The sequence below is a fragment of the Manis javanica genome, chromosome 4 (genome assembly GCF_040802235.1).
Source record: "Manis javanica isolate MJ-LG chromosome 4, MJ_LKY, whole genome shotgun sequence".
NCBI lineage: Eukaryota > Metazoa > Chordata > Mammalia > Pholidota > Manidae > Manis > Manis javanica.
The window spans coordinates 101,808,343-102,385,058 of NC_133159.1; the positions used below are offsets into that span (position 1 = coordinate 101,808,343).

Here is a 576,716-nt window from a genome sequence, read left to right on the forward strand (position 1 = left end):
CGTAGAACAAACCCCAAAACCTTTATCATGGCCTTCAAGGCCTTCTTGAATGACCCGGCCCTGCTTGCTCCTCTGCTCTCCTCCTGCCTCGCTCTGCTCCAGCACCACTTCACCCGGCCGGACAGCCGTTCCCCAAAGACACCGAGTTGCTTCTCAACTCATCTTTCCACATCTTGTTTCTATGCCTGCAGCGCTCTTCATCCAGATCTTCTTATGGCCACCTCTTCTCATGTTTCCACTGAAGTGGTATTTTGTAAGGTGCTCTTCCTTATTCAATCAAAAAGTGCTTCCTATGCTCCCCTCCGACCTCTCTTTACTCCACCAAACCCCATCACGCTCTAGCCCTCACTGTGCTTCATTTTCTCCATGGCACTATTTAAAATGATTTTATTTATGTGCTTATCTATTGCATGTATTCTCTTACATTAAATATAAACTCCAAGGAGACAAGGCCTTTGCCTAGACATGAAGAAATGTGTGGTGCATGGTAGGAGCTGCAGTGTGCAGGTTCTCTTCCTAAATACCATCCTCAACCACCTTCCATTCTTTCTATAGTCTCTCGGTAATCTTTATTTCCATGGCTGTTTCTCAAAGTGTGATCAGTGCACACCTGCATCCAAATACTCTGGGAAACACAGATTCCTGGCCCCAAAACTACATCTTACTGAATCTTTATGTCTACAGGATGGAGCCTGAAACCCACAGGTAAATAAGCTCTCCAGGTAATTCTTGGGCTTGATAAGCTTGAGAACCACTATTCTGTAATTTCAGTACTTACCTTTACTGATTTTCAAATCTGTGTTTCTACTTCTTGTTTCTAAATGATCCCTAAAGCTTGTTGATTCTGTTTCCCCTGCATCTCTCAGATCTGTTGCTCTCTCCACACTATCTCATATGGTTGAAATATCTCAACTTCAGCTGAATCACTACAGTAATTGTTGAGCAAGTATCTGTCTGCTTTCTAAACCACTCACCTAACCCATGTCACTTCATCTTTCTCAAATCAGTGGTTCTCCATTCCCTCTCTGTTGAGGCCCACTCCCATCATGTTTTAGATCGTGCCTCTCCAACACAGATCAGTTTATACGCCAATTTCTCCAGGAAGCTTTTCTGTTTCACCAGAATGTTCTCTTCCCATCTTTGTTGTCCAACGAACTCTGCCATCTCTTATGGTACTTATTCATTTTACCTTCAGTAGACTTATGTATTTGTTTTATTCCCTGTAATTCATAAATTCCGCTAGTGCAGGAAATGTGATTTATTCATCTGTGTATACTCCAGAGGACCCAGTTTCATAGTTGGTACTCAATAAATGTTTATTGAATGGATGATTGAGCTCATATTTGGTTCAAAAGACACTTTATCATGCTGTTTTTCCCTCTTCCAGTAGTTAAAAAAGAAACCACAAGATATTAATTAAAAAAATTTGGATCATTCATTTCTGCTAGAATAAAAACACTGATATTCAAGTGCTGACACCCATTTGTGATAATGATCAATTTAGGTTGTTGGATTCTCCCAGAGGAGGACGCCGCCCCAAATCACTCACGGAAGGCGTCTCTTGATGCAATAAGCAAGAGGAATTTATTCAGGAACCAGCTAGCTGGGGTCCAAGTTAGCCCGAAGGAGCGGGTCTCAACAAGGACCCCGAGCACACAAAGCCAGAAGGTTTTATAGCAATTTCAAAGGGGGCAACATTTTCCACAATCACAATACAGTGTTTTTTCATAGACACAGAAATCTTTGGCTGGGGCCACATCCTGGGGTCTGGTTAGATAAGATTACCTTGGAATGTTTAGGGTGGTTCTAGCAAGATAAGCTTGGTGTGTATAATTAACTGATTCGAGGTCAGCTAACTAAAGGTCACTACATTTAACACTGGCTGACTAACTTGTTTTTCAAGATTCTAATAATTTTCCTCCTTCTAGGTTAGGGGGTGGTATTTAAGCCTTTAAGATGGCTGTACTTATGCTAACTTTTGATTCTTCAGATCCTACATTTCCCCACTTCTCTTTAGGGACATTCCAATCATGGAATGTTTGTGTCTCCTTGTTGGGTGAGTGAATGATATTGTTGCTTCAACATTAGTACATGAACGGCACTCACTCTTTCTCTAACAAAAGTTATCAGCCGATTTAATATGCAGGGTCCTCAAGTGAGGAGCAACACAAGGATGAGTAAGGGCCCAGCCAGAGTGGATATCAGGGTTGTAAACCACGGGGATCTAGTGAACCAAGATTCAAATAGCCCTTGGCCGGCTTCCCGTTCTTTCTTTCTCTGGTCTAGCCTTTCCCTAAGCTTTGACATTGAATCTCTTACTATTCCGGAATGGTCTGCATAAAAGCAGCATTCTTCTTTTAAAGCTGCACACAGTCCTCCTTCTTTTAGGAACAGCAGATCCAGCCCTCGTCTATTCTGCAAGACTACCTCAGAGAGGGAAGTCAGAGATTCTTCAAGTTTTGTAATGGATTGCTCTATGGTCTTTAAGTCTTCATCAATAGCTGTCCTTAGTCCTTCATAATGTTGGTTCCCTTGGACAATAGCAGCTGTCTCCGTTCCCACTCCGGCTGCGACCCCTATCCCTAACAACACAGCTAAGGTCAGCGAGACCGGCTCTCTCTTATATCTATGCCTAGGTTCAAATTCAGCTACGAATGAGAGATCATCATGATACATCAACTTGGGCACCAGCTGAACCATGATACAGAAATCACGGGAGGAGTTGAAGGCAGAAGTAGAGCCACATGGGGTCACTCCAGTGTTACAAGCCCACCATCCTTCGGGAGGAGGGATTAAATACCTGTTTTTACCGGGGAAGGCTATGGGTATGGTCTCATTCTTTCTTCTACAGATAGAGACTCTAGCTGCTGCTAGGGAAAAGGGGCGATGACCGCTCTGGCTGCTTCGTGCTGAGAAGGGGGTGCAGTAAAGGGTGCAGCTAGGTCTCCATCACTGGTCAGTTGAGAGGGCCTCAGAAGGCTGGCGCTTCTATTCTGGGTTTCATTTCTATTACTATTTGCAGTTTTGTGGCTTCTAGGCAAGATAAAACAAATTGTGTTATTAGGTTATGTAGCAACATCTGGAGTTGGATTTTTTATTCTGGAAGGAGGCTGCATTATTGAAACAATACTTCTCTCTAAAATCACTCTCATTTTTACTAGAAGTAACTAGGTTAAGAAAATAATTACCAGCTGGCTTGATTATTTGCACAGGTGCAGCAAGAAGAGCAATTGATTACACAGGCTCTTTTAAATATGCTTTGCTGGAACTGTTTGTAAGGAATTTCAGATTGAACTTTTAAAGGCCTCTTGAGGTCAGACAGCCAAGCCAGACGTGCCATCAGTCTTTGCCTGCAGTACCTGTAGATTTGGATGAATTCTTCTCTTCTCGAGGTCTCTGCACCCGCCAGGAAGTGACCTTCTTTACTCACCTGGTAAGGCTGCTGGGAACTCTGTAAGCAAGGTACCAGGCCAGTTCTTCCAAGGGGCTTTGTTGGCTTTATAAAGTCAATCTTAGTTCCTTAAAGTTGTTCACATCTGAGTCCATACACATGTCTCTCAGGTATGACATTCCAGTCAAAGCCCTGGTAGTATAACCAGTGTTCTTAAGTAGTCTTCTCACAAGGAAAGCAGATTCTTATTGAACTCGTGCAAATAAACATACTGCCATGGAATACAAAAAAAGTCACTGAAAATTTTTAAACTCTGGAGGGATCAAGTAGAGAGAAGGATGTTTCAATTCTGCTCATAAAGATAGTCATTTACTAAACTGTTGTCAGTTTAAGAGAACAAGGTTAAAACACTTTATCAGCAACATTTGAAACAAAAAGACACAAAATCATTTTCTTTAGTTTATGTAAACTTATGTAACTAATACCTGTTCTGCTCAAATCTAGTTCTTTACTAGTTTAGGAATAATAAAACTGACTATAAATGACAAAAGACTTACAAATGACAATGGTTAAAGATCTGATGAGAGCTTACTGTAAGACAGTTGACATAAGGAAATTCTGATATTTCTGTAATACAAAACATTCACTAACAAAATTTAGCATCATTCTCTTTGACAGTGCTTTTCTGGTAAATATATATATCAGATAAACAAGCCAAACCAGTCAAATACTTTCTCCAATGAGAAAAAAATCCTCTGACATGTTCCAGGGGCCCTCTGGAAAATATCAGAGTTAACTAGAGGTAAAAGCACCTTTTTGCATTTAATTTTTTTAGAACTATCATTACACATTTATTGTCTATATACTCAGCACAGTAAATGAGACATCTTAAAAAGGTGGGGCAGCAGGGGAGACTGCTGCTGTCAATTTTTAAAGACAATATACAGAAAGTCAAAATAATTCTAGGTCACCAAGCATTCTTGAGAGAATGGAGAGAATGGTAGCAGATGGTAGATTCTTCTGCTTTCATCTTCAGGAGGGGAAAAAAGCTATAATAAGAATTCATATTTAGCTGAAAGAACTGTCTAAACTCAAGGCAGAGTATAATATCACCAGGCATACAAAAGACCTGTTAGAGATACATACAAAGAATGAATATGGCTATAGTCAAATTCAACTTAAAAGTTTAAGCAGAATCTCAAATTTAAATGTCTCTTTCTTTCACACAGATATTCAGATATGACCAGAAGTATGCTTTGAGATGAAAGAGATCAGGCATTTTACTTCTTCATTTAGGGACTGAGAAATGATGACTTTTGGCTTACAATCAATAGCTTACAAACAGTGAAAATAATAAGAACATAATTCAGCATAAGTGTCTAAGACCAGATACAAAAAAACAGAGAAAGTGCTTAAGTCTACAGGTCTTCCCTGAAAGCTTCAAGAATGTTTTACTCTTTAATAGTAGATAGAGCTTTTAATAGAATTTGCATAGCAGCTTATAAGATCATTTGCATTAAAAAAAATATGGAGTCCTCCATGTTTTTTAAAACATACAAACATCCACAGCATATAAATTAAACAAGAAGATCTGGTGGTTCTCAAAAAAATCTATTACAACTTTTCTCAAAAGTAGTCACACGTTCGTCCATCTAAACCTTTACAGTGAAACCTGTTTTTCTGGGAGAAACATAATCTTGTCCAGATTCTACAGTTTAATTTTTAAGAATAAATTTTGGTTTGTTAACTAAGTGCATTTAATCAGCTGAAAAAAGCTTTGTTACCATTCTGCTTAGGATAAATTAAGAAAACAAATAATCAGTAACAACTTTAATCATTTGTTGGTTAGAGATTTTTCCACTTATAAAAATATATGGAATAAATAATTCAATTTCTCAGGCCATGCAATCATTTTCAATAACAAAATATTTCAAAGGCAAATAAAGGTTATACAGTTAACAAACTTTAGCTTTTAGTCTTTTTAATATTACGATTTCATTTTTTTTTTTTTTAATATTCTGGCAACTCACTGAGACTTTAAGCATGAGAAACTGCTTTGATCTTTCAACATTAAGAGCAGACTAACAGTTAAAGAAAACTGTTTAACTGGAAACGAGATTCTAATTTTGCTGTGCACTCGATACCAAGACTTACTCGCTTCAATTTCACATAGCATGACTATACTAACTCTTCCACAAGCCTTCTACAACTTTCTTTTTACATTCAGTGTTCTCTCTCTTTAAACAAATAGCTGCACTTCAGAACAATCACTCTCTTTTACTTTCAACAAAACGAATTTCCATTCTTTACACTTTCTCTCATTAAAACATACATCCTCCAGCATAGAGAAATGCCCTCTCCATCAGTTCTAACCAGAACTCAAAACTATTAGAAACTTCAACCTCCAGTGAACACTGAGAAGCAGGACACTGCAAACTGTCAAACCAACATTCCCTAGACTGACAAACTTATGAACACATTCTACAATTTCTGCAACCATGAGCTCCACAGCACAATCTCCCAGCAAACACAGAGCACATCTTCTCAACTTAACAAAACTCTAAGGCTTTAAGTTACTACAAAGATTCTCAGGCTGCAGGTAGGCATACACACTGCAACACACAATTAAAAAGGTGTTCACTTGCCACACTTATCCAGCTCACCTACCTGCAACAACTACGCTAGCCTACTCACAAGACCCCCACTGAACACTAGACAAAGCCAAGCTTCTAAGCATTCTATTCTTAAAAGATTTAGCAGATAACATGACTCAAATGACTCTAGGTAAACTCAGGCAGCCACAACTACCAAGACATGCCTGCCTTAGGCAAACTCAAATTAGCATTAATGCTTAACACTTTTTATCAGGTTTTCTGGAAGTTTTAGAATACTCAATTTTCACAAGCGCTTGTCTTTAAATCAATTTCATTAATACCATCTGGAGGTAGAAAGATATATTCATTTACACACTTAGGGGGTTGTCTGAATCTGTCCCATTGTCAGTATAACAATTATTAGGCACGTGAAAGACACAAAAAACAGAGACACACACAGATTAGACACAAAGCGGCCGCTTTTTGTTTTCTTCAGATTTTTTACTAAAAACCGAAAAGAATCAGTGGGTTGATACTCTTGGCGCCCTAAAATCAACCCTATCTCATCGGATTCACCTTGCCAGAAAAACAGGTGAGAGGCCACCAGGCGTCCCTGGCCCTCCAATCTCCCCGAGGCGTCCCCCAGGGTTGCAGCCTGCGGTGCTTCAAGTACGTCTACCAACCGCGGTCTCGACCCCTTTACGGGATCGGGACGACTGCCAGACAGTGGGTACCCCCTTTCAGAATTCCGACCGGTCTCACTGAAAAACAGAAAACAGAACACAGACAAACCAAGGCGCCACTAATCTTACCTCTTCCTCCAAGAGCAACTTCGGGAGTGAAGCAGGGTGAGCCCATGATCCCGGACGAGCCCCCAAATGTTGGATTCTCCCAGAGGAGGACGCCGCCCCAGATCACTCACGGAAGGTGTCTCTTGATGCAATAAGCAAGAGGAATTTATTCAGGAACCAGCTAGCTGGGGTCCAAGTTAGCCCGAAGCAGTGGGTCTCAACAAGGACCCCGAGCACACAAAGCCAGAAGGTTTTATAGCAATTTCAAAGGGGGCAACATTTTCCACAATCACAATACAGTGTTTTTTCATAGACACAGAAATCTTTGGCTGGGGCCACATCCTGGGGTCTGGTTAGATAAGATTACCTTCGGAATGTTTAGGGTGGTTCTAGCAAGATAAGCTTGGTGTGTATAATTAACTGATTTGAGGTCAGCTAACTAAAGGTCACTACATTTAACACTGGCTGACTAACTTGTTTTTCAAGATTCTAATAATTTTCCTCCTTCTAGGTTAGGAGGTGGTATTTAAGCCTTTAAGATGGCTGTACTTATGCTAACTTTTGATTCTTCAGATCCTACAAGGTATGCGAAAAAAATTCAAAAACAAATTTATTATAATCAAGGAACATAAAACCAGTTACTAACTATAACAAAGAGCAAAAGAACCTTTGAGTCCTCAATTATGGACACAAAACAGGATTCTAAATTAATGTAAAGACAAGCAGACCTTTGTGAATATTAGATTTATAGAAGAATTTAAAAAATAAGAATAGGGACAGTTGGCCTTCATAACTCCATCCCCTTCAAAGTAACTTTTCCTTGTTCTCAAGTTTGGAACAAGTTTGCCTTCTCTAAGGCAGATGTAAAGCTTGGATGAACTGTGGGTGGCGGGGACCACCTACACACAACTGTCCCTGCCTCTGCAGGTCCGTTCCTGCTGCCGGGCTGAGGCAGACCTGTCCATCAGAGCAAGGAACTCAAGATGGATTATTTTTCCTAAAAAAATGATGCTATAAATAAGACTAAATACATAAAAATAAGTTTCTAATGGTCCTCTTATATCGTATTTTGTGTTAAATGACTCTTGGGATCTATCCTGATAACCATATGACCTTAATGGTTTGGGCAAATGCATTTTGAACTTCTACCAACAGACCAACTTCCAAAACATCCTCCTTTTGCAAACATTAGCAGTTGAAAAAAGTCTTCCCCTTTCCTCACTTAATCCTATTAACCCTGCAAAATGGCTGTAGACCTGCAGACTCTGTCCTGGGCTTATGGAGGATATCACAAGGAGACAAACCACCTGCTGAATCACCCTTGAAACCCCTGAAAAAAATAATACAAAAGAAAGAAAAATAATACAAAAACGAAACTACATATAATGAGGCACTGAAGATAATTTTTGAAATGTTTTCCTTCTGAGATTTATTGCCAATATATTCTATTTATTTGTGCAAAGAGCAATTTCTTTCTCATACAATTCACCTGAAACTTATGCTGTTGTTCTCATCTGTCCAGAAATCATTTACCCACAAGGTTGGAGGAGCCCTTGGAGATCATCTGGTCCAGTGCCCTCATTTTGCCTACAAACATGATGAAACTGCTTCAGTTCTATCTCTATCATAAATTCTACATGCCACAAATGTTCTGAATGCTTCCTATGGGCTCCAAACATGGCCTATTGGGTTTTATATGGAACCAGCTGTGTTTATAAAATTGTGGTGACTCTTTGGATAATACAAGACAGAAAATAACATCAGAATGAATTCCATAATATGGAATTCTGGAAATAAAAGACCACAGACTTAAAATTCTACATTAAGACTCTGCATGAAGGAAAAAAGAGATGGGAGAAGCAACCGAGAGCAATGGCTGAACTCCCAGACTCCTCAGCACTTTGGAAACATTTATTCTTTCATCTAACTTTTTAGAAACCAGCTTAGAAATTGGAGCAAATAGTCAGAGGCTTCTTTATCAGGACTGTCTTTGTGGTCAGCATGAATGCATTTCATCCAAAAAAATTTTTTTTCCCATGATCAGGAATTTCTAATGACATGGGAAAACTGTGAGCCAGGGCACCTGGTAGCACAGGGGAGTTGTCTTTTTTTTGGATCTTTTGTGATAGAGGAGGGTTATGAATACTTTTAGAGAGGGAAAGTGGGGTCTTCATTGGGTGGCAGAGAAGATAGGAAATAGGGGAAGGGGGCAGAAATGCAAATTTCTTGTACATGATGCAGATAGAAAGAAAAGCGTTGAAAACCAGAATGATAAAGTGACCTCTGGATCAAACTCATTAATATACTCTTCAACCAAATCATATACTGAAATTCCTTGTAATATTTTGATTTTAAAAGGTTTGTATTAAGAGGTGTTTAAAAAAGACTTGAAAACTGTTGATCTGTTTTGATTCCCTCAACTGATCATTCAAAAGACATTAATTAAGCTCATGCTACATTTTGTGAATTATGCTGGTTTCTGGGTTTTTAAAGATGGATAAGAATACATCCTGCTCTTCAGAAGTTCATCATCTTGTGAGAAAGACAGACTTATCAATCACTACAACAGAGAAGATAAGAGCTATGGGAAGACAGACAGAGGAGCTATTAATTCAGTCTGAGAGCCAAATAAAGCCATAGAAAGGTAACAATTGAGTAGGATTTTAAATGTGTTAGAAGTTTGTCAGATAGGCAAGAAGATAGGAACACTCAAAGGTAAATTTGTCTGGTGTGACTGGAGTCATCTGCCTGCCAGGAGAGGGTACTGGGAGATGCTGGAGATGATCTGGGGGGTGGGGGTGGGGTGCTCTGGGACCAGGCTGGGAGGCACAGTGACGACATGTTAAAGAGTCACCTGTTGTTGATATTATGAAACTTAGTTTTTTTTTTTTATAAATGTTCAATGTTTTATTTTTTACTTATTCATTTCCATGCGTGATTAACAGCATTTTCATATTCCATTAGTATGATTTTCAAGCCATTGCTATGCCCTATTTGTTTTTTCTATGTATTTATTTTTATTTATGTTTACTAGGCTCTCTCCTACCCCAAGTCCCCCCCACAAACCCCATTACAGTCACTGTCCATCAGCATAGTAAGAAGTTGTAAAATCACTACTTGTCTTCTCTGTGTTGCAAAGCCCTCCCCTTTCCCCCACCCCCGACATTATACATGCTAATCATAATACCCCCTTTCTTCTAACCCCCCCTTATCTCTCCCTACCCTCCCGTTCTCCCCAGTCTCTTTCCCTTTGGTGACTGTTAGTCCATTCTTGGGTTCTGTGATTCTGCTGCTGTTTTGTTCCTTCAGTTTTTCTTTTGTTCTTATACTCCACAGATGAGTGAAATCATTTGTTATTTGTTTTACTCCACTTGGCTTATTTCACTGAGCATAATACCCTGTAGCTCCATCCATGTTGTTGCAAATGGTAGGATTTGTTTTCTTCTTATGGCTGAATAATATTCCATTGTGTGTATGTACCACATCTTCTTTATCCATTCATCTACTGATGGACACGTAGGTTGCTTCCATTTCTTGGCTATTGTAAATAGTGCTGCGATAAACATAGGGGTGCATTTGTCTTTTTCAAACTGGAGTGCTGCATCCTCAGGGTAAGTTTCTAGAAGTGGAATTCCTGGGTCAAATGGTAAGTCTATTTTGAGCATTTTGAGGAACCTCCATATTGCTTTCCACAATGGTTGAACTAATTTACATTCCCACCAGCAGTGTAGGAGGGTTCCCCTTTCTCTGCAACCTCGCCAACATTTGTTGTTGTTTGTCTTTTGGATGGTGGCCATCCTTACTGGTGTGAGGTGATATCTCATTGTGGTTTTAATTTGCATTTCTCTAATAACTAGCAATGTGGAGCATCTTTTCATGCATCTGTTGGGCATCTGAATTTCTTCTTTGGAGAACTGTCTGTTCAGCTCCTCTGCCCATTTTTTAATTGGATTATTTGCTTTTTGTTTGTTGAGGAGCGTAAGCTCTTTATATATTTTGGATGTCAAGCCTTTATCGGATCTGTCATTTATGAAAATATTCTCCCACACTGTAGGGTACCTGTTTGTTCTATTGTTGGTGTCCTTTGCTGTACAGAAGCTTTTCAGCTTGATATAGTCCCACTTGTTCATTTTTGGTTTTGTTTGCCTTGCCTGGTGAGATATATTCCTGAAGAAGTCGCTAATGTTCACATCCAAGAGATTTTTGCCTATCTTTTTTTCTAAGAGTTTTATGGTTTCATGACTTACATTCAGTTCTTTGATCCATTTTGAACTTACTTTTGTGTATGGGGTTAGACAGTGATCCAGTTTAATTCTCTTACATGTAGCTGTCCAGTTTTGCCAGCACTGTAGGATCTGAAGAATCAAAAGTTAGCATAAGTACAGCCATCTTAAAGGCTTAAATACCACCCCCTAACCTAGGAGGAAAATTATTAGAATCTTGAAAAACAAGTTAGTCAGCCAGTGTTAAATGTAGTGACCTTTAATTAGCTGACCTCAAATCAGTTAATCATACACACCAAGCTTATCTTGCTAGAACCACCCTAAACATTCCGAAGGTAATCTTATCTAACCAGACCCCAGGATGTGGCCCCAGGCAAAGATTTATGTGTCTATGAAAAAACACTGTATTGTGATTGTGGAAAATGTTGCCCCCTTTGAAAATGCTATAAAACCTTCTGGCTTTGTGTGCTCAGGGTCCTTGTTGAGACCCGCTGCTTCGGGCTAACTTGGACCCCAGCTAGCTGGTTCCTGAATAAATTCCTCTTGCTTATTGCACCAAGAGATGCCTTTCGTGAGTGATTTGGGGCGGCGTCCTCCTCTGGGAAAATCCAACAGCACCATCTGTTGAAGAGACTGTCATTTCCCCATTGTATGTCCATGGTTCCTTTATCGAATATTCATTGACCATATATGTTTGGGTTAATGTCTGGAGTCTCTGTTCTGTTCCACTGGTCTGTGGCTCTGTTCTTGTGCCAATACCAAATTGTCTTGATTACTATGGCTTTGTAGTAGAACTTGAAGTTAGGGAGTGAGATCCCCGCCACTTTATTCTTCTTTCTCAGGATTGCTTTGGCTATTCGGGGTCTTTGGTGTTTCCATATGAATTTTTGAACTATTTGTTCTAGTTCGTTGAAGAATGTTGTTGGTAATTTGATAGGGATTGCATCAAATCTGTATATTGCTTTGGTGAAACTTAGTTTTTATATCTTTTACTTAATGCCTTCTAGGTTTTGTATCATAGTTTGAAAGTCTTCTTGATACTGGGGGGTTCTTGTTTGTGGAGTTGAAGAATGAACTTAGCAAACAGTCAAGGTAGGAGAGCCAGGGGTGGTGTGTTGTCTAGGGGATTTATAGGCAGTAGAGGATTTTGGGAATTGAGGGCTTAGGGTGTGGACTTGTACCACCTGCCCCACCCTCAAGGTGGGGCTGGGTTGTTGTCTGTTTGCTAGGGCTGTTTACAGTGAAGTCACTGGTTATGCTGATACCCTTGCAGAACACTCAAACATTCCAGGCCAAGTTACTCCTGGCCTTTTGACCTTTAACTGATCTCACTGAAGATGTCTATATTCCTAGTCTAGTATCTTTATCCTAGAGAATTAGTGTGACCTTGATTTTGCATAATGCTGAACACAGAGTTTGGATAGGGACTTTACATTGTTACATTGCTTTGACTGTAAATATCCTGCCTTGCTTTTTCCAGAGGCCCTCAACCCTACTCTGTCTAAGCTTATGGTCCCTGTCTCCTTCTCTGCTCTGAATTTCAAAGGAGCTTTCCTTTTAGGACAATTAGTTTAGTTTAATCCTTTAAGACCATTAAGGATCAAGTAGCCAGTACAATTGTTAATTTACACAAGCCTCTCCTTTCTGTCTCACCTAAATAGGTCATTTGGCCCATCAAACGTGTTGCTATGTCTCTTTTCCATGGAATTCTCTTCTGACTTTTCATGGAAGAGTACTTCTCTGCATACTTAACCATAACTCAGCTGTGCATGGGTAAATCAACCCTCAGAATAACAGGAAATCACATTCTGCTATCTTAGGGAAGTGATTCCCTTTGTCCCCCATGTACAACAAAAATTCAGTTTAGGAATGTATACAGATTTCATACCCCACAAAATTACTCTTGCATAATATTTAAGGTGAAAGAGAGAGATGCAGTTTTTTCTTGATTTCAAATTCACAAAATTCCCTTATTTTAAAGTCACAGTGCTGACGTGGTATATATTTAGACTGTGCTCTAAGCTTCTTGAAGACCAAGACTACTGTGTATTCATCTTTATCTCCCACAGTGCTTTGCACAGATACACACTTATTATCTATTTGCTGATTGAATGTTATTTGTACATTCATAAAACACCATTTCAGTAAATTTTTCATTATTTTTCTTAGAACTTCCTCTATACTATTAACATTTCTACCGATCTGAGAGAACTGATAGCTGGCCTTATGTAAAGCTCATCCTGTACAAACAGGATGAAATCTATTTCCTCTGCTCCAGAAACTCATGGTCTATGCTTCAGCCTTTTTCTCTGAGTGGGAGTCCCATAGATCCCTTGAGAAATAGACATGCTTCTAGAGCACAGAATTCTTTCCTATGTTTCCATGTTCCCAGAAGGAAGCATTAGGTGCAAACCAGATAGCTTGGAGAGGAAAAGCCAGCCCACATTGCTTGTGCTCACAACACCCTTGTCATTGTTTCAGGTGGAAGGCAGAAGACCAAGCAGCAAATTAATGGCAGATAAAGCCTATTAATTTGCTGGCAATTAATTCTTTCACCTACTTTAAATTAAAATGTTCAGCCTTTCTCAGTTACTCATCAATAACTGTTAACATCAGTGTCTTTTCAGCATTTGGAAGGCCCTGAGTATAAACAGCCCATTACCTTGCAATGAAAGATAAACTGTAGAACCTTGATTAAGCAGAATGCTCTGGGAATGAGCTTTACCAGTTCACTGATGCTTCTTATTGGAAACTCAGCCAGAACACTTTACTTTAGCATTCATTCATTCATTCACTCCATCAGTTAATCAACGTAACATAGTATAGTGGTGAAGAGCAGTAAATGCTGCCAGGCTTGCTGGATTCAATCCCAGCTCCATCATTTGGTTACCTTGGACAGCTTGCTTACCCTCTCTGTGTTTCTGTCTCATCATCTGTAAAATAGTGATGATAATAGTACTTATCTCATAACATATTTTTGAAAATCAGAGGGACTAACATATGTAAAGTCCAGAGGACAGTGCCTGGCTGCTGGCAGTTGCTGCATAACTGCTGCATTTATTATTGTTGATCATTCTGTTAGGCAGAAACACAAAAATGAGTGGGATGAAAAATATAAAGGGCTCCCCAAAGATGACTCAGAAATTTGATCAAATAGAACCAGAAAGGCAGAAATGACTCAAAGAGTTAATCAGATGAAGCCACAGGGTCCAAGAGTGACTCAGGAAATGTCTAGGGTCCCCCCAGATACGAAACATCAGAGGCACAGGAACAGCACAGCCCCTGTCCTCATTTCACCAATCAGAACAAGCTGACAGAGCTGACAGCTGTCAATCAAGGACCTCTCTGCCCCACCAAAAATCACATAAAAGAAGCCTCAGAATGAGCTTCCACTCCTGCCTGTCTTATCTTAGGCAGGCCTGCTCTGTGACTCTATGCAGACTGTATTAAAACTTACTTTGCTTTTTTGACTTTGGTCCCTCATCTCACTATATCTGACTTACCTGTGACACTGAGCCAAGTCCTTTCATGCCTAATGTATTTTGGTGCCATGACTCAGATAAAGCAATGGTAAGTCACTTCACTTTCAATTTTTGTTGGGTAGCTATTCTGGCCAAAAGCAGGCATGGGTCGGCCACACTAAAATGCCACTAGGGCAGGCTGCCACTGGAAGACTCCTGTGACAGGATAAGGTGGTCGCAGATCAGGGACAAAAGCATTAGGTTCCCTGCCACCTACAAGACAACATCTGCACAACCAGGCACACAGTAAATCACACCCAAGTCCAACCTCTGACCATCTCCCAAATAGGTTTTTTTGCTGCCTGACACTGTCTCCTTTCCAGTTTTTGTTTGGTTGAGCCACCCTCTGGCTCCCACAAAGACCTTCTGCCAGCCTTGATTTCCACTGTCTCCAGCTCTTGGGATCATCTCTGAATCACAGTAAGCCCCCCCTTTAATCCTTCACTAGGAAGCCACAAGACTAGTTCTCCATAACCCACTTGGAGATGTCTGAGGCAGGATGCGTTAAAGTCCTGGGCAGCTGGCTATGCCAGGACCTCTGGGATAGACCCTGGGACACTGGACTCCCTAACCCATTCTGCAGGATTCATCTTTCAGTCCTCTGTCCTGTTGCCAGAGACGTCCTAAACACGAATAGATTTCCAGGTCTTGGGATGCTGAGACCTCCGGGATAGACCCTGGGACTGTAGGCTCTCACCCATTCTTTTCTTCCTAGATGGACAACCAGGAATCCATTCTGGCTACTATACCACTGGGCTGTATCCTCTCTCACTGGTCCCAGATAGATGCAGAGACACTTAAAAAGGAAAGACTAATATTCTTTTGCAACATAGCTTGGGCCCAGTATCAACTAAGGGACCAGGAGCAGTGGCCACTTAATGGAACTCTTAACCCTAACACCCTCATGCAGCTTGACCTTTTCTGAAAAAAGCTGGGTAAATGGGCAGAGATCCCATATGTTTAGGCTCTCTTCTATCTCAAAAGCTGAGATGATCTATGCTAGACTTGTAAGTTAAAAAGTCCCCTCAGCTTTCCCTCTGCTCCACTGCCCACTTTACCTCCACCCCAGCACCCAGGACCACCCAAGGGCAAAGTGTCACAGCCAGCCCCGCAGGGCCATCAAGAGCAGTGTCCTGGGTACTCAAATCTGCTCCCAAAGGCACCTGGTAAAGTTCTCCCATTAGTAGAAATGGCAGGTGGAAAATTTGGCACAATGCTAGTCCACAAACCTTTTTCACTAACTGAATTAAAACAGCTTAAAGCTGATCTTGGCAGCTATACTACCAATCCAGATAAGTATATTGATCAATTCCAGTCTAGCTTATGACTTCAGTCTAGCTTATGACTTCACTTGGAAAGACATGATAATCCTGGGACAGACACTCTCTGACCCTGAACGAGAGAGAGTTATTAAAGAAGCCTGTACGCTAGCAGACGTGCAGGCTGGCTTCTCGTACAAGCCCTTTCTGTATGCTCTGCTGTCGCTGGAGAGCAGGCGCTCGTGGGCCTGTGGTGAGGCACCGTGGCTTCACTAGTTTAACTGTTGGCAAAAATTTCCTGGGAGCCCTCTCTGAAGGACTGCTTGGGTATTTAAGAGTACTCCAGACCTTTCTTTCTCATTTGCCGGTCTCGCCTGCCAATACAAGCTGCCAGGATTCAGCCAGTGACTGAAGAGGAGAGTGAAGAGGCTGACGAGGAGATGAGCACCCCAGAGGATGGTAGACTGTCAGTGCTGAATATAACAGAGGAGTGCCTGAAGAAGCTGGATGCGAAGCAGCAGACCAATACCCTGTTAAACCTGGTCTAGAGGGACTCTGTGGGCGAGGAGGCCTTTACACTGATGGCCGCTGTCTGCCACACGCTGATGGTGCAGCATCGCATGATAGTCCCGAAAGTCAGACTTCTCTACAGTTTAGCCTTTAAAGCCAGGTTTCCGAGACATCTTTGGTTTGTCATATCTTCTATGACGACATGGATGATCACAGGGTCTATGGTGCCATTCAGATGATATCACAGGGTTCTCCTATGTCTTTTGAAGATTCTAGTCATATCATCCCACTCTTCTATCTTTTTCGCTCCTTGTTTAGTCTTTCACTGATTTCCATCCATGACAATGAATTCTCTGGGGACCCCATAGAAGTTGTAGGCCAAAGACAATCATCAATGATGCCTTTTACTTTAAAGAGCTGATAATGTTGTCTCGGTGCCTTCGAGATGCATGCTTAGGGATCATCAAGCTGGCTTATCTGGAAACAAAACCAGAAGTCCAAGAAGAATACATCATAGCATTTCAAAGTATTGGCATTACTACTAATTATGAAATGCAGCAGTGTATACAAATGGAACAGAAACGATGGATTCAGTTATTCAAGATATAGAGTATATGTTTTTTGTTTGTTTACTGAGGTTAAGTAAAGTACAAATGTGTTTTGACTCGACTCTTTCCAGAAGAACAGAATACAAGTTTGTTTCAGGCATAATTTAAATTGCCAAACTCTTAAGTTAAGGAAAGTCATTTTCATCTTCCTCTAAAGCCCTGTGTTTGCATTGTTACGAGCATCTTTTATACATTGTCCCAAGAACTTGGAGTGATTAGATGAAGTATAAATAAAGTTTTTAATGTTTAAAAACAAACAAACAAACAAACAAACAAACAAATAAATAAATAAATAAATAAAGAAGCCTGTAAATTTGCCAGTAACCTCCACTTATCAGGCACTAAATTTCCCATTGGGGAAACAGCTGTCCCCTCTACAGACCCTAACTGGGACGATAATGATAAAGATGATATGTGGGGAAGAAACCACTTCTCTTTTGCATAAAGACAGGGCTAAAGAACACCAGGCAAAAAGCTATTAACTATTCAAAAGTTGCTGCCATTAGTCAGGGGCCAGAGAAAAATTCTGTTACTTTCTTAAAAAGACTGAGAGACACCTGCACTAAATATACTAATGTAGATTTAGACACATATGAGGAATAAGTAATTCTGAGAGACAAATTCCTCTCACAGTCATCATCTGACATCAGGAGAAAATTAAAAAAACAAATCCAGACAAACCCTAAAAGCAGTGTAGATGAGCTCCTGACCACAGCCAATACTGTGTTCTATGGCTGTGATCAGGAAGAAGAGGTGGGGGCTCGAGAAAAGGAAAGGAAGGAGACCTGACATTCTCAGCTATTAGTCACCTTGCAGCTCAGTCCATGTCCAGAGGCCCACCAGGTCCTGACCGGAATTCCAAGAAAGAAAATAACTGTAACATCTGTCGTAAGACTGGGCATTGGGCTAAGAGCTGTCCTAATAGGGATAAGCCTCCACAATCTCCCTGCTACGAATGTAAGGAAATGGGTCACTGGGCTGCCCTTTGCCCCATCGGAGCCACCCATGGTCCTTGAGCTCCTTTTACAGGAATGAAGAGGCCCTGGCTGGCTGGCCCCAATCCGTAACATTGACGTCATTGTGCTAGAGCCTAGGGTAAGCATGGATGTGGCAGGTAGGACAGTTTTCTTTAATTGACACAAGGTCCTCCTATTCTGTCCTCAATTCCTATTCCAGACCCCTATCCTCTTGAACTTGCATAGTACTCAGAGTGACAGGGACCCCTACTATGTGGCCCTTCACTCCACCCTTAGGATGGAGTGTCCATAGCCATTGATTTTCACATCCATTTTTAGTTGTAAAAGAGTGCCCTATTTCCCTCTTGGGATGAGACATACTAGAAAAATTTCACACCAGGATGATTTTTAGTTTTCTCCCAGCTAATCAGACTCCTCTTCAACTTCTGATTGTTCCCCAAATCCCCTTGTCAGCTTTTCAGGACTGGGAATAGTCTAAAAATCCTGACTTTTAGGGTAAGGGAATCCCAGGAAGGGCTAAGTATGCCACTCCAGTAGTCATCCAGCTCAAAGATTCAACTAAGTTTTCTAGCCAAAAACAATATCCTATTAAGAATGAGACTTGTAAAGGCCTCCAGCCTCTAATTTCCAAATACCTTAAACATGGGCTGCTAGTTCCAACGAATTCACCTTACAGTAGTCCAGTCCTGGCCGTCAAAAAGAAAGACTAGACTTATCGTCTAGTCCAGGATCTAAGAATTACCAGTGAGGCAGTTGTGCCTCTCCACCCAGTGTCCCTAACCCATACACTCTATTAGGGACTATTCCACCTGACACCTTGTGGTTTACAACTCTAGATCTCAAAGATGCTTTCTTCTGCATTTCTTTAGAAAAACAGAGTGACTATTTGCTTTTGAATGGACGGACCACTCCAGAAAAGACCTTTGGCCAACTAACCCGACTGTCCTCTCCCAGGGGTTTAGAGAAAGTCCTCATCTATTTGGACAAACCTTGTCCCAAGACTTAGCCCACCTGCACCTGAACAATGGGGAACACACTCATACAATATGTAGATGATCTTTTAATCTGTTCCCCCACAAAACAAGACTCCATCAATCATACCATTCAAACTCTTAATTTCTTAGTTGAGCGGGGATATAGAGTTTCAAGGGCCAAAGCTCAGTTAGTACAAAAGAAGGTCACTTACCTGGGAATAATCCTTACTCCAGGAAAGAGAGGCCTTTCTCCAGACTGAGTTCAGGCCACTATTTCCCTTCCCCAACCTACTACCAGCAAACAATTCAGGGCTTTCCTAGGGATAATGGGATATTGCAAGTTATGGATCCCAAATTATGGACTGATTGCACAGCCTCTCTATGAAGTCCTAAAAGGAAAGGAAGACTCTAAACCTTTGGACTTGGGAGCATCACAGCAAAGAGCTGTAGATCTGCTTAAGGACCTATTGACACAGGCCCCTGCCTTAGGACTCCCAAACCCAGCTGGGCCATTCCAGCTGTGCTCCCATGAAAGACAAGGAGTGGCCCTTGGAGTTCCAACTCAAAAATTAAGCCAAATTCACTCACTTATTTTCCATCGAAACCAATTTCGGCCTCAAAAACCAAACAGTCTTTTCTTATGTAGATTAAATACCTATTTGTGCCTCCCAGCTAACTGGACCAGGACCTGTATACCCCAGTCCACCTGGTCCCAGACACTGACATAGTCCCCAGTAACCAATCACTGACCATTCCTCTGTCCTCTCACATAAGAGCTAAATGACCTATACAGTTCATTCCTCTCTTAATAGGCTTAGGAATCACCACAGGACTAAGCTCTGGCATAGCTGGACTATCTCGCTGTCCTATTACCAAAGCCTAGCCAAAGATTTTTCTGACAGCCTAGAAGAAATTGCCCAAAGTATCATAACTGTTCAAATTCAGGTAGACTCCTTAGCAGCAGTCACTCTTCAAAAAAGAAGAGGATTGGAGCTCTTGACTGCTGAAAAGGGAGGCCTATGCTTCTTTCTAAATGAAGAATGTTGTTTTTATGCTAACCAGTCTTGCCTAGTTTGAGAGACACTGTCCGAAAGCTTTCTGAACATGCCTCCAGAATCCAACAACTATCAGAATCCTGAGGCAACTGGTCCCAGATTTGGAGCTGGACATCCTGGTTGCTTCCCTTAACAGGACCCCTACTGATGCTTCACCCAGCCCTACTATTTGGACCATACTTACTAAACCTCTTAACTAAATTTGTTTCTTCCAGACTAAAGTCCATTAAGGCCAAAGTCCTGTTGTCACGAGGATTCAAGCCCTTGCCAACTGATGAATCAGCTGTCTTCCTGAGACCCCTAGATGGACACCCTTACTGTCCCACTCTCCACCATCCTGACAGTCAGCAAGCAGATGGACCCAGATAACCACACTGTCCCTCACTAACAGGAATCAGCCAGAGCTATCGTTGCCCCTCATCCCAATGATTTAGGTTCCAACTGCTTGAGGGGGGAATGTTAGGCAGAAAGACAGAAATGAGTGGGATGAAAAAGAGACAGGGCTCCCCAAAGATGACTCAGGGAGTTGATCAAATAGAACCAAAAAGATAGAAATGACTCAAAGAGTTAATCAGATGAAGCCGCAGGGTCCAGGAGTGACTCAGGAAATGTCCAGGGACCCAGAGAAGAAACAGAGGCACAGGCACAGCACAGCCCCTATCCTCATTTCACCAATCAGAACAATCCGAGAGAGCTGACAGCTGTCAATCAAGGACCTCTCTGCCCTGCCAAAAACCACATAAAAGAAGCCTCAGAATGAGCATCCACTCCAGCCACTCTGTGACTCTATGCAGAGTGTATTAAAACTTACTTTGCTGTCTTGACTTTGGTCTCTCATCTCACTGTATCTGACTTCCCTGTGACATGAAGCCGAGTCCTTTCCTTCCTAATGATTCCCTGCAAAGGCAATCTGCAGGGTAAGATCCCTACCTCATGGTGAATTCCTACCATGATAAAAACATTTGAATAATATAGAATCACACAGTGTAAAATACAAAAACATATCCCCATCTCCCCTAGTTCTACTCCCCAGAGATAACCATTATTAATAATTTCACATGTATCCTTTCAGACTAATTTTCTAGACAAGGGAAAGCATATATATATAGATAGATTTATAAATACCACTTATTAATTTCTATTAAAAACAATCATTTTGCTGACAATATATCATGTACATTTTTACAGTTTAGTCCATACAGACCCTCCCCTTTGAAGGGCTGCCTTTGCCTTCTATAATATGGTAAACTAAACTTTTAAATTTAATCTTCTGTTTGATGCCTTTTAGGTTTCTAACTTAATTACTGATGCAAACAACACCAAAACAAACATCTCTACACATGCAGCTTTATACATTTGTAAATTATTTTTTGGCATAAGAGAGGGAAATTATAATCTATTTCCCCATAATATGGAAGTGTCCACTTTGATAAAACAGGAATACAGTAGGGTTGAAAGAAGAGCCCTGAGCCATTATGACCATATACCCATCCTATTACACCAAGTGGTGGATGCCACCATGGGAGAGTAACATGTTGGGTTGAAACTCTACTATGGGCTTGGGAAATTGGTTTTTTGAATGAATCTCTAATAACAGCTTACTTGGTTCCAGTTTTTTTATTCCTAAAGATGTGGTAGAAACAGTCTCATTAATAGATAGTTGTGATTCACTAAGCTCCAGGTAATTAAGACTTCCATTTTCATTTCAGATTTTTCTCTCCTCATTCATATTCTCTCCAAGGCACTGTGACGTGGAAAGAAACCCCATGACTCCATGACTTCCATTCTTCTTCCAAGTATTTAGAGCACCTTAGCAATGAAAGAAAGGGCCAAATGAGCAGAGAAAGAGGAGTTAAAAAAGTGACAGCCACATGGGGATCATGATATATTTAAACTGGAAAATCACTCAGAGAACTTCATGCTTATATACAGACTATGAGAAACTGAAAAAATGTCTTTGTGGTCCTGAGCTAAGCTAAAGACATGCCAATTGGTACCCCTGGATATGTGAGTTAGGTTGCATGCTTAACTGCCCTGCAGAGAGAGCCAAAAATTCACTGGTTCAAAGACAGAAGTTTAATTCTCTCCATCAGAAGTCTATACAGAGGCTGGAGATCCAGAGTAGACATACAGCACTGTTCCATAAGGTCATCCAGAGAGGCACTGGGGAAGCTCTTTCACCCTCCAGGGTAGCTCCCACCTTTGGTCTAAGGTGGTTCTTACAGTTGCTGCCATTTCCTACACTGTAAGAAGTGGAGAATGGAGCACAAACCCCTTTCTCTATAAATAATGTGGCGCTGGTGTTGTTCACATCACCTGCACTCGTATTCCTGCAGTAGGAATTTAGATACATGTCCCTCCTAGCTGCAAGGGAGGCTGGGAGATGTGGTTGCTATGTGGGTGACTATTTGCCTAGATAAATCTTGGTATCTTATTATGAAGAAGAAGACAAAGATGGAGATGAAAATGAAGAAGAAAGGGAAGGGAAAGGGGAAGGAAGAGGAGAAAGAGAAGAAGAGGAAGAACAAGGAGGAGGAGAAGGAAAGAAAGAGTAGGAGGAGCAGGAAGGGGAGAAGGAAGGACAGGAGGAAGAGGAGGACAGATGGGGTTTTGTAGGATCTGGAGCTGGATGGTAGACATGACAACATGACACCAAGGGGCAGAACCAGGCAAGAGCTGAGGACAAGTGTCTCCCATCTTAAACATCTTTTTGAGGCACCTCGCCAGTATTCCCAGACTAGATCAGGTCCCATACTTCATCTGTGACACCACACTGGGCTTTTCCTTTCAAAGCCCTGATCACACTTACGGATTATCTGTGTGGTGTCCATCTCCCCTGACAGAATGTATACTCCATGAGGGCAGGAACCACATCTGTCTTGTTTGCTGTTATATCTTCAGTGCTTTCATGTGGCTTGATATTCATAATGCCCAATAAAAGTTTGTTGAATGAAGGGGAGACAAAGTCAAGAAAGACTAGATTCTGCTCTCAAGACATTCACAGCCTAGTTGGAGAAGTGGGAGCACAGACAGATATCCATTTATAACACTAGGCAAGCCCTATAAGAGTGGAATTCAGAAAGTGACATGACAGTACCAAGAAAATAAGCTTCAACTGAGAAGATGGCAGCTGCCTTTGAAGGCTGAAAGGAGTGCAGGAATCAGATTACACCCAATGAGATTGTCAGTCTTGACACGTGACTAGCTATTATGCCTCAGATAAATGGCACAAAACAGGGGAGCTTTTGCAATCCTTTACTGCCTCAGGGTCCTAACCACAAACTGAGAGTACCTATTCTTTCAAGACTGAGCTTTGAACACTTTTCTATGACAATTTCTCTGGTTCACCCTATTGCACCCTATCTGATAGAGCAGATCCCTTCCTCTCTATTTCCCCATTGTATCCTACACTTGTCTGTCACAGCACCTACAGCCCTTAAGAGATTTACAAGACTCATACCAGTGAAATCTCCAGGAGGGCAGGGACTATTCTTGTTTCCTAGCACATCACACAGGGTCTGGAGTTTAGAGGGCAATTCAACAAATATGGATTGATAGAAGTCAATCCATGGTTAGGTATCACACACTTCCAGACCAAGGAATCTGTACTGATGAGAATATTCACTGCCTTTACAGTTGTTTCTTTACAGATGGGTAGCATCTTAGAAGGTGGCTGTGGGTCACACTCCTTTGGTTTGAGGGAAGGGAGTTCTTAACTGAAGCCAATGGGACTTTGTTCCCTTTCCACTGTCTCAGCATCATTGGTCCAGGGACAGTGAGAGGTAAATGACACAAGTACAAATGGTTCAGGAGATGCTGTTGCTGAAGTGACAGAGGCATCAGCTGAAGTTCAAGTGGCTCTAGTGGCTGATTTTCAATGTGTAAACTCCACTGATATAGAGCTCTTGGACTGGGGGGGTTGGCAGGAGGGGCTGTGAGAGGGTAGTTCTTAATGGGGTTCCTCGAAAAGATCTCATCCATTCAGAAAACTTGAATGAATATTATTTTAGTGCTTTTTTGGGATATGGTCCAAAATATTTCAAATTCCTCAATTTGTTTTCACTCCCTCCTTCCAGGGGAGGTCAGATCAATGAGTGGCTCACTCAGGGACTGCTGGGCACTGAATGCTGGCTTTTCTCAGAGTCCAAAGTGCAGAATTCTGGAACTGGTTGATTATAGGGAGGTCATAATTAAAGAGAGTCAAAAATGATAGTGGCTAACACACCAATAACCACCATGAGCCGTAATGTTTTTGAGCCAATCTACTTGTTCAAAGTGTTTTCACATAATAAATTTATTTGTCAGAAATCCTATCAGTGGGCAAGAAGGTACAGGCAGAGAAAGAGGTGAGTTGCTGGTTGTGGTGGAGCAAAGGGGGAAAAAAAGCCAACATTCTCCAAGGAAGGGATAGAAGATGGAAGGAAAGATGGAATACTACAGAAAATCAATTTTCACTCCATTCAAAGGGAAAGTTCTAGCAGGCAGGGAGCAGCTGCCTCTGAGGTGCTCAGGTTTTGGTTGGTTGCAGGTCATCAGAGCTCTGGAGCAAACTGGAGGGCAGGAGAAGGGGATTCTTGTACATGATGACCTTTAGCTTTCTTCTATCCTTGGCATTTCTGATTTTAGGAGGAAATTTCATCAGTTGGTCCTAAAAGAATCTGAGGCTTATAAATAAACAGCCAGCCCTTAGCTTACCCCTCAAGCCCCAAGGTGAGGAATGGGACTGTGTGCTGCCCTTCTGGGCTCCCCCTATGACCCACTCTCACCATTGCCTCCAGCCCCAGTCTGAAGCCCCAGTGCTCAGGAGAGTCTACCTCACCTGATGCTGCTGGAAAAGCACTGGGCATGCTCTCTAGAGACCCTGTGAGACTGAAAAAATGACTGTGGACCATTCTTGGGGTGAAAGGGTTATACCCAACTTTATTCCCACTGTGGCAGGTCAATCACTAGAATCCCATCCACTCAGAGCAAGTCTGCAGGCAGCAAGCCCATCTCTGCCTCTGGGCCTCTCTACCTACACAGCCATCTCAGTCTCTGTCCCCAGCGCTGCCACCACTCCAGTCTCTGCTCTCCTGCAGCCGTGCAGCCCAGAGCACTGGGAGGAGTTCTTTATATATCATCAATAACAACATATTGCCCATACATGTGTAGTGAGCAAGCTGACCAGGACCAGGTGAGAATCCTGGCAATAGAAACCTTCACTTTTTCCATAACCATTCACAGCACAGACTATGTGTGAGGCAGCACACAACCTGCCCTGCTTCTGTAGTCCTCCATTCTTTCCTCCAGACTAGCAACATCCTTGAATGGTAAGTGCCTGTGTACTTATAACAGACGTTTGTTGAGGAAAATGCTCTTGTCTTGATCACTGTTATAGCCCCAGGGCCCAAAACTGATCTTGGCACTGAGTAAGCACTCAACAAATGTTTCTTAAATTAATTTAAAAATAATTTTTTAAAATCATGAAACCTACAAATACCTCAGACCATATGTCAGCACTGCTTTCTGCTTCCTATTTTACCTTCTTCCATTTCTCATCTCCTGCTACCCATCAGTCAAACCCTTGCACCTGGACCCTGGCAACACCTGCTACTCTGGCTCAGAGCAGGGAAAGCCTTTCATGATTGTATGAGTTTCCTCGGGCTCCTGCCATAACAAACTATCACAAACTGAGTGACTTAAAATACCAGAAAGGTACTGTCTCACAGTTCTGGAGGCTAGAAGTTCAAAATCAAAGGGCTGGCAGTGCCATGCTCCCTCTAAAACATGTAGAGAAGACTCCTTTGACTCATACAGCTTCTGTTTGTTTGTTTTTCTAACCACCTTGTATTCCTTGGTTTATAGATGCTTCAGTCCCATCTCTGCCACTGTCCTCACATGCCATCTTCTTCCTGTGCATCTCTGTCTTCACATGGCCATTGTCCTGTAAGGACACATGCCTATTGGATCATGACCCACCTTAATGACTTCATTTTCCCTTGATTAAATCCTCAAACACTCTCCTTCCCATAAGGTCACATTCACAGGTACTAGGGATTAGCACATCAATACATCTTTTGGGGTGGGACACTATTCAACCCATAGTAATGGTATAGATAGTGCTTTTCAAACTCCAGCATGCATCAGAGTTAACCTGGAGGATTTGTTAGAATGCAGATGGCTGGGCTACATATACAGTTTCTGATTCAGGAGATCTGGGGTGGGGCCTAAGGATTTGCATTTCTGCTAAGTTCCCAGGTGATGCTGTTGTGGTCGGTCCTGTTGGTGGGCTCTAAGGGTCCCCAGCGTAGGACCTTGTACTCCAAATGCAGTCCAAGGACCGGCAGTATCTGCACCACCAGGGAGCCGGTTAGACTCTCTTTTGGCCCACACTCCGGACTTACTGAAGCAAAAGCCTGCACTAGCAGGTGACTGTACTCACGGTGAAGTCGGAGGTGCCTGCTCCGGTAGGCTCACTGCCTCAGTACAAGCCGGAAAGCCAGCTGGCCCTGGGTGTAGAGGCAAGTTCTATGCCAAGCCAGTGGGCTCAGTCCGGGCAGAGCTGGCCTCCTCACCAAGGCCTCAGTTGGCATTAGGCAGGCTTTCAGAAGAAGCCACCTCTCTCCTGCAAGTCCCACCCTCACATCCGCCCAAGCTCAGAGGATACTGGAAAGTCATACCTGAGATCAAGTTTTCAGACAGGCAACTGGACTTGAGGTTGCATACACTACCTGTGCCAAAGAAAAAGTGGGAAACTTATACTCACAGATGGAGAGAGGCCAGAAGGAATTACGAGACCCACAGATGTACAAAAGAGCATATACAAAATATATTATGAGGATTTTCTCTTTGACCTGGGCTGGATCTCTTATCTTGATTGCTTTTAGTGCAGTCTTTTGCATAACTATTTTTATGGCTATCCTGATTTGTGAAGTGGGTTCACTTGGTTGTCATAAGGTCTGTGCTCCAAAGAGAGAGTAGAAAACTATAGTTTCCGTGAGCTTCTCTTAATGCCCTGCAAGTTTGTGAAATTCTCTCTAATATAGTTCCCAATGATATTGTTAGGGGTGAGATGTTTACTCCAGCAAGGAATATTTTCACTGGTCACTATTATGGTTTTCTGAATAAAGAACAAAGCCCCAACCTTTGGCACCCAAAACAGATGCAGTGACTCAGGCCACACCTCTCTGCACTGGGCTGGGGCTACTGCCTTTCAGCTGCTCTGAAATGGAGCCAGCAGGAACTGTTTGCTATTCTCCTGTTCATTTGCTCCCAATTTATGAAGACTTGTCCCCCTCCAGAAGATATGCTCCCAAAGTCAGTCCCTCTCATATGAAAAGTTGACTTGCAAGCAATAGCATAGAAGAGACTTGGAGCAGACATCTGCCTTAGAATTTATCAACTTTAATTTCTCCCTTTTATAGGTGCAGAGAAGACAAGCAACTCAACCTGGCTTACACAGCTAGCCTGTGGCAGAACCTGAAGTAAATTCCAGGTCTGCAGTCACTCCCCATCACTTTATGTGCTACTCATTTACTCTGCCACCCCCTCAAAGATGGACACAATTTGGAATCAACCATTGACTAATTACCTGCCACACTGACCCAGACTATCACCAGCTTACACCTGTGTTCTCCTCCTAACCAACGAGCCACACAAGTGTTAGACAGAATTCTGTGTAAATGGCCATACAGGGTCGGGGATATACCTACCACCCCTAAATCATGGAATGGGGGACTGTATTGTGGAACTGGGAAATTCACGCACACACAGAAGTCATTCAGGTATGTAAGCAGAACCACCCTGCTCTACTGGCTTCTGTGGACCTTGAGGAGCTCAGGCCCCATTTAATGAGGCAGCTAATATTCACCTCTGTAGACAGGAGGCTTTGGGATTGAGGGGCATGTCCTTTTTTAAAGAGATACCAGACAACAGAACAAAAAGTCATCCTACAGTATGGGAGAATATATTTGTAAATGACATATCTGACCAGAGGTTAACATCCAAAATATATAAAGAACTCACTTGCCTCAACACCCAAAAAGTAAATAACCTGATTAAAAAATGGGCAGAGGATATGAAGAGACAGCTCTCCAAAGAAGAAATTCAGATGACCAGCAGACACATGAAAAGATGCTCCACATCACTAATCATCAGGGAAATGCAAATTAAAACCACAGTGAGATATCACCTCACACCAGTAAGGATGGCCAGCATCAAAAAGACTAAGAACAACAAATGCTGGCACGGATGCGGAGAAAGCGGAACCCTCCTACACTGCTGGTGGGAATGTAAGCTAGTTCAACCATTGTGGAAAGCAATTTGGAGGTTCCTCAAAAAACTAAAAATAGAAATACCATTTGACCCAGGAATCCCACTCCTTGGAATTTACCCTAAGAATACAACTTCTCAGACTCAAAAAGACATATGCACCCCTATGTTTATTGCAGCACTATTTACAATAGCCAAGATATGGAAGCAACCTAAGTGTCCATCAGTAGATGAATGGATAAAGAAGAGGTGGTATGCATAATGGAATGCTATTCAGCCATAGGAAAGAAACAAATCCTACCATTTGCAACAACATGGTTGGAGCTGGAGGGCATTATGCTCAGTGAAATGAGCCAGGTGGAGAAAGACAAATGCCAAATGATTTCCCTCATTTGTGGAGTATAACAATGAAGCAAAACTGAAGGAACAAAACAGCAGCAGACTCACAGACTCCAAGAAGGGACTAGTGGTTACCAAAGGGGAGGGGTGTGGGGGGAGGGATGTGGGAGGGCGGGTGGGGAGTGAGGGAGAAGGGGATTGAGGGGTATTACGTTTAGTACACATGGTGTAGGGGGTCACAGGGAAGACAGTGTAGCACAGAGAAGGCACATAGTGAACCTGTGGCATCTTACTACACTGATGGACAGTGACTGCATTGGGGTATGGGTGGGGACTTGATAATATGGGTAAATGTAGTAACCACATTGTTTTTCACATGAAACTTTCATAAGAGTGTATATCAATAATACCTTAATAAAAATTTTTTAAAAATAAAAGAGCTACCAGAGTTTTGTATGTGTTTATAAGTGAAATTCCTTGCATTTTAGGTATTGGCTTACATTTCAAAATGTCTTTTAAAACAGTGCCAGGTTAGTCACACTCCAGCCCATGGCTGTCGATACAGCACCTGAAGCATAGCAGTGAGTCAAGGAGAGACACTGACGCCAGACAGATCACCGTGAATCTTGGCCCAGCCCCTCTCTATGACCTTGAGCAAGACACATTTCCAACCTTCAGTTTCCTCATCCATAAAATGAGGATAATATTGGACCTATCTCACATTCTTAGGAAAATTAAGTGACATAATGTAGGTGAAGTACTTAGGATGCTGCCAGGCACATAATCAATACTCAATAAAAGTTAGCACTTAAATTATTATAACACTGAATCACAAAGACCCGAAGGTCCTTAGAGCTCCACCCAGAAAGCTTCCCAAAGCAGGGCCAGCACGCACCATCCCTCACAGCCAGTTTCTGGAACGTGCCCTCTGCGGCTCATCAGTCCCTGCTTAGCATTCTGTGTTAGCATAGCACAGCACCTTGACCCATCTCTGTGAGGCAGGACAAATGGAAAGCATGGACAGAGCAGGCTGCTCAAACCACTCTCGGGGTCTTTGGAGGGCATGGCCAGAGGCTATGAGCTTGGCTTCAGATACAAGGCCTGGAGTGTTCAGTCTAGGATGTGAACATTGTTCCAGGAACAGCTGGGACTATCTGCTATAGGAATGTGGCCTGTGACCCAGGAGAGTTTTGTTCTGTTCTTTCTCAGCCAGTCAGGCGTACGTGAGTTATGTGGCTGAGACTGGGATATGGCCTGCAGAGCCTGATGGGGGTGATGAGGGTTTACATGCAGCTGAAAGCTCTTTGGAATGCAGCCCAGCTAGTAGTGCCTTGGCTGTTACTTTGGGTGTTGCCATCCTGGCAAGGATTGAAAGAAACTGAGAACAAGAGATGCTCACCTGTCTGTGGGGCTTGGCATATGGTGGTCTTAGTGCTCTTGTGGAAATTTGCTTCCACTTCTTGAAGGGTCAGCAATGGATTTCTTCAGTGGATGCACAGTTGCTGAAGCAAGCAGAGCTTCAAAGGGCAGAGCCCACAGTGGGCACGGTTAGGATGGCGGGACATGTGCAGGGCTCAGGCGAGAGGGACTAAAACATTGAAAATAGCCTGGATAGAATTACCTCTCTTTTGAAGAGGTTAAGAGAAAGATGCTCTACTGGTCATTTTGCTTAACACTATCTGCATAAACCAAAGAGGTCATTGAAATGACCTCAAATAAGCCCCCACTTTGTGGGTAACAAGTAAGGCCTATTTTCAAGATGCATTGTTCTGCAACCCCTACTCTCCTGAATATTTTATAAATTCCTGGTGTATCTGAATATTATGGAATGCTTCTTACTATTTCCAGTTCTTTTCATGGACATGGAATAGGTCAAGAAGGAGGGTTTACTATCTTATGCAGAGCCTAGTGTCCCTTTTTAAAAATAAAACTACAGTATGTCTCTTCTCTTTTTTTGGCAAATCTAATTCTCTTCTCAGTATTACAAAAAAATTCATTCTTAAGAGGAATTACAGGGAAGCATGCTATAACATAGTTACAGGAGGTGGCATTGTGTGGTTGTTAATTAGCCAGTTTTTTGGAGTCAGACAGAATTGAGTTTCAAATCTCATCCTACCACTTTCTAGATGTGAACTTGGGCAAAATACCTTTCTAAGCTTAGTTTCCCACAACTATAAAATGAAACCAGTATTACTATCTACTTCAGAAGATAATTCTGAAAATCAAATGACCTAATGGATATAAAACACTTAGCAGGATTTGACACATATTAAGTGCTTGATTAATGGTAGCTATTGTTAGATTCTCCCTTCAATTTAACTCTTTTATTTTAAATCCACATTTTTTAAAAAATGTTTTTTCCTTAAAGTGAGCTATACCTATATTCAGGATATGCTTAAACTTTTAGATAAAGAACACTGAAGAAGTAAATAATTCCCTTCCCCTCTACTGGCTCGTGCTGTCATTGGACTCACCCTGACAGTGGCCTGGCTATGCCATCCAAGAAGGCCTTGGAAGACTCTTCTAGGAATTCTGAACCTAGACTGACCTTCAGGGTCTCCTGAGTTAGAGAAAAATTGCAAGACTTTTATACCTACTACTGATGAGCCAATGGATGTAGGGCACCCTGAGATGGGGCTCACCTTGGTGGGGAGGCTGTCTAGAGCAGAGGAAGCTGAGAGTCACCTGTCAACAGCATCCTGCCACAGGGACGGGCAGCCCTTCGCTGACAGGGAAGGGGTATCTGGTGGCAGATCACAGTTTTCACTACAGCTCACTACTACTGTTTTGTCTTTTTTTTTTTTTTTTTAATGCAGCTCCTAGCACTTCACAAATGAGCACGTTTTTCTCATCCACTTGCCAAGGGCTCTTGAGGAGTGAGCTGTTTGCTCCCCACCATGCCCACGCTCATTTTTCACATACTGAAAAGGGACATACAGCAAGGCGGAGCCTGTGAGAAGGTGTCACACACAGGTCTCTTGCCACGGTTTCTGCGACTGTATTACTGCTTATTTTGCCACCATATCCAGATGCCATGAAGCCAAACCCAAACACTGTTTTTGGTTTTGTCTCATGGGGATGATGACTTCTCAGGTCTCTGTCCCATTACACAAGCATCACGAACTTTCTTAAGTGTCTTCCACTCCCACACTCAGCACCAGACTAGGCTTGGGCGGGAGTGGACGAGGTGTCTCCAATCACTGCCAACCAAACTAAGCAAAGGCATCTGCAGGAAGCAGCCCCCCGCCCCTTGCCCCTTCTCCTGCTCCCTCAGCTGTGTCTGGGAACCTCGCTGGCTATCTCAGATCACAGACAGAGCCAGGGACATCTTCACAAGAGTCAGTGACATAGCCCAGGGGGATTCCAACTGCATTGCTCTGTACAGTCTTCATACCTGGACATTGTAAGATATTTCTAAGCTGGCTGATAGGTATGCAATATCTGGCTGTAGTAAAGTTGTAATTTCAGCATTCTTGGAGGATTCACCAATATAGCCTCCTTTTTTATCCCCCCCCCCCTACAAGAGAAGCATTTGAAACACACAGTGCATTAAATTCCCTTTAAATTCAGTTGGCCCTCAGGGTATCATTTAACCTTTTCTTGCACCTCCAGAAAGGGACTCCTGGAGCCATCAGAGCTGTAGGCCAGAGGTTTCCCAATTCTCTCTTCAGACAAACACCAACAAAAAGAGAGCACAGGGTGGCTTATTTCAGGCAAACAGAATTCTGTCAGAAAGCATTAAATGTGTCAAAGAAAAGCATTTTATACTGAACAAAGGTACAACCCACAATAATAGCTGGAACCTTTTTGTGACAATAACAAAGCATATTACGAACATGAGAAAAAAATGCTTAAAATACAATATTTTCTAAGAGGCTTTAAAACACACATATCTCAAACTTTGACATCTGAAATAAAAATTGTCAGGCACAGAAAATCTGAATCACAGACAAAATTTTTCTTTTACCGTCTTTCTAAGCTTCTGTGGAACATTTGCAAAAATCAAAAATAAAACACAAAGGCAAACTCAATAAATTTCAAAAAATAAAATTTATATGTGACACTTTATATCAGAAATTAATAAAATTAAAAATTAAACAAATAAACCATTCACCTGAAAAAGAAGGCAGACTCCCTAATGGTTACTATCACAAAATGAAATAAACGTTATAGAGATAGGCTATATTTATTTGTTTATTTCAAATAGAGAATTTTTAACTGAGGTATAAACTGACATGTCACACTATATTCAGCTATTTTAAAATAATGAAATAACACTTTTCATGCATTCAGGTACTGAACACTTATTGACCACCTACTAGATGCTAGACTTTATTCTAATAACAGGATATACAGCAGTAAAAAGACAAACTCAGTTCTCATGGGCCTATTTTCCACCACTAGAGTGGAAGAAGACAGCTAATAAACAAGTAAGTAGATAAAACAAGAAAATATCAAGAGGTGATACTTGCTTTAATAAAGGTAACACAGACGATATGACTGGTAGCAACAGGCATTGGCAGTGGAATCACTTTTGGTTGGAAAGGTTTCTCTAAGATGACATGTAAACTGAGATCTGAACATCAGGAAGAATTCAGCATGTGAAGATCTGGGAAAAGGACATTCCCTCAGAATGACCTATGTTGTGTATCGGATGTAGGGAACTGATGTAGTAGGAAGTGCAACAACTGACTCATTCAGCCTTTAACTGTCACCCTAAAGGTCCTATCTCCAAATACAGTTGCACTGGAGTTACGGCTTCAACACATAAGTTGGGAGAGGGGTGTGCAATTTAGTCCATAACAGGTAACATTGAGAATTGAAATTTCTGATATGGGAGAAAGGAAATATAGATGTAAGATGAATAAGTTTATATAAAAACTCTGTAGTTCTGAATTTCAATGAATTTATCAGTATGAACTCACGATGTGTCTTATATTAATAACAACATATAATCAATGTTAACCTTAATATACATAAAAATTTACTATATAATACATTATACATTATATACTATATAATATATATTACATAAATATATATACTATCTATTCCCTGAAAAGGCCTAAAAACAAAGAGCAATCCACCAGCAATGAGAACACTAACCAAGGCCCAGATTATAGTCTCTAAATACTATTTTCCTATTAAAATGAACAGAGCTCCTTAGTGAATGTCTGATTCTAGGCCTGCGAAAGGAAATGAACAAGCTAAGCATAAAATATCTTATCATCCCAGGTAGCAAGGAAGTTACTGAAGTTATCATTTCAAAGAACTCAAGTATGAACTTGAATAGTCTTCCCTTAGCCAAAGATGGGATAATTTGATTTTTTTTGGAACTGATTTTGTTTACAGAGTATCTGAGTCTGATTGCCCATTCTGAGTAGCAATTCTATGAATTATCATTTAAGTAAATTCCTCTTCTGTTTTAAATAGGTTGGACTCGTTTCTGTTACTTGCAACTAAAGAAATCTAAAGAGGAAACTTACCCAGCATGATGGAAGGTGTAAGAGACATTCAGGAAGTGCTGGCTGCCTTTCTAGGAGTCAAAAATCTATAGTGAGTTTTTTTAGATATTAATGAGTTTTTTAGATATTAAAAACTGTACAAGAAATTTCCTCTACATGAGGGAGATCTACCTCTGCTCACACCTCCTGTAGCTCTCCCCAGTTCCCCCAACTCAAGGGAAGAATATCTGTAAACTGGTTGTAGTTCAAGGTTTTGACTAGGCCTTGGTTTTTAGTGGGCAGGATCACTATGTTGAAATATCAGCACCCATGCCTTGTTCTCTTGCATTTTCTGCTTCTTATCTCATTGTGATAAGACATGAGATCTCTTATCCCTTCTTCAACAAAGGTGTTAGGAGAGTAAATGAATTTAGTATTCCTCTTAGGGCCTGGAACTATTTACCGATATGACTAAGATTTCAATTTGTAGAGAAGTAGATGATCCCGTATAGACATCAAGGCTGAAGCCATTTGTTGAAGCCCATTTTTACCAGAAAACCGTGCATTTAGAATTATCAGGTCAGCTATTGATTCTCATTTGCTACTGTTCCTTGCCTTGCACAGAACTTTGAAAATTAATGGCAAGAAGGGCACTGAAAGGGCAGGGTCCAGGTATTCCTGGGAGAAGGGCTGTAACACCGTCAAATAACACCGACTCCTCTCTCTCGCACTCTTACAGAACCATGGAGAGATAGGAAGCAGAAAGGAGAAGAGAGCACAGCATGGGTGCTGACATTTCAACGCTGGGAACCAACTGCATGCTTATAATTAGGGGCTCTGACGAGTGGGAATAGAGGAAGCAAGTGAGGAGAGAGGAGGAGGAGCAGGGAAATGACCTCCTCTGTGTCTCCCACTCCTTTCTCCTTACGTCACTCTCCATGAATCCTCACCCACACATCCCACAGAGAGTTGAAAAGGATCACAAAGATGAGTCAAGTTCACAGACATTTTACTGGCCACATCATTCTTCTGAGTGTACATGTCTTGGGAATTTCTCTTTCATACCGCTGGTGTGCTAGGAAGGGTGGTAGGCAGTGCTTGTACTACTTCTGCTCTAGACCTATAGGAGAAATTAGTTTTTCTGTCCTTCCTTTGACTTGCTTTTCCTGGGATTCATCTTTTCTGTCAGAAAGTTAAAATATAGAAGTTTGAGAGAGAGGTATAAATGAAAGAAGTATAAACTTAGGGGAAAAGGTGCCAAAGAGGTCAGTGAGTCTATTTTTAATGTTGGGTTTGTCCTTAGATTAAGTAAAAAGAATCTTTCAGTGGTGCTCTCAGCTTCACAATGACCTAGAGTAGTGTTTGAGGCTAAAAATGCTATAATAAAATGCATGTATTTGCTTGGCCTAGTCCTCTAAGCATGATATCTTTCTTGTGGACCCCGTGGGCAAGAGCATAGCTCTGGCAAGAATGGATTTGATGTTCAGGAACTTGGGCCCAAGCCCAATACTACTCCTAGAACACCGTGACGCCCCAAACAACCAAAAAGTGGTAACAGATCTGCCATTCTGAGACCACTCATGGCTAATGCCTGGGCAGGTGACTGCTCTGCTCTGCAACTAAAGAAACCTAAAAAGGAAACTCACCTAGCACAATGTAAGGCATGATAGATATTGTTGAGGGACCAGACAACTGTGAGGAGGCCCTAGCTCTTGAGAACTGTTGCTGTGACTTTCAGGTCTGCTCCCTTGCTGGCCATGCCTCACTGGTTGCTCCTGTCACCATCCGTCTCCTCCTGATGCGTCTCCTGGTACTCCCCAACTTTAAGGAAACCTGTTGCCCATGGAGCTCTAGGAAACACACAATGGTGCAAGTGACAGCCTCCAACAAGACCTCATGTTCTGCAGATGATGTGGCTGGGATGTAAATGGGTCTCTGGCTTGAGAGATGACCCTTTCAAGACAAGCTCCTAGATGGCTGCTGCCTTACCTTAGGCTCATTCCAAAGTCACAGGGGCCTCAGATGCCATCCCAGGTCCTCTGCTACCCTCTTCTGGTCAATTGGAGGGAATCTTTACAGCCATTTAGAGTTGAGGGAAAAGACTAATATGACAGTGTCTAGTAATAAAACCAAATCATAATCTCCAATCACTTTTCGATTCACAAAAAGCTACATCTAGGAAGTGGGACAATGAAAGATTATTATATTTTAAGGCAGTCATGACATCTACTCTACTGTATAGACCTATGGCGAAGGTGTTAAATCAGCAGCTCCAAAACATTAGGGCAGTGTGCATCTTAACTCGTAGGGTAAAGTAAGTTACACAGGATTCTTCACTTCATAATTTTTCAGGGCCTTTAGATTGCTAATATGCCTTCTATCCCCAAGTGGGATAAAACATAGTTTTGATCAATGCCTCCTTCTCTGAGGCACACCCCAAGGGTGCGTGTTTCATCCTGCAGAATGCCTGGGGAAAGTGTCACAGTAGAACGGAAGGGGTGAACTGAGAGAGACATCGCCACATTGTGAAATGATAGATAGGTGTTATCTCACCCCAGCCAGCACCAGGACCAATGGAGCAGATGGCCACCAGTGCCTCTAGAGTTAATATTAGACTCAATTTCAGTGACCAAGCTGAGAGCTCGAAAGGACCCTAGAAGTCCTAAGGATCTTTGCAGCCCAATCCCTTCCTTTTGTAGTTAAGGCAACGGAGAGCTACAAAGAAAGTAAAGTATGGTCTCAAACCCTTGAAGAAATGTAACCATAATATCAGTTTGTGGGAATCCAGGACTCATAACCGTTTTGCCAGGAGGAGCTATCATTGCAAAGAGTCTGCATTTTGACATATTACATCAGCAGATAGAAAAAAATATATTTAGTTTAGAAGAGAATATATCAAAGTCATCCCCTTCACTGGTAAGAAATACACAAAATATTGCAGCATTTCACAAAACAAGATCAGACTTATTATTCATTTATAAACCCACAGAGGGCACTTTTATAACAGTCATCATCCTCCTTTATGCATTAAATGGAAAGTCAGGAATACAGTTGTGTTAAACTCTAAAGCTTTGATGCTTTTTTCATAAATGTTAACCCATTTGGGAAAGTACCCACCCAAATGTATTAGCTAAGACTATTGTGGTTACTACTGACAAGAACACAGATGGAACTAGCTTAGGCAGAATAAAAAGGAGGGAAGGGAGTAATTTACTGGAACGCTCTCATAGCAGAAGGAAGAGCTGCAGAGTGAGTGAAAGAGCCACCAAGAGTCTTACTCTTTCTCTTTGGTCGCTTTTCTCTGTCACCAGCTTCACTTTCTTCTACTGCAGCTAGGATCCGCCACCCCATGGGGGTTATGGCTGTCATTGGCTCAGAGCCTCACGGCTCCCCCCACCACGAAGGAAAAGTCTACAGTTCAAGAGTCCCAGAGACGGACTCTGATTGTCCTCACTTGTTGAGGTGTTCCTTTCTGAGATAAAGGGCACAGGGTCTGGGGACAGACAGATGGCACAGTGGGTAAGAAGTCTGAACACCTACTCCTTTGCCTACTAGCTCTATGATCTTAGGAAAGTTACTTAAGCTCTTTTACCTCAGTTTCCTTATCTGTAAAATGGGGATTATAATGGTATCTACTTTACAGGTTTTATGTAATAGTTAAATGAGATAAAACATGTAAAGAATTTTATGTTGACCTGGTACAAGGTAAGCAATCAATAATCATTAACTATTATTATTACTGGTTCAGGTGGGAAGGTTAGGAGGCCATGCTTAGATCAGTCACTATGGCAATTTAATGGAGAGATTAAAAGCATAAACTCTATTGTCTGATGATGTGGTTTCAAATTCTGACATTGGCACCTTAAAAGCTATGCCTTATGCAAGTTATTTAGCTATTCTGTGCCTTTGGTTTCTTCATGTGAAATGGAGGTAATAATGGTTACTGTCTTGTAAGGTGGTTTCAAGAAGGAATAAATAAAACGATAAAAGTCAGTTGTTTAACATGTTGTCTAGCACATAGTAAGCATGGAATAGATGTTATCAATATCAACATTAAGGCTATGTAGGTGGCCTATGGGAAGATGACAGCGCTCATGATATTAGATCAAACCATGTTACTGAACCATGATATTAGAAGGAGTGTTTCATTCTTCATTCAACGGATATTATTTAGTGCTTCTCTTACACTAGGCGCTATGCCACGTGTTGAGAATACAAAGTAATAAACAGGACTGACAAGGCCCTGATCTTATGAAGCACACATTCCAATAAGGCTTTTAGAAGAAGGCTGTTGCTCCGGACAGGAAACACAGTACTTGTCCAACTATTAGAACCCTGACTTCTCTGTTGATAACCAGTCCTTCAGATTTCCTATCTTCTGGTTTCTGTGCTTTTTATTCTTGATAATTATCACAGTTACTTTTTGCATATATGTGTGTGTTACATATATAAATTGTGTTATTTGTGTATGTTCTTTTTGGTGTTTTGAAGACCTGGTAGATCACACTTCTGTCTAGGTGCTTGGTAGACTTGCCATTTGATTAACCTCAAATTTACAGTATGTAGAACCAAGGGTGCAGACGCTCCTTTTCACCCAAAGAGAGAAGAATCCATTAAAAATTGTCTAAAAACTATACACAGAAATCATTGCCAGGGGGATAATAGATCAAATGGAGAAAGCAAAAACAAAAAGGCTTCTAGCAGATAATATGGGAAAATAGTTTTATGAAATCTGGATCAGGAAGGTTTTCTTAAACAAGATACCAAAGCACTTGCCGTTAAAAAAGGAAGCTTGAACATGGTGACTGTACTAAAATTAAGAACTTCTGTTCATTGAAGTGTACCATTAAAAGAGAGAAAATGCAAGTCTCAAACTGGGAACATTTTGCAATGCATGTAACTAAGAAGGGGCTCATATCCAGAATATATAAAGAATTCCTGCAAACCTGTGGCTCCAAAAGGAAACAAAACCATACAACACAATAAAAAAAAATGGCCAGGAGATTTGAACAGACACTCCACAAAAGAGAAACCCAAATGGAAAAACATGAAAAAGTATTCAACGTCATTTAGCACAGAAATGTACACTAAAACTGAACTGATTTACCTCTGTGTACTCCCCAAAGAGCCTACAGCAAGTGCTATAAGGATATTAAACATCAAGAACTATTACACTGGTGGTAGAAGTTTAAATTGACACAATTTCTATGGAAAGCAGATTGACATCATCTAGTAAAATAGAAGATATGCATAATTTATGCCCCAGCAATTCCCCTCCAAGGTGTATGTCCCCATAAAACATGTGCTTATGTGCACCAGTACACATATTTGAGAATGTTCCTAGAAGTGTTGAGTAATAGCTCCAAACTGGAAACAACCTGAATGTCTATCAGGAGTGGAGTAAATAACAAATTATATTACACTGATACTATTAAATTCTGTACTGTGAAAAATAGGGAAAATAAGTACAGCTACATGACACACAGGAGATGAATCTTAAAGATAATATTGAGTGAGAAAAGCCAAATAATACAGGTCATATGCTGTATGATGTAATTCATATTTTAAAAATTACAGGCAAAATTAAACAACTTTTATGAGTAAAACTGTAAAGAAAAGCAAGAAAGTAAATGCTATAAAAATCAAGAGGGTATTTACCCCTGGAGGGAGGAGAGGATAATCAGGAAAGGTTTTTAGAGTGTTAGTAATGTTCTCTCTTGACAAAGGTAGGTTACACAGGGATTTGCTTTACAAATTGTTAAATTATATTTTTATTCTTAAAACCTTACTGTATGTTATATGAAGCACACACAAGGAAGTGAATATATCCTGACATACCGGACAGAGATAGAAATTAATATAACAGGATAAAGAGCAGCACCATTCATGCCGACAGCCAAGGTCACGGAGCGTCTGAGAGAGTGCACCACCTTCAGGGTGATCACCACCCTAGGCAGGTGGGCGCTGAAGAGACGTGCTGCTGAATGGAGCAAGTGGTGTCTTGCCCAACCACATTACACAGTCTGTAACTTGTAGAAAAGGGGGTTAGTCATAGATAAAATATGTCGCACACACTAAATCCATAGGGCACAGATCATCAAGGCTAACAGTTGCCCACAACCCCCATCTGGGAGCGGATGTGCAGCTCCACAAATTTACAGTTGGTGGACAGGAAACTCAGCTGATGGGTGGAAAGGGCCAGCTATCAGAGCCTCTGCTGGCAGGACACCCCCTGTTCCTGGCATGCCCCTTCTTTACTGATCCCTGAGCAACTGACTTGCTCCCCAGCTGAGGTAGCTGCTCCAGCAGAAAACATAGTCGTTTCTGCCCTGCGTGCTCACCTTCCATTATCTCGTGATGCGGCTGTTTTGCATCCTCCTGATCTTCATCACAACCTTCATGCTAAGGTGGCAGAGAGAGGTTTGTTGGTTCATTTGTTTGGCTTTTACCAGGAATAGAAAAGTCCCTGTCATGAACATGCGCCCTTCACCCCCAGCTTCCCTGTGATGTTTAGTCCATGGACTCGTCCTGATGGCCCTCAGTGGCATCATAGGGAGTCTGAGATGGGCTGCCCACAGGATATAATCTGGGAAGATGGCAGAGTTTTGAGAAGAGAGAAAGAACTCAAATTAAGCTAGGTGCCAGCATATTCAGTGAATTTGAGATAGTCATCAAGATTTTGGTGGGGGTAGTGAAAAGAAATTGCAGAAAACAAAAAAGCCAGACGGTATGTGTGTAGAATACTACTGGTCTGAAAGCAGCATGGGGCACTGAGAGGGAACTAAACCACCCATCCTCCAGCTCTTTGGCACATGGAACTCAGAAAAATTCTCAGCCTTGATTCAGGAGGTTGTAGGAGTCCAAGTGTGTCAGGGGAGAGTTGCGTTTTACATCAAATCAGGAGATAGAGGAAACATTCTAGGCAATAATTGAGTCTTTTTAGCATGGTAATTCTGCTTGAAACTGAAGAAGAGACAGCAGTTCTCTCCACTTGGCTGCCTAAGCTTTACCTCTTGCAGTCTGGATGGCTGTCCTTCTGTACCCAACTATCCTTGCATCCTCAGGCACATTACTCTCCTTTTCCCCTCTGTCTGGTACTTTTCCGTGCCCCTAGTTGTCCTATAACTCTACATTTTTGTTATTCCCAATATTCTTCTAAATCTAAACGTTTTCTTCCTCCAGCACCAAACTTCAGATTCCTCTTGGATTTTTGTTACCTTCTAAAGCCAAAGGCAGTTTCTCTCTTCTGGGGGAGATTAAGAAGTGTTCTGTGGATTTACATGTCAACTTTACAGAAGAAGTCTAAAGATACGGAAGACATCCCAGACTCAGGAAAACTGGTTCTTGATTTGTCATTGAGAGGAAACCTGACTGTCCAGGGCCCATTCCAGGTGTCCACCATACACCTGTGACCATCGTGCTCAGAGGCTCCTGTACCCATGGGACTTATCCTTTCATGAGAATAGGATTTGATAGCTAGGTGTGAAGGAATGTGAGTCAATGTTCTGGTCGTTTTCCCTAAGGATTTGGTTTCATTCTCCACCTTAGCAAAAGAAAAACAACCCCAAACTCCCTTTCCACTTCCTCATTCTCTTTCCACTCTTCCCTTTGAGGTTTTCTCCAGTAGGGGCAGAAGCCAGAGAATGAACTGGTGAACCAGGGTGTGGGAACAGCCAGGGACAGTGTCCAACAGGCAGCTCATGTTGGTTTGCTTCCTCTAGAGGTGGAAAATCTGATGTGACCTTGTGTCCAATGAGGTCACATAGGCTTATCTTTCAGACTTCTGGGGCTCGTTCCAATTCAGGTTTGATTTAATTAAAGAAGCATTTATATAGCATCCATTGTGTGTACACAGCAACATAGGAAATGTACAGAAGAAATGTGTAGTGGGCTGAACAATGTCCCCCCAAAATATCAGATCCTAATCCTTCAAACTTGTAAATTACCTTATTTGGGAAAAGGGTCTTTACAGATGTGATTAAATTAAGGATCTTGAGAGGAGGAGATTACCTTGGATTATTTGGATGAATCCTAAAGGCAAATTATGTATCCTTACAGATATACATACTTATACAGGAAGGATAAAGAAGATTAGACACAGACAGAGAAGGTGACATGAAGACAGCAGAGAGATAGCTGAAAATTGGAGTGATGTGGCCACAGGCTAAGGGATGCTGGCAGCCACCAGTATCTAGAAGAGGCAAGGAGCAAATTCTTCCACTGGGCCTCTGGAGAGAGGGTGGTCTTGATCTTGGCTAACTGGTGGTGATTTCAGACTTCTGGCTCCAAAACTGTAAGAGAATTAAGAGAAAACTGTATGTAAATCGCTGTTGCATTAAGTCACCAAATTCATAGTAATTTGTTACAGTAACTACAGGAAACTAATAGAGCATATAATAGTTTGCAAACATCCCAACTCTCTGGAAAGGAAGTGAGAGTGGGGTTGTACTAATTTACACACACCTCAAAATAAACCAAATGATACAGGGTGGCAGGGTGAATGAGATTCAGTGTTTCAGTGCATGCTGTCCAGCAGCAGTATCTGATGGTATAGACGGCTTAGCTTGTGTGGAGTCACTGGGGATCATTTGATGCCTGTCACTCAGCAGTTGCTCACCTCTTATGTTTTTGTAACTTCATACTTTGTAAGTGGTTTACTACCTTTACTGTGTTTTTACTTTCACTGATGAAAAATATTTAGATTTGAGAACATTTCCATCTGAAGTCCCTTGAACATCTCCCATAAGGCCAACCTTGTGGTGAATGCTTTCAACCTGGTGGTGACCAGGCCCGTCACAAGGACCAAGCAGAACCCAAAGCTCAACAAAAGTAAGAGTCATGGTGGGGCTTTGAGAAGGAAACCGTTCTTGGGAATTCTTGCTGGTGCTGGCGCGCTTGACGAGAGTGAACAGAAAAGGGAAATAAGTAACTTCTTATTTGAAAAGAGCAGCCAGACGACGTGCAGCTGCCCTGGGCACCCCACTGACTGGCCGTGGGCAGTGCTGGAGGGGGCCCAGCAGCACAGAGGGAAGTGGGCTCCAGGGGCTGCTGGGGACAGAGGAATTGCACTGAAGGCTGCCGGGCCATAGACTTAGGCCACAGTTTTTTAGCTACCAGCAGAATCCTGAGGGGAGTGAGGATTTATTTCATCTTTAAAAGTTAAATATTATCTAAACCCAGAAAGATAAGACTTCATTTAATTTCATTGGCATTATCAACAAGAACAGAAATGTTATTTTGGTCGTGAGCTTGAATAAATCCTCTCAATATCAGACTGGGATGGCTGACAGAAGTACCAGCGGAAGGTCGCGGTGGGCACTCCCAAAAGGTTGAGGATATGTACTTCTCCCTCCAAGCCCCTCTAACTCCCCTAAAGTAGGATCCATTAACACCATTCTCACCCATTAGTTTTGTGCTCCTTTGATTTAAGGATTCAGGGCAAGGATTCTAGCCTTATATTCTCTGCTTAGACATTGGAAAAGGAACACTTCCATTCATAAGTCAAAATGGCCAGTGGAAACTTCAAGAAGTACTTACTAAGAAATCCCAGTTTCAGGTCCCTGCAGCACAAGCATTGTCCCTGTGACAGCTTATTCCTGTTGTTCTGTGCTTTTGAGAATGACATAAATGTCCCAGTGACCAGTATATTGTGGCCCATCTGATTGTGATCATGCACACAGCACGAACCTTTCTGTGATTTAGGAGCTGATGGGTCGGAATTTCACTATAGATATGCCTTCCATGTTCTTTTCTACTGGGGCACAGGGATTCACTTGGAGGAGAAATGTAATTACTATGCAGATTGCTTTCCTATCATTTCACTGGGCCTTCAGAAGAAGGAAGGTCATTAATGTAATTTCTCCCTTAATTTCTTATTTTAGGAAAACTGGAAGCAGAGCCAGGCATAATTCAGGCCATTGAGCCACTCCCCTCAAAGTACAAATAGATCACAGAAGTTCTGAAATGGATTGTAACAGAGAGAGATTCTCAAAGGACTCAGTTCTGGGAAATAAGTTCACCAAATGGTGCTGGGTCCGCAGCTCCTCCTAAGGTCTGTATTCCTCAGAGGGCTGTTCTGGCAACCTTACTTGTTTTGTGATCTATCCAGTGGTACAAAAGAGAGGGAGGCCTTGCTCTATCCCATGGCTGGTGTGAGGGCAGGCACTGCAGGGGCGAAGTCATGTGTCACCCTGTGGATCTCTTTAGAAAGGGAGCTGCAATTTGCATGAGACCCACGAGAAACAAAATATTTGTTTCTAGCACACTGCCCGTGTTATTCTATCTCCAAAGGCTGGTTAGCATCAGCCACCCTCAGTCAAGTTTGTAGAAGGCAAGAGATTTGTCTAGACCAAGTTCCCAAAAGTGATTTTTGGTCACTGTACCCTGAAATAAGCATAGCATTGGACATAGATTCCATTTCACAATCCTTATCCAATCAATATACCAAGACATATAAAAAGGACATTTACTGAAGTATTAAAATAGTAAGACATCAGAAAGAATCTAAATAGCCAATAACAAAACACTGATTAAATGAACTAGATTATATCTATATAATGAGATACCATGTAGGCAGTAAAAAGAAAGAAGTTGGTTAACATACACTGATAAGAAATGACTTCAAAATATATTAAGTGAAAAATGTAAGGTGCAGAAAACATGTATGGCAGGAACACTATGTAAACACAAAATTATATGTGAAATTTCCTATTTAGGCATTTCAGGATGCCTAGATGGGAAATTTGTGTTTACCATCATAGATAACATTCACTCTCAATGAACACTACATTTGATTTGGGAATACACTTCAAGATACTGAATTAGAGCAGGAATTTTTAATGCTAATTATGTTTTGCTCTTAATTTTATTTTTATAGCGTTATTCCAAAGTTTCCCTGCCCATCCCTCGGAGGGTCTCTCTAGGCTCTGCCTCTTGACTCCAGAGCAACCTTCTGGGGTTGTCCAGACTGTATCCTGAACACAAGTACCCACCCCAGTGGACAAGTCAGGGCTGAAATTAATCTGAGGTGTGCTTGCCTAGCTGTGAATCTTGACGGTATATAGATTGCATACACCCAGAGGCATATCTTTTTCTAATTCCCAAAATGCCACCATATGGGCTGGGGACAGCTCTGCACAACTCTTCATTTAACCTTTAACTGTTGGCAACCCTTTATTTCCAGCACAGTTTGATGTGGTTCTTGCTCCTAACCTGTCCTCCTCAACTTCCCTCTTCAGACAATCCTTCACCCCCTGGGCTCTCACCCCAGACCCATCGACTGCCAAGCCCAGCCCAGGGCTGACCTCAAGCAACTCACTTAACTTATCTGAAGTGAAGTCAAGCAAGCATATTCACATCGCCCCAGCTTCTGCATATGTGTGTGCCAATATTTATCACCCATAATTTACGGGCAGTCAGCTCTTGATTTCCACACAAATGGCAGTTAGCGCTTATCATTCAAAACAGCAGATGATCACAAAATTACGGCATTGGATAGTTGTCCTTGGAATGTAATAGGTGATTTTTTTAATATAGATTTTTTCTACCACAGTGTTCCTGAATTAAGCTGAACTTGTATTATCTGTTTCATATCTACTGAATATAGTAAGACTGAAGGAAGGTAGAGAAAATCAACCAGAGATTAAAGAACCTGCAGGGAAGGGCTGAGTTCACTATATCTAAAATCACACTCAGGTTTCTTTTTCTGTTGTAGCAGCCTTTCTGCAAAACTAAATATTCATCCTAAGGCCAAAGTAGCCATTCTTCAAAATATTTTCTTTAATTAAGTTGTGTGTGTGTGTGTGTGTGTGTGTGTGTGTGTAGTATTAGTGAATTTGATTCTACAAAGCATCCAAACCTTTTCTTGTATTAGCAGTAACCACTTGAATCTCTAAGTCAGCTTCAACCTACTTTCTCTGGTCTAATCTTCAGAGATTAGACCATTAAGTAAGGCTTAAATTAGATTAAATTAAATGCCATTAAGTAAGGTTTGCTGCATTGTCATAACTACAAACATAAATGAAACCTCCCATTGTGACTATTGACCTTCAAGCTTATGGTACTGGAAGAATGGGATTTTTTAATACATTAATTATATGCACCAGGAATATGTGGTATGTGCGTGTGTATTTACTCATCTTTTGTGATGATTATGCCTATTGGCATGCCCACAAAGCAGTACTGCTCCTTACGTGACAGTATCAAGTCATCACGTTCATGAAAGGGCTTATCTATAAGAATACCTCTTCTATAAAGTGGAAAGTAGAACACTGTGTTCTATAACTATCGGAGCGTTGAAAAGTAGTAAACTTTCCTTCTTCCTCAGTTTCTTATTTTCATGGAGCTTCCACTGCCCACACCTGGTGGTCTGTACACCCCAGAGTCTGGACCTGAGGACAGGTGTATTCGCCTGAACTGTAAACAGGCATGAGACTGTAACAGCAAACTGCAGCGTGGGGCTCACCACGTAAGTTCATCAGGATAGAAATGTCAATTTGAACAGATGTGTTTTCTGTTTTTATAATACAGTTTAGAGAGAATGGTTGTCATAGTGCAGGAGTTTTAGTGAGAGTTTTAAACTCATTAGAGAAGGAACCAGGAGGTACATACACAAGCAAGGAATGAGAAGAGCATTTGATAATTTGGCAAAAAAACTGACGCTTCCCTTTCATCCTTTACTGCAACAAAAATTTTGAAGAAGCAGTGATGATAGTTCCCACTGCTAACAGCAACACCATGCAGAAGTGACCAGATTTGTTTTGTGATTAGAGGGGCCTGGCTTGAAAACCAGCTTACTGTGTCACACGTGAGAGCAAGAGCCGCAGTCAGTCAGTTGGATTTGGAAACACTGGGTATGTGACCCTGGGCAAGAGGCCTACTCCCTTACCACCCACATGGGGTTGGTAATAGTGCCCATCTGATAAGGTGACTAAGAGGAATATGGAACATAAGCATGTAAAGGGTTTGGCACAGTACCTAGCACATAATAAGTGTGCAATAAAAATTTGCTTATAGTTTTACTACACTGATGGACAGTGACTGCAATGGGGTGGGGGGGACTCGATAATATGGGCGAATGTCATAACCACATTGTTTTTCATGTGCAACCTTCATAAGAGTGTATATTAATGGTACCTTAATAAAAAATAAAAATTTACTTATTATACTTCAGTATTTGAAAACAGCATGTCTTCTTAAATAGGCCAATTCACCTTGAATATTTTTCAACAAAAGCTCTCTTCATAGAATATACACAAGTAAACTCCAATCAAGCCCAGGTGAAATTAGCATAAATTCCAAATTAGTGGTGGCTTAAATAAATGCAGTGTTGTTGTTTTCTATCATCTGTGTTAATACTCCCCTCACCCCATTTGTACAGATAATTGAGAGCTGAATGTAGCCAAAATAAAATGTTAAAGCTGTAATGCCCAAGTGGAACTTATTTAAGGAGTGATTATGGCTAGAAAATGGTCTGTAAAAATAGCTCTCATCCTTACATTGCATCACTTGTCCCCAGTGGCTCCTTGCAGCCTTCCTGACAAACAGTCCTGCCCTCCTGCAGACCCGGGATTCTATTCTGCCTCACACATCCCAGCACAACTGCCAGCTGAGTTCTAATTGCAGAATCTTCATTACCAGGGATGATTGAAACTATAAAAAGAACCCAGCTGAATTTTTCACATCCTGCTGGGTGAGCACAAGGCCGAGCTCTCCTGTTCCTGCCCCTTCCTCCCCCCAGCAATTATCCTTGGTACATGTGTGGTCTGGCTTCTGCAGGAAGCTTTGGGCAGCTGATAGATGTTACCTCCCTTCTCCCCTGAACCCCTCTCTCTGAAGGTGGGCTTATGACCAAGATCAGCATGCCTGGTCTTCCTGCTGCTGTGGACACATGAGCTTCATTTCTTTACCTCCCCACCTAAGTATCTAGCCTAGAGTCACCTAGCAGTGTGTGACCAGAGGAAGACAGCAGACATTTCTCTTGGACTCATAGGCCTTTGTGATAATGTATTGGTAATTCTATCATCTGCAAATTAGCCTTTTTCAGTTACATCCTTTCTTATCCATTAACAAACATTTACAAGGACCTACTCAGTGTCCAGTACTAAGTTAATTGCAATGAAGGGAGATATCCAGAAGCAAGGGGCCACCAAGGAATTTAAAATCTTGTTGGAAGGCAAAATCAAATAGGCCTGCTCCTGGTTCTATAGCTAATAACTTTAAGAATCAAGGGAATGGTTTGTGCAAATTTTATAAAAAATTTATACAAACCTTTTTTCTATCTACAAGTCTGTGTGTGTGTGTGAGAGAGAGAGAGAATTTGAGAGCATGCCCGTGATCACATGTATCTGTTCATCTACAAAGAAAGGCAGAAAAGGAAAGATCTGGAAGGATGTTCACCAAAATAGTTAACAGTAGTGGTCTCTGAAAACTGTAGTAAGATGATTGAGAGTGTAGTCTTTGAAGACACACAGTAGATTTAAATCCCAATTCTGCTACTGACTGTTACCATGTACATGTTAAATTTAGCGTCTGTAAATTTCAGTTTTCTTAAAATGGGATAGTAATTGTACTATCTCTTAGGGTTGTCATAGGATAAACTGGCATGATATATGTAGAGCATTGCACAGTGCCTGGTGCCTGCTGTTTAAATATAAGAACTCAACAAATGTAACTGTTTACAGAGATGAAATGTTGAAGGAAGACAGGCATGGGAGGGGAAGTCTGGAAGAAACAAGACTTGAACTGATTCCTGGAGAATGGTGAAGATTTGCATAGCTAGAGGGGAAGGCAGGGGTGTTCCGGGTCAGGGAACTGTCGTGCAGAGAGGAAGAGCAGGATGAAGCCTCTTCTGTTCCCAGAGAGAAGGCTGCCTTTGAGGCAAGGGACAAGGTTGCAAAAGGAGGAACCAGAGGCAGCAGGGCCTTCAAGATTTCAGTTGTCTAATCAGGAAAAGAAAGCTCTTGAATGTATTTGAACTGAGAAAGAATCTAATCAGCTTAGTGTGTCAGAAAATTGCCTTGTCTTTGAGATAAAAAAGTGGAACTATAAGGGTAATAAAGGCAACATACAGTTGTGATGGTGTGATTTTTAATCTCCCTGACTCTCTCCAACAAAAATAGAAACACCGACAAAGACAGCAAAACAAACAAGAAAGAAATGACCAGACTGACTGTAAGGCAGCAAGGGAAGACAGCTTTAAGAGCTGGATAACCTGGAGATTACTAATAAGTACTTGCCCTCAAAAGGAGAGTATTTCACAAAGGTGTTGAAGCTTAACAGACCCAGCTGAGATAGTGAGGTTTCTGCTCAGGCTCCAAAGGGTGTTTTAGAGTTGGCATGTGGCCAGCTTTCCTTCAGAGAGAGAATCAAAAATGAAGAAAACTTCTGGATAGATTTAAAAGGACAGCTTCTCTGGATGGATCATGCCTTCTCCACCCAACACTATTGAAAGACAGGAAAATCAAATCCTAGACCAGCAGAGGGTTGTTGGTGTATTAACATTATGAGTCTAGAAGCCCATGTGAGGAGGAGTAAATGGATAGCCACAGAAGCAAAGGTTATATAGCATGTCCTTTCTTCCTGCCTTCCTGTCAAATAAGTAAAACTGCTTTTTAAAAAAATGCCAAGGACAGAAGTATGGGGACTTAGACATGGGAACAAGGTTGCCTTATGAAGAGGCAGCAACCACTGATGGTCCAACCCAGTCTGTGATCCATTGATTTTCTTCCCTGGGGTGCCTTCCCCATCTGCCTTTAAATCCACAAGAATGACATAAATGACAGGCTGAGTTTAGACTTCTCTCTGCTAAGGGCACATAAACAGCCAAGTAGTTGACACTTGTAAAGCAAAAACAAAAAAAAATTACAAAGGAAAACACTCAACTGAGGACTGCAACCAAAAATAAAAGAATGGTAGTAAACTGAATTACTCATACCAGATAGGATAGACAGATAAAAGAAACTGAACTAAGTATAATATATACTATGAAAGAGGTTCAAAGAGGATATTACTAATGTGTATCCAATATTTTTTTAAAAGCTCAAGTAAAAATACCAGATAGGAAAAATGTAACAGTTTAATTAAGGAACTCACCTGAATTCACAGAATAGAGACAAATTTGAATTGATGAAGAAAAGATTAGGTTGAGCAACTATCTCACAAGGCATTAGGAAGAAATAAATATATTTTGAATATGTTTAAAATATATGAGGAAAAACATATTAGAAAGCCTCAGAGTAATGAAAGCTGGAAGTACCAATTGTAGCAACTGTAACAATGTAACAGGAGTCCCAGAAGGAAATTAAAAAACTATACAGAGGGAGATGTGGTAGACTGAAACACTATGCATGCCCCACCTCTGCAGGAGACCCCCACCTGGGTCATATCTCTCACAATTGATGCTGAACTTGATCATGTGCCTTACTCTGACTGATCAGATATCAATACATCGAAGATGTTTACTACATGTTAAGTACATGTGTCCTAGACAGTGGGGCACTTGTGATCATGAGACTTACTTTGATTAATGTAGCATTAGTACATGTGAAGCAAGCAGAGACGCAGTAAACTCGTATGCACTGTGCCCTGAACACACAAGGAAGTCTATTCTAATCCCCTTGAGGATGAAAGACCTCATGGAAACAGAGGCCCATAGTCCTCCTAGCTGTCCATAGGAGCCCGGCATGGATTCTCTTCAGCCATGTTAAAATAAAAAACAAATGAAGACCAGCCTTGAAAATCCTCTAAGCAGACACAGCCAGTTTAGTAATATAGCAAGGCTTAATTTATCTTAGTTTGCAAGACTAACTTGACCTGGGTCACTTCTTGCTTATGCCTCTAACAATCAGAAGTAAAACTGTTTCCCAAGGTTGATAAGAGATAACCATTAGCCAATTCCTATCATTTAAGAAAATTCTCATGTAAGAAAATAAACATGTGTGTGTGAAAAAAATAAAAAGCTGCTGCTTTCTTGCTGTGTAAGCTGCTTTATAACAACATGTCCCTGAGCCTCATTCAGTGTTCTGGTTTGAGTGCTCCCAGTTTGTGGCTTCTTGTTTTGGTGTGTGCACAATAAACTTACAGTAGTTACTACTTCAGTGATTCATTGGTTTTACATCTGTTATTTTTGAACTTCTGACATCCTATGGCATCAGAAGTGGGATCCAAGGAAGACACCCTGCCCCCTGCAGTGGCTCTGAGGCTGGTAAGCAAACAGGTGCTGGGATTCTGGGACCCACAGTGTCCACTAAGTAAGTACTTTCTTCCTGACCCTGAGATTTGAGGGTAAGTTGCAGATATGGCCTCCACTGTTTTTTGTCCTCAGCTCTCTGACTTGGTGTGAATACCAGTGTTCTGTTCATTGAAGCTTCTTGGTAAGTCACCTATTCTGTTCAAAAGGGAGAGAGAATGTACATGATTCCATGAGTTTTGAAACAGCTGTTGGAAAACAGGTCCCCTCATAGTTAAGATGTCTTAGGGAATCTAATGGCAAAGACCAGGATCTTGTGTCTTTTTGGACAGTGGGTGAATTTTAGAATTGTAGTGGTCACTTTGGGGAATCTTTAACTCAGAAAACTTCATCTTAGGGGCATCCTTAAGAGAGAGGATCCCAAACCTCTTGGAGACAATGGAATGCATTGTCAGTATGGTATACAGAAGCTTCTAAATGACAACATGACTGCAAAAGAGCTCTAAGAGGGTCTTTACAGCATGCAAATAAAAAATCTTTAGTAAAAAACTGTGGTCATCTAAGCAGGTAATCTTAACTGTGTCTATCTGCTAGAAACACAATGTGTATTCAATTGTTCTTTTGAGTTTTGTACCTAAGAGATAGCTAAAAATTTTTAAATGAAAGCTATAAGACCTGTTTGTGTCTATATGCTTATTAATGTCTACACATATATTATAGATATGTGATTTTTTCTGCCTCTGGATAGTATTGTCAAAATTAATTTGTAAAGTGATCTACTTAATAGGATTAAATAAAATTAAGCATTTATATAATCAAGTATACTCTCAGAAATATAGAAACTAACCCAAATGTTCTTCAAGTTCACATGATTTGGGAAAATCTTTGATAAATGAAAAGCAATTTAAGTTTGTTGGGTTAATAAAAGAGGCAAGAGAGGCGCTCAAGATGGTAGTGTGAGTAGGACGGCGGAAATCTCCTTCCAAAACCATATATATTTTTGAAGATACAGCAAAGACACCTATTCCTAAAAGAGAGACCAGAAGATACAGTACAACAGCCAGGCTACATTTACATCTGCAAGAACTCAGCATCTCACAAAAAGGGTAAGATACAAGCCGCGGCCAGGCAGGACCCGAGCACTCCCCCAACCCCAGCTCACTTACTGGAGGAAAAGACTCAAGAGTGGGGAGGGAGTGGAAGCACAGGACTGCTAAATAACCAGCCTTAGAAATCTGCACCAGGAACACAGAAATGCATTGCATGGTATACTGGATATTAGAGAAACGGAAAAGAAAATCTGAGACGGGAGACTGTGAGTGGGTCCCCACAGCCGGCTCCCCTGGAATAAAAGAAAAGCAGGCGCTTTAAAAGTCTTAAAGGGACAAGGGTCTAAAAGGTGGACAAAATCGTCCTGGCACACTCAGCCCAGCAGGCTGGGAATATTAAGGAACTTCAGGTGCCCTAACCCCCTGGGTGGCAACACAGCTCCAAAGCCCCTCATGGTGATAAGCAGCCTGCCATTCATTCCCCCACAACGCCGGCGCTGTAAGCAAACCAGCTGACCCGCCACTGCTGTAGACCAGCTGGGAAGCAGCCCCACCCACAGCAACCATACAGAATCTTCTCCCAGTGCACAGCTAACTGGGACAGACACAGAGGCTGCCTGGCACAGGCAGAGGAAGCCTGTGCAAGGTCCAGAATGCACGAAGAGGCGCTGTTCTTGCAGGAGAACATAGTTGGGGCATCTGTGACCCCCCGTAATGCCCTAGGTTATCCCGAGGGCCGCCCCACCCATGGCAGCTCAGAAGATTAACACAGAGACTGCTCCTGGGGTACAGGTAACCAGCACAGGCAGCGGAGAAGGGCAAGGTAACCAGCAAGCAGGGACTTGGTTCTTCCAGCTGACACATGCGCCACCTGCTGGCAATCACTTCTATCACCATGAAAAGGCAGAAGAATCTAGTCCAGTCCAAAATCACTCAAACAATGCCAGAGAGAGGGCCTGGTGAGATAGATATAACCAATCTTCCTGAAAAAGAATTCAAAATAAAAGTCATAACCATGCTGATGGACCTGCAGAGAAATATGCAAGAGCTAAGAGATGAAGTCTGGAGGGAGATAACAGAACTGAAACAATCAATAGAGGGACTTAAGAGCAGACTGGATGAGGTGCAAGAGACTGTTAATGGAAAGAAATCAGAGAACAGGAATACAGAGAAGCTGAGGCAGAGAGATATAAAAGGATCTCTAGGAATGAAAGAATATTAAGAGAACTTTGTGACCAATCCAAATGGAACAATATTTGCATTATAGGGGTACCAGAAGAAGAAGAGGGAGAAAAAGGGATAGAAAGTATCTTTGAAGAAATAATTGCTGAAAAATTCCCCAAGCTAGGGAAGGAAATAGTCTCTCAGACCATGGAAGCCCACAGATCTCCCAACACAAGGGACCCAAGGAGGACAACACCAAGATATATAATAATTAAAATGACAAAGATCAAAAACAAGGACAGGGTATTAAAGGTAACCAGAGAGAGAAAAAAAGATCACCTACAAATGAAAACCCATCAGACTATCATCAGACTTCTCAACAGAAACCTTACAGGCCAGAAGAGAATGGCATGATATATTTAATGCAATGAAACAGAAGGGCCTTGAACCAAGAATAGTATATCCATCAAGATTATCATTTAAATTTGAAGGAGGGATTAAACAATTTCCAGATGAGCATAAGTTGAGGGAATTTGCCTCCCACAAACCACCTCTACAGGGTATTTTAAAGGGACTGCTCTAGATGGAAGTACTCCTAAGGCTAACTAGATGTCACCAGAGAAAATAAAATTACAGCAAAGAAAGCACACAACCAAATACTAACTAAAGGCAAAAATTAAAATCAACTATACACAAAAGCAGTCCAAGTAAACACAAAACAGTACAGAATAAAACACCTAACATATAAAGAGTACAGAAGGAATGATAAGAAGGGAGAGGAATAAAGAATCATCAGACTGTGTTTATAATAGCATAATAAGTGAGTTAAAATTAGATGCTTAGATAGTAAAAAAGCTATGCTTGAACCTTTGGCAACCATGAATCCAAAGCCTGTAATGGCAATAAGTACATACCTATTGATAATCACCCTAAATGTATATGGACTGAATGCATAAATAAAAAGACACAGAGTAATAGAATGGATAAGAAAGCAAGACCCATCTATATCCTGCTTACAAGAGACTCACCTCAAACCCAAAGACATACACAGACTAAAAGTGAAGGGATGGAAAAAGATATTTCATGCAAACAATAGGGAGAAAAAATCCAGTGATGCAGTACTTGTATCAGACAAAATAGACTTCAAAACAAAGAAACAAGATATAAAAAAGGACATTATGTAATGATAAAGGGGTCAGTTCAACAAGACGACATAACCATTATAAATATCTATGCACCCAACACAGGGGTACTGACATATGTGAAACAAATACTAACAGAAATAAAGGAGGAAATAGAATGCAATGCATTCATTTTAGGAGACTTCAACATACCACTCACTCGAAAGGACCGATCAACCAGACAGAAAATAAGTAAGGACACAGAGGCACTGAACAACACACTAGAACAGATGGACCTAACAGACATCTACAAAACTCTACACCCAAAAGCAGCAGGATACACATTCTTCTCAAGTGCACATGGAACATTTTCCAGAATAGAACACATGCTAGGCCCCAAAAAGAGCCTCAATAAATTAAAAAAGACTGAAATTCTACCAACCAACTTCTCAGACCACCAAGGTATGAAACTAGAAATAAATTGTACAAAGAAAACAAAAAGGCTCACAAACACATGGAGACTTAACAACATGCTCCTAAATAAGCAGTGGATCAATGACCAAATTAAAACAGAGATCAAGCAATATATGGAAAGAAATGAAAACAATAGCACAATGCCCCAACTTCTGTGGGATGCAGTGAAGGCAGTTCTAAGAGCAAAATATATAGCAATCCAGGCCTATTTAAAGAAGGAAGAACAATCCCAAATGAATAGTCTAAAGTCACAATAATTAAAACTGGAAAAAGAAGAACAAATGAGGCCCAAAGTCAGAGGGAGGGACATAATAAAGATCAGAGAGGAAATAAATAAAATTGAGAAGAATAAAACAATAGAAAAAATCAATGAAACCAAGAGCTGGTTCTTCAAGAAAATAAACAAAACAGATAACCCCCTAGCCAGACTTATTAAGAGTAAAAGAGAATATATGCACATAAACAGAAACAGAAATGAGAAAGGAAAAATCACGATGGATGCCACAGAAATACAAAGAATTATTAGAGAATACTATGAAAATCTATATGCTAACAAGCTAGATAACCTAGAAGAAATGGACAACTGACCAAGACTGACCAAGGAAGACATGGAAAATCTAAACTGACTAATTCCCAGAAACAAAATTGAAGCAGTAATCAAAAAACTACACAAGAACAAAACCCCTGGGCCAGATGAATTCACCCGTGAATTTTACCAGACATATAGAGAAGACATAATACCCATTCTCCTTAAAGTTTTCCAAAAAATAGAACAGGAGGGAATACTCCCAGACCTACCCTATGAAGCCAGCATCACTCTAATATCAAAACCAGGCAAAGCCCCAACATAAAAAAGAATATTACGGACCAACATTCCTGATGAACAAAGATGCAAAAATACTCAACAAAATACTAGCAACCTGAATTCAAAAATACATCAAGAGGAACATGCACCATGATCAAGTGGGATTCATCCCAGGGATGCAAGGATGGTAAAACATTCAAGAACCCACCAACATCATCCACCATATCAACAAAATGAATGACAAAACCACATGATCATCTCCATAGATGCTGAAAAAGCATTTGACAAAATTCAACATCCATTCATGATAAAAGCTCTCAACAAAATGGGTATAGAGGGCAAATATATCCACACAATAAAGGCCATATATGACAAACCTACAGCCAATGTCATACTTAACAGTGAGAAGCTGAAAGCTTTGCACCTAACATCAGGAACATGACAGGGATGCGCACTCTCCCCACTGTTATTCAATATAGTACTGGAGGTCCTAGCCACGGCAATCATACAAAACAAAGAAATACAAGGAATCCAAATTGGTAAAGAAGAAGTCAAACTATCACTATTTGCAGATGACATGATACTATACATAAAAAACCCTAAAGGCTCCACTTCAAAACTACTAGAACTAATATCCGAATTCAGCAAAGTTGCAGGATACAAAACTGGTACACAGAAATCTGTTGCTTTCCTATACACTAATGATGAACTAGCAGAAAGAGAAATCAGGAAAACAATTCCATTCACAATTGTATCAAAAACAATAAAATATCTAGGAATAAACCTAACCAAGGAAGTGAAAGACCTATACCCTGAAACTACAAGACACTCCTAAGAGAAATTAAGGAGGATACTAATCAATGGAAACTCATCCCATGCTCTTGGGTAGGAAGAATTAATATTGTCAAAATGGGCATCCTGCCTAAAGCAATCTGCAGATTCAATGCAATCCCTTTCAAAATACCAACAGCATTCTTCAACGATCTGGAACAAAGAGTTCTAAAATTCATATGGAACCACAAAAGACCATGAATAGACAAGCAATCCTGAAAAGGAAGAATAAAGCAGGGGGGAATCTCACTTCCCAATTTCAAGCTCTACTACAAAGCCACAGTAATCAAGACAATTTGGTACTGGCACAAGAACAGACCCACATGCAATGGAATAGAATAGAGAGCCCAGATATTAACCCAAACATATATTATCAATTAATATATGATAAAGGAGCCATGGACATACAATGGGGAAATGACAGCTGCTTCAACAGCTGGTGTTGGCAAAACTGGACAGCTCCATGTAAGAGAATGAAACTGGATAATTGTCTAACCCCATACACAAAAGTAAATTTGAAATGGATCAAAGACCTGAATGTAAGTTATGAAACCATAAAACTCTTAGAAGAAAACATAGGCAAAAATCTCTTGGACATAAACATGAGCAAACTTCTTCATGAACTTATCTCCCTGGGCAAGGGAAACAAAAGCAAACATGAACAAGTGGGACTATATCAAGCTGAAAAGCTTCTGTACAGCAATGGCCACCATCAATAGAACCAAAAGGCATCCTACAGTATGGGAGAATATATTGATAAATGACATATCTGATAAAGGGTTGACATCCAAAATATATAAAAAGCTCATGCACCTCAGCAAACAAAAAGCAAATATTCCAATAAAAATAATGGGCATAGGATCTGAACAGACATTTCTCCAAAGAATAAATTCAGATGGCCAACAGGCACATGAAAAGTTGCTCCACATCGCTAATCATCAGAGAAATGCAAATTAAAACCACAATGAGATATGACCTCACACCAGTTAGGATGGCCACCATCTGTAAGACAAACAATGACAAATGTTGGTGAGGATGTGGAGAAATGGGAACCTCCTACAATGCTGTTGGGAATGTAAATTAGTATGGAGGTTCCTCAGGAACTCAAAATAGAAATATCATTTGACCCAGGAATTCCACTCCTAGGAATTTACCCTAAGAATGCAGGAGCCCAGTTTCAAAAAGACATATACACCCCTATGTTTATTGCAGCACTATTTAAAATAGCTAAGAAGTGGAAGCAACCTAAGTGTCCATCAGTAGATGAATGGATAAAGAAGAGGTGGTATATATACACAATGGAATATTATTCAACCATAAGAAGAAAACATATCCTACCATTTGCAACAACATGGATGGAGCTACAGGATATTATACTCAGTGAAATAAGCCAGGCAGAAAAAGACAAGTATCAAATGATTTCACTCATCTGGAGTATAAGAACAAAGGAAAACTGAAGGAACAAAACAGCAGCAGACTCACAGAACCCAAGAATGGACTAACAGTTACCAAAGGGAAAGGGACTGTGGAGGATAGGTGGGAAGGGAGGGATAAGGGGGAAAAAGGGGCATAACGATTAACACACATAATATAGGGGTGGGGCACAGGGAGGGCAGTACAACACAGAGAAGACAAGTAGTGATTCTATAGCATCTTACTACGCTGATGGATAGTGACTGTAATGGGGTATGTGGTGGGGTCTTGATAATGGGGGTAGTCTAGTAACCATAATGTTGCTCACATAATTGTAGATTAATGATACCAAAATATAAAAAAATAAAATTAAAAAAAGGAGGCATGTCTTCAAAATTTCTCAACAAGGAAAATAAGATGATTAGCTATTTGATGTCTAATCCAAGCATAACTATTAAAAATAAATCATTTAAATATGTGTATAAAATGAAACTTTATACAAAGTTAAAGTAAATAATGGATATTCATCAAACATCTAAATAACTCCAAATATGATAAATATTAAATGCTTAACATAAGTTTATAAGTTTATCTACTTATGGCTTTTTAATTTTGTACAGATAAAAGATCTTTGGATCTATTGATAAATGTATTTTGTGCAACACTGAAAAATTTACTGTGTGGAAGGATGTATTCTAGAAATTATGAAATGTATTTATAAATTTGCCAGGCCACAATTGCTTACTTCTTAGTTTTCACTAGGAATTAAGGATTAAAACATTAGGAATTCTAGTTAATATCTGTAATTAAAAACTACTAGAAATTGTAAGGGTGAAAGAAAATGACTGTACAGGAAAAGTACATAAGGAAAATAGAAATTTTGTGAGATGTATCAAGAAAGGTATGAAGGACATGGTTTTTTTAATTTGGTTTTGCTGTGTGTGTGTTGGTGTATTTGTAAGTGTGTTTGTAATGGGAAAAATAATTAATTTTGTCCTAAAGTGATTGTTCCAGGATAAAGAAAAAATTAAAGATAGGACCAAACCTAAGTGGATATAAAAAGTTGTAGGTTTGTGGAAAATAAATCTCGAGAAAGGAATTTTATGAGTGGTCAAGCTAAGATTCAGAATGGATTTATTTAAGTTAAAAAATACAATATTTTCATATCAAAATTCTTTCTTAGTTTGGTTGAATGCATAACTAAGTAAAGTTTCATAGTGACTGATGATCTTATTTGGCCATATACTTTTATAACATTTGACATTTTAAAAAAATGTCAAATTCTGAAGGAATTCGGATGGACAAAGAGGAATGTGAATTTATTTAGGCTTGTTTGATATGTTAAATAACATGGGAAACATTGTCAAATAAAAAGTAATGCTTAACCTTCTTAGATCATATTTATATGGGATATTGTGGGGAAGTCAGGGTTCCTACAGCCAGGATCCTCACTGAACTTAAACCACCTGATGATGTAACTGGCCTGTTGCTAGGCTACAACTTCCACACCTTTAGGCAATAAGCTATTATTGCCCTATATAGAGAGCTTGGCCCAGTGCTCTGGGTAGAGGTAGTGATGCTAGTGCTCGGCCTGCTGCTGGGAGAACAAGCCGGGTAATAAACCCTTTCACCTCAAAGAACATTTTGCTATCAATTTCTTTGGTCACATTGAATCCATAGCGATCTTACCTATGGCTGAAACCTATTGGCAAGACAGGTATATATCATTAAAATAAGTAATTCTGAAATTACATGAAATTCCAAAAAAATCTGATATATTCTTGTATAATGTTATCAGTCATAAGTACAGGTATTCTCTGAAAATATTATATATCATATACACAAAAAACAGTTGCACTGTTTTTGTATGTGTGTGCTGCCTGGCCAATGGATTTTAGCCCTGGGCAAGATTCTGATACAAAAATTATAATAATCCTCAAGCCAGAGGAGGTTCCTAATAACAAAAATTATAATAATCCTCAAGCCAGAGGAAGTTCCCAATCCACAAAGACTTTAGGGGCGATAAGACACATGTTTTAATGTCACCAATATAGGCAAACCTTGTCCATCAGGTAGGATGCAGGCAAGAGAGTGGTCCTGTGATAGGACTGTAGCAGGAAGGGGGTCCCTTCAAGGTCTAGTATACCGTACTTTTACTCCTTTTCCCATGGGGGTCACTGAAGGGTCTATATATAGTGCTACTGGAGGTGCACGTACTGGCCATAATGATAAAACAAAACTCCCCGGTAAGATGCTCTTACCTTCTGGCCGTTCAGGATATACTACTGTGACCTTTGGAAGCCACTCTGCTGTTATTCCAGTAATACACAAGAGGCAAGCTTCTAGGCCTTGTCCCCAAGGTGCTAGGAGAGCCAGCCATTGTTGGTCCATGTGTCAAAAGGTCCAAGGCCACATCCACTCAATGGAGTCTCCGGGGTTCAGTGCAGTTAATGCTGGCAGCAAGATGTTATTCTGGTGGCCGAACCTCACTTTCAGTGATTCTTCCTTGGTTTGTACTTGCAGTTGTATGGGAGAGGCAGCCATATGTGTTAGCATGTCTACAGGGCTCAAAGCTCCTTTTTGGGGCCTCTCATTCAAATGCCATAGCACAGTCCATAAGTGGACTTAACATCCCCGCAGACTATTGGTACCTGACTTTAGTCCAGATTTTAACAAGCCATTGTGCCTCCCCATCATGCCTGCTGCAGTAGGATTGTATGGCACATGAAACTTCCACTTGATTCCCAGCTGTTGTACCCATTCTTGCAGTGTATGTCCAGTAAAATGGGTGCCCTGATCACTCTCAATCACCTGTGGTCGGCCATAGGCAGCAAAGAAACACTCCAGGACTCTTTTGGTCATCTGCTGGTCTGCACAACAGGTAGGAAAAGCAACCAAAAGTCCAGTAGCTGTGTCCACACAAGTCATCGCATACCAATATCTTTCTGACACAGGTAGAGGCCCAATATAGTCTATCTGCCACCTGACGAGGGGTGTAGGCCCCTTAGCTATTACCCCATGTTGCTGTGGAACTTGGTGTAAGTCCCTTTTGGAGTACACGACACACTCCTGCCAGGCTCTACTAACTTCTTCAAAGGTCAAAGGCAAGCCCCACCGATGGGCTACAGCCCACATTGTTTTTTGCCCTGCATGCAACAAACACTGATGAAGCCATTGGGCTACATCAGAGGCAGACTTTCCTTCTAACCAATGTATCTGGGCCAATTTATCTGCCTCATCATTTCCTGGGGATGCCAGTGGCAAATGACCTGTCACATGGTATACTGTGATTATTTTAGTCTGACCACAGGCCCATAAGTCTTGCCATAATTCTTGCCCCCAAAGGGATTGGTGACCAACCAGACAGTTGGCATGGTACCAGGTTGGTAGTCACAGGGTCAAGCCCCAATAGACAGCCCAGCTGTCAGTGCAGACAACTATAGGGGAGGGCTCCTGGCTGATCACAAGCCACACAGCCCGCAACTCTGCCCATTGACTGCTCTTCCCCTCACCATCTTCCATCCATATTGTCTCAGTCTTAGGATGGAAAGCTATGGCCCTCCATTTTGGGGGCTGCCCATGGCTGGAGCCATCTGTGTACGATGCATCTTCAGGTATAGGGGCTCTTCCCTCCTGAAAGGGACTCTCTGCTACTAATGGTTCAAAAGCAAGTTCTTCCTGCTCTTCACTAGTATATGTCACCTCGCTTACGGGCTGCCCTAAGTGAGGGGAAAGAATGGCCACTAGAGACCCAAAGAGGGATCTAGGAGCCATTTGAAGTACAGTATTTCTCATCCCAATAGTGAAAACCTCTTCATCTGGGCCATAATTCTCTGAACTATAGATGGCATTTCTTATGCCTAGCTCTCATAGCACCTGTTGGAGTTCAGCATATGTCTGCCACCTAACAGGAGTGGACGGCAGATCACATCACCCAGATTGGGCCACACAACTGGAAGTGCAGCCAGAAGCCAATCGAGGAGGGAGTGACTCCCTGGGGTCTGATGTGCATTTTGTAATCGCTGCCTCTTGGCAGGCTGCACTGTGAGGGAAGACAGCTTTCCCATCTCTGATCTCGACAGAACAATTTCATCCACCCCTAAGTCCCACAGAAGCAGGAGCCAAGCTGATATTGACTCTGAGGGCTTCTGTCTAAACCGGGAGCCCAAATCCACCAGCTCAGCCTGAGTATAGGGGTGCACCATAGAGTGCTCCACAACCTGGGGAGCAGGCTGCTCCTCTCCTTGGGAGCAGGCTGCTCCTCTCCTTGGGGAACTTTCAGCTGCGGGGTCTTTATTTTCTTTATAACCACTGGGCGTGCTTTCAATGCAGGAGGGGCCAGTACCTCCGGCACCACCCCTTTATCCTTCCCCAGCTCCTCCATTTCTGCTACAATGTTTACATTTCTACTGTGCCTCGCAGCAATGCTACCTCAGTCTTCAAAGGTCTCTTACCTTCACCTCAATGCTTCACAGCTGACATTCTCATGCCACCTCCACCTGTGCTTCCCTCGGGAGTTTGTCCTTTTCCTTGATGGCCTCTTCCTCCTTCAGAGCACCTGGCAGCACTGCCATCTCATCTCCAATGGCACCTTGCTGCCGGCGCTCTCGTGCCGCCTCCTCCTGCATCAATACCATTTCCCTCCTCAGGGCATCCACAGAAGTCTGCAGCTCGTGTTCTCGTGCCACCTCTTGCAACAATGCCTCTTCCCTCCTCAGGGAATCTATTGAAGTTTTCAGTTCGCATTCTCATGCCACCGTTTCTTGGGTCTCCTCTGTACACATTTTTAAGACTGTGAGAAGCAGCCAACCCACATTCCCCACTGTCTCACAGGCATGCTGCTTACTATATCAAGAGCCACCCCTACTGCCTCAGGTGTCCCTCCACTTGCCTCCAGTCCTGGGGTGGGGCCCAGTCCAGGAGGCAAGCCACCTCAGACCACATACCCACTGGGGGACAATCCACTGTCTCCCCATTCACAGGGGCAGCCCGCTGAATCACCCCTCCCATGAGGGCAGCCTGTCTTTTTCCTTGGTCAACAGTGAAACCTGCCAACTTTCGCCAATTGTCTTGCCAATGGGTTCCAACCCCGGGCAAGTTCGCTATGGATTCAGTGTGACCAAAGAAATCGACAGCAAAACGTTCTTTGAGGTGAAAGGGTTTATTACCTGGCTTGTTCTCTGGTGGTAGGTCGAGCACTAGCCTCTCTGCCTCCGCCCAGAGCACTGGGCCGAGCTCTCTGTATAGCACAGTAATAGCTTATTGCCTACAGGTGTGGAAGCAGCAGCCCAGCAACAGGCCAGTTACATCATCAGGTGGTTTAAGTTCAGTAAGGATCTTGGCCATAGGAACCCCAACTTCCCCACAGTGCGAATTCTCATCAGATCTTTAACCATGGCCATTTTAAAGCCTTTTGTCATTTACAGACAGTTACCGTTTTACTCAGATGTTTTTGCAAAAGTGTTCCTGCAAAAATGCTTCATCTTCAAAAAGATCCACAGAAAAGACCCAGACAAGTACTCTAAAAGGCAGATTTCTGATAACTTTAAGACCATAACACTGAACTAGATGCGAATTTCTAGAAATTTAATGGAAAACTGACTGATTCATGAAGCTGCTAACCCAAAATCAAACATCACAAGAACTAATTACATTAAGACTGACTGTGCTGATGAAGATGATTATAATTTTTATGACTTCATTTAAAACACTGCAGTTCTTTAATGTTTTGTTTTCCAGATTTAAAGGACCCCCTTTTCTGCTTTCTTTTAAGCTATCTATAACTTACAGCAATTTAGTAAAATGTACCTTTGCAACAAAGTTTGAAATATTTTTTTCTCCCTCCCGATCTCCCTTCTGATCCTTGCAGAATCCAGAATTTCTTATTACATATTCTTACTTTCATAATAAAATATGTATTTGCATAAAGTCAATAAGAATCCATTCTTCTTGTAACAGGCACAGTGGACAAGTTCATGGTTTGGCTTCCTACCCTTGAGAAGCTTTTGAAAGTCCAATCTGAGACTCCTTATGAAAAGTACCAGCAAAGCAGGTTTAAAAGAGCCTATATGGTCAATTACTATTCTTGCTGCATTCAAGTAAATAATCAGGCCAAGTTTATTGAAACTAGACTCAATTTGTAAACAAACCAGTCTTACTGTGATTATCTTTCATAGAAATAGGGATAATTATAGCAAAAAAATTATATTTCAATAATACACCTTTGTGGATATCGATTCCAGCACTAATTGTATTTTCTACCTGTAAACTGGACTGGAAGCTGAATTCTTCTAGTTTCCTCCAATACTTAACTAGAACTTTCCAAACTAACATTTCCGATTTTCTCCCACTCTTTTGACTTAGAACCACTATGAAATTCAGATTGCCTTTTCCTGAAGTCATGCAGGTAAAGTTGGACAATTTGATATAAACTTTAGATAAATCACCACATCAGTATATGTGTGGACAATCTTCACACCTGTTGCTCTGTGGCCACTCAGATCACCAGAGAGATTCACATTGCAAACCAAGAAAATCTGTCAAATTGCCACTGCATGCCTTCACTCCATTGAAGATGCTGAAAGCCAACATCTAGAAATCTTCTTAACAGGTGCTCTTTGTCTCACTTGAGGGTTTCAGCCCTGGGCAGGTTCACTATGGATTCAGTAAGACTGAAAATGACAATGGAAGGTTCTTGGGGCAAAAGTGTTTATACCTGGCTTTATTTTTGTGGTGGCAGGTCAAGGGCTAGAATCTCATTGGCCTCAGGACAAATCTGCCAGCAGCAAGCTGGTCTCTGCCTCCAGGCCTCTCTGTGGCCTTGCAGCTCCAGAGGACCAGGCAGAGCTCTTTATATATAGTCAGTGATAACTTATGGCCCACACGTGTGAAAGCCTGCACCTGCGGGCATTGCCTGTGTGCGGTGGGCAAGCAGACCAGGGTCAGGTGAGAATCCTCGCCAAAGAACTTCCAGTTACTTTACTCTCCAAACTCAGAAACTGAATTTATAATTTGCTTGAACTATTAACCTTTGTTTTTCTGTTTTCATAGAAATGTCTGGCATTAAGTTTTCTGATTGCTGGCATCATCTAGAGGTCTGATTTAGGTGGAAGCTCACTTGCAATACTGCCTCCTGAAGTAGAGCATCCTCACACTCATCTCTCCTAAGCAATCATGATGATATGTGTTTGCTAATACATCATGTTGTGCCTTCGTAAAAGCTCAGAAAAAATTGAAACATATTATCCAAAAAAATTGTAGATTGACTTAGAAAGTTAAAATAACCTGAATCTTATCATAACCCCTTTGAGTAATTTAATTGGTTAAATCTTGGCCCCTGGGAAACTCTGCTCCAGGGAATTGTCAGTCCTTAGCTATTGTTCTCAGAGTCATTACATTAAGCTCTCTACTGTGTTGTATACTGTCTTGTCTGAGGGTTTCAGCCCTAGGCAAGTTCACTATTGATTTAATGAGACCGAGAAATGACAACTGAATCTTCTTGGGGTGAAAGAGTTTATACCCAGCTTTATTCTCATGGCAGTAGGTTGAGAACTACAATCACATGTGCATCCAACAGTCTAAAGGTCCATAATCCACCTCTGTCTCTGCCTCTACCCAGAGCAGAGCTCTGTATATAGTGACTCAGTCAATAACAGCTCATTACCTACAGGTATGGAAGCAGTAGCCTAGCAGTAGGTCAGTTACATCATTAAACAATTTAGGTTCAAGTGAGGATCCTGGCCATAGAAACTTGATTTTCCTCACACATACTCTTGAAGGTTTTAAATGTCAGCAGCCACTCACACACCAAATGGTATCCATCAGGATCAGACAACTGGATGAAATCAACAATAACCACATAAATGAGGACAGTGACTACATGGCTTTCAAGCCTGACAACTCAACTAGCAGAAACAATGAATACGTGATTCTTTGGCCTGACTACATCAGTGATTGTAAGTGACAGTAACACTATACTGGTTGAGAGCATGACCAAAAGGGGGAATTGTTAAAATCAAAACAAATGGAGACCAGCCTTGAAAATTTCTTGAGTAAACAGAACCAGTTTAATCATGCAAGCTTATTAATTCAGCTTATTTTGCAAGGCTAACTTCATCTGGGTCATTTCTTCCTTATGCCTCTGTCAGAAGCAAAACTTAAGTTGTTTTCCAAGACCAATATGGGGTATCCACTGGCCAATTCCGTATATTTAAGAGAATTCTCATATTTAGCCAATGTCTTGCCAGTGGGTTTCAGCCCTCGGCAAGTTCACTATGGATTCAGGGAGACCAAGGAATGACAATGGAATGTTCTTGGAGTAAAAGGCTTTATTACCCAGCTTATTCTCTCAGCAATAGGTCGAGTACTAGAATTACATCTGCATCCAACAGTCTTCAGTTCTATAATCCTCCTTCCTCTCTACCTCCATGCAGAGCCCTGGGCAGAGCTCTTTATATAGTGACTCAGTCAATAATAGCTTATTGTCTATGGGTGTGGAAGCAGTAGCCTAGTGGCAGGCCAGTTACATCATCAAGTAGTTTAGGTTCAGATGAAGGTCCTAGTCACAGGAACTTCAGTTTTCCCCACAGTCCACCCCTCCAGGATTCTCACCTCACAATCTGTACTCTCTCAATCTTCTGTAATGGTCCCTGTGTGATTAAGCTGGAGCACTGTAACCAGATTCCACAACAGCAACAGAGAATAACAACATAGAGACAATAACAAAAACTAAGATACAGCAAGGTTTTGATATGGGGAACGAACGTTATAATAATAATCCTCATGCCTGAGGAGGTTATTTCAGCTTTATTCAAAACCCGTTTTATTCAGATGAGCTCATGACTCACACTTAGTAGTGGTACTGATAGGGAGCTCCATGCACCCCAGTGAGTAGCAGGTTTTTTTTGCTAGAGTGTGTGCCCAATCCCAAAGACATTAAGGGGATATGACACGTTTTAATGACACCAACAGGCAAATCCTGTCCATCAGGTAGGATGCATGCAAGAGACTGGTTCTGTGATAGGACTGCAAGAGGAAGGGGGTCCCGTCCAGGTCTAGTATACCATACCTTTACCCCTCTCCCTATGGGGGTTACTGAGGGATCTATATATAGTGCTACTGGAGGTGCATGCACTGGACATAATGATAAAACAAAACTCCCTGGTAAGATGCTCCTACCTTCTGGCCATGCAGGATATACTACTGTGATCTTTGGGGGCTGCTCTGCTGTTACTCGAGGAATGCATGGGAGGCCAACTTCCAGACTTTGTCCCCAAGGTTTCAGGAGGGTGAACCATCATTGATCCGTGTGTCAAAATGTCCAAGGCCAGGTCCACTCAATACAGTCTCCAGGGTTGAGTGCAGTTGGTGCTGGCAGTGAGATATTATTCTGGTGGCCAAACCTTGGCTTCAATGCTTCTTCCTTGGTTTGTACTTGCAGTTGTATAGGAGAGGAGGCAATATGCATTAGCATTTCTATGGGGTTCAGGGCTCCCTTTCAGGGTTTCTCATTCAAACAACATAGCACTGTACGGAAGTGGACTGACCATCCCTGCAGACTATTGGTGTCTGACTTCAGTCCAGATTTTAACAGACCATTGTACTTCTCTATCATGCTTGCCACGGTAGGATTGTATGGTATACGAAACTTCCATTTGATTCCCAACTGTTGTACTGATTCTTGTAACATGTCCAGTAAAGTGGGTGCCTTGATCACTCTCAATTACCTGTGGTTGGCCATAGGCTGCACAGAGATGCTCCAGGCCTCTTTTGATTATCCATTGGTTAGCACAATGCATAGGGAAAAGCAACCAGAAGTCCAGTAGCTGTTTCCACACAAGTCATGGCAAGCTATTATTGACTGAGTCACTATATAAAGAGTTCTGCCCAGTGCTCTGCATGGAGGTAGAGATGAAGGAGGATTTCATATCTGCAGACTGTTGGATACAGATATAATTCTGGTGCTCGACCTATCACCAGGAGAACAAACTGGGTAATAAACCCTTTCACCCCAAGAACATTCCATTGTGATTCCTCGGTCTCATTGAATTCATAGTGAACTTGCTCAGGGCTGAAACTCTTTGGCTAGACAAATATCATGATGAACTATATTCTAATAAATTTGATAACATATGAAATGGAGGAGAAACTCTTCCAGCAAAAAATTATTGTAGCAAAAAGAAATAAAAAATCTGAACCAATCATTATAAATTAAAACAGCCACTAAGAAATTTCTATCAACTGCACACACATACATGCCATGCACACACACTCACACACATACACACAGAAGCCTCAAGTAAATTTTGCCAAATTTGTATGGAATGTATAATATCTATCACCAAAGATGTTCCAGAAAAATTTGAAGGACTGAAAGCTACCCAACTCATTTTATGAAGCTGTATAAACCAGGTGTCAAAATTGGATAAGAGTACAAGCTAGCATTTTTTACCAGCAAAAGCCAGCTGAAAAATAGAATATAAAATAAAATGCTATTTACGATAACAACAAAATAATAAGGGATCTAAGAATTAACCCAAGAAAAAAGAACTTTATAGAGATCATTTTTAAACTTTATTAAAGAACAAAAATGATTATGAATAAATGAAAAGATATGTCATGCTCATGGATCAGAAAACTCAAAATTATAAGAAGTGTTTCTCTCCCAAATTATTCCACCTAATGTAATTTCAATAGTATTTTCAAAATAATATTTTAAGATCCTAAATATTATATAAACAAGGGTCCATATATAGTAAAGCAATTTTGCAAAATAATGAGTGAATAACAAGAGGAAAGGATGAGAGGAGAGAAGTAGTACAGGGTTCACTGTATCAGATACTAAGTATTGTACTGCAAAGCTATAATAATAAACATGTTTATATAGTAAAAAAGCATGTGAGAGTAGACTGGAGACAGCGAGATCAGCTGCAGTCTCAGGTGATGCAATATTGCCGGTAAAGAATGATGAAGCTTGGCATTATCTTGATAGAATACCAGGAACAGCAGGGGTGGCTATGAGACATATTCTATAAAAATGTTAGGAGGACTCTCCAACTGGTTGGATATGGGGGTTAGGAAAAAGAGAAGACTGAGCTGTGCAAGGAGAGATGAGGCTAGAAAGATGCATTAGGGATAGACGGTGCAGGACATTTATATGAAGTTAATCTGAGAAAGGTTAACTCTTGGGGTAGCATAGAGGACAAATCAGAAGAGAAAGAGACCAATGAGGATACTTGGAGAAACACCCATTTAACTATTACAATAGTCAGGCTGAAGAACTGAAGACTGTAGGAATTAGGATAGGAAGGGTAGTCAGAGACAGGAGATATTTAAAATGTTGAATTTGAATGACTTGCTAGATTAGTTGAAAGTGGTTGGTGAAGGAGGCTAAGGATTCAAGAAAACTCTAGTTTTGTGAGGAGGTAAGTGGTAGGAAATTCTGTTTTAGCCAGAAATTAGTTTCACTTTTAATATGCAAGTATGTAGCTTCCAATTATACATATCCAGTGGGCAATTAAAAATGTACATCTTGAGCTACAGAGAGACTTAGAACTGGGGATACACAGATCACCAGAGTTTAGGAAAGTAACTGACGCCATGGGGATGTCTAAGATTTCACAGCAAATTAATATGGACGGTAAATGGTAGGTGTGCCAGTTCTCCAGGAATCTGTGATCCAAAGGTACAATCCAGTCCTGACTTTAAGAGGCACCAGGAAAAGCAAGAGCCACATTTGGCAACTGTCAGATCACATCTGTTTTCTATGGCGTGATTTCCTCACAGACTGACAATCAGAATACATAAATATATGAAACACATCAAACAGACAAATCCACCCTGCATAGATCTGCCTAAATATTTAGACACAGCCAAGCAGTGACAGAAATTATTAAGAAGTTGAAATTCTAATCACTAAAGGTGATCAGTGAAACAGAACAGCTCTCATCATCAGACTATGATTGTGTTGCCACTTCTGGAATGTGGGAAGGACAGGTTCACAAATGTGGATGCTTCTCTCTACTTTACTGAGTGTGTGTACCTTTTCCCCTACTCTGCTTTGGTAAATTTTCTTCCCATGAGAGGGTAGACTGGCAAAGGGTGGAGCTTAGGTATAGTTAAAAGAATATTCCGTTTGGCATCAGAAGATTGGATTCAAGTCGCAGCTCCACTGGTTACTATCTGTATGACATAGCTTTCTTGAACCTGTTCTTACCTACAAAATAAAAATATTAATTCCTGACTTATCTACCTCACAGGGCAAGTGGGAGTCAGAGCTAATGTATGTCAGTGGATTCTGAATTGTACTCTTCTAGGCTCCAGGCTTCCACAGCAGTCCTTAAGGAGCTACAGCCAGAAGGGTGAAGGAGGGTAGGAGTTATCCCCGGGGCAGGGCTCTGCCCCCCCAGCCCAACCCCCCAACATCTGGCTATACCAGGGCAGCTCCTCTTCTATTTGTTTTATATACTAAGGTGCCAAAGAAAATTTTGTCAGAAACTATGAATCTGTATCTGCTGCTAAAAACATCCTTGAATACCACTGACATATATGAAAGGGCCACATATAAACATGATTTTTTAATTGAAGTATAACTGACATATAGCATTATATTAGTTTCTTGTATACAGCATAATGCTCTGATATTTGTATGCACTGACTTATGGTCACTGTAATAAGTCTGGTTGCCATCCATCACTATACACAGGTACAATTTTTTCTTGTGATGATGAATTATTATCATTAGAGGTAAATTCACTGCCCTGGATAAATATTGGATGACATAGAATACGTATCTGAAATGAGCTTTTTGGATTATCTGTTTTCTGCAATTTCTGGTGTCCTCCCTTTAATTTCATTATCAGATAATTAAGAATTATTGCATGCAGAGTTTTGTTATAATAATTATAACTTGATTTTTAGTATTACCCTGAATTACATTTCCTGTAAGACCACAGACCTACTTATCTTGACCACATCTATGGACTGGGTGCTGAGTAGCCAGGTAAGGACTGCTAACGTCTTCCACTGTTCCTGGTTTAATATTCCCCATCTTGCAGCCCAATGAAATTGTCGGGAAGAGGCAGTGTCCCAGCTGCTCCCCATGGCAGACACATCATTCAGGAGAGTGAACTGCCCCCTTAGTCCAGAGTTCCTGTGAGATAACTCAATTTCCCTCTGAGTTTTGGCATATTATTTCACACCATTAAACAAGGCTCTACCACAAAGAAGGGTGAGCCTCTCCTCCCCTGGTATGAAGGATGAGAGGCAGAGCTAAGGTTTTCTGCAGATGATCTTTAGTAACTTAACTCTGGTGTGTCTTAATAGGATTCCCAGAAGCTCAAGATCTGAACGGTCTATAGTGTTAATTTACCAAGTAAAGGGAAATGTGTTAACCAAGGAAAAATTTCAGACCTGCTCTAGTTTTTAAAAAAGCAGCCAAAACCCTGATCAAGTGTAGAGACCAAGGAAACTGTAGGTAGTTAATTATTGTTCATGTATAAGAATGTCATGAGTTGCCCATTAAATCCTTTATTTTCATCACCAACACCCAAGAAATGCCATTCGGAAGTGAAGGGAACATTTAATTTAAGAAAGCTCTTAAGTTCTTAATTATCCTAGCCTCTGAAGACTGCAGGCTTTCAGTCAACATCTCCCTAGACAGTAGCTTTTGCAGTCAACTTGCTTTTTCCAAAGTCTGCTTCCACCTCCTCAGGGGTGTGTCACACAACGGCTCGTTTTTCTTCAAGTGTTGCTCTCTAATGGCACCTGGTCATGCAGCTAGGATGCGGGAAGGAAGCATGACGGACTTTTTCCATTTCTGCTCAACCAGGGAAAAGGGAGGATTGGATAGTGTTTCCCAAATTAGGTTCAAGGCCTAGGTGGCTCCCTTCATGGTAGAAAAATGAAAAAAGTTTGGGATCTCTAAATAGTAAGTCACAAGGTCTTATGCAGAGGCTAAAGGGAAATCCCAAAATCCTTTATTTGCCTCAAGCTGGAGTAGGAAAGAGACCCATGGCCCTGTGGCTCCTGGGACCACCACAGGATCCCGCCTGTCGGCTTGTTACAGTGGTTTGGAGTGAGGATAGTGTTCCCTGAAGGGTAAGGCCCCCAAATCCTGGCCCATGCTGTCAGACCTCATCTGGGAGCTTTGGGAGCCTTACCAGGAGCTCCTGGTTGCTTCCTCTGATAGCTTAGAAACACAAGAATTGCCACAATGTGATCCACCCAGCCTAGATGTCGCTTTATCATGGAAACCCCACAGAAGTGTTATGGGAGGGCATGCCGGCCCCAAAGCCTCAAACCCTGGGTGTTCTTTGTGTCCACGATTATCTCCAAGAGAAAAGCCTCCATAATTCAGAAGAGCCCTTCTGCACTATGGCCCAAGGAGAAGAAAAGAAAGTGGGGTAGAAAATCAGTTTTTTTTAGAAAATCTATTTTGTACAAGGCTCTGTGATAGGTGTTTTTATATTGAGCACTTTTAAGGCTCTTGACAACCATATGAATTAGGTATTATCACTCCCCATTTTCAAAATGTGGAAACTGAGAATTTGGAAGGTCAGGTACTGTGCCCCAGGTCACATCACTAATATGAGGTGGAATATGGTTTCTATCTCTCATTTATTGCATTCAATTAATTCATTGCTAAATCCTATTGATTCTGCCTCTTAAATGAGTCTCAAATCAGTCCCCTCCTATCAGTCTCATTACCATCAGTCTGGACCGTTGCAATGACCGCTTAACTGCTCTCCTGACTTGTCTCAGAACCCCTGCCTTTCCCTTGCCTCTGGTCGGCTACACCATCTACTCTGGCTTCACTTTCTAAACCACAGAGCTGATCTTACTACTCTACTGCTTAGAATCCTTCTGTGACTCTGACACCTGCAGGATGAAGACCAAACTCCTCTGTGTGGCTTAGGAGGCCCTCCATGGCCTGGTTCCTGCTCACTCCTCTGGTCTCTTCGCTGGCCTCCATTCTGACTTTTAACTCCATGCCTTTATATTCTCTTACAATTCTGCTGCATGACATGCTGTTCATGTCTGGGGATATGATGTTTCCCTGGACTATGTTGCACTCACCACCTACTCTAGACTGTCTTGGTTAAGTTTTTTCCTCCTTAAAAGTCCCCACTTAGAACATCACTTCTCTGTGAGGCCTGCCCTAATCACAAGCTTAGAAGCTCTTCCCCCACTGCAGTACCTTGTAAATAGGCCCTTCGTAGAAGTGACCGAATTTATCATAATTGGCTCTTTTAGGATGTATCTGTCTCCTCTCCAGACTGAGCTTTCTGTGGACAGGAGTCATGTCTCTTTTCATCTTAACACACCTTGACCTTAGCACAGTGTGTTAACTGTAGTAGGCATGTAATAAGAACATGTTGAATAAAATGAGTGGATTAATGACTGAAAAATTTAAAAACTCATTGAATGAAACAAATAAATGAAATTTTAAAAATAGGTATCTCTGACTCAAAAGCTTATCTCAGTACCCCTGCCTTTCCCCTGCCCCTGCCTCCTCCCCTGTGCTAATGAGGAATCTTAAATCATCACTAGAATGTTGGAGTTCTCTTGCAAACACAAAAGGAACAAGAAAAATAATTATAGAATAAGCTTGATACATAAAATTTGAATTAAAAACAGATAAGGTTATGTTATTACTCACTAATGTTAGATTTCTTTTGTAAACAAGAAAGGAACAGGAAAAATAATTATAGAATAAATTTAATATGTAAAATTTGAATTTAAAATTTAAAACAGAAGGTAATATTACTCATTTCAGTTCACAAAAAGTATACACAGAACTGTGATGTTTGTTACATAATATTTCATAATTTTCAAAGGATTCTTATATATTCTATTTCATTTTAACTTCATGGCAATCCAGTGGGGTAAAGCAGAGGAAGTATTTATTATCCCCATTTTTCAGATGAGGAAACTAAGGATCAAAGAAGTTAAAGTGATATGCCCCAAGTTATACAGAGGCAGAGACATGACAGAACTCAAGGATTCTGAGTCAATTTCAGGATTCTTTCCTCTCTACTAGGGGACCTCTGATAGCAGGCTTTGATCATTCAACTGACAGCAAAAATGTGCTGATCTGACAGACTTCTCAAGTCTCTTTCTGAAAATAGGCAATAGGATCCCAGGCACCTCAGAGCCCAAGGCGGGTGAACTTCAAGTCAAGACTCCACCCCCTCAATCTTCTAGCAAAACCTTGACACTATGGTCGGTTCATCTGCTAGTGTCTCAAGTGCTGGAGTCACCTTTCTGAAGACCGTGGTAGGTGATTCAAGGGCAAAACAAGGATGAGAACAGAAGAGAAGTAGAAAAAGGCAGACAGACTAGGGTCAAATTCTAGCTCTACCTATTTACTTTTCCATATAGATATCTGGGTTGGTCCAGGACCATTTGTTGCAAACACTTTTCTTTCCCCATTGGTTTAGTACCTTTGTTGAAAATCATTTGACTATGTATATAAAGGGTCTATTCTTGGGCATTCTATTCAGTTCAATTGATTTATTTGTTTGTCTCTGCCAGCAGCACTCTGTCTTGGTAGTGTAGCTTTATAATAAGTCTTAAAGCTAGTTTAAGTCCTCCAACTTTGTTCTTTTTCAGCATTTCTTTCAGCTGAAAAGTCTAGGTTCTTTTGCATACAAATGTGAGAGTCAGTTTGAGAATTCTACAAAAAAAACACAAACCTGGTGGATTTATAACTGGGATCACTTTGAATCTGCAGATCAATTTGGAAAGAATTGACATCTTAATAATATCAAGTCTTCTAATTCATAAACATAATATATCTATGCATTTAATTAGATCTTAGAAAATTTGTCTTAGGCATGTTTTGTAGTTTCTAGCATAGAGGTCTTGCACATCTTTTTAAAATTTACTCCTGATTATTGTATGTTTTTGCTGTTATTGAAAATGGACTTACAGGTTTTAATTTTTTTTTTCTGTTTTCCAATTTCACCTACTAACAGCAAATGTGAATTTACCTTGTAATTAATAAAGCCTAGGCTTCAGAGTCCTTCCTTTCAAAGACCCTTTGCAAGACCTTTGGAGGTACCCTAGCAATTTCATAATCACAATTTTGCATTTTTTTAAAAAATAGGGCCTCCCAAATCATAAAAAAATCAGACCACACAAAACTTCAATCCATTCCCTGTGTAATAGTAATGTTTCTAATCTCTCTTAGACCCTCAGTCTTCTTATCTGTAAGGTTAGGATAATGATACCTTCCTCCTAGAATTATGTATTTTTTATTGTAGTAAAATACACATAACAAAATTTACCATTTGAAAGTGTACAATTCATTAAGTACACAGTGTTGTGCAACCATTCCCTCTATCTAATTCCAGGACTTTTTCACCGTCTCTAAAGGAAACCCTGTACCCATTAAGCAATCACTCCCCATTCTCCCCTCCTTCCAGCCTCTGGCAACCACGGATCAACTCTTTGCCTCTATAGGTTTGCTATTCTGGCTGTTTCATATAAATGGAATCATGCAATCTGTGCTTTTTTGTGTGTGTCTGGCTTCTTTCACTTAGCGTAATGTTTTCAAGGTTTATCCATGTTGTAGCATGTATCAGTACTTCTTTCCTTCTGATGGAATAAGCAATCCATTGTAACATACCACATTTTGTTTAACTGTTCACCTGTCAATGTACATTTGGGTTGTTTTGGCTATCATGAATGGTGTTGCTATGAACATTGGTGTACAACTTTTTGTTTAAACACCTGTTTCCAATTCTTTTGGGTATGTACCCAGGAGTGGACTTGCTGGGTCATAAGGTAACTCAAAGTTTAACTTATTCAGGAAACACCAAACTGTTTTCCCTCATAGGGTTATTTTCAGGATCAAATGAGCCAACACATTGGTAAAGCTTTTAATATGGTGTCCAGCACAGAAGACTCAATAAATCATTGCTAAAAGATATAATTCAAATTGCTGAGAAGGCAAGAGAGTACATCTGTTCTAAGATATGCCATATGCTGGAGGAAACAATTAGTCCTTTTTGTGGAGGGACCACCGTTACAGTAACATTTCAAGCCTCCTATTCCATCCCTTTCCTTACCCCTTCCAGGAAAAGAGGAGTGACTTTCTATCCAGAAGACCAAAGAGGGTGTGTAATGTCAGCTCATTTCACAATTCCCTTCAGATCTATATGTTAGTAGGGAGCATGTACTCAGTCTCCTCTATTCTTCCATGCCATCAATTTTTAAGGGGCAGGTCCCTATAATGAGCTCTGAGGCTGTTCAGCTCTGACTACAGCTGCCCAAGCAAGACGGTGGTAAACTTAACCTGGGGCGTAGGACCAGCAAGCATACTTGCTAACAGATCTAGCCCATCTTCTCCAAACATCTTCATGAGTAATAAAGATTATAATTTCAATTTACATCTGCCTGATCCCTGTGTATCTTACACAATAGGTATTGTCAGTAGGAAGGAGAAGGGTATTATATATTGCCCCCAATCACAAAAAACCACCCTACATATACAGAAAAGTTAACAAGCCTGCTTCGAATTCCCAAGTTCTTCTCCCTCAAATTTAAGTAGGTTAGAAGACAAGCTCTAAATTGACATAAAATATAATGTATGGCTGTCTGTTTTTCAGAGAGGTTTTTATTCTTTGATTTTGGAAATTTGGAATTAAAACTGAAAGACTTTGGGTTATTCTGTGGTATTGTTATAGTAAACTTTGATATAGAAAATGCTTTGCAAGCAATACTCCATTGTGGAGAAGCTTCATTTAAGAGTCCCCATGTTCTAAAATTACCAACCTTGAGATGGCATTTGTTTTCATTTCAGCACTTAATAGAGCATAACATCACATTCATTTTTTACTCTCCTGGGGTGAGTTTAGAATTGATAAGTAGTGAATGTTTTCTTTTTAATTCAATTCAATAAACATTTATTGAGCACCTGTTATGTGCCAGGCATTGTGCCAGGCATTTTGGGGGAGACCAAGATGAGTAACCTTCAGTTTCATAGACAACGAGCTCTTAAGTCTAGTGCAAAATGAGGGAAGGTTCTTACAACATAAGCAAATACACAGCAAGAATTTACTGAACTGGCTTTAAATTGGTTTCGGCCATTTGGTTTCAGATGATTAAAATCTAATACATCTCACTAAAGGAAACTGGATTCAGAATTTTTGTTTCATTACAATTCCCATGTTAGTTATCCTCCCTTCTGTCAGTCTATATTCCTCTCTCCCTTTGGAAAATTACATGTCTCCTTTAGTTGCAAAAATATCATGGCCTATTCCACAAATAGTTTATTTCATAATTTGAACCAATCCTTTAAGTGGCTTAACTGTTTAGTTTATTGCTGCAATTTCTCAAGTAGTTAGTAACATCAGGCTGATGAATGAACAAATTTAAGATTAAATAGAATCCTGGACTGAGACTCAGGAGACCTGACTTTCAATTTCATCTCAGCTATATCCCTTAGAAATCCCTTTCTCCAGAACTACTTCCCAGGGTTTTAGCTCAAACTGTCCAACTTTCTGTGGCAGGTAAACTAAAAAGAGTAGAAAACAATGACATCCAGAGTGTCAATGTCCAGGAAAACTTAGGTATGAACTTACCCTGAAGGGCAGATGGAGATACATTCAAGGCCCACAGGAGGCAGCTGTAGCTGACTGACTGAGGATGGGGTTTGAAGCCACACTGCTTGGCCTTGAACCTTGGCTCTTCCCATTGACAGCTGCATGTGTGACCTTGGAGAAGCAAAGTGACTTGCTTTCCTCACCTGCAAAATGAGGATAATCAGAGTGTCTGCTTCATAGGTTTGTTGTGGGGGATAAAAATGAGTTAATATCTGCATGTGTGTGGACTGCAGTCAGGCACATGGGTGGAAACCCAGTTGTGTGTGAGACACAGAAGGAGGTATGGAAACAGAAACCCCACAAGACATGGGGTGGGAGGAGGAAGTGGATTGTAGAGAAAAAAAAGAATAGGCAGAAAGAAGGGAAAGTTGTAAGACGGAAAAGAATATAAGACAAATGCCTGGCTCAGAGTGAGGAGATGACCCCACTGCAGTGGGGAAAGAACAGACTGAAGCCCTTCTACCTCCTATTCCATGTGGCCCTGTGCAACTCACTTCACTTCCCTGCAAAACAGAGAGGCAGGAGAGCATAGTGGTTAAATACCAGCTTCACCACTCACCTGCTATGGGAATTGGGCAGGTCACTTTACCTCTCTGGGACTTAATTTCAACTGTCCCATGAGGATCTAATAGTTCCTATCTTCTAGGTACTGTGGGGTTGGGAAGCCTCTGTTTAACTTGAGAGGTCTCAGAATATCAGTTTGTATGTCAGATCATTTTATAAACTTCAAAGGAACCAACCCCTGTAAGTATTAGGGATTACCATGGCCTTCAAATGTGTCTGCCATTGTTCATTTAGACAGTGATACAGCCTACACATTTTCTTTCTCTTCTCATCTAACCGATTGATTAAACTAATTGAGAATCTTGGTCAGTAGAGAGATCTCATAGCTTCTATTTCTTCTCTCTGTGGGCTGACTTCCTAGCTAATTCTCTCCCTCTGGGTAGCTATAAAAGCAAGAACTACTGCCAGGACAGCTCTTATCAAAATATTTTAGCACTTCTGCATCTGGTCTTGGCCATAAAATAGAAGTGAAGAAACACTTATGTAAAGCTTTCAGAGCTGTGAAGGAGAAAGAGAGCTCTTATTTTATTGGCTATGGTTCATATATCTCCAGGACAGGAAGGAAAAAATAACTTAGAGATTAAAACAAAAAGGCAGTCAGTGAACCACTGGAAGATATGACACAAGCACCAGCTACTATGGTAAACAAGAGAGGAAAAACGAGTGAATGTTGCTGAGTGATTATCTTTCCCCCGCGGCTCTGTTAGCTCTGTGCACCAAGTAAACTAATGAGCTGGACCAGTGGGAGAACTCAGTGATCCATATGCTAACAAATCAGCTTTCCACGCAATCCTTCCCACGGTGGCCCAGCTGCTGCTCTGGTGGTCCACATCCACACCAGTGAGTCTCCTGTGTCCCAAAACTCTTCCTCCCATTTTCTTTTGCAGTCCAATTCTTCATGTCCCAGCCCTTCTCAGGATCAAACAGGTAATAGGTAAGAAAACAGCATCCATTTAATATGTACTGGGCACGAACCATGTTCCAGACACTGAGCTGGGATCTGCAGTAGGAAGACAGATGAAGCAAGTGGGATATGGGATGGGAGAGGCAACTGCAATGTGACGCAGCAAGAACCAGCATGGGGATGGGCGCAGGGGAGGGCTCGTCCCTCCCTCCGAAGGCACTGAGAATGACAAAAGCTTTCACTTGGCATTTCATATACCAATTGTCTCATATAGTCCTCCTGATATCCCAGTGAGGGAGGTATTATTTTTTATCACTTACAGATTGGGAAATGGAGGTTCACTCTAATCAAGTAACTTAAAAAGGTCACAAGTGACTGATTCTCCATCTGACTCTAAAACCTCTGTTCTTTCTAGTAGCCCTGTGTTGTTGGAACCAGACATGCTGATAATGCTGGTGTACTCAGAGGAAAGGAGAAAGGGTAGGTAGGAAATCCTAGGTGAAACTGTGGGTAAGGTGTGGAATGGGGGAAAACAGGGAGTAAAGAGAGAGATTATATGAAGAAAGAGGAAGCAGAGGTGTGCGGAAGCTTGCCCTTCCAGACTCATATTCAGGAATATTTGCTAGCTGGTTGTTACACCATTGGTGGCTTAATCTGCCATGGTGGGAGAATTTATAGAACAGAAATTGTCACATGTTACAAATCAAAGTCTCTTCCCCCCCAAAAAAGCCAGTTTACCAGCATACCACAGGGGAAAGACATGGGAGATAGTGTGGATGGTCACTGAAGTATTTACAAATAGTAAATTTCTTTGCTGGGTGAGAAGGGGAGACCTATGCCCCAGGCGATACCATCCCATCCATTCACATATCTCTATTTCTAAAGATGAGAGAAGAGTCCCATGTGGAGCCCCTGGTGTGTTAACGTTAACTGACTTTCCTTTTACCTCTTTAACACACTGTAATAGTCAGAATTCTTTGGATTGTGAGTGGCAGAAACCAAACTCAAACTACCTTGAGCAAAAAGAGGCATTTATTTGATCAGGCAGCCTAACCATGAAGTCCAGGAAGGAGCCGACCTCAGGGATCCCTGAGAGTCAGTAAGTGCTGCCCATTGCCAATTCTAAATATTTTTCTCCTTCTCCATTCTTAAACTTTATTCTTGGGGTTTATCTTACTTTTTTCAATTGCATGGTGGGGGTAGGGAGTTAGTTCCTATGCTGAGGAGGTAGGAGAAAGAGAACCTGAAGTAGGAAAGGGAGAAAATGGCCAAGATATTGTCAAGTTTGCATCACCCCGTTTGGTGACCCCAGAGAAAACAGACAGCTTCTCCCACCCAGTGTCCAACTCTCCACTACTGTTCACTCTACCAGAAATGCTCACCCCGAGTTATTCCCATGGCTGATTCATACGTCAAAATGCATAATTTAATTATTAGGGATAATCAGTAAATCTCTGCATCCACTAATGGAATAAAGTATAAATTACATAGCACAATTCAGAGCTTACCAGCCTTGAGGATAATGCAAAACAATGAAGAACAGCAGCTAAGTTAATTGACTGCTTCCATTTTTATTAATTGGAGAACTATATGGCAATCACTTAAATTAGAAAGAACTGTATTTTACCATACGATTTCATTTATAAGTGGAATCTAAAAACAAAACAAAGCAAAATGAACCAAACAGCAGTAGACTCCTAGACACTGAGAAGTGGCTGGTGGTTACAATGGAGGGAGGGATTGGGATGGATAGGTGAAATAGGTAAAAGGGATAAAGAGGCAGAAATCTCCATCATAATATAAATTAGCCACAGGAATAAAAATATAGCATAGAATATAGCCAACTGTAACATCTTTCTATGTTGACAGAAGATAGCTACACCTGTTGGGGTGAGGATTTAATAACGCAGATAACTATTGAACCACTATGTTTTATACTTGAAACCAATATAATATTGTGTATCAACTAGACTTGTATATAAAAAAAAAAGAGAACTGTACTTTGTGGATAATACATTTAACCACTCCAGATACTTTCTTCAGTAAAGTATTTATTTTCACCCTGTTATCAGATTATTTTTATCATTGAGATTTTCAACATTAAAATCCCAGGCTGTGTACAATACCTCTGGGCCTTTATTTTCTCATCTGTAAAATAGGGGTGTTAGAGCACTGATTCGAATACTTCACTCTATGGCACCGGGGCTACAGGATTTCACAAACGCTTTATCCCATTTTATGGAAGCTGATGTTGGCCCAAGACTGTGATTGTCATCCATATCCTTCGATTACAGTTTTTCTTAAACAGCTTGAATGATCTTATTGATAAGCTTTCCAACAAGCAAATATACATTTGAACTTAAAAACTTACTCTGATGTTTTAAAATTGCTTTACTAAAAATTGAGTAAAGTTCCATGTAAGATGTTTGTTGGGGGAAACAACTTCACTGCTTAAACACCAAGACATGTGACAATCAGTGAGCTAGAAGAGCTCAGAGGTTGTGGTCAGTACTCAGACTACAGCCACAGAGAAGCAGCGTTCTTCCCAAGCTTCTAGTTCCAAGAGGGTTACATGAGGCCTGGCCCTAACCCACCTCATCACCTTGAACTAATACCCTTGCAGAGCCAGGGCCCATTCCTACATTACTTTTCACTTTGAAAAATCATCTGAAGAATTTAATGATCTTTTTGCCTTAACACTGTCACTTGAAGAAGTTCATGCTATATCATTAAATGAAAAACCAAGCTACAAAGAAATATGAATACTTCCTCCCTATCCTGTAAAAGTATACAGCTGAATCTAGGTAGACAAATGCTGGAGAGATGTAGATAATACTACCTTACAGATCTTACTATGCACCATCACTATTCTAAGTGGTTTGTGTATATCAACTCATGTTTTGCCCTCAATCACTCTATGAGATAGGTAATATTATTATTTTCATTTTACAGATGAGGAAACTGACCCACAGCAATTATTTAAATAATTTGTCGAGGTTATACAAATGCATAGAAAGAAAATTCTGGAAGTATATGTTCCAAAAGTTATAAAACCATGGGTGATGTTTGCTCTTTTGCCTGTGTATAATTTCTAAAAAAGAATTTGCATTACTTATGTAACAAAATGAATGGGAAGACTGTCATAGTCCCCATGCTTTTGCCCAGAGATGGTCTCATTTGGAGTCTGAGTGGTAGAGTTCTCAGAATCATAGGCCCTGCTCTCTCAGGAATGGTCGATGATCCTTTAGGATTTGTAGATGGTTCTTTGTGTAATATGGGATGGTAGTGTTTTTACTCAGTTGATGGAAAGAAGTGGTTACGATAAAATGGGAAGAACTTTTGCCTTTACAGGCTGTCTCCTTTTTTCTAAGGATGAGTCTGCAAATGCCCAACTGGGCTAGACTAACTCTCAATGCCTTGCCCCAGATAAACCAGGCTTGCAGAAATTATGTCTTCATCATCCATTTGGCTCCACAAGAACCAGGAATCTGGTGCCAGCTCATACCAGTATTGCACTGAATCACCTTTATATATATATAATTTTTTAAAATTAAGTGAACTGCTTATTTTTTATTTGTGTGATTTATTTGTGTGCTTTATATCTCTGTGTTTCATTTCCCCAGTGAGATCGTAAACTCCCGGATGTCAGTGATGCTCTGGGAAATATTTCCTTATTTTTCCCAGAATGCATTAAGAACAGATAATCTTCAATGAATAGCTGTTGAGTGGAATGGAATCAAATATTTGTGTAATGGTAGATTTTGGCAATTTGGAGTATTTTCTGTTTTAAACCAATGGGCAGCACATTGATAATAAAATCCATCACACCAAGGTAGTGTCCCATCCAAAAAAGATCATTTGACATATGTTCTAAAAAACAACCAGCTCTGTTTGGACTGCCTAGTTGTGCCAGGTCACACTGCAGTGCTGTAAGCAACCTTATAGGACCTAAACTGCAATGGTGGACCCCACTGATGCATACTCTATAAACAAAGAACAGAATGGTCTTCTTCTCTTCTTCTTCCCTTTCCTTTCTGTGCAATTCAGTCCTAAAGCCATTATATGGGATACAAAGCATACATCTATTGTGATGGGTAGCCTGATGTGGGGTGTCAGAGCCCAAGTAGAAGAACTCTCTTCAGGTAATGGGGCAGCCAACATACAAGAGAGTTGATCAAATAAGTGAATATATATATTTTTAAATGTGAGCCAAAGTTTCTCTCTGTTGTATAAGAGAATTAGAAAAAAGGAAAGGGAGAAAATGAGAATGAACACTGTGGTGCTGAATTGATATTGGAGTTATCAGTGTAAGCCCACAGATTTCAACAAATAAATATATAGAGGTAGGGAAATAAATTTAGATGTAAATGTGTTGGTGCACATATGCCCACATCCATAGACCTGTATTTGTATACCACACACATACATAGTTCTTACCTAACTATTGTTCTTTTTTATATTTTCACTACCACATTTACTTAACCTAACATATATTTCTGTGCACAGTGGGAGATGGGGTGCCACTTTTTTTTGACTGATTAGCCAGCTAGTTTCACCAACACTATTTATTGAATAATTCCTCTTTCCCCATTGATCTGCGATACTCCTATTTCCATATCATGTTGACTATAAACATCTTAGAAAAGCAACCTTAATCATCTCATTAATAATGGAGCAATGCTGATGCATCTCTGTTTCTTCTGCTCATCCTGGGCAGCAGTGCCGTATTTCCAACAGTGTCCAAAAGACATCCCTAAGCTCAAACATTTCCTGGACTAAACTGATACCGCTCATTTTACATGCTCCTGTGCCCAGGAAACAGCCTCACCATCAGCCTATTTGCCCAACAGGCTCTCACTTATCTCTGGCCCTGCACTACCCTCTCACTGTTAATTCTCTTTCTCCTTTCCTTTTTTCTCTGCAGTTCTTCAGTTTAGACTGTCATGACTTTTCCCCTGAGCTATTACAACGGCTTTTAAATGCTTACCACTTCTAATTCATCCTTCATACTGATTTCTGAATAATGAATACAAATAATAAATAAGTAACACATAATATTAATAATCTGAGCCTGTCCCTATGACTCTGCAACTCAAAAATCTTCAAGTGTCTACATTGTCTTAAACACCATAGTCAAACATTAAAGGCCACTGTGACTGACCTTCAGCCACTCTTTCTTCTACCTGAGTTGTACTCTCATCACTCATATTAACTCTGGTCCTGGAATATGACAAATACTTCCTGAATTTTGTACTTTTTTGCACAGCCTGGAAAATCAATGATCTTTTAAGAAAACTGACTCTACCTTAAGGTGCAGCTTAAACACAGCCCTCTCCCTCTCCTAGTGTTGCCCTCATTCTTCAGTTGGAATTCACTCCTTCCCACTTGTCTCCAAAGTACTCTGTGTCTGCATTATACTACATGTCTCATAATGCATCAGATGTAAGTGCTGGTTTTCAGATCTAGATTTCTTACCCCCAAAGCAGGGTCACATCTTTGTTATTTCTGACCTCTGCCTTAAGCTAAAAGTTTAGGACATTTATTTGGACACCTTGTTAAACTCCTTCTTTCCTTCCTTCCATACTGATTTAATAAGAACCAACTGCACACAGGCACTATTCCAGCATTGGGGATATTGTGACTAGCAAGACAAAGTTCTTGGCCTCATGGAGCTTGCATTCCATATGGATTCTTATTTATATTATCAAGGCCATGCGATGAGGGGCTATTATTCTCCTCCTTTAAATTATTCCTGAAAGAGGCCACATATTATGCAAGCGGAAGAACTAGAATTCAAACTCACATTCATATGATGCCACTTGTTCCTAGCATCATGTCTTGCTGAAATTTTTGTGGAACTTAAAAGGAGAAGTTTGGTATCTCAGGAGGATTAAACGGGGGACCTTTTTAGGTGCTGATCAGAGAGAAAAACAAATATGTGTCACTGTTGAAAAGGCCATGACCCCCTTTGCCATCTCTATATGCTCAGGAAGTAAATATAGAAACTGAGCCTTACACCTAAGTTGGATCTTTATTCTGAGGCTGCATATTGCTTTATTACAGAGAATGGAACAGAAAGAAACTCACATTTATCAAGATAGACACATCAACACACTTTACTTTTTTAAATCTTCATAAGAATACTGCAAGGTAGATGCTATTGTTTCCATTTTTTAGGTAGAGAAACAGACCCTGAGAGGGGGATTTAAACAACTGCCCGCAATCCCATAGCTATTTTTGGCATTATGTTTTAAGTAGAACTTTTATAAATGCATAGACAGAACTTGTATAAATCAAATCATATTTAAAATGTATATGGAGAAGTTGCTATTTAAAGGACTCTTTTAAAGGTAGATTACTCAATTAATGGTGACTGTATTACTGATTTGCCATTCTGGGGAAAAAAGACAAGTAAACCTGGATTTTTATCTCACTTCTGATACCAAAATAAGTTCCAGATGGATCAAAGATTTACATGTAAAACATGAACTCACAGACATCCTAGAAGAACACATGGATGCATATATTTTTATAAGCCTAGAATGGGCAAGACTTTAAAAAATATAGCACAAAATCCAGAATTTATAAAGAAAAAGACTGATTAATTTGGTTACATAAAAATTAGAGTTGTGTAGAGCAAACTTCAGTCCCCTCAAAAGAAGGCAAGAAGAGGTACACCTCCCCAAAGGACTGCATTGGAGTTTGTAGGCAAATCCCTGCGAGTAAAACAGAACTATGTGGCCTTGTGTGTCTTCTGCATGTTGATCTTGCTCGACAAGCTCAGGAGATAGTAGACAGCCAATCAAAACCAGGTTTAGATTCAGTATTCTACATTCCAGACTGTTTGTTGCTTCCCAGTCTTATATTACAACTAATTGACAAATTGCTACTTGTAGACCTTAATGCATGGAAATGTGTGATGTGTCATCTGAGGCTTCAAAAGCAAAAAAAAATTGGTGAGAGAGTGATACAAGTGTCCTGTTTGACAATGAGGGCTGAATTTTTTGGTTCTGAGTGATCAGATCCTAAGGGCTTGTGTCATGACTTATGGAAGCTAGGTCCCAGGCATACAAGAAGGAAGAAAAGCAAGAATGAAACAGGTAGATGAAATCTATTTGAGTCCTGGGGAGATTAGATTTTCTGCGTAAGGTACTACATTGCTATTTTTAGGAAATATTTAGTTGAAGGGAAGCTGTGAATTTATGTGACATCCTTTAGCAAAATTATGGAATGTATCAATTTAGAAAACATTAGGAACTGGGTTAGAGGTCTCTAGGGGATTTTCTGTGTGCTTATGTCACATTTATATTTGCAAAGTGCATATCCTCTATTAAGCTATTTCTTCAGCATGAAACACCTGAGCTTATGGGGATGAGCAACAGACATTTTTTTTTGTATTGCTGTGGTTTTATGGTTTTATTCTCCATAGTCATTTAATTATTTTCCAATGAGACCTTTTGAATAATGCGGGAGCTTTACAATAGAAAATAAGTGTTTAAGAAGGCCATGACCCATCCTCATCAAGTCACTTTCACTCTCTGATTGAACCTCAGTATTTGTGCTCTGTGTGTGTGTGTGTGTGTGTGTGTGTGTGTGTGTGTGTGTGTGTGTGTGTGTTAGAGAGCTGAAAGAGCAGCTCAGAGCTGTAACACTCTCAGGCCCAGCACCTTTGTTTCAGGATAACCTTAACTGAGCATGACCCTGGGGAATGGCTGAGGGAAAATTCTCCTTCCCACTTCAAAAAAGATTGCTGATTTGTCATAGAAGCCTGAGAATGACTCATGAGATGAGGAAGGGACAATGAGAGCAAGGTGGGTCATCACACCTGGAACCTTAACAAAGAGGGCAAGAGAGAGAGAATCCCAAACATTATCAAGGTGGGCAGTTTCTGAGCACCTTGTTCATTAGCAGGTTGGAGAGGGTGTGTACAAATACTCCCAGGAATTTGTGGAAAGAGTTAAAGAGTGGAAGCTGGAAAAGATGTAACTTATGGCAAATCCCCTGGGAGAGGAAGTGAAGGCAGGAAGACTGTGCTAAGAACCATTTCAATTTGGGTATAAATGCCCACGAGGCCTCAGAGGTTGGTGAAGTCTGAATATTGTTACACTTTAGGGTTCCTTCCAGGATTTGAGGGACTCCTAATGCTGTACTCATATGTAGCCAGGACTAATTATTCCCTCTAAGAACTATAGCCAATTGTTTTGGAAATGGCAGTGATACTGTAGGAGACCTAATGCATAAAAATAGGTGTGGAGTCTCAGTTTGCAAGTGTCAGAAAATAGTGAAGAACCTGAAATTAAAAGCATCTGACAGGCTTCTTTTATGACCCTGGAAAGGGATAGAGTGTTTGGCAGGTTTTTCAGAAAGAACAAGAAAGAAAATTCAGTCTTTCTAGCTTAATGATTCTGCATCCCCTGGAGAGGTAAGTGTCTGAAAAGTAGTCTTTGAGTCCCACCCTCTGTACCTTGAATACTGAATTTCTGTAGACTTCTGAGAACCTCTTCTAGATCAAGACATGTAATGAATGTCAGATAGGGCCAGAGTCCTTGGGTAGAAGATCACCCAATGGATTTAAACCTAAGCAGGCCACATGCACATAAGGTCATGATGAAAACCAATCGGGACCCAGGGCAAAAGCTGGTAGGTGCCTCAAGAGTATTTCCCAGCACTGGGTGGAAACATTTCTACCTGGCTGGGGAAAATCACTTAGACACTACAAAAATGCAGGTACCAGAAGTGAAATAACAGCACCAAACACAGCCACGACAATAACTCACATTTGCTGATTGCTTACTAGGTGTCAGGTATTGTGCAAAGCACTTCACACACATTATCTCATTTAGGAAATTGAAGCAGGTTAATGGAGAGTCTAGAGGCATGCGTGTGAGATCACATATATCCTAAGTCACATGGTACTTCAGAAAGAAAGGCTAAATATTTGAGAACTTTTGAGCAGGGATTTGGGAGTGTTACTAACTATACAGCTACATAGGCAAAATTGCAAAATTGCAAAATTATCAGCCAAAAAAAGAAAGCTTATTTATTAAAACTGATGACCCTCCGATGGCAAATGGTAGAGAAGGAAGCATAGATCTGGCTATCTGTGAACAAGCAATTATTGGGGCAGCTGGAGTCAAATATTTCACTCAAAACTGTCAGTCCAGGGGCAGGCTCCTAGTTTCCTCCAGCTGCTTGATGAGGGACAGGAAGCAGGGAGTCACCCAAATCAACTGGAACAGCCTCTGGACTGCCAGAAAGGGAGAGGCCTGACCTCAAATCTAAGGCTTCTGAGAATCACTGTCAGTGACCTCTTGACAGTCACAAGGCTCAGTCTTCCAAGAAAAAAGTCAGGGAGCAGTGCCCAGAACACTGTGAAACAAAACTGCCCTCTAACGTGTTAATAGTGTAGGGAGCAAGTCCTCATGCAAAACAGCAGTGATCAGGAAGAAACCCTCATTCAGTCCCAAGGTAAAGAGCATCACAGAGAGAGTCAGACATGGCGAAGTGGCCCAAGGCGTGGGCTTCATTCTCACATGGCAGTGCAGACCCTGGAGGATTCATCAGACTGGAGGCAAAAGGAACTAGGAGGGACGTGGCGTCAAGTGGTGTGGGACAGTGGGTCACAAGCAAATTATTTCTCAATCACTCCATGTCCTACATGTGACCCCATCCTTTTACAAGAATTGGGTGGATTAGGATTAGGTGGTTTCTGCATGAAGCCCCTATCACTCTGGACCTGTGAGTTCAAGGCTTGAGTGTTTCTCAAGGCAAGGAAGAGATGGATGTGCATGGCAGTGGCTATGTGTCTGAAATGGGATGGCAGGACCAAGGAGAAGCTGTGCAGATAAGAACCTGCTCCAGTTGATTCAAAGTGCTTGCTTCACGCATGGGCAGTAGGCTGGAACAGAGATCTGGAAGTTCTCCCTGCACCCCTGCAGACTGAAGTCTGTAGAAGATAGGCTTAGGGAGGTGCCAAAAGCTTTTACTTTTGAGGATGTTCCAACTGGAGCAAGAATAAACTAAGAAATCCTCCAGTGCCACTGCTGGGTGAAAAGAGAGGAAGAGGAGAATGTAGTTCCCTAAGACCAAATCGTTCCTTCCTATGAATGGGCTTAAGTGGTCTTTAGGGAAAACAGCATAGAAGTTTGCTGGATAACTCTTTTCCCTTTAAGGAGAAGTTTGCAAAGATTGAATTGTTTGTGACTAATGAGAGAACACCTTGAATATTTCCTAATTAATAAATGTCAAAGTCTCAAAGTCCCATGGCCTGTATGTTTCCTCATGGCAGAGGGAGAAAGATGGGTTAAAAAAATTGATGTAGATTTAAGTACTCTGAGTAGATTAATTAAATTAGACTACTGTACACAACACTTGCCCCAAACTGCCTGCTGGAACATCGATGATTTTCAGTGTCTATTTGAGGAGAGGTTGTCAAAACCCTCTGGCTGAAGAAAATTAAGAGACCATGAAATAATCTGTGTATAACTTTGACCAGAGAAATTTGGAAATAGAATGACTGGTGTCTAGACCTAAATGTTATTAACAATCATGTTTTAGAAACTAACATTTAATGCTGAAAAGCAATAAAAAAATAACAAAAGTAGATGAAGTGATTCTGGGCTAGTATTCCCTAAACTTCAGCCAATCCTGTACCACTACCATCAATATTTTTGCCATTTCTTGTGTATTTACTTCATTTAATGTTTTCTTTAAAGTGATGTGCACTTTAAATTTACACAGAACTTTTTAAAGAAGACACTTTATATCATGGCTGTAAAAAGAAAACCATACACTTGCCATAAATAGGAGCTAACAATAGAAACAAGTGTTTATGTAATAAGAACCAAAACAATGTTATGAAACTCTAGCTAGATACTGTTACACACCAAAGGCTCTCAGCCCAAAGCCTGCTCTCTCTTCGGAAAAAGGGAGATGAGCAAGTGATGTAGATTTAAGAGAACCAAATGGAAACTTTTTCCTTGAAGTAATCAGCAGGACTGAGAGAGAGCTGGAACGGGAATAGCTCTCTTGCTATGTGATTGAAGGTCATTTAATGTTGGTGTCTGAGCACCATTGATAATCGTCTCCAGTGCCACTTAAGCCCAGATCACAGTTTGTGTGCTATATACTTTGGGAAACATAGCTCTTGACCCTCTCAAGATGATATAAACCTCATCCACCCTGCATGAAGTAGAAATAAGATGGGAATTCAGAGAAAGGAGGTATACAAAAAGTCTAGAAAACAGAATAGGAAAACTATGAACCAGAAAATGTGCAGGAGCAAAAGACGAACAAACACAAGACAAAGCATAAAGGAAGCTGATGGGTTGGACTTTGGTTTGAATGTAAACAAAGCCACCGAGCCCAAGGAAGAGGCAAAAGCTCTTTCAAGATGAAAGTGGCCATGAAGTAACATTTCATCCCACCAAGATAAGCATAAGCTGAAATGACAAGAGCTCTCCAAATAAGCATGTGGGCTAACTGTAGGCCGTATCAACTGCTACTCGCTGACGGCTGTTCTTGAGGGAAGCAGAGGAGGTGTAGGAGACACGGTGATTGCTCACTCTCAGATCGTCACGTGATTGAAGGAGCAGGACTGACTGGCGAGGCAGGTATTTCAGCTTCTTTAAAACAAACACGTTCTTCATCCCCAAACCTGGAAAAATAAGAATCTGTCCAGCTGAGTTTTACTTCTCAGATAGGCAATTCACATTCTACATGCAAAACAGCTATCACTTAATTTGTTTTTCTAGAAGGTAATAAAATGTAATTTATACCTGCTAGATTCCGTGGCCAGAGAGAGTGATAAAATTCCAAACCCAAGGCATTGGTATTCAGTACCTTTAGCCCTTCCACTATATAATCTAGTTTACAGCAAAGCAAAGATAGGTCACTTGGGACTCCTATAGTTGACATTTATATCTCAGAAAATAATTTCTAATGATTGGACAGGGTAAATAAATAGAAGACCAATAAAGCACAAGGTAAAAGTATGTTTAGATTACATAGAAGCTACACATATGCTAAGATAAAACTGTGTTTTGTTGCTTTAAAAATTCCACCTTCTGAGTTGTAACAGTGACTCAACATAATAAACATAAACATGTAATAATATGCTTAATATATGCATAATACAAAATGTTTATATTTATTTAAAGTTTCAAAATGGTGCTTCTCAAGTCCTATTCCAATTGTGGTTTTTCTTTTCAAAGTCCTCCCCAATTTTGGTTTGTTCAAACATTAACAGAATGAAGCAGAATAGTAAGACTTAATAGATTTTAATGTAAAATCTTTTAAAATAATAGTTTGCATTTATATAGTGCATTGATTGCCATCTATAGTATTTTTCCATATGTGACTTGTCTCCACTGATCTTCACCATGACCCTGAAAGGCAGGCAGACTTTACAGAGGAGTTAACTGAATCAACAAGATTGAATGACTTTCTCAAGCCCACAGAGCCAGTAAATGAACTTGACATTCAAAATGAACATGGTTGGAACCTGCTGTGTTGCCAGAGGAGAGGCTGCCTGTCTCTTCAGAGACCTCACAGAGTTGCCACGTTGAAAGATCTGTGTCTAGCTTGTCAATGTCCCAGAACTGTGCTCTCAAAGTCAGCTAAAACACCCTGACCACCTCATGAGGGACTGAAGTCTACACCAGAAGGCCGGTTTATCTTTGTGAGAAATGCTGCTACCATGTAAACCAGACTGAATGTGGTTCTGGTGCTCCACATGTTGTCTCCTGGTGGGCTGAGTACATGGGCTAATAAAGGATAGTTGTAAGACTGAATGACTGGCATGAGGGAGGGGGGGGGGAGCAGGCAAGGAGAAAAATGACAGGTGCTCCCACTTACAAGTGTGCCTATCATTACTAGCATCGGTTCCATTACCATTTGCTGCCCTACTTTTCAAAGGAAGCAGTGTAGACCCAAGGAGAAGGATTAACTTGCCCAGAGTCACACGGCTGGTCTGAGAGGCAGGCCCCAAGCCCAGGTGCGCCTGCCTTCCGGGCCCCAAGCCCAGGTGTGCCTGCCTTCCGGGGCCCCAAGCCCCGGTCTGCTTGCGTTCTGGGCTCTGGCCCTTCTGGCGGGGAATGTGGCAGTGATTATACAAGATGGGAATGGAAGAGGAGGGGTTGAGGAAAGAGCTGAGGAGAGGAAGTAGGGGGGAAGCAGAAGGGGAGGGGAGGAACAGAGAGAGGGTGAGCAGGAGGAGAGTTAGGATGGAGAGGAGGAAGGGACAGAGAAGGAGGGGATGGTCAGAGAAAGGAGAGGGGAAGGAGAGGGAGGGCCAGGACAGAGCCTCCAACTGCAGTGGATCTCAGCCCTTTCTGCGGCCCCTCAGAGTGACTCCCATGAGCACCAGCAGGCCAAGGGCAAGAGCGAACTCCACTGGGTCTGCACTAACCCTGGGGAGCAAGGCTGTTTTACTGGAAGAGGTGGGGTGAGGGGGTAAGGGAAGTACCAGGCAGGCACTGCCCCAGCTGGTACCTGTGTGCAGACTTCCTTCCCACTTGTGATTGGTCTGATCTGCCATCTGGGCATTTGCAGGACAACCAGTTACAAGAAGCAAATTCTAGCCCATATCACTTAGAAGCGACTGTACTCTATCAGTAGACCACTAATCTGGGCTCCTGTCTCTCTGTTTATTTTCTAACTTAAATACATCATCACTTAAGCTCTCGAAGCCTCCATTTCCCCATCTGTAAAATGGAACTAAAATACTTGCCTACTTTCCTTATAATATATTTCTTAAGCACTTACTAGTTATCAGAACTATGTTTAGGGCTCTTTTTATAGGTGCCATTATTTTTAGTGCTTATGACAATCTTATAATTCATAAAATACATTATGATTATACTTATTTTATAAATGATTAAAATGAAGCTAGTGAGGCTAAGTATCTTGCCTGAAGTAGTTTTGGGGTACTTTCATAATAAAAATCTTAAAGATTTAGCCTAAAAGTTTTTGACTCAAAGAGTAAGTTTTTGTTTTTAATCCTTGGTTGTGAAACCACTGGAAACTCATGTGAGTAAAGCATTTGTTTGATTTCATTTCTAGGTACGGCCTCTTAAGACAGTGTTCCCACACTTAAACCAGAAGATACTGCTTTGAATTACAGGATAAAAAAAGAGGGGGAAGAAAATGACGTTAAAGATGGTGGTGTGAGAGGTGAGACAGAAACCAACTCCTAAAACCACATATAATATGAAAATATAATTAATACAACTAATCCTGAGAGAGCAACAGGAAAGAAAGCTGTAACAGACTGCATACACCTGGAGAAAAAAGCAGACCTCATAGAACAGGGTAACATACCAAAGCTGTGACCCAGTGGGACCCAAGCCCTTCCGCCACCCCAGCTCAACAGCAGGAGGAATAGAAACAGAGCGGGGAGGGAGTGGAGGCCTGGGACTGCTGAACACTTAGCCCTGGATATCTGCTCTGAGAGCACGAACCTACATTACATGGTGCTCTGGTGATTAGTGGGGTTGGAAAGCTAAGACAGGCAGAATACCTGGAGAGACGGAGATTCCAGCTGCTTGTGGAAAACAGGAATTCATATCTGGCTGATTCGGGTGGGTAGACTGAGAGAATTCCTAAAAGTGAGAGGGCTGCTCAAGGGGCAAGGATTGCACAGAGCTTACTGCTCAGGACAAAGGACAAGTAGACAAAATTGTCCAGGTGTACTCTGCCCAGCAGGTTGAGAGCTTAAACAATCTTCAGGTGCTCCATTCCCCTGGCTGGCTATGTCAGCCCCAAGGCCCCCCAATGTGATACACAGCCTACTGTGTCTTCCTCCCGGCTAGCCTACACCTGGCTCAGGCTCACAAACCGGCAACCCCTGCCCTGGCATCCGGCCAGCCACAGAGAAGCCCTGCCTATGGCAGCTACAAACACAAAGCACAGAGGTTTACACCTGTGTGTTTGGCCCACTAGTTCTGGCAGTGGAGACAGGCATAGCAGCCGGGAAGTAGTAAACAGCTCTTTCCTCCCCCCACGCACCAACACCCCTACCCTGCAACCCCCAACATTGCTCCAGAAGCTGAGGAGTTCCAGAGAATAGAGCTTCTGGGCACTAGAGGTGCCACAGACAAAGTGTGAAACATCAAGGGAACCTGGTTCAAAGCAAAATTATGAATACACCTGAGAAAGATTCAAATGAAATAGACCTCATGAGTCTTCCTGAAAGATTTCAAAATAAAAATCATTAACAGGCTCATGGAGGTACAGAAAAATATTCAAGATCTCAGGAATTTAGGATGGAGATCCAATCATTGAAGAACACAATGGAGGGTATTAAAAACAGATTAGATATGGTGGAGGGGACAATAAATGAAATAGAAATTAGGGAAGAGGAATACAAAGAAGCTGAGGCACAGAGAGAAAAAAAGGATCTCTAAGGAATGAAAGAATACTGAGAGAACTGTGTGACCAATCCAAACAGAACAATATTCATATTATAGGGGTACCAGAAGAAGAAGAGAGACAAAAAGAGATAGAAAGTGTTTTTGAGGAAGTAATTGCTGAAACATTCCCCAATCTGGGGAAGGAGATAGTCTCTCAGGCCATGGAGGTGCACAGATCTCCCAACCCAAGGGACCCAAAGAAGACAACACCAAGGCATATAACAATTAAAATGGCAAAGATCAAGGATAAGGACAGACTATTAAAAGCAGCCAGAGAGAGAAATAAGATCACATACAAAGGAAAACCCATCAGGCTATCATCAGACTTCTCAGCAGAAACCTTACAGGCCAGAAAGGAGTGACATGATATATTTAATGCAATGAAGCAGAAGGGCCTTGAACAAAGAATACTTTATTGGGCAAGATTATCATTTAAATTTGAAGGAACGATTAAACAATTTCCAGATAACCAAAAGCTGAGAGAATCTACCTCCCACAAACCATCTCTACAGTGTATTCCAGAGGGACTGCTACAGTTGGAAGTGTTCCTAAGATTAAATAGCTGTCACCAGAGGAAATAAAAAGGGATAGACAAGAATACAGCTATGATACTAATATATAAATATTATATATATAAAGAATGGAGGAGGAAGAAAGGAGGGGGTGGGTGGGGAAAGAACCTTTAGATTGTGTTTGTAATACCATACTAAGTGAGTTAACTTACTGTTAGATAGTAACAAAGTTACCCCTGAACCTCTGGTAACCACAAATCTAAAGCCTACAATGGCAATAAGTAGATACCTATCGATAATCACCCTAAATGTAAATGATCTGAATGCACCAATCAAAAGACATAGAGTCACTGAATGGATAAAAAACCAAGACCCATCTGTACAAGAGACTCACTTCAAACCCAGAGACATACACAGACTACAAGTGAAGGGATGGAAAATATATTTCATGCAACTAATAGGGAGAAAAAAGCAGGTGTTACAGTACTTGTATCACACAAAATAGACTTCAAAACAAAGAAAGTCACAAGAGACAAAGAAGGACATTACATAATGATAAAGGGGTCAATGCAACAAGAGGATATAACCATTATAAATATCTATGCACCCAACACAGGAGCACTGACATATGTGAAACAAATACTAACAGAATTAAAAGGGGAAATAGAATGCAATGCATTCATTCTAGGAGACTTCAACACTCCACTCACTCCAAAGGACAGATCTAACAGACAGAAAATATGTAAGGAGATAGAGGCATTGAACAACACATTAGAACAGATGGACCTAACAGACATCTACAGAACTCTACACCCAAAAGCAGTAGGATACACATTCTTTTCAAGTGTGCATGGAACATTTTCCAGAATAGACCACACACTAGGTGACAAAAAGAGTCTTGGTAAATTAAAAAAGACTGAATTCTACCAACCAACTTGTCAGATCACAAGGGTATAAAATCAGAAATAAATTGTACCAAGAAAACAAAAAGGCTCATAAACACATGGAAATGCTCCTAAATAATCAATAGACCAATGACCAAATTAAAATAGAGATCAAGCAATATATTAAGACATATTACAACAACAGGACAACACCCTAACTTCTGTGGAATGCAGCAAAAGCCGTTCTAAGAGGAAAGTATATAGCAATCCAGGCCTATATAAAGAAGGAAGAACAATCCCAAATGAATAGTCTAAAGTCACAACTATTGAAACTGGAAAAAGAGGAACAAATGAGGCTCTAAGTCAGCAGAAGGAGGGACATAATAAAGATCAGAGAAGAAATAAATAAAATTGAGAAGAATAAAACAATAGAAAAAAATCAAGGAAACTAAGAGCTGGTTCTTTGAGAAAATAAACAAAATAGATAAACCCCTAGCCAGATTTGTTAAGAGAAAAAGAGAATCTACACACATAAACAGAATCAGAAATGAGAAAGAAAATATCATGACGGACAGCACAGAAATACAAAGAATTATTCGAGAATACAGTGAAAATCTATATGCTAACAAGCTGAATAACCTAGAAGAAATGGACAACTTTCTAGAAAAATACAACCTTTGAAGACTGACCAAGGAAGAAACAGAAAATCTAAATAGACCAATTACCAGCAATGAAATTGAATAAGTAATAAAAAAACTACTCAAGAACAAAACCCCCAGAGAACATGGGTTCACCGCTTAATTTTATCAGACATTTAGGGAAGACTTAATACCCATTCTCCTAAAGTTTTCCAAAAAATAGAAGAGGAGGGAATACTTCCAAACTCATTCTATGAAGCCAGCATCACTCTAATACTAAAACCAGGTGAAGAACCCCTCCACACACAAAAATGAACCACAGACCAATATCCCTGATGAAGATAGACGCAAAAATAGTCAATAAAATATTATCAAACTGAATTCAAAAATACATCAAGAGGATCATACACCATGATCAAATGGGATTCATCCCAGGGATGCAAGGATGGCACAACATTCGAAAATCCATCAACATCATCCACCACATCAACAAAAGAAAGACAAAAACCACATGATCATCTCCATAGATGCTGAGAAAGCATTTGACAAAGTTCAACATCCATTCATGATAAAAACTCACAGCAAAATGGGTGTAGAAGGCAAGTACCTCAACATAATAAAGGCCATATCTGACAAACCCATAGCCAACATCATACTTAACAGCGAGAAGCTGAAAGCTTTTCCTTTAAGATCAGGAACAAGACAAGGATGCCCACTCTTCCCACTTCTATTCAACATAGTGCTGGAGGTCCTAGCCAGGGGTATCAGACAACACAAAGAAATAAAAGGCATCCAGATCGGCAAGGAAGAAACTAAAATGTCCCTGTTTGCAGATGACATGATATTGGACATAAAAGACCCTAAAGAATCCACTCCAAAACTACTAGATCTAATATCTGAATTCAGCAAAGTTGCCAGATATAAAATTAATACACAGAAATATGTGGCATTCCTATACACTAACAATGAACTAGCAGAGAGAGAAATCAGGAAAATAATTCCATTCACAATTGCATCAAAAAGAATAAAATACCTAGGAATAAACCTAACCAAGGAAGTGAAAGACCTATACCCTGAAAACTACAAGACACTCATGAGAGAAATTAAAGAAGATACCAGTAAATGGAAATACATCCTGTGCTCATGGATAGGAAGAATTAATATTATCAAAATGGCCATCCTGCCTAAAGCAATCTATAGATTCAATGCGATTCCTATCAAAATACCAAAAGCATTCTTCAATGAACTAGAGAAAATCATTCTAAAATTCATATGGAACCACAAAAGACCCCAAATAGCCAAAGCAATTCTGAGAAGGAAGAATAAAGCTGAGGGCATTACACTCCCCAACTTCAAGTGCTACTGCAAAGCTATAGTAATCAAGACAATTTAGTACTGCCACAAGAACAGACCCATAGACCAATGAAACAGAGCAGAGTGCCCAGATATAAACCCAAGCATATATGGTCAATTAATATACGATAAAGGAGCCATGGATATACAATGGGGAAATGACAGCCTCTTCAACAGCTGGTGTTGGCAAAACTGGACAGCTACATGTAAGAGAATGAAACTGGACTATTGTTTAACCCCATACACAAAAGTAAGCTCAAAATGGATCAAAGACTTGAATGTAAGTCATGAAACCATAAAACTCTTAGAAGACAACATAGACAAACATTTCCTAAGTATAAGCATGAGCAGCTTCTTTCTGAACGCATCTCCTCGAGCACGGAAAACAAAAGCAAAAATGAATTCATGGGACTACATCAAACTGAAAAGTTTCTATACATCAAAGGACACCATCAACAGAACAAAAAGGCATCCTACAGTATGGGAGAATATGTTTGTAAATGACATATCCGACAAGGGGTTAACATTCAAAATAAATAAAGAACTTACACACCTCAACAAAAGCACATGATCATCTCCATAGATGCTGAAAAAGCATTTGACAAAATCCAACATCCATTCATGATAAAAACTCTCAACAAAATGGGTATATAGGGCAAGAGCCTCAACATAATGAAGGCCATATATGATAAATCCACAGCCAACATCATACGTGACAGTGAGAAGCTGAAAGCTTTTCCTCTAAGATCAGGAACAAGACAAGGATGTCTAGTCTCCCCACTTTTATTCAACATAGTACTGGAGGTTCTAGCCATGGCAATCAGACAACACAAACAAATAAAAGGCATCCAAATAGGTAAGGAAGAAGTCAAACTGTCCCTGTTTTCAGATGACATGATATTGTACATAAAAAACCCAAAAGAATCCACTATAAAACTAGTAGAACTAATATCTGAATTCAGCAAAGTTGCCAGATACAAAATTAATACATAGAAATCTGTTGCATTGCTATATGCTAATGATGAACTAGCAGAAAGAGAAATTAGGAAAACAATTCCATTCACAATTGCATCAAAAAGAATAAAATACCTAGGAATAAACCTAACCAGGAAAGTGAAAGACCTATACTCTGAAAATTATAAGATACTCTTAAGAGAAATTAAAGAGTATACTAATAAATGGAAATTCATTCCATGCTCTTGGGTAGGAAGAATTAATATTGTTAAAATGGCCATCCTGCCTAAAGCAATCTGCAGATTCAATGAAATCCCTATCAAAATACCAATGGCATTCTTCAATGAACTAGAGAAAATCATTCTAAAATTCATATGGAACTGCAAAGAATTTAGGAACCCGAATAGCCAAAGCAATCCTGAGAAGGAAGAATAAAGCAGGGGGATCTCACTTCCCAAGTTCAAGCTCTACTACAAAGCCACAGAAATCAAGACAATTTGGTACTGGCATAAGAACAGACCCACAGACCAGTGGACCAGAACAGAGGTACAGATATTAACCCAGGCATATGTGGTCAATTAATATACGATAAAGGAGCCATGGATATACAATGGGGAAATGATAGCCTCTTCAACAGCTGGTGTTGGTAAAACTGGACAGCTTCATGTAAGAGAATGAAACTGGATTACTGCCTAACTCCACACACAAAAGTAAACTCAAAGTGTATCAAAGACCTGAATGTAAGTCATGAAGCCATAAAACTCTTAGAAAAAATTATAGGCAAAAATCTATGGGACATAAACATGAGCAACTTCTTCATGAACGTATCTCCCTGGGCAAGGGAAACAAAAGCAAAAATGAACAAGTGGGTCTATATCAAGCTCAGAAGCTTCTGTACAGCAAAGGACACCATCAGTAGAACAAAAAGGCATCCTACAGTATGGGAGAATATATTCATAAAAGAAATATCCAATAAGGGGTTGATGTTCAAAATATACAAAGAGCTCATGCACCTTAGCAAACAAAGAGCAAAAAACCCAATTAAAAAATGGGCAGAGGATCTGAATTGGCACTTCTCCAAAGAAGAAATACAGATGGCCAACAGGCACGTGAAAAGATGGTCCACATTGCTAATCATCAGAGAAATCCAAATTAAAACCACAATGAGATATCTCATACCAGTTAGGATGGCCAACATCCAAAAGACAAACAACAACAAATGTTGGCAAGTATGTGGAGAGAGAGGAATCCTACTCCACTGCTGTGGGAATGTAAATTGGTTCAACCTTTGTAGAAAGCAGTATGGAGGTTCCTCAAAAAACTCCTAATAGAAATACCATTTGACCTAGGAATTCCACTCCCAGGGATTTACCCTAAGAATGCAGCAGCCCTGTTTGAAAAAGACATATGCACCCCTATGTTTATTGTAGCACTATTTACAATAGCCAAGAAATGGAGGAAACCTAAGTGTCCATCAGTAGAAGAATGTATAAAGAAGAGGTGGTACATATACACAATGGAATATTATTCAGCCATAAGAAGAAAAATTCTACCATTTGCAACAACATGGATGGAGCTAGAGGGTATTAGCTCAGTGAAATAAGCCAGGCGGAGAAAGACAAGTATCAAATATTTTCACTCATCTGTGGAGCATAAGAACAAACAAAAAACTGAAGGAGCAAAACAGGAGCAGACTTACAGAACCCAAGAATGGACTAACAGTTAACAAAGGGAAAGGGACCTGGGAGGATGGGTGAGAAGGGAGGGATAAGGGGAAAAAGGGGCATTATGATTAGCACTCACTATGTAGCAGGGGTCACAGGGAAGGCAGTATAGCACAGAGAAGACCAGGAGTGATTCTATAGCATCTTACTATGCTGATGGACAGTGACTGTAATGGGGTATGTGGTGGGGACTTGATAATGGGAATCTAGTAAACACAATGTTGTTCATGTAAGTGTATATTAATGATACCAAATAAATAAGTAAATAAATAAATAAATAAACAATAAATAAATAAATAAATAAATAAATAAATGAGGGGGAAAAGAATTCCTATAGTTGGTTGTGGCATACAAGCTTACAAGGAGTGGGTCTGTGCATGGGTAAAAACCCTACCTTAAGAACCCCTTTTGAGTCTCAGCTACCTGACCAGCAGCATCAGTGAATTTATCCAGGAGGATGCTTAGTACAAAGCTGAAGGCATTGAAATGGCACCTTCTGAAATGTAGCCCTCTCTAGAGGTGCCCTTCCAATAGTGAAGCTGGTTCTGCCAGTTGGGAAGTGGTCCAAAAAACTGTTTGAAATTCTTTGTTTAAAGACTGACATAAATACCTTAGTATAATTTGATGAGTAGTAATAAGGGACCCTTACCCCTTTTCCTTTTGTAACTTTATAGCTTCTGCATTATTTTTTAGAGGTTTAAATATATCATCTCTTCAGGAGCCCACATATTTTAATTACCAAAGCAGCTACCTCACTTTTTACCAAAAGCAGAGTGACCTTATTTTATCACTGAAACAAAGCCCAGAGCTTGGTCCCAGCAGCAGGTGGTTAATAGGTCATTCCATAAAGATCTGTAGATGCTTTGTGGACAGAGAAGAAATTCAAATAGGTTAAGTCAACTACGGACTTTATTTTTAATCACTTTAGGCAAGTCAAGATTTACTTCAATTAGAAGCTGTATCCTGGCTAAATGAGGTTTGTTTTTATGAAGACTCCAAAAAAAAATACTGCAATTAAACAATGTAGAGAATAATAAATTTGGCAACTAATTTTAATATACCTGCAGGGGAAACAAAAACAACAGTGGAGGTTTTTGTTTTTGTTTTAGCAGGAAGGTAGCCTCCCTGTGACACTGGAGAAAAGGCAGCAATTCATAATTGTATTTATAGGCCTGGCATAATAAAATATTCCTCTGAAATGCATGCAAAAAACTTGGGCAGAAATAGCTGGGTGTTGGAGGGAGGTGGGTATGTGTGTGGGAGAGGGTGAGGGGCATTCTTCTATTATCTCCTGGATTTAGTAATAGCAATATCAACCTATCGTTAAGCTCACTTTACCACTGTGAAATTCTTAAGAAAAAAAAGTCTGTGCTGAAAATCCTCAATCTCTGTATCCCTATTCCCACACCCACTATCCTCTTCTATAAAAAAGAAAAATTTGCTGCCAGGGCCTTTGTTATGATCCTTCCTGTGTGCTTTTTCTCTCTGGGATAAATTGGGAAAAGGTCTTGGCCACAGCTCACTGCTTCAGTGACTGCCTCAAGGCCAGCTGGGGACTGACAGCCACAAACCCAGGCCAGTCACCACAGGTGCGATTGCTTTGAAAAGCAGGTTCTTGTTACGGCTAACCTCATGCAAAAAAATGAAAATGGGAAATGCAGTGATATTTTATTCAGTTTCCTCCTGCTCATTCTAGGAAATAGAACCAAGGCAATGAATGATTGGAATGAAATGAGGTTTTCCTCAGCAAATAAACACTCTACATGCAGAATCAGTACAAAAATGTGGTTTAGAGAATATTCTCAAAAACATTGAGCGGTCATCTTCATCTCCCTATCAGTGAAGACCTGGGTGGGGATGGAGGTTGTAAGTGGTTGACACTTACAGAATTGGTCTCATTTTTCCTGTTTTTGAAAATAGCATTCAGATGTGTATATGCTCTACAAATTATAATTTGGCCATGACAGCTAGAAACATCACTTAAGTATATTTTGGATGAGATATGAGGAAATGTGGTTGTGATGTTCTGAGATCTCTTTAGAAGTTTCTGCAAAATAAGGTATCCTTCATCTATGAATATGAAAGCCCAGTGCACCTTTCCTTTTAGGAAGGGAGATCAGGAGAAGCTGGGCCTCAAAGTGAGGAAGACACCGAGTTCAAGTGGAATGGATGCAGCAGCCACACAGAATACGCATCTGTCCGCCCTGATGCAGTGGATACCTGTTACCACAACCTGCCTTATTCCCAGTTCTACTTCTCTTACAAAGCTCATGCTGCCGGTTAAGACACTCTTGCATTGGCCTGAGTGGCTGTGTCCCCTCAGTGAGGGAGCTCACTGGGGTCTCCATGCCTAAATGAGCACAAAGAGAAATCACCCCTTTGTAATCCTGCCATGAGATCGCTGTGGGAAGGGCCAGGGCCAGGTTCCCTACAGTTCAGATGTCCTGTGAACCAGCAGTAAATATCACTCAGATTCATTAGCCTGAGAGAGATGCTGCTTGGCTCAGGGACTAGAGGAAATAACCTTCAGGAAACCAGACTCTGCAATGAAATGGTAAGTCAGGATGGGGGCCAGACCTGCCTGGCCAGTGGGGGAGAAGGATGCAGTGAAGTGCAGCGGTTATGAGTCTAGGCTGTGGGGTCACACAGTCTAGTTCCTACTAACCAACTGATCTTGGCCACATTTCTAAACCTTTACAGTTTCAGTGGCAGCCTTGCATTTCCTTATCTCTAAAATGGAAATAACTATGTTCTGACAATTACAAGAAATAGAGTGTACAAATTTTCTGGCATGTAGTTAGTGCTCTATGAATGTTAGATACTATTATCATCAAAAGCAAAACAGATTCGCAACATATGTTGCCAAACCATTATGCTATACATCATGAAACATATACACTTAGGTATGTCAATCATATCTCAATAAAACTGGAAAAAAATGAGTAAAAAGTATATTTTGGATGAGATATGAGGAAATGTGGTTGTGATGTTCTGAGATCTCTTTAGAAGTTTCTGCAAAATAAGGTATCCTTAAAAAGAAAAAGAAGCAAAACAGATTTTTCAGGTATCTGAAGTGTGATTAATGGCTCTTTTGTCCCTAAGCCCAGTTTCTCAGATGGGCAAGTCGAAGGGCACATTTAGTTGGGCTTTAAATTACGTCTTTTACTTTGTTCTGCAAATGTTGATTTTGTGTTGGATTAATTTCTTTGTGAAGGAGCTTGCATGCAAGTAGGCTGAGCTCTCAGTTGGCCATTTTCCCTTTATGCTTTACATGGTCTCTACAAGTTGTCATATGACCATTAATGAATCAGCATTAATAAATGTCTACCTGAGAGAATTGCAGAACCTCTGGCCTTTCATCCTGACTCCCCTGTTTTCGGTTTTGATAGTGACAATTGTGATTGTAACATTCATTTTTATTAAATAAGGAAAGAGATAAAATTAGGAAAATGAAAGGCTTGGGTACACTTGGCTGTGCTCCTTTTTTGAACATGGTTTAACCATTAACATTAACTTTTTTCTGGGCAAGGTGCCACCTGATTTCCTCATGCTCTATCCCTTAGTCACTGCAAGCACCTATGAGGAAGTAATTCTAGCTCTACTTTACTGAGGATCAGAGAAGGCAGGTAACCTGCTCTGACTTACACAGCTGCAAGTGGCAAGTGCCCTGATCCATTGATAGCTAGGTCTAACTATCTATCCACTCCTCAAGTATTTTTGGAGTGCCTGCTGTGTGTTGTTCACTGTGCTAGGTGCTGAGGATGTAATGGTGAACCAGACCCAATGTCCTCGCAGAGCTTCCAGTGTTGTAAGGAAGGCTAACAAATAAATTGCAAATGGCAATTGTAATTCCATGTCACAATATACAGGGGCGGGTGGGAGTGGCAAAGGTATTCTGGGCAGGAAGAACAGTCTCTGCTAAGGCCCAGGGCCAGAAAAGAAGGCACTTCAGGGAAATTGTGAGGAATTCACTGCAGTGATGAGGATTATATAATGAATAATGGCACAGGTAGACCACTGTGGGCTCTCAAGCAAGGGTCCCACCACCTCTGCTTGGGGAGAGTCAGGTTGCAATTGAGTTTATTTGATAAGTTTTGCTGTCAGACTCTGATTTTTTCCAAAGCAATAATAAGAGGCTCTAAGGATGATTATGTTTCATTTCTCTGATTAGGACTCCAGGTTTTCCCAGGGTTGTTCCATGTTCCTATGCCTCAACGTGAGGTGAGGGGTAGCCCTGACCAGGTCACTGTCTGTCAAATTTGCCAAAGAAGTTATCAAAACAAAACACAGCATGTGTCTATAGGCCCATGGCAAGGTCCTGATGTCCTGGGTGGGGGGTACAAACAGCCCTTCTGTTGACATCAGTTGATTCTGTACACCTAACACTCTGTTGTAGGTTGTCCTACACTTTGTTCTTGAGCTGCACAGGTACCACCAACTCATTGAATCTTTGTAATGACCCTGTAAGGTAGGAGAAATTACTCCTAATGCTTCAACAAGGAAACTGAGGCACAGAGAGCTTAAATAAGCAGGATACTCATGCTCATGTAACAAGCAGGTACCACAGCTGGCATTTAAACCCAGGACAGCGTGGCCCCAGAGTCTGTGATCCTATTCACAGTCCTGTACCACCCCCTTCCTCCAACTGTTGGAAGTGTATAAGAATTACCAAAACTTCATGAGAGCATCTGTGTAAATCATGGAAGATAAGCCACAGCTGCATTCGTTGGTAGTATATGAACTAAAACCATTTATGGACAATCTCAGGGATAAATATACCAGCACCTACACCCATCTCCAGTGCTTTTGACTTATCACTTCTACACCTTCACCAAACAATCAAGATGTTGTAAAGCCTGGTACCTTCAGTGGAGCAGTAAGCAAAGACTACTGCTCAGACCTTCAGTCCCCAGAAGGGGAGTTGCTGCCTGTATGGGGGTGCCTTCTTCACCCAAGCCTGTGCTGTGGCTCCTCTTCAGAGAGCTCCAGAAAGACGCAGCCTAAGGCAGATGGCGTGACACCATGGCAGCCTTTTGTTCCCAGTGAAGCACCTTATGGTTCATTCCATGACCATGTCCTCACCTAGGAGATTCTAATTTATGGCTCAGGGAAAGGAACAGGGCATGCAGATTTTTTTTAAAAAGCTCCATGTTTGATTATGATAGACAGCTAGATGGAGAATCCATGGAACTGGTCAATCAGATGGGGGGTCACTAATCTGTCTGGTTAACAGAGAATGTGAAGAATGCCTGGTACCAATAATGATGATGATAGTAATAAATTGAATTAGTTAAATGAATGAATGAACTAATGATTCCATGAAGCCTTGGGATTTAAATGCTTTCAGATTATTAGAAATAGAGTTCCCTGCCTTTGCTCTGCCATAGTCTTGTCAAGAGACCCATCTATTTATGGAAAGTTATGACCTGGAACCTCTGTGACCCTTATCAAAAATCAACTTGCAGCTCCATGCCCTTTGGCCCACCTTCCCTCCAGGGTTTATTCAGATTTCTTCTTGGTGCTCTTTTTTCCATATTTATGCAGTGCTCAGTTTGATTGCTTACCTTGGGGTCAGTGGTCACTCTCAGCTCTGCTTTTACCTATGTAGGGAATTTCTGCTTCTCCAGTTATATTAGCCTAACTGACCCTGATGCCCAGGAGATGCTGTGATTATCGTTTTCCCCACTGCCTACAGGAATCATTGGTAGAGAAGTTAGGACAGGAGAGAAGTTCAGCTTACATACAGAAATATGTATGAAATAATAAGACAGACATTTGATGAGTCTTCATTTTCTCCAAATTCATAAAAATTGCTTTGTGGGGACACTGGACATTTTGCTGAAAATTAGAGAAAGCACTAAAGACCTCCCACCTTACTGTAATGATTAAAATTGCTACTGTGTAAATGATGCAATTAATTTTTTCCTATTGGATGCTGATTCTATCTGCAAGAATTGATGAATCTTTCTTTGCAGCATGTATAAATCTTGGGCATTATTCGCATCAACTGGTGCATCAGGCCCTTCCTCCTTCTTTTATTCCCTTCCTTCTTTCTTTCTTTTCATGTACATATATTTCTGATAGTACAAAGATTTGATTTAAAAAATTACTGTCAGCACAAAAATAAAAACAAAATTCCTCAACATATCTAGCTCAACTGGGAAGACAAAGAACTATAATTTTATTGCTGTGGCCTAATTTTTTCCTTGCTATTTAAAACTAGCAAGTTGTTATGATTTTGAAAAATATCAGAAAAGCATAGTGCATCAGTATAGGGAAGAACCCTACAACATCTCGATAGGACCTCTGTGATTTTAGCATTTCTCCATTAAGGGAGTGATGCCAAATCCTACTTTAGGTTGAGTGATACTGTAACTGGCCCTGAAGGATAAGAGTCCACTTCATTATTTGCTTGCACTGTTCCTGAATGCAGAGGGCTGCTACTGAAGAAGTGATATGGTCCGAATTGTACGATAACAGCTCATAATAAACAGCAGACTCCACATGTCAAACTTAATACAACATCAGCCCTGGAATACGTGTGAGCTGTAAAAATCAGACACTAAAAAGGTTTTGTCTTTTCAAAACACATCCTTGCCATCATTTAAGAGGCAGGACTAGTGCTTTTGTGACCCAGCTCAATCATACAGTTCGTTCAGAACATGTGAACATATCTAAGCCTTGGTGAGTTCCAGTATGTGGTATATTATGCAGAACATTCATAACAAAACTTTCTTTAGAGAATTGATGCCATTCGTTCCTTCCCAAGTAGAGGACCTCATCAGAGGGGGAGCAGAGGTGAACTGTACCCACTGGCTCACTGAAGCCCCTGCAGTGTCAGATGCTGGCTGTGTGGAGTTACTCTTGGAAAAAGTTGCTGAGGTGGATGCCCTGGACTGTTATAACCAAACAGCTCACCACCTTGCCGCTGAGAAAGGTGCAGCCTGTGTAGGGGTCCTGTTGGAGTATGGTGCAAACCCCAGTGCACTGGATGGCAACTAAGATACCCCACTGCACTGGGAAGCCTTTAAGAGCAAGGCTGAGTGTGTGTGGACCCTCCTAGAGAGGGGGACCTCTGCCAGTGCCCTGGATTACTATAATGATAACCCACTCAGCTGGGCTGCCTTGAAAAGCAATCTTGAGAGGACCAGCATCCTTCTTAGTTATGGGGCAGAGGTCAGAGTCATCAACCTAAAAGGCCAGACACCCTTCTCCTGCCTGGTGGCTCTCCTAGTTAGGGGACTTGGAACAGAGAAAGAGGACCTTGTGCTTTGAGCTCCTCCACAGAGCTGTTGGACACTTTGAATTAAGGAAAAATGGTACCATGCCACAAAAAGTGGCCAAAGACCAGCAACTGAGTGAAAAACTGTTCTGGTTCAGCCCCAGGAACTTTAAAAACACTCTCTTATCTGTTGTGTGCTGTAGCCTGACACTCCAGTACTTGCCAGATGAAGGGCCTTCCACTGCCAGCTTCTCTGACAGAATGCCTGCTACCTGTACAGGAGCCTGGACATGTTCGCACCATCAGGCAGGCACCCCTGGGTGAGGTTTCTCCCTGCAGTACTGTCTCTTTTTTTGGAAAACAGGAAAAACCGTCATTCCTGTTATATGGTTTATATTTAGAGGTAACATGTCACAACAGTAACCTCCACACCACATTCCCTTCCCAAACCAAACCACCAAACAAAAAAAAAATCCCTCACCTTTGTTTTCTGTTTATGGCTTATTTGACTTTATATTGCACTCTGCAAAAGAAGAGGTCTCCCCCCACCCTCCCCTTTAGAGAAAAGGTCAATAGTGCAACTAAATTTCTCTAGGAAGATGAAGAGTACTTAAAGGATGTATGTTTGGTTTTCCTTTGGGGATATGATTAACATTTTGGAAGAAACCCTCTAGAAGCATTTATTTATTTTTATTTTTATTTTTGAGAGGGCACCTCACATATTTATTGAACAAATGGTTGTTTACAACAATAAAATTCTGTATAGGGGACACAATGCACAATCATTAATCAACCCCAAGCCTAACTCTCAACAGTCTCCAATCTTCTGAAGCATAACGAACAAGTTCTTACATGGTGAACAGTGCAAGGACAGTCATATCACAGAAACTTTCGGTTTTGATCACGCATCATGAACTATAAACAATCAAGTCAGATATGATTATTAATTTGATTTTTATACTTGATTTGTATGTGAATCCCACATTTCTCCCTTATTTATTTATTTTTTTAAAATAAAATGCTGAAGTGGTAGGTAGATGCAAGATAAAGATAGAAAGCATAAGTTAGTGCTGTAAGAGGGCAAATGTAGATGATCAGGTCTGTGCCTATAGACTAAGTATTAATCCAAGCTAGACAAGGGCAACAAAACATCCACGGATGCAGAAGATTTCTAGAAGCGTTTTAAGTAGACTGTGAAGAAGTTTGAGAAAATCCCAACTAATCACTGCCGCCCAGAGACAAAGATACTACAACCTCAACTGGTATGCTTACTCAGCTTTGGGCTGGACGAGATCCCTGGAGTGCCACAGCATGGGACCCTCAGACCAGCCCCTGTTTTCACCATCAAGGGAAACGGCAGTCTGCCCCTCTTCCATGGGCTTGACGAAGGGTTACATTAGTTCCGCAATGTTATTTCAGAAAGATGGCCTCACTTCTTTCCACATAGTAGAAGAGATAGCAGGCTCTGAGCAGTCCTAAGAAATAAATGCCATAAGAACTTTTTCTTCTGGTGTAGTTTTTTCTCTTCCTTAAAGCCAGTTTGCTCCAATGCGCTCAGCAGGAATTCCCTGCCTTAGACAAACATGTTTGCTCTAACAGAGGAGGAGATGGGCTGCCTGCCTTTACCCATGGGCCTTCTTCATTCCAGTAGGAAGTTCACTCTGCTAACTTTGCAGTTACTTTTCTTCCAGTTTTTTTGGAAACTGCTTTTTCCTGATCTATAGTAGACACTGATGGAGTAGAAGGAGTAGTGGGGGGGTGAGGGGAGAGTCTTTTGAAATACTCCACCTACTTAAAAAGATCTGTCTTAGTGAACAATACTTGGCCAACTCTTCCTTTTCATGTTCCTAAACTAGATCAGGTTGTTATTGCTCTTGATGGTATGCAAATTGAAAAGCTTTTTAAAAAAATCTGATTGGGAACTACAAATAAAAATGAATGGAACCTGCTGACACAGCTAATTTGATAAAGTATGTCTGCTTTTGCTCTTTTGCTGTTGGTTTTTTGCTCACTTAAAAAAAAAAAAGAAACACTTCTAAGAGAAAAAAAAAAGAAAAAAGAGGCAATGCTAGAGTCACACATCTTATTATGGGTCTTTCACGACCAGGAAACTTCCTTCCAGTCTTCAGACTTCCAAGCAGATTCCCTTGAAATTTCCAAAGTTCTGTTCTGGAATAAGGCTCAGACTTTACTCAATGACTCAGAATATTAGGCTGAAATTGCACAGCACATTGGGAACTTTATAACTAAATCTCATTTGCATTTTGGAATGGCGGTAAAATATATACAAAACCTTAAAATTTGTAATTGGGAATCTGTTAAGTCCTTTAAACATTTTTCATGTCCGAAGCTACTAAATAAAGTTCTGTGGGGATTATAGCTCCTTATTTACAGCATTTACAAGTAACCTTAGTTTGTTTGATTTTATGATATGCACACCCTTCCCAAGTTCAGTCAATGCAAAATCATTGTTCCTGGAAAAATCAACATATATTGTAAACTCAATATATATTGTAAATAAAGGTAATTAATAACAACCAGGAAGAGGAAAGAAGTTATGTGTCATGAAATCTATGACTGTAAGAATTCACAGGTCAACAGGTTGGATTTACTTGTTCTTAATACCAGCTGTGCACTAAGGAAAATTATGACTGTTGTATTATTTCAGGAGTTAAGCATACAGGCATGGTTTAAAATCCATCATATACAGAACAGTATGAAAATCTGCAGTAGAAATACAAGTGATCTTAAAGGACTATTATTATTATATGGAAAATGATTATTTAGAGCACACATACACACATTTTTCTGGTATTGTTAAAGTGCAATTTTTTCCCAGATTATTGAAACATCCCATAAGCACAAACTATTCAAAATTGAACATTTTTTGATAGACATTTTTAAAATTTATTTACATACTCCTTGTTTATTGAATATAATTAAATTTTAATGAACCAGTTTGAATGTCAAAAATGAGGGGCTGAGAATTAAGTGGAATCAGAAATGGAAACAGTATCTTCTCTTCCCCTTCCCTCCCCAAACCCCCTGTTCTTCTTCCACATTGCCATTCATCACATTTTCTAGGGTAGATAAAAGAATCCTAACTTTGATTTCTCACCTGCCATCCAATCAACTATGCTATCTGAATACCTTTTGAAATACCTGCTCTTCACCAGTAACACTATTATAGTTCAGGCCATTAATATCTCTTGGCTAGAGGGTAGGAAGAGTTTTCTAATTGGTCTCTAGGCCTTTATGTAGTCTGGCCACCCTGAAGTCCATTCTCCATTTTAAAGCCAGAGTGATCCTTCTCAAAAAAAAAAAATGCACATCTGATCTAATCATTTCTCTGCTTAAAACCCTTTAATGGCTTCCTGTTGCTCTCAAAATAAAACTGAAGTCCTTAATGTGGCCTCCTCAAGAGGCCCTTCACAATTCAATCTCTATTACCTGTTTTGTTGTTGGCTTGAACAGCTGTGTTTGATAGATTGTTAAAATCTCCCACTCAGATAGTGGGCTTGTCCATTTTTCTTTGTAATTCTGGTGGCTTGGCCTTCTGTAACTGCAAGCTATGTTATCAGGTACATTCAACTTGATAGTGTCCCTCTCTTTATTTTCATTAATACATTTGCTTTGAAAAGATTTTTTTTGTCTCATACTAATAATGCCTAACCAGCTTTCTTTTTGATATTTTGATAGTCTTTTTTTTTTTCTCTTTATGTCCAGTATTTATGAGGTTTAGTTTTATGTCTTTTGGTAGCATTGTATACCTGAATATTATTTTAAACCAATCTGATAATCTGTCTTTTAATAAGTAATTTAAATCTGTTTCATTATTGTGCTTGCTGATACATTTGGACTTAATTCTATTTTGTGTGTGCTGCTTTTTTTTACACTTTTTTTTTGCCTTCTATCCTTTTATTGAACAATCGGTTTTCTATTCAAATCTTCCCAACCCTTGGCTATACTTTTTTTCTCTGAAGGTTTAGAAGCACTTGATCAGTTTTTTTTTAAACACAAAATATCTTATAGACAAAATATGCAGTCATTATTTCTACACCTCTCCTAAACATGATGGCCTTAGCATGCTTTAAATACCCATTGTACATTTCCTTCCATCTTTTTTTTAACCCTAAAATAGTTATTTTTAATTCTATCATCACATTTTATCAATGTGTTCCCTCATCAGTATCTCTGTATTCTATACTTACCCTCTAGGCTTATTTTTCTAATTGGGGGAAGTATAATCCTCAGTTCCTGTGGTGTAGGTTGGTGGGTTGTAAACTCTCTTATTCTTTTCTGATTGAAAATGTCTTTGTTTTGCCTTCTCCCTTAAATGATAGCTTATCTGGAAATCACACTCATGAGTTAATTTGGTTGATAGTCTTCCATTTATTACTTCTTAGATATTCAATTGTTTCTATTTGTTCCTTGTTTCTTTTGTTGCTTATGAGAACTCTAGTTAAAGTCCTTTCGTAGATAATCAAAGTTTTCCTTTTGGTAACTTGAGATTTTATCATTTTTATTTTTTTCCTTATTGCTCTGTAGTTTCACTATAATGTGACAGAAGTGTTCTGTACTTTTATTTATCTTGTTCAGTGCTCATGTGTTCCAATGTTGATTGCAAAACCATCAGTCATTTCTTTTTTTCTTTCTCTCTTTTTTTAAGTATAGCTTCTGCACTCTTCCCTTCAGTTTTCAGTTTTTCTTTCTGGAATTCCTATTAGACATATGTTAGAGTCACTCAATAGAACCCCATGAACGTTAACTTTTCCCCCCCATAGTTTTAAATCTCTTTATTTTCCTACAGTGTGTTCTGGATGAATTCTTTAGTACATCCCTTTAATTAATTACTTCTTCCTCCAATTTTGGTTGACTCCAGAGCTAATCTCATCTATTGACTTTCACTTCAATGACCATATTTTATTTTCAAGATTTCTATTAGTTCTTTTTCATATTTATCCATTCTTTGTTCAGCTTGTATCTGTTCCCTAATTTCTTGTTCACCATGCCTTCATTTATCACTGTGAGAATGCAAAAATATTAATTTAAAAAATCTTTGTCAGTTCCATAGAGTTAATTTTATTTGGAGTAAATTCATGTTCTGAGTGTTTATTTTGTTATCCATCTTTCTTAGTATTAGATATCTGTAGTGTTTGGAACTTGGTGGTCAGGCTCCTTTTGAGTGGGAAGTTTTTAATTACTTTCTTCTATTTTGCTTTAGTTTAGTGATTTTTTTCCCCTCTTGCCCACTCTATGCTCACCCCTCCATGTTCAGTGATTGCTGCCTCTACCTGCCTTCCTGGATGCACGTCCATTGTAGAATCAGGCTTAATGTTGGCATTTTGATGCTTCTGCCCAACAGTGATGTTGGGGATATCAAAGACCCAGTCACTTGGTCATTGCTTGGCTTGGTTCCTAATTCCAAGGTTGTCTCTTTGATCTTATACTTCCCTAGGCAGTGGGTTCATAGCAGTTTAGTTTCAGCCTGCTTTCACAAGCTTCTGAGTTCAAGAACTAACCTGGACCCTGTCTTCTACTTTGTGTGGAGCATCTTTGATTCTTGTAACCTTATAGTAAACAAAACCTTGGCTTTTGGATCTGTGACCCCAGTGGCTTTGCGGCTTTTGTTAAGTGCTTTCTGTTTTGGTACCCTTTCTGATCTAGGAAAAGGGTTATTTTGTTTTGAGTTTGGTTATGTCTTTCTGGTTTTCTCTTTTTATATTTTAACTATCATTACTATTTGTGTGGAGTAACAGGAGTGAATCAAGGCATGACCTTACTGTTTCAGCTTGTGCAAATATCTTTCTGTGTTTACCTCTCTGGATTTATCTCTACCATCCCTCCCTCTACAATTTATGTTCTAGCCATAATTAATTACAGAGTATCAATAAGTTGCATGCCCCACCTCCCACCCCTCCACTGAGTTTGGATGAAATAAGACATAGAGGGTAAGCAAGTGGAGATTTTTTAAATGTCAGCTTTATTACAGATAAGCTAATAAAGAACAAGTTTCTAGATTTGTAACCCAAAAGGGCTTGCTAACACTCTCTGCCAACTCCCAACCCCAACAGAATTTCACCTCAGACCAGTCCATCAAAGGAGGTTGATTCTGCTCAGTAGAAACATTTAAGTGAGATCATTGTCTGCATTGGTCTGGGGTAGGAAGGGCAGAGGAGAATCATCTTCTGTAATTGAGGCCTTTTAAAAGATTAGCTCCATCCAGTCAAGAGCAATGAGCCAATGAATTTAATGTACTACCCAATCAAGTAACTCACACCTGAGTGTGAAGGATAGTGGTGTAAGAAGCCAAAAGTTACGTTCTAATGAAACACCCTCTACCCCCGACCAAGTAAAAATGGGGCCAAGGAAAAAGAGGGTCTCCTAACACATGCCATGTCTCCCCAAGCCTTTTCACAGGTTCGCCCCACCTTGTTCATCTGCCAATTCCTACTCATCCTGTTGCCTATAGTAAGAGCAAAAGTTAGTATTTATGCACTGCAACTATAAGGGAAACCCTATGACTTCATTATCTCATCTAATCCTCATAACAACCCTGTGAGGTATGTATTTTGATTTAAATTTTGTAGATGAAGAAACCAAGTATAAAGGTTTTCAATGTTTCCAATATCACACAGGTAAATGGCAGAGGCAGGATTAGGCCCAGGATTCTCCAGTTAAAGAGGCTATATTCTTTTCATCATTTGTAATTGCCCTTCATATTTTACTCATCTTTGCTTATCTAGAACACAGCACAGTACCAGTAGCGAGTGGGTACTCAATAATATTTAATGAATGAATATATACATCAATGAAACATATCCCAAGCTAACCACCTTGAATGTATTAAATACACCTTGAATGTATTAAAAACAACTTTTAATACGAAGATTTATAAAGAATACTTAACCTCCCTTGGCATCAGATTGCTCTTTACGGAGGTGGATGTGAGCATCCAATTTGAAGGTTTCTGCAGGGGCTGCTAGGTGTGATATACTTCTGCTGTCACTTCCGTCAAGTCCTTTCCATTTTAGGTTCTTTCCCCATGGCTGCCTAAGAAAACAGTGCTCTCTCTTGGTTCTCCTTCACTTTTGCTCCTGGCCCAAGCCAGTTGGCTACTTAAAAGAGGAGGTTCCTTCTGGTCCCTGATCCTTTACACGTGTAAGACTACTGATGCTTCACATATTACTGGCAGCCACAACACCTCCATGCCAGGACACACTGTATATTAGTCAAGACTCTTTACACTGTCAGCCATAGAAACTCATTTTAACTGAAAAAGGAATTTATAGATCTGTGCAACTGAAGTTCAAAGGATGAACTAGCCTTAGATATGGGTGGATTCAGAGCAGTAGATTTAGGATGAGGTAAATGAAGCTTCAATTTCTGGGTTACTCCTTGCTTGACCCTGTCTTTGCCACCGGGGAGAGTTTACATAGTCATACATTTTCCTAAAATTTGAAAATTTAACTTTTCTGGTTTGAGTGCTGAGGAGTCAGGGTCAGGCAGGCTATTTATTGGAAGAGTAAAGAGGGGAAGGGTTCCGAATAAGTGAAGGAAAAAGCTGCAATGAGTTCTGTACATATTTTGCTCCCTAGGTTAGAACACCACCCTTCTCTTCACCTGGTTAATTAAAGGTTCAGCTCAGGTGGCACTAGATCCAGGAACCTTCCCCCACACACTCCCTATCTCCCTTCCCTCCCTCTGGTGCCCCTGCAGTGTTCTCATGAGCACCTGGGGCTTTATTCTAACAACATTCTCCCTCTTCTTCTAATTGTTAGTGCTTATCTATCTCTCCACACCAGACTGCAAGATCATTGAGATGGGAATTCTGACTTCTCCAGATCTCTAGCACCTAGGAGAGGGTATGTCACACAGTAGTCCTTCAACAGATGTATTTTTTATAAGCAAATGAGCCTCAAATACTTTGACCCAGAGAGACAGCTGTAGCTTTTTTGGCTTTGCTAACTGTCATAGAGATCACTAGAGAGCTTCATAACATTGAACTTCAGCTTATGCCTGACCTCTGAGGAAAGGCACTTTGTAGAAGAATACCAGAGCAGAAAGAGCAGAACCAAAGCCTGGTTATTTCTCTACACACTTTGTGGTCATGTCTGGTAATTCTCCTCTAATATCTCCCTTGGACACTTTGGGAAACAGTTGAAACTAAGAAGGAACAGGTTATATAAGTAGAACAAACTCCTCTTTTTGCATACCAGCTGCAGAATTTTTTGCCTAGCATATGATATCAGTTTCACTTAAAACAGAGCTAGATAGTATGTGTGTGCGTAGGTGTTAAAATTGTTCCAGGAATGGGAAAGTTAACATATGATTGTAAAAATACAAATAACTTTTAGATGGGAATACATAAGTGGACCTCAGTAATGGTCCTATAAACCAAATATGTAGGTGCAGGGGTAAATTTTGTTTCATTAGATATTTAATAATTCTAATTTCCTAAAATATTAATTTATATGGATTTGTAAAAGGAAAACCACCTCTTTATATACTTCTTTGGAATCTTGTCTATCTTTAATCAAAGCATAACTACTCTTTTAAAAAAATTTTTTTTATTAAGGTATGATTGATATATATTCTTATGAAGGTTTCACAGGAGAAAACAATGTGGTTACTACATTTACCCTTACTATCAAGTCCCCACCCATACCCCAATAGAGTCACTGTCCATCAGTGCAGCAAGATGCCACAGATCCACTATGTGCCTTCTCTGTGCAACACTGTTCTCCCTGTGATCCCCCACACCATGTGTACCAAACACAATACCCCTCAGTCCCCTTCTCCCTTCCTCCCCACCCATCCTCCCACACCCCTCTCCTCTGGTAACCACTAGTTCATTCTTGGAGTCTCTGAGTCTGCTGCTATTTTGTTCCTTCAGTTTTGCTTCATTGTTATACTCCACAAATGAGGGAAATCATTTGACATTTGTCTTTCTCCGCCTGGCTTATTTCACTAAGTATAATGTCCTCCAGCTCAATCCATGTTGTTGCAAATGATAGGATTTGTTTCTCTCACATAGCCGAATAGTACTCCACTGTGTATATGTACCACATCTTCTTTAACCATTCATCTATAATGGACGTTTAGGTTGCTTCCATTTCTTGGCTATTGTAAAAAGTGCTGCAATAAACATAGGGGTGCATATGTCTTTTTGAATCTGAGAAGTTGTATTCTTTGGGTAAATTCCAAAGAGTGGGATTCCTGGGTCAAATGGTATTTCTATTTTTAGTTTTTTGAGGAATCATATTGCTTTCCACTATGGTTGAACTAGCTTACATTCCCACCAGCAGTGTAGGAGGGTTCCCCTTTCTCCACATCCTCGCCAGCATTTGTTGTTCTTAGTCTTTTCGATGCTGACCATCCTTACTGGTGTGAGGTGATATCTCATTGTGGTTTTAATTTGCATTTCCCTGATGATTAGTGATGTGGAAGATCTTTTCATGTGTCTGTTGGCCATATGAATTTCTTCTTTGAAGAACTGTCTCTTTATATCTTCTGCCCATTTTTTAATCAGGTTATTTGCTTTTTGGGTGTTGAAGTGTGTAAGTTCTTCATTTATTTTGAATGTTAACCCCTTGTCAGATATGTCATTTACAAACATATTCTCCCATACTGTAGGATGCCTTTTTGTTCTGTTGATGGTGTCCTTTGATGTATAGAAACTTTTCAGTTTGATGTAGTCCCATGAATTCATTTTTGCTTTTGTTTTCCGTGCTCGAGGAGATGCGTTCAGGAAGAAGCTGCTCATGCTTATACTTAGGAAATGTTTGCCTATGTTGTCTTCTAAGAGTTTTATGGTTTCATGACTTACATTCAAGTCTTTGATCCATTTTGAGCTTACTTTTGTGTATGGGGTTAAACAATAATCCAGTTTCATTCTCTTACATGTAGCTGTCCAGTTTTGCCAACACCAGCTGTTGAAGAGGCTGTCATTTCCCCATTGTATATCCATGGCTCCTTTATCGTATATTAATTGACCATATATGCTTGGGTTTATATCTGGGCACTCTGCTCTGTTTCATTGGTCTATGGGTCTGTTCTTGTGGCAGTACTAAATTGTCTTGATTACTGTGGTTTTGCAGTAGCACTTGAAGTTGGGGAGTATAATGCCCTCAGCTTTATTCTTCCTTCTCAGAATTGCTTTGGCTATTTGGGGTCTTTTGTGGTTCCATATGAATTTTAGAATGATTTTCTCTAGTTCATTGAAGAATGCTTTTGGTATTTTGATAGGAATCGCATTGAATCTATAGATTGCTTTAGGCAGGATGGCCATTTTGATAATATTAATTCTTCCTATCCATGAGCACAGGATGTATTTCCATTTACTGGTATCTTCTTTAATTTCTCTCATGAGTGTCTTGTAGTTTTCAGGGTATAGGTCTTTCACTTCCTTGGTTAGGTTTATTCCTAGGTATTTTATTCTTTTTGATGCAATTGTGAATGGAATTATTTTCCTGATTTCTCTCTCTGCTAGTTCATTGTTAGTGTATAGGAATGCCACATATTTCTGTGTATTAATTTTATATCTGGCAACTTTGCTGAATTCAGATATTAGATCTAGTAGTTTTGGAGTGGATTCCTTAGGGTCTTTTATGTCCAATATCATGTCATCTGCAAACAGGGACATTTTAGTTTCTTCCTTGCCGATCTGGATGCCTTTTATTTCTTTGTGTTGTCTGATACCCCTGGCTAGGACCTCCAGCACTATGTTGAATAGAAGTGGGGAGAGTGGGCATCCTTGTCTTGTTCCTGATCTTAAAGGAAAAGCTTTCAGCTTCTCGCTGTTAAGTATGATGTTGGCTATGGGTTTGTCAGATATGGCCTTTATTATGTTGAGGTACTTGCCTTCTATACCCATTTTGTTGAGAGTTTTTATCATGAATGGATGTTGAATTTTGTCAAATGCTTTTTCAGCATCTACGGAGATGATCATGTGGTTTTTGTCTTTCTTTTGTTGATGTGGTGGATGATGTTGATGGATTTTCGAATGTTGTGCCATCCTTGCATCCCTGGGATGAATCCCATTTGATCATGGTGTATGATCCTCTTGATGTATTTTTGAATTCAGTTTGATAATATTTTGTTGAGTATTTTTGCGTCTATCTTCATCAGGGATATTGGTCTGTGGTTCATTTTTGTGTGTGGAGGGGTTCTTCACCTGGTTTTAGTATTAGAGTGATGCTGGCTTCATAGAATGAGTTTGGGAGTATTCCCTCCTCTTCTATTTTTTGGAAAATTTTAAGGAGAATGGGTATTACGTCTTCCCTAAATGTCTGATAAAATTCAGCATTGAAACCATCTGACCAGGGGTTTTGTACTTAGGTAGTTTTTTGATTTCCAGTTCAATTTCATTGCTGGTAATTGGTCTGTTCAGATTTTCTGTTTCTTCCTTGGTCAGCCGTGGAAGGTTGTGTTTTTCTAGAAAGTTGTCCTTTTCTTCTAGGTTATCCAGTTTGTTGGCATATAATTTTTCATTGTATTCTCTAATAATTCTTTGTATTCTGTGGTGTCCATAGTGATTTTTCCTTTCTCATTTCTGATTCTGTTTATGTGTGTGGACTCTTTTTTTCTTGATAAGTCTGGCTAGGGGTTTATCTATTTTGTTTATTTTCTTGAAGAACCAGCTCCTGCTTTCATTGATTCTTTCTATTGTTTTATTCTTCTCAATTTTATTTATTTCTGCTCTAATCTTTATTATGTCCCTCCTTCTACTAACTTTGGGCCTCATTTGTTCTTCTTTTTCTAGTTTCATTAATTGTGAGTTTAGACTGCTTATATGGGATTTTTCTTCTTGCCTGAGGTAGGCCTGTATTGCAAAATACTTTCCTCTTAGCACGGCCTTGGCTGTGTCCCACAGATTTTGTGGTGTTGAATTAGTGTTGTCATTTGTCTCCATATATTTCTTGATCTCTGTATTTATTTGGTCATTGATTCTTTGGAGCATGTTGCAAAGCCTCTATGTCTTTGTGGGCTTTTTCATTTTCTTTGCGTAATTTATTTCTAGTTTCATACCTTTGTGGTCTGATAAACTGGTTGGTACAATTTCAATCTTTTTGAATTTTCTGAGGCCCTTTTTTGGCCTAGTATATGATCTATTCTTGAAAATGTTCCACGTGCACTTGAAAAGAATGTGTATTCTGCTGCTTTTGTGTGTAGAGTTCTGTAGATGTCTGTTAGGTCCATCTGTTCTAATGTGTTGTTCAGTGCCTCTGTGTCCTTAATTATTTTCTGTCTGGTTGATCTGTCCTTCAGAGTGAGTGGAGTGTTGAAGTCTCCTAGAATTAATGCATTGCATTCTATTTCCCCTTTTAATTCAATTACTATTTGTTTCACATATGTAGGTGCTCCTGTGCTAGGAGCATAGATATTTATAATTGTTGTATCTTCTTGTTGGATTCGCCCCTTTATCATTATGTTATGTCTTTCTTTGTCTCTTGTGGCTTTCTTTGTTTTGAAGTCTATTTTGTCTGATACAAGTACTGCAACTCCTGCTTTTTTCTCTCTATTAGTTGCATGAAATATCTTTTTCCATCCCTTCACTTACAGTCTGTGTATGTCTTTGGGTTTAAAGTGAGTCTCTTGTGGGCACCATATTGATGGGTCTTGTTTTTTATCCATTCAGTGACTCTATGTCTTTTTATTGGTGCATTCAGTCCATTTACATTTGGGTTATTATTGATAGGTATGTACTTATTGCCATCGCAGACTTTAGATTCGTGGTTCAAGGTTAATTTCCTTACTATTTAAGAGTCTAACTTAACTCACGCAATATACTATTACAAACACAATCTAAAGGTTGTTTCTTTTTCTCCTCCTTTTTCTTCCTCCTCCGTTCTTTACATATTAGGTATCATATTCTGTACTGCTTGTCTATCCCTTGATTGACTTTGGGGATAGTTAATTTTTCATTTGCTTAGTAATTAGCTGTTCTACTTTCTTTACTGTGTGATTTTATTACTTCTGGTGACAGCTATTAAACCTTAGGAACACTTCCATCAATAGCAGTCCCTCCAGAATACACTGTAAAGAAGGTTTGTGGTAGGTAAATTCTCTCAGCTTTTGCTTATCTGGAAATTGTTTAATCCCTCCCTCAAGTTTAAATGATAATCTTGCCGCATAAAGTAGTCTTTATTTGAGGCCCTTCTGCTTCATTGCCTTAAATACATCATGCCACTCCCTTCTGGCCTGTAAGGTTTCTTCTGAGAAGTCTGATGTTAGCCTGATGGGCTTCCCTTTGTATGTGATCTTATTTCTCTCTCTGGCTGCTTTTAATAGTCTGTCCTTATCCTTGATCTTTGCTATTTTTATTACTATATGTCTTGGTGTTGTCTTCCTTGGGTCTCTTGTGTTGGGATCTGTGGATCTCCATGGCCTGAGAGACTATATCCTTCCCCAGATTGGGGAAATTTTCAGCAATTACCTCCTCAAAGACATTTTCTATCTCTTTCTCTCTCTCTTCTTCTTCTAGTATCCCTATAATGTGAATATTGTTCCATTTGGTTGGTCACACAGTTTCTCTCTATTCTTTCATTCTTGGAGATCCTTTTTTCTCTCTGTGCCTCAGCTTCTTTGTGTTCCTCTTCTCTAGTTTCTGTTTCATTTATTGTCTCTTCCACTGTATCCAATCTGCTTTTAATACCCTCCATTGTGCTCTTCAATGACTAGACCTCTGGCCAGAATTCATTCCTGAGTTCTTGATATCTTTCTGTACCTCCATGAGCATGTTAATGATTTTTATTTTGAACTCCCTTTCAGGAAGAGTCATGAGGTCCATGTCATTTAAATCTTTCTTAGCAGTTGTGTTAATAGTTTTACTCTGCACCAGGTTCCTTTGGAGTTTCATATTTGTATATGGTGCCCTCTAGTGTCCAGAAGCTCTGCTCTCTGAAGCTGCTCAGCCCCTGAAGCAATGTTGGGGGTTGTTCAGGAGTGGGATTGGTGCCTGGGGGAAGGAAAGAGCTGTTTCCTGCTTCCCGGCCGCCTGTTTCCAGTGCCTGAACCAGTGGGCTGAGCACACAGGTATAGGCTTTTGTCCCAGAGAAGCCGGATATGGATTCCTGCTTTCCACAAGCGGCTGGAATCTCAGTCTCTCCAGGAATTCTGCCTGTCTTAGCTTTCCAACCCAGTAATCACGAGAGTATCATGAAAGCACCATGAAATGTAGGTTTGTGCTCCCAGAGCACATCTCCAGAGTTAGGTGTTCAGCAGTCCCAGGCCTCCACTCCCTCCCCGCTCAGTTTCTCTTCCTCCCGTTGGTGAGCTGGGGTGGGGGAATGGCTTGGGTCCTGCTGGGCCATGGCTTTGGTACGTTACCCTATTCCGTGAGGTCTGTTCTATTCTCCAGGTGTATGCAGTCTGGCACAGTCCTCTTTCCTGTTGCTCGCTCAGGGTTAGTTTTATTAATTATATTTTTGTATTACATGCGGTTTTAGGAAGAAGCCTCTGTCTCACCTCTCATGTCGCCATCTTTAATCCATCCTGAATATTTTTTACTCTTTGAAAATGAAATACTCTTTACACTCCCTAGAATGAGGTCCTTGTCTGTTGCATATACATGTATTTATTTCATGTACTGTCTGCTTTCTGTTGGTTGCCCTCTGGTGTGTGTTTACCTTGATACAACTGAGTCCTTCTATTTGAAATCTGACCTGAACTTTCTCAAGTACCAATTTATCATTATTTAATTATAAAATTAATGCAAAGAGATCACATGGGTACAAATCATATTTAATACTAACAACTTAATACAACAGCTTTTTCAAATATTCCTTTTTAATCTTTTACATGCATATTTTATATACTTATAATCTATGAGTAAATTTGCAACTTGCTTTAAAAAAACCAACAAAACAGTACTGATTCAGTTAAAACTCATTTGAGAGGAACTGTAGAAGAGAACACACACACACACACACACACACACACACACACAGAATACTTTTGATGCTGGTATAGGATAAAAATGAAATAAATCATAGCATCATCAAGGGCCTCAGAATTGCAGACTACATTTGGATATCTGCCATAACCCCTCATTTAAATAATGATGTTTTTACTCTCCTGAATGAGGAATGAATTTTGCAAAACACGCAAGGGCAAGAAAGAGGGAGAGGCATATATAACCCATGTCCACCAGCTATGAGGTTGAGCCTGCTTAAGTCGCACTTGTCAACTAGGTTATGGCAGGTTTCATGTGATTGATATCTTCATGGTTAGCAATTTTAGTGTCAACCTAGATAATGTTTACTTTTCAAGATTTACATAACTTGCTATTTCATTCAGTATTTATTTCCCCCTATCTTTTCATGGAAAATAATGACCTCAACAAAGTGTTTCTTTTCCTTTGGCTTACAGAGAGGCTCAGCATTGTAACCTTATTCATAAAATCGGCACATTTTATGAAGACACACTGGGAAGGCAGGGATCTTCTTACATTCACTCTTAACAAGCGTCCAACACAAATCTCACTTTGGGTCGGGCACTGTTCATTGTCAGCCTGACTGGGTGAAATTGTGTGAGGTGGTCCTCAACATTTTTACCTGTTTTATTTGGTGAAGACAATGACTTCTTTTGTTCATATGGTAGGTAGATATGCAGAGTTTCTGGAAATAGGACAGACTGGAATGTACTTTGAATTGTGACAATAAACACGCGGATTTTTTTGCTTGATTTTTAGGTTTTCTTCCTCTGCCATTTAAGGGCCTCCTCTACAATTCCCAGTTATAAGGATGTGTAGGTGGAATGAGAACTTATTAGAATTAAAAACCATCTAAAGTAAATTGGAAGCGAGAACATATATATATATATATATATATATATACCAATAATTTTTTTCACACAATCACAAGACGGTTCTTTTCAATATTAGGGATAACAGAATAGACTCATTACTTTTAAGCCTTAATTTAAACTGTTGTTGTCTTTTTGTGTTTTAGCATTTCCACATTCACACTTACTCTTCTATTGGAGGGTGGCTGGTGAGGACTGTGCGGATGATGGGCGAACGTCTTCCACAAACTGAACCATGAGGAGACTGTGGTCACACAAGCTGATGTCACAGATTCCTCGGCTAGGGAACCTATTGAAAGGGCAGAGTCGCCATTTTAACACAGAGTCTGCCACATGGTTGGGGCCCAACAACGTGCACAAGGGCAGCATGGAAGAAGTCTGAGATTCTGTCTTTGAGTCTTAAGTACCAGTGCTCTATAACTGAAGACAGGACTTCCACAGAGCAAGATTACGTTAGCTTTGACTGTCAAAACCCGTTGAATTCCAACAACCCTTAACTGCAGTGAAACATTCGCGGACCGAGCCCTCCTCTCTCCCAAACACCGGGTCAATCCCACCAACTGGCGATGGCAAGCGCCTGGCACGGGTGAAGTTATCAGCGAAGCGCAGAACGGCCACCTTCCTCCACCGCGCGCCCAGGCAGCGGCTGGGAGGACGCTTCCGGGGGGCGCGCGGTTGGCGAGCGGGCGCCGGAGCCCGCAGCGGCGCGAGGGAGGAGCGCGGGCCGGGCCGGGCCGGGCGGGGCGGGGCGGGGCGGGGCCGAGAGCGTGCGCGCGCACCTCACACCCGGCGCCCGGGGACGCCCACTCGTGAGTCGGGGCCCGGAGGCCAGCCCGCGCCCCCGCCCCTCGGGTCCCTCTCAGACGTGTTGCTACCGGGGGTCTGCCTCCTGCCTTCCTGAGCTCTCCCGGCCAAGGGGGGCGAGGACGAGGACCGGGCCGCAGCACTGCTCCGCGTGGACGCGCTGCCTCTCGTGCAGCGGCCGCCGCCGCCAGAGCGAGCAATTGCGAGCGACCGGAGGCTGCGCGGAGGAGGCCCCCACGGCGGCCGGCGGCGGGGCAGGAAGGACAGAGCCGACCTCTGCCCGCCCGAGGCTCGGCTGCTCCCGCGCGCCCGGGGCCGCCGCCTCCCCAGGGCTGAGCGAGGAATGAGCAGGCGCCCGCCTGGGGCTGTTGGGCCGAGAGGCCGCGGCTCGGCTTCATCCCACGCCGCGGGGCCGCGGGGGCTCGGTCACCGCGGCCGGGAGCGGCGGGGTCAGCGGCGGCCTCGCTCGGGGAGCAGGCGCCGGGGTTAACTTAACCGGCCGCGGAGAGGAGGAGGAGCAGCCGGGCGGGGGCGGCCGCCGCGCCTCCCCTCCCCCCGCACACGCCGGGGCTTCTCAGTGGCCGCCGAGTAGGAAGTTCCGCTCGTTGACAGACCCGTGCGGTAGCCACGGCGGCGGTGGCTGGAGGGCTCAAGTCTTCTGGTCGCAAAAGCTCTCCGTCCCGGCCGTCCAGTGGCAGCGTCGGAGCTCCCCCCGGCGTCCGGATTTGAGCGGCAGCGTCGGGAGGCGCGAGCGTCCGAGACCTTCCTCTTGCTACTTCGCCCGGCGCCGCTGCTTTGGCTTCCTGGAGAGGTGGGACACCTCCGACTTAGGAGGACACCCCTATTTTTCCACTACTGAGGTTTAAAGATTCTGGAGTCGAAGCATCAGAGGTTGTTAAGTGAATCTTCTGCAACTCGAATTGGCCTGGCTCCATTTTGGGGTAGGAGGCCACGTTGGAGCATCTCTGGGGTGTAGGAATGAAAGAACCCACCTTGCATGCCTTCCGCAGTGTTGCTTGATTGATCTATCCTTAGGGATGAAAAGGAGACTTGTAAGTATCCGATGAGGTACTGAAAGCCATATGGAAAAGGAAATACATAACAGGACATAAACTAGTGATCGCTTCGGGGCCACATACGTTTCTGAATGTAATTGGACGAGCGTGAAAGAGGTGCCCTATTAAAAAGCACAACAGTCCTTCAAGAGGAGAAATTTTGAGTTTCCCCGTTTTTACCAAGATTTTGAAGACGGTTCCATGCATTGTACATACGATATAAGATGAGAACTTCATAAAATATTTTGTCCAAGAGTGAAAACGATGACTACCCCAGCCTTGCTGCCCCTGTCTGGACGAAGGATACCACCTCTGAATTTGGGGCCGCCTTCATTCCCACATCACAGGGCTACCTTGAGACTTTCTGAGAAGTTTATCCTACTCCTTATTCTAAGTGCCTTCATCACCCTGTGTTTTGGGGCATTCTTCTTCCTTCCAGACTCTTCAAAACACAAACGCTTTGATCTGGGTTTGGAAGATGTGTTAATTCCTCATGTAGATGCCAGCAGAGCGGCTAAAAACCCTGGAGGCTTCCTGATCCATGGACCTGATGAACATAGACACAGGTTTGTTATCTCAGAATTTCTGATATTAACATTGGTTAGACCAACGTATGGTTCATTGCACCAAATCTCTCTTACTTCCTTTTTTTCTTCGCTGGACGAAGTAGCATCTTGGAGTGAGAGATGTATTCCCTGATATATAAGAGTTGTGTTGTTATATCAAAACTGGTTGAATAGGACCATAGACTGCAAGGGCTCCTAGAACTCCATCTAAAGTCCAGCTCCTTCTATGTAGGAGAAACATCTGTGCTTAGAGATGTGTCTGATGTGAACAGTTGGGAATAATGGAGATATGAAAACTTAATCTGAAGAAATAGTGACATGCTGCGCCTTCATTTATTAAGAATGTGTTACATTCAGTGAGTGTACCGCCCTGTGAAATAATCCATTGACTCCTGACAGCTCCTATGGGTTCCTTCTTTCCCAAAGGACTGTCATTCTCTGGTTTGTAGTTAAAACTTAGTAGTGAATCCTAGCTTTTTAGAAAGACAGACATGAACAGAATAGAACCTGTAATTTCTTAACATGTAAAAAATCCTGTTTTTATTTTCAGGAAATGTGTTTTTGGCATTCTATATGGAATCAGTATAAGTTAAAGACACTGAATCTTAAGTCATTTCACTTTGTGAGTCTTGTAGATAAGATTTGGTTATTTTTAATTTTTAAGTGAGAAATGGAGTGTGTTAACTATTAGAATCTGGTTGATTAAAGAGTTCACATTCTTTCAAATCATTAAATCTGAAGTGAGCTCTTCATAGAGTATAGCCAAATTAGGATGAAATGAGAGCTCTAGTTACAATGCCTGTAAATCATGTAATTTATATCAAAAGAAGAGTTTGGTAAAGTACTGTAGTTTTCTCAAACCTACAATTTTTTTTTACTTGTTTAATCTTTCCCATCATTTCTCTATTTCCTAAAATCATTTTTGTGTATGTGAAAAAACCCATAAGCTTGAATTCTGTTTTCAACTGACATTCAAGCATGAGGTTTTGAAAAATCTTAGGTTCAAAGAGACTAAGTTAAATACTTGGGAAAATGCACTGTTGTAATGAGAGCAGGTTTTTCCTTTTTTCAATCTAGTTAATTTACCATTTGCTTACCGATTCTTTGACTTTTGTTCAAACCTTATAGATTAGCTACTTTTGAAATTGTTTAATGTCATTCTTCTGTAACTAAATTAACTTCGAAATTTTGCCATCATTTTCAGCTTCTGTACCCTTTTGAAACTGTTTTTGTCCTTTGTTCTTTGTGACTTCAAGCAAAATCTGATGTGATCTGTGAACTATGTTACTGAAAAATTAACACTGAAAATATTGCTGTTCTTGAAAACCTTATTTCCCATGCTATTTATATAAGCTATCATAAATATTTGATAAAAAGTTTTGACTGACGTTAGAGCTGTTTGACAGCCACTTACTCATTAACTTTATTTAACTTGGTTGTTACAGTGATTTATCATGTACTGGACAGTTTCCTTTACATTTAAATGTGGCCTAAATGTTAAAAATATGTATGACAACATTCTAGCTTAAAAACATTCACATAGAAAAAGTCTCAGGTAAGTGGAGGTAAAATTTAAAATTTGGATGAAAATACAGATTGTGCATTTGATTTACATTTTAAAAAGCCTACTTAAATTTCTTAAACAATAGTTCCTAAATTTATAGAGCCCATGAATATGTAGCCTTGTGTCTTGTTCTCCGAAACTATTGGGTAGCTGAGTTTGGAGTGAGAGATTTGTTACTGAGTTCTGATAGCAAGGGAAGGTGAGTGAGCCAAATCCTGACTTTTGGAAATTAAGAGTCAGGATATCAAGTGATATATGTGAGAATTTATTAAAATCTATTTAGTTCCTCAGTTTTGGATAGCAGTAATTCAAATAGAGTTCAGGTAGTAAGGGATCCCTGTATTACTTTGGTGGTTTTATCAGTTTATTTTGTATTTGCTTAAAGCATACCTTTAGTATTGGTTGGCTCTTACCATATCTGAAAACACAGTCTGTAGTGATAAGAATCCTAATTTGAGCAATGAGGTATGTTTCAAATTAGAGATAATGCAAATAATGAGTGTAAAATGTGAGACATAAAACATACAACTAATGTATAAACAACTTATTTAAAAATAATGCAGAAAGATAGCATTTTAAAAGTTGGTACAGAGATCATACCTATTTTGGGTACGGTACAAAAAAATCTTTATTTGGAAAATAGAAATTGATAATTTATCTTAATTTTGTGTGTGTGGTGAAGGCAGGACAGAAGGATGAAGAACTTTAATGGATAAGTAATGGAAAATAAATCATAGCCATTATTTCTTTTTTTTTAAAATTAAGGTATCATTAATATATACTTATGAAAGGTTTCACATGAAAACCTGTGGTTACTATTTTCACCCATATTATCAAGTCCCCCCACCCCCCATTGCAGTCACTGTCCATCAGTATAGTAAGATGCCACAGAGTCACTACTTCTCTTCTCTGTGCTACACTGTCTTCCTCGTGACCCCCCATACACCATGTGTGCCAGTCATAATGCCCCTCAATCCTCTTCTCCATCCCTCCCCACCCACCTTCTCCCACCCCTCCCCTTTTGTAACTACTAGTCCCTTCTTGGAGTCTGTGAGTCTGCTGCTGTTTTGTTCCTTCAGTTTTGCTTTATTGTTATACTCCACAAATGAGGGAAATCATTTGGTACTTGTCTTTCTCCTCCTGGCTTTTTTCACTGAGCATAATACCGTCTAGCTCCATCCATGTTGTAGCATATGGTAGGATTTGTTTTCTTCTTATGGCTGAATAATATTCCATTGTGTATATGTAGCACATCTTCTTTATCCATTCATCTACTGATGGACACTTAGGTTGCTTCCATATCTTGGCTATTGTAAATAGTGCTGCAATAAACATAGGGGTGCAATATGTCTTTTTGAATCTGTGTTCTTGTTTTCTTTGGGTAAATTCCTAGGAGTGAAATTCCTGGGTCAAATGGTATTTCTATTTTGAGTTTTTTGAGGAACCTCCATATTGCTTTCCACAATAGTTGAACTAATTTACATTCCCACCAACAGTGTAGGAGGGATCCCCTTTCTCCTTGCCAGCATTTGTTGTTCCTTGTCTTTTGGATCTTGGCCATCCTAACTGGCATGAGGTGGGGTCTCATTGTGATTTTAATTTGCATTTCCCTGATGATTAGCGATGTGGAGCATCTTTTCATGTGCCTGTTGGCCATCTGAATTTCTTCTTTGGGGAAGTATCTGTTCATATCCTCTGTCCATTTTTTAATCGGGTTATTTGCTTTTTGGATGTTGAGGCATGTGAGTTCTTTATATATTTGGATGTTAACCCTTTGCCGGATATGTCATTTACAAACATATTCTCCCATACTGTAGGATGCCTTTTTGTTCTGTTGATGGTGTCCTTTGCTGTACAGAAGCTTTTTAGTTTGATGTAGTTCCATGTGTTCATTTTTGCTTTTGTTTTCCTTGCCTGAGAGATGTGTTCAGGAAGAAGTTGCTCGTGTTTATATTCAAGAGAGTTTTGCCTATGTTTTCTTCTAAGTGTTTATAGTTTCATGGCTTACATTCCGGTCTTTGATCCATTTTGAGTTTACTTTTGTGTGTGGATTTAGACAGTAGTCCAGTTTCATTCTCTTACATGTAGCTGTCCAGTTTTGCCAGCACCAGTTTTTGAAGAAGCTGTCATTTTTCCATTGACTATCTATGGCTCCTTTATTGTATATTAATTGGCTATATATGCTTGGGTTTATATCTGGGCTCTCTAGTCTGTTCCATTGATCTATGAGTCTGTTCTTGTGCCAGTACCAAATTGTCTTGATTACTGTGGCTTTGTAGTGGAGCTTGAAGTCAAGGAGCATAATCCCCCAAGCTTTATTCTTCCTTCTCAGGTTGCTTTGCATAGCCATTATTTCTTATTCACAGTAATCAAGGGTACTTGTTGAATCAGCTTTTCTTTATTAATGAATTAGTTTAGTATAGCTTTTACTTGCTTGAGTAAATATTGAATTCTATGCCTAAGTTGGTTCCTCTACATGATAGTGACATCTACATTACAGATTGTCGTATTGAACGATAGCACATGCAAAGTGTTCAACTTAGTTCCTAGTATTTAGTAAGTGCTTGATAAATGTTAACTTCTATTATTATCAGTAATTAGTTTCAGTTGAATTTTTGAATTCTGAGTCTACTTACCTTTAAATGCTATACATGTTTCTGAAAAGTTGAGTATAGATTAATTACTATTTTTAAAAAAGTCTAAAGGAATATTAATAACCAAATTAGTTAGCAACAAATGTATATTATGTTTCTACTGTGTGTCAGGCCCTGCTTTTTCCCATGTAGGCAAGGATTATGGGCATTACAGAGGTGTGGTGAGTGTTATGAGGTTGTGTTTAGTGCTATGAGACCATATAATGGTCTTGTGGAGTGTGTGGTGGGGGTATAGTGGGAACAGGGAAGGCTTTCTTGAAGAAGCAATGGCTAAGATACTTAGAATTAAGTTGGAGATAGCTAAGTAAGCCAGAGATGTGGGAAAAAGGTCAAAGCAGAAGACACAAATGTGTGAGAGCCTAAGGTAAAAAAGCTTGGCATCATTGAGGACATGAGAAATGATCAGTTTAGCTGGCGTAATGATTTATTGGTGTGGGGTTAGGGGAAGAGACTAGATTAGAAGTCAGATTGGGCCTCCTTAATTGTTGTTTGAAAAGTTTGAATTGGTTGCCAGCATTTCACATGAAAGTCTGGCTTTCTCATTTCTCTTGAAAAATTAGAGGCCATGGCAACACCCAAAGTCTATTTTCAGATGACGACACTCAGCTGGATCTGGTCAACAGCTATGCTCTCTAAGGAGCATGGGCTCTTCAATTTATGCTGCTCAGTTAAGTTGCCAGATAAGTACATCTACACAATCAGTATTTAACCTGGTCGTTGAGTTCCGAATCCTTAAGAAGGTCCTGGAGAGTTTGTAGTTAAGTATTTTGGTCTTTATCCTAAGTGCTATGGGAAGTCATTAAAAGGGTTTTCATTAAAGCAGGGGAATGACATCATTTAAAAAAAATCGCTTTGCAGTATAAAGGCTGGATTGGAGAGGAGCAGTAGGAAATGTAGTGAAATAGGAGGGTCTAGGTCACAGAGGATATTGGCTTGGACCATAGTGGTGATGGTGGGGGAGAGAAATTAGTGTAGAAAACTGTTTGATTCAAGAGATGTTAAACTGTTAAGTTTTACAGAAGTTGCTAACTGATTGAATATGGCAACTAAGATAGAAGGAGGAGGGTGTCCAGTATAACTCCCATTTGCTGGCTGACATGGCTAAGGATTACTAAGAAATATACATTTTGTTTAATACTTTAATTTGTATAACTGATATTACATGAATTTAAGGTGTTTTCATGCAAAAAGTATATGTTCCCTTCTATTAAGTGGTTTATAAATAAATTCAGGGTTTTCAGACAAAATATACCTTCCAGATGATAATGTAAAATGTGTAGTTTGATGCTGATGATAGTCATTTTTTGCATCTGTGATTTTAAAGTAACCAAAACAGGTATTACAATACACATGAGTGTTGTTATAAATATTCATTGATAGACATGAAGTAGCATGTTCATAGTTTGTGTACATTATAGATCTAGCTAATTAAAGTTTTAGTAATTTCATTTTTAAACTGACACTTGTTTTATATGATGGCATTACATAAATGGGCTTTGTGGCTTCTTTTGTTTGTTTTTTACGTATTTGTTTGAATTGCTAATACATTTCATCCCTCAGTTAGGATGTGTTAGCCTGAATTAAAAACTTGAGGGTCAGGTGTACGTTAACTTCTGATAGTTTCCTCAAACAGAAAGAATATAGGCTTTGAGTTAGAAGGGCCTAAAGTTTCATCTTGGTTTTATTAACTGGCTGTGTGACATTGAACTAGCATAACCACTGTAAACCTGTGCTGGCCAGTGTGGTAGTCACTAGTAACACGTGGCTATTGAAATTGAAATGGGGCTAGTTGAGATTGCAGTGTGCTTTAGAGTTTCTCAAGTTTTTCATGTCACAATTTATATTTTTTGCTTGATTTGATTTTGTTTCTTATTTTAAGAGTAGAGATTTGAAATCTCACTATCATGATTTTAATTTTCTTAGTATCTTTCCTTTTCTCATCCCTGTTGCATGCCTTCTCCCCCCATCCTGTTCTTTACTTAGGTCTTTCTGTTCCTGTTGTGGAGAAGTCACATCATTTTGTCCTCTAAGTTTGCTGGATTTTTACTGGCTCATGGTTGTTTTTCCTGCTTGCCTTTATTATGATATGAATAAGATAAAGTCTTTTTGTACTTGGTATTTATCAAAGTCTGTGATGTAGTTGCCTTTCTTGGGTATTAGTGAATACCCTTTTCTGCTCTGTAGTTGGAGAACTAGCTGACCTGTACAGATCTGTTTTCCTCTGTTTTATGAGAGTAGCTAGTCCTCTCAATTGTTTTGGTGCTGGAGTAGATTTTTATGTAATCCCCAAATGCAGAGTATAATTGGCAGCCTGGACAGTGGTTGAGATTCTTTTTGTCTTATTCCTTGTCACCTGGAATTCAGGTTTTCATCCTACTTGCCATGTACTTACTCCCCCAGCCTCAGAAGTTGCTTTCTGACAGAAGCTAGCTAGTTAGATAAAAAGGTAAGAATTGGGAAAAGCTGTGGGGGAAAGGCAAGTTGAATGGTGCTCTGACTGCATGGAGCTCTCTGTCGCATTTTCTTATCATGACAGACCCTTGATCTCTGAGATAAATTAAAATTGGGGTAGGGCAGTAATTTTGGCAGTTTTTTGTTTTATGACTTAAGGCTTAGTTCTGTGCAGTCTAAGTTTGGTTATTAGAGAGTTCTTCCAGATTCTGACATGATGGCTCTCATTTCTTTGATAGTCTCAGATTTTAGCATTTTCTACAGCTTTTATAAGTATTAATTGTGATTGGAAAAGGCTGTATTTTGGGGCTTCTCACCAGATGATGTTTTGTATACTCTTCTTCAAGTCTAGTTTTGATTCTAAGCAAAGTGACAGTGATTTTGCTTTTATTAATTACACATTAAAGAAATCACTGGGTATGTCAGTATGTTTTTCATTTTTCTCAGAAATGAAAAAGTTTTAGTATGGTATAGTTAAAATGCAGGATACCAAGGTATACATCTGATTTTCATTTTGGTCAGTGAGCACTGGAAATTCCATGGAATGACATATAGTATAATGTCCTAGAAGTTGAATGTTAATAGGTGAACAGTATTTATTGGATGAATTTAAATGTTTCATATTAAAGAATCAAATGTATGATCTCAGAATAGTCCTTTCAAACTATTAACATAGACTTACGTAGATTATGTGGCCTCTATAACATGTAGTTTAAGATTACATTTTATTTTTTAAGCATTGTTATAAATCTGTGCTTGAAATTACTTTGAGTGATTTATATTTAATCTTATTTCTTAATAGGTTTCTTGTTAACATTAATTTACCCATTAATATCTAGGATGGCCCAAATCCACATAAAGATTTATTCCCTTACCTCCCATGCCCTTAGGTAGTCTTTTCCCCATGTACTTTTATCTTTCTGATTTATCGTCTGTAATTGCATATTTACAGTCATTTACTTACTTATCTCTCTCCCACTAGAACATGGGCTCCTTGAGGACAGATTGTTTTATCTATCTTTGTATCTTCAATGTTTGAAGTATATTCGGTCTTTAATAAAAGTATATACCTGTTGAATAAATGATGTTCACGACAAGGTTACAGATTTCACAAGAGAAGGCATAAACAAAACACAAGGAAGAATTGAGCTGTAAGATGCAAAACAGTAGGAGGAATGATTTCTTAAAGTAAGAAAGATAGTCTTGAATAAAACCCCTTTTAAAAAATAATTTTAAAAAATGAAGGAATGATTTGTATGGTCCCTATCTAGAACATACTTACTCCTATAAATGTATCTAAAGTATTTTGCATGTCCTCACATTGAATTTGTCCTTCTTTAGGAAAAAATGAAGAAACTATTGTTTCTATAGAGAGTATGGGATGAGTGTTTTCACATATTTAACTTTTGGTCTTTGCATCATGTGTGTAAGTTAGGTGTTACTAATTTTGTTTTTACAAGTATAGAGACTATAAAATTTAAATCATGCTGAAAGTTGGCACCATAGAAGCTAAACATCTACAGTAGTCCCTCCTTATCTGCAGTTTCACTTTTCGTGGTTTCAGTTACACACAGTCAACTGAGGTCCAGAAGCAGATGATGCTAACTGGTAGTAACTAGCACTATAACAGTGCTTACATCATTCATCTCACTTAATCTCATCATGTAGGCATTTTATATTCTCACATCATCACAAGAAGGGTGAGTACCATCCATTAAGGTATTGTGAAAGAAAGAGACCACATTCATATAACTTTTATTGCAGAATATTATGTATCATTCAATTTTATTATCAGTTGTTACTAATCTCTTGCTATGCTTAATGTATAAATTAAACTTCATCATAGGTATGTACTTATAGGAAAAAATAGTACATATAGGGCTTGGTATTATCTGTGGTTTCAGGTATATACTAGGGGGTCTTGGAATGTAACCCTTGCAGATGAGGGGTGACTACTGTATTTGAAATCAGTAGTACATAGTAAACATTAATTAAATTGTGATTAAGTGGAGAAATGTTATATTTACTATTGTTTGAAAAGTATAAAAATATTTAAGTTATGATTTGTGCTGAGTTTACATTTTCATTGGCTAGGAAAATAATTTTGCTACTTTCCTTTTCCATAACTGCAGATTCCATCAGGAAAGTTTTATTTCGATGTGCCATTCAATTTTTGCTGATAACTTTTTCCTTTTAGAACATGGCTGTAATGAAGAATGCACTGGAGATTAACTACAGATTGTGTTTTAGGATTTATTATGAAGAAAAATCTTAAAAGCACATTCATTCCAATGATCTTGGGATTTTCTGTAGTCCAGAAGGAAGGCATCATTGTACATTTAAAAGAACATTGGGTTCAGTAATCGGAGATAGGGGTTCTAGATTCAGCCTTGTCCTGTACTTGTTGGGCAAGTGTATTTAGATAAGCTATTTAACTTCTTTGTGCCATTTTAATGAAATGATAGAAGTAACTGAATCTTTAAAGATTCATTCCAGCTCATATATAAAATACTAGTAATTTTATATGATAGGGAACTGAAATGAAGTATGTGCAGCCATTTAGTTCAAGATATCACAAATATTGTGAAAGTAAAATGTATTCTAAATAGTGATTAGCAGTGTCATTTTTATATATAAAAAGTTTAAAAATATCATTTTATAAATGATTGTAATCATTTATATAATTTTATATGGTTTTTATATAATGAAATCTATACTAACTTAAAAAATGTAAATGAAATGCTGTTTTATACATTTTTGTTTCTCCTAAGTTTACAAGTATAATTTATTGAACATTCTCTGTGTCCAAGTTGAGCACAGTTAACAATTACGTCTCTTAATGTGTTACCTAAGACTTTAGGATAGAGTCTATGAAAACTAATAGTTATTGAGTAATTCAGGCCTCAGGTCCTGTGAAGGTTCTCATTACAAATGGTGCTAAATTTTCCTTGGTTAAAGACTGATTTCCTATTGGTCACATTCATATATTCAGCAGTGTTTTTGAGTATTATGTGTCAAGCATTATACTAAGCATTGGGAATTATTGGAGCATATTTTAGAAAATTAATTTTCACTCAGACCCTAGTGAAAAATTTAAATCTAGATTCAAGTCTCAAGCATCATTCTTAAAGCATGTATTTTTATCTTTGGAGTCAGATTCTAGGGTTCTTAGAGACAGCCTTTCATCTAGGTGAGGCTCTGGTACACGCATTTAAATCATTGGCATCTTTTTTTTTAGAATAGCTGTTTATAATTTTTTTTTTTGAGAGGGCATCTCTCATATTTATTGATCAAATGGTTGTTAACAACAATAAAATTCTGTATAGGGGACTCAATGCACAAACATTAATCAACCCCAAGCCTAATTCTCAACAGTCTCCAATCTTCTGAAGCATAACGAACAAGTTCTTACATGGTGAACAGTGCAAGGGCAGTCATCACAGAAACTTTTGGTTTTGATCACGCATTATGAACTATAAACAATCAGGTCAAATGTGAATATTTGTTTGATTTTTATACTTGATTTATATGTGAATCCCACATTTCTCCCTTATTATTACTATTATTATTATTATTATTATTACTATTTTAATAAAATGCTGAAGTGGTAGGTAGATGCAAGATAAAGGTAGAAAACATAGTTTAGTGCTGTAAGAGGGGAAATGTAGATGATCAGGTGTGTGCCTCTAGACTAAGTATTAATCCAAGCTAGACAAGGGCAACAAAACATCCACGGATGCAGAAGATTTCTCTCAAAACAGGGGAGGGGGTGAGGTTCTAAGCCTCACCTCTGTTGATCCCCAGTTTCTCATCTGATGGCCCCCTGAGACTGTGCCTGTCTTAGGTTGTTCCTCCCTTGAGGAATCTTACCCGTCTCTGGCTAACCAGTCATCTTCCGGGGCTATACAGGGAAATGTAAAGTTGGTAAGTAAGAGAGAAGCAATATTGTTTGAAAAAGTTAGCTTTTTACTTCTTTGCAGATTTATGCCCTGTGGCTTCTATGCCCTGCATTTGTCTTGAGGTATCTTTACCACTTGGAAGAATTATGATACTCGGTAATTTCGATATGAGGCACGAATTCTACTTAAGGGTTGTAATTAGGAAGGAAGAAGAAAAGCTATAGAAGTAGCAGACGGAAGAAAACATGGGAAGATTGATTATTTCTTTGACATATCTTCTTGTAGTGTAACATAAGCATGTATAGGTTTTAAACTACTAATTAAATTGCATGCACACATTAACATAATAGGAATACAGCTACATAACCAAAGCAGACCTACAAATACCAGCCATATCCAGTGAAACCAAAAAAACCAGTTAGGCACCCTAGGCATTTGTGAAAACTTATCAATGATATGATGGATATTGTCTAACTGAATTTGAATAGTTTGAGAACAATCAGACAAATTAAAACAACACATTCCTGGGAACTGTTCACATCCCATATGTTCTTTTAACAGTAGATAGTCTATAGTAGCAAGATTTTGGAGCACTGAAACTTGCACTTCTCCTAATTCTTGGTTGAGTTCTGACAATATAGATCCAGTCAAATTTGTTGTTTTACTGTCTGCACAGGCCAGCTTAGAGATATCTCCTTCTTCATTCTAATGGCAAGTCCAGGAACCAGTGGGATGAATGCAGCTGCAACTGCAACAGCGCCAGGATCTTTGTTGAAGTTTTTTGATGATCATCTTCTGGAATGACTCTTCCAGAGAATGTTGATGTTGGAAGTTCTTCTCCATATCGTATCTTAATTCTTTTTCTGGGTAGCCAAATTAGGCTTTGATCCTCTGTATAAACACAAACAAACCCTTTGCCCACACTTTGATATGCCCTTTATACCATTGTGAAGAACTTATTGGAGGTCACCACACAGGAACTGCTTTTTTTTTTAGGAGAAAGGAATATTATCAGAAAAATGTACTTCCATAGCTGATCATCTGACACCCTTTAAATGATCAAAATTAAGGATATTTAAAGCATGTATTAATCGTTGATTTACAGTTAGTTTCATCCTATCAGGGAGTAATCCCCCTTTTCTTTCTTTTTTTTTGTTATTATTAATCTATAATTACATGAAGAATATTATGTTTACTAGGCTTTCCCCTATACCAGGTCCCCCCCACAAACCCCTTTACAGTCACCGTCCATCAGCATAGCAAAATGTTGTAGAATCACTACTTGTCTTCTCTGTGTTGTACAGCCCTCCCCTTTCTCCCAACCCCCATTATGCATGCTAATCATGTATCCCCTTTCTTCTTCCCCCTGCTTATCCCTCTCTACCCACCCATCCTCCCCAGTCCCTTTCCCTTTGGTACCTGTTAGGCCATTGTTGCGTTATGTGATTCTGCTGCTGTTTTGTTCCTTCAGTTTTTCCTTTGTCCTTATACTCCACATATGAGTGAAATCATTTGGTATTTCTCTTTCTCCACTTGGCTTATTTCACTGCGCATAATACCCTCTAGCTCCATCCATGTTGTTGCAAATGTTAGGATTTGTTTTCATCTTATGGCTGAATAATATTCCATTGTGTATATGTACCACATCTTCTTTATCCAATCATCTACTGATGGACACTTAGGTTGCTTCCAATTCTTGGCTATTGTAAATAGTGCTGCGATAAACATAGGGGTGCATCTGTCTTTTTCAAACTTGAGTGCTGCGTTCTTAGGGTAAATTCCTAGAAGTGGAATTCCTGGGTCAAATGTTAAGTTTATTTTGAGCATTTTGAGGAACCTCCATACTGCTTTCCACAATGGTTGAACTAATTTACATTCCCACCAGCAGTGTAGGAGAGTTCCCCTTTCTCCACAGCCTTGCCAACATTTGTTGTTGTTTGTCTTTTGGATGGTAGCCATCCTTACTGGTGTGAGGTGATACCTCATTGTAGTTTTAATTTGCATTTCTCTGATCATTAGCAATGTGGAGCATCTTTTCATCTGTCTGTTGGCCATCTGTATTTCTTTTTTGGAGAACTAACTGTTCAGTTCCTCTGCCCATTTTTTAATTGGATTATTTGTTTTTTGTTTGTTGAGGTGGGTGAGCTCTTTATATATTTTGGATGTCAAGTCTTTATCGGATCTGTCATTTTCAAATACATTCTCCCATATTGTAGGGTACCTTTTTGTTTTATTGATGGTGTCTTTTGCTGTACAGAAGCTTTTCAGCTTAATATAGTCCCACTTGTTCATTTAGCTGTTGTTTTCCTTGCCCAGGGAGATATGTTCAAGAAGAGGTCACTCATGTTTATGTCTAAGAGGTTTTTGCCTATGTTTTTTTCCAAGAGTTTTATGGTTTCATGACTTACATTCAGGTCTTTGATCCATTTTGAATTTACTTTTGTGTATGGGTTTAGACAATGGTCCAGTTTCATTCTCCTACATGTAGCTGTCCAGTTTTGCCAGCACCATCTGTTGAAGAGACTGTCATCTCACTATTGTATGTCCATGGCTCCTTTATCAAATATTAATTGACCATATATGTTTGGGTTAATGTCTGGAGTCTCTAATCTGTTCCACTGGTCTGTGGCTCTGTTCTTGTGCCAGTATCAAATTGTCTTGATTACTATGGCTTTGTAGTAGAGCTTGAAGTTGGGGAGTGAGATCCCCCCTACTTTATTCTTCTTTCTCAGGATTGCTTTGGCTATTCGGGGTCTTTGGTGTTTCCATATGAATTTTTGAACTATTTGTTCCAGTGTGTTGAAGAATGTTGCTGGTAATTTGATAGGGATTGCATCAAATCTGTATATTGCTTTGGGCAGGATGGCCATTTTGATGATATTAATTCTTCCTAGCCATGAGCATGGGATGAGTTTCCATTTGTTAGTGTCCCCTTTAATTTCTCTTAAGAGTGACTTGTAGTTTTCAGGGTATAGGTCTTTCACTTCTTTGGTTAGGTTTATTCCTAGGTATTTTATTCTTTTTGATGCAATTGTGAATGGAATTGTTTTCCTGATTTCTCTTTCTATTTGTTCATTGTTAGTGTATAGGAAAGCTACAGATTTCTGTGTGTTAATTTTGTATCCTACAGCTTTGCTGTATTCCGATATCAGTTGTAATAGTTTTGGAGTGGAGTCTTTAGGGTTTTTTATGTACAATATCATGTCATCTGCAAATAGTGACAGTTTAACTTCTTCTTTACCAATCTGGATTCCTTGTATTTCTTTGTTTTGTCTGATTGCCATGGCTAGGACCTCTAGTACTATGTTAAATAACAGTGGGGAGGGTGGGCATCCCTGTCGTGTTCCCGATCTCAGAGGAAAAGCTTTCAGCTTCTCGCTGTTCAGTATAATGTTTGCTGTGGGTTTATCATATATGGCCTTTATTATGTTGAGGTACTTGCCTTCTCTACCCATTTTGCTGAGAGTTTTTATCATGAATGGATGCTGAATTTTGTCAAATGCTTTTTCAGCATCTATGGAGATGATCATGTGGTTTTTGTCTGTCTTTTTGTTGATGTGGTGGATGATGTTGATGGATTTTCGAATGTTGTACCATCCTTGCATCCCTGGGATGAATCCCACTTGTTCATGGTGTATTATCCTTTTGATATACTTTTGAATTTGGTTTGCTAATATTTTATTGAGTATTTTTGCATCTACACTCATCAGGGATATTGGTCTGTAATCTTCTTTTTTGGTGGGGTCTTTGCCTGGTTTTGGTATTAGGGTGATGTTGGCTTCATAGAATGAGTTTGGGAGTATTCCCCCCTCTTCTATTTTTTGGAACACTTTGAGGAGAATGGGTATTATGTCTTCTCTGTGTGTCTGATAAAATTCCGAGGTAAATCCGTCCGGCCCCAGGGTTTTGTTCTTGGGTAGTTTTTTGATTACCGTTTCAATTTGTTTGCTCGTAATTGGTTTGTTTAACTTTTGTGTTTCTTCCTTGGTCAGTCTTGGGAGGTTGTATTTTTCTAGGATGTTGTCCATTTCTTCTAGGTTTTCCAACTTGTTGGCATATAGGTTTTCATAGTAGTCTTTAATAATTCTTTGTATTTCTGTGGAGTCTGTCGTGATTTTTCCATTCTCATTTGTGATTCTGTTGATTTGTATTGATTCTCTTTTTCTCTTAATAAGTTTGGCTAGAGGCTTATCTATTTTGTTTATTTTCTCAAAGAATCAGCTTTTGGTTTCGTTGATTTTTGCTATTGTTTTATTCTTCTCAATTTTGTTTATTTCTTCTCTGATCTTTATTATGTCCTTCCTTCTGCTGACTTGAGGCCTCATTTGTTCTTCTTTTTCCAGTTTTGATAATTGTGATGTTAGACTATTCATTTGGGATTGTTCTTCCTTCTTCAAGTGTGCCTGGATCGCTGTGTACTTTCCTCTTAAGACTGCTTTCGCTGCATCCCACAGAAGTTGGGGCTTTGTGTTGTTCTTGTCATTTGTTTTTATATATTCCTTGATCTCTATTTTGATTTGTTCATTGATCCATTGATTATTTAGAAGCATGTTAAGCCTCCATGTGTTTGTGAGCCTTTTTGTTTACTTTGTAGAATTTATTTGTAGTTTTATACCTTTTGGTCTGAAAAATTGGTTGGTAGAATTTCAATATTTTGGAATTTACTGAGGCTCTTTTTGTGGGCTAGTATGTGGTCTATTCTGGAGAATGTTCCATGTGCACTCGAGAAGAATGTATATCCTGTTGCTTTTGGATGTAGAGTTCTATAGATGTCTATTAGTCCATCTGTTCTACTGTGTTGTTCAGTGCCTGTGTGTCCTTACTTATTTTCTGCCTGGTGGATCTATCCTTTGGGGTGTGGTGTGTTGAAGTCTCCTAAAATGAATGCATTCTGGTCTGTTTCCCTCTTTAGTTCTGTTAGTGTTTCTTTTACATATGCTGGTGCTCCTGTGCTGGGTGCATATGTATTTAGAATGGTTATGTCCTCTTGTTGGACTGAGCCCTTTATCATTATGTAGTGTCCTTCTTTATCTCTTGTTACTTTCTTTGTTTTGAAGTCTATTTTGTCTGATAATTAGTACTGCAACCCCTGCTTTCTTCTCACTGTTGTTTGCCTGAAATATGTTTTTCCGTCCCTTGACTTTTTGTCTGTGCATGTCTTTGGATTTGATATGAGTTTCTTGTAAGCAGCATAAAGATAGATGGGTCTTGCTTTTTTATCCATTCTATTACTCTGTGTCTTTTGATTGGTGCATTAAGTCCATTCACATTTAGGGTGACTATTGAGAGATATGTACTTATTGCCTTTGCAGGCTTTAGATTTGTGGTTACCCAAGGTTCAAGGTTAGCCTCTTTAGTATCTTACTGCCTAACTTAGCTCACTTATCGAGCTGTTATATACACTGTCTGGAGATTCTTTTCTTCTCTCCCTTCTTATTCCTCCTCCTCCATTCTTCATATGTTGGGTGTTTTGTTCTGTGCTCTTTTTAGGAGTGCTCCCATCTAAAGCAGTCCCTGTAAGATGCCCTGTAGAGGTGGTTTGTGGGAAGCAAATTCTCTCAACTTTTGCTTGTCTGGGAATTGTTTAATCCTGCCATCATATTTAAATGATAGTCGTGCTGGATACAGTATTCTTGGTTCAAGGCCCTTCTGTTTCATTGCATTAAATATATAATGCCATTCTCTTCTGGCCTGTAGGGTTTCTTTTGAGAAGTCTGATGTTAGCTTTATGGGTTTTCCTTTATAGGTGACCTTTTTCTCTCTAGCTGCCTTTAAAACTCTTTCCTTGTCTTTGATCCTTGCCATTTTAATTATTATGTGTCTTGGTGTTGTCCTCCTTGGATCCTTTCTGTTGGGGGTTCTGTGTATTTCCGTGGTCTGTTTGATTATTTCCTCCCCCAGTTTGGCGAATTTTTTCAGTAATTTTTTCTTCGAAGAGACTTTCTATCCCTTTTCCTCTCTCTTCTTCTTCTGGTACCCCTGTAATACGGAGATTGTTCCTTTTGGATTGGTCACATAGTTCTCTTAGTATTGTTTCATTCCTGGAGATCCTTTTATCTCTCTCTATGTCAGCTTCTATATGTTCCTGTTCTCTGGTTTCTATTCCTTTGATGGCCTCTTGCATCTTATCCATTCTGCTTATAAATCCTTTCTGGGTTTGTTTCACTTCTGTGATCTCCTTCCTGACATCTGTGATCTCCGTCTGGACTTCATCCCATTGCTCTTTCATTTTTCTCTGCATCTCATCCCATTGCTCTTGCATTTTTCTCTGCATCTCCATCAGCATGTTCATGATTTTTATTTTGAATTCTTTTTCAGGAAGACTGGTAAGGTCTGTCTCCTTCTCAGGTGTTGTGTCTGTGATCTTTGGCTGCCTGTAGTTTTGCCTTTTCATGGTGATAGAGATAGTTTGCAGAGCTGGTATGAGTGACAGCTGGAAGAGCTTTCCTTCTTGTTGGTTTGTGGCCTTCCTCTCCTGTTAGAATAGCGACCTCTAGTGGCTTATGCTTGGCAGCTGTGCGCAGACACGGCTTCTGCTTCCTGTCTGGGTGCTATGGAGTTTATCTCCGCTGTAGCTGTGGGCATGGCCTGGCTCGGGCTGCTGCTCCAAAATGGTGGAGCCCCGTTGGAGGGGGAGCGGCTGGGAGGCTATTTATCTCCGTAAGGGGCCTCTGTGATCCCTGTTGCCCAGGGGGTTAGAGTGCCCAGAGCTCCCCAGATTCCCTGCCTCTGGACTAAGTGTCCTGCCCTGCCCCTCTAAGACTTCCAAAAAGCACTCTCCAAACCAAAACAACAACAGCAACAACAAAAGAAAAAAAAAAGAAAAGAAAAATGCAGTATTTTCTTTGTCCTCAGGCGCTGGTCTCAGGCACCTGCTCACCGGTCTTGCTTCCCTGTTTCCCTAGTATTAGGGTCCCTGTCCCTTTAAGACTCCCAAAAAGCACTTACCAAAAAATAAAGAAAAAAAAAAAAGGCTGCTCCTGTTTCTTTGTTCTCCAGCGTCGGCCTCAGGTACCCACTCACCGGTCCTGCCGCCCTGTTTCCCTACTATCCAGGACCCCACGCATGCACTGTGTCTGCGCTGTAGTCTGGATGGCTGGGGCTGGGTGTTCAGCAGTCCTGGGCTCCTTCTCCCTCACTGCTGACTCCTCTCCACCCGCCGGGAGCTGGGGGGAGGGGCGCTCAGGTCCCGCCGGCCAGAGCTTGTATCTTACCTCCTTTGCAAGGCGCTGGGTTCACACAGGTGTGGATGTGGTCTGGTTGTTGTCCTGTGTCCTCTGGTCTCTATTTTAGGAAGAGTTGTCTTTGTTATATTTTCATAGATAAATGTGGTTTTGGGAGGAGATTGCTGCTGCTCTACTCACGCCGCCAACTTGGCTCCACCCTCTATGGTTGCCTTATTTTTATACTTATGATCTCTTTAGTTTTATAGAAGTTTAAATTTTAATGTAAGTGAAATTGTCCGTATTTTCCTTTATGGTTTTGCTTTTTTAGGGAAGTCTTTCAACCCTGAATTTCTAGTCTTTTGTATTAGTGAAATTGTCCGTATTTTCCTTTATGGTTTTGCTTTTTTAGGGAAGTCTTTCAACCCTGAATTTCTAGTCTTTTGTATTTTCAATTTTGGTAGTTTGACAGTCTCCTCCCCAACCCCCATATTTAGGTATTTAGTTTACTTGTTTTTGATATTTGTGTTTGATGAGGCAGGGATTGAATTTGTATTTGTCTATATAGGTGTCCAAATGTCCCTGTGCTGTTTATTGAAGAGTCTGTTATTTTCTATAATTTTGTAATGCCATTTCTTCTGTATTACAATTTTCCATATTTTCATAGGTTTGTTTCTGGGCTCTTTATTTCTTTTTGTGTATTTCTGTTAAATTAGCATAGCAGGTTGTTTTAATAATAATACATGTAATAACAAGCATAGCTTTACATAAGTCTTGATATTTGCTGATGCTATGGATTGAATGTTTGTGTCCAACCAAGATTCATATGTTGAAATCATACCAATTCATACCAAGATTTATACCAATGTGATGATAGGTGGTGGGATCTTTGAGATGTAGGTGGGGGGATCTTTGGGAGGTAATATGGGTAAAACCCTCATGAAGTCAGCAGTCTGCAACATGGAAGGGGTTTTTCAGAAGAACCTAACCATACTGGCACTCTGATCACAAACTTCCTGCCTCTAAAACTGTGACAAATAAATGTTGTTTGTAAGCCACTCATTCTGTTATACTTTGTTACAGCTGCACAAACTGACTAAATAGGCAGGGTGGGTTCTTCTACCTTGTTCTTTAAAATTTTGGTTGCCCTTATTGATTCTAAAAACTTCTGTAAGTATATCTTTAATTGAGGTAAACTTTGTATAACATGAAATTAACCATATTAAAGTGAATAATTTAGTGGCATTTAATACATTTATAATGTTCACCTCTGTTTAGTACAAAACATTTTTGTGTCCCCAAAAGAAATTCCATACCTAAATGCAGTTACTCCTGACTCTTTCCTCCTCACCAGCCCTTAGGAAGTCACCAGACTGCCTTCTGTCTTTAAGGATTTACCTATTCTGGTAAATATTATTACATATGTGGTAGATATTTCACATAAATGAAATCATGCTTTGTAAGATCTTTTGTGTCTGGCTGCTTTTATGTTTATCTCATGTTTTGAGACTCATACACATTATAGCAGGTATCAGTATTTCATTCTTTTTTATGACTGAGTAATATTCCATTATATACAGGCATACTTCATCTTACTGTGCTTTGCTTTATCTTGCTTCACAGGTAGCACATTTTTTAAAAATTGAAGGTTTATGGCAACTTTGCATCCAGTAAATCTGTTGCTACCATTTTTCCAAAAGCATTTGTTCACTTTTTGTGTCTCTGTCACATTTTAGTAATTCTTATATTTCAAACTTTCATTATTGTATTTGTGATGGTGATCCATGATCAGTCATTACACCTCACAGAAAGTTCAGATAATGGTTAGCATTTCTTAGCAATGAAATTTTAAATTAAAGCATGTACCTGTTTTTTCAGATATGGTGTTATTGTACTCTTAATAGACTGCAGTATAGTGTAAATATAACTTCTATATTGGAAAACCAAAAAATTCATTTGATTTGCTTTATTGCAGTATTTGCTTTATTGCAATGGTCTGGAACCAAGCCTGCAATATCTTTGAGGTATGTGTACACAATTTGTTTATGCATTTCTCTGGTAATGAACATTTGGATTGTCTCCACCTTTTGGCTCTAGTGAGTAGTGCAAACTATGAGCATGTTTGTGCATGTATTTGAGTATTTGTTTTCAGTTCTCTTGGATATATACCATGGAGTGGAATATCTGGGTCATAGGTACTTAATTCTATGTTTAATTTTTTGAAGAAATGCTGAAGTGTTTTCCATAGCAGCTAAATCACCTTACATTTCTTTCAGCTGTAATTATATCAGATAAAATAGACTTTAAGCCAAAAACAGTAAGAAGACAAAGTAGACAGTATTACTATATAATGATAAAGGGGTCAGTTCATTAAGAAGATAAAACAAGTATAAATATATATGCACCTAAATATGTTAATCATATACTAAAAGATCTGAAAGGGGAAATAGGCAACTGTTCAGTAGTAGAAGGGAACTTTAATGCCCCATGTTTTAACTGTGGATAGATCATCCAGACAAAATGAACAAGAAAACACTGGACTTGAACCATACTTCTGACCAAATGCGTCTAACAGACATGTATAATGTTACATCCAACAATAGAATGTACATTTACTAAAGCCTACACTGAACATTCTTCAGTATAGATAATATAGGTTACAAAAAGGTCTTAATAAATTTTAAGAATATTGAGATCACACCAAGTACCTTTTTCCATGACAGTAGTATGAAAGTAGAAATCAGTAACAGGAGGAAAAGTGGAAAATTCACAAATATATTGAAATTAATATCTTCTTGAACAATCAGTGGGTCAAAGAAGAAATTCAAAGAGAAATTAAAAAAATTTTTTGAAACAAATGAAAATGGAAACAACATACCAAAACCTATGACATGCTGCTAACACTGTTTTAAGAGGGAAGTTTATAAAAACCTGCATTAAAAAAAAAGAAAGCTTTTAAGTAAACAACCTAACTTTATACCTTAAGAAACTAAGGAAAAGAACAACAAACTAAGCCTAAAGTTAGTAGAAGGCAGGAAATAACAAAGATCACAGTAGGAAGAAATGAAATAGAGACTAGGAAAATAGTAGAAAAGATCAACAAAATAAAAAGCTAGCTCTTTGCAAGATAACAGAGGTAAACTTTTAGCTAGACTAAGAAAATAAGGGAAGACTCAAAAAAAAGAGAAGTTAAAGAGGAAACATTACAACTGATATTGGAGAAATAGGATCATAAGAGAGTACTATAAGCAGTTATATGTCAACAAGTTGGAAAACCTAGAAGAAATGGATACATTCCAGTATATAACCTTCCAAGTCTGGATCATGAAGAAAGAAAATCTGAACAGTTCAATGAGTTAAGCGATTGAATCAATAATATGAAATCTCCCAACAAGGAAAAGTCCAGGACCAGAGGGTTTCATGTAGAAATGTACCAAACATTTAAGGAAGAATTAATGTCAATTTTTCTCAGACTTTTCAAAAAAATTGAAGAGTTTAAGAATGCTCCCAGCTTTGTTTAATGAGGCCAGCACTAACTACCCTGACACCAAAGCCAGGTAAAGACTCTTAAGAAGTACAAGCCAATATCCCAGATGAATGCAGAAGCAGAAATTCTGAAGAAAATATTAGCAAACCAAATTCATTGTCACAGTAAAAGTATCATACACCATGGTCAAGTGGGATTTGTCCCTGGGATGCAAGGGTGGCTCAAAATATACAAATCAATATATGTGATAACACCATATTAATAGAATAAAAGATAAAAATCATTCTCTCAGCCAATGCAGAAAAAGCATTTAAGAAAATACAGAATCCTTTCATGATAAAAACTCAATAAATTGGGTAAAGAGGAGCTTGCCTAACATAATAAAATGCGTAAAATCCACAAGCTCACAACTAGCATCATACTCAAAAGTGAAAAGTTGAAAGCTTCTCCTCTAAGATTAGAAAGAATAAGATACTTTGACCACTCCTATTTAATATAATACTAGAAGTCTAGAGCAATTAGGCAAAATAAAGAAAAGGCATCCAAATTAAAAGGAAGAAGTAAAATTGTCTTTGCAGGTTATATGATCTTCTGTATAGAAAATCATAAAGGTCCCACCAAAAAATTGTTAGAACTAATTAATGAATTCAGTAAAGTTGCAAGATACAAAATACATAGAACATTTGTAATCTTCACACCAGCCAACAAGGTATCTGAAAAAGAAAAAGAGGAATCCCATTCTGAGTAGCATCAAAAAACAGTAAGATACTTAGGAATAAATTTAATTAAGGAGATGAAAGATCTGTACACTGAAAACCAGAAGAAATTGGAAAAGATGCAAATAAGTGGAAAGATATCCTATGTTCATTAATTAGGAGAATTAATGTTGGCACAATGTTCATACTACCCAAAGCTATCTATAGATTTAATGCAATCCCTATCAAAATTATAGTGGCAGTTTCCACAGAAATAGATAAAACAATCCTGAAATTCATATGGAACCACAAAAACCTTGAATAGCCAAAGAAATTCTGAGGGAGAAGAAGGTGGGACCGTACTTCTTGACTTCAAACTATACTATAAAACTGTTGTAATCCAAGCAGAATGGTCCTGGCATAAAAATAGATAACTTACACCAATGGAACAGAATTGAGAGCCCAGAAATAAACCTTCATGTGTAGGTTCAACTAAATTTCACAGGTGAACCAAGAATATTTGATGGGGAAAGGATACTCTTTTTAATAAATGTTACTGGGAGAACTGGATTATCACATGTAGAAGCATGATGTTGGACCCCTGACTTATACCACTCACAAAAATTAAATGGATTACAGACATAAGATAGAGGTTGTTACCATTCAAGACATTGTAAAATAAGGCAGAGAAAGAGAAATACTGTAAAATATAAGATTATATAAATACATAAGACTTGAAACTGTAACACTCATAGGAAGAAAACTGAAAAAGGTCCTTGAGATTTCTTGGCAACTAGTGATTTTTGGGAAATGAGATTAAAAACAAGCAAAAATTAAAAACAGGACTACATCTAACTAAAAAGCGTCTCTAGAGCAAAAGAAACATTGAACAAAATGAAAAGGCAAGCTATCGAATGGGGAAAATATTTGCAAATCATATATCTGATAAAAGGTTACTATTCGAACTATATAAAGACCATACAATTTAATAGCAAAATACAAGCAATGCAATTAAAAAATGGGCAGGGGATTATGATTAGCACACATAACATGGGAGGTGGGGCACGGGGAAGGCAGTACAGCACAGAGAAGACAAGTAGTGACTCTAGAGCATCTTACTACGCTGATGGACAGTGACTGTAATGGGTTATGTGGTGGGGACTTGATAATGGGGGGAATCTAGTAACCACAATGTTGCTCATGTGATTGTATATTAATGATCCAAAAAATTAAATGGACAGGGGAACTGAATATATACTTTTACAATGAATAAATATGAAGGGCCAAAAGGCAAATGAAAAGATGCTTAGTGTCACTAATTATCAGGGAAATGCAAATCAAAAGCACAATGAAGTCTCACCCCGTATCTGCTAGATGTTTATCTGTTATCAAAAAGAAAAGAGGTAATGTGTTGAGGATGTGGAGAAAAGAAAACCCTTGTTCACTGTTGGTGGGAATGTAAATTGGTGCAACCACTACACAACAATATAGAGGTTCATCAAAAAATTAAAACAAATATCCCGAAATATACGAAATTATGCTTCTGGGTATACATTGAAAAGAAATGGAAATAGGATCTCAAAGAGGTAATCTGCACTCTCATGTTCACTGTGGTATTATTCTCAATAGCTAAGACATGGCTATTGTGTCCAACCTAAGTGTTACCTTCAATGGATACATAAAGAAGATGTGATATATGTATATAGTAATAACATTTGTGACAGCATGGATGTACCATAAGGACATTGTGCTTAGTGAAATGATAGAGGAGAATACTGTATGCTGGCACTTGTAAGCAGAATAAAAAAAAGCCTAACTCATAATAACAGAGTTAGAATGGTGGTTGTCAGGGCCATTGTCAGGGGCTAGGGGTGAGGGAAATGAGGAGGTGTTGGTCAAAGAGTACAGACTTTCAGTTACTAGATGATCAAGTTATAGGGATTTAATGTACAACATGGTGGTTATAGTTAGCAGTATTGTATTATATTCCTGAAAGCTGCTAAGCAATATCTCAAATGTTCTTACTACAAATAAGAAATGGTAATTATGTGACATGATGTAGGTGTTAGCTACTGTGGTGATAATGATTTTGAATATATAAGTCTATCAAATCAACATTTGTACACCTGAAATTTACACATTGTTCTATGTCAATTATATCTAAATAAAGCTGGGGTGGGGGCAGGGGAAGGTTGTAGGGGATTATAGAAAATGCTGGGTAATGGCAACATGTGAGTGGGATTTTGATGAATGAGCATGAACTCAGAAGGGCCAGTGGGGAGGAGGAGTTAACATGTGCATAGTCCAAAAGGTACAAAAAAAATTGTAAAATATAGTTAAAAAATGGTCTGAAGGTTGAGTATAGAGTATTTCTTGGGTAGCAGAAAATGAAGGTTAGTAGGAGAGGCTGGATATAAATAAAGATTGTCTGCCATACTAAAGTCTGGTCTCCATCTTTTAGAGAATAAGGAATAGTAGCTTTTCAGTTTTAACAGATAAAAGGTACACAGCTATCAATCATAAATGCATTGTTATGTAATGCAGTGTTAGCAATTTTAATACATTTCTAGCCTTGAGAGGTAGAAAAGAGAACTGATATTAATCAGTTCAGTAACAGCTGATAATTGGTAGAGGCTTCAAGATAAATAGGAATGTGCTGCTGTCCCAGAGTATAACTAGCTTATTAAGTGCAAGATAGATTCTTTTCAGAAGTTGAGGCATTTGACATTTAATGACTCTATCTAGTAAGTATTTAAATTTTCCTTTTGAGGAGATTAGCACATAGAATTTAACTTGTTCCAAATCACATAGATTTCAAGTTTCTCTAACCATATAAGCACAGACAACTGGTATTTTCCAGTTAGTCTGTAGAGTATACCATAAGTAAATAAAATATTTTCATTAGACTTAAGAAATGTTGAAAATATCTCAAGGATCTACATTGTTACCATCAGGAATCCTAACACTATGTGGATCCCAGATTGGAAACATTCTTTTTCAATGTAACTTATGGCATTTGTTGTTGTTTTTTGATTTAAGAATACAATCTTTGAGAAGACAATTTCCTTTGTGAACACAGTGTTGTATTATGTGGTTATTTAGTTGTTTCAACACCATTTGTGTAAAAGATTTTACTTTTTCCGTTGAATTGCCTGTGTACTTTTGCTGATAATCAGGTAACCATCTATGTGTTAGTCAGTTTTTTTTTTTTTGAGAGGGCATCTCTCATATTTATTGATCAAATGGTTGTTAACAACAAAAAAATTCAGTATAGGGGAGTCAGTGCTCAATGTACAATCATTAATCCATCTCAAGTCTAATTCTCGTCAGTCTACAATCTTCTAAAGTATAACAAACAAGTTCTTTCATGGTGAACGAATTCTTACATAGTGAATAAATTCTTACATGGTGAACAGTACAAGGGCATTCATCACAGAAACTTTCGGTTTTGATCATGCATTATGACCTATAAACAATCAGGTCAAATACGAGTATTCGTTTGATTTTTGTACTTGATTTATATGTTGATCCCACATTTCTCCCTTTATTATTATTATTATTTTTATTTTTAATAAAATGCTGAAGTGGTAGGTAGATGTAAGATAAAGGTAGAAAACATAGTTTAGTGCTGTAAGAGGGCAAATGTAGATGATCAGATGATCAGGTGTGTGCCTATGGACTAAGTATTAATACAGGCTAGACAAGGGCAGCAAAACATCCATGGATGCAGAAGATTTCTCTCAAAGCAGGGGGGGTGAGGTTCTGAGCCTCACCTCTGTTGATCCCCAAATTCTCACCTGATGGCCCCCTGCGACTGTGCCTGTCTTAGGTTGTTCCTCCCTTGAGGAATCTTACCCGTCTCTGGCTAACCATTCATCTTCCGGGGCCATACAGGGAAATGTAAAGTTGGTAAGTGAAAGAGAAGCCATATTGTTTGAAAAGGTTAGCTTTTTACTTCTTTGCAGATTTATGCCCTGTGGCTTCTATGCCCAGCACTTGTCTCGAGGTATCTTTACCACCTGGAGGAATTATGATACTCGGTAAATTCGATATGAGGCACGAATTCTATTTAAGGGTTGTAATTAGGAAGAAAGAAGAAAAGCTACAGATGTAGCATATGGAAGGAAACATGGGAGGATTGATCATTTCTTTGACATATCTTCTTGTAGAGTACCTTAAGTATGTATAGGTTTTAAACTACTAACTAATTTGCACACATATATTAACATAATAGGAATACAGTGACATAAACAAAGCAAATCTATAATTACCATCCATCTCCAGTGAAGCCAAGAAAACCATTTAGGCACCCTAGGCATTTGTGAAAATTTGTCTATGATATGATGGATATTGTCCAACTGTACTTGAACAGTCTGAGAGAAATCAGACAAATTAAAGCAGCCCATTTCTGGGATCTGTTCACATCCCATATGTTCTTTTAACCGTAGATAGTCTATAGTCATAAGATTTTGGAGTGCTACACCTTGCACCCCTCCCAACTCCTGGTTGAGTTCCAACAGTAGAGATCCGGTCAAATTCGTTGTCTCACTGTATGCACATGCCAGCCTAGACATCTCCCTCCTCATTCCTATGGCAAGTCCAGGAGACGGTGGGCTGGATGCAGCCACAACCGCAGCATCGTCTGGATCCCTGTGGAGGCTTTTTGACGATCATCCCCCGGGACAAGTCCTCCAGAGAGTGCTGATGCTGGAAGCTCCTCCTCATATCGTATCTTAGTTCATTTTCTGGGTATCCAAGCTAGGCCTTGATCTTCTGCATAGAAACAAACAGACCCTTTGCCCACACTTTGACATGCCCTCTATACCACTGTGCAGAACTCATTGGAGGTCAGCACACAGTAACTGCTTTTTTTTTTTTTTTTTTTTTTAATTAAGAGAAAGGAATATTATCAGAAAAGAGTACCTCCATAGCTGATCATCTGACACCCTTTAAGTGATCAACATTAAGGATATTTAAAGCATGTGTTGATCTTTGATTTACCAATAGTTTTATCCTATCAAGGAGTAATCCCCCTTTTCTTTCTTTCTTTCTTTTTTTTTTTTAATTTTTAATCTATACTTACATGAAGAATACTATGTTTACTATGCTCTCCCCCATATCAGGTCCCCCCTAACAACCACATTATGGTTACTGTCCATCAGCTTAGCAAAATGTTGTAGAGTCACTACTTGTCCTCTCTGTGTTGTGCAGCCCACCCTCCCCTTTCTCCCTCCCCCCATGCATGCTAATCTTAATACCCCCCTTCTTCTCCCCCCCCATCCCTCCCTACCCACCCATCCTCCCCAGTTCCTTTCCCTTTGGTACCTGTTAGTCCATTTTTGGGTTCTGTAATTCCACTGCTGTTTTGTTCCTTCAGTTTTTCCTTTGTTCCTATACTCCTCAGATGAGTGAAATCATTTGGTATTTCTCTTTCTCCGCTTGGCTTATTTCACTGAGCATAGTACTCTCCAGCTCCATCCATGTTGCTGCAAATGGTTGGATTTTTCCACTTCTTATGGCTGAGTAGTATTCCATTGTGTATATGTACCACATCTTCTTTATCCATTCATCTACCGATGGACATTTAGGTTGCTTCCCATTCTTGGCTATTGTAAATAGTGCTGCGATAAACATAGGGGTGCCTCTGTCTTTCTCAAACTTGATTGCTGCGTTCTTAGGGTAAATTCCTAGGAGTGGAATTCCTGGGTCAAATGGTAGGTCTGTTTTGAGCATTTTGATGAACCCCCATACTGCTTTCCACAATGGTTGAACTAATTTACATTCCCACCAGCAGTGTAGGAGGGTTCCCCTTTCTCCACAGCCTCGCCAACATTTGTTGTTGTTTGTCTTTTGGATGGCAGCTATCCTTACTGGTGTGAGGTGATACCTCATTGTAGTTTTAATTTGCATTTCTCTGATAATTAGCGATGTGGAGCATCTTTTCATGTGTCTCCTGGCCATCTGTATTTCTTTTTAGAGAACTGTTCAGTTCCTCTGCCCATTTTTTAATTGGGTTATTTGTTTTTTGTTTGTTGAGGCGTGTGAGCTCTTTATATATTCTGGACGTCAAGCCTTTATCGGATGTGTCATTTTCAAATATATTCTCCCATACTGTAGGGTTCCTTTTTGTTCTATTGATGGTGTCTCTTGCTGTACAGAAGCTTTTCAGCTTAATGTAGTCCCACTTGCTCATTTTTGCTGTTGTTTTCCTTGCCCGGGGAGATATGTTCAAGAAGAGGTCACTCATGTTTATGTCTAAGAGGTTTTTGCCTATGTTTTTTTCCAAGAGTTTAATGGTTTCATGACTTACATTTAGGTCTTTGATCCATTTTGAGTTTACCTTTGTATATGGGGTTAGACAATGGTCCAGTTTCATTCTCCTACATGTAGCTGTCCAGTTTTGCCAGCACCATCTGTTGAAGAGACTGTCGTTTTGCCATTGTATGTCCATGGCTCCTTTATCAAATATTAATTGACCATATATGTTTGGGTTAATGTCTGGAGTCTCTAATCTGTTCCACTGGTCTGTGGCTCTGTTCTTGTGCCAGTACCAAATTGTCTTGATTACTATGGCTTTGTAGTAGAGATTGAAGTTGGGGAGTGAGATCCCCCCTACTTTATTCTTTTTCAGGATTGCTTTGGCTACTCGGGGTCTTTGGTGTTTCCATATGAATTTTTGAATTATTTGTTGCAATTCATTGAAGAATGTTGCTGGTAATTTGAGAGGGATTGCATCAAATCTGTATATTGCTTTGGGCAGGATGGCCATTTTGACGATACTAATTCTTCCTAGCCATGAGCATGGGATGAGTTTCCATTTATTAGTGTCCCCTTTAATTTCTCTTAAGAGTGACTTGTAGTTTTCAGAGTATAAGTTTTTCACTTCTTTGGTTAGGTTTATTCCTAGGTATTTTATTCTTTTTGATGCAATGCTGAATGGAATTGTTCTCCTGATTTCTCTTTCTATTGATTCATTGTTAGTGTATAGGAAAGCTACAGATTTCTGTGTTAATTTTGTATCCTGCAGCTTTGCTGTATTCTGATATCAGTTCTAGTAGTTTTGGAGTGGAGTCTTTAGGGTTTTTTATGTACAGTATCATATCATCTGCAAATAGTGACAGTTTAACTTCTTCTTTACCAATCTGGATTCCTTGTATTTCTTTGTTTTGTCTGATTGCCGTGGCTAGGACCTCCAGTAGTATGTTAAATAACAGTGGGGAGAGTGGGCATCCCTGTCTGGTTCCCGATCTCAGAGGAAATGCTTTCAGCTTCTTGCTGTTCAGTATAATGCTGGCTGTGGGTTTATCATATATGGCCTTTATTATGTTGAGGTACGTGCCCTCTGTTCCCATTTTGACGAGAGTTTTTATCATGAATGGATGTTGAATTTTGTCAAATGCTTTTTCAGCATCTATGGAGATGATCATGTGGTTTTTGTCTTTCTTTTTGTTGATGTGGTGGATGATGTTTATGGATTTTCGAATGTTGTACCATCCTTGCATCCCTGGGATGAATCCCACTTGGTCATGGTGTATGATCCTTTTGATATACTGTTGAATTTTGTTTGCTAATATTTTATTGAATATTTTTGCATCTACATTCATCAGGGATATTGGTCTGTAATTTTCTTTTTTGGTGGGGTCTTTGCCTGGTTTTGGTATTAGGGTGATGTTGGCTTCATAGAATGAGTTTTGGAGTATTCCCTCTTCTTCTATTTTTTGGAACACTTTAAGGAGAATGGGTATTATGTCTTCTCTGTGTGTCTGATAAAATTCCGAGGTAAATCCGTCCGGCCCCGGGGTTTTGTTCTTGGGTAGTTTTTTGATTACCGTTTCAATTTCTTTGCTCGTAATTGGTTTGTTTAACTTTTGTGTTTCTTCCTTGGTCAGTCTTGGGAGGTTGTATTTTTCTAGGAAGTTGTCCATTTCTTCTAGGTTTTCCAGCTTGTTGGCATATAGGTTTTCATAGTAGTCTTTAATAATTCTTTGTATTTCTGTGGAGTCTGTCGTGATTTTTCCATTCTCATTTCTGATTATGTTGATCTGTGTTGATTCTCTTTTTCTCTTAATAAGTTGGGCTAGAGGCTTATCTATTTTGTTTATTTTCTCAAAGGACCAGCTCTTGGTTTTGTTGTTTTTTGCTATTGTTTTATTCTTATCAATTTTGTTTATTTCTTCTCTGATCTTTATTATGTCCCTCCTTCTGCTGACTTTAGGCCTCATTTGTTCTTCTTTTTCCAGTTTTGATAATTGTGATGTTAGACTATTCATTTGGGATTGTTCTTCCTTCTTCAAGTGTGCCTGGATTGCTATATACTTTCCTCTTAAGACTGCTTTCGCTGCGTCCCACAGAAGTTGGGGCTTAGTGTTGTTGTTGTCATTTGTTTCTATATATTCCTTGATCTCTATTTTGATTTGTTCATTGATCCATTGATTATTTAGTAGCATGTTGTTAAGCCTCCATGTGTTTGTGAGCCTTTTTGTTTTCTTTGTAGAATTTATTTCTACTTTTATACCTTTGTGGTCTGAAAAATTGGTTGGTAGAATTTCAATATTTTGGAGTTTACTGAGGCTCTTTTTGTGAGTTGGTATGTGGTCTATTCTGGAGAATGTTCCATGTGCACTTGAGAGGAATGTATATCCTGTTGCTTTTGGATGTAGAGTTCTATAGATATCTATTAGGTCCATCTGTTCTAGGGTGTTGTTCAGTGCCTCTGTGTCCTTACTTATTTTCTGCCTGGTGGATCTATCCTTTGGGGTGAGTGGTGTGTTGAAGTCTCCTAAAATGAATGCATTACAGTCTATTTCCCTCTTTAGTTCTGTTAGTATTTGCTTCACATATGCTGGTGCTCCTGTATTGGGTGCATATGTATTTAGAATGGTTATATCCTCTTGTTGGACTGAGCCCTTTATCATTATGTAGTGTCCTTCTTTATCTCTTGTTACTTTCTTTGTTTTGAAGTCTATTTTGTCTGATATTAGTACTGCAACCCCTGCTTTCTTCTCACTGTTGTTTGCCTGAAATATGTTTTTCCATCCCTTGACTTTTAGTCTATGCTTATCTTTGGGTTTAAGGTGAGTTTCTTGTAAGCAGCATATAGATGGTCTTGCTTTTTTATCTATTCTATTACTCTGTGTCTTTTGATTGGTGCATTAAGTCCATTCACATTTAGGGTGACTATTGAGAGATATGTACTTATTGCCATTGCAGGCTTTAGATTTGTGGTTACCAAAGGTTCAAGGTTAGCTTCTTTAGTATCTTACTGCCTAACTTAGCTCGCTTATCGAGCTGTTATATACACTGTCTGGAGATTCTTTTCTTCTCTCCCTTCTTATTCCTCCTCCTCCATTCTTCATATGTTGTGTGTTTTGTTCTGTGCTCTTTTTAGGGCTGCTGCCATTTAGAGCAGTCCCTGTAGGATGCCCTGTAGAGGTGGTTTGTGGGAAGCAAATTCCCTCAGCTTTTGCTTGTCTGGGAATTGTTTAATCCTGCCATCATATTTAAATTATAGTCGTGCTGGATACAGTATCCTTGATTCAAGGCCCTTCTGTTTCATTGCATTAAGTATATCATGCCATTCTCTTCTGGCCTGTAGGGTTTCTTTTGAGAAGTCTGATGTTAGCCTTATGGGTTTTCCTTTATAGGTGACCTTTTTCTCTCTAGCTGCCTTTAAAACTCTTTCCTTGTCCTTGATCCATGCCATTTTAATTACTATGTATCTTGGTGTTGTTCTCCTTGGATCCTTTCTGTTGGAGGTTCTGTGTAATTCCATGGTCTGTTCGATTATTTCCTCCCCCAGTTGGGGGAAGTTTTCAGCAATTATTTCTTCAAAGACACTTTTCATCCCTTTTCCTCTTTCTTCTTCTTCTGGTATCCCTATAATACGAATATTATTCCTTTTGGTTTGGTCACATAGTTCTCTTAGTGTTGTTTCATTCCTGGAGATCCTTTTATCTCTCTCTATGTCAGCTTCTATACGTTCCTGTTCTCTGGCTTCTATTCCTTCAATGGCCTCTTGCATCTTTCCATTCTGCTTATAAATTCTTCCAGGGATTGTTTCACTTCTGTGATCTCCTTCCTGACATCTGTGATCTCCCTCTGGACTTCATCCCACTGCTCTTGCATTTTTCTCTGCATCTCATCTCATTGCTCTTGCATTTTTCTCTGCATCTCTGTCAGCATGTTCATCATTTTTATTTTGAATTCTTTTTCAGGAGGACTGGTTAGGTCTGTCTCCTTCTCAGGTGTTGTCTCTGTGATCTTTGTCTGCCTGTAGTTTTGACAGCTGGAAGAGCTTCCCTTCTTGTTGGTTTGTGGCCTTCCTCACCTGGGAGAATAGCGACCTCTAGTGGCTTGTGCTGCGCAGCTGTGTGCAGACAGGGCTTCTGCTTCCTGCCCGGTTGCTATGGGGTTTATCTCCGCTGTAGCTGTGGGCGTGGCCTGGCTGGGGCTGCTCCTCCAAAATGGTGGAGCCCCGTTGGAGGGGGAGCGGCTGGGAGGCTATTTATCTCCGTAAGGGGCCTCTGTGCTCCCTGCTGAGCAGGGGGTTAGAGTGCTCAGAGATCCCCAGATTCCCTGCCTCTGGTCTAAGTGACCTGTCCTGCCCCTTTAAGACTTCCAAAAAGCATTCTCCAAACCAAAACAACAACAGAACAATGAGAGAGGGAACAGAAAAAAAAAAAAAGGAAAAAAGGTGCGATTTTTTTTTTTGTCCTCAGGCACCGGTCGCAGGCACCCGCTCACTGGTACTGCTGCCCTGCCTCCCTAGCACCAGGGCCCCTGTCCCTTCAAGGCTTCCAAAAAGCACCTGCCCACTGGTCCCGCAGGAAAACACGCGCAATATTCTTTGTCCTCAGGCACCGGTCCCAGGCACCCGCTCACTATTCCCGCCACCCTGCCTACCTAGCACCAGGGTCCCTGTCCCTTTAAGGCTTCCAAAAAGCACTCGCCAAAAAGAGAAAAAAAAAAGGGGGAAAATGCACAATTTCCTCCGTCCTCAGGTGCCAGTCTCAGGCACCTGCTAACCGGTCCCGCAGGGAAAAATGCGGGATATTCTTTGTCCTCAGGCACCGGTCCCAGGCACCCTCTCACCAGTCCCACCACCCTCCCTCCCTAGCACCGGGGTCCCAGTCCCTTTAAGGCTTCCAAAAAGCACTCGCCAAAAAGAGAAAAAAAAAAGGGGAAAAACGTGCGATTTCCTCCATCCTCAAGTGCCAGTCCCAGGCACCCGCCCACCGGTCCTGCCACCCTGCCTCCCTAGCAACGGGGTCCCTGTCCCTTTAAGGCTTCCAAAAAGGACTCGCCAAAAAAAAAAAAAAAACCGCTCTGGTTTCTTTCCACCCTCCGGGAGCCGGGGGGAGGGGCGCTCGGGTCCCGCCGGGCCGGGGCTTGTATCTTACCCCCTTTGCAAGGCGCTCGGTTCTTGCAGGTGTGGATGTGGTCTGGATGTTGTCCTGTGTCCTGTGGTCTCTATTTTAGGAAGATTTTTCTTTGTTATATTTTCATAGCTCTATGTGTTTTTGGGAGGAGATTTCCACTGCTCTACTCACTCCGCCATCTTGGCTCCACCATTAGTCAGTTTTTGTACTCTGTATTCTGTTCTGCCATTTATTTGTGTGATTTTATGCTAATGTGACACTGTCTTGATTACTCTAACTTTGTATGTCTTGAAATCAGTTAGTGTAAGTCCTCCAGTTTTGTATCTCTTTTTCAGAGTTGTTTGGCTATTCTAGATCCTTTGCATTTCCATATTAATTTAAAATAAGCTTTGCAATTTTTCTTAAAAAGTTTGTTGAAAGTTTTGTTGGGTTTGCATTGAGTGTATAGATGAATTTGGGGATAATTTATATCTTACCAATATTGACTCTTCTGATTCATGAGCATAGCGTATCTTTTTACTTGTTTAGGTTTTTTATAATTTCTTTCAGTGTTTTGTAGTTTTATGCATACAGGTCTTGCACGTCTTTCTCAAATTTATCTCTAAAGTAATTAACATTTTTTGATGCTACTTGTAAATGATATTTAAATAATTTCACCTTTGTTCTTTGCTAGTATATAGAAATATAAACAATTTATGAATATTGTGAATATAATAGCAGTCATGCTAATTTATTAGTTTTCATGGTTTTTTAGTTATTTAGATTCCACAGGATTTTCTACAGCCATCTTTGTGAATAAATGCAGTTTTACTTCCTTCTTTCTGAACTGGATGCCTGTTTTCTTTTCTTGCCCTACTGCATTGGCTAGAATATATAATACATTTTGAATAGAAGTAGTCAGAGTGGGCATCCTTCCTTTGTTCCTCATCTTGAGGAAGGCGGAGGGAAGCATTCAGTTCTTCCAACATTAATGATCATGTCCACTGTAGATTTTTCATGGATGCCTTGTATTGGATTAGGAAGTTCCCACATACTTTCTAGTTTGCTGAGAATTTTTATCAGGTTGGTAGTGGATTTTGTCAAAGACTTTTTCTGTATCCACTGGATGATCATATAGGCATTTCTTAAAAGTTTGCTAGTATGTTGAGTTGCAATGTTTGATTTTTGAATGTTAAACCACATTATGTCATTGCATATTATTTTTTAAATCATAGAAGTGGTTTTCTATGTTTATGAGAAATAGTAGTCTCTAATATATGAATGTATATATGTCTGGTCTGGTATCACAGTAACATGCTCATGAAATGAGTTGAGAAATATTCCTGTTTAAATTTCCTGAATTTTTGTAGAACTGATACTCTTGTCTAAATACTTGGTAGAATTCGCCAGTGAAGTCATCTGAACTGGAGTTTTCTTTGTGGAAAGGTTTTAACTATGCATTCAGTTACTTCAGTATATGCAGGCTATAAGGTAATCTAGGTCTTCTTGAATTCACCTGAGTTTTTTTTTTTAATAGAGAATGTAAATTGTTGAATTTTGGTGTAACTGTTTTAATAATAGTCCTTTGCTATCATTTTAATATTTGTAGGGGTGCAGTTGTGTTGCTTCTTTCATTCCTGTGCTGATGAAAATACTAAATCGCCTTCAAATAAAGACAGTTTTATTTGAGCCAAAACTGAGGACTAGCCTGGGAGACATATCTTCTGCTATGATAAGAGAAGGGTGTTCTGAAGGGCTATAGTCATGTGAAAGTGTTATATATCCTTGAGGAGATAAGAAGAAAGACAGAACTTCAAAGGGATACATTTCATTAACATAAGATACACAATGGGGAGAAGAGAGTCATGGAGTTCCATTATACATACTGGTGCCAAAGGGAAATAAGGGGAAGGGCATACATTCTTACGTATGTTTTAGCAGGAATCTTATTCTATTTGTTAAGCTTTTGGTTTAATTAACAGATGGTATTATTGAGTTAAAAGTTTTCATTGGTCTTCATTTTGAGACTCCCAGAGTAAATGATACCTTCAATAATACATAGACCTTAGATATGTGGTCCCTGATATTGTGGTTGGCTTTTCTTTAGTTTACACCTGTTGTTAATTTGTGGCTCCTCTTTCTTCCCCTCTCTTACCAGTACTGTCAAATTTATTAACAAGCTTTTGGTTTCATTGGTTTTTCTCAATCTTCTGTTTTCTATTTTATTTCTTTTCACTTTTATCTTTATTATTTCCTTTCTTTTGATAACTTTAGGTTTAAGTTTCTTTTTTTAAATTTTCTTAAGTTAGAACCTAATGTCCTTCATATATAAGATCTTTTTTTTTTTAATATAGATTTGTTAGTGCTGTGACTTTACTACTAACCTGTTTTCTTCATATAGGCATTTAGTGCTATGAATTTTCCTTTAAGGAGTCCTTTAGCTTTATCTGCAAATTCTGATGATTCCATTTTCTTTTAGTTCAAGGCATTTTCTGTTTTCATTAAAAGAAGAGCTTTGATTACCCTACTTATTTTTTTACCCACTCAAAGTGTACAGTTCACTTGTTTTAAGTATATGCACAATATCTACACTACACCATCACTACAGTCATCTCATTTCACTTCTGATTTCTTTTTGACCCATAATTATTAGGAAATATATTATTACTTAGTTTCCAAATATTTGGAGATTATCCAGATACCTTCATGTTACTGATTTCTACTTTTATTCTGTTGTAGCAAAGAACGTGCTTTGTGTGATTTGAATCCTTTTAAGTTTATTGAGACTTGTTTTATGATCCATAAAATGGGTTATGCATTTGAATAACTGTTTGCATTTGAACAGAATGTGTATTTTGCTGTTTTTGTGTAGTGCAGTTTATGTGTTAGTTAGGTCAAGTTGGTTGATAGTATTTTTTGTCTTCTATGTCCTTAGTGATTTTCCTTCTACTTCTTTAATGAGGTATTGAGTGAAGAGGGTTGAATTTACCTACTATATTGTGGGTTTGTCCACTTTTATTTTTTTCAGTTTTGCTTTATATATTTGGAAACCCTCTTATTGGATGTGTAATGTTTAGCTTAGCTATATTCTCTTGATGTATGGACCCTATTATTAGCCAACAGAAGGCAGCTGAAGCACCCACCTAACTGGTCACTTATAAACCTCAATAAAGATGCTTACTAAAACAGGAAGAGCTATATTGATATCAGACACTGGTTTTCAGAGCAGAGATAAAGAGGGTTTTATAATAATAATGTTGACCCTTTTATTGAGGCTTACTTTACATACCATAAAATTCACCTATATAAGTGAACAGTTACTTGGGAGCCTCAGCTGCCTGCTATAGGCTGATGATTTTCAAATCCATGTTGTCAGCTCTGGACATCTTAATCTGTTTACTTTGTTGATTTTTTTAACTTAGCATGTCTAAAACCATACTTACTCATTTCTTTCTCTTACCCTTTGTTTGAACTCAGCTTTCCTCTATTCTCTGTCTAGTGTGGGGAAAATGGAAATTCCTATGGCCAGGATCCTCACCTGAACCTAAACTATAATTTTAGTGCTCGACCTATTGCTGGGAGAACAAAGTCGGGTAATAAACCCTTTTACCCCAGTGACGTTCCATTGTCATTCTTCAGTCTTACTGAATCCATAGTGAACTTGCTTGGGGCTGAAACCTGTTGGCAAGACACTAGTTAATGCTACTCCTTTCTGTCTAATCACTATAGTGAAAAAATTTTCATCTTTAACTCCTTTTCCCTTTCATGTTTAATCACTTACCTAAACTTACTGATCTTGACTTTATAAGCTCTCTGATATGTGGTCCTTCTTCTCCATGTCTACTTTAGGTGAATTTTATTAGGACCTTGTCATTTTTTACCTGGGAGGCTGCTGTGACTTCATAACTTCATGTCCTACCTCCAGCCTTATAACATCTTCCTTTCTATCTCTTCCCGTCACATCAGTCCTGAGGAGGGTTTTTTCCCCCCAAGATTTAAGTATGGATGTGCTCTTTTCAAGTAGAAGTCCTTTAGTCTTTTTTGTCAGGATGCAATACAAACTCGATTGATTTAGCTTTGGTTTTCTCTGGCTTCCTTGTTACATTCAGTTTGTTCTTTACTACACCCTCTCCCACTCTGCAAACTATATTTTAGTGGCCTGCAAACTATATGTTGTGTGACTTCCATATCTTTGTACACTCTCCCTTCTACACTTACATTCCCTTACTTTCTTGATCTGCCTTTCAAACTTATATTTTTCCTTTTAATTTCTATTTGAGGATAATGCATTTCTAATATTCCTATGTAAATCTGCTTACAGGTCATATCTGGGTGCTTAATTAGCAAATACCTTTTTTTTGTATGGATATCTTATCTCTTTAATTTATGGCCCCTGGTATACCACCTGTAGTCATTTACTAACTCTGTTGTGATCTACCCATTTTGCACTTTGTTTACAAAGTCTTCAGTCCTGGACATCTTAACCTATGTACTTCATTGACTTGTGAACTTCTGTGGGCAAATAATGTGTCTTATTTTTCCTCATATTCCCTGCACTTACCTCAGTGCCCATCACATTTGGTAGATGTTGGTTGATCATCGAGTTAAGTTGAAATTAATTCAGTGACTGGTAACTATTCATTTAACCTGAAATTACCATTAAACTCCCTAAAACTCAAGTTAGATTAATCTATAACAGCTCCAGATTGTAAATAAAATCTCACAGTGGCCACATAAATGACCTGCATCTGACTAAATTTAAGATAGAAACAGTGAGATTGTGTTGATGGTCCATGAGCTACATTATTAAAGGGAGAATGGAAGACCTTGGTATTTCATGGGAGCCACATGACAAGAGTTATTGGATTTGGTATAAAAGCTTAAGGGTTGATGGATTTCTTAGTGCTTTGCTTTGAATCTCTCTCAACTTCTTTCAGGTGGCTGACTAGTTATTTGTATTGAGAAGCAGTTGGGTATTTCTATTAAAATGTTGCCTTAAGAAATGATTCACTTCTAGGATAGGGAGCCCAAATGTAGTAAAAATGCTTTTTGGTTCTACACTACAAATCAGTGCACCAGAAAGTACATGGTTTAGCCTAAAAAGATAACATTCATGAAGTTGTCATTTATATGACAATGTTATTCTGTGTACATAGAGTACATTCATTTGGTATTAAGAATCATGTTAGATTATGTTTGTTAACAACTCCCTTATAATAGCTGGCACTGTTTTACCTCTTGCTTACCTTGAGTTTAGGAGTTCTTCCTCCATGACCTTGAAGGAGTGGCATTTCTCTTTGTAGGGTCTGACATTCCTTCAGCTACTTGTCACTGGGCTCTGTAGAATACTGTTATTTCAGTATTTTCTGTACCTGTTGTCTATCCTATAGTCTTTTCCTAGAACTATTCCTTCCTTGTAATTGTGCATATGTAGCTGTTTACATAACTGCTTCAACTATTTTGTTGTACTTTCCTGGATCCTATGAAATTGCTTTAGAGTGTTATTAAAATATAGGATGTTTGAAAAGTTTACTTAATAACTAACTTTGTGGTTAAAAAAAGACCATTGAATGGGCATTGTCATTTTTCTTTTAAAAGATAGCATTACATCGTTGATTCATTCAGCGTGATTTTTAGTCAGTATGAAAGGGCTTTGGTGAGTTTATTCTTAGAATTTGGAGATTAGTAAGAGTCACTTTATAAAATTCACTTGTAGGTTGAGAATAGTTATCTGTCAAAGTCTTTAAGTGCTCTCCTGTTTATTAAGTCTAAATCAGAAGAAGGTCTGGAAATAATAGCAATGAAATAGTGGATGTGAGTGAAAGCTGATGTAAACAGTGGTATTACCATAAGAGGAAAGAATGTATCAACAGAAGTTTTAATGCTTGTAGTCTAGAAAGATGACACACAAGGGATAGGAAGGGAAGGAAATTATATTTACTAAGTGTCAGCTGTCTATTTCTTTCCCTTCCTTGCTGTACTCTTATTTACAATAATTTGTAGATTCTTTGGGTTTTCTGTGTATAAATCATATTAGACAGAAGAATTTTTTCAAACCACCTCTTTTCTGTATTTTAATTATATTTAATCATGTTTTACTTTGCTAAGACATCCAGTATAGTCAAACAGAAGCTATGATAGCATCCTAATTTATTTCTTATCTTGAAAGAATGCTTCTGAAGTTTCACTATTGACAGTTACATTTGCTACAGTTTTAGGAAGATATTTGTTATTAGGTTGATTTTTTTCTCCTTTACTGTAAGGTTTTAAGATCAGGAACAGGTGTTGAATTTTGTTACGTCCTTTTTCTGTTTCTACTAAATGATTTGTATAGTTTTTTCTTCTCTAATAATAGGTAAGTTATGTGGGTGGAATTTTCTTATGTTAAACTCTTCTCATTTCTGGGATAAGTCCAATTAATTATGATGAACTATTTTTTTTCTCTAATTTTTAATATTGCTGCTGATTAGCTTTGCTAATTTAGTTTTAAAAAAAATCTGTGTTCATGAATGAGCTTAGCCTGTGATTGTCCTTTTTCTACAGTAATCATTCTATTTTGGACATTGTTGAATTGGAGGTGTTTGGCAAATAGTCGATGGCAGTATCTTACATGGTGTTAGAAATTTGGATCTGAAGTACTTAGCAACTTGATAAAGAATGGCTGTATGTACTTTGATTTAACAGTTGAGAAATTACAGTTAGATGATGATGAATAGGAAGAGTATATAGTGTAAGAACATAAATCAGGATGGAATACAACATTTTTGGGGTGCATTGGGCATGGTAAAGTCAATTAGCAGCAACTTGTTGGGAAGAGATGTGAGGAGGAGGGTGTTTCAAAAGAAGGGTGAACTTTGTTACTAATTTTTAATTGGTGGATAGAAGAGTGATGTAAGGTTAGAGAAAGTGAGAGCAGCAAGTGTAGTACTCTGAAAAAGTAGAGTGGTGAAAGGAAGGAAAGGGGATACCAGTGAGGGTAGAAAGAGAGGCAGTTTTGAGGGAAGTTTTTTTACTTATTTATTTTTTAAGGATGGATAAGACTTCATGTTGGTAGTGGTGAGTAAAACTAGGAAGAGAGTGAGTATAAAGGGAAAATATTTGTCTATCTAAATACTTGCCAAATAAGATTTCAATGTAATTTTATATATCTTTATGTAATCTAGGATTATATTTGTACTTCAGAATGTTTTCAAACATCATTTATTTAAACATTCTAATTGGAGAAGAAAATTCATCACTTGGTTGGTTTGTTTCTGGCAAATCAACCCTCAGATACTAATGAGAACCTTAGGGAAAGAATATTTAGGATGGAGAGTGGTTCATTAATGTTATCAAAAATAAAAATCACAAAATAAGAGTGGCTTAAGCAAACAAGTTTATTTTTGGTCGCATTCAATAGGGGCAGTTTCAATAATAGGGGCTGAGAAACAGGCTTTTGATTTAGCAGAAGCATATGCTCAGCTAAAAATTGAGAGCTCTAAGACTAAGGAAGAAGGGGAAAAAATACTGAGAGGCAGAAGTATGTACACGGTAAGAGACACACTCTTAAAGCTCCTCTCTTGTATGAAAGGCAGTATTTTTGACCGTTGAAGGCTGGTGTTAGGGGCGCCAGTCCCCTGCATAGTCAAATCCATGTATAACTTTTGACTTCCTCAAAATTTAACTGCTAATAGCCTGCTGTTGACTGTTGACTGGAAGCCTTATTGATAACACAGTCAGTGAACACATATTTTACATATGATATTCTGTATTCTTACTATGAAGTAAGCTAGAGAAAAGAAACTGTTTTATTCCCCAAATTGTTGCAAATCTCCAAAAAAGTCACATGTAAGTGAACCCACTCAGTTCAAACCTGTGTTGTTCAAGGGTCAACTGCATTTGCATAGTGTTAAGAAGTCAAAAATGCATGTTTATATCTAGGTCTCTACTTCATAGTTCTGTGACACTGAATAAATTACTTAATTTTTCTTTTTGTGCCTTAGTGTTTTCATAATAAGTTGGGGATCAGTGTTTAATAAAGGGTGAATAAATTGATGCAGGGATTACATAAGATGGGGAGGTGCTCAAGATGGTGGTGTGAGTAGGGCGGTGAAAATCTCCTCCTAAAACCATGTATATTTTGAAAATACAGCAAATACAACTATTCCTAAAAGAGAGACCAGAAGATACAGTACAACAGCCAGGCTACATCTACATCTGCGAGAACTCAGCATCTCATGAAAAGGGTAAGATACAAAGCTGTGATCCGGTGGGACCCGAGCACTCCCCCCACCCCAGCTCACCAGCAGGAGGAAAAGAATCAGAATGGGGAGGGAGTGGAAGCACAGGACTGCTAAATAACCAGCCCTAGTAATCTGCACCAGGACCACAGACACACATTGCATGGTGTACTGGATATTAGAGAAATGGAAAAGTAAAATCCAAGATGGAGACTGTGAGTGGGTTCCTACAGCCGGCTGCCCTGTGGCAAAAGAAAAGCAGGTGCTTTAAAAGTCTTAAAGGGACAAGGGTTTAACAGGTGGACAAAATCGTCCTGGCACACTCAGCCCAGCAGGGTGGGAATCTTAAGGAACTTCAGATGCCCTCAACTCTGGGTGTCAACACAGCTCCGAAGCCCCCCCTGCCCGGCGCCGGCACTGCAAGCAAACCGGCCGACCTGCCATTGCTGCGGATCAGCCAGGAAGCAGCCTGGCCCACAGCAACCACACAGAGTCTTCTCCCAGCGCTGAGCTAACCAGACCAGACCCAGAGGCTGTCCCTGGTGCGCAGCTGCCTGGCACAGGCAAAGGAAGCCGGTGCAAAGTCCAGAGGCATGAAGGGGTGCTGTTTTCGCAGGAGAAAACATGCCATGTACCTGCAACCCCTGGCAGGGCTCTAGGCCATCTCCAGGGCTGCCCCTCGCATGGCCGCCCTTCACACAGCAGCTCAGGGGATTAACCCAGAGACTGCTCCCTCTGTGCGGCTGCCAGCACAGGCAGTGGAGAAGGGCAAAGAGACCAGCAAGGAGGAAGGGACTTTGCTTTCCCAGCTTACACACATGCCACTTGCCGGCGATCACTTCTATCACCATGAAAAGGCAGAAGAACCTGATCCAGTCCAAAATCACTCAGACAATGCCAGAGAGAGGGCCTGGTGAGATAGATATAACCAATATTTCTGAAAAAGAATTCCAAGTAAAAGTCATAACCATGTTGATGGAGCTGCAGAGAAATATGTAAGAGTTAAGGGATAAATCTGTTATCTCCAGAGGGAGATAACAGAAATGAAACAATCAATAGAGGGACTTAAGAGCAGACTGGATGAGGTGCAAGAGACTGTTAATGGAACAGAAATCAGAGAACAGGAATACAAAGAAGCTGAGGCAGAGAGAGGTAAAAGGATCTCTAGGAATGAAAGAATATTAAGAGATCTGTGTGACCAATCCAAACGGAACAATATTCACATAATAGGAGTATCAGAAGAAGAAGAGAGAGAAAAAGGGATAGAAACTGTCTTTGAAGAAATAATTGCTGAAAAATTCCCCAAGCTAGGGAAGGAAATAGTCTCTTAGACCATGGAAGCCCACAGATCTCCCAACACAAGGGACCCAAGGAGAAGAATATCAAGGCCTATAATAATTAAAATGGCAAAGATCAAAGACAAGGACAGGGTATTAAAGGCAGCTAGAGAGAGAAAAAAGATCACCTACAAAGGGAAATCCATCAGGCTATCATCAGACTTCTCAGCAGAAACCTTACAGGCCAGAAGAGAATGGCATGATGTATTTAATGCAATGAAACAGAAGGGCATTGAACCAAGAATACCGTATCCATCAAGATTATAATTTAAATTTGAAGGAGGGATTAAATAATTCCCGGATAATCAAAAGTTGAGGGAATTTGCCTCCCACAACCACCTCTACAGGGTATGTTAAAGGTACTGCTGTAGATCTAAGGCTAAGTAGATGTCACCAGAGAAAATGAAATCACAGCAAAGAAAGCAGATGAACAAAATACTAACTAAAGGCAAAAAATAAAATCAGCTGTCCACAAAAGCAGTCAAAGGAAATACAAAAGAGTACAGAATAAAACACCTAACATATAGAGTGGAGGAGGAAGAATAAAAAGGGAGAGAAATAATCATCAGACTGTGTTTATAATAGCGTAATAAGTGAGTTAAAGTTGGACAGTTAGATAGTAAAGAAGCTACCCTTGAACTATAGGTAACCATGAATCCAAAGCCTACAATGGCAATAAGTACATACCTATCGATAATCACCCTAAATGTAAATGGACTGAATGCACCAATCAAAAGACACAGAGTAATAGAATGGATAAAAAGTAAGACCCATCTATATGCTGCTTACAAGAGACTCAACTCAAACCTAAAGACATACACAGACTAAAAGTGAAGGGATGGAAAAAGATATTTCATGCAAACAATAGGGAGAAAAATGCAGGTGTTGCAGTACTTGCATCAGACAAAATAGACTTCAAAATGAAAGTAATGAGATAAAGAAGGACATTACTAATGATAAAGGGGTCCGTCCAACAAAAGGATATAACCATTATAAATATCTATGCCCCGAACACAGGAGCACCAACATATGTAAAACAAATACTAACAGAATTAAAGGAGGAAATAGAATGCAATGCATTCATTTTAGGAGACTTCAACACACCACTCACTCTAAAGGACAGATCAACCAGACAGAAAATAAGTAAGGACAAAGACGCACTGAACAACACACTAGAACAGATGGACCTAACAGACATCTACAGAACTCTACACCCAAAAGCAGCAGGATACACATGCTTCTCAAGTGCACATGGAACATTTTCCAGAATAGAACACATACTAGGCCACAAAAAGAACCTCAGTAAATTAAAAAAGATTGAAATTCTACCAACCAACTTCTCAGACCACCAAGGTACAAAACTAGAAATAAATCGTACAAAGAAAGCAAAAAGGCTCACAAACACATGGAGGCTTAGCAACATGCTCCTAAATAATCAATGGATCAGTGACCAAATTAAAACAGAGATCAAGCAATATATAGAGACAAATGACAACAACCCATTCTCCTTAAAGTTTTCCAAAACTTGGAAGAAGACAGAATACTTCTCTCATTCTGTGGAGCCAGCATCACTCTAATACCAAAAGCAGGCAAAGACCCAACAAAGAAACAAAAATTACAGGACAACACCTGAACTTCTGTGGGATGCCGTGAAGGCAGTTCTAAGAGGAAAGTATATAGCTATCCAGGCCTTTATAAAGAAAGAAGAACAATCCTAAATGAATAGTCTAAAGTCACAACTATTGAAAATGGTAAAAGAAGAACAAATGAGGCCTCAAGTCTGCAGAAGGAGGGACATAATAAAGATCAGAGAAGAAATAAATAAAATTGAGAAGAATAAAACAATAGAAAAAAATCAATGAAACCAAGAGCTGGTTCTTTGAGAAAATAAACAAAAGAGATAAATCCCTAGCCAAATTTATTAAGAGAAAAAGAGAATCTACACACATAAACAGAATCAGAAATGAGAAAGAAAATATCACGATGGACAGCACAGAAATACAGAGAATTATTAGAGAATACTATGAAAATCTATATGCTAACAAGCTGGATAACCTATAAGAAATGGACAACTTTCTAGAAAAATACAACCTTCCAAGACTGACCAAGGAAGAAACAGAAAATCTAAACAGACCAATTACCAATAATGAAATTGAATTGGTAATTAAAAAACTACCCAAGAACAAAACCCCCAGTCAAGATGGATTCACTGCTGAATTTTATCAGACATTTACAGAACACGTAATACCCATTCTCCTTAAAATTTTCCAAAAATTGGAAGAAGACGAAATACTTCCCTCATTCTATGGAGCCAGCATCACTCTAATACCAAAAGCAGGCAAAGACCCCACAAAAAAAGAAAAATTACAGACCAATATCCCTGATGAACATAAATGCAAAAATACTCAACAAAATCTAGCAAACCGAATTTAAAAAGTACATCAAGAATGTGTGATCATACACTTTGATCAAGTGAGATTCATCTCAGGCATGCAAGGATGGTCCAACATTCAAAAATCCATCACCATCATCCACCACATCAACAAAAAGAAGGACAAAGACTACATGATCATCGCCATAGATGCTGAAAAAGCATTTGGAAAATTCCAACATCCATTCATGATAAAAACTCTCAACAACATGGGTATAGAGGGCAAATACCTCAACATAATAAAGATTATATATGACAAACCCAGAGCCAACATCATACTTAACAGCGAGAAGCTGAAAGCTTTTCACTTAAGATTGGGAACAGGACAGGGATGCCCACTCTCCCCACTTTTATTCAGCATAGTATTGGAGGTCCTTGCCATGGCAATCAGACAAAACAAAGAAATAAAATGCATCTAGATTGTTAAGGAAGAAGTCAAACTGTCACTATTTGCAGATGACATGCTATTGTACATAAAAAACCGTAAAGACTCCACTCCCCAAGTACTAGGACTAATATCTGAATTCAGCAAAGTTGCAGGATTAATAATTAATACACAGAAATCTGTTGCATTGTGATACACTAATGATGAACTAGCAGAAAGAGATATCAGGAAGACAAATCCATTCACAATTGCATCAAAAAGAATAAAACACCTAGCAATAAACCTAACCAAAGAACTGTAAGTCCTATACTCCAGAATCTACAAGTGTGTGTGGAGGGAGAAAACAAAAACTAAAACAAAACAGAAACCAAAATCCAAAACCTTGTGTTACTTATAGTGTATCAAAAAGTGAGTTCAATGTTACACATTAAGATATAATTGAAAATAGTAATTTCAGATCTCATGAGAACTTGTAGACCTGATACGAGATTTTATTGGAAGCCTTAGAAGATGCCCAAAGTGAGCCAAACTGCAAAGGTTGGGGTCATAGTCCTGAACAATACCACCCTCACCTCTGATACCACCTGCAAGTTCAGAGAGCTCCCATAATACTCTCAGGTTTGATAATTTTCTGAGACTCACAGAACTCACTGAAAGATGCTATATTTATGGAAGGAGTACAGATTATAGGGGAAGGATAGAGTTTAAAGTCAGCCAAGGAAAGAAGCACATAGGGTGAAGTCCAGGAAAATTCCAAATAGAAACCTCCCAGTGTCCTTCAATTGTGATGTCAGGGCATTACTCTCCCAACATCAATGTGTATCAGTACTTTTGCCAACCAGGCAAGCCCACCTGGGCTTTGGTATCCAGAGTTTTTATTGGGACTTCTTAATTTTGGCATTATTGACTAATTGTATACCTTGTTGACTCTAGTCTCCAGGCTGACTGATAGTGTGTGACAAAGAATCTACACTCCAAGTCATATTGTTGGTCTTTCTAGAGTGACTAGCCCTGACCCTAGGGCTGTCAGATGTGGCCAAAAATCTGGTGTGGCCAGCACCAAACATAAACAAGGACACTTTTGTGAAGTAAGACATATTACCTCCCATAAGTTGAGGACAGAGGTCAAATTCTTTATTACATGGAATGATATAAGGTACTAATGAAAGGAAGAGACATTTACAAATGGAAGTTCAACATGGTAATCTGTTGGAAGATAGCAAAGTGAAAAAAAATCTTTAAAATATATGTCAAAGATCATCCAGGTGAAATAAACATTGAAAAGAGTTGACCAAGCTGGCATAACTTAAAATCTAGACATTTGGCCACCAAAAATTTGGGGAGCCCCCATACACAAAAGTAAACTCAAAATGGATTAAAGACTTGAATGTAAGTCATGAAACCATAAAACTCTTAGAAGACAACATAGGCAAACATCTCCTGAATATAAGCATGAGCAACTTCTTCCTGAACACATCTCCTCGAGAAAGGGAAACAAAAGCAAAAATGAACTCATGGGACTACATCAAACTAAAAAGTTTTTGTACGGCAAAGGACATCATCAACAAAACAAAAAGGCATCCTACAGTATGGGAGAATATATTTGTGAATGACATATCCGACAAGGGGTTAACATCCAAAATATATAAAGAATTTACCTCAACATCCAAAAAGCAAATAACCCAATTAACAAATGGGCAGAGGATATGAAGAGACAATTCTCCAAAGAAGAAATTCAGATGGCCAACAGACACATGAAAAGATGTTCCACATCACTAATCATCAGGGAAATGCAAATTAAAACCACAATGAGATATCACCCCACACCAGTAAGGATGGCCAGCATCGAAAAGACTAAGAACAACAAATGCTGGCGAGGATGCAGAGAAAGGGGAACCCTCCTACACTGCTGGTGGGAATGTAAGCTAGTTCAACCATTGTGGAAAGCAATATGGAGGTTCCTCAAAAAACTCAAAATAGAAATACCATTTGACCCCGAATCCCACTCCTTGCAATATACCCAAAGAATACAAATTTTCATATTCAAAAAGACATATGCACCCCTATGTTTATTGCAGCACTTTTTACAATAGCCAAGATACGGAAGCAACCAAGTGTCCATCAGTAGATGAATGGATAAAGAAGATGTGCTACATATACACAATGGAATATTATTCAGCTGTAAGAAGAAAACAAATCCTACCATTTGCTTCAGCATGGATGGAGCTAGAAGGTATTATGCTCAGTGAAATAATCCAGGAGGAGAAAGACAAGTACCAAATGATTTCCCTCATTTGTGGAGTATAACAATGAAGCAAAACTGAAGGAAGAAAATAGCAGCAGACTCAGAGACTCCAAGAATGAACTAGTGGTTACCAAAGGGGAGGGGTGTGGAAGGGCAGGTGGGGAGGGAGGGAGAAGTGGTCTGAGGGGTATTATGTTTAGTACACATGGTGTGGGAAATCACAGGGAGAACAGTGTATCACAGAGAAGGGACATAGTGGATCTCTGGCAACTTGCTGCACTGATGGACAGTGACTGCATTGGGGTATGGGTGGGGACTTGATAATATGGATAAATGTAGTAACCACATTGTTTTTTCATGTGAAACCTTCATAAGAGTGTATATCACCCATACCTTAATAAAAAAATTTTAAAAATTTGGGGAGCCCCTTGAAAGGAGACCAAAATAAAAATAAAAATTTGAGGTTTATAAGGAGGAAAACTAGAAAATTAATGTTTTAATTAATTAGTATTACTAAATGATTATTGTGAAAAGATGCTCTTAGCAAGAAAGTGTGGCTTATGTGTATATAGAACATTACAATTTACTAAGTATTTTTACTTAATGTTGGATACCACTAGCCAAATATCATAGTTAGGTAGTATTGTTATCTGTTTTCCAATCTGTATTATAGAAATAAGTACTGATTTTGAAGGTTTTTTTAGTGATTTGTGCCAGGTTGCAGAGTGAGTCAGGGGCAGAATTACAACTGAATCTTTGTCTCCTGATTTTTGGATTAAGTACTTTTTCTTTGATTTCCCCCCATCCTCCATCTATAAAATGATCCTTTTTGGCACCCAGGTAACTGGACATCTCACTTAATTCCTTGAACTCTGGAGCTCCTGTTAAGGAGTAGACTGGTTTGTCTTTGCACTTTATGTTGGTTATTGTATGGTGAGTATACTCACTGAATACTTAAACAATTCTTTTTGGGGGACAAATGCAAATAAATTTGTAGATATTTTAGATTTTTCAAATGTCCTCAAGTAAAGCTCTATACAATATTTCAACAGTATAGGTGCTTATGAACAGCGTTTGCATGCCAGAATATTAACTAAAGTAGAATAAAGTGACTGGAACTTTCCTCTGGAGCACTAAAATTTAGAGGGCTCAGTTTTTTATTTTCAAAAATAATTTTAAAAAGTGTAATTTGAAAATTGTTTACACATACATGCTGCTATCAAATATAATTTTTCACTTGTAGAGAAATAATAGATTTTGCCTTTACTTAATAAGAATAGCAAATAAAAAGAAGCTTTCCTGCATTCATGCCTGCTGTGCCTTTAATTCCTAAGGCAGTCCTGAAAGCCCTAGCTGTTGTTCTGGACACATGGACAAAGGCCAGTGCTGGCTGTGGAGTTAGGCTAGTCGAGAGAGGGCACAGCTCTCTGCCAATTTTATGATAGCCTTGCCCCATTTTAGGAGCATTTGGTGCTCTAAATCCTTGTAGGTTTGCCCAGAAGCTGTTCCTGTCACCTAGTGCAGTTAAGCTGAGATGCTGCTCGGTGTTGGTCCTGCTTACTGAGTACACTTATGTTAGCCCAAATCATTAAATGACTCTGTGCGTGGCAGGGTGTGGGAAGAGGGGAGCAGTGGTAATGGAGGTGGTGGGGGTGAGGAGGGAGGGTAAGGTGGTAAGGGAAGGAAGGGAATAGCTGGTAAGGACTTTACTCTTAGACTCCTGTGTCATCTCATCTAATCCTCACAACAGTCTTGTGAGGTTGGTGGAAATTTTGTTTTCACAGATGAGGAAAAGAAGCTCAGAGAGTTGACACACACCTAAAAAGTAGCAGGTTTCTATCGAGGTTTGGCTGATTGCACAATTTGAGGCATTTCCTCTGGCATGGTAAAAAGGATTGTTTGTAGAAAAGGGACTGGCTAAGTAAGTCTGTGAAATGTGGTAGACATTTCTATTGCCAAACTTCTCAGAGCTTTCAAAATACTTGCATGTATTGTGAATCTCTGGAGACAGTATATGGAATGCACTGTAGCCCGTATATTTTCTCCTCCTTTCTGTCAGGGGAGTCTCTAGAAAGTGGCATATAATAATACCTGGCTGTTTGTGGAGCTTCACTGGTGGGTAAAGTTGCTTTCCACTACAAGCCCTTGCAAACATGGTAGGGCCTTCCACATGCCATTCAGCTAATACATTCATAACATGGTGCCTGGAGTTAGAAATGGAAATCTTGGCTCTCTATGGAGACTCTCCCACAGGTCATTAGGACAGAAACTGCCCTTGAATGAACCAGTCATCCCTGTTTAATGTTACTCTTCTTTGGGGCTATGCCCAGGCCCTCTGCTTTATGACTCTGTGTGTATCTTGCTTAGTAAGTGGGTGAGTTGGGAAAATTCTCCACTGGAAGTGACAGAATACCAACTGACAGTTAATCCACAGCATTGAAATTTGGGGCCCAGGAGCTGAGGACCCTGAAAGCAATTCAATTATATCAGCAAGTACTTTACATCTTTGTTTTCTTTCCTGAACCATGTTGGCCATTTGTCCCAGGCTTGTTGCCTATTAATGCAAGGTGGCTTTCACAGCTTTTCAGGCATCACAGCCCCATTTGAAGACTGGAATAAGTGCTTGCTAGGTTTGGTTTTAGTAGCTAAAAGTCCTTTTTCATCTCTTAGGTTGGAATGGGGTTATGTGGTCACCTCTAGCAGCAAGGGCATCTTGGAAAGACTTGATTGGCATAGATGGACATGTTCTCTTCTCAGGGGCCAGGAACAGTGTTTTTCTGTTGGTAAGGAAGTGGGAAGGAGATCGGAAGGCTGTTGGAAGGTAGTAACTACTGTATTCATAGGTGCTTGCCTATGTTTACCTTGGTTATCTTACCTAATACTTCGTTCAGTGCCTGTGTTGATGATGATGCCCTCATCTGTCTGAGTCTGTGGAACAGATTCGGCCCTGATTCCATTTGGATGTACCCAGTGGCCAACCTTGGCTCCTCCTCATGTGTTCTTCCCACATCCCGTCTGTCTGCAGGCCCCATGAATCCTTTCTTCCTACCCAGATGACTTTGTCACTGACTCTCTGGCTTGGTTGTGCTCTCCCCCTCTTTTTACTCTCTTTTCCTCAAAGCCTCTTCTTGCTGATAGCAATCCAGTTTTTTCTCTAAACGTTAAACTTTAAAAATATTAGATGGTAAATTGATATTTTCCTCTTTTGATGTTTAGTTCTGATTTTTAAACACATGTACACATTCTTGTAACCACCACTATGATTAGGATAACAGTGCTAGCATCCCAATAAACTCTTGTGTTACTCTTTTAGAGTTAACCCCTCCTTCATCCATAACTGCCTGCGACCACTGATCTATTCACCATCCCTGTATTTTTGTCTTTTTGAGAATGTCATGTAAGAATTGTATAGATTGTAATCTTTTGGGACAAGCTTCTTTAACTCACATAATAATACTTTTCATAATTTATTCAAGTTTGTCTGTGTGAATAGTTTGTTTTTATTGCTGGGCAGTATTGTATAGTATGGCTGTACCACAGTATAAACAATGGTTTGTTTAAGCATCTACTTGTTTAGGGACACCTGAGTTGTTTCCAGTTTTTGCCTGTTATGAGTAAAGCTGCTATAAATATTTGTGTACAGGTTTTTTTTCCTATAATATTTAAAAAATTGAAAATATACATAAGATTTACCATCTTAACTATTTTTAAGTGTACAGCGCAGTGGTACTAAGTACATTTATATTGTTCATCAGCACTACCATCTATCTCCAGAACTCTTTCATCTTGCAAAACTGAAATTCTGTACTTTTAAACAATAACTTTCCATTTTCCTCTTTCCTCCAGTTTCTGGCAACCACCATTTTACTTTCTGTCTCTGTGATTTTGATTAAGTATCTCATCTAAGTGAAATCATACAGAATTTGTCTTTTTGTGACTGGCTTGTGTATAGTTTTTGTGTGAACATAAGCCTTCACTTCTCTGGGATAAATGCCCAGTGGAGTTGCTAGATTCTGTGGTAGTTGCATATTTAGTTTTTTAAGAAACTGCTTAACATTTCCAGAGTGGTTATACTGTTTTACATTGCCACCAGCAGTGTTATATGTCCAACTATCTTCAGAGTTTGAATTAAATTTTTGGAGAAGCAGCTCTGGTGACTATTGGGTCAAATGCTGACCCTGAGAATAGTCATCATTGGCTAATTTGGAAGATAGTAACTACTGTATTCATTCATGTGGATTCAAGTGGAAGTGGGGGGAAGATGAAGCTCTCACACAAGAGTAGGGTTGGACAACCCAGTCAGTGTCCACTGCAGTAGCAGTTTCCAAACATGTGTGCACACCAGAATCATCTGGGGAACCCTTAATAATATAAATTCATTGCTTTAATACCTTCTACATTGGAACCCATTTTTAATAAGGACGCAAGAGAGTTTTAGGCATTCATGCCCACATCAGTTGGGAATTGTGCTCTAAGATCTGTGGTATTTGCACAATGTAAAAGTTTTAAAAGAACATCATATACTATATGATAAATGAAAATTTCCCATGGTCTTATCTTTCCTGCTTACCTTTATCCTTGACCCTATGTTTATATTTTTGTTCCTTCTTGATCTTGATATTTACTCTATTTTTAAATTTCTCTCCCTCATATAGTTTTTCGCTAGTCTGCATGTCACTCTCTCTTTTTTTTTCCCCCATATGTCTACTGATAAGTAACTGGTTGCTGTTTTCCCAGTTCTCAGTTGCTCTGAAATTGTATCTTTCTTTTTAGGTTCTCTCTTCCTCCCCTGTGTAAACTGTAAGGTTGAAGGCACTTGGGGGAGGGGTGAGCACGTCAGACACTGATGACGTGCCAAAGTCCCCAGCTGCTGCCCCCTCCCAACCTGAAAAATGTGCCTTAGGCTAGCCAATCCTTGCGCCGCTGTAAATCTAAGCTCTGCCTCCCCCTACGTTCTTTAAAAACTCACTGCCTGTCTACTTTCGCATGACTTCCCAAGCCTCCATTTCCATAGACTGGGGAACCTCGCCCAGGGACATTCAAATAAACTACCCGGCCCTTTGTTGCCTCTCTTTGCCTGCTTATTTCGGCTGGAATTTATCTTACATAAACTGTTTGCTCTTCACCATCCAGAAGGCATACCACCTTATGCTTATCCTATTTTTGGGGCAAATAGATTCTGAGTCTCTCTCACAGATCTTTCTTACCTTTAATGGCAGGAACAAAAAGCAACTATTAGGGTTTAGTGGAGGAAACTTTAAGTTTTATGCTTAAAGATTGAAGTTCTCAAGAGTCATTCTTACCAGTGTTCTTTTCTCCTCTTCTTACAGGGAAGAAGAGGAACGTTTGAGAAATAAAATTCGAGCTGATCATGAGAAGGCCCTTGAAGAAGCGAAAGAAAAATTAAAAAAGTCAAGAGAGGAAATCCGAGCAGAAATTCAGACAGAAAAAAGTAAGGTAGTCCAAGAAATGAAGACGAAAGAGAAAAAGTCACTGCCACAAGTCCCTATACCGAACCTTATAGGAATAAATGGTGGAGACCCAGAAGATAATGACATAAGAAAGAAAAGGGAAAAAATTAAGGAGGTAATAAGCTGAGATTTATGATATGGAGTGGTTATGGATATGTATTTGGATTTAAATGTGTATATTTACCACCTATGGTGTCATAATTTGATCTTGTTTGTGTTTAGGGTCATAGTTGTAGTTCAGTTTCCAAGTTGGCAATAAGGGCTAGAACTCTGTCTCTTTCTTAATGTGGATTATAATATAATTATTGGGCACTTAAAATTTGATATATTTGCTATATAATCAAATATATAAATTTGCCCTATGTTTGGAGATCTTTTGATATCCAGCATTTTATAAATGTAGAATAGATCAATAAATAATTTATCATTGAATAAGAAATGTCTTAAGTGTCTAGTTACAAGGGACTCTGCTAGATACTGTGCAAATCTCCTCATAAAATGCTTTGAAAGAGTTAACGTTATATCTGTTAGATCTAAGGACAGTGTCATGAAACCCTTCACCCATACTGCAGATTAAGAACACATTTCTTCCAAAGAGTCTGAATGGATTGAAGAGTGGGTAAGGATTGATCTCAGAATTCTTTAAATTGTTTAGTTTCAGAAGTCTTTCAGTTTGTTATTCTAGGAATTATTTGGAGTTAAAAAGAATACCAAAGGGAAATAAAATTTAGTCAATATTTCAGTTAAACTTTGTTATTTAGAACATCTGTTAATTCTGGGTGGAGTTTACAGTTGTATTACTTTTGAAGAAAAAGATTTTGTTAGGTTGTAATAACATCAACAATTTTTCAAAGGGATTGTTTATCATAAAATATAACAATAAGTTTAGTTTAAGTAGTCAGATAACTATTTGGATATATTCTAGTATTGAATATGAAGGACTTAGCAGATACCTTAAATTTGGCCTTATGAATTATTATAAGATTTTGATTGTGATGAAATAAAACTCGAGCTGTGCTCTTATTTTACCTCACTTCTGGAGTTTGTGTTTTATGCACAGGCTGTGCAAGGCACTTTCTTTGGATAATGTTGAGGAGACATCAATAGATTTTTTTTGAGATGCCTGACCTGCTTTCTTTAGCTGTCACTAGAATTTGTTGAAATATTTTTCATGTATATAATAATTCAAATAATTGAGAGTGTGTGTTTAGTGGATCCAAGATAATCTACAGGCTCAGTGATTTGCTAGAAGTACTCTCAGAACTCCAGAAAACTGCTCTATTCATATTTGGAGTTTATTACAACAAAAGCATACAGACTAAAATTTGTAATAGACAAGGCACATAGGACAGAGTCCAGGAGAGACTCGGTGCAATCTTCTAGTTATCCTTTCCCAGTGGAATGACACAGACAGTGCTTAATTCTCCCAGTAATGATGTGTGGCAATGTGCATGAAGTATTTTGCCAGCAATGGAAGTTTTCCCAAGCCTTGGTTGTCAGGGTTTTTATGGAGGAGGTTTGTTATGTAGGCTTGGCTGACCTTAGTTCTCCCAACTCCTCCACAGTCAGTCTGATACCATGTGGCCCAAGGCCTCCACCATAAATCACATTGTTAGCATAAACTATCTTAACAAGCCCAAGGCATCAAGTAAACAAAGATACTCTTAAACAGGCAGGATAATAAAGGTTTAGAAGTTATTTTCCAGGTGCCTGGCACAGGCCAAACCTTTCTTCTGGCATGTGCAGGGTTTGGGCTATCTAGACAGAGTGACTCTAATAGAGAGCACCATATTATACATTGTTCTCGTAAGTAAAAATAAAACATTAAGAACCCCTGTGTAAGTTCCTGTTAAACATGATTACTGACTTAGTGATCAGAGAAAGTTAAAACCTAAGTATGGAGGGGAAGAAGCTAATAAGAAGAGAGGTGATAGTAACTGCAAAATACCTGAAACTTTCAAGAATTGGAGATAGTATTTACCTCTGAAGTCAGGGGTGTGAAACAGTTGGGAAGGGATTATCTGTAAGTTTTTAAAGGCACTTTTAATCTCCAGATCCCCAGTTCTCTAGTCAATGCATCTAAGATTTCCTTTCCCAGTGTAAAACCAAAATTTACCTTTTGGAGGAGTGAATTAGAGAAGATATAGATTTTGGGAATACCAGGTATGGCTGAGGAAAAAGTGCAGAGGTCATTCTAAAACACTAAGAGAGTGGTGGGGGTGGAGGGATTTTCGTGAAAAGTGCATTTTGAGTTTTAAGACCACTTTCTCTAGCTCAGCTCTCAAAATTCTGGCAGGCAGGTTTATATTTAATAAGCAGGAGTTTGGGGGACCTCTTTAGAGACACTGGCCCAAGAGGAAAGACTGAACACTGTTCCTCAGAGAAGCACTCCTGTTGCTCCTGATCTCCATATGATGAGGCTCAGTCAGCAAGTCTTGTTTATTCAGCGAGAGCCTTTGATTATCTTGTAATTGCTTCACTCTTAGGTGAAGAACATACCAAAGTTCACTAGACATTTAAGGAAAATTTCTTATACCAGAAAACAAAGCATATGGAAGAAAGAAACTCAGAGAACACAGAAATAATATAGGTATATCAAAAAAGAATTAACATCATTGGAGTGAGCAAAAAAAAAAACTGATGAAATCAGAACTGTAAGTAATAAAAAGGAACATTTGCAGAATAAGAAAGAACTCTTGGAATTAAAAATATGATAGGATTTAAAAATTTAATAGGAGAGTTGGAAGATAAAATTGACCAAATCTCTCAGTAGAAAAAAAAATTGAGAACACAAGAAAAGTGAAAATATCAACCCAGAACATCTGATTAGATAGGTGTTTTAGATAGAGAACAGGAGAAACAGAGGAGAAGAAGTCAAAGACAAAATTCAAGAAAATTGGCTGAAACTAAGAGATGTGAGTTTCCAGATTGAAAGGACCTGGCAGACATCTAACACAATGAGCAAAAAGAGACTACTGAAATTTTAGAATGATAGGCATATAAAAACAGATCTTAAAAGTTTAGAGAAGAAAACAATGGTTCCACCCTGAAGATTGGAATTGTACATAATGACACATAAGATTATAACAATATTGGAAACTGGAAGAGAGTAGAGCACAAGGCTTAGAAAGAATTATATATTCAGCCCAATTATAAATTAAGTCTGAGGGTTAAGATAATTTTTAGGCATTTTCTCAGATTGCTGTTGAGAAATATGTTTCACAAAAATAGGAGGAGAAGGGATTTTGGAAAAAGGGAATCTGTCACTAGAGAGAGAAAGGGAGGGTGTTCTTAGGATTGTAAATAAGGGAGTCAGTAGGATAACAGCTGTGCTTCAGGGACCCAAGTAGGAATATAGAGAGTTTCAGGAAGGGTATGCGTATCAGAGAACAAAATGGAACTTGATCATTTATCTAATGTGTTAAAACAGAAGAAAAACCAAATCCTCAGACTAGTAGTTAAGAACAGGGAAGGCAAAAGTTGAACAAAGGAATATAATAATTGTCAGAAAAACATGTTAACTGTATTGAGAGGATGTGGGTCAGGGAACTTTATGTGGAGATGAGTTGATAGTGGCATGCAAGAGCTACATTATAGGCCCATATAATGAACATCTAAAATGAAAAAAACCCTGAGAAATAGCACTATAAATTATATTTAGAAATGTGGTAAATAGAAAAAAAAGCAAACTAGTTTAAATAATTGCCTGAGGAGGAGAGGGAATTATAACTGGGGAACGTGTGGCAGGCCAATAGACGTTTTGAAAATTTAACTTTATTGAGACATAACTTATATACCATAAAATGTACTTATTTTAAGAGTACAGCTTGATGAGTTTTGACAGGTATATACAGTGGTATAACAACAACTACTATGAGGCGAGATGTGAATATGTTTATAACCTCAAAATGCTTTTCTCATGCCTCTCTGTGGTCAAGTCCATTTGATGCCTTGGTCCCAGGCAACCATTGATCTGCTTTTCATTATTGTAGGTTAGATTTGTCTTTATTCTAGCATTTCAATTAAATAGAATGATAAAGTATGTGGCATTTTGTTTTGGACTTTTGATCAGCAGAATTTTGAAATTCATCTATGTAGATTGCACATAAAGGTGATTTTTCCCCCTAGTAGTATTCCATTATATGGGTAGAGCATGATTTGTTTTACTCACTCACTTGTGGACCATTTGTTCAACATTTGTTTCAGATTTTGGCTCTTATGAGTAAAGTTGCTGTGAACATTTGTGTACAAGTCTTTGTGTGGGCCCATGTATTAGTTTTAGTTTTGACATTTCAGTCTGTGATATGTTGTGAGTAAATTTTTGAATATTGTGTGAAGTAAGGGTCATGGTTCATTTTTCCCCCCATAGGGCTTTCTAGTTCCAGCACCATTTGTTGAAAAGATTATCGTTCCCAATTCAGTTACTTTAGCACTTTGTTCAAAATCAATTGACAAAATCAATAGGTGTTGAGTCTCTATTCCATTAAACTAAATACCTATTCTTAATACCGATATAACACTGTGTGGATTACTTACTTTAATTTATAGCAAGTTTTGAAATCACGTTAGGCCTCCAACTTGGTTCTTTCTAAAAATTGGCCATTCTAGGTCCTTTGTCTTTCTAAAATTAGCTTCTCTGTGAAAATAAAAGGTTGATGTGTTTTGATTGGGATTTTATTGAATCTGTAGATGAATTGGGAAGATTTGTCATTTGAACAATTTCAGTCTTCCACTCCATGAGCATTTTACATCTTTCCACTTATTTAGGTTTTCTTTAATTTCTCTGAGCAATGTTTTTTTGTTCTCAGTATGTAGTTCTTGCATATATATTATGTTATATTTATTCTTAAAATATGTCAGGCTTTTTGATGCTATTATAAATGGAATTGTTTTTAAGTTTCCACTTGTGTTATTCATTAATAGCATATAGAAATAACTTGATTTTAGTTTGGTGAACTTTTATCCTTTTAGTTTACTGAAGTCATTTATTAGTTCTTATGGTTTTTTATTTAGATTGCTTAGGATTTTCACTGTACATAGGCATGCCGTCTGTGAATAGAAGTTATTTTCCTTTTTCTTTTTTACCTTTTGTTTCTTATTCTTGTCATTCGGCACTGGCTAGGACTTCCAAGTACACGGTTGAAAAGAAGTGGTAAGAATGGACATACATGATCTGTTCTCAACTTTAGGGGTTAAGAATTTAGTTTTTTACAGTTAAATATGTTAGCTGTAGATTTTTTAAAGATACTTAGGTTGAAGACATTTCCTTATAGTTTACTGAGAGTTTTATCTTGAGCAGGTATTGAATTTTGTTAAATGCTTTGTCTACACCTATAAAGATTGTATGATGTTTTTCCTTTTATTCTATTGACATGGTAAATTATATTGATTAGTTTTTTAATGTTAAATTAGTCTTATATTCCTGGGTTAATTGCAGTTGGTCATTCTGTAGTGTCCTCTTATATATTGCTAATTTTTGTTAAGGTAGTTTGCATCCCTATTTTTGGTATTTAGTTTTCTTTTACTATCTTTGCCTGGTTTCAGTGTCAGAATAATACTGTCTGCAAAAAAGTTGAGAAATGTTTTAATGAATCATGTACTGTTAAATGAATAGATTTTTGATAATACCACAGTCTGCTATTAAATAATTTAGCTGACATATAATTAAATACTCCATTATTTTGTATCTTAGAACTCTTTGGATTGTAAGAAACTCAGTTTAAACAGATTGATGTAAAAAATATTTATAGCTTAGTGGCCCTAAAATAAGGCTCTAATTGTGGTTGAGTCCAAGTCTGTAGGTGTTAGTGTCAATAATATGCATCTGTCTCTTTCCTTTTGTTATTTAGTTTCTCCATGTTGGGAGAGAATTAGCGCCCCCATCAGCTCCAGGATTATATACTGCATAGATGAGATTGCAAAATGAGAGAGTTCCTCTGTCTCTTAGTGTCTATAGCAATATGTGTAAAAGGACTTGATTGCCCCTACTTGAATGATAGGTACTCAATTACAGTGCCTAGGTAAGGGGTTGGTAAACTAACCTGTGGGCTAAAGTCTGCCTCTTGCCGTTTTTTTTTTTTTTCACTAGTCAAGTACAGTAGTGAAAAGGGGGGAAAGAGTAGGACAAGTAGTTCGATCTGTAACTGACTGTGAACAATTGAATTAACTCACTAACTTTGGACCAGCCCTCTTGCCTGTTTTTGAAAAATAAAGTTTAACTGGAATAGGCATGCCCATTTGTTCACATAGTGTCTAGGGATGTTGTGCTACAAAAGCAAGAGTTAGCTGCTATAGAGGCTGCATGCACTACAAAGCCTAAAATATTTGTTTTAAATAAAGAGTTTGCTGATCTTTGGTCTAGGGTTAGAGGTTCTCTTGTCAGGCTGTGTTAACTCGTTGTGAAATCAGAGCCCCTTGATTGACAGCTGGGTCATAATTACAGTGAGGGAAGAGAAGCTGTTTCCAAAAGGATGGGCAGTTCCTAAAAGGAAAGAATGCCAGACACCTTCCTCCACAATAAAAAGAACTTGTTTATTACATCCAGTTTTTGCTTCTGTTGGGTAGTGGAGGTTAAACATGGTTAGGTGTATTTTATACACTGATATAAATGTTAATAGACTAATACACCAATTTAAGAGATGTAGAAGAATGTATTAGGATATGGTAATAGAATCTCTTAAGTTACATGAATACAAAGATTAATAGTCTGTGAATAGTATAAATTTATGGATTTTAATTTTTTCTTAGATGATGAAACATGCCTGGGATAATTATAGGATGTATGGATGGGGACATAATGAGCTGAGACCTATTGCAAGGAAAGGGCATTCCACTAATATATTCGGTAAGTTTACTTTTTCTAATTATTATTTTCATTTTCTACCTTCATTTTAAAAATAGGATCTAAGTTTTTAAGTACTTTCTATAATCTGAGTATTTCTATGGAACTACAATTTGAAGCAATGTGGAGAAAATGAAGGTTCCTAAGTGTGGATAAAATGAGTTCCTGTAGCCAGGATTCTCACCTGGCCCTGGTTGACTAGCCCACTGCACACCTGTGGGCAATACATGGCTGTTGACTCTATAAAAAGAGCTCCACCCAGTGCTCTGGGCATGACATGGTGGCAGGGCTGCAAGGCTGCAGGAGAACAGAGCAGAGGTGGGAGTGGTGGCAGCGCCGAGGACAGAGGACGACTGTGTGGGATGGCTGTGCAGACAGAGAGGCCCAGAGGCAGAGACCGGCTTTCTGCATGCAGACTCGCTCTGAGTGAACGGGATTTTAGTGACTGACCTGCTACCTGGAAATAAAGTTGGGTATAACCCTTTCACCCCAAGAACATTTTGCTGTCATTTCTTTGGTCACATTGAATCCATAGCGAACTTGCCTGGGGCTGAAGCCCATTGGCAAGACACTAAGGCTAGGATTCTCACTGGGCCCAATTGGCTAGCTGACTGCACACGTGTGGGCAATGCATTTTTATTGACTCTATATAATAAAGAGCTTCACCCAATTCCATGGGAAACAAGGTGGCACCGTTGCAAGGCACAGAAGAGCAGAGATGAGACTGGAGTGGTGGCAGCACCGAGAACAAAGACTGAGACAGCTGCATGGGTAGAGAGGCCCAGAGGCAGAGACCGGCTTACTGCATGCAGACAGTCTCTGAGTGAACAGGGTTCTAGTGATTGACTGTCTTGCCAGTGGGTTTCAGCCCTGGGCAAGTTAGGATTCAATGTGACCAAAGAAAATAACAGCAAACGTTCTTTGGGGTGAAAGGGTTTATTACCTGGCTTGTTCTCCCAGCGGTAGGTTGAGCACTAGCGTCTCTGCCTCTACCCAGAGCACTGGGCCAAGCTCTTTATATAGTGCAATAATAGCTTATTGCCTAAAGGTGTGGAAGTGGTAGCCTAGCAACAGGCCAGTTGCATCATCAGTTGGTTTAAGTTCAGTGAGTTTCCTGGCCATTGGAACCCCAACTTCCCCACATTGACCTGCTACTGTGGAAATAAAGTTGGGTATAAACCCTTTCACTCCAAGAACATTACATTGTCATTCCTTGGTCTCACTGAATCCATAGTGAACTTGCCCAGGGCTGAAACCCATTGGCAAGACAATGCCCAAGGTGATTTGATTGGTAAAGTGTGTGTTGTGTTGTATATTCACTGTTCCAAGAGAAAAATTGACATTGTGTGTGTGTGAATGGAGGTCTGAGAAAGAGTTGTTTTCAACCTCAATTTGCTCTTTCTACTTCTCTTGAGTTAAGTCCACTTGCTAACTTCTCAGTTTAAAAGAGTAGGTTAACGTATTTAACTAAGTTTTACTTAATCTAAGGATAAGTCTGGAGAATTACCATGCTGTTCTTGATAGTCTTCACTTCTTTCCCTCATTTTAAGTCCTTCTTGATGGGATGGGTATCATATAAATAATGATAGCTGAAGACAAGAGAATATTAACAGGGTTAGAAGGCACATATACTAGTCATAAGCTGTGCAGTTGTCCTTACTAATTGTAGCACACCACCACAATAATCCAAGTAACAGCGTTTTTCTTTGATTGTGATACCATGGAAGAATTTTTCTAATGCTGTGGTCTCTCTCATAATTTGTTTGTTGCTTAGTGGTTTTCTATAAAAATGAAAGTGACTGAAAAGGTAATTTCTGCTGGGTTTGAGAAATGTTGGGTTGGAGGAATAATGGAAAAATTTTTCCTTTAGGTAATCAAAGACACCAGAGATCTCCTAATACTACACTTAATTTAGCAGCTCAATTAGCTGCAATAGAGCATGTTTCTTCAGTAGAGGCTGTAGATAGAAAGATTCCTATTGCTTTGTGGGTGCCACAATATGGGCCATTAGTGCAATATTGGCATTATATTTAATAGTTAATTAAAATGAGATCTTCATTTTCAAGTAAATATCTCTTATATTAAACTAAGTGGTAAGCTGTGAGCCCTTTTAAAGTATTGGAGTATAAATGTGTACTGAAAATAAATGTTGGATGTTAATTTTCTACTTGTTTTTTAAACCTGATTTCTCAGAACATCTAATGTATTAATGTTTAGCAAATAGATAGATACTGGCCGAGTAGGTAAATAACATACATTATTGCATTTAATTTAATCATTGTAATGACTGTGTAAGGAAAGATGATTTACTGAATTTAAATTCAGAAGGTAAATGAGCTTTCAGGTAACTGTAAAAATTTTATTTCTTATAAGTCAATATAAAACTTTTAGTGAATGAAAGGTACCTTTTTTCTTATTTTGGTGAAAAATGGTTTTAATTTGTGGTAACTCTGTCAGACTTCTTCAGTGTAAACTTTGTAGATCACTATTTGGTTATGCTGGTAAATGATGACTGCAGCATGTAGGTTCAGATTATTTTCAGATGAGATCTTGCCAGCTGGCCATTAGAAGCTCTTTATTTACTGGGTAAACTGATAGTTATTTGGGTTATCAAAGAAGTTAAGGGAGGTTAGAGTTGGAAAGGGAGGCTTTACAAAATGAGCCCTTGAATTCTGAGTTAAATGAGTACAGAAGCAAGGCTTTGCTGGTGGTCCTCCATTTCAGAGGGGTCATCAGGTAAATAATAGCAATTTAGTATATTCCTGTGGATAAAGTAAAGGTTCCTATGGCCAGGATCCTCACCTAAACCTAAACTACTTGATGTAACTGGCCTGCTGCTAGGCTACTGCTTCCACACCCTTAGGCAATAAGCTGTTGACTTATATTAAGAGCTCTGCCCTGTGCTCTGAGTGCAGGCAGAGACAAAGGAGGGTTGGTTACAGACCTGCACACTGTTGGATACAGACATAATTCCAGTGCTTGACCTATCGCCAGGAGAACAAGCTGGGTATAAACGCTTTAACCCTAAGAACATTCCATTGTCATTTCTCAGTCTTACGAATCCATAGTGAATTTGCCCTGGGGCTGAAAGCCATTGGCAAGACAATTCCAATAGGAGGTTTTACTTTCTTTGCTACCAATTGGGCACAAGGCCGGTTATTTGCTTTAGAGATCCTATAAGAGTGGGGAAAATAGAAGTTCCTATGGCCAGGATCCTCACCTGACCCTAAACTATTTGATGATGTAATTAGCCTACTTACAGGCTAATGTTTCCATACCTGTAGGCAATGAGCTATTATTGACTGAGTCACTATATAAAGAGCTCCACTCAGTGCTTGTGCAGAGGCAGAGATGGAGAGACTGTTGAATGCAGATGTGATTCTAGTGCTCAACCTACTGCCAGGAGAATAAAGCCAGGCATAAACTCTTTTACCCCAAGAATGTTCTGTTATTTCTTGGTTTCACTGAATCCATAATAAACTTACCTGGAACTGACATAATAAACTTATCTTAGGCAAGACAAAAGTATATTTTCTTTTTCAGAAAAATAGTCTAGTGATTGACCTAATATTTATAGTAACAACATCAACAGTGTTTATATAATTAATACTGCTGTAGACCGAATTGTGCCCCCCAATAAATTCATATGTTGAAGATCTAACTTGCAATGTGACTGTATTTGGATTTAGCACCTTTAGTATAGGTAATTAAGGTTAAATGAGATCATAAATGGGACATTTTCTAATAGGGCTGAAACCCTTAAAAGAAGAGAAGGGCCCTTTCTTTCCATGCTCGTGCACCAAGGAAAGACATGTGAGGACATAGTGAAACAGTGGATGTCTACAAGCCAAAAAGAAACCTTTGCCAAAACCCGGAACCTTGATCTGGGTCTTGTAGCCTCCAGAACTATGAGAAAATAAATTTCTGTTGTTTAAGCCTCCTAGTCTGTGGTATTTTGTCATGGCAGTCCAAGCCGACTGATAAATGTACTATATGCCAAGGACTGATACAAGTAATCTGTGTGAATGCAGTTATTTAGTACTTACCACAACTCTCTGAGGTAGGTGCTGTTATTATTGTTCCCATTTTGCAGATGATGAAACCATAGCACAGTTGCCCAAGGTCATACAGTTAGTAAATAATGAAGCCAGGATCTGAATCCAAACAGTCTGGTTCCAGGACCCATGGTTCTAACTACTATTCTATACTGCTTCAGTAAATTTTAAAGATAGAAAGAAATTAATATCAGCATACAGGAAAAGCCATTATGAGAAAAAATTATAGTGAACCAGTAGAAAAAATGAATTTGCAATTATCAAAATTAGGTCTCATATCTTTATTAAAAATTGAGTGATTATTATTTTTTCCAGCCAAATAAGCTAAGAAGGAATGGATTCTTTATTGTTTGTCTTATGCTTTTAGGGATGCTTTTAACTTATTCAAGGATTAATAAACTAAGTTTAAGACTTGGTTTCCTACTTTGGTCCTTTCCTGCATCTCATATTGCTAGTATGATTTGGGAGTTTAAAAAAATATGTATTTTTACTTTTTCCTAGTTTAAATAGAAGAAATTTAAAAGAGGGCAGTTCTTTGTGTGTCATTTGACATCTCAAATTGAGTATGCCTTTACAGAATTGGAATCTTACAGTTGAAAGGAACTTTAAAAGTGTAGTCTCTCAGTTACTATAGGAACATGTAGGTGATTTTACTTGTAATATTCTAGATTATACAGAAAACAACTTAAAACATGAACTTTTCCTTTTCCATAGCTTTGATTATTAAAAAATTCTTTTATATGGTGTCTTGCCAATGGGTGTCAGCCCCAGGCAAGTTCACTATGGATTCAGTGAGACTGAGGAATGACAATGGAATGTTCTTGGGTGAAAGGGTTTATTACCTGGCTTGTTCTCCTGGTGATAGGTTGACCACTAGAATTATACCTGCATCCAGTAGTCTGCAGGTCCATAATCCTGTTTCATCACTGCCTCCACCCAGAACACTGAGCAGAGCTCTTTATATCCTGACTCAGTCAATAATAGCTTATTGCCTAACGGTGTGGAAGTAGTAGCCTAGCAGCAGGCCAGTTATATCATCAAGTAGTTTAGGTTTAGGTGAGGATCCTGGCCAGAGGAACATTCACTTTATCTGCATATGGCAACAGAAATCAGTGTTCCTCTGACTTCTGTCTAGTTAGTCCTTGACATCAGAGGATTCTTCATTTTAAAATGGCTTAAACTAAGAAGGAAATTTAATCAGCTCAGTGAAGTGCTGGAGTAAATCAGAGTCCAGTTAAGCCATTTTCTTTAACTTTTTCTTCTGTTTTCCTCTTTGTTATGATATTTTTGCTGGCTTTTTAGCAGAATGGCTACAGCAGCTTGAAGTTTCATATCTTCATATTACATCTGTAGAAAAGAGAACACTGCAAAGAAGAGAGTATTTGGGTTTTGTAGAAACCTCCTTGAAAGACTCATTGTTATTTGTTGTCTTTAATTGGGTTTTGTGCCCATCCTTGAACCAAATGCTATACCCAGAAGGATGGGATATATTCTTTTAGTTTTGACTGATTAGGGCTCACCCCTGAGCTTGGGGGTGGGGAGAGGGAAGTGTTGCTGGAAATAAGTTAGCACTAATGCTAATTTTTTCCAACAGTGATAAATAGAATGAATTCTTTTTACTTAGATATTCTGGAGAATTGAAAGAATTTTCATAGTGATATAGGTATTTTTGTATTTAAAAGAAAGAATTTTGATTTGGAAAAGTACCATTTGACATTGCAGTGCTTTTGGAAGTCTGCCTTTTATTTTCTGTGTGTGTGTTTATGTATATGTGTGTGTAAATTCTCTTTGTTATTTCTAACTTAACTGGTTTATGATTTTCTAATATTTTGTTGAGGATATTTAGGAGGGATATTGCTCCGAATTTTTCTTGTACTAACTTTGTCTTGCTTTGGTATCAGGGTAATACTGGCCTCATAAAATGAGTTTGTAAGTGTTCTCTGTTCTTCATTTTTCTGGAAGAGATTGTTTAACGTTGGTTTTATTTTCTCCTTAAGTATTGGGTATAATTTGGCAGTGAAACCATCTGCATCTGTAGATGTTTTTTTCTGGGAGGTTTTTAAGCTACAAATTCATAATAGTAAGGACCAATCAGTTTGTCTATTTCATTTTGGTAGTTTTTTAGTGTTTGCAGAATTGGCCCATTTCCCCTAAGTTGTTGATTTTATGTGCATAGAGTTGTTTGGAGTATTACCTTGTTATCTTCTGAGTGTCTGTGGCATCTTATAGTGTTAATCCCCTTTTATTCCCAATATTAGTAATTTATGTTTTCTATTTTATTTTGTCAGTCCTTATAGAAATTTATCAATTTTACTGATCTTTTCAAATAAGCTTTTGGTTTCACTGGTCTTTTTCTTATTTTCTTTATTTTCAATTTCTTTGATTTCTGTTCTTCATATTTCCTTTCTTCTGCATGATTTAGATTAATTTTGGTCTTGCTTTTCTAGTTTCTTGAAGTGGCAGCCAATAGACTGGATTTGACATCCTCTTTTACAATGTAAGCATTTTACATACAGTGCTATACATTTTCTCCTAAATGCTGCTTTAGTTATACCCCAAAGATTTTGATATGTTGTGTTTTCATTTTCATTCAATTCAGTATGTTTTAAAATTCTCCTGAGTTGTTTAATTTCCAAATGTTTTGAGAGTTTTCCTTTTATATTTCTGTTGCTGAATTTTAGTTTAATTCCATTAGGGTCAGATAACATACTGGCCATGATTTCAGTTCTTTTAAATTGTTTAAGATTTACTTTAGCCCTCAGAGTATGGTCTGTCTTGGTGAATGTTCCATTTGCACATGAAAAGAGTGTGTGTATGTGTAGTCTGCTGTTATTGGGTAGAATGTTCTGTTGGTGTCAGTTAGATCCCCTTGGTTAATTGGGTTGTCTGGGCTTCCTCTGTCCTGTCTATTAGTTCTGTCAGGTACTGAGAGAGGGGTGTTGAAGTCCACAACTTTAACTTTAGGCTTATCTCTCACTCTTTTCAGTTCTGTCAGTTTTTGCTTCATATATTTTGAGGTAGTCTTGTTAGGTGTTCACGCATTTAGAATTGCTGTGTCTTTTTGGTAGCACTGCTAAAGCCAGACAATGATATTACAAGAAAAGGAAACTGGACAAATGCCTCTTATGAACTTAGGCACAGTAAGCTTTAATCAAATCTTAGTAAATCTAATTTGGCAGTATGTAAAAAGAATAGTATCTCATGACTGAGGTTTATCTTAGGAATGTATGTTTGGTTTAACATTCAGAAATTAGTCAATGTAATTGAAAATATTAGGAGAATAAAAGAGAAAAAACACATGATCATGTCAGTAGATGCAAAAAAAGCATTTAACCACATTCAGCATCCATCCATGATAAAAACTCAGAAAACTGGACTAGAAGGGAACTTCATCAACATAATTAAGGGCTTAAACATACAAAAACCAAAACAAAACAAATCAAAAGGATTCATCATATGTTGAAAGACTTTTAGGTGAGGGTGTCTGCTCTCTCACTTCTGTGTAACATTGTACTTGAGGTCCTAGCCAGTACACTAAAGCAAGAAAATATAAAAACAAACAAACAAAAAACCCCAAAGATTGGAAATGAGAAAGTACAGCTGTCTTTACTGGTAGTCAAAGTGATTGTTCATGAAGAAAATCCTTAGGACTCTACCAAACTACAACAAAAAGTACTAGAATGAATAAATAAATTTAGTAAGGTCATAGGACACAAGTTCAACATACAAAATATCTTTCTGTAGACTAGTAATAAGTTACAAATGCAATTTAAAATTAATATTTGCAGTAGGATAAAAATATGAACTACATATGGATGATTTTAAGAAAATATGTATAAAACCTATATACTAGTGTGATTATTGAGAGTAATTTCAGAGGACTTAAATAAATGGAGAGAGATGCCATGTTCACGAATTGGGATACTCAGTATTGTTGAGATGTAAATTCTCTCAAAATTATATTTAGCTTGAAAGTAATCCCAATAAATATGATTGTCATGTAAATTGATAGGCTGACTAAAATCTATATGAAAATGGAAAGCATGCAATAGAATAATTTTTCAGGAGAACAAAATTGAAGTATTTACATTACTTGATTTTAAGATGTACTGTAAAGGTGCAATAATGAAGACAGTATTGTTTTAGCATAAGGGCAGACATAAAGATCAGTGGAAAAGAATAGAAATAGAACTGCATATATGTGGTTAATTGATTCTCGACAAAGGTGCTGAGATAACTCAGTGCATAAAAGGATAGTCTTTCCAATAAATCATGCTGGATCAACAGCATATTCATATAGTAAAATAGTGAAACTTGACTCTTCAACATTGTACACAGAAATTAACTTGAAATGGATTATACATATAAACAAAAGTGTAAAGTATATCATTTCCAATAGAAAGTATTTGAGAAAATCTCTGTGACTTTGAGGAAGCAAAGAATTTTTAGGATACAAAAAGTGTTTATGGTTTATAAACCATAAAAGAAAAAAATGGATAAATTAAACTTAATGAAAAAATTTTCTGCTATCCAAAAGACATTAAGAAAATGAAAAGACAAGCCACAAGACTTGGAGAAAATGTTTGTAATATATATGTAAGTAATTTATATACCAAAGAAAGTATATGAATAGCCAATAAGCATGTCAGTTGTCAGGCTAATTAAAATTCAGACCACAACACAGTATCCTACATACCCACTAAAATGTCTAAAATTAAAAAGACCAACAATGCCAAATATTGACAAGGATGATAGAACATACTACAAATCTCATACATTGTTGTTAGGTGTATAAAATGGTATACTCTGGAGAGCAGTTTGTTAGTCTTCACAAAGTTAAATTTACCATTATAGCAGTTCTCCTAAATATTTTTGTGATGCTCACAAATGAGATCAGATAGTTCTATTTTTCTTAGTATTTGCATCAATGATATGTAGAATTCATAAATTGAATTTTAAGCTCTCATATGTTCTGTAAGTTTATGTAGGACATCATTCTTAAAATTAATGTAGAATTTATTCTATGAAAATTCCAGCATATGGTACCTTTATAGTGGGTAGCTATTTGAGAATTTCTCAGTTTCCTGTTTCCTGGTCTGTTTAGATTTTCTGCTGCTGCTTTCATAAGTCAAAGTAATATATATATTTTCTTAGAAAGTAATCAAAAAATTCTACTCATTTCTTTAAATTGATTAGGAGGAAATGACTAAAATGGGCTTTTTACAAGTTTTCTTAATTTCCTCTTAATTTGTTGATGCATTTTCATTTCTGATGTTTTTGTATATCCTTGACAACTTAAAAAAAATTGGTTAGTGGTGGATTCATTGTGTAGTTCTTTTACTAGAACCTTCTCTTGAATTTGTAATTTTAGCAGTTTTCTTTATTTCTAATTCATTTTTCTGCCTTTAGCTTTTCTGATTCTTCTCTTATGTTGGTCAGCTTTCTGTTTTTCTTACTTTGTTAGTAGAATCTTATAAATTCAGTTATTTTCATTTATTCTTACTAAAAAGTATACAATTTGTGAGTTAAGAATTTTTCTCTGACAACTACTTTAGTTGATACCTCTGTTCTCATAATACTTTTTATCAAATGTATATATATTTTCTGCAATTTCATGTTTTACTTCTCTTTGATCCAAAGTTAGTTTTAGACCTTTTAACTTTTTCCAGTTGAAATCTTGAGTTAATCTAGGTAAATAATCATAGTGATAGCTAGTAACTTCAATTTTGCCTTTCTCTAGTTTGGGGTGTTTGTTTAGCCCATGGCACAAACCTCTTCTTGTGGAACTAGCCAAAACTGGTACAAAATAGGTAGGTCAGCTCTTTTTCCATTCTAGGGTAGTCAACACCTTAGAGGAATATGCACTTAACCAAACTAACTAAGTAACCAGAGAACCATGGATCATAATTATCTATAAAAATTGAAATAAGAACAGAAGCAGGTACTCTTAAGGATTTAAAGTAAGCATGACAAATATTTCAAATTTTTTTAAAGCAAAAAGATACATATCTAAGTGATTATGCAAAATATAGAGATATGGTTTATTAAGTGGCTTGGGAAAAGTTTTTATCTTAATGCAAGGCTGAGGAACAAGAAAAGTAAAAGGAAAGTATGACTGTAAGAACCTAAAACCAAACATTCTTATTGATATCAACCTGAAGAGAACTGGGTGGGAAGACCAAAGAACCTATCTGAGTGTGGTGGAGTATATGTCTTATTAGTAGGAAGATACACTTAGTGATAAGTTGAAGAAATTGTTAGGAGTATATGAACAAGAAAATATAATGTAAGTTAAGGACAGCCATTCTAAGAAAATACTTGTATAGCTTTAAACCATCAGAAGAAGACATTATTTATTGAGTAGAAAAGAAAAAATAGTAACTGTGTCCTGTGCTGACGCCTGAAATACTACTACCAAGATAACTTGGTACGACAAAGTGGAGTTTTAATACTTACCTTGGTAAGGTAGATCACTACTTCATCAGAGCCTTAGTAGCCTGTGTCAGGTGGGGAAGGACAGTGTTGAAATATTTACTGAGAATTTAAGCCTAGTTTAAGATGGGCCTTTCAGTTCAGTAGTGTTTGGTTATGATGAGATATAAGGACCATGATATAGTTTAGGACTGGTAAGCAGAGAATTTGGAGGCAGGAGTGCAGAGAGGCAGAGTTTTGGGGTGTAAGCCATCATTTGATACTTTCTGTTGAAGAGTTCTTGGGTCTTTTGGGAAGTTCCTGGAATGAACAATAAAATTATTGCAACTTCTGCCTCTGAGCAAGAGACTCCTGGCACAGTAAACTCACGTTGAGGAAAACAATATGAGGATGATTTTCATTCTCTGAAGATAGAAATAATTGCATTCCTGGGTTTGGGGAGGACCCATCTGCTTCCTGTTAATGTATTTTTTTTACTATGCTACCAGATTTGTTTTGCTATTGTCTTATTTAGGATTTTTGCAGTTATATTCATTAGTAAGATTAGTAAGAAGGCCTGTCTTCTTGTCGTATGTTTACAGTATCTAGTTTTGGTATCAGCCAGCTTTGTTGAATTAGTTCCTCCCTCCAAGAAACATCGCCTTTAAGATTAGGATTATCTCTGTTAAAAATGGGTAGATTTATTATTTTGGTTTTTCTCTACTCACATTTTGTTTCATGGCTTTGTTTTTCAGTGTTATCAACCTGCTTTTAGATTGTTAATGATTACTCTAGTTTCTGTTCCACTCTGGTTATCTAGCCTTGTTATACTTTTATTACCATTTTAAAATACATTTTTTGCCCTTCCTGTGGATTTGTACCAGAAGAGAATGGTTGTCTTATGATTTAGCTTATCATCTTGAGCCACCTTCCCCATTTCTTGTATTAGAGCCACCCTCCCCATTGCTTTTATTAATACTTTTTCTTAACCTATCTCAGTTAAGTAGATAGATGTCTCATATTGTGACCAGGAAGAAAATGAAGGAGAATTGTAATTTTTGTTTTCTTTTATCTTCCTATTCTTTAGGCAAATATATGAAACAAGTATATTATCTATTTTTATGAAAAAGTAAACCATGTTGGGTATTCTTTTTGGTCCTTATATTCCTACTTTTATATAAAACATTAAAACAGACCTTATTTGAAGGGCATCTTTTTAATGACAGTTTTCCCTTCCCTCCTCCCCCTCAAATATAGGAAGCTCACAAATGGGTGCTACCATAGTAGATGCTTTGGATACCCTATATATCATGGGACTTCATGATGAATTCCGAGATGGGCAAAAATGGATTGAAGATAACCTTGATTTCAGTGTGGTGAGTATAGAATAGATAATTTCTTCAACTATGAAAAGACACAGTGTTTAACTATGGTAGTTGGAGTTTAAGGAAATCCTAAATCCCCTTTCTTCTTTTGGGATTATCAGTTGTTATTTAACTTTTGTATAAAAGTTTTTCACACCATCTTCCTTTTACTTTTTTGTCCTAATTGTTTGAGGCGGTCGGTTAAGCATGTTAAAGTAATAGGGAAAAAACACATGGAGTTAGAAATATCAGCAAAGCATGCAGTACTTTATAAATAATGAGTGTTTTGTTTTTTTAAGATTGAATGATTGGGCACAGCTTTGATGAGCTTCATAATTAGGCCTGCATCTATCCTTCCAGCATTTTGACAGAGTTGTTAGATGGTACTGCTTAGGTTTGAAGCCTACATAGCTACATTCTAGCAGTGCAGCTTGGGGAAGTTCCTTATTTTTCCTAAACCTGCCATAAAATTGCTATTGCATTGCAATACTGTGAGGATGATTTATGGTAATCTGGTCCATATTAAGTGCTCAGTAAATGGTAGCAATTATTTTCATTATTACCAGTCTTCACATAAAAAATGTGTGCACTATCCTACTCATTATCATCTTTCATGATATTTGTGCTTGCTATTCCTTCTGTAGTCAGAAAGTTGTTCTGCATTTTTCTCTTTGGCAGACTGTGCATCATTCAAATTGTGGTTTAAATCCATAATTATTTTTTTCTTATGCCTTTGCTGATACAAAGTAGACAAAAAACAATTACTTTTTTAATACTATTCTAACATTTTGGAATTTCTCAAATTAGACCAGCTTTTATTGTCAGGTTTTGATTTGGCTGTGAGTGGCAGAAAATTTGATATAAAAGTTTAAGCAAGATTGATATTTATTTCTCTTTCATGTAAGTTAAGTACAGAGATGAGCAGTTTAGGTCTGGTTTAGATAGCACCTTGATCATAAAGGACGGAGGATCCTGTGTTAGGACTGAGGATCCATTTATCTTGTTGCTCTGTCAACTTCAGTGTTTAGTTTCAGCCTCCTGGTATGAGATGGTTCCTCAAGATAAGAAGGATTAACTTTCCTGCTGCAGAAGAGGGGAGGGTATAGAGGAAAGATATGTGACTGTTCTTTCAGAACACTTGTTGAGAATTGGCTACTTCATTTTTGCTTGATACTGTTGAGTAGATCTTACTTACGTGGCCCAACCCAGCTGTAAAGAGAGGTTGAGAAATATCTTTTAATTTTTTTATTAAAAATTAAAGCCCTCATATATTATACTTTCTGTATATTGTTTAAAATATCCCTACTCCAAGGTAATGAACATATATTCCTATATTTAATTCTAAACATTTTCAAGTTTTGCTTTTGCATTTAGGTCTTTAATCCATATGGAATTGATTTTGTATGTAGGATGAGATAGGTAACTTTCAATTGATTGTAGCACCATTATAGGAAGCTTGATATCTATGTTTGAATCTTGATGTAAGATCTTGGTCTACTAGGACATTATCTTATCTCAACTCTTTATTCTTGTAAACTCTGCAATACTGTTGAAATTTTGATGAGGATTACATTCAATTTACAGCTTATTTTTCAGAGAATTGGCATTTGTGCAATTTCAGATACTCCTGTTCATTAACTTGGCAGCTTTATTATGCCTAGTAATTCGCTGGTATATTATTGTATCAGTTGGCTCAATCAGGAACCAGAACTATATCCTTAATGAGAAGATATAATACTGAGCATTGTTAGCCAGATAATGGGGAATTGCAAAGGCAGAAAGAGAACATTGCGGTATCACAAGAGGTAGTGACCACAGCAAACAACTACCATCCCTGGGGCTGTGAGAAAAATGCAGAGAGGTTGGGATAAAATTTAGTAGTTTGGGACTCTGTGTCTGCTACCTTAGGAGCTCTTAGAAGGGCTTAATCAGAGCTGGGACTCAACCCTCTGAGGAGGGGTTACCCAGCTGGTGCTTAGTATCTCTAAGAGTCAGAATGAAACTGATTTGGGGAGTTTGTTTGTGTAGCAGAGGAACTGTAAACTGGAACTAACTGCCACTGCCAGGGTGAAGAACTGTGCTGGTTTGACACTGTCAGACACTAGAAGTAGATTGTAAGGGATAAGTTCTTCCTCCAGCCTCATATTATCTTTGTTGAACCTCCTATTGGCATAGCCTATAGGGAGCCAGCTGGCAAATGAGAAATGCATGTGCAGAGTTCCAAATCTAATGTACCAAATAGGGTATAGAAGGATGGATTTGAACCTGAGAAAAAATAGCTTAATAATCAACAGTCACTTACCATCCCTTTACTTTAACCTTTCTTTCTTATATGTTTTAGTTGTATATTTGCACATAGATTATACAGTTGACCCTTGAACAGCATATATTTGAACTGTGTACGTCCACTCATACTTGGACTTTGTTCAGTAAATATATTGGAAAATGAGGATTTGTGACAATTTGAAAAAACATTTTTTCTTAGCTTACTCTATTTAAGAATACTGTATTAATACATATACAAAATCTGTTAATTGTTTATGTTAGCAGTAATGCTTATGGTCAACAGTCGGCTTTTAATAGTGGTTAGGTTTTTGGGGAGTCAGAAGTTACACCTGGATTTTTTTTTAACTCAAGTATAGTTCATGCACAATATTATATTGGTTTCAAGTAAACAACATAGTGATTCAGCAGTTTTATTAAATTAAGTTAAATTAATATTAAATTAAATTAAAATTAAATTCACATTATTAAATGCACACCCCATCTAGTGTAGTTACTGTTGGCAGAATTATAGACTATATTCTCTACACTGTACTTTCATCCCTGTGACTAATTTGTATTATGATTGAGATCTTGTGCCTCTTTATCCCCTTCACCTATTTCATCCATCCACCCCAACCCCCTCCCCCATGATAACTACCAGTTGCTTGTCTGTGTCTATGAATCTATGTCTATTTTGTTGATTCGTGTTTTTAGATTCTACATATAAGTGAAATCACATGGTATTTGTTTTTCTCTTCTTGGCTTACTTCACTGGCATTATACCCTCTAGGTCCATCCATGAGTTGAGTGAAAAGATTTCATTCTTTCTTATGGCTGAGCATTTATTCCATTGTGTACATGTACCACAACTTCTTTATCCATTCATTGATGGACACTTCTGTTGCTTCGTATTTCATATCTTGTCTATTGTAAATAATGCAGCAATAAACATAGGGGTGCATATACATATCTCTTTGAATCAGATATTTTGTTTTTCTTCAGGTAAATTCCTAGAAGTAGAATTACTGGGTTGTATGGTATTTCTATTCTTAGTTTTTTGAGGAATCTTCATACTGTTTTCCATAGTGACTGCACCAATTTACATTCCCACTAACAGTTAGGAAGGTAATACTACTGATTTTATGCTTACAAAGTACCTGCTTTCTCAGTTTATATATTGTTGCTTTTTCTTCTACTTTTTTAATTGTGATTTTTTTCTACATTTATTTCTAAATGGGATTTTGTTTATATATATATATATATATATAGTATCCAGATTAATTTCCCACCTAGAAACCAGTTTTCTCAACATTGTTAATTTAATAATCCTTTATCTTACCATTATTTTTTGGTACCTCTTTTAATGCTTATAATTTATTATGTATACTAGGAAAAATACTTAAAATTCACGAGGAGAGATCGAGGAAAGCATTGGCATTATGCTGTAATGATTAGAACAGAAGGAAAGGGTCCAGTAGAGAGTGCTATTCCAGAATTTAAAAAGTGGAGGTTTTCTGAGGAAAGAATAGTCAATAGCATCAAATATCGTGATAACGTCACAATAATATATAAGGTACATGAAAATGGCACATTGGTTTTAGCAATTAGGAAGCTATGGTGACAGTAATACAGGAGTTCCATCAGTTACATTGACAAATGGGAAGTGAGATTGCAGATGCACAAGAAATAAAGATGTGGAAAAAACTTTCTGTATAGGGCATTTCCAAGAAGCATATGAAGTATTAAAAGTATTTTGAAAACAATAAAACATTTTGTATATGTGAATATTTTCAATGTTTTCGCAGAATTCAGAAGTGTCTGTGTTTGAAGTCAACATTCGATTTATTGGAGGCCTACTTGCAGCATATTACCTTTCAGGAGAGGAGGTGAGCAAAATCAAATAATACATTGTTTGGGGAAAAGGGGCTTTGACTCAAATTTAATAAAATGAAAGATTTCCTTAGTGGAATATCATTTTTTAATTGCATAATATCGAACTAATGTAAAGGTTTGCTGAAAGAACTAGATGTTTTTGATAGACTGTTCTTTGGGAATAATGATTTTCTCTTTTGAGAATCTCAGTAAAACCTAAACTCATCAGAGATCTAACTTTATATCCTGCACATCTCCTCTGCAGGAATAATCCTTCTCCAGGATTTTGCTGCTGCAATTAATTGCATGTTGAAACAAACTGCCTGTTTGGAAATTGAATGTAGTTTTTTGCTATAAATTAAAAAAATAAAGCACAAGAACAATTTGAATTCTCCTTTCTGAAATTCTTGGTGTAATACACACAGACACACTTGAGACCTACCGTGATGGGGAGGTGGGTGTGGAAATTCCTTTTTTACAACTCACATGGTTACAGGATGGGATTGGAGAGTGGCAGAAAGAAACTAGGGGAGGAGCTTACAAGTCCTTTCTATTTTGTTTTCTGACAACCCACTTTGCCCATATATTTAATTGACTTGTCAGTCAAAATGATTTTAAGAGTCTTTGTAATTTAAGAAAATTTATCTTCTATTATATGTGCAGGAAAGATGTTTCTGTGTTGTGTTTAGTTTTTATTTTTGTGATTGACATTGAAGTTGTCGTTTGTAGGGTCTTTTTTTCCCCTTTATGGCTGTTAGATTTTCTTCCTTAGCCTTCCTCATTTCTGTTATTACAAAGCAAAATTGCCATTTTTCTTTGATTTTTATGATTTTATATGCTTATATTTAAATATTTTATCTCTTTGTGTGCTTGTGTGTGTGAAAAGTGAAATATCCGTGTACTACTATTTTTTAAGAATATGTTTGAAGATGCTGGTTTAACATAGTATGTTAGATAATGTTTATCTTACTGAATGTGTGATTTTACTGCCAGACTTTAGTGTGTAACTTAGTTATACCTCCAACTTATCTCTCTATAGCCAGAACACTTCAGTTCACATTTAATAAAATTAAAAAAGTGATTTATTCTCTTGCCAAGAGTTTTTCAAATTTGAGTTTGTATCAGAATCACATAGGGTGTTTTTTAGAAATGAAGATCCCAAGTCCTACCCACATGATTATGACTCAGTTTCTTTAGTGTAAAGACCATTATTTATGTTTTTTTTCAAGACTTCTTGTTAAAGGTGATTTTGTAAATGGTTCTGTACTTTAAGAAACTCTGACTTATCTTGTATGAATAAAATCATTGTAAATTAATTGACAAGATTTTATTGAGGTATCACTACATAGAGTAAAATTCACCCATTTTAGTGTATGCTTAGGAGTTTCGACAATATATACAGTCTAGTAACCCTTTAACTAGTCACAATGTAGTCTAACACAGTCAAGATATATAAGAATTCTGTCATCCCTGAAAATTCCCTTTTACCATTTTATAGTCATTCCACCCCCTATTGCCAGGCTCCCAGTAGCTACTGGTTTGTTTTCTGCCCCTACAGTTAAGAATATTGGTTTATTTCATGTGTCATAATGCATTTGAGATTTATCCATGCATTTCATTTAGTAGCTCATTCCTTTTTATTGCTGTTGAGTATTCCACAGCATGGCTTTGTGTGGTTTATTGATTTACTGATGGATTTATTAGTAGTTTTGGAGATTATGAATTAAGTTTCTGTAAGCATTTGTCTGTAAATTTCTGTGGGACCATAATTTTTCATTTCTCTTGGGTAAATATTTGGAAGTGGGGTTGCTGGATCAAATGTAAGTGATATTTAATGGACGTGGGATTGCTGGATCAAATGTAAGTATATATTTAACTTTGGAAGGAACTGTCAGATTCTTTGCCGATAATTGCTTCTCATAATGACTAGTACTTGGTATTTATTGCAAGTTTATTATTTTTAGCTATTCTGATAGGTGCACAGTAGTATCTCTTTGTGGCTTTATTTTGCTTTTCTCTAATGACAAATAATGTTGAACACCTTTCATGTGCTTCTTTGTCATTCATATAACTTATTTTGTGTATTGTCTGTTCAGATCTTTTGCCCATTGGAAAATTTTGTTTTTATTTTCCTGTTACTGAATTTTTGTGTATTCTAGACATAGTTCTTTTATAACTTATGTGTTTGTAAATATGTTTTTCCCGGTTTGTGGTATTTCTTTTCAGTGACTTAGTATCTTTTGAAGAACTGAAGTTGTTAAATATTGAAGAAATTCAGGTTATCAGTTTTATCTTTTATGGTTCATGCTTTTGGTATTATTCTTAGTACCAAGTGTTTTTAATGTTTGCCTAATCCAATTTCACAAAAATTTTCTCATGTTTTTCTCTAAAAGGATTATAGTTTACTTTTAAATCTTTAATCCATTTAAAGTTAAATTCTATATATGCTGTGAGGTATAGGTTGAGTGTGTTTCTTTACATATGGATATCCAAAAATTCCAGCACCACTTGCTGAAAAGACTATCCTTTCTCTATTTAATTGACTTTGTGCCTTTATTGAAGTCAGTTGACCACATACGTGTTTGTCTGCTTCTAGACTCTGTTCTGTTGATCTGTGTCTGTCCATTTGCCATTGCTACACTGTATTATTCATTGTTATGGCTTCACAGAAAATCTTGAAATAAGGTGTGTGAGTCTTCCATCTCTTCCTTTTCAAAATTGTTTTGGCTAATCTAGTCATTTTTATTTTTTATATAATTTTAGAATCAGTTTGCTGATTTCTATAGAATATCTTACTGGGATTTTGATTGGGATTACATTGAATCCATAGATCAGTTTAGGGAAAATTGATATCTTGACAATATTGAATCTTCCATACCATTACTGACATATCTCTCCATTATTCAGACCTCTTTAATTTTCTTCATTGGTGTTTCTAGTTTTTATAATACAGATCTTGGACATATTTCATGTTTTTTGGTGTAATTATAAAGTGGTCCTATATCTTTTAATTCCTATTTCCAATTGTTCATTGCCAGTATATATAAATACAATTGATTTTTTAAAAACCTTCTAATAAAGACTTATTTTCAGCTAGCCTAGGATATTTTATCTGTAAATAACTTCCTGATGCTATTATTTTTTTAAAAATTGTGGTAAAATGTACATAACATTTTTCCTTTATCCATTCTTTTAAGTGTACAGTTCAGTGGCAATAAGAACCCATTCGTACTGTTGTGGAATATACAATTGATTTTTATGTTTATCTTGTACCATGAAATTGTAAATTCACTAATTCTAGTCACTTTTAAGTAGATTTTAATAGACCCTTTGGGAATTTCTTTGTAAACAATCATGAATAGAAATGAGTTTTAATTTTTTGTATAGAGAACAATTTGATTTGTGTAGTTCTTTTATCTCTTTTTCTTGCCTTATGCCCTACTGAATTGCCTAGAACCTTCACTGCAAAGTTGAACAGGAGTAGTGGGAGTGGATGTCCTTGCTTGGGGCCTAATCTTAGGAGAAGAGCATTTAATCTTTCATCATTGATGTTAACCAGAACTTTTGGTTTTTTTGTAGATGTCCTTAATCATGGTGAAGAAGTTCCCTTCTATTCTATTCCTAGTTCATTGAGATTTTTAAAAATCGTGAATTGTTGTCAGATGTTTTTGTGGCATTTAATAGCTTGATTATATGGTATTTTTTCTTTATCTGTTAATATTGTGAATTATATTGGTTTATTTTTGAATGTCAAAAAGCAGTCTTGCAATTTTGGGAAGAAACCTCACTTGGTCATGGTGTATTATCTTATTTATAATCTTCTGGAATTAATTTAAATTAAGTATTGAGAACTTTTTGCATCTGTGTTTATATTGATATATATGTAGTCTTTTACTATCTCTGTGTGGGGGGGATATTGATCTATATCTAGTCTTTTAATATCTCTTTATGTGTGTGTGTTTTGTATAAGAGTCATGCTGACCTCATGAAATGAGTTGGTAAGTGTTTCCTTCTCTTTTTTAACTGGGGAAGTTTGTGTAGAATTGGTGTTATTTTTTTCTTCTTTAATGTTTGGTAGAATTCTCCAGTGAAACTATGTGGGACTGGAGATTTTTTGTTTTTGTTTTTCCTCTTACTTTCTAAAACTATTGTTTCTTTTGTGGATATAGTACTGATCATATCTGTAGCATCTTTAATAACGTCCCCAATTTCATGTCTTTTTTTGTCAGTCTGGCTATAGGTGATTTAATATTGTTAGTCTTTTCAAAGAGTTCATTTTTCTTTGTTTTGTTGATTTTTTTTCTATTTTTGAGCATTTAGTTTTACTGCTTTTTTTCGTTTTACTTCCTTCATGGTTAATTTGCTTTTTTTCTTATGTCTTATGTTCGGGGCTTAGATTGCTAACATGCTAACTTTTCTTTTTTCCCAAAATGTAAACACTAGTGACATAAATTTGCTTCTCAGACCTTCTTGAGCTGCATCCTGTGAATTTTGATGTTATGTTTTCATCTTCCTTTAAATCAAAATATTTTAAATGTCTCTTCTTCCTTTTTGATTTGTGAGTTATTTAGGAATGTGTTGTTTAATTTCCAACTATTAGAGGATTTTCCAGATGTCTTTCTGTTATTTATAGTTTAATTTTTTAATGAGCACTGAATAAATCAAGTCTGTTGTATTTGTTGAAGTTTGTTTCATGGGTCAGAATATGGTCTTTTTTAGAAAGAATATGCACATAAAAACAATATATATTCTGCTGTGGTAGAGTTAAAGTATCAATTAGGTCAAGCTAAATAATAGTGTTGCTCATATCTTCTGTAGTTTTACTAGTTTTATGTCTGCTAACTGGGTGAGGAATCTTGAAGGCTCCAATTACAATTATTGATTTGTTTGTTTCTCCTTTAAGTCCTATCCATTTTTACTTAATGTATTTTGGAGGTCTGTTCTTAGGTATGTACATTTATGATTGTTATGTCTTCTTGGTAAATTGATCCTTTTATTGTTTAAAGTTATTTCTCTTTATTCCTGGTCATATTCTCTGCTAAGTTTAGTTTGATATTGATACAGTTATTCTGGCTTTCTTTTAGGTAGTATATGCATAGTATATCTTTTTTTTTTATTAAGGTGTCATTGTTATATAATCTTATGAAGGTTTCACATGAGCAACATGTGGTTACTACATTCACCCCTATTTTCAAGTCCCCCCCACATACCCCATTACAGTTACTGTCCATCAGTGTAGTAAGATGCTATAGAGTCACTATTTGTCTTCTCTGTGCTATACTGCCTTTCCCCATGCCCCTGCTACATTTTGTGTGCTAAGCATAATACCCCTTAATCCCCTTCTCCTTCCCTTCCTGTCGCCTTCCCAACTGCATTCCCTTTTGTAACCACTAGTCCCTTCTTGGAGTCTGTTAGTCTGCTGCTGTTTTGTCCCTTCAGTTTTTGCTTTGTTGTTATACTCCACAAATGAGTGAAATAATTTGGTACTTGTCTTTCTCCGCCTGGCTTATTTCACTGAGCATAATACCCTCTAGCTCCATCCATGTTGTTGCAAATGGTTGGATTTGTTTTCTTTTTATGGCTGAATAATATTCCATTGTGTATATGTACCACATCTTCTTTATCCATTTATCTATTGATGGACACTTAGGTTGCTTCCATGTCTTGGCTATTGTAAATAGAGCTGCAATAAACTTAGGGGTGCATATGTCTTTTTGAATCTGGGATCTTATTTTCTTCGGGTAAATTCCTGGGAGTGGAATTCCTGGGTCAAATGATATTTCTATTTTTAGTTTTTGAGGAACCTCCATATTGCTTTCCACAATAGTTGAACTAATTTACATTCCCATCAGCAGTGTAGGAGGGTTCCCCTTTCTCTGCATCTTTGCCGGCATTTGTTATTTCTTGTCTTTTGGATAGTGGCCATTCTAACTGGTGTGAGGTGATAGCACATTGTGGTTTTGCTTTGCATTTCCCTGGTGATTAGCGATGTAGAGCATTCTTCATGTACCTGTTGCCTGTTTGTATTTCTTCTTTGGAGAATGTCTGTTTAGGTCCTCTGCCCATTTTTTAATTGGGTTATTTGTTTTTTGGGCATTGAGGCATATGAGTTCTTTATATATTTTGTATGTTAAACCTTATCAGATGAGTCATTTATGGATATATTCTCCCATACTGTAGGATGTTTTGTTCTGCTGACGGAATCTATTGCTATAGAGAAGCTTTTTAGTTTGATGTAGTCTCACTTGTTCATTTCTTATTTTGTTTCCTTGCCTAAGAGATGTGTCCAGGAATAAATTGCTTGTACAGTGTTCAAGAGATTTTTGCCTGTGTTTTCTTCTTTTCTGCCTGTTTATGGTTTTATGTCTTACATTCAGGTCTTTGAGTTTACTTTTGTGTATGGAGTTAGGCAGTAGTCCAGTTTCATTCTCTTACATGTAGACATCAAGTTTTGCCAACACCAGTTGTTGAAGAGGCTGTCTTTTTTTCCCCATTGTTTATTTATGACTCCTTTATCATACATTAATTGACCATATATGCATAGGTTTATATCTGGGCTCTCTATTCTGTTCCATTGATCTAAGGGTCCTTTCTTGTGCCAGTACCAAACTGTTATGGTTACTGCAGCTTTGCAGTAAAGCTTGAAGTCAGGGAGCATAATCCCCTCAGCTTTGTTTAAGTGGGTTGGCTGCTGGTTGGCCACACAGGGAGGGGCCTTGGAGCTGCATTTTCAGTGAGGGGGATGCAGTGTCTGGGCTCCCAAGAGTTCCTGAGTTGTTGGGCCAAGGGAGGGATGAGGAGATGTTGTCCACCTGCCCTTTCTCCTGAGGAGAGAGCTCAGTCTAACCCTCACCCTTCTGGTACCCTCCCATTGCTGGCAAGTCTTACAGACTTCTGCATCTGCTTTGAGTCTCAGGACTGGTGGAGCGTGCATGTCCTCCACAGGTGGATGGCATCTCACCCTCCCAGAGTGTTCTACCTGGAGCAGATCTCCAGGACCAGGTGTGCAGAGTTCCTGGTCTCTTACCTCCCCCCTCCTCTGTTCTTGTTTCTGCTGCCTGTAGGCTGGGTTGGGGGAGGGCTTGGGTCGCATTCAATTGCAGCTCTGCCACATTATCCTTTTCTATGTGGTCCTCTCTTTTTCCCCAGGTACAGGTGGTCTGTTCTGAAGTCCTCAGGTTGTTTTCAAGTTTAGTTTTATTTGCTGTATTTTTCTCTCATGTGTTTTTGGGAGGAGGTTTCTGCCTTGCCTTCCTACTTTGCCATCTTTTTCTCTGCCTCTTAAACTATGTCTTTTTATATTTCAAGTTGGTTTTCCTGTAGAAAACTTTGGCAGTCTGTTTTCACTTTGTGTGTTTAAACCATTTACACTCAGTATAACTATTGATACTGATATATTAAAATCTACCACATAGTTTGTTGTTTTCTATTTGTTCCATTTGTTTCTCATTCCTTTTTCTATTTTTTCTGCCTAATTTCATATTATTTTTCTGTGAATCTGTTTTATTTCCATGATTGACTTATTTATGCTTAAATTTCTTTTAAAGTGGTTGCCCTTTGTTTCTGGTGTGCATATTTACTTGACCCAGGTCTGCCTTCAATCAGTATTATACTGCCTGTAATTAGCATTATGCTTGTAAGATTATGGTAATACATTCTCAGTTCTTTTTCTCTTCTTTTGTGCTATTTGTTATACATTTTTTAATGCCACGAACTCATAATACATTGGTACTAATTTTTGCTTTAGATGTTCAATTTTATTATGTAGTGCTATTACAAATAAGGAAACAAACTTGCATTTTTATCTTTATTTCTGTCTTTTTCATTGGTCTTCATTTCCCGGTGTAGGTTCAGGTTCCTGTTGGGTATATATTCCTTCTTTGTGAACAACTTCCTTTAATATTTTTTATAGCACAGGTTTCCTGGTTGTGAATTCTCTGTTTCTGTTACTCTGAAAGTCTTTATTCCTTCTTCATTTTTGCACGATATTTTCTTTGTGTCTAAAATTTAGATTGGCAGTTAAACATGTTAATTCATTATCTTCTAGTTTGCATTATGATGAGAAGACTGCTTTAATTCTTTGTTCCTCTATATATAATACATCTTTTTTTTTCACCTTTGACTTCCTTTAAGATTTTTTGTTTCTGTTTTGTTTTGCATGAAAATTCTGAGTTTTTTTATGTTTCTTTCTTTGAGAGATGAGTAGGACTTACTTATTTTGCTTTAAGTCTTCAAGCTTCTAAGATGTATGGTTTGCTATCTTTATATTTGAAAAATTCTCAGTCATTATCTTTTAAAGTATTTTTTATGCCTCTAATCTCTTCTCCTGGAATTCCAGTTATATATACTAAGAGGTAAGAGCTAAAAGACTGTTTGAAATTGTTAGCTCTTGAATTCACTCTTCTTTTTATCCCACCTACTGCTTTTTCATTGCTTGTGTTTCAGTTTGGGTAATTTTTATAGACCCATTTTCAGGTTCATTGATGCTTTTCTCAGCTCCATTGAATCTACTTTTGAGCCTGTTGAAGGCATTCTGCATCTCTTTGATTTAAAAAAAGTCTTAGTATTTCATTTGACTTTTTATAGTTACTATATCTCTGAATTTTGTCATTGTCTTCAGGCATGCTTTCCATCTTATCCACAACAGTCTTTAACATAGTAATCAGAGTCATTTTAAATTGTTTCAATCTCAGTGTGGTTTGTCACTTGTTTTATCTCTAAAAAGTTGATTGATTTTTCTTGCTTTCTTAGGTATTTTGTAATTTTTGATTGAATGCCAAATATGTATGGTACAGTAAAGACTAAAGTTAATATTTATTCCTGAAAAAGCATGTCTGTGCTGTTAGTGTCAGCAGTTGAGTCAGTTTAAGTCTGGAGTTGAATCAGGTTTGGGTTTTTTATTGTTAAGATTGCTTGCAATGTGCCATTAGTTTCACATTCCTTTAACATTACCTTGTAATTAGAATGGGGCTGGTTTGCAGGCAAGAGCTCTGCCTTCCAATTTAGGCATTCCCTTTATGTGTCTCTCTGTGCCTACCATGCCTCTCCTCCAGCCATGGACTGCTGTTACTTGTTACTCCGTGCTTCCTATTCTTTATGTCCATATTCCTTTCTGTTTGGCCTATATATACTGGAAGCCATGAATTTATATCATTAGGGCTAATTTCAGTCTAATAATATAAGACTTATTCTAGTTTTCTGCCTCTTCATATTTCTAGCTCTCCTTTTTAATAGTGAGAAATCTGCCTCCTGTTATTTCTCATATATTTACCTAATTTGCTTAATTTTACTGTATGAAACCACTTTCCTAACCTCACCAGTCTGCTACTTTGTGAGTGTATCTTCCTCACATAGGCCCCACCTAGACTTGATTCCCTTTTGCTTGGCTGTCCTTGCTGCTTCATGTTGTTCCCAGCCTCTCTCCAGCACACTGCTAGCCACCATTCTAGGCACAGACCTCTGATTTCAGAAGTTTTTGGAGTAAAATATTAAACAGTGAAAGAAACATGGAACTATTTTGATGACTTCAATTTCGTATTTTTTTCCAAATTAGATATTTTAAGATGTCCTTGAGAAAAGAGAGTATTTTATTCCTACTTTCATGCTTCTCTGACTGTGTAGAGAAATTACTGAATTTTTGTGTGTAGTTCACATGCTTGATTAATTTTCACACCAAAGGGCATATGTTTCAAAATTAATTATGTGCAGCTTATGAAAGAAGTGTCATCTTGGCTGTTTTATGTTAGGCTCCCTATCTGAAGGTTGCGGCAAAATGTCGAAATTTTTGGTTGCTGTTGTCATAAGAAAACACTAAAATGCTGAAAATGTATCAGATGTTATCAGCATTTGCTTTTTGGCATTTCTATGCCTCTTACTTGAAGAAGAAACATTTTGAAGTGGCTGAAAGCACGTGTGCTTTGGAATTAGAGGTTTCAGCCCCTACTCTACCTCCTTTTCACAATGATATTTGCCAAGCTATGTACTTTCTGTAACTTAAATTTATTTGTCTATGAAAATGTGAGTGTTCACTTGAGAACTGTCAGGACTAAATGATGTGAAAGTGCCTAACGTAATACCAGACTCAATGGATATTTACTTTTCTTCCTTCTTTGGCTTTTTCCTATATGGTAGATAGTCTGTGTTTCTAATTAGTGGGGAATTCTTTTACTTTAAAATAGATATTAATACATTTATTAGGGTACAGTGTACTGAACTGAAATGTAAAAACATATTTTACTTTCTGACTTTTTTCATATAATAGAATTTTACTGATCATTGTTTTTCTTTTTGGTCATTTTACATTGAAAGCTCTGATCCATATCTATTCTGAGAAACCAATGATAAATGCCTGAGATCTGCTAAAAATAAATAAAATAGAAGAATAATTTGAATATGACATTATTCTAATTACTGGATAGACAATAAATTCCTATGTCTCACATAAGCCAGAACACTAAGTATAACTTATAACATGGCAAATTGCTTTTCCTACATTAAGGTAGTTGGCTAACTAGAATAAAAAACATCTTACATGCCTTCTATTTTCTGGTACAAGGAACCAAATAAGGGTTATATGCCATCTTAACAAAGTACTTCTCTCTCCTGTAGATTTATTAATATCATAAATGTAAAACTTTTATCATTTTATTTTCTCAGAGCAAGACTATTTACATTAAATATTTGCAAGTTTAAAAATCTTCATGATATGTTTACTTGATGCTACCCTTAGATATATATAATTTCTTCTACAGTATTGTGTCTTATTTTTTTAATGGTTATCAAAGTGGCATCCCTCCCTGAGTAAAGTAATAACATAATTTATGTGGATAACTGCATCTGATATCTGTCAGATAAAATAGAGAAATGGTTATGTGGAATTTAATACATGTGTCACAGATAATAAAAACAAAAGAAATAGCAATAACAAAATCTTTCCTTACCAAGACACAAGAGTACTCTATTGCATATAGAGTAAGACTGTGTTAACCTTAAAAATAAAACTGTCAGATATTTTACAAGCAAAAATGGGTTTATTCAGGAATAGCAGAGAATTGCAATTGGGACAAGCAAGCTATGGCAAAGCCAGACGCAAGTCAAACAAGGGAGAGAAATACTCATAGAGGAAAAGGAGGACTTGAGAGGGGCTCTTATGACAAAAGTTCCTTACAGTAAACGGGGAGTGCCAAGTGTTGTGGCTTCCCATTGGCTGAATTGTGACAGTCCATCATTGACTGGGCTGTTGTTGGGGGGTGGGAAGAAAAACCTTCCTCTTGCTGGGTAGTAAAGCAGTAGCTGAAGCAGAATTGGCTTGTAAGGTCCATCTCTTCAGGTTGGGTATGCAGTTGAGGAGTGGTGGGGCCTGAGAGCTACCCCTGACTTGACTTTTATTTCCCAAAAAAAACTTGATTTGATTTTTTTATTAAGGTATCACTGATATACAATCCTATGAAGGTTTCACATGAGCAGCATTGTGGTTACTATATTCACTCATATTATCAAGTCCCTCCCACACCCCACTACAGTGAGTGTCCTTCAGTGTAGTAAGATGGCAGAGAGTCACTATTTGTCTTCTCTGTGCTACACTATCTTCCCTGTGAACCCCCCCCACACACAACATGTGTGCCAATCATAATGCCCCTTAATACCCTGATCCTGCCCTCCCCACCCGCCTGCCCTCCCCACCCGCCTGCCCTACCCCTCCCCTTTGGTAACCTCTAGTCCTTTCTTGGAGCCTTTGAGTCTGCAGCTGTTTTGTTTCTTCAGTTTTGTTTTATTGTTATACTCCACAAATGAGGGAAATCATTTAGTACTTGTCTTTCTCCACCTGGCTTATTTCACTGAGCATAATACCCCCTAGCTACATCCATGTTGTTGCAAATGGTAGGATTTGTTTTCTTCTTTTGGCTGAATAATATTCCATTGTGTGTATGTACCACATCTTCTTTATCCATTCATCTACTGATGGACACTTAGGTTGCTTCCATGTCTTGGCTATAGTAAATAGTGCTGCAGTAAACTTAGGGGTGCATATGTCTTTTTGAATCTGGGATCTTGTTTTCCTTGGGTAAATTCCTAGGAGTAGAATTCCTGGGTCAAATGGTATTTCTGTTTTTAGTTTTTTGAGGAACCTCCATATTGCTTTCCACAATGGTTGAACTCATTTACCTTCCCACCAACAGTGTAGGAGGGTTCCCTTCCCCTTTCTCCACATTCTCGCCAGCATTTGTTGTTCCTTGTCTTTTGGATGTTGGTTATTCTAACTGGTGTGAGGTAATATCTCATTGTGGTTTTAATTTGCATTTCCTTGATAATTAGCGATGTGGAACGTCTTTTCATGTGCCTGTTGGCCTTCTGAATTTCTTCTTTAGAGAAATGTCTGTTCAGGACTTCTGCCCATTTTTTAATCAGGTTATTTACTTTTTGGGTGTTGAGGGGTGTGAGTTCTTTATATATTTTGTATGTTAACCATGTGTTGGATATGTCATTTACAAACATTCTCCCATACTGTAGGATGCCTTTTTGTTCTGTTGATGGTGTCCTCGCTGTAGAGAAACTTTTTAGTTTGATGTAGTCCCATGTGTTCATTTTTGCTTTTTTTCCCTTTCCCCAGGATATGTGTTCAGGAAAAAGTTGCTCATGTTTATATTCAAGAGATTTTTGCCTATGTTTTCCTCTAAGAGTTTTATGTTTTCATGATTTACATTCAGGTCTTTGATCCATTTCGAGTTTATTTTTGTGTATGGAGTTAGACAGTAATCCAGCTTCATTCTCTTACATGTAGCTGTCTAGTTTTGCCAACACCAGTTGTGGAAGAGGCTGTCATTTCTCCATTGTATATCCAAGGCTCCTTTTTCGTATATTAATTAGCCATATATGCATGGGGTTATATCTGAGCTTTCTATTCTGTTCCATTGACCTATGGGTCTGTTCTTGTGTCAATACCTAATTGTCTTGATTACTGTGGCTTTGTAGTAGAGCTTGAAGTCCGGGAGAGTAATCCCCTCAGCTTTATTCTTCCTTCCTAGGATTGCTTTTGCTATTCAGGGTCTTTTGTGGTTCTATATGAATTTTAGAATTAAGTGTTCTAGTTTGTTGAAGATGCTATTGGTATTTTGATAGGGATTGCATTGAATCTGTAGATTGCTTTAGGCAGTATGGCCATTTTGACAATATTAATTCTTCCTATCCATGAGCACAGGATGTATTTCAATTCATTGGTGTCTTCTTTAATTTCTCTCATGAGTGTCTTGAAGTTTTCAGGGTATAGGTATTTCACCTCCTTGTTTAGGTTCATTCCTAGGTATTTTATTCTTTTTTGATGCAATTGTAAATGGAATTATTTTCCTGATTTCTCTTTCTGCTAGTTCATCATTACTATGCAACATATTTATGTGCATTGATTATGTATTCTGCAACTTGGCTGATTTCAGTTATTAGTTGTAGTGGTTTTAGAGTGGATTCTTTAGGGTTTTTTGTGTACGATATCATGTCACCTGCAAACAATGACAATTTAACTTCTTCCTTACCAGTCTGGATGCCTTTTATTTTTTTGTCTGTCTAATTGCCATTTCTAGGACCTCCAGTACTATGTTGAGTGAAAGTGGGGAGAGTGGGCATTTTTGTCTTGTTCGATCTTAAAGGAAAAGCTTTCAGCATTTCACTGTTAAGTATGATGTTAGGCCAGCATCACTCTAATGCCAAAACCAGGCCAAGACCACAAAATAAGAAAATTACAGACCAATATCCCTGATGAACATAGATGCAGAAATACCCAACAAAAAAATCAGCAAACTGAACATACTACATATATGTGGGTCTGTCATATATGGCCTTTATTATGTTGTGGTACTTGCCCTCTATGCCCATTTTGTTGAGAGTATTTAGCATGAATGGATGTTGAATTTTGTTGAGTGCTTTTTCAGCATCTATGGAGATTGTCATGTGATTTTGTCCTTTTTGTTGAGGTGGTATATGTTGTTGATGGATTTTCAAATATTGTACCATCCTTTCATCCCTGGAATAAATCATACTTTATCGTGATGGATGAACTTCTTGATAAATTTTTGAGTTCAGTTTGCTGATATTTTGTTGAGTATTTTTGCATCTGTGTTCTGCAGGGATATTGGTCTATAATTTTCTTTTTTTGTGGTCTTGGCCTGGTTTTGGCATTAGAGTGATGCTGCACTAATATAATGAATTTGGGAGTATTCCCTCCTCTTCTACTTTTTGGAAAACTTTAAGGAGGATGGATATTAGGTCTTCTCTAAATGTTTTGTAAAATTCAGCGTTGAAGGCATCTCTTCCAGGGATTTTGTGCTTAGGTAGTTTTTTGATTACCAGTTTAGTTTTATTGTTGGTAATTAGTCTGTTCAGATTTGCTGTTTTTTCCTGGTTCAATCTTGAAAGGTTTTATTTTTCTAGAAAGTTGTCCATTTCTTCTAGGTTATCCAATTTGGTAGCATATAATTTTTCTTAGTATTCTGTAATTCTTTGTATTTCTGTGATTTTTACTTTCTCATGTCTGATTCTGTTTATGTTTGTAGACTTTCTCTTTTCTTGATAAGTCTGGCTAGGGTTTTATCTATTTTGGTTATTTTCTCAAAGAACCACCTCCTGCTTTCATTGATTCTTTTATTCTACTCAATTTTATTTATTTCTCCTCTGATTTTTATGTCATCCCTCCTTCTACTGACTTTGGGCCTCTTTTGTTCTTCTTTTTCTAGTTTCATTAATTGTGAGTTTAGAGTGTTCATTTGGGATTATTTTTGTTTCTTGAGGTATACCCGTATTGCTGTATACTTTCCTCTTAGAATGGCCTTTGCTGTTTATAATATATTTTGTGCTGTTCAGTTATTGTTTTGATTTGTTTCTATATATTGCTTGATCTCTGTTTTTAGTTGGTCATTGATCCATTGGTTATTTAGGAGCATGTTATTAAGCCTCCGTGTGTTTGTGGGCTTTTTCATTTTCTTTGCATAATTTATTTCTAGTTTCATACTGTTGTGGTCTGTGAAGCTGGTTGGTACAATTTCAGTCTTTTTGAATTTACTGAGGCTCTTTTTGTGGCCTAATATATGACTTAATCTTGAAAATGTTCCATGTGCACTTGAGAAGAATGTGTGTTCTGCTGCCTTTGGGTGGAGAGTTCTGTAGATGTCTGTTACGTCCATCTTTTCTAATGTGTTGTTCAGTGCCTGTGTGTCCTTACTTATTTTCTATCTGGTTGATCTGTCCTTTGGAGTGAGTGGAGTGTTGAAATCTCCTCAAATGAATGCATTGCTTTCTATTTCCTCCTTTAATTCTCTTAGTATTTGTTGCACGTATTTAAGTGCACCTGTGTTGGGTGCATAGATATTTATAATGGTTATATCCTCTTGTTGGACTGATGCCTTTTCATAATGTAATGTCCTTCTTTGTCTCTTGTTACTTTCTTTGTTTTGAAGTCTGTTTTGTCTGATACAATATTGCGATTCCTGCTTTTTTCTCCCTGTTATTTGCATGAAATATCTTTTTCCATCCCTTTACTTTCAGTCTGTGTATATCTCTGGGTTTGAAGTGAGTCTCTTTTAGGAAGCATATAGATTGGTCTCTTTTTTTTAATCCATTCTGTAATTCTGTGTCTTTTAATTATTGCATTTCGACCATTTACATTTAGGGTGATTATTGATAGATATGTACTTATTGCCATTGCATGCTTTAGATTCATTCTTACCAGATGTTCAAGGGTAGCTTCTTTACTATCTAACGTCCTACCTTTACTCACTTAGTATGTTATTTCAAACACAATCTAAAGGTTCTTATTTTCCCTCCCTCCTATTTCTTCCTCCTCTACTATTTATATATTAGGTATAATATTGTGCACTCTTTGTGTATCTCTTGACTAACTATGTGGGTAGTTGATTTACTTTTGCATTTTCTTAGTAATTAATTGGTCTACTTCCTTTACTGTCATTTTATTTTCTCTGTTGACAGCTATTTAGCCTTAGGAACACTTCCATCTATAGCATTCGCTCCATAATACCCTTTAGGGATGGTTTGTGGGAGGTAATTCCCTCAACTTTTGCTGGAAATTGTTTAATCTCTGTTTCAGGTTTAAATGATAATCTTGTCATATAGAGTATTCTTGGTTTGAGGTCCTTCTGTTTCATTGCATGGAATATATCATGCCACTCCTTTTTTGCTTATAAACTTTTTACTGAGATTTCTGATGGTTGCCTGATGGGTTTTCCTTTGAATGTGATCTTTTTTCTCTCTCTGACTGCTTTTAGTAGTCTGTCCTTATCCTTAGTCTTTGCCATTTTAATTATTATATGTCTTGGTGTTATCTTCCTTGGTTCCCTTGTATTGGAAGATCTGTGCACCTCCATTGCCTGAGAACTATCTCCTTCTCTTCTTCTTCTGGTACCGTATAATACAAAAATTGTTCTTTTTTTATTGGTCACACAGTTCTTTCAATATTCTTTCATTCCTAGAAATCCTTTTTTCTCTCTGTGCCTCAGATTTTTTGTATTCCTGTTCTCTAATTTGTTTCACTTACCATTTCCTCTACCTCATCGAATCTTCTTTTAAATCCCTACATTGTATGCTTCCTTTCAGATACTGTATTTTTCAAAATTTCTGTTTCTTTCTTGAAGTCCTCACTGTGGTCTTGAATTTTTTTTATGTAGCTCTGTGAACATGTTTATGATATCTGTTTTGAAATCTTTATCAGGAAGATTAGATTGGTAATTTCCATTACACTTAGCCCTCTTATGTTTGTGAGATTTTGGTTTTTACCAGGTTCTTTTGTGTTCCATGTTTATAATGATTCCTATGAAAATATAAGTTTGTGTAGGCAGCACTCTGTAGTGCCCAGAAGCTCTACTCTCTGGAGATGCCCAGCACCTGGAGCAAAGGCAGGGGTCACAAACGTGTGGCGCCCATGCCTGCCTACAGGAAAGAGCTCTTTCCTGCTTCATGGATGCATTGCATACCTCCGCTGCCAGGGCCAGTGGACCCAGCACACAGGGAGGAGCCTGTAGCTGCCGAAGGTGGGGCCACCCTCTGGCTGGCCTGGCGCAATGGCAGGGGCAGCAGGTTTGTGAACCAATGCTGGCCAGGTGGAAGGAGTGGTAGTCTGCATATTGCAGTGGTCCCTCTCTGTGCGCTTCTCCTGACAGGGATGGAGCACCTGAATCTCCTGAAAGTTCTGTGTGCCGGGATGATTTAGTCCATCTTTCCTTTCTCCTGAGCAACTAGCTCTGTTTCATTCTTGCCCCTTTTGCAGCCTTCTCACTGTTGGGAAGTCTTTAAAAGTGCCTGCCTTTATTTTGTCCCAAAGGGCTGTTTGTGGGTACCTAATCTCCAGAAGTGGCTGGAATCTCAGTCTCTCTGAGTATTCCACCCGTCTTTGCTTTCTAACCCCACCAGTCTCCAAAGCACCATGTAATGTAGCTTCATGCTCCCAGAGCACATCTCCAGGGCTGGGTTTTCAGCAGTCCTAGGCTTCTACCCCATCCCTGCTGTATTTCTCTTCCTCCTACCAGTGAGCTGGGTGGGGGATGCTCTTGGGTCTCACTAGATTGTGGCTTTGCTACTTTACCTTTTCTGTGCGGTCTTCTCTATTCCCCAGATGTAGGCAGTCTGTCGCAGTCTTCTTTCTGATTGCTGTTTCAGGATTATTTGTATTTGCTGTATCTTTGTATCGTATGTGGTTTTGGCAGGAGGTTTCTGTTTTACTTCTAATGCCACCATCTTTAAGCCTCTCCTGACTTGATTTTAGTGAAGTTTCCATTTATTAATTTCAGAATCATTTTTAAATAAATTTGGAGATATTTTCTAAGGCAAATAGAATATCATTTTTTGACCTAAAGCCATCTAAGTTCTTTTTTTTTTTTTAGGATTATCTTTATTTATTTATTTTATTAAGGTATTATTGATATACACTCTTATGAAGGTTTCACATGAAAAAAAACAATGTAGTCACTACATTCACCTATATTATTGTGTCCCCCCATAGCAAATGTTTGAAATAAAAATACTCCATTGCAGTCACTGCCCATCAGAACAGTAAGATGCCAGAGAATCACTATTTGCCTTCTCTGTGCTATACTGTCTTCTCCATGATCCCCCACACCATGTGTGCTCATCATAAGGCCATGTAAGTTCTTAATTAAAAAAAGGACATGTTAGAGTGTTAATTTTTCTTTGTTTAAATATTAGCCATCATTGTCCTTAGTGCACTATTTCTTACTGTATTTTTGTTAAACCTGAGTTTGCTTAGAAATTGCTGCTATTTGTATTGAAAATTTGACATCTTCCTTCTCTACAGATGTGCTGGTAATTGGGCAGAACATTTCACTAAGTTTTGCTGACCCAGATAACATTTCTAAATACATTCTCCAGTATTTTCCTCTACACATTCATGTACATATTCATACATGTTTAAAGTTAAAGTTACTGTTCTAATACCAGTTCATAGTTGATTAATACAGTTATTGTAATTGATTTGGCAAATCGAAGACAGAGTCAGTAGCTGGAAATTCTGGGGTGAATTCCAGGATGGAGAGAACCAGAGAATAGAAACCCCAAATTCTGCATGCTATGTATTTAGGTCATATTGTTTTATTTCCCCATTTGTGTATAGAACTACACCATAATTTTTTGCGTGAAATAGACTCTTGCCCTTCTACATTCTCTGCCTGGTAAGAACTTCAAGGCCCAGCTCAAAAATTATTTTTTTTAAGCAGCTATATTGTAGTTAATTTACATACAATAAAATGCACCCATATTAAATGTACAGTTTGTAATTAAATGTATAGTTTGAATTTTAGCAAATGTATGGTAAACTGTTGGTGGGAACACAAATGATATACCTTTTTGGAAAATAGTTTTGTGGTGTCAAGTAAACATCTAAAATATAATATTGTTTTTGACCCAATAACCTACTTTTAGGAATATATTATCTAAAAGTAACATTGTGGATATCTAGTATACTTAGAAGAGTATTTCATTGCAGCAGTATTTATAGTAGCCAATGTTTGTAAATCATGTATTAGCCAATGTTTGAAAAGACCTGAATATTCATTTAGAGTGAAATTGTTGAATAAATTAATCTATCTCTTATTGTAGAACAGAAGTTTGATATATTTTAACTGGGAAAAATATGCTTGATATATTCAGTAGTATAAGCAAATTATAGACCAATATGTAAGGTTGTGTATGTTTCCTTCATTGAGTCAGTCAGTCAAATCATTGAAGTATTTTTGGCAATAAATAATGGCAGCTTGGACTAAGATGGGTTGTGGAGATGGGAGATACAAATAATTTAAAGTATTTGGGAGGTAAAGTCAAAAGAATTGGATGATATTTTGGAGGGGAAAATGAGGCAGAAGGATGAGAGATCCTGTCTCCAGGTTTCTGGGTTTTGGTACGAGACTAGTGACAGTTACTAGATATTGAACACTTTCAGAATACTGCAAAGATCATCAGTTCATTTTAAGTTGAGTTTGAGGGAATTTTGCTGTATTTAAGTGGAAATAGGTAGTAGACAGATGCAATGGATCTGATATTTACTGGAAAAGTCTTGACTCCAGATACAGATTTCAGAGTTGGTTGTTGTATAGCTGATGATTGAAAACAAGCACATGTGAAATTGCTTAGGGAGACAATTTAAGATATGAGAAGGGGACCTAGAATCAAGCCTTGAGAAACAACAGTAACGGTCAGATCTGAGGAGGATGAGTCAGTGAAGGAGAGAGTGAGATTGTCAGAGTATTTATAGTAGCCAAACAAAAGGGAGGAAGTATTTAAAGGAGGGAACTGGTCATTAATGACTGAAAATGCTTGTTGCTCAAATGTGTGGCTAATTCGTAGCAAGATCCATTTCAGTGAAATGGTGGGGGTAGAAGCCATGTTGGAATATGTTGAGGAGTGAGTAGGAAGAGGGGAAATGGATACAGCAAATTAGACAATTTTGTTAAAATTGGAAATGTACTTGTGTTATTATGTTAGTATGAAGAAAAGACAATAAAAACACAACTACTTAAAAATCTTACATATGTTCAGAAAGAAAGGATGGAAATATATTAAAATATTAATAGTATTTGGATTAGAATACAAGACCTGTGTACTATTTTTAAATATCTCCCTTTTTTCATTTTCCTGGTTTTTAAGATAAGCAAAAATTTAATAGATAACAACAAAATATGGATTATTTTATCAGTCAGCTTCCAGTCAAGAGACAAAAACCATGCCAATTGTTTGAACAGTGTATTTAATACGAAGAATTATTAACTAGACATAGAGTTAACTGGGTAAGTGCTAGATTAAAAAGAATAAGGTGTCTTGCAGGTGGCTCTTTCAGGAAGCACCCAGGGCTGAAAGAATAAATCTTAGAAACTTTAAGAGGAAGGGCAATGCAGAACTCATACCTCTGATGAAAGTGTGCTGGCAAGCTGGTGCTCCCCTCTTTGGAGGTGTGAGGGGTGAGATTGATAAAACTGGTTCTGTATGTGTTGGGAAAATTGTTAAGTGGATTTAGTTGCTGCTACAGGAAGGCACTGCTATTGCTGCCGATGTAAAGGGTTAAGAAAGCAACTCACCATAACGCCTGAGTGTCCTTGCATCCCTTTGTTGAGGATACCAAGAATACAAGGCCCTGACTGCTCTTTACCCAGGTCATCAGGGTTATACTTCCAGGGATGAATTGATGTTATCTAATTGGCTTGTTTTCACTTACTGTAAAAGAGCTTCTTCAAGCTCAGAGTTCTTCTACTATAACACAATCTCCTGTGCGTGCAGGAATCCATAGTGGACTCTTTGGATCATCCCTGTGGGATTTAGGTAGATGGGAGGGTGGGGCATGTACAACTAATGTAAGTGAACTTGAAGCTCTGGCTGCTACTTTGTCATAAATGATACAGTCCTTTTTCTCTGACCTAGTATTTTGTCTTATTGTGTCTTCTGCCAATATTCATGAAATTATGGCAGGCTAACTTGTTAGCTTGCAAAGGGAATAAAATCTTAGACTCCATTATGAGTTTTTAAGTAGTGTTTGTAGGCTCCTTTTGATTGGGAGGTGTATATGAATATGCTTCTATGTCTGTGTTAATCTGTAGATCTTTAGTAACCTCCACTTGGTCCAAAGTTCCTGTCTAGCCTTTAAGGATGTTCCTGTTCATGGTGATGATATTTATCCAGTATGCAGTATAGAGAGTCAAAGAGAGAAATTAAGAAAAAAAAGTTGAGAGATATAAAATTGACTGAGAGGTTTCAAAGGATGTTTAGTAGGAGTTGTAGATGAGTTTAATATAATAAATGATAGAGTTAATATTTGAAAAAATATCAAGAATATTAAGAAAATATTAAAAGCTACCAAAGAGAAAGGGCTGATTACTTAACTAAAGAGTGACAGCTGACAACAGAGTTCTCAGCAGCATTAGGTGCCAGAAGTAATGTTTGCTTTACTTCTGTTTACAGAACACTGGAGTAATGTCTTTAAACTGCTGACTTAAAGTAACTGCCAACCCAGAATTTTATATTAACCAAACTATCATTGAAGAGGGAGGATGTAAGATACAGGATAAAGAGATATTCAATAAATTAGTAAAACATTTTGAGGAATTTAATTATTGACTGTAACAATTAAGATGAAATAATGCAAAGTATAGGAATATGTAAGTATCTATGTCTATACCTAGATATTGGTATATCTGCATTTAATATAGTAAAATAATCAAGGAAGAACATGGACTCTAAAGATGGGTAGTCCTGGGTTTAAATTCAGGCTTATCACTTACTTGCTGTATGACCATGGGCAAGTTAACTGTTTTATACCTCAGTTTCTACTCTGTATAATGGGAGTAACAGTAATACATATCTCACTGGGTTACTGTGAGGATTACTTGGGTTCATGTCTGTGTTTGTCATTTTATCATTTTCATCATCCCAATATTTTTGTAGAATATTTTAAAAAGTCCTTAAACCCTTGTGTGTTAACATCAGATATCTCAGGGAGATGGGGTTGGTATGGAAGAGAAAGAAGATAATTTACTTCTTATAAATCTCTCTATCCTTTGGCTTCTTAAATTCATTCAACACTTGCTGATACCCATTATATGCTAGGCACTCTTTTTTAAGTGCTGAGAGTGTACAACAGTGAATAAAACAAAATTCTGCCCATCTGTGGCTTATATTCTTCTGTGGAGATAATAGGCAATAAACAAGGTAGATATGTGAGAAAAATGTGTGTATCTACCCAAATATACATAGACTGTTACTGATAGCACTAAGGAGAAAAATGAAGCATGGAAGGGGATAACGATTTTTAAATTTCAAATAGAATGGTCAGGGACTATGAGCAGAGATAGCATTGGTGTAAAGACCTGAAGAAGATAAGATGTAGCCATGAGGATATCTTTTTATAAAAGCATTTAGGTGAAAGGAAGAGCAAATGCAAAAGACAGTGAAGCACAAGCCTAACTAGCATTCTCAGAGAACAACCAAATAGGCTAGTGGGGCTGACGTAGTTTGCTAGAGGAGGGAAGAAAAGGAGTGAGGCCATAGAAGTAATAGAGATCCAGTGCTTATAAGATTTATAACTTTTTAAAGGACCATGGCTTTTACTGTGAATGAGGCAGAGTCATTTGATTGTTCTGAATTCTTGACTTTCTATTTAACATTCTTAATCTGACTCTTAGGTGGAAAACAGGCTGCAGAAATTTTACCTTGGTTATTTAAATAGTCTAGTAAAATAAGCAAAAACACACAATGGATTCTAGTATCACGTCCCTCCTCAGGAACCTACAGTGGTTCCATGCTATCTATTCTGTCACTCTGAGTTTCATTGCTTATGTTTTAAAAGCTTTTTGTAATCTTGTCACAGTGTATCTGTTTAATTCTGTTTGTTTCAGTTCTTCCAGGCCTGCAAATAAATTTTTCAATCCTAATTCCACTAAACCTAGGACCAGTTTTAGCATCATTCCATTACCTATAATTTAGTCTCTTAAAATTAACTGGGAGATTTTACATAATAGGTATTGAATACATAGTGTTTTCTCTGTAAATAAATGATATGTTTTAGAAGTCTTCATTTAAATATTCTTGGACCTCTGTTAAACATGTGAATAATTGATTTACTTTCATCATCTTATCAGTCAACAGTCCTAGTTGCAGAAAACAGAATCTGTTTTTACCTAGTGATTCGTTAGAGGGTACTGACTAGCTAAGAGTCTTTGGGAGGGGCATGAAATCAGATATTTTTGTTATACAGCTTGGAACTAAAAGAAGTGCCCAAGTGTGCCATGTAGGTGATTAAGCATGAACTCCATTACCTTTATTGCCCACATAGTATCTATGAAGATAAGGACCAATCACTAAAATTTTTATTCAAGCTACCACAGAAGAATCAGACACCTTTACCACTGTGCTTGCAAGTACACTGCCTCAGATTATTTACTTCTTCCTTCCAAATATTGCATATTTATGGATACTTGTCAATTCCTAGGCTGTACCACTTTGGGTAGCATTTCTCAGTATCTAGTTTACAAACATTTTCTCTGATTGATATATGCTCACTCCATGGTACTGAAGAGACACCATTTCTGCACCCCTTCCCCACCTTGTTGTTCTTCCATATATCCAATATATTGTGGTATGCGTCCTATGAAAGAAGAGCAAATTCTAAGTTCTGATGGCTAGGACTTATGAATATTTACGTTTTTATCTCAGATATTCAAGATTAAAGCAGTCCAACTGGCTGAGAAACTCCTTCCTGCCTTTAACACACCTACTGGAATTCCCTGGGCAATGGTGAATCTGAAAAGGTAAAATCTGTTTTTGTGTGGTTGTTCCTGTTTAGAAAGAATTAGATTAACTGATTTTTTGACCTTTTTAGTCTTAAAAATTTCTAACATTGTCTCCACCATACTTTTTAAGACTTAAATTGTTTTTCTGTGCATATATGCAGAAACATCACTTCCTTAAAACATTCTCTGACTTTTAAAAAATATGTTTACTTTGAAACCATTTACCTGCCTGAAGTGCATTTCAGTTTCTACTGCTTGTTTCTCTAAGTCTGGATCTCTTTTCCTCACCTGTATAGTAATAAATTATTTGTTTCTTCTGTTTGCTTATTCATTTCTACTTAGTGCTGTAATAGATTCATAGTGCTTTCCCTCTCTTGTTTTTTGTACACCACCCGTTGATCTTCTAAGTCAACATAGTTATAAAATCAGTGCTTCCTAATTTCTGAAGGTCTTACAATTAGGGAAGGCATAATTCATGATACTGACTATAGGGTCCATATTATTTATGCTATTGAAGTTCAAAGTGAATTCTTAAAACATTCTTTTCAATATGTTTCATTATAATAGAAAACACTGTGGTTTCCCTGAGAAAAGGATGAAATGTTTCTGGGGATAAGTATAAATCATGCAAATATACACAATTAAAATTTAAATAATGTCAACACATTTTAACTTGCATTTAAGTAGGTTATGCTGACTGAAAGTTTTGCTGCTCATTTTCTCTCCAAATGAAGCCTATTATTCATCTTAATGTTGTTGTTTAGAAATTATGTGAAAATTTTACTCCTTTCCCCTAGGCTCTTTAGAATAAAAGTTAGCATTTATTTTTCTGGAGCCATGATTCTGTGACAACTTTCTTTGAAAAAAACTAACCTATTTTAGTCATTTCTAATAGAGAATTTTATAGTTTATATTTACATTGAGAAATCAGCATTTAATACTGAGTAGTAAGTCTACCTTACTCTTCTCTGATTTCATGCACATGTGTGATGCAGATCACTTCCTTGTGAGGAAAAAGCTGGCTGGAGTTCCAAAGCAACCTCTGCAAAAGGATGTGACAGAATAATGTTGTGTGCATACCTGTTTCTCTTCCCTTCGTTTCATGACAGCTTTTCTGATCTTCCCTTTAGTACCATTGTCAGAGACATAAAACTTTCTTGGGTTATAAGAAATTAAGTTTAATTAATTTAACATTTAATTCTGAAAGGAAGAAAGACTGCTGGGTTGTTTTTTTTTTTATTTAAACTATTTAATAAAGATTTTTTTTTTTAAAAAAGAAAGTCTCTGAAGACACTTCTAAAACTCAAAGCTTTAAAATTGTTGATTGTTTCCTACTTTAAACACAAGCCAGCATTTCTCTGCACTAGGGAAGCTCTCCGAGTGAGCTCCATACCACTGTGAGTTTAGTGCCGTGTGCGAGTACGGATGGCGTGCTTGTGTGAATATGCAGAGTGATGTGTGCGTGTGTGGTGGTGAGTACGCAGGGGGTGTGGGTGCAGTGCCCGTGCAGATTTGCTGTGTGGCCGTGCGTGCATGCGCAGTGTGTGGAGTGAGCGCTGGGTGTGTGTTAAGTGCCGCATGTGTCGTCTCTGTGCGCAGTGTGAAGTATGCGTGCGTGTGGGTACAGTGTGTCTGCTGGGTATATTTTTTTCTGTATAGAATAAGAAAACTAAAGTCAGCTTAAATTCCAAAATTTCAAACAGGTTGAGATAAAAGAAAAGTTTTCAAGGATCATGTCTTGAACGTAAGTTTAGTTTTCATTTAGTTTTTTTCTGTATATTCATACAAATACATATTTTACTTGAGTTTATATATCATAAATATAATTATACCTATTTTTTAAAGGCTATCCGTTATTTTTGGGGGGGGGAGGGGCTGTCCTACATGTGTCTCACACATACGTCTCCTTCCATTCTTGCTGCTGAAATCTACCCCGTGTTAAAAATCTAGCATATTTATCTTCTATGGTATCTAGCGTATTTATCTTTTATGATGCAGCAAGCAGAAAAACAAACATATATACCAGTGAAACTTTTATAATTGTTTGGGTTTATTTTTGCTTGCTTTTGTTCTATTTTCTCCCTTTACAGTATTTGATGGAAATACTCCTTCAGGTCATCCAGTAAAGCCCTAAGTCAGTCTTTGTGATGACTACATAGTAGAACATAGGATATACTATATTATATAGGTTTGGAAACATATACAAAGGTTATGCCCTTATTTATTCAATCATTTCCATATCATTGGTATTTGTTTCTATTGTTTTCCTATCATAAACGTTGTTACAGTACTATTTTGTTACGGATGTCCCTGTTTAGTGGAAATGATTCTCAAGAATACCATTGCTGGATCAGAGGGCATATGTCTTATTTTTGTGGGACAGATCTCAAATGTGGGATTGCTGAATCAAAGTGTGTATGTATTTTTACATTTAATAGTTACTCCCAAAATGGTTTCTAAAAAGACTCTACTCTCCACCTACAATGTATGAGATTACCAAAATGTTTGCAGGTATAAGTTCTGTTGAATTTTTGACTGACTATTGGCTCTAAAGTGTTTTTCATTGTTATTTTCATTTGTATTTTCTGACTAGTGAATTAGAGCATCCTTTCATAAATTTATTGAAATTTAGATTTACTTTCTTGTGAATCATCAATACCTATGTGGTGTTTATCTTTTTTCTTGTTTGTTTGTAAAAGCACTTTGTAGATTATAGAATCAGTATTTCCCTGTTCTAATACTTGTCGGTTGTCTTTATAATAATTTTCCATTCATATTTGTAAGTTTTTATATATTGAAATATGTCTTTTATTACTTTTGGGTTTACAATTTTGGTTAAAGTTTTTCCATCTATATTTTATAGTCCTCTAGACTTCGCCAAATGTTTTCATGAAATGACTTTTTAAAAAAGTTTTATCAAGTATAATATTAGCTGTAGATTTTTCATCAATTGCCTTATCAGATTGAGGAAGTTCCCTTCTATTTCATTGTGAGTTGTTATCATGAATTGGTGTTGAATATTGCCAGATACTCTTGTTCTTCATCTGTGGAGATGATCATAAGATTTTTCCACCTTTATACTGTTAATATGGTAAATTACTTGTTAGATTTACAAATGTTAAATGCACTTTGAATTCCTGAGATATTCCTGGCTATAATGTATTATCCTCTTTATATTTAGCTGTATTTGGTATTAGAGTTATTTGGATTCATAAAAATAGAATGAGAAATAGTCTCTCTTCCTCTATTTTTTCTCAAAGAATTTTTATAATGTTAGTATTACTTTCTCAAATGTTTTGTAAATCCATCTATGCAACTATCTACACTGAAAATTTTCTTTGTGGGAAGTTTTTTTTTTTTTTTTGAGAGGGCATCTCTCATATTTATTGATCAAATGATCAAATGGTTGTTAACAACAATAAAATTCTGTATAGGGGACTCAATACACAATCATTAATCCACCCCAAGCCTAATTCTCATCAGTCTCCGATGTTCTGAAGCATAACCAACAAGTTCTTACATGGTGAACAAATTCTTACATAGTGAACAAGTTCTTACATGGTGAAAAGTACAAGGGCAGTCATCACAGAAACTTTCGGTTTTGATCACGTATTATGAACTATAAACAATCAGGTCAAATGTGAATATTCGTTTGATTTTTATACTTGATTTATATGTGAATCCCACATTTCTCCCTTATTATTATTATTATTATTATTATTTTTAATAAAATGCTGAAGTGGTAGGTAGATTCAAGATAAAGGTAGAAAACATAGTTCAGTGCTGTAAGAGGGGAAATGTAGATGATCAGGTGTGTGCCTCTAGACTAAGTATTAACCCAAGCTAGACAAGGGCAACAAAACATCCACAGATGCAGAAGATTTCTCTCAAAACAGAGGGGGTGAGGTTCTAAGCCTCACCTCTGTTGATCCCCAGTTTCTCACCTGATGGCCCCCCTGCAACTGTGCCTGTGTTAGGTTGTTCCTCCCTTGAGGAATCTTACCCGTCTCTGGCAAACCAGTCATCTTCCAGGGCCATACAGGGAAATGTAAAGTTGGTAAGTGAGAGAGAAGCAATATTGTTTGAAAAGGTTAGCTTTTTACTTCTTTGCAGATTTATACCCTGTGGCTTCTATGCGTGCATGTGTCTTGAGGTATCTTTACCACTTGGAAGAATTATGATACTCGGTAAATTCGATCTGAGGCACGAATTCTATTTAAGGGTTGTAATTAGGAAGGAAGAAGAAAAGCTATAGAAGTAGCAGATGGAAGAAAACATGGGAAGATTGATTATTTCTTTGACATATCTTCTTGTAGTGTAACATAAGCATGTATAGGTTTTAAACTACTAATTAAATTGTGTGCACACATTAACATAATAGGAATACAGCAACATAACCAAAGCAGACCTACGATTACCAGCCATCTCCAGTGAAACCAAGAAAATCAGTTAGGCACCCTAAGCATTTGTGAAAACTTATCTATGATATGATGGATATTGTCTAACTGAATTTGAATAGTTTGAGAAAAATCAGACAAATTAAAACAACACATTCCTGGGAACTGTTCACATCCCATATATTCTTTTAACAGTAGATAGTCTGTAGTCTCAAGATTTTGGAGAGCTGGAACCTGCACTTCTCCTAATTCTTGGTTGAGTTCCAACAGTATAGATCCAGTCAAATTTGTTGTTTTACTGTATGCACAGGCCAGCTTAGATATCTCCTTCTTCATTCCAATGGCAATTCCAGGAACCAGTGGGATGAATGCAGCTGCAACTGCAACAGTGCCAGGATCTTTGTTGAAGTTTTTTGATGATTATCTTCTGGAATGACTCTTTCAGAGAATGTTGATGTTGGAACTTCTTCTTCATATTGTATCTTAGTTCGTTTTCTGGGTAGCCAAATTAGGCTTTGATCCTCTGTATAAACACAAACAGACCCTTTGCCCACACTTTGATATGCCCTTTATACCATTGTGAAGAACTTATTGGAGGTCACCACACAGGAACTGCTTTTTTTTTTTTTTAAAGAGAAAGGAATATTATCAGAAAAATGTACTTCCATACCTGATCATCTGACACCCTTTAAATGATCAAAATTAAGGATATTTAAAAGCATGCATTAATCATTGATTTACAGTTAGTTTTACCCTATCAGGGAGTAATCCCCCTTTCCTTCTTTTTTTTTTGTTATCATTAATCTACAATTACATGAAGAATATTATGTTTACTAGGCTCTCCCCTATACCAGGTCCCCCCTATAAACCCCTTTACAGTCACTGTCCATCAGCATAGCAAAATGCTGTAGAATCACTAGTTGTCCTCTCTGAGTTGTACAGCTCTCCCCTTCCCCCCCCATTATGCATGCTAATCTTAATACCCCCTTCGTCTTCCACCCCCCTTATCCCTCCTACCAACCCATCCTCACCAGTCCCTTTCCCTTTGGTACCTGTTAGTACATTCTTGGGTTCTGTGATTCTGCTGCTGTTTTGTTCCTTCAGTTTTTCCTTTGTCCTTATACTCCACAGATGAGTGAAATCATTTGGTACTTATCTTTCTCTGCCTGGCTTATTTCACTGAGCATAATACCCTCTAGCTCCATCTATGTTGTTGCAAATGTTAGGATTTGTTTTCATCTTATGGCTGAATAATATTCCATTGTGTACCACATCTTCTTTATCCAGTCATCTACTGATGGACACTTAGTTTGCTTCCAATTCTTGGCTATTGTGAATAGTGCTGCGATAAACATAGGGGTGCATCTGTCTTTTTCAAACTTGAGTGCTGCGTTCTTAGGGTAAATTCCTAGAAGTGGAATTCCTGGGTCAAATGGTAAGTTTATTTTGAGCATTTTGAGGAACCTCCATACTGCTTTCCACAATGGTTGAACTAATTTACATTCCCACCAGCAGTGTAGGAGAGTTCCCCTTTCTCCACAGCCTTGCCAACATTTGTTGTTGTTTGTCTTTTGGATGGTAGCCATCCTTACTGGTGTGAGGTGATACCTCATTGTAGTTTTAATTTGCATTTCTCTGATCATTAGCAATGTGGAGCATCTTTTCATCTGTATTTCTTTTTTGGAGAACTGTCTGTTCAGTTCCTCTGCCCATTTTTTAATTGGATTGTTTGTTTTTTGTTTGTTGAGGTGGGTGAGCTCTTTATATATTTTGGACATTAAGCCTTTATCAGATCTGTCATTTTCAAATATATTCTTCCATACTGTAGGGTTCCTTTTTGTTCTATTGATCGTGTCTTTCACTGTACAGAAGCTTTTCAGCTTAATATAGTCCCACTTGTTCATTTTTGCTGTTGTTTTCTATGCCTAGGGAGATATGTTCAAGAAGAGGGTCACTCATGTTTATGTCTAAAAGATTTTTGCCTATGTTTTTTTCTAAGAGTTTTATGGTTGCATGACTTACATTCAGGTCTCTGATCATTTTGAATTTACTTTTGTGTATGGGGTTAGACAATGGTCCAGTTTCATTCTCCTACATGTAGCTGTCCAGTTTTGCCAGCACCATCTGTTGAAGAGACTGTCATCTCACTATTGTATGTCCATGGCTCCTTTATCAAATATTAATTGACCATATATGTTTGGGTTAATGTCTGGAGTCTCTAATCTGTTCCACTGGTCTGTGGCTCTGTTCTTGTGCCAGTATCAAATTGTCTTGATTACTATGGCTTTGTAGTAGAGATTGAAGTTGGGAGTGAGATCCCCCCTACTTTATTCTTCTTTCTCAGGATTGTTTTGGCTATTCGGGGTCTTTGGTGTTTCCATATGAATTTTTTGAATTATTTGTTCCAGTTCATTGAAGAATGTTAATGGTAATTTGATAGGGATTGCATCAAATCTGTATATTGCTTTGGGCAGGATGGCCATTTTGATGATATTAATTCTTCCTAGCCACGAGCATGGGATGAGTGTCCATTTGTTAGTGTCCCCTTTAATTTCTCTTAAGAGTGACTTGTAGTTTTCAGGATATAGGTCTTTCACTTCTTAGGTTAGGTTTATTCCTAGGTATTTTATTCTTTTTGATGCAATTGTGAATGGAATTGTTTTCCTGATTTCTCTTTCTATTGGTTCATTGTTACAATATAGTAAAGCCACAGATTTATTTGTGTTAATTTTGTATCCTGCAACTTTGCTGTATTCCGATATCAGTTCTAGTAGTTTTGGAGTGGAGTCTTTAGGGTTTTTTAAGTACAATATCATGTCATCTGCAAATAGTGACAGTTTAACTTCTTCTTTACCAATCTGGATTCCTTGTATTTCTTTATTTTGTCTGATTGCCGTGGCTAGGACCTCCAGTACTATGTTAAATAATAGTGGGGAGAGTGGGCATCCCTGTCGTGTTCCCGATCTCAGAGGAAAAGCTTTCAGCTTCTCGCTGTTCAGTATAATGTTGGCTGTGGGTTTATCATATATGGCCTTTATTATGTTGATTTACTTGCCCTTTATACCCATTTTGCTGAGAGTTTTAATCATGAATGGATGCTGAATTTTGTCAAATGCTTTTTCAGCATCTATGGAGATGATCATGTGGTTTTTGTCTTTCTTTTTGTTGATGTGGTGGATGATGTTGATGGATTTTTGAATGTTGTACCATCCTTGCATCCCTGGGATGAATCCCACTTGTTCATGGTGTATTATCCTTTTGATATACTTTTGAATTTGGTTTGCTAATATTTTATTGAGTATTTTTGCATCTACACTCATCAGGGATATTGGTCTGTAATTTTCTTTTTTGGTGGGGTCTTTGCCTGGTTTTGATATTAGGGTGATTTTGGCTTCATAGAATGAGTTTGGGAGTATTCCCTCCTCTTCTATTTTTTGGAACACTTTGAGGAGAATGGGTATTATGTCTTCTCTGTGTGTCTGATAAAATTCCGAGGTAAATCCGTCCGGCCCCGGGGTTTTATTCTTGGGTAGTTTTTTGATTACGGTTTCAATTTCTTTGCTCGTAATTGGTTTGTTTAACTTTTGTGTTTCTTCCTTGGTCAGTCTTGGGAGGTTGTATTTTTCTAGGAAGTTGTCCATTTCTTCCAGGTTTTCCAGCCTGTTAGCATATAGGTTTTCATAGTAGTCTTTAATAATTCTTTGTATTTCTGTTGAGTCTGTCATGATTTTTCTGTTCTCATTTCTGATTCTGTTGATTTGTGTTGATTCTCTTTTTCACTTAATAGGTTTCACTAGAGGCTTATCTATTTTGTTTATTTTCTCAAAGAACCAGCTCTTGATTTAATTGGTTTTTGCTATTGTTTTATTCTTCTCAATTTTGTTTATTTCTTCTCTGATCTTTATTATGTCCCTCCTTCTGCTGACTTTAGGCCTCATTTGTTCTTCTTTTTCCAGTTTCGATAATTGTGATGTTAGACTATTCATTTGTGATTGTTCTTCCTTCTTTAAGTGTGCCTGGATCGCTATATACTTTCCTCTTAAGACTGCATTTGCTGCATCTCACAAAAGTTGGGGCTTTGTGTTGTTGTTGTCACTTGTTTCCATATATTGCTTGATCTCTATTTTAATTTCTTCGTTGATCCATTGATTATTTAGGAGCATTTTGTTAAGCCTTCATGTGTTTGTGAGCCTTTTTGTTTTCTTTGTAGAATTTATTTCTAGTTTTATACCTTTGTGGTCTGAAAAATTGGTTGGTAGAATTTCAATATTTTGGAATTTACTGAGGCTCTTTTTCTGGGCTAGTATGTGGTCTATTCTGGAGAATGTTCCATGTGCACTTGAGAAGAATGTATATCCTGTTGCTTTTGGATGTAGTGTTCTATAGATGTCTACTGTTTTGTTCAGTGCCTGTGTGTCCTTACTTATTTTCTGCCTGGTGGATCTATCCTTTGGGGTGAGTGGCATGTTGTAGTCTCCTAAAATGAATGCATTGCAGTCTATTTCCCCCTTTAGTTCTGTTAGTATTTGTTTCACATATGCTGGTGCTCCTGTGTTGGGTGCATACATATTTAGAATGGTTATATCCTCTTGTTGGACTGAGCCCTTATCATTATGTAGTGTCCTTCTTTATCTCTTGTTACTTTCTTTGTTTTGAAGTCTATTTTGTCTGATATTAGTACTGCAACCCCTGCTTTCTTCTCACTGTTGTTTGCCTGAAATATGTTTTTCCATCCCTTGACTTTTAGTCTGTGCATGTCTTTGGGTTTGAGGTGAGTTTCTTGTAAGCAGCATATAGATAGGTCTTGCTTTTTTATCCATTCTGTTACTCTGTGTGTTTTGATTGTTGCATTAAGTTCATTTACATTTAGGGTGACTATTGAGAGATATGTACTTTTTGCCATTACAGGCTTTAAATTCATGGTTACCAAAGGTTCAAAGTTAGCCTCTTTAGTATCCTACTGCCTAACTTAGCTCGCTTATTGAGCTGTTATATGCACTGTCTGGAGATTGTTTTCTTCTCTCCCTTCTTATTCCTCGTCCTCCATTCTTCATATGTTGGAGTGTGTTTTGTTCTGTGCTCTTTTTAGGAGTGCTCCCATCTAGAGCAGTCCCTGTAAGATGCCCTGTAGAGGTGGTTTGTGGGAGGCAAATTCCATCAGCTTTTGCTGTCTGGGAATGTTTAATCCTGCCATCATATTTAAATGATAGTCGTGCTGGATACAGTATCCTTGGTTCAAGGCCCTTCTGTTTCATTGCATTAAATATATCATGCCATTCTCTTCTGGCCTGTAAGGTTTCTGTCGAGAAGTCTGATGATAGCCTGCTGGATTTTCCTTTATAGGTGACCTTTTTCTCTCTAGCTGCCTTTAAAACTCTTTCCTTGTCCTTGATCCTTGCCATTTTAATTATTATGTGTCTTGGTGTTGTCCTCCTTGGGTCCTTTCTGTTGGGAGTTCTGTGCATTTCCGTGATCTGTTCGATTATTTCCTCCCCCATTTTGGGGAAGTGTTCAGCAATTATTTCTTCAAAGACACTTTCTATTCTTTTTTCTCTCTCTGCTTCTGGTACCCCTATAATATGGATATTGTTCCTTTTGGATTGGTTACACAGTTCTCTTAATATTGTTTCATTCCTGAAGATCCTTTTGTCTCTCTGTATGTCAGCTTCTATGTGTTCCTGTTCTCTGGTTTCTATTCTGTCAGTGGCCTCTTGCATCTCATCCATTCTGCTTATGAATCCTTCCAGAGTTTGTTTAACTTCTGTCATCTCCTTCCTAGCATCTGTGATCTCCCTCTGGACTTCATCCCTTAGCTCTTGCATATTTCTCTGCATCTCCGTCAGCATGTTTATGATTTTTATTTTGAATTCTTTTTCAGGAAGACTGGTTGGGTCTCCCTCCTCTGGTGTTGTCTCTGTGATCTTGGTTTGCCTGTAATTTTGTCTTTTCATGGTGATAGAAATAGTTTGCAGAGCTGGGACGAGTGACGGCTGGAAGATCTTCCCTTCTTGTTGGTTTGTGGCCTTCCTCTCCTGGGAGAACAGCGACCTCTAGTGGCTTGTGCTGGGTAGCTGTGCACAGACAGTGCTTCTGATTCCTGCCCGGCTGCCATGGAGTTTATCCCCGCTGTTGCTGTGGGCTTGACGTGCCTCGGGCTGCTGCTCTAAAATGGTGGAGCCGCATTGGAGGATTAGCGCTGGGGACTATATATCTCCATGAGGGGCCTCAGTGTTCCCTGCTGCCCAGGGGGTTAGAGTGCCCAGAGATCCCCAGTTTCCCTGCCTCTTGACTAAGTGTCCCGGGGCGCTGCCATCCGGTTTAGGGGTCCCTGTCCCTTTAAGACTTCCATTAAGCACTCGCCAAGGAAAAACAAGGAAAAAAAAGCCACCCGCTTTTCTTTGTTCTATGTCCCCGGCCTCAGGGCCCACTCAGCGGTCTTGCTGCCCTGTTTCCCTAGTATCCAGGACCCCACGCATGCACTGTGTCTGCGCTCTGGTGTGGATGGGTGGGGCTGGGTGTTCAGCAGTCCCGGGCTCCCTCTCCCTCCCTGCTGACTCCACTCCTCCCGCCGGGGGCTGCAGGGAGGGACGCTTGGGTCCTGCTGGGCCGGGGCTTGTATCTTACCCCCTTCACGAGGCACTGGGTCCTCGCAGGTGTGGATGTGGTCTGGATGTTGTCCTGTGTCCTCTGGTCTCTATTCTAGGAAGAGTTGTCTTTGTTATATTTCCGTAAAAAGATGTGGTTTTGGGAGGAGATTTCCCCTGCTCTACTCATGCCACCATCTTTGCTCTACATCCTGGAAATGATTTTTGATTGAAGATAATACTTGTGATACATTAAGTGAAAAAGCATCATGTACAAAAATAAGACCATATTTTTTAAATAAACATACTCTATTATGCTAGCTATGCACTTCTCTAAGAAGGAATTAATTCAGTTTCTCACTGTCTTCCCTTTCTTTTTCTTAGATGGCATAAGCAACAGTAAGAGATTCCTTCCCCCTTTACCTTTGTCCCTCCTCCTTCCCTCCCCTTCCTACTCTTTCTCTTTCTCTCCTTTCTTCCCACTCACTTTCTTTTCTCTTTTTAATTAGTTAGATGTTTAGCACAGAGAAGTGTATCTGTCAAGTGAATGTATATGTATCAAAATAGCATATACTCACTATAAAGTATGCCTTTGTTGCTAAAACTCTAGTCTTTCAGGGAAACCGCTTTAAAAATTTCTTATTCTTTAAGACACGTAATAAACGTAAGCATGCATACATGGTCTTGTATATATGTATTATTTACTTGCCATTTTCATTTAATAATAGGACTTAAAAATTATTCCATATTAACTATCTCTATATATTTACCTCATTTTTTAAGAACTTCATAATATTATAATTATGAAAATACTCTGATTTAAAATGAACCTCCTATTAATCAACTATTAGATTATTTTCATAGTTTTGCATTAAAAATGCTAGAGAAAATATTCTGCATTATGTTCAGAATCATGTTTTTGTATGCACATGTACATATGTTGGTATGTCTTTGATAGAAATGCTGGACCAAGGAATTATGTGCAATTTTTGGTTTTGATTGACTTAGTGGATACCACTTTACATTCCCACCATAAGTATATAAGAATGTCCCCTATCAAACATTTTATAAATTCTGTTTATCAGAAAGATAAGAAATGAAATAGTATTTTAATTTTCTTCTCAATACTTTTTTTTAATTTTGGTATTATTAATGTACAATTACATGAGCAACATTATGTTTACTAGACTATTATTAAGTCCCCACCACATACCCCATTACAGTGACTGTCCATCAGTGTAGTAAGATGCTATAGAATCACTACTTGTCTTCTCTGTGTTATACTGCCTTCCCTGTATCACTCCCCGCCCCCACTACATTATGTGTGCTAATCATAATACCCCTTTTTCCCCCTTATCCCTCCCTTCCCACCCATCCTCCCCAGTCCCTTTCCCTTTGGTAACTGTTAGTCCACTCTTGGGTTCTTTGAGTCTGCTGCTGTTTTGTTCCTTCAGTTTTTTCTTTGTTCTTATACTCCACAGATGATTCAAATCATTTGATACTTGACTTTCTCTGCCTGGCTTATTTAAATGAGCATAATACCCTCTAGCCCCATTCTAGCTCTGTCCATGTTGTTGCAAATGGTAGGATTTGTTTTCTTCTTATGGCTGAATAATATTCCATTATGTATATGTACCATATCTTCTTTATCTGTTCATTTACTGATAGATACTTAGGTTGCTTCCATATCTTGGCTATTGTAAATAGTGCTGCAATAAACATAGGTGTACGTAAGTCTTTTTGAAACTGGGCTCCTGCATTCTTAGGGTAAATTCCTAGGAGTGGAATTCCTGGGTCAAATGGTATTTCCATTTTTAGTCATTTGAGGAACCTTCATACTGCTTTGCACAAAAGGTTGACCTAATTTACATTCCCTCCAGCAGTGTAGGAGGGTTCCCTTTTCTCCACATCCTCGCCAACATTTGTTGTTGTTCGTCTTTTGGAGGGTGGCCATCTTTACTGGTGTGAGGTGATATCTCATTGTGGTTTTAATTTGCATTTCTCTGGTGATTAGCAATGTGGAGAATCTTTCCATGTGCCTGTTGGCCATCTGAATTTCATCTTTAGAGAAGTGCCTGTTCAGATCCTCTTCCCATTTTTTAATTGGCTTATGTGCTTTTTGTTTGTTCAGGTATGTGAGCTCTTTATATAATTAGGATGTTAACCCCTTATCACATATGTCATTTAGGAATATATTCTCCCATACTGTAGGATGTCTTTTTGTTCTACTGATGGTGTCCTTTGCTGTACAGAAGCTTTTTCGTTTGACATAGTCCCACTTGTTCATTTTTATTTTGTTTCGCTTCCCCGAAGAGATATGTTCATGAAGAAGTTGCTCATGTTTATGTCCAAGAGATTTTTGCCTATGTTTTTTTCTAAGAGTTTTATGGTTTCATGACTTACATTCAGGTCTTTGATCCATATTGAGTTTACGTTTGTGTATGGGGTTAGACAATGATCCATTTTAATTCTCTTATATGTAGCTGTCCAGTTTTGCCAACACCAGCTGTTGAAGAGGCTGTCATTTCCCCACTCTATATCCATGGCTCCTTTATCATATATTAATTGACTATATATGCTTGGGTTTATATCTGGGCTCTCTAGTCTGTTCCATTGGTCTATGGTTCTGTTCTTGTGCCAGTGCCAAATTGTCTTGATTAGTGTAATTTTGGAGTAGAGCTTGAAGTCAGGGAGCATAATTCCCCCTGCTTTATTCTTCCTTCTCAGCATTTCTTTGGCTATTTGGGGTCTTTTGTGGTTCCATATGAAATTTAGAACTATTTGCTCTAGTTCATTGAAGAATGCTGTTGGTATTTTGATAGGGATTGCATTGAATATGTAGATTGCTTTAGGTAGGATGGCCATTTTGACAATATTAATTCTTCCTATCCATGAGCATGGGATGTGTTTCCATTTATTGGTATCTTCTTTAATTTCTCTCATGAGTGTCTTGTAGTTTTCAGAGTATAAGTCTTTTACTTCCTTGGTTAGGTTTATTCCTAGGTATTTTATTCTTTTTGATGCAGTTGTGAATGGAATTCTTTTCCTTATTTCTCTTTCTGCTAGTTCATTGTTAAGTGTATGGGAATGCAACAGATTTCTGTGTATTAATTTTGTGTCCTCCAACTTTACTGAATTCCAATATTAGTTCTAACAGTTTTGGAGTGGATTCTTTAGGGTCTTTTATGTACAATATCATGTCATCTGCAAACAGGGACAGTTTAACTTCTTTCTTACCAATCTGGATGCCTTTAATTTCTTTGTGTTGTTTGATTGCCATGCTTAGAACTTCCAGTACTATGTTGAATAGAAGTGGGAAGAGTGGGCATCCTTGTCTTGTTTCTGATCTTACTGGAAAAGTTTTCAGCTTCTCACTGTTAAGTATAGTGTCAGCTGTGGGTTTGTCATATATGGCCTTTATTATGTTGAGGTACTTGCCCTCAGTACCCATTTTGTTGAGAGTTTTTATTATGAATGGATGTTGAATTTTGTCAAATACTTTTTCAGCATCTAACAAGATGATCATTTGGTTTTTGTCCTTTTTGTTGATGTGGTGGATGATGATGATAGATTTTTCAATATTGTACCATGCTTGCATCCCTGGAATAAATCCTACTTTATCATGATAGATTATCTTTTTGATGTATTTTTGAATTCAGTTTGCTGATATTTTGTTGAGCATTTTTACATCTATGTTTATCAAGGATATTGCTCCATAATTTTCTTGTTTTGTGGTGTCTTTGCCTGGTTTTGTTCTTAGAGTGATGCTGGCCTCATAACATGAGTTTGGAAGTATTCCCTTCTCTTCTGCTTTTTGGAAAACTTTTAGGAGGATGGGTATTATGTCTTCACTAGATGATTGATAAAATTCAGCAGTGAAGCCGTCTGGTCCAGTAGTTTTGTTTGTAGGTAGTTTTTTGATTACCAATTCAATTTCATTGCTGGTAGTTAGTCTGTTCAGATTTTCTGTTTCTTCCTGGGTCAGCCTTGGAAGAATGTTTTTCTAGAAAGTTATCCATTTCTTCTAGCTTTTCCAGATTTTTAGCATATAATTTTTCATAGTATTCTCTAATAATTCTTTGTATTTCTGAGGTGTCTGTAGTGTGGTGTCTTTGTATTTCCTTTCTCATTTCTGATTCTGTTTATGTGTGTAGACTCTCTTTTTTCTCAATAAGTCTGGCTAGGGGTTTATCTGTTTTGTTTATTTTCTCAAAGAAGCATCTCCTGCTTTCATTGATTCTGTTGTTTTATTCTTCTCAATTTCATTTATTTCTGCTCTCATCTTTATTATGTCCCTCCTTCTGACTTTGAGCCTCATTTGTTCTTCTTTTTCTAGTTTGTTTGTGAGTTTAGATTGTTCATATGGGATTGTTCTTCTTGCCTGAGGTAGGTCTGTATTGCCATATACTTCCCTCTTAGCATGGCCTTTGCTGCGTCCCACAGATTTTGCAGTGTTGAATTATTGTTGTCATTTGTCTCCATATATTGCTTGATTTCTGTTTTTATTTGGTCCTTGATCCATTGAATATTTAGGAACATGTTGTTAAGCCTCCATGTGTTTGTCGGCTTTTTTATTTTCTTTGTGTATTTTATTTCTAGTTTCATACCTTTGTGGTCTGAGAAGCTGGTTGGTACAATTTCAATCTTTTTGAATTTACTGAGGCTCTTTTTGTGGCCTAGTATATAATCTATTCTTGAAAATGTTCCATGTGCACTTGAGAAGAATGTGTATTCTGCTGCCTTTGGCTGGAGAGTTCTGTAGATGTCTGTTAGGTCTATCTGTTCTAATGTGTTGTTCAGTGCCTCTGTGTCCTTACTTATTTTCTGTCTGGTTGATCTGTCCTTTGGAGTGAGTGGAGTGTTGAAGTCTACTAGAATGAATACATTACATTCTATTTCCCCTTTTAATTCTGTTAGTATTTTTTTCACATATGTAGGTGCTCCTGTGTTGGGTGCATAGATATTTATAATGGTTATATCTTCCTGTTGGACTGACCCATTTATCATTATGTAATGTCCTTCTTTGTCTCTTGTGATCTTTGTTTTAAAGTCTATTTTGTCTGACACAAGTACTGCCACACCTGCTTTTTTCTCCCTATTGCTTGCATATAATATCTTTTTCTATCCCTTCACTTGTAGTCTGTTTATGTCTGGGTTTGAAGTGAGTCTCTTGTAGGTAGCATACAGTTGGGTCTTTTTTTTTCATGCATTCAGTGACTCTATGTCTTTTGATTTGTGCATTGAGACCATTTACTTTTAGGGTAATTATCGATAGGTATGTACTTACTGCCATTGCAGGCTTTACATTCGTGGTTACCAAGATTCCAGGTTAACTTCCTTAACTATATAAGAGTCTAACTTTACTTACTTAGTATGCTATTACAAACACAATCTAAAGGTTCTTTTTTTTCCTCTCCTTTTCTTCCTCCCTCATTCTTTATATATTAAGTATTATATACTCTACTCTTTTTCTATCCCTTTTTATTACCTCTGGTGACAGCTGTTTAACCTTGGGAACACTGTCATCTATAGCAGTCACTCCAAAATAGACTGTAGAGATGGTTTGTGGGAGGTAAATCTCTCAGCTTTTGCTTATCTGGAAATTGCTTTATCCCTCCTTCAAATTTAAATGATAATCTTGCCGGATAGCGTATTCTTGGTTTGAGGCCCTTCTGCTTCATTGTAGTAAATATATCATGCCACTCCTTTCTGGCCTGTAAGGTTTCTCCTGAGAAGTCTGATGATAGCCTGATGGGTTTTCCTTTGTATGTGATCTTATTTCTCTCTGGCTGCTTTTAATATGCTGTCCTTATCTTTGATCTTTGCCATTTTAATCATTGTATGTCTTGGTGTTGTCCTCCTTGAGTCCCTTGTCTTGGGAGTTCTGTGCACCTCCATGGCCTGAGAAACTGTCTCATTCTCCAGATTGGGGAAGTTTTCAGCAATTACTTCCTCAAAGACACTTTCTGTCCCTTTTTTTCTCTCCTCTTCTTCTGATACCCTGGTAATACGAATATTGTTCCATTTGGACTGGTCACACATTTCTTTCAGTATTCTTTCATTCCTAGAGATCCTTTTTTCTCTTTGTACTTCAGCTTCTTTGTATTCCTCTTTTCTAATTTCTGTTTCATTTGTCATCTCCTCCACCATATCTAATCTGCTTTTAATACCTTCCATTGTGTTTGTCAGCGATTGGATTTCCATCCTAAATGCGTTCCTGAGTTCTTGAATATTTTTCTGTACCTCCAGGAGCATGTTTATGATTTTTAATTTGAAGTCTTTTTCTTTGATATTTATTATTTCAGTCTCACTCAACCCTTTTTTCTGGTGTTGAGATTTTGCTTTGTACCAGTTTCCTTTGACATTTCATAATTTGTCTGTGGTGCCCTCTAGTGCCTAGAAGCTCTACTGGGGCCGCTCAGCCCCTGGAGCAATGTCAGGGGTTGCATGGTAGTGGTGCTGGTGCCTGTGGGGGAGAAAGAGCTGTTTTTTGCTTCCCAGCTGCTATGCCTGTCTCCTCTGCCAGAACCAGTGGGCCAGACACCCAGGTGTAAGCCTCTATGCTTTGCATTTGTAGCAGCCGTAGGCGGGGCTTCCCTCTGACTGGCCTGACGCCAGCGCAGGGTTTGCCCAGTTTGCAAGCCAGGTGCGGGCTGGCTGGGTGGAAGGCACAGCAGGCTGCATATCACAGTGAGGGGCCTTTGATCTGCATAGCCAGCCAGGAGGATGGAGCGCTTGAAGATTGTGAAAGTTTCCAACCCTGTTCCATTAGGTCTGTTCTTTCCTCCAGGTTCATGCAGTCTGGCACTGCCTTCTTTCCTGTTGCTCTTTCAGGATTAGTTGTATTAATTATATTTTCCTATTATATGTGGTTTTAGGAGAATATCTCTGTCTCACCTCTCATGCCACCATCTTTAATCCTATTTCCTCAAATGTTTTTTAAATAATGAAATTTTAGATACAAATAAGACACTATGTTTGGTACAGTAATTTCTAAGAGATTTATTTAAAGTTTATGTGTGCACTAAAAAAATGTTTTGGTTTTTTTCCAATTGTGTCTCCTTTACCTTTGCTTTGTTCAGTGGAGTAGGGCGAAACTGGGGCTGGGCATCTGCAGGTAGCAGCATTCTTGCTGAATTTGGTACACTACATATGGAGTTTGTGCACCTCAGCTACTTGACAGGGGAGCCCGTTTACTACAAAAAGGTTAGTTTTCATGCCTTCTTTTCTTTGTTACAGTCTTTTGTGATTTACCAGACTACTCGATTAATGCTTAGAAAATGTTTGCCTTTCTGGAGATATGTTTACAAGGACTTGCACCTTCTTTTTCTTTTCAAATTATAGAAAGTAGTGTTCTTTCTGTTTAGAATGTATTTAAAATATTTACTGTTATAAGTAACTACTAGTAGGTTTTTTAAAAATTCTGCTGCTGTCTCTCTTCAGCATTGTGGTGATGAAGTTCATAGGCAGAATGGTAAGATGAGAAAAAAATAAAAGAAACAAAAAGCTCAAGAATTGAATTGACTTAGAAAGGAAGAAGGAAAACAATGATTTATTCACATATTACATTATTATCTACCTAACATATTAAGACAATCTACATTTAAGCTATTAAAAATAAGAATATATTTTTTGAATAACAGATTAATATACATTTTAAAAATCAGTAACATTTCTCTGCATCAGCTACAATAGGCAAGAAAGTATCACTTTATAAAAATAGAAGTTATGCAGTATGAACAAAAGTGTTGTTTCCTACAAATAAATCTAACAAAAGATAAAGTAAAAACTACTGAATAATGTTGAAGACAGCCTTAATAAATGGAGAGATGTGTCATGTTCACATATGAACAATATCATAAAAATTTCAACCATCTCCAAATTGATCTGTAGCATCAAGTCAGTACCAATCCAAACTCCTGTGGCTTTTTTTTATTTTTTAATGAAACTTGACAAGATCCCTCTAGAATTTATATAGGAGAGAAACATTCAAGACACTCCTGAGGAAAAACATGTTGGATGGATTTGCATTACCCAGTTATCAACACTTACAGTGAAGTATTGGTGCATAGGAACAAACTGATAAAATAAATAGCCCTTAAACCAACTCTTATGTATGTGAAATGTTATGACAGGGGTAGTCTATGGGTTATAACAATTAATTCCAGGGGCAAAGAAGACTTAAATTTACAAGATAAATCTAGTAAAGTTGAAAATACATACACCCTATCACCTAGCAGCTCTACTCTTTGATATGTATATTTACATCATATACATAGAGGCATTGTTGTAGAAATTTACTAAAATTCAATACAGCAGTGGAAATATAGTCATACTCATCATTAAGAGGTATGATACAACTTTTATAAAAAGCTCAAAACATTCAGAACTGAACAATATATTGTTTAGGGATTCAAGAGTGATTTTAATAGAGTTAAGGTAACATGAAATTCAGGACTATGAATACATCTAGGACAAAGTCAGTGGTATATGAATGGATAGTAGTAAAGAGCAAAGGTGTTTGTAGTGTTGTATTTCTTAAATTGGAGCCTGAATAGAATCTGTCTATCTTCCTTTCTGTACATGAAATATTTCATCAATTGAGAAGACTTTTCAGGTATGGACAGCAACATGGAGCCAGATCACAGAATTTTCCCCTTCCTGGCCAAATGAACAATAAAAACAAAAATAGTAAAGTCCAGCAAAAATTCATCAATAACAATGGAAAAGGAAAGGCTGGAACCTCATGTCATAAGCATGTGACAGCCAAAAAAATGAAGCAAAAACTTTCTGGCATAGTACTCAAGTCTGTTTCCCACCCTGTCTTGAATCCTTAATAGGCAAAGAAAGCATGCCAATAAATTCCTGGTACTCACTGTTAATCTCACAAGCAAGACCTGTGCCTAGGGTGTCCAATATACAACTGCCCACAACACTAGAGGAGTTCTCACCTTCATCCTTCCTGAATACATAAGTTTCAGGAAGTCAGTAGACTAGTACTGCAGTTCTCAAATTGTGCCTGAGAGGGGAGGAATACCAACACACACACACAGTAGGAATGAATTCAAGGACAGTTCACATATACTTGATCAAAGCAGAGTTCAGTTCAGAGCTGACCCTCTTAAATGTGAGCAAGAAGAAAAGAGAAAGCATGGTAATTATGTACACACTGCAGAAAACAAAGTCATGTGGTAAATAGCATGTAAAGACTGGTAAAGAACCCAGTTTCAAATTTTATAAAGTCACCATGAACAATTTATACTGTAGTAGAATTGAATTCAGTAAAACTAGAACTCAAAACAATAAAATATACAAAGAGGTTATAGAGCTTAAGAAACAAATTGAGACCTTAAGCAATATTCCTGTAATGAATAAGTAAATGAAAAACTACAACGAACTGACTAGGTACTAGTTGAAAACTGAATTACTGATGTGGAATAAAAGCAAGAGATAATCATGGTGAAAACAAGGAAAAGTGTAAAGAGATTGAAAAGATGATAAATGTGTAAAACAAAGATGACCTAGCATACAATACTTCTGAAGTGGAGGACCTAACATGTTGGAATCACCTCAAAGCAGTAGCAAGGAGGAGAAACAGAACTGCCTATTCCATTTTTAACAAAATTAAGAGGTACTTGATACTCCACATCACAAAATTAGGTATAAAAGGTGGCATAAGGAATCAAAGTCAGAGAGAGGTTTGGGAAATCAAAGAGAGGCTGTTGTGGCTACAGATTTCAAAAATAAAAAATCAGTAGAGCACAGTTCTTTAAAATAAGAGCTAGATATTAAGATGCAAAACCAAAATACTGATTAGCAACAGAGAATAGAGTCACAGGCTGAAGATGGATGCTTCTTTGGGCCCTACTAATCATAATGTGTTGAGAAGTTAGAAAAAGAGGATTCAGTGAGGAATCTGAGACAAGCTATAGTTGTGCCTGCAAACTTTGGTGATGAAAGAGGAAGAATGACATTTTCACTTTCATGAACCATGCTGTATTTTTAGTCTCAGCTGTCTGAGCGGAAGCAAAGGCTAAAAAAACAAATTCTCAGATGAATTCTACCTGGTCTTTTATATCAAAACTCCTGTGAATAACTGGTTTGAGAAAAATAGCAATGAGTAATTCATCAAGTAAGAGCAATTGTAGAATTAATAAAAAAATTACCAGAAAAATAGGAAAGCATATGAAAAATAAATGATGGCCAAAAGATACTTATCAGATAATAATTGAAAATCCTGACCAAACATTACCATCTTGAAAGAGATGATAGTGAAGCTCTCATCTCTGTAAAACAAGTACATAAACAGAGAAGTAAGTGCTCAGAGACAGTAAGATATGATTATCAGTAACAAAGTATAAGAAAAAATCAAAAGTTATTATCAAAATAAAGACCAAATGGAAGCAATACAAAGAAAGTGTTCAGAATATAGTAAGGAACTTAGAGGACAGTTGAGAAAAGTTAGTAAATGTGTGGAAATAAGAGAGACCAAGAAATTTAGAAAGGAAGTAATAGATGTGGAAGGGAGGCAGAGAGGATTCAGTGAATGCGTAATTTTCAGAAGACAAAAGAATGCAATTTTTTCATCTTTCCTGACTTCATTATCAACTGACTAAACCTGGTTCATGGAATTATTCAGACTGAGATCATTATACATAAAGTTGGTCTCAAACATAAAAGAAAACAGGTAAGATAGCATCCCTGAGCCTGTTCTGGTACTTGATGACAAAATCCAGCTACATGAAAGATGACTGGAAACTTTTGGTAGAAGGATTTTATCCTCAAGTTCAGAAAATACAGAAATATATAAAAGGTCCTACGAAAAAAAAGTTTCCACAAGTCATTTATACCAGTCAGGTTATATCTTCCAGGTGTAAAGATAACATTCAAACAAATATGAATACAAGGAATATAACATTTTTGAACATTTTTTTTAAGCACTTAAAAATCCATCCAATCTAGAGATAAATCACAATAAAGTCCCTGAGAAAGCCTTCAGCTTCTTAATAAATTTCTTCCTCTTTAAATTCAGAGAGATCTTTTCGGCAATTGAAATTTTTGGAATTTTAGGAATTTAGGGATATCTATTGTGGAATCAGTGTTTAAATTTCAGCAATTTTTGCTTCATTTACTTTTTCATCTATTAGATTCAAATTAGTTTCATACTTTTTATTACAAACTTCCTGTGTCCATTTCTATGAAATTATTTCTTATAGATATATACCTACTGAATATCTCTGGAGTGATGTTTATCACTGATGTTTCTGATGGCTATTTCTGGATAGTAAAATGTTGAGATTTAAATTGGTTTCTCTCTGTGCTATTTTCTTTGTATTTTTATTGTTGCTTGATTTTCAAATAGTGATTACATATCATCTTATAGATATAATGAGTCACTTAAAATATAGAAGCCTTTCCAGACTACAACACACACACACACACACACACACACACACACACACACACACACACACACACAAAGGTGGCAGATATGGTGTAAGTTCTGAGGAAAAAATACAAAACCTAGATCAATGTAAAACTTTAATGATGTGTATTTTTGTTAATTGTGTTTTTAATTTAATTTTGTGTAGGTCATGCACATTCGGAAACTACTTCAGAAAATGGATCGTCCAAATGGTCTTTATCCAAATTATTTGAACCCAAGAACAGGTCGCTGGGGTCAATGTAAGTATTTCTAGTACAACTGGTGCTTTGTTAAAAGACTCTTTGTCTGAAAACTTTTGCCTGATATGGTGAAGAGTACACTACATGTAGAGTTGGATGCCCTCAGTTAGTGTCTGATTCTGTGATCTACTAGTGCCATTGCCTTTGGCAAGTTTCTAATCTCTTATAACTTCAGTCTTTCTACTGGTAAAATGGAAAACATTAATAACTTGTCTCACAAGAGCATTTTATTTCATTTATTTCAATATTTAATGAATATTTCGTTAAAATACAATGCAGCATTTGTGAAGGGTTGTACTTTAAGCACATATAAATCATATCTTCATGTAAATGAGAGCATTGCTTGGGACAGATCTTTATTAAAGGAACATGAAGAACAAATGAGTATCTTAAAGGACTGGAAATTGGGATAATTGCTCTTGGACAAGCAATGTCCAGTCACGCTTTTTAAAAGAAGGTATCAGTGTCTATTAATTACCAGGCTCTGTGCCAAGTTCTTGGATGAAACTGAAGATAGGGAAAGAATATATAGGATTTGATTTGAATTCAGGGAACTCCCAGGCTATCAGGGTAGACAGGCACACTTAGAATATAATGTGATAAATGTTATAATAGAGGAATATACCAATTGTTATGTGAGACAATGGTAGAAGTGATCCCTTCTGTTGGAGGAGCAGATATGTTGTTTGGGGAGAGGGTGATTTTCTCACTAGAGCATTAGAATTGATCTTTGAATGAATCAATTTCTTTAATAATTTTAAATATTTCTGAGGAAATGTGGAACTTAAATAGAATTTGAATAAATTATGAGTTTGTCAGTTCTTTCTTAAAAGACAGAAACACTAAAATGCATAGTAGAAATCATGACTTGTCTTTGCCCCTAGTCTGACATGTTTAGATTATTTTTGAGACCAAAAAAATAACAATGAAGTAGTAAGAAATAGGGGAAAGTAATAATCACTTAATTTTATGTATGAAAAACACTGTTGAATCTGGCAGTGAGAAATTATGTTGTTGTTTGCTACCAAGAGTATGGAAACATTTGCCATGGAATTTTTGGCAATTTCCTCCCAAGGAACTTGCCCTTTATTTTATGAAAATAAAGCAGATTGCTCAGTAGAGTTATTTGTTTCTTGGATCTGGGACTAAGATCTCAATCTTTTTGCTCCTCTTATATACTTCTTTTCCTCTCCTGAAATTCTGATAGCGAATTTTTCTCTTTATTTTGAAGAAAATATAAGGTATAATGTCTATGAACTCATTGAAAATGATACTTTCTGAAAAAACAAAGTCCTGAGCAGCATTTCTAAAATATAAAAAGTCACTTTGGTCATTCCAGCTAAAGATGACCAGTTTAGATGTCTACTTAGTAATTTCAGTGAATTTTTTGGTAATTTTTTCCCCTTAGAGTTTTATTAAGATTTGGCAGTATTCTAACACTGGGGGAAAAAATGTGTTCAGCTCCATCCTTACATGCCAGCACAGGCAGACCTCATTTTATTGTGCTTCACTTTATTACACTTTCCAGATAATTTGTTTTTTTACAGATTGTGTTGGGGCAACCCTTTGTTAAACAAGTCTATCAGCACCATTTTTCTAACAGTATTTGCTCATTTCATGTCTTGGTCACATTTTTGTAATTCTAATCACATTTCAAATGTTTTCATTATGTTTGTTATGGTGATTTGCGGTCAGTGATCTTTGATGTTGGAATTGTTTTGAGTGCCATGACGTTGCCTATATAGGAAGATGAACTTATTTGGTAAATAATGTGTGTGTTCTTAGTGTTTCATTGACCAGCTGTTCTCATCTCTCTCCCTTTCCTTGGGCCTCCCTGTTCCCTGAGACACAACAATATTGAAATTAAGCCAATTAATAACCCTCCCATGGCCTCTAAATGTTCAAGTGAAAGGAGGAGTCACTAGTCTCCCACATTAAATCAGAAACTAGAACTGATTAAACCTGGTGAGGAAGGCATGTTGAAATATGAAATAGGTCAAAAGCTAGGCTTCTTGTGCCAAACAGTTAGCCTAGTTGTGAGAGCAAAGTTGTTCTTGAAGGAAATTAAAAGTGCCACTCCAGTGAACATATGAATGATAAGAAAGCAAGACAGTTTTATTGCTGATATGGGGAAAGTTTTAGTTGTCTAGATAGAAGATCAAATCACCCACAACATTCCCTTAAGCCAAAGCCTAATCCAGAGCAAGATCCTAACTCTCTTCAATTCTATGAAGGCTGAGAGAGGTGAGGAAACTATAGAAGAAAAGTGAAGCTAGCAGAGATTAGTTCATGAGGTTTAAGGAATGAAAATACCTTCATAACATAAAAGTGCAAGGTAAAGCAGCAAATGCTAATGTGGAAGCCACATCAAGTTATCCAGAACATCTAGCTGAATAATTTAGCATCAGAGGACAAACTGACTTTCTTGTTAGGAGCTAATGCAGCTGGTGACTTTTAAGTTGAAGCCAATGCTTATTTAGCATTCCAAAAACCCTAGTGCCCTTAAGATTTAAGCTAAATTTACTCTGTGCCCAAAAATGTAACCACAAACTCTTTCTGGACAGTATGTCTGTTTAGACTTACAACATGGTTTACTAAATATTCTAAAGCCCACTGTTGAAAACTGCTGAGAATAAAAGCTTTCTGTCAAAATATTACTGCTTATTGGCAGTGCAACTGGTCATGCAAGAGCTTTAAGGAAGATGAACAGTGAGGTTCATGTCATTTTCATGCCTTATAAACACAATATCCAGTCTATAGGCTATGGATTAAGGAGTAGTGTTGCCTTTCAAGTCTTCTTTAAGAAATACATTTCATAAGGCAGTGTGAGTAGGGCAGTGGAAATCCCCTCCCAAAACCATGTATATTTTTGAAAATACAACAGATACAACTATTCCTTAAAGAGAGACCAGAAGATACAGTACAACAGCCAGGCTACAGCTACACCTGTGAGAACCCAGCGCCTCACAAAGGGGCAGCTGTGCAGAGCCTCCTCTGCAACCACCAGGACCAGACTCAGAGACCCCGTTGGCGTGCAGCTGCCCAGCACAAGCCTCTAGGGGCTGCTGTTCTCGCAGGAGAGGAAGGCAACGAGCAAGCGGGAAGGGATTTTGTTCTCCCAGCTGACACACATGCCAACTGCCTACAACTACCTCTATCGCCATGAAAAGGCAGAAGAATTTGATCCAGACCAGAATCACACAGACATCCCCTGAGAGGGAACCTGGGGAGATAGATTTAACCAATATTCCTGAAAAAGAATTCAAAATAAAAGGTCATAACCATGCTGATGGAGCTGCAGAGAAAAATGCAAGAGCTAACGGATAAAGTTGGGAGGGAGAATACAGAAATAAAACAATTTCTGGAAGGACTTAAAAGCAGACTGGATGAGGTGCAAGAGGCCATAAATGGAATAGAAATCAGAGAACAGGAACGCAGAGAAGCTGACGCAGAGAGAGATAAAAGGATCTCCAGGAAGGAAAGAATATTAAGAGAACTGTGTGACCAATCTAAACAGAACAATATCCGCATTATAGGGGTACCAGAAGAAGAAGAGAGAGAAAAAGGGATAGAAAGTGTCTTTGAAGAAATAATTGCAGAAAACGTCCCCAAACTGGGGGAGGAAATAGTTGCTCAGACATAATCCCAACAGAAGGGACCCAAGGAGGACAACACCAAGACACATAATAATTAAAATGGCAAAGATCAAGGACAAGGATAGTGTATTAAAACAGCTAGGGAGAGAAAAAAGGTCACCTACAAAGGAAAACCCATCAGGCTATCATCAGACTTCTCAACAAAAACCTTACAGGCCAGAAGAGAATGACATGATATATTTAATGCAATGAAACAGAAGGGCCTTTAACCAAGAATACTGTATCCAGCACAATTATAATTTAAATACGAAGGAGGTATTAAATAATTCCCAGACAAGCAAAAGTTGAGGCAATTTGCCTCCCACAAACCACCCCTACAGGATATTTTAGAGGGACTCCTCTAGATGGAAGCATTCCTAAGGCTAAATAGATGTCCCCAGAGAAAATAAAATCATAGCAAAGAAAGCAGACCAACCAAATACTAACTAAAGGCAAAAAATAAAATCAAGTACCCACAAAAGCAGTCAAAGGAAACACAAAAGAGCACAAAATAAAACACCTAACATATAAAGATTGGAGGAGGAGGAATAAGAAGGGAGAGAAATAAAGAATCATCAATTGTGTTTATAACAGTTCAATAAGCAAGTTAAGTTAGGCAGTAAGATACTAAAGAAGCTAACCTTGAACCTTTGGTAACCACGAATCTAAAGTCTGCAATGGCAATAAGTACATATCTTTCAATAATCACCCTAAATATAAATGGACTGAATCACCAATCAAAAGACACAGAGTAATAGAATGGATAAAAACAAGATCCATCTATATGCTGCTTACAAGAGACTCACCTCAAACCCAAAGACATACACAGACTAAAAGTCAAGGGATGGGAAAAGATACTTCATGCAAACAATAGGGAGAAAAAAGCAGGTGTTGCAGTACTTGTATCAGACAAAATGGACTTCAAAACAAAGTAACAAGAGATAAAGAAGGACATTACATCATGGTAAAGGTGTCAGTCCAACAAGAGGATATAATCATTATAAATATATATGCACCCAATACAGGAGCACCAACATATGTGAAACAAATACTAACAGAATTAAAGGAGGAAATAGAATGTGATGCAGTCGTTCTAGGAGACTTCAACACACCACTCACTCCAAAGGACAGGTCTACCAGACAGAAAATAAGTAAGGACACAGAGGCACTGAACAACACACTAGAACAGATGGACCTAATAGACATCTATAGAACTCTACACCCAAAAGCAGCAGGATACACATTCTTCTCAAGTGCACATGGAACATTCTCCATAATAGACCACATACTAGGCCACAAAAAGAGCCTCAGTAAATTCAAAAAGATTGAAATTCTACCAACCAAATTCTCAGACCACAATGGTATGAAACTAGAAATAAATTGTACAAAGAAAGCAAAAAGGCTCACAAACACGTGGAGGCTTAACAACATGCTCCTAAATAATCAATGGATCAATGACCAAATTAAAATAGAGATCAAGCAATATATGGAAACAAATGACAACAACAACACAAAGCCCCAACTTCTTTGGGATGCAGCGAAAGCAGTTCTAAGAGGAAAGTATATAGCAATCCAGGCATATTTAAAGAAGGAAGAACAATCCCAAATGAATAGTCTAATGTCACAATTATCGAAATTGGAAAAAGAAGATCAAATGAGGCCTAAAGTCAGCAAAAGGAGGGACATAACAAAGATCAGAGAGGAAATAAATAAAATTGAGAAGAATAAAACAATAGAAAAAAATCAATGAAACCAAGAGCTGGTTCTTTGAGAAAATAAACAAAATAGATAAGCCTTTACCCAGACTTATTAAGAGAAAAAGAGAATTGACACACATCAACAGAATCAGAAACGGGAAAGGAAAAATCAAGACGGACAGCACAGAAATACAAAGAATTATCAGAGAATACTGTGAAAACCTATATGCTAACAAGCTGGAAAACCTAGAAGAAATGGACAACTTCCTAGAAAAATACAACCTCCCAAGACTGACCAAGGAAGAAACAGAAAATCTAAACAGACCAATTACCAGCAACGAAATTGAAGTGGTAATAAAAAAACTAAGCAAGAGCAAAACCCCTGGGCCAGATGGATTTACCGTGGAATTTTATCAGACATACAGAGAAGATATAATACCAATTCTCCTTAAAGTTATCCAGAGGGAATACTCCCAAACTCATTCTATGAAGCCAGCATCACCTAATACCAAAACCAGGCAAAGACACCACCAAAAAAGAAAATTACAGACCAATATCCCTGATGAACATAGATGCAAAAATACTCAACAAAATATTAGCAAACCGAATTCAAAAACACATCAAGAGGATCATACACCATGAACAAGTGGGATTCATCTCAGGGATGCAAGGATGGTACAACATTCGAAAATCCAGCAACATCATCCAACACATAAACAAAAAAGAAGGACACAAATCACATGATGATCTCCACAGACGCTGAAAAAGCATTTGACAAAATTCAACATCCATTCATGATAAAAACTCTCAGCAAAATGGGTATAAAGGGCAAGTACCTCAACATAATAAAGGCCATATATGACAAACCCACAGCCAACATCATACCGAACAGCAAGAAGCTGAAAGCTTTTCCTCTAAGATTGGGAACAAGACAGGGATGCCCACTCTCCCCACTGTTACACGAATTAGTACTGGAGGTCCTAGCCACAGCAATTAGACAAAACAAAGAAATACAAGGAATCCAGATTGGTAAAGAAGAAGTCAAACTGTCAGTATTTGCAGATGACATGATATTGAACATAAAAAGCCCTTAAGACTCCACTCCAAAACTACTAGAACTAATGTCAGAATTCAGCAAAGTTGCAGGATACAAAATTAATACACAGAAATCTGTGGCTTTCCTATACACTAACAATGAACTAACAGAAATAGAAATCAGGAAAACAACATTCACAATTGCATCAAAAGGAATAAAATACCTAGGAATAAACCTAAGGAAGGAAGTGAAAGACCTATACCCTGAAAACTACAAAACACTCTAAAAAGAAATTAAAAGGACACTAACAAATGGAAACTCATCCCATGCTCTTGACTAGGAAAATTAATGTCATCAAAATGGCCATCCTGCATAAAACAATATACAGATTTGATGCAATCCCTATCAAATTACCAACAGCATTCTTCAACAAACTGCAACAAATAGTTAAAAAATTCATATGGAAGCACCAAAGACCCCGAATAGCCAAAGCAATCTTGAGAAGGAAGAATAAAGTGGGGGGGGATCTCTCTCTCCAACTTCAAGCTCTAGTACAAAGCCACAATAATCAAGACAATTTGGTACTAGCACAAGAACAGACACACAGACCAGTGGAACAGAATAGAGACTCCAGACATTAACCCAAACATATATGGTCAATTAATATACAATAAAGGAGCCATGGACTTACAATCGGGAAATGACAGCCTCTTCAAAAGTTGGTATTGGCAAAACTGAACAGCTACATGTAAGAGAATAAAACTGGATCGTTGTCTAACCTCATACACAAAAGTAAATTTGAAATGCATCAAACACCTGAATGTAAGTCATGAAATCATAAAATTCTTAGAAAAAAAGATAGGCAAAAATCTCTTGACATAAACATGAGTGACTTCTTCCTGAACATATCTCCCCAGGCAAGGGAAACAAAAGCAAAAATTAACAAATGTGACTATATCAAGCTGAAAAGCTTCTGTACAGCAAAGGACACCATCAATAGAACAAAAAGGTACCCTACAGTATGGGAGAATATATTCGTAGATGACAGATCCGATAAAGGCTTGACATCCAAAATATATAAAGAGCTCACGCACCTCAACAAACAAAAAGCAAATAATCCAATTAAAAAATGGGCAGATGAGCTGAATAGACAGTTCTTCAAAGAAGAAATTCAGATGGCCAACAGACACATGAAAAGATGCTCCACATCGCTAGTTATCAGAGAAATGCAAATTAAAACCACAATGAGATATCACCTCACACCAGTAAAGATGGCCACCATCCAAAAGACAAACAACAACAAATGTTGGCAAGGTTGTGGAGAAAGGGGAACCTTCCTATGCTGCTGGTGGGAATGTAAATTAGTTCAGTGATTGTGGAAAACAGTATGGAGGTTCCTCAAAAAGCTCAAAATAGAAATACCATTTGACCCAGGAATTCCACTTCTAGGAATTTACCCTAAGAATGCAGCAGCCCAGTTTGAAAAAGACAGACGCACCCCTATGTTTATTGCAGCACTATACAATAGCCAAGAAATGGAAGCAACCTAAGTGTCCATCTGTAGATGAATGGATAAAGAAGATGTGGTACATACACACAATAGAATATTATTTAGCCATAAGAAGAAAACAAATCCTACCATTTGCAACAACATGGATGGAGCTAGAGGGTATTATTATGCTCAGTTAAATACGCCAGACGGAGAAAGACAAGTACCAGATGATTTCACTCATATGTGGAGTATAAGAACAAAGAAAAACTGAAGGAACAAAACAGCGGCAGAATCACAGAACCCAAGAATGGACTAACAATTACCAAAGGGAAAGGGACTGGGGAGGGTGGGTGGGAAGGGAGGGATAAGGATGGGGAAAAAGAAAGGGAACATTACGATTAGCATGTATAATATGGGGTGGGGGGACATGGGGAGGGCCATACAACACAGAGAAGACAAGTAGTGATTCTACAGCATCTTACTATGCTGATGGACAGTGACTGTAATAGGGGTGTGGGGGTACTTGGTGGAGGGGGGAACCTAGTAAACATAATGTTCCTCATGTAATTTTAGATTAATTGTACCAAAATAAATATATATATATATTTGTAATTCATGGGAAGAGGTCAAAATATCAACATTAACAGCACTCTGGAAGAAGTTGATTCCAGCCCTCATTGGTGACTTTGAGGGCTTCAAGACTTTAGTAAAGGAAGTAACTGCAGATGTTGCAGGAATAGCAATGGAACTAGAATCAGAAGTGGAGCCTTAAGATGTGACTGAATTGCTGCAATCTCATAATAAGACTAACAGTTGCTTCCTATGGATGAAGAAAGGAAGTGGTTCCTTGAGATGCAGTCTACTGGTTAAGATGCTGTGGAAATTGTTGAAGCGACAACAAAGGAGTTAGAATATTACCTAAACTTAGTTGATAAAGTGCAAGGTTTGAGAGGATTGACTTGTTTTGTAAGAAGTTTTTTGGGTAATATGCTATCAAACAGCATTGCATTCTACAGAGTAATTACTCACAAAAGGAAGAGTCAATCCATGTGGCAGACTTCATTGTTGTCTTATCTTAAGAAATTGCCATGGCCACCCCAACCTTAAGCAACTACCACCCTAATCAGTCAGCAGCCATCAACATTGAGGCAAAATACTCCACCAGCAAAAAGATTACAATTCCCTGAAAACTCAGATAATGGTTAGGGTTTTTTAGCAATAAAATATTTTTAAATTTAGATATATACATTTTTTTTCAGACAATGCTGTTGTACACTTAATAGACTAAAGTATTTATTACACTATATTCAAACAGATATTAAATATAGTGTAATAAAACTTTTCAATGCACTGGGAAACCAAAAAATTTTCATTTGACTCATTTTTGTTGCATTACTCACTTTCTTTTTGTAGTCTGGAATGGAACCTGCAACATCTTTGATGATATAACTATTTAACCATAAAAAATGAAAATAAAAAGTACTAAAACATGTGGTTGATTATAACAGGAAAGCGTTTTCTAATCATGTCACTTAAAGCAGAAACCATGAAGAAAAGTGTCAGTTTTTACTGTATATCAATGGTAATCTGCTACATGTCATAACAGAAGGCAAGTAACAAGCTAAAGAAATATATTTGAGCATATTTGGAAAACAAAATTTTCACATTTTTCTATATCCAGAAATTTTCTAAATATCGTAAGAAAAATATGGTCATACCCTAATAGGAAAATATACCAAGAAAAGTTAGTTCATAAAAAAGTAAAATACCAATGTACAATAAACATATATTCTTTATTTAGCCCTAAAAGTGGCATTACTGAAGATAAATGATGCAATGTAATGTGACAGTACATTCTTCCTGTACAGACCCATGCTCTATAGTAGAACTTACAGAGACTACTATCTTTGATGTCCTATTTGTAGCATCTCCATAGGCTGGTCACCAGAGACCTTTGTTCCTCTCTTTTCCCACATCACCGTCTTCCTAATCAAATCAATGGTACTTTTAAATGCAAGAAACTATTTTTCATCAATTAAGTGGATAAAGGAAATAGATACATCTTTTTAACCATTTTTTAATTCAAGTATAGTTGATATACAATCTTACATTGGTTTCAGGTGTACAAACAGAGGTTCAGCAGTTACCCATATTATTAAATCCTCACCCCCACCTAGTGCAGTTAACATCTGTCAGCATAGGAAGTACCTCTCTTCTTCATGCTATACTACCATCCCTGTGACCAGCTTATATTAGGACTGAGAATTTTTGTGCCTCTTTACCCCCTCACCCTCCCCACCGACCTACCTAACTCCTTCCCCATGGTAACCACCAGTCACTTCTCAGTATCTATGAGTCTACTTCTGTTTTGTTCATTTTGTTTTGCTTTGTTTTTTATATTCCACAAATAAGTGAAATCATGTGTTATTCGTTTTTCTCCACCTGGCTTATTTTGCTTAGCTTAATACCCTCTAGGTCCATCCATGTTGTTGCAAATGGCAAGATTTCATTCATCTTATGACCGAGTAATATTTTATTGTGTGTGTGTGTATATACACACACACACACACATGCCACATCTTCTTTATCTATTCACCTGTCAATGCCCACTTAGGTTGCTTCCATATCTTTGCTATTACAAATAATGTTACAGCAAACATAGGGGGGCATATCTCTTCAGATTGATGTTTTGTTTGCTTTGGAATAATACCCAGAAATAGAATTGTTGGATTGTGTGGTAGTTCTATTTTTAATATTTTGAGGAACCTCCATATTGTTTTCTGTGGTGACTGTACCAATTTATATTTTCATCAACTGTGTGTGAAGGTTCCCTTTTCTCCTCATCCTTGCCAGTGCTTGTTACTTCTTGTCTTTTTGATAATAGCCATGTTGACAGTTTTGAGGTTGTATTTCATCATGGTTTTGATTTGAATTTCTTTGGTGATTGTTGATGTTGAGTACCTTCCATCTTTATGTCTTCTTTGAAAACAATGTTTGTCAGGTCCTCTGCCTGTATTTTAATTGCGTGGTTTTTGTTGTTGTTATTGAGTATATGAGTCAGTATATATTTTGGATATCAACTCCTTATTGAATATATTGTTTGTAAGTTTCTCTTGCCATTTAATAAGTTACCTTTTTGTTTTGTTAATGGTTTCCTTCACTGTGGAAAAACATTTTTAAATAAAAGGGTATGATCTCCATACCAAAATCTTAGAATATTGAAAAAAAGTCACTGTTTGAAAATTGCCAGCCTTTAAAATGACCACCAGTATGGAATTGATGGCATTTTAATTGTTAAAAATATAACTTTTTTCTCTTCATCAAATGGTACTGGGATAGCCATGTGAAAAATAAAATTGAGTTATCCCATAGACAAAAATTAACTCAAAATGCATCAAAGACCCTAAATTTAAAAACCAAAACAATAAAAATTTTAGAAGAAATCAGGGACAAATCTTCATCACCTTGGATTTGGCAATAGTTTCTTCAAAAGCAAAGTCAACAGTAGAAAAAATAGATAAATGGGATTTTATTAAAACAATAAAACTGGTGCAGTAAAGGACTACCATGAGAGTAAATGACAACCTACAGAAGGAGAGAAAATACTTGCAAATCACATTTCTGATATGGGCTTAATATACAGAATAAATAAAAATTTCTACAACTCAACAACCAAAGAGAAACATCCAATTAAAAAATGGGCAAAGGACTTGAATAGACACTTCTCCAAAGAAGATATACAAATGGAAAATAAATTTAACAGCATCACAGTCAATAGGGAAATGCAAATCAAAAGCTCAATGAGATGCCACTTCACACCTAGTGGGGTGGTTATAATAAAAAAGACAGAAAATAAGTGTTGGCAAGGATGTGAAGAAATTGGAGCCCTTGTATTTTGGTGGTGGGAATGTAAAGTGGTGCAGCCTCTGTGAAAAAGTGTGGCACTTCCTCAGTAATTTAAACAGAATTCCATATGATCCAAGCAATTCAAGTCCTACGTGTGGCACTTCCTCAGTAATTTAAACAGAATTCCATATGATCCAAGCAATTCAAGTCCTACGTATGTACCCAAAGGATTTGAAAATACAGACTCAAGCAAATACTTGTATGCTAATGTTCTCAGCAACTGTATCACATAGCCAAAAGGTGGAAACAACCAAAGTGTCAACAGATGAGTAGGTAAACAAAGTGGTATATTCACACCATGGAATATAATCTAGCATTAAAAGGAATGAAGTTCTGATATTTATGCTGCAACATAAATGAACCTTGAAAACATTATGTTAAATGAATAGCCACTCATAAAAAGGACAAATATTGTATGATTCTACTTATTCAAATATGTAGAGTAGTCAAATTTGTAGAGACAGAAAGTGAATTATTGGCTACCAGGGGCTAGGTTAAGACAGAAAAATGGTGAGTTATTGCTTATTTGGTACAGTTTGTATTTGGGGTGATGAAAAAATTTTGAAAATAGTGATTATTGTTTTAAAGTGAATGTAATTAATGCCACTGAATCATACACTTAAGAAATGGATACAATGACAACATTCATGCCATATATATTTCACCACATAAAAAACTTGCAATGAAATAATTCTTTCATTTTTCCTTATTTTTTTCCACAAAATAAGTTCAAATTAATGCTTCAGAATATATTCATTCTCAACAGTTATTAACTTGTTGAATGTTATAAAAAGAGCTATTCGCTGGTTATTTTGGCAAGAGGTCTTTAAAATTCTAGGGGAGCTGCCCTGATAGCCTTTGAACCGCTTCAATCCTTACTGAATTATCCAATTTGCTCCTTTTAATGTTTTTGTATATTTTCTTTCAGCTCCTGAGAAGTATATCAAATTCCATTATTACCTTTGAGCAGTATACATCTGTCATACCTATAAATAGTCTGCAAAACAAACATTGAATTAAACTGAAATTTAACAATTCAGCTTTGGCTAACTGTATCATAATTAGAGTAATGATAAATGCCTGTGACATGCCCATAGCAATCAAAGAGAATACTTACTGGTAATTATCTTCAGGAAAATTACTTGTCAACAGATATAAAAGAATATAGTAAGGAACGTAGATTTAAAGGTAAACTATTAGTATTTTCTCCTTTTTTAAATTTCCTTATTTCACTTGTTTTATAATTAAAATGCTTGGCCTATGCTATTAAGTGACTAAAGTGAAGAAAATATAGAAGATTGGTCATTACTGATTCATTAAATTTTATACTGCTATATTAAAAATGTGGAAAAAACTAGAATGGAAATAATATTTGGAGTTAGAAGACTAACCATGGCTCTTCTGCTTTAGTCATTTAGGTAAGTTACTTAACTTCTCTCTGCCTTTGTTTCTTCATCTGTTCTACTTGTACTTATTTAAATAAGTTGATGATGTTCATCATATTTATGAGGTAATATATTTAAAAATGCTTCTGAACTATAACGTGATACAAATATTTTTATTGTAGAATTTCCTATAAGAATACTTCGAGAAATAGCTTCTAGTAGAAATCTGCCATTAACTTCATGACGTGCTAAGATAGAGCATATGAATCATTGAAATTTAATAGTGCTTTATAATGTGTTACCAGTTTCTGAATATCAAAAGGACCTTGGAGTAACATGCTTCACCAAGCAGATGTGGTTCATGGTTTAAGAAAGACCACTGGGGTATAAATTCCATAGTTACCATGGATCTCAAGCTTCTGCAGTGTATTCATGTATTAAACATACCACCATCCATTAGAGCAACAGTCTAGAAAGAGCTTGAGTAAACCTGGCAGGTAGAACTGAGACTATGCCCTATATCCTCAGTAACCTACAACTGTATCTGTAAACCTTGGCAACAACTCAGAGATCTAAGGAACATTTTCCTTTAATTATGATACCAAAGACTTTGACCTTTCCCTCCTTTTTTCCCTATTATTTCACCTCCTTTAGTCCTGCTATATTTCCTTTTTCTTGTTTTCTTCCATGCTCATCTATTAATTCTTTTGTTAGATTTATTGCATATCCAGAAATATGTGTCTGAGGTGAAAGTGCAAAATTTAAAAATTCCTGTATATTAATAACTCCTTGTGTAAGTGTCATGCTCCAAAGTACCATTTGTGTTCTTTCATCACTCCATAAATTCTCTCCATGGCTCAAATCCATTTTATATATTGATAACTCTCAAATGTATTACCCCCAACTTAGAGCGCTCTCTCTTAATGTCCACATATCTGATTGTCTGTTTGTCATATCCATTTAAATATCCAACTAGCACCTTAAATTCAACATGCCCAAAATTCATACTCCTTCCACTTTAAGACATTTCCCCCTCCAGTATTCCCAATTTCAGTGATCAAATCTTTTTCCAATCCAATTTTGGAAAAGTTGATTATGTTCATAATTTCTGAGGTTTGAGAACTTAGTATATATTCTAGATAGAAGTCCTTTATCAGATATGTTTTTGGCAAGTAATTTCTCCCTGTCTTTGACTTTTCATTGTCTTAGTATTAAAGAGCAAAAGACTCTAATTATGAAGTCCATTTTATCAATTTGTTTTTATGAATTGTTCTATGGTATCATATCTAAGAAATCTTTGCCTAACTCAAGGTCACAAAGATTTCCTTCTATATTTTCCTGTTTGCTAGTTTAGGTTTTATGTTTAGATTTATGATCCACTTTGAGTTTTATAAAGGGATCAAAGTTCTTTTTTTAAATTTGCATATGGATATGTAATTATTTCAGCACCAGTTGTTGAAAAGACTCTCCTTTCTCCACCTGGTTGTCTTTACACCTTTGTTAAAAATTAGTTGTCCAAAAAAAATCAGTCGTCCATATATGTGTGAGTTTATTTTTGGAATCTATTCTGACCTGTTAATGTATTTATCATTATGCCAGTGGAATTTAGATTAGTGTAGCTTTGTTACAGGTCTTGAAATCTATGCTAATCCTCCTAAATTAATTCTTTATCAAAACTGTCTTGGTTATCTAGGCCCTTTGTGTTTGCCTATTAGTTTTAGAATGACCTTGTCAATTTCTATAGAAAAGCCCACTGGGATTTTGATTGGATTGCTTTAAAATCTATAGATCAGTTTGAGGACAGTTGACATCTTAACATAATCTTAACACTATAGAGACTATTGACATCTTCCAATCCATGAACAGATTATATCTCTTTACATTAGTTTAGGTGTTCTTTAAAAGTTCTCTCAAAGATATTTTGTAGTTTTCTGTGTACAGGCCTTTCACATGTTTTTTCACATTTATCCATGAATATTTCATATTTTCAATGGTATTTCTTCAATTTATGAAATATTGCTAATATATAGAAATAAAATTAATTTTAGTATATTAATCTTGTATCTGCAACATGCTAACCTCACTTTTTAGTTCTAGTAGCTTTTTTGTAGAGTCTTATCAAATTTTCTACATAGAAAATCTTGTCATCTCTAAGTAAAGACAGTCTTTCTTCATTTCCAATGTTGATGCCATGGATGTAAATTAATTTTAATTTCTTTTTTGGACTAATTGCATTTGCTAGAACCTGCAGTCCAGTGTTGAAGAAAACTGATAAAAGTGAACAGCTTTGTCTTGTTTCTGATCTTAGAAAGAAAGCATTTAGTCTTTCACTATTAAGTAGGACACTAGCTCTAGGTTTTCTCAGCAGATGCCCTTTGTGAGATTGAAAGAGTTCCCTTTTCCTGGTTTGCCTGAGAGTTTTTATCCAGAATAGTTGTCAAATTTTGTCAAGTGCTATTTCTCCCATCTGTTTTCTTTTTTTGGTTTGTTAATATAATGAATTACATTGATTCACTTTTTAAATTGTTAAACCATCCCTGCATTTCTAGGATGGATCATACTTATTCCTGATGTATTATCCTTTTAATATTTTCTTAAATTTGATTTGTCAAAGGAAAGCTGTTGCCTTGTAGCCTTTTTTGTTTTTGTCTGGTTTTGATATCATTGTAAAGCTGGCCTCAGAATGAGTTGTGAAGTATTCTTATCTCTTTTATTTATTTATTTTTTATTGAATATAGTTGATAAATAATCTTATATTGGTTTCAGGTGTACAACACAGCAGTTCAACAGTTATCCATATTATTAAATCCTCACCCTCACTAGTGCAGTTACCAGCTGTCAGCATAGGAAGATGTTACAGAATCATTGGCTTTTTTCTTCATGCTGTACTATACCACTGCCATGACCAACTTTTAATGTGATCGATTATTTTTGTGCCCCGTTATATCCCTCATCATCCCCACCCACCCATCCCAACCACTCCCACATAGTAACCATCAGTCACTTCTCAGTTTCTTATGAGTCTACTGCTATTTTGTTCATTTTGTTTTGATTTGTTTTTAGATTCCACAAAAAAGTGAAATCGTGTGGTATTTGTCTTTCTTCTCCAGGCTTATTTCACTTAGCATAATACCCTCTAGGTCCATCTATGTTGTCGCAAGTAACAGTATTTCTTTTTTATGGCTGAATAATATTCCATTGTGTATATGTACAACATCTTCTTTATCGATTCATCTATTGATGGACACTTAAGTTACTTCCATATCTTGGCTATTGTAAATAATTTGATAAAAATAGAGGTGCATATATCTTTTTGAATCAGGGATTTTGTTTTCTTGGGGTGAATTTCTAGAAGTGGAATTACTGTGTCATATGGTATTTCTATATTTAGTTTTTGCTGAGAAGTCTGCTGATAGTCTAACAGGGTTTCCCTTACAAGTATTCTTTTATCTCTGGCTGCTTTCATTACCCTCTCCTTATCCTTAATCTTGCCATTTTAATTATTATATATCTTGGTGTTCTCATCCTGGGGTTCCTTTTGTTCATGGCTTTTGGTGCTTCCATGACCTGAGTGTCTATTTCCTTCCCCAGATTGGGTATGTTTTCAACAATTACTTCTTCAAAGAGACATTCTATCCCTTTGTCTCTCTCTTCTTCTGGTACCTCTGTTATGTGAATATTGTTTCATTCAGAGTTTCATTCAGAGTTGTCACACAGCTCTCTCAGCATTCTTCCGTTCCTAAAAATTCTTTTTTCCTCTCTATTCCTTAGCTTCATTGTTTTCCTGTTCTCTAATTTCATCTCATTGATTGTCTCCTCTACTTGGAGCAATCTATTATTCAGTCCCTCCATTGTATATTTCATTCCAGTTACTGTATTCTCCCATCCTGGGTGGCTCTTTTTAAACTTTACCATCTCTTTTTTGAAGTTCTCCCTGAGATGATCAATACTTTTGCATAGATCATTGAGCATGTTTATGATTGTTGCTTTGAAATCTTTATCAAGAATGTTGGTGATCTGCATTTCATTTAGCCCTCTTTCTGATGTGTTATCCTGCATTTTTGTTTGGAACATATGCCTTTCCCTCCTAATTTTGTCAGGGTTCTGTGTTTCTTTTTTTGTGTTAGATAGAGCTGCTATGTTTCCTGGTCTAGAGAATAGTGGCTTTATTAAGAAGGTGTCCTGTGGTGCCCAGAAGCTCAAGACTCTTTACTCTCCAGTGCCTGATTCTCTTTTGTGGTGGAGCCCCAGATGCTGGTGGGCTGTGGGCATGGCTGTCTGTCTGTCTGTCTGTGGGCTGTGGCCTATCTCAGTGTGCCTTGCTGGTCTGATCAGAACAGCGGTGCTTCTGCTGTGATTGTTGTAGGCAGGGCTGCCCCCTGCCTGCCCTATAGCAATGGCAGCACTACCAATATAATAATCTAGACTGGGAGTTTTACTTTGGTAAGATTTTAACTACAATTAAAATTTATTTGACAAAAAAGTATTGTTCACTTATCTGTCATTTTGAGTGAGTTTTGATAATTTCAGAGAATTTGTTCAGTTTCACCTAATTTTTCCAGGTTTTTTGTATTAAGTTCATATTTTTTTAATGTCTGTAGTTTGTTTCATTGAATTTTGCCCTAACCTTTTTTGAACTATGATTTATTTTTATTTAATTGTCTTTAAATTGAACACAAATTGAAATACAATGTCTATTAGTTTTAGGTGTAAAACATGGTTATATCCCCACGTTATGTCACCATGACTTATTTATTTTACAACTGGAAGTTTGAACTTCTTAATCCATTTCACCTCTTTCTCCTGCCACCCTAACCCCTCTCTGGCAACTTACAACTTGTTTCTTGTATCTGCAAGTCTTTCTATTTTGTTTTGTTTGCTCGTTTGTTTTATGTATTCTACCTATAAGTGAAATCATATGGTATTTGTCTTTCTCTTTCTGACTTACTTCACTTACCATAATACCATCTAGGTCCATCCATGTTGTTGCAGATGGCACAATCCTCCTTTTTTATGACTAATACTCCACTGTCTATATGTACCACATGTTTATCTATTCATTGCCTAATGTTTCCATGTGTTTCCTATTGTAAATAATGCTACAGTGATCTTAGAGGTGCAGTTATCTTTTCAGATTGGTGTTTTTGTTTTCTTGGGATAAATACCCAGTGGTGGAATTGCTGGGTTTTATGGTATTTCTGTTTTTAATATTTTGAGGAACCTCTATACAGTTTTTCTTAGTGCCTGCACCAATTTACATTCTATCAAGGGTGTACAGGGGTTCTCTTTTGTCCATATCCTTTCCAACCCTTTTTCTTTTCTGTTGTTGTTTTTTATTTTTTTGTGTTTTTGATAATGGCCAGCTGACTGGTATAAGGTGGTATCTCATTGTGGTGTCGAGTTTCATTTCCCCAATAAATAGTGATGTTGAGTATCATTTCATGTGTCTGTGAGAGCCCTAAGCTGCATTATTTGCTTTTTTTTTTTTACCTTCTTTGTGTTTAATTTCCTCTTCTTTTTTTTGTTTCTTAAGGTTGAAGCTGACATTGATGTGAAACCTTTTTTTTTACTAATAGGGTTTTCATGCTATTAATTCTCATTTTTATGTGAGTTAGAGTTATCAAATTTGGAAAGTTTTGGGCCATTATTTCTTCAAATAATTTTTCTGTCATGCCTCCTTCAGTGTCTACAACTATATATATATATATTTTGATCTTTTTTCCTTAGTGTTTCATCTTGAATAATTTCTATTGCAGTACCTTCAAGTTTGATAATCTTTTCTTATGCATTGCCTAATCTGTTAATCCCTCCTAGTGGGTTTTCTTTTTTCTTTTTTATCTCTAACACTGTAGTTTTCATTTTTTAAATTCACTTTGGACCTTTTTATATCTTCCTCCTCTCTACTTATCTTTTTGAACACAAGTAATGCAGTTATAATAACTCTTAATGTCCTCTAGTAATTCTACCATTTTTGTCAGCTTTGAATCAGTTTTGATTAATTCATTATTCATTACTCTCCTCCGGCTCATTACTGGGAGTTGTTTTTCTGCCTCTTTGCCTGCCTGAGTAATGTTGGATTAGATGCTTGACAGTTTTACCCTGCTGGGTGCTGGATATTTTTATATTCCTATAAATCTTCTTGTGCTTTGTTCAAGGATACAGTAGTGTTACTTGCCCATTATTTGACCTTTTCCTGTCTTGCTTTTATGAATTTTTAGGAGGCATCTGGTATATTGCTCAGTCTAGGTCTAATTTTTTCTACTAAGGCAAGATATTCTTGAGTACCCTACTTAATGCTCTGTAAATTGTGAATTTTTCTGGACTGACTTGGTGGGAAGAGGCATTATAACCTTTAGGCTCTGTGTGAGCACCAGGCAAGGTCTCCTCCAATCCTTTCATGTGGTTCTTCTCCCAGTCTCAGGTAGTTTCTTCACATATGTGTGCTGCTTAGTACTCATTATTGATACTCAAGGGAAATCCTTTGCAGATATCTAGGTTTCTCTTTCTGTGCAGGTTTCTTCCTTCTGGGACACTGGCGTATGCACCATAGCTGCTTTGGTCTTTATGGACTGTGTCTTATTTCCTCCCTTTGCTTCTGCTTGAAAATTTTCTTGAGGCAGTAATGTTGGAGCCATCACAGGACTCACCCTCTTTGTCTTCTGCATCTCAGGGATCACTGTCCTTTGTTGCCTGATGCTGTCTTGAAAAACATTTCATATATATTGGTTGTATCAGGTTGCAAAGGAAATTCAAGGTAAATTCATGAGCTAACCAGAACTTCAATCTTAAACATGGATAATAATGGTTGACTAACACCATGGAATATCATACAACAATGCATATAAATGATAGCTATATACAACAACATCATTGAATCTTACAAAGTATTGAGATAAAAAAGCCACAAGAGAATCAAAAGTGCTGTTTATTAAATATACCAATGGGAAAAACAAAACAACAGTGACTGAGATAAAGTGTTAGATATAATAACTGTATAAAAAACAAAGTGATTGCCCAGAGAATCAAGATACTGGTTATTTTTGGGGTGGGGGATTAAGAAAGGGTACATGAAAGGCTTTTAGAATACTGACATTCTGAACAGAGATTATACAGATATATTCTCTGTAATGGGCATAACATTTGTGTTTTCTGTATATATGTTAAATTTCACAGTAAAAAAAAATTTAAAATTCAAAAGGGAATCCCAGAGGAGTCTGAGGCAGTCCTATAAACAAACGTTTTTAATCTTTTATTTTATTCAAAGAACTCTGAAAAGATAATATATTCTTAATAAAAGATGAATAGGATACCTGAAGAAAGAATCACTTAGAGAACAGAAAAGAGCTCAGAGATGAAAATATGATTGCTTACCCTTAAACTTCAATGAAAGGACTAAAAGATAAAAATGATTTTTTAAAAATTCCCAGATTATAGAAGAAGACTAAGAGATTAAAATTTGAGAGAAAATATTAGAGAATCAAATCAAAAGGTCCAGTTTTCAACTAATGAGTTTCAGAAGAGAAACTGATCAAGTAGAGAAAATAATCAGAGAAATAATAGAAGAGAATTTTCCAAGAACTGAAAAGTAGCGCAAAGAATGTAGACAAAAATGAACCAGTGTCAAAATGAAGATTTTAAAGCTCAGAAAGGTGAGTTGAGTGTGAGAAAGGGAACTGAGAGAAAGGGAACTGAGAACACATTAAGTCTATAAAATCACATCAGATTTCTCACTAGCAATATTTGATGTAAGATGTTGGAGCAGTACTTTCAGGAAACTCAAATTCCAATCTTGAATATGATACCTATGTAAAATAAAATTACGAGGGGGGAGCATAATAAAGACATTTTCAGACAGCAGTTACATTCTACATACTCTTTCTTGGGTAATTATATAAGAATATGGCTCAATAAACCAGGTTTAAACTAAGACAGGATTGAGGAAATAATGGGTCTAACTCAGGAAAGCAAGAAGAGAAGTGTCTCAAGATGATACTTAGAGAATAACTAGATGGGGAGGACGGTCTCTAGGAGAATAAGCGGGGAGGGATGACTCAACGTAAGTATAAGTAACATGATTGAGAGGCTAGGAAACAATAAAAATGATAAAAAGATGGGAGGGAGTAGAAAGGCAACTAGAAAATCTGGGGAAAAACTAAAAGCTGTACAAGAAAGTCATGGTTAAAATATGAGGACAACTAAAGTACAGCATGATTTTAAAGAACTGATAAAGTCTAAGAAAAAATTGGGCAGCTGCTAAGATAGTAATAGTATCATTTGCTGAGTTTAAGTCAAGACATTTTGACATAACCACAAAATTTAGGTAGTGGAATTGATGGGATATTTTGTCATAGTTGTTTTAATAGAATTGTTTTTAAATAGTTACTCTCCAAATATAGAGTCACTGCCTTCTTTATTACCAAATTATGTGTCCAAAAGGTATCCCTAATCTTTATTCTGTCTCATATACCCACTAAGTATGAGAGACTTTCCCTTTCTATGCTCTTCCATATTGTTTTAATATTTTACAAGCATGAGTTATCTTTTACAATTTTTTATAACTACAAAATACTTAAATTTGTTAAAATTAATTTAGCATCTAAGGGTATAGATGCTGTAGGTAATTTATCCTCTAAACTTGTCATCATATATTACCATCATTATAAAATTCTTTAAGTATAACGAGTATTAAAAGCTGTTAAAAATTAATTTTCTTGTGTAGTTTGAAGCTTAGAATAAGGAGTCATATTCTAACTGTCTTCTGTTCCTCTAAGTGTCTTCTCTAGTACCTGATCATTTAATGGTGGAGACTTAGTATGCTTATATAAAGGAGAGGTGTCCTTCTGGATACTTAGAAAACAACATTGTTAAGCTAACAAATCAGATGAAAGTAAGTTGCCATTTTATATGAATGGCTGTTTTGTATGAACTTGGCAAGACAAATCAGTAGTAATAAATGGTCTGAAAAATGGTTATCTTTGGAGGTTGGGTATTGATTGTGAGGATCACATGAGGAAGACTTCTGGGATACTCTAAATGTTCTCTCTGTTTATTTTGGTGGTGTTTTTGTGGGTGTATAAATATGTAAAAATTCATCAAAATGTACATTTACAACTAAAGGAAAACAGAAATAATAGCATTTGAGATGCAGGCTCTTTAAGATAAAATGAAGTATTAGTGTGTCAGCAGATATATTGCTTAAAGTGAATGATGCCACTTTTCCCCCATTTATTACTTTCTGCAACAAAAGATGACAATTATGTAAGGTACATGTATTCCCATAATACATAAGTAGAGATTGAGGGGCTCCTTCCTTAGAGATAATCACTGTTGACAGTTCTTTTCAAACCTTTTCTGTGTGTAGGTATGATAACATTCTTTAAACATACATTTTTAGTAGTATCAAACTATATTATTCAGAAACTTGCCCCCACCCCCCACCCCAACAGCATATAATAGATATCCTCCAATATCAGATTACGGATTTACCTTATTTCCTTTAATGATCTGCATGGTATGTTTGTACTATACTTTATGTAGACACTTCCTAGATATTTGAACTTCTTATATATATATATGTTGTTAATGGAAAAATGCTTTGATTAACTTTTTTCTTTTATATCTATATTTGTATATTTGATAAGTTTTGTTATAGGATAATGCCAGAAATAGAAAACTGAGGTTAAATTTAAATAGTTACCACAAAATCTCCCTCCAGTTCTAACAACTATGAACTATAACCTTACCAACATTGATGTTATCAGTCTTTTAAAGTATTTGCTGATTAAATGACAAAAAAAAGGAATCTCATTGTTTTAATTAGGTTTTTTTTCTCTGACCACTAATGGGGTTGACCTTCCTTATATTAATTATCTACTTGTGAATGGTTTGTTTTTTTGGCTAATTTCTTGTGTCAGTTTTCCTTATTTAGTTGTCAGAGTTCTTTGTGTAGGGCATTAATCCTTATTTCTTTCAGTATTTTGTGGATATCGTTTCCCATTCTATTTCTTGTCTTACAGATTCCTTATATTTATGGTAAATCTTTTCCTTTATTGCTCCTTCATTTTGTGTTTTGTTTAAGAAGATCATCTGCTTAGAAAGAGCAGATGTTTTCTTTTATTTTCTTCTGGTATACTTACTGTTTTGTTTCACTTTGAAATCATTAATCTACTGCGAATTTATTTTTATGAGCTAAACATCCAAATATTAATATGCATTTCCCCCCAATAGATGGCCAGTTCCCATAAACCACCAAATAGTCCATCCTTTTCTCACTAACTTGAAAAGCAATGATAGTACTCAATGAGTGACTGAAAGGTTATACAAAATGAGGTATTTTTCTTTTAATTCAAGGATGATATGGGTTTTGAAATAGTTAAAGGATGTAGGGCAGCATTTATAGAAAGTCAGGGATAAAATATGGTTGCCTTAGGAGTTATAATGTGAAAATGGATAGGATTAAAAGTATAGACAGGATAAAATAAGAATATACCTAGGACAAACAAATATTTACTAATATCTGTATAAATAATAATTAAAGGCATCCAACAGCTTGTTATATTATGTAAGTTGTTATTACAAAGGAATTCTTGGTCTTCTTCCCAAGATTTATTTTAATTTGCTGCCTATGGCACAGGGATCATTTTTAACCATCCTATAGAAAAATGAACTCCTTTTGGTTAATATCAGATTTAAGTTTATCACATCTTTAATCTTATAGCTTATTATATAGTAAAGCCATTAATACGTGAAAGATAATTGTTTTCAGTTCTGGAAAAGTTTGGGTGTGTGACAGTATACACCCTGTATGACTGAATAAAAAGACTGCTGAATATGTGAAATACCATATCCAGCAGAAAAAGATTTTCTAGAAAATTGGAGCAATTACAGTATATTCCTACTGGATTGGGTTTGAAATATGTTAGAAATAGAGCTTTTTAAACTGTTTTTTATTTATAATATAATTTTTAAATTATTGACCTATGATATTGTCACTATAATTGAAAGACATTACTTGTCTTCTGTCTTCTCTTTCCTCCACCTCCAACCTTCTCTCTTTTCTTACAGATCATACATCAGTTGGTGGTCTGGGAGACAGTTTTTATGAATACTTACTAAAAGCATGGTTGATGTCAGATAAAACAGACCATGAGGCAAGAAAAATGTATGATGATGCTATTGAGGTAATTATTGCCACAACATCTGCTTAACATACTGAATATACAATCTACTTGATAGTGATATGTGAACATCTTATAAGCATTTTATTATATGCATTCACTATAGAGTTTGTTAATGTTTTAATATAAATGTCTGATATTGTTTTTCTTTACTTTGGCATTTTAAAGAAATTTTTGAAGAAAGAATACAGTGTAGCATAATTATGTATGAAAACTTATTTTAATTCCTTTTAGTTATTATCTACAGAGACTGGAAAAACTGACTTCCTATAAACATTTCTTCTTTCAAATGACCTATTGAACCTACACATTAAAGAGCCTTATAGGTAATAATAAGAACAAAACAGTTAACAAAGTACTTTCCACATGCCAGGCACTGTTCAACTCCTTTAACATATGTGAAATCACTTAGTCTTTACTACCATTTTACATATGAGGCCCTTAAAGCACAGAAAGGTTAAGTAACTTGCTAAAGTCACAAAGCTAGTAAGTGATAAATTATGGAACTGAACAGTCTGGCTTCAAAGCCCATGTTATTAACCACTGCACTATTTTATTTTATATTTATATAACCTCATACCACAATGTTGTGACAGTTTAAAATTGGAAAAAGTTTCATTCTTGGAAATACTTAATATGCAGTATTTCTGAGCAAAATCTGTGAATAGAAATTAGCCACTTAATAAATTATTTGCTTTCTGATCCAGTATATGCTTATATCACCTTTAGGATTTTAGTAATGTTTTAGAAGTCCTGTATTTTGTAATTATATAATAACACCATTCTAACCATAGTCAGTGATCAGATTTCAGAGTTACAGTTGTTGTTTTGTCTTAAAATTAAACCAAGAATCTTATTACCCATTTATGTGCATCCTTTTTAGGGAACCAGTTCCTTACACTTGTTTACAAAAATGCACAGGTGTTGAACTAATATGTGGCATATAGTGCTTTTTCCATTGTAGGCCTTTGATAATTGTTTCTTGAGGGATTGTATTAACTAAGAAATTGAATTAAATATATAATCAAGAACCTCCAGTTTGTGACTTCTAAAATTATTTTGAGAAGTTGGAGAGTTTTATTTTGTTATTAAACTAGAAATTTTTATGATCTAAGAAAAGTCATTATCTAGGAAGAACATAATATTCTTAAAAATCATAGTGCTGAAAGTAGCCCTTAGTCATTTCCACTAGATTGTGGGTTCTTTGAAGGCAGCCTAGTTTATTTATTTATCATTGTCTCAGCACCTGACATATATCTGAAACAGTAGGTATACAATAAGTATTTGATAAATGAATGAATGTATTTTATGAAAAAATGTCATATATCATGTAACCATTTTTTCTTTTACTTTAATTTTGAGACATAATGCAGTTTTTGCAATGCTAATTATCTTCAATGACTATTAATTTTGTTAGGAGACAGTATATACAAATTGTAAAATACATGACAAATGGAAAGAAGAGATAGGAATAATTCCTTTCCAGATCCATTCTAATAGGAGGTAAAGCCAATGTATTTAAATGATTCCATCCTCATCTCACCCTCCTCTACACTTAATGGTCCTTGGTGGCTACATCTTAGCTTTCTTTTTAAAAATTATTTAAAGTTTTGGTTTTATATTCTGATCAAGTTTATATTTAGCCATTAATTTTTAAAATAGTGAAGAAAAAATACATCTTTATAAAGGTCCTTTGGAGCAAGAAAGTCATACCAATATTTGTGAAGATTTATTTTAACAATTTTTAATAGAAGAGTAACAATATTACTCTTAACTGCCATTCATCGAGTTGGATTTTATATAAATTAAACTCTTAGACACTTGTCATATTTTAAGAGAGAGAAGATAGCCATCCATACAAGAAATTTCAGGAATCTGTAAGTGAATACTGGTAAAAAGTTCTGTCTTTACTTTTAGTAGGTCTGTGGGTATATGTTTGTACATATTTTCAGTATAGCACAGTAAAATTTATGTTATAATGAACAAAATGATAAAACTTTATATAAAGGTTAAAAAGCAAAACTATGGCTGTCATTCTTTAGGTGTCATTGAGTGCCTTACATGTGGAAAACATGCTATATGTTGTGAGGTCCATAAAGATGAAAAACTTTGTCCCTGTGCTCAGAAAAACAAATCTTGTCATTTGTGCTTTAGAGCTAAAAAAAAAAAAGGAACAATAAAAACTTACAATCCAATGGTAGTCCCTTTGCTTACCAGCTACTCCTCATTCTCCTAACAGGCCAACTATAATTATGTTATTTATTTATAAAGTGACTTATTAATTAAACATCTATGGAGTGCATACTACGCTTATAGCCTTGTGGATCATAAGATGAATAAGACATAGTCCTTATAGTTCTGTGAAACATTGTTATAAAGAATATAGAATCAATTTTTTTCAAAGCTACTTATAATTGAGCTTGTCACAGAACAGCCCACAATAAAAATGTCTTATTCCATTTTATTGACAGAAAAGTATAATTTCTAATTATATATGATAATTTCTACCAAAGAGAACTGAACTAATGCAGTTTCTTATACTTTTCCATAGAAGTACATTTCTCTAAAGGTAGAAAATAAATCCTTAGCCCACTCAGCAAAGTCTGAGAACATAGTCCAAAGGAACAAAGTTCTTAAAATTCCTACTTTTAAAATTAAATGTGGTGGTTGGACTGTTACATTCAAGTTGAACGTAAAATATTTTTGCCATCCCACATCTTTTGAGAAATACTGATATCCCAGGAGTCTGGACTATGTTTATCATATGGCCTCTCCTAACCATAGCACAGCATCCAAAACAAATACCTAAGCTTATGAAGTAAGGGACTAAGCAATTAAGTTTGAACTTTGAACAGTTTTGTAAGCTTTATAACATATAAGGTGCCTCACCTAATGGTGCCTTTTTAAAGTACTTTGACAAGAGATACAGTTACTTGGAAAGGAGAAACAATTTTAACTGATTATCAAAAATCATGTTTTTCTGATTCACTTAGTTATTCCTATTCAGTTTTTATGGTATGAAATAGAAATTGGTAGAACCTTTTGGGTTATAACTTGTCATTGTGATCTCAGTTGACTGATTATTATTAATTTCATTTAGCTCAGGAAGGAAAAAAAACCCTGCTATATGAATAGTGTTATAACAAAAGGTAATCTTTAGGCCAATCTCCCCTTTCCCACTTTGTCTTTTTATAGTAGCATATGGGGTATTTGTTCAAGATTAAATGCAATTTGATTATTCTCTCCAAAATTTACTTACTGTAAATTAAGCCATCCAGTTTGGGAAAGTTACTGCTTTGTAAAATACCATATTACCAAGGTTTATGATAGCACAGAAGGACATAGGAAGTTGAACACTAATAGTTTGCTTCTAAATTTTGGAATATCTACTCTTTGTTACAGGCTATAGAAAAACATCTCATTAAGAAGTCCCGAGGAGGTCTGACTTTTATTGGAGAATGGAAGAATGGGCACTTGGAAAAGAAGATGGGGCATTTGGCCTGCTTTGCTGGGGGAATGTTTGCTCTAGGAGCAGATGGTTCCAGAATGGATAAAGCTGGCCATTATTTAGAGCTAGGGGCAGAAATTGCACGAACATGTCATGAGTCATATGACAGAACTGGTAAGAATATTAATGACACTAATTACTTAGTCTAAAATAACCTGTAAGTTCAAAATAGTTTAAAACAATAAGTCATTTTATTAAGAACTTGAATTTTAATTGTAAAAATATATTTCGGTGTCATTTTTTTAAAAATTCTGAATGCTGTTAAATAAAGATTTTGAAGAAGTTGTTTTAATGACTAGGTAGGGCATTTAGGGATGTATGGGATGATACTATTTAATTTGTTAAGACTCCATTTGAGCCATTCATTTGAACTTCTGTAAAACTAGTTACTTAAAGAACACAAAATTGACTAGTTTAGGTTACATGCCTTGCTTATAAGAATAACCAAAAGATAATGGTAGTTATATTGAATGTATAATTGGTATCAAGGTAACTACTAGTTTGTCTCTTAATCAGTTCACCAGTGATTTTTGAATTGCTTGTGCCTTTAACTAAAAAGATGTTTAGCGCCTAATGTTGCTTTAGGCAAATATGTAACATTTCTGGGCTTCAGTAGTCCTCACCTGGAAAATGAGATGATTCTCAATAGTGATAAAAATTGATTTCTTGGGGATTAAGAAAATCGTTTTTATGTATAAATCATAGGTATACATATGGTTGTAGATAAACAGTATATATTTGTTACTAAAATTTAATGGAGAGAGAAGGCAATTAGATTTTTTTAAAAGCCTGAAGATAGAATTGAGATACACTGAACAAGACTTTCCAAGGTTTTCTCTGACTTAAAAAATGTATATTTCTATGTAAAATAATGGATAGTGAGTCCCAGTAAAACTAAAAACTAGTAATTTCTCTTTGTCATTTCAGAAGTTGAATTGTTGCTTTTATTAAATAACTGATTTTCCATTTCAGGGTTAATTTATCAGTTAACATGACACACTATGATTGGCTTAAAATTTATTCTACTTAATGAATCTGTCAAGTTATTTCTTTATAATAAGGAATTGAACTTATGGTGAAATTGGCTCTTCAGTTCCCTAGGTAATGAAATTGTAACTGAATCAAGGATCCCAATTTTTGACAAAATATAACTAAGCCAAAAAGACATTGAAGTAGATGTTATTTTAGGGTGGTTTTAAGTATTAGTATATAATACATATGAAGCTGATGATCTGTATTACAAATAGAATCTTATTTATCATGTTGAAGATATAGTGCATCAAATACCTACTTAAAATACAGCTAAAATGACTGTAACATTGAGATCAGAATGGATATTTAGTGTTTATACTAGGACCCATCATAATGATACTTATTTGCAGCTCCACACATAAATCAAATAATAAATCTAAAGTAGTAGGCTTTCATACAGCAGAAATGTTAAAAATGTTTTGTCATGGTTATTATAATTAATCATTTGCTCCATTAAATATGGAGCAACTGTTAGGTGCCTAGCATTATGCTGGATACTTACAGTTGAAAGTATGAATAAGATGTATCCCTTGCCTTTAAGAAACTTGTAGAATACCAGAGTTTTAAAAGATTCCTTGTATTATATTTTTGAGTTTCACATTTTATAATGACATTACTGATGCTAATTTGAACCACAGTGATATTATAGAAAGAAGATATAAAGTAGGATTCAAAAATCCCATGTTCTACTATTACCTGTGAACCTTAGGCAAATCATTTAATCTTTCTAAGTCTCAGCTGCTCCATCTGCAAGAAAGTGGGATAATAATACATATCCTCTCTTCCTCAGAATGTTGTTGTGAATATAAATGAAATTTTAAAAAATGCAGTCCATGGTTGTGTCATCTTTGTTCTGATTATCATTCTATCATTGCAAGTTGAAGAACCTGTGGCCCTCTTTGCCATGGTATGCCCCAAAAGATTACTATTTGATTTGTGCCCTGTAGTTTGAAGTTTTTAACTGTTTTCACTTTTCTTAGTCTCTATTTATATTCTTTAATTAAAAGTACAATCCTAGTTTTGCTTACTTCTCACCAGGTTTTATTACATCTTCTGCTGTGTTTTCTTATAGTTTTGCTGTAAGTTTTGGTCACGTGTTCAAAAATATCCATCTACTTCTTAGCAGTTACTCCAGCTAAGCCATATAATTATTGCTGTGGAACTTAATTTTTATTTGTTGTTGGAATTAGGATTAACATTAATTCAAAATGTACTAATCTTCATATATTCCACCTTATTGATGAACATGGCCTGCTGCTTAATATTTAGCTGGGTTTGTAGGATACGTTGCTGAATCTGCTCATGAAACTGAGCAATGTCTTAGTAATAGTTTCAAGCATTATTATATCTATGTAGAAAGCTAGATTGACACATTGTTGTAGTTTATTCTGAGGTATAAATGCAGAATTAATAGCTAGTTTCTACAGCTATTTTTTCTTTAAGTTAATAGAAGGGGAAATAGAGTCCTTTCCTTCTTATTATTCCATTCAAACTACAAATTACCTTATCCCAGAATATTCCTTATGTTTTTTTTATCATTTGTTAATTCCTTTCGTTGACATGAGTGTGCTTATTTTTCCATTTCTGCAGAGTTGCATCTCTTGGAGGACATGCATGAATTGCATTTCCCCATGACTACAAATTATCTTGTGCTTTTTTAGAACTTACCTTTTATTGTTTTAATACTGACCTTTATCACATTTGATACTTCCATTTTTTTGTGTGTGTGTCACTTATCTTTACCTACATTATATGATTTTTGTATCCTCGAGTTCTTTTTATCAGGGCACTAAATTATTTGTGGTTTCAACTCAGCTTTTACTTTTTGTATTAGTTGTTTACCTTTTAGAGATGAAATAGCAAATATGAATGGGAAATTTAAGTTAAGGAACAGAAATTAACTTCAAGGTAAATTGTTATGAAATTATTTTTTACATTTCTTAAACAAAAGATCTCCTAAGAAATAATGCCCTCAGAAACATGAAACCAATGATTTGACCAAAATAATGAATGTGATGTATATGTAATTTAGGCTTATCCATTTTTACTCACTAACTCCTCACAGAACTGGTATGTTTTGTTAGTGAAGTTATGAATGACCAATAAATGAAATATACTTTTTAGTGGGAAGTTTAAGATATTCATTCCATGCAGCCAATTTCTACTTCAATTAAGGCAATGCCATTATAATTGCAGAAGTTATTGTCTAAAATTAGCCATAAAACTAATATTTGAATCGCTATATGATCACTTCTTGCCACTCATAGTCTTTGAGAAAAGAAAAACAAAAAATCTAGACATAATGACATAGTTTACTTTTTTGTTGGAGTACCATCATCTCAGAACTTACAGTGTTGACTTTATCATCACTTTGAAAGCATTTATTAAATGACAAATTATATTTGATCATATGTCAGACTTTTAATAAGCTGAGTAGAAGATTTCTTACAAAATGCTGGTAATTTGCAGCTATTTCTAACTTCATATCCTGTTGAGCTGCTACAAGCTTTATGTGCACAAATAAAGTTTTTCATATAATTTCAGAGGCTTCTTGGACACAACACTGTCTTCCTCTTCCAAAGCTTACCATAGAGTTGCTCACCCTCAGGTCAGAACTCCTGCTTGAGTTCTGTATTAGTTCTCCAAGAATTAGCAGTAAACAGACTGTGGTTATTACTCTTCTGGATCACATGTTTTGCTTTTAATAGAACTGTCTACCATTACAACAGTGGTTTTGGTTTTTTTTTTTTTTTTCTTGGGGCTGGGAGTGGTAAGAAAGGCTTTATTTTCACCTGCTTTAATTGTGATTACTTGGAACTATGGTGTCACCCTTGTAATGCTGAAATTTGGCCACAGCAACACATGTCATGCCAGCCGCTATGGCACGATTTATTTATGGTCCACCAGCGTTATAGTTCTTGTGCTACTGAGAATATGTAAATGTCGAGCATTTCTTGAAAGAGGTGAGAAACCTTGAAATTATTTGCCACCAGTATAACCTAGTTAAAACAAAGAAAAATGGCATCTGAGAGTGGTCATTGTGTGTGACTTCAACATCCCAATGGAGAAGACAATATTGTTCAGAGTTAGGGTGCTGGGTGTGATTAGAAAGCTGTTCTTAAAAGGGTTTCCACATAGTGGCACATTCCAGCCTGAATGGGAACATATTATTCAAGGAATAGTATGTAATGTTGAACTACATGTGTAATGACCATGTTTTATTCAAACTAATAGATGGGAAAATTACTGATGAAATTCTTGGTGATGGGCAATTTGAATCTCTTCCTTGCTGTGTATATGAGGCTGTAGAAGAAGAGAGTTTATTTTTAAAGCTTGTTTAAGTTTTAAAGTATATTATTTTTATATACTGTTTAAAAATGCTTTAAAAGAAAAGTATATAATCTAAATCTAATTAAATAACTAAGCCTTAAGTGTTTCTTATATGTGTGTGTTATATTAAAAGGACTTTAAAATTGTCTTGACTTAAAAAAAATAACTGAACAGTACCAATTATCTGTCTCATTTTATTTTGGACTAAAACAGAATAAGTACTGCGCTTATATGTCTCTTTTTGCATTTGTTTCCAAAGGATTACTAGGCTCTTGTCATTATAGTAAGATTTAGCAGTATGTTGATGTACATTATTTATGAGAAATATTTCATATTAGAACAATAGGAATATTTATAAGCCTATTATAAGAAAACCAAATGTAGATCTTTTTAAGTCACTGATTTTGCAAAACAGCAACAATAATTAAAACAAGTAACAAAGCTAACTTTACTTCATACCCCATTCTTTCAGATATAAACCATTGTGCTTATTCATCTCTTTTATAATGTTACAGAATTAAAACTGGGTCCTGAATCATTCAAGTTTGATGGTGCAGTAGAGGCTGTGGCAGTCCGGCAGGCTGAAAAATATTACATCCTCCGTCCAGAAGTAATTGAAACCTATTGGTACCTATGGAGATTTACTCATGATCCAAGATACAGGCAATGGGGCTGGGAAGCAGCGCTGGTAAATAAGCGAATTATTTCATTTTATGTGCAGAAGCATTAATGAAGCTCTCATATAGTGCCATATATTCTCATCCATGTTACCTCGTGCTCAGTAACTATAAGGCTACTTCCATTTATCTGATGGATAAATTCTGTTATTCAATTAAGTTTCTTAAGCAATAGAAGTAAACTTTAGAATCCAGGTTAGTTATCTCTTAGAACTATGTTCCTACTAATATCCACTCATTTTAATTGAATAACTGTAAAGAATCATTTACAAGGCAGTTTTCCACTATGATTATACAATTATACTTGGTTATTTATGCTTAACCTCCAGGAAAAAAAAAAATGATTGTAAAACTGCCCAGATTGACTGCCTGGGTAAAGTACCCCTATTCACTTCATCTTGCAATCCGAGTAATTCCTTAGTGGATCAATGTAGGAAGGGGTCAGTGAATTGTTAAATTTTTCTGGATTGAAAGACTGTATTTTTATTGAAATGAGGAATATTTAATGGTAAGTAAAGGAAGCAAGGAATTTACTCTTAAAATACTAGCCTTTCAGAGAAACCATTTTTTTTTTTATAGTCCTCGGAGGAAGAAAATCATTACTCTGCTCATAAAAGTATAGCTTACTCCTAAGAGGAGTGTCTTATTCTCTGAGATATACTAATTTTGATAAATAGAACTAATTACGATGAATATTCACGTTCAAATTGTTTAACTCAAGTTTGCTGGCTAGATAGAATGACATCCTAGGTGAGATAAATAGTGTTAATAAATTGCTCAGAAAAGAATATGCAAGATACATTGTAGGGCAGAATGTAGGCCAATTTATGTTAAAAGGTTTGTTTCACTGTGGCAACCTGAGGGAGAGAAGTTTGGAGCCATTATGCAAATGACTTTATGTGCCAGATCAAAGGATGTATACTTTACTCAGCCTGTTCAGTTAGTTCCTAAGTGTTTCTCCTATGGGAGGTGGGGATGAAAGTCCTTTGAAAAAGCCTGTCAGATTTTTTTCCTTATCACCTCCTACCCACCAAAGCTCTTTAATTTTAAGAATCCATTTTAGGACCACTAAAGCTTTTTCAAAGGCAAAGGAACTACTGAAGGCTTTTTAGTGGGGAGTGAGAAAACTAAAGGATCTTACTGTAATCTGCCAATTTGTAGGTTTTGAAGACCACTGCAGTAGTCTAGGAGTAATGTGATAAAGACTTAAACTAAAGTAAGGACACTTATGTGTTATTTGTCATTTGGACCTAGACAGTCTTTGTGGAGTTTAACAAAAAAAGATTTGACAACCTCAAACTTTAATTTAGATCTGTCCAGATTTGAATTACAGGAGTTAGAATTTTGCTTATGTAACCTATATGGACACACACACAAGCAAGAACTGAAATAATTTGCTTTTAAATCAAGTTTCCAAAGTAAGCCATGATGAGAAAAGTACTTTGGAGGGTGGAGACAAAAGAGGAAGATTTACATCTTAACTTGAATTTGCTTTCTTGTCCACCACTGGCTTCCCTTGTTGGGTGTGAAGAAAGTAAAGGGAAGACAGGGTGAGAGAATAGTGGTGTCTTATGTTTTTCTAGCTCTAGTTATTCCACTTAACATCTTCAAACTTTCAAACAAGTATATTATGTATGAAAACTCGTCTTCAGAAAATGACTCTAAATGGCTGGAAGATTAGTCATGCCTCTCTGCTACTTTTTCAGAATCCTTAAACTGCTCTGGTGATAAAGACACATGATCATTATGAAGAACTCAGCGTTTAAAAATCTTGGATTCAAAATATATTTAAAATATTTAGAGAAAAATACCAAACCCTTTGGTAATAAAACTTTAAAACCCAACTGTAATAAAAATGGAACTATATAAAAATGAACAGTTTGATTAAATAAATACCTTCAGTGTTAATTTGCTTTTCATTAGAAAGGAGGAAGACCATAAAAGTAAGAGGAGTAGAAGACTAGGAATAACAAGCCCAGGCAGTAATGATCGGTCAAATAACCATACCTTCATTGGACAGTACCTCAGGGTTGGGGGGAGTACAGAGAGAGAAAAGAACCACATGCATTTTCAACTTCTCATGAATGGCTTAATTCCGGAGTATGACACACCTGCATAAGCAGGATATTTGGCTGCTTTGAATTAAAGACAGGCTTTGAGTAGATTCCATTTAATTGAGTATATTTTATTTAGACATGTTCAAAGATGCAAAAAGAGTTACAAATTAAGAATTTCAGTTCCTCCTCAGGCATTGGAGCACAGTAGTTAGTAATAATGGGAAGTAAAGTACTCTTTGTCTTAGTTTTCCCATCTGAAAAGTAGAGCTAATAAGACAACTTTGCAGTGTTGTTGGAAATTTAAGTGTTAATGCATATAAAGCCCTTAGAAGAGTCTTCAGCCCAAAGTTCATAATTGTTCGCTGTACTGTAAGTGTCCTAGTGTGCACTTCCCACCAATTGGTACCACCTGTAATGTCCAACTCATCGGATTATGATAATACAGTGTCTGTCATATAGTATGCTTGTAGTAAGTAAATATTACTTCATTGCCATTACTACGGAGAGCTCCAAAATATTACTTCTTTTTAGCATGTTTTGAATTATTGTTTATCCTTAGAAGTGATAAAATTACATTTACATTTTTTAATTCAAGGTTATGTCCCTCATTTTGTTCCAATTAATGAAGCTCTTTTGTGCCAGACAGGTCTCTAATTCAGTGTTAATAACCTAAATTTGACTCCTAAGTTAAAAAAATAGAAGATGTCTTTAAAAAGTTAGAGTTTTTGAGAGGGAAAAATTCCACAGGAAACAGAATTCTTGAGTTAATTTTTCCAGAGTGTGAATATTTCCATTTGATAATAAGCTTTATTTTTAAACTGTTAGATTCTCATATAGATCTCTGTGAACTTTTGACTCTGGTTCCTTATCTCACCCTTCAAATTGATTATTTTGTCTGGTGTCTTTCACAGGCTATTGAAAAGTATTGCCGAGTTAGTGGTGGATTTTCTGGGGTGAAGGATGTATATTCCTCTACTCCTACACATGATGACGTACAGCAGAGCTTCTTTCTTGCTGAAACATTGAAGTAAGTAGATACATTTTTTTTTGCACACCTACCCCTAGTAAGTAGTAGATTACTTTGAAAAATTTTTATTGCAGGCTGATTTTGCTGTGTGATCACTACATGATGAATTATAATTATGTGATATGTTACACTAAGTTTTATTACAAGTATCTTTTATGTAATGGGTCTTAAATTTTTAGCTGTATCTTAAGAAGAAAAATTTAGACTCTGAGGTAGATATTTTGTCAAATAAGAGTTTAGTACCTTTATTTTGTCCTTAGCTCTTTGTGTGCATTAGAATCATCTAGAAGACTTCTTAAACTGCAGATAACTTGGCCATACCCACAAAGTTTCTGATTCAGTAGCTTTAGGGTGAAACCTAATCATTTACACATCTGATGGTGATGCTGCTGACTGTGGGACAGCACCTGAACTCACTGCTTCAGCTAATGAAATCTGTTAGGAATAATCACAGAGTTTTGATAGTACTGGAGGGTATATGATCATAGCCACCGATCTCAATGAAGTTTTCCCTAAAGATATACATAAAGGGAATGATGATGAGGAAAAACACATCTTTATTTTTTGGGCTTTTACTCAAAACCCCAGGTAGAGCTCTCTATAACTGACCTTTAGAAGAAGGTGGAGGCTTTAAATATGTACCCTTCCCTAAAGTCCTACTGAGTAAATATCTCTTGATACTTTCTCTTAATATTGTATTTCTGTTTCCTATCTATCCATACCTGAATGCCTCATAAACTGTCAATTCATTTGTTCAAAAATATGTTTATTTCCAGGCATTGTTCGGGTAACTTAGGGATATATCAGTGGATATAAATTCCCACCATCCTGAAGTTTACATTCTAGAATGCTTGTAGCTTATGTCTTGTTATACTACAATTGAAGTGTTCATGTCTCAAACTAGGTTTCTTATCCTAAATGGCCATCTTCCTCCAATTTTTCTTTTATTATCCCTTGTACTTTAATTTTCCTATCTTTTCAGCATGTACATTGTAGAGTTTTTTTTTTCCTCTTTCTGGTGTATCATTAAGTCTTTATGATTCTTGTCATGTTGTTACTTTATTTTGCTCCTTCATTTCCATATCTACAGTTGACCCTAACCCAGACCCTTATTACTGCTGAAATGGTTTAGAACATCTGCTTGGTAGTCAGTTCCCTATTTCTAGTCATTCCTTGTTTTGATTTATCCTGTATGCCTGGGTTTAAGACAGTATGAGATAGTTGAAAGGGCACGGGCTGGCAGATAAAACCATTGGAGCTTCAGTTATACACTTGCTACAGTCCAGGTAAATGAACATGTCAAAATTTCTTTGCCTTTATTTTTCATATCTGTAAACTGTGGAATTTGAAAAATTATGTAAAAGTTCTTCTGGGTTTTTTTTTAAGACCAGAAAAATTATAAGACTCATAAAATGAATATTTGTGTATCTTCCACCTAGATTTACCTGTTGTTAATTTTTGCCATATTAGTTCATCCCCATGTATATGTATGTACCAACATACACACAGAGTTCTAATTTAAAATTTTTTTCTATAATTTGAGAGTACTTACCAGCATTCTGATACTTATTTGTAAGAGTTTACAAGAAAAGGGCATAATCCTTCATAATCATGGTACAGTTATCACACTTTGGAAGCTTAACATTCATATAGTACTGTTTAAAGTGTAGTCCCTTTTCAGATTTCTCAGCTGTTCAAATAATGTGCTTTAACTATTTAACCCTAATCTAGAATCATTTGTCACATTTCGTTGCCATGTCTCTTTCGCCTAGAACAAAGTTTCCCTGTTTTCCTTTTCTCTTTTATGACATTGACATAAGTGTTCAAGTTAGTTTATTTGAATAATGTCCCTCAGTTTAGATATTCATGATTGTTTCCTGATGATCAGATTTAGGTTAAACATTTTTGGCATGAATATTATATATAGGTGATGTATTTTCATTGCATGCTAGAAAGAGGCATATGATAACAGTTGTCTGCCCTGAGAGTTTCAGCCCTGGGCAAGTTTACTCTGGATTTGGTGAGACCAAAAAGTGGCAAGGGAACTTTGGTAAAAGGACTTATATATCAACCTTTATTCTCATGGTGGCAGGTCAAGTGCTAGAATACTGTACCCCTCCCTCTCTGCCTCTGCCCCAGCCTCTGACTTCACTCCAGCCTCTGCCCTCCTCTACCCTTAGTATGGGCAGAGCTCTTTTTATACCAACTCAGGCAATAATGACTTATTACCCATGGTTATGCAAGCATGCTGTGCAGTAGGCTACGTATACATCATTGCCCATACACAGTGTGTGAGTAGATTAGGATCAGGCGAGGATCCTGGCCATGGAACTTCCATTTTTCCTACAACAGTTTAGCCCATTATTGCTGGTTTTAAATATAATCATAATATTAGATTTGATTATAAGATCATATAAAGAATCTTTTTCTTTTTGTGATTAATAAGTGATCTCTAGAGTAATAACTTTATGATAAATTTATGTGGGAATATCTTTTTCCAACAGCCTTTCACCCAGAGTTATTCAGTCATCTTGCCTGAATTAAATCTTGCTAGAGTAGTGGCAAAATGCTAACTTTGAAGCCTCTTCTAGTCTTGAAATTACTAAATTTTCAGCCTTTATATACCATTTTCTTCATGTCACTCTCCTCCTGCTCAAAGGCAACAATGATTCATTCATCTCTATCTTCACTTCTCATTTCTTCTACTTACAGGTTCTATCTGTAAGCCAAGCTAATCTATATTCAAATAGTCATGTATTTACACACACATACATATCCATAAAATTTGTTCCTTTGCATTTCATTGTCTATTTCATTCTTCACTGGCTCTGGAAGGAATGCCTTTACCCTTTCTATCAATTAATGCCCTTCTCATTTCTAAATTCAATTTAAATTTTACCTCTTAACAGATCAGCTTTCATAATTAATTTTCAAACTTCTTCATTAGTACAAACCTTGAGCACTTTAGCACATGGGATAGGGCTGCAGATATGTGATATGCTGCCATTCCCCTTCCATTATGTGTATGGACTATCACCAATTGACCTTGGTATTTTTTCCTGCCAAGTTCAAGAAGAATCCTACTCAACATAGTCTTGTAGGTAAGCAGTTAGATAAATACAATAGCTATAATACTCACTTTCAGAAAAAACACATACACATTTGTATTAATAAAAGAGGAAAGGTCAAACAAGAGTAATCATACAAGTAATTTTAACAAAACCTAGGTTTAGAAAACTGATGCATTTGAGCACTGTACTCAGCACTGAGCTTCCTGGCAGCTACAGCAAAAAGGAAGCATCTTGTTTTCATCTTTTGGAGTTGGGAGAACATGTTACTTTGACAGATGAGTCAGAATATTTTCTTATTGCTAAATTATAAGATGACTTAATTTGATAGCTCTTTATTAAAAAAGTACTCAACTATTAGGTGAACCATATGTAATTGTACTTTTTAAAAACAAAAAGCAGCTGAATACTGGCAATTTCATATGGTTCAACCCAACACATAATGATAAATATCTTCAGTGATATTACAGAAGATGTAAAAACACTCTTAGCATGACTTACTCTTTATAAAGACTTGTAGCATAATATTGCAATGCATTTGAATCCAGCCATTTCTGTTAAAGACTAATGTAGTTGCTAGTTTATATTTTTCTTAAGATAGAACTTATACCTCTATAGAGGAATGAAGATTAATATGAATCCATATATTTTTCTCAAATATCAATTAATTCAAGTAGACTTTTGTCAGAAGCTGAGTAACTGTTAAGATTGTTCTATCAAGTGGTTGAAATTTATTGTGAACCCTTAAAGGACAATAATCCATGTATTTTAGCTACCAGAGATAGCAATTGATTGACTTGGCAGTGGCATAGTTAAATGAAAAAGACTGTTCTTACCTAAATTGAGGACCATTTTACCTTTTACATATTGTTGTGGATGCCATATCCTGGAATACTGTAGCTATCGATAAAGGTATACATTTTTCTCCAGAAGACAAGGTGCTGTCTTCTCTTTCTCTTGTTCTCCTTCAATAGTCCCAAATGGATTTATTCATTTAGCATACATACTGATGGCACACAAAGACTATGTAGTGAGGAAGGATAGGGATAGAGGCCTTCAAACCTTCTACCCTTAAAACTCTTATATTCTAATAGAGGAAATAAAACACATACAAATTTGCAAAAAATATTAATGTATTAAGTGCATAAGACAAATGTGAATGAAGTGGAAAAGTGTTTCAGAGACGAGGGGTTTGCTTAACCTAGGAAGTGTAGAGGAAGAATTCATGGAAGTGGTGGCATTTAAACCAAACTTGGAGGTAAGACGAGTATAATGGGATGAATTTGCATTCAGGAGAGGAGATGGATGATGGGATATTAAGAATGAGATAGGAGAGCTCTAAAGGTGGACTTGACAAGCTCTAGTATCTTATTAGATATAGGGAGATTCGATAAGAAGGAAGAATCAGAGATAATATTAACGCTCCTAGTGTGGGTAACTGTAAAGATATGGCACCAAGTTGTAAAAAGAAATAGATTTTCAGAAAAGATAATGAGTTAGTTTTGACTTAAGTTCCCAAGAGACATTTGCAGATACAGATTTGAAGCTCAAAAGATAAGTTCAGTCAGTTTTTGAGGATAAAGAGAAAAAAAGACATGTATCTGATCCTTTGAAGATGACTGTATATAACAAATGAAAGGGAGTTCCAGTTTAGCTTGACAGAATGAATACTTGCATTTATTCTCCTCTCTCTTAAGAACCTTTAAAATGACTGTATAAGGCTAAGAAAATAAAAAGGACAAGGACAAAAAGAATGAGAAAGGAATCAATAGCAGACAGATGTCAGCAGATTTTTAGATGATAAACAAAAAGTTAAGTACCTGCATCAGGAGAAGCTAATTTAAAAAGCAAGCCAATGAATACTTTCAGAACCTTGGAAAGACCCTAAGACTGGGGTGCAGGGTAGGATTGAAAACTGTAGAATTCTTTAAAAAGTATATAGGAGGAATAGTTAGATCCAGACTCACTCCTGCCTCATCTTTACCATGAATGAAAACAGACATTGTCTGTTTGAAGTGGTTGAATCGTGTAGGGAGACTCTGGACTTAGGTACAGCTGAAACTGGATATTGGAAGATTCCTTTCAGGGAAAACTGATTAGCTTACAAGAAAAAAACTATGGACACTGTGTGTGATTTTCCCTTAGCAAAATGGTCATGTCACCCATCCCCCAATGGTGAAGCCACACTAAGTGCCAACATGCCTACGGTTGCCAGTCAGCATTTTATTTTAGTGCCTCACTTATAAATAATTGCTAGAATCAACTTAGAAATATTTGTCAAACTATAGGTATATGAGATACATGCATGTTTAATGTATGTATGTTACTCTTTGAGTTTTTGAAATTTATTTAAAAAATAAAATATGAGTACAATGAGGTAATTCAAGAAGATCTCCCAGACCTGAAAGACAGAATTTCCAGATTGAAAGAAACCATCAAGATCCCATCACAGTAGATGGAAACAGACCCACAGCAAGGCACAATGCTGTGCAATTTCAGAACACGGGGGGTGAAGTTCTAACAGCTTCTTTTTTTATTAAGAGGAATAAAAGTCTTAGAAAAATGATTTGAAATCAGAATGGATTCAGACTTCTCAAGAACTGCAAAAGACTAGAAGCAGTAGAGCGGTTCATTCAAAATTATGAGAGGAACTTAATTCCGTCTTAGAATGCTGATTATAGCTGTACAGGGTCTCGAAAGTCTGTTTCTTCCTCAGTAATTTTTTGTAGTATATGCTCCACCAAAACTGAATGTAAACCAAAAAGGAAGACATGAAATATAGAAAGCAAGTGAAAGGAAGATTAAGAGGGTAATCAGTCCAGACTGAATAGGACAGATGGCTCTGGAGAAATTTTTTTCAACATTACATTTATAGAATATTTATATCTAAAAATTTTGAGAGGAGATTTAGACAATTGCAGATTTTAGTGTATTACTAGTAATAAATACAAGGCAGTGTGCTTTTATGGGTAAGGAATTATACAAGGAAGGAAAAGCCATTTATAGCTTTTAGCTAGTGTGAAATGGCTTAACTTAAAGACTTTTATTTGGAGTATGCATTGTTTTACAGAAATAGGTGAATAATACCACTTTGCCATATTTCTCAAACTCCAAGAAAAATATATTATTTGACAATGGCTTTGCTTCCTCTAAGAATTATCTTTTTGTTGGTTTTAGTGAAATTGCAGTTGCTCAAAAACCCCTTAAACTAAAAGAATTCTAAGGGAAATAGCTGGTGGAACACCAGGATCTGGGAGCAGTCTTTTAGCCGCAGCCCTTGAATTGTTAAATGACTATCTATAGTTTTATCCCTTTGTATCATTTACTGTCATAAATCAGTTCCTCTTAACAAAAACTTCCTGGAAGGAGTATATTTTTTATCTGTCCCTTGGAATCTACATTGATTAACCTAGGTCTAATCGGACTTTCATTGAATCTCACCTCAATTCTTTTGCATTTTTATTTGAAAGCCTGAGAAACTGAGAAGAGTGTACATGTTGAGGATACATGTCAGGCAGGTTTTCTCAGTTCATATACACCAGGCATTAAGTGGTCTAGGAAATCATGGGTCAGTTGGAATCAGAGTTTTCTTAATAAATGTATTAATAAAAGAAAAAGAAATACCGTGAAATTAAGACCAAGTTTACTACCATAGTGTGTCTGCTTCCCTGGAATCAGAATCTCTAGGGCAGAAATTCTGTCTGTGTGTCTGTGCATCTTGTTTGTGGGCGCTTTTCCCCTTCCAATTGCTTAAAATTCAGACTGAGTATAATGACAAAATTCTGGAAAACTGTAAAAGAATATATCAAAAATCTTAAATGGTCTAAGCTGTGGAAGAAGATTTATGCACAAGGATGTTTAGTGCTGTTGTAAAAATAGTCATTACATATTCAGGGATAGTTGAATGGTTAAATAAAGTATGGTGCATACACAGTAGGTATTACTGAGCCAAAAGCAACTATAGGCTGTTCATAGTATAGTGAGTAGGCTGTTAGGTGCACATATATGTATACATAAAACACAGATGAACATCTTAATATGTATTTCAATAACATCAAAATGTGTACTGTGGTTTAGCTTAATTAATGCTATTTTTTTAGTATTTCTCTGTTTTACTTTTGTAGTCAGGAAAAAAAAAAATTGAATGCGTTGAAACTGCAACCGTATTTTCCTGCCTCAGATTTAGTTGCTTTCTTTGTGCTTGGAATCAAAAGGAATTTTTTGAGCTGCAAAAAAATTTAGAGGTCAGTCCAATAAACACCACTGCAGCTCATCTCTCCCTCTTAGACACAGACATTTCAAATGCTCAGAGTCTCTTTACAAGATACAGAATATTTTGTCATAAAGTCTTGTTAATCTCTTCAGTTGATGGGCAGCTCTCTGCTTTGTAAGGCCAACCCATTCCATTGGTTCAAAAGCTTTTATTCTTAGAAAAAACTTTCTTACATTGAGTTAAAATCCACTTCACTCTGAATTCCATTCAGTGATGCATATTTTGTCCTTTGGAAATACATCTTCTGTGTAAATATTCACTAAAAATAATTCTGTTTACCGGGCTAAAGATTGCAATGTTCTGTGCTATTTCTTTCTGTGACACCAGGTTGATTGCTTTCTCTGGAGATGAGTCCTTGGTTTTCTAGACTGAACACTGCATTCAAGATAACCTAGTCCCTAATTTGTTCATTATACTTTCCTCAATGTAAGATAATACTGTATTCTGTTTTCTGGTAGCCCTATCAGTATAGCTGAAATTTTGCTACAGATCTTGTTTTTTATTTTTTAATATAAACTAAGATAATTTTTTCTGAATATATATTTGGCATGGAAATTTATTACATTTTACCTTTACCCTTATTAAAAAATTTTATTAGGTTTAACATATTCGGATTTATTGAAATTTTTTGAACACTTGAGTTTTTCATTCAATGCAGTGTCTTTTCTAGCTTTGTGACACAGATTTAGTAAGCATGCCTTCTCTATATATATCCAAGTTAATCAAACATAAAGACATCTGACCATGTATTTTTTTTTTGGTATCATTAATCTACAATTACATGAGGAATATTATGTTTACTAGGCTCCCCCCTTCAGCAGGTCCCCCCCACAAATCCCATTACAGTCACTGTCCATCAGTGTAGTAAGATGCTGTAGAGTCACTACTTGTCTTCTCTGTGTTGCACAGCCCTCCTGGTGCCCCCCCTAACATTATACATACTAATCATAATGCCCCCTTTCTTCTCCCTCCCCCTATCTCTCCCTTCCCACCCATCCTCTCCAGTCCCTTTCTCTTTGGTAACTATTAGTCCATTCTTGGGTTCTGAGATTCTGCTGCTGTTTTGTTCCTTCAGTTTTTCTTTGTTCTTATACTCCACATATGAGTGAAATCATTTGATACTTGTCTCTCTCCACCTGGCTTATTTCACTGAGCATAATACCCTCTAGCTCCATTCATGTTGTTGCAAATGGTAGAATTTGTTTTCTTCTTATGGCTGAATAATATTCCATTGTGTATATGTACCACATCTTCTTTATCCATTCATCTACTGATAGACACCTAGGTTGCTTCCATTTCTTGGCTATTGTAAATAGTGCTATGATAAACATAGGGGTGCACCTGTCTCTTCAAACTGGGCTGCTGTATTCTTAGGGTAAATTCGTAGAAGTGGAATTCCTGGGTCAAATTAACCATGTATTATTAACTAGTCCATATGTATTTTATCCCAACTCTCCCCCTTAATAGCTGTGTGACTTTGAACAAGTTACTTAATTTCTCTGCCTCAGTTTCATCATCTGTAAAAGAGCAATTAGTAGTAGTATTACCTCAAAGGGTTATTATAGGGATTAATGTAATGAAGCACTTAGTATTATACCTAGCACAAAATATAAGGCAGCAGGTATAAAGTAGCTGTAGAAGAGTAGGGCCAGCAGTTGGGGAAAAGCTAGATGTGTAGTAAAGGAGAATGAGGGCAAACTGGAATTCACAGGAACAAACTACCTCACATCTGTGTCTCACTGCCTCCAACTTTGATAAGCAGGTAATTTGCAGAAAGAGCTGGCATCTTCTTGCCATGGGACTATTCATGCTTGGCCCAGGAATTGGAGAAACTGATGAGGAGCTCTAATAGGAGCTGTAGTTGAAAGTCTGGCAGCTGCTCCACACTTCCAGGTGAGTCAGGCAACCACTGACAAGATGCATAACTTTAACAGCACATGGCAGCCTATACTGCCCCTCAAAGCACAATGGCTGCTGCCTTACTTCAGCTTCCAAATCATATATATAATTTTTTGTAACCAAGTGGTACCTAAGACCATACAAAGAAAGGAATTCTGACAAATGTAGTTCCAGTTTAGCTTTGTTGACAAAGTACACAGTCATCAAAGGAGACAAGCCCTTCTAGATAATGAAAAGTATTATGAACTATTTATATCACATTATACAATATTCTTATAGAAGAGAGCATTTAAAAACTATTAGAAAACTATAATAATTGAAAAAAGTTTAGTAGCAGTACAAAAATAAATGAAATGGTGGAACGGAATAATATCCAGGAATGGGCCCACTTATTACATGTGGAAATTTCATCTTTGAAAATAAGCAATTCATATTATTGAGGGAAAGTTAGATAATTTAATGAATGATGTTAGAAAAATTAATATTACAAAGAAATAAAACTGGATCCATGATAAATACCAAAACAATGCTATGATAAAGAAATAGCTTAAAATATAAAAATTCAAACAAAAGCATGGAAAAAAGTGAATTTTTTTTTTCCAACTCTGGGGGTGAATATAGCATGACACAAAACTCAGAATCCGTAGAAGAAAAGATAAAAAATTTTAACTACATAAAAATGGAAAGCATCCACAAGAAAAAAAAGAATATTAAATAAACTAAAAGACAGATGACATACTGAGAAACCATTTGCAGTAAATTTGATAGTCAAAGGGTAAATTTTCTTAAAATGTGAGCTTATTAAAGAAAAAAATACTTATTTTATTAAAAATGCATATTTATTTATTTTAAGTTAAAATAAAGGCATTTCACTGGAAAATACCACACATGAAAACACATGAAAAATACAGGTTTGACTTAAAGAAGTGGAATGAAATGGTCAGATACTATCTTTTATTATACAATTACTTAAGATTTTAAAGTTTATTTTCTGATGTTGGCAGTGATGTAAAAATCTAGCCACATACAAACACAGGAGGTGTTTGATGTGCGTGGTACAATTTTTGGAAAGAACCCTTTGAAATAGTAAGTGCATATTGATTTTGTTCCAGTAGTCTTACTTCTAGAACTTACCCTACAGGTGTGCTCCCCAGAAGTGAGAGATGGATGAAAGGATGGTCCTCCCTTCCACCTTGTTGATATTCTGCTCTTGTATGGAAAAATCAAGATTAAGTTATGCCTGTGCCTTTTCAGTCACATGTCCTCCTGCTAGACCACTTTCCCCATGCATTTGATCCATGTCTGCCCACTGTGCATTTTCACCTGTGTCTTTACTCTGGCTGTCTCTTACTTTTTCAATGCCTGGATTGATTATCATGGTCTCTGAGGCCTCTCCAACGTTAAGAGAATTAATCCATCCTTATGTATACTCACAACACTTCCCTTCTCCTGATAGTTTACATGAAATATTAATACCTTCAGTGCTTCATGTGTGTTAGATTATATACTCAAATGTTTGTTGAACTGTACAGAATTAAATTGTCTTACTAAAATTAGTTGTGTAAATATCTATCTCCTCTATATTATGTAGCTTCTCAAAAATTAAAGCTAATGTGATTGTTTTTAATACAGCTTATTTTCTTAATTATAAAAATGATAGGTAGATCTGGCAAAATGAATTAAATAATATGAAACAGAAAAAAATGAAAAATAAAAGTTTCTCTGTACCCCATATCCAGTCTCATATCCCAAAGATAACTATTATTAAAGTTCCTGATATATCCTTTTAGAAATGTTCTGGGTAAATTGCAAATATATAAAAAAAATTGAGTTATAATATATAACCTATCAGTAGCCTTTTATTTATTTTCCCCACAGACACAATTATATATATATCTACTGTTCTGAAACTTGTATTTTTTTGTCTTACTCTTAACCTGGGAAAGGTTTCCATAGGGGCACATATAAGTCCACTGAGGAATATAAGATGTACATTATATATATATATATAGTTAAATATATTTTTGTTCTAGTTTTTGTCAGTTAATGTAAGAGAAACAACCCTGACATCAAGTAACTTACAAATTGTATTCATTTTCTCCCTAAATTATACCTATGTGTTTTATAGCTATATATAATTATAGCTGTATTTTTTGAGTGCCTGCCTGTGAAAATATGCCTTCATGTTTATATCATCTATATTTATATTCTCTCCTCTTGCCGTGCTTTGTTTTTCTGCAAAGCACTGTTACCTGATACGTATGTGTTTGTTTTTTATCTGTCTCTTCTAGTGGAATTTAAGCTTCATAACTGCAGGGACTTTTCCTTTTAATAACTCTCACCTCCCTGGCACTCAGCACACAATATATGAAGCACTCAATAAATATGTGTTAAATTTGTTGGATAAATCTTTAGCCTGTGTTACATAAGAAAAAAAGTTGACTATTTGCATCTCTACTGTGATCACTCTTAAGTAGTAGGGTTTTTTTTAGCTTTATTGAGATATAATTGACAAATAACATTGTGTAAGTTTAATGTATACATGATGATTCAATACAGTTGTGTATTGCAATACGATTTCCACCTTAGTGGAAATTATGACGTTCTCTATCACATCACATAATTATCACTTTTTTTGTTATGAGAACATCTAAGATCTACTGTCTTATTAACTTTCAGTATATAGTACACGATTGTTAACTATGATCACAGTGCTATGCAGAATTTATCTTCTAACTGGACGTTTGTATCCTTTAACTAATGTCTCTTCAACTGCCCCAACCCCACCCCTCATTCCCCATATGGGTATCATATAGTATTTGTCTTGCTCTGTCTGACTTATCTCATTAGGATACTACCTCAAGGTCCATCCATGTTGCAAATGGCAGGATTTCCTTCTTTCACATGGCTGAATGGTAATCCATTGTGTGTGTGTATACATACTTCTTTATCCATTCATCCATTAGTGGACACTTCGGTTGTTCTATCTCAGCTGTTGTGAACGTTAGCTAATGCAGTTACATGGGAACATAGACATCTCTTTGATATCCTGTGTTCATTTCCTTTTGATTTATGCCCAAAAGTGGGATTACTGGATCATGTGGTAATTCAATTTTTAGTTTTTTAAGGAATCTCCATACTATTTTCCATAGTGGCCGTACCAGCTGACATTCCCCCCAGCAGTGCACAGGGGTTCCCTTTTTGCCACATCCTTTCCAACATGCCAACACATTATCTCTTTTTGATGAAAGCCATTCTAGCAGGTGTGAGATAGTATGTCATTAGGGTTTTAATTTGCATTTCATCTTTGCATGTGCTTGTTGGTCATCTGTGTCTTTTTTTGGAAAAATGTTTGGTTCCTCTGCCCATTTTTTAATTGGGTTGATTGTTACTGAGTTGTATGAGTTTTTCATATATTTTGGTTATATTAACTCTATCAGACATATAATTTGCAATTATTTTGTCCCATTCTGTAGGTTACCTTTTTTTTTTTTTTTGGATGGTTTCTTTTTCTTATCAGAAACTTGTTAGTTTGATGTATTTTTGCCTTTTATTGCTTCTGATTTTGGTGTCATATCCAAAAACTCATTGTTAAGACCCATGTCAAGGAGCTTTTTTTCTGTTTTCTTCTAGGAGTTTTACAGTCTCAGGTCTTAAGTAGAGGTTTATAATTGTATCATTTATCATTTAATTGTATCCTTGTATCAAATAATTGTTTGAATTTTTAAGGCATTCCCTAATCATCCTATATAAAACTTCAAATGTCTCCTTTATTCCCTATCATTTTCCCTTGCTTTGCTTTTCTCCATAGCATGTGTCTTCCAACATATTACATAATTTCTTTTTAGGCGTTCCACAACTTAAAATATAAATTCCATGGGGGCAGTGATTTTGTATATTGTAGCTATTACTGTATCTCTAGCATCTAAGATAGAGCCATGCGTACTTGTTGCAGTACTAAATATTTATTGAATAAAGAATTGAATCATTTGATTCCCAGAGAGATAGTTGAAAAACTGATTTTAGAAGAGCTTGCAAAAATGGGAATGGGAAGGTGGGAAGGAGAAAATAATAACAGACCTATTTTATTTCCTGGGATTTCAGTAGAGAGTTAAAGGTTTAGATCCCCCATAAGGAAGAAAAGCAGAAACAGTACAAACTAATTGGTGTTAAGAGTTACACAAAGTCAGTACACTTAGGGCATAGGCTTAAACTTGAGCATGCATCAGAATCATGGACAGGTTCTTAAAACTCAGATTTCTGGGCTCTATCACCAATTTCTGACTAGTGAGTCTAGAGCGGGGTCTGAAGACATGGCCAGGTTCTGACCGGTGAGTCTAGAGTGGGGTCTGAAAATCTGCATCTGAAACATGTTCCAGGTGATGCAGTTGCTGCTGGCTGGGCGGATCACACTTTGAGAACCACTGTTACCTGTGAGTCAGTAAACCATTTATAGGAACTATTAGAGATCGAGGGATTACCTTTACTGATAAGAAATAGCTAAGTACGTCATGAGGTCAGGAGACGAGACAAATCACTGTTTAACTGCTATATTGATCTATGTAGTCCAGTGTCCTCAGATGGTTACTGAAGGACCATGGTGTCCACATTTTAAGGCCCTCTTAGGATTTACCACAGCATCACAGTACAACCCAGACACTGGACACCAGGGAACACACATAGTGAATTACTAAAAAACTACTAATACATGAACTGAGTAATAGATTTTTGGTAAAAGAATAACTGTACCATCTAGAAGTATGTGGGTTTCACTTGCACTATTATAAAGCTATGAGCAGTTTTTCGGTTTCAAAACTGTGTACTTGGAAATATCCTTGACAAGTTTTTTCTTCTTTTTTTGCTACAGTAGAGGGAGCTACAACCCAAACTGTACTTACGTAACAGTAACACATAATGAAGTTACTTTTCTTTATCCATTTCCTTTTTTCTTTACTTTAACAAAATCAACTTTATTGAAATATTTTAAGTGAGTAGTTCATCATATTTTGGAAAATATATAAACCTGGATAACTACCACTCTGGTTAATATAGAACATTTCCTCTTTGTCTTGCAGTCAGTGAATTACATCTAACCCAAACCCATAGCTGCTTTCTGTTCCTATAGGTTGCCTATTTTAGAATCTCATATAATTGGAATGTATACAGTATGCACTTATTTTTTGTCTGACCTTTTTTAGCATAATGTTTTTTAGATTAATGTTGTTGCATGTATCGGTAGTTCATTCCTTTCTGTCAGTAAATATTCTATTGTTTGGATATACCACATTTTATCATTCACTTTTTGATGGCCTATAGTCATAAGCTTTTGAAAGGAATTTCGGGAAAAAGAATTATGGTTATCTATCGTTTGACAACACATAAGTATCTTCTTGCTCTTAATTTTTTCTTTCTAGGAATTTTTTAATTCTTACTTTAAAAGTAACTAATGTTATCTAATTTGCTATTATCAAATGAATAATTACTAAGTACAATTCTAAATGTTTTTAATCTTGGCTCCTCTTAAAGAAGGAAAGCAAAGATAGAACTCCAGGAGCTAGAATGTGTAGCAGCAATCTTCCCCTCAAAACTTAAGTAAATATTGTTGCCTAAAGTTTATCATTCTGAACTTGTTCTGGTTTTTAAAATATTCCAATGCGACTTCTGGTTTTCCTTTTGCAAACAACTAACTAAGCAAGATTTTCTTATGTTTAGCTAGATTTGCTAAGTACCTACTTTTTCTAGGGGGAATGTTTTAATATAATAAAGAAGCTAGTAATACATAATAGAGTAGTAGATTTGTGATAAAGAAATATTCCAAAATGTTAATTGTAGAATCTAGGAAGTAAACACATATATGGGTTTCACTGTAAAATTCTTTCAGAGTTTCTGTAGGTTTGAAAATGTTATAAGAAAATACTGGGGAAAGGGGAAAAAGTAGTAAATTGTCATCCTGGATGGATATTGTTACTGATATTATCAGATCCTTTAGTAGTTCTAGGTCTCCTTTTTATAACTGTCTTCCTTTGCCTGTAAAGTTACTCTCAGGCTTTACAGTTAGCCACCTATCAGATTATTAAAGCTAATTCCCAGGTGAAAAAGGTTTTGAAGTAGGTTAAAAGATAGTTCTGGTAATGGTGTTGTCAACAAAGCATCAAGAGTAGTCTAACTTTCAAGTATGTAAGCAAAGGTGTCTTAAGTAATATATTTGGGAGAAAGGGGGGAATCAGATCATTGTGGTGAAAATTCTTAGGAACAAAATAGTTCAAGACGGAAGACTGAAAAAAAAAACCATATTCCATATCATTTATCTTCTATCTTTTGTATGTAACTGTATCCTAAATTTAGCTAGATTTGCTAAGTAGCTGCTTTTTCTAGAGGGAATGTTTTACTATAATAAAGAAGCTAGTAATATATGAATAGTAATACATCAAATGATTCAATCCTTTATTCAATAAATATTTAATACTGCAACAAGTATGCATGGCCCCATCTTAGATGCTAGAGATATAATAATAACTACAATATACAAAATCACTGCCCCCATGGAATTTATATTCTAAATTGTGGAATACCTAAAAAGAAATCATGAGGACTATTATTCCAGCTAAATAAGAAAAGTTGCACTAAACCCCCTGTTCTGTGCTGTTCTCTGCTTACTTGCTGATTTGCAAACTAACTCAAAGCAATTAGTATTTATTAAGTAACTTGTTGTCTTCTCAGAAGTGTGCTACCTGAGAATTAAAGTATATGACACATATACTCTACCCATGAAGGGCTTGTAGTCTAGTTAAGAAATCTCTTACTTCTCTGTTCATGAGCAAATTCAATAAAAGTGCGAAGTAAGTATAGCTAAGTGCTAAGGAAACTATAAATGTTTTAGAAATTCAAAGAAGGGGACATTGGTGTGGGTTATATAGTCATGAAGAAAGGCCAAATAATGCCAAATGATAGTATGACGTTAATAGGCAAGGTAAAGCAGAAAGTCATTTCATGAAAGGAGGGATCCAGCTTGAGAAAATAAATGCTACTTTTCTTTAGAAAGACACTAGGAAAATTAATCAAATAAAGAATACTCACTAGAAATAATGGGAGATAGGATTCTAGAATCAAAATCAGAGAAGCAACAATATGGACAGATATTGAGGACATTATGCTAAGCGAAATAAGCCAGTCACAAAACAACAAATACTATTACAGTTCCACTTACAGGAAGTATCTATAATCAACTTCACCGAAACAGAAAGTAAAAGGTGATTACTGGGGGCTGAGAAAGGGGAAAAAGAGGAGTTGTTTAAAAGATACAGAGTGTCAGTTTTACAAGATGAAAAAGCTCTGGAGCCTGTTTCATAACAATGTGAATATATTTAACACTACTGAACTTTGTTGAAAACGGTTAAGATGATAAATTTTATATTATATGTTTTTTACCACAATAAAAAATCAGAGAAGCAATGGATGTAAAAAGGGAATCATAAGATACTATGCAAAACATTTTAACTCTAATCTGCTCCTCCGACCCCTATAGCTTTTACCTGGGATGTAGCAAAGGAAATCAAATATGGCTCAGAGGAAACTAGGGCCCCAAAGAGAAAAGTAACTTGTTATTTTAAATGATTGCAAGGATTCAAAGAAAGGTATCAGAGTACTACTACAAATGTGGTTTTGTAATCAGTATTCTTTCAGTAAGGATGAAGAGAAGCACAACAGAGTAGATACATAATTTTAAAGATTAAGTTGGATTGCAAAAGTAGATTATATGAATTTAATGTCCATTTTCACAAAATTCTTTAAAACCATGATATGAAGACTGTAGAGGAGAATTAGTGATTATTAAGAGCCAGAAAGAGTTCCTAAAAACAAGTTTTTGCTGGACCAACTGTAATGTTCTTTTTGGATTGGTCTAACAATTGACAGGGGTAAAGGATTCCATGAGCAGTTACATGGTATTTGACAAAGCAAATCATTTGACAGAGTACTTCAAAATGGAAGAGTAGGACTTTTTCCTTCCTTTAAGATGGAGTAACAAGGATAGATTTACTCTTCCACTTGAAACAAACAGATAAATTATATAGGAAACAATGTTTTTCAAAATACTGGACAGGAGGCAAAGAAGTACTGTGATCTGAGAGATGGGCAGCAAACTAGGAGCCCTATTTTTGCCCCAGGTTGCTGTCTTGATAGAGTTTTCAGGTCACAGCACAGTAAGGGGACCTGAGGCACAGAGGACAGGAGACTCCCTGAGGAGATGCACCTGTAAGTCCAAGGAAATTTAAATAGCTCGCGTTCACAGGAGAGTACCGGAGAGGAAAGAGCAGAGAGCCCAGGAGAACCCCCTGGAGTCCTCGGCAGAGTGAAGAAACTGCCTGAACTGAGGGAGAGAATCATCTTTGTGGGATTAAAGGGCACAGTGAACACTTAATGGTGATCACACAGGGCCAGGGACAGTGCTTGTTCCCAGTAGTAGCCTGACTGGAAAAGCTCATAATTCACAGGGCACTGGAATAGAATACTCAAGAAAGTCCTGCCTCAGTAGAATGGGGAATAATCTGCTTTAGATGTATATAAGAAATCATAAAAGCAACACCTGTAAGGATCAAACTGTTACCAAGTAACTTAACTTTATCCCTGAATAAAACTCAAGATTTATAGGAATCTGAAAATAGCCAGCAACCAACAAAGTAAAATTCACAATGTCTGGCATCTGATCAAAGATATCATGTATATAGAGGCAGGAAAACATGACCAATAATGAGAATAATCAACTGAAACTAACTTAAAACTCATATAGGTGTTAGAACTAGCAGGTAACAATAAAACAGTTGTTATAACTGTATTTCATATATTCAAAAAGTAGAAACATGGGAGATATAAAAACCGAATTCAAACTTCTAGAAATGAAACTACAATGTCTAACTTGAAAAAATACAGAGTAAGTACTATATAAGATTAATAACAGATTAGACATTGTGGAAGAAAAGATTAGTGAATTTGAAGACATTGCAGTAGAATCAAAATAAAATAAGAGCAAAAAAAAAAGAATCTTCTAAGAGTGAGAAAAGAGCATTGGTGACCTGGGAAACAACTGCAAGTGGCTTAAAACATACGAAATTGGAGTCTCCAAAGAAGAGAACAGAGGAATGGATGAAAAACATATTCACCAGAATCCTTCCAAACTTGATGTAAACTCTACACACACAGATCCAAGAAGCTGAACAAACTTCAAGGACAAGAAACAAGAAACACCACAGCATATCAAAATAAAATTGCTCAAACCAATGGTAAAAAAATCTTAAAGGCAACCAAAGATAAGTTAGGTAAAAAGGAACAAATCTAAGAATGACAGCAGAATTCTCATTGGAGGTAAGACTGATGTCCCTTGTGGACATAGATATAAAATAGCTAAATAAGATTTTAGCAAATCAAATCTGGCAACATATTAAATAGATAATCCATCATGACCAAGTGGGTTTAGCCCAGGTATGGAGGTTTGTGTTAATATTTGAAAATACATCAGTAAGCTGGAAAGGAAAAAAACCACATGATCATCTCAATAGATACAGAAAAATCATTCGACAAATCCAACATCCATTTCTGATAAAACTCTTAGCAAACTAAAATTTTCTTGACCTGATACAGAGCTTATATGAAAAACCTACAGCAAATATTACACTGAGAAATTGAATGCATTTCTCCTAAGATCAGGAATAAGACAAAGATGTCTGTTCACTTCACTTATCTTTAGTCTTAAACTGCAGGTTCCAGCTTAGTGCAGTCAGACAAGAAAGAGAAATAACAGACATTCAGGTTAGAAAAAAATAAAGCTATCCTTTTCAATAAGGATATGATTATTAATGTAGAAAATCTTACGAAGGTTACCAAAAAGGTACTAGAACTAATAAGTGAATTTAGCAGAGTTGCAGATAGGTTAACATATTAAAGTTAATTGTGTACTAGCAATGAACAGTCAGAAATCAAAACTAAAAAATGACACCATTTACAGTAGCAGTTGAAGTATTTAGAGGTAAATCTTGACAAAATACATAAAAGACCTATATACTGAAAATTAAAATTGTTCCTGAGAAGTCAAAAGACTAAATAAATGAAGAGATGTACTTTGTTTATAGTTCTGAAAACAGTATTGTTAATTCTCCCCAAATTGATGTATAGATGCAATCCCAATAAAAATCTAAAGAGGTTTCTAGTAGACATTAACAAGCTGTTTCTAAATGTCATGTGGAAATGCACAGAATCTACAGGAATCAAAACATTTGAAAAAATTGAAAGCCTCATACTACCTGGTTTCAAGACTTACTATAAATGTATAATAATCAAAGCCCTGTGTTATTGCTGTAATGACAGATGAATGTATCAGTGGAACAGAATAGAAAGTCGAGAGGGCAAAAACCCAACCATATTTGGACAACTGATTTTTGACAAAGGTGCAAAGACGACGCAATGAGAAAAGATAAGCTTTTCAACAAAAAGTGCTAGAATAATTGGATTTCTGTATACACATACAAAAATCAACTCAAACTAGATCAGACACCTAAATTTAAACCCTAAAAATATACAACTTTTAGTAGATGACATAGGAGAAAATCTTTGTGACCTTGGGCTAAGCAAAGATTTCTTAGATATTATACCAAAAACATAATCCTTAAAAGAACAAATTGATCAGTTGGACTAAATTAAAAACATCTGCTCTTTGAAAGATGTTTGAGAAAGAATGGAAGGAAATTAAATGATGAAAAAACAAGCCACAGACTGGGATAAAATCTTTGCCAAGTATATAACTGGTAAGGGACTTGTATCTAAGATATATAATAAATTCTCAAAACTTGACAATAAGATAACATGCAACCCAATTTAAAACTAGGTAAGAATTAAACATACACTTTCCCAAAGAAGATATAAGGATGACAAGCTCATGAAGAAATGCTTTACATCATTGTACAAATTAAAACTACATTGAAATAAACTATACACTGTTAGAATGTCAAAACAGACCCTCACCTGAAGAGACACTGCCTATACTTTCTCATGTTGGACGTTTTGTGTGGAAATGTAAGTCATGGAACACGTAAAATTGTGAAAAGAAAGTCAAGAAAATTGCAGAGATCATGATTACTGGAGGAAAAAAGTAAAAACAAAATCTCCTGCCAACCCAGCAAATTTTCACAACAAATGTAGCAAAGAAAACATCCCAGAAAACATTTTTTTTTTCATTAATAAGCATGAGACTAGACTGCAGTCACATCACAGGCAGGTTGCAAAGAGAGGAAATAATCTCACATGTCTGTAACCAGGAAGATAAAATTCATTATGTACATGTTCTGAAGAAAAATGATAACTTGTTCTTATGTAAGAGTACTTTCTCAGCAGCGCCTTTTACTATACATAGTTTATTCTGAAATCTCATGGTAATTGGGGTGGCCATCTGTGTTCACTAATTGACTTGATCCAAAGGCAAAATAATAGTGCTGTCTTTATGACAAGTAGGTAGAGTTTAGAGTAAACCACTCAAGCACACCTCCTTCAGTGACAGGGAGATTGGGGTGCTGTCTTCCTTGATGTTTACATTTGAAGAACAGACCTTTCAGAAAAATATTCCTAAACTGTAAAAAGTATAAATGAAATGGAAGTTGAAGTCAATTGTTTTTCAAACAATGGTTTTCTTAAGAGTTACTTGTAGTTCCTAATGCAAGCCTTTTTGGAGTTATAACATCTATGCATAATACAATCGACATTGCCATTGGTAATTGTGAAAAACAATAAACAAGTCACCAAGTCTCATTTGGTAAATAAACATGAAGGACCAAGTAAGAACACATTAACTTGGTGATTGTTCTTTTAGCTTTTCCATTTTTTAATAGACACTTTACATGTTCCTTCTCAGGTTTGGTTGGCTTTTTTTCTTTCTGTAAAATTTACCTGTTCTGTTACCACCAACAGTTGTGTTGAGATGACTTCTGGCACCACCACCTCCTCTATTGTCTTATGTTTAGATAAGAGAAAGATAAAAGAGGGTGTCTAAACAACGTTTAACAGCTCTAAAAAAGTAAGCAAGACGTCTGTTGAAACTGAAGTACTTAGTAGCACTGTTCTGTATACCTACAGGTTTTTGTTGATGCCATTTGTCTTCCATTAACTCTGACTTTAAACTATAGTTTTAAAAAATCGTTATTAAATGAATATTCATATTTGACCTGATTGTTTATAGTTCATAATGTGTGATCAAAACCAAAAGTTTCTGTGGTGACTGCCCTTGTACTGTTCACCATGTAAGAACTTATTCACTATGTAAAAATTTGTTCACCATGTAAGAACTTGTTCGTTATGCTTCAGAAGATTGGAGACTGATGAGAATTAGGCTTGGGGTGGATTAATGATTGTGCATTGAGCATTGAGCATTGACTCCCCTATACAGAATTTTATTGTTGTTAACAACCATTTGATCAATAAATATGAGAGATGCCCTCTCAAAAAAAAAAATCGTTATTAGAGGAAAACATATCCAGTATTCTGATAGCTAATTTAGATTGTCAACTTCTCAACTCAAAGATTATGCTTTCTCAGTTCTATTTTTAAAATCCAGGTTAAAATCTTAAATTTGAATCAGTAATAGTATTACCACATCCTTGACATCTTCCTCTGAATGTATAATCTAATGTTTGAAAGAATCATTTAGCTATATCACTTTAATTTCAAACACTGATTTTGTTACAAATTTTTAAAAACACATATATATATATTTGCATATGTTTTATATGTATGTATGTATGTATTTCTCCTGCTTTCTAGGGGATTCTTTGATTCTCCAAGAAGTGGTCATTTTTGTTCCAAACCCCTGGGACCAAGCAGCAGTGTTTAAAGTCCAAGGATATCCTAGAGGCTAGGGATGGAAGTTGTATTAATTCCCTCAGGCTGCCGTAACAAATTAACACCAGTTTGGTGGCACCACAAACTTATTCTCTTACAGTTCTGGAGGCCAGAAGTCTCGAATCTGGAGGTGTTCTTGGCAGCGTAATTTCAATCTTTGCCTCCATCTTCACATGACTTTCTTCCCAGTGTGTCTCTGTGTCCCTATTTCCCTCTTTTCTCTTGTAAAGATACAAGTCGTTGGATTTAGGGTCCACCCTAAATCTATGATGATTTCATGTCAAGATCCTTGACTAATTGCACCCCAAAGACCCGATTTCCAATAAGATGACATTCTGTGGCTCTAGTGGACGTGAATGGGGGTGAAGCAACATTCTTTGACCCACCACAGTGATATTTAATTAACATCTTAAGTGATGGTTTCAAAATAATAATATCACTTTATCTAAAACTTTCATGTTCATTATCTTACTGATTTTTATAGCATTTGTGCTTACATGAGGTACTTCCATAGCATCCATCATGGAAAGGAATCATTTTGCAGCAAACTCTTGGATTTTCTATCTATTCTTTCACTCACACCTCTCCCAGGAGGTGAAGAGATTAGAGCAAGCCTCTTCAGGTAGCCCACATTTAACCAACAGATACAGAATTACATAGAACATATCTCCCCTGGATACGTTTGTGCCCATAGCACCAGAAGTTTGTGCTTCTGGTCTCCATGCAGAAAGTGGATCCAACAGTCTCACTATGCCCAACCAAGTCTCTTTTTCAGTTCCAATTTCTCTGCCTGTAACAGTGAATACATCGTAGCCAAGCAGCCTCAAGGTCTAGGGTCAAGGAGTGAGATTAGAAGCCCTGTTACTCTCCATTCTAGCCTTACCAGTTGTAAAGTTGATAGGCAATCCCACTTCAGTGTTGTGTGTTTTTACTATGTCATCCAGAACTGCAACAGTAGTAAAAAAAGATATTAATGTGCCTCTTCTTAGAATAAAGAAATTTTAGCAAAATTACTATAAAGGGATTCTTCACTGAAGGCTAGGAAGGCCCAGCTAGTTATTGCTAAAATCAAGAGTTAGAAGCTGTATTTCCTGAGTCTGTCTCATTGGTGTTTTATGCTCACTTTGATGACCCTTTAATAGATGCAGATTGGAATTTTCCCAACATTATAGTTAAGAATCATGGTGTGTGCTAACTCTAGTAATTTTAATTTCTAAGTGACCACTGTGGCTTACGGTGCTCATGGAGAGGTCAGAAATCCTTGCCTTCATATAAACAAGGCTATTACCTATTGAGAGTGATTAATAAAATCTTAAGCCTCTTATTAATCCATGTTTCTGAAACCTTGAACAGTTTATAATACCTGTTCCAAAAACTGCAAAACCTAATGTGGTAGGAGTGTGTAAAAGTCTTGCTATGTCCAAATAATGTATTTACTTATTTAATTCAGTATTTATTCATAAATATCAATTAATCAATTTCTAGTAATATTATGAACTTTGCAAGCTGCCAAAACATAATTAATACTATATGTGATTTTTAAAAGGATGTCTGAAAAATTATGAAGTGATTTGTTTCATGCTGTTTTACAGCACTATGTTCTGTGCTTCAGACAGGTATGTGGAATTTGTTCTTTGTCTTACATCAGAGGTCCAGTTATGCATCTTACTGGATTTTCTTATGTACTATTCTGGAACACATTTTTGTGTTTTAGATCATTTGAGTGAGTGAAGCTCATTCTCTGATGTGTTTTTCATCAAAGCTGCTCAAAATAGGTTATTCGTTCACTCTGCCGTTATAACTGAAATAATTTGATCTTCTTGTTGAATTCTACTTGAAGCTCATATTTCTCCCTTTTATTTTCAGATATTTGTATCTGCTGTTCTCCAGTGATGACCTTTTACCTTTAGACCACTGGGTGTTCAATACAGAGGCTCATCCTCTGCCTGTGTTAAATTTAGCCAACACCACACTTTCAGGAAATCCTGCTGTTTGATGAAAGCAGCTCCAGAAAGACCTTGCTCACCTGTGTTTTGTTTACATGGACCACTACAGAAGTTAGTCTGGAGAGGGGGCTTTTGAAAACCTGGACCTCTTAACTCAGCATGGCAGGGAGAAACATGACTATTCCCTGCAAGACTTTTCAGCTTGTAGAGATCTCAACTTTGAACTGATTCCATTTTATACCTGACCAAAACATATTCTGGTATGTGTAGGACAGAGACCTGATGTGCTTTTATTCTTAACAAGATGGTCACATGAGAAATTGTGCTTATTACTGCTGTATCATTTTTAGAGTCCTGGAATCTGGATGCTAGACTTCCTAAGAATATGCCAAGAATGTGGAGCATCTTGCAGGGGTTAGAGATGGCCTTTGGGACCATTTATATATTTGTTTCCTCCCAAAGTGGAGCAGCTTTCAAATCAAATATTTAATGCATTGTTTATCTTTTTTTCTCCATTTTTAATAATGGAATGAATTAAAATAAACAAGAACAAAAGACCAGTATAACTGCATCAGTAGCAAGAAGACTCGAAAAAGAAACAGGAGTACCTTTTCCTGTCTGAGTTTTCAGATTCCCCATTGATGACCAGACTGGTGACCATTTCAAATCCTAATCTATTCCATTGAATTTCTTGTTTAAATTTCATTTTCTCTGGGAGCATGATCTCACAAAGATTGCTCTTCAAGTCTTTGTCTCCATTTGGAATCATTGAAACTGCTATTTATCATAGTTACTACTTTTGAGCCTGGTTTTGGGATTTTCTGCATGTTGATCAAGTCTAGTGTTGGTAGCATGACAAAAAATGGGAAAACTGCTGCAATTTGTTGCCTTGAGACCTGTTCTAAGAGAAAGACTTGGTTTTGTTGGTTAGGAGATTATTTTTCCAAACCAGAAAATCTACCAAGTAAACTTCATCCACTTTAACCTCATTATAAACTTAGTAGAATCCTTTAATTTACAACTTTTTTATGTGGCTTGGCAAAATTTACTATACTATTATGCATCTCTGAATTTACCTTGATGAGCCAAATTATTCTTATGGTGTATTAAGTCAAAAACAAAAAAAAACATTGAAACTCAGTTAAATATTCTTCTGGAATGGGGACAAGGGGTCCTTTATTTATCATCTCATCAGATGAGTGAGCTTTTCACAAATATTTTATGTAAAAAGTAAATTCAACTTTTATTTTCTCCAAGGATATTTGTAGAAATCCAAAGAATTAGTCAAAATAGCTTCAAAATAATTTCTAGTAATGGAAGTGTGGTGTAATTACTCATATCACACTATATTTAGGATATATCTAAGGGACTTTCTCTTAACCATTAATAGATTTTGCAATGATATTTCCTGTTAAAGAAATTACTATTTATATTTTGGGGGGATGAACTTAAATTTTATCAAAAACTGCATTGTAAGATAAATATCTAACGCTTGCAAATTTTCTGTCCCTTGAATTTATGTCACAGTGCAAAACACTTATTCTTCTTTACATTTAATACAAACACTTCTGTTGACAAAATTCGGAGTAGTATAGTTAGTCTAATATTTACTCTGAATTTGAAGATTTGATGAAACAGTGTTTGTGCAAGAAGCCCACCTTAGAATTCTGAAGGGTTATTTCATTATTTTCGTAGCTTTTCTTTTTAACCTTTTTATTAGCATGTAGTAGATTAAGTTGGGAAAACATTTAATACATTAATATAAATAAATATTTTCTAAGGGTGATCATCTGATGCCACAAGTAATCAAGCAGTCCTCACACTTAAGCAAATGCTCCGTAAGTGATAACCACCCCAAGATTTTTCAGTATACATATAATATAAGGATGTAGAGCCAGTTGCATTATTTAAATCTTGAAGAGAGTTCAATTTTTGCACATATTTTAAGATAGTAATATCTTTTGCTACTTGAAAAATTAAAATTTTTAAATGAGAAGCATAGATAACTATAACTTTAGAAGAGAAAGGGAAGGTATTTTATTTGGTTCTCAAAAAGTCAGCCTTCCTCTTAAAAATAGCACAAGCCCACCTTTGAGTCACTAAAAAAAAAAAAGAAAAAAAGTTGAGTTGGCAAAGACCCAGAACAGCTGTGTAGATGGCATTAAACCCTCCTGTGCTTTGTTTAGAGGAATGCAGAGTAAAGGGCCTTCTTGATTCCCCAGGAAATTCTCAAAGATGTAGAAGAGAGAACCCCCACCCTCAAGCACCCTGTTCATATTTCTCAGATGACTAGAGCTTAAGAGAAGGCAGAGAAGTGTACAAGCATGGCCAGTTCTGCTGTGAGCAAAGAATTGGAGTGGGACAGTGGATGGGTCTGCTTCACGACTCCCTGCCTTGTGATGATGAGAAGACTAGAGCATCTAACAATGCTTCCATTTTTTCCTTCTCAGTACCAAAGGCAATTAAATTAAAGTCAGCTACAAGTAACTTGCCAGTGTCATGTTTTATTTTTGTTGGAGATTTTAAAAAATTATTTCCTCCCAGATCAATCCTTATCCCATATTCTGCTTAGTTTCCAAGAGTATTCTTTACTTTCTTCTGTCCTATGTAGTTCTTTGCATTTTGTAGACCTTATTACTCAGGTTGAATACTCACGACATTTATCAGACCTTCTGCAAAGAGCCTAGAAATGCTCCTTTTTCAGGTGCCACCTCAAAGAGCTGACACCTCACTTGTGCCTTTGGCACAAACGTGCAGAACAGATCAGTTGATACATAAAAGACAAAAGAACAGAGATAACTGTTATGCACCCCTCTACCTTCTACACTTACTTCTCTTTTAGAATCACACTTTTTTGTTCAACCCACTATAAAGTTGTTGAAGCCAAGAGAATGTGGCCCTAACCAGGAAGTCTCAGTGCAGAAAAATAGGTCCCCCTTTGGAGGGTTCTTACTTTCTGGTGGGTTGTGTGGATATGCTGTTTTGTGTCTCTGACACCAACTCATCCCTGTCTTTGTGCAGATGTCTATTTATAGAAGTAAAACCTAGGTATTGAAGGAATACTGACCGTGATGCTCCATGCTGTCATCTAGGGCAAGCCAGGGCTTCACTTAGTAGAGCTTATTAATCAAACAATGTAAAATTGTGATCATCATCTTCATCTCCACTCTCCATTGCCAAAATCTTTGTTAAAACTACAAATTTATTGATAAAAGATTGTGCTTGTCATTCTCATTATGCAATTTCTCTTTATTAAGCCTGGATTTTTTTTAATGAATGTATGAGTGAATGAAAGAATGAGTGAACAAACATGGAGAACCTACTATGTGCCAAGCATTGTGCTAGGCACTTTGAAACATTAGAACATTTTGTGATCCCAGTTTCATTTTCTGTATAAGGGTAGTTCATACCAATTTAAATATTTTCCAGTATGAATCATGTTACAAAATCCTTAATTTTATATTTCATTTAAATTAAAGAGGAAAAGAAATGGTTTATATTTTAAGCAATGTTACTATATAATACTAACAGCTGTAATTGTAGTTAATAACTTAAGAAAAATGTCAAATACTTGATTTCTGTTGCAACCTTGACTAAAATATTTACTTTAAAAATAAATAAAAACTTCTTATTTTGCTATATCACTTTAATTATATAATTAAAATCAATGTTTAATAGAAATCCTGATTATTTTATATTCAAAAAATTTTGTCACATAAGTCATGGGTAAAACTTGCAGTTTTTAACTGTTTTTGCTCTGCTACGGGTCTTATTAATGGTCCCATGATGTTAAATATAAATATATATAATACTAAAATATTTCTAAATTTCAGATAGCAGTTTCTGTAATCATATTTTGAATTCTTATTTTTCTTTAAGTTTCCTTACCCTCAAATTAACTAGCCCATATCTTATCCACTCTTTACATAGATATATATACAAATACAATTATACACAGGGATTTTTAGAACTGTCTGTGTTTTGTTAGCTGGTTTTGGCTGCACAAATTCTAAGGAGGATATTTGAGTAACCAAGTATTATCTGGAGATACTTAAATGCACTTATTCTGGTTCAAGTACATTAGTGAACCTGATTTTCTGTTGATTTCAGGTCACTCAGATCATGATGGAGATAACTTTTTTTTTATCTATAGTCAGCAAGCTTTTCTGTAAAGGGCCAGATAATAAATATTTTAGTTTTTGTGATCCATAAGATCTCTATATCTCTACTACACAGTTCTGCTATTGGAAGATGGAAGCAGGTATAGACAATATGTAAATGTGGATGTATAACTGTGTTACAATAAAACTTTATTTACAAAATCATGGAGAGCTGAATTTGGCCCATAGGTCTTAGTTGTGAACCCTTGATTCTAAGTTTAATTTTTGTAAGACCCTGTAACCTTTGATCTGCATCCTTTCTCTGTGTTTTAGTTACATAATTCATCTTTAAAGCAAAAAGTGTGTGTATGTATGATTGTATTTATTTGTGTAACCTGAAGTTACATATTTTGTTGTCTTGAAAATAGATACATTCTTCTGGAGTCTGTTCAGGTTTCAATATGAAAGAGGCAGTTTTTTTGTTCTTGGTGTATGCTGTCAACCAGTATTCTTACCTAGTCATTTAGTGCTACAATTCCAGAGTCTCTATGTGACAGGAAGGGTCTCTGTGTTATCAAAATATACTCTCCAAGTTCTGCCTTCTCATTAATTTTTTGGGCCAGGACTATAGGTTGCTAGAGCAGCAAAAATTCCCGCACTTGAGTACTCTTAGAGCCCTATGACAGGACTGTGAGAGAGGGCCTTATGACAAGAACATGATAGACTTTTGACCTTTGTACTGCAGAAACCGATGTCTTGAGAAATTTTAAGTGACAGAAAATGGGTTATGTGCCTCAAATGCTGTTTGGCAGCCACTTCCTTTTTCAGATTGCAGAAGAGTACTGCACCTGTTACCTCTAGAACAGCCTAAATCTGAGGAGTGCAGAGAAATATATTCAAAAAGAGAGTTCCCCTTCCTCTCTCTTTGTGTAACTCACCTCAGATCCTTTACAAGTAGCATTATTTCAGGTTGTCAATACACATCACATTTAAATTAAGGCATCCCTCAACTTCAACCTTACACTTGCAGTGTTTAACAGTTAATCAATTTTAAACTTTACTTGAGCCCAGCAGAATTCATGAATGTACACAACACCATATTGCTGGTATATACATTGCAGTGCACCAGTCATTCTGAGAACAGAATTTTCACTTTAGAAATTTATCAAAGATGTATTCTACTATTTTTGGAAATTCTAGAGGAGAAGCCTGTATTCAGTGTTATAGAGGGGGGGCACACATAAATGAGCTGCCTTTCTAGATCCAACATACTTTACATATGGCTTCAGCCCAGTGTGAATGTAAATGTGAGTATACAAACAAACCCACATATATACCTGTTAGTATGCAGAGGATTTTAAACAATTGCAAATGGCTTGCAACTATTTGAATGCTACAGAATTCCACTGCAAATTGCATACCATACAACTTGAAAGTCAGCTCTTTTTTGGGGAAACATTTAGAAATTAGTTTTTGGTGGGTTAATTAATTAAAGTATCCCCAGTTTTAATTACTGAATTTGGAAGCTGAAATGCCATTCCTTCAATCTCACTGGTCTCAAGTTCACTGATAGAATTTTTCCCTACACGAATAAATGGGGTAAGTATATAACCTCCAAAATCAGTACCCACAGGCTGCTACTGAACTGACTTTCAGTTATGTCCTCCGTATGTAGTTTTTATAAATTAAAGGTAGTATTGTATATTAAAGATTAAATAAAGATGTTCTTTAAGTGAAAAAGTTTGTTTATCCTTCATCCGTGCCCACCACTGACAGCACAGTTCAGTCATCTCCCTATCCCTATTTACAGGACAACTTTGGCCTCGACGGTAACGTAGTCCTCAGTCTTCCACATTCAAAGAGAACTTTTGGTTCAGCTTATCTTCACATTCCTTTATGCTATAGAAAGATGAAGAGCTTGCTTAAAGGATGCTTTTTGTCCATCTGGCTTTAAGAAAACACTGTAGAACTATGTGACATTCTCATAGTATTGCTGTGCCTTTTTATCTCTAAGACTTGGTCTAGGCCACCCTCTGAGATACTAAGCTTAAAAATTGTCTTAATCACTGAATCTCATTCTGTCACATTAAAATCTGACCTGCCCCTGCTTACATGAATCTTGGGCAAAAAATAGGCCTAAGTGTCTTGGGTAATAGTATCAGACTATAAGTAGTGGTTTAATCTATCAATGCTGTAAAAGTACAGGATTTTTAAAACCCTGTACCAATGGAACATCAGTTAAGGTAGTAGTAAAACCTGAAATAACAGCCAGCTTACACCCTTGATGTCTAATTCTTCCTGTCACTGGATTTCAACTTGAGGTTTTAAACTAGGGAATTGTAGATATATCAAAATTGTGGACTTTTCAGAAGGAAATAAAAGAATAAGGATTTCTTTGAGTTACTATAATTTGATAAAATCTGGGCCTCTCTCTGTCTTCCAGATACCTGGAAGCCGTTTTATTGGACTACAAAAGGCTGTCACTATGCACTAGCGTTCATGATGAGTATGGATTTATCCTAGAAACAGTAGATTGGTGATTGCAAGGGATTGGGGCAGTGGAGAGATAATAGCCAAAGGGTACAAGTTAAGAAACCCATTTATAAGATAAGTTCTAGGGTTGGAATGTACTGTATGTGACTAGTTAACAATATTATATACTTGAAAATTACTCTGTAACCATTAAGCAATAACTCCCTATTCTCCCCTTCCCCAAGAAAATCTGTTTCCTAACCCCAAGAAAAATCTCAATTTTGTCTGTTAAAAGGGAATAATGTAACATTTTTAGGAGAATAAATGAGAAAAATAGATGTACTTGGCCTGAAAGAAGCTCGTATCTTCAACTGCTGATTTCAGTTATTTCATTAGCAACAGATTGGTGTAATTATTCCTAGAGAAATAGAAACAAGTTCAGTAAAGAGGGAAGTGCAAGGCAGTAAAGAGCGAGAAAAACCACCCAGGTCTACCTCCTTGCTTTATGTGTAGAGACTGAAACCAAAAGGCACAAAATAAAGGCATTAGATGATCTTTAAGATGGTTTTTCAGTATTATCAATCATGATGCTATGAAATAAGGTTCATCCAGTTATTGTCATTATAAAAAGAAAGCTTAATGATACACAAATATATTAATAATGTATATGAACCAAGCAGTTTAAAAAACTAAAGAGTCACTTTTTGTTAAGACACACAGAAGAAAAATTATACTAAAAGTTAACAGCAGTTGTCTGTGTGGTAAAGATAGAAGTTTTTGCTATTTGCTTGTTTAACTCTTAAAAAAAAAACAGCTTTATTGAAGTATGGTTTACATAAAATAAAACCTTCCCGTTGTAAATGGGAATTCCAGTGATGTTTGGTAAGCTTATAGAATTGTACATTCTTCCCACCATCCACAAAGATCCTGCATGCGTGCCCATTTGTAGTCAATCTCCATTTCCATCCTGGTCCCTGGCAACTACTAATTTGATTTTCATTGTTACAGATTTGCCTCTCTGGGCTTTTCATATAAATGCCATCATATATATATGTGGTCTTTGTATCTGGCTTCTTTAACCTGGCATATTTTCAAGCTTTATCTATGATGTAACAAGTTATCAAGAATTTGTTCCTTTCTGCTAAAAATACTTCCTTGTATGGATATACCATATTCTGTTCATTCACCAGCTGATAGACATTTGGATTGTTTCCACTCGTTGGCTCTTAAGAATAATGCTGTTACGAACATTTGCATACAAGTTTGTGTGGACGTGTTTTCATTTGTCTTGGATATGTACTTAGGAATGGAATATGGAATTGCTGGGTAATAGGGTAAAATTATGTGCAAGTTTTTAAGAAATTACCATACTGTCTTCCCAAGTGACTTTTTTTGCATACCCACCAGCATTGTACATGGTGAGAGTGTTAGTTTCTCCACATCCCCAGCAGCACTTGTTATTTTCTGTCTTTTTGTATCCATTCTAGTGGGTGTAAAGTTGTATCTTATGTAGTTTCATTTGCATTTCCCTTAACACTAGTGATTTTGAGCCTCTGTGCTATTAGCCATGTGTATATATATATATATAGGGAATAAATATATATATATATATATCCCCACATATATATGGTAAAATGTCTATTCAAATATTTTGCCCATTTAAAAATGGATTGTCTTATTGAGTTGTAAGAGTTTTTTATTCTGTATTTTCTCTAAAGATTGTGGTTTGTCTTTTCATTTTTAATGGTGTATTTTGAAATGCAAAATATTTTAATTTTGGATATGTGTATTTTACCAATATTTTCTTTTATGGAATTCGTTTTCGCCTAATCCAAGGTTGCAAAGAATTTACACCTGTGTTTCCTTCTAAGTTTCATGGTTTTAGCTCTTATATTATGTCTGTGATTCATTTTGAGTTAATTTCCTATGTATGGTAAGGACCTAACATTGTTTTTGCATGTGGGTATCTATTCCAGTACCATTTCTTGAAAAGACTATCCTTTCCCTATTAAATTGCTTTGGCACCTTTGTGAAATATCAATTAGTGATAAAAATATCAATTAGACATAAAAAGGTTTTATTTCCAGAATCTTAATTTTGTTCCATTGATCTATGTCTTTTCTTTATACCAATATGTCATCTATGGATTACTGTAGCTGTAGAGCAGTGGTTCTCAACCAAGGGGTGACTTTGCCCTACTTCCCGCAGGGAACATTTGCCAATGTATGGAGACATTTTTGATTGTCATGATTTCGGGGAGGAGAGTCCCCCTGGCGTCTAGTGGGTGGACTTCAGGGATAGAGACAATATTTACTGACCACTTTCTAATTCCTGAAAATAGGTCACTCTCTTCTTTCTTTGCATATCTTGTAATTTTTTAAAATTGAGAACTGGACATTTTAGCTAACATATTATTGTAGCAACTCTGTATTCTTATCTGATCTCCTCTATGCATGAAGGTGGTGGTGGTTGCTACTGTGTGTGTGTGTGTTTGTTTAATGATTTCCCTGGATAAATTCTATACAGATTGTCTTTCCTGTGGTGTACAGTCACTGATGTCTCTGCTGTTTTGTATTTTTTAAATCTTTTTTGTACTTTTAGATCTGGCTTCCTAGGAGTCACCTCTGAGTCAGCGTGACTTAGTGGCCAGCTGGTGATTCGTCAGATGTTGCTCTCAAACACGTTTAGCCAGTAAGTCTTCCACACTTTGCCAGCAGATCCCTATGTAGGTTGGGAGCACATTCATAATTCAGGCAGTTTACAAGTCTTCTCTAGCTTTTACTTTACCTTCGTGTATGTTTTCTACCTGTGTTGAAGACCTCTCATTCAACCAGGAATATACGCAGATAGCTCGGGCTCTGTGGTCTCCCCAGAATGTATGCTCTGCCTTGCCTTCGCACACAGCCTTTCAACCCCCAGGAATATATGGCAAAGTATACTGGTTGCCTCCTTCCCTGCATCTGTCTCCCTGCTACATTTCGGGTTGCTTGTCCCAACCAGAGCCAGAACTCAAGTTATTTGCATCGACCTTCCCCATTCATTTGCCACTGAGACTGTGTCTGTCCCTGACAATGCCAATGCCCAGGAGAATGGAGTTTTCTGCTTTCCACTCAGAATCAAGCCATCTCCTCCCAGCTCTCCTGCCCTAGTAGGATAGCCATGCTGATAGAGCCAGAAAGGGATAGGAGTGGTCCTCCGTTAAAATGCCACAGGCACACTGTTCTTACCTGAGGGTCAGTAATTTCTCTTGAATAAATGCTTCTGACTTGTATGCCTTTGTTCAATTTCTAGAATTTTGTCCATTTTTTTCGTTTTGGGGTATAGGATTTGCCTCTCACTCTGCCATTTGCCATTTCAGGAATAGAGGATGGATGGATTGGATGGATGGATGGATGGATGGATGGATGGATGATGAATGGATGGATGGATGGATGGATGGATATTCTTATTGATATTTAGCCTTTTGAGAGCTTTACTCTAACCAACTGAAAGGCCTCTATCCTCTTCTGCCAAAATCCTACTCATCTTTTGTGCTCTTATCCACTGCTATTTTTACAGAATCTTCCCCAGCTTCCCTAACTTTGAGTGATTTCTTCCATGTTTGTATATCCATTGTTCTTGTTCTTAACTCTCTTACAATTTCCCTCATCTGCCTTTCATTTATGTGTGGGCATGCCTTTACTTCCTCTGGTACATTGTTAGCTGCTTAAGGACATAGAATCTTACTGATCTTTTTTAATCCACTTAACAACTTAAATATCTGTTGAATAAACCCCCAGTTTTCAGACCTCAGTATTCTCCACCAGATCAGGGTGGAGTGATTTAAGGGTGATGATTATGCATTTTTCTTCATCTGCAGTTTTCTATCAACAACAACTCTATCAAAGCCATAGACACTAAGGAATGTCTAATCATTATAAAAGGGATGCGGAGTGTATTGTATCCTTTTTGTGCACATGTGGGAAATATGCAGTGCTGACAGTGCACAAATGTCAGGGGGGCCTTGGGGGAGGAACAGGAATCTCTGATTAGTCAGGAGTCCAAAATGAAAGTCCTTCATCTTCCCCTGACTGATTGTAAGGCCTTGGGTAAGTTATCACCTTCCTTGGACCTCTGTGTATTTTCTATAAAATGAGGAACCTAAACTAGAAAATTTGAATGATTTCATGAGGTAACATATGGTTATTCCATACACATTTATTGAACTTCACCCACTGTTGCCAGAAGTTCTAATAAACTTCAAGTATACAGAAATCAAAATAAAAGCTCCGTCCTCAAACAGGGACTGGTCTGCTCAATATTGTGACAAATTCTCTAATAGAATGGGTATAGTAGGAGGAGCAGATAATCAAGTTTAAGATAGGTTTGGGAGGTGAAAGAATAATCAAGAAAGATTCTCAAGTAACTGACATCTGGACTGAATTTTAAGAGGAAGTAGCATTTGAAGATAAGGGGGAAAAGAGCTGCCTGATAAGGCAAAGATATCTGAAGAAACCATCCTAACTTGAACATCATACCAAAGCTCAGGTAGGAAGGCCAGCCTTGAACTTGAGATGGACATGCATTTCACCGAGACCTTTCATGTCGTCCTTCTCACAGGCCCTGACACAGTACTGTCCATGACCCATGATGGGCCCATGGGCACCACTGCCCCAGGATACCCAGGACTGGCTGCCCTTTCTGAAAGTTTGGGGTTGGCTGTCCACCAATACCAAAGAGCTCATAACATACAAAAACAAATGCTATTTAGGAGGTGGGTAAGGGAAACCCCTGGAAATATACTCCAAAAATACTCAAAACTTTGTACACACAGACTCCAAAATAAAATTAGCATGGGCACGGTATTTTCAAACAGATCAGCAATAAGAAGCTAAACATAATACGCCACTAGAGGGCGGTAATCAACTCTCACTCTCGCACTCTCTCAAGACAAATACTGCCTAAAAAAGTTCCCATTTTCTTCTAAATATGACCGCCCTTCCTTTAAAGGCTTTGAACTAATAAGAGTTATTAGATGATGAAAAATACCTCATATCAGAAGACAGACCTAGAAAAATTGTAATTTGAACCCTACAAATGATGTTAGCTCACATAGGACAGTAGATATGTTGTGGAATAGTGTATTTAATGACAAATTGTAATTGCTCAGTTATTTATATAACTCTGTTTACATCCTTTTAGAATTATTTTCTCTTTAAATATTTATTGAACATCTGTGTGCCGAGAATCGTGCAAATCCCTGGAGATACAAAGCCAGCTACTTAACCTGTGGATCTGCTTGGCTTGAAGATGGTAGGTTGGCAAGCCAAAAATTATGTTTTCTAGTAAAGGTGTAAACCAAATGTTACTGGAGCGTAAGAAACACGCTGGTGGAGGAAGCAAGAGGATGTGGCAGCAGCATAATTAGTGATAATGGCCCTGACAATGAGTCTCCTGCTCCAGGAAGCAAGGGGAGTGAGTTTACTTAAGCATAAAGGCTAGAACGGTTCCTTTGGAGTAGGCAGAGCCCATGGTTGTGAAGAGAGAATGCAGAGGAATCTAACTCCTAACTCGAACTTTCAGACGGCAAGCCTTTGACTAAAACCTGAGGAATGAGAAGTTTGTTGGATATGGTAGGAGTGTGGCTGCAAACAATGAGGGAAAGACATTCTAGGAAAAGGAAACATATATATGATGCTGCGTAAAGGAGATTGCATTTTCTAGTAACCAGTCCTTCCCAGCAGGGCTGCGGAGTGGTCAGCAGAGTTCAGGACACCTTCCACTAAGCTGGGGTAGGTAGCAGGGGAGGAGGGCCTAGTCACCTGAGACATGGGGTTCTGTGTAGAGAGTTTGGCTTTTCATAACTCTGGGGTAGGGGGAAAAGTTCCCAGCCCGGGCAAATACCTCTGAAACTGAAACCAGTCAAAGGAGAGAAAGGTGGGAGAAAATTGTTTATTGCTACAAGCTGTCATCCACTTCTGCTTGCCCGTGTCTCTCACAACCCGGCTGCAAAAAAGGACCCCACCCAACCTCTCCAGTCCACATATGCCGTCGCTCCCCTTGTAATTACCTGCTGATACGGAGATGACTAAGGCCAGGTGAGAGATTCTGGAAATACTGCAATTTTACCCACACTTTCACAGTGAAAAGAGGCCCCCAGAAGACTGAGCAAGGGGTGTTGTGATCTGCTCTGCGTTTTTAAAGGGTCATTCTGGCTTCTGTGTGGAGAATTGATAGTTGGAGTTAAAAGGCTACTGAAATAATCCTGGTAAGGAGTAATGGCAACTTAGACCAGTAGTAAGGACAGTGGTCTATATTTTGAAGTAAAGCTGATGTGATTTGTTCATGGGAAGAGAGAAGTCAAGGTTGTTTTTTACCTGAACAACTGGCAGAATGAAATTACCCTGTACTGAATGGGAAAGATTTGGGAGCGGTGCAATTAGGAATTTGTTCTTGAGCATGTTCATTTTGCAATTCCTGCTAAACAACTAAGTGGTCAAAGAGTATAAATCGTTGACTGTGTGAACCTGGAGTTCGGGAGAGTGTAGGCTAGAGACAGAAATTTGGCGATCATCAGCATATAACCATTCATTTAGACATGTTGAAATCACCTGGGGAGCTAGGTCACTGGGTAGAGATGGAGGGAGGACTGTGTCCAGAGGCATACCACTGTTGGGATGTCTATGGGGTGAGATGGGAGGAGAGTCTGAAACTAAGCAAAAGAAATGGTTTAACCAGGTGGGAGTGAGATGCACCACTGACAGATCAAGTAAAATGAGGACTGAGAACTGACCACTGGACTTGGCAACATGGAGACCATTGGTGCCTTTTGCAAAGGTGGGTGGGGACAAGAGCCAGCTCAGAGTTGGTTCAAGAAGAAATGAGAGGAAAGAGTGAGTGTCAAACCACTCTTCGAAGGAGTTTTGCTATAGGCAGCATATTAAAATGGGTGGTAGCCAGACATAAGAGAGGGGAATCCAGACAAGATTTTCTTTTAGTTGGAGATGTTGCAATATGTTTAGGTTCTGATGGCAATATCCAGAAGAGGGGGAAATTTTGATGTTACAAGAGAAAGGAGAATTCCTGGAGCTGTACCCTAGGTACTCAGTGGGCACCGGCCCAGCGCACAGGACAGATCCGTGGCCTCACAGAGGATTGGGCAAGTTCATTCATAGCAACAGGAAAGGAAGCAGAGACACAGGTGGGAGGGAGTGTATTAAGAGATGGGAGCAGGTGGGAGTTCTCTTCTGATTTCTTCTGTTTTCTTAGTGAAACAGGGAGCACAACTCTTAGTCAAAACTGAGAATAGGGGAGGATGTGTTGGGATTTAAGGAGATAGGAGATGAGAAAAAGAAAAACAGTTTCATAAGAAAATGGAAGTGTGAAAGACCAGGAAAACTGCCTCAGTTTTATCATCTGTCAAACTGGGCTAAAAATTTTACCTACCAACTTTCTATTAACTCTCAGACTGAGGACAATTTAAAAAGCCAAATGAGATTCTCAAGGGTAACAAAACCTTTTTTTAAAACACTGAAGAACTAAAAGCTATTGAGGATCATCAGACCAAAGAGTGGGAGAAGGAAATCCGTGGAAGTGGGCCCAGCACCCATCACTGCCTTTGAGCCCGGGGTGGGCATTCGGTGACAAGGAAGGGGCATCTGGGACAGAGCTCTTCAGCCGTGCTTGGGGCAGCACCCAAGTCAGATGCCCTGCTGGAGTGCTGGTGCCTCGATCTCCCCTTCCATCTTCCACATGTTGTCTCCGCACAGCAGGACACTGCCGGGCCCCCTTGGGTGCTGTAGGGAGAGGACTCGGCAGGGCCAGACAGCCCCGGGGGCCCACGCGCAGAAGTCAGGAGGCTGGGTATTCATTCCTCTGAGCCACCTCAGAAGCTCAGAGGAGAGGAACCACACGAGGAGGGAGAAAGCCGGACAGGCTCACCATGGGGGCGGCCACGGGTCTCCCAGGGATGGGCAGGCATGCAGGCCTCCTGCCAGCCCTGCCCTGCTAACCTCTGGGAGCAGGGGCTGTGGAGCACCCCAGCCCCACCCTGCCCCTGGTACCTGACCTCGCACTTCAGAGGCTCTCTGCCCTCACAGGTGAGTCCTTGGCCTTCAGCACAGCATGCAGGCCCCTCCAGGCTGTCTCCAGGTCTGCTCATTTTCCCAGCCTCTTACCCACTGTTCCCCACTTCACACCTTACCCTTTACCAGCACCAAAATGGGCAGCTGGGTTGGCTGGCAGGGAGGGAAGGAAACCAGGCCGTGGGAGCCAGAGGGACCGTGAGGGTGCGCGAGCAGAATGCACATTCAGGTTGGAGGAGGGGAACGCAGTGAGGCCAGTATTATATGCGTGCAAGAGTGTGCAAGTATATATGGGTAGGTGTTTCATTCTGTGACTCTTGAGAGAAATTATACATGGTGGGGTGGGGTTTGAGTCATGGGCCAGCCCCCAACCCTTCCTACTAGAGTCCCATCCCCCTTGACTGCAGCTGAGCTCCACTGATGGGGGCCTGGCAGGAACCCCGATGCTCCTGTTAGTAAAGGGTGTTTCAAGCCAGAGGGGATGAGGTCAAAGGGGGCCTCCTAACCCCTGCCCCGCATGATGCATCCCCATCTTCTTTTCCTAGTCGGGACAGGCAGGGGCATGGAAGAGCAGGGCTCTTCAGGGCAAGCAGCAGAAAACAACTCCAGCTACTTAAGCAAAAAGGATTTGTGAGAAGGCTGTAGGGGGGCTCACACCATCCTCAAGAGAGCTAGAGACACAGGGTTGGAAAATGGTAGGAGTTAGGGAATCACGAAGCCTGGTCAGAGAAACCCCTGGGCACAAAGCCACTGTCAGACACAGCCTCCACTGTGGGACCACCGTAGATCTGTTCTTAGTGGCCCCTTGCTTTGCAGCCTCATGAGAATTTTGAAGTTCGTGTATGGGGGGAAAGTGCAGGGGTTCCAGTTGCTTACTTCAGCTAACAGGGAGAAGGAGCTCCTGCCCATTGGCACACATGTAGTAAGGGATTCCCGGAAACTTAGAGTGCTGTCTAGGAGCTGGCAAGCAGCAAGAATAGAAAAGACAGATACTCTGTAAAGTCAAACACTAGAGGTTCAAATCCCAGATCTGGTGCGTATCTGCTGCATGACCGTGAGCCGAGAATCTACCATCTCTAAGCTTTGATCTTCCTCTCTGGAAAATGGGGTTAACACAGATAAGACACCCCCCACCGGGTACTTGTGAATATTAAACAGCTTGTCCCAAGAGGCATGACCAGGCGCCCCCACTGACGCTCAGATCCTCCTTTGCCTCCCTAACAGTTGTCCTGCTGGCCAGGAGCTGTGGCCTTACTCAGAGACTTGCCGCTTGGCTGCAGCCTTGCTCGGCAACCCCCAGCCTACTGTGGCTTTTAAGTAAGAGTGTGCTTACGTACATCCTGTGAAGACCAGAAATCCCTCTGTAACTCAGGCTCTTGTCATTCAGCTTAACAATACTACCCTTGTACTCCAAGCCCTGTAAAAGGCCAGGTACTGATAATCACATTACAAACATCAGCCCTCATAACAAAGCACGAGGTAGGCACTGTGCTCACTCCCATTTTTGAATAAGGCCACTGAGCCTCAGAGAGGCTGAGTAGCTTCCCTGTGGTCATCTGAAACAAGAGTATATACTCTGCCTCATCACTAGCAAGGCCACTTCAGACACTGGCTGCTGAGCCTGTCTATGGGCCCAGCCCTGATCACTTTCACTTACAGTAGGAAGCCAACCTTCCCCAAAAGCCAGCACCCACTGGAAAGTTCCAGGGATCCTGAAGTTTCCTCTGGAGACAGGTAGGCCTGGTCTTCCTAACAGAGCTAGTGAGGCTCTGCCCACAGGAATCAGCACCTAACCCAGATCTCAGGAGCCTAGCCAGCTCCTCCCATGGGGCTCAGGGCAAGCAGTACCAGACAGGGTGGCCTGCGTGGCCCTGAGGTTCCTCTCTGCTGGGGTTGGGGCTTATGGGAGACAGGCTGTCCACCGTGCAGGCCCCAAAGAGGTGGGGATTGGGAAAAGGACTGGAGATGGCTGGAAGACTGCCAGGCTTGTCAAGAATATTCTCTTGAAAAGGGCACCAGTGTGATGCAATTGTGTGCAGGTGCCTCTGTGCAATCAGGGCCCAGAGCGCTTTAACCCGAATACCAGGAAACAGTGGCCCTGGATGTGGAGGCCAGAGGGAAGCAGCTCACACCTGGCTCCCGCAGAGATGGCACATTTCATTTTACCCCTTGGATGAAATGCTTCTAAGAAACACAAAATGAAGCATTCCAAGGGTGCAGTGTTTTCCCACTTGGCAAAGCTCTGTGATATACAGGGCACCAGTTCCTCCTCCCTTACTCTGGCCCTTTCCTACTTCCTCCAACCGCACTCCCTGTCTGCCCATTGTAGGCTGAGCACCTGGATCCGCTGCGCCCACTCAGCTCACAGTCCTTCCCTCCTGGTGGAGAGGGCAGAGGAGGCCACCTGCAGACATGCAACACCAGTGAGCAGTGCAGGGCCTGCAGCCTGCGCTCATGGACGAGGGTGGCAGAACCCTCTAGGGCCTCCCCAGGAGCCAACAGATGCCAGAAGAGACTGCAGCTGACACAATCCGCTGTTACCCAGCAACACCTGGAGAGCAGAGGATGCAAAGGACGAGGCCCCCCAGCACCCCTGCCCACACGGACTCCCCTGTGGCTTTCGCCTTCTTTGGCTTAAGAATCACAGCTTTCTCTTAAAAGAAGATCGAATTTTTAAAAACCCAGCTTGAAAGGTCCTAGAAACTGTCCTTGGAGACAATCTGTGGATTAGGAAACCAAGAAAAGCAAAGGGATGGGGGAGGGAGAAGGCTTTTTAAAAAAATTCATTCATTCAACATTTGTTTATTTATAAAGCACATTCTGTACTCATTAGTGCTGAATTCTTGGCGGGCTTACAAAGATTAGTTTTATTTAGTCCCCATCCTCAAGGACCAATCACGTTAGTGTCATTTTCACTTAGCTCAGGATGCTCTGAATCAGGACAATCTCCTTAGAAAGGACTTCATCCCAGTTAGTCTTTAAATAAATTTTAAATCTGGTTTGTTTTGGTAAAAGTGACTCGACTAACCATTAGGCTAAAGACATTTTTAATTAGAGTTAGTGTAGCCAATATGGGTTTAATTCATTGAGCATCTGTAAACATGACAGCTAAGAGCCAGACACCAGGGGTGCAGAGGCGAATGAGATATAGTCCCTGTTCTCAAGGAGATCACAGTCTAAACCTTTCCACACTACAGGGGGAAGTAAATTCCCCAGGAAGGCATGACATGCTGTGGGCTGAGGGAGTAGGGTCACATGGCTGGAAATTAGGAAAGCTTTTGGAAGAAGGCGGCATGAGAGGGTTAAAACAACCTCCCAACTCTGCACATGCTTCTGTTTATCTGTCCGATCCCTCTTCTCCCCTTCCCAACCAAGTCTGTTTATTCACTTAATCATTCATTCAAACATTCATCAACTATTTACTAAGCTCCGAGATGACCTAGGCACTGTTCTAGTCATGGGAATACAGGGATGAGCAACACAGAAAAAGTCCCCACAATCTGCATGCATTTCAGTTGGAGAGGATGGGTGACAGAAATCAACAGTTGAATAAATAGATATAATGTCAGTGGTGGTGAGTTTCATAAATTAAAATGAAATAGGGTGAATGAGACAAATAGTGAGTACAGATGGGGAACATCTGTGTGTTGCCTTTCGTGTACAGTATAAGGAAGGCTCCTCTGAGGTGGAGACATTTGAGCAAACACCCAAGTGAGGAGGCTGGGAGCTCTGGGGAGAGAGTATTCCAGGCAAGCAGAACGGGAAGCGTCAAGGGGCTGAGGTGGGACAGGCTAGTGGCCAGATGGTAGGAGCTCCATGAATGAGCACAAGCGTGGTGAGGGAGGTGCGGCAAGAGGCGAGCAGGGGCCAGGTCAGGAGGGGCAGTGGAAGGAGCCTGAGTTGTATTCTAAGGGTGATGGGAGCCACAGGGCTCAGATGATCGTATTTGTGTTTTCAAGAGATTACTGTGGCTATGGGGTTGAGGATAAATGTGGAAAGGTCAGGAAGGGAAGCAAGGAGGACTTGTGGAATATTTTTAATTTGAGAAACAAAAAATAGGGTTGACCTTTCTGATATAAGGTAATAGCAAGAGGGGTGAGTGGACTTCAGGAGCTCAAGTTTGGGCGTAAATTTAAGAAGCTGTTAGCTACCTGAGTGGAGATACTGAGCTGGTGAGTGGGGGAGTTGGATCTGAACATGAAATGGTCAAAAACACCCCTTGCCACCCAGAAGGCAAAGTGGATGAGGACTAACAAGAGCTCTGTAAGATCTTGTATGCAGGAAATGATTAGAATTTTCTTTGCTAGAGCAACTTCAGTAGAATGATGAGGTAAAAGCCAAAGTGTGGGTGTGAACACTGAGTATAGATCATATTTTCAGAAGAACCAACTTTGACTTCGTTCATCTCTTTTTGTTTGTTTTCTATTTTACTACTTTCCACCCTTCTCTTCATTTACTTTCTTCTACTATTTTGGGGCTTTCTGTTCTTTTTCTATCTTTTTAGGGGAGAAGCTTGCCTAATTAATTTTCAGCTTTTCTTTTCTGATGCAAGTGTTAAGGACATATAAGTCATCAGACACCACATATGCTGCCCTCCATGAGTTTTGATACGTGGTGGTTTCACTATTGTTTAGTTCTGAATATTGTAAAATTTTCATTATGAATTCTTCTTTGACCCTGCTTCCTGTTTTACCCCAAATGAGAATGCAATTACAAAGGTAAGTTTACTGCAGAAAGCCAACAAAAATGACGGATTTAAATAACAAACAAATGGAAGTTCCAGAAACAAAAAGGTGCAGCTACTGAAATGAAAAATCTCATTCACTGGATCAAACAGATGATTCAACATGTTGGAAGAGAATGTGTTCAGAATACAGAAAGACATTAAAATATGAAAAAGAGGCCGTACGAAGGAGATCCCAGAAATGATGAAGAACATGGATAAACCCACAGATCCAGGCAGCATAACATACCCTAAGCAGGATAAATCAAAAACAAATCCACGCCTACCCACATGGGAGTGAAATGGCAAACCATCAAGGAGAGAAGCCCTTGAAGGCAGCCAGAAAGCAAAGACAGATGACATAAAAAGGACAGTTAGAATGACAGCTAACTTCTCAACAGAACAACAGGAGCCAGAGACAGGCTGTAAAGGGTTGAGCGAAAATAGCTGTTAACCTGCATTTGTGTACTCAGCGAAAGTATTGTTCAAAACAGAGGCAGAATATGTGCAGGAAATAAAATTGAGAACATTTACCACCAAGAGAACTGTTCTAAAGAATAAACTTCAAGGAAAAACATGATGCCAACACGAGGGTGTGATGGGCAAGAAAAAATGGCCGGCAAATCAATGGTAACTCTTATCAATAAGCTCACAGGCTTCTTTCTCTGAGTTAAAGTATATATACTGAACAGCACCATCTGAGTTCAGTGAGGAGAGATGGAGCTAAATTCTAAGAGATGAAGGAAGATATAGTTTAACTTTAAGACTTTAGGTTAAACATGTATGGTGCACTTTGAAGGTAACCATGAAAAGAATAGAAATAGCATGCAAATACTTCAAATGTTTTGAGAGAGAAGAATATGAAATAAAGGATCAATTTTTAAAAAAAGCAAGAATGAGAAATGACAGATTGAGAGGTTAAAACCGCAACATGCCATTTATGCAAGGCAAGGCTAAATGCTAAGGACGCAGAACATAAGTGCCCCCCATTGAGGGGATTAACTTAAGATAGAGAAGGATCAGACCTGTGTTTTAGAAAGATGAGACCGCCCACCAAGAGGGGCAGGCAAGGGACAAGATGGGAGGCAGGGATGATCACTAGCTTTACCGTAGTCTAGGCCAAAAATGATCAAGACCCGAGCTGAGGCTGTGGTGGGCTGGGGTGATGAAAAAGACATGCCAGTTACCGAGACACAGCACTGAGTGGCCATGCTCTTGCAGTCCAGATGGTAGCCACAGGCCCCTGAGCTCAAACAGGGAAACATAAACACTTGTGCCAGAACCAGGTCTGAATAGCCTGCGAGGCCTCCTGAACTGCAAGAGGCTGACCTTTTTCACTTACAAGTGACACAATGAGGACTCTCGTCAGTCTGGGCCTGCTAATCCTGCCTGGGTCAGAGGCGGTTGTCAAATTGTCATGTGGAATACCTATCTCTGGAATTGTCATTTGAGGCTCTGCTCTCTCAGAAACTAGAAAAACACCGAGGGAGAGAGAAACACACACACGGCATCTTAAAACTATCAATTGTAATGTTATTGCAATAAAAATTTCTTGAACGAAGCTTGGCTGATTTTAAATCCCTGTTCTTGTAAGTTCTTCACACCTCACCTCAAAATAATAGGAGATCCTATTATTTTTATTAGGCTGGGCGGGTATTACTTTTCACATTTCCTTTTACTGATGAGGAGATAGTGACCCAGAAATTGACGTGGCTTGCCCAAGAGCTCTCAGTGCTAAGGGGCAAGGCCAAGAAAGGAAACCAGGTTGTCTGGCACAGGCCCAGTTTCTCTTTCTGCTGTCAAGTGGGAACTTGTTTTGGTTGTGAGAAGGAGTTGGTGGAAGCGAAACTGGCTAACTCCAGCCTATATTTCCATCCACCTCCACCCACCAGCCTTCCCTCTTCTGTATGTAAAGAGGCTTGGTGTTTTCCAACAAAATAAGAACAATTTTGAGATAAATATACAATCTTGCACTTAGATTTTATCAGATTTCTCAAGTTCAAGTGGCAAAAGGCAGTTCCTGAGAAAAAGACCAACATCTAAATAATAGTAGTTCCTGAAAGAGAAAATAGAGGAGGAAATCACCAAAGAAATAAAAAGAATTTCCCCAAACTAAAACATGAATTTACATATTGAAAGGATTCTGAGTGCCCATCGCAAAAGATGAAAGTAATTTACGTATCTGGAACTATGACATTCCTAACACTGTGAAGAAAAAAAAGCCTAAAGAACTTCTAAGGAGAATCAGGAGGTAAAAGCCATACAAAACGATCAGGAACCAGATTGGGTTTGGATTTCTCAATAGCAAGCCTGGAAGGGAGTACATGGACCAGTGCTTTCAGTGTTCTGTGGGAAAGTCATTTCCAACCTAGGATTTTGTGTTTAGTCAAACTATTGAGCATGAGGCTAAAATAAAGTCATTGGCAGACAAGCAAAATCTTAAAAATTTACCACCTGATGAAAAATGCTGCATGCAATATGGCCCCAAATTACCATCATTGAATGAACTTCTGAGACATGTCACTAAATCAGAACTTTCATTTTTAAAGTTTACTTACTAATATACTTTTATTGTTAAAAGGTTTTACAAGTCAATTTTTAGTTTGGCATTATAGGAACAATAACTTGTCAACACTCTCAACTGCTGCATTACTCATGTGGTCATTATACTTGTCATATAAACAGATGCTCACTTTCAACTAAGGTCTGGTGGAAGAGAAAGCTATTTCTGTGTCTCCTTGCCAACACAGGGTACTGCTGACAGTGAGGCTCTTCCCAAGTTATTAACCTTTTCTCTATAGTATCTAAGATAATACTTATTTCGCATTTCACTCTTACTTAAAGATTTCGTTGCTGATGAAGATGTTGTTTGATTGAAGTATTCCCACATATTAAAATTTTGTACTGTTAGAATATTTTCATAAAGGAACTTCAGACTTTTATTCTTACACAAGTTTGTATTTCTTTAAACCTTGGGTAAACAGGTGCGGAAATTATGTAACATAACTGGATTTCAGAACACCGAAATCTTCTATGAATTCTCATCTGTATCTAATATTTTATTGCATGCATACCAATTTCAGTATCTTCCCCGCAGAAGAATGAAAGGAGGATCTTTTTAGCAGGCATAAGAAAAAGTTGCCTTCTCAAGGTCCATCATTTTGTTTACCCAGTAGATTCTAGCAAATGAATTAATTTCACTGCAATCAACCCGTGGGTGTTATCAAATCCCACAAACTTGATATTATTATCTGATATATACAATGTTGTCATTGTTTAAAACATCAAGTCATCTTTTGATATGTAATAGCTACTGTTCCATCTTGCTTGGCCATCTCATATATGTAAATGACAAACAATTCTAAAGTCATGTAGTTTCTCTTTGAAGATGAGTGATGAAAATGGCCCGTTATCTTTTTTGCTTCAGCCTGAAATTCTGTTAAAATGTACTGTTGTAATTACATTGTCATAAAACAACTTAAGAATGTGTACATTTTTTTGCTCCTGGTTCCTAAATGACTTAGTATCTTCACTGTGATTTCTCTATTGTCAATCTAAAGGCCGATTTTCTCATCTGTGAATATGTCCACAGTTATTTTTGTCAGTGTTTTTCTCCGCTCCCATGCCCCTGCCTTAGTCCTTAGCAAACATCCATCATTCATCTAGTGTGGTGACAGTTATCAGATGTATGCTTAAAAATAATTGTTTAATATTTCTAAGAAAATATAACTACATGGAGAATTTCACCAGAGAACTGGAGCCTAAAAAAAGAATTCAGTGGAAATTAAGACTGAAAAACCAAATTAACTGAAATTAAGCATCACATAGATAACTTTAACTGCAGACTATACACAACTGAATAGAGAATTCATGATCAGGAAGACAGGTTAGTAGAAAACTTCCATACTGAGGAGCAGACAGAGAGACAAAAAAAAAAAGTTGGAAAATATAGAAAAGAGCATGAGACATATGTGAAACAGTGCAAAGTTTCAGTCACTGAAATGCAGAGTTTCAGAGAAGAAAATAAAGAATGAGACAGAAGCAATATTTTAAGAGCTACTAGCCAAGAATTTTCTGAAATTCACACAACTTAAAAAGCTCTACAATATCCAAGTAGGATCGATACAGAGAAAGCCACATCTTGGCACAGCAGAATCAAAACGCTGAAAGCCAAAGCTAAAAGCAGTCAGAGCAAAAAGACTTCTTCAAAGGAGCAACGGTGAGACTGATGGCTGCCTTTTCACCAAAAACTAGAAGACAGAGCCTGACATGGCATCTGTAAGGGCTGAACAGAAAACCACGCAAACCCGGAATGCCCTTCACAAATGGAGATGGGAAAACCTGGGAGAATTTGTTGCTGCATTAAAAGAAATACTTCTTTAGGAAAAAGAAAAATTATCCCATTATGGAAGCCTGGAAATGCAGGAGGAGTAGAGAATAATAGGGAATATCTGTGGGTAAATCTTTGTGAATATTGGCTAGATGAAACAATAATAATTTCTTACGGGGCACAAATGGCACCGTTTACTCGTATCGCTGACGTGTTTGTGCTGATTATATATGACAGCCCCTCTCAAGGTCCCACGATCACTATCACAGACCCATGGGAGCCAGAAGTGAGGCAGAAGTGTGCATTTGACTCTTCGGCCTTAAGGCGGAGGCTTGACTCCAGTGCCAAACTGAACTAGTGTGCACCCTAAGCCCCATTTATTAGGAGGTCTTCTACCAAGACAAAGGTGTGAACCAAGGAAGAAGGAAACATGAGATTCAGGAGGCAGGAGTTCCCACAAGAGAGGGAGGACGAAAATCTCCAAATGATGGTAAAGGGCAGTTTGAGGACAACAGCTGTGAGGCACACACAGCCAGCAGCCAGTCCTGAGTGGAGCAGATCAAAGGATCCAGAGATCCAGAGATCCAGCTCCAGGCACCTGAACCCGATAGGAAACCCGATGTGTTCAAATGACTGAGGAATTTTAGTGGGTGGATGAAAGCTGAGGCTCCATTAGCAATACCTATGCGGAAAATGTATCAGACACAAGCTCTATGGCCCTCTTCTAGCAATTCCTACAGCTGGGCCAACTAGCCAGGCCCCAGATGGTCTCCACCACTGGAAGTGGTGGATAAAACACTATGCACTACACCACAGGCTGTAGGATATGGTATCCCAGCTATGCAGCCCTTGAAGGCCTGGATAATGCAATCTGCAAGTACAAGGGAATACATCACATGGGGTGAATTATAACTAGTGACAAGAAGGATCCTTCCCTTCCACAAGGGACAGTAGGGCATTGGTCCTACAGAAGAAACTGGAGGTGCAGATGAGCATAGCTGCTGAGCACTACCTCTGTCTCTTCGTGGTTCTTTGTGTTACTGAGGATAGTAACACAACACTTTGCAATGCTTCCCTTCTTTCCTTGCATTCCTTCCTTTGTCCTCCTCTTCCTAACTTGGATTCACATCTTCCCAATAAAGTTATGCTCTTTAATCTCTACTGCAGGCTCTACTTTTTGGAGGATCTAGGCTAAGACTAAAACTAAACAAATCATTAAACAAGAAACTTATATGAAAGCTAAAAGTAGTGCAAGAAAGGAAAAATAATAATAGTATAATATATGGCTCAGTCATTAATAGCATTTAGTCATAATATTATCAATACCAAATATCCAACAAAAAATGAGATACAGCTATACTAGAAGGTTGGTGGGGAAAGAGATTTTAGTGTATTTTAATAGTGGGGATTAAAGAGATCTAAATTCCTCATCTTTCATAATGAAAAGTTAGACTGAACATTTTGAAAAACTGGAAAAAAAATAAAAGATTATTCACTATGTAAGAATTCGTTCACCATGTAAGAACTTATTCACTATGTAAGAATTCGTTCACCATGTAAGAACTTGTTCGTTATGCTTCAGAAGATTGGAGAGTGACGAGAATTAGGCTTGAGATGGATTAATGATTGTGCATTGAGCATTGACCCCCCTATACAGAATTTTATTGTTGTTAACAACCATTTGATCAATAAATATGAGAGATGCCCTCTCAAAAAAAAAAAAAATTTAAGCAAGTTGTTAGAAGGCAAAATATAGCATGATAATCATTGTATAAATTAATGATCGATTGTTTTTATGCATATATGTACTAAAGCCTTGTTAAAAGTGAGGCATGATAGACACCAAATTTAGGACAGTGAGTACCTCTGTGGGGGAGGAAGGGTAGGTAGGATTAGGGCAAGCAAAGAGCACATGGGTAAGTCATTGGTAATATTTTATTATTCTATGTTGTGAATTGGATGGTGGATTCAGGGGTTAAAATGAATAAATCATTTAAATAAAATAAAAAAATAGAAATAGAATACCAGTTTTTGCAAAAAATTAAGTTATTATTTCATGTGTGTATATGTGTATATGTATATGCATTTGTGTGCAACATGAAACAAAGTAGATTTCTCATTGTAAACAAGTAGTTTGAAGTTACTACATTAAACAATGAATTAGTAATATTAAAACTCAGGTTGAAGTGAAAAAAAAAGAAACAGCTAAAAGTTGAAAAATAATTGCCTTCTTGGGAAAGGAAAATAGGGAATTGAAGACAATTCTCCTTTTTCAAGTCTTACTGAATTAACTGACTCATCAGACTTTATAACTTATAATCTTTACAACTTAAATTTTAAAAGATACATTTAAAAATACATTTCAAATGCTAGTTATGATTAAGGGCAAGAAAGTGGTTCCGTTCACTGTAACATCAAAGTAGGGTAAGGAAACTTCAGTGTTCTGGAGTAATTGCCCCGTTTTTTGTTCTCTCTAGCACATACGATTTTTCCCCATGCTGCCTCCTCAAAGGCACAGCCATCGTGTCGGACCTTCTTTGCAAACAGCAGTGGGTAGGAAGAGTCAGCGGGCCCTGTGTCCATCTGCAGTGCTGCTTACGAGCCCTCGGGTCTGTGCTGTGTGAGTCTGACCCAGCCTGCACCTCTCACCCCAAGGTCACTCTAGACATCAGACACAAGGTTTCCACCCGCCTCCAGGGGATGGCCCTGCTCCGCACCCTGCAGGTATCAAGCTGCTTGCCAACTCAGCAGCCAAGTCAAATCAGAAGGCAAACAAAGGCAGGGAACAGAGAGACTTGAAAGTAGTCTCTACAGTGGAGCTTCTTATGTGCAGGTGAAGAAGCTCATGGTTTCTCCAGATGGCATTTCCCAGTGCATGGACCATGCATGAGGAAAGAATTGTGCTAGACTGGGAACTGCCGACCACAGAACAGAACAAACACTTGTGAAATGTCCACTCAGTGCCAGATGCCTGCTGGATGCTTTATGTGCACTGTCTCTAAGCCCTACATCAACGCTGCAGGGTAAGCTTTGTTCCATCCTGCAGATGAGTCTAAGAGAGGTTCAGAGAGGTTAAGTAACTGGCCAAAAGGCACACGGCATTAAGTGGGGCACCAAGGATCCATCTATCTTCAAAGCCCAACGTTTCTCCAATAACATTCCACTGGCTTCTTCCCAGAAAGAGGCCTAAAGTGGGTGCTGTTGGAGAGTGAGATCTAGCAGTCGGAGCGGAGGTTTCCAAGGGAACGTGTTCTAGAATGTTTGCTCAAGTCACAGCCACAAGACTAGGCTGGAGGATAACTCCGCTCACCAGCAACACCTGGAAAGCTTGGGCAGTGGCTTACTCATCCTCACAGGTAACACCTAGTCATTGTTATGCAGCACAGCCTGACAACTGAGGAAACTCTGTATACTGCTTCTTTCATTTGAACACAATACATTGGGAAGTAGGTGCTATTATTCTGCCTATTTTTCAGGTGAACAAAATGAAATATAAAAATTCTTTCTCCCAGAACTTTCTTTTTTTTTAGCTACCTTTTTCACAGGGGCTACAGAGCTGTCAGGGCAGCCCTTCTGAAGGATGGGGTGGAGGCCTGGGGCAGCCTCCCCATTCCGGGCTGCGAGGGGTCCCACCAAATATTTGTGGGTGAGTCCTCACCCAGGTGAAGGAGGAAGAAGCCAGGCTGAGTGGGCTACTGAGCATTTGAACTCAGCCTCAGAACAGCAAATATTGATTCAAGAAGCTGCCCAAAGGAGCTGACATTTTTATAGTCAACAAATAAAACCGAGCCCCGTCCCGCCCCCCTTAGTCAAAGGCCCTTTCTCCTAACGGCTGCCAGAGCACATGTCTGTCATCTGTGCCTGGGAAGAGGAGGAAGAACCAGTGGGAAATGTCCACAGGGGACTGGCTGATGTCACCAGTTCACCTTTAAAAAGAACAGAGAGCCCCAGGTCCAGGGGCTGGGACCGCGGGAACCAGCCAGTCAGCCCACCCGACAGATGCCAGCTTCTCTTGGGGCACCGCAGACCCTGGCACCCGAGCCCCGAAGACAATAGACAGGCCTCCCCCACATGGCTTCCCCTGCGGGGGTGGGGGCTCCTTGGCCGCTTCCCACAGGTTGATGCCCCTCACTCATGGCTGAAGAACCTGAGGCCCGAGGAGGTCTGCCTAGATCTTCTGTTTCAAGGCAGAGGAGGGTCAGCTCTCACTCGGCTGGAAATGAGAGGTAATGACCCAGCAGACAGCTGTCCCTGCCCAGCTCTGGCTCCATGCCCAGAGCCCGGCACTCACACGCCTGCCTTTGTACTTTGCGTAAGCAGGTCCTCCACCTAGGGTCCCTCACTTCCCAAACCCTGCTGGAACATGGCTCATCGTTCAGCCTTGCTCACCTGCCATGTTTGAACCCCTTCCACGTCCTCCCCACTCCCTGGAACAGACGAAAGTCACGGCTCCTCCCTCAGTGCTCCCGAAGCACAGGCTTGCTTCCTGCCTAGTCCCCTGCAGGCGAATTACCTTGGGTGGGTCATTCCCTGGGTACTTGTGTCTCAGTCCTTCTGGCCACGAGTTCCATGAAGGGCAGGAGCTGCACTTTACCCACTCCTGTTGCCCCAGAAAACCGAGAAAACTGCCTGACGGTTGGCAGGTGCTCAATTAGCACCCACAGAATTGAACTAGGACAACCCGAGACATGTAACACAAAAGCCTGAGGAGCAAATACAGCTGCACCTGGGCCAGGGAAGGAAGGTGGCCAAGTGCCAGGCAGGCCCACCACAGGAGAGGTGCTTATGCCATTTGCTCCTTTACTCGTCCACTCAGCCTCCACTTCACCTCTCTGTCCATCACCTAGAAGTTGAGCTTCTGCTCTCGAGCAGGCCCTAGTGGGGCGCCAGGAAGGGAAAGATGGGGTACACACAGCCCTGCACTCTGTCTGAGCTTCTGGAGCACCGGGTATGTGGCCCGGGAACCCAAGAAGCCTGTCTGCTCCCGCACTGGTCCGTGAGCCCCCCTCCAAGCTGTGGCTCTAGGGACTGTGGCTTTGGACTTAATGATGTCAAAGGCAGCTTATCTCATTGCTAGCCCTGGGCAGAACTGCAGGGTGAACTGTGGTACTCACTATTGCTCTTCACCAAAGGCTCTCCCACTTCTAGGCACCGGGGGAGGGTCAGGCATGTGGCTGGAGTGATGCGACCTAGTTCAGAGCAGAAGTGGCACAAAGCCCTTCTGAGATGAATATTCAAGTGGGACATTTCTTCACCTGCGTGAGACCCTCAAGGACTCTCTTTTCTCCTGAGTGGGCAGTTCCGTGCCCCGAGGCCATCCAGGGCCCAGTAGTGGGGAGCAGTGCTACCCTCCCCAGGACGCTTCAGTCTCTGGGCATGTCTGAGGCCACCATCCCACATGTTACCATGCCTCCTGCGTCAGGAAGGGAAGGGAGCCTGTGCAGGCCAGCAGCTCATCTGCAGCAAGGTGATCAAGAGGCATTTCTGTTCACCTGTCAGTCTAAACTTCATCACATGGCTATGCCTACCACAAAAATACCTGGGAAATGTAGCTTTTAGTGTAGTAGCCATGTGCCCAGCTTAAACTCAGCAAGATGTATTATTTAAATGAACAAGGGAGATGGATATGGGTCAGCAGTGGTCTTCGACTCTCCTTCACCATCCCACACTACATGGTGCCCGGGGATGCTCAGGAGGCCTGGCTGCCCACAGCCTGTCCCCCAGCCAGTTGGGTCTTGGGACTCTCTGCCCCCTTCACCATCTGCCTACCAGTTCTGAATGACCCTGGGCAAAACTCGGCTCTCCCCAGGACTTCCTTGTCCTCATTGATAAAAGAAGGGTTTTAGATCAGTGATCTTTGAGGTTTCTTCCAGCACTGACATTTGACAGCTACGGAAATGAACAAGTTATTTAACCTCTCTGGGTTTCAATTTCCTCATCTAGAAAAGAGAGATAAAAATAATTCTTACCTTAGAGCATTGTTGGGAAATCATCTAGGGTTATGCTTGACATATAAGAAATAATCATATTTGCTATAATCAAAGTAATCTGCTATAAACAAAGTTTTGTTTGTCAGCTCCTTAGAGTCTGATAGGTTTGTTCATGCTAAGGCCTAATAAGTGTCAATAAATACTGGACACAGCGCTGTCATTATCCTCCCTCTGTAACAGACATCACTACAACAAAGACATTCTCCAAAGGAGCCAGGAAAAGCCTCGTAGTCCTCAGTCAACACAGTGCACCTGGAGCCCCATTCGATCCAAGATGACACCCCCTCCTCTAGGAAGCCTTCCTGGTTTGATCCCAGGTGTGCTCCCAAAGCAGCCTACACATACACTATCTCGGCTTTTGTTGTGCTATATCATAATATTCTTTTTACTTGTCAGTGCATCAACTAGACAGAGAGTTCCCTGAGGCAGGAACTGCAGCTAGTCCATCTTAGGTCTAGCCCAGTGTCTGGAACATTGCATACATTAAAAAAATGAATTCTATAACCTGCGGCTGGCAAGTGGGGGAGATGTTTGGGGGATGGGAGATGGGCTATGGGACTGCCTTACAAGATGCTGTTCTCTGCCCCTGGTTGCTCCTGTCGCAGCCATGGGGTGGGTCCCGGGTCCCCCCACCCAGGTTTCCCCTGCAGTTCTGGGTGGACATTTCTGAGTGAGTTGGGGAAACCAGTGCATTGAGGACAGAACAAGGCTACACACATGGAGGCCTTCAAGACAGCTCTGGGGAGCTGCCCTCGCCAGAGTCCACAAGTGTTTGCCAGTACCTCCGGCTCCAGACTGCAGGGCAGCTTCCAACATAGCAACTAATGGACCTGCAAGAGCTCAGACACCTGCTTTATAATCTTGCAAATCAATGCTCAGTGTCACCTTGGTGACAGATGGAGAATGAGGCCTGGGGCCAGGGGGAGTGCCATCTGCCTGCTTAACCTGGAGAGGTGCTCATTGCTGGGGCTCAGGCAGGCCTTGGGGGTCTCCTCAGGAGATCCTGTCAAGCCGTGTGAAGGTAGGGGCATGGCAGCCTGAGACCTGGATCCCCAGAGTCCTGACTCATGAACATACAGTGTCATCTGATTTTTGGGCTATAAGGTATGGTTACCAGATATGTGTCCAATGCAGAAGCAGAATATGATCTGAGGGGACAGGGAAGGCCTATGTGTACCACATATCTACTCTCCGGCCTGTCATAGGCCCTGAAATGCCAGAATTAGGACGAAGTGAGGTCACTTTATTGAAAATACCTTTTGGCTACCCAATCTATTATTGCAACCATTTTATGGATGAGGAAACTGAGACCCAGACAGGTTAAGCGACTTCCAGATGTCACATGACTTGGAAACCAGGCCACTTACGTCCAGGTACTGGGCTCATCTCTCTGTCCTACAGGCCTCTGCAGTGAGGAGCCATCCCTCAAGCCAGTCCTTTATGCCATTGCCCTGTAGCACAGATCTGATGGGCAAGGGTCTCTGAAGAATGGTTAACAAATAATTATTAAATCCTTCAATTTTTCTGTCCCTGATCTCATGTGATCCACACAGCATTCCTGGGCCAGGTGCCAGGGGATTAAGATAGCAGCAAGCCAGGGCTCTGGACCCCCAGGCACTGGGGCTGGTGGTGGACTCACAATGGTGGGGTGGGTGGTGGCCACAGAATGTTCAGTGATGGGTTTGTGGCCTATCCACTGGCATCCTTTGGTAAACAGTAATAATTATAATACAATACACCTGTTATATAGGGAGAAAATGTGTTGAGCTATACCTGTGGGCTTTCCTTTCTCCCTCGCCCATTACATGTCTGCCACGACCAGCTCTTCCGGGTTCAGCCAGGGATGTCCATCACTTCTGGGGGGATTAGGATTGTTGTGATGAAAGCAAACAAAAGAAAATCATTATTTAGATTTTTGACTTCCAAAAGAGGCTCTTAAGCCCCTTTCTGAGGCAATAATCATGAAAATCATATCTACTGATTTACAAAATCAAGGAGTATTGAGAGGAAGAGAGGATTTTCGCAAATCTAAATTTGATCACACTCACTGATTCTACAAGTATTTACTGAGAACCTATTTGGTGTCATAAAGGCGGCCAGACGCTGAGTTAGTCTGCCTCCAGGAGGGGCTGGGATTCCCCTGCCTCATGGGTTTTGGGGGCATGGGTCAAGTTGGGAGTGTGCAGAAGGCAGAGGAGATGGGGGCCCGCGTGGGGAACATGACCAGCTTGGCCTGAGCACCCTCGGGCTCCTGAGCTGCCCTTGGGGCAGGTCTCCTCATCATTTGCACCAGGAACTGTGTGTGCCCACTGGACAGTCCTCCGAGTCCCGGACCAAAGGAAGGGAGGGCCCATCCACACCGAGACTTAACTCAAGGCCATGACCATGTGTGCCAACCCCTTATCTTCAGTGATCAAAGACGGCCTGGCATCTTACTGACCTCCCTGAACCCCTGCTTTCTCATCTTGTGACAAGGGCTCAGGATTCCGCTTTGCCTGGGTGTCCTCTGTCCTCACTGTAGAACAGATTCCTGAGAAGTGGGAGTCCTGGATCAAGGGGTGTCAGTACTGGTAAGCCTGGCACTACAAATTGCCAGATGGTTTTCCAGCGAGATGGTATGAACTGAAGAGTCCTCCAGTAGTAGGCAAAGCATTTCTGTCCCCACATCCTCTTCAACACAGGGAGTTAACATTTCCAGATTGTTCCAATATGGGGGGTGAAAAAAGCACCCCATTGTGGAGAATAAGCATGGTGCATGGTGTGCTGGGTAAGTGCAAGTTCAGGGGGCACACTGGTGGGCACAACACGGCCCTGCCCCTCCAGGCCTGTGAGCTAGGGCATTCTCCTTGGCCTCAGTTTGATGCATCATGGAATGGTTGTGAGGCTTGAATATGATAACTTAAGCATGGTAAGTGCTTAATAAATGTATTATTTCCATTGTTTTTTTAATAATAAAATTGAACTTTCTTTTCATATTTCTTGTCTTTTTTCTCTAACATATACTGTGTTTGAGTTTGCCCACTCTTCTATCAGAATACAGGGCCTTTTCTTATTAACCTTTCAATAAGTCTTTGTTAATTATATTAACAAACACTAGGTCCTCTAAATTTTAATACTAGATGACATAAGAATCCCCTGGGAACTTTTAAAATTTAAATCATTCTTGTGGGTGAGGCCTGGGCATTAGATCTGTTAGCATTCCTCCCGCTGTTCTGTGTAGCAAGGCTTCAGGTACAGTGATCTGTTGTAATATTGGCATTTGCTTGCTAATTTTGTTGTAGCTTGAGGTTCAGAAGTTTGAATGTTTATATACATAATCATTTTTATCTCTTTTCCTTTATGATTTCTTCAGTATCCTTTGGGTTTAAGAAACCCTTTTCCATTCAAATAGTTACGTGTTTCTTCTGGTTTCCAGTGATGGCTTTACCTCTTACTTCCTGTGTGGTCTTGGCAGGTTGCTGAACCCATCTGGACTTTCATTTCCCCCAAAATGAGGGGGTTGGACTAGATCAGACTTCCCAAAGTCTTCCGGATCCTCTGAGGGAAAAAGGCTTCCTGTCCAAATAAGTTTGAAAAATGCACAGGATGTCAAAAGTTCTGAGAAATAGAATAGTAAAGCAAGAATATACCCAACAATTCCACTCCTGGGTATATGCCCAAGAAAACTGACAGCATATGTCTTCACAGAATTCATACATGAATGTTCACAGCAGTGTTATTCATAATAATCAGATGTGGATAAAACCCAAATATCTATGAACTGATGAATAGACAAATGAAAGAGCCACACAAGGAAATATTATTCAGGCATAAAAAAGGAAAGAAGCACTGATTCATGCTAAACATAATTTTTGAAAACATAATGCTGAATGAAAGAAACTGGTCACAAAGACTATATAGTCTAATTCAATTTATATGAAATGCCCATATTAGACATATCTATAAAGATAGAAAGTAGGTCAGTGGTTGCCTGGGGCAGAGGGAGTTGGGAGGAAGTGAGGAGTAACTGCTAATGGGGACAGGGTTTCTGTTTGGGGTGATAAGAACGTTCTAAAATTAGATTTAACTGATGGTGGTACTAAAAAGCACTCATCTGTACAGTTTAAAGATGTACATTTTAACAGGTAAGATTCCTCAAGGGAGGAACAACCTAAGACAGGCACAGTCGTAGGGGGGCCATCAGGTGAGAAATTGGGGATCAACAGAGGTGAGGCTTAGAACCTCACCCCCCCCCTGTTTTGAGAGAAATCTTCTGCATCCGTGGATGTATTATTGCCCTTGTCTAGCTTGGATTAACACTTAGTCCATAGGCACACACCTGATCATCTACATTTGCTCTCTTACAACACTAAACTATGTTTTCTACCTTTATCTTGCATCTACCTACCACTTCAGCATTTTATTTAAAAAAATAATAATAATAATAATAAAGGGAGAAATGTGGGATTCACATATAAATCAAGTATAAAAATCAAACGAATATTCATATTTGACCTGATTGTTTATAGTTCATAATGAGTGATCTAAACCGAAAGTTTTTGTGATGACTGCCCGTGTACTATTCACCATGTAAGAACTTATTCACTATGTAAGAATTTGTTCACCATGTAAGAACTTGTTCGTTATGCTTCAGAAGATTGGAGACTGACGAGAATTAGGCTTGGGGTGGATTAATTATTGTGCATTGAGCACTGAGTCCCCTATACAGAATTTTATTGTTGGTAACAACCATTTGATCAATAAATATGAGAGATGCCCTCTCAAAAAAAAAAAGAAGATGTACATTTTCAGCATGAGAGTTATATTTCATAAGGTGGTTTAAAAACAAAAAAGCAAGAAAAGAAAGGTTAGGACTTTAGAAGAGCTGGGTGTTTCCCAACTTTGTGTCTGCCTAACTCCAGGAACTTAAGCAAGATTTTAAAAACTATCTTCAAGCCTTAGTTTCTTCATCTGAAAAACATGGCCCATAGCATGACTTTGTGCAACTGAGAAGACACATCCACATCTTGCAGCATCTCCAGGAAGAGCTGAAAACAACAAGTGGAACCTGAGGCCCTGTGAATTTCACACAGCCCAGGAGGGCGGTACCTAGATCTGAACCCATTTCTGTGAGGCCTGGCCAGGGTCACTGTTTGCCGAGGGGTGTTGGCCATGACGTCCAGGAGTGCGCTCTGGGAACAGGAAGGTGCTGCGCAGGCATGCGATGTGCTGGCCAGTGACCATGGGGGAGGCGGGTCTGGGAGAGTCACACTTATACCCACTTCCTTTGAAGCCACTGGACCAGCCTTTCTTTCCATCTACAGTCCCTGGTCAGCTACCTTACTGACCTTTGTGTTCATTCTTGTTAGGATGGAAGCCAGCCCTTACCTCACGGATGCCTGTCGGAGCCAATAGCAATAGGTAATTCTCTTCACTGAATGCGAACTTGGTGGCCTGCACCCCACGAGGCTGTACCTGATTTAAGGCTCATGTGACCTGAGTTAGGTGTGGTCACCCCCTTTGACAGAAGAGCAGATGGAGGCACACCAGCCAGCTGTTTTATAGCCTGAATTTTTCCACTGAACTTTATGCCCATTGTTAAATAGTCTTTGAAGAGATTACTAAAGACTGTAATATTCTATCATAGGCAGGTACCTCCTTTAACTATTTCCCTCATATTTGATGTTTGTTTCTATTTTATTTTAAAATATGAACAATACTATGGTGGACAAACTTACATATAAAATATTGTGCACCTCTCTGCTTATTTCCTTGAGGCAGATTCCTGGAAGTAGAATTACTAAAGGTTAAAAGGTATGGACTCATTTATTGCTCCTTATATGCTTTGGCACATGGCTTTCCTGAAAGGAGGAGGCTGAGATAGCTGTGCTCCCCCGAGCAGTGTCAGAGTGGCCGGGGAGCTGGGGCTTCGGTTCATTCTATCAGCCATTTGGATGACCCTCGGACAAGCAACCTCACTCAACCTCGAGTTGTTAAAACTTATGTTACCTAGCAACCAGAAATTGTCAGTTCCATGGGTCTATCCATTGGGTCTATGGAAATCCCCAGGGCACCTTCCCACGGAACCCTAATTGTCAAGGTAGACAATAAATCAAGAGGGAGTTATTGGTCCTGCTGGTAGTCTCATATCAGAGACTGCACTGAGATCTCTAGTGTCATCTGCTGCATGAAAATGCCAATCCTGGTAAGAAATATGGGACTTTGAATCTATTGTCATCAAACCAGCCAATCACAGTAATTCCTGACATTTATTAAGTATCTACTCAATAAATTATATACATTAATTTAATCCTGATAATAATCCTATGAAGTAGACTTTATTACTATGCCCATATGAAGAGTGGGATGAGGAAATGAAGGCACAGAAAGGTTGAGTAACTTGTCTAACACCACACAGTAAGTAGGTAGTAGATCAGGGATTTGACTTGATTCTGATCAGTGTGACCCCAGGGGTGACACCGTCACCTGCCACAATGTCCTGCTACACTGTATGGCCAATGCACTGGGCACTCGTTCCTGGTCAACTAGTCTCGAATTGGCAAGAGGGTGCCGAGGCCTGAGACCCCGTGACCTGAGCTGGTTTCTGGTAAACTCGTGTGAAAACAGCACTCGGCAGATCCAGCAACACATGGGGCAATCTAATGAGGTGCTGGTGCCCATCAGGGGAATCAAACACAGACAGAAAGTTACCCATTCGCCTTGTGTTCAGGGAAGGGAGACATTTCCTTGTGCCTCTTCCCTGTACTACCAGGAGTTACCCGTGCTGAGAATCGATATGGCCACCAGGACCTCCCTGGGCTCTGCCCAGTCACACCAGTTCCATCCGCCTCCTTGCTCAGCAGGGCCCTGGAGTGCCGTGTGCGTGCGCATGTGCGGGCCATGTCGGTCCTGCTCACTCCAGGTTTGCTCATGCGGCCAGGAGGGGCACAGAGACGGGGACCTGGCGTGCTGTCATTGGCAGCATATGCTCAGAGGGGTCATGAAGCCAGGAAGGACCTGATGCGTGTGTGGAGGGCTAAGTGGATGGGTGGCTCAGTAGAGGTCTCAGCACCATTTCTTCCAGGAGTTCCCACTAAACTGTCAGCTCTGTGAGAGCCGGGCCTGATGCTTTGTCTGCCGCTGTGTCCCCAGGGTCTCATGCTATGTGACGCCTGGTAGCTAGCTAACAAACGTTATATGCGGGCAGGTTTTGTAAGACTGCCAAACATGGGAACAGAGGATTCAGTTGTTTGGAGTTAGGAAAATAGACATAAAGCCTGAGGAAGGGAAGAAGGTCAGATGTAGAAGAAAAGGGCAGCAAAAGGAAGTGAGGTGAAGTGCTGAGCATGGAACCAGGATGGCAAAGGGAACGTAGAGTCTGCCTGCTGGTGAGATGGTAAGAGGACACACGGGCAGAACCAGGAGTGTGCACAAAGCAGGGAGGGCGGTGGAGGGTGTCGGCTTCTGCTGCAGAAGAGGCTGGAAGTGCAGATGGAGGACTGTCTGGGACCCTCCGTGGTGGGGTGCATCACAGTCACCTGGATGGCATGTTAAAGCACAGGCTGCGGAGCCCAGCCCCAGGGTCTGATTCAGTGGGTCTGGGGAGCAGCCCGAGAATCTGCATGTCTAGCTATTCCCACTGACAGCTGCACAGCTTTGAGCTCAGCCTTCCTGCCGCCTTGGGACACCTGACCCCTCATCTCAGGCTGAGTCTGGTCTTAGGAGCATCAAAGCTGAGGGAGTTTGCCCTGTCAGCCCAGGAGGCTGCCTCCAGTGATGCAGACAGATGAGCATGAGGCTGCTCTGTGGTGTGCTGCCTGCACGCCAGTCCCATCACTTTTCCTCCAGCTGCTGGGTCCTTGAGAGCACACGGTGCAGACATGTCAAGAATATCGTGAAGCAGAACCTCAGGGAGTCCCTGCCCCATGAGGCCAACCTCACTGAAAACAGGGTGGACTTTACTCTCCGGGCTTCGCGCTGCCTGCGGCCATGGCAGATGCCAGCCGTGGGCTTGAGCTGGTGGTGGGCCAGCAGGGGGAGCTTTAGAAAGGGAGGTGCCTTTCCAGAGCACATTCCTGAGAGATGCTGGACAAAACACGCACATTTGCATGCTCTTGGACGAGAGAACCTGCTGAATGCTGAATCTGAGACACGGGTCTGTGCTGCACCCCAAGCGGTGGGGATGGGGAACAAGTGTTCTCACCTGAAGAGCTGGAGCTCGGGGCTGAGGTCAGAGAGCAGTGTTCCTGCAGATGGGCTCCAGTTCTGCCTTTATGGATTAGGAGTGAGCATTCACAGGCATGTTACTAGACTCTGAAACGCTGACACTACACCAGGATACTACAAGTTTCCAAGTCTGTATGGGTGGTGTAGGGATAAGGAGACAAAAGGTATGTGGAGAGCACTAGGGCCCCCACAGATCTTGTTTCAGGCCAGGGAAGTCCTGGCCCCCATGGCTGTGCCCCGCCCCCGGGCCTGCTCCTGGGTGTCAGGCCTGTGGAGGGGTCAAGGCCACAGCTTCTGAAAGCTGGCCCAGGAAGCCAGGCCACAAACTACCCACAGCAGAGCAGCAGGAGGCAGCTGTCTTTGCTCTGTTGGGTTTCCCTTCAGGGAAGGGCGTGTCCCCCAGAGTCTAACTACTCAGGCCTCCTGTGCTCCTGTGTGCTGGGCCCACCCCAAGGTGTCTGATTTCAGTAAGTGTGGGGTAGGGCCTAACAACTGCACTTCCATCCTGTTCCTGGGTGATTCACACTTCGAGCACCCCTGTATAAGGCTCATCTCTGCCAGGCATTTCCCCAATTCCCCCCAGTGCTGAGGTCTGCCCCATTTGGACCTCTGGGAGCCTCTGCCAACTCGGTGGCTGTGTGGCAGGTGCCACCACCCTCTGTTACTGCAGCGGCTGGTTTCTGTCTTGGTTCTGTCCCACCAGGCCCTTCCCTTCTGCCGTTCCTCTCAAAATGAAACCACTGCTGCTTCTTCAGCCCTCTGCTAAGCAGGAGCGCCCAAACCTGGACTGAGCTCCTGCGGTTGCTCGTCCCACGGAGAGAAAGAACTGCTCACTCTTTTCTCCTCCATTGCGTTTTGCTTAGGACACTGCCAGCCTCTGGGGTCTCTGGGAGCTTCCTCCCTGGTGCTGTCCTCTGAGTCTCTGAAGGCCCAGGCCTTCCCCCAGCACACACAACCCTGCTGGCCTTCAGCTTTATCTTGCTTGGCCCTGTGTTTGGCCAGGGCCCCTTATCAGGAGCTTTCCTCCAGCCGCACCAAGGGGCAGTAAGGGAAGGGCCCAAGGCTCAGGAATGTGCTGGTCCTGGTGGGAAAGGCTTACCTCCTGTGGATCCAGCTGCAAAGTACATATGAAGCAATTGTTTAACAAAGGGAAAGGCAACAAAGGAGCTCAACAAATATTTGTTGAATACGGGAACGCAAAAGCTACTTTCCATGATGCACACTCAAAACTGCCTCTTATGAAAAAGCTCTTTGATTCTTGGAGCTCTGCAGGTATGTGTGTAACATGGGAAATCAGAGACCCTAGGGAGGCATTTCTCTGGCACAGTGATTTCTGGTGAGCTCTGTGGCAGCTAGCATCCCCGGCTAAGAAGCACTACACCCCCAAAAGGGGCCTGGTGATAGTGCACTTGGGAAGCCCTAGAGTGAATGATCATCAGCTGGTTCCTGTACTATAGGGACTCCTCTGAGCCTGGACGGGAAGAGGTTGCCTTAGTTCTTGAGGACCATGCCCCCAAACCCACTGGCCCCAGGGCCTGTGTCTGCTGGATGCTTGAGGGAGGGTAAAAGTGGTAGAGGGAATGAAGGCAGTTTTTATTTTCTCACAGATCCCCTCTCAGCCCAGGGTAGCAAGCGTTTGTGTCCTGGAAGATGAGGGTTTCCTGTCCTTCCAGGCTTCCACCAAGGCCAGAGAAAGTCATCTGCCGCTCCTGACTCCCAAAGGGGTACTAGAGCCGAGGGGTAATTGCTGAGGACCAGGAATAGCCTGATGGCCTGGGCCCAGAGGCCACACGCACACACACACACATGCACACACACGCGTGCACGTGTATGCGTGCACTGGGGTTGTGTGGGTGGTGAGCCCTGCAGCTCCAGCCTGGTCATTCCACCTGGAGGACGAGAGTTTGGCGGGGCGTCCCAACACCCTTAGGTCCTACTCTTCTGCCCCAATCATGAGGGGGATGAGGTCAGGAACACAGAGCAGGGAGAAGTCACTCCATAGAGGGTGAGCGGGAAGCCAGGTACTTTGGGGAAGCAGTGCCCCAGTGCTCCCCTCCAGGAGAAAGCCCGGCTACAGCGTCTGGCAGCCACTTCCCTTTGCTTGTTTGAGGACCCGCGTGTAGCCCCAGGGGCTGGTCAAGCCAGGTTGTGCAGGGTGGTGGTGAGGAAGTCAGGAAGGGGTGTGCAGGGAAGGGCAGGGAGTGGGGTGGACATTGTGACCATCTGCAGTGCTGTGCGAAGAGCCCAGAGAAGAAAGGAGTGAGAGAGGAGGGCTAAGCTGTGGTCACCTAAGACCCCGATCATGGCTCATGTGGGCCCAGGACTGCTGGGAGCCCCTCTGGCCTGGAATGGGCTCTTTTGCCCAGGGTCAGTGGGCTATGTCTGTGAGGCCTTCCTTTACGTCCTGCTCTGCCACCCTCTTGTCCTTTAGAGCAGCCCCCACTCTCAGCCCGGGCGCGAGGGCTCACATCTGCCCCCTCACCTCCTGCCCCCTCCCATCCCACTGCTGTCACCTCCTCTCTACTCCTTCTGTCCTCTGCTTGCTCCTACCTTTGGTGCCTTAACAGGCAGCCCTCAAGCTTCCTCAGCAAATGGGACATTGGGGAGAGGTTGGTGCTGGTGGGGGAGGAGGGAATGGTCTCCCCCAGGTCCACGGGGTCAGAGCCCAGGTCCCCCTGGCTTGTAGTTTCTAGGTTCCTGTAAGGCTGTTCAGGCCAAATTGGGTGCAGAGAGGGGACCCACCTACCTGGAAAGCACTGTTCTCCTGCTAGGAGCCTGGGCTGCATGCAGGCCCTTGCTCCTTCCTGGTATGGCAGGTCCCACAAAGCAAGATTGGCAGGACACGGGAAGGCCCTGCTGTCGGAGCAACCCTCACACCAGCACAGGGGAGTGCACAGCCAGGATTGGGGGCTCAGCCCTGCTCTTGGATAAGCATGCAGTCTTGAGAACTGCTGGCTTAACTTTCTAGAGCCTTAGCTCTCCCCACTGAATCAGGGATCAGGGATGGAACCTGCCTTACCTTCTTCAGAGCTGCCATGAGGGTCCAGCATGGCATCACCCAGTGTGCTTGCTGTGGCCACAGTAATCCTGGGCTTACAATGGAAGAGGGGAGGGGCTCCAGCATTGCGGACATTATGTTTACTGGTGCATACACCTCTTTGCTACGGGAAAGTTTAGACTGTAAAATCTGAGAGCTGACCTTGTAAGAATTGAATCAATTCCTAGGTCAGCCCAAGAACCAGGCCAAGATTGAGAAGGCCACAAGAGAGATGCTAAGGCACCTGGGCAAAGTTCCCCCCCTGGCCCTGCACCCCTGCTTTTGGGTCCCTGGGATTTGCTAGAGTTTCAGTTTACATACACTTGCAGGGAGGCCCCAAGCTCCGCACACTGCATTCACCCAGAGGGACTACAGACGGGCCATGTGTGCAAGAAAGACCCAAGCCCAAAGTCTGGGGAGCAGACAGATGCCCGGCTGTGTGTGAATCGGGGTTCCCAGTGGGTGGTGGTAGCTTCCCAGCAGCGGAGCAGGGTGGCACTGGGAGAGCTTGAAGCCAGGTGGCTGCCAGCACCAAGACACCTGGCATAAGACCTCTTGGAAATGTGAACCTGAGCTCCAGCCCTCTGCTCTAAACACCCCAAACTTTCCTCCCCGGCGGTCCCCCTCCAACTTCTCTGCCCAAGTCCTCACCCTCTCACGAGTCCCACTTGGTGTGGCTTCTGCAGGCTCAGACTCCCCACTCCTGCCGCTCTCTCAGCCCAACCACACTCGCATGCCTTTGATCTTCACCACAGGGCCTTTGTACAAGCCTGTTTCCTCCTAGGATGATCTTCCCATTCCTTTCTGCTCATTACTCCCCACTCTTTCCTCAGATCTCCCAACCAGGTCAAATCCTGCTTTGATGAGCACCATGTCTTCATTTCTTAGCATATTTATTGTGGCTGAAGTTTTGCTTGTATTGTGCTGCCCAGTTAACAACTGCTTCTCCGACCAGGCTGCAGACCTTCACAACATCCTGCTTTTCCAGGGCCAAGCACTGAGTAAGGCTTGGCTGGTATTTGTGGGATGGATGGATGAATGGATGGATGATTTTTACTCTTTGCATGCTTTTCCAGGCCCTGTGCAGAAATGCATGTCCTTCAGCAGCCCCCAGACCCAGCGGCCACTGACTGAGCTCAGGGACACTAGCTTTGGCTGGCCCAGCCCCGAGCCCCAGGCAGCTTGAGTGGGTAGTGTGATATTCCTTCCAAGGCTGAGAGCCTGGCCTCCTTGGCTTGCTTTAAGTCTGTCTTAGTCCATTCAGGCTGCTCTGACGAAAACATTGTAGACTGCACAGCCTAAACAACAAAAATTTATTTTCGCTGTTCTAGAGGCTGGAAGCCCAAGATCAAGGTGCCAGCAGGTTCTGCACCTGGTTCCTGGAACCAAGAGTGGCTTCCTGGGTCATAGCCCTCCTCTCTCTGCACTCTCACTGTGGGAAGAGGGCAAGGGAGCTCCCTGGGGTCCCTTTTGTAAGAGCACGAATTGCATTCCTGAGGGCTCCACCCTCATGACCTAATCAGCTCCCATAGGCCCCACTTCCTTCCCAATACACTGTGGGCCAGGATTTAGCATAGAAATCTGGGGGGACACAGACATTTCATCACGGCATCCCACCGACTCCTATCCAGCCTGGTAATCAGCCTTCCAGAGGCACACAGGTGATCTGAACAAGCAGGCGGGGCATCAGTACTGCCCTGCATCGGGTCTGCTCAGGCTTTGATTTGCCCTTTACTTGATATCTGACCTTGGGCAGTCACCTCATTCTTCCTGCCTTTGTCCCCTCATCTGCCCTGACACCCTGGCAAGGTCACTAGTGAGACAGCATGTGGTCCTGTATGGCCACTTGTAAGGTCCAGCCAAAGCACCACGTGCCGTGCCCACACCCAAGGCTGTGACAGTGGTCATCGGCCTAGTGAATCAGTCACAGGGGTCAGGGTGTGCGGGCTGAAAATGAAGCCTCCGTGACGCCTCCCTGCTGTGTGCTCTTGTCTGCCCTTGGCTCAAACCCTCTCCAAGGGCCACTGTCCTTTCCTCAGGCTGAGCCCACTTCCACCCTAGGCTCCCACCAGGCCCACTGATCTTGGCCTGAGGAAAACATACCTGTTTCTGCCTGGAGCCCGAGGCCCATCCCTTGGCTCCTGGCCAAACAGCCTGTTTGGGGCCACCAGGCCCCACTCACCCCATCCCGTCCCAGCTCCTCTCAGTGATGACTTTCCTCACAGTGTCCCTTTCTTTCCTTGGTCTCTGAGGTGGCGCTGGCTCTGGGAGCAGAAGACTCTATCTGAGTCTCAGTGTCACCACACCACCGGTGGGCTACAACTCAGCGGCTCCTACACTGGTGGTGCCCACCTGCAGAAGTCTGTATTCGTTCTGTTCTGGCCAACTCAGGACACAGATGCGTGCACAAACACACGCCGCTCAGATCCAGTGCACCTGCTCTGCCCTCCCGGCAGTGGCCTGTGGCTCCTCAACCCCCACAATCCCACCAGACGCACTCCTGCCTCATAGTTCTGGTGTCTGGGGCACTCTTTTATGATGTCAGGTTTATTAAGATACAATTTATGTAAGCAAGAGTTACCATTTTTAAGTGTTTGCATGTGTTTGGACAAATGTATACAATTGCATAGCCCCCAGCACAGTTAAGACAGAACATGACCACGGCCCCAAGAAGTTCTCTCAGTTATCCACAGGGCCAGTCCCTCTTCCTTGGTCTTAGTGAAATCACCACCAGCATTTATTCCCCTATGTCCTGCTTAATTTTTCTCCCAACCACCAAACATCTTATATACATATATACTTGTGTAGACATCTTAAATATGCTCCATCCATTATGTCATTCTTATTGGTTTTGTGTGCTGTTGTATCTCTATTATCCAGTTATTGGAGCTCAGAATTCTGAATCTGAGAGAGAGATAATAGAGACAGGGGCACAGAGCTGTGGGAACACTGTGGGGAGCCTCCCTCAGTCAGGGGGACAGGTACAAGGATAGCAGGCGGGGAAGGGAGGAAAGGACCTTGTCACCTGAGAACCAGCGGGGTTTGTGTGCTGGGGGTGGTGAGAGGAGGCTGGAGAGACGGGCAAAGGACATCAGGCCTGAGAGCTGGGAGTTTAGCATGCGTTTGACCCCTGCCTTATTCACCAGAACTGCCTCTCCAGAGCCAGGCCGATTGGGGAAGTTTTAAATGGTGTGTGTGATTTACATGTTAACAGGGACTGTCTGGGTGCATCTCAGAGGCAAGGCTGGCAAGACTGTGAGAGTTGTGACTCCAGAGGTTGGATTCAGTGACACCAGATGGGAGGTGATGTTGCCTGGGATTGAGCCTGGGGCACTGGGTTGGAGAGGAGAGGGCTCGAGAGTGGGCAGGCAGTTGATGGCAGTGTGTGGGTGGTCATCTGTGCTGGTGTTGCCCGTGGCAAGAGGGTCCAGTGGAGTCAGGCCTCGGGCTGGGGCAGGACATGGTGTTCTTTGGAGCTGGAGCTTCAGGCCTGATGAGATTCCTAGCTTGAGAGTGCACTACGTGCTGTGCTTCTGCGTGGGAGAGGGGTGGTGTCTGGCGCAGCTTCTCCTTCATGCCGCTCCTCTGGCTGCTCTAGTCCACAAGTGCTGACATCTCAGTTCTGGCCACACTCTGATTTTTCATTCTTCATGCTGCTGGTGCTTCAGATCTCTACCTGCTGGGATGCCTATGCAAATGCAGGACACCAGTGGGTGACTTTGGGCCTCTTTGGAAGCTTCCTTCTGATTCACCTTTCCTGAGGGCAGGCACATCGTGATTCCTCCGTGAGGCTGTGTGATGTTTGGGATCTTGGCTTGATGTCCACTGTAGATGTCCAGCCCCAGAGAGGGCATGGGCTGGATGTTCAGATTTGCTTTATTGGTGGGAGGCATGAAGGGTTAAGCAAAAGATGTTATTGTTGGTGCTTTCCATTTCAGCAGATTTTAACAGAGCCTTCACTCAATGCCAAGCTCTGAAGGAGCTGGGATACAGAGACAGATAAGACATTCCCTGCCCCAAGAAAGCAAGGGAGACGACATATGAGCCAATAAACTGCACTACAGAGAGGCACATAGATACAGAGTGCACTATGGAACACCACCGGCAGGTGTGCTTGACTATGGGAGGGAGTGTTCAGGGGAAGCCTCCTGCAGGAGGGGACATTAGAGCTGGGGTTTGAAGGATAAATAGGAATTCACTCATGGTGCATAGTAGGAAAGGCTGGCAGGCATTCCAGCAGAGGAGATAGCTTTTGCAGGGCCTGGGAAGACTGAAGGTGCATAATGGGCACAGAGGTATGATTGTGAATAAAGTCCTTGCTGGGTTGCATGGTGACCAAAAGGGACTGGACCGTAGGGAGTAAGGTGCTCATCTGGAAACGTTTTGGGCAGCTCTGCAGTGACTGCTTTGCAGCCTTGAACCATGTATGATGGGCACTCCCCAGCACCCTGCCTCATCCTTCCTTTCCCCAGGACTTTCCTTTTCTTCCCCTCTAACTAGCTTGCATCTCGCTGGGTTTGTCCCTGCTCTGATAGTCTGGTCCTAGATGCAAGCTGCAAGGTGTTTTGGAACTTTCTCAGTGACACAGCAGGGTTCCAGTGGCTCATGGAAACCTGAGGTGCAGGGCAAGGAGCTCAGGAGACAGCTGATGCCCAGGGGCCTGACTTGGTGGGGACCTGTCTGTGGATGGTAGGACCCCAGCTGTGAAACTAGGTATTGGGAAGGAAAGACAACCACCCCCTGCTCACTGATCACCAGGTGGGGCTTGGCTCAGAGCTCCACCTTGGAGGGACGCTGGGGTACCAGCAGGGTGGCTGGTCAGAACCAGGCCTAAGAGCCAGGGCAGTAAAGATGCAGCCAAGCCCAAGGGTAGGGGGCAAAGGCTGATCAGTGAGGAGCTGCCTGGGAGAGCTGAGCCTGCTGCCAGAAGAGCTCCCTGTGGCAGAGCTGGCTAAGACCTCTGCAAGTCCGGGACCAGCTGATGGGAAGGAGAACCAGCTCAAGCACCTTGGAAAGGGGGGTTTCACACTTTTGGTTGTTTTCCTCTAGACTGTTAGAGGCTTGGCAGGTGTGACGTGCCTAATGTCTCACATTAATACTGGCATGTACCTGGGACTTTCCATGTGCCGGGCACTGTGCTATGTATTCTGAAAACACTGCCTCATGTACTCTTCATATGGGCTCTGGCCATGTGTGGGCAATGTGGTTACCTTCCCTACTCAGAGATGAGAAGCCATGGCACAGGGCAGTTACACAATGTGGCTAAGGCCAAGAAACTGGTGGTGTGCCTAGGAGCAGTGCCCTGACCACTGCACAGTGCTGCCCCATCGCCAGGGCACGGGGCTGGAGAAGCTGAGCTAAGCCTTCCCTGCCTGCCCTGTGCCCCTCTGTTCCCCACTTTCACAGCAGTGTTTGCTGATGGGAGCTGAGTGGGGCTGGGCCCCCATCATGGGTGGGGGAACAGGGCAGCTCTGAGCTAAGCCATCCTGTTCTGCCCTCTCCTCTCGGAGCAGAGGCTGGGGCCTGGGCATCTGTCCAGTGGGTTGGCCCTCCCGGAGCTGAGAAGCCACCCAGAGGTGAGTCACAGAGCTTTCCCGGGGATTATCGGTCCTCCAAGGTCCATGCTACCTGGTTGTGGTGGAGGGACGCAGTTGGCTCTTCCAGGCAGGCATTAATCCTAGCGAAATACTTGGTATTTCCAGTCATTCCGGCTGGAATTAAACTTAAGTCAAGCCCCAGAAAGCACAGCCAGGAGAATGTGAGCACATTTGCCAAAGAAACCAGGCATCCGGCCTGCCCAGATGCTGGTCTCCCTTCTCAGGAACTGCAGGCCATTCACACCCTGTCCCTGGAAAGCAGGAGGGGAAGAGAACAGAGCCCCCTGCTACCCCCTACCTCCCAGTCCTCCCCTGCATCCTCCCACCCTCGGCCCCCTGCTCTGGGTATGTCCCCTGCAAACTACCACATGGTAAAACAACAGGCCTTTCAGCCAGGTAGCAGAGTGAGGCAACCAGGGTTCAAAGGTTCTGGAGTCTGACCTGGCTTCTGCGGCCATCACAAGTTCCTGTGCCCAGAGTCACGTGGCTACAGTTGGTGGCAGAGGGGCAACCCAACTTAGCAGCCAGGAGCACAGGCTCTGGACCAGGGTGCCTAAATCTGACTCCAGCACCCACTGTGAGACTAACTGGTGACCCTCTGGGCCTCTGTTTGGAAAAACAAGATAATAGGAACTTGATTGGGCCCTCATGACTATTAAGGGGGCCAATACATATAAAGAGCTTAGAACTGTCCTCGGCATATTGGAAGCACCATGTCTATTATTGTTCTCTGGGCCTCAGTTTCCTCACCTGTAAGAAGGGGCTGGGGAAGGGACTTGATCACCAAGGGCCCTCTTCATGCTGCTGATTCCTAGCTGTGAACCAGGCCCTGCCCCTAAAGAGCACTTACCCTCCAGGAGAGGAACTGGCTAGACAGACAGCATTACGTGCTCCACAAGCCACACCCCATCCAGGGGCTGTGCCTGCACGGAGTGTGTGTATGTGTGTCTGTGTGAGTTTGTGGGCATATGTGTACATACATACATGCGTATACATGTGGAGGAGTGTGTGTGTATGTGTGTGTATTTGTGTATATATATTCACGTGCATGCTTCTGTGTATATGTGTCCATGTATCTGCATGTTCACGTACATATGTGTGTCTTGTATCTGTGTGTATATGTATATAATCATGAATCTGTGTATGTGTGTTTTGTGCACATGTGTACACACATGCATCCTTACGTGTACAGGTGGATGTCAGTGTGTTTGTGCATGTGTGCCTAAATGTATGTTTGAGTGTATTTGTGCATATGTATGTATATATGTGTTTATGTTGTGTACACACATGCGTACCTTTGCATGTGCATCTGTATGCATGTGTGTGTGTGTTTACATGTGAGCATGCATGTGGACAGTGCAGGGAGCCAGCCTGTTCTGCTTCTTTGTTGAAGCGCAGATGGGCAAGTGCCCCCCACCTCATCATGCACCTTAGCATGAACCTGTCTGAGTGGACAGTGGAAGTAGCCAAATCAGGAGAGGGATGGATTGGGGGGTGGGTAAAAAGTGAAGAAGAGGAACAAAACCAAAGAAATCCATCAGAACCCAGGGTGGAGGGCAAGGCCAGTTACCCAGTGGTGGGCATTACCTTGAGGCTCTTACATCACAGACAAGGGAGGTAAAGGTTCGGGGGTTTGGGGAACCTGCCAGAAGTCATCGGTGGCTGAGCCAGGACTCCACAGTGGGTCCACCTGGCCCTCAGGCTGCTTCACCACCTTAGGCTCCCCTGTGGGGAAAGGCGGACAGACTGGGATAGGGACCGTCACTGGGCCTTTACTGCACCACTCCAGCGGCAGGAGGCTCATTGCCCAGGCAATGGGAGGGGTCGGGGAGGACACTCGGCTCCCCCGAGGCCTAACCCTTAGCAACTGTGTGACTTTGGGCAAATCATTTAACCCCTCAGCCTCAGTTTTCTTCTATGTGAGATGGGAAGACCAGTGGTCTCTAACGTCACAGGTTTGCTGTGAGTATAAACGCAAACAATGCCCGTACAATACTTACAGCAACACTGCCACAATGAAAAGGGCTGGTAAATGTGAATTGCTACTCCAGTTGTTATTATTTCATATGGTTGTTAGGAGAACAAAACAGGCTTGCACAGAGGAGACTGCTGAGCTGTAGAAAGATCTGCTGGAACGGAGGTAGATTGCATTACTGCTCTGCTTACTTCTGTCTCTTTTCCCTTTGAAAGTAAAATACCTTCTCACCGCACTGACTTTGGGCTTGACCATGTGGCATGACTCGGCTCATGAAACGTGAGTAGATGTGATGATACACTGCACATCACCACAGAAGCTTTAAAATGCCCTGAGAGTCTCCACCATGACACTTGCCTCTCCTTCTGCTGTGACAATGGGCTCACCCAGATGGGGCAGCTCACACAACCTGGGCCCCGCAGTGAACAGTCCTGGGGAGAGCCACAGGGGCCGCAGATGACAGCGGCCCACATGCGAAGTGAGTGAGAAGGAAATGTTCATTGCTATGAGCCACTGAGAGTTTGGGGCTGCTTGTTAGCACGGCCTGACTGACGTATTCATATAGTGTTAAAAGCAGATGGGTCTCCAAGGAGGTGTCTTGTGGCCTGCTGGAGAGGAGAGGGGCTAGGTCTTGGAAAGTGAAGCCCAGGAGGGGACTGGAGCCGACAGAACACTGACACGCATAGGCATGCACAAACACACACGTGAGGAACACAAGGAAACCCTCACCACTACCTGCGCTTTACTTGCAGGAACCTTGTCTTACGTAGCGGGTCCCTGGAGATAGCTACTTTCCCGCGGGGTCTTCTCGCTCCCCCACCCCTTTTCCCCAGGAGCTCCTCCCTGCTGCTGGCCTTGATTCCCGGATCATTCTGGTTGAGAAAGCCTAAGAAGCCCTTTGCATTGGCTGCCATTCTGTTTGCTTTCACTTGTGCCATCCTGTTGTGGACAAAGAGGAAGTATGCCAACACCAGCCCCCGTCACAGACCAAGGGAAACATTTCCTAGCCTCCGGTTGGATGTGCTTCCCTTCCCGTGGGTCCTCCCTCCAGAGCCAGGTCCGTGAACTTGGGCAGCAAATGGTTTATTGCTGCACTCTGTCCAGCCAGGAAGAGGTTTTTCCTCAGAGGGGATGAAAGAATAAGGGACCTGAGGGCTCTGCCAGGTTGCCTGCCTTCTGGTCCCAGCGGACTTCACAAGGGGGCCCAGAGGGGCTAGCGGACACCACCACCTTGCTTTTGGGAAGAGGGGCTGCTTGTAGATTCTGACCTCACTGGCCTGGGAAATTTTTCCATTTGGAGAGCTTTCCTTCCAGGAGGCAAAGCAAATATGTGGTCACTAGTGCCCTTTCTCCCTGCCAGCCACCCTGCTTGAGGATTCCAGACATCTGTTTCATTATTCCTCCGTTTTATTTTCATACCATCTAGCTGAGCTTTGGCTGCTTCTATCTTTCCTCCCATCCAGGGAACCATTCGCAGCCTCTCTCCCCTCGTGTCTGCTCCTGGCCCTGACGGGAATTTTCCTGTGACTTTTGGTGGGGCTCCAATCCTCTGATTTACCACCCACTGCTTGCAGGCTCTCCCTGCCCTGAAGATTTTCCAAGCAAATCTTGGTCCAGTGTGGTTGCCCTGGGTTATAATCACAGACAGCTTGGAGAAGCTCTTCTGTAGCCCAGCAGCACCCCGCCCCCACCCCCAGCCCATGGCAGCTCATAGTAGCTCATGGCAGCTTTGTCCTGGCATCTATGCTTTCAGGGAGAAGGGCCCAAGGCACACTTAGGCAGCCTTAGGGTGCTGCTGGCAGGGTACGTGGAGCAAGAAGGAAGCTGGGGCTGCCCCAGCAGGCCTTGTGGAGGACTGCCTCTTGGCTTCTCACAGTACAGCACTGCAGTGTGGGGCCCCATCATCTCTTCCCTGCTCCAGTGTCTTCATCATCTTTGCAACTCAGCTTTCCTTGACTGCTGCCCCCAGGCTCCCTCTTGTCTGCTGCCCATCTTGTCTGCCTCTCCTTGTTCATGATGTCTTGTGCCTGGGGGCTTCTGCTCCCTGCCATGCCACGTGGGGCTGTGCAGCCCTGCCATACTCTACTGACTGGAGCCATCTGTGTGTGGCTGCCATCCAGATGCCCTGAGAGGATGCTGTTGGGCCAGTTATTTCTTTCTGACATCGGTCCTGCACAGACAGAGATCTGTGCCAGGTCACCTCACAGGTCTCTGGTGTCCCCAAGACCAGCTTATAGATGGCTCCCTTGTGGTCAGGTGCCAAGTCCCAGCCCGACTGGTTATTTATGGCCAGAGTTGCATGGTCACATAACCCAAAGCATGGCAACCAGTTGGTAAGGAACTGTCTAAAGCTGCTCTGTTCAGAAGTGGTGCCATGTGGTGGGCACTCAGGGACTCTCGAGCCATTTAACAGCACCCCCAACCGCATCAGGCCCTGGTTCCCCTACACACAATTCAGACAGTGCCAATATCTTCAGTCCCACTTTAGACTAGCCCACCTTTCTCCCACTGCTGCTCAACACACACCATGCCCCCAGCAGAGCCCACTCCTCACCAGCCCCTGTCACCCTGTCCAGAGGCCCCTGCCCAGTTCCATCCACTTCCTGCTCAAGTATCCGCTCCACCACTCCAGCTCCTCCTGGATGTTTCTTTCACTCCCTCTCCCAGTCCAGAGTGCCTTTAAGTCCTGCCATGGGGACTGATCCTTGCCTCTGGTTTGTCCTGCACTGTTTTCCATGTGTCATCACCACACTGCTCATCAGTGGGGCCGACACCTGGCACAGGCCAGGCAGGGTGCCAGCCATCAGCACCACGGCACCTGCTGACAGCCCTGCTTTCCTCTTGTGCTGCAGCTTCTGCAGACACAGAGCAGAAAGAGATGGGAGCTCTGGGTGCGGTGGAGGGATCAGACAGGAGCCCAGGAATGATAACACAATAGCAGCACTATTTTGAAATCAGATCATATGACTCCTTTGCTTAAAGCCCTCCAGTGCTTTCTGTTTGTCCTGGGAGTCACACGGAGCCCTCTGTGTGGCCTGTAAGTGCCTGCGTGACCCAGTCCCCATTGACTTCTTCAACCTCCTCTCAAGCCACACTCCTCCAGCCCACCCTGCACCACCGCCCTGGCTTTCGGTTCCTCAAAGACACCAAACTGTCTTGTCAGCTGATCTACAAGCACCATACAGCAGAAGCTGGCCTTTCTAGGCCCTGCAGTGCCTGAGATGACGCTCGGTGCCTTCTGAGTGACTAAGTGAGCATTCTGTGCATCAGTGTGAACACAAGGAGAAACCATTAGGTACCTGTGAGGGCTGGGGAGGGGGTGCACAGAGCCAGACTCCAGGGGACAGTGATGGCATGCAGGCTGAAGAGGTCTGGGCCTGACCATAAAGCCTTGGAGGCCAGGCCCAAAGTCTGCGCTTGATGCTGTGACCTACAGCAGGGGCTGCAGTGTCTTCCGGGGAAGGAGCATTAATGATTCAGGAGGAGGCCTTTGGCAACCACTGGCAGGACAGATTGGAGCATGAGAAGCCAGGAGACAGGTTGGGAGGCTTGGGAAATACTCACAAGCTGGCTAAGGGGGCACATGGACCGGGCAGGGCCCATGAGAATGGACGAGTGCAGAGGCCTAGGCAGGGACCGGCAGGCCTGGCTGGTGGAAAGGACCCGAGGAACCATGTCCTGGAAGATGGAGACTCAGGCTCTCAGGGTCTGTCCATGGGTGCCATGCCCTGACCTCTAGCAGAGGAAAGGCAGGCCCTGGAGCGGGCAGCAGGTTATAAGACCAAAAGCACAGGACCCTGGGCAGGTCAGTGGGGTGGGCTCTGCCTGAAGTCCAGCAGCCCTGCTTCACTTCCCAGCTCTTTCACTTGCTAGGTCGCTGAACATGGCTAATACTTAACATCTCTGCACCTCAGTTCCCTTATCTGTCCCATGGGAATAATAATGTCCTAGTTGCGATGATTCCCTGAGATCATACAGGCAGAGGACACAGCACAATGCCCAACTCATTAGACTCAGTCAGTCCTGGGTTAAACAGTGACAACTCTTTTGTAACTAGTATTATTAATAAAATAATAATGTCTATCACACGAACTGAGGTCCTGGAAGGACTCATGCTTGAAGATTCAGGCACAAGAGCTCAGTTGCAGAATGGGGTATGAGCAGGGCCTTGGGGACACCCTGGCCTGCGTCCAGGCTCTCAGGAAGGTCACGAAGCCCCTCGGTGGGGACTGAGGCAGCTGAAGGGTTAGAGCAGACAAACCTGCTGATGGTGAACTGGGCTCAGCTGTTCAGGGCTGGGGCAGGAGTGACAGAGGGGGCAGGGGACTGCTGCGGCCAGGGGCCATGCCCTGATTCAGTGTCCCCCTGCTCCTTGGTGATTCTTCCAACAGAACATGTGACAGACGGAGTGCTTGAAGCCACTGCCCACAGCGTGGCCTCAGGTTTGGCTGATGATTCTAGTCCCCTGATGCTCCCTGCCTGCCGGGGGAGCGGTGGCGCAGCCATGCCCGGTGACTGACATGGCAGTTTCTATCAGTGGGAGAGGCTTTTCAGGTTCTCCTGTAAGTGAAACAGCTCCCAGGCTTCTGCAGAGCATCTCTGCTCCGCCCTGCTTTCTGGAACACGGAGCTCACCTCACTGTGCATCCCGAATCACCATCATATTGCGTCTGTATGATGCCAGCACTTAGAAAGGGAGTCAGCAGGTCTGACTCAGATGGAGCCAGGAGCAAGCCAGGCCCTGCCGCTTCTAAGCAGAGGGTTCCTGGGCCATTCCCGAACTTTTTGTTCTTCCTTTCACACGTCTAAAAACACAGATAATGCTTGTCAAGTCCTTAGTCTGGAAGTTCAGTAAATGCTAGCTGGCTATTAAAATTCATGCAAAGGCTGACAGGTACATGATCACACTTTGCCCTTACAATAAAGTCATGGTATGGATGAGGCAGTTATTACTGTCCATATTTTACAGAGGACACAAAGGTTCAGAGAAGTTCTGTAGCTGGCAGGATGGCACATAAGCCTGGGTCTTTCTACCTCGAAGCTGGTGCAACTCTGTTCCCTATGTTAGGGATCCCCAAAAAACACCTCTAGCTGCTTACGATTCTGATTCAGAAAGTCTGAGGTGGGTTCAAGAAATGATCTTTTAAATGATCTCCCCAGATAGCAATCTCGGGAGCAGTTACAAAGCTCGGACTAAGAGGGCAGAGGCTCTGCTCTCTGCCTTTATGCTGAGCCACCAAGTCCCTCAGGAGAAAAGAAACAGAGCAGCTTGCTCTTTGCAAATAGTGGAAACTTCAAAGAAGTCTGCTTCTCCCCAGGCCACAGCACTAAGCTCCGAGAAAGAAAGTGGAAAGGGAGGCTGCCCAGAGCTGCCAAGAGGCACCTGGGCGATGACCCCTGTTCTCACGAGTTCTAGAAAGGCATTGCTCTTCAATAGTGGCCAGCTCTGGAGCTAGATGGTCTGCGTTCAAATCCTTTCTCTTCAGTTTACAAGCCCCATAGCTTTGACAAGTCATTTAATTTCTCTTGCCTCAGTTTTTCCAAACAAAATATCCTACAGCTCCTGGTACAGCTCCAGGCACACAGCGAGCACTTAATCATTGCAAGCTACTGTGAGGACTATCGTCATTGACTCTGGGACCCTCTCCCCCTTTCAGCCACTGCACCTCCAAGGCCTAGGGGCAGGCCCAGCCAGGAAGAAACAGATAGGAAGACCCAATAGAAGATAAGGTCATCTTTGCTAGAAAACTCTTTAACACCCCCTACAGGCTTTCCTTGCACCAGTGTGACCAGGAGCCCATGGAATGGGAGCCAGAATGAAGGGACAAGGTGGGCTGAGCACCCACCATCTGACTGACATTGCCAGGTGCCATCTTGGGATTGATGGCTATAAAGAAGCTAGCTTTGCTCTCCTGGACACCAGCCACAGGGCAGGGGCATGGTGAGGGGCACGATACACACTTGGCTGCCCCTCAGAGCTGCGTCTCCTCTACACGATGCCAGAAAAGCAGAGACTCTGTCAGCGTGATGGCACAAGACATGGCCAAACAAGTGGGCTCTCCATCCTCCTTCTCACTGTCCTGGTGTCAGGAAGACGCGCCTAATGTTCTGGATGCTGGAAACTACGTCTTCATCTTGGGCCTCCTCCGTTACCACCACCTCCATTACCACTTGGATGGCTGCCCTGGGGAATTCGCTCAGTGCAGAACAAATAGAAATGGATTTTGTATTGGCTCATTGGCAGCAAGGGTAGGTTCTAACTGCCCTCCAACCTGTAAAGGAGAACCAAGTGCAAGCATCATTCTATGGAGAAAAAGGCCAGTTCTGTCACCTAGACGTAGAGACTATAGGCTAGAAGGGCGTGGCACTGAGGGATAACCTCCTTGCTGCTTGGTGGGAACCCTGAAGCTCAGAAGCAACTTGCCCGAGGTCACACAGGCAGTTGAAGAGAGCCGACCCTGGAACCCAGGTCTCTGAGCTCCCCCACCTAGGTCCCCAGCTGGTTTTGTGTGGGACAGACGTACGTGGATCTTTGAGAATTTCAGGCTTAAAGGTATGCCCTGAATTCTAATTCTTAGAAATGCCACTTAGGGCATTCTCAGATACAATGTTAATCATTATTTATAATAAGGACCCACATAGCTTTTAAAGTAACTTTCTAATCCTCAAAGACTAAATTATGTTTAGTAGAGTATGAGAGTTATCAGATGTTCTGTGTAAAGTAGCCATCCTCAAACATTAATGTGTATAAAATCAGCCAAACAGCCAATTGGTACCCAGATATTTGCCCTCACAGAATATCCTATTTCTGTGACGGTTGGATACTAGTTCTTGGAATACTGCTTGAAAAACCAGAAGTGTTAGATTCAGGAATGCCCACAGTGGCTGCGAGAGGCGTCTGCCCATTTGTGATGTCAACGAAGGGGGCGTGCTCCCTGATGATGGCCATTCTTTCTGTGGGTTGAGGGGTGGACCAGGGAACAGGCCTCCGGAGCACTGGTGGCTTCCAGGCAGAAGGCTTGCCTAGTTAAAAGGAGGAGGAGGAAGGTATGAGTGTGCTGGGCTAGGGGGCATATGAGGGTGGACTTCTTGAACAATGAAGATTCTGAATGGAACAGCCCAAGCTGGCATTTTATCAGGACATTAGCATGGACATTCATTTCTGCCAAAAGCGCCCCTTGACAAGTTCAGTTCTGCAAGTGAGTTTTCAGACTCTATCATCCGTGCCTACCCTTCCCATACTCTGTGAGCAGTACCTTATATCATTTATTTGTCCTAAGGCTCTGATGATGTTGATATTATTGTTCCCATTTCTCAGAGGAAGAAACTGAGACACCAAGAAATTAAAGAGCTTGCTAAATAGTCTACCCAGCCAGCAAGTGGCAGAGCAGGGCCATGAATCCAGGCCCACCTGACACCAACACCTTCCACTCAGACCAGGTTGCTTTAGGTGTGGTCCTTGGTCATTTGGGTTAGAACTATCAGGAGTACTTGTCAAAATCAAGACCCCTGGGTCTTACCCCAGAGCTACAGAATAGGAGCCTCTGGGGTTGGGACTTGGAGATATGCCTTTTTAACGAGTACCCCAAGGTGGTTCCAGTGTTTGAAGACCACTGTCCTAAATGAAGGAACAAACGTAATGCTCATGGACGGGAAGCCCTCGCTTGGCACCTTGGGTCAGGAGCTCAGGGCAGGGCCTCCTCCCCAGGAGTGATCTTCTGCTCTTCAACAAGAGAACCTATGAACATAAGAGGGCTTTGGCTCTGCTCTCTGCTAAGATCAGCACGTCAGGCTGGAAGGGGCCCTGGAGATCCTCTGGAGCACCTCCTCAGTCTAGAAAACTGAGAGTCTCAGGGAGGGGAAATCTCTTGGACTGCCTCCAGTTGACATGTTTTGAAAACTTTGCCATATACACACATGGTACATGAATTAGCTTATTTAATCCTCACAACATGCAGGTGAGAGAAGTTCCTTCTTATCAGCATCTTAGTATCTTGAGATAAGGAGGCTGAAGTTTTAGCAAGGTCAAATAACTCTCTCAGAGGGACAAACAGAGCTGGTGCTTGAACCCAGCACGTCTGAGCTGGGAGCTTGTCCTTCTGCCACTACACGAGTCATGCTCCTTCTGCTGCAGCCTGGGCTCTGCTACAGAGGCCCTGGAACTCAGTCGGGTTAAATGGTCTTTGTGATGCACATGGTGCTGCCCTCCTACGCCTGTTTTCCTTGGTACTTGGGAAATATTCATTGTTAAGGCTCGTTTGTGATGCTTGGTCACTGCACAGGCAAGGAGAGTTTTATTTGGAAAGAAAAGCAAGGCTAGTATAGGAAATGCCTGTGTGTGAGATGGAGCAGGGGGACTTTGGGACAATGAAGACGTCACTTGGAAGGTTGGCTTGAAAGAGGGTGATGTAAAATTAAAGTTGTCCTTAAATTCTCAGATTTGACTCTTTCTGTTTGGTCAACATGACAGTTCTTTCCTCTATCAGACAGTATTTGAGGTGGGAAAAGTTTAATTATAAATTAGGGAACTGGGCGTGTCATGCCAATTCTACCCAAGCAGCATGGCAGCTCCCCAGTCAGGGAAGGGGAAAAGGATGCTGGCACCAGCCTAGAATGCCCACTACATACATTTTTCTACTTTCTTTTCACTTTTAAGTAAGGAATATCAATTATTTTATACCATCCCCAGTATTAGATTCCAGTCTTCCCCCATGATTGGCTAAAATTCATTTGCTACAATTCCCAATATCCATGAATTAAAAAGCAATTATTATTACCTACTCCCCTTTTCACTAGACTGAAGAAAACCAGGGTACATTGCAATCATATTTTATAAATTTTGATGATAATTATAATTATACTCTTCTACTGAAGATCACAAAGCCTGAAGCTTCCACTTTCCCTCATAAATGAGATGACAGATCTTATTAGTGTGGCCTTTAAACTGGATACTTTCAATTCCCCTGGAGAATTTCACACCCTAGCCTGACGTAGATTGAGCTAGGGGTTCTGGACAAGACCAGCAGGCCCACCTGGCCCATCAGCAGGCCCATGAGGCAGCCATGGGCAGGAAAGCCCACAGACCACGTGGCGCCATCCTCCACAAAGCCAAGAAAATGGTCCAGAGGACCTCTCTGGTTTCCTCTAGGCTCTATAATTCTCTAATGTAGAATCTGCCTTACACTGTCCTGTGACAAAGCAAGATAACTAGTGATAATAAATCTGACCCTGTAATCCAGTGGGGGGGTCACAAAAGATTAGTGCAGTGGTTCTCAAACCTTTCGGGCTTAGACCCCTTTATAGGATCCCTCGGGACCCTCTTAAGGACACCAAAGAGCTTGCTTGTGGGAGTTATTTCTATGGTATTTACTGTATTAGATATTTAAACTGGTGAAGTTTTGAACCACAATCTCACACAGCACACATTCCATTAGCCTCAGAGGGATGGCATCAGATGTCATTCAGTCTCTGAAAACTCTCGCAGTCACTTGCGAGAGTGAGAACTGAGAAGGCAAATAATGACTATTACTATCAAAATAGTTTGATCCTGGACCTACCAGTAGGAGAATATAGTTTGAGAAAATGGGCGTTTGAATCAGACTGTCTGCATTCAAATTCTGGCTTCACCATTTCACCGCTTCCAATGCCTCAGTTTCTAAAATATTTTACACTATTCATGCCTCAGTTTCTTCAGCTAGAAAATCAGGATAATAATATGACTTACCTCATGGGGCTGTTGGGAGATTAAATAATGTAAGTACATATAAATCACTTAGAAAAGCACCAGTGTATGTTAAGTTTACTTACTATTAATACATATCAATTACTATGGGCATAAGCTACTAGCTTTGATTAATAAATCACTATTATTAGTGTAAACCTTTGTGCCTTCTTCATGGGCCTACCCCTCTGCCTGGTTTTTGGATATTGGTGTCATGCCCCCAAGTGCTCCGTGAGTCTATGAGTTCCTGGGGGCCAGTCTTCTCTGATTCCTCCTTGGTAACTGCCCAGCGCTGTGTCCTATATCATGGAGGAGACCACATCGACTGAATAACTGAATAGTTAACTGCCTCAAATGAGCAAACAGAGAAGTCACTTAGCAGCCAGGGCTCCAAACTCACTGTGTTGAGGAAAGCACCACAAAATAACAGTTTGTTCATGTGCTGTGGTCAAGGAGAGAATTAGCTTAAAACAGAACCTGCATTTTCTAGATCTGGAATTCTGGAAGTTTAAAACCAATCATTGCATTCATAAATGTACATAGGAAACTGCATTGGACAGTCTCCACTTGCCCATCCAGACCCTTCCTCCACCCTTTAGCTCTCTGCTTTGTATCTGGGGGAGGCTGACTTCTAGGGACTGCGCCAACCTGCCTCCTAGTGGAGCTGGGCCACGGGGAGGCCAAGGCAGGAGGTCAGAGAAGTAAGCAGCCAGGTTTTCCTCTGGCTCTCTTCCTGCTGGAGCAGATTATTGTTCAACCAGAGGCTGCACCTCCTGCCAGGCAGTCCCCTCCAAGCTGTAGTGAATCACCCCAAGCCCCGGTAACCTCCGTCTTCTCAGCCCTTCAGGCCTAGGGTGGAGATGGCTCCCCTGTGTTCCCAGTCTTTCCCAGCTGCCTCATCTCTTGTTAAGGTTTCTCCTAACCTTGCCCAACAACAACATGAATAAAACAGCTCTTTTCCATAATCCTGTTCCAGTGTGTCAGTGGTTTCTTCTGGGACCCTGGCTGAAGTAGGAACAGAGTATGTGTGTGTGAGTGTACACATATACACTCACACTAGAGTGGCAGCTTAAACACCAAAGTATCAACAGAATTGTGGCCATGGAATTAGGAGTGATTCATTTCTTCCCTCTGCTTCTCTACATTTTCTGATTTTTATGCAGTGCAACAGGTATTATTTATGTTAAAATTACTTAAGAAATAAAGTATGGCTTCCCAGATTTGTGAAATCTAGTTGTCTCTTCCTGGAAGATCAGGCTCGGAGGACTAGAAGCCCTCGGATCCAGATCCTTCAGGGGCAGATCTTGGTGCTGATTCACTCTGGCTGAAGGAAACGGAAGACACTGGCTATTACCCCCAGATCAGATGTCATGAGGATTAATGAGATAAACATGTCTGCAGCTTGGAATTCAAAATGTGATTAAAAAGAAAATAAGAGGCCCATTATCATTCCTTGGCTTTGGAAAGGCCCTTAGTCTTGGTGGTGCTGAATTCTGCTGCCATCCTGGCTGTACTATCACCATGCCAGGTACAAAGCAGAAGCAAGAGGGCAAGTCTATCATGTGAGAGGAGGATGGCTCAGCCACCTAGAAACTGAGGCATCATCTGAGTTTGTGCTAAATGCAGATTCCCAGGCACCTACCCAATAGGACCAAGATGGGGCCTGGGAATGTGCATTTTAAAGAAGCTGGCCTTCCTCTACGCCCACATACATTCACATCCTGCAGAACGGAGTTGCCTCAGTTGCTGAGCTTTGCGTACCAGTCCTGCCCCCTTTGGACTCTCTTCCCAAAGCCTCAGTGAGCAGAGGAAGGGAGAAGGTGGGGAGGAGGAGAGCCAGAGGGCTGGGCAGGGCAGCCAGGGCAGACCGGGACCACCCTGCTCATCACCCGGAGGAAACCCACAGGGGACATTGACCCCGCCTGGCCATCAGTGCTCCATAAACCACGGAGACCCCCTGGAGGCTTTGCCTGATGCTGTGTTCTTTTCCATTTCTTCTCTGATTACATTGATCCTGTACTTTTGCTGACGTTGTGACAGTCTAATTATAGACTTCTAGGCTGCTGAGCAAACAGTCGTCCCCCTTGGTAAATCCGCCTGTTACACAAGCACCAGCCCTGGACACTGTCATTATATGCAGCCAACCCCAGGATGTCTGGGCAGCACTGCCACCCGCCCTCTACCTCCTTCACGTCACTGCTGGAGCCACAGGTGCTGGAGCTAAGTCAGGACACGTTCTTTTTTTTAACAGATAAGGAAACTGAGGCCCAGAGCACACACAGAAAGCTAGGAATGAAACCTGAGACTTGGGGTGAAGGGGCAGGTAGCGTTACTCAAGGCCTCTTTCTTTTCTTCTTTCTTTTTTCTTCCACCAAACAACCACTCAGTGCCTATTCTAAGAACTTTGAAGAGGAAAAGTGTCACCTGGCCAAGAGCAGAAAGTATTGTCAGGGTGGGGCCAGCTGGATGGCCTCCATCCTCCAAGCTTCTCAAGGAGCCATTTCCCAGTCCTCCAATTTATAGGCTTCAGAAACTTGTCTGCTTCTGTGTCCCAGAGCTACATGGATCAAAGGATCCACTGATTCATTTGAGTAAAGCTCACAAGCAATGAATGTAAGGGCAGAAAGTAAGAGGTACTTGTTCTGACCATCCATCATCTAAAACTCCTTTCTCTCTTTGGAGGATTCCTACCTTAGGAGGTAGAGCCCACTTGCCAGAAATAAAGCTGGAAATATCAGATAATATGATATTTTTAGATTATATTTTAGATTATATCTATTCCTGAGACTTCTTGCAACTGGGTCTTGGGCCCACAATTTGAGCTCTGCTGATCAGTTGCTCCTACCCAGATTTGGAACCAGAAGCTAGGGATGGGAAGAGGCAGGGACACAAGGACTCTGATTATGGATGGGTGATAGCAGTGCTGCTGGTGGTAATTTCGTTCAGTTTCCAGAGGCAGCAGCAGTCACAGGCCCTGTCTATGTCTATGATGACTTCATGTCATCTTCCCTGGACCAGTTCTGCAGTAGAGTTTTTGAGCCTTTTCCCTGGTAGCACAGAAATTGGCCAAGTTCTCCAGCCATCCTGCTGAATCTGTAGACTCCCCAACATCTTTTAAGTAAATTTCATTTTTTATAAATCATCCAGAGTCATTTTTTATTGCTTGCAACTAAAAATCTGTACTGATGAGGCCCGGAAGAGCAATGTTTGAATGCTGAGTACCTCGCCTGGTAGCTAGCTGTCCCTAGGCCTTTCCTCTGGCAGCATGGGAACGGTTGAGGCCTCTTTGGAGACAGGCATGGACCCAGTGTGGGCAGCTTCGGGAATGGCTGCTGGAAAGAAAGACAACCAGGGCCTAAATGTAAGGCAGACTCAGAGTGGACCTGGTGATTGGTCATGAGATATGCAATGATCAGTTAACAATTTACACTTTCATGGAATCCTTTTTCCCTGAAGGGAGATTTGAAAACACTAATCCTCAGATAAGACATCTGAGGCCTCAGAAGTGCAGGGTGCCACCGCAAGGTGTTGAGAATTTGCCCTCCTCTTCTCTCATCTGATTTGCTTGCCAAGATGTCCTGGCAGTAAAGTGAGAAAAGGGCGCAAAGTTGGCAAAAGGATAAATCTTGTGGAGGGACAACGTTTTCCCGTGTGTTCACTACCTCATTACCTCCATGAAGCTGGGAGGCTAATTCCCACTCCATGTTTGGGTTAGGAAGCTGAGACTCAGACAGGTTGAGCCATTTGACAGAGATCCTAGCCATCTAACTAAAGCACATCCTTTCTCCAGTGGCACCATTAGGGAGGTGGGCAGGGAGGGTGTCTAGAGACACGACCTCAGAGGGATGAAGTCAGCACTGCTTGTTGCTGGTGCCGTTTTTCCTCCAGCAGTGCCACCATCAGCTCTCCCCCTTTCTGGGCCCTGTCTTACTCCCTTCATGCTGGCCCAGTGCCCCAGGGCCTCCACTGCTGTGCTATGCTTGAGCCTGCAGTTACAGTCATACCCAAAGATGCAGCCCCCTCCCTTTTCCCTGACCCATCAAATCTGGCCAGTACTGGGTGTACTGGGTTCATCCTCTCATGCTTTGCTCCAGATAAAACTTAGACCTTCTTACTCTAAACCTAGTTCTCTTTCTGTAACACCCAATAAAAATACTGACCTGCAGAAGCCTGAGAAGAGACAGGGATTTATTGGTGAGAATTCTAGGTGGAAGGGGAAAGCCAAGTCATGCCTTGGTCCCACCAGAGACTCACTAGGACGTAGCCGATGCTGCTGTGGTGGTTACTGAGCAGGTCCCCAAGGGCTGTGGTGCTTCTTTGTTTCTTGATCTGGGTGCAAGTGACAAAGGTTTGTTCAGCTTGTGAAAAGTCATTGAGCTGTGTTCTTATTATCTGTGTACTTCTCTATCTGTCAAAATACATCAATAGAAACTTTACTTAAAATTATTTCAAGGCAATCTTTAGGGGAAGGCATTTTAATAAAGGTTCCTCATAGTAATTCACCTTGAGATAAAGTAATAGAGAGACTCAAGATCTAAGAAATTGCTATATGAGGATAACTGGGCACTATACAAAAGGTTCTTCTTGGCTTACAAAAAAGATTAACGACAGAATTTCTTTGTTTCTCTAGGCATTTAAAATAAGATTCTATTAAGACAGAAAGCTTTGTTAGGGTCATGGCCACAAGCAAGGCATGGCGGCATTTGAGACTTTCCTGCTTCTGCTTCTCTTTCTTCAGTTTTCCTAGGTACACATCAGGGGATCACTCTGAATACAAAGGTCTTTAGACCATTTTGATTGGATGTGCTCCAGCAGAGGCTGGAATTTGGCAAGAAGGAGGCTTCAATAATCTTGGAAGGACAGTTTCAATATCTGGTTCCATATCCAGTGGGCAGTACCTGGCGACTTCCTCAGACTCCTTCCAGCTCCAGGATGCCACAGTTTTATGAGGTAGAAAGAACACTGTGTATTTTTTAAAAGAAACCAAAACAAATAACAACAAAAAAATGGAAACCAAATTCTAGGAAAATCAAGTTATGTCCCAGGAAAAAAAAAAAGGGCCCAAGGAAAAATATATACATGTATATGAATAATGAATATTTTTTCTGGCTCTTGACTCTCCCCTCCTTCCTACCACAAAGTTGCCTAATGAGCAAAATTTTACCTAAGCAAAGGTAGAACCAAACAATGCCAGATAAAATTCTAGGTATGAATTTCTGAACTGTGTTCTACCCTGAGGCTACCTATGTTAATGTTGTCCATGAGGTACTGAAATAGTAGAAATGGCTAACATAATATAATAATTTGCATCAATTTTATGGTGATCATGTGTCTTGGATTTCTCTGGACAATGTGGATTTTAAGTAACCAGTCACTTTGTTCTCTTAACTGAATTTTTTATTCAACAAATACTCATTCATTCATTCATTCATCAAAACTGCTTGCCAATTTTGCTAAGCTAATTGGATATCCAAATGGGAAAAAATAAATATTGACCCCAAACTGCATCAAAATTTAGAGATGAATCATAGACCTAATGTGAAGATTAAAACAATCAAGTTCCTAGAATATAACAAAGGAGATGACCTCAATGACCTTCTGCTGAGCAAAGGTTTCTTAAACAGTACATAAAAAGCACTTAGTTATAAAAAGATAAATAAATTAGAATTCTTTAAAATTCAGAATTTCTGTTCATCAAAAGATAACATTAAGGGAGTGAAAAGAAAGCCATAGACTGGGAGAAGATGTTTGTAATATATATTTGGACAAAGGATTATTCATATCCAGAATATGTAAAAAAAACTTATACATCATTAAGACAGAACTCCTCCAAAGTGGCAAAAGACCTGGACACTTCCCTAAAAGGGTATCCAAATGGAAATTAACATGTGAAAAGTTGCTCAACATGGTTGATTATCAGGGAAATGTAATTGTTTTTCCACCTAATGTAATTTAAATGGAAATTTAAATCACAACGATACACACATGATCCTTTTTAAATTAAAAAGATTGACAATACCAATACTGGCAAAGATGTGGACAACCAGAAACCTCATATCACTTGATGGAATATAAATTGTTATACCACTTTGGAAAACTTTGGCAGTAGATTTAAAGCTTAATGAGTGTATAGTCTACAACCCTGCAATTCCAATCTGGGTATAAACCCAACATAAATGAATGCTGTGTCCACCAAAAGACATGTGTAAGGATGATGGTAGATCAGAGTGTATAAGGGCTCAGTTATGTAGGATAAATAAATTCTTAGGGGTCTAATGCACAGTATGGTGACTATAGTTAATAATACTGTATTTTATACTTGAAACATGCTAAGAGAGTTGATCTTAAGCATGTCACCACTCACACACCTGCAAAGGGTAACTAAGTGAGGTGATGGATATGTTAATTAGCTTGGTTGTGACAATCATTTCACAATGTTTATGTATATCAAAACATCATATAGTGCACTTTAAATATGCACAGTTTTTGTTACATTTTGACAATAAAGTGGGAAAGGGTGTAGCAGTTTCATTCATAATAGGCAAAAACTTGATGCAACCCAAACACCTACCAGTAGAATGAGATAAATTACTGAATCTTTACATAATGAAATAATACACAGCAATGGAAAACAATGAACCATTGTGACATGCACAACATGGATGAATTTTACTGACATGCTGCTGAGTTAAAGAAGCCAGACACGAAAATTCACATACTACGTAATTCATCCATATCAAGTACAGACATTGGTAAAATACATCTATGGTGATAGAGGTCAGAACAGTGGTTACCCTTACGGGATATTGAATGGGAAGGCGCCTGTGGAATCTGGAGATGTCCTGTATCTTGATCCGGATGGCAGTTATGTGGATGTATGCACACAAGTAGAAATTCATCAGTCTGTACCCGTAAGCTCTGTGTACTTCACTGAAATCATACCTCAAAAAAAAAAAGTTAAAAAAATGAGACCACATATCCTGATTTGATGTCCAACAATAGAGCCACTGTGGCTTTCCCTACAGGCACTCATACCGCTATGCTATCTCATTAATGTTCCAGGGGACATCCCCAGCCCCAGAGAAGGCATATATTTGAAAACTTTTTATATCTTGGCAGACACTTGAGAACCACACTTATTTCAGGCAAAGCTGGAGGGCTTGGGTAGGGAAATATTGCATCTGGAAAGCAGTCTTTTCCTCCACCACCCAGTAAAGGGTCAGTACAAGCTCAGTAATTGTTTATTGATAAATAACAACTGCCACTTTTTGATGTAAGTACCACTCACCACACACTTTCTATCAGGCCTGCACTAGCAGCTTTCCGTTTTCTTATTTAATATTTATATAACTGTACAACGCTGTTCTATTTTTAGTCCTTACAGGTGAGGAAATGTAGATTTATGGAGGGTTGTTTAAGTTACTTTTGCCCAAGGCCTTGCAGATAGTTAGGTGAAGGGAGATCCCAACCCAGGGTACCTGAATTTAGAACCTGGACTCCAAAGTACTTGCTATGGAATGAGTGGATGGTGTCCAAACGCCGCTCGCGTATTATGTAACATACACAACTGAGCCCCGTGACAATGAGTAGGGATGAAGCTGTCGTGGTTGCCAGGCTTGGCCCTGGATTCCTGCAGGCCCTTAGCCCCACTAAACTGCGCACAGGTGGTAACTGCGGCCAGAGAACCAACTGTGCTGATGACCTCCAGCTAATTTGCTTGGGGGAATCAGGAAGGTTCCCCCGGCTTGGAAACCGTTAATTTTTTTTCCTACTTCAAAACACACTCCGGAGGTAGGCGTGGGTTTCACTCCGCACTCCTGGAGAAAAGAAGCAGCGCGAAAATGCCGAGAAGCAGAGGAAAAACAGGCCTGCGAGGGAGAGGGATAGAAATGGGAAAAACTCGGGGGAAAAGTTACGTGATAGAAATGGCACAAAGGAGTGTAGTGAAAAGTGGAAAAAAAGGGAGTCCCAGTAACTCCGAAGTTAGGGGGGAGGCGACACAGCCCCTCTCTAATGCGCCTGCGCAGTGCTACCTCCTTTAGCGCCACGCCCATCCCTTTTCCCCTGCCGAAGATTTACTTGTTTCTAGGCAACCATTCAGCTGAGGAGCCAATCAGAGGGCACCTTTCGCCCTGCCCTCGCCGTCAGCGCCCAGGAGGAAGGATCCCGTGGGCGATGGCTCCTCCCGTCCCCCCGCGAGAGGGCAGGCTTAGGGGCGGGGTAGGAGGCGGGGGCAGCTGGCGGGGGCGTGACCAGGCCGTATAAGACCGGAGGGGGCGGCGGCGGGACGGTTCACTTGGTTCCGCTGCCCGACGGTTGTAGTGAGCGCTCTGCTCCTGCCGGGGGCTGCCCACGCCAAGGACCTGCCTCTGTAATCTCTTTTTCCGTTGCCCAGGTGAGTCCACAGTCCCCTGCTCTAACAAGGCAAGGGTGCGGCAGCCCAAAAAGCCGCGCGCTCCGCCCTCGGGGGTCTGTCCTTGACGAGCCGAGCTTAAGTCTTCGCCGACACTGGTTGGGGGCGCGGGCACCGGAGGGGGAGGTGCGGACAGGTGCCGGGACCCAGTGCTCCCTACCCCTCCGGCTCCCGCGACGATTCCTTGTTTCTTCCCACCCTCCAACCCATACACCGCCCTCGAGGCCAGGAGAGACAATCCGAGAGGGAGCAACAACTTTCCGGAGACTTCGGTCGGGGGTTGGCAAACTTCAGCGAGTTCCTGCCCGCGCGTCCCGCGGGCTGCGTGCAGGCCGGCGCGGGCTGAGGGGCCAAAGAGTGGGCGATGGGCGCCTTCAGCTCCTCCGAAGGCGCCCCCGCCGCAGTTGTTTGCCTGTGGTCTCTCAGACTCTACCGGGTGCCCCCGCGGGCACGCGCACCTTCGCCAGCCCGCGTAGCGCGAATTCGAATTGGGCGGTTTCGGAAGGCACAGTTGGAGACGCACGCAGCTGTCAGGGGCTTTTATCAGGCCGGGGAGGAGAGGGGAGCTTCCCAAGTTCGGTGCCAAGGCCGAGGTTTTGAGGAGAGCCGGAGATACCTAACTTTTCGTGGACTCGCTCGCACTAGACTGTGGACACTTTGGGCTGCAAAGTGATCCAAGCGAGTGACTTCTGTGCTGCGCATCTCTCGGAAACTTCTCGGGAATACGGTGTCTGTGACCTGGTTCCTCCCCTTTTAGGAATGAAACTTGCTTACCTTGTAAACTAAAAGCCATGACAGTCAGTTGACGCGGCTAGCGGTGCTGCGGGGCTTAGAGGCGCGGCTGCCCCGGGAGGGGTTGCAGGCCAGATCGGGAAGGTGGGAAGGGAGTCGGAGGAGTGTGGCAAATCTGACGCGTGCAGGTTGGTAGCCTGGCCACCAAAACACGGAGCGCGGGCGGGCGAGAAAGCAAAACCGCGCCACCTCGAAGGGAGAACTTCCGGAGAAATGCCTGCGAGTTTCTCTGGAGAACTGGAGTCGACCCATTCTCATTAGAACCTGTTTAGGGATGGACCACAAGCGAGGGGTCAGCGCAGTCCCCTGCTCCCCTCTCCTTTTTGGCAGAGGAAGGCTTTGCAGAGCTGGCCAAGTCCTTGCTTCAAGTAGGGGCTTTTTGAAACTTTAGTTTGTTTTTTATGGAGTAATAACATGCAAACTATGGAATGCTTAAAGTGCACTTAATACAGTAAACGTTTATAAAGACTAATCATTTGTATTGTGACAATGGGTATTCTGGATAGTTGGTAGGTGGGTTAGCAACCTGAACCTCCCCAGGAAATGAAGTTAAGATCATAAAATCCTCCTAAAGTAAACTACTGGCTTGGCCCAGCTGCCCTCCAGGAGGGATGAGAGTGGCCATTGTTGGCTACACTAACCTTTCAACATGAGTAACTTGGCAAGGAAGCCAGCCAGGCAGCTCTGAGGGTGGTAGGAGCGCTCACCAAGAATTGACCTGTGTCTGAAATCCCCAGAGGTACCACTGAGGGGGTGAGACCTGCACTGGAGACCCTGCCATTGAAGGGGGGGAGTGGGAGGAGAGAATGCTGACTTTTCTCTCCTACTTGGGAGAAGGGGTCTGAGCTGGACCAGCAGGGGTTCTGTCCTTTGACATTCTTGTTTGTGAAGATAGAAAACAACATTTCTGGAGTAAAGTTCTTACTTGAGATAACTAATAAAACCTTGTGTCTTAAGGTATACTCATATGTTTGTTCTCAAGGAGTTTTTAGAAAGGTTTCGATATATTTTTATGTAATTGTTGAGGTAACTGTGAGGGAGTCTCATAACATCAAAGTGGTAAAAAAGTTTTTCCCTTCCGAAGGCCTCTAAATTGTCACCCAAAATAAAGGTCCCTAATTTTGTAAGTAATGTGAGTGTGTGTACACCGAGCCAACAGCAGTACTGTTCATGTTGTGTTTTTTTCCACAATACCTACCTTATGTCCAGAGATTAAGTTGAGGTACCTCTGAAGGAAAGGATTTGGCTCGTGGCCTGTCAGAATGAGCCTGATCTAGGTGAGCCCTGGTGGCTCTCCCTACTGTTTCTTCAGTTCTACTGTGAGTCCAAGTAGCTCACCAGAATTCCATCCAGAGTTGCAGGACCCACCCGCCTGCCACCCCATTTCCAGTAGTGCCCCATTTAGCCTACTTTCTCAGTGTTCAAGGCCAGGGCAGATTGTACACATCCCACACTACCCAGCAGAGAACAGAAAAGTCGTAGTACTTCTGAAAGTCTGAGGAACTGCTTGGCAGTAAAGATAGCTTAGAGTGGACTATAGTGCCCTGTTCTCCCGGTCCTAGTAAGTGAACACATTTGATAGAAAAGTAGACAATTGAACGATTTTTAAAACTGGCCAAGTAGTACCTTGTTTTTATCTTTCATCTTTTATATGTTGTGGTGCATGGGGCCAGTCACTGAAGAGTGACATACCAAGAGCTCTGAATGGACGTGGTAAAGCTTGTGTTACTGAGACAAGTTGCGGAAGCCCATGACTAATTTCAGTTAGATTAAACTTGTGTTGTGGGGTTCGTTTTTTTTGGCCTCGCACCAGACTCTGAGATGTTTCTGTTCCTGTGTGTGTGTGTGTGTGTGTGTGTGTGTGTGTGTGTGTGTGTGTGTACCTGTTGGGAGTTGAGGGATCTTAAGGGGAAACAATGCAGAGTCTGAGGTGTTAACTTGGGATAAAACATTTCCTTGGTTAGGTAAGGTCTGTTGCTTTTTTGTGTTGTCACTAAGGTAAACAAGGTGATAGAGATAAGTCTGTCCTGCCGCCTTGGTGTTTTGACTATACCGCACCTTAAATTGGCATAAGCTGTGTGAGGATGAAGTGGACACCTCTGTGTTTAAAGAAACATTTACGTGTTGAAGCCACGTGTGTACAGCAGTAGTGCTGATCTCCTGCTATACTCCTGAGACTTCCTGTCTCAATCTCTTTTATCCTTTTATTATATTATTAGGAAGCATTATAAGGAAGCTTATATTTAGAATTTAAATGGTTTGGAGGAAACATCTTTGTATAACCCAAGTATGTAGGAAATAACTTTACAGATCAGTTAGAATTAACAGATTTTGTACAGCTGGCCCCTGTAGCCTGTCTGAGAAATGTTTGCAGGACTTCTTGGAACAACAGGAGAAAACTAATATAAAGAAATAATTGTTGATGTCAGGCAACTCTACATAAAATCCTACATATGTAGGATATTTTTTAGTCTTGAGCCCTTTGGAGTGTTGGTCACTAAACTGCATAAAGTGTTTATTTCTTGGCTAGCAGTGATTGAGTCAGTTAGTAGTTAAGTGCTTGCTAAGCCAGGTGTCGAGGAGGCCAAGGGAATGGTGTGTGAAAAGGCCTGTGGAAGGGCTCTGGATGCAGGAGGAACTGGATCATAAGGTACCTGAGACACTTAGTTTGTGCTCATGTGTCCTAGCCACTGGCATGTGAGTGCCAGGGAAGCAGGGGTCTGTGCTCACTGCTGTATCCCCAGTGCCAAGTGAGGGCCTGGCATCCAGATGGTACTCCTGCTAATTGGATACACTCTCTGCTGGTATTTGAGTGCCCTTCCTCTGAAAGAGGGAGGCACGCTTAAAGTAGGTGTCATTCTGGTGGGCCCTAGTGCTGGAGCTTTTTGGATTGAAAGCATCCAGCCTAAAATGCAGGGTGGTTTCTGGGCCTTTTTCTAAGTGGAGGCAGCAGGGGTGTAGGTTTGGAGCTGAGGGGCTGTGGCTGCTACTGGCTAGCAGCTGAAACTCCTCAAGCTGAACTCCAGACCTCTCCCTCTAGCGCTCCCCATCCTGCCCACCCACCCCACCGGCTCACAGAGCTCGCTCAGCCCCCACCCTCTGCTTACTGGCTGGCTAGTTCTGCTGATTCTTTCTTTTTAACTTTTTGTTTCCACTGCCATCACTGACCTGCTTTAGGGCCCTATAGACAGCAGGTTGATGAGAAGAGTGCAGAGCTCTCCTCCCGGCCTCTGGCCAGTTCTGTGTCCCGTGCACCTGGAATGCCACCTCAAGCACTAACAAACGCTTACCCTTTTGGAAGCTGAGCTCTCTCTCAGAACCTGTACCTTTCTGACCTGTTTATTCTCAGCCTCCCTTGACGAGTCTTCCTAATTGCCCTACTTTGCCTTACAGAATACATACTCAAATATTTGAATACATTAATGCTACTCCTTCCTCAGCAAACCATATTTCAGTCCAGTTTTGGGTCCTCCTCAGAGGCTTCTGATCTGACCCCACCTAAGGGGTCAATACTTTCCAATACTTACCATCCTCAACACTTCATTACAGGTTTGCCTTGCACCTTATTTTCTAGTTTTTTCAAACTTGATCTTTGCTTGGATGAACACAAAAAGTCCCATTTGTGTCTCTACATTAGCTCTCTGTAAACACATATTGAGAGGAAAATTATCCACGAATCTTGAACCGCTCCCACCCGCTCGTGTTGCCATATGCCTTTCTTCCCTTCTCAGCCCTTACAAAGGTGGGAAAAGAGTCAATACCTGGTTGTCTACCCCTCACCCCCAAACACACCCTGTTTATCCCTGACCTGTGCTTTTGATAGTTGAAGAGGTGGGCGTTAGGAGCCGCACAGTGGGCTCGCCCTGCCTGGTCTCCGCCAGCCCTGTCACTCACGTGGAGTAGGTGTGAGGCAACTACAGCAGAAAGAACTCTGATCCACACGTAGGAATGAAGCGGACACTAACATCTGCCGTGTCCAGGTGCTGGCCCAACATTGCCCAGCCAGGAACTAGCACTGCTGTCTCCCATGCTTGGGCCGTAGGCCTTTGCTAGTCTTTATACTTACTTCCTCCCTGCCTCTGAGGCCGCCTTCGGTTGTGAGGACACTTGGCAACAAGCATCTTTACCTTCTCAGGCTTCAGTTTCTTCATTCTAATATGAGAGCCACAGTTAAGTGTCTAGTAGTCACATTAAGAAATAAAAATAAACAGGTGAAAATAATTATATTTTACCTATCATGGCAACTATCATTTTGTTATATAATCAGTGCAAAAAATATTGATGAGGTATTTTACTTTTTTTCTTGTACTGAGTCTTTGAAATCCAGTGTGTATTTACACTCAGAGTGCTTCTCAATTTGGACTTGCCCCATTTCAAGTGCTCAAGGGTCAAATAAGGCTTGTGGTACAGTATTCGGCAGGGCAGATCTAGACCATAACCTGTGTTTCATTCTCAAATTCTGTTTCTACATGTGTGGAAAGCAAGAGCTAATAACATAAAGTTATGGAAGGAAAGCGAGCCAGGATATAAGCTCCACAAGGGCAGAGACCTTTGCCTCTTGCTTACTGATGGAGCATGAGCTCGTAGAACAGCACTTAGAACATAGTAGGCACTCAGATATTTGCAAGAATGAAAGGAAACTCAGTAATCGGGGCCAACTTACTGATGATAATCATTCACTTGTGAGTCAGACCTGACTCTAAAACACAGGATATTTGATTCTTAGTCCAGCCCTTATTCTTCTGTATTTCTATAGTTTCTTACAGAATAATCATAAGATAGTAGAATTTTAAAGGGCTGCAGATAAAATCTTCTGAGACTGGTAGGGGAGCAGGACTCCAACAGTTTATCAACAAGTACAATTTGAAAATGCAAGAGGAAATAACTTTGAAGTAAAAGGTGTCTAAGAGCTATCTAATGACAACAACACATGACTTGGTAAATGCTAATTTACTGGTAATCACCCTAATGAGCTGTATTTATTCATGGCTTGGACAGCTCCACATGTGTAGGAACTCGAAAGACAAGGTGGTTCGGCCACCTCAGGAGCAGTTGGTGCAGAAATAGTTACCACATTCCTTTTTTAATCTTGTTCCTTCACTTTAATCCTACCTTGCTTTGCCCACCTACCCAAATTTCTGCTTTTAGCAGCATTTATCACGTCAGAGGGACTATTGAGTTTACTGATGTTTCCTTGAGTCTGTGACCATGCTTGGACCTGGAGTTCAAGGGCCTGCTGGGCAAGTGTCAACTCCACAGGGAGGGGGGGTGGTCCATGCAGAACTGAAACCTGGGTGGAACCATGTGCTCAGTGAGCATCCTCACTGAGATCGCACACAGACACATGGGAGTGAGGGTGTGGATCTGTGTCTAAAGGATGATAAGTGCTGCATGTGAGCAACTAGGACTTGCTTGTCCTGACCTGATAAGGCCCAAGGATGTTGTCAGTGACTAGACAGGACTGTTAGCAGACTGAGGTCCTCATATTGGACAGTTGACAACCATTCAAAGCTCAAAGCTGGGCAGTTAGATGGTGAAGGAGCCTGTGGACACAGCCCTTGAGGAAACGTACGGGTTCTCATCCCTTAAACCCTCTGGATTGTGTATAAACTTGGTCATCCTTACAGGAAGCAGTCTCTTTCCAGGAATTGTGCTATTTTTCCCAGCCTAGTCAATCTCTAATAAATTAGTAGGGCCAGCTCTGGGGATCTCTCTTTAAATGAATTCAGACCAGTAACATCTCTGATTTAGAAAGAGGTGTTTGGTGAGAGGAAGTAGAATATCAAACAGCAACAAGGATAATTTCCAGTTCAAGTTGTGCATGTAGCACTTAATGATGCTGATGCCTTGGAAAAATCAAGACTTTATGCTTAGCTTCCACTAAAAACATTTACACTCTGACCTTGTTGATATTTGTGGCCATTTCAGGCTACTCCTTTAAGCACTTCTGTGGTGTCCTTGTTATACCAGGGCTGGTGTTTTGATACTGCTTCGTGCTGTTTTGCGGCCACAGCATTAGTTCTTCAGTGCTCTCTCTCCAACCACACTTAGTTAAGCATCCTCTTTTGAAAGACAGGAAAGAGCTTTATGTTTGGAGTCCTCTGAGGGTGGGTGGGTGTGGACAGAGTCCAGTCATTGATAACCGTTAGGACTGTGTGTTGGCATCAGCGGGAAGTGAGAACTTGTGAGGGTCCTTCCGACTCAAAGCAAGAGCGCAAGGTGGCACTAGGCTCCACAGCCCCAGACACCCCTTTCTTTTAGCTCAGGTGGCATCCTAGTTGCCGTGGGAGTCGCACCAAATTTTTTGCTCTAGTGAACATGGGTGTTATCACCAGGAGGATGCTGATAACCCTGAGAAAACAGATTGAGACCTCCGGCCAAATGCGGTGGAGCTGAGAGTGAGCACAGACCATCTGCAGGGTTTGCTGTGGGCCCAGTATGGCATGAGGCAGTTGTTTCTTTGAATTGATGTAGAATGTGTGTGTGGGTGTTTGAGTGGTCAACTGTAAAATAACTTCTTGGAAAAGTGAGCACAGAATATATATTTTTTGTCCTTTTAACAAACAAGGCATTATTTCATCTGGTCTGTGGCTTTGGGCCAACTGCTAGTCTGCACGCTTATTCTGTGTACATTAAGCACAGGTGTGTGTCTGGGTTATCTGTCATTTTTTAATGTGTCTGGGGGCAGTGGAGGAGTCTCCAGAATGTGGCCCCCTGGTCATAGGGCCTGGGGCCCTGGAGAAGGGCTGGCAGTGAGCAGACAAAAGGCTTCCTCAGGCTGTCCGTTGGCCCTAGATACCTTCTGGCCTTCACCCCCTATAGAAGTTCAAGGAATAAAGGAAGGTTTCTCTTCAGAAGGCCAAATCCACTTTGACTCCGGTTTTCCTACTTTATGCCCACTTGTCTGCCGCTGTATGTATCAGGTCCCTGGTCATTCAAAGTGCCTGGCTCTTTTCTCAAGGGTGAAAGAATCTCAAGGGCTATACTATGTGCAGGTGGGAAAAGTGGTAGAGGTCCCATCTCAGGTCCCCTAGCACACATTCATCAGTCTGCTCTTGGCTGTTTCTTTTTTTTGTTTCTGTTCCAGCTCTCCTGGTGCTAGTCCTTGGGGTCCTGGCCACTTCTTGCCAGTTTACCAGCCTTCTCTCTGCAGCAGTGGGGTTATCTGTTTCTTGCATCTGAGAAGGTTGCCTTCTTATCAGAAGGGAACGTCTTGTTCCACTGCTTTATCAGCAGATGGATGCTCCTCATCAGCCAGCCAGCAGAGCGAATCCCAGCAGGGGCTGCTTCCCTCTGCGAGTGGAGCAGCGAGCCTTAGCTGCAGGTCCGCACCGGGATCAGCCCATTCCTAAAACCTCCCTCCTGTGCCATTCGTTTTTCCTCTTAAAGTGTGTCCAGCAAGCTGACTATCCCAGCTCCTTCTATCCCTGGATTCTCTCTCCTCTGTGGACTTACTTTTGCTAACATACCACTGCCTTGCAAACTAGCTAGCATCTTGGAGCTCTCTCAGAACTGGGGATCCCAGGCCTTCATCTCTCATCCATTGTGCCTTTAAACAGACATTAGCATAACTATTAGTGTTTTTTTTACTTGATTCCATTCAATTCTGGCAGCCCCAGACAGACCAGTTGCAGCCCCCTCCCCAGTCCATGATTATTCTGAGGGCCTTGCTCTCAGCCCTTGCCATCGGGCCTTTCCCCACTCAGGGGGCCTTAGCACACTGAGCCAACCTCTTTCCCACCATCTTATAAAAACCTTTGTACCTTTCCCCTCTCTGCTGCCCCTTCTTGCTACCTGATCAATGAACATATCTTCCAAGCCCAACCCCACACACCAAAGCGGCCCTGCCTCCTACAAGCCGCCTCCGCCCTATTCTGCCAGTGCCTCCCTGGACAGTTAACAGTTTGTGTGGCCTCTTTGCTCCCCAGTTTCCTCACCTGTAAAGTTAGGGTAATGGTCTCCCTTAGGCAATCAGATGGCTGGATCCAGATGAAGCCCTCACAGCACTCAGCACTGTCTCAGTACCTGTTTGGGATGTTTTCAAATAGAGTTTGGTGGCTCCTGTTAGGGCACCTGGCTGAACATCTAGTCCCATTTGGTTCCCCTGGCTGTGGCAGTCTCTACACATACAGCCCCCTAGAGGGCTCTGCATCTTCTAGTACCTGCTCGAGCTTCTGAGGAAGAAGTACAATTAACCCTGTGGGAAAAGATGTGGGTAGCATTAGTGAAATGTTTACATTATGAAATAGCTGATGGGCACCCCCACTAAGAAGAGGATTTCCCACACTGTGGCCAGTGCACTACCTTCTCTAGTGCCTATGGAGAGGCACCTCTAAGCCACCTTGGTGGCATTGAAGATGAAAAGACCACCTCGTGTCTTTTGCCCAACTGGAGTCTGCACCAAAGCCAGCAGTAAAAAGGGGTTGACTCCAGCTTTGCTGTCTTCAGAGTGTATGGCAGGGCTAAGGGGCCATAAGAGATGAGGTGTCCCAGTTGTGTAGTTAACAGAAGGTTACTTTCTCCTTTTTTGGATAGCACTGATAAAATCTGTTTTAGAGTTCAGTAGCAGCAAGAACTTGTCATCCCAGCACACGTGTGGGCTTACTGCCCTCTCCCACCTCCCACCCCACCAGTGGCCGGACTCCGGCTTGGTGGAAGTTGTTGCTAGTGATGTGAGTCCTAGCTCTGGAGGATCTGTGGGCAATTCCCTTAAACTCTTCCGATCCTCATCCCTAATTTGTGAGCAAGGGGCAGTGTAGCTTCCTCAGAATGCTTGTGAGGAGTAAGTGGGAACTGATCTGTAGTAGCTCCGCCTGAGGGTCCTTGCTTTTGCCTTTCCACACACCTCTACACCTTCATTTTACAGGAAAAAAGGAAGAGGTCCAGACTTGTGGTTCTCATTCACTCAGCTAATGGGGGTGGGGGAGGATATCAATAAGTGTATTGCCATCCACTTTAACTTACGCTTAAATTCTCTAGGCTTTTATCTACAATGAAATAGTCTCTTTTTGCTTAAAGTGTCCTCTGTTGTACATGGGGAAGAAGAGTTTGTTTGGAAGATGCCGTGGGGGTGTGGGGCCCCCTCTCGGCCAGGACCTGGGGACAGCAAGTGCCTTTGTCTGCATACCTCCCTTAGTCTGTCACTGGGCTTGGTCTGTTGCCCATGGCTGAATCTCTAACCTCAAGCTGGCAAGTGTTACTAGGCATACCCAGGCTTTTGAAGTAACATCCCGTAACAGTGGTAGAGAGTGTTGTCATCATGCCTCAGCATTTCCATGAAACCTTTGGATAACAACTTCTAGAGTGTTTGTGTTGAATATCACAGACCTAGACTTAAATATTTACCATCTTTAAATTCATGGATGTAGATCTCCACATACACCAAGAACTCTCTGGATAGTGTCCATGTCTTATACCAGGCACAAATAGGAATCGATGTTGATGTGACCTAAGCCCTTGACCATAAGATCCAGAAGTGTTACAAATGCTCTTAACATTCCTCTGTCTCCAGCTTGTCCATCTGCCTGTCCTACTGGCCCACCTTGGTCCCCTCATGCTTTCGGAGCCTCTGTCACTCTTGTTTCTGGGATCTAGATAAGCTGTGAAGCAGGACTAGAAATAGCTCTTTTTTTTTTTTTTTCCTTTTCCTTTTCAATTAGGCCTCAAACATTCATTTTCAGATCAGTCTGCCCTGAGTGGCTGTGTCCCAGGCAGTTAGACATCAACTTGTTCCCAGAGAGCTTGGTTTAATCTTCTGAACTATGTTTTCCCCTCATCTTTCGCTGTCATCTCTACAAATCTGTTCTCTTTTAATGTGTATACTGTAATACTGTACCCTTCTGCTGCAGCCAGATGGTAGAAGAAAAGGGAATTCAAGGGTACCTAAGACATTCACCATGAGTCAGACAAGTAGCCTGACCTGAGTAGGCAAGTGATCATCCTCACTTGGAAACATGGGCTTCAATTTTCAAATCACTGAGAAATCATGGTTTCTGCCTTTCGCAGTTTCCGCTCTGCAAAACACAATGAATCTCCTTCTCCGACACTAAAAGGAAAGTCAAACACTTTAGTTTGAATTTACCAGGCTTCAAATTAATTTTTTTCCTAGTCACTATTTTGTTAATTCTGTTAATTAAAATTTGCATTTAACCAGGGCCTTTAATGAGTTGGAAATGTGTATTTCACATGATTCTTTTATATGGGGATTATATCAATGTCAATTTCAAGTGGTTAATTAAGACTAAAACTGTTACACTAATTTCTGGTGTGTTATCTAAGTATCCAGGGGCCTATGATTTGGACTTATTCTAGTAATACCAGTGTTTGTCTAAGTAACTCAAAAATGTACTTTTGTTATTTGAAATTGTTTGAATGGATAGTGTCCCAGTGACAGTGTCCCAGTGAAAACAAAGAATTCCTTTCTAATAAGCATCAATAACTTATTTTGGGCTCTTCTTATGAGCTCAACTCCTAGTAAGAGCTCAGCCTAATTTGAGCCTTCAGTAGTTTGAGCTCCTCCATATCTAAATCATGGTAAACTGGGAGAATTAAAAACCACACCATGGACTTGGGATTTGTCATTTCCTACACTATGCTTTTATGTAGACTACTTTTTTCCTAAAAAGTTAACCCCATTATTCATGTACATGTCAGAAGAAGTTAAAATGGAAGATGCCAACCACAGGCATCTTAAATTCCTGAAAAAGTGTTTATTGCATTATTAATGCTCTTGCAGATGTAGTGAATGATCAGTGTAACAGTATCACAGGGTAGCTTTAATATGTCTGAAATTAGAAATACCAACTTTTGTAAAACTACAGAAAACATTCTTAGGTAACAAACAGAATGGGACTAGATAAGATGGTTTATTATTTCTTTCTTTTTCTTTTTGATAAACAGTGGACACCTTATGACTTAAGCAGTACATAAGTAAAAACTTACTAAAAACCATTTTAAAGGAAAAACGGCCCCTCCTCCCCTACCCACCCAGCTAGAGATCAACACTTAAGGCTTGGAGGGGAAACTTCTAAGTGCATTTCATTTTGGCACACGGTTTTGGGGATGCTGGGGAATAATAGGAAAAGAACTGAGGAATTAAATAAGATAGCAGATGAGAGGAAAGCTCCTAGGGGAAAGATTTTAGAACATGGCTCACAAGATTTTAAGTTTTTCAACTAATAAATATGTAGGTTCTAAATTCAAAAGGGATAAAGTAAAGTTTTCCTTGTCTCTTGTCTCTCAACCTAGAGATGGTATTTGGTGTAGGCTGAACTACTTGTGTATCCTCGAGACATTTAGTGATCATATAAGCACAGATTTATGCTTTTACGCACATAGTTTTGCACTTTTATGTTAATCTTGAACATTTCACACTCATACAGAAAGAGATGCTGCCATTCTTTTGGACAACTACATACATTTGTATACTGTTGTATATGTGCATCAAGTCATTCAACCTTCTGTTGACGACTGCTTATAGCTGTATAAATAATTTTCCAATGAATATCCTTGGGCACACTTGCAAGTATACCGATAGGATAAAATCTATGGGTATCTAAAGTAGACTTCCTAGAAGTGACATTGCTATCAAAGAGTATATCCACTTAAAAGTGAGTCCCACATTGTTCTCCAGAGAGAACCTGTGGAGAGTGTACCAAAGGTGACTACTTCTTGATCTCTGCCGAGTTAACGAATATAAATGATACATTGAAGTTTTAACTTGGTCATCCCTATGGTAAGGTGGAATGTGCTGTGCATCTAAGCCACTGATCATGTCCTTTGCCCTTACTTCTACTGAGGTTCTAGTAGTTCTGGTTTATAAGAGCCTGTTATTCATTAAGGAAATGAGTACTTTGCTTAATATCATACAAATATTTTCTTCGTTTTGTCTTCTGACTTCTTTGTGGTGGTCTAACCATGCAGATTTTTAAAAATGATATATAGGAAAATGTATCATTTTTTCTGTTACTTTCAGGTTTTATGTGATTTTGAAAGGACTACCTACTTTATGTTAAGTATATATAAATATCCTGTCTTTTTCTAGTTCTCTTAAATCTTTGATTTGGCCCAGAAAGCTACCTTTACTTATTTATTTTTAAAATATAAATATCCAGATAACTCAGTTTTTTTCTTTTTGCTATTTTGAAATTCCTCCTTTATGCTAAATCCTCTATGAATTAGATTTGACTTCTAGCTTTTAAAATTCTGTCTATTAATTTATCTTTTTGTGCCCATACAACACTGTTTTGATTATTATGGCTTCATAAAATCTCTTACAGGGTTAATTTACATCATTCCTATTTTTCATAACATTTTATGGCTCTTCCTGCCCTCCTCTCATATGAACCTTACACATTTTTTAGTCTAAAGTAGATTATAACTTTGAATCTACTACAAGTTAAGAGATTGAAAATAATATAAAAATTCTCTTTCCTCTGTCTTCCCACCTCCAGGAGGAGTGATAGCTTTCATCAGATTCTCATTGGTCACTGGTCTTTGATGCCCCTCCTCTAAGAGGTGTTAAGAACCACTATTCTAGAGGTACATTGCTCTAGAGCCCTGACTTTAATTCTAGATTACTTTTAAAAAATTTTTTCTTTAAAAAAAGTCATGAGTCAAAAGTCATTCCTGCAGTTATCCTCCCCTGAACATTATTGAGGATTTTCTTACAATTAGTTGTTCTTTCTGTTCCAAGTACTGATTGACTTGCAGCTCCCCTGTTGCTGTGACTTCTCATACCTGTATCACGAGCCCGAGCCTTGGAAGCCCAGTAACAGGTGATATATAGGGTAAAGCAAGTTGTAGTTTTATAAGTAGATTTCTGTCCAGTATTGTTGGTCTGTGTCACTAAATAAATCATAGTTTAGCAGTGTCTCAAAGCAAAGCCAGAGCCAGAGCTTTCTGAAATCATTTGAGCTTAATTGTGGGGTGCCATGTATAATAGGTACAAGTGCACTGTATACTAATCACGAAAGGGGCCAAAGAGAGACCGTTAAAAGAGAACACTGGTGTCCCAAATCTGACTTGAAGCCAAACACCAGCCACAAGAAATAATAAGCTTTTCATCATAAATTTTGCTTGATATCCTTAATTTAGGAGTGCTTTGATAGGGTGGTCTAGATAGCCTAGGGTTTTTTAACCTGTCTAAACAGTTTTGAGGAAAACTTTTAACTTCCCTTTGGCAAATATTTTTCTCTAGCAAGCAGAGGAACACACATCCCCAGATTGGCCTTCCTAGAGCCTTTGATCTTGTGATCAACCTTCCCGTTGCCAGCTTAGCGAATTCAGCCCCTGAACCTCCTTGCTAGAGGGAGCATCCGGCTTGATGTGAGGTGCCTGGTGGCCAAACTGGATGACCTGCCAGGTCTTGGCTGCATGCTGCCTTCTGCCCCTCAACCCCAGCCAGGGGCTCATACTGCCTCTCTGTCAGCTCATATCACCTGTGAGTGAACTCTCTGTGGTCTTCCTGTTCACCCCAATGAAAGGACACTTCTTTGTTCTATCTTTATATTCCATTTTCTTTCTGCCACACACACCTCGTATTGATGTGTTCTCACCTACCTTCTTGGTGGCCATTTCCTGGAAGGCTCGTCTTGGTGTGTCCAGTGGCATCCCAACACTGAGTGACAACCGTCCCGGTGATCTGAGCACCCTAGATAAGGCGAGGGTCCCTGGCACCAATGCGAGACTAAAAATCCTGAGTTGGCCACCTGGGACAGTGCATGCTGGATGCGTCTTCAGAAGCACCAGCTGCCAAACAGTGGGAGCTGCAGTAGTCACTGGAATGGATTTGGTTGGGGGTCCAGCAAGTCAGAAAGGGGGATGGAATCTTCATGGTGAAGTCTGAAGACAGCACCTTGCCCTTTTTTTTCCCCAGCTCTTCTAGCCATCTAGCTAATATGTGACCCATATAGACCCTGACTTTCTAATCCATCAGTATTTGTTTCTATTTATTAGGATTTCCAGGGACCCATTATTTCATTTCTTGAAAAGTTTAACTTAGTTGGCAATTACTTTGCGGTCCTAACAGGTGGAGTGTGAGAAGTGATGTTTTTCTCCAAGTCCTGAGTGCTGACTTTATTCTTCAAGTAGTGTTTTCTAAAAGACAGTTGAAAAATTACAGTGCCCTGAGGATGTTCCTGGGTAGGGCCCCCTCGCTGGGCTGCACCACATAACTGACCTAACCCTCTGTTACCCAGGCATTTTGTCATTTCAGACAACCCCTTGGTCAGACCTGGGTAACAGAAGTTCCTGCTACATGGCTTTCAGAAGTGCAAAGGACGTGAGAGTCTTGCTAAAGGGACATTGGTGTACCTGATTTCTGGCAGGACGGAACTGACCTCATCTTGCTGTGTTTGCTGCCCAGAGTTGAGGATCATCTAACCATGGAGTGGGGGAATTCTTCTGTGTGGATCCTGTGTTCTGTGTGTGGGCTCTTGGCCTGGATGTTAGCCAGTCCGTGATGTAGCTAGGGAGCCAGAAACAGGAGAGGAGATTTCCACAGAAAGTAAGAACATTAGAAAAACTGATAGTCCCTTTATTGAACAATGCTGTGTTTAGGTTACTTGGTTTAATAAGTTTGCTTGCTTCCCTCCACACAGACCAGCACCCTTCACCCCCAACCCTCACACAGACAAAACAAGCAAAAGAAACAAAGCCAAACCCACATAAAACAAAATTACGAAGTCACCAGCTTGGCATAGGGTAGGTTTGTGTGTGTTTTGTCCTTACTCTGTGCAGGCACTATTCTTCACAGGTTTGACTCAGTTATAACAACATCTTTTACTGCTATTTTACAGGAAATAGAAATAAAATGTCCAGAGATAAATCTGCATCTTCTCTGAGTTCCCTGAGTTGCTTTGCCATAAAGAAGTGAATTCTAACTCTGTTTCTCACTCACTCACTTCCAGCGTCCCTGGCAAGAACATCCCCCAAGATGGCAGAGGAGAGCAGCAGGACCAGGGACTGCACATCCTTCAGCGTGCTCAGCTGGGATCAGGTCAGCCGGCTGCATGAGGTCCTGACCGAGGTCGTACCCATCCACGGACGAGGCAACTTTCCAACCCTGGAGATAACTCTGAAGGATATTGTCCATACCGTCCGCAGCCAGCTGGAGGAGGCAGGCATCAAAGTGCAGGACGTCCGGCTGAATGGCTCTGCAGCCGGCCACGTCTTGGTCAAAGACAATGGCTTGGGTTGCAAAGACCTGGACCTAATCTTTCATGTGGCTCTTCCCACAGAGGCAGAATTTCAACTGGTCAGAGATGTGGTTCTGTGCTCCCTTCTCAACTTCCTGCCGGAGGGTGTGAATAAGCTCAAAATCAGTCCAGTCACTCTGAAAGAGGCTTATGTCCAGAAGCTGGTGAAGGTCTGCACGGACACTGACCGCTGGAGCCTGATTTCCCTCTCCAACAAGAACGGGAGGAACGTGGAGCTGAAGTTTGTTGACTCCATCCGACGTCAGTTTGAGTTCAGTGTGGACTCTTTTCAAATCATCCTGGATTCTTTGCTCTTTTTCTATGACTGCTCCAGCAGCACCATCTCTGAGCATCTCCACCCCACAGTGATTGGGGAGAGCGTGTACGGGGACTTCGAGGAGGCCTTTGACCATCTACAGAACAGGCTGATTGCCACCAAAAACCCTGAAGAGATTCGGGGCGGGGGACTGCTTAAGTACAGCAACCTCCTCGTGCGGGACTTCAGGCCCACAGACCAGGAAGAAATCAAAACCCTAGAGCGTTACATGTGCTCCAGGTTTTTCATCGACTTCCCGGACATCCTTGAACAGCAAAGGAAGTTGGAGACCTACCTTCAAAACCACTTCGCCGAAGAAGAAAGGAGCAAGTACGACTACCTCATGACCCTCCGCAGGGTGGTGAACGAGAGCACCGTGTGCCTCATGGGGCATGAACGGAGGCAGACCCTGAACCTCATCTCCCTCCTGGCCTTGCGCGTGCTGGCAGAACAAAACGTCATCCCCAATGCCACCAACGTCACCTGTTACTACCAGCCAGCTCCTTATGTCAGTGATGGCAACTTCAACAATTACTACATTGCCCATCCTCCGGTCACCTATAGCCAGCCATACCCTACCTGGCTACCCTGTAACTAACCTTGAGACCTGAGGGTTTCCACAGTGGGAACCCCAATAGGGCAAGGGCTCTCACATAGGGGAGCCTCCTTCTAGATGTAGGTGTTTGGCTTTTAAAGGGGAACTCAGCTCTGATTCTGCTTTTTTTTTTCTTTGTGTACCCATTGGAATGGGTCCACACTTTATCATGAGCCAACCTGAAGGGGGGACCCATTGTTCCAGTGCCACTTTGGGAAAGGCTGCAGGAAGTAGGACCTAGCCACATCTTTCAAAGACAGACACTAACACGTCACATCCCAAACATGAGCACAGGGGCACCTGAGCTCTGTGCATAACTGAGATTGGAAGAACGCTTGAGCAGCGGACGCGACGCTTTGAGCTACATGCCTTGTCACACGAGCCTAGAGCAGGCCAGGGTGGCCCTCACTTGGGGTTCTCAGCAGTTCTGTGGAAGTTGTGCTGGTAGTCTGTTTTCTTGGATGAATTTTAGTGTGGTAGAAAATGGTAAATAACAGAGTGCTCTCGTGACTTAATTTTTGTTCAGGGGACTAAATTGCTTATATGTTTGTTCCCTGTCAGCAGAGCTGAGGATTTCTCTCATCAGTAAACCAAAGCCAGAGGCTGGAGAACTGAGATCTGGTTGGCAGTGGTTCATTGTTTAGATGCTGTGCTGTCACGAGGAATTGTGAAATATTGCTGAGAAAAAAAATGACCTTTTCTTGAAATGTAACTTGAAAACAAAATAAAATGTGCAACATAATGTTAAAGTAGAATTGTAGTGGTGGTGGTAGGGTGATTGTAAATAGGAAACATGAATGTCCAATTTTTTTTTTCATTAAGGAATTCTTATTGAGTGATACTTTTTTCTCTCTCTCTCAGCTCATCACTTTCATTTTGCTCTGCCTGAGACTAAGGATTGTGCAGAGTCTAGAGTCATTGTAGTAACTGACAGGAGGGTCTTCCCATGTTTTAATTGGAAACCCATTTTGGTCACATTCCAAGTATGACAAGCTGGTTTTCTGGATACTTTGGCTGATTTTTTTGTTTTTGTTTTTTCAAAAATAGTGATTTCCTTCTCAAGGTTGTTTTTTGTTTTGACAGCAAATGAATCCAGGAATTTCAGTAGACCTGAGTAAACCTATGGAATGATCTGCTCGCACAGGCGAGTTCTTGGGCTTCAAATAGCTTTAGAATCGAACCTGCTGTCCCTGTGCTGTGCGTGAGGTACAGGTGTCAGGTTCACTCCGGCCTTCTGGGCTCTGGAGCTACCGTGGCACCTTGCAATGATGAATTCTAGTGTATGTGGGGAAGAACTGAGTGAATGAAGAATGGTCTTCCTTATTCTGGTAGATGTGACCGTACTTGTTTGTATTCTGCACTTTGGAAGGCAAAAACAGTGTTAATTTCTAGTCTAAAGCAAACCTGGTAAATGGGAGAGTTCTAGGTAGCTGTTGCTCTCCCAGTAGATTTAGCTAAGGGATTTTGTGTTTTGAAACTTTTTTGTGGGATCTCTTGGAAAGCGTCACTTTAGGGTATGAAGGGCAAAACACTCAATGTTGCCAGCCAGTTTGGTTTCCAAAGTAATTTTAATGAAATCCAGGCTCCTGATTTTTACTTTCTCCTGTGGCCATAAAAGTCCCAAGTCCTGAGTGACTGCTTTCTCCTTGCTTTAAGCAGTGAAATTACCTTAATGCAGAAATGCTTAATAGAAAATGAGTGGTTTACCTTTTTCTGAAGATCGCATTTTTGGGTTTTTTCTGGAATGTGATGTCTTGATCCTCTTAAAAGCAGACTGGTCATGACTGAGACCCAAGGCTTAGCGGGTATCTATGTTGTGTTACATCAAGCGAAGAAAAGCTACTTCTTGGTGTAACCAGCTCTCATTTCCTGTGAGCTGTAGTTACACTGGAACTCACTGGCTTTGAGTCGAAGCCAGTTCTACATGGAGCGGGGACCGCGATGCTTCAGTGTTAAAAGGCGGACAGTGAAGAGTGAATTCCAACTTTAAAAACTGCGTGGTCAGGCTGCCAAAGTGGTCAAATGGCAGCATGTTTGCACAAAAATGACAGATCTGTTTAACCAAAGCTTTGAAATGTGATAAAGCTACCAACATAAGCACGTGCTAATGGAAGTCAGTACTGCTTCTGCTAGAAGGCCTGGGCATCTGGGTTAATGAGGCTCCAGGTGAAGATCAGAACCGTGTCAACTAATTAAATTTCCAGTTTGTCCTGGTAGTTGTTTCTGCTTGTATTTTTTTCCTATCTGGTACTAGTCCTTTGAAGATGAAGGGGAGCACAGAATGTACCAGAGATTCCCAGACCCCAAGTTCTTTATAACCATGACACAGTGACCGTGTTGGTACAGTCTACTCACCTGAAGTTCTTAATCAGCCCAGCTGTTTGGGAATTTGAGAGCAGATGTGTATTCTGGAATCATCAGGGTGAAAATCTGTACGACCAAAGCTGCACTTTTATAACACCACCTGGTTTAGCAGTATCTCCACCTGTTCTCCGTGCCTCACTGCCAGCCTCAGAATAGACCAGGTAACCTTGAATTTCAGACATGTGAAAATTCCAACTGAAATCTGACTTTCATGCTGTTCACACAAGCACCAGGTTCGCTGAACTTGTACCAAGTCCAGTGGTTCCTCTTTTTTATGTGTTGAGTAACATGAAACTTGGCAGTGGACAAGGGCACTAAAGTTCAAGTGCAAGTTCTAATATAAATTTTAGCAGTCTCATTTGCTTCAGAACTCTGAACAGTTTTCAGATGCTTTCTGCAAGTATTCAACTTGTTTACCCAGCCTGCTTCTTGGCATCAGTTTGAGTGGCAGTGACATTTAAACAGTACCTTTTCTCCTTGTATTGGCAGAAGGGTACAGTCTAAATTCCTGGCCTTGAGCTTCAGTCTCAACCTTCAATTTTACCTTGACAGTAAGACACTATTCCTCACTCAACTTCAACTCTGAAACTAAACTCTGTATCACTAAAGCCTTGAATTCAGGGTTCCTGCTAACTGCGTGTGGAATGTGGCATGGCCCACACCGCGGAGGACCTGGCTTGCAGATGGAGAAGTTAGGTAGGAAAAATGCTGGGTTCTTGATAAATGGTGACAGATGTGGTTTGATGTTCAAGTTTTGTTTGTTTGTTTTTCCCCAGTTTGATTTTCTTTTTTCCGCTGGGGATTTAAGTCACTGTGGGCTATGTATGAACCTGTATTTTGTGGTGGCACATTAAGAATCAAATGACTAATGCCCTGAGTCTGCTTGCCCTTCAGTGTCCCGGCTATGGCGAGCCTCTTAGCATTGTGGTAGGTTAAGATTTTAACTAGTACTGCTTTAACTTTTGGAAATGGTGCCACTCAAAGCAACATTAGAAATACCTCCTTTCCAATTAACTGGTACTGATGCCTTATTTTAGGATGCAGCTACATTCTGAGCTCAAACATCCTCTTCCAGAGAATAAATGGTAGTTATCCACTTGTGAGAAGAGACCCTAATGATCTCGGGGGTGGGGAGCATCATTTCCTGAGTGTCTGACTGGGGCTCTACACTAGGGAGAACCCTTCAGCTGGATTTGACAGGTGAAAGAACTTCCAGTTGCCAGGGTTAGATTCCTGTCTTTAATCTGGCAGAAGCCAAATGTCACAGCTGACTTTGGAACAATTCCAGTTCAGCCAATTACATTCAGAGGACCAAGGGAGGTGTGTAGGGGGATTTATGTAAAAGACCTGACAACTTTTTGAGATTATTTGTGGAGACTTCCAAGGTGAGGACCAGGAAAGAAAATGCTTTTTTGTGAGTTCAAGATCTAGATCTTGTTTACCTATCACTTTAAAAGCAAATACTCTCAGTGTGAGCAAAAGACAGTGCTTGGAGTTTTGCCTGGGCTGGTGAGAGTTGGTGCAAATCATCATGCGTGTTTGCAGAGGAAGGCGAGGAGAACATCCCACTGAAGAGGAAGTCATTAAATTAATGGATTAAAAAATAGCTGCTTTAGGAAAATTGAGTTTTGTACAGATGAAAAGTCAGACACTCATTAGACTAAGTTGGAGGATTTCCTGTTATTCTCTATTGGCATAGCCTTTGAAATACTAATTTTTAGAGCTCCTAGTATGTGTGAGGTTTCCTCTTTGGTGTGATGGTCACTGACCTTCCCATGTGATGTAGGTGAAGTTGCTTGTCAGTGCAAAATGTGTTAAAACTTGATGAAATAAAAATTTGAGTTTGAGAAATAAAGATATTAAAAAAAAAATAACCTTGGTAGTTATGCTCATTTCTTTGTGTGTCCTTGGTGGTGAGCTTGTTTTAGGTTTCAGAAAACATACTGCATGATGGTGGAAAGCTGTAAACATTATCCACCTTACATACGTCTCTGAAAGATGGTGCTTTCTCTGGGGGAAGGATGTGTGGGTACCTGGGGGGCCATCATTCCCTTAATATCTTGACTCTTCTCCAAGGTTCCCAACTAATTTAAACTGAGTTTTGATACTGACCATAGCCTCTCAGCTAATGCCTGTAATAGGTGATGTAGTCTTGAGATCTGCCTTCAGTGGCACCTTGTTTGATTCAGTGTTAAAGGCTAGTTTCTCTTGAGCTTGACCTTGGCCCCAAACCATGTCAGAACCAAAATAACTTCAGCTATACTATATATAATTGCTACCACGGTTTCTTCACATTTTAGGATAGACATGAACAAATGATACTGGATTTGTTAATAGATGTTTGGAGAGGGAATAAAGAGGTCTTGTAGACCTTGATGGTGAACAACTTGTTTCCTGATTCCTCAGATTCAATTTGCAACCCGGCTGTACCCTCAGCCCTTCCCCTTTTATGGCCCCTTTTCTGTTGAATTTAACTTCTATGGAATTCTCTGTAACTTCCATAAAAGAATATATGCTTCTGTGTAAAATCCTTCAGCCTATTGTCTTCAGCTTGCCTGTTGCTCCTCCTTCTAAACCTTTCAGCCTGAGATGTGCATTCTTTGGAGTCCAGTGTGTGTACAGTTCTTCCAGATTATTACTTTGGAGTGTTGTTCAGCGGTCCTTTTCCCTCTGAAAGCCTGACTACCAGCCCACATCACCTACGCTGTGTCTTGGTACCTCACCCCTTCGTCCCAGCCCTGTCAGCATCCATGTCAAGTGGCCTTTTCGGCCTTGTAGTTTACTACCTCCCTTCTAGCCTTTTATTTGTTATTGGCTAGACTTTGGATCTAGAACTGCTCATAAAGCTTGGAGTGACTTTCTGCCTTCTCCCTCCGTGATCACAGAAATTGGAATCAATCAAAAAGCAATTTTTCGATTCCAGGTTTGCCTGTGAGCCAGCTCCGGATCTTTTTCCTCCTTGCATGGGCCTTCTGGAATGTCCCTGGACCCTGCCATTTTGGTATTGCCTTCAGCTCTTGCCTCGACCATTTTGTGTGTCCTCTCAGTTATCTCTCCTCCATTTTTCCTGACCTACCCAAAGGTTCTTCCTGAAAAAGATGAGCCTGTGCCCCTCCCACGCCTGCGTAAGATCTTACTGTGCACGGGCAAATGTCAGATTTAAAAATAGGAAACGTCACATTGAGCCTGTTCCCCTAATCAGCCTTCCTGCTCTACCAGCAGGCCTTCTTCCAGTTCCAGAGCACACAGTTCCTTCCATGCACCCCCACCATGCAACAGGAGCCACTAAAAACTCAGCAGAGATGTCACACCTTTGGCTTCCTGGGCTACCTCCCCCTGCCTGCTGTTACTATTAGTGTACTTACTGTGTTGCGTCAGTTCTTCACCTGGCTTATCAACACCTGTGTGTTTCATTTTCCCCTGCCTGCCTCCCCCGCAACTGGCATAGGTTTGGTGCTTCATATGTTGAACTCTGTGCTTTTATCCTTGGAGGACGTGGAGTTGGGCCACCAGCAGGTAGGGGGCTGAATCCTGGATATTAACCTGTAGTGTTGTAATGCCTCATTTTAGTGCCAGAAAACCTCTTAGTCCAGGTATTGTCCAAAGCAATATTTACACACAGAGCAACTTGTGTTGAAAGTGGTGGTGCTCAGTTCCCCGGAATGAGTAGTCATGTCCTGGACACTGTAACACTATTGATCACAAGCTTTTGACCTCCTGAACAAGGTCAGTATTAATGGCTGCAATCTTCACACTCTGCTGTGTTTTTCCTAACTCCCCACCCACCTAATACCAGCCACAGACTTACCCTTCTGGTGTTTGAGTAAGACTTCTCTTGTGTCACCTCCAAGTGTTAATTCCTCACCACTGGAGTAGTGTTCCCATTGGCACCCAGTATCTCCAGACTCCAGAAGTACACTTTCCACCAGTGGGGAACTTTTTTTCCTTCACTGTGCAAGTGGTGACTTGGGTGGGATAGTAGCACGTGGTTGTATTGGAATTAAGATCTGCTAGAAGATGCTAAGAGCATCAACAGGACCTGTGGGGTTTACCAAACAGCCTCTGGGAGAGGGAAAAGGCCAGAGCTTCGATGTGCCACACCCTCTTCTGCCTTACCCTGGAGTGGAACTTCATCCTCTCAAGAGGCCTTCAGCTACTTCCTTGTGCACCTTATGGCAAGCACAGTTGCAAGGCAAGCCAAGGGTACAGCCCAACCTGGGACATGGTAAGAAGCTGGATGGCACCATGGTGTCTGGGCCACCCCTCACCCCTAGCCAAAAGCTGAGGGGGAACTGGTGAGGTGGAATGACTTTCTGCCCAGAGGAATGCAGTGGAACGGGGCCCACATGCTGCTTTCTCACCTCCAGGCCCTGGGCTTCCTCCTGTCTCGCAGGGCCGTGTCCCTCTCTTGGGGGGAAATGCTGTCTAGGAGAATGTGCTGGTCTAGCAGGTGAGCTCCTGGCTGCTTGACTGGCATCCATGCTGTGAGTGCTGCCAAAAGGCCAGGGAGGCTGGGCCAGCCGGGAGTCTCAGTTTCATCTCTAGGTAGGTATTCCTCACCTAACTCAGAATAATCAGGCCTACCTGTTCCTGCCGTGACTGAATCACAGGTTGGTCAGTGCCAGGGCTTTTTCATCAAAGCAGGTCACCACTCACCACTCAGGCTGCCTTTTACTGTAGGCAGTTCCTTAAGAGAGTTCCTAGGGGGAGGTGTGAAGCGGGAGTCACCTGTCCTCTTTCTGGTGCTTACCTGCGAGGGAGGGCCCAAGGCTGGGTGAGTGTGTGGGCTTTGCTCACAGTGTCTGTGGAAAATTAAACCCGCAAGAAAATGAAATGACAGTGGCTCACATTTGACTAAGGTTTTTGGCTTACCAAGGACACTTTATGTAAGTGTCAGCTTATGGACCTCAGAAACTGGAAGATGAGTGGCAGAATTCCCCCTTCACAGACTAGGAGCCAGGAGCTTTGAGGGCTCCGGAAGTGCCCAAGATTATATACCTTGTGTGAGGCAGAGCAGTGCACACAGCCTGACTCCAAGGCCCCATTCTTACCCCTGTTACCCCCCTGCAGGCACTCTCTAAACCACAAATCACCTGCAAACGTTCATTGTTATGCAGCCCCCTCTCAAGGGCCAAGAGGTGTTGAGTTGCCTAGTAATAGATCCGTTTCCACTCATACAGAAAAGGAATTCCTGGGACAAGCCAGCAGCTTTTCTTAGATGACCCACCTCCTGTGAATCAAGTTGTGGGGGGTGGGGGGCCTACTGCAGGCTGGCTAACATGTTTGGGGAATATCACCCAGTGCCAGGGCCTGTGCTAAGTAAGCATTAGCATTTAATCTCCCAACAACCTGGAGACAGAACATTTATGTTTACAAAGGAAACCAAATTGTCATATAGCTGGCAGAGCCACGACTGGGCCATGGCACGTCTGACTTTGGGGCCCAAGCTTTTAGCCCTTCTATGATGCAATTTTGCCTTCAACCTGTATTTTACAGGGTAGCATGTGGAAAAAGCACAAAAGTACAAACATCCCACCTTCCAACAGGGGCCTTTAAAGTGGAGTGAGCACACCTCCCTAGTCTATGGTTAGTAAGCAGAATCTTAAATGGAGGCCACAGGGACTGATAAAACTGATTAGTTAACAAAAATTAAGCCAACTGACTAAGCTGAAGTAGGGTGCCTGTACTGGAGTGTGGTTGGTCTGAAACACATTTTGCATTAGAATTGAAATTGAAACAGCATTCCTTTTTTCGTAAGAAATTACATAATAGAGGGTATTTAAACTACCTGCCAGCTGGTGGAGAGGAGAGGGTAGAGGAGTGCAGGAGGACCCTGCAGAAGTCGGGCAGCCAGCTCACCCACAGCTATGGAACAGCGACACTGAGAAGGGACAGGACCCAGAAAACTAATAGCAAAACCCAAAGCAGTTCTGGACTCAAACACCTGTTGATTTTCATGCACTAAATATAGTGGAAGTTGGGTCATCTCATCCGTACATAAACACTACAGCTAGGCAAATACTTTATAAAAAGGATCGTTGCATTGGCCTGAGTAAGCAGGATGCTGGGAGAAGCAGCATTTGGGCCGCTGGGCCTGGCCTCTGGGCAGCCTCCTGCTCCTCAGCCACCCGCTGCTATTTCAGGCTCCCGTGCAAAACTGCCCTCTGTAGTCCTTCCTTCTTTTCTCTGAGGTGGAACTCCATGTACCTCATTGTTCTTGCACCTCGTGTCCCTTCCCCCAACATGAGGGATCTGTTTCCTTGGCCTTCACATGATCTGCATGGGGCAGGGGAAGAGCCCCCTCCCTCCAGACTGGCAGTGGAGGCAGCTTTTCCTCGGGCTTATTTTCCACCCTATTTCAGACACTCCTGAAAGGAAATTCATTCTTTCTTTGCCTTTTGAAGTTTGGCTGCTGGTGAATCAAGCCCAGCCCCTTTCTCAGGGAAGTCAAACCAGAGGCTTATCGCGCAATTCTCAGCTCTGTGCTTCCAGGGGTTGTGCTTCCAGCCTCTTGCCTGAACACCAGGTCGGTGCCCAGCAGGGTGCACGGGATCCCAGATGAGGAGCCCTAGAGAGGCTGAGGAGCCACCGGGCAGGGAGAAAAGCAGGAGCTTTGAAATGAGAGGCCGGCCCCAGCGTGCGCCTCCTCCTCCCTGCGTGGTCCCGCACGCTGCTCCAAGCCCAGCTGTCCTCGTCTGACACTGGGGCTGTTGTGAATTCGAGAACAAGGTATATGATATAAAACCCAAAGCCCAGTACCAGTACTCATAAGTGGCACCTATTCCTTGATATCATCTGCCCTCCAGGAGTGAAGAATCTGCTAAGAGAAACGAAGTGACATTTAAAGCACTAACGTGTGCCACAGATTCTTTTACTCTACTGCACATGAGGATGTAAATAGTAACACTAGCTGCAGGTCATTAAAACCTACAAGGCCAGTTAAGGGTATGACACTTTCATGACAGCTCTGCCAGGAAGTGGCTGTAGTCTCTCTCCTCATTCTACCCCCACTTAACAAAGAACAAAGGCTCAGAAGGGCTGAGCAACACGCTACAGCCCACATAGTGCTGGAGTGGTCAGCTGGCCTGGGCTGAGCAGCGTCACACCTGGAGCCGAGGTGGTGTGGACCATGCCCGGTGGCTGGGCTGGGCACCGGGGGTGCCAGCAGAGCACTGCCCTGCCTGCCCCATCATTGCCCACTGGCCCATGTGTTGCAATATCCTCATAATTCCACCAGACAACCAACTAGCCTCCTTGCCGAGGTGTTGCCATTCACACAGTTCCCCTCACCCCTGAGCTGGGGGTGGGCAGAGGACGAAAGATAACTGCTCTGGAAGATGACAGTGAACACAATACACAATGAAGTCATTTTATTCTTTTACTGAACAAACTTTCCTGTACCAGGAATTCAAACTACACACTGAAAAAGCCCAGAACCCTCCTGCTCCAGGGCGGCCGGCTGTTTTGTAAATGTGTGACCGCCGGTTTTGCTGAGATGGGCACATTTCTAATAATGGTGTTGAGACACAAAGACTACTGTGCGTGGAAGGGGCGTATCCTCTCTCCAAAGCTGCTGTTTCAGACGTCCCTCCACTGCCGGGGCCCCAGAGCCGGCCCACACATCCCTTGCCAGGGCCTGCTCCCTCTGCCCCATGCAATCATCTTCGGGGAAATGGCAAAAACAGGGCTTTGCCTGCCTGGGATCTCACACACTGACACTCCCCAGTGCGTTTGTACTTTCTCTGTTAGACAAGGCCTCCCCCCACCAAAGAAGAGGGTCAGTGATGTCTTGCAGGGTCGGCAGCCAGAACCTGTGGGAAAAAGCATGCAGGGGATGTTGCATAGCCATGGGGTCAGGCTGGGGGAGTTGCTGATCCAACCATCATGGAAACCAACTACGTAAGTAGCATACTGGGGCATTAGAAGGGTTTTCTAGCTCAAGAGTCAGTAATCTTTTTCTGTAAATGGCCAAATAGTCAATAATTTAGGCTTTATGGTCTGTGCAGCCTCTGTTACAGCTGTTCACCTCTGCTGTTACCATGAAAGCAACCACAGATGATATGTAAATAAATGGGCATGGCTGTGTCCCAATAAAACTTTATCTTATGAACACTGGAATTTAAATTTCATGTCATTTTCACATATCATGAAGTATTATTATTTTGATTTTTTATGACCCTTTAAAATGTAAAATCCATTCTTACTTGCCAGCTGTGTGAAAACGGGCAGAGGGACAGATTTGGCCCACTGCCCACAGATTGCCAGCCCCTGCCCTAGGTGAGAGTCAGCTTCACAGCAACACACTCTCCCTCTTTTTGGTATCTGACCCCCAGTCATGTCTTTCAACCAGGTGGGAGTGCCAGGCCTGGTGCCTGGGTATCGCTGGCCTTCGGCTCGCTCTCCCCACCCCCTCCATGTGGTCTGGTTGCCTGTTGCACCTGCTAGCATGAGGTCCTGTCATTGCAACTCTGAATTGGGCCTGGAGTTGCTAGCCATGTGGATGTCACCACCCTCTGGCCCGGGGTGGTCCTCTTGGCCTGCCTTCTACTATACCTCTCACCCAGATGGAGAAGCCCCTCTTGCTGTCAGTGAGTTGAAGGTTCCCAGAAAGGGACTCCCTCACTCAGTTCTTTATAGAGTCCCCCAATATTATAATTCCTACTAGGCAGGCTGGTTCTGCTCCTCACAACCCCTCCCAAAGAACTTGGGACAATTTGCTTGGGATTTGCAAGTTGCACCTCTCTGTATTGAGACAAATGTTCCTTGTTGACCATGAACCCTCAGGATCCCAAGGTGTTCCTCTAAGGCTAAAGCAAGCCCCTTGTTCTGGCATCCTGGGGGCTGACTCCCAGACTCCAGAGAACTTCACCAGTTCTCTCAGGGAGCCCTGGGCTGTTTAAAAGTGCAGTTGTTGGCTGCACCTGTCCAGGCTGGGTGGTCCAGCAGGATCTGACCCACCTGGCTCAGACATCCCGGCCCCAGGGGCTCAGTGTGAGCTTCTGTAGGAATGCAGGTTGGCAGAAGTTCAGAGCAACAATGGCCTGACATACCAAACACTCAAGAAGAATGGGGTTCCCAAATGAAAAACTGTTGCTGCTCCCCCTAATGAGTCTAGAAGGGGTTAGGGAGATTACCAACAAAAATCAGTGTCATTCTACAGGCCATTCAGGTGTTAGGGGACATGGTAGGGGGTCCTTAACAAGAAAGGCTCAACCCTGCCAAGAATATGTCAACAAGGTTCAAGACATGAAGAAAGTATCTGAAAGGGACTAGGCACTAAGAGGAACACAGAAGGGCTAGCCCCCTGCCTGGGGAAGGAGAGGGTGGAGCCGGAGTTGGTGTTGGGACAAGCATGTGCTGGGTTCCTCCTGCACGTCTGTCTTTTCCATTCAAGAAGAAGCAGGCAGTGAAAGTGAGCCCTGAGTGAGGGTGGAGGAGTCAGATGGACTTTGCAGTGCTGTTTCCCAACCCTGTGACCTTTGGTAAGTTATTTAACTTCTCTGTTTCCTCAGCTATAAAAATGGGGATGCTTTCCTGCTATGGTTGTAAGGATTAACTTAAAGGAGATAAAGCTAGTGAAGACCCTATTAGTAAATGATAGCTTGTGTGTGTATGTGTGTTATTTAAACAGAGTGATTCTTCAGCAACACAGTAGTCCTCATTTTGGTCCTCAGATTGACTGATTAAAATCACCTGGAATGCTAGATAAAATTCAGTTTCCTAGGATCCCACCCCAAGATTCTGATTCAATAGGTCTGGGGGGCGGGTGGCAGAGAATCAACCAGATAATTCTCACATGCCCACCACAGCCGTAAGGGTTACAGAGGTGATGTACTACAGGGGCAGTGCTGGTCGGCCCTTAGGAGCTAGAACTGGGATCCAGTCTCAGAAGATGACATCCCAGGAGATGGAAAACCCTTGGAGGTGAGATCACATGTCACAGATTCCAACAAGAAAGCCAGGCAACCCGAAACATCAGGCCAATAAGCTGATGGCTACCCTTAGCATCAGTTTGAGTCCTTAAAGAGTTGCTCACACAGATTCAACCAGAGAGTCCAATCTGCCTGTCCTTTTGTTAGACTGTTAGATCAGATGGTGGAAAGATGGCTTTGTTTTTGTGGTTTGTAGCTGACTATTGCTAATACATTGTATTTTTACTGCAGAGTTTGAAAACCTCATTGTGCTTGGGGAGGAACTGTGTACTGCGTAGTCATACAATCAAGGGGATTGTGGTTTGCCAAACAGAACTGAGTCCAAGAACTAAAGTCTGTTCAGAGGATGGTTCAGAAGAATCTTCCCGGGGGAGGGGTGGGTGACCCAGCAGCTCTGCCCACCCCCGTGGAGCCTTCTTTCCAGTGGCCCTGCCGCTTCCCCCAGCCCAGGAGGCCTCTCCTCCTTGGCTGCCTGCAGCCCAGGGTGCCACCAGACACCCTTGGGCCACTGGGGCTGGCTGAGACAAGCTGGATGTTTTAAAGGGAAATTTTTCTAAATTTTAAAAGAACAAAAGGCAAATAAATATAGAAAGGACAGAACTAAGAACATAAGATGATATACAGAGTATTGGCTCCTGATGCTTCCCGAGGTAGCCTGTCCTTTGGGCTCCAGTCCACGCCACCCCTGGCTGGCCAGCTCTGTGCCCCTATCCCTAGAGGCTGGCTCCACCATCCCAGCCTCCATGGGTGGGACCCCCAATCATTGTCACCACACTACCTCTGTGACCTCTTGACTCTTGACCTACTGACCCTTCCTGGGTTCGAATTGCAGAATCCCAGGGACAGATTCCCTGCTGCTCATTATCCGGGATCTTCCCTTTTGGTTTGACACTTGCTAAGAGAGTTCCCAGCAAAGACCTCGCTGCTCAGGTGAGACACATCCTGCCTCTTTCCTGCATGCCACTAGCTGGGGCATTCACGAACCCAGGGCAGATTACCTGTGGCAGGAGCAGTGTCCCTCGCAGCTCCAAACAGCCTGCATTTCCCCTCTCTTCCGTTTGAATAGATTGCTCCAGTCGAGTCCATCTGTTCTCAGAATCCTTCCATACCCTCCACCTTGGCCTCACATCACTTTTCAGGTCTGTGCCCCATCTTCCCCATCCCTACAGCCTCCCTGAGGCTTCCACAGTAGTGAGAAGAGAAGACAGGGCTGTGAAGCATGCACTATATCTGTCAGCCACCACTTTCCACTGGTCCAGAGGCACATGCGACAACAGGTGCCGGGACTGGCCTGGAGACCAGGAGACTGTGTCCTCTTCTGGTGCATGTGGTCTTGGCTCTTCTGGCAAGATTCAAAGACCGGAGAGAAGCAGTCTCTGCCCGTGAGGAACTTGTTGCCCCAGGACAGTGCTGTATAAGGCACACTGCTGTCACACTGCAGATGCATACTGAGCTAGAGGAGTACAATATTAGGATCTCCATAGAAGGGACTGGCTGGGGAAAGCTCCACAACGGAGGCATCTAGAGCTGGGCCTCGTAGCATGAGTCATTTGGCTCTGTGTGCCCTGAGGAATGGGGATGCAATGAAGCCATGGAGAGCTTCTGAGCAGGTGAGGGACACAATTAGATCTGAGTTTGAAAAGACCATTGCGGTCACTGTGGGAGGGCAGAGGTGAGATTGGGAACAGGGAGTCCCAAAAGGAGGCTGAGGCAATGGTTCGGACAACATGGTGAGAGGATGTAGACTTCAACTTGGGCACAGCACAATGACAGAGCCCTTTACACATGTGAGCATCATCAGAAATAATGTTATAGAATTCATTCTGCAGACTCATGGGCATGTGGCATGCTTGTTTATTTTAATTGGTCATTGTATTTTATCTCCTGGCATATGCTCATGCTTCTCCATTCTCCCCAGTTCAGCAACCTTCTTTACTTCACCCAAGCCATTCCCAAAGCTCTGACACCCTCTCAGCCCCACTTCAAATATAATCAGCCTCATAGTGAAAGGCAAAGAAAGGGTCTAACCCAGTATTTTTCAAGGCTGTGTCTTTGGAAATATGGGGAGGACAATTCTTGTTGAAGGACCGTCCCATGCTTTGCATTTAGCATCCTGGCCCTTGGGGAACGAGGTGGCTGTAGCATCCTCTAGGAATTATGACAACCAATGTCCCTTTAGGAGTGATACTTGATTGATTACCATCCGTGCCCCACACATGGGTCCTGTCTCCCAGGCAGCAGCTGTCTGCAGGTGTTTACCTAGTCTGCCAGCCCCTGAAATGGTATTGACCATCCCAAACCCTCAAATCAGGGTGGAGTAAGAGGACAGGGTGTCCACCCAGTCAACCTGTACGCAAGCCTGAGATGTCTTTATTCTACCCTCATATTTGGTTAAATAGAGCTGGACAGAAACCTCTGGGCTGGAAGTCATCTTCCTTTAGAATGCTGAGGCATTTCTTTTTCATTGAGTTTTAGCTTCTAGAAGTGCTGTTAAAAAGTCTGATGCCTTATCCTTGGGTGTGCGGCTTGTCCCATTACCTGCCTTCTTAGGGACTTCTTTTCACTTATGAGGTTCTGAAGTTCCACTGCTCTGGGTGTCTGTGTGTGTGTTTGTGTGTGTGTGTTAACTTTACATTCCCTGTGTTGAGTACTCCATGGGGTCATTTTAATCTGAATGTCATGTCCTTCAGTAATGGGAAAATACTTTAAATTTCTTTAAAAATGTTTTTCACCTTTTCTTTTTCTGGAGTTTGATTACTGAGATGTTGGACATCTTCCAGTATCAGGATTCCCTCTGGTTTTCTATCACATCTTTTTCTCTCTTTGAAAAACATATATACCTTTTTCCTAACATACTTTCTAAACTCTTCATTGAATTTTTAATTTTTACTATGCAGTACAAACCTTTCAGTCATACATATATCTGGAGGTAGAAACCTGGCTCATAGTAAAGTGTGTGGACTTCTGCTTAATCTCCACGTCCAGAATAGGGTCTCAGCCATCCTCTGAGCTCTCGTTGATACCCTCAAATCCAGAGTCCTTCCAATTCACCTTCAGCAGACAGTAAACTTCCTATCTTCTACCAATGTCCCATCTGCTGTTATTCTCATCCAGGGCATTTTTCATTCTACACACACATTGCAGTTGTCATCTCTAGAAGTTCAATTTGCGTCCTTTTATCTTCTGTTTCTTTAATTAATGTTTTCAATCTTTCCTCTGTTTTTCTGAAAATATGGAATAGGATGAATTACATTTTTGTACTTTCTGTAGGTTTTTTTAAATTGAGACTTTTTGAATAGTAGTTTTAAGTTTATAGAAAAATTAAGCCAAAGGCATAGAGACTTCCATATACCCCCTTTCCCTTCCCTGCCCTCTCCCACACATAGTTTCCTTATTATTAATTAACATCTTGCATTATTTGTTACAACTGATAAGTTATGTATTATTGATACATTATTATTCTTAAATAAAGTCCATAGTTTACATTAAGCTTCACTCTCCATGTAATACAGTCTATGGGTTTTGACAAATGTCTCACTGGATCATATGGTGAGAGTACGTTTAGTTTTGTAATAAACTGCTTGCTATACTGTCTTCCAGAGTGTTGTACCAGTTTGCATTCCCACCAGCAAAGAATGAAAGTCCCTTTTGTGCCACATCCTTGAAAGCATTGATACTATCGGTATTTAGGTTCTAGCCATTCTATCAGTGTAATAACTTCTAAAGTTCTTGTCTATCAAATTCTACCATCTATGTCATTCTCCACCTGATGTCCAATGAATGATAAGGCTGTGTACCCTGATGGGTGGGAATATAAACAATTCTTAGCTCTATGGAGCACTGGGGATTGTTCCTTCTGATCCTTTATGGTGGTTCTATCCTCAACCCTGCGTAGTTTCCTTACATGTAGGTACTGGTCAGTGCCAGCGGAAGACCTCGGGGACCCTCTGCACATGTCTGTAGCTCTTTCCTCTCTGGTGCTCTGCCTTGCACTCTCCCAGATTCCCAGATCCATCTCCCAAACTTATCTCTTCTTGGCTTTCTCTTTCCTGTCTTAGGAACCTGGAAACTCTCTCCAGCCAGTGAGCTGAGACAATCAGAGGACGTAATTCCTTTTTACCCGTCTCTCAGGAATCACTGCCTTCCATTGCCCCAAGTCCAATATCTTTCATATATTTTGTCTGGTTTAAGTTTTTCAAGCCAGAAGGGTAAGAATGGTCCCTTTTATTACATCTTAATTTGCTGGAAGTGGAAATCTGAAGATTTCTTTCAAATTGAACCAATTATTAATAAAAATAAATCTTTATTCCTGCAGTGTTCAGAATAGGTAGAATTCACAGTGGTGTGTCCATGATAGCAATAAAATCTATTGAGCACACCTCTTCTTCACCTGTGGTTGAGTTCAACTTTCAAGGAGCTATCCAGGAAACCCATGTCATCTACCCACCTCCTCCCTGAGAAGGGACCTGCAATGGGGGGAGCCAGTGAATCAGGAGTGGAGGCTGCACCTGATTTCAAGCGAAGGCCAGAAGGCCAGGCTCTGTCTTCAGAAAGCCTAGCCGTGGGGTCGGGTGGGGAGCAATGAGGTTACTAGGGAAAGACATAATATCAATGCTGGTTTTCTGATTGAAAAGCTTAATCTGTTTGTCATTCAATCTCTTGCAGACACCGTAGGAGGTAGTACTAATTAGGAACTCTATTTTGGCAATTTAGAGAAGATCAAACTAACCGAATGACTCCCTGGTCCTCTGTCTCTTATCTCTGGTGGCCTTATGGTGCCATAGCTCTGGGTTACCCTGCAGCTCAGGCAGTGGGAGTCCCTGAGCTGGTTTGTTTCTCATATACCCAAAGATTAGCCTTTCAACACAGCATTTCAAAAATTTTACCTTCTTCATAGAATTTTTCTAAAATTCGTTGCATACTTTCCTGCCTCAGCAAGAGTGATAAAAATGACAAATATCATCATCATCATCATCATCATCATCATCATCATCATAACTCCATTTAATGAGTTGGCAGTTTTACATACTTTACATGTATTAATTAATTTAATTCTCACAAAGATCCTGTGAGGTATGCGCAAGTATTATCACCATTTTGTAGATGAGGAAACATGCACCAGGAGATTAAGTATTTCTCCAAGGCAAAAAGATCACTGAGCATAATTTTTCCTGTTCTTGGTAACTCAGAGATTCACTAGGACCATCAAACATCAGACTTTAGCCACAAGTGTAAGATACACAGATGAAAGGTCCTGGACGTATCAGAACTGACTTGGGGCTTCCCAAAGGTAGCTTCCTTAGGGACTCATTGAGGATCCTGGTCGGCAGCATTTGCTCTACATGGGAGCCTACAGAGAAAAAAGCCATGGAGGTGCCCCTGGAAAATGAAGGTGGGGGTACGTTGAGGATAGGGGAGTGTGAGGCGCTGGAAACTATGTGGGTGGGGAAGCATGTCACCAAGTGGCAGAGGATAATGAAGGTGCAGGTGGCGGCCACAGTGGGCTTTGGGGAGCAGGAAGCTGCATGATTACTGGTGACACTTCAGGGGATCATAGGGGGCCATTCAGACTGGGCTCCCCTGTAGCTGACTGGGCGATTCAGACAGCTACCAAACCCCTTGGTGTATTATTTTCCTCATCGATAAAATGGGAAAAATACTCAAAGTTCAGGTAGGATTGGCTTGGATTAACCCAGATACGTACATAAAGCGATTAGCAGAATGTCTGGAATGTAGTAAGACCTCAGTAAATGGTCTTAGCTGTTTTTAATAATGAAGTTCTGGAGTGAGGCCCAGAGGAACGGTTGCCTTTGGTTACATAACACATCCTGTGCATGACTTTGAATTTAGTCTCAGAGCCACAATAGGCAAGTTTCTCTGGAGGGAGCTTGTGCCCTGAGTGGCGAGTGGCTGGATTGGTGCCCATTCCCAGTTCCCACCCTCCTGGGAAGCCCTTCTGAGCAGAGCCCCATCCATTCTGGCTTCCTGGGCCTCTCCCCACTGTCCCTTGGCTCAGGGCAGTCACATGACTGACCCTCGTGGTGCCCAGCTCACTCCAGCAGGGACCAGGCAGCCTGTACTGTGAAGGGCTCCTGTGTCAGCAGCCCAGGGTCTAGAAGGTGGCCTGAAGCAAGTTGTCTAGTGAATAGTCTGTAGAAGGAAATATTTTTTAAAAAAACAGAAGTATTTTAGTATTTACTTAAGAGAGAATTGATCAGGGATTTTCTGCATTTTTTTCTTTTAGTATCAAAAGCCATTCTTTGACTGAAATCCCTTGTGGTCACCCAATATGTAAAACAGCTCAAGCAGTGCAGCTGTGCTGCACCCAGGGGGTGCCTAGGAGAGCCTCAGGAAGTCCTTAGCCCACCTCCACAGAGCCCCAAGGGCCATACTTGAGACCCTATAAAATAAGAGGAAGATATAAACTAAGTTACCATTCTAAGAAGCAGAACCTCCTAATAAGCATGTCCCATTGTCCCTCATGGGCATAGCACCTCTTATCCCATAGCTTTAAAGTCCAGTTCTCAGAAATTACATGCTCTATCTGTAAATGCCCACTGATTCTGGACCAGTGAACCCAAATAGGTGAGCTTTTATTAAAAAGAAATTTTTGAATCAACGAAGTCAGAAGATTTATTATACTTCACCTTTTCTGTTTGGTTAACTATCATCCAGTTTAACCAGTAAAAACCTTACCGGTCCCTCAGAAGTGCTCCCAGAGGTTTATACCGCCTCCCTCCTCATCCCCAAGAGCGCTGCCAGCCTGACCTTCAGGATACTTTCCCCCTTTCCCTTGTACTGTTATCTCCTGTGTATGTCCCTCCAAGTGCTGTAATTTAGTTTCCCTGGTTTTGAAGTTGCTAGAAATGAATTCATAATTTCATTCTTTTCAAACTTGCTTCTTTCCTTCTGCAGGATATTTGTAAGATTCAGCTGTGTTGTTGAGTGGAATATTTTTATTTGCAGGATTTTGAATATGTCGTTTCCTTGGGCAAGCCACTGAACTTTTTTTGAACCTCAGTTGCCTCACCAGAAATTATGGTTCAGTAATGGTTCCAGAGCCTGCTGCACATTCTTATCTTATTGGAGAAGAGATAAGATAAATGAAGCATAGGGGTCATAAGCCACCAGTGGGGATGGAAGAAAAGAGAAGTAAACAAATTTCTGTGAGGAACAATTACTTTTCCAATGAATAGAACAATAAACGTATCTTTGGGAGCAATGCGATTTCAAAAAGAGATTTTTCCGTAAAGCTGGAAATTGTTGTTAAAATTCTCAAAGTGGTTTTCTCATGTCAGTAAGTCAGTGGGACCCTTAGTAACAGGGCCTAAGTGGGTATCTCTGATGGAGAGTAACACCTCAGTCTTCTATTACATTCCTTTTTGTTATTAAGGTGCCATATAAAAACCGAGAAAATTACACATAGAAATGATGAATGTAATTGGTTGGCTCTTTATCAGTCACTTGAATTTTGTAGAACAGAATTTTGCTGTAGTGACCCCTAAATTTTACTTACCATCTTCTTTGTACCCCGCTCTGAGTGCCCCAACCATTGCTGTTCAGCCCTGCCCCAACACCTATCATCATTACACCCTGGCCCACAGTTCCACTGGCTTGACAGTCAGTCCTGGACCAACTTCTAGTTGTCACTGACCTTTGCTGGATTTGGTGGGAAAGCATCATGAATACATAGAATACTCACACTGCCCACAGACCACATCCTGAGGTCCAGTAACCTCCCTGGTAACCGCCTGACCCCTCCCAAGGTTAATCTCCCTGAGATCAAATATGATTTTGCCATGTATAGATTATAATATAATTCCCCAGTGGTTCTTTCCCTGCGTTTGGAGAATATTTTGTGTAGGCAGAGGCTGGGGACACTGTACACTGCTTTAACCTAGACTTGTTTTATTGAAGCCACATGGACATGATGAATTAAAACTTTTTTCTAGAACAGCATTGCCCAATAGACCTCTCTGCAATGATGGATATGTTCTGTATCAGCTCTGTTTGATACGGTTGCCACTTAGCACGGTAGCCACTTAGCGACTGTGATTAAGGAGCTGCATTTTTAGTGTAATTCTTTTAATTTAAATAGCCACGCATGGCTAGAAGTTCTGTTATTGGACAATGCAGTCCTAGCACATGCCTTTATTTTAAAGCTCTTCTAGGTGCATATTGAGCTTTCATGTCTTCAGTGCAAAACAGACAAAACAAAAGCTTCTCGATCTGCACTATCATTTGTCTCATCTCTGCTTCCTCAGCTCCCACTTTCTTCTGCAGTCTGGCCTTGGCCCCACCAATGTGCAGAAATTGCAGAGATAAGGCCAAACATGCTCTCAGAATGGCTAAATCCCTGGTACCTGACATAAGGTTATTTCTCTTTTCTCTCTTAACCCTTTAGCTTCATTCTTTCATGCAATATGTTTTGACTGGGTGTCTGTTATATGCAAAGATTTCAGATGATAACGAAAAAAGCACACTGTCCCAGTTCCCACATCCCACATTACAGCCAGTGGGGCTCATTTTATAAACCAGTGACATTCAAAGTAATGGGACCACAAGCCAGAAGTATGTTTTACCTTGAAACCTGACATGCATCCATGCATGCAGATATATTCATAACAAAAGTTTCAGGGGAAGATCTTTACCTAAAGTTTATGCACAGCCCATTAAGATTTTTGATATTATTTTTAAATGCTGGTGGAAACTTGGTTCTATTTTATGACCCACCCACAGTTTGAAACCCTGCCCTAGACGCCAGGCTCCCCAGGCCCTGTTGTTTCTGCTGACCATCTCATGTTGCCTGCCTGCCCAGAGTGCTCTCACCCCAGCACATGGCTCCAGCTCCTACCCATGGCTGTTGCTCCTCCCTTAGAGCCCTCTCTCCCCACAGACTCCCATAGATCCCATTCTGAGGTCTAACAGCCTCCCAGACATCCCTGGCCTGTCCCGGACTTACCCCTCACCCACTAGTTCTGAATCTCATCTCCCTACTTACCCTAGGAGAGACCCAGAGGTGTCCTCAATGCATTCCCCCTCGTCATACTGCATCACACAGAGTCTCTCAGAGAGATCCCTCTCTGCCATCTCACTGCCATTGCTTCAGCCTGGACCCTCCTCACTTCTGCTACAGATAATGTAGCTCAGGTGTCTCCTGTATCATCTCTGCCCCATAGCACTTGGAGCAATAATGAAAACTTCTCTGTCTTCACTGTCCAATATGGTAGCCACAAACCAGGTGTGGCTTTTGAGCAGTTAAAAATACAGTTAGAGTGACTGAGGAATTTTAAAACCTAAATTTTAATTTGAGTTTAAATAGCTCTATGTGGCCAGTGACCAATGTAAGGAACAGCTCAGCCCTAAATGATCTCCCTGTTGCAAGTGCACCTCCTCGCAGTCTCTGAAACAAGACACAATCAAGCAGCCCCCATTGTCTAGGCTCATGAATGACAGAAAATGAAATATGAAAGCCATAGAAATATGTTAACAACACCATTAATTATTAGGTAGTAGCACAGATCCACTCAATTTCTCAGACAGAATTTTTCACAAATTAACAAAAAAAAAAGGAGGAAGAGGGCACCTTGTCAGGCAGCCACTCTCTGTGTTAGTTGATAATTAAATATTAACTGGGCATTACCCCTGTGCTAGGCATTAATGATATAAAGATAAATGACATATTCTCTCAAGGAGCTCCAATTCCAATGAGAAAGAAAGAGACAGTGAGCAAATGGTTATAATTCAGTACAGCAAGGGCTAAAATGGATGTTTATACAACCTGCCTAAGAAGCCAGGAGAAAGGGTGGTTAATTGGGCCTTGAGCAGAAAGCAATGCAGAGGGGGTGGCATTTGTATGCTGGTTTGAAGGATGAAGAAAAGTCTGTCAGACAGAGAAGGCAGGCTATTTAAGTCCAGGACATTATTCTACAGTTTGAAGGGCCTCCCAAAGTCCAGCTCGTGCTCCAGGGAGTGGAACCAGGAACCACTTCCTGAGGGGAGAAGTACTGAAGAATGGTCTTGTCTTAATATTATCACTATGTACAAAGGCATGAGGTATGTGTATTGCTGGTGTGTTTGGAGAAGAACTAGCTGTCCATTATGGGTAGAGGGGATTAGTGTGGAATCATGGGGTAGGAGGCACCTGCAGATGAAGCTTGAATAGGGCCTTACAGTGCAGGTGGCAGAATCTGGCTGCACCTTGGCCCCCAGGGCACTCAGCTTCAAAGGACCTCAGGGCTAGGGGTGTCAAGCCTCTCAGTGGATGTACTTGGTACTTCTCTGAGAGCTCAGGACTGTGAATGGACATGTGAACCAGCGGCAACAGGGCAGTACGGATGCCACATAGGCCGGTTCCCAGTGGAAGTTGGCCCCGGAAGAGCTGTGTGGCCTCAGAGCTGGGCGCAGAGGGGCTGCTCTGTAGGCCGACATCCCTGGTGGGATGGGTAGCTGCCAGGCCCAGGTGTACCCTGCTTAGGCAGCTCAGCCAGGGCTCTGGGGTGGAGCTGCCCCACCAAGATACACACACACACACACACACACACACACACACACTCAGCATACCAGAGTTCTGAGGAACCTGGTGAAAAATCGGGCGCCTCTTCCACTATGTATGTTGAAAAAGCCAATCTGGGGCTTTTCTGCTCTTCCTTATGCTGCCAATTCACCTCCCCCCCAACCCCGGCACCTCTCTGATCTCAGGTTAAGAACTTGGCTGCTTTTTTGTAGACTCTGCATCCAAAATTCTCCTACTAGAAGTGAGAGCTGGATGGAAAGAGAATACAGTTCTTCTGACTCTATTAAGGGCCCCACAGGTGTTCTAAATATAATCCAGGTGTCATCTGGCCTCTCCCTCCTTTGAGATCTAAAGATTACATCGATAAGTTTGCTCCAGGCCCTCCCTCACTCTCCTTTAGAAAGTCCCAAGCCCTTCCTAAGATTTCTCCAAGATTACCATTGTGGTCACCTTTGACTCTAAACTCCTGATTCCACTGGATTTCTGCAGTTTCTGGATTACCCTGAATCTCTGTACTGTTCTTGTTCTGTGCCCAATGTGCCAGAGCCCAAATTCATCCTCTTACACAATTCCACAAACACCCCAAATCATATACAAGGCACACTGCTCACTGTAGACTTGACTGGAAATTTACAAGAGCAGGGATTTGTATCCCAGCAGATATATATCCAGAGAATATCCAGGATACCCAGTTAAATTTGAATTTCAGGTAAGCAATTTTTTTCATTGTTTGTTCCCAGTGTTTTTCCTAAATCTAGCAACTTTAGTAGCAATGCCAACAACTTCAGATTGAACATTAGACATTTCATTCTTGGTCTTCCCCCCGCTGGGGATTTATCATGGTCTGCTCGCCTCTGTGGTCCCCAGCTCCCACCATCTTGCCAGCAACCTGCTCTCTCCACTGTTCCCCACCCCCACCATTAGCTCTACTGCAGGTTACCTTGCCTATCTAAAATCATCCTGGCTGTGAGTACAATAAAAGGGTCTTTCATTCACCCAGATCTGTTCTCCTGTGAAGATTGTTCTCCCCACTTACATAAGTATTATACGGCAGCATTCTTAATGCGAGCCCTCATGGTGACAGTAGGACTTATCTACTCACAATGGTTGCAGATCTGCTTCACTGGCTGTGGTGTTCCTGATGGAGGAGATGTACTTGGCTGAACTGTTCATGAATCCAACACACATTTATTAAATTTCTATGACTTCATAGACCCTGAGTACAAAATGATAGATGAGACATGAGTCACTGAGTGGTGATTGAGACCTAAGTGCAGGCAATTAGAGGACTTTGGAGTTGGTGGAAGGTGGAAGGATACTTAGTGAGCCATGAAATCCTACTTCAGGGGGTCAGTCTCCATAAATGGAGTGGGTATCATCTTAGGCAGTGCAGGATGAATAAAAGGGAATTCACAGGCCAAGAAAAGGGGGCAGATATTCTAAGCAGAGAAAATACAGGCTCAGGGAATGCTAGAAAAGTTGGTATGGGGGAAGATGTGCAGAAGAGGCCAATAAAATGGGATGTTTCAGCAGGTTTTGGGCACCTCTGTTTGTTGTACTTTCCTTTTTACAACAAAAGGAGCTCACTTCTATTGGTTCAAACAGGAGAAGAGGCTATAAATGTATTCATGTCCTATTCCCATATAATAAATTAATAGAAACTTAACACCTTAAAAAAACATATTATAACAACATATTATTATCTCACAGTTTCTGAGGGCCAGGAATCAGAGCACGGCTCGGCTGGGTCCTTTGCTTCAGGGTGTCTTACCAGGCTGCAGTGAGGGATTTGGATAGGGCTGGGGTCTCATCTGAGGCTCACCTGGGGAAAAATCCACGTCCAAGCTCACCTATGTGGTTGCTGGCTAAATTCAGTTCCTTGCAGGTTGTTGAACTGAGGGCCTCAGCAACTCACTATCTATCAAAAGGAGGTCACCCTCAGTTCCTTGGATATGGAGCCCTCCATGACTGCCATTTGTTTCACAGAGGATGCAAGCCAAAAAAGGCAACAGAAAGATGTTCTAACAAAAAGGGAGTTACAAATTTATGTTATCTAATCATGGAAATGACATAACATCACCTTTGTAGTGTTCTATTGTTTAGGAGCAAGTCGTAGGTCCTGCCCACATTTAAGAGAGAGGATTAAACAAGGGCATGCATACTAGGAGGTGGGGGCCACTGGGAACTATCGTAGAATCTGTCTATCACATTAAGCAATGGTAAGTTGTGTGTATCTGTGGTGGGGCGTCAGTAGGCAGTGACCATTCCCTTTGCTGAGGGAAGCAACATATTGGGTGAGAGAGGGGACAGGAAGCCCTCCCCAGGAGGAATTTGTGCGTACTCATGCACTGTAGCTCACTCAGGTCAGGGAGGGCTGCGCTTCCCTTACCCACCCCTGCCCTGGGAAGACATCCTATCTCTGGAAAGAAGCCTGATGCGTGTGAGCTAGGCTGAAGCTTGCTCTAATAACAGAACATTACGGTTTCACCACTGGGGCTATGTATATCCTGCCAGTGAGACTGTTGAGGACACAAATCAGGATAGTGGCCACAAGGATGGGAAAAAAAGACTGGAACAGGATTTAGAAAGTAATGACTTATGGCTGATTTGATGTTGGAATAATGGTGTCAGAACGGGGAAGATAAATTTCTATAGCAGGAAATTGGGTAGATAGTGGTGTCCTTAACCAATAGAGGAAATAAGGGTAGAAGGTTTGGAGACTTTGATCATGCTGATTTTGAGAAGATGATGCTTGTAATTGCCAGTATGTTTTCAGAACTCAAGGCCAGGATGAGTGCTAGTGATGAGCAACTGGGTATCAGAGTGAGGAGGTGGTAACTGGAGCCGCCTCTGTGTACTCAGAGCACCCAAGAGAAAAAAGTTGGCCTAGGACAGAGTCTTTGGGGAGCATCCATGCAGAGAGCTAGCAAAGGAGGAAACACCAGGGAAGGCTGAGAAGGAACAGCCAGAAAGGCAGGCAGAGAACCAAGAGGCCTATCCTCACTATGTTCCTCCCATACCCTTGAAAGTGCAAAGCTCTTTCAACTCCCATCCAAACGGGGTTTCCCCTGCTTGGGACACTCTTCCCGCCCACCATTGTCTGGCTGTGTCCTCATCTACTCTTCAGCTGAGTGATGGCATAAGTGTCACTTACTGAAGTCTTCTCAGACTCCTTGACCTAATTTTGGCTCCCTGATTGTCCTCTCCAGGCCCCCACACAGCTCTGGACACATAATGGGGACCTGATGAATGTTTGCTCCTGAGTAAGTGAGAAATGAATATCAACTGGCTGTGTGCTCTTGAACTGGTCACCTGACCTCTCTGGGCTTCAGAGCCTCCTCATCTGTAGCATGGAAGGAGGACTATAGGTCTCTAAGATCTCTTTCAGCTCTGGCAATCTTTGATTCTTTCACTCTAGTGTCTGTCCATATTCACTGCAAGGATTTGCTGGAATGTGCATGTGGAAGGACTTGGGGAAGTCAGGGGGACAGGAAGGAGGCTGGGGGCCATGGCAGAGGAGTGGGACATCCACTCAGCCCAGAGGACTATAGGCACCACTTGTGACCTGACGGGCAGGAGCTGGAGGCAGGGGGTGGACAGTCAGAATCCAAACCTTGGCTTTGGACTTTTACTAATGCTTGGGTTTCAATTCAGGGAGTGGTCTTCTCACACCATTGTTAGACCAGTAGTCAATCTACTTCTGGAAAATAAATATTAGCCACGTGAACACAGACACAGCGTGCACACAAGCCACATACACATACAGACATGGACCAAATGCACATTTGCAATCACAAAGACAAACATGAGTGCACACAGGGATCTACCAACAAGCACAGCCGGAGGGTCCTTCCCCATCTCCCTGGGCCCAGGAGGACAGCACCGTCCTCTGAGTCCTGAGGGCCTACAGACACCAGGGGTGTACACTTGGGCCCTGAGGATTGGGTGCTTCCGCTCAGGCCCAAAACAGAGCTCAGGAAGGGAGAACAGCTTCTCCGAGTCTCCAGGTGTGCAGCTATTTGCAGCACCACAGCCCAGGGGGCTGAAGAAACTGAGGTCTGTCCCCAGAACCAGGGTGGTGCACAGGTGCAGCTTTCAAGAGACCTGGAAAACAGTGGCATGTGGAGGTGGCTGGGGCACGTCGCTTACAAAACAGGCTCACCCATGATCTCACTTAACCCTCACAGTGGCTCTGCTCCGCATGGGAGGTATTTGTAGGTGGTGAAACCGAGACTCATACATCTAAAGTGACTTGCCCCCAGGAGTGCAACTGCAAGTGGCAGATGTGGGACTCAGACATGGTCTCTCCAGCAGGTGCTCTCTTCCTCACCCCTACCAGCTCTGCCTCTTGCCTCTAGCACTTGGCTCCTGCCTCTGGGGACCCCAATATCAAGCTGCTGATACATGCCTCCCTCAAACACAGCCTGCTGGAGCCCTGACCTGTGTTGAGAGGAGCTGGTAGAATGGTGAGTTTTCTAGAAACTCATGAAAGTGCATCCTTCCAGAAGGGCTGACGCAGAAGCTCCAGCTGCAGGCCCTGGTCTAGTGCTCTTCTCAGAAGGGGCAGAGGTCTCTGGAGGAAAGCAAACGTGAGTCAGAAGACAAACAGGTCACATCTGGCTGCTGGGCATTGAAATGATTGTGTGGTGACTAATTCTCGAAAGCTGACAAGCTAAAATCTTTTTGAAATGTAATGCCCTGTTGACAGTTTCATCAGCCCAAATTCACGTCTTCTGCTCCCTCTTTCATGCTCACACACACACTCACACTCACACACTTGCCACGGTGCTGGGGCTGCAGAGAGGACTTTCATAGCCTAAAGGACCTTACAGCTCACTGAGCCCAGTGTTTCCAAAAGTGCCTTGATGTCAAGAACCACCTGAGGTGCTTGTTAAAAATAACAGATTCTAACCAGGATCCCCATCCCAGCCACTGGAGCCAGAATCTCTGAGGGTGGGCACATGGGGGCTGAATGTTTTATGAGGTTTTTGAGAAATTTTTATCATCAGAAAGTTTGGCAAGACTCATTTAGACCAACCCCTTCATTTTTATAAGTCAAGTTTTAATGACCTAGAGAGGCCCCTTAAGCTGCCCTGAGTCACACAGCAAGTTAGCTGGCAAGCACATGAATTCTCAGTGCCAGTTCCTGGTGCAGGAGCAGGGATGGAAGGGTTACCAAGTACCTACCATGGACTGGTGGGGGTCGGGGGGAGGTCTGAGTTCCACTAAGTTTAGCACTAACAGCAAAGAGGTGCCAGATTCTGTGCTGGGCACTGCTTGTGTCATTTAATCCTAAAAGCTATGCCTTGCTGGCCACCATTGTCTTCCTTCTGTAGGAACTGAGGAAGCTGGCATGTAGGTTGTGTGCTTTCCGGGGCCCCAAGTCAGGATTTGAACCTGGATCCAGGAGAAACCAGCTTGCAAACTATACTGCATTAGCTCCGAGAGGCACTTTGCCTGTCTTAGTTCATCTGATTCATTGGTGATCTAGGTAGTTTCTCTTTTAAAGATGAAGAAGCCAAAGCTCAGGGTAGTGAGGTAACCTGCTGAAGACTGCGTGGCAGCAAACTGCAGAGGCTGATCCAGCCTGGGTCTGTCTTACAACAAAGGCCACGCACCCTTTGGGCACCAAAGGGGGTTTCCGAGGCTCCTTTTGGGGCCCAGACCACTTCTTCTGGCCTCTGTAATGGCACAGCCCCCGCCACACCTTCACCCTGCCAGCGGCCTGGGTCCAGGCCCCTCTCCCACCCTCAGTGCCTGTTCCTGCGCTTCTGCTTTCCCTGAGTCCTTTTCTGATCCTCATCTGCTCTGTCATTCTAAAGCCGGGCTCCGCGCACTTTCAGTAAAGGGCTAGACAAAGCTGCTGTCACTTCTGCCCACCGAGTGTGGAAGGATTCACAGACATGTGAATGGATGAGTGTGTCTCAATTAAACTTTACTTTATGGGCTGCCGTTCGGCCCTGCCTGTTCTGCAAGATTGCCGGGGCTGCCTATTTGAGCAGGTTTTCATTTGCTATTGCTCTGTGTGGAAGAGAAAATGTGTCTGCGTGGGCAGGTGCATGTTTGAGAGGAGCACCCACCCCTACCCCATGCCATTGGGCCATTAGGAACTAGGAATCCCCTGCCTGAACTGTGAGGAGAGTGCCTAGTCGTCAAGGATGGTTTGTTCACTCGCTCATTAATTCATTCACTTGCTGAATGTTTTTTGAACACCTGTCATGTGGTAGACATTGTGCCGACCTCGTGGAGACAGGCAGAGGAGTCGCCACCCTCACAGAATACACAGCCCACCTGGGGCTCCCAAAGGGATGATTTAGGTAGGTGTGGAAAGCAGGGATGCAACTTAAGTTGGGGGCCAGGGAAGGCTTCCAGGAAGAGGCAATGTTTAAGCAGTGACCTGAAGTTTGCCCAGGAACTATCCAATTGATGGCAGGGGCAAGGCAGGGCGTAATCCGCATGAAAAGAAATACCAAGTGACGCTTTTTAAAAGATCATTTGTCTAGCATATGCACACTGCTGAATTGACCTTCTTGGGGGTGTGATTCTTTCAGACAACACGAACATTTGGTTTTCCCATGGACAGATGGACCTGGATGTTTGTAGATTCTGTTCCATGATCTAAATGGCCCAGCTCCTGTACTGGGAGAAGGGGAGGCTATAACAGATGTTTTGTGTAAATTTGTGAATTGACGCAGATGTGGACAAAACCATGCAACATTTCCATTTGTTTCTTTATCTGAGCTGTGTCTTTCACATCATTCCAAAAAAATCCAGATCACTGACTCTGGTAGATAGAACGTTATTTTTAAGGCAAATGCTTAAAATGTGACATTGTAATGTAATCTTTATTTGAAACACAAAATGACTTACTGCCTTTAAAAAAACTTGAAAATCTTACCTAGTAATTCCTTGTTCCCAGGGCTTAAAAGACTCGTTAGCTTTTTTTAAAGGAAAATACAAGAAATGCCAACTATATATGCAACTTAAACTAATATTTGATTCAAATGTTAATTTTCTTTTTACTTTTTAATCTGCTTCCCAGAACTTGTGTAGTCCTGGGAGTGTCTGTGCTATTGATTCAGCTCTGAGCACAAGAGCTGTTGGACTTTATTTATCACTTTATGTGGATAACCTCTTTCCCCAACAGGACTCTCAGTGTTGCATACCAGGAGCCATGTGCCCCAGGCAGGGGCTTACTGCCTGTTTGGAAATGATGACAAAGATGATAAAGAGCATTTTGGTGACAGCACAGCACAAATGAAGATAATGCATTGCCTGCCTCCTCCTGCACCCTTGCTCTAGGCTCCCTGCTGGTGATGCAAGATCCCCTGGAAGGATATTCCTGGTAGGTGTTCCCCAGGGCTTCTGGCTCTTCATTGCCCCTGAGCCCTGAAAAGTACACCCCAGGAATGGAAGGGCCTGCTGAGGGCTTCATGTTCCCACCCCAGAACAGTCTCTGGGGAAGGTGAGCCTTACCGGTGAGAAGTAAGTCCTGGAGTAGCTTGGCGTGGGGTTTTCAGACAGCTTCACAGCCTGTAGCCTTCAGGAAGGTCCCTGACACTAGGTCATTCCTCCAGTGAGGACAAGAGAGGTGGGCTGGGGCCTGCTGCTGTGGGGAGGGGGAGAGGCCTGGCCCGCAGTCTAGAATGACAGGGACATGGGGCAGGGGACCCAGTGTTCTGATTTGAAGAAGAGGGGAGCTTGCCTTGAAGGAGCTGAGTCCTGGCATGTGGGGAGGGAGACCTCAGGCTAGAACTTCAGTGTTGACTGTGGTTCTGTGGGCATGATTGGGGTTTTCTGGTTTCCGGAGCTGAAAAACATCTTGTTCTCAACACTATGCAACAGGTGGCCTGCCCATGAGGCAGGAAGGGGCCACCGTCCTGCCAGGTGTTTGTTTTTCCCCCTGGTGCAGGTTTCCAGAACTCAGGAGCTTTCCGTTCATACGTTATTTACTGAACTTAGTACAGCAGCCCAGCCAGGGCACAAACCCACTATCAGAATGGCAATAGGTTGCATTCTCAGTGCCAGTTCTGCTCCCATGTGTTGGCTGCCTGCATGGCTTTAAGATAGTCCTTAGGCCTCCTCTGGTCCTGCAGGAAAGAGGCTGTGATCAATTATGGCCATTTTCCATGGGTGTGGCCCCACAGAGGCAGTGTTGTAGGCACTCAGTAAGTGTCCATTGATTAAATTTAATCCACCCAGAACTTCTTTCCTCTTGAGTGCCCTGTAGAATCCACACTTCCTTTGATGGGTCAGCAAAGGACAACTACTTCTTGAGCTATCCCAGGATCTCTTGTTGGTCAGGGCAGGGAGCAAGGGGTAAATGCCTTCATTCATCAGCTGCTTGCTGAATTTCTACTGCGGGCTGAGCCCCGTGCTGAGGGTTGAGGATGTGTGGTGTGGGCCGGAGCTGGGGGCACAGTTGCATCCCCTTTCTCTGTGGAGTTAGAGGGCCAACGAGATGCCCCCCTGCTCAGGAGAGTCAGACAAGTCCACCACAGGTCCAAAGCATGCTTCCTGGGTGGCTGAGGGGTTGGATGAGGAAATCCTCAGTCAGAGGCCTTCTTGTTCAGCACTTCACGCAAACACTTAGCCCAGGCTGCTCTTGACTGGCGGCTCTTCTTCTGTCCCCTGCGCTGCAGGCCTCTTGGTTCCCTCCAGCAGCTTAGATTGGGCCAGTAAGCTCTTCTCTTCATGCTGTGTACACTGCTGGAAGACAAAGCACTTTCTAAAATTAAGCTAGTTGCCTCTGGGTCCTGCTAAACTCTGGTTGTTCCAGAAAGAGCAGATAAAAAATGCAGAAGGTCTTCTGGCTGGAAATCTACCAGCTTGTCTCCTCTCTCTTCACCCAACCCCTCCCTAAACCCATTGGGCATGTCTGGTTTTCCTGGCCCCCAACACATGCAATCTGTAGATAAGAATTTTCAGAGCACTTGACTAGCAAGAGTTTAGTTACTAGTCATTTGGTTAAATCATGATATATGTTTCCTTATGACTGGTTCCTTAAAAACTCAGAATATGCTACTTCATGTATGTTTAAATGGTTAAATAAATGGTTTGAAACCACAGAAAAAATTAATATTGAAAGTCACATAGGGCCTTGAAAACTATCATATAAATAAGAGCAGGAGCTGTTGTTTCCTATGCTTTGAAAAATGAAATAAATTGTTTACCTGTCAAAATATGCTTGCCCGATCTGTTCAGACATATAGACAGCCTTGTGTGCGTAAAAGATCAACATCGCACATGCTGATGAGCATGCCGGTGCCTGAGTGGACACACTCATATACAAGCACACAATCTCAGGCACACAGCCTCGCCTGCTGTTTCAGTTTCTGATTGTCTGCCATGGTTGATTTGTAAAGATTTGAATATCCCACAACATGTGGCTTGGAACAACTGTTAGTTACTACTTATCATTAACATATGTTCATTTTCCCAGACTTCCTCCCATTACACCAGGCAAATGTCATGAACACACTCAGTTACAAGCTCAGTCTTTGAAGTCAAAGGGATCTGGATGTAGGTGACTAGCTGTGTGACCTTGGGCAAAGCCTTGATCTCTGAAGCCTCAGTTTGCTGATTAATAAAAGCAGTAGGTATGAGGACGTCTTCACAGAGCCGTGGTTAGGATTAAACGTTACTATGTGCAAAAACATAATGCTACCTACCTGGTCTGTGGGGAGGTGCTTAGTAAATGTTAATCTCCTTCCCTGTAAACAGTAGGAGGATTTCATCCAACAGAGAGTAGGAAGGAGCTTTAGAGGTCATGGCCAAGCCCCAGCCCAGGCAACTCTGCTTCTTTTAGCACCCAACCCTGAGCACCAGCACCAAGTCCCAGCCAGCAACGGTCCCTTAGGGAAGGGTTGAAAGACCCAGTTGGATTGAACACCCTGGCTGTACAGCCCAGGAATGGCTAGCTCTAGGGACTAGCAAAGAACTTACTTCCATAAGAGGGAGCCCATTTCATTGTCAGACATGTCCAGTACTTGGAGAGTGCTTTCTGAAAGACTGGACAAGACCAGCCTCAAATAGTGGAAGATAGAAAAATTTTTTAACAGATGGAGGCAGCTCCATAAAACATGGTACAACCAGTTTGCTCCTAGGTGGAGATATAAGCCTCCCATACTCCATATGTACAGTTGCTGATGATACTACCCATATTGGGTGTCATTCAAAGGGTTTATGCCTTCCTGATCTATTCTCAGACCTTTCCTTGAGTTCCAGACTTGCATATCCAACTATTTTCTTAACATCTTCACTTCAATATTTAATAGCTATCTCAAGTTTCACACATTCAAAACTGAGCTCATGATCTTCACTTGCACCATCTCAAACTTACTCTTCCTGTAGAAAGAAAAAAATAGCAGCTGAAGGATGGGTTGGCATGGGGGTGGCTGTATTTTGGGAGGAAAATGACCCATAGAACCACTGTTGATACCTTGCATTTGTTTCTAGGGTCAGGAAGAGGGCATGATCCATTCACTGTGATCTTTCCCTTGGGGCTGTTTGTTGCAAACATTATTCCCAAGTGCAAACTGATGTTGTGGAATATATTTTCCTTTTCGCCAGGATGATATTAACTGGGCACTACCGTGGATCAAAGCCTCAGTTATGATCTCATCATGTTGCTTCTAAGCAACAACTAAAGACATTCAAATGTGAATTACAAGCACACGCATTTCTAGAAATCTAGTCCCGGAAGCCTCAAATCTCAATCACTTATGTGAGTGGGCATTAAGTTTGTGATGACTTTATGATGATTTATGTCATACTCTGGCAGCTTACTGGAAACCACCTCATTCTATGTGGGAGAAAAAAGAAGAAATGACACGTGGGTATTGTCTCAGAAACTATGGCTAGGACTTCCCCTGTAAGAACACACAGAGTCATCACAGACACCCTGTGTTAGTACAAGACTGTCATAGGGAGGCCATGTGATAAAGGGGAGTTATGAGGCTTGGGTTCTAATCCCAGGTCATCTTTGAAATAGTTGTGGGATCTTAGGAAAATCACTGATCCTCTCTGAGTCCTCGTTCCCTCAAATGTAATGAGGGGGGTAGATAGAATGATATCTAAGATTTTTTCAGTTCTGATACTTTGTAATCTGAGTGTAACCACAAAACTCATAGCCCTGCAGGACCTTGGACTATACCTTCATCATTTCCCTTTGGAGCCACCAGGAGGTGGTTCTAACGAGATTCACTGTCGCTGCTGAAGCCAGCCTTTCTCAGTGGTCCTTCCTCAGGTCACTGGCTACCTGAGTGATCCTTCTAAAATATGCAGCTGATTTTTTTTCCCATTTCCATTTCCACTAAGAACAATTCATTGCTCTTTCTCTTGACTACAGGTTGCAATTCTCTGTTTCTTCACATGTCTAGTAAATTTTTATTGTATGCTAGACTTTGGGAGTGACACTTTATAGGGAGCCTGGACTTTCTTATTCTCCTTTAAAGGATGGTAACTTTTGTTCTCCAAACAGAAGGAGAAAGTAAGACCCCCCTCTCATATTTGTGTGGAGGGCCATATGCCAGAAGTGCTGCAGCCTTTCTCTGTCTCTCCCAGTCTTGCCTCTTGGGCATTTTCTCTCTTTATGTCTCACAAATTCAGTTTTCTGATGGATAATCTAAGAAATAAAAACAAGTGCTCAATAGTTTGCTCAACTCCTAATGAGTATTTCTGGTAGAAAAAATCAAAACAGAATAAAAGCAACAATGGCAAAATTGTACTTCATAGATTGTTTTTTAACCAAAAAAATTTAACGAAATAATAAGATCTCTTAGAGCATATTAACTTATGTAAAATTTGACCCAGGAAAATAAAAATTGGTAGAAATAAAGGCCGTAGGCCCTAATAATGGCAAAAGCTTTAATCATTACAATTTTATTTGAACAAAATAAACAGATCAATGAATGAAAACTTTGCTGTACAATGCAAAAGAAAAAAATAGATGGCAAAAATAATTCTGGTAACCTAAAAGTAAGGAAAAAATAGGAAACTAATGGCATTGTATAGAAAAATTGACAAAGGAAAATGAGTTGGCTCAACAGAGTTCATGATAAAAAATATTTTCTTAACAAAAATTTATTAATGTTTATGCAATTCTGATTTAAAATATTTCTATTTAAAACATCCCCAGGATGAGAATGATGGGTTCCAAATACCTTGCACACCACTGTGCTCCTCTGTTTGTCCTTGCCTTGCCCCTGATCATCTTTTATCTGACTGGCCTTCTGAACTGGCCACTGGACCACCTCCTCCTCACCCTTTGGCCCATCTCTTTGATGACCCTCAAGGCACAGCTGGCCCTTCCTTCTTGGCACTCCCAGAATCCTCTAGCTCTGCTGTGCCAGGTTAAACATACACCAGTCTGGTAACTGTTGGCTCTTTGAAGGTAAGTGCTCTTCTATGCACCTTGACATAAGGTTCTCGATCTTCAATACCCAGTTGCCTACATGAATGAGTTTGTATGAAGTCCTGGTCAGGGCACTGGAAGTGGAGAGGAGGAGATGCACAAAGGTGATCAAGACGGAGCTCCTGTGCTGGCTGGTAGGCAGATGGCTAAAGAAAATAGTATATAAAGAGCCACCGTGGGAGCACATGAGAAGCACTGTGGCTGGGGGAGCAGGCACCCAGACCCAGCTGAGAGAATGTAGAATTTCTTTCTTAAAAATGCACTGGGTGTTTCCCTTGAATTATAACAGAGGAAACTTTAAAAATGGAAAAATTTGGAAAAAAAGAAAATCACCCATATTTCTATCACATAATATAGCCATTTAATTTTTTTCAGGCCTTTTGTTTTCTGTGTAGGTTTGAGGGCTTTTAAGCAACTTTTTATTTTGAAATAATTATAAATTTACTGGGAGTTGGAAAAATAGAACAGAGAGGCCTCATGTTTCCTTCTACCAGCTTCCCCCAATGATAATGCCTTACATAAATACAGTATAATATCAAAACCAAGAAACTGACATTGGCACAATCCATGGAGCTTATGCAGATTTCATCAGTTTTACATGCTATGGTTACTCTGTCAACACAGCTATTATAGGCTTGTATGTGTGGTCTATATTTTAGTTTTTCAATCAACTTTATCTCATACGGCTTTTTTTTATAGCATTGTATAGTCCTAAGAACCATGAGTTATGGTGACTGTGTGACGAACATCTTCCTACCACGTGTGGCAGTTTGCCAAATTCCTCCTCTTCTTTTGAAGTTTACATTGCCTTCAGTTTCACTGTTATAAACAATGCTTTTTTATATTTTATAGTCTTTTTATATTATATATACATTTCTACATTCTGTATTTTTTCTTTCTTAGGATAAATTCCCTGAAGAATGGAGGGTGATAAATGCTTATGGAAAAACAACATATTTTTCATAAGATAGCAAGATTTGAACAGATTTTGGCCTGGGGTCTGATCAAGTAGAGCAGGAACAATTGAAGATATAGGAGGGAGGGTCTGATGACTGGACAGAGAATGGGTGAAGCTGGGGGTGTGGGAGGTTAGTTTCATCCGTGGCCCCAATTCTTTATACCTCTCTGTGTCCAGGCCCTTTTATGTAACTGGAGTTCCTCCCTGAAAGCACAGTATTTCCCTACTCTGAGTGGCCTACTTTGGCTGTAGAATGAGTCAGAAGTGAGTGTGCCTGTTCTGAGCCCAGGCCTCCAGGGGCCTTGACTGTGTCATTGAGGTGTTCTGGTTGTTTGTTACCTAGCAATTTTGTAACAAATGCTAACTCATGCCTGAATAGAGGGAGAGGGAACAAAGACAAAGAAGGCTCAGATCTAGGTAAGTCCAGACATTCCAGAAAGAGCTGCAGGCATTTGGGGCTTGCTTTGCAAAGACCTTTTCTCTTCTGCCTCAGATGCTGGGTAGGCAGGGGATGATGGTATCTAAAATGAACCACTTGGTTTTATATGAAGAATTCAACTCTTAAAGGCTCCTGTCTCAGCTGTCTGAGCCAAGGGGGTCATAAGAAAAGAGGCTAGATTTTTCTTCGGGGGAAGCACAAGACAGGCACCTCTGAAGACTAGAATTGCCATGTACAGCTACACAGGCTGTGTCCTGAATAAGGGAGCCTGACCAGGGGCAGTGTGAGGTGCACCCATGGTTAAAAACTCTGAAGTCAGCACCACAGAGCAGATCTGGCAAGGAGATAGTCCTAGCATGGGTGGGTGTGAGCAGGTTTTCCTTGAGTTCCTGTGAATCAGAGAGTTTGGGGACTGGAAGGATCTGAGGCTCATGCAGACCACCCTTCCATTTAACGTAAGAGAACAAAGAAGCCCAGGGATGTAAAAGGATTGGCCCAAGGCCACACTGCTTATGAACTGCGCAGTGGGTATGAAAACCCAGGAATTTTTAAGTCTCTTCCCTTGTTCTTTTCACTCCCATTAAACACCAGGAGCAGGAAGGATAGTTGCTGCAATATTGGGCCATGGGAGGGGCTTTAAATCAGTGTCCAGAGAAAAGTCTCTCCCAGCAGAAAACTGCTGGTGCAAGCAGCTTCCTTGGGGCCGTCAGCACAGTGTGCTGACGTGCCCCAGGCTGCCCTGTCATGTAATGCCGCAGTGTGTTCTGGTTGAGCTCAGGTCTCCCTGACTAGACAGCATGCTCCTGAGACTGAGACTGGTCACACCCTCTCCTGTGTCCCTCCCAGGACAAACAGTCCTGTGCCTGTGGTTAGGATTCAGTAGATGCTTCTGAAGAAGAAATGCATGTTGAAATCTCCTAACAGCACTCAAACCCAGGGTTCAGACACATTTGGGAACCAGAACCAACTGGGTTTAAACTTCTAGAATGCCATCAGAAACATTGCTTTTCCATCAGTAGCAGAGAGCAGAGTGGGCAGAGGGCTGGCTGCTCTGGGAGGTGAAGACTGAGGTCCCCAGACGCGTGGGCAGCAGGCCCAGCACCCGGTCCAGAGCACGGCCAGTGTGTCCAGCCCTGCCCTTTCTCTAGTCAGTCATGCAGCTTGGGCCCACTCCTCCCCTTTCTGGGTCTTGGGTCTCCCACCTGAGAGGTGAAGGGATGGATGGGATGGTTGCTACGGCCCTCCCCAGCCTGGCCATACTTCCAGTCTTGGACTATGTGCAGACTCAGAGCAACTGGCCCGAGAAGGGAAGTCTGCAGACACTTCCTCTTGCTCTGCCTGCCCCTGCATCCAGTCCCTCTCCTGGCATTTTCTATTTTCACCTCGGTCTGGACCCAAGCCTTGTTTGACTCTGTTTGTTTCCAGCCTTCCCTTGGAAACTGTCTTGTCTGGAGTGCCTGGCTAACTCCTGGATCTGGGCCATGGTCTCCCCAGGGCCACAGAACAGCCGGAATGAAGGGGGAACCTTCATGTCAAAGTCCTGGACAGCTGCCAGGCAGAAGGGCAGGGCAGGGGCTGGCCCTGTTCCCAGGGCCGCAGGCTCATGGCCTTCTCCTTCGCGGCTGTCCCCCTCCACCATCCCTGGGGGGAAGGAGAAAACCCCGGATGCTGCTACAACAGAGCAGAAGGAGGAGGCGGGACAGCAGGAATGATCCCAGGGAGGGGAAGAGTGGCTCCCCAAGCCTGAGAACTGGAGGCCAGAGCAGGAAGCCCCCAGGACAGACAGAGTACAGGATGAGATAGCAGGCAGGACCCCTCAGAGCCCTTTCCCAAGAGGAGAGTGGACACTCATCCCAGAATATAGGGTACTCAGTCCCAAGTGGCCTGCCCCAAGCCAGAAACTGTGAACCCTTCATATTTTACCTTAAAAATCCAGCATCTGACACATGATAGATGCTTAGTAGATGGTTATGGAATTAATCTGAATTCTGCATGCTACTGGACTATCTATATAATCCCCTGGTTTGGGGGCCAAACTTATGCTCCATGGAGGTCAGGGCACCTGCCTTGTGCCTCACAGCAGCACGACTGGCTGAAGGGGCTCTGGGTGTGCCATCCGGCCCCTGAGCTGTCACTTTGGCTTGTTGACCTTGTTGACCTTGTTGACCAGATGAAGTTGCTTCTACTTCCTGGGCCTCATTTTCCCCATTTGTGAGACAGAACAGAGAGGCAGGGATTTGAGGTCCCAGGTAGCTCTGTAATCTCAGCACTCCTGTACCCAGTCAGGAGCATCTGCATGAACTCGGTGAAAAGAGTACAGGGGAAATGCTTGGGGAGAGATAAGCCTCATCAGTGGCAAAGCTCTTTGTGCTAAAGGAACAGGAGTGAAAGAGTGTTAAATGCCCTGTGCCACTTCTGACCATCTCTCGAATTTTCTGTAATTTTAGGTTTCTGAGTGGCTGAAGATCAGAAAATGAGTTTCTTTGCTCTGTGATTCATGTGTGTTTCTATGTTAAGAAAATAATGCCAAAGTCTGCATTGGCTTTTCAGATTTGTTCATTCATTCATTCATTCATTCATAAAGCACTCATTGAGCGACATAGTGTGCCAGGGGATGGGACTGATGAGGAGAGACTCAGTGAAGTAAACAGGAAATTATACCACAATGTGAAAAGTGCTATGATGTCATGAACAAAGTGCTTTAGGTGGCTGGTGATGGAACTCACTATCCTTTCCTCTGGAATAAACCATGTGGCATGTGCTCATCCCCATTACTCCCTGAAGAGGGGGTGGTGTCTGTAGATGAAGACACTGAGTTCAGAGAGGTTAAATGTCTTTCCCAAGATCACATGGCATATATGTTTGGACTCCAAATCCAGTGTGGCATCTGTTTCCTCACAGCCGTGGATATAATGTCATGAACTACCTACTTTCAGGGTTCCTTTAGGGAATCACTTTTGCTTTGTTAAGTTTTTTTTGTTTCCACTTGAAAAAAAAAGAATAAAAGTAGCTGCTTACGCAGTGTCTCCATGAAGCTGAGTGGTCTAATGCGCTTATATTATCCTTTAAGAAAATGAAAATATTTTAAGATTTTACTTCTGATCCTATTGGCCTGAACAATCATTTCCATCCCTTCCCTCCACAAAGAGCCGAGGTCTTCAGACCACACACGATTAGACATTTGCTCACATTGGTGAGTTGTCAGAATCATCCTTATCATTGTGGGGTTGTTTCTCAGCCTCCCAGATGCCACACTTAATTTATTTCCCTTTCTGCCTTCCAGAAATAAGAAGATTCACCCCCCCCCAAATTGCTGGGTCATATAAAGTAAGGCAGAGGCAGAGCTGGTTAGCCCCCTTACCCACTGAGAATCCTTGCCAGGGTTCTTGAGAGCAGGTGAGCACATTTGAATTGAACTCTGACTTTCCTATGTGACCCTGGCCCTGTCAGTTAGCCTCTCTGAACTTCCTGAGTTCATTTGTTATACAGCTATATCGACAGGAATCTCACAAAAGGATGCCAGGATTTACGAGGCAGTTTGTAAACAGTCTCCTTTATGAATGGAAAGTGCGTATCAGGGGGTATGTGGACAAGGCCATGTGAATATTGGAAGAGATTGGGCTTTAGAGTTAGAAGATCCAGCTTCAAATTCTAAACGTTTCTATTGAGTTTTGTGACCTTAAGCCGGTCTCCAAAAGTCCTGAGACTCAACAGCATGGCCAAGCTAACCAGGGCACCTGCCCTGCCCCCACTTCCCAGAGCTTCTCAGAGAGCCAAGGAACCCAAAGCTGACCCTGCAGGAGGCCTGCATGGAAGGGCGCCAGTGTGTGACCAAGGGCACGTTTCGGCATCTGCAGTCCTCTAAGGGGAGAAGTCCTGTGAGCTTTGGGCCATAAGATCCCACCAAGGCAAGAAAGGAAGCTAATAATGCCCCCCTACTTCACCTCCCTCCTGGGCTCCTCCACATCACCCCACTGGCCTTCTGCACTTTTCAGCACACTTTTCAGAAGGGCCTGCCCTCCTTCCTGCTGGAGCAGCACGCACCTCAGGCTAGTCTGGAGGCAGAACCCCTGCCTCACCTTCTGGAGGAGCTGGCAGGTGGCACTGGCACCCGCGCCGAGGCTCCTCTTTGTCATACCACACAGCCCCTCTGGCCAGGGCCCACTTCCCTAGCTTTGGGCTCCCTCTGCCACAAGGGCTCAGCCCAGGGGGAGTCAAGAGGGAGCAACCGGGTTACCAGCTTGACCAGCAGGCCCCACCTGGAGGTGCCCTGGTGGGAGGGCCAGCCCCAGCTGGTCTTTGGGGAACAAAGAGCAGAGATGAGCCGCTAAGGTGTGCCCTGTTCGGCCTGCCTGGCTCTCCAGCCCCTGAGGACTGATTCTGCCTGATGGAAATTTGCTGGTTACCTCCAGGTGGCCAGCGAGGGTGTGGCACCTTCACAAATAAGGAAAACTGGGATAAGAGGCAATGTTTGCCCCTATGAAACAAGGGTGATAGATTTGTGATAGTTTTGTGATAATTCCAATTAGGCTGCTCCGAAACCATTGTTTCATCTGCAGCAGCTCTCCTCCATTATTTTTTTTTAAGAAATCAAAGGCCATGACTGTTTACCTTCACTTTGAAGTATTATGTCTATTTGCTTATTTGATTCAGGCAGTTTGAGAACTATATCACTCTGTTTTTCATGTAAAATATTCTTCCTTTAAGTCACAGATCTGTAAGAAACAACTGACTGTGGAATAGAAAAGCATATGGCAAATGTTGACTAAATAGAAAATATGTGTTCAAATTTGACTGTAAGCTACATGAGCTGTGTCAATTATCATTGACTGTAAGCCAGCTGTCTTCATGACCTGATGTGGTAAATGCTGGATCAATACTGATTGTTTCTGGAAATTCCAACATCAGGTCTTCTAGGTGAATGGCATTTTCCATGTTGGGATACCTTTCTTAAAAATGTTTGACCTAGAGGGGAGCCAAGATGGCGGCGTGAGTAGAGCAGTGGAAATCTCCTCCCAAAAACACATAGAGCTATGAAAATATAACAAAGAAAAATCTTCCTAAAATAGAGACCACAGGACACAGGACAATATCCAGACCACATCCACACCTGCAAGAACCCAGCGCCTTGTGAAGGGGGTAAGATACAAGCCCCAGCCCGGCGGGACCCGAGCGCCCCTCCCCCCGGCTCCCGGCGGGTGGAGAGAAACCGGAGCAGTTTTTTTTTTTTGGCGAGCGCATTTTGGAAGCCTTAGAGGGACGGGCCCCCGTTGCTGGGGAGGCAGGGTGGCGGGACCGGTGAGGAGGTGCCTGGGAACAGCGCCGGAGGACAAAGAATATCCCGCGTTTCTCCCTGCGAGACCTGGGGGCGGGTGCCTGAGACCAGTGCCTGAGGACGGAGGAGGTCGCGCGTTTTTCCCCTTTTTTTTTTTTCTCTTTTTGGCAAGCGCTTTTTGGAAGCCTTGAAGGGACGGGGACCCCAGTGCTAGGGAGGCACGGTGGCAGGACTGGTGAGCGGGTGGCTGGGACCAGCGCCTGAGGACAAAGAATATCCCCCGTTTTTCCCTGCGGGACCGGTGGGCGGGTGCCTGAGACCGGCACTTGAGGACAGAGGAAATCGCGCGTTTTTCCCCTTTTTTTTTTCTCTTTTCTGCGAGTGCTTTTTGGAAGCCTAAAAGGGACAGGGACCCCGGTGCTAGGGAGGCAGGGCGGCGGGACTGGTGAGCGGGTGCCTGGGACCGGCACCTGAGGACAAAGAATATCCCGCATTTTTCCCTGTGGGACCGGTGGGTGGGTGACTGAGACCAGCACCTGAGGACGGAAGAAATCGCGCGTTTTTCCCCTTTTTTTTCTCTCTTTTTGCCAAGTGCTTTTTGGAAGCCTTGAAGGGACAGGGACCCCGGTGCTAGGGAGGCAGGGCGGCAGGACTGGTGAGCGGGTGCGTGGGACCAGTGCCTGAGGACAAAGAATATTGAGCGTTCCTTCCCTGCGGGACCGGTGGGTGGGTGCTTTTTGGAAGCCTTGAAAGCACAGGGACCCTGGTGCTAGGGAGACAGGGCAGCAGGACCAGTGCGCGGGTGCCTGGGACCGGCACCTGAGGAAAAAAAAAAAAATCGCGTGTTTTTTCTTTTTTTTTTCCTTTCTGTTCCCTCTCTCATTGTTGCTGTTGTTGTTTTGGTTTGGAGAGTGCTTTTTGGAAATCTTAAAGGGGCAGGACAGGTCACTTAGACCAGAAGCAGGGAATCTGGGGATCTCTGGGCACTCTAACCCCCTGGGCAGCAGGGAGCACAGAGGCCCCTTACGGAGATAAATAGTCTCCTGGCTGCTCCCCCTCTAACGGGGCTCCACCATTTTGGAGGAACAGCCCCAGCCAGGCCAAGCCCACAGCAACAGTGGAGATAAACCCCAAAGCAACTGGGCAGGAAGCAGAAGCCCTGTCTGCGCACAGCTGCCCAGCACAAGCCACTAGAGGTCGCTATTCTCCCAGGAAAAGGCTACAAACCAACAAGAAGGGAAGCTCTTCCAGCGGTCACTTGTACCAGCTCTGCAGACTATCTCTATCACCATGAAAAGGCAAAACTACAGGCAGACAAAGATCACAGAGACAACACCTGAGAAGGAGACAGACCTAACTAGTCCTCCTGAAAAAGAATTCAAAATAAAAATCATGAACATGCTGACAGAGATGCAGAAAAAAATGCAAGAGCAATGGGATGAGATGCAGAGAAAAATGCAAGAGCAGTGGGATGAGATGCAGAGAAAAATGCAAGAGCAGTGGGATGAAGTCCGGAAGGAGATCACAGATGTCAGGAAAGAGATCACAGAAGTGAAACAATCCCTGGAAGGATTTATAAGCAGAATGGATAAGATGCAAGAGGCCATTGAAGGAATAGAAGCCAGAGAACAGGAACGTATAGAAGCTGACATAGAGAGAGATAAAAGGATCTCCAGGAATGAAACAACACTAAGAGAAATATGTGACCAATACAAAAGGAAAAACATTCGTATTATAGGGATACCAGAAGAGGAAGAAAGAGGAAAAGGGATAGAAAGGGTCTTTGAAGAAATAATTGCTGAAAACTTCCCCAAACTGGGGGAGGAAATAATCGAACAGACCATGGAATTATACAGAACCCCCAACAGAAAGGATCCAAGGAGGACAACACCAAGACACATAATAATTAAAATGGCAAGGATCAAGGACAAGGAAAGAGTTTTAAAGGCAGCTAGAGAGAAAAAGGTCACCTATAAAGGAAAACCAATCAGGCTAACATCAGACTTCTCAACAGAAACCCTACAGGCCAGAAGAGAATGGCATGATATACTTAATGCAATGAAACAGAAGGGCCTTGAACCAAGGATACTGTATCCAGCACGACTATCATTTAAATATGATGGTGGGATCAAACAATTCCCAGACAAGCAAAAGCTGAGGGAATTTGCTTCCCACAAACCACCTCTACAGGGCATCCTACAGGGACTGCTCTAGATGGGAGCACCCCTAAAAAGAGCACAGAACAAAACACACAACATATGAAGAAGGGAGGAGGAGGAATAAGAAGGGAGAGAAAAAAAGACTCTCCAGACAGTGTATATAACAGCTCAATAAGCGAGCTAAGTTAGGCAGTAAGATACTAAAGAAGCTAACCTTGAACCTTTGGTAACCACGAATCTAAAGCCTGCAATGGCAATAAGTACATATCTTTCAATAGTCACCCTAAATGTAAATGGACTTAATGCACCAATCAAAAGACATAGAGTAATAGAATGGATAAAAAAGCAAGACCCATCTATATGCTGCTTACAAGAAACTCACCTTAAACCCAAAGATAAGCATAGACTAAAAGTCAAGGGATGGAAAAACATATTTCAGGCAAACAACAGTGAGAAGAAAGCAGGGGTTGCAGTACTAATATCAGACAAAATAGACTTCAAAACAAAGAAAGTAACAAGAGATAAAGAAGGCCACTACATAATGATAAAGGGCTTAGTCCAACAAGAGGATATAACCATTCTAAATATATATGCACCCAATACAGGAGCACCAGCATATGTGAAGCAAATACTAACAGAACTAAAGAGGGAAATAGACTGCAATGCATTCATTGTAGGAGACTTCAACACACCACTCACCCCAAAGGATAGATCCACCGGGCAGAAAATAAGTAAAGACACACAGGCACTGAACAACACACTAGAACAGATGGACCTAATAGACATCTATAGAACTTTACATCCAAAAGCAACAGGATATACATTCTTCTCAAGTGCACATGGAACATTCTCTAGAATAGACCACATACTAGCTCACAAAAAGAGCCTCAGTAAATTCCACAATATTGAAATTCTACCAACCAATTTTTCAGACCACAAAGGTATGAAAGTAGAAATAAATTCTACAAAGAAAACAAAAAGGCTCACAAACACATGGAGGCTTAACAACATGCTACTAAATAATCAATGGATCAATGAACAAATCAAAATAGAGATCAAGGAATATATAGAAACAAATGACAACAACAACACTAAGCCCCAACTTCTGTGGGATGCAGCGAAAGCAGTCTTAAGAGGAAAGTATATAGCAATCCAGGCACACTTGAAGAAGGAAGAACAATCCCAAATGAATAGTCTAACATCACAATTATTAAAACTGGAAAAAGAAGAACAAATGAGGCCTAAAGTCAGCAGAAGGAGGGACATAATAAAGATCAGAGAAGAAATAAACAAAATTGAGAAGAATAAAACAATAGCAAAAATCAACGAAACCAAGAGCTGGTTCTTTGAGAAAATAAACAAAATAGATAAGCCTCTAGCCCAACTTATTAAGAGAAAAAGAGAGTCAACACAAATCAACATAATCAGAAATGAGAATGGAAAAATCACGACAGACTCCACAGAAATACAAAGAATTATTAAAGACTACTATGAAAACCTATATGCCAACAAGCTGGAAAACCTAGAAGAAATGGACAACTTCCTAGAAAAATACAACCTCCCAAGACTGACCAAGGAAGAAACACAAAAGTTAAACAAACCAATTACAAGCAAAGAAATTGAAACAGTAATCAAAAAACTACCCAAGAACAAAACCCCGGGGCCGGACGGATTTACCTCGGAATTTTATCAGACACACAGAGAAGACATAATACCCATTCTCCTTAAAGTGTTCCACAAAATAGAAGAAGAGGGAATACTCCCAAACTCATTCTATGAAGCCAACATCACCCTAATACCAAAACCAGGCAAAGACCCCACCAAAAAAGAAAATTACAGACCAATATCCCTGATGAACGTAGATGCAAAAATACTCAATAAAATATTAGCAAACAGAATTCAACAGTATATCAAAAGGATCATACACCATGACCAAGTGGGGTTCATCCCAGGGATGCAAGGATGGTACAACATTCGAAAATCCATCAACATCATCCACCACATCAACAAAAAGAAAGACAAAAACCACATGATCATCTCCATAGATGCTGAAAAAGCATTTGACAAAATTCAACATCCATTCATGATAAAAACTCTCAGCAAAATGGGAATAGAGGGCAAGTACCTCAACATAATAAAGGCCATATATGATAAACCCACAGCCAGCATTATACTGAACAGCGAGAAGCTGAAAGCATTTCCACTGAGATCGGGAACCAGACAGGGATGCCCACTCTCCCCACTGTTATTTAACATAGTACTGGAGGTCCTAGCCACGGCAATCAGACAAAACAAAGAAATACAAGGAATCCAGATTGGTAAAGAAGAAGTTAAACTGTCACTATTTGCAGATGATATGATACTGTACATAAAAAACCCTAAAGACTCCACTCCAAAACTACTAGAACTGATATCGGAATACAGCAAAGTTGCAGGATACAAAATCAACACACAGAAATCTGTAGCTTTCCTATACACTAACAACGAATCAATAGAAAGAGAAATCAGGAAAACAATTCCATTCACCATTGCATCAAAAAGAATAAAATACCTAGGAATAAACCTAACCAAGGAAGTGAAAGACTTATACTCTGAAAACTACAAGTCACTCTTAAGAGAAATTAAAGGGGACACTAATAAATGGAAACTCATCCCATGCTCATGGCTAGGAAGAATTAATATCGTCAAAATGGCCATCCTGCCAAAAGCAATATACAAATTTGATGCAATCCCTCTCAAATTACCAGCAACATTCTTCAATGAATTGGAACAAATAATTCAAAAATTCATATGGAAACACCAAAGACCCCGAATAGCCAAAGCAATCCTGAAAAAGAAGAATAAAGTAGGGGGGATCTCACTCCCCAACTTCAAGCTCTACTACAAAGCCATAGTAATCAAGACAATTTGGTACTGGCACAAGAACAGAGCCACAGACCAGTGGAACAGATTAGAGACCCCAGAAATTAACCCAAACATATATGGTCAATTAATATTTGATAAAGGAGCCATGGACATACAATGGCAAAATGACAGTCTCTTCAACAGATGGTGCTGGCAAAACTGGACAGCTACATGTAGGAGAATGAAACTGGACCATTGTCTAACCCCATATACAAAGGTAAACTCAAAATGGATCAAAGACCTGAATGTAAGTCACGAAACCATTAAACTCTTGGAAAAAAACATAGGCAAAAACCTCTTAGACATAAACATGAGTGATCTCTTCTTGAACATATCTCCCCGGGCAAGGAAAACAACAGCAAAAATGAGCAAGTGGGACTACATTAAGCTGAAAAGCTTCTGTACAGCGAAAGACACCATCAATAGAACAAAAAGGAACCCTACAGTATGGGAGAATATATTTGAAAATGACAGATCTGATAAAGGCTTGACGTCCAGAATATATAAAGAGCTCACACGCCTCAACAAACAAAAAACAAATAACCCAATTAAAAAATGGGCAGAGGAACTGAACAGACAGTTCTCCAAAAAAGAAATACAGATGGCCAAGAGACACATGAAAAGATGCTCCACATCGCTAATTATCAGAGAAATGCAAATTAAAACTACAATGAGGTATCACCTCACACCAGTAAGGATAGCTGCCATCCAAAAGACAAACAACAACAAATGTTGGCGAGGCTGTGGAGAAAGGGGAACCCTCCTACACTGCTGGTGGGAATGTAAATTAGTTCAACCATTGTGGAAAGCAGTATGGAGGTGCATCAAAATGCTCAAAACAGACCTACCATTTGACCCAGGAATTCCACTCCTAGGAATTTACCCTAAGAACGCAGCAATCAAGTTTGAGAAAGACAGATGCACTCCTATGTTTATCGCAGCACTATTTACAATAGCCAAGAATTGGAAGCAACCTAAATGTCCATCTGTAGATGAATGGATAAAGAAGATGTGGTACATATACACAATGGAATACTACTCAGCCATAAGAAGTGGAAAAATCCAACCATTTGCAGCAACATGGATGGAGCTGGAGAGTATTATGCTCAGTGAAATAAGCCAAGCGGAGAAAGAGAAATACCAAATGATTTCACTCATCTGAGGAGTATAGGAACAAAGGAAAAACTGAAGGAACAAAACAGCAGCAGAATTACAGAACCCAAAAATGGACTAACAGGTACCAAAGGGAAAGGAACTGGGGAGGATGGGTGGGCAGGGAGGGATAAGGGGGGGGAAGAAGAAGGGGGGTATTAAGATTAGCATGCATGGGGGGGAGGGAGAAAGGGGAGGGTGGGCTGCACAACACAGAGAGGACAAGTAGTGACTCTACAACATTTTGCTAAGCTGATGGACAGTAACCGTAATGTGGTTGTTAGGGGGGACCTGATATAGGGGAGAGCATAGTAAACATAGTATTCTTCAGGTAAGTGTAGATTAAAAATTTAAAAAAAAAAAAAAGAAAGAAAGAAAGAAAAGGGGGATTACTCCTTAACAGGATAAAACTATTGGTAAATCAAAGATCAACGCATGCTTTAAATATCCTTAATGTTGATCACTTAAAGGGTGTCAGATGATCAGCTATGGAGGTACTCTTTTCTGATAATATTCCTTTCTCTTAATTAAAAAAAAAAAAAAAAAAAGCAGTTACTGTGTGCTGACCTCCAATGAGTTCTGCACAGTGGTATAGAGGGCATGTCAAAGTGTGGGCAAAGGGTCTGTTTGTTTCTACGCAGAAGATCAAGGCCTAGCTTGGATACCCAGAAAATGAACTAAGATACGATATGAGGAGGAGCTTCCGGCATCAGCACTCTCTGGAGGACTCGTGCCGGGGGATGATCATCAAAAAGCCTCCACAGGGATCCGGACGATGCTGCGGTTGTGGCTGCATCCAGCCCACCATCTCCTGGACTTGCCATGAGAAGGAGGAGGGAGATGTCTAGGCTGGCATGTGCATACAGTGAGACAACGAATTTGACTGGATCTGTACTGTTGGAACTCAACCAGGAGTTGGGAGGGGTGCAAGTTGTAGCACCCCAAAATCTCATGACTATAGACTATCTATGGTTAAAAGAACATATGGGATGTGAACAGATCCCAGAAATGGGCTGCTTTAATTTGTCTGATGGTTCAAGTACAGTTGGAAAATATCCATCATATCATAGATAAATTTTCACAAATGCCTAGGGTGCCTAAATGGTTTTCTTGGCTTCACTGGAGATGGCTGGTAATTATAGATTTGCTTTGTTTATGTCACCGTATTCCTATTATGTCAATATGTGTGTGCAAATTAGTTAGTAGTTTAAAACCTATACATACTTAAGGTACTATACAAGAAGATATGTCAAAGAAATAATCAATCCTCCCAAGTTTCCTTCATATGCTACATCTATAGCTTTTCTTCTTCCTTCCTAATTACAAACTTTAAATAGAATTCGTGCCTCATATCGAATTTACCGAGTATCATAATTCCTCCAGGTGGTAAAGATACCTCGAGACAAGTGCTGGGCATAGAAGCCACAGGGCATAAATCTGCAAAGAAGTAAAAAGCTAACCTTTGCAAACAATATGGCTTCTCTCTCACTTACCAACTTTACATTTCCCTGTATGGCCCCGGAAGATGACTGGTTAGCCAGAGACGGGTAAGATTCCTCAAGGGAGGAACAACCTAAGACAGGCACAGTCGCAGGGGGGCCATCAGGTGAGAATTTGGGGATCAACAGAGGTGAGGCTCAGAACCTCACCCCCCCTGCTTTGAGAGAAATCTTCTGCATCCGTGGATGTCTTGCTGCCCTTGTCTAGCCTGGATTAATACTTAGTCCATAGGCACACACCTGATCATCTGATCATCTACATTTGCCTTCTTACAGCACTAAACTATGTTTTCTACCTTTATCTTGCATCTACCTACCACTTCAGCATTTTATTAAAAATAAAAATAATAATAATAATAGGAGAAATGTGGGATCAACATATAAATCAAGTACAAAAATCAAATGAATATTCATATTTGACCTGATGGTTTATAGGTCATATTGCATGATCAAAACCGAAAGTTTCTGTGATGACTGCCCTTGTACTGTTCACCATGTAAGAATTTATTCACTCTGTAAGAATTCGTTCACCATGTAAGAACTTGTTCGTTATGCTTCAGAAGATTGGAGACTGACGAGAATTAGGCTTGAGATGGATTAATGATTGTACATTGAGCATTGACCCCCCTATACTGAATTTTATTGTTGTTAACAACCATTTGATCAATAAATATGAGAGATGCCCTCTCAAAAAAAAAAAAAAAAAAAAAAAAAAAAAAAAATGGGATGATGAGCTAGGAGGTGGGGTCTCCTCATAAGTCTAGCAGGTCCTATTTTCTCGGATAAGGTAGCTAAAGCTGAGCTGGAGCATTGTGACTGGCATGTGTATGTCGAGTTTCCTTGACGGGTGTTTCCTGTAAGTGCAGGGTGACTTCTGTTTAGATTTGTGACATGGGCAGGGCCACTGAGATGGCCTCCATTTTATGGGTCCTGCTTTAGGATGTAACTCCTTTCACAAGAATTGCAGAATCTCAGGCCACCTTAACATGAGACCAAGTCTGATAAGGGTTTGTTAGTGATATAGGTCTGGAGCCCAGGTTCCATCACAGAACAGCTGAAGTTCACCAGCAGCTGAAGTAGAATATTGGACACAATGCTGTGCAGCTTCACCAAGCTCTTCCCCATCTCAAAGCCTTTGCACTTTCTGTTCCTACTCCCAGAATGCTTTTCCCTTTCAGATTTTCTCATGCCCAGCTCCTTCTCATCCTTCGGGTCTTGACTCACATGCCACATCCTCAGAGAGGCCCCCCCTCAAATATCATAACCAAGTAACCCTCTGGTCATTTTCTTTCCCATCCCCCTATTTTATTTCCAATAGTACTTACCACTGTCTGAAATTATCTTCTCTCTGTATTTGTTTGCTTTTTTATTGACTGTCTGCCCAACTAGAATGAAAGCTTTATGAGATCAGAAGTCTGCTGTGGAGCCTAGAAGCAATGAGTACACTTAGTACCTAGATCTTGGTTTTTACAATAAAAGGAACTAGGGCTCCTTGAAGAAATGATTGATTTCAGGGCTGGAATAAGGAAAGTGCAAATGATCCAGTTAGCATCAACACTGCTGGGACACATTGACATCAGGTGTCTCCCGATATTCTGTACCAAGAAGGACACAACAATATTGCTGTGTGTTCTTGCCCAACAATGTATAACCTGAATCCATTCATGAGGAAACACCTTGCAAATCTAAATGGAGGAACACTTCACAAAATAACTGGCACATACTCTTTAAAAATGGCAAGGTCATGAAAGACAAAGACTGAGGAATTGTTCCAAATTACAGGGAGACTAAAGAGACCGGACAATTAAAGGTAACTTGTGAACTTGATTGGCGCTTGGACCAGAAAAAGGATATTAGCAGGAAAATTGGCAAAATTTGAATGAGGTCTACAGAACAGATTAGTGGTTAGTTTGTTTTCAATTGAAGTATCACTAATATGACCATCTTGATCAGTAGTTCTTAAAAGATGGTGCTTAAGACCTTTTCAAGGGGTCTGCAAGGCCAAAGCTATTTTCATAATAGTAGCTAGATATTAATTATCTTTTCCGCTGTGCTGACATTTACACTAATGGTATAAAAGCAGTGGTGGGTAAAACTGCAGGTTCCTTAGCAGAAAACAAGGTAGTGGTGCCACATTTTACATACTCTTTACCCCTACACATCCACAATAGAAAAAAAAAAAGAGAGAGAAAAGAAAAGAAAGCTGGTTTCACTTAGGAATGTCCTTAAGAAAGCTGTAAACATTACTAATTTTTTTAAATCTCAATTGTTGAGTAAATTAATTTTTTAAATGGTGTGTGACAAAATGGGAAGTATATCTAAATTGCTTCTACTGCATATCAAAGTGTAATGGTCGCGTCCAGGAAAAGCATTTGGGTGACTATGGTGTAAGTGGTACTAGCTGACTTCATGGAATACCATTTTTACTTGAAATAATGATAGACAAATTCTAGTTATTCAGATCTACATATTTGACAGATATTTTCTTTGTCACAAGACAACGTTCCTTAAATATAAGTGTGTTTAATGCAGCCAGGACAAGTTAATCTTTCTCTATTTGAACTCTACCACACTTGGCCTATGATATCCCCTTCACTCTCTGGGTGCTTGCTGTTCTCCAGCTGAGGAAACTGAGGCTCAGAGAGGTAAAGCAACTTATCCAGAGTCACATAGCTAGAGAATGGCTGGGACTTTCCACTCCCAAAAGCAATAGTCTGTCAAGATCATCATGCACTGCTATTTAGAGACTGATGATTAAAAATCAATTAAATAATCCAGTGCTCCTGTAGAGGTGGTTTTCTTTAGCATCTTCTTTGGATTGGCACATCTTACCTAGGATCTGTTAGTTTCTGCAGTGCTGAGTGTTTTTAGAAGTTTAGCATTGTGTGGGTCTGGCAATGAGTTACTATTATTATTATTAATTAGAGCTATTAATTAACTACTGTATAATACACAATTATAAAATGACAGTTTTTGCTAATAAAAGTTACTGCTTGAAAAAATAAAAAAAATAAAAAAAAAAAAAAAAAAAAAATGTTTGACCTATAAATAACTGCAAAACATAATTAATGATTTTTTTACATATATTTAAAAAGCAGTTTTTGGAGCAAATCCATAAACATTTCACATAATATCATACAGAATACAGTTCAGAAAAGCTGCCTAAAGAGTACAGAAATTTTGTAGTTCCCAGATACCAGAGCAATGAAGTCAGAAATAGGCAGGCCCCCCACCAAGCTCTTGAAGGCTTGAACTCGATGGCTCTCCAGCTCTCTGGAGGACGTCCTCTGCCACGGGGGCCTGGGCAAGGCCAAGAAGCAATCAGTTCCAACGCTTGCCCACACCTACGGTTTCTTCCTACAATTCAAAGGCATAGCTCACCTTCTTCTCTTCCCTCACGCTGTGTTCAGGGAGGGCACCAGCAGCCGCAGCCTTCCATCAGCCAGTTCACAGAGCGGGGCTGGACCCATGAGGCCGTCAGTCTGTCTCACACCCCAACATCATGGACAGTTGCTGTTGGAACACCTCAGCGCTGAGGAACTCGCTGCTTTATTTTAAATAGGCAACAGTCTGTTTTATTTTCACCTCGTTCAAACAGTCGATCCTGTGAGCTGAAACCGGCCTCCCTGAAAAGCCACCCATCGTTCTAGCTCCTTCTGGGAAGCCAGGCCGCTTTTGCCTTATTGTACATGACTGCTTTTCAAATGTAGGAGAACAACTCTCCAGACAAACGTCCCAACTCCTTCAACTTTGGGAACACTGGTCCTTAATAATTTGGAGGCTTTGAACCTCCCTCTGGAAATCCATGGTAATTGGCTTGTCCTCCCAGAAAAACGTGCTCATACAAGTCTGCATAGGCAGCTCTGCATTCTGAGCCCACCTGCTGGCTCCTTAAAAGCCCATGGACCCGAGCTGGGAGTCTCGCACCAGAACTCTAATGCCAGATGTTGGGGGTGGAAGGGAACTCACAGATAATGACTCTGAACCTCCAGATGCCCTGGGCACCTGGCTTGCTGGGCAGCATCAGGCCTCCGCTGGGATCCTGGAGGCGGTAATGGGATCAGTAGGGCAGGATAGCCAAGAAAGGCCAAGAGTGGCCTTGGCGAAGGGAGCTGGGTGAGTAAAGCGGCCTCTCCACAGCCACCTGAGCCTGCTGTGGAGATGAGGAGCGACTTGATCTGCCTGCTGAGTCTGGCAGATTGAGCTGCACGTTTTGAAACAACCTCCACCTCTCTCCTCAGCACCAGTCTCCCCACAGGCCTCCCAGCTCCCCTTCTGCCCCCGCTGTTGGTTCTGAACTAGATAGGCCTGCCTGGGCTTTATCCACAAAAATGCTGAGAGTTTGGCCTCTATCAGGTGCCCCTTGGTTTTATTTCTCTCTTTTTTGTTTTTCCTGAACTGAGGCAGGAAAGAGATGCCCCCTCCCAATAATCTTATTTCACAAAGAGTTATTGCACAGCATACACTGTTTTGTAAGCTGCCTTTTTTCTTTTTGCTTAATAATATAATGTGATGCTTGTTTATGTCACTACATAGTCTGGATTTGGGAGGGCTTCTAGAGGGAAGAGGGAGAGAAAGAGAGACACACAGGAGACAGAGAGCGAGGGAGGGAATGAGGGGCAGAGGAGGAGGGTGTGGGCTTCAGAGAAGCTGTTACAGGAGGAGGGCCCAGGCAGGGCAGGGCTTGGGCGGGCTCTGGGCTTGGGCGGCTCTGGGGTCCTTGGTGCCCATTCTGCACACTGACACCGAATGCATCAGTGGGGTTCCCGCGGGCCACACTGAGGGGCCGCTCGGTCTCTGGTAAGCCCAGAGGTAGCTGGACTCCCTGGGGGAAGCACACACTCACGGTCCATTGGCAAGGAGGCCAGGCGTAGAGCCAGCACCGTACGGTCTCTCTGAGTTTGATGTGGCTTCTTCACCCGTTGGCACCCTGGTTGCCCTCCAGGGATGGGAACCATTTTGGCAGAGACCTCATGAATATGATTATATATTTAAACATCAACAGATTTTTTTTTATTTCAATGGTTTTCTTCTTAGTTTTACAAAAGTGTTCTAAAAGTTACTCCAGTGCCATCCTTTCTTGAGGCACTTCCCCTGTCCCAGGCCCTTCATCTCCAGCTAGGGTGGCCTGCTTTCCTCTGCTCCTGTAGCACCCAGGCACCCTCCATCACAGCCTGTGTAACTCCATGTTGAAAGGACCTGAAAGCTCATTGCCAGCAAGGCCTCTGTGCTATTCATCTCCGTCGCCCTGGAGCCCATCTGGCAAATGACTGGGCCAGGTGATTGGCAGACTGCACCCAACCTGTGCCATGAGGAGCTCTGGGAGGAGGAGGGGATGTGGGAGGCCTGGGCATGACTCTAGGCCCTGCTGCCTCTTCGACAAGAGCACCTCTGCTTGCTCTTGTGTAAGTATTAGGGTTCCAAGTGAGATTTCATGTTTTAAAGGTTTCTCTGTTTTAAAACAAAAAGTTCAAGAATCACCAGTCTAGTTTCATTCCTCAGGTTATGGATTTCACATATTCCAGGCTAACGTGAAGGAGGTAAAGTTTACTATCTGAGCCCCAAGCTGCCCTCTTCCTCCCTCGTCTAGTCCCCACCGTCTCACCTTCAACTCTCCCTACCCACAGCCCTTCTCTCTCAGAAAAGGGTAGAGGATCTGTGGTATAAGGAACATGTATGTCTTTTATTCGAGGAGCTTTGTCCGTGACAAGCAAGAGGAGACATTTCTAAGGAACAGGAAAGCGTTATGACCAAATTACTCCGGCTCTGGATCCAAAAGTCTGCATTTTGGTTTCCAGTGACCACTTTATAATGTTTTCACACACATTACTAACGTCTATGCTCCTGGGTTCTTTCTCTCGCGTTCTTTGCTCTATCAAATAAGATAATGTATGTGAATATCTTTCATAAAGATCTGTTTTTAAAGTGCTGATTATTATTGATATTGCTGATAAACCTGAACTGAACCCTAGGAAGGGGAACCATCCTCTATTGCCAGTAGCAGAAGGAAACTTGTCAGGAGAGATGAGGCACCAGGGATTTCGGAAATCCTTTCTTCCAGGTGGTGGTGGCCTTCCTCTCACCCTTGAATAGAAAGGTTCTCCTCTTTCTAACCCCAGGTCTGCAGAAACTCTGGCCTGATGGATTTGTGCCCACTGGGCGTGTTGGTGGGGAAGGACAGTCCAAGCAATGTGGACCAGCTTGGCCTCCTGCCAGGAGGGGCCAACTGTGGACTGCTGCTACTAACGGGCTCACTGGAGAGTGACCGAAGGCCTAATGCAGGAGGGCCCTGGGGCCCAGCAGCCACCAGAAAACATGTGCTGGGTCTGGGCAGTCCAAGGCCATTTCTGTTGGAACGCCCTCTCCCGTCCAGCAGCCCTGACCCTGCCTCCAGCAGCTCCCCATGCTGCCCCCCGACGCTGGACAATGGCAAACTCACTGAGCAGCTCAAACTTTGGAAGTAGAAGCCAACATGCTGGGGAAGCCATGCGCTGAGAAGTAAAGCGGCAGCTACAAAGCGGTCAAACTCATTCCTTCTGGAAGTCCAAAAGGCTTCCTGTGGGCATCGCTGGCCTCTGCCTCTTCCAGGGAGAACACGTCCTGGTCCTTCGTACCCCCAGCCTCCCTACTGCATCTTCCCCAACTCTCAGCACTGTGGATAGGCTTCAGTTTGATCACTCTCATGTAAAACATGTTCCTAGTCTACCAATGTTGACCTATATTACATTTTTATAATGTTACTTAACTATATGCACATATAAAACTAGGTATAAACTGTTAAATCTACAACCCTAAAACTAAAGGAAGGGTACAGATTAAATACCATCAAAAGAGCACAACAAATAAAGTTCAAAGTGTCTAATGAAAGTTAATTGCCCCTCATAAAATAGCAGCCATGGTTCAGGTTGTTTTGTTTCTGGTTCGCCATTCACTGCACACCCATCAGCTCTACTGGAATAACTCTAAAACCTTGGTGTGTTGCTATCATGTGGCCTGTACCCAGAATGAGCACATTATTTCCATACTGCATCTGTCTCTATTCTTCACGTGTTCATTTATGTCAATTAAAGTGCTGCTGCTTATTGCCAAATGTCAAGGACAGCCGAGAATGCAGTTCTCAGTAATAAGGTGGCATCAGGTGATCTAGAATATGCTTATAATTTAACTTATCATAGAAATGAACACAATGAGTGTAATCATTCTCCACACAAAGCTCATGGACTCCCTGGAATATGTCCACTGGTGACTTTTTGGTGCCAGGGCGTTGAAGAAGGAACAGCTCTGGGTGAGATGGCCCAGGAGGGTTTTGCTCCACACTGCTCCCTTGTGGTGGGTGCTTTCACCACACCCTCCCTGGGGGCCCAATGTTCCCAGCACAGCTCTAGAAAGGTGGGTCTCAGGGGACAGAGGGTACCAGCAGTGGAGGTTGGCATTTTGGCTAGGTTGAGGGTCTTGGGCGGCGGGATAGGAATGGTGACTGGTATAACCTAGGTCACGGTTAAGTCTGAGCTCTTTTTCTCACCTGACCCTTGCTTCCCACAGCCGCACCTAAGGGTACCATGGTTATTGCTGAAAACTGGCACAGTGTCCATCCTGGAGGGAATAGTCTCAGACCCTGAAGGGAGCACGTGGTACCTCCTGGAGTAGGTGATTGGGACTGAGCGAAAGGGACTCAAAGGCAGAAGCCTCAATTGGTGTGAGCCCTGCAGGGGTGTGCGGCCTCCAGGCTTCCTCTGCTCTCCTTCTGGACCCCACCTCCCTGGCCCTCCCCACTCAGGGATGCCAGAGAAGGGGTGCCTGCCCAGGAGCAGGGTTTGTACCAGGAGGCCATCCAGAGAGCTCCGGTTTCTCCAGCCCCACCTCTGTCCAGGTTAATGCCTTGGCTCAGGCCCTGGTGGTGTTCCCAGAGGGCCTCCCAACAGAGTTCAAACACCTGAAGTCTGGCATCATGTCCTCTTTGTTACTTTGGTCTTTTCAAGAGGTCAGAGTCCTACCCATTTGTGCAGCCCCAGTTAAAAACTTCCTTTGGAATCATATGGACCAGCATTCAAATTCCAGGCCTACCGTTTACTAACTGAGCCAATTTCTTAATACCTGTGGGCTTCAGCTCTCTCACCTGTAAAATGGACATGATGTGCCCTTAGCTCAGATCTGTGGTGAGAACTCAACAGGAAAAGTTCTCTAAGGTGCACAGCCAGTGCCTGTCATAGGTGGCACTAGGTGATACAAGACCCCTGTGTCCCACAGCCCCTCCCGGAGCAGGTCACATCTTGGTGAGTTGAATACTTTTGAAACCTTCCTGGATGTTCAGCAGTGCCCATCTAGGACTCTCCTGTGCAAAACCTCCCCCAGCTGTGGCCACATTGGAGGCTCTGTGACCTCGCCACACTGGTCGCCATCCACTGGCTGTACCGTTGGAGTAGCTGAAGACACTACCACTCTACCCCAAACAAGGGCAGGCCTGGATTTTGTCCCATGATTTTCAATTTTCTCCCCAAAGGACTTTCCCACGCCATGAACTGCCTGTGTGAGCTGACCATTTAGCCCCTCTTGGGTATGTGTTGTGCTCCAGCCTAGAATTGTGGTAAAGCCAAAAGCTATTCTGAGATTTTATGTAGCCTTACAGCTATTTCAGGCTCCAGCCTAGACATGAGGAGAGAAGCCGGTACTCTCTGCCTATGCCTCAGTCACAACTTCAAAGGCTGGTCCTTTTATGCTCCTAACACTCCCAGATCCAAAATAACCCCTACGTGGAGGTGGTGACTGGAACTGGCATAGATGGAACAGGGATGTGCATTTGCAGCCATGCTAGAGAGAGTTCTGGAAGGGTTAGGTCTGGGGGTTGAGACAGAGCTCCAGAGAGGCAGCCAGGGTTGCAACCCCACCCTTCAAACTGGCAGGCTTGTGGCAGAAGGGGGTGCTCCATGGAAAGCAGCAGCTTCTAGTCCTAGTCGGGTAGAGGTGCTCATCTCTGCCCAGTGAGTTCTCAATCTGTGTATCTCCTCTAGGCAGGCCTTCTTTCACCTGGGCCACAAATCTTACTAAGTTTCTACTCTATGCCAGCCACTGTCCTAGGCTCCAGAGGTGTAGCCATGAGCAAAATGGACAAAATCCTGCTCTAATGGAGCTTACATGTAACAAAATTTGTAATGGCTAATTTGCACTGGCCTTAATTCATAGTTTGCAAAGCTCTTTTCCATACCTTTTCTTAATAGAAAATCTTAGTGAATACTCTGTGCACAATCAATATGTGGAGTTTCATACTTAGCTATTCTCATGTAATCTTTCCAGCAATCCTCTGAGTTAGACACTACCACATTCATTTTATTGACAAGGAGACAGAGTCTCAGGAGAATCAATAAATTGTGTGAGGTCCAAACAGCTAGTGAGTGGCAGAGCAGGAATCTGAACCCATGTCTGTCTGACTTTAGGGTCCGAGCAAGAACTTAACCACTACATACAGAGAAGCTGGTGACATCCATCTAGAGACGCAGCAGTGTGGTGAGATGTGAAGTGTGCCAAAGGTGTCTGTTCCCCAGAATGATGGGCCATCAACAGCTGAGGGAACTTCGAGTTCACCCAATGCAGGACTCCTACTTTAGTCCAAGCGGATAGAACTGCTGAAGAGCTTTTGGGCTCTAGAGCACTCTCTGCACTGTGGGGCAGCCCACCCCAGAGCTGGACACTGAGATGCTCCAGGGTCCTTCCTGTCTGTGAGGAACCACCTGCCCCAGCCTGCTCACCTGGCAGCCCCCTTAGGGGTCCCTTCCTCTGACACAACCTCACCCAACTTGGTTCTGATTTGTTCTTTCTCCCACCAATAAACAACACATCCCAGACAGGCTGTAGTTTCCTCCTCTGCATTCTTACAGCATTCAGCCTGCATGCTGATACATTGCTTATCTCACTGCTGGGAATATGCTATCTCATGCCTGTTGGTGCCACTCCACAGCGCATTGCTGGGGTCCCTAGGTGCTCTACCAATGGTTACTGAGCAAGTGTTCAAGGAATTGATAACTTCTAGCCATTTTTAGTTGCATGGAGAGGTTGGGCTAGTTATTTTTTGATCATAGCTGCCTCACAAAGAGAAAAGTCCTCTTTATCTTTCCTACAGAGTGTGTCATGATATTAATGTGGCCTACGGTGTCCCACAAATATTTGTGACTTCTGAATATTACTATGTGAAGGCATTTCTGAAGGTTTTGGCAGGCATTTTACCCCCTGGTCCACCTGAACTGGACAGCCTCGTGTGAGATGGCTGGGGTCTGAAGCAAACGGCGATGTTTTGGTATCTTAACTGTATACTGCCCAACCACCAAAAGAAACTGACTATTTTAAGGATGTCTAGGAGGACATGGAGGGATGTATCTTACTGCCATGGTGGTGCCAAGAGAGAACACACATGTCTGTGACTTGGTGCTGCTGCTGTCCCAGGAAACCGACCTGTGACATCGACATCCTGCCTGTCATTTGGATGGTCCCTGAGATCAGCTCTCCCAGAAGCTCTCCCAGAAGGGTCCCAGTGCCACAGGAAGAATACTGCTCAAGCGGCTGTCCCTGAAGCCACCTCCCTCAGCATGGACCCTCTTGCCAAAGGGCAAAAGGCCAAGCAAAAATCACCTGTGGGTCCCTCAGATCCAAGCTTTAGTTGGGTAATCTTTCTTTAAATCTCTATTCCCTCCTAACCCAATAAAAGCCTATTTTTGTCTACAATTCCTAGTTTAGGTCGATCCTCTTGTAACTGGTGGGCTGAGGGCTAAATAAGGCCAACAGACTCTTTTTTTGGTCCAGAACAGGATTTTAAAAAAAAATGGAATGCTTTCAGACAGAGTAAGCATTTTCCAGTTGTCACAGTTCCCACCAGCTCTTGCAATGTTGTGTGGAGTGTGTTAGCAGCAGTGAAACGGATAGGAACATGGTTACACTATCCGGGTCTGAGTTCTGGACCTACGCCTAACCCGCTGTAAAACTTAACCTCTCAGGACTCCAGCTTCTTCATATGTAAAATGGGCATAATAATAATAAATGGTACCTATCTTATGGGTATGTTGTGAGGATTAAATGAATTAGTACTTTCAAGTGTTAAGACAATGCCTGGCATTAGGTATACGGTGGATATTTATTGGACACCTACTATGGGCCAGGCTATCTTAGGGACTGGGGGGATACATCAGGGAACAAAACAGATCATCTCTGCCCTTATAGCACCTATAATGGGGTCATGGTAGGACAGACAATAAGCAACATAGGTCATATAGTAAACAGAGGTAAGTGTTATGAAGAGAGATGATGCAGAAAGGAGGGTGGAGAAAGCTGGGGGTGCAATTTATAAAGGATAGTAATGGCAGCCTCACTGAGGTGACCTCTCAAAAGACTCTAGAGAAGTGAAGAGCAGGCCATGTGGAGCTTTGGGGGGAAGAGGGTGCAGGCAGATGAAGAGCAAACACAGTAACTTGGAGGCAGGCCAGCATGTTTAATAAAGTGTGATATATTTTTATTACTACTTGCATGGTCCCCTGAGACATTTGAATCTGTGACATTATTATCAACTTATGTTACTAGTGGCTGTGGAAACTTGTTCTGGGCCTCTGGTCTTGATTGGGAAAAAGCACAGGGTGCCTGCTGGTGGGAAGCAGAGAGAGCATGGACTGTGCAAAGGAACAGTTGGAGAATTGTGTCCATTTCTCCTTGAGGGTGGGGTCCCTAAGGGCAGAGACAGTGTCCCCGGGGGGGCTTAGTCAAAGTCAGGTGATCACTGTTGATGAATGCGTGTGTGCATGTAAGGAGGCAGTGGTCCTGGACTATAGGGGCCAGATGAGAGTAAGGAATAATCATGGAGAGGGTTAGAGTTGAAATGAAGCAAAGATATGAGGAAATTTTGCCTTAGGGCCCCATGTTTTTAGTTGTGCTGATGATTCTCAGCCAACGGCTGGTAGCTTTAAAGGGAGTTTTGTTTCCAGCTTCTTGGAAATGGTCAGTTGGCTTAACTGCAAGGTTAGCTCCTAATTTGATGCACATCTATGCAGATTGGAGACATTTTTTGCCAGAATTGCTATTTTAGCAGGCAACAATTTGTGTGCCCACCAGGAAATCAGGTTTGGTATGAAAATAGACTTCCCCTGGCACCGTGTATTCAGGAACCAGCAATAACTGGCTTTCTCTTGCTGCTTCTTGTAGAAAACAAGGCCAAAAAAAGGCAGAATGGGATTGGGGAGAGAACAGTGACCACCAGGATGCACACTCCTCGCAGATACAACAGAAGTAGGAAGAATATGGTGCTGGTGGGGCTCTAGTGTAAAATGAGGGTAATGACACCTGCCCCACATGGTTATTGAACATTATTTAATAAAATAGAACAATTCATCACACATTTTAATTATTTTTAGTTAAAACTTCCAAAGTTTTTGTTTTACAGAAATCAGGTCAATGTCTGAATACTGGAAACATTAAGATTATTTGACCCCTTGCTTGAGCTCAAGTGTCCAGTTCTTGTTGAAAGAACCAACGCATCGAACACGAGCCTTCTGATTTCTGTGTTAGCGAAAAACCCTCATCCTTTGTCATTTCTCCTGGTATTCACACAACATGACAGAATTAAAGTGATTCAAGTTCTGTTTTTCCATTTTTATAATCATTATACTATTATTGCATATTTTTACTGTTTAGGAACTCAAAGTGAGATTGATTGCTGCCAGACTGTTAGGGATTTACTTGAAATGAACTTGTGTGGCTGAGTCTCTGTGTACTGGGGCATGATGGTATAACTGGGAGTTCTCTGAATTCACTTCCATGTGGAATGCAAATTATAGAGGATAAGTAATAAAAATGTGCCCATCTGAAGCTTATATACATATCATTAAAACTCAACAGTAATGCAGCAATTGTTAAAGACTTAGACCAACAGAACATTTTTTCAGGAAGGAGTACTTTATCATTGGCATTGTTTAGAATTGCCCACACATGGTGTTAATATAAAGCAGATTGACTTCTAGTTGGTTTTATTATTGCTTTTAAATTGTCTACAAACTTCCTTATTGCCCGTACCCAAGGCGGACTGCTCCCCTTGCCCAGCCTTTGGCACGCCACTGCATCCAGCTATTGTGTGGTGCTGGTGGGGGGCCACAGGGGAAGGGGTAGGTTCACGTGACATAGATAACTTCATGGGCTCATCCTGAGTTTCAGAGGCTGTATTCAGAGAAGGGGGTACTGTTGCGATCCGGCAGTTGCTCCACATGGTGTCTATTACATTCTCCTTCGTTGCTTAACAGACACATACCATACACTTCATCCCATGTGTCCGAGATGCTGCTGACCAACATGACCTGATGTGCTCACATACAACCACAAATGCAATGAGCTATAATTCAAGGTCACATCAGCTACCTCATCCAAGGGGACGTCATGGAGCTATTGTTCTCTAAGTCTAGGAGGCTAAGTGATCTCCTTTCCTTCTCTGGTTGTACTGAGAGCCCATCTGATATCCATCAAGCTATGGATTACTTAGGAAATGAAACCACTAATAACACACCCTATCCTTAAAGTCTATGCCAGCACCATTTCTCCCATCATAATAATACTCCTTAGTTGTTTCCTGTGCACAACTTCTTTCTTTTCCACATCGATTCTGCTTAACTCCCTCCAGGCCATGTTGCGTTCATATGCTGGCCACAGAGTGGGCATTACAAGCGGCGGCGCCAGCAGGGTGGACGGGGAGAGCAGGCGGGGGTACAGCGAGGAGGTTTCGGAGGAGCTTGCGGGCTTAGGTTCCCCTGCCTTTGGTCCCTCTCATATGTTACAATTTCCATTGCAAGGACTCCACTCTTTCTGGATCATGCCGTATTTACATATGAAACCTACTGAGTTCATAAGTCCAAGTGGAGAGATAACTCAATAGCCTGAAATATCAATATCTGACCTTGGTTTTTAGTGACCTCAGGCCAGTAGCTAGTGGGATCATTTTAAGACCTTGACTTTGAATATATGCCTGTAGAGAAGACTTCTGGGACTGAGTTCGCTGTTCTCTTACATTAGGTTGTCCCCGTGCACTCAGAAGCGACCATCTGACTCATTATCTCAGCCTTTCTAATCACTTTAAATAGCTTTATGATGGTAGTTGTTGGGTTTCCCCAAACCTTACCATCAGCGAGGTCCCAGGTAACCACAAGAAATACACAAAATACCACAAAAATGAGGGTAATGACACCTGCCCCACATGGTTATTGAACATTATTTAATAAAATAGAACAATTCATCACACATTTTAATTATTTTTAGTTAAAACTTCCAAAGTTTTTGTTTTACAGAAATCAGGTCAATGTCTGAATAATAGGAAACATTAAGATTATTTGACCCCTTGCTTGAGCTCAAGTGTCCAGTTCTTGTTGAAAGAACCAACGCATCGAACACGAGCCTTCTGATTTCTGTGTTAGTGAAAAACCCTCATCCTTTGTCATTTCTCCTGGTATTCACACAACATGACAGAATTAAAGTGATTCAAGTTCTGTTTCTCCATTTTTATAATCGCGCGTGTGTGTACAGACTCCTTGCACACTATGTGATATTTATTTATTGTGGGTCTGCCCCAATCTTTAGGGGAGTTCCTAAACACATACACATGTACACACACACACACACACACACACACACACACACACACACACACACACACACAGATCTTACACCTGAACATATAATCACACACACACACCAGAAGTTTGATACTAGACTAGAGGACGATAAAAAACTACCAAAGAAGATTGTGAGAAGTTTGGTTACACAATCCAATTTCAGGAAATATTTTAGATACAAACTCTGAAGTTTCAAGAGAAAAGGTAACACGCTAACTTTGAAGGAATCAAAGAGAAGGGAGTGGGAGCTGTCCTGCGTGAGGAGGTAAGTGCCGAGGAAGAGACCTAGGGGAAGCCCCCTGCCTGCTGCCCACCCAGCGGGGCTGCCCCGGGCTCTCAGGGCTTTCTCTGGGGTGGGTTCGCACTCTTCACTGAACTCCCTCTGGACCAGGCGCGGTGAAGCAGTAGTTGCTTCCCTCTAGCCATCCCAAGCGCCCTCCTGTTTAGGTCAGTCTGCTCAGTTTCCCAGCATCTGGGGATTGCTTTCAATGACAATTCCTGGACATTTTAAGTCCTCTGCGAGTCACTGCTTAAGAACTTTCCTGCGAAGGAGTCTGAGCCCCACTGACTAAGGCAACAGGCTGCAGCATTGCAGCTCCAGCAACAGGCTCCAAGGGCTGCAGATGCCCATGCTGTTTGGTGCTTAGCATGGGGAAGAGAATCCCACGTATGTGGGGAAGAGAATCCCACGTATTCCTCACAGGGGAGCTGCTCCCCACCCCCACCTATCGGGTGCACACCTTTCTCCTTGTGGTTTTCTTCCCGGAGCCACAGCTACTGTGACCTCCAGAAGAAGGACTCCACAGTGCTGCCCAGCCTCTCCTGGGGCTTCCAGAAGAGCAAGCCCTCCCTCTCCGGCCCATGCACTTCTCCATCCTGGAAACAGTCTGAACATGAGTGCTCAACCCCAAGAATGTGAGAGGACAATGTGGATCATCTCCTGTGCTGTCTGTTCTCTGAGGAAACATAGGGGTTCACATAAAATACAGTTTAGCAATCAGACTCGCAGCCATAGAGCCTTAATATTGTTAGTCTTCATTTGGGAATTTTTGAGGCTTAGGGCTGCTTGGCGTAATTCTATTAGTTTGGCAAATTGATGATGTAGGAATAGAACTCTTTCTCCATGCAAGCAGTAAACTACTTTTTTTAGCAAGCTCCCATATAATAACAATTAATGAGCATTTTTTTTTCTAGTTAAAAATGGTGGACCTTCAAAATGAGCTCCTTCGTTTAAGCATTCGTTCATTAAAAATATCATGAGTGCTGGCTCTGTGGAAGGCTGCTAGGCAAGGGACTACTGAGATAAATTAGAAGGGAACGGATATTGATTTTGCTGCACATAATGTTGGGTGCTTTCCCAATCTTTGTATTTAATCTTGGTAACAACTTTGTGGGGTAGGTGTGGCAAAGACTGGTACTTGTCTCCCCTTACCCATTCTTAGCCACCTTCATTTAGTAACAGAATCTTCTTCCCCACCCTGAATTTTAGCAGTGTATGTGACTTTTTACCTATTCTTGAATAGGATGATAGAATCAGATGCTCAGGGTTGATAAATATTTCCAAGTGCCCTTGCATAGGTAGGTTCCTGTGACTGAGTTCTAGTCATTAGGATTTGAAAAGAGTGATATGTGCAGTTTTGGGGAGAAGTCCTTACCAGGAGCACTATTTCCTCTCTGTTCTACCTCCTAGGAACTGGAAACAGATATGTTTGTGGGGCTGGTGAGGAAGTTTTAGTTCATCTGGTCAGTGTTAAAGTAATAATAATCTGGATCCTGGACTGGCCCAGGCAACAGTCTCCTACCTGTCCTCAACCACCTGCCCACCCGTGGGGCATCACATAAAAGGAAAATAAACTCTTATTTGAGTCTTTCTATTTGGCTGTCACTGCTACATAAACTCAGTTTTTATAGTTCTGATATAGTGGATAAGAAATCTGTCCTCATGATGAAAAATGAGAAAGTTAAGCAAATTTTCTCAAATCACCAAGGTACAATGTTTGGCAGAACCCAGATTCAGACTCAGGTGTGATATATCCTGCTATCTCATGCCACATTCCCTAAAATAAGCAAAGAGATGAAATTAAGAACCCCCTGGATTTCTCAAGAAAAGGAGTACTGCAGAGGTTTTTAGTGGTTCATCATCCACACAGCTTATCAGAAAAGGAAAGATTCTTAAAATTTACTAAATGCCTGCTGTATGCCAGTCAGCCTGCTGTCTACACTGCACTTTGCACATGACATTGCATTGAAGACATAGATGCTGCTCTCCAAACATGCATGATCTAAGATGACATATATTGAAATGACAGTAAGTTCCACAGGAGAGAGAGAAAAAGAGTGCTTAGAGATTGCAGAGGAAGGGGAGTAAGGAGAGGGTATACCTGGCTGCACAGGATCAGGAATGTCTTCGAGAAGAGGGTGCCCCTTAGCTTGGGGCTTGCAGAATATGCAGTAATTAGGGGAAAGTGCATTGCACATAGGGAGAGCAGCATGAGCAGAGGACAAGAAGCAGGAGAGCACCAGAAGCAGTCCTCAGCAGGGCCGGAATGACACTCCGTGAGGTGCGGAAATAACAGGCAGGCTGGGCCAGATTAGGGAGGGCCTCAAGCGGAAAGCCATGTGTGGGGCTGAGGGGTGCCTTTGAGTTCTGAATAAGATAAATCAGAAATTCAGTCTCTGGGCATTTATTAAGCCACTACTGGACTCCAGGCACTGGACAAAGATGCATGCTTCAGTAACAGGGAGGACACCGCGGAGGAGGGCGGACAGGAAACCAGGAGGCAGGCTAGTAGGCTAACTAGGGGCAGGCATGGATGTGAGAGATGTTGTGAAGGCAGGACTCAGAGTGATTGGCAGCCCACTGGGTACGCGAGGCAAGGGGGAGCGAGGAACCCAAGATAACTTGGAGGTTTGTTTCCTTCTAGAAGCTTGAAGGGAAGAAAATTACTTGAAGATATTGGGACCAGTATTTTTCTTAACACAGTGAATGTGAAGTTCTACAGCAAATTGTTTTCTCAGGAATGGCTTATAATTCAAATAAGTAAAGGAGGCTTGGTCATAGCACATTGCATTTCTCTGAAGATGAAAGTGAGGGTGGAGGATTAGGAGTAATGTGACCCCAACTCTACACCTCTGAAGACCAGAACTCGTGCTGCACCTGGGTGTTTTCATGGCTGGGAAGACGTGAGCCATGTTACCAAAGCCTTGGTGTGTGACTCTGGCTGGCTGTTTTTAACTGTCAGATAACTTCTTCATCTGCAATCTTACCCAAAGTTTGAAAATACCCTGAGGAATCTTAGGAATCTCAGTAATCAGTGATGGGGATATCTATATATCTATAAAAACTACAGGCTTCATATACACTCACTCAGAATGCTTCTCTGCATGGGGGGATGTGATAAGTTAATCATTCTCCTTATCTCTGACTTCCTCTTTCTTTGCCTTTCCTTCTGGTATCTTCAATCACCTTGTATATCATAGGACACATATGTCGTTGGGAAGTGTTAAACTCTGACAGTAAAGCAAAATCAGACTTAAAGGCAACTGTTTAACCAATCGTGTTCAAACCCAAGCTAGTGAAAAAAGAGTTTTAGGTTTAAAGAGCCAAATATCCTGCATTCCTGAGAAGTCTAATCAGTTTCTCCTTCTGGTGAATATTTTCACACTGCACTTTGTTGCCACAAACCGAGTGGGTGTATCTTTTTGAGAGTTGATTTATCACTCAAAGATTTGAATTGAGAAACTGAAAGAAAACATTTTGTATCTTTGTATTTTTTTTTAATCCTTCTAAGATAAAGGAGCCAGGGGTCAGATTCTGATGGGGGAAACATACTCCTGGAGGTGCTGTAAAGCTAAATCTATACATTTCATTTCTGGTTGTCCTATTCAGGTTCCAGAACCCCATTCAGTGGTCTTGCCACTTCCTCCCAAGGCAACTTGTCAATCAAATCCAAGCCTTCCATCTCCGTACCCACCAGGCCACTCTCCCGAAGCGCTGATCCTGTCAGGCTGGCACCCGGCCCCCCATAGCACCTGCTTCCACCGAGGCTGCTCTGATGGATGTGTGTCCCCTCTCATGCTTCCTCCACTCTCCTACATCTTGACTCCTGTAAGCTCCAGTCAGACTGGAGCTGGTGCCCCATTTTTCCTTGGTGAGGACTTAGAGCTGTCAGCTCCTGCAAGGGTTGGGGTATGGTGGCAGTGGTGGGAGGAAACTGGTTTCTTTTCTTGGGCCTCATTCTTCATTCAACAATCATTATTTTACATCAACTGTTTAATAAGTACTGCTTTGAGGACACAAAGGAGAATTCAAAAGGCAGGGACTCACCTTCAAAGACCTCACAGTCTATGGGGGACAGACAAACAGAAATAGATGATTACAACCCAACGTGGAGGAGTATTAGTGGGGACAGGCCCAGGTATGACAGGGACAGTGACCAGGGGTAGCTGACTCCTGACGACAAACTTCTGACAAACCAGAGCCAGACTGCCTATGTGTGGGCGACTGGTGAGCCCCGTGTGGTGCAGGGCTGCTTGGCAGCTCAGTTTCCTGAGAGGGCTGCAGTTAAACGAGCTGATGCACGTAGAGCAGTGTGTGCTCGCTATGACTACCGCCTATTCGTGTTCTCAAACAAGAAAACCAGGAGTCAGGTGTCATGCCTTCTCCTCCAGTCTGCATCCACAAATCCTGTTGTATTCCCAGTGGCTGAGGAATTCATTCTGTGCTCTCCTTCTTTATTACCAAAATTCTGGTCCAAGCCATTGTCCTCAGTCAGCAGGACTACAATTGTCCACATTGGGTCTTTCCACTTCCACTCTTGTCTGTTCTGTTCTCCACACTATGGCTAAATTGACCTTTGTCCCCTAAGACCCTCTGAGCCTGTCGCCATGCTGATGAGGTCTGCACTCTCTCCAAGCCTTTGCTCATACGACACTGACTTTTGCTCTCTACTCCACCACCAGGGGCACCATTGGCATTTTGAGCTGGATTATCTGTGTTGGGGGGGCCTTGTCCTGTGCACTGCATGGGGGTTAGCAGCATCTCTGACTTCTACCTAGATGCCAGTAGCAAGTCACCCTAAATTATGATGAAAAAGGGACTGGGGAGGATGGGTAGGAAGGGAGGGACAAGGGAGGGGAAAAAGAAAGGGGGCCTTACGATAAGCATGTATAATGTGGGTGGGGGGCATGGGGAGGGCTGTGCAACACAGAGAAGACAAGTAGTAACTCTACAGCATCTTACTATGCTGATGGACAGTGACTGTGAAAGGGTATGTGGGGGGGACTTGGTGAAGGGGGGAGCCTAGTAAACATAATGTTCTTCATGTAATTGCATATTAAAAAAAAATTCCAGACATGGCCAGGATCACCCCCTTTAAGAACCTTTGCTGGGAAGTGTTGTCTTCCCTCCCAAAATGAGGGAACAGGCTGCTCCTTCAGCCTAGAGCTCTTTCTAGGTCTTGCCCTGGCTCCTCGCCCCTTCTTAGTCTCCGTTGCATCATCACTTCCTCTGAGGAAGCTTCTCCAACACCCCTGCCTCCCTGGTTTCCCTATTAGAAGCTCTCCTGGTATAGGGCACTATTCCTATGTGGTACTTACTAACATGAAAATAGAAACAAATGGCTACGACAGCTGTAATTTTGCTTTTACTTGCATGATTATTTGATTAACATCTTTCCCACCCAACAGACTGCAGGCTCCATGCGGGCACACGCCGGACATTGTATTGCCAGGGTACACTGCACTCCCTAGTACCTGCCACACAGTAGGCAGTGCATGAATATTTGTTGAATTAATAAATGCATGAAGATAGAGCCCACTCCCTCATGGAGTTGCTTTCTAGGGAGGAGACAGGCAAGTAAACAAGCGAATGCAACACAAAACTGTGCTGAAGTAATTATACGTTGGGAACACAGAGTACCGAACATGTCTCAGGAAGGCCTGGGTGCTCCTGGAGGAGGTGGTACCCTGGATCCTATTGGGAGACCTGAAGGGTTTGTAAGAGTCCCATGAATGAGGAGTAGAAAAGAAACCATGAGGGAAGTAGCAGGCCCTGGGGGAGGATTAGTTTGGGCAAAGACATAGAGTTAGACCACGTGGTGCTCACATCCCTCCTTCTGGTCTAACTCCTGCTTGTCCCAGGCTATGGATGGATTTACCTCGGTGACCCCCATCAGGAGGAGAGGGAGATGGGGGTAGGTAGAGCACTACTGCTGGCTCCTGAATAGGGTGACTGACCATCCCAGTTTGTCCACATCTGTCTTGGCTGTAGCACTGAAAGTCCCACATTCTGGGAAACCACGGTTCCTGAACAAACCGGACAGCTGGTCACCCTGCTCAGGGTTTATTCATGGCCACCTGGAAGGAGCAACAAAACAGGGCATCTGACCTTCACAGAAGGATCTCTGGCCTGGAGCCCAGACACCTGGGATTGAGTCCCAGGTCTGTCCACTCCTCACCAGCCTTGTACTTCATGCATCAGGTCTCTAATATCCCTTTGTTTTCTGGCCTTCCTGCCTCACATGGCTGCTGCAAGGGCCTAATGAGAGAATGTCTAGAGAAATGCTTTATAAGCTTTGGAGTGTAAGGAATTTTTATTATCATTCCTCTCTAGATCATTCAGGTCTGGAAGCCCTGGAAACCCCTGCAGGGCCCCACGAGGACTCAGGGAGGCTCTGGGTCACTCTCTGCTCTAAGTGATCTTCCCGCCAGGCAGCAGCAGCCAAGGCCCTTGGACGGCTGCCTCCTGGACTCCTGGTCTGGCCATCTCCTCACCAGCCTGCACCTCCTTTTCCTTCACTGGGGGAACAAACGCATTTAGAGTTTGGAGGAATGAAGACACCCTATAAAACTGGTCTGAGGGAGAAAAGCTTCCCATTTCTTCATAAAGCACACATGCCACAGAGCAGAGCTTCCCAATGTGTTCCTCCAAGTAAAACACATGGGAGGCCTTAAATCCAAGAGGCAAGCACATTGGGTGGGGCCCTCCTCTTAAAAGCAGGAGCCTGCATCCTCTCCTCTAATCTCTTCCTGGAAACTGTCCTTTCCTCCTGCAGCCTGGGGCTGTTTCCTCTGGTTTACCTCCCAGCTGGGTGGTTCACATCCACACAGCCAATGCAGAGGCTGCGTGTGACCCGTGACTGCCTCTCAAACACCCAGGCTGTAAAATAAATCCGGGGCAGGCCAGAGCAGTTCTGTGGTTCTGTGGCTTCCGTGAGTGCTAAGTGGGCTTGACAGTAGCTCACAGGGCCTTGGGATAGAGTTGCCAGAGAAAACAAGATGCTCAAATATTGCACAGGTCATACTTACGCTAAAATGTATTTGGTGTTTATCTGATATGTAAATTTAACTGTGCATCCTGACTTTTTATTTACAATCTGATAATTTCACCTTGGGAGCCCCATTTCTAAGTCTGTGTTTTACTTCCTGAGAGGGACGGGCCCATGGCTATAATTTCCTGCTGAGATTTCTTGGTCCAGTTTTTGTTCCTGTCCTCTGTCGCATGAGTCAACAGATTCCCAGGCATTAGCAGGTGGGTCCCAGAGGTAACCTGCCCCGAGGTCTCTCCTAAGACCAGATGAGAGCTGAATGTGGCATGGGAAGGCAGTCAAACTGGGGAATCTTGTAAGATCTTTAAGAGAGCACTTGTAGACCCAAAATGTGATTGTAGTTGGGCTAAGTGACTCTTCCAGGGAAACATGTGAAAGGGCGTCTGGCTGGGCAACAGCCTGCTGCCGAGATGCTGGAGGTGGGAGGGTTAGACATCAGTCCTTCTACAACATATCTTTCGACACTAGTGTTTGGCTACCGCCCAAAGTGGAGTCTTATGCATCTGTTTGCACCCAGGAATTTGCAAGAGCCCTGGGAGAAATGGTGTTGTGGGTGCAGCCTCATTTCTTGGACTTTCAAGATAATTTAGGCTTGTGTTATAAACTAGGAAGGCTTAGCTGAGGCCAGATAGCAGGAAACAATGGGTAGGGGAAACTTAAAAGGGAACACTGTACAAAGGAAGAAGGTAGGGAGAAAAAGGACTAATTCTAGACATCGTGTATAGCTAATATGGGAACCCCTTTTGACCCTGTCCTAACTGACCCTGTCTTGGAGGGTGGGGAGTAGAAGGTTAGGCATATGAACTAAAGAGCTGTGCCAGAGAGCTGTGTACATAGGGCCCAAGCAGTTATTCTGTTGGGTGTCCTCATTGTGGATACCTTTTCTTGTTTCTGGAGGAACATCAGGACTGGACAAATCGGCGTACCCTGTAGAGGGTATGCTGTAGAGGCAGCTATTGTGACAGCACACTGAGCTCTGGGAAAGCTAGACCAGTGACTCAATCATCCCCTATCTTTGGAGACTGGTCAAGACCTTGGCACATTCTTAGACACACCTGAAGGTTGGAGGCAGGTGAGATGGAGATAGGGTGGTTCAGAGCTCAGTGGTCCTGAGGTCAGACAATGCGGTGATGTCTGAGTTCCTTCTCTTCCAGTAGGTGGCAGCAGGTAAGCAAAGAGAAAGGGTAGGGTTGGGTTCAGGGGCACAGATGTGTGTGTGTGTGTGTGTGTGTGTGTGTGTGTGTGTGGTGTGTGTGTGTCAGTTTTGGGGAGGACAACCTGGATAAGTAATCAAATTTCTCTAATTTGGCAGGTGGGGGCTGTGAGTTATTATAATTTGATTATTAAAGGAAATGGAACCTTATTGTGTAGTCAAGGGATAATGAGATTAAGACTTTGGGGAGATACTTATTTGGAAGGAACTGTCCATTTGGATATAAGTTGACACCAGATTGAACTTCTTTTGATTAAATTTATTTTGACACCAGATTAAACTCCTTCCAAGTGGAAGATCTATCTCAGTTTTGTCAGTTATCTTTCATGAATGCTCAATTTGTGAAGAAGTAGGAAAGGGGAGTGGGTTGGGTCCTAGTTTTAAAAGACATCCCTTTCTCTGAGTGGGAGCAGCTCTATCCTAGTTTTGGAGAGTGGAGTGCAGGCTGCTTCCTGCTGCTTCCTCAAGTGTGTGCCTCAATACAATCTTACACTTTAAAAAAGAATGTTCTAGAATATAAGCACCATTGCCCCTATCATGACATTGTTATAATAATGGAATTAGTGAACACTTACTATATACTAGGCACTAATGCAATCACTTTACATATTTGCTTGGAACCTTTTGATCCTCGCAACAGCACTTTCAGGAGAGGAACAGATGAGCTTCTTGATGTAACACGGTAATTGGTGGCCCTGGGTTTGTTCTCTTAACCACCTGTTCTCTTGCTAGACATAGAAAGTTTCACTGCAGCAAGACAGGGCAAATGGGTCAGATGAAGGTCAAACATGAAAGATCAAGAAAATTTAGGCAAGACAAGGAGAAAACAAGATAGGAAATAAAGTAGAGCCAGAGTAAAATTGGTAACAAAATGCTTGCCGTGAAGGCCTATTTACCAGAAGGAAGCCATGCATAATTAACTCAGTTTTTTTGTCATCAGCAGGAAGAGGGAAATCACAATCATTTTCAAGATTTCAGTGTTTATAATGTATAAAGTTCAAGTATCGGGGGAGAGGCACAACTAAGCAAACAGGGAGTTCACTCCAGTTTGCTTTTGAAAAGCCATTTATCCAAGGCCTCACAGCTGCTCTGCCAGAGTTTAAACCCCCATCACATGACTCCAGAATGCACATTCTCAGACACAGCCCCACACTGCCTCTGGAGCTGGCCCTGCTCTTAATAAATGTTTGCTGAATGGATAGGGGATCAACTAATGTAATTGGAATAGTAGTTCAGGAGTGTGTGGAACTAGATGTTGTAGCATCCATTCTTGTATAAGAGTTGTTTATAAATTTAAGTGTTCATGCCACAGAGACTGCCTGTATTAATAATACCTTCAACATACTCCCAAACACTAAAGCAAACTAACTTTTGAATGCATTCACTGAGAGAAACAGCACAAATGGCTATTGTGTGTCTCCCTCTTCTTCAGCAGAACTTAAGAATTTGCTTGGAATCAACCTGATATAAATGGAATTTTACTTACAAGAGTTCCACAAAGACATGGTCATATTCTCTCCCTCTTGCCCTCCTTCTTCCATCCCTCCCCTCCAAGCCTTAGATGAACACGAGGCTTGAAATCAGATATTGGGCTGCTCTTATAGATGTAGAAAGAGCATATTATTTTAAGTATAAAACTGCTTGTAAAATTCTTGCAGCAACTGGAAAAAAATTGGAAACATTAACAGCTAAATCCCAGTTCAGCTTACACTTCATTAAATGAAAGTCCTTCATACGTGATAATCATTCAAAGTCTCTTACTCAGCATAGTTGAGCAGAACCAAATCCATAGCCAATGAGAAGGAAGCAGATGGCCTGAAATCCACAAAAATCCTCAAAGCCCCATAATCAGGCTTTTGTTTTCACCAAATAGTGTCTAAAATCTGTGTAGCACCTCTTAAACTGAATGCCTAAAATTAATACATATTAAGAATCTTTTACAGTCTGGCATCCTTTTTTGGTTCTTCATATACATTCCCTCCTTTAGGACCTCACAACAATCCTTGGAATTAGGTTGAGAAGATATAATTATTCCTGTTTTATGACTAAGAACACAGGATTAGAGAGAGAAAGGAATTTGCCAAAGGTTGTAAGTGAGTAGAGACTCTCTTGAGATCAGCAAGGAATCCAGAATTCCTACGTGGGTCTTCTGAAGTCTTGAACTCTGACCTCTGACCTTTAGCCTCCACTGAAGACATGCACCCCTGCCCACTGGAAAGTTGGGAAACTATGAAAGTAAAAGATGCCTGGTACCAAAGCCCAGCTCCACATTTTGCAGTAAATCTGCTTTGCCACCAGTGAGGATAAGGAAAAACCTTCCCCTGTGAAGCCTTCGCAAAGCACCACCATAGCACCCTGTCCTCAGGCTTTCCGGACCATGTTTTTCAGCTCTCCTCCTCCTGCTGTCATGGCTGAGCTCCCTTTTACTGAGTTGCTGCATCAGGAGGCCTCCCCACCCTGCCCTCCCACATCCTGCAGACACAGGGAACTAAGAAGCAGGCTACTGCCCAGAGGCAGTCATGCTCTGAGAGGTTCCGTCTCCCGCTCCCTGCGTGGAAGCCTTCCTAATTCTCCTGGGGTTCCTGAGAAGGGCAAAAAGGCGAAAACATACAAATAGCACCTTGTGATGATTCTAGTGTGATAAGTCTTAACGATTCTTGACTTTTCACTCATTTATTCAGTCATTAACCCATTTATTTGGCTATTTTTGTTGCTTACCTGCTACGTATCAAGCATTGCACTCTCAGTACTGGAGATGCAGCTGTGGACAAAATAGACAAAAATCTGTGTACCTTAAGGAGCTTATATTCTGAGGTGGAAATAGGTTATCAGAAATAAAACAGAAGAAGTCAGTTAATTTCAGTGTGTAATCAATATAATGAAGAAAAACTAGATGATGTGACAGAGAATGTTTGATCTTGTAAGGCATCTCTGACGAGGTGACATTTAAGCAGAATTCTGGAAGATGAGAAGAGTCAGCTAAGACATGAGCCTGGACAAGAACTGGCTAGTTGTAGAAATTTCTTGTTGCGGTGGGAGGGACCTTAGACTTTCCAGAAGCTATTGGAAGATCTGTGTGGCTGGAGTGGAGAAGGTCAGGATGCAAGTGTCAGGAGAAGGGGTTGGAAACAAAAGCAGAAGCTGGGTTGCATAGCCCTTGGAGACTGTAGTAAGGAGGTTCAGCCGGAAGGGAGGAAGGGGGCTCACCATATGGATATACCTGGAAAGAAGGGCCAGCAGGAGGGGCGTCAAGTACATGCTGTGTGTGTGCATGTATGTGAAACACCTAAAAACATACCCTCAAAATACAAAAAGCAACTACTAGAATTTCAGGGAGAAATGGATAAACCAACAGTTGTAGCCAGAGATTTGAACACATCCCTCTCAAAAACTGATAGAACAGATAAAAATTGTAAATACATAGAGATATAGAAGATCTAATATGAGAATAAATAATAATATTAATATTCAAATATATTCTTTTTTTAGCACATGCATTATTTTTGAGCATACATGGAACATTTATAAAACCTCTCATGTACTAAGTCATTAAAGAAGCCTCAATAAGCCAAAGAACCAAAATCACTTAGACTGTTTTATAACATATGAAAGACAGAAATAAATAACAAAAGAATTTCATTTTTAAAAGCCTATTTGTCTAAAACTAAATAGCATCACTTGGGTTAAAAACTAATTCATAAGAGAAATCACAAAATAATTAGAACCAAAATAACAATGTGGAAACTAAAGGTAATATGTAGTTCAAGAAACATGTGTCAGGTTATAAGAAAGATTGAAAACAAGGAAGCTAAGCCACCAACTCAAAAAACTGGAAAAGAAGCAAGAGAGCAAACTTCACAGAATAAGAAAGCAGGAATTAATAGAGCCAGTGTAGAAATCAGTGAAATAGTGGCAATTATGACCAAAAAAAGATGATAAAACTAAACCCTGGTTCTTTCAAAAGATTAATATGATAGGTCTCTCTGAAGACAAGTAAAGAAAAAAGATAATGTACAAATTAAGAAAATACAGAAAGTTAGTGTAGATAGTACAGAAACTTTAAGGCTTTGTTCTGGACGGAATATTGGAGTTTCCCCAGATTCTTAGGCCGAAGTCCGAACCGCCATGACGGTCTTGGGAAGTGGGCCTATAGGAGGTGATTAGATTTAGATGAGATGCTGAAGGTGGAGCAGCCAGGATGGGGTAAGGGCCCTTATCAGAAAAAGGCTGTCTCTCTCTTCATGCACACACTGAAGAAAGGCCAGCTGAGCGCACACTGAGAAGGCCTCCAAGCTAGGAAGGGAGTCCTCACCAAGAATCAAGAACCCACTCTGCCAGCGCCTTGATCTTGATTTCCCAGCCCCCGGACCATGAGAAAGAAAACGTCTGCTCTTTAAGCCCCCAGCCTGTGGCATTTTGGTATAGCAGCCCAAGCTAAGAACATTATGGACAGTCTATGCTAATAAATTTGAAATCTACATAAAATGAAGATTTCCATTTATGGAAAAATATAAAATGCAAAAATTGGTAGAGAAATTGAAATTTGAATAGACCAAGAAGCACTAGATAAAATGAAGTGATAATCAAGGGTCTCTCCGGAAGATCCCCAGGGCCAGGTGATTTTCCATAAAAAAATCTTACCAAACTCCCAGAAAACAGATTATTCTTATCTTACACAAGTTGTAGACAATAGAAAAAGGATGAAAACTGTTCTGCTATGAGGCTTCTGTAATCTTATTTCCAAAACCGGACAAGAATATTTCAAGAAAATAAAAATATAGTCCTATTTCACCTTGGATATAGATATGTAGATCCTAAATAAAATTTTAAATAAATTCAACAGTGTGCAGATCTTCCTCAACTTATAAACAGGGTTACATCCTAATAAACCCATCATAAATAAAAAATACCCTAAGTCAAAACTGCAATGAATACGTCTAATCTACCAAACATCATAGCTTAGCCTAGCCTACTTTACACGTGCTCAGAACACTTCATTAGCTTACAGTTGGGCAAAATCATCTAACACAAAGCCTATTTCATAATAAAGTGTTGAACATGTTATGTAATTCATTGAATACTGTACCGAAAGTGAAACACAGAGTGGCTGTACGGGTAGAGAATGGTCGCACGTGTTCACCCTCATGATGGTGGGGCTGACGAGAAGCTGCAGCTGTGGTCTCCTGTCCAGCATCATGCAAGAGTATCACACTTATTTATGTAAAATATTCATGCATTTAAAAATAATTTATGTTAAAAAAATCACTTATTTATGTCAGAAACCCTTAGAAAGTAGGAAGATGAAAACATTTCCTTAACTTGGTGAAGCTTATGTTCCTAAATATTAATGTTATAGATACCAAATACACATGACATACATATTAGTATAACATGTTAATATTTAATATTGTGCTTCATTAAGGAACATTAGCTGTATTTCTTTTAAGATAGGGAATCAAACAAGATACCCATTCTTACCATGTTTGACACAGAACTGAAGGTACTCACCAACACTTTAAAGAAAGAAAAAGAAGTAATAGGGATGGATTGGAAGGGAAGAAATGAAACTGCCATTCTTTGCAGGTAATTTGATTTCCTATACAGAAAAAAGCAACAGAATCAAAAACATCAAAATTTATAAGAGTTCAGCAAGTCTGTCAGATACAAGATCACCTTATAAAAATCAGTAGCACTTTTGGTCATCTGAAGATGAAAAAATAATAGCAAGATAGCCTTGTGTTCTAGGAGCGAGGAAGCACCTTGCCCCGGCCCATAATTAGAGGGTGGCTTGAAATGAAGATAGAAATAGATCCATCCTCTGATCCTGTGCTCAAACCAACCAACAGGCAAAGAAGAAAGGCTATAAAAGGGACAAGGAGATGGGGTAGCAGCTGGAGGAAACCAAGACCACGGGAGAATTTTAAGATAGGAAAAATAAGATGGACTTATGCTGATAGAAATTATCTGAGAGAGAGAGAAAGAAAGAGAGAAAGAGACTAATTTAGGAGAAAAGGAGAAAGGATATGACTAAGGGTCCAAGATGAGAAGGAATGAGATCCACTGCTCAAATGGGGGGACTGGTCTCATTTAGCAAAGGGACACATCTCCAGGTCTAACAGGAGGAGGAGGCGGAAGGTGCTGACACAAGATATGGGACACTTGGTGGTGGGGAGAGGCCAGAGTTTGTGGCTAGAGACTCTCACTTGTTCAGTAAAATGTGAAGTGAGGTCAACAGCTAAGAGTGGGGATCAGGAAGGGCTGCAGGGAAAGAGTGGGGGTTTTGAGGGCAGAAAATAAAGCATGAAATAGTCCTGAGAGGAATGATATGAAACGCAGACTGGCTTTGGGACCCCAGGGCCAAGCTCTGGCTTGTGCTCAGATAGGACATGTTGAATGACTGACAAAGTGGGCAACACACAGACCCTGAGGGCCAACTGGACTCTAGTGTGGACACCTGGGCTGCCGGTGTCCAGCGAGGGAATTTGGGCCTGGGTGATGGAAAGTCAAAATAGCACTAGATTTGGCCTTCTGTGACAGGGCGTATAGTTCCGACTCCAGCAAGTCCCCTCTGTGGGTTCCTGTGAACTCCTTTCTGGGCTTCAGATTTTCTCATCTGGAAAATGGGAATAATGGTGCCTGCCGTCCTCCCCTCACAGAGGTGCTGTGAAGATTGTGGGGGTCACTTTTCACTTGTCAGCCCCTTCCCCTTCCCTTTTCACCCTTGCCGGCCCTGCTTTGTGCCCTGGGAAGCTGATCTCAATGGACCACAATTCCTGGTCCCTTAGCTTTGTGACTTCCCGTTGGGCTCAGTCAGTCAGAGGCACCAACAATGGATGGGAGAGTAGGAAAACTTCACCACCACCACTCCCTCCTGGCCTCGCTGTAATCCTGGTAGTACCATGTTCCTCTACAGCCATAGCTCCTGCTGGCAGCCCCAGGCTCAGACAGCACCCTTCGCTCTTCTCGCCCTTCCACACCTGAGGGTGGCAACAGGCCCTCCTGCTGCTAGTCCCGTGGCATTTCCTGTGACCCTGGCCAGACCTCTGTAAATAGCCCTTTCATTGAACTCTCATCAATCCCTGTGAACAGTGCCATCCATTCCTGCTAGGCTTTGAATTAAAGGCCCAAGGACAGAAAGGTGACACAGGTGCTGAACAAAGGGGAGGTAAGTGGAGGCAGGGAGACAGGGTACAGAAGAGGAGGAGAAATACAAAGGTAAGGGGCCATCTGTACAATCTTCCACGTTTGACTGGAGTAGGAAGATTTCGCTCCTTCCTCGTGGCCTTGGTGTCCCTTTCCTTTGAACTAAGGAGAATGTGATGCTCTCTGGAATCAGAAATGCTGAGGTGTCAGGAAATTGCAGAAACTAACCCTCCATGGGTCCCATCCAACAAGGGGCCCAGGGAACAGGTAAAGGCAGACCCTGCCCTTGGGCTCAGAGTGTTCTTAGAAGCCACTGACCTATGGCAAAGCTGCTCAGGTTTCCCACAAAATGTGTGCTTGCCAAGAACAGGACAACACACAAATCATTGTTAAGGGCAAGAAAAATCATTGCTGACTAGCCATTCTTTATCTAAATCGGTCTCCAGTGACATGCTTGTCTATATGCTGCTGTCTTCAGTTTGTTCTGTGTGCACCTGTAGGTTGTGTTTGCCAGGTAGGCTGGGTCCGGGGTCCCAGCTCTGTCCAGGGATGCACCACTGTATCTTGGGTAGGCCCCTCCCTACCTCAACCCGGCTCCAGCTTTCTTCTCCTTTATTCCATCCTGCTTTTAGCCTATACTAGTCTGAGTAACAGTATGTTTTGAGCTCCAAAATTCCATATTTCTTTATGAGATAATGAAACTCTGCTTTGAGATCTATAAAATGGGTGCAAATATCCTGTATTCACTGTTGGTAGAGGGTGGAATGCTTGACATCCTATGCATTATTTATATATCACATCTAAAAATGCATAAATTTGACTTAAAACTAATATATAAACTATAATATTCTTCAGTCTCAAATAAACAATAATTTTATATGACCATTTAGAATATTTGTGTTTGGACAAGATTTGCATAATTCAGCCCTCTTTAAAAAACTATCCAAAGATGTTTGACTTTTTTCATTTCATTTCAAATTTCTGGCAGCAAATAAAGGCATTAAAAACTCAAACCATAGCCCATTAGAATTAGGTCACAGGGAGTGCCTTTGGGAGGAAAGAGCGATTCCAAGAGGAAGGGGCAAAGTTTGAGGAGGAGCATTTCGCTGGCACTTTTCATTTGTACTATTTGAATGTTCTTGCCCTACATTAATATTACTCTTCTTTATAAAAGTTGGTGTCAACAGAGGCTGGGAGTTTGTCAATGATGTTTTTGTTCTCTTTAGTCTCTTGTATTTAAAAACATAAATTATACCATTTATAATACATACTACCATATATATTATTTTATATACATTATTTTAAAGTTTAAGGTATAATAAACAATAAGATGCACATGTTTAGTGAATTCTAACATATGTGCATACCCTGAAACCTTGATCACCACAATCAAGATAATGAACATGTCTATTACAACCCCCTTCCCCCAAGCAAATGTCCTTTTGCTCCCTGGTCATCCCTCCCTCTCACCCTGTCCCTCTCATCCTTTCCCCCTACCCAAAACACTGATATTCTTTCTGACGGTAGAAATTATTTTGCATTCCTAGAATTTTCTATGAATGTAATCGCATAGTATGTACTCTTTTCTGTCTTCTTTCATTCATCATAATTATTTGAAGATTTATCCATGTTGTTGAATGTGTCATTTTTATTGCTGAAGAGCATTCTATTTTAGGAATACACCAAATTTGTTTCCAGTTTGGAATTATTACAGAGGATTACAAATAAAGCTGCTATGGACATTCATGTACAAGTCTTCACATGGGCTTTCTCTAAGCAAACACCTAAGAGTTGAATGGCTGGATCATATGACGTGTGTACATTTCTGTCCTTAAAATGCTACCAAAGTGTTTTCCAAATTGGTTATACAATTTCCTATTCCCACTTGCAGTACATGAGGGTCCCAGCTCCTCCATGTCAGCATACATGTGCTTATGGTCACACAGCATATGGTATAGTCATATTTTTTCATTTTAGACATTCTGATAGGTATGTAGTGGTATCTTACTGTGTGGTTTTAGTTTGCTTTCTTCCTCATGACAAATGATGTTGAGTATCCTTTCATGTGTTTATTTGCCATCCATGTACCTTTTTTGATGAAGTGTCTGTTCAAACCTTTTGCCCATTTTCTTTGGAAGTTGTTTCTTTTCTTATTATTGAGTTTTAGAGCTCCTTATAATAATGTTTAAATATAAATCTTTTATCAGATGTGTGATTTCCAAATGTTTTCTCCCAGTCTGTGGCTTATCTTTTTATTCTTTTAGTAGTGTCTTTGAAAAACAAAAGTTGTTAATTTTGATGAAGTCATTTTACCAATTGGACTTGCTTTGGTGATTTGTGAAATCTTTTTAAAATTTAATCTCACAAAGGTTTTTTCTTCTGGAAGTTTTACAGTTTTGGATTTAGATTTAGATGTTTTATATTTAAATCATTTAGGTCTTGAGTTAATTTTCAAATTAATTTTTGTATATTGTATGAAGTTCTCTTCCGTTGTTATATAGATAACCAATTATTTCAGCATTATTTGTTGAAAAGATATCCCTTCTCCACTGAATTGCATTAGAAAGTCAATAGACCATATATATGTGAATATATTTCTGGGCTTTCTCTATGGGGTTCCATTGATCTATTTCTATAGATATAATGGTCTATACAATGATCAGTACAATACTGTCTTGATGATTGTAGCTTTATAATAAATCTTGAAGTCAGAAATACAAGACCTCCAATTTTGTTCCTATCTTCTCAAAACTTTTTGGTTATTCTAGGTAATTTTCATAAAAATTTTAGAATCAGCTTGTTAATTTTTACAAAAATACCTAATGGGATTTTGATTGCGATTATGTTAAATCTATTAATCAACTTGAGGAGAATTGATATCTTAACAATATCGAAACCTTCAATCCAAGGGCCTCATATGTATTTCAATTTATTTGGAGATTCTTTAATTTCTCTTTTCAGTATTTTTTAGTTTTCGGTATGTAAGTGTTACACCTATGTTACTAACTTTTTTCCTAAATATTTCATATTTTATGTTATTTATAAATTGTATTGTTTTTTCATTTCTTGTTTCTAATATATAGAAATGTGCATGATTTTTATATATTGACATTATGTTCTGCAACCTTGCTAAGCTTATTTATTATTTATGGTAGCATTTTGTAGAACCCTTAGGATTTCCAACATAGATGATTATGCTGTCTGTGGACAAATCTGGCTTTATGTCTTCTCCAATCTCTGTGCCCTTTCTTTCTTTTTCTTGCATTATTGCTTGCTAGGACCTCCAATACCACATTAAATAGAGCTGATGAAAATGACATAATTGCCTTTTTCACTGTCTTAGGAGAGAAGTATTCCGACTTTCGTAATTAAATATATTAGCTATAGGGGTTTTTATTCCACATATCTTTATCAGATTAAATTCCTTTGTATATCAACTAGACTGCAGAGAAATTTTATTATGAGTTAATATTGAATTTTTTCTAAATTTTTCCCCATGTTCATTGAGGTAATCATGTGGTTTTTATTGTTTTAATCTGTATAATATAGACAATCATATTGATTATTTTTTTAATATTATTCCAACTATGCATTCTTGGGAGAAACTGTGCTGAGTCATGGTGCATTATCCTTTTGTATATTGTTGGATCTGATTTGATAGAATTTTGTTTAGACTTTTTGCACTTATGTTTATGAAGGATATTGTTCTGTAGCTTTCTTTTCTTGTTACGTTTATTTATTTTGAGATAGGCTTGATATAATCAGTATTTTGTCCATTTGCCCTTTGTGGATGAATGAAAAGATCTTTGAGAGGTTTGAATGGTATGCCAATTAAAGTGCAGTACCTAGAATGTTTATCCCAAGGTTTTATATCATTTCATTCATAAATCACACAGGTAAAGGAAAATAGGATGGCAATTCACCAAAATTTTAATGATAGTTTCTCCTAAGTAGAAGTGAGGATCTCTAGACATTTGAGGTCTCCTATAATAAGGAAAAGAGACATGAAAATTAACAAGTAGAAAGCAGGGCTTTTGGAGAAAACAGCTAAAGAAAAGAACAAATATTAAAGAAGCTCTAATTATTATTAACTATTTCCATAGTAATTTGAGAACATGAAGCCAGCAGACAAGATCAAGATCAAGGTCAAATGAAGGACAATCAGGGAACAAGAAAGAAGTCATGGGAAATAAGAATACTATTATTATAAAGCAAATCAATTATCTTATAAATGGGATGTATTAATCTGTTAGGGCTTCCCTAACAAAGTAATGCAAAGTGTGTGGCTTAAACAACAGAACTTCATTTCTCACAGTTCTGGAGGCTGGAAGTCCAAAATCGAGATGTTGGAATCTTTGGTTTCTGGTGGGTGCTCTCTCCCGGGCTTGCAGAAGGCCATCCTCTCGCTATGCACTCACACGGCCTTTTTCTCTGGGTGCATGTACTCCTGGTGTCTCTTCCTTTTCTTGTAAGAACACCAGTCATATTTTATTAGGGCTTCAACCTTATGACCTCATTTAACCTTAATTACCTTTTTAAGGATCTTATCTCCAAGTAAAGTTACATTGGGGATTAAGGCTTCAACATACAAATTTGGGGGAAGCACAACTCATTCCATAATGGGAAGGAATTAAAAAAATACTGTCTATGGTCAATGAAAAAGAAATAAAGGCACGCATATTTATTTAAGGAACTTAAGGTTTAAGGAACTTAAAATACTGACAACTATACTGGAACATCTAGATAGACAAAGTAGAACTAGAGACTTAAATCCTCATCTGGAAAAACAGAAAATCAGTGGATACTATTCTGAAATCATAAAATTCATACATGGTACATAGTGGTAGAAGCAGATTATATAGCCAGAGCAAACAACTCAGAGTTTAAAGCGGTCATCCCTAGAGAACGTCGGTAGAGGTGGAAAGCATGCTGATTTTCATCTCATTATGGACTCTCCTTACTATTTTAGCCACATATTTGATAAAAATCTAACCAACATTGGTTGATAACGACCATACCAACAAAGCAAAATAAAACTGTGGCTTCTCCACCTGCTCTTCCTTTCCCCCCAGTTAGATCCTTCTTCAATATTTCCAAATTTAGGGGCCATTTTGGACTTTCAGAACTGGGAGTTACAAGCTCAGCTCTCACTCAGCATTTCCAGTCTCTTTTTCTACCCTTTTATGGTTTTATCTTTGTGTATGTTTATTTCCACAATCAGATTGTAGATTCCTTTGAAGACTTATCTATGACTCACTTCCAATGCCTTAAACAATAACCTGGCACATGTAGATGTTCAGAGAATATTTGCTTTATAAACACAGATCTTGTTAGCCTTTGGAGAGCAGTTCTGCTCAGCATCTCATCACCAGTTATGTTGCAGCCCTTGGGAACTAGTGCAGAGAAGTACTCATTAGGATCATTTTAAGGCAAAATACCTGTTATACATTTTGATTTCCATTAGACATTTAAGAAAGTGATACCAAAAAATGCTGTTGGAAGTTCCTAGGAAAACCCTCTTCCCCCTAGATATAAGGTTTTAAACTGTATATGTATCTTCTGCTTCACTCATTCATCCATCAGTTTGTCCTTAGCAGGTTCTATTATGTGCAAATCTCTGTATAAATGCATAATTTTGTAAATCATGCCCGTATCAAGGAGATTATAAACTGCCTTTAAATGTGGAAGTCGAGGTCATTACATACGGAATTTACACTGCAAAAACTCTAGAGGGTGTGCAGGTGCCTCTGCCTTGATAAAATTCACAGGTTTGCTGAAAACTTAGGTGGAAATTAAATTGTTTTTGTCAAATAAATCACAGTCTCTCATTGCTTAATGCTGTTATCTCAGAGATTTCTTTCTTGCATTTCTGATTTATGCTAATTTGATGGCAGTTTCTGGGAACCTAGCTGTGTTTCCTGCCAACCTCTCCTTTACAGGCATAGTGCATCTTATTGCTCTTACTTATTTGCGCCTGAAGATACTGCATTTTTTACAAATATTGAAGGTTTGTGGCAAACCTTCCTCAAGTAAGCAAGCCTATTGGCACCATTCTTCCAACAGTGTTTGCACACTTCATGCTGCTGTGTCACATTTTCATAATACTTGCAACATTCCAAACTTTTTCATTATTATTACATTTGTTGTGGTTGTCTTGATCAGTGATTATGACTCACTGAAAGCTCAAATGATGTTAACATTTTTTATCAATAACGGATTTTTTAGATTAAGGTGTGTACTTTTTTTAGACATAAACTATTGCACTAAACAGACTACAGTATAGTGTAAACATAACTTTTCTATGCACTGGGAAACCAAAAAATTCATTTGACTCACTTCACGGCGATATTTGCTTTATTGCAGTGGTCTGTTGAACCTGCAATGTCTCTGAGGTTTGCCTGCACATAATTTACAATCTGTGAACAATGCTTTGGTCACACCTTTCAGGAAGAAATCCTCTGTGAAGGTCTGAGGGCCTTTGGGGAAGAAGATGGTCATTCTCTGCAGTCTGTTTGGTATAATAAAGACACGAAGTACCTGGCTTTGGAGCAGGATATCCTGTGATTTCCACCTTTGGGAGTGCTTCTATGCATGGGTTGCCAACATCCAGCCCTCAGATTCTCAGACTATTTTGAGCCTCCCAGGGGCTGGATCATGATGGTGGGAGAATAAGGAGAGTAAACGATCTGCTTAGAATCCTTCCCACAGGCTTTGGCTAACTGTGAGCTCTGTATTATTTAAAAGATATTTATTGAGAACTTACTCAGGCTTTAGGAAACTCCATAGCTGATCTTCCTTTCTGATTATTTCTAAGACATGAACTCTGCTATTGAAAGTCTAGCTTTAGGTAGACATATAAACACATAGTTAGAAAGTACTGTGTCCCACACAATAGCTAAAGTAAGCATAATATTCAGAAGTAGCCCATATGAAAGAATGAATGATTCTGTTCCTGTAGGCCAGGAAAAACAGGGTGATAGGGGTGATGAGGTCTGCCCAAAGTTTTAAAGGATGAGTGGAAGTTTCTCAAATACATATGGTAGAAGAAGATTCTAAGTACTGGGAATGCCTGTAAAAATAAAGAGGTGGTTGCATTGTGTTTTAAGGAATATTTATTGTCTGTTACCTGATCTGTGTATATATCTGCATCTGTGTCCATTTTATTTTATTTTTTAATGTCTTTTGAAGGTGGAGCAAGTATCCCTTAGGGAAATGACATCTTTATGATAATAGTTTTTCATCATTAACATGGTGTATTATCCACTCATTTGAATTTCTCACTGTCTTTTACTAAATTTGTATGTTATTTTTTCTCACAAAGATTTCACACATGTATGGATACCTTCTGTTTTGCATTGTTGTTGAGATTATAAATATTAACTTAAAAAAATTATTATTTCTATTTTGGCTGGTTAGAAAAATGCTACAGATCTTGTACTGATCTTACCCAGCTACCTTGCTAAATTTTTTTCATTCCAGTAATTAGTATTTTCTATTTCCATGTAGACAAATCATGTCATCTGCAAATAATGACCACTTTGTTTCTTCCACTAAATTATTTTACCTTCTATTTATTTTTCTTGTACTGTTTCACTGATTCAGAGTCCTAATGCAATAGTGAATTGATACAGTATGAGCAGGCATCTTTACCCTAGTCATTCTCTCCCACCTCCGCATCTCACTTCTCTGAAACTACTCTTGTTAAAGCCACGAGTGAGTCCATATTGCTACATTCAAAAGGCATTTTTAAGTGATAGCTTGTTTGAGCTCAGTCGCATTGGCACCATAGATCACCTCTATTCTTGAAACATTCCCTTTTTTGTTTCCCCAACACCACACTCCCCTTCTACAGTCTCTGACTGCTTCTTAGGTAATCTCTTCTTAATATCTATCTGTCTTCTAGATGTTGAAGCTAGGCAGGGCTCTCTCCTGGGTCTCTTCTTTCAGTCTACATGCTTCATAATTGAGCACCTCCATCCCATGGCTCTGTATGCCACCTGTTTGATACACATATACTGGTCAAGTTGATACTCTGCTTAAATATCACATAGACATCTCAAACTTAACATGTTCAAAACTAAACCCTTCATCTTCCCCGCTCTCCTGTGATCCCCCTGGAGTCTCCCATCTCTCAGTTACTCAGAACAGAAACCTGGTGTCATCTCACCTCCTTGCTTTCTTTCATACCCCACAGTTAATGACCAGGTATTCTAACTCCTAGATCTATTTCATATTCCTTTTTTTCTTCATGTCTTTTTAGCCTAAGCTACCATCCTTGTCTGACCTACAGCAATTGTCTTATAACTGGTGTCCTTAAATTCCATTCCTAAACAATCCCTTTGACAAAGCAGTCAACGTTGTATTTTAGAAATATAAACCAGATCTTGTTATTTCTTAATATCCTGTTGGTGACCTCTCATTGCTCTATAAGAAAAGACCAAAACTTTAGCATGGCCTCCAGGGATCTGAATGCTGCAACTTCTTCTTTCCTCTGCAGCTTTGTCTTGTGCTTGTGTAATCTCCTCGCTCATGATCCTCTAGCTTCTTGGACCTTCTTGTAGTCCTCTGAGAGGGCCCAGCTTTTAGTACCTAAGATATTTGCACATATGAACTCCAAGAGGGCAGGGACTGTATCTTTCTAGTTCTCACTTATATACACAGGTTCAGACATGTGTAAATAGTCAATAAATATTTGTTACATAAATGAATGAATAAATGATATTTCCTTTATTTAGAATGTTCTTCCCTCATTTATTAACTGTTTAAATCTTATTTATCTTTTAGATCTCATATCACTTTGAATATCACTTCCTTAAAGAAGTCTTCTGATGATCGCCCCTCATCTTACCTTTCCTTCTTTGGGCAACAGCCTTCATTGTCTGGCTAGAGGGGTAGACACCCACCCTGGCTGACAAAGTTCACAGTATCCCATTCCTCTGGCCAATATAATTCATCTCCTCAAATTTTCCTGCCTGGAGGTGGTCAGGAAGGCTCTTTTGCCCCTTAGTTAGAGAGCTACTTGGCTGTGAATCATGTCCGTTGTGTGGAGAAAGCTTGTCTGCAGCAGGAGAGAACAAGGGCAACTCAGAGAGACACGGAGAAGAGGACCAGAGACAGAGGAGCGCAGATGGTCTATCCATCTCCGAATCCCATCATTCACCCTGAGACCTTCCCCAAGCCTGGACTGTAAGGTCTTCCTTGCTATGAACTACCCAAGATTTTTTCAATCAATTCCTCCTTTTCACTTAAACTCATTAAAATTGCATTTCTGTTATTTGTAATTGAAAGTTTCTTTGACACATTCTTTGAGCTCTCAATCTAAATTTGGTTTCCTGTTATACTCTTTAAAATACTATGCTTTTCCTTCATAATACTTATCAAAATTTATAATTATGTATTCACTTGTGTTTTATGTGTTTAATGTCTGTCTCCCCATAGATGGCAGAAACCAAGCTTATTCACTACTTTTTATTCAGCATACGTATAGTGTTTTAACCATAGCAAGGATTCAATAAGTACTTGTTGAACTAAAGACTAGATAAATGACTCTGTGGTTGATTAGATGTGATGGGGGACCAAAAAGGGAGGAGGTTTAGAATGACTCCATTTTCTGGCTTCACTAAGTGGGTGGAGAATTATATCACCGACTCATATTGGAAACACATGAGGAGAAGTCAAGTTAAGTTTGGAAATGAGCTTCGAGCGCCCAAGTACCCACGGTGCAATAGAGCTTTCAGTGAATAGGGGAACGTTTTTCCCTAGCTTAAAAGGGAGGGCAAGTTAGAGATCTGATTTGGGAGGCCTGAGACAATAGGGATCATTAGAGATTTTGGGGGCAGATGAGATCCTCTAGGGAGCATCATATGTGGGTAAGACCTGCTGACTGAGGACAGGGCCTTGAGGATCAACCCCTCAGGCTGGCCTGCATCTCGAGCTGTCCAGTAGTCCTCAGAGTCTGCTTAGTTCCTGGCTTCCAGCTGGACCATAAGAGCCACTAGCCAAGGAGTTTAGGCCTAGGTTTTGAAGAGACCCTGGGAAGAAGAAGCCATGAGGCTGAGTCTAGCATTCTTGACCACTTTGGCAAACCAATACCCTCTAGAGAAAGGCAGAGTTTCCCATCTACACATAGCCCCTATCTGCTCAAAACTAGCATCCTCTACTCAGAATTATCTTAAAGCATCTGACATGTGCCAGGAACTTTGAAAACTTTTTCATATGTGATCTCCTTTAACCTTTGACCTTCTGAGGTATAAACTATTATGTCCATTTTCTAGAATGATCAGGGGGTTGAGAAGATAAAAACTTGCACTGGGTATGAACATCAGGGACACACTCAAACCAGAACGCCAAGGTTATGATCTCTGCATATTCCAAGCTTCCTCTTCATCACAGGTTTGTGCCATATGGAGAGGGAGAGTAAATGTGTCATATAGTTGCTGAGGGAATGAAAGGTCCAGAGGGCAAAGCCAGCAGCAGCCTGAACATTAACCAATTGCCAACTCTTGCTGAACCCACTTCTCAGAAGAGAGTAAGGTCAAGGCCTGCAAAGCCACGTCATGTTGGAATCTTTCCCGTTGGTGCTGCCAGGTGATCTGTGTGATAACCTCCAGTGACCCTTGGTTCAGGGTTGGTGCCCTGACCAGCCTTGCCTGCTCTATAGCTTTCCAGGCTTCCCTCTGCCTACTGTCAAAGCAGCACCTCAAGAAGTCTCCTTGGTTTCCCTTGGAAGATAATGGCAAACAGAGACCCGTAAGTGGAACTGCACTCAGAATTCTTTTCCTAACTCTGGAAGAATCATTCATCTGGAGAAGTAAAGTTTCTGGAAATATAAAAGCAACAGACCAAAAAAAAAAAATCCTCTTAAAAGAAGAAGCAAATTTTTTGGAAAAATGACCATGTCTTCAAGTACATTTTGGATGTCATTGCTGATCTAAAGTCATTTTTTTAGTTTAGAGCCATAAAACATTATAACTCAGTTTGTTTCAAAATTTATCACATCTGGTATATCTGGAGACAACCAACCCTGGGACAAAATGGAAAAAATGCAGGAGAGGAAAGGGGATTCCCATATTTCTCCTTGAGTTTTCCAAGAAAACTAAAGTTATTCTCAGAAAAAAAATTTCCCCTCAGATTTTATTGCAACCCAACTCTTACTGTGATCCAGAAAAATATACTCACAAAATATACCAAAAAATATGACTCTCTCCTGGTCAATACCTATCATATGTTTCCACAGTGAGGGAATATTACATTATCCATGTGCTTTCCTCCCCAGACCAGGGCTTGTCTGGCCAAGGGAGCCTTACCACTGGCCTGGCACAACTATCTCCAAACCAATGCATCTTCCAGCAGTGAAGAGGGCTGAGTCCTGGACAGGAGTTACGGTTTACATTTCCAGCTAAGACACATATGCAGATAAATTTCCTAGGGAATTCTTATCTCAGTTTTATAGATTCATAATTCAATAAGCGTTTACTAGTTTTCTTCCATGCTAGGAGTCAAACTAAGGGATGGAGGTATAAAGGTGAATGTGTCACACTGCTTTCCCTGAAGGATCTCACAGCCCAGTGGGTGAAAAGACGCCAACAAAGAAGTCAGCAGTGTACACAGGAGGCTCTATCTGCACGTGAACTTCAGGGGGAGAGAGTCAGGGAAGACTTCCTGGAGAAGGGTCTGCCTGAGCTGTGTGCTGACATACCAAAAAGAATTAGAATAGCAGAGTGGGGAGAAGGGTATTCAAGGTCGAGGGAGCAGAATGTGAAAAAAATAAGTAAGTTCAAGGAAGAGCATTTGGCCCTCTTCTGGAGCTATAAATAGATAGCACAACTTGAACCATCAGAGCAAGGGAAAAAAAGTCAAGAGGGGGTTGGAGAGGAAGGCAGCTGGCTCATGATGAAGTGACTGCGTTGACTCTTGTAAATCAGGAGTCAGAAAATGTTTTCTGCACAGGAACAAATAATACATATTTTACATTTTGTGGGTCATATAGTCTCTGTCACAACTACTCAGCTCTGCTATTGTAGTATAAGAGCTGCCATAGAGAGTAAGTAAATGAATGAATATGGCTATGTTCCAATAAAACTTTATTTACAAAAACAGGCAGTAGGCCAGATTGGCCTGTGGACTGATGCTTGCCTACTCTAGCTGTAAATCATAATCACCCAGAAATAGGCTGGCCAACTCCTCCTGATTTGCTCACGACTTCCTCAGTTTTAGCAATAAAAGTCTTGGGTCCTGGGAAACCTCTTAGTCCCAGGTAAACTGGAACTGTTGATCATCCTACCTAGGAAGGTTGTTTAAAAATACAGAATCCTGATGTCACTCCTGATTCTGACCAAAATCTGTTGGAGTCAAGGAGCTACAAGTGATGGGGCACCATCTATAAGAAAGAGGGGTGATCAGATTTGTATGGCAGACGGCTTGCTCTCAAGGTGGGAATATGTACCCAAATACCCCCACCATAGATGGCATGAGAACATGGTCAACATGACCCTTTTGAGAGGATGATTCAGCCCAACAGAAGCATCTGGCCTGAGGCTGGACATTAACTGGTTTATGCAAATGATTTTTCTCTAAGTAATCACTGTCCACTAGGAGAGAGGAGGGTCTGCAGAATCCAAGTGGTGGAACCCTTGACTAGACCATAAAAGGGAAGGGATGCAAGGAACCCCCTCTGTCTTTCCTCCCACTAGAGACCAAGGCTCACCAGACCAAGGAAGGGTCTCACTGTTTGTCTGTAGCAGCCATACCCAAACCAATGTTCTCTCCAGAAATGAAGAGGAGAGAGAGTCCTGGAGCAGAGTCATAATCTATGTTTTCAGTTAAGGCACACATACAGATAAAGAAAATAAGCAGAGAGGAAGATAAACTCTTGGGCCCAGATGTCAATTTTTGGAAGCTTTTCATGGTCAGCCCTTATCAGCAATAGGTCTGAAAAGCCAGATCTGAAATTTTCCTTTCTGAAGCAACAGGTGTTTGACTTCTGTTCAGAAATAGCAACTGATTGGCTTGGGCAAACAAAGAGTTTACACTAAAAAGACTAATAGTACTCTCTTTACTTTCCTTAATCAGTCCCTTTTTAATTTAACTTCACAGTCATGGGGAAATTTTCCACTTAACTGCAGTAGCATTTCCTATCTTCTGGATTGCTCATTTCCAAAACAGGTGGGTCTTGTTCTAAGAACGTCAATATATGAAAACCCATGCTCATGTACAGATAATTTGAACTGCATAAAAATTCTTACATTTAAAATAGGAGGTCCTTTGTACACTACAGAGTTTGTTTATGAACCATTAAGCCCACTAACTGTTTGGCTGGTATTCTTTAGCTATTGTGATATGAAGAGCAATCAAAAAAAGAAAAGAAAATACATTCTAAACTAATGGGGAAATAAGAAGCCTTGTAGTATTAGGCAACAGAACTTGTTAAAAGAAATGGTTTTTGAGTTGAACAGGCTCAGCTGGAAATCATGCTTTGCTTCTCACTAGCTGTTTAACTTGGGGCTACACAGATGTTAACTCGTCTTCCCAAGCCTCGGTTTCTTCACCTGTGAAGTAGGAATACTAATAATAGTTTCCCCATAGGATTGTTGTGAGGATAAAAAAATGTAATATATCTAAGTGCTTAGTATACTAAACACATAATAAATGTTAGTGTAATATTACACTAACTAGGCAAATCATTTTATCTCAATGGGCTTACATTTTCTCATTAGAGAAATGAGGGAGTTGACTTTTGAAGTCTTTCTGTTAGTTACCGATTTTCCACCTTATGTAGAAAAATAAAAAAGAAAATAGGTCATGCAAAGGGGTGGGGAGCAAGATCCTGAGCTCACCTCTTCCATGGATTCACCAAATCTACACTTACATACAGATCATCTCCTTCCGAAAAAGATCTGAAAACTAGATGGACTGATCACCACAAGAAAGGATAAAAGGACCACACTGAGATGGGTAAGAAAAGCAGAGCCAGTCTTGCAAAAACCTCTCCCGCTGTGCAGCAACACACAATAGTGAGGCATCCCACCAGACAGGGGCATCTTCTGGAGGAGTGACAGGTTGGTGCCCCACAATAGGCATTCCAGCCCCTTGGATCTGTACCAGAGAGATGAACCCTCAGAACATCTGGCTTGAAAGACCAACAGAGCTAATGTCTAGGGGTCCCAGAGTGCTGTAGGAAACTGAGATTCCTCTCTTGGAGGGCTCCTATGCAGTCTTGCTTACCCTGAGGCCCAGGAAAAACACAGCAGTTTGAAAAGCACCTAGACTATACGTAAGGAAGATTCATTTGGAGATCTAGGCGCCATTGGCCAGACAGGCAGCAGACAACTGTGACACCACCCAGAGACAGAGGCATTGGAATACACTTTTGTTACACTCTCCACATAGCCTGCTTGTACAAGCAGGCAAGCTCAGATGTGGCAACTTCCTGCAGTCTTGCTGAGATTCAGAGAGTGAATGGTCACAGCCCTTGATGAGTCCAGAGAGTGGGGGATTTATAGTGATCCTCCACTTACTGTTTGGGGCAAGTGAGCATGAATAATCAGATTTCTCCTGCTCTGTAGCCAAAGTCTGCAAGCACAAGAGGTTGCAACATTCCCCTGACCCCCTGGTTAGAGCTGGCAAGTGGGGGTAGTCACAGCATCCTCCTGCTCTCAGCCTAAAGTCAGAGCATGCACACAGACAAGCCCCTCTCCCAATGCAATGAAGCCTGTTGGCATGTGCAATGAAGACATTTTCTGCTGCCCTCTAAAGCTCAGGAGCAAGCTCAGGAGCATGCTCCACCCTCAAAACTTTTTAACTGCCTTGCTAAAGTCAGCAGGTGTGCTTAATCCATACAGGGATACCCCTTGATCACCTGGCCATGAGGGCTGTCTTCCAGAGCTCCACAGGACTGTAACAATAAAAAAGACAGCTTTTGGCAGGCTACCACCCCAGGGCACTTCACAAATAGCTGACTGAAACACAGCCCTAGTCTTCCTGTGAAAAAGACCTATTTACTTATCCTGGAGCTTCAGCCTGAGGGGCAGGCTTCAGGTTTCCCACACATCTAGAGCCTAAGGAGGCACTCCCATGGAGCATAAGCAAGGAGACACCACACTTGTGCACCACCTTGGTCTCTCTACAGCTCAACAAGGCTTCCCAAGAAGGAACCTGTATGCTTGTCTGGAACCATGAATTTTGCAACTGTTTCCCAGGGGTCACTTCTAGATCTCCTGGTCTGGAGGTCAGTAAGGATTATGACTGTGGCCCCATAGGACTGGATATATTTGCATACATTAAAAGCTGCTGCCTGAGGGTCTGGTTCCCAATTAACCTGAAACTAGGTACCAAATGAAATCCCACTTTTTGAATCACTGGCAAGTCTCAGCACACCCTCCACAATGGGGAATATCAAAAATAACTCAGGCAGTTTAGATAATCACAAAGGCTTAAGAGACAACCAAAATCTAGGGCAAGATTGAACAAGAGCATCATCACCTAAGTAAGGCCACTGCTTCAAGATGGAGAGATAGCTATATTGCCTGTTACATAAAAACAAATGCAGAGAGTCAAGTAGAACAAGGAAACAGGTATATATATTCCAAACCAAAGAAAAAGGTAAAAGCTCAGAAAAAGACTTCAAAGATATGGAGATAAGTAATCTACCTGATAAAGAATTCAAAGGAGTAGTCATAAAGATGCTTACTGAACTTGGGAGAAGAAATGGATGAACACAGTGAAAACTGCCTTCAACAAAGAGGTAGTAAAGATAAGAAAATACCAAACAGGAGTCACAGAGCCAAAGAATACAATAAATGAACTGAAAAATACACTAGAAAGTTTCAACAGCAGTCTGGAGGAAATAGAAGAATGGATCCTTAAACTGAAAGATTTAATAAAACATTGGAGCTCACCTAGACAGCAAAAAGAAAAAGATTTTTTTTTAAAAACAAAGATAATTTAAGAGATCTGTAGGACAAGATTAAATGGAATAATACTCATAGTATAGGGGTCCCAGAAGCAGAAAAGATAGAGTCAGAAAATGTATTTGGAGAAATAATGGTTGAAAACTTCCCTAACCTAGAAAAGTAAACAGACATCCAGGCCCAGGAATCCCAGAGAGATTCAAATAAGATGAACCCATAGAGAGCCACACCAAGACACATAATTAAAATGCCAAAAGTTAAAAGTAGAGAATCTTAAAAGCAGGAAAAGAAACAAAAATTGTTATGTATATGGGAAACCCCATAAGGCTATCAGCAAATTTCTCAGAAGAATCTGTGGAAGCCAGAAGTAGATGATGTGGCATGTTCAAAGTGCTGAAAAGAAAACTTCCAACCAGTAAATCTCTACCCAGCAAGGTTATCATTCAGATTTGAAGGAGAGATAAAGAGTTTTCCACACAAAAAAAAGCTAAAGGAGTTCATCACTGCTAAACCAGCCTTACAAGAAATATTAAAGGGACTTCTCCATGCTGAAATGAAATGGGAGTAATTAATAATAAGAAAACATAAGAAAGTAAAAAGTCTAACTGGAAAACATAATACATAGTAAAGATAGTGGATTAAACACTTATAAGTTACTAAGAAGGTTAAAAGACAAAAATAATACCATTAACTAGTTAAAGGACATATAAAAAGTGTAAAAAGTGTGACATCAAAAACAGAACATGTGAGTGAGGGATAAACATGTAGTTTTGGAATGTGTTCGTATTCAAGTTGCTATTGACTTGTAATATAGTAGATACATAAAAGAAAATGAGAAAGTAACCTAAACTTAACACTAAAGAAAGTCATCAAAGCACAAGGGGAAAAAATAGAAGAAAGGAACACAGAGGAAATACAAAAACTGCCAGAACACAATGAACAAAATGTCAATAATACATACTTATAAACAATTACTTTTGATGTAAATGGACTAAATTTTCCAAAGAACATAGAGAGGCTGAATGGATTAAAAAAACAAAGCATATTTATATACTGTCTACAAGAGACTCACTTCAGAAGTAAGGCCATACACAGACTGAAAGTGAAGATATGGAAAAGATATTCCATGCAAATGGACTCAGAAAGAAAGCAGGTATACTAACATCAAAGAAAATGGACCTTAAAATAAAATAAATACTGTAATAAAAGACAAAGAAGGAAACTACATAATGATAAAAGAGTCAATAAGCAAGAAGATACAACATTTATAAATATATATGCACACAACATAGAAGCACCAAAATATATAAAGCAAATATTAATAGACCAAAATGGAGAAACCAACAACAATTCAATAACAGTAGGAAAATTTTAACACTCCAGTTACATCAATGGATAGATTATTCAGACAGAAAACCAATAAGGAAGCATCAGCCTTAAATGACAGATTAGATTAGATTAGATGTACTTAAAAGATATACACAAAGCATTCTATCCAAAAGTAGTAGAATACACATTCTTCTCAAGGGTACATGGAATATTCTCCAGGATACATCACATGTTGGCCACAAAATAAGTCTCAGTATATTCATGAAGACTGAAGTTATACCAAGCATCTATTCCAACCACAATGCTATGAAACTGGAAATCAGTTACAAGATGAAAATTGGAAAAACTACAAATATGTGGAGATTAAACAGCATGTCACTAAACAACTTCAGGATGATAGAAAAAAATCAAAAGAAAAAATACCTAGAGACAAATAAAAAGAAAATACAATATATCAAAATCTATGGGATACAGGAAAAGCAGTTCTAAGAGAGAAGTTCATAACAATGTAGGTCTACCTCAAAATAAAAGAGAACTCTCAAATAAACAATTAACTTTACACCTAAAGGAACTCGAAAAAGAACAAATGAAGCCTAAAATTAGTAGAAGGAAGAAATTAGTAAAGATCAGAGTAGAAATAAATAGAGACTAAAAAGACAATAGAAAAGATCAATTACACCAAGAGCTGGTTCTTTGAAAAGATAAATAAAGTTGACAAATATTTAGCTAGATTCACCAAGAAAAAAAGAGAGAGGGCTCAAACAAAATCACAAATGAAAGAGAAATTTCAACTGATATCAGAGAAACACAAAAGATCATCAGAGAGTACTATGAACAATCTTACATCAACAAATTGGACAACCTAGAAGAAATAGACAAACCCCACCCCTAGGAATTTGTTCTTCCAAGAGTGAATCATGAAGAAATAGAAAATCTAAATTGATCGATTACTAGTAAGGACATTGAATCAGCAATCAAAATCCTCCCAGCAAACGAAAGTCCAGGACCGGATGGCTTGACTGGTTCTTTTACTAAATATTCAAAGAATATCCAATGCCTATCCTTTTCAAACTCTTGCAAAAAACTGAAGAGGATGGAAAGCTTCCAAACTCATTTTAGAAGCTAGCATTACCTGATACCAACTCCAAACAAGAACATCACAAAAAAAGAAAATTGAGAGTTAATTTCCCTGATGAACATAGAGGCAAAAATCCTTAATGAAACATTAGCAAATCAAATTCAACAATACATTAAAAGAATCATACACCATACCAAGTGGTGTTTATTCCACGGATGCAAGGAGAGTACTTTGCAAATCAATGTGATACACTACTTTAATAAAATGAAAGATAAAAATCATATGATCATCTCAATAGATACAGAAAAACATTTTACAAAATTCAATATCCATTTATGATAAAAACTCTCAACAAAGTGGGTATAGAAGAATGTACCTCAACACAATAAAGGTCTCATATAACAAACCCATGGCTAACATCTTGCTCAATGGTGAAAAGCTGAAAGATTTTCCTTGGATATTGGGAACAAGAAAAAGACATCCATTCTCCTAACTTCAACATAGTATTGAAGTCCTAGACACAACAACCATACAAGAAAAAGAAATAAAAGATACCTAAACTAGAAAGGAAGAAATAACTGTCACTATTTGCAAGTGCCATGATACCATATATAGAAAACCCTAAAGACTCTACCATAAAACTGTTAGAACTAATAAATGAATTTAGTAAACTTGCAGGATACAAAGTCAAAAAAGAGAAATCTGTTGTGTTTCTATATACTAATAATGAACTATCAGAAAGAGAAATCACGGTAACAATCCCAAAGAGGTGAAAGATTTGTACACTGAAAACCGTAAGGCATTAATGAAATAAACTGAAGAAGACACAAATAAATGGAAATATAGTCCATGCTCCTGAATTGAAAGAATTAAGATTATTAAAATGTTCATGGTGACCGAGGCAGTTTACAGATATAAAGCAATACCCATCAAAATTCCAATGGCATTTTCCACAGAACTAGAACAAATAAATCTAAAATTTGCATGGAAGCATAAAGATACTAAATATTTAAAACAATCTTGAAAAAGAAATTGGAGGAGTTGCATGCCCTGATTTCAAATGATACTACAGTGCTTTAGTAATTGAAACAGTATGATATTGGTATAAAAACAGACACATAGATCAATGGAACAGAATAGAGAACCCAGAAATAAAACCATGCATATGTGGTCAATTAATTTATGACAAAGGAAGGGAGAACATACAATGAGGAAAGAACAGTGTTTCACTGTTTGGGAAAAACTAGATAGTCACATGCAAATGGATGAAACTGGACCACTATTTTATACTACACATAAAAATTAAGTCAAATGAATTAAGGACTTAAATGTAAGACTTGGAACCATAAACATTCTAGGAGAAAACATAGGTGATAAGCATTCTGAGATCAGTTTTGGTGATTTTTTTGGATCTGACTGCAAGGCTAAGGGTAACAAAAGCAAAAATAAGCAAATAGGACTATATCAAACTGAAAAGCTTCTCCACAGTGAAAGAAACCATCAACAAAACTAACATATATAAAGATCTCACACATCTTAATAACAACAAATTTGATTTTAAAATGGGCAGAGGGCCTGAATAGACTATATGATAAAGATATATCCACCCATGTTAATTGCAGCATTATTTACAATAGCCAAGATATGGGAACAGTGTCTATCAATAGATGAACAGAAAAAGATGTGGTATATATATATAATGGAATACTACTCAGCCATAAAAAAAGAATGGAAGTTTGCCATTTGCAACAACATGGATGGAGACTGAGGTCCATGCTGTGAAATAAATCAGACATAGAAAGAAAACACTGCATGATTTCACTTACTTGTGGAATCTAAAAACCAAAACAAGCAAACAAAGCTAAACAAAATCTAGACTCATAGAAACAGAGAACATACTCGTATTTGCCAGAGGGGAGTAATGAACAGCCTGGGGGATATAATCAATAATACTGTATTAACTTTGTAGGATGACAGATGGTAACCTATAGCAGTGACCATTTTACAGTGTATTCAAATGTCAAATCATTATGTTGTATGCCTAAAAGTAATACAATTTTTATGTCAATTATACTTTAATAAGTTTAAATTAAAGCAAATAAAGAGAAAAAAAGAAGGAAGGACAGGGCTGTGTGGTTACAAAAACATCAATCCCTAGGACAGCCATCTGAAAAATATCAGTGTATTGGGAGACCATGTACACAAGGCTGGAAGATTTGATAATAAATGGGAAGAGAAACAGAAGAGATACCATGTGTATATTCCAGATACTGCTCAGCCAGAAGGACACTGACGATATTTTCTTAGCCTACTTTAAAAACCAGCTTGGAAGCTAAGATATTAGACATTATTGGCAGGTATGTGCTCTAAACTCTGCTGGATATACCATTCTTTCAAAGGAGAGCATCTGGTAACCTAAAACCTTTGAAGGATTTATACAAGCATAGCTAAGAAGTATGGGTAAGAAGGAAGTTCCATTTTTTAGAAATAAAATTTCTGAAAGAGATCCTTGAAATCATTTAGCATCTCTTCAAAACTAGATTTGAATTATGGAAAGAAGGCAGATGGGGGCAGGCAATGCAGAGAGAGGGCTCAGTCATGGTGGCTTTATATAAAGAGAGCCTTGTAAAAGGGCCTTATTAATGGGCTTGGGTGTTATTCTGCAGGCAGCAGTTATCATAGAAAAGTTTGGATCAAGGGAATAACATGATCTAAACTACATTTTATGTCTTGTTATTGTGCAGGATGTATTTCATAGAATCAAAGCTGAAAATAGAGAGACCAGTGGCCAAATATGAGATGAGAAATAAACGAGGCAGTGGCAAGAGGACAGAGAAAAAGGAATAAATTTGAGTGATTTTAGGAAGTAGAATTGACATGATTTTGCTTTGGATTGGATTTAGGAGATAAGCAAAAGTACCTGATGCTAATGCTAATGACAACATAAAGGGTGACGGTGGTAACTGGAGACCAAACAGCAGATGAGATGAGATGGTCCAGGATGTGGGTGGGGGAAAGTGAAAGGAAGACAGAGGACAGGCTAGAAAGCAGACCAAGAAGGGAGTGGGGAGCAGCCAAAGAAATGAGAGACAAACCAGGAGAGGGAGTGGTCGGGAGGCCTCAAGAAAGGCAAGTGTTCCAGCAGGAAGCCACCAGTGTCTAAACATTGTCAGCAATAAAAAAGCAGTTTTTGATCTAGTCCAGAGTAGTGTCAATGGAGTGGGAGGGACATAAGCCAGATCGCAGCAGGCTGGTTATGGTGGGTGAGTGGAAGGTGAGCAAGAACAGACAGAACCTAGGCTGCTTTCTCTAGAGGCTTGGCTGTGAAGAAAAGGACAGATGTAAGGAGGTTCCACGTTGAAGAAGGAATTTTTTAAAAGGGGTTAATCTGGTCTTCCCAACTGTATCTATGATTAATTCATGAAAAGCAATTAAAAATTGCAAAGCAGCAGCAGGCATTGTACCAGTCTCATGTTGGGCAATGGGGAACAGAAGTGAGGAAAACCCGGTCTCTGCCCCCAAGGACTTCAGAACCCAGTACTCTCACAAACGGGAATGATCCTCTCTGGGGAGGTAGGTGGCATGATCAAGGTGTGCAGTAAGGATGGCGGTGAGACAAAGGTGTCTGAGAAGTAGGGGAGAGGGGATTTGTCAGAGAAAGCTCCACAGGAGATCTGTTTGAGCGGAGCCCTATAGGATTTGCCAGGAAGAGGAGAAAAAGTGTGTGCCTATTCTTATGGTGAAGCCTGCAGTGCCCTGAGAGGAAGGGCAGGAGAAGTTGACCAAACACTTGTGCTCAGGACACGTGCAGGGACACGGTGAGGGAGTGAATTTGGCATCCTGTTGCACCGCAGCACCTCAGAGACCCTAAGTGTACGTACATCAGAGACCTTCCTGTGAGTTAGGGACTCCAGCTCTTGTCCTTCCGAGTACTGCCACCTAGTGGCCATTGTCAACACCCACGTCTCCCCCGCAAGACATGACTTCCCCGGGAGCACAGAGCTTGTGAGAGTTAGGGCTGGATTATGACCTAACTCTGTAACCCAGGACCAGGTCTGGTGCTATCTGGTTCGCCCCCAGGCACACTCTGGCGCTGGCAGGCTTATGCTGAAGGTTGAGTGAGTCTCAATTTGGGGGCTGCCTCTGGAGTGTGCTTCAAGTCCTCATCCTAGGCTTTGGTGGAGTGGGGACACTTTAACAGAGAGGGAACAAGAGAGTAAATAGCTAACCTAGAGAGATAGAAAGAGGGTATATTTTCCCCACCCCACCAGTCTAGCCTTCAGACTGTCTCTTGGCAGTGAGAAAAAGTGGCTAGCTATGTTCTGGGGATGGACAGAGACTGTATACTTCAGGCATTGGGAGCCATCAAATCGAGGAGAAAAGGGGAGTGGGCTCTTCAACCACATCTTTTCGGAGGAATGGGTGGGGGTGGGGGAGCCCCATGGCCACAGGCAAAGCACAAGAGCCCAAAGAAAGGACTTAGAGGCCTTTGAAAACACCTGTCAGCTGCTGAATGTCTAAAAATGTGCATTCAAACGGGAATCTCTGTTCAAGCCTACCATTTACATGCAATGTGTTTCAGAGGTCCATCTGGGGTTACAAAATTCACTGTGGTTTCAACCTTGTACTGTAACAAAGTCATGCAATCAACCATCCTGATTGAACTTCCTATGTCACTGTGTGTGTGTGGACATACTGTGTATGCTCGCATGTATTATAAAATTTACAAATACATATATACATTTTGATATTTGAAATTCAAATAATTTTTATTTAAATTAGAAACACAATTTTTAACTATATTTAGAGTCAAAATCCTTTGTTATGAAAACCAGAGTATTTTTCATAAGGCAGAAATATTTCTAGATTAATAAGAATAGATTTGATTTTGTTTTATACGTAGTCGCTAATGCAGAATTTATAATAAGAATCATAGGAACGATAAGACTAATATGACTGACACAGTCAAAAAAAAACAGAAATTAGATAGTAAAGGAGGTAGGAGAGGCAAATTTACATATTAAACAACTTGGGGCAGAGGAGCCTAAGCCTTGGTCTCCACATCCTATCAGCCTAGAAAGAAAAGAAGTACCACTGTTGAGTCCTGACTTTGTTATTTCATACGTTATTACATAACATACTATCAAGTAGAAAGAAATCTTGATCTTCATTCGGTAGAGGAGGAAACTAAGGCTCACAGGGGTTATTCAACACACTTGAGATCATGGAGTTCCTCGGTGAAATGGTAAAGCCCTAAATGATTTCCTTGGTACTCTAACCTGTTTACCTCCAAAAGCCTGTCTCTATGCCTTCCTACTTTTATTCTAAGCATCACCAAGGCTTCTGGCACAAAGAGAGAAAGTTTTCTGGCTGAGAGTACAAAGAGCTGGGCTTGCTGACAGTTCATGGGACAGCACTGGATGAGGTGGGCTCACAGAGGAGTTCCATTTCCTCATCCCAATAAAAAGTTCCTTTTGTTATTTTTGAACATCCCATCCTTGAGGCTGGGTAGCATGGCCAGGGATCAAAGCCCTGGAGCCGTCAGACTGAATTCACACAGGGAGAGGAGGAGAGGCTGGGGCTGCTTCTGACAAGCCTGTCTTCTGCCGGAGTGAGGTGTCCTCTCTCTGTGGACCATTAAATGGATCTCACGGACCCGCCATCTGGGCTCAGCAAAGCGTGGAGCAGCTGCTCTCTCTTTCCACCCTATGCTATCCCAGCTCAGGGACCAGGCCAATGAGGTTCAGGAGATCTAGTCATCTCCCCATTTCCCACCTTTCCTCTTTTCTCAGCAGAGCTGCCACTAACCCAACCCTCCTTTCAGTAGCTAAAGCCAGTCCAGGAGTCCACTGTCTCAGTGTTCCTGAAAAGAGCCAGGGAGTGCCGTCTGTCATAATGCTGGACCCTGGGACAGGGATTGGGGGCCCCAAAGGTGACGAAAGCATCAAATTCCCTGGCAGCTCCCAGGGAAGAAGCTCTTGAGGAGTGAGGCCCCAACTCACAGTTTATAGAACAAACTGCTCCTTGCTGTTGCCGTTATTGTCACTGTATTATTGAAGTGATTGACATGTGGATTGCAGAGGCCGGCAATGAGAGGTGCCAACAGAGCCAGGCTCAGACAAAACTACCAAGTGAAGGATCGTCCGACTTCCTTGTCCTGTCTTCTCAGGCCTCATATATTCCTTACCTATAGTCTTCAGGTCCATTCACTAGCAAATATTCACTGTGTTTATCTCCCGCATACCAGGCACTGAGCTAGGCACCAGCTCTGACCTAACCCATCAAGACAGCCAGGTAAACAGCAGTGAGAAGACCGATTTGACATATAGAGAGGGTGTTAGTAGGACACAGAGAAGAGGTGTGAGAAGGACTTCTGAGAAAGGTTTTAAAGGGTGGCAGAGGAGCCTGTCTGACTCAGAAGGGGAGAGGTGAGTACTAGAAAACAGAATAAGTAACAGCTGTAGTATGCTTTTGTTTGTATGGTGCTTCCCCCTAAATAGTCTTATTTGATCCTCAAAACAACTCTAAAGCCAAGAAGAATGGCATTACAGTCAGCACCCAAAGCAGGTAACTTAGAGAAGTTTTACAAATGAATCCATCTCCCTGCCAGATACAAGGAAACTGAGGCTCTAGAGAAGGTAGATATTTGCCTAAGGACACAGAGTCAGGGCTCAGACCCAGATCTCTGGCTCCAAACCCTGAGTGCTTCCCACCACCACGGTGGTTTTCAGTATGGGGTCCACAGACTCCAAAGTCCTCCTGAAGGTTCTCTACAGGGATTTTCAGATATGTTGATTTTGTTGATAATTTAACCTACCAATATAGGCACATGCTGGGCTGCCACGATGACTCCTCATGGCCAAGTATACACAGAACATTGGGGCCTACATCTTTGTCTGTTTACACACAAATCAGAGACACCATGGAATCCAACTTGAGTTGCTAATGTGGAAGAAAGAGAAGTAGACTTAATGCATGTGAAGCCTGGGGCCACTGAAAGCTGAGTGCTCACAGTAAGAACTAAAGTTTCACAGTAATCTGAATAGAGAAAAATAATAGAAGAAATATAATAATAAAGGCATGCTGAAAGCAAGAAAGCTGACACCACAGCAGTAATTAATAATCATGTTGCCAGTGAAAATTTAACTTTTGCAAAATAACATCACTAGTCATGTTAGAGTAACCCAAATTGGCTTATGCAATAAATGAACATGTTTTAGTTCACATAACTGAAAACTTCTAAGGCATCATGCCTTCAGGATCAATTTGATCAGGGCGCCAACTCCATTTCTCTGTAACTCTCTCGGCTCTGCCCTCTTCTGTGTGTCTGCTTTGACTGCAGGCTGGTTGAAAGCTGTCCATTAGCAGTACCTGGGCTATATGCTTTTTTTATTTTCCACATCCACAGAGAGAGAGAAAGCACATCTCAACAAACACTGAGTTAAAGTCCTAAATTTTGCACTAGTTGGACCATCCCTGAACCAACCTCTGTGGCTGAAGGAATGTAATGAGATGATCCCTTTATGGCAAGAGGGATAGGCTGACCCTGATTGGCTTAAACCAAGCAAAGCCCACCCTCACACGGGGGTGGGGGGACTACCACCCACTCAGGAAAGAGGACAGAGGATGATGGAGAGACAATGACAATGTCCACTCACATGGGGTTAGAGCATTCCAGGAAGGGAAGTGCCATGGCCAAAAGCCTAAGGGAAAGAAGTTCTCAGCAGAACTAAGAAATGGAAAGATCTGGGTGTGTGGATCTGTGCGTGAGAAGAGGTTAGAGAGGCATTACCTCACACATGGCATTCAAAGCCACGGTAGGAATTTGGGATCTTTTTCTTCTAAGTCTATGAGAATACAATGAGGAATTTTAAGTAAAGGGGGAGCAAAATCAGGTTTATCTTTTGGTACAACTTTGATTGCTATGTAGAAATGGGTTGAAAGAGGTGAGAAAAGATTGGAAGTGGGAAGGCCAATTAGGAAGCAATTGTAACGATCCAGGCAAAACAGATTAACATGGTATTCGTGAAGCTTGTGCTTCAAGGCCCTTCATAGCACAAACCCCTTAACAAGGCTTGAGATAGGCAGCAGATACGCTGTGCTGGCATCACGCAGAGTAAGGAGGAACATCACTGGGCTCACCTTCTGTCACACCTGCCCTCAGGGATGGCCTGGCACCGAGGATCTGGGGAGGCCAGCTAAGTGGAGACGGGATCAGGGCATCACCGAGTGGGTGTGATGGGTGTCTTAGGTGTTCTGTGAGCTCTGCCAGCAAGGGAGGAGGCAGTCGGACAGCCTCTCAGCCTTCCTCTTCTCCCTCTTCACCTGCACTCCATACTTAATGAGTCCCCCACCGCTGCCCCTGTGGTTTGGGCCTGTGTCACCTCAATATCCTCTGATATAGCCTTCCTTTTCCAATCCTGGCCCTTCCAGCCCATCCCCCAGGGAAGCCTTTCTGAAGAAAACAAACAAAACAAAGATTAGATACCATCAACCTCAGATTAAAACCCTTGATGGGAACTGCCCATTGCCCACAGGGTAAAGTTCATCATGTTTTACAACCTATTTCTATTCCTTTTCTATCACTTTTTTTTCCTCCAGTGTTAAGAATTACCTACAATTTCCTACTTAACTACCCAGAGTCCTACAAAATAATATGTAACAAAAAGTATGACAAATGGACCATGTTGACTTCCCTTCAGCTTATCCCCTCCTCGGCCTGGCACTCTTGCTCAGGCCCACAGTTCTGCTGGGAAGTGTTCCTATTACACATCACATCCCGTTTACTTCCAGTGGCTTTGGCCAAGTGTGTGTGATAACTGATCTTGACCCACAGGTGCAGAACTGTGACAGGTTTCTCTTGACCACCTCTTTGCTGAGGTACAATGCTACATAATTGGTTTAATAGCAGATTCTCACTGAAAGAGTTCTGGGAAGGTTCTGTAAAACAAGCTGTAAACCCTGTAGGAATTCCTGAACGTGTCTTTGGAGAAGGGGTTCGAGACTGGGTCAGAGCTGGCAGAGAGAGAGGGTAGAAACACACGATCATGAAGACTAGTCAATTTATCTGACTGATACTCAAAGAGGTTCAAAGTTTTCTCCTTGTTTATTTAATAAAAAATGTTGATTCTGCCCATAGTACTCAAACCTAAGTAAGAAAACAACAAATAAAAATGATAAAACTATAACCAGCCTAGTCAAGGAATTGAGAAGACACAAAATTACCAATATAAGAATGAGAAAGGACATACTGATTCTACAAATATCTAAAAAATAATAAGGAAATCTTTTGAACAATCGTAGGCCAAGAAATTTCACTTGGGTGAAATGGAAATATTTCTGGAAAGATGCAAACTACCAAAGCTTACTCAAGAAGAAATTGATAACTTGAATATTCCTATATCTAATGAAGACGTTGAATTTATAGTTGAAAACCTTCAATATGTTGTTGAAAAGAAAACTCAAGGCTAGTAAGACTTCACTGGAGAAGTTCTAGCAAACATTTAAAGAAGAAATAATATCTGTTATATGCAAACTCTTTCAGAAAGTTGAAGCCAAGCGAATACTTCCCAACTTATTCTGTGAGCTTAGCATTACCTTGACACCTCAGTTGAAGACATTACAGGAAAAGAACCCTATAGACCAATATGCTACTTAATGAATATAAATGCAAAAATTGTTAACAATTTTTTTAGCAAAGTGAATCCAACAATATTTAAAAAGGATAATACATGACAAAGTAGAGTTTGTCCCAGGAATGCAAGATTGGTTTTAACATGTGAAAATCAATCAACGTATCTCACCGTACAAACAGATTTTAAGAAAATCCATATGATTGTTTTAGATACAAAGAACACATTTGACAAAATCTAACATCCATTCCTGATAAAAAGTCTCAGCAAGTATAAACAGAAGGATATGTGACACAAATACTAACAGAATTAAAGGAGGAAATAGAAGACAATGCATTCATTTTAGGAGACTTAAACACTCACTCACTCCAAAGGACAAATCAACCAGACAGAAAATAAGTAAGGACACAGAGGCACTGAACAACACACTAGAACAAGTAGACCTAAGTATAAATAGAAGGAAACTTCCCCAACCTGCGAAGAGATATCTACGGTAAACCAATGGCTAAAATCACACTTGCTAGTGAAAGACAGCTTTCCCTTAAGATCAGAAACAAGACAAAGATCATGTATTTTCACTGCTTTATTCAACACTGTCCTGGAGGTTCTAATCAATGTAATAAGGCAATGAAAAGAAAGAAAAGCCACCTAGACAGGAAAAATAGCATAATTTTCTTTTATTTGCAGATGGCATGGTTGTCTATGCAGAATGTATGATGGAATCCACAAAAATGCTACTAAAATTAATGAGTTTATCAAGGATACAAGATGTAAGATCAATACCAAAAATCAATTGTGTTTCTGTATGTCAGTAATGAACTATCAAAATGGAAATTTTTTAAATGCCACTTATAGTATAACAAAAGAAATATGAAATATCTAAGGATAAATCTAACAAGATCTGTACACTAAAAATTAAAAAGGCATTGCTAAGAGAAATTAAAGATCTAAGTAAGTGCAGATAGATACTGTGTTTATGGGTCACAAAATTCAATATTGTTGAGATATCAATTTTCCTCAAATTAATCTACAGATTTCAAAGCAAACCCAATCAAAAGCCCAGTAGGCTTTCTTGTGATTATAAAATTCACTTGTAAATGCAAAGTATCTGGAATGGCTAAAACAACTTTGAAAAAGAACAAAGTTGGAGGACTAGCACCACCTAACTTCCAGATTTATTATAAAATTTATAGTAATCAAGACAATATGATATTTAGATCAATGGAAAGAATAGAGAGTCCAGAAATAGACTTATATGCATATGGCCAATTGAATTTTAACAAACATGAAAAAGAATTTAGTAGAGAAAGGATAATCTTTTCAACATATGATGTTGGGATAGTTAGCATATGTATGTAAAAAAAAATTAACATTGATTCATACCTAACACCATGTACAAAAATTAACTGAAATGGATATTAATTTAAATCTAGGAAGCTTTTAGAAGTTTTATAGAAGAAAACAGTAGAAAATCTTTGTGATCTTGGGTTAGGTACAGATTTCTTAGCTACAACAATAAAGCAAAAGAAATCATTGATTAATTGAGCTTCACCAAAATTAAGAATTTGCTCTTCAAAAATACTTTCAAGAGAATGAAAAGATAGGCCATAGACTGGGAGAAAATATCCACAAATCTCATCTGAAAAAGTGTTTGATACAGAATATATTGTAACACTCTCAAAATTTTATAATTAGGAAACAAACAATACAACAAAAAAAGAAAAATGGGCAAAAAAATTTGAACAGACACTTTACCAAAGAAGGTATACAGATAGTAAATAAATATATGAAAATGTACTTAATATTACTATCATTGAGGAATGCAAATTAAAACCACAATGAGATATTGCTCTCCTCTCTGAGAGACTAAAGTTTAAAAGTCTGACTGTATGACATGTGGTGAGAATGTTGAAGAACTGAAACTTTCATATACTGCAAGTTGGAATGTAAAATGGTAGAACTTTGGTAAATATTTTGGCAGTTTCTTTAATTATAAGTCCACAAATACAAGCCCACAAATGATCCAGCCATTACACTCCTAGGTGTTTACCCAAGAGAAATGAAAACATATGTACATATGAAGACTTGTATACAAATGTTCATAGCAGCAATACTTGTAAAAGCCCCAAACAGGAAATAACTGAAATGCCCATTAACAGATGAATGAATAAACAAATTGTGGTGTACTACTCATCAATAAAAAGGTATGAACTATTGATGCACAGAATATGGATGAATCATAAAACAATTATGCTAAGTAAAAGAATCCAGGTGACTAAAATACTGTGTACTATATAATTTCATTTACATAAAATCCTATGAAATGCAAACTAATGCACAGAAACAGAGCAGATCAGTGAATGCCTATTGATGAAAGACAGGAGGTTAGTGCAGAATATTGAGATTACAAAGGGTACAAGGAAACTTTTGAGGTAGTAGATGTTCATTATCTTAATCATAGTGATGGGGTATGGCTATACTTGTTACATTTTACACTTTCAACATATGCAGCTCATTGTATATGAATCTAGAAAACTGTAAAACTGACCCAAATGTAGCAAACCCTTTAATTTCTTAATTTAAATGCCCCATCACCTTTCTTTTTTAATATTTGTAAGAGGGGCATGATTTTGTAATAAAAGTGACTGTTGTATAAACTAAATATTTATTTCCAGTCAAACTGGTTCTCAGTCCAACTTAATGTGCAATATTGTATTCCTTAGATGTTTGCAAGATTGATGGTTTATTGGGAGATGTAAACGCATGCCCTAGCATTCTCCAGACCAGTGTTTATCAAATTTAAAGTGCATCTAAATTGCCTAAGAGCTGTGCTCTCCAATACCATAGCCACTAGCCACATGTGACTATATAAAGTAGTTAAAATTAAATAAAAGTTAAGGATGAACTAGCATTAAGAGAAATCGGGAAAACAATCCCATTCATAATTGCATCAAAAAGGATAAAATACCTAGGAATAAACCTAACCAAGTAAATGAAAGACCTATACCCTGAAAACTACAAGAAACTCATGAGATAAATTAAAGAAGATACCAATAAATGGAAACACATCCCGTGCTCATGGATAGGAAGAATTAATATTGTCAAAATGGCCATCCTGCCTAAAGCAATCTACAGATTCAATGCAATCCCTGTCAAAATACCAACAGCAGCAATGGGATTCAAGATGGCGGCATGAGAAGTGAGATGAAGAACTCCTCCCAAAACCACAAATAGAACAAAAATATAGTTAATTAATACAACTAACACTAAAACAGCAACAAGAAAGAACGCTGAACCAGACTGCATACAGACCTCACGAACAGAGCAGACCTCATGAAATAGGGTAACGTATGAAAGCCTTAATTGGATGGGACCCAAGCCTCTCCCTCACCCCAGCTCACCTGTGGGAGGAAGAGAAACGGAGCCAGGAGGAGTGGAAGCCTGAGACTGCTGATAACACAGCCCTGGAGATCTGTTTTGTGAGCAGAAACCTACACTGTGTGGTGCTCTGGACATTGGGGAGCTTAGACAGATGGAGTGCTTGAGAGACTGAGATTCCAGCTGTTTGAGGAGGGGATCCATATCAGGCCTCTCTGTGTCACAGGAAAGGCAGGCAGCCTGAGAGGCTTACTAGCAGTGAGAGGGCTGCTGAAGTGGAAGTGTTTGCACAGAGCTTGATGCACGGGAGAGGGGAGAGCTGGACAAGGTTGCCTGGGCACGCTCAACCCAGCTGGTTGAGAACTTTGAGGAACTTCAGGTGCTCCATCCCCCTGGCTGCCTACTCAGCTCTGAGACCCCCCACTGTGACATGCAGCCTGCTGCACCTTCCTCCAGGCCTGCCAGCACCAGTTTGCAAACCAGCAGTCACTGTTCTGGCATCAGGCCAGCCAGAGGGAGGCCCCGCCTACAACAGCTATAGATGCAAAGCACAGAGGCTTACACCTGTGTGCCTGGCCCACTGGCTCTGACACTGGAGACAGGCACTACAGACGGGAATCAGGAGACAGATCTTTCCTCCTCACAGGCACCAGCTCTGCTCCCCTTCACCCCTCAACCTTACTCTAGTGGCTGAGCAGCAACAGAGACTGGAGCTTCTGGGCACTAGTAGGCACCACACAGAAATATGAAACATGTACAGAGTATGGTTCAGAGCAAAATCTCACAAACCCCAGAAAAAGGGTCAAATATAACTGAACTCACCAATCTTCCTGAAAGTGAATACAAAATAAAAATTATAAACATGCTTAGGGAGATACAGAAAATATTCAAGAACTCAGGAATGAATTTAAGTTGGAGATTCAATCATTAAGAAATTCCATATCTGAAGTGAAACATACAATGGAGGGATTTAAAAGCAGGTTAGATGTAGTAGAAGAGACGGTAAATGGAATAGAAATTAGAGAAGAGGAATACAAAGAAGCTGAGGCACAGAGAGAAAAAAGAATCTATAAGAATGAAAGAATATTGAAAGAACTCTGTGACCAATCCAAATGGAACAACATTCACATTATAGGAGTACCAGCAGAAAAAGAGAGAGAAAAAGGGATTGAAAGTGTCATTGATGTGGTAATTGCTGAAAACCTCCCAATCTGGGGAAGGATATAGTCTCTCAAGCCATGGAGGTACACAGATCTCCAAACACAAGAGACCCAAAGAAGACAACATCAAGACATGTAATAATTAAAATGGAAAAGATCAAGCATAAGGACAGACTATTAAAAGCAGTCAGAAACAAAAATAAGATGATATACAAAGGAAACCCCATCAGGCTATCATCAGAGTTCTCAACAGAAACCTTACAGGCCAGAAGGGAGTGGCATGATATATTTAATGCAATGAGGCAGAAGGGCCTTGAACCAAGAATACTCTACCCAGTTAGGTTATCATTTAAATTTGAAGGAGGGAATAAACAATATCAGATAAGCAAAAGTTGAGAGAATTTACCTCCCACAAACCACCTCTACAGTGCATTTTGGAGGGACTCCTAGAGATGGAAGTATTCCTAAGGCTAAATAGATGTCACCCAAGGGATAGACAAAGAGCACAGAATATGATTCATAACATACAAAGAATGGCAGAGGAAGAAAAAGGAGGAAAAAAAAACAAAACCTTTAGGTTGTGTTTGTAATGGCATACAAAGTGAGTTAAATTAGACTGTGATATAGAAAGGGAATTACCTTTGAACCTTTGGTAACCACAAATCTAAAGCCTGCCATGGATATAAATACATACCCATTGATAATCACCCTAAATGTAAATGGTCTGAATGAACCAATCAAAAGACTGAGTTACTGATTGGATAAAAATACAAGAACCATCTATGTGCTGCCTGCAAGAAACCCACTTCAAACCCAAAGACATACACAGACTGAAAGTGAAGGAATGGAAGAAGATATTTCATACAACTAATAGAGAGAAGAAAGCAGGTGTTGCAGTACTTGTATCAGACAAAATAGACTTCAAAACAAAGAAAGGAACAAGAGACAAAGAAGGACATTATATAATGATCAAGGGGCAGTCCAACAAGAGGATATAACTATTATAAAAATTTATGCACCCAACCCATGATCACCTACATATGTGAAACAAATGCTAACAGAATTAAAGAGGGAAATAGAATGCAATGCATTCATTTTAGGAGACTTCAACACACCACTCATTACAAAGGACAGATCAACCAGACAGAAAATAAGTAAAGAGACAGAGACACTGAACAACATATTAGAACAGATGGACCTAATGGACATCTACAGAACACTCCTTCAAAATGCAACAGGATACACTTTCTTCTCAAGTGCACGTGGAACATTTTCAACAATAGATCATACACTAGGCCACAAAAAGAACCTCAGTAAATTCAAAAATATTGAAATTGTATCAGTGAGCTTCTCAGATCACAAAGGTATGAAACTAGAAACAAATCACACAAACATAATGAGAAAGCCCACAAACACATGGAAGCTTAATAACATGCTCCTAAATAATCAATGGATCAATGACCAAATAAGAATAGAAATCAAGCAATATATTGAGACAAATGACAACAGTAATTCAACAACACGAAATCTGTGGGATGCAGTGAAGGCTGTGCTAAGAGGGAAATACAGTGCAATACAGGCCTACCTCAGGAAAGAAGAACAATCTCAAATGAACAGTCTGAACTGACAATTAATGAAACCAGAAAAGGAAGAACAAATTAGGCCCAAAGTTAGTACAAGGAGGGACATAATAGAGATTAAAGCATAAATAAATAAAATTGAGAAGAATAAAACAATAGAAAGACTCAATGAAAGCAGAAGCTGGTTCCTTGAGAAAAATAAATGAAATAAATAACCCCCTAGCCAGACTTATCAAGAAAAAAGGAGAGTCTACACACATAAACAGAATCAGAAATGAGAAAGGAAAATTCACTACGGACACCACAGAAATACAAAGAATTATGAGAGAATACTATGAAAAATTATATGGTAAAAAACTGGATAACTTTCTAGAAAAATACAATCTTCCAAGACTGACCCAGGAAGAAACAGAAAATCTGAATAGACCAGTTACCAGCAAAGAAATTGAATTGGTAATAAAAAAACTACCTAAGAACAAAACCCCTGGACCAGATGGTTTCACTGCTGAATTTATTAAACATTTAATAAAGACCTAATAACCATCCTCCCTAAAGTTTTCCAAAAAATAGAAGAGGAGGGAATACTCCCAAACTCATTCTATGAAGCCAACATCACACTAATATCCAAACCAGGCAAACAAACCCCCCCCAAAAAGAAAATGATAGACCAATATCTCTGATGAACATAGATGCAAAAATACTCAACACAATATTAGCAAAATGAATTCAAAAATACATCAAAAAGATCGTCCATCATGATCAAGTGGAATTCATCCCAGGGATGCAAGGATGGTACAACATGTGAAAATCCATCAACATCATCCACCACATAAACAAAAAGCAGGACAAAAACCACATGATCATCTCCATAGATGCTGAAAAAGCATTTGACAAAATTCAACATCCATTCATGATAAAAACTCTCAACGAAATGGGTATAGATGGCAAGTAACTCAACATAATAGAGGCCATATATGACAAAGCCACAGCCGACATTATACTTAAAAGCGAGAAGCTGAAAGCCTTTCCTCTGAGATTGGGAACAAGATAAGGATGACCACTCTCCCCACTTTTATTCAACAAAGTACTGGAGGTTCTAGCCACGGCAATCAAACAACACAAAGAAATAAAAGGCATCCAGATTGACAAGGAAGAAGTTAAACTGTCCCTGTTTGCAGATGACATGATATTATACATAAAAACCCTAAGGAATCCACTCCAAAACTACCAGATCTAATATATAAATTCAGCAAAGTTGCAGGATACAAAATGAATACACAGAAATCTGTTGCATTCTTATACACTAACAATGAACTAGCAGAAAGAGAAATCAGGAAAACAATTCCATTCACAACTACATCAAAAAGAATAAAATACCTAGGAATAAACCTAGCCAAGGAAGTGAAAGACCTATACCCTGAAAACTTTGGGACAGTCTTAAAAGAAATTAAAGAGGACACTAATAAATGGAAATTCATCCCATGCTCTTGGCTAGGAAGAATTAGTATTGCCAAAATGGTCATCCTGTCAAAAGCAATCTACAGATTCAATTCAATACCTATCAAAATACCTACAACATTCTTCAATGAATTAGAGCAAAGAGTTCTAAAATTCATATGGAACCAGAAAAGACCCCGAACAGCCAAAGCAATCCTGAGAAGGAAGAATAAAGCAGGGGGAATTACGCTCCCTGACTTCAAACTCCACTACAAGCCACAGTAATCAAGATGATTTCGTACTGGCACAAGAACAGACCCATAGACTGGTAGAACAGAGAGAGCCCAGATAAAAACCCAAGCATATATGGTCAATTAATATACGATAAAGGAGTTCTGGATATACAATGGGTAAATGACAGCCTCTTCAACAGCTGGTGTTAGCAAAACTGGACAGCTACATGTAAGAGAATGAAACTGGATTAATGTTTAACCCTATATACAAAAAAAAGTAAACTTAAAATGGATCAAAGACCAGAGTATAAGTCATGAAACCATAAAACTCTTAGAAAAAAATATAGGCAAAAATCTCTTGGACATAAACATGAGCAACTTCTTCATGAACATATCAGCCTGGGCAAGGGAAACAAAAGCAACAATGAACAAGTGGGACTGTATCACACTAAAAAGCTTCTGTACAGCAATGGACACCATCAGTAAAAAAAAAAAAAAAGACATCCTACAGTATGGGAGAATATATTCATAAATTACATATCTGATAAAGAATTGACATCCGAATTATATAAAGAGCTCACACACCTCAACAAACAAAAAGCAAATAAGCCAATTAAAAAGTGGACAGAGTATCTGAACAGACACTTCTCCAAAGAAAAAATTCAGATGGCCAACAGGCACATGTGAAGATGCTCCACATCACTAATCATCAGAGAAATTCAAATTAAAATCACAATGAAATATCACCTCACACCAGTTAGGATGGCCAACATTCAAAAGACAAACAACAACAAATGTTGGCAAGGAAATGGAGAAAGGGGAACCCTCCTACACTGCTGGTGGGAATGTAAATTAGTTCAACCATTGTGGAAAGCAGTATGATGATTCCTCAAAAAACTCAAAATAGAAATACCGTTTGACACGGGAATTCCACTCCTAGGAATTTATCCTAAGAATTCAGGAGCCCAGTTTGAAAAAGGGATATGCACCCCTATGTTTATTGCAGCACTATTTACAATAACCAAGAAATGGAAACAACCTAAATGTCCATCAGTAGACAAATGGATAAAGAAGATGTGGTACATATACACAATGAAATATTATTCAGCCATAAGAAGAAAACAAATCCTGCCATTTGCAACAACATGGATGGAGTTAGAGGGTATTATGCTCAGTGAAGTAAGCCAGGCGGAGAAAGACAAGTACCAAATGATTTCACTCATCTGTGGAGCATAAGAGCAAAGAAAAAACTGAAGGAGCAAAACAGCAGCAGACTCACAGAACCCAAGAATGGACTTATAGCTACCAAAGAGAAAGGGACCTGGGAGGATGGGTGGGAAAGGAGGGGTAGGGGGAAAAAGCATGTATTATGATTAGCATACATAATGTAGCAGGGGGGGACATGGGAAATGCAGTATATACAGAGAAGACAAGTAATGATTCTATAGCATCTTACTATGCTGATGGACAGTTACTGTAATGGGGTATGTGGGGGGGACTTGATAATAGGAGGAGTCTAGTAACCATAATGTTCAAGTAATTGTACATTAATGATACCAAAAAAAAAATACCAACAGCATTCTTCAATGAACTAAAGCAAATAGTTATAAAACTCACATGGAACCACAAAAGACCCTGAATGGCCAAAGGAATCCTGAGAAGGAAAAATAAAGCAGGGGGGATTATGCTCCCTGACTTCAAGCTCTACTACAAAGCCACAGTAATCGAGACAATTTGGTACTGGCACAAGAACAGAGCCATAGACCAGTGGGACACACTAGAGAGCTTAAATATAAACCCTAGCATATATGGTCAATTAATATATGATAAAAGAGCCATGGACATTCAATGGGGAAATGACAGCCTCTTCAACAACTGGTGTTGGCAAAACTGGACAGCTACATGCAAGAGAATGAAACTGGATTATTGTCTAACCCCATACACAAAAGGAAAGTCAAAATGGATCAAAGACCTGAATATAAGTCATGAAACCATAAAAGTCTTAGAAGACAACATAGGGAAAAATCTACTGAATATAAACATGAGCAACTTTTTCCTGAATGCATCTTGCTGAGCAAGGGAAACAAAATAAAAAATGAACACATAGGACTACATCAAACTAAAAAGCTTCTGTACAGCAAAGGACATCATCAATAGAACAAAAAGGCATCCTACAGTATGGGAGAATATATTTGTAAATGACATATCTGACAAAGAATTAACATCCAAAACATATAAAGAACTCATATGCCTCAACAACCAAAAAGCAAATAATCCAATTTAAAAAAATGCAAATTAAAACCACAATGAGATATCACCTCACACCAGTTAGGATGGCCAGCATCAAAAAGACTACGAACAACAAATGCTGGTGAGGATGTGGAGAAAGGGGGACCCTCATACACTGCTGGTGGGAATGTAAGCTAGTTTAACCATTGTGGAAAGCAATATGGAGGTTCCTCAAAAAAGTAAAAATAGAAATACCATTTGACCCAGGAACTCCACTCCTAGGAATTTACCCAAAGAATACAAATTCTAAGATTCAAAAAGACATATGCACTCCTATGTTTATTGCAGCACTATTTACAATAGTCAAGATATGGAAGCAACCTAAGTGTCCATCAGTAGATGAATGGATAAAGAAGAGGTGGTACATACACACAATAGAATACTATTCAACCATAAGAAAGAAATAATCCTACCATTTGCAACAACATGGATGGAGCTGGAGGATATTATACTCAGCGAAATACGCCAGGTGGAGAAGGACAAGTACCAAATGATTTTCCTCATTTGTGGAGTATAACAATGAAGCAAAACTGAAGGACCAAACAGCAGCAGACTCACAGACTCCAAGAAGGGACTAGCAGTTACCAAAGGGGAGGGGTGGGGGAGGGTGTGTGGGGAGGGAGGGAGAAGGGGACTGAGGGGCATTATGATTGGCACACATGGTGTGGGGGATCATGGGGAAGACAGTGTAGCACAGAGAAGGCAAATAGTGACTCTGTGGCATCTTACTACACTGACGGACAGTGACTGCAGTGGGGTATGGGAACACTTGATAATTTGGGTGAATGTAGTAACCACATTATTTTTCATGTGAAACCTTCATAAGAGTGTATATCAATAATTCCTTAATAAAAAAATTAAATAGAAGTTAAAAAGTAGTTTGTTAGTCATACTAGTATTCAATAGACACATGAGGCTTGGGACTACTGCATTGGACAGTGCAGGTAAAGAACATTTCCATCACTGCAGAAAGTTCTACAGGCTATTGCTGCCCTGAAGCCTTGCTTGTCAAATGTCTTGTCTGTGGATCAACATTGGCATTACCTGGGAGCTTGTTAGAAATACATAGTTTCCCTCCCAAAAGATTTTATGCACAGTAACCTTTGAGAAGTGCTGATTAAGATAGTCTAGAGAAAGCTACATAATAGAGTTTGAAGTACAGGGGGATTTGACATTGCATATCAGGACAAAGGGCTTGGTTTGGGTCTTTTCTCTAATCTGTCAACTTGGAGTTAAACAGGGAAAGCAAAGAGAGCCCTGATGATTCTAAGCTGGGTCCTGGATAGAGTTTGAACACCTTGGGGGCAGGTGGAGAGCACAAGATTTGATCATAAGTGACGAGTCACTCAGCCGGGCTCAGGAGCAGGAGTGGGAGAACCAAGAGTAATGAATGCACCGCAATACCATTTTCACTGGCAGGGATGGGGCACCTGGGGCCCCAGAGAAGAATCTGGGACCGCTGTCACTGCTTGCTTAAACACCTGGCTGCTCCTGGCTCTGTCTTTTTCTTCCAAGCACAGGAATCCCAAATCTCAAAGCTGGAAGAGTCTTTAGCAGCAATCCTCACCCCACTTTCACTCAATGATCATAGATAATACTAAGAGTTCCATAACGCTTCCTGCATTTGTCCCACAATCACTGATCATCTACTCTGTGTCAGGTACTGTACTAGGTTATGCGACTTCAAACACTCTAGGAGTCTGACCCAGGATGGTAGAGATGTGCACCCTTAGAACTCAAACATTCTGGATAAATGTCTAAAGTCCAATCTGCACACTCCTTCCTTTCTTTGTCTCCCCTGGAAACTTGAATAAATGGTCAGTTATCACTTCACATTTGTTTGAACCACAGCCATATATTTACAAACCTCAAAACTAGACCTCTGTTCAGTTGGTCTTCCTCATTCCCACATTATGTTGTTATACATGATTTGTCCCCTGGGATTGCTTTTGGCCACCCTTATTTCCTATTCTATCCCTGCAACTCCTCCTGCCCCTTTCTCCACCCAACCTCAAGGTGACTTCTCTTTCAGATCACTTTCCTAGGTTGCCCTGACCTCGGTTATTTCCTCCTCCTTTTGGAGCTCTCAGTCCCGTCAGGCGAGCTCCTTGCCGGCCAGCATGTGCACCTTGTCTCTAGTTGATGTGCTTTGCACATTTTCTTGACATTTGTTTGTTCCTGCTTTCAAGTCATTATCAAAGTTGTTAAATAAAACCAGACCTGACCCTGCTCTCTGGAGAAGCGCCCTCAGCCCCCTGCTCCCCTCACTGGAGCTATTTCTGGATATTTATACCATTATCCTTCATTTATAGTCACCCAGCCATTTGTTGAGTCCATGTGACCATGTTCTCATCCAAAACAATCTGAACTGACCTTAGAGGAGAAATGGCGTGGCAGGCTGAGCAAAACCCTTTCCTCAAGTTCCAAGTGCTTTTCTAAAGACCTGGCCTTACTCTGTTTTCCTCCTCTGCCGAGTCTCTTGAACTCACTTCTTTCCATAAATCCTTTGTGACTTTATCCTTTCCAGATGTTAACAGACTTTCATTGCTAACATCTGTTTTATTACTATGACTATCCAATTTACTGGCTAGTAATTTCCACAATTAGCTTTCTTTTTTGAACATTAATACCATATTTATGTCCTCTTCTAATTCATTGCCATTGGTTTTCAACTCTCTTTTTCATACTCTTTATGCTTTAACCCAGGATGGTGGTGCTCAGGGCTCCACCTTTTTGGTGACAGATGTGAGTATCACTGGAGGTATGGCTTAACCTGAATTTTGAGGTATTGTTGCTTAAATCCATGTTTCCAGTTAATTGTCCCAGGTTTTTATTTTTTAACTTCACTCAGATAAAAACAGAAAAGGATAATTTTAATGATGGTGTTAGTAGTAACTCTACTTATCTAGAAGCAGCTTATCTAGCCACTCAGATATCTAAAATATAGCACAAATCTAAAACAAAAATCAGAAATAATCAGAAAAACTCCAGAGAGGCCAAAAGAGATGTCATCAAATCCTCATATTGAACGACACCAATCTCATCACTTTCTTGCATCATCACAGGACCTCATCCCATGCCCTTCATGGGAGCACCATGTGGGTTATCGCCAGCTTCCAGGGGGCATTGCCTCCAGCAGAGCTCTGCTGCCAGATCGCTGCTTTGGTCTCCAGCGGACCTCCCTGGCTGAAGGACCTTCTATCTGAAAGCTAAGCTCCGTATGATTTTGAGTAAGAGATAAATAAATCTGGTGTTATATTTATTCAGGCCAACCTGCTTTAGTAAAACCATAACCTATGTAACTCACAGAATTTTCTAAAAACCCCTAGAATCTCTTCTTCCCACCTCCACTTGAATCTTGTTTGCCATCTGAGATCATTTGAGTTCCAAGTCACATCAGAACAAATAAGCAAATCAGAAGGGGAGGAGGGTGGGCAGTGGTTGCTATAAGCAGTCCCTATAATAATAACAAAAACTGACAGCTGCCAGGGAAGAGAGAGATATTCGAAGAAGTAAACCAAACCCCAAACCTCTGGAGGCTTAGAAGTTTTCGAGCCATTTAGTGTAGCAACAAATAACTCTGTATAACTTCAATGTCCTTGGTTGGGATAATGCTATTTAGGAAGAAGGCAAATATTATAAATAATATTTATAATTATGATCTCGATTCAGAAAGTAAAGTTAAATTAGGCTCAGCAACTATATTTAAGGCAGTAAGGAAGCATGTCATATATTTTAAATCACTAGGTGATAGATGTACATCAAAACCCAAATGGTACAAAGAGCGCATAGTGATAAGAGAGTTTCCTCTCACCTCTATTCCCTAACCCCCACGTTATCCTCTGTGAATATAGCCATTAAACCAATAATTTTTGGACTTTTCCAGCAATATTCAAGATGCCTTTAGAAAAGCATGCTTTGTAAATCATTTAAAAGCTTTTGGATTCTAATAAGTAATTTCCAGTAATCTGGAAAGTTCACTTAGGTGGAACTGCTTATTTCCCAACAATTCAGTATGAATTAGGTATCACTGAGTGTGAATTTAGTTTTCTTATTTTTTAAATTATTGGGACAGGAAGGACCATTGTCAACTGCAGAGAGACTATGGGAGAGACCCAGCCTTGCCCTTTGCAGGAATGGGAGGGTTCTGCCTGTTACCACTGATTGCTATAAAGACTGTTTTTTCAACTCCATTCCCCCAGACTTTTCTTAATTTGACCATATGCAACTGCAGGATGACTGGAGAAAATGCATCCTGCTTTAGAGACAGGATGAGGTGTAAAGAAGAAGATATGATCTCTGTCCATAAAGTACTTGGAATTTAATTTTAAAAGTCAAGACATGTACAAAATGCTGTAATAAAAGCTGTAATAGTTGCTGTAAAAGAACTTAGAATGCTGTAAGAAGAGAGCTTACTTGAAGCTGAAAAAATCCAGGAAAGCTTTATGAAAGAAGGAGCACTTGAGATAACCCTAGAAAGAAATGTAGGACTTCAACAGAAGGTACAGAACATGCCATGAAGAAGAAAAGGTATAAAGAAAGAAACAGTGGCTGCACAAAAGCATATTGGGCAAAACTGGTAGTGGGATGATTTGGTGTCCATTCACTTCCTTCTCCAACACACCTGAAGCCTGATGCCACATAATAGAGCCGCTACTGGAATCAGCTTGTAGACCCAAGGCATGTCCTTGAGAGGGAGCAGTGATCATGTCCAGTAAGACAGGAAAAATCAAACTGATTTGTTTGTAGGAGAAGCCAACTGTTTCCTCCACCCTTACCCCAGCAAATCTGCTCTTAGGACCTATTTACTGGCCTGGTGTGCCTAAACCGTAAGTCTAGTTATAATTCCTTGTTTTCCTGGAACTGTTCCTCGTTTCTGTGGTAGTTCTTGGAGGAATATGCCTAGAATGTTCCCAGGATGCCAGGCTATCTGCTCCCTCTGGCTTGTGCTGGCTCACAGCTGCCTCACTTACCAAAAGCAGAGAGTCCCTGAAGCAGTGTCCTGAGCCAGGGGAAAAGGTGAACTTTCCTAGAAATGGGTTTGTATTTTCTGCCATAGTCCCTTCCAAGATTTTCCAGGGATAAGAATGGTCTGAGAGTGTATGTTAAACATTTAGCAGAGACCCATAAGAGCTCTTAGGTATAAGATGAATTTGATTAATGAGGAATAAGGCAATTTTTTTTAGGCTGGAGGGGTGCTTTCATAGGTAGGTGTTAGTGTTCCTTATTCCTTTGCACTCAATCTACCACTGTCAATGCAAACAGAGGGCATGAGAGGAATATTTGTCTTATTAAAAGACAAAGATGTGTTTTGTTGTATTTTTTATTCCAGAACTTAGGTTTATAGATCTCCAGAAGAACTCTCAGGTCACCTAGCTCAAATCTCTGCTCTATGCAGAACTCCCCAGTATCCTGGACATGCCACTGGATGTTTAAGACCCATGAGGACAGAAACAGTGTGCCATATGTACCACTGTGTTCCCACTGTCTGCTTCACGGTAGGTGTTCTGTGAATGACTGTTGAATGAAGAGAGTTCAGTCTCTATTGCATGTTTCCAGGGACTGAGAGTTCAGTGCTTTCCAAGGGAGTCCATCCTATGTTTTTAAGCATTTCTTTAAGGGGAAAAATATTTTGACATTGATAAATTGATGTATTTTTTCATTTCCAGTTACATATAATCATGTTTCTTTTGCATCCAGCCACCATTAAGGTTCTAGGAAAAGGCAGGACCAAATGCTACTTTGGGAAGAAGGGTAATAAGATATATTATAACTCCCTATTAGAAGTGAAAATAAAGCTGAAAGGAAAAAATGAAAGCAACAAAATTTTTGGTCCACGTTAGGAGTAGAAGTGTGGAGGAGAAAAATGTTGTGCATCAATTTTCAATTGTTTTTTATTGTAATGTTATTGACCTATGACATTGTGTAAGTTTAAAGTGTACAATGTGTTCATTTGATACATTTATATCAATTCTTTAATCAGTTTGTCGATTTCAACAACACATCCCGCTGGGCTTTTGTTTGAGATGGTGTTGGCTCTTACAGATCAATTGGGAAGGACTGACATCTTCATAATATTCAGTCTTCTAATCCACAAGCAGAGATGCTTCTTCATTTATTTAGGTCTTTAATTTTGCTCAGCAATGTTTTGTAGTTTTCAGTATACAGATCTGCACATCTTTTGTCAGATTTATTCCTAAGTATTTCATATTTCTGATGCAGTTATAAATGTAATTTTAATTTCAATTCTATTTTTGTTTGTAGTACATGGAAATATAACTGATTCTTCTAAGTTAACCTTGTATCTTGCAAACTTGCTAAACTCAATTATTTGTTACAGTAGCTTTTTTTCAGTTCCTTAGGATTTTGTACATGGCTGATCATGTAATTGGTAAATAAAGACAGTTTTATATCTGTCTTTTCAATTCTACGTTTTCTAATTCCTTTTTCTTCTCTTATTATACTAAGATTCCACTACAGTGTCGAAGAGAAAAGGTGAGAAGACATTTTACCTTTGCCTTATTTCAAGAGAGAAGCATTCAGTCTTTCACCATTAAGTATAATGTTTTGCTATAGGTTTTCATAGATGCCCCTTATCAGGATAAGGAGGTTCCCTTCTATTTCTAGTTAGCCAGAATTTTAATCCTAGATGGATGTTTAATTTTTCAAATGTATCCTCTTCATCTATTGAGATAAAAACAAGGATTTGGTTTAATCTGTTAATATGGTGAATTACACTGACTGATTTTCAAATGTCAAATCAAATCTGTAATCCTGAGGCAATCCCCACATAGTCATGTTATATTATCATTTTTACATACTATTGCTACATTTTATTTTTAAGAATGTCTATTAGAAGGGATGCTCAAAATGGCAGTGTGAGTAGGGCTGCAGAAATCTCCTCCCAAAACCATATATATTTTGAAAATACAACAAATACAGCTATTCCTAAAAGCAAGACCAGAAGATACATTACAACAGCCAGGTTACCTCTACATCTGTGAGAACTCAACATCTTACAAAAAGGGTAAGATACAAAGCTGTGACCCGGCAGGACCCAAGCACTCCCCCCATCCCAGCTCACTGGGGGGAGGAAAAGAATCAGAGTGCAGAGGGAGTGGAAGCACAGGACTGCTGAATAACCAGCCCTAAGAATCTTCACCAGGAGCACAGACACACACTGCATGAAGTACATGAAGTCTGGAGGGAGATAACAGAAATGTACTGGATATTGGAAAAACAGAAAAGTAAAATCCGAGACTGAGACTGTGAACAGGTCCCCACAGCTGGCTGCCCTGGGACAAAAGAAAAGCGGGCACTTTAAAAGTCTTAAAGGGACAAGTGTTTAACATGTAGACAAAATCATCCTGGCACACTCAGCCCAGCAGGCTGGGAATGTTAAGGAACTTCAGGTGCCGTAACCCCTTGGGTGCAAATACAGTGCCAAATCTCCTCATGGTGATAAGCAGCCTGCCTTTCATTCCCCTCTGCCAGCACTGCAAGCAAACCGGCTGACCCACCATTGCTGCAGACCAGCCGGGGAGGAGCCCCACCCACAGCAACCACACAGAGTCTTCTCCCAGCATGCAGCTAACTGGGCCAAACCCAGAAGCTACCCCCTGTGCACAACTGCCCAGCATAGGCAGAGGAAGCTGACACAAAGACTGGAAGGCACAAAGGGGTGCCATTCTCACAGGAGAACACATGTCATGTGCCTGCAATCCCCAGCAGTGCCCTAAGCTATCCCCAGGGCCACCCCACCAACAGCAGCTCAGGGGATTAATGCAGAGACTGCCTCCTGTGTGCGGGTAATTGACACAGGCAGTGGAGAAGGAAAAGGTGACCAGCAAGCAGGAAGGGACATTGTTCTCCAAGCTGACACATGCGCTACTTGCCAGCGATCACTTCTAATGCCATAAAAAGGCAGAAGAACCTGATCCAGTCCAAATTCACACAAGCACCACAGAGAGGGCCTGGGAAAACTGATATAACCAATCTTTCTGAAAAAGAATACAAAATAAAAGTATAACCATGCTGATGGAGCTGCAGAGAAATATGCATGAGCCAAGGGATATTTCTCTTAAGAGTACATGAAGTCTGGAGGGAGATAACAGAAATGAAACAAACAATAGAAGGACTTAAGAGCAGACAGGATGAGGTGCAAGAGACTGTTAATGGAAAAGAAATCAGAGAACAGGAATACAGAGAAGCTGAGGCAGAGAGAGAAAGAAAGATCTCTAGGAATGAAAGAATATTAAGAGAACTGTGTGACCAATCCAATATTTGTATCATAGGGGTACCAGAAGAAGAAGAGAGAGAAGAAGGGATAGAAGTGTCTTTGAAGAAGTAATTGATGAAAACTTCCTCAAGCTGGAGAAGGAAATAGTTTCTCAGACCATGGAAGCCCACAGATCTCCCAATACAAGGGACCCAAGGAGAACACTACAAAGTCATATAATAATTAAAATGGCAAAGATCAAAGACAAGAACAGGGTATTAAAAGCTGCCAGAGAGAGAAAACAGATCATCTACAAAGTAAAACCCATCGGGCTATCATCAGACTTCTCAACAGAAACCTTACAGGCCAGAAGACAATGGCATGATATATTTAATGGAGTGAAACCGAAGAGCCTTGAACCAAGAATACTGTATCCAGTGAGATTATCATTTAAATTTGAATGAGGGATTAAACAATTCCCAGATAAGTAAAATTTGAGGGAATTTGCCTCCCATAAACCATCTCTATAGTGTATTTTAAAGGGACTGCTCTAGATGGAAGTACTCCTAAGGCTAAACAGATGTCACCAGAGAAAATATAATCACAGCAAAGAAAGCAGACAAACCAAATACTAACTAAAGGCAAAAAATAAAATCAGCTATCCACAAAAGTAGTCAAGGATAACACAAAAGAGTACAGAATAAAACGCCTAACATATAAAGAGTGGGGGAGGAAGAATCATAAGGAAGAAAAATAAAAAATCATCAGATTGTATTTATAATAGCGCAATAAGTGAGTTAAAGTTAGATTGTTAGATAGGAAAGTGGCTACCCTTGAACCTTTGATAACCAGGAATCCAAAGCCTGCAATGGCAATAAGTACATAGCTATCGATACTCACCCTAAATGTAAATGGACTGAATGCACCAATCAAAAGACACAGAAAATACAATGGATAAAAAAGCAAGGCCCATCTGTATGCTGCTTTCAAGAGACTCACCTCAAACTGAAAGACATACACAGACTAAAAGTGAAGGGATGGAAAAAGATATTTCATGCAAACAATAGGGAGAAAGAAGCAGGTGTTGCAGTACTTGTATCAGACAAAATAGACTTCAAAACAAAGAAAGTAACAAGAGATAAAGAAGGACATTACATAATGATAAAGGGGTCACTCCAACAAGATGATATAACCATTATAAATATCTATGCACCCAACACAGGAGCACCAACATATGTGAAACAAATACTAACAGAATTAAAGGGGGAAATAGAATACAATGCATTCATTTTAGGAGACTCCAACACACCACTAACTCAAAATGACAGATCCACCAGGCAGAAAATAAGTAAGGACACAGAGGCACTGAACAACACACTAGAACAGATGAACCTAACAGTCATCTACAGAACTCTACACCCAAAAGCAGCAGGATACACATTTTTCTCAAGTGCACATGGAACATTTTCCAGAATAGACCACATACTAAGGCCACAAAAGGAGCCTCAGTAAATTCAAAAAGATTGAAATCCTACCAACCAACTTCTCAGATCACAAAGGCATAAAACTAGAAATAACCTGTACAAAGAAAACAAAAAGGCTCACAAACACATGAGATTAACAATATGCTCCTAAATAATCAATGGATCAATAACCAAATTAAAACAGAGATCAAGCAATATATGGAGACAAGTGAAAATGACAGCACAGCAACCTAACTTCTGTGGGACACAGCAAAGGCAGTTCTAAGAGGAAAGTTTATAGCAATTCAGGCCTATTTAAAGAAGGAAGAACACCCCAAGTGAATAGTCTAAAGTCACAATTATTGAAACTGAGAAAAGTAGAACACATGATGCCCAAAATCAGCAGAAGGAAGAACATAATAAAGATCAGAGAAGAAATAAATAAAATTGAGAATAAAGCAATAGAAAAAACCAAGATCTGGTTCTTTGAGAAAATAAACAAAATAGATAAACCCCTAGCCAGAATTATTAAGAGAAAAAGAGAATCTACACACCTCAACAGAATCAGAAATGAGAAAGGAAACATCATGACAGATACCACAGATATACAGAGAATTATTAGAGAATGCTATGAAAATCTATGTGCTAACAAACTGGATAACCTAGAAGAAATGGGCAACTTTCTAGAAAAATACAACCTTCCAAGAATGACCAAGTAAGAAACAGAAAATCTAAACAGACCAATTACCAGCAATGAAATTGAATTGGTGATCAAAAAACTACCTAAGAACAAAACCCTTGGGACAGATGGATTCGCTGCTGAATTTTATCAGACATTTAGAGAAGACATAATACCCATTCTTCTTAAAGTTTTCCAAAAAATAGAAGAGGACAGAATGCTTCCAAATTCATTCTATGAAGCTAGCATCTTTCTAATACCAAAACCAGGCAAAGATTCCCCCCAAAAAAGAAAATTACAGACCATTATCCCTGATGAACATAGATATAAAAATACTCAACAAAATATTAGCAAACTGTATTCAGAAATACATCAAGAGGATCATACACCATGACCAAGTGGGATTCATCCCAGAGATGCAAGAATGGTACAACATTTGAAAATCCATCAACATCATCCACCACATCAACAAAAAGAAGGACAAAAACCACATAATGATCTCCATAAATGCTGAAAAAGAATTCCACAAAACTCAACATTCATTCAGATAAAAACTCTCAACAAAATGGGTACAGAGGACAAGTACCTCAACACAGTAAAGGTCATATAAGACAAACCCACAGCCAACATCATACTCAACAGGGAGGAGCTGAAAGCTTTTCACCTAGGATTGGGAACAAGACAGGGATGTCCACTATCCCCACTATTATTCAACATAGTACTGGAGGTCCTAGCCACGGCAATCAGACAAAACAGAGAAATAAAAAGCATCCAGATAGGTAAGGAAGAAGTCAAACTGTCACTGTTTGCAGATGATATGATATTGTACATAAAAACCCTAAAGACTCCACTCCAAAACTACTAGAACTGATATCTGAATTCAGCAAAGTTGCAGGATACAAAATTAACACACTGAAATCTGTTGCATTCCTATACACTAATGATGAACTAGCAGAAAGAGAAATGAGGAAAAACAATTCCATCGAAAAGACTGAAGTACCTAGGAATAAACCTAACCAAGAAAGTGAAAGACATATACCCTGAAGACTACAAGACACTCTTAAGAGAAATTAAAGAGGACACTAAGACATGGAAATTCTTCCCATGCTTTTGGCTAGGAAAGATTAATATTGTCATAATGACCATCCTGCCTAAAGAAATCTACAGATTCAATGCAATCCCTGTCAAAATACCAACAGCATTCTTCAACAACCTGGAACAAATAGTTCTAAAATTCATATGGAACCAGAAAAGACCCCGAATAGCTAACGCAATCCTGAGAAGGAAGAATAAAGCAGGGGAGATCTCGCTTCCCAACTTCAACCACTACTACAAAGCCACAGTAATCAAGACAATTTGGTACTGGCATAAGAACAGACCCATACACCAGTGGAACAGAATAGAGGGTCCAGATATTAACACAAGCATATATGGTCAATTAATATATGATAAAGGAGTCATGGATATACAATCGGGAAAAGACAGCATCTTCAACAGCTGGTGTTGGCAAAACTGGACAGCTACATGTAAGAGAATGAAACTGGATCATTGTCTAACCCTATACACAAAAGTAAACTTGAAATGGATCAAAGACCTGAATGTAGGTCATGAAACCATAAAACTCTTAGAAAAAAACATAGACAAAAGTCTCTTGGACATAAACATGAGCAACTTCTTCATGAATATGTCTCTCCAGGCAAGCAAAACAAAAGCAAAAATGAACAAGTGGGACTATATAAAGCTGAAGAGCTTCTGTACAGCAAAGCACACCATCAGTAGAACAAAAAGGCATCTACAGTATGGAAGAATATATTCATAAATGACATATCCGATAAAGGGTGACATCCAAAATGTACAAAGGGCTCACACACCTCAACAAACAAAAAGCAAATAATCCATTAAAAAATGGGCAGAGTATCTGAACTGACAGTTCTCCAAAGACGAAATTCAGATGGCCAACAGGCACATGAAAAGATGCTCTACATTGCTAATCATCAGAGAAATGTAAATTAAAATGACAGTGAGATATCCGCACACACCAGTTAGGATGGCCAATATCCAAAAGACAAACAACAACAAATTTTGGTGAGGATGTGGAGAAAGGAGATCCCTCTTACACTGCTGGTGGGAATGTAAACTAGTTCAACCATTGTGGAAAGCAGTATGGAGGTTCCTCAAATATCTCAAAATAGAAATACCATATAACCCAGGAATTCCACTCCTAGGAATTTACCCTAAGAATTCAGGAGCCCAGTTTGAAAAAGACAGATGCACCCCTATGTTTATCACAGCACTATTTACAATAGCCAAGAATTGGAAGCAACCTAACTTTCCATCAGTAGATGAATGGATAAAGATGTGGTACATATACACAATGGAATATTATTCAGCCATAAGAAGAAAACAAATCCTACCATTTGCAACAGCATGAATGGAGCTAGAGGGTATTATGCTCAGTGAAATAAGCCAGGTGGAGAAAGACAAGTATCAAATCATTTCCCTCATCTGTGGAGTTTAAGAACAAAGAAAAAACTGAAGGAACAAAACAGTAGCAGACTCACAGAACCCAAGAATGGACTAACAGTTACCAAAGGGAAAGGGACTGTGGAGGATGGGTGGGAAGGGAGGGATAAGGGGATTAAGGAGCATTACAATCCGCACACATAATGTGGCGTGGGGGGCATGGGGAAGGCAGAATAGCACAGAGAAGACAAGTAGTGATTCTATATCATCTTACTATGCTGATGGACAGTGACTGTAATGGGGTATATGGTGGGGACTTGATAGAGAGGGGAGTCTAGTAACCATAATGTTGCTCATATAATTGTACATTAATGATACCAAAAAAATTGTCCATTAGTATTCATGAAGGATATTGGTACATAGTCTCCTTATGTCTTTTACTGTTTTGTATTAGAGTAATACTAGCCTTATAATGTGAGTTGAAAAGCACTCTCTCTTCTATTTTCTGGAAGAGTTTGCATAGTATTATTTGATTATTTCTACCTAAAGTGTTCGGGAGAGATCCCTAGAAAAGCCATCTGAGCCTGTAGTGTGTGTGACTACATGTGTGTGTTCTCTGGCTTCTTCCAGTATTTTTTGTTTACCTTTGCTTTGCAGAAGTTTGACTATGTGATGCCTGATATCATCTTATTTGTAATTATCCTGCTTGAAGTTTTACTGAACTTTTTCATGTCTCGATGTTAATGAGTTTCATTAATTTTGGAAAATTCTCAGCTATCTTCTCTTTAAATATTTCTTCTGCCTCTTTATCTCTCCCTGTTTCTATCTCTTTCTCATTTCTTTTATGATTTCAACTACACATTTTATATAATTAATTATATATAATAATTATATTTTATATAATTTGATGTTATTTCACTGGTATGGGAGGCTCTGTTCTTCATATATGCTTTTTCTCTTTAATCTTCTTTAGTTTAGATAATTTACAGTGACATACCTTTGACTTCAGTATATCCTTTTTTGCTTTGTCTAGTTCACTGGTAAGCCCAGCAAATGAAATCTTCATTTCAGATCCTGAATTTTTCAGTTCTACAATTTCCATTGTTTTGTGTTTTTTTTTTGCAGGGTGGTGGTTTCTGCATATCTGATGCAATCCACACATTTTTCACTCCTTCGTACATTTCTTCCTTTATATTTTAAATATACTTATAAAAGACTTTAATATTCTTTCTTGATAATTCTAACATCTAGGTCACTTGTGAATCGGCTTTATTTAACTTTATTATCTTGATTATATATCACATTTTCCTGTTCATTTGTCATTTCATTGCATACCATAACTTATATATATGAGAACAGTAAAGATTGGAGTAAATAATATTTTCCATCAGAAAGGGCATGCCCTTTTATTTTTTTCAGACAGTATATAGGGCTATCTCTTCTATCAAATCAAGAATCAGCTTGGATTGGGGTCAGGTTACCATGTCAGTTCGTTTCAGTTTATCTCTCATTTTTATTTATTTATTTCCCTCCAGCTTTATCAAGGCATAATTGACAAATAAAAAGTATACAAATTTAAGGTGTGGGGCATGATGTTTTGATATACATATATACACTGTGAAATAATTACTACAATCAAGCTAATTAACACATTACCCCACATAGTTGCCTTTGTATGTGTGTGGCAGGAATACTTAAGATCCATTCTCTCAGCAAACTTCAGGTATATAATAGATTATTATTAACTATAGACACCATGGTATATATTAGGTCTCCAGAAGTTCATCTTATAATCGAAAGATGGTATCCTTTGACCAGCATTCACCTTCCATCTCCTAGTAACAACCCTTCTTTCTGTTTCTATAACTTTGATTTTGTTAGAGTCCACATATGAGTGAGATCATTCAATATTTGCCTTTCTGTGCCTGGCTTATCTCACACAGTATAAGGTCTTCTAAAGTCGTCCATGCTGTTAGATATCCTTCTTTTTAATATACATATACATATATTAAAAAGTGTATATATATGTGTATATATATATATATATATACACACACACACACACACACACACACACACACACACATACACACACACACATCACATTTTCTCTATCCTGCATACATTGATGGACATTTATGTGTTTCCACATCTTTAATGCTGCAATGAACATGGGAGTACAGAGGTCTCCTTGGGATACTGATTTTATTTCCTTTGGATATACACCGAGAAGTGGGAATGCTGGATGTAACTCCAGGGGGGAAATCCCTGGCAAAAATACCTTTGAAACCGAAATCAGTCAAAAGGAGAAATAGAGTGGGAGAGACCCATTTATTTCTTACAAGTAGTCGTCCCACATCTCTCTCAAACTGGCTACAGAAAAAGAGAACACACCCAACCTCTCCCGTCCAGATATGCCCTTGCTTGCCCTTGTAATTACCTATTGATATGGAGAGAGCTACTTCTCTCCACCCCTTGGAAACACCTATTGATATGGAGATGCACTAAGGCCAGGCAAGAGATTCTGGAAATATTGCAATTTTACTTACACTGGATCACATGGTAGTTCTATTTTTAAGTTTTGGAGTAAATGCCATACTTTTGTAATGGCTGTAGTAATTCATATACCCACCAACAGTATATAAGGAGTCCCTTTTCTCCACATACACACCAATACTTTTTGTTTTTACATTTTTATAATAGCCACTGCAGCAGGTGTGAGGTGATATCTTATTGTGGTTTACATATGTGTTTCTGTAATTCTTAGGGATATTGAGCACCTTATATACCAGTTGACCATTTCTATGTTTTCTTTGGGGAAAAAATGTCTACTTATGTCCTCTGCCATTTTTAATTCAGGTTATTTGTATTTTTTGCTACTGACTTGACTTGAGTTGCATATATAATTTGGATATTAACCTCTTATTGGATACACAGCCTACAAATATTTTCTCCCATTCCATAGGCTGCCTACTTCCTTTGCTGTAAAATTTTTATTTTGATGTGGTCCCACTTATTTTTGCATTTGTTGCCTGTGCTTTTGGTTTCAAATCCCCAAAAAAAAAACAAAAAAAAAAACATTGCTAGGACCAACATTGTAGACATTTTCGCCATGCTTTTTTCTAGGAGTTTTACAGTTTCAGGTCATATGTTTAAGTCTTCAATCCATTTTGAGTTTATTTTTGTGTTTGGTATAATGTAAGGATCCAATTTCTTTCCTTTTTTTTTTTTGCATATGAATATCCATTTTCCCAGCACCGTTTATCATAGATTATGTTCTCACTGAGTATTTTTGGTGTCTTTCTTGAAGATTGGTTGACAATATATGTGTGGGTTTAGTACTGGGCTTTCTATTCTGTTTTGTTGGTCAATGTGTCTATTTTTATGCCAGTACTACACTGTTTTGACAATAGTTTTGTAATATACAGTAGTCCCCCCATCTGCAGATTTGTTTTCCATGGTTTCAAATACTCTCATTCAACTGTAGTCTGAAAGCAGATGATCTTCCTGATATATTATCAGAAGGTCATTATTAGCCTAATGAAATGCCACAGTACCTCCATTATTCACCTTACTTCATCTCATGCAGGCATTTATTCATCTTACACCATCACAAGAAGAAGGGTGAATGCAGGACAATAAGATATTTTGATAAAGAGACTACACTCACATAACTTTATTGAAGTGTATTGTTGTAATTGTTCCACCATTAGTTATTGTTGCTAATCTCTTACTGTGCCTAATTTATAAATTAAACTTTATATTACATATGTTTATGAAAAAACATAATATACGTAGGGTTTGGTACCATCCACAATTTCAGGCACCCACTGAGGATCTTGGAACATAGGGCCCTAGATAAAGCATGAATACTGTAATTTGAAATCAGAAAGTATGATGCTTCTAGCTTTGTTCTTCAAAAGTTGCTTTAGCTATTCAGGGTCTTTTGTGATTTCTATGAATTTTAGGGTGCTTTTTTTCTATTTCTGTGAAAAATGTCTTTGGAATTTTCAGAGATTGGATTGAATCAAATGATCGCTTTGGGTAATATAGAGATTTTTGATAATATTAATTCTTCCAATCCATGAACATGAGGTATCTCCATTTATTTGTGTCTTCAGTTTCCTTCATTAATGTTTCATAGTTTTCAGTCTTCAAATCTTTCTCTTCCTTAGTTAAATTTATTCCTAAATATTTTATTATTTTTGATGCTATTGTAAATAATTTTTTTTACTTTTATCTTCTTAATTTGTTGTTAGTATTTGCTAATATGGCAGGATGTGTCTCACCAAGTTCCTGTTGAAATATAATCATGAGGAAATACCCAAAGCAAAAATAATAAATTAACCTTATCAAAAATGACAATAAGTGATAAATGGTCTGCTTGGCTTCAAGGTGCAGTGTCTGAACAGAAAGACAAGATAGCATGAGCTTCAAGTAGATTTTGAACCAGGTTTGGAAGAACACTGATTTGGAAAAGGCAACAAGGAGGAAGGGGGATGTCAGTTCTGATTCCCAGTTCTGGAAGCCCTGGAACCTCTCCCTGAAGGTGGCTGGAGGGACAAGGTAGGGCAGAGTGAAGCTGGAGGAGTATCAAGAAGAGGTTTACAGTGAAAGAAAGTGCCAAAGGAGTAGAATGGAGAGGACTGGAAGGGAGGTCCTGATGGGAGGAGGCCTAGAGGAAGGAGTGGGAAGAAGAGCTGAGTTGAATGTGAATGTGTCTAGATGGGCCAAGGAAGGTACACTTAGGCAGCAACTGGAATGAGGAAAAGAGTAGAAAAGGGGACCAAAGTGTCAAGATGGAATTACCCATCTTCAGGACTGTGAAAGGAACTTTGGTCTTTCTTAGAGTCTTGGTATCATAAAGGAGAGAAGATGGATAAAGGAAAAAGTCAAATAATTATGAAATAATGTATTTATTCATCAAACATAAATTGATCTGCACTCATCAAGGTGATCTATCATTGTATATCAAAAATTAAGTGGTAAGGAAACAACAATAGAGTTCTCAGTACAACTTGAATACTGATGAGTGACCCTGGTGCTTCAGGAATTGAGAAGGCAAATGGAACTTCAATATACATCCACTTGGCACTGGGTACTTGCTGGCACATTCCTTATAGCAAGTATAGGGGACTATAGTAGGATTTCTAAAGATGGGCTCAATAATTACACCCCATTTGACATACGCAGTGTAGTTCAGCAAGACAAACAGGCCCTGGGCAAGTCAAGAAACCATAGATATTAGTAGCCTGAGGACAGTTTGTGTGGCCAGCTAGTAAAACAGGTTAAGTGAAAACACACCAGCTACATTCTAAGGAAAATTATCTGATAGCAAAACAACATACCAACTATATTCGAGGGAAATTAACTGATGGCAAAACAGGTTAAGTAAAAGTGATTCTAGATGGGGAACAAAGATAACCAGATGTTACTCCAGAATTTATTATATTTCATTAACATATTCAAAATCACACCCTTTGGTGCCATGACAGTTCTGAAACTGACCATATTAGGGCAAAAAGAGGGCCTATCTCCTCACCCTCCCTATTCTGAGAAAACCCCACCTATCCTGATGAATAAAGATAGAAGACTATATCCAGCTATATGACTACCCAACCTGAACCTCACTGTGCTGCTCACCTCTTGGGCATGCGCACACTCTCTCCTTGAGTGTGTACTGTCATCTTAATAAACTCCTGTTTGCTTGTACCTGCTCAGCCTGCTCATGAATTCTTTCTCGACTAGAGTCAAGAACTCTGTCTTGGGTTGAGGTCTCATCTAGATGGCAGGGAGAACCCCCAGGATGGTACTGCACAACACTTTCTTCCTCTGAATTAGATTTGTGCACCTGGTCGCTGACAGGGAGTCTTAGGATGCAGGGCCCTTACTGCCCAGCAGGAGAGCACATCAGAACATACCCTTTCTGCTAGTCTGGGAATCCAGAGAGGGGTCTTACAAGAAGCAGAATCACTCACAGCAGGACCATTTCTCAAACTCATCTACAAATTACATCACTTATCTTTTCTAGGAGGGAGGTCAGGAGTGTGACCCATGAAAACCCTTCTTCATGAAAACTTAAGGAGTGGGGAAATAGTGTTTCCATCTAACAAGAGTAGACTAGGAAAATTAAAACACTATAATGGGATAATAACTTCAGAATTCCTTTAGGAGCTAGTTAGCTAGTTACTTCCCAATTTAAATAGACAGAGCAGAGCTGAAAATCTAATGAAGACATAACAGCATGGAAGAAAATTGTTTCCCTATTAATGGTATTACCAATCTGAGGAAAGAAAGATTACCAGAGGGACTGTAGAAAAATACAAAGACTAGAAGAAAGGAGACAAAAGATATCTCTGCTGCTGTCTTCTCAGCATTCAGTCTCTGGGGAGACGGCTGTAGCAGGCTTTTGGATTACCAGGTCACTCCTTGGCTTGCATTCTGTGGTTATCAATTCATTTTCTGATAAAAATTTGTATTTCCATGTGGACTTTCCAACAGAGGAGAGATTGTATAAATATAGATATTTGAATTTTATTTCTCACTGAGAATATATATGTTAGGGTAGGCAGTTAGTCAGACATAAGCAAGAGAAAGGGGCCAGGCCATCTCTAAGGAAGACTCCTCCCTGGCCAACACCTCAGCACTCCTTAACTCCCAGTTCCTGACACCTAACTTTTCAGGAGGCCCAGTCAAGGGCACCTAAGTTGTCAAGAGGCTAAAGACCACAGGGGCTTCCTGATAACAGGGCAAGAACAAAGACCAAAGACCTTGCCTGAAAGTAACTCCACCTCATTAAAATAACATCTAAATCTAGTTAGCATTGTGGTTTTGTCTTCCCTGTGGTCTTGGCTTAGGTACTTATGGGGAAAGTACCTGTGCACTGAGGAAAAGGGATGTGCTCCCCACCCTTGAGCATCTGTTGATATGCAGATATACTAAACCCTAATAGCGGGGCTGCTTCTGGTTTCCAGATAGCCTGGTCTCCTGTCTTGAGAGTGTACTCTTCACTTTAACCCAGTAATTTCTCACTGATTTTTTCATGCTATTATCTGGTCTGTTGATTGAATTCTTTCCTTCTACAGACAAGAATCATGGAAATACATGTTCCACCAGTAACGTATACAGTGGCATCTGGTTTCTTATGAATTGTTTGATACAATCAGTTCCCCTAAGCCGAATCACTTTTGTGTGAACTAAGAAGCTTGAGTTTTGCACCTTGCAAAGCTGAAGAACAGACCCAGATCATGTTTATGACAAGACATGGAAGGTCTTCTCAAGTTTATTTTGGGTCTTCATTCTAACTTGAACACCCACTTTTACCCTACACCAGAGAGGGATTAAATGATTGATGATTTGTGCCCAGGCCTTTGTGTTAAATTTGACTACTTTATAGTAAATTATAAAAATTAATAACCCATAATTATATTATCTATGGTAGGGTACCTAGAACCAAGTAAATGTTACATACAAATGAAACAAAAATCAGTAATACTTGCAATTTTCAAAATCAGTACTCCTATGTTTCTAGACCTTCCTAAGACCACAAAAGCAGCCTCCCTCTCCCTTTGCCTAGTCCTCTTGCTTCCCTTTCAGTCTTCCTCACTCAGCTACAGTGAATACTCTCACAACATTAAATGCCTTGAAACTCTTCCACACGAAATATTAGATTTGGTTCTGAGGAGCTAAACTGAAGTGAAAGTCATGAATTTACTGTCATGAACATGTGAAGTATTCTTCCACAAGGAGAACTTTAGCTGGTGTCCTTAAACTCTCAGAAAAGCTATACAAATATTTCATAGACTGAACTGCAACTGCTGAATATGGCAATCATTCTGTGTGTAGAAGACTAAAATTTATAAACAAAAGTGCACATTTCTAACCATAGAAACTTTTTTTTAGGAGTTTTTAAAATTCAGCCTATGCTGAGAACTTTGCTTCTGGAACTGATTCCAGGTCAGGCCTGCATGTTCACTCCAGTTCTCTGAGAGGACCTCTTTGCTCACTACCATATGGTTGGCTGGTATCTTACAGTCATGATCAACTGTCCCAGCAAGGTTGGTACATGGATAAGCCTTTCTTGGCCTTAGAAGAAGCTCAGCCTGGGAATTTGGCCTGGGGGCTGACCAAAAGCAAAATAGAAAAACCACGAATAAGATCCAACTGGAAAAAAATAACCTCTGTTTATTTTGGGAAAATAATGTTATGTCATCATGACACACATCTAACTCTTATGTTTCTGATTGGACAGGCCAGACATGTGAACTGTAATACAAGCCACAGTCACAAACTTTTCTGCTGAAAGATGGGTTTGTTTGGTTTTGTGGTTTTCCTTTGCAGGTGTGTCTTGAATTAAGCACCTGTATTGTCAAGAACTTCAAATTTCAAGTACCAAGATTTAGGGAGGCTACTTATTGTTCATAAAAATAGTTCAGAATCAAAGAATTCAAGTGACAAATGATTAGCTTAATGGCAACAGTATCTACTGACATTGCTCTCTTGTACCTTTTAGAAATAATTCTTCATCCCAAGGAAGGAAGGACCCACACTTCAGCTGAGAAGAACTGGGCAATCTAGGAGTCTTGAAAATGGGTTTTAGCCCCATACAAGTTCACTATGGATTCAGTGAGACTGAAAAAAAATGACAGTGGAAATTCTTAGGGTGAAAGGATTTATACCCAACCTTATTCCCATCTGTAAGTCCAGGGAGAGGAAATCCTGGGGCAACATACCTCTAAAAACCAAACTCAGTCAAAGGGAGAAATAAAGTTTAAAATCCATTTATTGCTTACAAACTGCAGTCCTGGGCCTTCTCTTTTTCTTGCTCCAGCAGAAGCAAAACCGGCCCTCCCCCTCACCTACAAACTGCAGTCCAGGGCTGTCTCTCTCCTCTGCTCTGGAAGAAGCAAGCCAGCAATCCAGGCCCCTCCCCTTACCCTCTCAGGTTCAGACATGCCCTCAGTTGCCTAGGTAATTACCCATTGATACAGAGATGAACTTCTCTGCACCCCTGAGGAATGATACAAATGCCCTAAAACCATACTTCTCTCCACCCTTGAGCATCTGTTGATATGCAGATGTACTAACCTAGGAGAGACATTCTGGAAACATTACAATTTTACCCACACCATGGTGGCAAGTCAATCACTAGAATCCCTACCACTCAGACAGAGTTTGAAGTCTGCATTCAGGAAGCCAGTCTCTGCCTCCAGACCTCTCCAACCCCACAGCTGTCTCAGTCTCTGACCTGGCCACTGTCACCATCCCAGTCTCTGCTCTTCTGCAGCCATGCAGCAGCCCAGAGCACTGGGTGGAGCTTTTTGTATAAAGTCAGTAACAAGGTATTTCCCACACATGTGTAGTGAGCAAGTAGATGGGGGCCAGGTGAGAATCCTGGCCACAGGAACCTTCACTTTATGCACACTAGAAAGTGGTAGACTCTGCTCTGGGATCTGTGATATCAACCACCAGGATATGGAATATTCTTTTAGGTGGGGCATACATTCTCCAATCTGCCACAGTATGTGCTATTTACATAGTGTAATCTACCCTTCCCCAACCCTACCTTCATTTATCTCCTTGGCCTCTGCACGCATATGATTTTGGGACCCCTAATCTATCAGAGTGGATATGCTTCATAGCTGATTGACAGTCCTCCATGTGGCACACCTGTCGAAAAATGAAGGCCTTTATGCAGAGCCAAGCAGAGGACAAATTGTGTCTATCAAAGTCTACTCTAGTGTGGGTAGTCAGTGATAGTGAAGTATAGTCCCCAAATAAGCAGCATCAAATCACTTGGAACCTACCAGAAGTAAAAATTCTTGGATACCACCACAGACCTACTGAATTCGAGTTTCACGTGTAGAGAGCCCAGAAATGTGTGGTTTACTAAGCCTTCCTAATGATTCTGATGCAGGCTAGAATTTGAGAAGCACTGACTTAGATCACGTTCTTCTATGCAAAATAACAAATCTAAGACTCCAATGGGGAAGAGTCTTGCCAATGGGTTTCAGCTCCAGGGAAGTTCACTATGGATTCAGTGAGGCCAAGGAATGACAGTGGAATGTTCTTGGGATAAAAGGGTTTATTACCCAGCTTTGTTCCCCTGGTAATAGTTTGGGCACTAGAATCATGTCTGCATCTAACAGTCTGCTGAGCACTGGGCGGAGCTCTTTGTATAGTGACAGTCAATAATAACTTATTGCCTATGGCTGTGGAAACAGTAGCCTGGCAGTAGGCTAGTTACATCATTAAGTACTTTAGTTTCAGGTGGGGATCCTGGCCATAGGAACTTCAATTTCCCCACAGGAGGAATATTCATATCTGCTGCTATGAGTTAGCCCAGCTAAGGTTATAGACAAGTTTCAAAAAGTCTCCCGTGGATGGATGAGTTGGGGAAAACAAAGCTTTCCAATGATGCCATCAGGATGAAATAGTAGAAAATTTTGTGCTTAGGTAATTATTAAATTATACTTTTATTTGTAATATAAATGATATGCTTCCTACAGGATCAATCAATTAATATTTGGAGATCATCTGTGGAAAACAATGACCTTAATTTTAAAATAGTTGTTATTTTCTGGCAATAGTTGGGTAAAAGGCCCAACTGCCTGCAGAGACCAATATAAAGGACAATATAAATCCACATTCTCTTTGTGGTAGTGAGCCTGTGTCAAGTTCATCCAAAAGTTGCTTTACATAGTTACAATCTGTCAGGACTCTGGTTGTAATTGACAGGAGCCCAACTAAAATTAGCCTAAGCAAAGCAGAGGAAGTGTTATAAGTCATTAGACAGAGGATTAAAGATGTCGGCATGAGAGGTGAGACAGGCTTCCTCCTAAAACTGCATGTAATACGAAAATATAATTAATACAACTAATTCTGAAAGAGCAGCAGTAAAGAGGACTGTGCGAGACTGCATACACCTGGAGAAAGGAATAAACCTCACAGAACAGGGTAATGTACCAAAGCCATGACCAGGAGAGACCCAAGCCCTTCCCCCGCCCCAGCTCACCAGCGGGAGAAGACAAACGGAGCAGGGAGGGAGTGGAGGCCTGGGACTGCTGAACACAGAGCTTGGGAGATCTGCTCTGGGAGCACAAACCTACATTTCATGGTGCTTTCATGATACCTGTGTGATTATGGGGTTGGAAAGCTAATACAGGCAGACTTTCTGGAGAGCCTGAGATTTTAGCTGCTTGTGGAAAACAGGGATCCATATCCAGCTGCTCTGGGACAAAAGAAAGGTGGGCAGTCTGAGAGACTTCCTAACAGCGAGAGGGCTGATAAAGGGGCAAGGATTGCATGGAGCTTACTGCTCAGGACAAAGGAGAGGTAGACAAAATTGTCGAGGTGCACTCTGCCCAGCAGGTTGGGAACTTTCATGATCTTAAGGTGCTCCAGCCTCCTGGCTGGCTACACAGCCCCAAGACCCCCTCTGTGATATGCAGCCTGCTGCACCTTCCTCCTGGGCAGCCTACATCTGGCTCTCAAACTGGCAAACCCTGCCCTGGTATTAGGCCAGCCAGAGGGAAACCCCGCCTACAGCACCTACAAGCACAAAGCATGGAGATTTATACCTGTGTGCTCAGTCCACTGGTTCTGGCAGGAGAGACAGGCATAGCAGCCAGAAAGCAGGAAACAGCTCTTACCTCACCCCAAGCACCAAAATCACTCTCCTGCAACCCCCAACATTGCTCCAGGGGCTAAGCAGCTCCAGAGAATAGAGTTGTGGGCACGAGACGCCACCACATACAAATGTGAAACATCAAAGGAACCTGGTTCAAAGCAAAATTATAAATACACCAGAGAAAGAGTCAAGTGAAATCAACCTCAAGAATCTTCCTGAAAGAGATTTCAAAATAAAAATCATAAACATGCTCATGGAGGTACAGAAAAATATTCAATAACTCAGGAATGAATTCTGGTCAGAGATCCAATCATTATAGAACACAGTATCAGAAATGAAACACAAAATAGAAGGTTTTAAAAGCAGATTGGATATGGTGGAGGAGATGATAAATGAAATAGAAATTAGAGAAGAGGAATACAAAGAAGCTGAGGCACAGAGAGAAAAAAAGGATCTCAAAGAATGAAAGAATATTGAGAGAACTGTGTGACCAATCCAAACGGAACAATATCCTTATTATAGGGGTACCAGAAGAAGAAGAGAGAGAAAAAGTGACAGAAAGTGTCTTTGAGGAGGTAATTGCTGAAAACTTCCTAAATCTGGGAAAGGAGATAGTCTCTCAAGCCATAGAGGTGCACAAATGACCCAACACAAGGGACCAAAGGAAGATAACACTAAGACATGTCATAATTAAAATGGCAAAGATCAAGGATAAGGACAGACTATTAAAAGCAGTCAGAGAGAGAAAAAATATCACATACAAAGGAAAACCCATCAGGCTATCATCAGACTTCTCAGGAGAAACCTTACAGGCCAGAAAGGAGTGGCATGATATATTTAATGCAATGAAGCAGAAGGGCCTTGAACCAAGAATACTTTATCTGGCAAGATTATCAGTTAAATTTGAAGGAGGAATTAATTTCCAGATAAGCAGAAGCTGAGAGAATTTATCTCCCACAAACCATCTCTATAGGGTATTTTGGAGGGACTGCTATAAATGGAAGTTCCTAAGGATTAATGGCTGTCACCAGAGGTAACAAAACAACAGTAAAGAAAGTAGAACAGTTAGTTACTAAGCAAATGCAAAATTAAATCAACTACCCCCGAAGTCGATCAAGGCATAAACAAAGAGTACAAAATATGAAACCTAATATAAAAGAATGGAGGAGGAAGAAAAAGGAAAGGAAAGAAAGAACCTTTAGCTTATGTCTGTAACAGCACACTAAGTGAGTTAAGTTAGACTCTTACATAGTGAGGAGGTTAACATGGAACCTTTGGTAACCACGAATCTAAAGCCTGCAATGGCAATAAGTACATGCCTATTGATAATCACCCTAAATGTAAATGGTCTGAATTCACCAATCAAAACACAGAGTCACTGAATAGATTAAAAAACAAGACCCATCTATATGCTGCCTGCAAGAGACTCAATTCAAAACCAAGGACATACATAGACTAAAAATGAAGGGATGTAAAAAGATATTTCATGCAACTAATATGGAGAAAAAAGCAGGTGTTGCAGTACTTGTCTAAGACAAAATAGCATTCAAAACAAAGAAAGTCATAAGAGACAAATAAGGGCATTAACTATTGATAAAGAGGTCAATCCAACAAGAAGATATATAACCATTATAAATATCTATGCAACCAACAGAGAAGCACCTATATATGTGAAACAAATTATAACAGAATTAAAAGGGGAAATAGAATGCAATGCATTCATTCTAGGGAACTTCAACTCTCCACTCACTCCAAAGGACAGATTAACTAGACAGAAAATAAGTAAGGAGACAGAGGCACTGAACAACACACTAGAACAGATGGGGCTAATAGACATCTACAGAACTCTACACCCAAATGCAGCAGAATACACATTCTTCTCAAGTGCATGTGGAACATTTTCAAGAATAGATCATATACTAGGTCATAAAAAGAGCCTTGGTAAATTAATAAAGATTGAAATTGTACCAACCAGTTTCTCAGACTACAAAGGTATGAAACTAGAAATAAATTATGCAAAGAAAATGAAAAGTCCCACAAACACATGGAGGCCTCACAACATGCTCCTAAATAACCAATGGATCAATGACCAAATAAAAACAAAGATCAAGCAATATATGGAGATAGATGACAACAATAATTCAACACTGCAAAATCTGTGGGACACAGCAAAGGCCATGCTAAAAGGAAAGTATACTGCACTACAGGCCTACCTCAGGAAAGAAGAACAATCCCATATGAACAGCCTAAACTCACAATTAACAAAACTTCAAAAACAAGAACAAATAAGGCCCAAAGTCAGTAGAAGGAGGGACATAATAAAGATTACAGCATAAATAAATAAAATTCAGAAGAATAAAAAAATAGAAAGAATCAATGGAAACAAGAGCTGGTTCTTCAAGAAAATAAGCAAAATAGACAAACCACTAACCAGACTTATCAAGAAAAAAAGACAGTCTACACACATAAACAGAATCAGAAATGAGAAAGGAAATGTCACAATGGACACAACAGAAATACAAAAAATTATGGGACAATATTATGAAAAACAATATGCTAACAAACTGAATAACCTAGAAGAAATGGACAACTTTCTAGAAAAATATAGCCTTCCAAGGCTGACCCAGAAAGAAACAGAAAATCTGAACAGACCAATTACCAGCAACAAAATGGAATTGGTAATCAAAAAACTACCTGAGAACAAAACTCCTGGACCAGATGGCTTAACTGATTAATTTTATCAAACATTTATCAAACCTAATACCCATTCGCCTTAAAGTTTTCAAAAAAGTAGAAGAGGAGGGAATACTGGAATACTTCCAAACTCATTCTACAAGGCCAGCATCACTCTATTATCAAAATTAGGCAAGATAACACACACAAAAAAAGAAAATTAGAGACCAGTATCCTTGATGAACACAGATGCAAAAATACTCAACAAAATATTCAGAAACCAGGTGGAGGCGGGGGCAGAGCCAGGATGGCGGTTTGAGTAGAGCAGCGGAAATCTCCTCCCAAAACCACATATATCTATGAAAATATAACAAAAACAACTCTTCCTAGAATAAAGACCAGAGGACACAGGACAACATCCAGACCACATCAACACCTGTGAGAACCCAGCGCCTCACAAAGGGGGTAAGATACAAACCCCGGCCTGGCAGGTCCCAAGCGCCCCTCCCCCCAGCTCCCGGTAGGAGGAGAGAGGTCTGAGCAGGAGGGAGAGGGAGCCCAGGACTGCTGAACACCCAGCCCCAGCCATCCAGACCAGAGCGCAGACACAGTGCATGTGCGGGGCCCTGGATACTATGGAAACAGGGCAGCAAGAACGGTGAGTGGGTACTGGAGACTGGTGCTGGAGGACAAAAGAAACACGAGTGGCCACCTTTTTTTCTTTTTTTCTTTTTTTTTTTTTTTTGTTTTGGCGAGCACTATTTGGAAGTCTTAAAGGGATAGGGACCCCAATACTAGGGAAACAGGACAGCATGTCCGGTGAGCAGGTGACCGAGGCTGGTGCTGGAGAATAAAGAAAAACGAGCAGCCATTTTTTTTTTTTTGTGGTCGTTGTTTTGTTTTGGTGGGTGCTTTTTGGAAGTTTTAAAGGGGCAGGGCAGGACACTTAGTCCAGAGGTAGGGAATCCCAGGATCTCTGGGCAATCTAATCCCCTGGGCTGCAGGGAGCACAGAGGCCCCTTACAGAAATAAATAGCCTCCTGGCCGCTCCCCCTCCAACGCGGCTCCACCTCTTTGGAGCAGCAGCCCGAGCCAGGTCACACCCACAGCAACAGTGGAGATAAACTCCATAGCAGCCGGGCAGGAAGCAGAAGCCCTGTCAGCGCGCAGCTACCCAACACAAGCCACTAGCACAAGCCACTAGAGGACGCTATTCTCCCAGGAGAGGAAGGCCACAAACCAACAAGAAGGGAAGTTCTTCCAGCCGTCACTAGTACCAGCTCTGCAAACTATTCCTATCACCATGAAAAGACAAAATTACAGGCAAACCAAGATCACAGAGACACCAGAGAAGGAGACAGACCTAACGAGTCTTCCTGACAAAGAATTCAAAATAAAAATCATAAACATGCTGGGAGAGATGCAGAGAAATATGCAAGAGAAATGGGATGAAGTCTGGAGGGAGATCACAGATGCCAAAAAGGAGATCACAGAAATGAAACAAACTCTGGAAGGATTTATAAGCAGAATGGATAAGATGCAAGAGGCCATTGATGGAATTGAAACCAGAGAACAGGAATGCATAGAAGCTGACATAGAGAGAGATAAAAGGATCTCCAGGAATGAAACAATATTAAGAGAACTGTGTGACCAATCCAAAAGGAACAATATCTATATTATAAGGGTACCAGAAGAAGAAGAGAGAGGAAAATGGATGGAAAGTATCTTGGAAGAAATAATTGCTGAAAACTTCCCCAAACTGGGGGAGGAAATAATCAAACAGACCACAGAAATACACAGAACCCCCAACAGAAAGGATCCAAGGAGGACAACACCAAGACACATAATAATTAAAATGGCAAAGATCAAGGACAAGGAAAGAGTTTTAAAGGCAACTATAGAGAAAAAGGTCACCTATAAAGGAAAACCCATCAGGCTAATATCAGACTTCTCGACAGAAACCCTACAGGCCAGAAGAGAATGGCATGATATATTTAATGCAATGAAACGGAAGGGCCTTGAACCAAGGATACTGTATCCAGCATGACTATTATTTAAATATGATGGCGGGATTAAACAATTCCCAGACAAGCAAAAGCTGAGGGAATTTGCTTCCCACAAACCACCTCTACAGGGCATCTTACAGGGACTGCTCTAGATGGGAGCACTCCTAGAAAGAGCACAGAACAAAACACCCAACATATGAAGAATGGAGGATGAGGAATAAGAAGGGAGAGAAGAAAAGAATCTCTAGACAGTATTTATAACAGCTCAATAAGCGAGCTAAGTTAGGCAGTAAGATACTAAAGAGGCTAACCATGAACCTTTGGTAACCACGAATTTAAAGCCTGCAATGGCAATAAGTACATATCTTTCAATAGTCACCCTAAATGTAAATGGACTGAATGCACCAATCAAAAGACACAGAGTAATAGAATGGATAAAAAAGCAAGACCCATCTATATGCTGCTTACAAGAGACTCACCTGAAACCCAAAGACATGTACAGACTTAAAGTCAAGGGATGGAAAAACATATTCCAGGCAAACAACAGCGAGAAGAAAGCAGGGGTTGCAGTACTAATATCAGACAAAATAGACTACAAAACAAAGAAAGTAACACGAGATAAAGAAGGACACTACATAATGATAAAGGGCTCAGTCCAACAAGAAGATATAACTATTCTAAATACATATGCACCCAACACAGGAGCACCAGCATATGTGAAACAAATACTAACAGAACTAAAGGGGGAAGTAGACTTAAATGCATTCATTTTAGGAGACTTCAACACACCACTCACCCCAAAAGATCAATCCACTGGGCAGAAAATAAGTAAGGAAATGGAAGCACTGAACAACACAGTAGAGCAGATTGACCTAATAGACATCTATAGAACTCTACATCCAAAAGCAGCAGGATATACATTCTTCTCAAGTTCACATGGAACATTCTCCATAATAGACCACATACTAGCCCACAAAAAGAGCCTCAGCAAAATCCAAAGTATTGAAATTCTACCAACCAATTTTTCAGACCACAAAGGTATAAAAGTAGAAATAAATTCTACAAAGAAAACAAAAAAGCTCACAAGCACATGGAGGCTTAACAACATGCCCCTAAATAATCAATGGATCAATAAACAAATTAAAATAGAGATCAAAGAATATATAGAAACAAATGCCAACAACACAAAGCCCCAACTTCTGTGGGACGCAGCAAAAGCACTCCTAAGAGGAAAGTATATAGTGATCCAGGCACACTTGAAGAAGGAAGAACAATCCCAAATGAATGGTCTAACATCACAATTATCCAAATTGGAAAAAGAAGAACAAATGAGGCCTAAAGTCAGCAGAAGGAGGGACATACTAAAGATCAGAGAAGAAATAAACAAAATTGAGAAGAATAAAACAATAGCAAAAGTCAAAGAAACCAAGAGCTGGTTCTTTGAGAAAATAAACAAAATACATAAGCCTCTAGCCAAACTTATTAAGAGAATAAGAGAGTCAACACAAATCAACAGAATCAGAAATGAGAATGGAAAAATCACGACAGACTCCACAGAAATACAAAGAATTATTAAAGACTACTATAAAAAGCTATATGCCAACAAGCAGGAAAACCTAAAGAAATGGACAACTTCCTAGAAAAATACAACCTTCCAAGACTGACCAAGGAAGAAACACAAAAGTTAAACAAACCAATTATGAGCAAAGAAATTGAAACGGTAATCAAAAAACTACCCAAGAACAAAACCCCGGGGCCGGACGGATTTACCTCGGAATTTTATCAGACACACAGAGAAGACATAATACCCATTCTCCTCAAAGTGTTCCAAAAAATAGAAGAGGGGGGAATACTCCCAAACTCATTCTATGAAGCCAACATCACCCTAATACCAAAACCAGGCAAAGACCCCACCAAAAAAGAAAATTACAGACCAATATCCCTGATGAATGTAGATGCAAAAATACTCAATAAAATATTAGCAAACAGAATTCAACAGCATATCAAAAGGATCATACACCATGAGCAAGTGGGATTCATCCCAGGGATGCAAGGATGGTAGAACATTCGAAAATCCATCAACATCATCCACCACATCAACAAAAAGAAAGACAAAAACCACATGATCATCTCCATAGATAGATGCTGAAAAAGCATTTGACAAAATTCAACATCCATTCATGATAAAAACTCTCAGCAAAATGGGAATAGAAGGCAAGTACCTCAACATAATAAAGGCCATATATGATAAACCCACAGCCACAATTATACTGAACAGCAAGAAGCTGAAAGCTTTTCCTCTGAGATCGGGAACAAGACAGGGATGCCCACTCTCCCCACTGTTATTTAACATAGTACTGGAGGTCCTAGCCACAGCAATCAGACAAAACAAAGAAATACAAGGAATCCAGATTGGTAAAGAAGAAGTTAAACTGTCACTATTTGCAGATGACACGATATTGTACATAAAAAACCCTAAAGACTCCACCCCAAAACTACTAGAACTGATATCAGAATACAGCAAAGTTGCAGGATACAAAATTAACACACAGAAATCTGTAGCTTTCCTATACACCAACAATGAGCCAATAGAAAGAGAAATCAGGAAAACAATTCCATTCACAATTGCATCAAAAAGAATAAAATACCTAGGAATAAATCTAACCAAAGAAGTGAATGACCTATACTCTGAAAACTGCAAGTCACTCTTAAGAGAAATTAAAGGGGACACTAACAAATGGAAACTTATCCCATGCTCATGGCTAGGAAGAATCAATATCGTCAAAATGGCCATCCTGCCCAAAGCAATATACAGATTTGATGCAATCCCTACCAAATTACCAGCAACATTCTTCAATGAATTGGAACTAATAATTCAAAAATTCATATGGAAACACCAAAGACCCCGAATAGCCAAAGCAATCCTGAGAAAGAAGAATAAAGTAGGTGGGATCTCACTCCCCTACTTCAAGCTCTACTATAAAGCCATAGTAATCAAGACAATTTGGTACTGGCACAAGAACAGAGCCACAGACCAGTGGAACAGACTAGAGACTCCAGACATTAACCCAAACATATATGGTCAATTAATATTTGATAAAGGAGCCATGGACATACAATGGCGAAATGACAGTCTCTTCAACAGATGGTGCTGGCAAAACTGGACAGCTACATGCAGGAGAATGAAACTGGACCATTGTCTAACCCCATATACAAAAGTTAATTCAAAATGGATCAAAGACCTGAATGTAAGTCATGAAACCATTAATCTCATGGAAAAAAACATAGGCAAAAACCTCTTAGACATAAACATGAGTGACCTCTTCTTGAACATATCTCCCTGGGCAAGGAAAACAACAGCAAAACTGAACAAGTGGGACTATATTAAGCTGAAAAGCTTCTGTACAGCAAAAGACACCATCAATAGAACAAAAAGGAACCCTACAGTATGGGAGAATATATTTATAAATGACAAATCCGATAAAGGCTTGACGTCCAAAATATATAAAGAGCTCACATGCCTCTTCAAACAAAAATCAAATAACCCAATTAAAAAATGGGCAGAGGAACTGAACAGACAGTTCTCCAAAAAAGAAATACAGATGGCCAAGAGACACATGAAAAGATGCTCCACATCACTAATTATCAGAGAAATGCAAATGAAAACTACAATGAGGTATCACCTCACACCAGTAAGGATGGCTGCCATCCAAAAGACAAACAACAACAAATGTTGGCGAGGCTGTGGAGAAAGGGGAACCCTCCTACACTGCTGGTGGGAATGTAAATTAGTTCAACCATTGTGGAAAGCAGTATGGAGGTTCATCAAAATGCTCAAAACAGATTTACCATTTGACCCAGGAATTGCACTCCTAGGAATTTACCCTAAGAATGCAGCAATCAAGTATGAGAAAGACCAATGCATCCCTATGTTTATCACAGCACTATTTACAATAGCCAAGAAGTAGAAGCAACCTAAAGGTCCATCAGTAGTTGAATGGATAAAGAAGACGTGGTACATATGCACAATGGAATACTACTCAGCCATAAGAAGAGGGCAAATCCTACCATTTGCAGCAACATGGATGGAGCTGGAGGGTATTATGCTCAGTGAAATAAGCCAAGCGGAGAAAGAGTAATACCAAATGATTTCATTCATCTGTGGAGTATAAGGACAAAGGAAAAACTGAAGGAACAAAACAGCAGCGGAATCACAGAACCCAAGAATGGACTAACAGGTACCAAAGGGAAAGGGACTGGGGAGGATGGGTGGGTAGGGAGGGATAAGGGGGGGGGAAGAAGAAGGAAGAAGAAAGGGGATATCATGATTAGCATGCATAATGGGGGGTGTGTGAGAAAGGGGAGGGCTGTACAACACAGAGAAGACAAGTAGTGATTCTACAACATTTTGCTATGCTGATGGACAGTGACTGTAAAGGGGTTTATAGGGGAGATCTGGTATAGGGGAGAGCCTAGTAAACATAATATTCTTCATGTAAGTGTAGATTAAAGATAACAAAAAAAAAGAAAGAAAGTGAAGGGCATTACTCCCTGATAGGATAAAACTAACTGTAAATCAATGATTAATGCATGCTTTAAATATCCTTAATTTTGATCACTTAAAGGGTGTCAGATGATCGGCTATGGAGGTACACTTTTCTGATAATATTCCTTTCTCTTAAAAAAAAAAGCAGTTCCTGTGTGGTGACCTCCAATGAGTTCTACACAATGGTTTAAAGGGCATATCAAAGTGTGGGCAAAGGGTCTGTTTGTGTTTATACAGAGGATCAAAGCCTAATTTGGCTACCCAGAAAATGAACTAAGATATGATATGAAGAAGAGCTTCCAACATCAGCACTCTCTGGAAGAGATATACCAGAAGATGATCATCAAAAACCTCAACAAAGATCCAGGTGATGCTGCAGTTGTAGCTGCATTCATCCCACCGGTTCCTGGACTTGCCATTGGAATGAAGAAGGAGGTATCTAAGCTGGCCTGTGCATACAGTAAAACAACGAATTTGACTGGATCTATACTGTTGGAACTGAACCAAGAATTAGGAGAAGTGCAAGTTGTAGCTCTCCAAAACCTTACAACTACAGACTATCTACTGTTAAAAGAACATATGGGATGTGAACAGTTCCCAGGAATGAGTTGTTTTAATTTGTCTGATTTCTCTCAGACCGTTCAAGTACAGTTGGACAATATCCATCATATCATAGACAAATTTTCACAAATGCCTAGGGTGCCTAACTGGTTTTCTTGGCTTCACTGGAGCTGGCTGGTAATTATAGATCTGCTTTGGTTATGTAATTGTATTCCTATTATGTTAATGTGTGTGAGCAATTTAATTAGTATTAAAACCTATACATGCTGAAGTTACTCTACAAGAAGATATGCCAAAGAAATAATCAATCTTCCCATGTTTTCTTCCATCTGCTACCTCTATAGCTTTTCTTCTTCCTTCCTAATTACAACCCTTAAATAGAATTCTTGTCTCATATCGAATTCACCGAGTATCATAACTCCTCCAAGTGGTAAAGATACCTCAAGACAAATGCTGGGCATAGAAGCCACAGGGCATAATTCTGTAAAGAAATAAAAAGCTAAGCTTTTCAAACAATATGGCTTCTCTCTCACTTACCAACTTTACATTTCCCTGTATGGCCCCGGAAGATGACTGACTGGTTAGTCAGAGACGGGTAAGATTCCTCAAGGGAGGAACAACCTAAGACAGGCACAGTCGCAGGGGGGCCATCAGGTGAGAAATTGGGGATCAACAGAGGTGAGGCTTAGAACCCCACCCCTCTCTGTTTTGAGAGAAATCTTCTGCATTCGTGGATGTATTATTGCCCTTGTCTAGCTTGGATAAACACATAGTCTACAGGCACACACCTGATCATCTACATTTGCTCTCTTACAACACTAAACTATGTTTTCTACCTTTATCTTGCATCTACCTACCACTTCAGCATTTTATTTAAAAAAAATAATAATAATAATAAAGGGAGAAATGTGGGATTCACATATAAATCAAGTATAAAAATCAAACGAATATTCATATTTGACCTGATTGTTTATAGTTCATAATGAGTGATCAAAACCGAAAGTTTTTGTGATGACTGCCCTTGTACTGTTCACCATGTAAGAACTTATTCACTATGTAAGAATTTGTTCACCATGTAAGAACTTGTTTGTTATCCTTCAGAAGATTGGAGACTGACGAGAATTAGGCTGGTGGTGGATTAATGATTGTGCATTGAGCATTGACTCCCCTATACAGAATTTTATTGTTGTTAACAATCATTTGATCAATAAATATGAGAGATGCCCTCTCAAAAAAAAAATTCAGAAACCAAATTCAAAAATACATCAAAAAGATCATCCATTATGATCAAGTAGGATTTATTCCAGGGATGCAAGGATGGTACAATAGTAGAAAATCCATCCACACCATTCACTGCATTAATAAAAAGAAGGACAAAAACCACATGATCATGTCCATAGATGCCAAAAAAGCATTCAACAAAATTCAACATCCATTCATGTTAAAAACTCTCAACAAAATGGGTATAGAGAGCAAGTACCTCAATATACTAAAGCCCATATGTGACAAATCCACAGTCAAATCCACAGAAGCTGAAAGGCTTTCATTTAAGATCAGGAACAAGACAAGGATGCCCACTCTCCCCACTTTTATTCAACATAGTACTGGAGGTCCTAGCCATGGCAATTAGACAACTCAAAGATATAAAGCACATCCAGATTAATAAGGAAGAAGTTAAACTGTCCCTGTTTGGAGATGACATATCATTGCGCATTAAAAAACCCTCAAGAATCCACTCAAAAACTACTACATCTAATATCCGAATTCAGCAAAGTGGCAGGATTCAAAATTAATACACAGAAATTCATTGCATTCCTATACACTAATGATGAACTAGAAGACGGAGAAATCAGAAAAACAGTTTCATTCACAATTGCATCAAAAATAATAAAATACCTAGGAATAAACCTAACCAAGGAAGTGAAAGACCTATACATTGAAAATTAGAAGACACTCATGAGAGAAATTAAAGAAGATAGCAATAAATGAAACACATCCCATGCTCATGGATAGGAATAATTAATATTGTCAAAATGGCCATCATGCTTAAAGCAATCTACAGATTGCTTTACAGTGTAATTCCTGTCAACATACCAACAACATTCTTCAATGAACTAGAGCAAATCATCCTAAAATTCATATGGAATCATAAAAGACTCTGAATAGCTAAAGCAATACTTACAAGGAAGAATAAAGTTTGGGGGATTATGCTCCCCAACTTCAAGCTCTACTACAAAGCCACAGTAACCAAGACAATTTGGTACTGGCACAAGAACAGAACCATAGGCCAATGAAATAGAGTAGAAATCCCAGATATAAACCCAACCATATATGGTCAATTAATGTACAATAAAGGACCCATGGACATACAATGGGGAAATGACAGCCTCTTCAACAGCTGGTGTTAGCAAAACTGGACAGCTACATGCAAGAGAATGAAACTGGATTAACGATTAACCCCATATACAAAAGTAAACTTGAAATGGATCAAAGACCTGAATGTAAGTCATGAGACCATAAAACTATTAGAAGACAACATAGGCAAGCATCTCCTGAATATAAGCATGAGCACCTTCTTCCTGAATGCATCTCCTCGAGCAAGGGAAACAAAAGCAAAAATGAACACATGAGGCTACACCAAACTAAAAAGCTTCTGTACAGCAAAGGACACCATCAAAGGAGCAAAAAGGCATCCTACAGTATGGGAGAATATATTTGTAAATGACATATCCAATAAGGGGTTAACATCCAAAATATATAAAGAACTCACATGCCTCAACACCCCAAAAGTAATAACCCTATTAAAAAATAGGCAGAGGATATGAAGAGACAATTCTCCAGAAAAGAAATTCAGATGGCCACCTGACACATGAAAAGATGCTCCACATCACTACTCATCAGGGAAATGCAAATTTAAACCACAATGAGATATCACCTCACACCGGTAAGGATGGCCAGTATTGAAAAGACTAAGAACAAAAAATGTTGTTGAGTATGCAGAGAAAGGGGATCCCTCCTACACTGCTGGTGGGAATGTAAGCTAGTTCAACCATAGTGGAAAGTAATATGATTCCCCAAAAAACTAAAAATAGAAATACCATTTGACCCAGGAATCCCACTCCTTGGAATTTACCCAAAGAATACATGTTCTCAGAGTCAAAAAAACATATACACCCCTATGTTTATCACAGCACTATTTCCAATAGCTAAGATATGGAAGCAACCTAAGTGTCCATCAGTAGACGAATGGATAAAGAAGATGTGGTACGTATACACAATGGAATATTATTCAGCCATAAGAAGAAAACAAATCCCACCATTTGCAACAATGTGGATGGAGCTGGAGGGTATTATGCTCAGTGAAATAAACCAGGCAAAGAATGCCAAATGCCAAATGATGTCCCTCATTTGTGGAGTAGAGCAACAAAGCACACCTGAAGGAACACAACAGCAGCAGACTCCCAGACTCCAAGAAGGGACTAGCGGTTACCAAAGGGGAGGGGTGTTGGAGGGCAGGTGGGGAGGGAAGGAGAAAGGAATTGAGAGGCATTATGTTTAGTACACATGGTGTGAGGGATTATGGGGAAAACAGTGTAGCACAGAGAAGGCAAGTACTGAATCTGTGGCATGTTTGCACTGATGGACAGTGACTGCACTGGGGTATGGGTGGGAATTGATGATATGAGTAAATGTAGTAACCACATTGTTTTTTCATGTTAAACCTTCATAAGAGTGTATATCAATAATACCTTAATAAAAAATTTAAAAACAGAGCCTGGTGACCATGTTTAAGTCCAGAAGATGAATAAGTTTTGGTATAAAATATACAAAGAACAAGAGATAATTTTATATGGGTCAATAAAACCTAACCAGAATGTTTGGAATTACTAAGTTTGACTTTCTCATATTTGAGCCAGTCATAGGCTCTGCTGGTGTGGCTGGAAATGAGGAGATAAGCTACTGAGAGATAAGGCCCACCTGGAAGGATACAGCCTAAGAGGTGGAGCTCCAGGAAAAACCTAGCCCTGCCAGAAGACAGTTGGATCAAGAGATGGAATACAACGCAAGCATATAGGGAAAATCCTATGGCCATGACCCTTACCTGAACCTAAACTACTTGATAATGTAACTGGCCTACTGCTAGGCTATTGCTTACACATCCATAGGCAATAAGCTATTATTGACTGAGTCACTATTTAAAGAGCTCTGCCCAGTGCTCTGCATGGAGGCAGAGACAAAGGTGGATTACAGATCTGTATACTTTTGGATGCAGACATGATTTTAGTGCTGGACCTATTGACAGGGGAACAATGCCAGGTAATAACCCCTTTTACTCCAAGAATATTCCATTGTCATTCTTTGATCTCACTGAATCCATAGTGAATTTGCCTGGGCCTGAAACCCATTGGCCAGACAATTGGCATAGTTGGCAGGTTTCACTGTTAACCAAGAACAGAACAGGTTGCCCTTATGGGAGGGGTGCTTCAGTGGGCTACACCTGTGAATAGGGAGACACTCTATTGTCCCCCAGTGGGCATGTGGCCTGAGGTGGATTGCCTCCTTGTTGGCTGGGCCCCACTCAAGACTGGAGGCAGGTGGAGGTGACACCTGAGGCAGCAGGAGTGGCTCTTGGTATAATAAGGAGGTCCTTTGAGAAACAGAGTGCCCATGAGGTGGCAGGAACTTTGGATTGGCTGTTTCTCACAGTATTAAAAAGTCTACAGATGAGAACATGCTCCTGAAAGAGACACAAGAAATGGCCACATGAGAATGCAAGCTGTGAACTGCTGTGGTTTCACTGAAGAATGAGATGGCATTGATATGAGAGGAGGCAGCACAAGAACTCCAGCTGTGAGATGCTGTGGAGGAAGTAAAATATTCGCTAAAAAAATGAAATAGTGTTGCTACGAGGTACTGTGGAAAAGGTAAAGGCCATGAAGGAGAAGGATGTACCCCTGCAAAAAGCACAAGAGGCAGTGTGATGTGAGCTGTGAGGTGCAGTGGAGGAGGGAAAAGATTCTTTATAGAATGAGACAGCAGTGCTTCCAGGTTCTCTGAAGAAGGCAAGGCCAATGGAGGAGAAGGACGTACTCCTGCCGGAAGCACAGGGAGAGACAGCATGAGAACAGCAGCTGCGGGTATTGGGGTGAAGGTAAGAGAGCTGCTGAAGACCGAAGTAGCATTGCTGCCAGGTACTGTAGAAAAGGTAAAGGGTATAGCAGAGTAGGCACTCAGGAAAGTGTAGAAAAAGGTGCTATCAGCTCCAGATAGGGAAGAGCTGGGGAAAGACAAAGGGGTGGTGCCAGATGCACCAACCCCTCCTCTATTGAAAGCATGTCCAGTAGTTGTAAAAAAAATAAAGATACAATACAGTAAAACAACAAATGTGACTGATTCTATACTGTCAGAACTCAATCAAGAATTAGAAGTGCGAGTTGCCGTGCTTCAAAATCATGCTACTATAGACTATCTATTGCTAAAAGAACATATGGGATGTGAACCGTTCCCAGGAATGTGTTGTTTTAATTTGTCTGATTTTTCTCAAACTATTCAAATTAAGTTAGACAATATCCATCATATTATTGATAAGTTTTCACAAATGCCTAGGGTACCTAACTGGCTTTCTTGGTTTCACTGAATATGGCTGGTAATTGTAGGTCTGCTTTTGTTATGTACCAGTATTCATATTCTGTTAATGTGTGTACGCAATTTAATTAGTAGTTTGTTAAAACCTGTACATGCTTATGCTACTCTACAAGAAGTTATGTCAAAGAAATAATCAATCTTCCCATGTTTTCTTCCATCTGCTACTTCTGTAGCTTTTCTTCTTCCTTCCTAATTACAACCCTTAAATAGAATTTGTGCCTCATATCGAATTTACTGAGTATCATAATTCCTCCAAGTGGTAAAGATACCTCAAGACAAATGCTGGGCATAGAAGCCACAGGGCATAAATCTGCAAAGTAAAAAGCTAACCTTCTCAAACAATATGGCTTCTCTCTCACTTACCCAACTTTACATCTCCCTGTATGGCCCCGGAAGATGACTGGTTAGCCAGAGACAGGTAAGATTCCTCAAGGGAGGAACAACCTAAGACAGGCACAGTTGCAGGGGGGCCATCAGGTGAGAAAATGGGGATCAACAGAGGTGAGGTTTAGAACATCACTCCCCTGTTTTGAGAGAAATCTTCTGCATCCGTGGATGTTTTGTTGCCCTTGTCTAGCTTGGATTAATACTTAGTCTATAGGCACAGACCTGATCATCTACACTTGCCCTCTTACAGCACTAAATTATGCTTTCTATCTTTATCTTGCATCTACCTAGCACTTCAGCATTTTATTTAAAAAAAAAATTAGGGAGAAATTTGGGATTCACATATAAATCAAGTATAAAAATCAAATGAATAATCATATCTGACTTGATTGTTTATAGTTCATGATGTGTGATCAAAACTGAAAGTTTCTGTGATATGACTGCCCTTGCACTGTTCACCATGTAAGAACTTGTTCATTAAGCTTCAGAAGATTGGAGACTGTTGAGAGTTAGGCTTGGGGTTAATTAATGATTGTGCATTGAGTCCCCTATACAGAATTCTATTGTTGTTAACAATCATCTGATCAATAAATATGAGAGATGCCCTCTCAAAAAAAATTATATAAATAAAATAAAAGAAGACTGGGGGAAAAAAATAAAATAAAATAAAGATACAGCAACCAAGTATTCCTCTGAGAGAGGTTCAGCCCCGCTCCCCAGGTCGTGGAGCACTCTATGCTCTGCCCCTATACTCAGGCTGAGCTGGTAGATTTGGGCTCTCAGTTTTGTCAGAAGTCCTCAGAGTCAATATTAGCTTGGCTCTTGCATCTTTGGAATATAGAGGGATGGAATAGTTCTGTCAGGATCCGAGATGGGAAAGCTGGCTTGCCTGACAGTTCATCCTGCCTTGAGGCACATCAGACCCCAGGAAATCCCTCCCTCCTCAATAGGCTTATGGTTGCACTTCATGCTGTGAGGCCCAATCAGGGTGATTTACCATCCTCCCCCTGAGATGGCAGATGTATGCTGAGCTCCAACAGGTATTATGGGAGCTAGGCATGAAAAATAACATCTTTTGTCCAAAGAATTATAGCCTAGATGAGGAGCCTTTTACTGCAGAGATGAGAAATATTGTGCTTCAGATGGCTCCCACATCCCTCTTTGGGTCTCTAGTGGCCATTCTCACACCTTACTTAGGGCAGCCCATAAATGAGGTTACCTGTACAGTAGCAGACTTGGGAGAGACTGAAGCAATGAGACCACAGAAATAAGGTCTACTACTCAGAGGAAGAAATTAAAGGGCCCCATGAAGGTTATGAGAACCCAGATGTGGGTTGATATAATAGGGGCAGGAGAACACAGAAGGAAATTAGATGGAAAGTCAGAATCTTACTGGAGCTGTGGTAACAACTGAAATGGGAGGAGCAGTTACAGCCACTGAGAATTAAGAGGCAGAAACCAGAGACAGTCACAAGCCTGACCTGAGTGTTTGCAAGACTTCCTGCTAGAGAGTGAGCCAACATCACCTGAACCCACACAGGAAGATGATTGGGGGACATGGTTTGATTGAGGGGAAGGTCGAGGTACTTTCCCAGAAGGACAAGGGAGGACTGGAGGCCATATGTTGAAATATCTATCCATTGGTCTCCAGTGAAAGCATAACATGTCCTGACTCTGGTAGACAAAGGAGCTGAATATTCACTGATTTGTGGCAACACTGAGTGGTTTCCTGGGACCACCACTATTATAGATGGATATGGGTTAAGGCTATCAGAGTGAAACAAGCCCAAATCCCTTTGGGAATAAGGTGTCTACCCTCAAAGGCATATACTTTGTATATCTCTCCCATCCCTGAAGATATTTTAGGGATAGATATCCTACAGGGCCTATGGTTGCAGACCACTGCAGGTGAGTTCAGAGTGAGGATATGTGTAGTGAAGGCAGTCTGAGGGGACATACTCAGCACCCACCCATATCTCTGCCTGTACCTCAGTGTGTGACAAATATTAAGCAATTTAAATTGCCTGGAGGACCCAAAGAAGTTGGAGAGACTCTACAAGAGTTGGAGAAGGTGGGCATCACAAAGCCTACCAATAGTCCTTTTAATTCTCCAGTGTTGCCCATAAAAAAGGTGGATGGCTCCTGGGATATGACTGTGGATTACAGAGAATTGAATAAAGTCATATCCCCTATGCATGCTGCTGTCCCCTCTATTGCAGACCTGATGGCTATCCTCAGTCATGAACTAGGAACATACCATTATGTGGTAGATCTTGCTAATGCCTTCTTTTCCATTGACATAGAGCAGTAAATTCAGGAACAATTTTCCTTCACATAGGAAAGATGGCAATGGACTTTCACTGTCCTGCCACAGGGATACCTCCACAGCCCCACCATCTGTCATGGACCTGTAGCCAAGGACTTGGCCACATGGAAGAAACCAAAAGTGGTGCAGCTATATCACTTCATTATGGTATCAGGCTCACATCTGATTCTCTTGCAGGTTTAGAAGGGGCAGTTCCTAGACTACTGCAACATCTATAGTAGGAAGGATGTGCTGTGAACAGCACCAAAGTTCAGGGACCTGGTTTGTCAGTTAAATTCTTGGGGGTCATCTGGTCAGGTAAAACTAAAGTTATACCAGAAGCAGTCATAGAGAAAGGCCAGGTCTTTTCTATCCCTACAACTGTGGCATTGTTACAAGAGTTTTGAGTCTTTTGGGCTACTGCAGAGTGTTTATTCTGCACTTGGCACAAATTCTGAAGCCCTTAATACTGGTCAGTATGAAAGGGTGTCAGGTGGGACTGGGATGAGATATGTGCATCTGCCTTTACTGCAGCAAAATGGGCAGTCAAGGCTGTGCAGGCCTTGAGTGTGATAGACCCATGAAGGCCCTGTGAGCTGGATGTTCATGTCACTGAAGATGGTTATGGCTGGGGTCTCTGGCAGCTGCTTGAACAAACTCGCCAACCTATTGGATTCTGGTCACAACTTTGGAAAGGGGCAGAGGTATGATACACTTTGGTAGAAAAACAACTGGCTGCTGTGTATCATGCCTTGCTGGCTATAGAACCCATCACTGGAATGGCCCCAATAAAGGTAATAACCACCTATCTCATCTTGGGGTGGGTATGAGACTGGACCCAAAAGCCAAGGAGTGGTTTGGCACAAATGCCCACACTGGCCAAGTGTGGTGCATACCTACAGCAGTTTAGTGTCTTCTCTACTAGCCCTTGAGTGAAGAACTCCAATGCTTACTGGGGCTAGTGACATATACTAGTGAAAACCAGAAGAATTTACTTTAGAACCATTAGTAGCAGAGAGTTCCTATTGGGAGGGAAGAGCCCCTGTACCTGAAGATGCATGGTACACAGATGACTCCAGTCGTGGGCAGCCTCCAGAATGGAGGGCCATAGCTTTCCATCCTAAGACTGAGACAATATGGTTGGAAGATGGTGAGGGGAAGAGCAGTCAATGGGCAGAGCTGCAGGCTGTGTGGCTTATGATCAGCCAAGAGCCTTCCCCTATAGTTGTCTGCACTAAAAGCTGGGCTATCAGGGTTTGACTCTGTGGATACCAACATGGTACCATGCCAGTTGGTTGGTAGGTCAACAACCCCTTTGGGGCAAGAACTGTGGGCCCGTGGTCAGACTAAAACAGTTATAGTATATCATGTGACAGGTCATTTGCCAATGGCATCCCCAGGAAATGATGAAGCAGATGAATTGGCTCATGTATGTTGACTAGAAGGAAAGCCTACTTCTGATGTGGCCCAATGGTTACAGCAGTGTTTGTTGCACGTGGGACAAAAGACAATGTGGGCTGTAGCCCATTGATGGGCCTTGCCTTTGACCTTTGAGAAGTCAGCAGAGCCTGGAAGGAGTGCATCGGATGCTCTAAAAGGGACTTACACAGAATTTCATAGCAACAGGGGACAATACCTAAGGAGCTGATACTGCTCGTCAGGTGGCAGATAGACTGTATTGGGCCTCTGTCCATGTCAGCAGGGCAACAATTTGCCAGGACTTTTGTGGAAACAGCTACTGGACTTCTGGTTGCTTTTCCTATCCATTGTGCAAACCATCAGATGACCAAAAGAGGCTTGGAGTGTCTCTTTGCAGCCAACAGCTGACCACAGTTAACAGAGTGATCAAGGTGCCCACTTTACTGGACATGTACTGCAAGAATGGGTGGAACAGTTAGGAGCCAAATGAGAGTTTCATGTGCCATATAATCCTACTGTGGCAGGCATGATAGAGAGGTGCAGTGGTTTGTTAAAATCTGGACTGAAGTCAGACAACAATTGTCTATGGGGATGGTCAGTCTGGTTATGGACAGTGCTATGGTGCTTGAATGAGAAACCCCAGAAGGAAGCACTGAGCCCTGTAGACATGTTAATGCATATGGCTGCCTCCCCTATACAACTCCAAGTACAAACCAAGGAGGAATCACTGAAGCCGAGGTTTTGACCACCAGGATAATATATTGCTGCCAGCATCAACTGCACTAAACCCTGGAGACTCGATTGAGTGGACATGGCCTTGGATATTTTGACACATGGACCAATGATGGTTGGCCCTCCTGGCACCCTTGGGGACAGGTGTGGAAGCTGGCCTCTTGTATATTTCTGAAGTAACAGCAGAGTGGCCCCCAAGTATCACAGTATATCATACTAGTAGTATAAATGGCCAGAAGGGAGGCGCATCTTACTGGGAAGTTTTGTTTTATCGTTATAGCCAGTGCATGCACCTCCCATGGCACTATATATAGACCCTTCAGTAACTCCCATGAGGAGAGGAGTAAAGGTATGGTATACTAGACCTGGACGGGACCCCCTTCCTGCCACAGGACCACTCTCTTCCATGCATCCTACTTGAAGGACAAGATTTACCTATGCTGGCATCATTAAAACATGTGTCTTACTGCCCTTAAGGTCTTTCTGTATTGGGCACACACCCTAGCAAAAAACTGCTACTTGTTGACATGCTTGGAGCTCCCTATCAATACCACTACTAAGTTTGAGTCATGAACTCACCTAAGGAGAGCTGGTTGTGCATATAGCTGGAATAATCTCCTCAGGCTTAAGGATTATTATAATTTTTGTTACCTGTATCAAAATTTTGTTGTTATCATTATTTTTATTATTTCTATGTTGTTGTTATTCTCTACTGCTGTTGTGGAATCTGGTTACAATACTCCAGCTTTCTCCTACAGGGACAATCACAGAAGATTGAGAGCATGTAGATTGTGAGGCAAGAATCCTGGAGGGGTGGAGTGCAGGGTAAATCGAAGTTCCTATGGCCAGGATCTGCACCTGAACCTAAACTCCTTGATGATGTAACTGGACTATTGCTAGGCTACTGCTTTCACACCTCTAGGCAATAAGTTTTATTGACTGAGTCACTGTACAAAGAGCTCTGCCCTGTGGCAAGACAAAGCCTGAGACTTGAATACAGGTCAGGCTCTTGCTGGTTGGCATAACGTACATCCTGTCTGAATTATGGCCTGAATTATTGTTCAGTAGGAGACATTAGGACAGCATTCACTGTCAGTCAAATTCATCTGGAGGGAAAGAACATCCAAACCCTGAAAGCATTCGGCCTTGGCAAAATGTGGGAAAGGGAATGAGGGGGACAAGGAGTGTGCCACTTTATTCTCTTGGATTAATATCACCCAATAAATAAATAAGTAAATCACCTCCCTTTCTAGAGTGTGTGGCCTAAAGAATGTCTGGAAACATGTGTGTAGGCCAAGGGATATTTGGCTAAGCTGGTCCAATTGTTCTTCTGCAATCCCATATTAAAGAGTTTGGACTTGATCCTGAAGGCAGTGGGGAACAATGAATGATTTTAAGAAAAGGAATGGCAATAATCAGATGTGTTTTAGAAAAATCAACTCTGTTTGCTGTGTGGAGACTAGAATTATAGTAGAACTATTTTATCAAGGCAATAGTTGATGGTGGCATGAGAAGAGTAATATTATTCTTAGTAGATTCTGCTCTCCTTTAAAATACCATATTATAAACCAAGACATACAATCTGTTAAAGAGCAAACTTGCATGAAACGTGTTTGAACTATCAGTCAAGCTAATGATTTACAGTAGAAGATTGTCCATTTTTAAAAAGTATAACAGATTATGCTTTTGTTTCATAGAGCTGGATTCAAACCTGTGGACCTAAATAAGCTAATTGGCAAGAATCAGAACCCACCAGTAATATAAGCTGAGTAGTACCAGTGACAAAAATACATTCCAATTTAATATTTTAAGCAAGTAACCTATATAAAGAAGTGTTAGTGAGTCAAAGCAATGTCCCTAGAACTTCATAGCTGAGAAAAACAGGCCTCCCAGGCATAGAGTTATATCTATTTCCATTACCTCTTTCAAACAGAACCATGCCTTGGACCATGACCCTATATATATTCTCACTACTGGTTACAAAACCAGACCTGTGACCTCTTGCAAGTATTTATTACACCCAGGTATTCTGGAGGCAATAAAAAGTCTGTATAAGATTTAAATTCTATAAGTTCTTGGGTCATGGAGGGGTATTACCCTACCCTGCTCTCTTCTACAAGTTAACTCATCCAAGTAGAGTTTTTGGGTTGTTTTTCATCTGCCTTCCTAATGCTCTTCTCAAATCGGAACTGGGAGATTAATACACACTTGCTCAAGAATAAAGCAGACAAAGCTGGACCCAGTTTGTCAACAGATACTTTATAAAAGTAAAAAAAGAATAACTGTCTTCTGAGGACAGAGAGTTCAAGTCAAATGATTGAGCAGTGGGGAAGACCATGGTATACTTTACAAATACTGGAAAATGTTATAATGATGGTATATGTGTAGGAAATTTTTAGTTTTTAGGAAGAAGAATGCTCTGCCAGTGGTATCCAAGCCAGCTATTCCAGTGGGCAAAGTGGCCTCACTACATTCTTTGCATGTCAGACCTCTTCTTCGGTTGAGGTCTTGGCCCCAATTAAGTCAGTTCGCAGTTTTCAAAGGTTTCTAAGTCAAGTCTTTCAAAAATTTGCAGTAAAATTTTGCTCTTCTTGCTCTTCCCTCTTAGCTATGGTAGCTTCAGGCATTTCCAGGCCTTCTTGTTCAGCTGAGTCCCCTAGAGGAGCCTTGTACAATTCTTCCTTTTGTTTTTCTCTATTTGTAAAAAGTTCTGGCTTCCTCCAGGGCATCTGTATCTCCTCCCTACTTGAGGAGGAAATTCTTGCCCTCCACCCACACTCAGGGCTGCGAAGGATAGGTTCACAGTGGGATAACTGGTATAGTCATGCAATTCAAAATTACTAGGTACTCAAACGTGGACCAGTGAAATACAAAATGTGCTCTCATGTTTGGCATTACATAAGCTTCTATTATCATAGAATTTAGAATTTAGATTCTTGTAGAATGGCATAAGCCACAAAAAAGTAGAGAACTAAAAATCAAAACCAACTTGACCCATTGAGGTGACCACGGGACATTAATAAAGCCCACCAGTCCAACAGAGGGTGGCTGGCAGGGTTCTGTAGGGATGAGCTCACCCGTAGTCTCCCCTAGTGGCATGCATGCAAATGCTGCTCACAGTGATGCTAAACTGGGTATACATTCATTTCAAAACCAAGAGCCCTCAAACAGACTATACACATTGTAAGCCTGTGATTTCCTGTTCTGGAGTATGAGATGGCTTCTTTTCAAGTATTTATGAGCAACATAAAATTTCAGTTTGCTTTCCCAAGGGAATCATAACAACTTTTGAAGGGAAGGATTCATCCAGAGAAAGGAAAATACTCCACATCATTATTAATTAAAAGGAATGTACTAAGGCATATATCGCTTTGCTAGGAATAAATAGCATTCCATCTCTGAAATATAACAGAGCCTGTCAACTGTCAATGGAAAGGAGGAGTAATTTGACCCAGAAAGTCCTAATCAGAAGTGTATACCAGTGCTGAGCTGTTGTCAAAGTTCAAAGAAATTGGTGTGGAAGAGCAAGAATTAAGATGAGATTGCTCTCAGAGAGCTTTCCTGAAGCCAGCACTATCGTGCTGAAGATGGTAAAACTCATCCTGGCAAGAGAATTCAAGGTCACCGAGGACTGACACACCAATGAGATTTAGCAAATGGGTACAGTAAGTAAGCAGTAAGATATGAACACAGTATACTGGTCAGTTCTTGTTATGGCTCTGTTGGGTGATATGTGGTATGTTTTGTTGACAAATATCAGGTCAGACTAAGGACTGGGGGAACTATGTGCTAACTCAAACACTCTTCAGAAAGTGGAAGCAACTCAAGTATTTATGGATAAATGAATGGATAAACAAAATGTGGTATATACAGACAATGGAATATTATTCAGCCTTAGTAAGGAAATTCTGATACATGCTGCAACATGAATGAACCTAGAGGACACTATCCTAAGTGAAGTAATCCAGTCACAAAATGAAAAATACTGTATGATTCCACTTATATGAAGTATCTAGAGTAGTCAAATTCATAGAAACAAAAAGTAGAATGGTGGTTGCCAGGGACTGTGGGGAGGGAGCCATATATTGTTATGGACTACATGTTTGTGGCCCTCCAAAATTCACATGTGGAAACCCTAACCTGCAATGTGATGTTATTAGAAGGTGAAGGCTTTGGTGATCAGGCCATGAGGGTGGAGCCTTCATGAATGGGATTAATGCCCTTGAAAAGAGACCTCAGAAAGCTCTCTCCCCTTCCATCATGTGAGGATACAGTGACAAGACAGCTATAAACAGTCTATCAACCACGAAGCAGGCTCTCATCAGACCCTGAGTCTGCTAGCCCCTTGATCTTGAACTACTCAGCCTATAGAGCTGTGAGAAGTAAACGTGTTTTATGTAACTCACACAATCCAGTCTGTGGTATTCCTGTTTAGCAGCCTGGACGAACTAAGATGTGCGGGATGTTTGACGGGAAGAGCATTGCAGTTTTGTAAGATGAAAAGAGTTCTGGTTGCACAACACGTGAGTGAGTATACAGAACACTCTGGAACTACACACTTGAAAATGGTAAAATGGTCAATTTGATGTTATGTTTATCCTTATTTTAAAAATGTTTTAAATGCGTTAAAGTGCATTTTTTAAATAGGTATAGTTTATTGTAAATCCATCATAACTCAATAAAACTGTCTTTAAAAAAACAAAAACCAGTAACTCCAGATGCGGTCAGCAGGGACGAGCCCATTTTTCCTGCATGGTCAGAGAAGGTGGAAGTGCAGATCTATGAGGACCTCTACTAGATGGGTATAACCTAACTAATGGAGTTAACTCTGTGAAGTACTTAATACTAATATTCTGTTATATATGTCTTTCTGTTCTTGAATCCACTTTTAATGATTTCATGAGTGAAGGTCCTCATTTTCTCTTATTTATATTTTTCCAGTAACTTCCTAAATTGCATCCCTAGTTAAGTAGGCATGTCGTGGGTTTGGTGAGTAGTGCTTTCAAAGTGCAATTTTAGTAGAAGAGGTAGGATATAAAACATAAGACATCATGATCATCACTAGAAGTTATTGAGCTATATTCTTACTTATCCTTTACACTTAATATCCACAAGAAACCATATAAAATTACATACATTTTATAGATTAAGAGCATGGTGTTCAGAGTAGTTGAGCAACTCATCTAAGGTCCCCAGCTGATGTGCCAGATAGGGTCCTAAGAGAAGGGAGAATTTCACTCAGACATTCAAATGAAAGAGATTTAATTGAATGGGCCATTTCCAGAGATATGGGTGGAGTTACGTAAGCCAAGGAGAAATGTCAAGGCACCCAGAATCTAATAAAAATGAAAAGCCATTTCTATCTCTATATGTAAAGGTGTAAAGGGAGTAATAGACCAGGTTGAAGTCAGATGGTTATATGATTAAGACCATATGACAATGTTTGTGAACCAAAGGGAAGAAAATATTAGAGAGAAGTTGTAAGGGGATAACTAAAAGCACATAGGTGGGAGAAAACAGGCATGGGTGAGGTCAAGAACACAGGTGGAGTTAGCCCTGGAAAGGAAGAACAGCACATCTTATTGCAAGACAGGAGAGAAGACTAGGAGAGAAATGAAGGGAACATTGCTGTTTGAATGGAAAGTAGATGGTGAAGCTATCATCTGGGAGAAAGGAGCCTGTGATGTTACAGGACCCAGAGGAAAGCCGACGTAACAACTGTTGTGGTAATTTGAGAGGAACTCCATTAGGGATGGAAAAATAATGAGTGTCCGGTGCTGTGAACCACTCAAATGTTGTGTAACCCAAATCTGCAATATATTCAGATGGCATTGTTACAGAGCAGATAACAAGTCTTCAAAAGGCCATTTACCTGTTCTATCAAGCCAGCTGCTCCAGGATGGTGGGGAACATAGTAAGACCAGCAAACCCCATGAAGATGGGCTCATCGCTATACTGCTTTTGTTTCCAAGTGAGTTCTTTGATGAGAAGCAATGGTCTATAAATACCATGATAATAGATAAGATGCTCTGAAAGTTCCTGGATGATAGTTTTGGCAGAAGCATTGTATGTACAGAAGGCAAGTCCGTATCCAGAACAAACATGTATTTCAGTGAGCTCCAGGGTGGAAGCAGTACAATATAGTCAACTTGCTACCAGGGTGATCACCCTAGGAAATGGTGACAAACTTGGGGACTCAGTGTTGGTCTCTGCTGCTGGCAGATGAAGCAATGGTGGCCATAGCCAGACTGGCCTTGGTGAGAGCCTGTCCATGTTGCTGGTCCATGCAAACTTCTATCTTTGTTACCATGGTCACTTGGCACATAAGCACACTGGGGAATGACAGGGGTAGATGGGAAAGAGGCTAACTGATATCTATAAAATAGATCATCCTATACACTTGATTATTAAAATCCTCCTCTGCTGAGGTCAGCCTTTGGCAAGCATTCACATGGGATACAAAGATCTTCATGTTTTTTTGTCCATTCAGAGAAGTCTCTTCACATACCTTACCCCCAATTTTGTCACTAATTTTCTATCATGTCAAGTCCCTGACCATCCAGCCAAGCTATTTGCTACAGCTCATGACTCAATATAGATTTGCATGTATCACCATGTCTATTAACAAGCAAAGTAAGTGGCAACTGTAAATAATAAGTTTCTTGAAGTTCTGCCCTTTGTGATAACTTCCCTTCATGGCTGCTCTTTAGGGATGCCTCCAAGAGGGACCACAGAGCTGTAGCTGGTCACTGCTGAGTGGTGCCTGTACATGAACCATCTGTAAACCAGGCCCACATCTTCTCTTCCTCTGTCAGCTGATTGTAAGGAACTTCTTATGAATTCATAGGTGCAGGCTGGAAAAGAGAAAACAGTATAACAGTAGTAGGGATCAGTGGCATTTGAGCCACTTCTTCATGTAACTTACTGGTGCCTTCAGGACCTGATGGGGATTGATCACACATTTACCACTTCCATTTCATGGTGGAGTGTTGCTGTGCATGCCTAACTTTATAGCTTGGTGGGTTAGACAACACCCAGTTCCTCAAGGGCAGCTCAGGTCACATAGTAGCTTGATGGACCATAGTTAAGTGTTCAGTCTCTGCTAAGGCCCTGTAGCAGACCAAGAGCTATTTCTCAAAAGGAAAGTAGTTATCCATGGAAGATTTCAGGGACTTTCTCCAAAAGCTCCAAATCTCATGCTGTAACTTACCTATGGGCCTGCCAACAGCCGCAAACAGTCCCTCTGTGTGCCATGACATCTCAAGCACCATTGGATCTGCTGGGTCACATGGCCCACGTGGCAGAGAAGCTTGCACAGAAGCCTGAATCTGTTGCAGAGCCTTTTCTATTTCTGGGCCCCATTCAAAACTAGCAGGTTTTGGATCATAGGGTAAATGGGCCAAAGGACACATCCAAATGAGGAATATGCGGCCTCCAAAAGAGGCTGTTGAGGCACTGTGCCTCTTTCTTATTTGTAGTTGAGGTCATATGTAACAACTTATGCTTTATTTTAGAAGGTATAACTCAACATGAACCCCTAGAAATTTCACTGAGGTAGAAAGATCCTAAATTTTAGTCAGATTTATTTCCTATACTCTGACACATACATTTCTTATCAATAAATCTAGAAGAGTTACTACTGCTTGCTCATGAGGTCTGATCAGCATAATGTCATGCAATGAATGCAGGAGAGCACCTGTTTCTTTGAGATACTAATTTCATTTCCATTGGATATATACCCAGAATTGGGATTGCTGAATCATATCATCTATTTTTAATTTTTTGACAAACGTCCATATTGTTTTCCATAATGGCTGTACAAACTTATGTTCCCACTAAGGTACAAAGGTTACCTTTCCTCCATGTCCTCACCATTTGTTATCTCTTGACTTTTTGATAATAGCCATCCTAACAAGTATGAGGTGATACTGTTTTGTGATTTTGATTTTGATTTCCCTGATGATTAATGATAATGAGCATCTTTTCATATACCTATTGGTCATTTATATATCTTCTTAGGAAAAATATCTATTCAGGTATTTGCCCTTTCTTCTAAGATTGGGTTACTTTGTTTCTTTGCTATTAACTTGTAAGAGTTCCTTATATATTTTGGATATTAACCTCTTACGGGATATATGGCTTTCAAATATTTCAATTCTGTAAGTTGCATTTGCATTTTTTAATTGTCCCCTTTTCTGTGCAGAAACTTTTTAATTTGATGTAGTCTCAGTTGTTTGTGTTTGCTTTCTTTGCTTTTGGTATCAAATCCAAAAACTCATTGGCAAGACAAACATCCTAGGGCTGTTCCCATGGAGGCTTCAAGCTAAAATTTTAGGAGTTTTAGGGTTTCAGGTTTCATGTTTATTTAGGTCTTTAATACATTTTGAGCTGATTTTTGTGTAAGGTGTGAGATAAATATCCAATTTCATTTTGTTTTTTGTTTGGACTTTTTTTGGATGTGAATATCCAATTTTTCCCAACAACATTTATTGAAGAAACTATCCTTTCCCCATTGTGCATTCTTGGTGACTTTGTTACAGATTATTTGACAAAATATGCACGAGTATTTCTGGGCTTTCTGGTCTGTTTCATTGTTATGTGTGTTGTTTTGCTAGTCCTATACATTTTTATTTTATTTGGGTCTTCTCCCCTTTTAAATGAGTCTAGCTAAAGGTTTGTCAATTTTGTTTATCTTTAAAAAAAAACCCAACTTACAGTTTTGTTGACTTTTTTCTATTGTTTTTCTACTCTCTGTTTCATTTATTTCAGCTCTAATCTTTGTCTTTTATTTCCATCTACCAACTGCTCTTCTTTTCTAGTTCCTTGAGGCATAAAGCAAGGTTGTTTATTTGAGATCTTTTTTCTATATATCACCTTTTATCGCTATAATCTTCTCTCGAGAACTACTTTCGCTGTGACATTAAGTTTTGGAATATTGTGTTTCCATTTGCATTTATCTCAGTATTTTTTATTTCCTTTTTGATTTCTCTTATTCTTGTATTCCCATAATACATATATTGTCCCACTTGCTGGTGTTTTGTAAGTCCCTTAAACTTTCTACTGTTTTTCCCTTGTTTTCTTTTTGCCCCTCTGACTGAGTGATTTCCCTGATCTTCCCATTACCCAATCCTTTCTTCTGCTCGATCCAGTCTGCTGTGATTCCCTGCACTGTATTTTTCTCTTCAGTTATGGGATCATTTAGTTATGTGATTTCTGTTTGGTACTTTTAAAATATTTTTTATTTCTTTGTTAAAATTCTCACTTTGTTTATACATTGCTCTCTTGACTCTCTGAGCATATTCATACCATTATTTTGAATTCTGTGTTGAGTGAATAACATACCCATTTCAGCAGGGTTAGTTTCTAAAGATTTATGTTTTTCTTTGGTCTGGAACATATTCCCCCATTTTTTCATTTTCATGGACTCTGTGCTGTTCTGTGTGTTAGATAAAACAATCACCTCTCTTGGTCTTGGCAGGCTGGACTTTTGTGGGAAAATAACCTTGTCAATCATCCTAGCTTGAGATTCTGGGTATCTCTCAAACTTTTGTGCTTTTCCAGACCTCTGTCCATGTTCTCAGTGTCCCCCAGGAGATTATGATGTGCCAAGTGTCATCAGTGCCCCAACGGTGAGGAATGTCCACATGCCTGCTCATTCCCAGAGGAGTGCATATGGTTGCCTGCCCATCATACTCCAGATGCAGGCTAATTGAAAGGACAGCCTTTGGTCAGCAGCTGGGAAAGCTGGGGCATTAAATACACAGTCTAACCTTTATTTGGGGAAATTGGGAGCTGAGCAATGTCTACTACACTGAGCAAGGGGAACAGTTGCCAAGAGTCCTTGTGTACCAATAAAAATATCTCATGAGGCCTGTCAGTTCCTAGATCTAGGTGAATTTGGAGCCAGTACCTGGGGTAGCAGCCATAGAAGCTGAGGTGCTAGATGTGTGAACAAATTCCTTTCAAGAAGAAGTAAGAGGCCTACTTTTACCACTGGGACAAACCAGGGGGAGAAGGTGAGGGAAGTTGTCACACACCCTTACAGGTTCCCAGAGTACTAATAATGGTATTCCTTGTCAGCCCTCAGATACAAGTGAATTAGGAACCTAACCCTCAGGCATAAGCTGGGAAAGTATATAGTCAACCTTCCGGGGAGAAACTGGAGGCCTTGCAGTTTTGCCAGCTCCCTCTGTGGTGAGACCAGGGGTATGGCTGGAGGGAGTTCTTATGTGTCAAACTCTGTCAGCTCTCAGAGCTAAGTCATTTTGGAGCTTGTCCTTCAGGTGGAGGTGCTAAGGTTGGGGGGCTACATGTGTGTTCCAAACCATTTACTCCTCAGGGAGAACCTGGCATTTATAGGTTCCCTCCTACTTGTGAGGCACTATGCTAGGGGTAGGGTTATGGCATAAACGTGTCTGAGTTTTTCCTACCCATTTTGATACGGGTATTTTCTCAGCTGCCTAATGTGCAGGAGTTACTCAACTAGATTCCGGGTTTCTCTTAGAGAGAACTGATCCTTGTGCAGCTGTTTTCAAAGTGTATCCATTGTTGGAAGGAAAGTCAGGAGCCTTCTATAATGCCACCTGGCTGATGTCTTCAATCTAGAATTTTTTAAATCTAATCAGATTAGAGAGTCAATTCCAGAAACCCCAGAAATCCTGAAAACTCATCCTTAAAGTTCTGATAAAAAATTCCTCTGGAATTACTCTCAGTACCAAAATCTATATTTGTCCAGAGAAACAGAATCAATATTATGCAGAACTGGCTCATGTGACTATAGAGACTGAGAAGTCACACAGTCTGTTCTCTGGAAGCTGGAGACATAGGAAAGAGGTGATGGTATAATTCAGGTGATCTAAAGGCCTAAGAACTGGGGGAGCTAATGGGGTAAATCTCAGTCCAAGGGTAGGGAAAGAGATGAGATGAGAAGCAGTGAAGCAGGAAAGAAGAGGGGAATTTCTCCTTCCTCCGTCTTTTGTCTATTCAGGCCTTCAGCGGATTGGATGATGCCCATCCACATTACACAGGGCAATCTACTTCACAAAGTTCACTTATTCAAATGTTGAAAACACCTGGAAAAACCCTCACAGACTCACCCAGAAATAATGTTTAATCTGGGTATCCTGCATCCAGTCAAACTGACACATAAAATTAACCATCACATATTCCAAGATACCTTTCCCCAAGAATAACTAAGTCTTGGGTAGAGCGCATTCATGGAGATATTGCTAGTTTCTCAAGACAGAAGGGAAGCCTTTCAAGGGTCTTCCATTTATCAAACAAAGTGACCTATAACTGTGCAGGATGTTGTTACCCTGAAGACAAATGCCTTGAAGACAATACCTGCACTTATCTCAAGGTATTGAGTTTGGGTTGACAGTACAATAGAGGAGGTATATAAAGCAATTATATAAAACAAACATGGATGAAATCTACAAATTATATTGAAAAATTGGTTATCAAAGTAAATTTTAACACATCTCTCTCGAATATTATAGACCACACATGCCAAAAGAAGAGTAACATAGATAGCTGAATGCAATTAACAAGCTTGGTCTAATGTATAGATTATATGTAAATTCTGCTTAAGAATAGTGAATCACGTTTTCCTCAGCATTCACAAAAATGGATCATAATCATATGAAGTAGCTACAACAAATTAAAAGTTGGTACATAAATATCACATTCACTGAGAAGAGTATAAGAGTAAATAACAAAAATATTAAAAATGCTCATATATTTGTAAATTAAAAAACATGCACTAAAAAAACAAATTATATTGGATAGTAAATTTCTTAGATCTGAATAATAATGAAATAATACATATGACTCCTTGTGGTATGCAGCTAAAGCAGAACTTGAAGGACAATTTATAGTTTTAAGTATTTATTTTGGAAAAGAACCCTGAAATGCAATGAGATTAAGATATTAGAAAAAGACCAAGAGAATATACACAAAGGAAGGAAAGATAATAAAGGTAAGAGCAGAAATCAATGAAATAGGAAACAAAGATATATTTGAGAGCATCAAGAAAGCCAAAAGTTATGCCTTGGAAAAGGTTAATAAATTGCTAAACCTCTGTCAGTACTAATAAGGAAAAAAAAAGAAACACAATTAAACAATATTACATATGGCAGTGATTAAAATAAAAAGATATTGTGAATAACTTTATGCCAATAAATTTCAAATGACAAAATAGACAAATGCTTAGGACTTAAAATTGACTGTAGAATAAATAGAAAGATTTAATAGTACTTTTCTTACAATATAAAGTAGTATTTAAAACTCTTTTGATAAAGGAAAGAGCACAGCCTACAGTTGTACAAGTAAATTCTACAAAATTTTCAAGAAATAGGTCATTCAAATCTTAAAGAAGCTCTTTTACAAAATAGAAGAAAAAAGAACATTTCCCCAATAAATCCTATGGGAGCAGAATAATCTCAATACCAGAACCACACAGTGATGGTAAACAAAGTAAAATAACAGACAAAAACCACTTGTAAATTTACACACAAAAACTTTAAATAAAAAATTAGCAAATTAACACCATCAGTTTTTGAAAAGGAGAATACAAGGAGATTATAAAGGGCGTGAGGAAATTTATATGGTCATAGAAATTATCTGTATGTTGACTGTAACTGGTTACATGACTGCACATATGTGTTAAAATTCATTGAACACATACTCTAAAAGGTGAGTTTTATTGTATGTAAATTATACCTTAATAAACTTTTCAAAAAAAGACAGTTTACGGTATTCCACACCTATTTTATGATAAAAATTCTTAATACACGAATAAAAGGAAACATCCTTACAATGACAGACTATTTACCAAAAATTTACATCAAACATCATTTTCAATAAAGAATGTTAAAGCATTACCATTAAAATGAGAAGTCAAAGAAGTCCATCATTAAGATTTCTACTCAACATTGTACTGGAAATTCTAGCTAGTATGGCAAGACAACCAAGCAACTAGATACATTAGAAAAAAAGAAAAAAAGTTGGTATTTCCAGATAATATGTTTGTGCTCACTAAAAATCCCAAACAACAGAATTAGAAATAATAATTGAATTTAGCAAGGTGACTGGCTAAATGAGCAAGATAAAAGATAAATTTGCATTTTTATGCCAGTAAGAAATAAAACAATTTAAAAGAGGAAACCATTTGTAATAGAATGAATCTAATGAAAATGTGCAAGACTTAGCTATAGAAATTAAAAATTTTTATTGGAAGAAAGACTTAAATAAATGGAAAGATATTCTTTGTCCATGAACAGGATTCAGTATCGTAAATATGTCATCATCTCCAAGTTGATTGATACCATGCGGTTTCAATCACACTTCCAAATGGTTTGGAACTCAACAAAATTATTCTAAAATATGTATGTAAGAGCAAAGGAATAAGAAAGAAGAAGAATACACTGAGATTTTGCCCTATGAGTTACCAGGATTTTTTATCAAGTTACAGAAAGAGAAAAATAGATAAATTGACTGCTAGTTAAAAATAGAAATAAACTTAAACCTAAAGGTAACTTTGATAGACAATATATCACAAATCAACAGGGGATGAAAGGACTATTCAACAAATGGTACAGGAAAGGTACCATTGAATGTTCATATAGTAAAAAAGTTAAAATTGGATCTCCAACCCACTCCATACATAAAAAAGTTCTAGATGCGTAATGAAATGAAATGTGAAAGGCAAGCCTTTAAAAATGCAAAATAAAATACGAAGACTGTCTTTCTAACCTTGGGGTAAGAAAGAATGTCTTAAATAAGACAAAATGCAGTAACCATAAAAGAAAATGATTACATTAAAATTAAACATTTTTCTTCACCAAAGGACAATAAAAGACAGTTAAAACACAAATCACACACTGTGGTAGTGGAGGATGATTAAAACAGTTTATTAAAAATAATTTGACTCTTCTTATTAGCTCAACATTTATTTATCCTGTGGTCTAGCAACTCTACTCTTGATTTTGTGCACTAGGAGGCAAGTATAAGAACATTCATAGCAGTGCTATTTGTAAGAGCAAAAACCTGATAACCATCCATGTGTCCTGTTCTAGTTATCCTTTGCTGTGTAACAAACAACCTCAAAAGTTAGTGGCTTAAAATATAGCAAAGCCTGCCATTCTAGCAGGGCTTTAAAGAGACAATCAGTTTCTCTCCACCAAAAGTCAGCTCGGGTAGCTGGAAGACTAGGGGCTGGAATCATTTGAAGATGCACTCGCTCATGTCTGGAAGCTGATGCTGCCTGTTTGCTGAGACTTCATTTACTGCTGCTCCACTACACCTGTGAGAGGCTTTTCCAGTGACAGGTTGGCTTCCTCATAACACAGTGGCTGAGTTCAAAGTAGGAGGGAGGAAAGGAGAAACTGAAGGACAGTAAGAGAGAGAAGAGAAAGAGTGAAGAGATAGAGGAAGGGAGGGAGACATGGGAAAAGAGAACATTACACGATACACAACTTTTGACCTAGCTTTAGGAAGCAGACAGCATCACTTTTGCTGGATTCATCAAAGGCAAGTTACTATGCAGGGGAAAGAGAGTTAAGTTTTTTTTTGTAATGAGGCATATCAAAGAATTTGCAGACATGTTTTAAAAACCACACTTTATCCCTTCATGGAAAAATAGATAAATAAAATATTCTAACAATTGAATGTCACATATAACAGTGAATATGAATAGCTATAGCTACATAGCACATTGCAGATGAATTGTTTAAACATAATTTGAGTGGAGAAAAAAACAATCCCAGAGGATGACATTAAGTATGATAATATTTTCACAAAGCTCAAAGTCAAATAAAAATAAATAATATATTATTTATATAGATATATAATATATGTATTTATATATATATTAAGTGTATGTTTATATTAATGACATAACTATTATTTTTAAAAGGGGAATGATATAAAATTCAGAGTAGTCCTTTATCTAAGTGGAGAGAAAGAGGAGACAGTGAAATGGGAAGAGCAAATAGGAAGCTATAAATTATTGGAAGGTTCTAGATTTTATAGTGGTTTGCATGTTTCCTGGTGCTCTTTATATTATTATACATAATTGTATATGTATATATGTTTGCAGTTTACATATTTATAATAAATACTCTTTTGAATGTACCAAGTATTACATTAAACAGAAGGAAACATTTTAAAAATGAAGAAAGAAATGAAAGGCTGTAATGGACTAGGAATAAAAGAGAAAGTATCTAGCCAACTTAAATGAGCCAAATTTCCAGATCAGATAAATTCTGCCCTAGAATGTTAAAAGAATTTGGGGGTGTGATTCTTAAAATTCTTTTTCAGGAAGTCATGTATGGGAGACATGATAGCAAATTGAAAATAGTTAAATAAATGTCCTGATTTTGTTTTTAGAAGTTAGGAAAGGTAGAGTTCACAAAATAATGGCAATCAACTTAATATTGATTCCTGTCAAAAATTTCTAACAGATGACAAGTTGGTGTTTAGAAAAGAATAATGTGTCCGCTAGGAGTTTCATGGACTATTGACAAAGGCAATTTCCTTTCAATACTGGGCAACTGGACTTTGTAGCATGGTTAGGGTAGCCATGAACACACTGTAACATGATCTCAGCATGGCTTTTGATAAAATGACTCCTCTGTTCTTTTTTTTTTTGGTATCATTAATATACACTTACATGAACAATATTGTGGTTACTAGATTCCCCCATTATCAAGTCCCCACCACATACCCCAATACAGTCACTGTCCATCAGCATAGTAAGATGCTATAGAATCATTACTTGTCTTCTCTGTGCTATAGTGCCTTCCCCATGCCCCCCCACACACATTATGTGTGCTAATAATAATGCCCCTTTTCCGCCTTATCCCTCCCTTCCCCAGTTCCTTTCCCTTTGGTAACTGTTAGTTCATTCTTGGATTCTATGAGTCTGCTGCTGTTTTGTTCCTTCAGTTTTTTCTTTGTTGTTATACTCCACAGATGAAGGAAATCTTTTGATACTTGTTTTTCTCCACCTGGCTTATTTCACTGAGCATAATACCCTCTAGCTCAATCCATGTTGTGGCAAATGGTAGGATTTGTTTTCTTCTTATGGCTCAATAGTATTCCATTATGTATATGTACCACATCTTCTTTATTCATTCATCTACTAATGGACACTTAAGTTGCTTTCAATTCTTGGATATTGTAAATAGTGCTGCGATAAACATAGGGGTGCATCTGTCTTTTTTAAACTGGGCTCCTGAATTCTTAGGGTAAATTCCTAGGAGTGAAATTCATGGGTCGAATGTTATTTCTATTTTGAGTTATTTCAGGAACCTCCATACTGCTTTCCACAATGATTGGACTAATTTACATTCCCACCAGCAGTGTAGGCAGCTTCCTCTTTCTCCACGTCCTCATCAAAATTTGTTGTCTTTTGGATAGTGGCCATCCTAATTGGTGTGAGGTGGTATGTCATTGTGGTTTAATTTGCATTTCTCTGATGATGAGGCATGTGGAGCATCTTTTCATGTGCCTGTTGGCCATCTGAATATTTTCTTTGGAGAAGTGTCTGTTCAGATCTTCTGGCCATTTTGTAATTGGATTATTTGATTTTTGTTTGTTGGGGTATGTGAGATCTTTGTATATTTTGGATGTCAACCCTTTACCAGATATGTCATTTATGAATATATTATCCCATACTGTAGGGTGCCTTTTTGTTCTACTGATGGTGTCCTTTGCTGTACAGAAGCTTTTCAGCTTAACATAGTCCCACTTGTTCATTTTTGCTTTTGTTTCCCTTGTCCAGGGAGATATGTTTGTGGAGATGTTGCTCATGTTTATGTCCAAGAGATTTTTGCCTATGTTTTTTTCTAAGAGTTTCATGGTTTCATGACTTACATTCAGGTCTTTGATCCATTCAAATTCACTTTTGTGTATGGGGTTAGACAGTGATCCAGTTTCATTCTCTTAAATGTAGCTGTCCAGTTTTGCCAACACCAGCTGTTGAAGAGGCTGTCATTTCCCCATTGTATATCCATGTCTACTTTATTGTATATTTATTGACCATGTATGCTTGGGTTTATATCAGGGCTCTCTAGTCTGTTCCACTGGTCTGTGGATCTGCTCTTGTGCCAGTACCAAATTGTCTTGATTACTGTGGCTTTGTAGTAGAGCTTGAAGTTGGGAAGTGACATCCCCCCTGTTTTATTCTTCCTTCTCAGGATTGCTTTGGCTAGTCAGGGTCTTTTCTAGAATCTTAGAACTATTTGTTCCAGTTTGTTGAAGAATGCTGTTGATTTTTTGATAGGGATTGCATTGAATCTGTACATTGCTTTAGGCAGGATGGCTATTTTGACAATATTAACTCTTCATATGCAAGAGCATGGGATGAACTTTCAAGTCTTACTGTCCTCTTTAATTTCTCTTAAAAGTGTCTCATAGTTTTCAGGGTGTAGGTCTTTTACTTCCTTGGTTAGGTTTATTCCTAGGAATTGCCTAGCAATTGTGAATGGAATTGTTTTCCTGATTTCTCTTTCTGCTAGTTCATTGTTAATGTGTAGGAAAGCAACAGATTTCAGTGTATTAATTTTGTATCCTGAAACTTTGCTGAATTCAGATATTAGTTCTAGTAGTTTTGGAGTGGAGTCTTTAGGGTTTTTTATGTACAATAGCATGTCATCTGCAAATAGTGACAGTTTGAGTTCTTCCTTAACAATCTGGATGCCTTTTATTTCTTTGTTTTGTCTGATTGCCATGGCTAGGACCTCCAGTACTACGGTGAGGAGAGTGGGTATCCCTGTCTTGTTCCGAGCTTAGGTGAAAAGTTTTCAGCTTCTCTCTGTTAAGTATGATGTTGGCTGTGGATTTGTCACATATGGCCTTTATTATGTTGAGGCACTTGCCCTCTATAACCATTTTGTTGAGAGTTTTTATCATGAATGGATGTTGAATTTTGTTGAATGATTTTTCAGCATCTATGGAGATGATCATGTGGTTTTTGTCCTTCTGTTTGTTGATGTGGTGGATGATGTTGATGGATTTTCAAATGTTGTACCATTCTTACATCCCTGGGATGAATCCCACTTGATCATGGTTCGTATGATCCTTTTGATGTGTTTTTGAATTTGTTTTGCTAATATGTTGTTGAGTATTTTTGCATCTATGTTCATCAGGGATATTGGTGTGTAATTTTTTTTTTTGGTGGCATCTTTGCCTGGTTTTGGTATTAGAGTGATGCTTGCTTCATAGAATGAGTTTGGAAGGATTCCGTCCCCATATATTTTTGGGAAAACTTTAAGGAGAATGGGCATTATGTCTTCTCTAAATGTCTGATAAAATTCAGCAGTGAATCCATCTGGCCTGGGAGTTTTGTTCTTTGGTAGTTTTTTGATTAGCGATTCAATTTCATTGCTGGTAATTGGTCTGTTTAGATTTTGTGTTTCTTCCTTGGTCAGTCTTGGAAGGTTGTATTTTTCTAGAAAGTTGTCCATTTCTTCTAGTTTATCCAGCTTGTCAGCATATAGATTTTCATAGTATTCTCTAATAATTCTCTGTATTTCTGTGGTGACTGTCATGAATTTTTCTTTCTCATTTCTGATTATGTTGATGTGTGTAGATTCTCTTTTTCTCTTAGTAAGTCTGGCTAGGTGTTTATCTATTTTGTTTATTTTCTCAGAGAACTAGCTCTTGGTTTCACTGATTTTTTCTATTGTTTTATTCTTCTCAATTTTATTTATTTCTTCTTTGATTTTTATTATGTCCCTCCTTCTGCTGACTTTGGGCCTCATTTGTTCTTCTTTTTCCAGTTTCAATAATTGTGATGTTAGACTATTCATTTGGGATTGTTCTTCCTTCTTTAAATAGGCCTGGATTGCTATAAACTTTCCTCTTAGAACTGCCTTCACTGCATCCCACAGAAGTTGGGGCATTGTACTGTTGTTTTCATTTGTCTCCATATATTGCTTGATCTCTGTTTTAATTTGGTCATTGACCCATTGATTATTTAGGAGCACGTTGGTAAGCCTCCATGTGTTTGTTAGCCTTTTAGTTTTCTTTGCATAATTTATTTCTAGTTTTACCCCTTTGTGATCTGAGAAGTTGGTTGGTAGAATTTCAATCTTTTTGAATTTACTGAGGCTTTTATTGTGGCCTAGTATGTGGTCTATTCTGGAAAATGTTCCATGTGCATTTGAGAAGAATGTGTATCCTGATGCTTTTGGGTGTAGAGTTCTGTAGATGTTTGTTAGGTCCATCTGTTCTAGTATGTTGTTCAGTGCCTCTGTGTCCTTACCTATTTTCTGTCTCATTCATCTCTCCTTTGGAGTTAGTGGTGTGTTGGATTCTCCTAAAATAAATGCATTGCATTCTATTTCCCCCTTTAATTCTGTAAATATTTGCTTCACATATGTTGGTGCTCGTGTGTTGGGTACAAAGATATTTATAATGGTTACATCTTCTTGTTGGGCTGACCCTCTTATCATTATGTAATGTCCTTCTTTATCTCTTGTTACTTTCTTTGTTTTGAAGTCTATTTTGTCTGATACAAGTACTGCAACACCTGCTTTTTTCCCTATTTTTTACATGAAATATCTTTTTCCAGCCCTTCACTTTGTTTGTGTGTGACTTTGGGTTTGAGGTGATCTCTTGTAAGCAGCGTATTGATGGGTCTTGCTTTTTTATCCTTTCTATTTTCTGTGTCTTTTGATTGATGCATTCAGTCCATTTACATTTAGGGTGATTATCAATAGGTATGTACTTATTGCCATTGCAGGTTTTGGATTTGTGGTTACCAAAGGAGGTAGCTTCTTTACTATCTAACCATCTAACTTTAACTCACTTATTATGCTATTATAAAGGCAGTCTGATGATTCTTTATTTCTCTCCCTTCTTTTTCTTCCTCCTCCACTCTTTATATGTTAGATGTTTTATTCTGTACTCTTTTGTGTTTTCCTTGACTGCTTTTGCAGATAGCTTGTTTTACTTTTTGTCTTTAGTTAGTATTTGGTTGTGTGCTTTCTTTGCTGTGATTTTATTTTCTCTGGTGATATCTATTTAGCTTTAGGAGTACTTCCATCTGGAGCAGTCCCTTTAAAATACCCTGTAGAGGTGGTTTTTGGGAGACAAATTCCCTCAACTTTTACTTATCTGGAAATTGTTTAATCCCTCCTTCAAATTTAAATGATAATCTTGCTGGATACAGTATTCTTGGTTCATGGCCCTTCTGTTTCATTGCCTTAAGTATATCTTGCCATTCTCTTCTAGCCTGTAAGGTTTCTGTTGAGAAGTCTGATGATAGCCTGAGGGGTTTTTCTTTGTAGGTTATCTTTTTTCTCTCTCTGGCTGCCTTTAATACCCTGTCCTTGTCTTTGACCTTTGCCATTTTAATTATTATATGTCTTGGTGGTGTCTTGCTTGAGTCCCTTGTGTTGGGAGATCTGTGGGCTTCCATGGTCTGAGAGACTCCTTCCCCAGCTTGGGGAAGTTTTCAGCAATTATTTCTTCAAAGACACTTCTATCCTTTTTTCTCTCTGTTCTTCTTCTGTACCCCTTTAATGCAAATATTATTCTATTTGGATTGGTCACACAGATCTCTTAATATTCTTTCATTCCTGGAGATCCTTTTATCTCTCTCTGCCTCAGCTTCTCTGTATTCCTGTTCTCTGATTTCTATTCCATTAACAGTCTCTTGCCCCTCATCCAGTCTGCTGTTAAGTCTTTCCATTGATTGTTTCATTTCTGTTATCTCTCTCCAGACTTCATCCCTTAGCTCTTGCATATTTCTCTGCAGGTTCATCAGCACGGTTACAACTTTTATTTTGAATTCTTTTTCAGGAAGATTGATTATATCTATCTCACCAGACCCTCTCTCTGGCATTGTTTGAGTGATTTTGGACTGGACCAGGTTCTTCTACCTTTTCATGATGACAGAAGTGATCGCTCACTAGTGGCACATGTCAGCTGGGAGAACAAAGTCCCTTCCTGCTTACTGGTCACCTTGTCCTTCCCCACTGCCTGTCCTGCTTAACAGCACACAGGGGGAAGTCTGTGGGTTAATTCCCTGAGCTGCCATGGGTGGGGAAGTCCTCAGGATGGCCTAGTGCACTGCCAGGCATTGCAGGCATCCAGTGTGTGTTCTGCAGAACAGTGCCCCTTTTTGCCTTCCAGACTTTTCTCAAGCTTCCTCTGTCTGTGCTGGGCAGCTGAGTGCTGGCGGTAGCCTCTGCATCTGGTCCCGTTAGCTATGCACTTGGAGAAGCCTCCGTGTGGTTGCTGTGGGTGGGTCCGCTCCTTGGCTGGTCTTCAGCAGTGGTGGGTCAGCCGGTTTGCTTGCAGTGCCACTGGGGGGTAATGAATGGCAGGCTGCTTATCGCCATGAGGGGCTTCAGAGCTGTGTTGCCACCCAGGGGGTTAGGATGCCTGAAGTTCCTTAAGACTCCATCCTGCTGGGCTGAGTGTGCTGGTACAATTTTGTCCACCTGTTAAACCCTTGTTCCTTTAAGACTTTTAAAGCACTCACTTTTCTTTTGTCTCAGGGGAGCTGGCTGTGGGGACCTGCTCACCATCTCCATCTTGGATTTTACTTTTCCGTTTCTCTACTATCCAGTACACCATGCAATGTGTGTCTGTGCTCCCAGTGCAGATTACTAGGGCTGGTTATTTAGCAGCCCTGTGCTTCTACTCCCTCCCCACTCTGATTCTTTTCCTCCCACCAGTGAGCTGGGGTTGGGGAAGTGCTCGGGTTCCTCCAGGTCATGGCTTTGTATCTTACCCTTTCATGAGATGCTGAGTTCTCAAAGATGTAGATGTAACCTGGCTGTTGTACTGTATCTTCTGGTAATTTTTTTAGGAATAGTTGTACTTGCTGTATTTTCAAAATATATATGGTTTTGGGAGGCGATTTCTGGCCCCCACT

The 576,716-nt window shown here is 40.2% G+C and overlaps 2 protein-coding genes, 2 long non-coding RNA genes and 1 pseudogene across 12 annotated transcripts; 4 read left to right on the forward strand and 1 right to left on the reverse strand.

Moving 5' to 3' along the window:
* The first annotated feature begins 107,278 nt into the window (after nt 1-107,278).
* On the forward strand, nt 107,279-124,854 carry LOC108401915 (uncharacterized; annotated as a pseudogene).
* Nucleotides 124,328-334,008, forward strand: MAN1A2 (mannosidase alpha class 1A member 2). Of its 7 annotated transcripts, none has more exons than XR_012130300.1 (14): nt 124,328-125,985; nt 179,203-179,458; nt 186,091-186,187; nt 197,908-198,026; nt 202,085-202,165; nt 225,861-225,955; nt 244,001-244,124; nt 248,510-248,603; nt 272,819-272,934; nt 276,334-276,553; nt 281,317-281,489; nt 284,447-284,562; nt 320,381-320,491; nt 325,592-325,719. XR_012130300.1 is itself a non-coding variant. In XM_073234475.1 (14 exons), exons 1-14 carry the CDS (start codon nt 125,961-125,963, stop codon nt 325,785-325,787), a joined length of 1,761 nt encoding a protein of 586 aa, XP_073090576.1. In that variant the 5' UTR covers nt 125,812-125,960; the 3' UTR covers nt 325,788-334,008. The 7 variants fall into 7 exon arrangements, 4 of the variants coding, with proteins under 4 accessions (XP_073090573.1, XP_073090575.1, XP_073090574.1 ...); XR_012130301.1 differs by lacking the exons at nt 320,381-320,491; nt 325,592-325,719 and adding exons at nt 293,666-293,796; nt 308,548-308,680 and having other exon boundaries at nt 124,329-125,985; XR_012130302.1 differs by lacking the exons at nt 320,381-320,491; nt 325,592-325,719 and adding exons at nt 293,666-293,796; nt 294,944-294,962 and having other exon boundaries at nt 124,329-125,985.
* A 35,980-nt stretch (nt 334,009-369,988) lies between these two features.
* Nucleotides 369,989-374,869, reverse strand: LOC140848958 (uncharacterized). 3 transcript variants are annotated; one of them, XR_012130304.1, is made up of 4 exons: nt 374,318-374,869; nt 373,640-373,781; nt 371,094-371,247; nt 369,989-370,168 (listed from the first exon to the last, which is right to left on the reverse strand). It is a non-coding gene; the product is annotated as an uncharacterized lncRNA (long non-coding RNA). The 3 variants fall into 3 exon arrangements; XR_012130305.1 differs by having other exon boundaries at nt 369,989-370,171; XR_012130303.1 differs by lacking the exon at nt 369,989-370,168 and having other exon boundaries at nt 371,009-371,247.
* Nucleotides 374,870-375,079: 210 nt separating this feature from the next.
* On the forward strand, nt 375,080-396,390 carry TENT5C (terminal nucleotidyltransferase 5C). Its single transcript, XM_017668171.3, has 2 exons — nt 375,080-375,234; nt 390,954-396,390. Exon 2 carries the CDS (start codon nt 390,980-390,982, stop codon nt 392,153-392,155), a length of 1,176 nt encoding a protein of 391 aa, XP_017523660.2. The 5' UTR covers nt 375,080-375,234; nt 390,954-390,979; the 3' UTR covers nt 392,156-396,390.
* A 7,520-nt stretch (nt 396,391-403,910) lies between these two features.
* Nucleotides 403,911-481,324, forward strand: LOC118972934 (uncharacterized). Its single transcript, XR_005062087.2, has 3 exons — nt 403,911-403,998; nt 422,112-422,309; nt 480,861-481,324. It is a non-coding gene; the product is annotated as an uncharacterized lncRNA (long non-coding RNA).
* The last annotated feature ends 95,392 nt before the right edge of the window (nt 481,325-576,716 follow it).

What these genes read in the sequence shown, in the direction of transcription:
- TENT5C (XM_017668171.3), top strand. Translation starts at nt 390,980, where the DNA reads ATGGCAGAGGAGAGCAGCAGGACCAGGGACTGCACATCCTTCAGCGTG.
- MAN1A2 (XM_073234472.1), top strand. Translation starts at nt 125,684, where the DNA reads ATGACTACCCCAGCCTTGCTGCCCCTGTCTGGACGAAGGATACCACCT. An exon ending in CCTGATGAACATAGACACAG is followed by an intron (nt 125,986 to 179,202) that starts GTTTGTTATCTC and finishes CTCTTCTTACAG; the next exon opens with GGAAGAAGAGGAACGTTTGA. An exon ending in ATTACCTTTCAGGAGAGGAG is followed by an intron (nt 202,166 to 225,860) that starts GTGAGCAAAATC and finishes TTTTTATCTCAG; the next exon opens with ATATTCAAGATTAAAGCAGT.